The following is a 532,500-nucleotide window of genomic DNA, read 5'->3' on the forward strand; positions in this document are numbered from 1 at the left end:
AAAGCACATGGTGTTATACTACAGCTGCAGCATGCAGAGACCGGTCGCTGTTAATCCTTTGTTCATGGAGTATTCATCAATTACTCCCCATGCTTTATCAGATTTCTTTATCGTCAAACGCAGTCGTAGTGAGGAGGCTAAACCATATATCTCCAGTCACAGAAATATAATCCTGTCTCCACCGAATGGCAACCCAGAGGTGCTGTATTGTATCCAGAGCACTTTTGAAGTCAGTGAACCCCTGCACGCTCTCGCACTGATGGGTGGTAAAGTTGAACAGCTGTCTCCGTCACTGGTGCTACTAATTTCCCTCTCAGATTAGGGATGGGAAGGAGGAGGTGTAATTGCTCACCCCTGAGTCAGAGCCTCCAATCTCTGCATGTCAGGGGGGGGGACAAGAGGGGGGTTCTGTTTCAGTTACTGCATTTAACATTCTTTCCACAGGTCCCTGCTCTTTTATGACTTTACACATAGAAGATAATAAAACATGGGCGGCATTAAATGAGACTTTTATTATGATCATTAAACTAAATATTTCAGGGCAAACGTATTGAACAATAGTGAAGCTCGCACAATGAAGATTACCCCAAACACACCCCTCCCCCCAACCTGTTTAGTCAAATTGTTCCCTCAGACAAAAGACTCAGAGGAGGAGCATACTTTCTTTCGGTTTGCTTGCACTGATTCCCTTTCATAGATTTTACACTTCAGAACCACGCTTGAATTTTGCCGTGGCTGAAGTAACGACTGCAAATCTTGGCCATTTTGGTTTGAACGAAGACCTGAAGGATTGAACTCTTGTAAATGAGCAAAAGCTACCTTGAGACAGGCGCACAGGCTTGGTGACCGGTAGTCCGTCCATGCTACACTGGTTTCCGCAGGGGTGCAGTGTGATGACGCCAGCCCTGTTCTCGATGAAGCAGTGCTGAGCTGCGATCCCTGGGCCCTGGATGCTGATGTCCATGGCTCCGTGACCCAGAGTGGTCTTGCCTAAAACAAACAACCCCCACAGGATGTTGATTTCAAAGATTATTTGCTCTCAGACAACATGTAGTGAGGATTTCAGGTTGAAAGTACTACTCAGGCGAAGTTTGGAAAGCAGCCAATGAAAAACCCAGTCTATTTTACTTTTATGCACACTAATGTTCAAAAAGTTAGTGGTCTGCAAAGTCGAACTTTTCTGTTCTTTAATAATTTTAAAATATAATTTGACAAAACTGGATTTTCAGTATCATTCCTCCAGTCTTCAGTGTCACATGATCGATTAGAAATCATTCTAATATGCTGATTTTCTGCTCAAGAAACATTTCTTATCATTTTGTGGAAGTCATTCTAATTTCTTTCCCCAGGATTCTTTAATAAATACAAAAAATTCCAAAGTACAGCTTTTATTTGAAATAGAAAAGTTGGTAACACTTTCTATAAAGTCCATGCTTATAATGAATTATAGCCTCATTTATACTTATTTATGAGCATTACTATTCTATAAATATATTTACAAAGACTCATTAAGACATACTGCAGTATAAGAACAGTTATATTATTTTTTATAAATACTTACTAAGTCATGCATTTGATTTTTCAATGCACATGCTCATAATCCATTATACACTGATTTATAAGTATCAATTAGTCAGTTTTATGGTTCCATGAATTATCATTTTGGTTTGTTAAAATCTATATCTCCTCAGCCATATGCATGGTATTTATTTTTGCTTATTTTTTGCAGTGTTTTACTAATATGTAACATTTAAAATTTTCATTATCACAGGAATTATTGTTCATTAGTTACATTTACAAATAAACAACTTAACATGTATAATTAGCACATCTTTATGATTTCTTAACATTTGCTTTAGGAAAATTACATCCTATGTTTAAATTAAAGCCATCAATGATGCATTTATTGAGGTTAGTATCTGTATTATCCCTCAAAATAAGGATTTATAAGAACTCAACACTGCTATTAATAACAATATATTCAGTTATTTGACAGAAATATGAATTAATAAAAAGTCATTGTAACTATAATATAATAACATTATAGCAATGCAGGCTGCATCTTTATGAATACATTCATGGAACCAAACGACTGACTAATTAATAATTGGAATATAGCATGTGTATTGAAAAAGCAAATGCATGAAAATAATATAAATATAACTATAACTGTTCTTATAATGCAGTATAGGTCTCAATGAGTTTTTATACTGTAATACTTATAAATAAGTATAAATTGGGCTATAATTGGCTTCATAGAAAGTTTTACTGAAATCTTTTGGAACATTATAAATGTCTTTACGGTCACTTTTGATCAATTTAATGTATCCTTGCTGAATAAAAGCATTATAATCAGCATAAGCATCAGATATTCAATGAAAATGCTCTACACAAAAGTCACAGTCTTTCAAATGTAATAATAATCAAACCATTGCATCAAAATTGTGTCATTTTACAGAAATATTGACTATGGCATCTTGTCTATTATAACAATCTTAATAGAGATTTTTAAAATTATAACTTTAATTTTGTGGACTATTACTAAGGAGATAAAACTGTCAGCGAAGAGCTTGATATAAATAAAAAACGCATGTGAATTATATACAAAATTATAATAAATGTATACACTGCTGGACGTTGTAAGTGGATAACTTCATTAAACTAAAGAGTGAGAAAAATGTTAAGAGACGGGAGCAAAAGTGCAAATAGTTGAAGAATCGCTCATCGATGTTAATTATAGATTATTTCAAACATAAACAGTATGTGTCATTTATCATCTTCCAGCAGAGTGAGATGCCTATATAATGTTAAATGAAGCTGAAGCTAAATCTCTGATGTTGGCCTGTTCTTTGTCAGTGAGAAGAACCACATTCCTGCCCCCGTCCACCCTTGTCTGTTATCAGGCACGAGATAAAAGCCTGTGACCTGAGAGGACCTCAGAATCACACAAGCTATGTATCAGTTTATAATACAAATACAGTGCACAGTGACTAATATAAATTAAATAAGCTCTCCTGTGCCCTTTTCATTGCCTTCATGATACTCCATGCGTCTCTGAGGAATTCAGGCAGATGGACACTGATAAAGGAGACACTGGTATGAATGGCCTGTCAGTATCAGAGAAAGTAAGTAGGTGGAGATGATGGTGGGAGGGGAGCGAAGGAGAGGGTTTCTCTAATTAAGAGAGGGTGTTTTTAAAGACCCCATGCTGCTTAAGGCTCCGGGTTGGGTTATTAGCTTTTCAATCACAACACAGAGGTGGTGCAAGGGATTTGACCATCTGTGTATTCTACTAAAGGTTAGTATTTCTTCCCACACAATTGCATTAGTGGATCGTATTTTGAGAACTCTCAACCCCCCACCCCCCCCCCCCTTTTTTTGGAGAAAAGATTGAAAACATTTTGAAAAAGTCCGTCCACTGAAGTACTGTATCCTATGATAAAATAACAATAGCATTAACAAATGGTGACACTTTAGTTTAGGGTCCAATTCTCAGTAACTGCTTATTAGCATGTCTACACGCAAAGAAAAGGGGTGTCCAAATTGTACCTTTAGGGGTACAACAGCTTGTCACTGGGGCAGTACCCTTAAAAGGACATCTTTGTACCTTTTTTTTTACCACAAAAAGTTTCCTAGTAGTACCTTAAGGTACGTATTTGTACTCTAAAGCCCCATTTCCACCAAAATTAACCAGAACAATTTGTCCCAGGAACTTTTAAAACCACCTTACTAACTATTAATAAGCAGTAATCAGGAGTTATTTGGGGAAAAAGTCATTGTTAATAGTGATAATTGGATCCTATACTAAAGTGTGAGCATATAAATATAACTATATAATAATAACCTTACCTTCGGACAGGGGTAAGAAGGTGATGGCTGTACTGAGACGGCCACTTCCTAGACTGACCAAATGGGGGCGCTCTGCTTGGACCCTCAGTGTTTTCCCAGTCTCGATCAAATCCAGTGGAGTGCTCTAAAAAAAAGCATTGTATAATAAAAAATGTCATGGTTTTCTCATCCTCGTGTTTCTAAATCCATACGACTTTGGCTGCATCCAAAATAGCTTTCTGCCAGAGTAGGTGCTCCATTAGATGAAGAACAGCTTATTTTTAATGTAAGAGCGGGTGCAGCCATTTGTAACTTCAATGCGCAAGGATTCGGTGTCCGTTTACTGCACTCTAGCTATTTACCTATTGAATTGGCATTGGTATTGGCAGTGACCAATGGCATTTGAGTTGCTTCCCCACCATTCACAATTCCTCTCCTGTGACCTCATGGGATAGTAAAAATATCCATCAGATGCACAATTTCAGCGGAAGTAGTAGGTCATCTAGGAACTTTTCACCTGCTGTTTTTTGAACACTATGTATTCTGATTTACTACTTTTTTCGCATACTTTTTTTTTCGTATAGTGTATAAACAAGCAAGCATATTCAGATGCAGCATTTTTTCTTGCATGCAACACAAAAGGAGTTATTTAGCAGAATGCCCAAGCTGCTCTTTTACATACAATGAAAGTGAAGTGTGACCACTGCTTTTGAGCTAAAGATTTTTAATGGCATGATTTTCAGTGAATAACAACTTAAATTTTAGTCAGTTCCTGACACTACCATATAGGGTTCAGAGAACTCAAATTGTATGGACCACTTTTGCGATACTTTTTGGAGTCTTTTTGAAACATTATTTTCTCTGGTCCCCATCCACTTTCATTGTATGGAAGAGAGCAGCATGGACAATCTTCAAAACATCTGCTTTTATGATACAGAGAAGAAAGTAAATTAGGTTTGGAATGAAATGAGTCAATCATGACAGAAGCATTTTTTTTAATTAACTTTGCCTTTAAACCAGTGCTTTATTTATTTATATATATATATATATATATATATATATATATATATATATATATATATATATATATATATATATATATATATTATATCTCACATATAATATATCATACACTGTAAAAAAATATCGTGATTTTAATGGCAAAAGACTGTAAAAATGCTACGGTGAAAAACAGTTAATTGGTTAACAGAAAGTTTACATACTATATACGGTGAATAACTGTAATAGATCTAACCTTACATTTCATTTAATTTTACAGTAAAATGCTGTTTTTTGAAAGTGAAAAAGTCATTGTGTAATTTACAGTGAAAAAACGTAAATTGACATTCCCAGAATTCCCTGTGTGACACTTCACATTTGATGTATTTTAATTTCTTAGTTTTTTCTTATCAGTTATGAACATAAGGGTTTTATGTTTATTGCATTTTTAAAATGTTGTGTGTTACCATGATGGTGTTTAATGTATGAATGACACTGTGCACCTTCTATATATTAGTATTGTCCTCCTAAAAGCTGCTTGTGATGAGCTTTGATTCATCATGTGACTCTCATCACCACTGTGATTGGTGGTTGTCAGTAAAGGTACATAACAGATATTAGTATTTCAATAGGTTGGGAATTTAACATTATTTCAGTTAATGAAATACGTTTTTTTACCGTAAATATTTTATAGTGTACACGTAATAATTACAATATAAACCTTTCAATTATATGGCGTTGAACTGTAAAATAAATGGTTTATAACCATAATGATTACATTATAAACCTTTAGATTATATGGTGCTGTCCCATAAAACCAAAAACGTTACTGCCGTATTTTTTACTGTAAAGTTCTGGAAACCACAGCAGCCGTTTTTACAGTGTATTATATTATATTATATTAATTATATTATATTCATACTGCTTTCGAGAGAAATTTATTTACTGAGGCACGGATGGATTTTTTTAAAGGTGACATATCATGAAATAGGTTTTTGATATGTGTAGATATATGATATGATATGTGATATTATATGACAGATTTTTTAGACAAGTCATGTATAGTGCATGATAAAACTATTTGCATTTGTGTGAAAAACAGTTTTTTTTCTAATGAAGCTAAACACTAAAATATTGTATTGGGTAGAAATAATGAAAATATATATATATTTTAAAATCCTTATCCTAGTAAATCACAGCAAGAAAAGTCATGAGGCCTTTAAATGTTGTTATCAACAATGGAGTCAAAATTGCTGCTTTTAATGTTTGTGTCTGATCTGAAAGGGGAAAAGCCATTGTTTTACACTGCTGCTAGAAATACATTACTACAGTACAGTTAGTGACAATTTGATATTTCACAACAATAAGAAGTTCTGAAGTAGTGATTCAGCTACGCTCTAGGCAGGCGGTTAAGTGCTCATCTTACTGTTCTCTTCAACCCTACAGTGAGAGAAGAGCCTTCAGTTACATCTTGAGAGTAGACCTCCGTGGAAACTTAAAGGCTCAGCAAGGGGGAGAGGTTGTCATGGCAACAGTGCGAACCGGTAATGACTGGGAATGGAAGACTGTACCCTGTAATTCTGCTATCGTGCAATGACTTCATTTTTCAACTGAAAATTAGCAGAATCCATCAGCTTGCTTTGATAGTAAATTCTGTACAAGGCACAATTGGGATGATATGTAAATATGCACTGGATTTCATTTTGCACAGATTTATGCAAAATAGCCATATTATTTTTAACCGTACAGCAGCCTTCCAGATAATTGCTGTGCGCCCACCTTCCCAAACATCCACATATCACCTCAGGGCTGCGGTATATACGCTTGACTCTAGGATAAACCCGACTGCTTAAACAAGATTAGCAGGAGGTAATTAGTGTAATCGGTTAAGGCAGAGTTTACAGGATGTGAGTGAGAGATGATCATTGTGCTTCATAAGTAAGACCCATCAACACATCTGCCATGGATTATCTACAAGGAGTAATACGTGGCAGCCATGTTGAAGCAGAAGGTGATGAAGGCAATGATGCTCCCAAGGGGCTGTTTCACACTTTGCCTGTCACCTCGTATCATGAACACTCAATCCTTTCTGCCAGACAAAAGCTGTGCTGAACAAAGGTGGCGCCATTAGAACTGGATTTACCTTCTTGTCATTTAAACTGTAAAATAAAAACATTAATTGTGACAAAAAAGTAGCTTTATACCTCTTTGAGCTGAAGTTTTGCTTATTTACAAAAAAATAGAAAAAAAAATAGAAAAAAATAGGTAACGCTTTCTATGAAGCCCATGCTTATAATAAATTATAGCCCCATTTATACTTATAAAATACTATTCTATAAATATATTTATTCAGACTCATTTTGACCTGCATTATAAGAACAGTTATAGTTACATTTACATATATAATTCTTTATAATGACTTACAAGTCATGCATTTGCTTTTTCAATGCACATGCTCATCACCCATTATACACTGATTTATGAGGATTAATTAGTCAGTCGCATGGTAATCCATTACAGTTACTGAGAAAAAATGTAATTCAATTACAGTTAACATACAAAAATGTTAACAATTACAAAGGGGGTTACATCTTTTGTTTCATTGCCCGTTTTTGATGTGCACAATGCCTCCTGCTATTTAAAGGCCGTTTAGTAAAGCAATGCCATTCTGATGCTTTTGATTGGTTCTCTTGTTTGAATTTGCGGCGTCTGCCAATTACATCAATACACATTGCCGCTGAAAGCTTTAGGCTACAACCGGTCTGAGAGTCGCCACCATGGCGAGTGATAAAAATGTGTTCCTGTGCTGGAAATGTAACAATCATTTCATCCAGAAATCTGCATTTAAACTCAGAATGATCTCTGAGTAAAACAAAGTTGCTAAAGTCTGATTTTGTGGTGGCTGTGCTCTAAAATAAATTATTTATTGAATTATAAACTTAATTCAAGTGATGCAGGATTTGAAAGTCTGACAGTAATCAGTGTTGAGCACTACTGTAAGGTTAACCCTGGCTGGTTTAAATGTTTGAGAATGATTAACAGTTGAAAACATTTGTTAGAAATTTAGAAAACTCATCAAAAAGTAATCAAATGTAATCAGATACATTTTAAATAGGGTAACTTGTAATCTGTATTACATTTCCAAAGTATCCTTCCTAACACTGATCAACACCGACCACATACACTCAAATAATTTTTTTCAGGATTCTTTGATGAACAGCATTTATTTTAGATATAAATCTTTTGTAACATTATAAATGTCCTTACTATCACTTTTGCTCAATTTCTTGCATAATAAACGTAGGCCTTTTATTTTCTTAAAAAACAAACTATACATATTAATAATAGTTATACAAATAATTAGGGAAGCACCGATATTAAAATTTTGGCTGATTCCACCGATAATTCTTTATATTTGAAAGCCAATAACCGATAGCCTGGATGCCAGCCGAACTTAGCCCCGCCCACAACATTTGAGGTTGGGAAATTCGCTCTGGACTGGATCCGTTGTGGAGCAACTATTCTCGAACAAGAGCTGTTCGGACCAATCAAATTGTCAGGGCGGGCTTTATACGATGATGGACAAATGATAAACAGTAACGTAATCATGCACGTCCCCAAAGAGCGCTTGGGTTGAATTCGTTCTAATCTTAAATGGAGAACTTGTTCGTATATCCATTCACCTTCACTATTTCTCTCAGAAAGGATGATCGTGTTGGTAAGTACTCCATGTCTCCTTAAATTCTTTTTACAACACCGGCAAAGATCGTTTACACTCATCTTCTTCTTCTACTTCTTCCAGCGTGCGTGCAGTTGAGTTCTGTTGACAACTATGCGTCGCTCCGTTGCTCTGATTGGTTGTAGGTCTATCCAATTGAGTGCAGAGGCATTTGATGATGACATCAGGCTAAATAACCGATATATTGGATGATAAATCTAAATCCAATTTTTTATACAGTTTTTGAGAAGCCTAGTTAAGAAAAAAATGTATAGTCTATATGACAGACTTAACTGTATTTTCCTTTTTTGAAGTGATTTAAATCTAACAGTGCAGAACATCTGAAGGAAATTATCCATTATTTATCGGCTTTAATATATCGGCCTAATTTTCATTAACATTAAAAATGAACATTTATTGATGGTGGCCCATATATCGTGCATCCCTAATAATAATAACAACTTAATAATAACCTAATGATAATAACGTGCATACCTAATAATAATAATAAATTACTTATCAAATAAGAGGATGAATGTATTAGTTGTCACACATAGTAAGTAAAGTTGGACCTCACCTGGAGCAGCTGATGAGACTGATGTCCACTGCTAAGATTTTGGTTCAAACTATCCATGACCAGCGTGTCACTTACTCGCTCGGGGACATGAGAATCCTGCAAGAGACAAAAAGAGTGTTGAAGCGACCTTACAAATCTTAATCAGTTTACAACCCCCACCAGTATATCTCTTCTTATTCTTACAGCAACTAGGACATTCTGCTTTAAAGCTGCAGTCCGTAAGTTTTGCCTCTTTGTCGCCATCTCTGTTTGAAACCGGCAATTGCAGTTATTTGCGGAATCATCATCTTCACGTTGGTTGTGCATCGGCTTGAGGCGGTTTGGATACTGTACTTCAAAATAACAGATTCTACGTCTTGGAAGTAATACCAAAAGAATTTTCATCAGAAAATGTCATCTGAACAAACATTTCTGCCACTATTGTTCAGACCAACTGAGAAAAAAGGTATTACAATAAATTGCGCTACCAATGGTGATTACATCTAACGATCGCTTAGCTCATATCACATCAAACCATGCAAATTAGTATTATTTTTAAACTTTATTCTCAAATTGTTAAAGGAACATGCCACTATTTTTGAAAATAGGCTCATTTGACCAACTCCCCTAGAGTTAAACAGTTGAGTTTTACCATTTTCAAATCCATTCAGCCCATCTCCGGGTCTGGCGGTAGCACTTTTATGCTAAGCTATGCTAAAAGTGCTACCGCCAGACCCAGAGATCGGCTGAATGGATTTGAAAATGGTAAAACTCAACTGTTTAACTCTAGGGGAGTTGGTCAAATGAGCCTATTTTCAAAAATAGTGGCGTGTTCCTTTAATGCTAACAACAAAAGCATTGCATGACCAGTGTTGGGGAAAGTTACTTTGAAAAGTAATGCATTACAATATTGCGTTACTCCCTTAAAAAGTAACTAATTGAGTTGCTTAGTTACTTTTTAAGAAAAGTAATGCGTTACGTTACTTTTGCGTTACTTTTTCTCACCTGGGCTGGGCTTGTTTTTGTTTTGTTTTTTATAACAAAAAAGTTATATTTTTGTGCAACGGTAAAGACCTCTTCATACCAAAATTGAAATAATAAAATTGGTAAGAATGCAAATTCACGCATGAACAGTAGAGGGCGCAGCTCTGCTCTGCTGTACTTCCATTCTGGATAATGGTAGAATAGGATGCAGGAGAAAAAAGTTTTACCAATAAAAACAAAAAATTAAGTAAATTTCATCATCAAAGGTCAGCAGCAAGACATTGGTAAATTAAATATAAAGGTAGATTATGCATAAAAATAGTTGTTTTATTTAACATTTAATTATTGGAAGTTTGCATAGTACTGATTTTATTCATTTTGAGGAGTACAGAATCTTTATTGTGCAAGTTAAATAAATGCTCACATTTAGTCTGGAACTACAATAACCATCATGTTTACACACAACGCCTCTGCACTTATTTTTCTCAACATGGGGGCAGGAGAGCTGTCAGTCAAATTAATGTGAAAAAGTAACTTGCGTTACTTTTTTAAAAAAGTAACTCAGATATTTTGTTGTAAATTTGAAAAGTAATGTTACTTTACTAGTTACTTGGAAAAAGTAATATTATTACGTAACTCAAGTTACTTGTAATGAGTTACCTCCAACACTGTGCATGACTATGTGTATTTAGTGTGTATTCGCGTTACCTGTAGTTGTCAATTTCTATAGAGTCTAATCGTTTGCTTTTGACTACGGGTGACTCTCCAGTTGTTACTGATGTTTGTCGCTTGGAACTTTCTGGATCACAATCCGCCATCAAAATGATACGTTTAATTATTGCAGCTGCTGTGAGAAAAGACTATAAATGATCCGCCACCTGCAGCATCCTCACATGCGATACTACTACTAGCCGGACTTCTTCTTTATGTATACAGATGTGTCGTAAATGGTGCCATGCTCGAATTCCCAGCTGAAATCCACCAGTACCCTACCACTCAATCGTTATCTTATCGTTGAACAATGGCTAGTTATGTACTTGCTAAAAAAAGATTTTAGATATTTTTTAACCAAAAAAACCCCAGACTGCTGCTTTATACTTTGTTTGTGTAACATGAAAGAAGAGAATACGAGTTTGGGCTGACTTGAGGTTGAGTTAATGATGACAGAATCTTAATTTTGTAGGTGAACATTCCCTTTTTGGAGCCACCATACATACTTTCACATATATATTCTCTTTAACTGGTGTCTTGTCTGTAGTAGATGACAACTGAGCCAGTCAAGTATCTACAGTACACAAACAATAGTGCGAGTGGGAGACATGCAGCCTCTGGCATTCCCCGTCTGCATCCTCAGCTGACTCACTGCCCTGATGAATAGAGTCTGCACTCACACAAATGGCATTTGCAAACAGATAACGCTGATTTACCCTGTCGGGCCAACGCACACTGACTCTGACCGGCCGTAAGCTGCCTTTTCCTCTGAGACCTGACACATACACGCACACAGACCTTCCTGCCCTGGCATTCCAGTGCTCTTACTCACTGTGCTGTCTTTGACTTCAACCAGAGCAGAACGTATCACTCCAACGGCTAAATTTATACATTTACCTGTTGGCTAGTCACACGCATTGTAGCTTTTGCAGCCTCGAATCTAGAAACAGGCTTGTGGTGAAATGAATTCAGTGAAATCCAAAACCCATAACTGCATAATCTGAGGCAATTACTGTAATTACTCTGTGAGATTCGATGATAGCACCTTTGTTATGAGACACAAAAACACTTTTTTTTGAAGGTCGGAGAATTTAAATAGCTTGGCGCTGAATCAAATGTCACACAAATCTAACCGTTTAATACTTGAAACCACTGGACCTGAACAAAAAGTCTCTTGTATAATTCAAAAACTGGAATTACAAGCCCATTCAATTTTGATGAGGTTTTCAATATTTAACAACCGAGAATGTATCCCTCAAGAATTCAAAAATAAGATAAGTAGTATGCTGTTTAAAAGGTGAAATACAAACTCAATTATACAAATTTACCTTCTGCCAGGCGTCCAACAAGCACAACGCCTCCATTTTTGCGCATTAAATCGAGCTTTTACAGCATCAAAGTCCTCAGAAAATGTAACTGGGCTCTCTAGTCCCTCTCTACATCTTCATTTAGAGGATACCTGCTCTTATCCAAAACAGCACGGGCCTGCCTACACATGCAGCTTTGAGCTAAATCCCACATTCCTGCCTTTTGGCTACAGCCCTGATAACAGATGTTACTGTGTTGGTCAATAAAAGGATGGAGCTTCATAAAAGAGAAAAGAAAGACGGCGGATTACAGAGAAAGGTGAACAAGAGAGGAAGTCTAACAAGTTAAGCAAACTCAAGAGAGTAATAATTGAAGTATATGTAGGTCATCAATATACAAAGACTATGAGGCAGACAGACAGAAGATCTGACAGATTGAGATTGGGTTTGATCGTACTCCAAAACTCTGTTATTGCCACATGCCTCTTAGCTCATCAAAGCCAATCTGCACAATACAAAAAGGCAATGAGTCACATTTCCCTGCTACTAGTGTCTTTATACAGAGTTTGATTCTATTCCAGATTGCACACGCTCACATATTATTAGACACAACTATAATGTGAAGGACAGCTCATTTTCCCAATAGAAGCATAAAGGCTGGTATTGTCTCTCTAAATGGGAAAGCCCTCTCTGTGGATGCTGCACACTGCCTGAAGAGCGCAATGAAAAAAAAGATGTTGCTCACATTTAACTAAGCAAAGAAACAAATATGTTAGGATCCACACTTTAACTAGGCTAATTGATATATGTGTATGTTATACATAGAAAAATCATGTTGTTTCTTTTAATTTGTCTAGTGATTTTAATAAATAAAAGTTTGACTATATTAAGTGATTTTTTCAGTTTAACGCAATTAAAGCAGTATCCGTTTTTTCTGTCATCCTTGGGCTAAAGTTACATTATATGACCACGCTCTTATTCATGCAAATGCTTTTCAAAACATTCAAGCATGACACGACAAATGAGAACTGTCTGTGAATGTCCTGTCTGTGACACACACAAGACGCACAGAAAGACGTGCACCAGCCTGAAACAAACAATGAACACACAGGATTATGCCAAAATGTCTGTTTTATTGAGCATTCTCATAAGAGCAGTCTTAAATAACGTCTTAATGAGTTATGAGAAAATTAGATGCAAGTCAGATCCATGTCATGTTCGGCAGCGGCAGATCTTAAAGTGACAGCAGCCTAATAAACCAGTCACTGTGATGTCTGTCATTGAAGTTAATCAAAGAACAACGGTAACAGAAAAAACTTTAATAAAGATTAATTCATATTTCATTTATAATTTATGCAGTTAAGACTACAAAGTGTTTGATAACTTTATTCAATTTCTGTATATTGATTATATATGAAGGCCACAGGAAAATTGGATTTATTATGTAGTTTATTTAAAGATTGTTCACTTAAATTAAAAGTTATTTTTTTAAAGCCTAATAAATGTTGAAATTAATAACTTTCAATTATACTGTAATGTTGAATGTCTATCAATAATGTAAAAAATTAAAAAAAATTCATAGAGACATCAGTAGCAGTATATTAGTATCACACTGTTAAAAAAAATCAGGTCTCCAATTGAACATTTTCTAGTGACTGATCACATCTAAATTTTTTAGTTGGCCAAATTGAATTTCTGTGAATTAAATTGCATCAATTCACAGAAATTCAATTTGGTCAACTGAAAAATTTAGATGTGATCGGTCACAAGAAAATTTTCAATTGGAGACCTGAATTTTTTTTACAGTGCAGTGATTCTGTCCGTCATTCATAAAAAGATGCCATTACAACAAATATTTACAATATAATGTCTCTAAGTTGTTTCTACATTAATTTGGAGAGTAACTGTGAATTTATTACATTATAAAAAATAAAAAAAACTATTTAGTTGATGTTTTTAATCGTGATTAACTACAGAATTTTTTTTTTGATTAATTCGTTTTTTTAATCGATTGACAACACTAATTATATTATTATATTATATTATATTAAACACAGCTCTGTGGGAATATTTGATTCTGACTGGTCAATCGCGCCAACCAACGGTATGTTATTCCCCGATAACAACCAGTAAAAACTGATAACACATGCTTATCCGGGTAACTGAAGTCAGCGCTGTGCTTGCTAAGAATGTTTTTTCATAGTGGAAGTTTTGCGTTTGGTGAGCTAATAAAATATTAAAACTCAAATCTATATATTGTGTACAATTATTTAATTATGTCATCCTGTATCGTGGACACTCTCTCTTGTTTAATACAAACGCAGCTGCTGCCATTTTGCAACGATTGTTCTGTACACTAATGGATAAGATAACAAACAGGTAAGATTTTAAAACTCTTTAAAAATCAATATCTCTTATCCCTATAATCATTTGTGCCGAAATGCTGTGTAATAAGTGGTATGACTGTACCGTATCCCTTAAATGTCTGTCTAGTTTGAACTTGCAGCTTGCTAGCAACAGCTTTCTTCACGGAAGCTTTGAGTTTAAATACCCAGTCAAATATTTCAAGTCAAGTCAATATTTCATGTCTAATTACTTATGTGGCAAGTATCTGTGTAATAAGCGGGATAATGTAAAAAAACATGATTCTTTACATATTATATTATGTTTATATATATTACACTATAATGGGGACACTAAATATTCATATACTAGATTACTGATCAGCTCATTTCAATTATCATAAAGTCATAATTAAGAGATAAAATGTTAAAAATAGGATTGTAAATGTCCTCATTATTAGATAAAAAGTAAAAAAATATTATTTTAAAAGTCCAGAAAAGAAAGTTTTTGGAATTTAGTTTTTTCTCATGTCATTACATTGTTTAGAGCATAAGAAACAAATGAAAAAAAAATTTTTATTGAAAAATTATATTTTATTCATATGTTATGATATGTCCTCTGTAGTTGACACCAGGACTATAAAATAAAATGACATGAAATTGCATGTATAGACAAAAACAATGTGATTTATTTTTAATTCAGGATTTTTTTTAAACAAACTTTGTTTAAAGATGATTCTGAACTATGTTATGAAAGATATAACGGAATGCATTGATGTACAATTTTACTTTATGCAATATGTGGGTAAAATGGCCATACTTGGATTTTCCCATTCATTACAATGTATCTATACGTTGCATCTAATTTGCATATTAATGTATTCTCGGTGCAACATGTAATGAAAAAAGAAGTGTAATAATGGGAGTAATAATTGGCAACATTTTCATAATAATATCTAACATTTCATAGGAATATTGATACGTAATTTCTTTCCCTATTCACTTATGTCTCCAAAATGTCTGATGAACATGATTTAAGTCCTGTCGTCCACTACAGTGGACATTTATGAAATCAATGCCCTGTTTTGTAACAGAAAGTCATATTTTGATTAGAAACCCCATAACATTTTCCTGAGATGATGATTTATAACAAAATAATTAAAAAAATATGCTGAACATTAATGTCAGCCGTTTTTAAAGACCAAGAAGTTGTTGTTGTCCTGGTGAAACCTCCAAACATTTGGTGTCACTGCAAAGCCCCGAATGTGCTCTTTACAGGACATCCAGACTGTGACATGAATGATGTCAGAGAAATTCCCTAAAATATAACGTCCACTACAGTGGACAAAAGTCTATTCGTGGGTCCCAGGAGGATAATAGTGAGATAAAAAGTCAATTATAAGATACAATGTTGAAAATATGATTTTAAAAGTCCTCATTATTTTATAAAAAGTCAAAAATGTGACATGCCAAGTCATTGTGAGATGAGCATTATTAGATAAAAATGATGTCAAAATGATGACTTAAAAATCTAAATTAATAAACTTCCTTTAGCTTTTCATCTAATCAAATCAACTTAATTAATGTGGTTCAGATAACATACTATTTTGAGTTTCTATTTATTAAACCAATCTCCTTCATTGTATTAACTCAAAACTCAAGTTTTTTACAGTGCAGTGGCACTATTCTTTCAAACTTTTTCAATGCCTGAGGGTTGGCTTGCTTTCATAATCCTCAAGTATCAAGTTGAGAGAGATGTTGTTTTGAAAGGTGGCTGACACAACATTCAGCTCTTCACAATGACAGCACTGTGGGCTGGAAGGCGGCCACGGATCAATGGCAGATGCATCTCTGGATGGAAAGACATGATGGTGCGATTTGGAATGTAGATGTTCCACCACATGTGATCTACTCTCTCATACATATTGCTGCGGTTCTTTTAAAGGATTTCCGTGGAAGATAACATTCTGTCTGCTAAGGAAATGCTGAAGGAGAAGAAATTTGTAATTGTAAGAGAACGAGGAAATGTGGTAAAGACGCTTGCAGCGAGTCCTGGCTGTTGTAGGGTAATAACAGCTTTCTAGTTCCTGCCTTGAGGCGATGTGGATTATTCATCGGTGGAATTTCAGTTGAGCTTAAAAGTACAGGGACAAAGAGAGAGAAAGGGGGACATGATGAGCTTTTTCACTAGCTGGTTATCCTCTGTGAGCTGCATGCTCAGAGACCTCCACCTGGTGGCAAGCACTGAGCTGTATATGTGCTCTCACTGGGTCTGTTCTGACATAGGGTCATGAACAGAAGGAAAAAAGGCTGTACGCATAAAATTATCTCAGCTAAATATGAAGAAATAGCAGTCATTTGCTCCACACAGCTGATAGCAACGTGCCAGTTTCGTATATCATACTGTGGAACAATAAACAAATGTCTTCTTTTCAGCTGTTTGCACCGCGATCACAATGCCTAAGGCCTCTGGTTTCATATCCAAAGATGCCCAACATCAGAGGACGTTACTGAAGAAAACATCACACATGTTTAAGATCTGTCCCTGAAGGAGGCTGCATGTGCTGCAGCATACAGACGCATATCTAGACAGGAAATTGAGGGGCATATGAGAAATCCTGCCATTTCTGCGAGTGTATGATTATGGCCACAGACAAACACGGTGATGGATGCGGCTGACTAAATAGCTTCTTCCATTTTTAGACCTCGCCACAAAAATGTTGCAAAGTAGAGGAATGTGAAAATGAACCGGACTCTGGAACGTGACTTAAAATAGCATTGTGTGGGCAGAAATTCTCCCACCCAATGTAATTAAGACTCAAATTATGTAACATTTCTAGAGGGATAAACACGACAATTGAATTTGAAAAAAAAGGCAAACTTGATGAACATTGCTTTTTACAGATCAAATATTTTCCCTTGTCCATGGACCTCATCTTAAATTGTTAATCAGAACTTTGTTTTTAGCATTATAGCTAATCTTGCTAATACACTATAGGATGTGTCTTAGGGTAGGTTTACACAACAACAATATACTAAAAACAGACGAATCTGACAAATCTGCGAAAATGACTAAAAAGGTTGTATAATGCATGCCAGTAGTTGGAGATGCCGCTTTGTAAAGAAAACCCTGTGAACACGTAAAACGCCTGTGTGAACATGTAATATGCATGTGCATAGCGTCACTGTTTTCACAGATTCACGTTTTTGTTGTTTACAAGGAGACGGTAACGGTATCATTTTGAAAACCTTGCACTTTGAACCCCGTTTTCAAAAGCTTGCGTTTTCAGGCCCCCAAAACACTGTTGTCATGTAAATGAAAGGCCAAAACCCCCCAAAAAGTCTTCCGTTTTTAGTTGAAAGTGGTATCATGTAAACGGCCCCTTAATCAGCTCCCTAGTTCAGCAGGCATGACACTATTAGGGAGTTGGCCATTTTAAGGCCTGTAAAATCCTTACAGTGAATGAATACATTCGCTCCCTAAAAAGTCCCACAATCCACCCTAAAAACCAGAGAGTATTGATGCTCACTATGTTCCCTTAACTGAAATTCTAAAGCATGAAACATAAATTGCACAAACCAACTCAATTGGTAGTCTAGCTAACATTTATAATACATTTACAGCTGAAATGTTGCCGAGATATGTATAAACCAAAGTATTTATCAATGTAACCCTCATACTTCCCTTGGGTCATTTTGACCCAAAACACATTTTTAAAAATTGAGTTTTTATCAGAGTAGTCCAAGTCCCAAGGACTTTGTCGCACTTGAACCACGAATACACGCAAAAAAAAATACTGGATTTGATGAGATTTGTGCTTGAAATAAAAAAAAAGTAACAAATCCTTCCCTCATGGGTCAATTTGACCCCCATAGGAATGAATGGAATGTGAGGAATGCTTCAGTACACATTGAAAAACCTAAAAAGGCTCAAAATGCAAACTAAAAATGCTAAAACTTTACCAAAAAATGATTTTACAATGTCTACATGTGTATCTGAATGCATACTGAAGAGATCTGACTTTAGGACCCAGTGAAACAGCTCGTTTGCTCCATATAGAGCAAGCCAGCCGCACTCGTGTTAAAAACTGAAGCCGACACGTCTCGTTCTCGATCGCCCACAGGCAGTTGGTCCCAGTATAGGTCATAACCCCCACCCCTCCGTGTATTCTAATGGATGCGAGACAAACTAAACAATCAAATTTCACCATATAATGTTTTCCCAAAGTTGGTTTCTGTCATTTAAGGCAGTTTTTATCACGCTGATTTCATTTTAAGTGTTTGTTTTTTTAAATAAGTTTGGTTTTAGTTAGTTATTTGATGATATAAAAATGGGGGTCTCAGCGGTCATGATTGATGGCTTCTCTGATTGAAGTTGCTTTAATTTCTACATTTCCATAACGGTTTATTTCACACCAACATAATGAGTTATGCACTAAACTGTACTAACAGATACTGCGAGAGTGTGGGCGGGCTTTTGATATCGCGGCTCTACTTCCTGCTCACTACTGCGCAGACTCGGCCCTAAATCTGCGCAAGATGTCAGCGCCATATTCGGACCTCCGGCGGCTTCACTTTTCTTCAGTGGAAGAGAATGAAGTTGCATCGTCCAAATTTTTTTACGGTCTATGATATAGAGCTATAATGTGGCCAGAGTTATGAAATATCATGTTATGTTATATTTTTTTCCACAAGAGTTTGGCAAAGACACCCAACACAATGTCAAATATTTTGAGCTGAATTAAAAGGGTTATGCATTAAATTGAGTTATTTTGAATTTGAGTTGAAAATGTGAAGAATGTGCTTAAATTATTATTCATTATTAAAATCTAGTAAATAAAATAATATATATATATTATATATATAATAAACTTTCTAGACAAAATAAAAATAAGTATCATTTTAGGGCTTCATGTCATTTTGACCTGCAAGGGAAGGATTTATATTAAGTGCAAGGAAGGGATGAGGTTTTTTTTTTTATTATTATAAAAAAAGGTAATGTGAGAAAGATATCAGCTGTTGTTGATAAATGCCAGTAGTGACGCTGTACAAAAAAGAGGTTGTAATGATGCCGAAAACAGTCATCAGTGTCCCAATGTGTAGAGATCCACTGAGTGCCTGAATTTGTGTACAAGATATACAATTCGCAACCTAGGTAGCTAGAGAGCTGATTGAGACGCACCCTAATCTTTTAGCACTGTGGGATGCTTTAAAGTGCTGCGTAAAATCTGTGGTATGCTGGTTTCTCCATCACTCATTGTGTTGAGAAAGGCAGAGGCTTGGTTACAAGCTAATAACCGGCAGACCACCTGCACAGTGAAGACACATGGGCAAAGGTCACCAAACACCATCAAAGGCCTTTGTGTGCATGCTCATGTCAGCGTCAGTGAAATATATAACCCTGAGATAAGAATCCAAAGGCGAAAAAGAGCTGTATTGTTGACAACCAGCCAGAGGAGGTGGGGTTACACAGGCCTACACTGGAGAAAAATCCAGCTTAAGATGATGCTTCTGTTTTGGAACACCTACTTCCTAACAGGTTTAAGATAGTCATTTGCTAGTTGTTAACGGGCTGACCATTGACTATGTTCCAAATATACAGCTTAACCAGTTATCATGTTCCAAAACATTGGATTCCCAGCAGAGTAACTGACACATATACATGACTTTACAGCTAGCACCTCTAATTGTATCAACATCAATGATAATTCAGTCATCAACAATATAAGTGGGCACTGGGGAGATCACACTAGAAGACATCCTCTAAACAGTAGAGAGGAAACATGACAAACAAACAGGATGGCAGGAGAGGAGGACCACTGCTGTTTGTTGAGTCTAAATGTAGACTTCCTATCAGAGAGAGTTTCCTGTGGGATGAGGCAGTCAGAGAATGGCACACCACTCTCCTTTTCTCCTCACAGATGCAGAGACCAAATGTCAAACAATTTCAAAAATCTTCAAAAGGAACCTATTTAATAATCTTTTTTTTTTTTTTTTTTTTTTGCTTGTCAATCCATAAACCAAACGGAATCGCAAAAATATTCCAAACAGTTCCAAACAGGTCTTCTCAAAAAGTAATTTGACTATTTTTTAAAAGTCATTACAGAATTTCCCCTCATATCAGCAAAGAAACTCATAACTCTACAATACAAAAATAACAATAATGTCAAAGAATTTTCTACAAGGTTTCACTATTGCAAAAGTGAAAGCTACATTACAAAATTTGAGGTATATGAGATACAATGCCCCAGTTTTAGGATATGACCCCAGACCTATGATAAATTGTTGTACTTGCACTTGGATAAAGTCAAAATTACGAGAAATAGTCTCAGTTGTAGGCAATAAAGTCAAATGCAAAATTGAAAGCCATGTTATTCTATATAAAGTCATATTTTATATTATATTAGGTTCCACTTTATTTTAAGGTTTCTTTGTTACACTGTAATTATACATCTAAGTAGTGAGTAATATTAAGTAACTACATGTTACTTTAGGGTTAGGGTTTAGTTTGGATCACTTCAGGGTTAGTTGCATGTAATTATGCATAATTTATAGTTATTACTATAGTAACTACATGTAACATATGTAACAATGACATTGTAAAATAACGTTTTACCTTTTATATTATATTAATTATATTATATTTATTATATTATATTATATTATATTATATTATATTATATTATATTATATTATATTATATTATATTTATTATATTATATTATATTATATTATATTATATTATATTATATTATATTATATTATATTATATTATATTATATTATATTATATTATATTATATTCAGGGCTGTCAAACGATTAATCGCGATAAATCGCATCCAAAATAAAAAAGTTGTGTTTACATAATATGTGTGTGTACTGTGTATAATTATAATGTATATTGTATACTTATATAATTTATATTATATATAAATATTTTATGTTTCTTAAATATATACATGCATGTGTGTGTATTTTATCTATACATAAATATCCACAGTACACACACATACAGTATATTGAATATATTGGATGGGATTAATCGCGATTAATAGTTTGACAGCAAAACACAACTCTGTGGAATACTTGATTCTGATTGGTCAATCGCTCAGCCCAGCGGTCTGTTATTCCCCGATAACAACCGGTAAAAACTACCTTAGGTCATAGCATACCTTGAAGAGTGTGTTTTTTGAGCACGCACTGACTTTCGGGTGCAAATAATGCATCATCAGACTAATAATTTCCTGGCTTGAAGGCTACTATTGAGAGTGAGTCACTCTTTCTCTGGTCTGTTGAGGGGGCTGCACAGGGCAGGGGCTCAAGTGAACACAATATTCCAACAGGCACTTGCTCAAATGTTCCGTTGACTTTGGCTGTTTGTTTCCTAAAGACACTGGGCTCAACAGGCATTCCAGTGCAGCCGGCACAAAGAGCTCTTTTCACCGTGTTTAATCCTTGAAGAGGAGTGGCGAAGGGGCCTGGCTCTCCTCCACTGAGGACCACAGGACCCAAACTCCAAATTCAGACACAAGCACCCACACAGACCAAAAATGCATGCAGAAAATCCCTGTTTAACGGGGTCAGAGTTCAAGACCTAATTCTACATTTTCATACTCAAAGAAATGCTTTACACTCAAAAAAATAACTCATTAGACAAACTAAATTTAATTGAGGATTTCCATCTAATAAATATGTATAGCCCCAAATCATAAAAAAAAAAAAAAAATTCATGACAATGTAATTGTCCAATGTAAACGAGTTGGTCCAACTCAATTTGGGCCAATGCAATTAAGTTGGTCCAACTCAATTTGATCAAATAGAGTTTAAATAAGAAATACATTTATAAAATGACTTGTTATGCTTGTCAAACTTAAATTACATAATTTAGTTGGAAAATCAATTACAAGCAGTTTCATTCATTAGTATAATGTACAATGTATGAACAAATAAGAAAAGACTGGTGTCAGTCCTGACATTAGCATCACGGAGTACCCATAATGTTAACCAACTTTTTTTTTAACATTACAGAAACTCCTCTAAATGTCCAACATAACTGCACATTAAACACTAACATAAACTAACAACATCTTTCCCTTTACTGAAAAACATAAAATAACACTTTAATCCCTAAATTTACTCTACTAATGCAGTCCCTTAGTTTTAACACAAATAAATTAAGTAAACTTCAGTTTTAAATATATATATATATATATATATATATATATATATATATATATATATATATATATATATATATATATATATATATATATATATATATATATATATTAGGTTGATTGAACATAATTCTATGAAGTTGTGTTACTTTAGCTCATTTTAATTAATTAACTGTATGAGGCAAACTTTTTTTTTTTTTTTTTGAGTGCATGTGCAGAACGCGCTCCTCTTTCCTAAATCTAACTAAATTGAGTTGATCAAACTTAAATTTCATAGATGACACTACTTAGGGCCTGAAACATTTTTGGAGTGCCCCTTTGAAAAGATGTTGATTTGTTGACAAGCATTACACATGCTTGTATCCTCTGAACAGAATTCCCAAAGCCATGACCAGCTCTTCAAAATCACCAATGCCTGGTCCAAAGCCCAATGCCACCAAATCCAAAAGCTTTGTTTTATACTTCTATCATTTAAAAACCTTGGATCAGAAAGAGATTCACATGACTATATGATGTCAGACCTTGTTCAGGTGCGGCAGGCATTGCCAATGCCCTCGCAATGCCAGTGTGCGACCCTAAACGCCTTGGCAAAACTTCTCAGATCATCTCTTTAATCTCCATCCAAAAATGGGAGAAGCTCAAAGCCAAGAAATCCACCTCAGCTGGAACGTGGCAGAAAGTGGCTAGCACACAGGGCCTCAAAGCCTCAAGGCAGAAGGAGAATGATGTCAACACCTCCTTTTGCTGTGCTATTAAAAGCTGTTGAGATACAATGGGTTGCTGCCAAAGCGAGCGTCCCAGACTCACCCCTCTCCTCCTGATACTGGGTCCCGTCTCTCCACACTCTCCCAGACATCAGATGATCTATGCACAAGAACTATGCATAGAAACCTTGATGTCTACCAAAAGCTGGTCTACAGTGCGTATTCCCAGAGTTCTTCCCAGAGAGTAACTGAAGGAGGGCTGTGAGTCAGTAAATGGGAGGAGGTGGACGCAGAGCAAAAGGAAACAGCTTTGGAAATCTCTTGGCCTAATGGAAATATCGTCAACAACCTCCTTCCTCCAACCCTTCTTTTGTCTCAGACTCGCTATGTCACAGTAAAGGATGGAATACACTATACAATTGCCAAAAGTCCAAGCCAGTCTGCAGATATTGGGCAGATTTAGAAAATCACAGTCTCTGGCACATCCTAATTTTGCTGAGTTAGACACGTTCCTGTCATGAAAATTAAGTCCTAACCATATCCCTACCACTAAAGCTAACCCTACCCATACCTTATCCCTAAAATCAGAGGGAAATGGTAGGTGAACGACACTGATGTAGAAGAACCTAACCCTGGTTGTAAGCCTAAACTTGACATAAACCGTAACCTTGTCCCTCAAATCTGATTGTTGATCCTGGAACAACAATCCAATCAACCAAAGTTGTTGACCCAGGAACATGTTGGTGAAATCAGGTTCTGCTAGTGTATGATGGGCACAGACTCTGATTTTTTAGCGTCAGACCTGACTTTAAAAGTTAAGTGTACACTACACAAGTGTATTCCAGCCTTAAGTGATGTTTCAGTGTAAATGTATGAGGTAGACAGTGTGAAAAAAGGATGACATCACCCAAATTACACAGCTTTTCCAGCCACCACCTTTTGACCGCAGCTGGAGCCATTCTCTCTCTGTCCTGGCATAATGCGAGTCCGATAACAAATACATTTCATAAAATGACCTCGGCTCCATTTCCATGAGAGCTCTTTCAAATCCCAAATGAAATTCCACACAGGGCAGGAGTGTTAGCAGTGAATAATGATGCTCAGGAAAATGTGTTTAAGTGTCTGGAGGATATCTCAGTCGGGGAGAGGAAGAGCGTCTTGGAAAATCGTTTGTGAAGTGCAATGTTGTTGTGGGGCAACACGCATGCGCATTTTTGGAAGAAAAACATTCAAAAACTTGATGCCATGTTGATGCTAGGAAGCTGTTACTCAATAGGTAGGGAGATTTCTAGCATGCTGCTGTGCGGTTGCCTGGATGTTCGGAGAGCTTCTTAGTACGTTGCTATGCGGCTGCTACAGTGTTCGGAGATATTCCTAAGCTGTTCTGAAAGTAATAGCACGTGTTTGCTACAAACATGATGATGCACAATTTTGTGTAACCTATCATTTACAATTAAAGTGTCGTTCACATAGAAAGTGCTTTGCATTCCACTGTGCTGCTTTGTCTCTGTAAACATCCCTAAAATGAACACTCGCCAAAAGCCAAGCGCGAGTAAAATGTTGTGAGAACATGAACGTGAACAATGCTCACAGCAGCATGCCAGACATCTCACTATCAACTATTGAGCAACAGCTTCCTAGCATCAACACGGCAGCAAGTTTTGAATGTTTTTCTTCCAAAAATGTGCATGCGTGTGGCCCGACAACAACATCTGCACTTCACAAACTCTGTCTGAGATATCCTCCGGACACTTAAACATTTTCCTGAGCATCATTATTCACTGCTAACACTCCTGTGCTCGGCAGCCCTGTGTGGAATTTCATTTTTAGGACAGTTGACAGGCCAGTGCTGCATCGACACAAAAGTTTGAGCCTTTAAATATTCAAGCGCAAGAAGACGTGAAAGGGAATTTAGCTCTCTTTCACGTTTTGTTACTTGAAAGGACACATTCACACAAAGTATCCTAGCAAACATAGTCGGTTAAGTCTTAAGTGGATGTAAATAGTTGAGAAAGAAAACGCATGTGTACAGTCTCAGTATATTGGATTCATGCAAGTCTTAAAGTGACAGCATCCTAATAATCCTGCTGCTGTCTGTGTCGTTAATGTTAGCAACAATGTTTAAATGTAATATATTTTTATACTGGTCCTTATTTTAAATAGGTCATAAAAATATCAATATCGACCGATATGAAACACTTATATCGTGATACAGTTTTCAGCCATATCGCCCTGCCCTATATTTTACATTTGATTACTTCATTAAATGTCTGTAATTGAAAACTACTTGCAAAATGTACCTGAAAAGCAATCATTTGTTTCTTTGTTCTCTAGTATTTAACCCTTTAAGGGTGCTTTCACATCTCTAGTTCGGTTTATTTGGTCCGAACGAAGGGCAAACAATTATACATTGTAGCATTTTTCAGGTTTTTTGGTTCCTTTTCACACCACACTGATTGCTTTGGTCCGAACCAGTTGAAAACGAACCAAAATGCAGTCACATGACAACATCCACATCACTCATTGGCCATGGTGTATTTCCTAAACTGCGACTGCGCGGACTGGTTTTGACCCTGGCCATAATCTATTACATTGTTTGTATACATCACAATATGCAAACAATACATTTCTATAATGAAGCGCGGATGCGTTGAAAACAACGTTCTAATGCACTGCAAACGGCAAGCACACATCGCTCGTCACTTCAAGCGAAGAGCGCGCTGTTCTTGTGAGTTTTCGAAAGTTGGGACCTAATATGGTCATCAGACCAAATTTCTATGAGGCTCCGCACCTCCTCTAGCCTAGAAATCTAGACGCACCCTAGCGGCAGAAAATGCATTTTCCCTCGAGTGTAGTCTATCAACTCTTGGTAGACCTGGGAGCTGGAAAAACCAAACTCTGGTCAGGCCAATCACAGCGTGTATAGAGTCGGTGGCCGGGCTTAACATAATGACGGCACGCACAGAGTTGCGGAGGTTCTGCGTGGCGTGCTACTCCTAAACAAAGAAGCTGACGAACAACAGTCTTTTGAATCGGCTTTGGCCGCGACTCTGGAAGACTTGGAGTTAAGCTTTTCTTTGAGAAAAGAACAAAGAACGGCACTGAAGTCATTCTTAAGAAAAGAAGATGTGTTCGAAGTTTTGCCGACCGGATACGTCGAAAGTCTATCAACTAACGTTAGCTCGGCTTCACCTTCTTTGCTCTGGTTGGTTGTTGCGCTCATGGCGCTATCCAATTGCGTGCAGAGGGAATTTGAAAGACAACCGTTTATCCCGCCCATAGGATTGAGCCCTGTCAATGGTGAGTTTCCAGACCAAACATCTTGATGTGGGTCTGGCTTGTCAGGCTAGGCTACACCTCCTCACTACTCCAAGTTTGTCCGCGAGCTGCCATGCTAAAGTGCAAACTGTCAACAAACACTTCATCACATAATGCACAGCGCAGCTATGACAGCTGGTTTAGTCCAAAAATGATCAGTATTTTTTGCAGATGGGTCTGTTCGAGGTTGGATCACGTTCTCACCACAAACGAACCGCTCCAGAGTTCGTTTGAAAGTGCACCAAGACCACCTCTTCAAGGAGGTCTCGGTACGCTTGTTTGGTCCGCTTTTGGTGCGCACCCGAGTGCGATTGCTGCTTTCACACCTGACCAAACGAACCGCACCAAAGGGGAAAACAAACTCTAGTACGATTCAACCGAACTAAATGAGGCAGGTGTGAAAGCACCCTAATGCATACCTCGGGTCTTTAGTGACCCGGGATGTCATTCACTACCCTCCGCCTCCTCCTCACTTTTTTTTTTTTAAAAGTTATACATCAACTATCTTAGTATTCCTCAATCAATTCATTATAAACAATATAAGAAGAAAAATGCTTATTTTCCCATTCATCTTTTGTAAAAAATTGTATAGGATGGCAAACGACTTGGTGTGTAACAGTGTAAGTTTATATATTTACTGCTCAACAACACCTGAATCTTTGATGACTGAATAAGTGCAATTCACATTTATTCCACAAGGTGGAATGTCTGATACACAATGATGATGTGACATTTCAATCATAGTTACAGCAGGCAGAAAACAAAAGAATAGGAAGTATCATCAGCAAAGCTTGAAATGACTCAGCGATTTACTGCAGAACAAGTACTGAACGCAATCAAATATTACTGTCATTGTCACTTGGTGGTGGATCTGGTGAAGTAGTTGTCAGCAATTATTGAAAATGATAGTTTTGAGAATATGTTATAGATGGCGAATATAAGCCAGAGGCTGAATGTACTGGGAAATTAGCTCTGACGAGGACAGTGATGATGATGGTATAAAACATCTGCTCAAACTGAACCCTTCTAAGCTCCAAAAGGTAACAAAATATACTTTGTTTTATTCTTCTGTAATTATCACAACAGGTAAAGATCCATCCGTGTTAGATATAGATTTAGGTCATACGTAATAATGATTGGCGAAACATTCATGCATTTAAGGGTTTATAATGTTTTCAGTTTATATTAGTTAGGCTAGTAGTTTTAACAGTGCTACCAAAATTACTTAGCCTGACAAGCCAGACCCACATCAAGATGTTGGGTCTGGGAACACACCATTGGCAAGACTCAATCCGAGAGGTGGGATACACGGATGTCTTTCAAATTCCCTCTGCACGCAATAGGATAGCGCTACAACCAACCAGAGCGCTATGGTGGTGAGACAACAATCTCAAGTGGTTTGTGGCTGAGTCTCATGCGGTTTCCCACCAGGAGCTAGTTGATAGATTAAACTTTTGCCGTATCCGGTCTGAAAAAACTCTGAAGTCATTCTTAAAAAAGGAAGATGTGTTCGGTGCCATTATTTGTTAGCAGGGAATTCACGCGGAACCGTCGCAAATCTGCCGTCATTATGTTAAGCCCTCCCACTGACTCTACACACGATGTGAATGGCCTGATTAGAGTTTGTTTTTTCAAGTTCGCAAGCCAACGGAGAGTTGCTAGACGACCCTCGCTGAAAATTACATTAGCTGCCGCTAGGGTGCGTCTAGATTTCTAGGCTATAAATTACTGCCTGTTTTTGCAAAAACAGTTTCATGGCCGGTAAATGTCACCAGCCACTGGCAGGTGTGTCAAAAAGTTAGTTTTAGGCCCAGGCTAGAAGGACATATTTAACCGTTGTGCTCCCATCTTGTGCCTTTTGCACTATTTTGCCAATGACACAGCATTCTAAGCTTCAGTTAAATACTTGGTAAGAAGCAAACCCCTAACTGTAGTAATGAGCAATCATTATGCTTGCTTTAGCAAACACGACTAATGAACATGTCTGTTTTCTACTTCCAAGCAAATCAATTCCAGCAATCACTGCGTTCAGAAAGATTCCAATAAAACACACAGTCATTGGCAGGGACTGTGTGATTTCAGCCCATTCTCCATTTTTTTTTTTTTTGGAAACAGATGACCTGGACAACAGAAGCTTGATTATCAAAACCAAAACCAGTGGAGCATTTTTCACTCACCACTGACCCTCCAAAGTGATCATGGAAAGGCCCCACACTCCCCCTCTGCCCGTTTCTCTGTGCTGGCTCAATGGACTGCTCTGTTTTGGGTGGGAGATCAGGAGAGAGAGCTACTAACGTGGCACTTCCAGTGTGGTGCCTCTGGTCTCTTTCTATCTGTCCTCTCGGTAAATGAAAGGTGAGGCTCCAGATCTCGTCACCTCCTTGTTTTTTTTTTTTTACTATTTCTGTTGTTTTCCCAAGGCCAGTGGCGGTATTCTGAGATTCTCAAAATGCGGTTTACGCTGTGTCTGATAAAATCAAGGACAAAGCTTGTTTCTTTGAAAAACTTTCAGGACCTCGTGCCATTTCTGCAATGCAAAACATCATTCCACATGGGCTGATAGTTTTTAAAAACAACAATCTTCTAAAAATAACAACGTTTGGATCACAGCTGATTTAACTGACAAGAATTTTGGATCAGAATCTCACAAATCCTGCCAAGAACATTTCCAGGTCATTTCACCTCAACATCAAGACACAAAATTAGTAATTATATCTCACTCTAAAAAATGCTGGGTCGTTTCAAAAACCCAATCGTTGTTCTAATTTTTTTAACCCAATTGTTCGGTTTGTCAATAACAACCCAATTATGGGTTGACAATCATTCAAATTTCCCCTGCCATTCTTAACAAAACAATTCTCATTCCTGTAATGCAAAAACTATATCATTTTTATTGAAAATATTTATACATCATGTTACTATTTTTTGTACTGTCTTCTCTTTAGTGTATTGTCTTTAGTAATGTATAATTAAATAAAATATGTATTACAGTATATCTTACTGCAATACAGTAAAAATGAGAAATCTCCATTAAAATAATGAAAATTACCCCCCCAAAAAAAATCTAAAGTAAAAATCTGGATGCATAATACAAATGCGAAGGGAATTTGCATAATTCCCACAAAATTGTCAATACAACAACAACAAAACCATAAGAATTAGAATTTAACAGGAAAATTTAAATAAGAATTTGAGGGGAAAATTGCAGGGAGAACTGGTGAATTTGCATAATTGCCAAAAATAAAAATCAACTCAAAAGCCCTAAAAAAAATTCTGCTTCTTTTTAATAATAGAATTTATTATATTTTTAATACACTTTTCCTTTTGACTGGAGAAATTGCACTTGGCATATGTTATTGAAAGGTTTCATGAGATTCAACATTTTTAACATCTTGAAAAAGTGCAACAACAGACACGCTTCGAAGTTCAAAATGTTTGAAAAGTTGCACTTGCACAGTTATTATAAAGCTATCATCCACCAAGTAAACTTTTTTTTTTTTTTAAATGGTCTAAAAAGTGAAGTTTCTTATAAGCCATACAGGAGACCTTACCTGTAAGCACTTTCTGGTAGCCTATGAAACAAGACCCAAACACATGGCTCCTCACGGACAAGACATTATGAAGATGGATAGATGGTATGTGAGGTTCTTCCTGGCACACGTTCGACCACAACCATCACAGACACAAAGCAGATTCTCCTTCCCAGCATGGGACAAAAGTCGTCTCCCTCTGTGACTGTCTCTCTCTTCCCCACTCGCTCGCTCTGCCTTCCTGTTCTGTCAACCACTCCTAGCCTGACACAAGGCACTCATTCTTTCAGTCAAAGAACTTCTCACTTGTTCACTAACCTTGCAGAGACCCCTGCTGCAGAAATAAGTCCATTTCAGGAAAGGCTGAAACTCACTTTTCTGCAGAAGGTGCACAAAAAGACAGTGGCGTCCACAATGCTGTTCCTCTTTCTGTGGGTTTCTTGGGAAGGTGCCAGAGCACTGAAGACCTGGGGTCAGTCCGGCTTTTGTCACTGTTTGTATAGTCCTGTGTCAGTCCTGACTCTTACTGGCACTACACCAAAGAAAAGCTGCTCTTGTAGGATCAGGTGCTTCTCTCCAACAGGACACACTGTCCTCTTCCAGCTGATGTCTCTAACTGAGTGTGCTCCATTTCTCATCGGTTTGCATTTGTAAGCTTGACTCTTTTCCCTTCAATTCTCAGCATAATTTATCCCCTTTCCAATAGGAGGGGCACGTCGAGTGTTTTGGAGTGGTCTGCTGGCTCGAAGCCAGCCAAAAAGGGATTGATGTTTCAGGATTATGAGGAATGCTTTAAAAAAAAGGGTTTCGCGTCTCACTTGTTTATTTGTCACTTTGGATGAAGATTAAGTAATAATAATTGATGGGTTTTGTGGTGTCATCTGAATTCTCTCACAACTTCTGAAGAGTTCTACAAAATTACTCATTTTAATTTGTGTCTTGTGTTTCTCTGCATCATAAGCCAATTTCTGCCATGTAGAACATTGAAATTATGACAAAAAGTTGAAATATAGTGTTAATGATGCAGGTCAAAAGGCTATTTATGACTTGGCATCTCATAATTTCGACTTTTATGTCATAATTATGATTTACTAAGATTTATTTTTCTTGTGTGGTGTAAATTGGCTTCTAGGCTTACCTACACAACTAGGCTTACCTACACAACAGCAGCATATTCATAAATGAAGAAATATCTCATGCAGGGTCCCTGAGGAAACGTATTATTTGAAATTACTGTGAAAGTGAACTTGTGAGGAGGAGGAGGAGGAGGAGGAGGAGGGGATTAATAAAGGCTTGAATTGTCCAAATGTAAAGTTTTATTTTTTCCCCAAACGTATATAACTGCATTTGCAAACATTTCAATGACCACGAAAGTAAAAAAAAAAAAAATGCTCACAGAGCGTTTGTCGGTGTCCGTGACGGATAGGCTAGTATACAACACACGACAGGCCTTGGCCTACTATTATTTTGTCACTTCTGAGAGATTTAGGAATTTTAAGAATAACACAAAACGTTTTTAAATGTCTTTAAGATATGCTAGTTGGCAGTTAGCTTCTCGGAGGACTAGAAGACACCTGTGTTGCACGAAGTTCAGAGATTTGACATAAAAAGTAAAAAATACTGAGCTAAAAAGATCTTCACAATTGACAAATCTGCAGGGTAAGTTGCTTATGTTTGACATGAACACGAAAATTCGCTTAGAGTGACTGCGACGCAGAAAAATATCTTTGTTTTGAGCGATTTCAGTATTTATGCAGATCAATAACAAACATCTGTGTGACTGAGTTTGGGCAATTTCCCTTTGAGACTGTAGTTGTTTTTAATTAGTGAAATAATATGAGACAAGCCTGGATGATTGAACAAATAATAAAAAATAAAATAAAAAATTTCACAAGCACAAGAAATGCAAACTCTGTCAGCTTACAATTCTGAATGATGTGACAACAGTGCCCTCTAGTGACTGATCACAACTTCTATAAAAGACATGGTAGCACTTTATTTTACAGTCTGTGTCGCAAATAGTGTAGTAATGACACTAACTGGGTAATAATAATTAGGTACCAACTCTGAACCTACCCCTAACCTTAACCCTTACCTTAGCCTACACTACTCAGTATTTATGTCAGTAAGTACATTAAAATAGCACTAAAATAAAGGGGGTAACACTTTATTTTAAGGTGTTATTGTTACAGTGTAAGTATATATTTATGTACTGAGTAATATTAATTAACTACATGTAGCCTAATTACTATAGGGTTAGGGTAGGATTTGGGTTGGACAAGGTAAGCATCTCTTATCAAATCCATAAAGCAATCTTAATACAAATAATCTAGAAAGCAACAAAATTAGCAGATACTGAATTATAAAATACAGCTTAGATCGGGCCAACTTTACTCTCCCCCCTTTCCTAACATAGCATCGAAGTGTCAAATAAACCTGTAACAGATGCACCCAACTCCTAGGACAGTAAGACTGTCGTTTGTTCTGTTCCTTCCTAAGGAAATTCCTCATGCTCACTCAGAATGCATCTAATTTCCTCCCGTGTGTCTCACATGTTAAAGATTCAGCTCAAAGGCTTGTCACCACAGTGGGGAAGAAAGCAGGGCAGCTGGAGGGTCTATGACAGGTGTGGAAGAAATTAACTCTCGCTCTCACTTTTACTGCGGGAAAACGTCCCTAAAATGGCCTCTGTAAGAATGGGATTATTTAGTCACCCCTTAAGGCCCTAAAACATGCAAACCAGCTTATGGTTTTTTAAGGTATAGCACGCAGAAGACACATACTGACTTTTTTGCTCAAATTATGCAGTTCCTTATACAGTAATGTAATAATAATAATAATAGTTATACAAGTATACATTATATAGTTATATATTTTATATAAATTACATAAAATGCAAATATACGCACATACACTCATATCACACACACACATATTGTATATACATATATATATATATATATATATATATACATATACACACACACACACATATATATATATATATATATATATATATATATATATATATATATATATATATATACGGTATGCTGTAAAACGATTAATCGCATCCAAATTAAAGTTTGTTTTTACATATGTGTGTGTACTGAGTATAATTATTATGTATATATAAATACACACACATACATTTATATATTTAATAAAAAAAGGTCATATTTATATATAATAAAAATGCTCTGGAAAAAATTAAGAGACCACTTAACATTGAGAAATCCATGTCAAGTGGTCTCTTATTTTTTTCCAGAGCTGTATATACATTATAGACATGCAAATATTTCTTAAATATATACATGTAAATATTTCTTAAATATATACATGTATGTGTGTGCATTGAAAAATATACATAATTATACACAGTACACACACATATATTATGTAAACACAAACTTTAATTTTGGATGTGATTGATCGTGATTAATTGTTTGGCAGCCCTTTATATATATATATATATAGCATTATCAGAACTGGAAAGTCACATCACTCCATTATCCTGTCTGAAACTCCAGTTATATACATATTTAAAGAAGAAACCATACTTTATAAAACAGAAACCATGCATTCAGATTCACACAACACATCATACATAAACCCAAAAGCACACGTGTCCGGTTATTGACATCACTGTGGCTAGGTTTCAGAAACAAAATGGAACTAACCTGAAATCGGACCTTCTTGAGCAACATATTAGAATCCTGGAAGGTGGACACTTTACTGCTCTCTGTTGGGATCCTGAACGTTCAGCACATGTCGTATTCCTCATTAGCCAACCTGGAAGAATGGCCTATTTCAGACACAGAGCTATACAAATCACAGACCCCCAGCAAACTCATAAATCATTAACTCCTAAAACTTAATCCTTCGTAAATAATTAAAATAAAGTTTTTAATGAATCTCAAGACTGATACCAAAAACCCCATGTGACCATGTAAGCTAGTCCCTCTGCCCCCTCTCACTCTTTCATGTGACCCTTTAACAAAGCCTGGCTCAGTACTTATCTGTTTGTTCATTCATCCGAAAGAAAGACCCACCCTCTTTTATGACCGGGATAGTGGTCATTAACACCCCTCCTCTTTTTTCTAAACCCCAAGCAGGGATACACCCCCTCTTTTCCTCTCAAGGGAACCATATGGTCACCTGTGAGAACTACTGTCTGTTTACATCAGACGTGTATGAGCAACCTTTACTTCCCCCTTCCGTCACGATCACTGTCACTCCCCCCAGACTTCAACACATTATTTCTCCATCGCGAGCGATCATAGGAAATTAGGTCAGCGAAGATACGGTCGGTCCCTATTCTTGCAGCCTACACCCTTCAGTCCCTTCATCAAACCCACAAATCAGATGGTAAATCTGCTTTCTCAGCCCCACCCTAAAACTTTCCTCATGGATTAGAGTCGACATCAAACACAGAGGCAGATTCTACCAGATAAGACCGTGTTTCACATCCCCTGAAGATATGGGTCACATAATTCACAGACTTGAGCTGTTGTCAATGACCATGTCTGACATTTAGTCAAAAATGCAGACACAAATGTATGATAGTCAACAAGGAAAGATTGTATCAAGTTATACATTTAAAGGGAGGATTATAAAAGTGATAAAGAACAGTTAACCTGAAGCTATCACTATTGAGCAATATTCAAATTATATTGTTGTAAAGTTGAACAACAACCAATAAAAAGCCAATATTAAAATTCTCTATTTTGTCTAAATAAATGGAAAATTAAACAATGTAAATGGTTTAAATGCTTCAAAGGAAAGTGTCACAACCAATGTTACTCTGGTATTATTTATATACGATTCTTTTTTTATTTTCAGATTCATTTGACTTTTTTCCTCATTTTTATCAGATTTTGTTTTCTATTTAGCTTTTATTTTTTATTTCAGTTTTTATTCATTTTAGTTTGACTGCTCATCATCCCTCCCAATACACAATTACCTGACAAAAAAAAAAAAAAGGACATACAAATATTAAGTTAGGGAAAACATTTTGTCAAGCCAACGCTTTTGCGTTCCCCAGAGAAACTTTGCGCTCACTTGCGTCCAGTGGAACGCAAACATTTTGCAAACAAACTCAAGATACTCTGGGGAACGCAAAATATTTGAGAGAACGCAACTTCATAGCTGTTAAGTAAAATATTTCGAGTCAAATATTCCAAAAAGCAAGAGCAGATGTCAATGATTTCTCTTAGTAATTGTCTGAGGAAGTGATTCATTGGCAGGAATCTCCTCTACTCAACCATACCTAATGCATTATCAACTCTGAAAGCCATTGCCCTCGTCTCTGAGATTCCTCACATGCTTGTATAAATCCTGAACAATCTCCTAGTCCACTAGCTCATGAACTCCACCAAACCAGGGCTGGGTGGGCAATCAATTTATCATTACAAATAATACTCACACATCTTATCCCAAAACAAATGACAACAATCAACCATCAAAGAGCTTTTTAATTGCTTTTTGCTTTCGGTTGCTGGGGTGTTCTGGGTGCTTAAACACACTACTCAAGTCACATGATTTGAGGCATAATTCATGTCTGGTGCGGATTGATTTAAAGGCACAATATGTAAAATTTTTAGATTAAAATATCCAAAAACCACTAGAACAATGTTATAGATTTTGTTCTGTGTACTTGCATTGTCCCAAACGTTCCCAACAATGTTTAAATCCAGAGAAATCAGCTATTTTAACCAGTGTTATGGACCGTGTCTTTGCGTCAATGACGTCATATCCGCGCGACCCTTGATTTCCGTAGAAACCACAGAAACACCAAAGACACTTTAATATAGTATGTTTTTTATTAGACAGGCGAGCAACTGTTTGGATACATTTATCAACAGAAAACGAATCATTGTTAAACAGCGCAATACGGTTAGTCTTATTGTTTGAATCGCTTGTTTTCTTGATTCGCCGCGAGTAACATTTTTTCCACGCCTCAGAAAAAACACTATTTGGCTAACATGATCAGAGAGAGCTTTCTCCATCATACAATATATATTGCATGTCATTTAGTAATCCTGTTTTATTAATATGATATTCTAATATTGATCGAGATTACTGAAGTGTGTAACAAGCGTCTCATACCAACCACCGAGCGAATGCACTCGCACTCAACACACTCAAATGTATTTAGTATGATTGTTTTAACCATGTAAAACAGCGACTGCGTTTCCCCGCATATGCAACGGAAAGAGCGGAAGCGGCGACTGCAGCATAATCATAATAAAAGCTCAGAGACCGGTGTTTCGCACAGGTCTCTCTCATTAGCATTCGCTCACAAGGGCTCTCGGCCCTTCTGAAAAACGTTTCATTTTCCTGCTTCATACCACCGGAACGCTAATATAATTTTAGCACATTCACTCATTCATGAACATGATTTCTGCCCGAGTCCGTCGGATTCCTTTCCATCGGCTGTGGAGGTGAAGAGTCAAGACTACAACTCCCATGATTCCACGCACATTCATCGCGTCATCAAGCTACGCCTTTGTTTTGAATAAGCGACCTCTAGCGGCGAAACTTACATACTGTGCCTTTAAAGGAACACTCTTTTTTTGAAAATAGGCTCATTTACCAACTCTCCTAGAGTTAAACAGTTGAGTTTTACCGTTTTCGAATCCATTCATCCGATCTCCGGGTCTGGCGGTAGCCCTTTTAGCATAGATCATTGAATCTAATTAGACCGTTAGCATCTCGCTCAAAAATGACGCAAAAGTTTCTAGAGCGCTGCGTAATATCATTGCGCTTATATTGGCCTAGAAAATCACAACTTTTAATTTTCCGTCTGACTTAGTACACGATGTAACTACAGAAGAGTCAAGATTTAAAAAGGAAAAATATCAAAACTCTCTGGCCATTTTTGAGCGAGATGCTAACGGTCTAATCAGATTCAATGATCTATGCTAAGCTATGCTAAAAGTGCTACCGCCAGACCCGGAGATCGGCTGAAAATTTTCAAAAAAGTTGAGTATTCCTTTAAAAATAATTCAAAGGGTTAGTATAACACTCAGTATAAGCAATAGTGAAGCCTGCCTTAGCATGAACCACCAATACACATACCATGCAGCTACAGTATTCAAAACCCTAGGTAAAAACACATCTTGAGGCAGGAAGAGCTCAGAAAATACACTTTAATTTAAATGTGACTTTATTATTGATTAAAGGTATTCATAAGTATCTTACAGCAGAATGGAATGTCGCAACCCTCCCCATGGCGTTCCGTAATCATCTTTGAGTGTGCGCTGATAAATGTATTTTACGTTATGGAAATACAAAAAAATAAATCCGTTCTTAATAACATCTGGGAAGCCAGGGAGAATATATTTTCCTGTTTAGCCAAATAAATGCAGCATTGAATAAAAAGCAAGAAACGTTTAAACAGATTATGTGTACCATTACTTACAAAACAACAGAGAATAATCTTCAAACTAATGATTACATAAATATAACAGAACAAAAAAAAAAAAGTAGGGAAGATACTAAAAGGCAAATTGCGTTTGTGTTGATGTAGACGATCAATATGTCATTTTTAAAGAGATGAATTTGGACTGCACATTTAATGCAGTGTCAGTTCTTATTGCACAAGCACAGCTGATCTAATCATCGATATTAGATCTGGTTCCATATTAGAAAACATTTATTAGAAATAAATCCAAATTGCTAATGAGCTGATGCAGATCACGTGGTTTTACGGAGTCAATTAGATCGCAATTCTATACAAAACCTATGCGACAAGTATAGAAGTTTCCAATTTTATTCTATTTCTTTGAAGGGTCAGGAGGGTTCACATGGGCTTATAACACATCTGCTGTAGGATGACACTGTTTCTCCCCTTGTTGTCTTCAGGTGCAGTGCTGTATTTTACTCTCTTTTGTCTTTCCTGGCAGGTGTAGCTGACAGCACTTACTACTGAGCAGCTGAAAGTCCAGTTTATATAAAAGTAGATTATTTTCCTTTAAGACAAACAAACACAGAGGTACTGCAGCCCATGTCAGAGAATGTTTTGAGCGCCGTGTTAACGTACAGCACGCTCTCTGATCCGTTAAGCTGGCTGGCTGGCAGGTTAAAACGATCTCCCACCAGGAAACATTTACAGGATCTCATACTTATCCACAACAAATGACGTCTCTGAGGAGAATTTGACTGGACTGCCTCCTTCTACGTATGTCACCTTGGCCACCTGTGGGAACAATCCATATATAGTCATTTCCTTTCTCACTAGGACTCATTTTTGTTTCAGTATTTCATAGATAAACCAGCATAACTTGCCTGAATGTCACAAAAGTTACGTTTGGAGACAAAAGAAACGTTGATTGGGAAGAAGTCGTTGGGTTTGCCATCTATACTGAACTCCAGGCTGCCACTCTTGTTCTTCTCATCGATAACGGGCAGTGACCATTCCAGGAGGTTTTTCCTGCTGTCATGGTTATACTGTCCATCCAGATCACCGACCACAGGAGCACCTACTCCTGACCTGCATAATCACAGGAGCCAGGGTTTGTTTATGGTAGATAGAATTAAATGCTTTTGCAAAGTTGACATGCCCTAACTAATAAAAAAAAATATTCCCAACTAATGCTGTACAGGGAACCCTCTCATTTGGTACATTACTATAATAGGGCCTATTATATGAAATCTGTTTTATTATTTCCAGTTTTTCAGTTGTAATTTTCTGGATGCCATTTTGTTCCATCTTAATTTTTTTGGACTCTCATTTAAATTGTTAAATTACATTTTAGTAATCAAAAAGCATGTCTAATTAATTTAAATCATGAAAATTACACAATTTAACAATAATTTATTAAAATGTCAAAATTTCAATGTTTAGAGCCCTGTAAAATATGTCCCAACATATTTACCAAAGTTTTCTGGACTCCATTTTAATGGTTTATTTACATTTTAATAATCAATGATTTTACAATCAATTCAATTAAATGATTTTTTTTTCTTCCAGGAAATTCTTTTTTTTCTGCCAATCAAATGAAGGCATAAAACTTTAATTTAATTTAATTCATAATTTAATCATATGAATAAATAATAATAATAATAATAATAATATAATAATAATAATAAAATAATAATAATATAATAATAATAATAATATAATAATATAATAATAATAATAATATAATAATAATAATATAATATAATATAATGTAATATAATATAATGTAATATAATGTAATATAATGTAATATAATGTAATATAATATAATATAATATAATATAATATAATATAATATAATATAATATAATATAATATAAATACACACACACACACACACACACACACACACACACACACACACACACACACACACACACACACACACACACACACACACACACACACACACACACACACACACACACACACACACACACACACACACACACACACACACACACACACACACACACACACACACACACACACACACACACACACACACACACACACACACACACACACACACACACACACACACACACACACACACACACACACACACACACACACACACACATATATATAAATGTATATATATATTATATATATATATATATACATACACATTATGGACATTTAAATCTTTTTTGCAGTTTAATATTCACAGACACTAGTCTATATCGCAATTTGATTTAAGTGTACTGACCTACTTTTGATTTATTCATCCAAGGTTGGACAAATTCCGTGAAATTCTGCATTATACAGTAAATTCCACTTTCAATTGAAAATAAAGAGTTGTGTGTATATCCAATGTGCAGGCCCACACGGAATCTGCACATGCAGACTTCCGCAGATTGTAGTGCCCGTCATTTGAGAAAAATACACAAACGCGTGCGTGATTGTGAGGGCTTGTAGGCTGAGACATTTTTTTGTGAGAAAGTGATATTTTAAAATGTCTAAAATAAAATTGGCCGCGGAGGAGTTAAGGAAACGTCACTTGTCTGCAAAAATTATTTATTTATAGCTATTAAAAATAGTTCATTTATCTACTTTGGTAGGTATTTATTTATTTTGCTCTATTGTTGAATGATATGAAATTGTTTTTTTTAATGATTTGTGTACAATACAACTGATAAAGTAATATTTCTCCATCTTTTACTGGATGTACTATAAGAGAGATCTAGCTTTGTTTAAAAAACAAGTTCTGTTTGTATTGTAAACCATAAATAAAGGTTAAGAAGTGAACAATTTATATTTTATTTGGAATGTTTTCAGTCATAATATTCTTAGATCTTTTTAAAGGTCCCATGGCATGGAATTTTAATTTTATGAGGTTTTTTCAACATTAATATGAGTTCCCCTAGCCTGAATATTGTCCCCAAGTGGATAGAAATGTTGATCGGTGTAAACCGAGTTCTGGCTGTCTTTCTCTGCCCTTGAAAAAATGACAGGCCAGACTAGCCAATCTTGAAGTCTCCTGTTATGAATTCAAAACAGGAAAGGTTACCTCCCTTTCCTCCGCCCAGAGAATCTGGCACGCCCAAGCGAGCGCTATATTTGTTTGTCCTCGAGAGATCATGGCTTTTAAACGAGCGAGGCATGCCAGTTTCTCAGTGTTTGGATGTACAAATGAAATCAGTCTTTTTTCAGTTCCTTCTGATCTGTGATCAGTGATTTCTTATGTGTAGCTAATTATTTATTATTCCTGCACACAATGCGGCTTCTCTCTCTCCCGACAGAACGGTGTTTTCGTGTTTTCCATCTTGTGAGTCAGTGTTTTTGTACGTCCACGTCGCGTCTATCTGTTCTACAATGTGCATACAGTCATGAGTTAACTCAACATCGGCAGACTCACATCTCTTTAGAGATAAACCTCACGCACGCCGAGGCTCGGGCTGCACTGACTCGGCCTTCAACATCACCGACCCCCAGTACTGCATCTGGCCCACAGCGGAGGCACCAAACGCGGCGTGAGATTAAGCAGAAGGGGGGTAAGCGTGAGGGTATCCGGGCTAGCCAGCCTAGCCCCACAATAAACTGGATTACATTCGATTACTGCTGTTGTGTCTTTGTTTGCGCTGTGTACTCAATGCGCGTCACTGACACTTTTCATATGATAGGAACATATCTAAAAATAATGCTATAATCAACACTTAAGGTCCTTTCACACTGGACGCGATCTTGACACGCGAATAATTCGCGCGATGGTTTTATTTTTTGATCAGCTGTTTGTGTAATGAGTGCTTTCACACCGAACGCGAATGTGCTGCGGCGAAAAAACGATGTTTATTTTTTTCGTTTCGATGTCGATTTTTTTTAACACTCGCAGCGACAGAAAAGGCTTAAACCAATCACATACAAGGAAACAAAGGTGACGAAATGTCCAGTTGATGTCACTAGCCATTCAATCAACATTAACCTTTGCCAGGTATGGCATTTCTCACGAGATTACAGCTGTAGTTGTGTTTACAGCTGTACAGATGCAGTTTGCCCACTATAGGCTACAGATATTATAATCAATAAATGTATTTATTTTTTTTTATCTAATTGCGTCCGCGACTATGGAAAGTGAATGTGTTTCCGTCAGTACGACTGTGGCACTTAAATGTTTACATTGTGACTCAACTGGAAACACAGCAGCTCCGGATCGAGCCGTTCCTTTAGTGTGTGTGTGTGTGTGTGTCTCGTCAGATGCGCTGCTACCGTCTCTGTCTGGAGGAGCTCCTCAAATTGTCCCACGGACATTTGAAAGTAAGTGCGGAACCGGCCATGATAAAGTTTTAGCTCCTGTAGAAGATTAGCATACTCCCCTTCAGACTCTCTGTTCTTTAAGACTGGGTACACCCAAAGCCTTCTTCTCTGTCTTTTAAAGAAAATTAAAAGCTCGTCTCCACTGAATGATTACGTGTCCGTGTTTCTCAGCTGTCGGCACGAATGTTTTGGAATGTTGGAGCTCTGAAACGTCGCAAACTCGCGTCGCGGCTGGTGTGAATGGTTTTGACGCGAACTATTCGCACACGAAATATTCGCTTTTTTCGCTTCGCTTTTTCGTTACGCGTCCGGTGTGAAAGGGCCTTTACTCGTAACTCGTTCATCTCGACAGCTGAAATGGTACATTACGTGTGTTACAAAGTTGGTAATAAGGATGAAGACGGACTCGTGTGACTGGGACTCGTGTTTATTCAGAACTCTCAGATACAAACACAAACTCGCGCTGACAGACAGCGCTTTCACAACTCAGTAGAGCTGCAACTAAAGATTATTTTTTCTGTCGACTAATCTAACGATTTTTTTTCGATTAGTCGACTAATCTAACGATTATTTTTCCGGATTAATCTTATGATTCTTTTTTACTGATTATTGTATTTCAAAGAGGGTAGTGAATTTGTATATTATTTTAACATGAAATCAATGAATGACGACAATATTAATTGTATTTCAGGAAGGGTAGTGTATATAGTATGCCATTTTATAATGAAATATATGAACACAAGAAGCTTTTTAAACATAATATATAATGATACTATTCATTATAAAATGTATACAGAGTAGGCCTAATTAGGAAAAGTTGTTTACTATAGTAGTTGAGTATGATTTACTTATTGATTTGTGTCAATAGTAAACAAAAATGCACTTGTATTTATCTGCAAAAGGTTCACATACAGGAGCTTTCAGCATAGTTTTAATATAGTATAACTAGTCGTCTATTTTGAAGATACATGTGCATAAACAACGACTAAAGCTGCCAGAAGTTTTTGCCCAAACTACAAAGACACATTTAAATGATTAAAGCTAGAGGCATATCTTAACTTTAATGTTACTTTAATCATGCAAACTACCTATATACAGCATGTTATTATGCATATGTGTTTGGGACAGAGGGGAACCAGGTCGCATTAACAGGAGATATATGCAGCCCATAATAAATAAAAGCACGAGACGTACTGGGGTCGGAGAAGAACCCCGGAAAATGTGACCGTCTGTTGCGATAGAGACATAATCTGAAGACCACGCCCACCGGGGGGGGAAAACAATCAAACCGTCTCCATTGACTTTGCATTGCGTGAGGCTGCCTCTTTGTCATTTCGGACTTATAACAAAAAACTGAACAATGTATAAAAGCTGATATGTGACAGAGTGTACTGCAAACAAGCTAAACAAAACCCAGAAGCAAAAACCCAGATGTTTTTATAAGCTGTTGACCCAAAAAACGAGCGTTTAAGGACAAAAAAGTGGATTCAGGCCATTGCGTCACGGGTCATATTACACTGAGAACTACGGCGACTGGAGGGGAACATAATCAGCGACAGTAAATATAATATATAAAACGGAAATTTGGATATTTGACTTAACAGTGACAACATATTTACTGCAAACATAGACATATTGAGGCATACTGAGTGTCAGGATCCCAAAATGTACCCATTCTTCTGATGAAGCGTCACTTCGTATTGACTGTATCCACTTTTATCTTCTTAAACGCTCGTTTTTTTGGGTCGACAGCTTATAAAAACTTATTTCTGTGTTTTTTAGCTTGTTTGCTGTACACCTTGTCACATATCAGCTTTTAGACATTGTTCTGTTTTTTGTTATAAGTCTGAAATGACAATGAGGCAGCCTCCCGCAATGCAAAGTCAATGGAGAGCTTCTGTTTCGGCTTCTGTTTAAAGTACTCCCACACTTTTGAATGTCGCGGTCTGGCTTTATATGATAAATGATCATTTTCACTATGCCCGGGAGCAGAAGCTGCCATTATTCTAGATCTTCTGTTCCATTCTAGAACGTAAATAATGTGCCGCCGACGCGTCAACGCATTTCACGCACGTCGACGTATTTTCGTAGTCGACGCCATCGACGACGTCGACGCGTCGTTGCAGCCCTACAACTCAGTAGTTACTATAAATAACTTTGTTAGCAATCGCTCCGTCTCTGGTACATTAGTGATGTCCGATTCGCAAACTAATCATTCTTTTGAACTGGTTCTTTTTAGTGAACCGAATCAGTTCACCAAATCGGACTTAATCGTTCTAAACGGTTTGCGTCTCCAGTCAGCGCTGATTTACTAGAGTTACAAACTTTCTGACATGAGTGACAGCCCCTCCGACTAGAAATAAACTAATAACCTGAAGTATATGCGAGTAACTACAACAGTTCACTGAACTGAGATGTGCTGAGAACTGATGTGAAGTGAACTCAGGTCCATCTGTCACTCTGGCAGCAGCTCGTGCCTGGTAGACCTCGTTAAACCACGCCCCCTCAGCTCATTTCAAATGCAAAGATGTCAGCCAATCACAACAGTGGGCGTTTTTACTGAAGTCTCACAGCAGACACGCCTCTTGAAACAGGGCATTCAGCCACAGGGCAAACATCAGTATTGAAAAAATGCCTTTTATTTCTAAATTATGACATTTTATGTTGTAAAAATCATACTAACAATATAAGTACACCTCAGGAAACATTATAAAATAATAGAAAAATGCCATGCCATGGGACCTTTAAACAATTCCGCATAATTCCGGAGATTTTTCAAAAAATTCAGCGCAGAAATCACAAAAATAGTCCACAGATTCCGTGTGGCCCTGCCAATGTGTCTCAGTATAATGGATGTTTGGTCTAATATACAGCAGCCTAATATATAATATGAGAAAATAACTTGCTGCTCTTAGCTTTAATAAAAATAAAATTATATTTAATTCAATAAAGTGAAGACTATGCAATAATTTATTTTTCTATTTGATCATTACATTTCTCTACTAATTCTGTACCTTATGTACCTGAATTTGTTTAATTTCACTTGTGTTGCATTGTATTGGTCCTGTTGTTTGTAATTTGCTTCTTTTTAATAACAGAAATGAGAAAAAAATACAAAATTACTATATTGTTATTGTGAAATAAAACCTCTCAAATTGTGAAATAAGAATTTGGTCATTTTGTCCACCCCTAGGAGTTTGGTGTAGGAAATAAACACCGATCTGGCAACCCTGGCTTGAACTACGGGAAATTTATAGGGAAAAAACAAGTCTTCTTTATTTAACTGTTAATGCAGTTAAATTTTTAACTGTTAATGCAGTTGTCGCGTTAACTTCAACAGCCTTAAATTCAACACAGACATTTTCTTCACACACAGGAGGAGTTGCAATCTGACAAGGTTTTCCGCCCCCTTTTGATTGGCACTGATCATTGGCTATTATTAAACAACCAGCCAATGGCCGATAGTGAAAATAATAGCTTTTATCAGCTAATACCGATTACTGGCCGATATATCAGTGCATGCCTATAAATAAATGTTTACACAACAAAAAAAAGGGAAACAGAACATTTCTTGTTTATAATGATCTGAATAAGCACTTACGGCACAGGAATAGTAATGATAACATCATTGAGTTCGAGTCCCTCGTCCTGAAGCTCATACTCAATGTTGACGTCACAGCCACTTCCACTTTCTGATGGCCAACAGTTAACTGAGAGGACAACATAGGATGCATGCATGATTGATATGTTCATGAAAGTGCTGCCCTACAAAATCCTGGAGTATGAAAAAAAAAGAGAAGACTCACTAGTTAAAGGAATGAGGGATTCATCTGTGCTCTGTATCCTCCATTTCAGCACCCCCAAATCACTGTTGAGAGGGAAGGACTTGTCCTGGTTTTTCAGAGCAATCAGGGACTCGGTGGTGAACAGCTTTTTATCAACATGAGGGTGAGTCTGAAGGATAAATTAAACAATGTGAGTCACACGGTCAAGACAAAAGATTTATGAAGATCTAACTCAGTGTCCTTCTAAAATCCCATATTGCCAACAACTTCCCCTTCAAAATACATGCTGACACCATGACATGCTGTATTGAGTCTTGCACACCTGTAGTTGGGCTCCTTTCTTGTCATTGTTGTTAAGGAGTATAGAAATACGGCCATTTTTTTCATCTGTGACTTTCAGAGTGATCATGCCCAGAACCTCCATGTTCTGCAGTCCACCATCCCGACCACAGGTCAGAGAGATCTTCTCTTCCACCCTCATATGTACACTGGGAAACAGAGTTCAGAAACTGCCATTAACAACAGGCATTGGCTAAAAATAATATCATTATAATATGATAATACACTACTGTTCAAAAGTTTGGGCTTGATAAGATGTATTAAACGTTTTTGAAAGAAAATCTCGTGTTCACCAAGGCTGCATTTATTTGATCAGAAATACAGTAATATTGTAAATTATTTTTATAATTTAAAATCACCGTTTTGTATTTGAATACATTTTAAAATGTAATTTATTCCTGTGATGGCAAAGCTGAATTTCCAGAATAATTACTCCAGTCTTCAGTGACACATGATCCTTCAGAAATCATTCTAATATGATGATTTGCTGCTCATGAAACATTTCTTATAGAGGTAGAAAGACAGTGGTATTGGTTTAGCATGAATGCAACGAAAACACACAAAACGCATCTAAAATGGAAGAGAGCTTTGAGATTGACTGTATAATAAAGCTGAGGTATATTTTTACAAACTGTCGAAAGCTACAGAAAAGAGAAGCAAATGGATCGCTGCAATTCACAGAAACTCCAGGTCGCGAAAGCGGATTTGCAGTTATCATTTTGTGTCACTACGTGGAATTTTGGGGTAAAATCATACCCTATATATTGTAGTGTTATATATTGTATTGACAACTCATCAATTCAATATTTACCATCTTATATTCTGCACAATTGGAGGTTTTTAAATAAGCACTGACAAAAACTAAAAAGTTTTAGGGCTGGACGATATGACGATAAATATATAACATTGATATAAGTGATCACCCGGATTTAGATTTACCTATATTGTATTCATATAAAGCGTTCACAGGCAAATTTGTTATGTATTTTCCTGGCGTTTAAATCAGGCTCATATAAATGTCTGGAAACACGATCCTGGCTGCATGTCAATATCCATGGGTCACTGGATGTTGGGCAAGTTTGACGGAACACTATATGAAGTCCAAACTTTAGTTTAAACGAATAATAGTTTGTTTTCCTCACGTTTTTGCAGTTTCCCCTATTAACTCTAGTCATGCAGCAGCTTTTTTGCCACGTGGAGAAAACAGATTTTGCTAGGGCTGCAACTAACGATTATTTTAATAATCGATTAATCTGTCGATTATTTCTTCGATTAATCGGATTAAAAAACATTAATTTCCAATCCTTAATTCAAAAACAGAACTGACAGTGCAAATTCACAGTGCAAAAAATCTTCAGAAAGTGCACAGGTTGCTACAATAAATCTATAAATCTTATATATATATATATATATAAATAAAGAAAAATACTAATCAGAAAACTCAACAGGATGTTAGAACTTGTTCTCTACACTACACTCAGACGCACACACTCACAAACAAAATTAATGGGTTTAGTTAAATTGTAATGCATTAAGAAGTTCTCTAAAATGTCCAAACCCATTATATACTCCTGGAGAAAACATCTACTGTATTAACCTATTAATATGAATGATATTAAATCCAGACACAGATTTAACTGCTGTGACATATTAAAAAAGATTATGTAACAATTAATTAAAACTACTCCTCCTAAAGAAGAACACAATGTCTTATTTTCAATGAATGATATGCATTCTTTATAACAACTTGCATACAACATGACTTATAGATTAAATATGGATTAAATAATGAATGTACAATAAATATAATGCATCCTTATTAAAAATAAAGAGGTGATTTTCTTTGTCTTTTGTTGTTTGATTAATATTAAGAGCACAAATGTTAGCAGGTTAATGGACTGCTGTCACTTTAAGACCGAATGCTGACTGAAAATGACAATAGATATTAGTCATAGTTTGTGTCATTCAAAGCTGGTTTTGATTTTTGTCTCGTGAAAAATGTTGTTGATTAAAATACTGACAAATTATTTGTCAACGAAATTAACATAGCAACAGATTGAAAAATTAATGGGCCAAAAAAGGCAAGTGAATAAAAACGTGTCTTTAGTCTTGCAAACTATACCACCCCTGCTTTACTACGGTTATTAACAAGCTAACGCTAACCTGTCATGCTCTGCTTTGCGCTCAACCGCGCTTTCTTTAAACTCAAACATCTCCGCGTCTTATTGATGGGCATAATAGTCGCGCGACACAACGAATCGATAATGAAATTCGTTGCCAACGCTTTTAATAATCGATTTTATCGATTCGTTGTTGCAGCCCTAGGTTTCGCCTCTGTGTTCCGGCGGGAAAGTGACATTAATGCATACCCTCTATAGAGTGGTGCAGATATGACATCACTTTGTAGGCCAAAACACAGAAGCGAGTTAGCCTTTTAGCACTACCGTTTCTCCCCAATCCCAAAGTCAATAGATTTTTTTGGTTAAATGATGGGGTTTTGGTTAAATGACTGAAATAAGGTCTGTGGTGAACACAAGCTCAAGACACTTGCACGCTTTTACAGCCTCATTATGGTCATAATTGTGCTCTAACTTTTCTATTCTAACTGTAACTCCAACTTTCTGGGGAAATGTTTTGAGATGAAAACTATGGCTGCACGATTAATCGAAATCGAACCGCAATGGCGATTTTGGTTATGTGCAATTATAGAAGAGCAAAGGCTGCGATTTTAATTAAATAAATAAATGCCCAGCGTGCCTGTGATCAGCAGTAAACGCTGATCCGTCTGAAAGCACTGCGAGTTTGAGTCGATTATAATGTGACAAACATCTTCACAAACTAGTAATATGTAATATATAACCCGTTTTAACTCACTTCATATCGTCAGTCGAGTGTTTGTGAGCTGATGTGGCTTCTCTTCACAGAATGAGGCAGACAATCAGCACTGCATACTTTACTATTATGAAAATACCCGAGAAGGCTTGAAGAAATCAAATACACCATATCTTGATGCAGTCGTGTTTATTGTTGTCATATTTAATCAAAGCGTTTCTAACTTCTTTTTATTCAGCTCTGCTTACTTACACAGCGCTAGCTTCACATACATTACATTAGGGAGTTCCTGAAAGCTATTACTTCTCTGAGGGAAATGTGGAGTTTCTGCTCGAGGGCGCCCTCTGGCCTCCAGTATGAATTAAACTTTTTGGTAACAAATAATACTTCTCTCTAAATCAATTTGTATGACAATCCATATGTTTTTCTTCAATGTACAGGAGATTTTATCCCCACAGTGGATGCAAAAGAGGCTCATATTTCATATTAAAGACATGGACTTTAAGAAATTGATATCAGATAAAAAGCACAGATTTTTATTATAATAATAATGTAATTTTTTACAATAAATCCTTAGACTTTTCTAATGATTTTTAGTCTTAAGGTCTGTTCACACCGGGACGATTTTCGCGCGCGTTTATCGCCGACGTTTAACGCCTCGTGACTAAACAAAGGGCGCCAATGTGAGTGTGCACACCGACGCGTAAAACGGCAGGCGTAAAATTGTAATTTTTTTAAAAACGCCTCGGGTTTTGTTCACGTGCCTGGAACTGCTGACGTGACAGTAAAACACGACTTGGTGGCGCTCAAGCACAAAACGGTCTTGCCGAGCACGCATTGATACGACGAAGAAGTAGTAAGTAGACAAAGAAGAAAATGAGTTGCTAATGCTGCCTGCCAGTTAGCAAAAAGTGTGTGAATGGTTTTGGTTTTGGCCATAGACATAATATATCTGTGGTTTTGGCAAGCACGTAAATACGGTCTCTCTTCTTCTTCTGTGTGACAAGCGAGTATCAGAAGCGTAAAGTGCCGCAGCACCACCTTGTGTACCGGGAGCGCATCTACTGAATGTGCACATTCACTCTGCGCATCGCCAGTGAAAATCGCTTGGGTGTGAACACTCAAGACGCGCCGAAAAACGTCACGAAAAACGCTGGCGAAAAGCGCAGGCGATATTCCTCCCGGTGCGTACAGGCCTATAGGCTGTCTGCATATTAACAGGTAACCCTGCAGTTTTTTTGTAAAAAGTTTTCTGTAAAATATAAATATTATTATTTTATATCTTAAATACTCTTTTTGTTATTGTAATAGTAATATTTCTTATTTTGTTAAAGCAATAATAATAATAATTAATATATAAACACAAAATGTTATATACACACACTTTTCATTTGTAAAAATTTAAAATAAAATAAAAAATGCAATCGCAATTTTAACCAGAATAATCGCAATTAGATATTTTCCCTAAATCGTGCAGCCCTAATGAAAACTGAAAGAGTTTTCCGAAGCTTAGTGATGATGAATTTGAAATTGTGGGACGGTGGTGTAGTTCGTTTATAACATACCTTTAGCTTTTAACTTCTGGCGACTGCATTTAGGCTTCAAAACTCCTAAAAGTTGTGTTCATCAGTGATCATTATCTTGATGGACAAAATATGCAAGTATCCTAAACTTTTGTTGATAACCAAGCTTGTTTTTTTTGCGATAATCCAAAAGCCTATGCAGTGTTTCCCACAGATTTCCTACCAATTTGTGGTGGTGGGCGGGCGCGGATTTGGGTGGGGTATTTGGGGTTGGTGATTGGCACAAATATTTCGATCTTGATTCAGTATCAGTTAATATGTATATAGCCTACTGTACATATAAGGAAAAATAAGTTTGCCAAATTCAAACTATTTTCAATTATATTTGCTCACATTCATTAATATTCATTTGTGCTTGTATAAGTATCATAAAAAATATTAGGATGAAAGTTATTAACGTTTTACAATTTCACATTTAAAGAAATCTAGTATTTGATCATGTCTAAATGTATTCAAATGCAAAACCTAAAAATAAGCAAGCAGTTATGATCTGCAATACTTTTTTGAGCAACTAGACTAGATACATGTATATTTATTAAAGAGCCATACAGGCACCTATAGTGGGTAAACCATGGCATTACAAATAAAATTAATTATTTTTCCAGGTACATAATGACTCTAAGTTGCATTGGATTTCTCCATTTTAACCTTAATTACTACACTAATTGTAATATAAATAAGAACAAATATTAGAAGTATTTATTTTTATTTAATTCATTAAATGGTAATTAATGGACCATAATTATTGCACAACTAATAGGCCTATTTAGTACCAAAAGATCTCCTCAAAATATTCAATAAATATTATTAAACTAAAATATAGAACATTTATTTAATTGAAAAATAGTTAAGGTGTGTGGTCACATTTGACCACCAATGAGTATGAGTGTGACCAATTAGTAAGCAATACCTGAGGGCTAAATACAATAAAAACATTAATGTTAACAATGTTGCATCTCCATCACTCTCCATAATAAAATGATACTGTAAATGTGGTTGACGTAATAATCAATGCACACTATGCTGTACTGTTTACCAAAACATAGTGAAACTGTCGTCTATCCATTCAAATGTATTGACACAGCGCAAGAAGTATAGAGAGCTCCGTGAACCACGTGACTGCGCGTGCCGCCGGGAGATGAGAGGATTTCGCCTCTGGCTTTAACTGTTATGCCACATTAGCGCCAAAACGCTATTTATTGTTTGAATTTCGTATTAAAACTTTAAAAAATTTAAAAGCTTAGACTTTTTTAATAACAAAAGCAGGTTTGGCAATTTGAGAGCGAGAGACGCGCGTGAGTGACAGAGAGACGGAGAAAGAAAGTGCAGCTGAACTAATAAGCTGCGTGTTTAAAAAAAAAAAAAAGAATAACGACACGCAATATGTGGCGGCCGGTGTTGATTCTGTGGCGCACCGCCACGAATTAGTCTATGTGTGGGAAACACTGCTATGGGAAAATCCTATTGGGGTTTTTCAAAACTGCAGATTGGCCTACAAAGTGACATCATACCTGCATCACTATTATTATCAGTCAAAAACAGTTGTGCTGCTTAATCTTTGTGTGGAAACCGTGATATATTTTTCAGGTTTTTTCAATGAAAAATTTTGTTTTAATAAAAAAAATGTCTTTACTGTCACTTTTGATTAACTGAATGCGCACTTTCTGAATAAAAGTATTTATTAAAAAAAGCATTCATACATAAAGACTTTTACTGACTGCAAACTTGTGAACTGTAGTGTACATAAAAATACAGGGAGTAGAATGTGCCAAATAGTGAAATAAAATCAGCAAGCAATACCTCTCCATATTCACTGGAGGCTGAAGGACTTTAGATGCCTCTGATGCCTTCCTTCCTGCACTGGATGTCACAATATTTTCTCCTTCTGACTTTAGTTTGTCCACAAAGTTGTCCACCTCTTTCCCCTTGAAACCCAGCTTCAGTGCTTTACCCGAACCACTCGGCCTACAGGAAGAACAGGGCAGATTAACTTCTGTACGCTTATATATTTCGATGTAACATGGCTCACAGATAAAGCTCATACCTGACTGGAGCAGAAGACATTTTGGGCTTCTCTGGTTCTATTGTATCTGTGATGATGGTGGCTGATGTGACGCTGCTCATTCCTGAATTTCCAAAACCTCCGAAGCCTGGCGATTTCCTTCCGGCACGTTCAGCGTCTTGTCTCGCGCGCTGCAGCTCTTTGGCCTTGCGTTTCATCTCGGCCTTCGCTTCTCTTTCTTGGGTCTATTGAAGTGGAGAATTGAGAGAAAACCAGAAAATTAGAGCGCGTTTGATTAAAACTTAAAGCGGAGAGTAATTTTGCCCTGGATGTTTCATCAAATGTCGGACCTCTCTGACAGCCCTGAAGACTTTCTCTTCATGCGAGTCCATCTCAGTAAAAGTGCGAATCTGAGCCAGGTTAACGTTCTCCCGGTAGCCCAGAGCTACGATCTCATCAAATGCAAATATGAGATCAAAACAGTGCTCCGAGATCTCGCTTTCCTCCAATACTCTGCAATATTCAGGGATCTGAAAACATACGGAAACCAATCACTTATTCAAGATACATCCAAGAAGCGCAATAATTAGGAGTAAAAAAAAGTTATCTTTACCACTCGGGAGAAAAGCCTTAGTGTCTCCAAGTCCTCCAGGATGTTGCTGTTTTTTGTAGTGATCAGAACCATGTAGAGCTTCTCCAGGGGCTGGTAGACGTAGCGCACGCTGTCTGTTTCCACAAAAGTGTGCTGCTTGCCTGTATTCATCAATTTGGGAAAGGCAGCCAGAAGGCCCTCAACGCGGGTTCGCGTCATCTCTACAAATTGTCGTGACACTATGGCTTTTCCTGCCTTAGTGCACACCGCCGCTGCCAAGAGCACCTGCATAGATTTGATAGACATTTAAAAATTAAATAAAAGGACCATTACAAAAAAAAACTGGGATTTTTGATGGTTATGGTTGTGACTGCAGCAGCACATCTATTTCAGAAATGACGATCAACTTGCATTTCTATCCCGGTGGGGACTAAATTGAGGTCCCCATGAGGAAAAAAGCTGATAAATCATACAGAATGAGTATTTTAAAACTGTAAAAATGCAGAAAGTTGTGTGTGATGGGTAGGTTTAGGGGTAGGGTTAGTGTAAGGGGAGAGAATATACAGTTTGTAAAGTATAAAAACCATTACGTCAATGCAAAGTCCCACAAAGATAGCTAACCAGACTTTGGTGTGTGTAACTATATCTATTCACTTCAGAAAAAATGTATTGTTTTCATTAATTGAAAGTAGCTGATATAAAATGATGAACAACTTAAGAAAATAAAATGTAGAAATGTTTCTTGTGTCTTGGGGGGACTAAAAAAAACACTAAAAAGCACATAAATCATTCAAATGAAAGCTATTATTTAAATATATTAAGTTAATTCAAAATATGGAGAAATACTATAATAGTACATAAATAATACTAAAATAACAGTTCTCAAGCAAGACATATGTAAAGTTGCATGCTTAACAGTAAGACTTAGGACAGAACAAAGACAAAATATATTTGTAATCACTTAGATTTACATTAATAATTGCAAATAAATACTATTATACATACACACTTGCTATGTTTTATTGTTTAGTGTTTTTTTTATTGCCAAACGCCTGAATATTTGATCAAATAAAAAAAAGCTATCAGATATGAAAAATCATTAAAATAACCAGCATTGGTTGACATAATTCAACAACACGAATAAAAAATATTTTTCTTAATGTTAATAAAGATGATAAAGGTCTGCCATATATACATAATTTAATTGATATGTATTTTATATATGATTTTATGTTTGTTTTTTATGTTTCATGAGCCACATGTCATTTATATTAACTTAAGTCAACATTTGGATTGTCAAAGTCAGTTAGCTAACTTACAACCTGTTATCAGCATAGACATTTTCAATATCTAAATTATAATAAAACAATACAAAAAAGAAACTGAATATATCAATATTTTTGTCATTTAGACAATAACAGCTGTTTGCTTTCGTTAATTACTTAAACTGTAATTAATCCAGAAGGCAATATTATTAGCTGGCTAACCTTTAGCTGGCTAGCTGTATCAGATATCAAAACCTAGCAACAATGTTTCCTTACTTGTATGATGTTTTTAAAGCAAAAACAGACGGAATAGACACTTTTTAGTAATTGACACTGAAAAATGAGAAGAGTTTCAGACTGTATGAGCGATGAGCTACATCGCTAGCTGCTAGCCCCATCCTGCTAAATACACAAAACAAACCAGTCATACCATTTCTGTTCCCTTTCACGCGAGGATCCGTCAGTGGATTCGGTCACGGACACTGTCTGTCCAGCTGTTTCAAAAGCAGAAAATGTAAGAGTGGTGACTAAAGCTCTGTTTAACAGTAGCACATAGCTTGACTCGTAATATCGAAGAAACAGAGCCACGTCTCCAGAGTCCAACCGGAAAAAGTTGCGCCGTGTCAGAAGCAGGTGAGAGGAGAGATGGCGACATCTATCGGCGGAGAGCCGCCACTGCGCATGCAAACAATCAACTGGACACATTCCTGCAGAGATTAGTGGTTTCCTGATAAGAAAGTTGTAGTTGTTTTTTTGGGTGAAGAAATTCATTATCACATTCAACAAGGATCTATTAAATTAATCAAAAAGGGACAGTAAAGACATTTATAATGTTGCAAAATATTTATATTTCAAATAATTTTTTTTTTATTTTAATCAAAAAACTATGGAAAAATGTATCATGGTTTATTCAAAAATATTTATATTTTAAAAAAAAATCTGTTTTTATTTTTCTATTCATCAAAAAACTCTGGGAAAAAATGTATAATGGTTTATACAAAAATATTAAAATTAATATTTCAAATAAATGCTGTTTTTATTTTTCTATTCATCAAAAAACCCTGTAAAAAATGTATCATGGTTTCTACAAAAATATTAATATTTCAAACAAATGCTGTTTTTATTTTTCTATTCATCAAAAAACTCTGGGAAAAAATGTATAATGGTTTATACAAAAATATCAATATTGACATTTCATATACTTGCTGTTTTTATCTTTCTATTCATCAAAAAACTCTGGAAAAATGTATCATGATTTATACAAAAATATTAATATTTCAAATAAATGCTGTTTTTATTTAAATATTCATCAAAAAAAAAACCTGGAAAAATATATTATGGTTTCTACAAAAAATTTAATATTTCAAATAAATGCTGTTTTTATTTTACTATTCATCAAACAACCCTCTAAAAATGTATCATGATTTATAAAAAAAAATATTAATATGAATATTTCAAATAAATGCTGTTTTTATTTTTCTATTAATCAAAAAACCCTGGAAAAATGTATCATGGTTTCTACAAAAATATTTATATTTATATTTAAAATACATGCTGTTTTTATTTTACTATTCATCAAAAAACCCTGGAAAAATCTATCATGATCTATACAAAAATATTAATATTAATATTTCAAACAAATGCTTTTTTTATTTTTCTATTCATCAAAAAACCCTGTAAAAAATGTATCATGGTTTCTACAAAAATATTAATATTTCAAACAAATGCTTTTTTTATTTTTCTATTCATCAAAAAACTCTGGGAAAAATGTATAATGGTTTATACAAAAATATCAATATTGACATTTCAAATACTTGCTGTTTTTATCTTTCTATTCATCAAACAACTCTGGAAAAATGTATCATGATTTATACAAAAATATTAATATTTCAAATAAATGCTGTTTTTATTTAAATATTCATCAAAAAAAAAACCTGGAAAAATATATTATGGTTTCTACAAAAATTTTAATATTTCAAATAAATGCTGTTTTTATTTTAATATTCATCAAACAACCCTCTAAAAATGTATCATGATTTATAAAAAAAAAACATTAATATGAATATTTCAAATAAATGCTGTTTTTATTTTTCTATTAATCAAAAAACCCTGGAAAAATGTATCATGGTTTCTACAAAAATATTTATATTTATATTTAAAATACATGCTGTTTTTATTTTACTATTCATCAAAAAACCCTGGAAAAATCTATCATGATCTATACAAAAAATATTAATATTAATATTTCAAATAAATGCTGTTTTTATTTTTCTATTAATCAAAAAACTCTGGAAAATGTATAAAAAATATGACTATTTCAAATAAATGCTGTTTTTATTTTAATATTCATCAAAAAACTCTGGAAAAATATATAATGGTTTCTACAAAAATATATTAATATTTCAAATAAATGCTGTTATTATCTTTCTATTAATCAAAAAACCCTGGAAAATGTATCATGGTTTCTACAAAAAATAATTGTATCTATATTTCAAATAAATGCTTTCTATTCCTCAAAAAACTCTGGAAAATGTATCATGGTTTCAAAAATATTAAGCAGCACAACTGTTTCCAACATTGATAATAATCAGAAATGTTTCTTGAGCTGCAAATATGCCAAGTACCAAGAATCAAGGGTGTGTCAACTTTTGAACGGGGTCAACTTGTGGACTTTATGTAAACATCTTTTATGTCAAATATCTTATTCAGGACAGCACTAAATAAAAAATATCATGCATTTTGTATGATCCCTCTCATTTTCTTAAAATGATTCATATTTTCACAGATTCTGCAAGGGGTTCACAAACTTTCAAGCAGCACTGTATAGGCAAATTGCATACAGTTTGATGTGGTCTATAGTGCAAATGTCCCATGCAGCAAAAATAATCTGACACAGAAGACCAGTTGTCGTTTCAGGAGAGGGTACTCAAAAAGTAAAACAATTGTGTTTTTAATTTGTTTTTTAATGCTGAAATTAGCTACTGCAAAGTCACAGTTACTTGCTAGTTGTAACACGTCACTTTAAGAAACATGGAAAATAAAGTATAAAGCCCATTGGGACAGAGGACTAAACAAATTAAATCAAATCTTGTCAATAACTACACCTCTGCCATCAGCTATCCAAACTCAGGATGTTTTTTCCCCCACCAAATTACACCACATCAGACAATCAAATGCGATCATTGGCATCTGAGGTAAATAAGGCACATTTGTCTGTCTCACATAATAGATGTATATACAGCCTGACACTGTTTGTGATTAATCATAGAAATTTACAAAGTCATCTTTATTACTGTCCAGTAAGTGCAACAATATTCAGCAAAACACATTCAACTTAGTCCGTTAGTTTAGACCCCAGAATCAAATAGATTAATAAGTGCAGCATACTTTACACATTCAGATGCACAACATATGCTGAGATAATTAGATCAGTATTTTGACCTGGGGATTTATTCAATTCAGACAGGCCAGTGCTGCCAACATCCCGTTTCAATTCTGCTTCCTCTCAAAGCCAAAGTTACAATCATCATCCAAGTCAGCCACATAAATTACATACAACGTCCAAGTGTGGACCATAAATATAACAAACCAAACCCAACAATCTGCGTTTACAGGCCTAAAGCACTGACCTACTGCACGTTTTGCCTGACTTTGTGTTGTTGACTATGGACAGATGTGTTTCTGCTTATATAACTTTGTTTGCTTCTATGTGTTGCTTGCATTAAGGCATAGGTGATTCTCTCAGTCGTGGGGAAGCTTCTAGGTTTGTTTGGAGACGAGAGGCAGAGCGGCAGCTATCAACAGGTTTACTTCTGCGCTGGAGGCTTCTCTCCACAGGCGAAGCAGATGTTGAACTTTAAGATGCCCCGCTGGTCGCAGGGTGTGGAGATGGTCAGAATGCCATCAGAAGACAGAGAAGAGGTGATGAACCCTGGATCTACACCGGCTGGGATCTTATACTTCCAGTAAAACTCCCTTGCCACAATGACATGCTCATCCTGCACCAGAGACAGTACAATTTCTTTTGAATTGATGAAGTTATGATCATTGCACAATGACACGTCACTGAGAATAAAGTTGGATTGACTTTAAATCAAGCTATTGACATTCAAAATTGGAATTTAGAGAAGGACACATTACATTGATCAAAAGTAAAGACATTTACACTGTTATAAATGCTGTTCTTTTGAACTTTCTATTTAGACTCTGTCTAAAGATTGATCATAATGATATTAAGCAGCACAACTGTTTGATAATAATAAGAAATGTTTCCTGAGGATCACACGACACTGAAGACTGGAGTAATACAATTATTAAATTAAATGCATTAAATTAAATGATAATAAAACAAATTCAAATTGGAAAATGTTCCTTTTAAAATATATTTAACATATTAAAACCTATAAATACATTAAAGGGTTCATGAACTGAGAAATCAAATTTTCCTTGAGCCTTTGACCTATAAAAAGAGGTCATCATACTATAATAATATCCTGTACGTTTCAGAACTGAGCACATGCAAACCAGTAAGCTGATAACTCACAAATATCAGCTTATTGAAATAACCAGTTTTCCCAGTTTACATGCAAACCAGTAAACTGACAACACAAGTAAACCGTGTTTACATGACTTTATTAATAAATCGGATTATTTCCCATAATATAATATAATATAATATTATCCCATAATTTACTCTCCTAGGTGTATATGACTGATTTTCTTTCAGACGAACACAATCTGAGTAATATTAAAAAAATGTTCTGGCTCTTTCAAGCTTTATATTGGCAGTGAATGGCAGCCCAAAATTTGAAGATCAAAAAAGTGTGTGTGTGGGGAGGGGGGGTGTAATATTTTTTAATAGAAAAATATCTATATTTAAAAATTTGTAGACTAAAATAACTAACTTCCGGCAGACAGCCTTTCGTATTCAACTTACAAAGAAAGTGTAACGCCTCTCGCAGTTCAAAACGCTTGTTCTACGCCCAAAGTCATCGTCACGCCTGTTACGTTTTTTTCGGAAGATGAATACGGAAGGCGGTCCACTGGAAGCTAGACATTTTACTTTATAACGTGTTAAATATAATATATTTGTCTTACACAAACCCATTGATTCACTTCATTGGGTTCTTATTAACCCCGGGAGCCATGTGGATCACTTTTATAATGGATGGATGCACTTTTTTGCATTCACATTTTGTCATTCACTGCCATTATAAAGCTTGGAAGAGCCAGGACATTTTTTAATATAACTGATTGTGTTCGTCTGAAGAATGCCATATACACCTAGGATGACTTAAGGGTGAGTAAATCATAGTTCACCCAAAAATGAAAATGACCCTATCCCATTAATTACCCTCATGTCGTTCCAAAACTGTACGACTTTCGTTGTTCTTCGGAACACAAATTAAGTTCTGAGAGCTTTCTGTTCCTCCATTGACGGCCTATGCAACTACCACTTTCAAGGCCCAGAACAGACATCATTAAAGTAATCCATGTGACTCAAGTGGTTTAGCCTCAATTTTATGAAGCGACACGAGTGCTTTGTGCAACAACAAAAAAACATCACACAACATCTGCTCTCTCATCAACATAAAACACATGCGTCAAGGTGCTCTCGTGAACATGCATTGAGATTAATATTTTGTAAATAAAGTGGTAAATTATGGTTAAGGGATAGAATATACTCACGTCACTTCATAAAATTGAGGTTGAACTACTGGAGTTAAATGGATTACTTTAATGTCTTTACTGCCTTTCTGTGTTCCGAAGATGAACAGAAGTCTTACGGGTTTGAAAAAGCATGAGGGTGAGTAAATTATGACAGAATTTTTATTTTTGTGTAAACTATCTTTTTAACAGCAGGTGTAATGACTAATTATAGTGACAATTTTTTAATTCAGTACAGCACTACTTCATTGTAACTTTTATGTAATGTAACACTGCTGATGTTGTCACTGCATGCCAACTGAACTTTATTTATTCTTTTAAGGTTGGAACTAACATGGTGCATTAGCTGAACAGTGAGACAAGCCAGGATCCACATAACAATTCTTGGGGACAAAGAGAACTCGCAGGTTTTTTCATTTTCAGTGTGGAGGCAGTTGAACAGAAGACCTTATTACAAGCACTGGAGATATGTTTCAGATTTCTTTATACATCTATGACAAACTATCCAAAGACCTCTGCCCCCATTTGGGAGTTTTTGCAGCATGCAAACTTGAATATATCCAGAGGAGTTCCTTCAACACAGTGCTGCCTCATTAAGAACTTTGATCATCATCATTTGTATTTGTTTTGCTACTTAAGGTATGTTTACAACACATCAATGCAGTGTACAGTGCATTTTTTTAATAAAGTAGTTTATTTCTGGAAGGATTTAATATTATGAATTTGAGTATTCTGTTGTATAGGTTTTGAATGTAATATTTCTGTACACTTTTGTGTAGTTTTAAATGTAGTATTAATTTTTGTGTTGTATGGACACATTTTATGTATGTTTACTCTATGTACATTTGTGTGTATGTTTCAAATATATGTTTTGATTTGAATGTGTACTGTTTGTAAATTTTTTTAAATAGGTTTTGAATGTATTTGTGCTGTGTATTTTGAATTTAATATGTACACATTTATGTATATTTACATTAAATGCTAGACTCCCCAATATTTAGTTTGACATTTAAAATGTATATTTTAAAATGTATGTATTGTTTCTTACAAATAAACAATCTGTATTTGAAAATGTGTATTTTATTTATTAAAATAATGACATGAATAAAAAATAAAAAGTTAACTCAACTGTTGGGTTACTTTTAACCCAACTATTTTTTAACCCAATGCATTGGGTTAAAATAACCCACAGTTGGGAAGGTGCTATACCAACCCACAGTTGGGTTACTTGTTGGGTTATTTTTAACCCAACATTTTTAAGTGAGTAGTGACGTCAAAAATAATAATTTCCGTATCTGACTCTATGTATGTTATGTATGTTATGTCAGTTGTGATGTTAAATAAAGCTTACAATGTGTCAGCGGGAAACTTACGGCTCATATATACTCTCTCATGCAGTTACAGGTGCAGCGTTTTGACTGAACCACTTCTAGTGCACGAGAGATGAGAACACATTTTTACAAATTTTCTGGGTCTTAAAAGAGTCTGCATTTGTGATATATTTCCTTCTTTCTTTCATGCAAAACACTCGCTCTGTCTAGATGTTTAAATCTGCTCTAAGCATGCGTCACTGTCACCTATCACACATGCGCACTTCAGTAAGCCGACAGAAAGCAGGTTAATGCGTTTACATACCATGCGAAAACAGGATATGAGGCAAAAAACTACCTATTCCAACTGGTTTATGCCTAAGCCGTTTATGACCTTACTCCGATAAAAGAAAAAGGGTTACTGCGTTTATATGACCATGTTTGTTGTCGGCTTATTAAGCATAATCGGCTTAAGAGCGTGCATGTAAACGCACTCATTGAAAACTTCCTTGTTAGTCCAAAAACAGCTTTTATTGATACCAAGCCCAGATAACGACTAGTTGTGGAATGTGCCTATCTATGAGGTGAAAGACCGCCTCTGCTGAAAATCAACGCCTACTTCATCATTGCAACTTTGACTCCGCCCAATGGCGTGTTAGTGAGATGACGAGGACAGAAGAGCAATACAGGATGGACTACAAATAACATTACCTTCCACAGGATCCTAGTGCTAGGAATGTGCTTATTTATTTTCAACAATGTGAATGTCTCAGTTGAGCATTATTTACTTGTGTTCAGTACTGTGGATCTTTGGTAAATCAATCGCAATTTCGACGCAGGCTTTGCAAACAGACTTTTACGAAATGGACTCGACAGTAATGCAACAACATGTAAGTAACCGTGTTAATTCTAATGCCTGATCTGCGATCAGTGATTTCTGATATGTAATGGTTCATGTACACAGTGGCGTAGCAAGTCAGTCCCGGGCCCATATGCAAAATAAATTGTACGGGAAATAATATTTCACAACTGTTTTACTGTTTTAAAGGGGTCATGAACTGCATTGTTTTATTGTTTATTAAGAGACTTCTTTTGAAAACATTTAAATGTCTTTTTCCAATCCCAAACCTTTGAATGATAGTGTATGTGTCGTTTTAATAAGAAAAGAGAATGATTGTCAAGACAAACATTGAATGTTGTTTGGAAGTTAAAAAAGGTTTTAAAAGTCTTTAGTCTTTCACTTCCTGTCCTTCCAATCAACATCCTGTGAGTGCGACCAGTATAACAGAAACTCATGGATTGAAAGTGAGAAAGTTGCCTTTGGAATATGTATCGAAAATGTCTAACCTTGCTTTTTTTATAACCCAATACTACAATACACATAATTTATGCTAGCAAAATACCCATCTTAAAGGGTTAGTTCACCCAAAAATGAAAATTCTGTCATTAATGACTTCCCCTCATGTCGTTGGAGACCCGTAAGACCTCCGTTCATCTTCGGAACACAAATGAAGATATTTTAGTTGAAATCCGATGGCTTAGAAAGGCCTCCATTGGCACAATGCACTTTACACTCTCAAGACCCATAAAAGGTACTAAAGACGTCATTACAAAGTCCATCTCACTACAGTGGTTCTAAAATAACTTCATAAAGCGACGAGAATAGTTTTTGTGAGCAAAAAAACCCCTAAATAACGACTTATATAGTGATGACCGATTTCAAAACACGGCATCATGAAGCTTCGAAGCGTTATGAATCAGTGAGTCGATTCAGAGGTTTGGATCGCCAAAGTCACAGGATTTCAGCGGTTTGACACGCGATCCGAATCATGATTCGACTCACTGATTCATAACGCTTCAAAGCTTCATGAGGCCGGGTTTTGAAATCGGTCATCACTATAAGTCATTATTTAGGGTTTTTTTGCGCACAAAAACTATTCTCGTCACTTCATAAAATAATTGTAGAACCACTGTAGTGAGATGGACTTTGTAATGACGTCTTTAGTGCCTTTTATGGGTCTTGAGAGTGTAAAGAACATTGTGCCAATGGAGGCCTTTCTGAGCCATCGGATTTCAACTAAAATATCTTCATTTGTGTTCCGAAGATGAACGGAGGTCTTACGGGTGTCATTTTCAATTGTCTAACCCTTTAAATAATCCAGAACAGCCAAGTTCAAAATAGTGAATAAAATGAAAGTGATTTTGAATACTTGTTTTGTTACCTGTCGTTCATCATGTTTCCCATGAATCTCAATAAAATCCTCATTGACCTTAACAGTCAGTTCGTCTGGAGAGAAGTGCTTCACATCCAGGGTGATTACACTGAGATTTCTCCATCTCATCTGTGTAAAAGAAAATGGGAAACTGAATACTGCAAAAGAATGGTTCATAAAAGAACATGTTCGCCTAATCTCAAAAGTTTAAGGGAGACTCTGAGATTCAATTTGTTAACATTAATCAATGCATCATGAAGCAATTTTACAGCAGTTGTTAATCTAATAATCTAATTATTAATTATAAATACACTATCATCAATAGTTTGAGTTTGGTAAGATTTTTCATTTTCAAAGTCTCTTATGCTCACCAAGGCTACATTTAATTTGATCAAAAATACAGTAAAAACAGTAATATTGTGAAATATTATTACAATTTAAAATAACAGGTAAAGCTGAACTTACTGAACATTACTCTAGTCTTCAGTGTCACATGATCCTTCAGAAATCATATGCTGATTTGCTGCTAAAGAAACCATAATGTTTTTGAGGAAACTGTAAAGCATTTTTCCAGCATGTATTTGAAACATTAGAACAGCATTTATGAAATATTTTGCAGCATTATAAACGTCTTTACTGTCACTTGTTTTTTAATCAATTTAATGTGTCCTTACTAAATAAAAGTATACTTTTTTTTTTTTTTTAATCTTACTGACCCCAAACTTTTGAATGGTGTATAGGCTACTGATACATTTTTAACATTAGGTGTATAAATTATTCATTATTATTATGAATAATTATATATGAACTAATGAATTAGCAACGTTAAGGTATAAAAACAGTATCTTTAAAAGTGCTGTTAAAAGATACCTGATGCACTACCTAACAAATTGAATATTTAAAAAAGTAAAAAGTAAAGAAAAATAATATTACGTATCAGCTAATTTGTAGCAACATCAGCAGTTTAACTCACCTCTGACATGTCACTGTCCCCCCAGTTTGGACCATAATGTCTTTGTGGAAACTGTAAAGCATTTTTCCAGCATGTATTTTAAACATTAGAATAGGATTTATGAAACAGAAATATTTTGCAACATTATAAATGTCTTTCCTGTTACTTGTTTTTTAATCAATTTAATGTGTCCTTGCTGAATAAAAGTATACCCCATACTCCAAAATTTTGAACCGTGTATTCCGATACATTTTTAACATTAGGTGTATAAATTATTCATTATTATTATGAATAATTATATATTAACTAATGAATTAACAATGTTAAGGTATAAAAACAGTATCTTAAAAAGTGCTGTTAAAAGTGTTTTTCGTTCGTTTATGATACCTGATGCACTACCTAACGAATTGAATCTTTAAAAAATATTACATATTAGCTTTTTGGGTAATGTCTAATTTGTAGCAACATCAGCAGTTTAACTCACCTCTGAGATGTCACCGTCCCTCCTGTTTAGAAAGCGCCAGGAATAAGGACGATAGTAAAACAAAGGTGAAAATAGATTGCTGTTGGGTAGCTGCTCTCCAAAATACTGGTCATAAATTCGATGAGAAGTCGAGAAGAAGCCTGGGAACCAGCCCCGGCGGTACCAGGGATTATGAATAGAAATGTCCATTGTATCTCAGCTGAAGCGGCTGGAGTTGACAGCGGATCTGCTGCATGTTCTGCTGTGGGCCCTGTATTTATGGCCCATCCATAAACCTTATGTCAGCTGCTGATCTGTCTCCAAAAATGAGGTAATGTGTTTTTTGCTGCACTCTTCCCCTCTGGCTAATTCAAACAAAAAACCTATCTAATCACCCATCACTCTCAGATCATCGAGCCGCAATCACTGGGGTCTGAATAGTGTTAATGCCGCTCTGCTCACAAGCCTGGAAAAATATTTGCCTGGCTAAGTTAGAATGGTTCTGAGTGAAGCCTCCATGTCAGCTGGCCACATCCCAGCACATCTTGTGCCAGGAGGGATTCTGCCACCCGTGCCCTGGACGAGACACAGCCGGATACTATCTGTTCCCTCCTGGCTACTATCAGAGGAGAACTCAGGCAGAAAGATAATATTATGCGCTAAAATGACGGGACTGGACGAGTCAGCAAGATTGGTGATCTGCTGTAAACCAGATGTGATAAATGAGCCCTCTGATCCAAGAGCATCACTGCCATCCCATCTGAGAGAGTTGGACAGTTGTCATGGAATGGGGCTGGAAACACAATGTCACTTGTGGCTCTACATATGAAGTCAGGTCTGTGACGGTATCATCCTCACTAGAAATTTTACGTTCCCAGGACGCTCTCAGAATGTCCCCGCTGGTGTCAAGGACGCCTCTAGCAACGTTCCCAGAACATTCTGAGACGGTCATGATGTGGAGTTCTTTTAAAGGGTTAGTTCACGCAAAAATGAAAATTCTGTCATTAATTACTTACCCTCATGTCGTTCGACACCCGTAAGACCTCCGTTCATCTTCGGAACACAAATGAAGATATTTTAGTTGAAATCTGATGGCTCTGAAAGGCCTCCATTGGCACAATGCACGGTTCACTCTCAAGACCCTTAAAAGGTACTAAAGACGTCGTTTCAAAGTCCATCTCACTACAGTGGTTCTACAATAACTTTATGGGGTGACGAGAATAGTTTTTGTGCGCAAAAAAACCCTAAATAACGACTTATATAGTGATGACGATTTCAAAACACGGCATCATGAAGCTTCGAAGCGTTATGAATCAGTGAGTCGGATCATGATTCGGATCGCGTGTCAAACCGCCAAACTGCTGAAATCGCGTGACTTTGGCGATCCAAACTGCTGAATCGACTCACTGATTCATAACGCTTCGAAGCTTCATGATGCCGTGTTTTGAAATCGGTCATCACTATATAAGTCGTTATTTAGGGTTTTTTTGCGCACAAAAACTATTCTCGTCGCTTTATAAAGTTATTGTAGAACCACTGTAGTGAGATGGACTTTGTAACAACGTCTTTAGTACCTTTTAAGGGTCTTGAGAGTGAACCGTGCATTGTGCCAATGGAGGCCTTTCAGAGCCATCAGATTTCAACTAAAATATCTTCATTTGTGTTCCGAAGATGAACGGAGGTCTTACGGGTGTCGAACGACATGAGGGGAAGTAAATTATGACAGAATTTTCATTTTTGGGTGAACTAACCCTTTAAGGGCTGGGGGACGTTATTTGGCAGAACGTTTTGGATATATTTGTTTTAAGAAAATATAAGTGATCGCGGCGGACAAGCTGCACGCATCTAACATTAACTTGACATCGCAGCCTGTTCGTTGTCAAAATAAAATAGTCAACTTAATATATAAAAAGTTACACTGCTCAATTTGAAGTAGCAAGCATACTCCGTGATTTATGGTATTGTAGCTTGTCTATATAGTCGTGTTGGAGCATAGTTTATTTATTATAAGTTGTGTATTTGTTTATTATAATTATTATTAGGCTATGTGCATATTTATTTAGAACATTTAGTTAATTACCGTTCGCCTGTCGCCGCATATAGGGAGAGAAGGGAAATGTTTGAATTTGCATGGTGGTAACTCAGTTTTTTTTTTTTTTTTTTTACCATTTCGTTATTTTGGCTCTGAATTTCGTTTGTTGGAAACATGAACTGAGTTTAGAAATGCTTTTGAAATTAAAAACTTTGCCTTTAATAAACAATATATATATATATATATATATATATATATATATATATATATATATATATATATATATATATATATATATATATATATATATATATATATATATATATATATATATATATATATATATATATAAAATGAAGACAGCATTTGTAGTGAAGTGCATGCAAAATAATCTGTTCCCTGAATCCACAGCCTTTGTTGTTATTGTGAGTGTACACAAATAAAAGTAGACAGTTTATAGTTTATATTGCACTTATCTGTATGGCTAAAAATGAGTATTGTGAGTTGTTTCTGCTGTCATAAAGGAACAAATCCACCAGAATGCGCCGTCTTCGTCGTCGTCGGACCGAGGGTTAAAGTAAACGTAGCCTATTTAGTTTCATAGTTAGGCTATGTTTAAATATTAGCCTATGATAGTATTATTTTTTTATTTCATATGTTGATTATGAAAAGTGAGCAGCATGAGTAAGCTGTCTGTGGACATAGGGGACCATTACTATAGGATATTCTCTCTACACTCTAAAAAAAAGGTTCTATATGGCACTAAAAGGAACATATCTTACTGACCCATTTGGAAATGTCGGTTAAGAAGCACCTATTTCACCAGGTGAAATGCAACATTCTCATAAAAAACAACACCATTTCTATTACAACGACATTGACTTTTCTTTTTTTTTAAACACTTACATGTACTAAACGTGTACAATATATATCTTAAAGCTACACTATGTAACTTTTCCGTCCACTAGAGGTCGCCTGTTCAAAACAAAGGCGTAGTTTGATGACGGCACGTTTGAGCGCAGAATCTTGGGACATGTGGTCTTTACCTCACAGCCGGTGGAAAACAGTCAGGATAGGACTCGGGCAGAAATCATGTTCATGGATGCGATTATTATCATTACTGTAGTATGAAGCAGAGCAGGACCGAGTGTTGTGGAGCTGAGCAAGGCCGCAGGAGCGATTGAAGATCGGGACTGTTATTATGGCATAGTCGCCGGCGGGACTTTTATTATGACACGGTTGCCGGCGCAACTTCCTCTTTTCCAGTCATGAGTGAGGTAACGCAACTCTGTTTATCGTATTAGACATATCTGAGTGTGTTGAAAAGGAAGTTATGACGTTCGCTCGGCGGCTGCTATGACACTTGTTCACACTGCAGTGAGAGTAAAGTGTTTCACTGAATAAAACCGGAAACCGAGGGTGACACAGATATGACGCAATCGACAGGCGACTCCCTCACACGCATAGCTCACACGTCCCGGTTCCTTGGTTAAAATAGCAATTTTCTCACAATTTACAAATAGTTGAAAACATTTGGGATATTCTAAGTACTCAACTGAACAAAATATATAACACTGGCCTAGTGGTTTCTGGATATTTTACTGCAAAAATCCTACATAGTTCACCTTTCACTTTATTTCCTGTAATAGGTATTTATAATAATAAAAATAATGTTTCTAGAGACCTACACTCTAAAACAAACAAAAAAAGGTTCTATATGGCACTAAAAGTGGTTCTTCATCGTAATCATAGAACTGCACGTGCGCTGGAAGAAGTAGAAGAAGAAGGAGAAGATGAGTGTAAAAGATTTTCCGGTGTTGTTAAAAAGAATATCATCATAATTTTTTAGAGAAATAGTAAAGGTGAATGCATCTACAAACAAGTTCTCCGTTTAGTAAACGAACCCAAGCACTCTTTGGTGCTGTTGATGATTACGTTACTGTTGAGCATCTGTCAATCATCGTATAAAGCCCGCCCTGAAAATTTAATTGGTCCGAACAACTCTGGTTCGAGCATAGTTGCTCCACAACAGATCCAGTCCAGACCGATCTTCCCGACCTCAAATGTTATAGGCAGGGCTAAGTTCGGCTGGCATCCAGGCTAGAACTTTTAGGGAACGTTGTGCTAGAACGTCCCCTCCGACGTGAGATGTGTGATTAAAATACACTACCCAGCAAAAAAAAAAAGCTGTTAGGCAAATGCTTAAGAGTCAATGCTTGGATCACTACTGCAGTGATTATTATGTTTCTGGCATGTTATGTGTTTGGCAACAGTTCTTCTAACCCTAATTGATGGAGTGTGCTTTTCATTTCTTAAACAACCATGTAGGAAGACTTATCATATTCCAGGATGACAATGTCAAGATTCATCAGGCTCAAATTGTGAAAGAATGGTTGGGAGGGAGCATGAAGAATCATTTTCACACATGAATTGGCAAGTTAATTAAATTAATCTGTAATCGTTAATTCAATTCATTGAAAGTCTTTGGGATGTGCTGGAGGAGACACATGATCTTGACCAAAAATGTATGCACCTCTTGATGGCATGTGCATAAATTTTTGGTCAAGATCATGTGTCTCCTCCAGCACATCCCAAAGACTTTCAATAAATTGAACTATTCATGATTTTTCATGCTATTCCCAACCATTCTTTCACAATTTCAGCCTGATGAATCTTGACATTGTAATCGTGGGAAATGAAGTGTCTTCCTGCATGGTTGTTTAAAGGGTTAGTTCACCCAAAAAGGAAAATTCTGTCATTAATTACTTACCCTCATGTCGTTCGACACCCGTAAGACCTCCGTTCATCTTCGGAACACAAATGAAGATATTTTAGTTGAAATCTGATGGCTCTGAAAGGCCTCCATTGGCACAATGCACAGTTCACTAAAAAAACGGTACAAAGGCCATCTCACTACAGTGGTTCTACAATAACTTTATGGGGTGACGAGAATAGTTTTTGTGCGCAAAAACCCTAAATAACGACTTATATAGTGATGACGATTTCAAAACACGGCATCATGAAGCTTTGAAGCTTTATGAATCAGCGAGCCGAATGATGATTCGGATCGCGTGTCAAACTGCTGAAATCGCGTGACTTTGGCGATCCAAACTGCTGAATCGACTCACTGATTCATAACGCTTCGAAGCTTCATGATGCCGTGTTTTGAAATCGTCATCACTATATAAGTCGTTATTTAGGGTTTTTTTGCGCACAAAAACTATTCTCGTCACTTCATAAAGTTATTGTAGAACCACTGTAGTGAGATGGACTTTGTAACAACGTCTTTAGTACCTTTTAAGGGTCTTGAGAGTGAACCGTGCATTGTGCCAATGGAGGCCTTTCAGAGCCATCAGAGTTCAACTAAAATATCTTCATTTGTGTTCCGAAGATGAACGGAGGTCTTACGGGTGTCGAACGACATGAGGGGAAGTAAATTATGACAGAATTTTCATTTTTGGGTGAACTAACCCTTTAAGAAAGAAAAGGCTACAGATTCCATCATTTAGAAGAACTGTTGACAAACATATAATATGCTAGAAACATAATAATCACTGCAGTAGTGATCCAGTCATAGACAAGTATTAGCCCTTTTTTTTTTGGCTGGGTAGTGTATATACACCGTATGCTTACATTCTTAAGTGCTGGTTTAGGACCAGTTACACCATCTCAGTTTTGCTTGAGCATGACTGATCCACCAGTTAGACCAACACTATACACAGTATATATATAAATATATTAAAACAGAAAATTGAATCTTTTGGAATAAACAAATAAATCATAGTTCTTAAAAAATGTGGAAACAATCAGCATTTTCATATAGCAGAAATAACAGGAAATGTCTTATTATGCTCATATTAGCAAAATTTTGCAGCAAAAAAGGTCCATTGTCATAGTGTAGAGATCACTATGACAAGTCACTTTCAAACCAAGCAGTTTCTGGTCAACACAAGGAAACTGCATGTCCAACTAGGTTTTATATTATAGTTTCTTGTATACATTATATCCATGTACATCTTTATCTAACGACGCATTGGCAAGGTGGGGGAAGTTCAAATGTAAGTGGTTAGACAACGAACAACATGGTCTACTTGTAGCCTTTATTTTGACTCACAATTTGCAGTTTGACTGTGGCTTAACTTCTTTGAATTATAAGTAGCTTGTAGCTTTACTAAGCTTTATTTACATTGTAGCTTTCCCAAAACTGCCCTGGACTGTCTAATCTCTCTTCCAGTAATACTGTAGGTTTTTCTAATTCCACTCCAAATCCACTGCCAATATCACCCTGCACTGCAAAAATTGGGAATGCAGCCATTGTGGGATCAATGGGTTGTTCATGCATAACATGTCCAGGGACTTAAAAAAAAATATATATGTTTGGTTAAAACTTAATGTAAAATGTAAATGTATAGATCATAAATAAAACAAAAGATTATCGGAGTGCGTTTTACAAGAAAATACCATTTCAGTCTTTTAGTCTACCTTAAAATTTCATGTTTAATCTAATGTGTTACTTGCTTTGTACCGGTAATTATTTGTGAAACTACTAGCAATTTCTGAGTGAAAATAAAACAGGTTAATTTTTTATAATATACTCTGGCATCATGATTTCAATGCTTTCATCACTGGAGACAGAGTTGTGGTACATTATGCTTTTCTCTGATTTTAAGCTGACGTGGTCATACTCAACGTCCTCTTTCTCTCTCACTCTCCCTCCCTCTCGATCACTTTCACATAGACACACACACATTCTCTTTCTCATTTCGACATAGCACGACAATATAAGATGTAATTCACATAGTGAATCAACTAATCATAACCTACATTATTTAAAGTGTGTCATCTTCACACAGAAACAAACCAGGTTTACTGGAGACGCCCATTTTTTCATCCTTCCCACAGCCACCCACCCCCCTCCATCCTGGAGCCCACTCTGTGTGAAAGGGAGGGGTGAAGATGGAGGAGGGGAGGGTAAACAGAGCCGGGCTGAACCATGTCTGATTCCTAAAAAAGGAACAAGGGAGGGGGAAGACGTGGAGAGAAGAGAAACAGAAAGGCAGAGGGAAAAAAATACCTCAAAACTGCCTCGAGAGAGGCACAAAAACAGGGAGAATGAGAAACAGGAGTCATACGAGTCACAGAAGACACCGTGGAGATTCAAGAATGGGGACGGCAGTCCATTCAAAAGCCTTTTTCTCCCCTGTTATGGCTCGGAACTGAAAACAGGATTACCTCATGCTTCTGATCATAGAAACACATGCTGCCTCTGATCGGGATTTTCAACTTTGGATCTGTGGGAATACCCAAAAGGTCATTTAATCTGGGTTTACAGAGTGTTAAGGCTGTCCAAAGGAAGACCTGCCAAACAAGCAGGTAGGGCACACACAGACTGGGACATTCGCATTCTCCATCATCTCCAACAGAGTAGACTGGTAGCTACGTGGATACTGGGATTTGAGTGGCAGTTTTTGAAGTGCACACCCTTTGGACCGGCTCTGTGCCGTCTGCTATGTTGATGACACACTGCTGCTTCCTCGAACCCCACGGGTTGGGCTGGATCAGAATGGGAGGTTAGAAGGGCAAATCGCATCATGGGAGCCAAACAAATGAAATGGTATGAATGAAATCCCACAGCTCCCTCTATCATTTTTTCTTTCCTGCTTCCATCTTCCATTCCATTTTGGACATCCCAGAAAATAAGAGCCATACTGCTTGTTGTCTATAAGTTGGACCGCAATATTGTATGTGACTGTATAGTAATGAGTGAGAGCGGGTGGCACATCACTGTTTTCTCACTCTGTAAGTCTCAATTGTGCACATAAGAGATTGATGTGTGGGTGTTGCCTGCTATTGTGAATCACCTAGCAACCGGGAATCGCTGGCTTCAATATGGTCAGTGCCATCTGTGTGCTCTTTAAATGCTCAGATGTATGAATCCTCTATTTGGTTCATAAATGTGTTGACAGTTATGGTCTTTTGATACACAATACATCATAAAGAGGTCATACAAGTGGAGTAATTGACTAGGGAGACTCATTAATCTGTTAAGCAACAGGCTACTTGGTCCAGCCTTGAAAAGACAGAATATGGAAATTATTTAAAGGCACAATATGTAAGATTTTTGGATTCAAATATCCAAAAACCACTAGAACAATGTTACATGTTTTGTTGATTTGTGTACAAATGTTTCCTAGAAGAAATAAGCTATTTTAACCAGGACACGGACCGTGTCCGTGCGTCGCCTATAAATGACATCATACCCGCATAACCCTCGATTTTTTTACTTTGTAGAAACCATGGAAACACCAAAAGACGCTTTGATATATTATCTGTTTTATTAGACAGGTGAGCAACTGTTTGGATACATTCATCAACTGAAAACTTGTTATTTAACTCAACATAGTCTTATTGTTTAAATCTGGTTTTCTTGATTTACTGCGAGTACCATGTTTTACCATGCCCATCGATCTAGCTCACTGCAGTGTGCAACAAGTGTCTCATAGTAGCCGCCGAGCGAACGCACAGAGTCGCATTATAAAATAACTTTCAACACACTCAAGTGTATGTAATAGTATGATAAAACAGCGCTGCGTACATTCACATGAGCGGAAGAAGCGGAAATGCTCGTCTGTGAAATAATAAAAGCGCCACACAATCAGGAATTTTGCGCGAGGGTGAAAAATTGAATAGTTTGAAATTAATTCTGTGTAAGCTAATGTAACCACACCTGAACACTACTGCCAATCACATATTGAGAATCAGCACATTGCTTTTATATAACAGTTCAATAAATACAATTTTAATTTAAAATAACTTGCATTTTAAATACAATATTGCCTATTCATTTGTCTATTTTTGCTCAGCTAATGAAATTAACAATGTTACGAGTCTCAAAACACACAATACTGGCCTTACTGAATAAATCAGTGTGCAATTAAAAGGTTGAGTGAATTATTCAATGACTCTCCCGTAAAGATATTTAGCCGTTTTGTTCCTTAATGAATCAGTGTTTTAAATTAATCAGTTGAGTGAATGATTCAATGACTCGCCCGTAAAGACATTTAGCCACTTTGTTCCTTAATGAATCAGTGTTTTGAATGAATCAGTTGAGTGAATGATTCAATGACTCGCCCGTAAAGACATTTAGCCACTTTGTTCCTTAATGAATCAGTGTTTTGAATGAATCAGTTGAGTGAATGATTCAATGACTCGCCCGTAAAGACATTCAGCCATTTTGTTCCTTAATGAATCAGTGTTTTAAATTAATCAGTTGAGTGAATGATTCAATGACTCGCCCGTAAAGACATTTAGCCACTTTGTTTCTTAATGAATCAGTGTTTTGAATGAATCAGTTGAGTGAATGATTCAATGACTCGCCCGTAAAGACATTTAGCCATTTTGTTCCTTAATGAATCAGTGATTTGAATGAATCAGTTGAGTGAACGATTCAATGACTCGCCCGTAAAGACATTTAGCCATTTTGTTCCTTAATGAATCAGTGATTTAAATGAATCAGTTGAGTGAATGATATATTTTTTCTCACAAAGACAGTAACTTGTCACCACCTACTGGCGTATAATCCCTTTTTTATCCCTACAGCTTGGATGGAAATTGATATAAAATTGGTTATGAAACATATCCATTGAATAGCATTCTGTTGCAAATAATGTATTAGAGTGAGAAATATGTCAAGTAAATGGTCTTAGATGAGCCAGTCAGATTATGTTTTGTATCTGGATTACTATAAACCAGCATGTTCCTCTTTGTATAAATAATCAACATTCAGTAATGTGACACCTCTCAGAAAAGCATTCTGCTGTAATTTCATGCATGTGTGCACATCCTTTTATGTAGTCATTTTCAGAAACTTAATCAAGATGTAATCCTGGTTAATAGTCCTTATCAAAATGATAACGCTCATCAACTGGGAGAGCTGCTTTGTCTTTTATTCTGTGCAACAGACTTCATTCTGTCTTTATTTCTTTGTTGGAGAGATCTCAATTTCAATATCATATTCCCGTGCCAGAGGAACAGCTAGGGGTGTTTGAGATGGAGTCTCTCATTTCATCTTTGCTGAAAACCGATGAATGACATGTGACTTAGGAATGCTCTGAAACTTTATATTAGTGTGGTTTGAACCTGAAAACCTGTATTAGAAAGATGACATGTCTATTGTAACAGGAATTGCCCTATATTTTAGTTCAGTTACATGTAATTAAAGTGAACACTTTATACCTTGTGTACACAAAAGCCTTTCATTGTCATCAAATTACTCCAGCTGGTTACATATGATATGACTGAAAATCAGGGCCAAACAAATAGATCTTGCTCACTGATTCTTTGTAACATCTCTCCAGCCTCAGTTCATCCAGTCCAGCACACACACCTAAGGAGGAGTATATTATTGCCAAATCTGAAGATTCGGGAGAGCTAGTGGGGAACCATACGGAGCAACCACAAAGCCTAGGTAGGACGTATCCCCTGTGTGGTCCCACACAATTCTATACTTTTCTTATAGTTTGTTGTTTGTTTCCTTTGAAGAGGATGTTGTGAAATCCTCAGCCACCGAGCCATCTCCTGGCCCGGAGCATGCTGGGAAAGAGGAAAGCAGCACATGGGAGGAACAGCTATGTGCCCAGCAGGAACAGCTGGAGAAGGAGATGCAGGAGACCAGGAAAATGGTGTCAAGGCTTCAGGTGAGTTCCACATTTATAGGTGGGTTTTCTTCACAATCAGAATCAACATTTGGGAAACACCCATGTTTAATACCTCTACTACTACATTTTAAGCAAAGAATTAGTGCTTGTAAAAGTAAAGCAATTCATTCAGTCAGATTAAGATTAGTTTGCACAGCTTGGCAGACGTCCCTAATCCATCGTGATTAATGTCACTCTTCCAAAAGGAACCAATGACCAAGCATTTCAAGCTCATCAATCCAGCATTTCAAAGTCTCTTTTTATTTGCTGGGTTTTAACATTACTATAGAAGGCATCTTTAATTATCTAATGCAATGACAGAAGGAGTAGAAGATAGTTAAAAAGATTGAAAAGAGGATATACAGCTTTAAAGGGTTAGTTCACCCAAAAATGAAAATTCTGTCATTAATTACTCACCCTCATGTCGTTCGACACCCGTAAGACCTCCGTTCATCTTCGGAACACAAATGAAGGTATTTTAGTTGAAATCTGATGGCTGAGAAAGGCTTCAGATAGGCCTCCATTGGCATTCAGTACATTTACACTCCCAAGACCCATAAAAGGCACTTAAAACGTCGTTAGAAAGTCCATCTCACCACAGTGGCTCTACAATAATTTTACGAAGCGACGACAATAGTTTTTGTGCGAAAAAAAAAAATCTTGCGCATGCGTCGTGGAGGCACACACGGAAGACAAGAACAAGCTGGATAAAGGCGTTATTTTGATTTTTTTTTTGCGCACAAAAACTATTGTCGTCGCATCGTAAAATTATTGTAGAGCCACTGTGGTGAGATGGACTTTGTAACAACGTTTTTAGTGCCTTTTATGGGTCTTGGGAGTGTGAATGTACTGAATGCCAATGGAGGCCTATCTGAAGCCTTTCTCAGCCATCAGCTTTCAACTAAAATATCTTCATTTGTGTTCCGAATATGAACGGAGGTCTTACGGGTGTCGAACAACATGAGGGTGAGTAATTAATGACAGAATTTTCATTTTTGGGTGAACTAACCCTTTAAGTGAGAAGATGGTTAGTCGAAAGTTGTTTGGAACACTGTTGGTGCAATAGCACTGGTATGGACTAGTTTTACTCGCATTACCTCACATGTCTTCATTCAGGCCTTACTGCTGCATGGGTCACTACCTGAGGACGAGCAGACATCTACTCTGAGCTTTGGAGACAGCACCAGCTCAGAGCAGCAGCTGGTAAAGCATCATTCTGCTTTTGTGCATGTCTCATTTACAGTCTATTTTAGTAATGACATATCCTTTCTATTCTGCCATTGAAGATTTTAACCCGCAGTCGTCTGGACCAGAGTATGGAGGAGTCTTTAGATCTGAAGGTAACTTACATTGCAGAAAAGAAATACTGATGTGAAGTATACTGTATACACCGTTAATTTAAAAAAAAGTAAAAAATTTTTAACTTAAAGCTACACTGTGTAACTTTTTTAGTTTATTCTTAGCTAAAAACACTTAGTTCTTTCAAAAATATATGTGCTCATTAATGTATATTTACTTCTTTCAAGTAATAAAGTATTCTCGTAAGTTTATAATATGCCATTGAAAATACATACGGGTGAGGGGTTCGAATGCGGGTCGCCATGTTGCCCCTCCATCTTGAAAGTACATTAGCCAAAGAGGGACATACCCGTAAATTCAAGCTTCATCTTTCGCGTTTTAACACTCGATGGCACCGTGTCGAATGTGGACGAGGTCGAACTAAGCCACGTTAATCTTGGACTAAATCGGCCACCGTAGGAGTTAAAACGAAATCGGAATTGAGAGGAACAGAAACTAATATTCACTGGATGGTCATATACCTTTTCACCGCTAGATGGGGGAAAATATCACACAGTGTAGCTTTAAATTACATTAAACTGACTTAAAAAATTAGTTGAACAGAAAAATTTCTTAACTTATTTTGGTGAGTTAAAACAATGTAAAAACATGCTGTCCTGACTCAGTGACTACGTTTACATGGACAGCAGTAATCGAATTATTGACCTTATTCTGAATAAGACAGTTTTCTGATTAAGGTGTTTACATGAGTTGCTTTTAGAATATTCCGTTCATGTTCCTGTTTTAGCTCGATTAATGGCACGTCATTACGTCCCCATGCCACGCTACGCTGTCCGGCGTCCAATCATAGCGCGACTTTGCCGGGTCTTTTCAAATTCAATGGGCTCAGGCAACCCACTGTAACTTTACTTGTGGATGTCGCTGTTGCACAGTGTTACTTTATAAAAACGAGTGACTTTTATACTTTTTAATGTATTTTTTTAAATATATATTTACGTTGTTTTATTTTTGTAATATTATATATTGTCTCTTTCAGTTTTTTTTAATCGACACTGCTCCTTTTGCCTCATTCTTGACAGCACATTTTGAATAACAGCTTTGAATAATGATGAAAAAGGTTTCAAAATCGTGATTGTGACTGTTGTAAGCAGACAGTTTGGTCACAATTATGAGTGTGGGATTACAGATACAAATTTACTGTATTTAACTTTTACAATGAGCAGAATAATTACAACAAAAAGAAAAAAAATATAGGGGAGGCAGTATTAGAATGAGCAGTCAAGAAAGACACGCACCATAGCAACACGTCATGGCAACAACATTTCAGACTGACAGATGCGTAAAAGATAAATAGGAATTTTCCGACATTTGAGCGCTTTGTACGCGTCGTTATATTAATTATAATTCAAATTCTGTTTTAATGGCCACACTATTATCGTTGATTGTTGAGAGGGGCGATTTTGATTACTTTTTCAAAAGGGCAGGCTCGAGCCCCCAAAGCCTTCCCCTCTGCACTTGCCTGGTGTGCATGTGTCCTGTCACAAAATGTGGCGAAAACTCGTGACGTTAATAGTTAGATTAAGGTGTGTACACGTCTGCAATGCTCTCCGATAATGCGACTAATAGGCATACTCCACATGTCTTAATTCGATTTGCGTTTACTTCGAGTATGACTTTAACCGAATTAAGGTAGGCTAATTAGAAATTGCTGTTTACGTGGTAGCTTCTTAATCAGAGTATTGTCTTAATCAGATTAATATCGGAGTATTGTTGTCCATGTAAACGTACTGACTGATCATATCATTGGTTAAGTGTATAAGCTGAATATACCAGTTTGTATGTTGAATGATGGTTTTAATATGTTTTTCAGAGAGAACTTTTAAGATACAAGCAGGAGGCACGTAATCTGCAGGCTATTAAGGTGAGTTCAGGTTCATTAAGTGTAGAACGTTATGCGTATGTTCATTGTTAATATTATTAATGACAAAAGTGTGAATAATTATTCAATTATTTCATTTCAACATTAGCTTATGAAGTGTGTAGCAGGTTTGTTGCCATTTGGGATAATTAGGGTTTGTTTCTGTGTCCATCTATTTACCCAGGATGCCTTGCAGCAGAGAATGTCTGTGCAGGAGGACTCAGTGCTGCAGCTCAAACAGGAGCTGCTCAGATCCAGCATGACCAGAGAGGAGCTGGAGGGACAGAATGTGAGTCATCAACACTGCTATAAAAAAAAGTAATTGCATTTGGTTCTTCTGTGTCAGATATATAAAAGATTTATGTGCAAACTTTCTTTTGTCTTGTTCTTTAGGTGGAACTGGAAAGGAAGTTGAGTGAACGAAACAGATTGCTGAGTGAATACAAAGTAGGCAAATTTATCCTAATCATGCTGAGTGTACTTGGATCCTATTTAGTGTTTAATCATCTATAGTGTTTTCATTAATTAGATAGACCTATGTTGGTTCTCTGCTGTGATTTTTTTTTTGGTTGGTCTGTATAGTAAATACATTTTTTTATGTCACATGCACTCATCTTTGTAGAAAGAACTTGGGCAGAAAGACAGACTTCTTCAGCAGCAGCAAGCAAAACTGGATGATGCCCTGCATCGGATCAGTGAAAGCTATCATAGGGTAACTAAATAAACTAGGGCAAAATGGGCCCGTTTCTGCAATAATTGTATGTCCCAAGGGCGTCGGAACCATTGTATGTGGGTGGGACAAGACCCACCTACTTTTTAAGACCAATGATATTGGACCCACTCACTTTTACGTCTCAAATTTAGCGCATTTAGCCCCGGGTATACTTCAATTTTTACGCATTCTGCGACGTCACTCATAGGTTTCTGAAGAGCATTTTTGAAACCCGGGCGGAGTCGGTTGTCACCATCTTGGCAGCACATCACTCCCGGATAACTGAAAATGGGCAAAGAGGTCGTGGGTGTAGCTGAGGTGCCTGGTTGCTGAAACCACGGCCACTTAGCTCGACCAGAGCGGGAATCCACCTGTCACTCAAGTGGCAACGCCCTTAATTATGCAGAACTTTAAGGCACCCATAGTGTCCCATTCAGCATTTAAGTTTCAGAAGGGTGCTCGCGAGCGCCCCCCTTTGCGGCTATGGTTTAACTGCTTGGATTTTTTGTTCAAAACAACTTACTAGACTTTTGTTGCTTGTTAATTTTTGGGAAACCATATGGCTATAAAAGCAATTGTTTAATTAAAAGGCACCAGAATACAGGAAATGGAGTCTACTCCAGTAACATTTTTATGGTGGAGGACCCATCCACATTTTATTTTACTTCCGACGCCCATACTACGTCCTATTAAAGGTTCTGCTGAACACAAAAGAAGATATTTTGAAGAAAGTTGGTAACCAAAATGTTGAGGTAGCCATTGACTTCCTTAGTATTTTTTTCCTACTCGAAAAAAATTGGATGATTACTATCTGGTTACTGACATTCTTCTAAATATCTTCTTTTGTGTTCAACATAAGAAAGAAACTCAACAACTTGAGTGAGTAAATGATGACAAAATTTTCATGTTTGGGTGAACTATTTAGCTTTGTATTTCATAGATGTTCCTATACAATGCAGATATAGGCTACATAACAGAAATAAAAACAGCTTCAATATAAACTATAATATTATATGACTTTCAAGTAAATGTGTAATGTTCTACATTAATAATACAAAATGGTTTGCTGCAGTTGTCAGGCTGTGAGAATAATGGCTACAGTCACATGATGGACACATCGTCCACTGTTTTCCAGCACAGAATGGTGAGTCATGTCATTCTTCATTTGAAAAAGTATTCGCTCAATTTCTACTAAATGAGTGTGTTTTTTGTTCTTTGGTGCTGGCTGAATGTGTGCATTAGGGGGACGAGTTACATCTGGTGCGAGATGCTCTGCGTAGCCTGAGGGACAGTTTCAGCGGTCATGACCCGCAGCATCACATGCTGGACACGCTGGAGCAAGGCGTGGCTAGTCTGGTGGACCGCCTTCACACCACAGAGTCCAAGAAAAGGCAGGAGAGAAAGGCAAGGTCAACCATAATCTGTATCCAATATTCTGGATAAGAGGAAATATGCAATCAATCTGAATTCACCCCTAGGTGTTGCACTTAAAGAGTTCCAAAAGAGTCGATTCCTCCACAGCCACAGAGTCAGGGTCGACTCCAGCACAGGAATTGACTCTAGCTGCATTTCCACCGAAATTACCCGGAACAATTTGTCCCAGGAACTTTTTCCCCCCAGACCTGTTGATGTCTGCATTTCCATTGGGGCCAAAGTACCATGAATATTAGGCAAATTAGTCTGGTGACATAGGACTGCGTGCAACATTACAGTACCCACTGGATTTCGTCCTCCACATATAAGCTTAATAAAGCCTGAACCTTGTCGTCGGTCCATCGGTCGTATTTTTTAACTGTTTTAGGGCATTTTCACACCTGAAAGTCCGCACCAATGTCCGAACCGAAGTTCATGTTTTGATACATTTGATACTTTCGGTTAGTTTTGATTTGGTTTCACATTGCAATTATACGAGCGCACTAAAGAACTTTACATGACACACTTACGTCCACTCGTCATCATCTATGTGGGCTGCATCTGGACATTGATTGGTTTGTAAACGGACGTGCGTCTGACGTCAGCGTCTTTGACAAGAATGAATGAACGGACGCATATCGTTGCCACTATTAAACAGTGCGCATTGCTTGACTATTTTCTTTTTGTCACGTTTAAAAGTGGACATTTCAAGCTTTATATACACATATTTCTCATGTTTGTGAGACAAGTAGCCTGCTGAGTTTAGGTTTATTTGAGACGCGCTCCAGTTCATGTGCAAAGCATGTGATCGCTCCCGCGATTATTGTCTGCTATAGACTATTTGCTTCTTATTTATTAAATCCAGGCAATTATCTGATTAAACGTTGATTAAAATTAAGATACAATTTATACAAAAGATATTCACATTAAAGAAAGGCTTTCTAAGTCAAATCATACAAAATTTCTTTCAAAATCATTTGTGACCTTCTGTCTTCTGACATATTGTGCATCTTTTCACTTTTCATAATCAATGTAGCCTAGATGAAATTTAAAAATAACATTAAAATATTTAAACATAAACAGGAACTTCCTGCAAATGGTCTGAAAGTCCGAACCATACAGAAAATGCTTTTTTACACTAGAAAAGAACCGAACCTTTGTTCAGTTTGATCCGGACCGAGACTACCTCTTTTCGTCGGACCAAATTTCGTCTGTTTGGTCCGGGCCGTGGTACGGGGGAGGTTTCACACCTTTAATTTGGATCCGGACCAAACTGAAAAGTCCGAAAATCCGGACCAAACAAGGTAGGTGTGAAAGGGCCGTTAAATTGTTGATTCGAATACCAAACAACTCTTACTGCATGCACCGCAACAACTGAAAATGGTGGTAAATAAAATGCTGCATGGAGTCGACCAATCAAAATGCTGCGGGAGCTGAACCAATTAGTATGTTCAGCACTCAAGTCCCACCCCCGAAAGTTCCTGAACATTGAAAAAGTACTACCTCGCAAGCAGAGACTTTCTTAGGGGGACATTTTTACCCGGAACTTTATTTAGACCCTGGTCCCTGCGGCCAAAACACACTGAGTACCACCCTTAAAAGTCCTTAGTTCCTGGGGAAAGTTCCTGCGGTGGAAATGCAGCTTGTTTCTGAAATCACTCACTTTTTTATGATTCTTTAATCCTTATAATGCATGGCAGTTGAGTGCACTATATAAGCAGGGAGGGAACAAAATAAAACGAGGAATTCAGGCATGTATTACACACCGAGTCTCTCATTTATTTAATTCTGAAATAACCACGGCTGTTTTTTGTGACTTTTCCCTTTGTCAAAATTACTTTGTAGCAACGTTGATAGCTACTCATCAAGTCATCACTATTTTCAAAATTTTTCACTAACCAAAAGTTCACAAAAAAATGAAAACTCTGTCATTAAAGGTGCTCTAAGCAATGTCACGCGTTTTTAGGCCAAAACATTTTTTGTCACATACAGCAAACATCTCCTCACTATCCGCTAGCTGCCTGTCCCCTGAACACACTGTAAAAAAAATGCAGTCTCTGTAGTCTCCACAAGCTCCAAAAACGGCAACAAAAAAAACTGGTGCAGTCTGGACCACGAAACATAATAAACAGTGCCCTAGCCAATAACCGACAAGAATGATTTGGGGGTGGAGGTTTGGGGTTAGGCGGCAGAAGGGCTTCCAATCCGATGACTGTTTCAGGAAGCACGGAGGGGAGGGGGGGGTCTAGCTAGCCTCTGTTTTATTTGACAACACTTCGAATGTCAACAAGAAGTTACCCCACTCAGGATCGCTTAGAGCACCTTTAATTACTCACTCTCATGTCGTTCCAAACCCGTAAGACCTTCATTCATCTTCGGAACACAAATTAAGATATTTCTGAAATCGGAGAGCTCTCTGACCTCTCCATAGACAGCCACTTTCACTTTCAAGGCCCAGAAAGTTAGTAAAGACATCGTTAAAATAGTCCATGTGACTCCAGTGGTTGAACTTTAATTTTATGAAGCGTTGAGAATACTTTTTGTGCACAAAAAAACAAACAAAGAGATCACACCCTATAGCGGCGAACCATCAAAATTTCATTACATTTTGAAACCGTTACTGTATGTGAACTTACTGAACTCTGTGACTTTGGCAGTGTGATGCATGCTCTAAATCACTGACTTTAAAACCATTTGTTATACCACCACAGGGCTCAACCAGGTCTCCTGGACGAAAAGCAAATCACACAGACCGAGAATCATGGCCATCAAGCTCAAGTAGGTCAATTCAATGCTATTCAGCTAGAAATTCCTGCAGAGTTGCCACTTTTATGCAATGAATGCATTTATATATTTATATATATATATATATATATATATATATATATATATATATATATATATACACACAGTATATATATACACACACGCAGTGGCAAGAAAAAGTATGCAAACACTTGCAGAATCTGTGAAAATGTGAAAAATTTAACTAAATAATAGAGATCATACACAATGCATGTTATTTTTTATTTTGTGCTGTCCTGAATAAGATATTTTACATAAAGAATGTTTACACAAAAAAATAGCTGAATTTATTAAAATAACCCTGTTCAAAAGTGTATGAACCATTAATTCTCAGGTGCAAACATTCACTGATGCTCCAGAACAAAACATGATGCATTAAGAGCTGGGGGTGAAAACTTTTGAGCAGAATGAAGATGTCCAAATGTTTCTTATTTAGTTTAAATATCTTTTTTTTTTCATTTAGTACTGCCCTTCAGAAGCAATAGAAGATACTTGCATGTTTCCCAGAAGACAAATTGAGTACAATTTACCTTGATCTTCAATTCAAAAAGTTTTGACCCCCCGGCTCATAATGCATCGCGTTTCCTTCTGGATCATCAGTGAATGTTTGCACCTTTTTTAGTAGTTGTGTTTGAGTCCCTCAGTTGTCCTCCGTGTGAAAAGATGGATCTTGAAATCATACAGTCACTGCTGGAGAGGGTTCAAATATGCAAAAGATGCTGGAAAACTGAAGAATTTGCAGGATCTGGAGGATTTGTCTGAAGAACATTGGCCAGTTTAACTGCTCAGGACAAACAAGACACTCAAGAACAACCATACATTTTTTTTTTTTAAAAACAGCCGTGGATCATTCAGCGAACGACACACAGTATTGAGAATTAATGGTTCATAAACTTTTGAACGGGTTATTTTAATAAATTCAGCTGTTTTTTTTTGTCTTGTGGACTATATGTAAACATTTTTATGTAAAATATCTTATTCAGGACAGCACTTAATAAAAAATAACCCCGCATTTTGTATGATCTCTTTTATTTAGTTAAAATTATTCACATTTTCACAGATTCTGCAAGCGGTTCACATACTTTTTCTTGCCACTGTAGTGTACATACATACATAAGCAAATTGTTTTCTTTTTTCCAGAGATGGCTCATTCTCACAGTAGCCCTGTTATTAGTGCGGCAGCCTCAACCAAAGTACTCTACTACACAGATCGCTCTCTCACACCCTTCCTAGTCAACATCCCTAAGAGGTGACGAGTCGAGAAGAATCACATCATAGCATCATCTTACAGATGTCTCGAGATCTAAATATTAACTTTTTATTGGTAGGCTGGGGGAGGTCACGCTACAGGACTTCAAGGCAGCTGTGGATAGACATGGCAGTTTCCGATATCACTTCAAATCTCTGGATCCAGAGTTTGGAACGGTGAAGGAAGAGGTGAAAAATCACACCCAATCAGGAATAATTCAATGTTCTGAATTAGCGAACGCTCAGTGTCTTTCTCTAAATGGCGCATATTTGAGAAATAACTCTGAATTCTGTCTTTCAGGTGTTTCAGGACGATGCTGTCATACCTGGCTGGGAAGGGAAGATCGTCGCATGGGTGGAGGAGGATCATGGAGAGGGGAGATAGAACATGAGGGTTTCCGATCAATTCAGAATGTATGTTTTACCCACTGATCTATATCGAGAACATTATAGTCATTTATATAGATCAGTGGTTTTACCCCATATATACCTCATCCCTGCAACTCTGAAGCCTTTGTCCTATCCTAACTGTGAATCTCACCAAACCTGTTCCCCATGTCATTGCATCAGGAAAGTGTTTGTAAAATAGAGTAAATGCATTTTGAAGATTGAAAGAAAAATGAAATTTTAATATGATTAAAAAACAGTTTACATACTGATTAAAAGTGTGTCAAAGTTATGGTACATTTTGTTTTCCAGAAACTAGTGTTTCGACAATGCCATTGTGATAAGTGAGCAAGAAAATACGTTTTTGTCTTGTGCTGTGACAAATAATAAACACATCGCGTTAGTTGCCAAACTGTGACAAGGACATCACATGTGTGCATGTATTGTCCTGCCAGAACAAAAAATGCCATTTCAAGAGAACATATCATATCAACATATGCACACATTCACTTTTTTCCACAAAAATGTATGTCAACCTTTCAAAAATAAAGGGTGGGAAAAGCAGGGATAACTTTGTTTGTAAAAATTTGTAACATTTGAAAATATTGAAGTATTCCCTTTGAAAATGATTGTACTTTTCCTATCAAGTTTGCATGTCTGTTCATAGTGTTTGGTATCTGTGTTGTACATGCAAATGCAGTTGACACTTGTCCACCCTTTTATTAAAAACATTCTGTGCACAGGTGAATGAGGGCTTTTTTTGTATAGGCAATCGTCTAAAATTGTGTCGATGCACAATATATCAGTGTCATATTGGTTATATGCCAATATATTAGAGATTGTTTCATTTTTCAGTATTGGGTATTTAATTGTTTATACTCATTTTCCATACTTGAACATTTCAATTACATTTGCCGTCATGTAACATTCACTTAAAGTTAAATTATTTAATAACATTTAAATGTAATCTTCAGCAAATCTCAAAACGAGCTTCCATTTTTCACACTGTACTTTACAATGATGTGATGCCTAAATTCACTTTAAAATTAGTCATTTTATTGTTTAGTATTCTATTCATTTATTTAGACAAAACAGTACAGCATTTTTATCTCAGACATTAATCAATTAACAGCAATAACATAAAAGAATTACTTTTAAGTGTTAAGTAATAATGTATTGAAACGATGTAACCTTGAATTTGAATGCATGACTAATGATCTTTGAGACAAAAGTTAATTAATTCAACTCTAAATTTCTCAGAAAATGATCTGGAAGGTGTTTATATCTTCAGTTTTTGGATTAATAAGAGTGAAGTGTTCTCATAACATTGTCACAGTAACATTTAGAGTCTGTTTCTTCTTGCTAAACGTTGCAACGCATGTCTCCTCCTTGACCAACCCAGGAAATGGAAGATGGAGATAATAAATGTCCTCAACTTCCAGGAGAATATCATCCTAAATAATAAAAACCAACCCCTTATTGAGTCCACATCATGAATAAAAAACTTAAAGGGATAGTTCAACCAAAAAACGAAAATTACGACATGATTTTTTCACCCTTAAGCCATCCCAGGTGTATATGACTTTCTTCTTTCAGACGAACACAATCAGAGTTATATTAAAAAATAGAATTGTTCTTCCAAGCGTTATAATGGTAGTGAATGGCGGTCCTGATTTTGAAATCCCAAAAAGTGCATCCATCCATCAAAACAGTAATCCATGTGCGCGTCTCCCTTCTCTATCTCTCAAAATGAGCAAATTGCTTCTGGCTTCAAAAGACATCGCACCTGCACAATAAAAGCAATCTGCGCGCCCGAATCAACACTTTCGCTTTCATTTCGGGACAGCTGACGGAAATCACTTGCCCAAGTCTTTTTAAACCTTGCCAATTTGAACATGCAAGTGATTTTATAGCATTTCGTAATACATGGGATGGGAGCTCTTTGAGAGAGTTTTCTTTGCGCTCATACCAACAACAAACACACAAGCCTAAAGAGCTCGCGCATTTCAAATTAAGTTGTTTTTCCTTAGTCAAATACACAAAATGATGTCAAAATGTCCATCTTTAGTAAGTATTTACATAAACACAGTCAGTTATGTCTTATGTGAATGTAAATAGTGCAATAGTATGCGTCATGGCATGTGTAATAATAGTAGCCTATATTGGATAAGTCTAACACATACTGCTGTGCTGTCTGTCATTAAATACCTTTTGTAAATTGAATTGTCAGGATTTACCTGTTTAATGTAGGCCTATAAATAGTCAATACTATCCAGTGTTATTTAAAATTTTAGATATATTATTTTTCTGTACCAATCCTACCTAAACTGCAAATATCGCAAATATTATGAGATCTAAAACGTCATTGGCTGAAAAGAACGCTGGAGATTTCGAGATATTTAAACGAGAAGATCTTGTGTACTATGTGCATTGATCAGTGTTAAAAGAAAATAAATGTCTAAATTAGATTGTTTGAAAGTTGAACTCACCTGTCGATCTTTTAATGTCTTGTACAAGTCAGGATGAGCAAGTGACAGATGCGTGGTAAGGTTTGATGGTCCTTCATCAGTTTTATAAGCAAAGTAATTCCAAACTTCACTTCTACTCCTCTCTTTATTAATTAGTTTTGGACGTGTTGAGTGAGATTAAAATGTCACATAGCAGTGAACTTCGGAACAGTAGTATACCGAAATTAGCAAAATCATGATATCGTACCGTTTGAAATAAAATATATACCGGTATTTTCCCAGTACCTGTATACCGCACATCCCTAAACGATTCCGAGAGAGTTAATAAAGGCCTTCTGAAGCAAAGTGATGGGTTTTTGTAAGAAAAATATCCATATTTAAAACTATATAAACTAAAATAACTCGTTTCCGTCAGACGGGCTATGCAAGTCGACTTACGGCAAAAGAGTAAACCCTGACGTGATGTATGATGTAGGAGTAGCAAAAGTTTTGACGCCTCTCGCGGATCAAACAAATAGGGCTGGCCAACAAACTCAAGCTCCTCTTCTCTTATATCTTATAATCCTCTAACATTTCTCTTTAAAAATCCTCGTTTTAGACTTCTAATTCGTGACTGGTGTTTTGTTTTGCTCCTCTGCGTTCATCAATACGCCATGCGTCAGGTCAGGGGTTACTATTTCGCCATATATCGATGCATACGGCTGTCTGTCGGAAGCTAAATATTTACATTTTTAAAGTTTTAAATATGGATATATTTTTCTTAAACAAACGCATTGATTTGCTTTAGAAGGCCTTTATTACCCCCCTGGAGTCGTATGGATTACTTTTATGATGGATGCACTTTTTTGGGCTTCAAAATCTCGACCCCCATTCACTGCCATTATAAAGCCTGAAAGAGCAATGATGTTTTTTTTTACATAAATCCAATTGTATTCGTCTGAAAGAAGAAAGTCATAGGATGACTTGGATGGCTTGAAGGTGAGAAAATCATTTAATTTTGATTTTCGGGTGAACTATCCCATTAACAAATATGTACAATATAAGGACTGTAGAAAGGTTAAATCAGAACAATGGACATTTTGATTTAATTCCAATAGAATTAAAGAAGAAGAAAAATGATATAAAATAAAAGGCATCTGTTTTGTAATTACAACTTCAACCCACACAGCTGCCATACCAGGAATACTGACCTGAGAGACGCTGAGCTGGCACTGTGATACAGATCTCACTCCAGGAAGCTGAACACTCAGCTTCAGGCTCCTAGATGAACCGCTGCCGTCAGGACAGACTGTGAGATGATGCTGGGGTTGTTGTGGCTGAGACTGGTCTGATTCTGTGCTGGAGATCACCTCAATGAGACCTGGTCGAGCTGATTTCTTCTCCTGCTCCATGCTCAGTTGGATGGATGAGTCCTCATTACTCTCATCCATTCGCAGTGAGGAGATCTGCTGCAGGAGTGATGGGGCTGTAAAACAAACGGTGGATAAAGGGTTAGTTCACCCAAAGATGAAAATTCTGTCATTAAAGGGACAGTTCACCCAAAAATTTAAATGCTGTCATCATTTACTCACCCTCAAGTTGTTCCAAACCTGTATGAGTTTCTTTGTTCTGCTGAACACAAAAGATGATATTTTGAAGACTGTTTGTAACAAAGCAGATAGAGCAACCATTGACTACCATAGTATTTTTTCCCCTACTATGGTAGTCAATGGTTGCTCTATCTGCTTGGTTACAAACATTCTTCAAAATATCTTCTTTTGTGTTCAGCAGAACAAAGAAACTCAAACAGGGTTGGAACAACTTGAGGGTGAGTAAATGATGACAGAATTTTCATTTTTGGGTAAACTATCCCTTTAAGTACACACCCTCATACTTTCGTTCATCTTCGGAACACAATTTAACATATTTTTTTAATGAAAACTGAGATTTCTGTCCCATTTACGGTCTACTCAACTATCACTTTCAAGGCCCAGAAAGGTGATAAAAACATCATTAAAGTAATCCATGAACCATAAAATGAATTTTATGAAGCGAAGTGCTTTGTTTGCACAAAAAAAAAACATAATTCACCACTTTATTTACAAAATATTAATCTCCAACGCACATTTACAAGAGCACGAACGACGCATGCATGTGTTGATGCAAGAGCAGATGTTGCTGCGTCAACTAATATTTTTGAAAATAAACTGGTACATTATGTTTTTTTGCACAAACAAAGCACTCGGGTCGCTTCATAAAATTGAGGTTAAACAACTTGGTTCACATGATGGATTACTTCTATGATGCCTTAACTACATTTCTGGGCCTTGAAAGTAGTCGTTGCTTAGGCTGTCAATGGAGGGACAGAAATCTCTCAGATCTAATCAAAAACACCTTCATTTGTGTTCCAAAGATGAACGAAAGTCTTACAGGTTTGGAACGACATGAGGGAGAGTAACTAATGGTTCTGGTTGGCCATGAGGTTCTATACAATTAGCTAATCTCTGTAGCTTTTAAAAAAAACTTTCTAAAGTATGTGCATTATTTTACCTGGTTCAAATTGTGGCTTATTGGGAGAAGATTTGCATGTATGTGGTGACATGAGACGCTGCTTCATATCCTGGACGCTGCCTTTGATTTTGTCTTTGGTGAGTTTGTAGCGTTGGGACAGACTCAGATTGTGCTGTTGTTGGATGAAGTTCACAGCATGCAGATGGAGCTTCTCTTCCTCATGTTTGTCTTTCTCTTTCATCTCCAGAACCTCAGGGTTGAAGGCCACATCAACGACACTGTAACGCTCTGCAAAACACACAGGAAATTAGATTGTCTCGAGAATATACGTTTAAGAATGTAAGAATCAATATGACGTTTGATGTAGAAAATGTAGTAGGTTAACTGGAATACAAGACTACGGACCAATAATGCTTAAAAAATAGAGACTTTTGGTTTAAAGAAAATGTTTTGAAAGCAGCAATGATGAGATTTTTCTACCTTTCTCCTCTGTTACTTTCTCCATCCGTCCTCCACACACAGGAACAGGACCACTGTAAGAAGTGGCCACTGGAACACGTTTCCAACCACAAATGTTAATGTACAATATATCTTCCTTTGATCCCTGAAAAGTAATCATTTCACTTCATCATTTTTGATTTCATAATTATTTGTATAGCCTATGCCAGCCATTTTGAACTTTTACTTTGGCATCATGGCTCAATATAGCTATCAGATGCAAAAGCGATACTAATGATTATCACATTCATAGCGTTTAATGACATTTAAATGCCACTTTTATCAAAGTATTGCAAGTTGTTTTCGTCAGGAATATGTTAAAAAACATGGTAATATCATGTCATGTAACGTTACATGTCAATGGCATCAAATCAAATAATAAGGCCTCTAAAGTGCTCTCATACAGCTGTAGTGGTCTATCTTTGATAGTGGTTTATCTATAAAATCAGTCAAAACAGAGTTTCGTTTAAGGTGGTTTACCAGTACAGAAGTGCGGATGCAGGCGTGCGGCTGCGGCGGGGAGTGAAGCCCCGGTCCCTCCCGTAACTGGCGTTCAATGAAGGTCCTGTAGGCCTCCGGATTATTCTGAGACATGTCATCTAACATCGACCAAAACTGATTCACCTGCTGCACAGCTGCATTATCATAGCCAGCCATTTCCATGCTTGAAGTGTATCAAAACTACTGTAACAACTTAAAGAAAAGCTAATACGGAACAAAACGGAGGTTTCGCAGATACTATATTATTTAGAAACAAATACCTGGTATAAAAAATTCTTAAACGATTGTATTTTGTACAAAAACTGGATAAATTATAAGTCGCGGACCAGTTTTTCGCCTTGTTGCTAAACTCAAAGGTTACCATAGAAACTAATCTAACACATGCACTGTTCTTCCAATAGATGGCGCTGTTAGTCAAAATATTTTCCATTCAGGAGGCGCAACGGAGGCTCTTTCAAATATTAGATTTGGTCTTGCTTTCAAAAAATCTTGAGTAGCCACAACCGACTGTGATTGAACGAGGTTTACCACACAATGAACAGATAGGCCTACAGTTGGCTTTACCCTCTTGATGAAATTAATATTACAAAGCGTAAATTCACTTTAATGACATAATACACTTGAAACTTGCATTCCAAACTTACCACAACAACAAAATATAGGCCTAAGCTAACTTTACCAAAAAAGTAGTATTCAGTAGTGTTGTAGTCAAGACCGTCTTCTTAACCGAAACCAAGTCGAGACCCAGACCAGAAGGTGTTGAGACCAAGTCAAGACCGAGCCAAGACCAAGACCACACCAGCACTCCTCAAATGGATCTAAAAGATCCATATCTACTGTCTGGGAAATGCCTTATATTTATCAATAAATACAATTAGAATAGGCTAATATAGACACTAGAGCGGTTACCAATCAAAATAACTAACAAAAATAAATCATATTTACGTTGCAGAGATGGCACAGATGTTGCATCTGAATAATCACACCTGCATAAATAATGTTGAGATTAATGTTTTTAAAATAACATTTTGAATATAGAAATATGATTGAAAAAATAAAATAATAGGTCAACTGAAATCAAAACACTTCATGAGTGAGTCACGTCATCATTTATTCAACGATTCATTTATTAACAAAACACATTGGTGAAATAGCAAAAACTTGAAGTCACTTGATATTAACTTCTTGTGATATCAATATCACATTTGCTCGTGATATTGCTTAATTATACCGTATGTTATAATATAAAAATCTCATACAACTACTTTTTTGCAATCATGTCTTGAATTTTGTGGGCATCTGTATTCATTTTGGGCTTTTGACATTTTCAAGACAATCCTGCATTGATTTTGAATCTGGCACCACAGTAACAAAAGAAATCATATTAGAAAATAAGTTATTGATTACATTTTAAGCAATATGTTTTAAAGCAAATCACATTAATGTTGTTAACAAATAAATCAGACAATGCACCGGCAATTTAGTGCTGTGTGGTCTTGACCGGTCTTGAGATAAAATCCCAAATCCTCTGTTAATCTGAGACAGAGACAAGACGAAGTTAAAATGCAGTCGAGACCGAGACAAGACCAAGACCTTCAAAAATAAAAGACCGGTCTTGAGTACTACAACACTAGTTCAGTGACGCATGAAAACTAAAAACGTTTCTGTTAAAATTAAGTGCCCGTTAGGGTTAGGATGAAGAATTGAATTAGATTTGTTTTTTTTTTTAAACGAACAGAACAGCTCACATTGTTCTCTGTTGTAAATATCAAACGTTTATTTTAAAACCACAATTTTCTTGGTAAGTAGCTAACACGACAGTAAACATGTAATGTACAAACATCTAAATGTAATCTTTACCTGTAAATGTTGAGGCTTTACATAATAAAATATAATAAAATAAAAAAGCCACAGGTCAGGATATTCTTCTCTTCTCTTCTACTATCAAACATCAGTCTTTAGTAGCTCTAGGACAGGAAACAAGATGCAAAAGCACAAAAGGAAGTTAAAAGTTGAGTTCATCTTTCATGGGCCATTGTCTCTTAATTTACTCACCTCTACAATCTCATATATCCACCCTAAAAACTCAGCCACTTTGGTATAAACCCCTGGATGGTTTGGCTCAGCACAGCCTGTTCCCCAGCTAACAACACCAACCAGCCTCCAAACATTTTCATCCTGGCAAACCAGAGGGCCTCCACTGTCCCCCTAAGAAAACCAAGATCCATTACTACGTCTTGTTTATTATATAAATGCCATATATTTGTGGTGGGAAAAAAACATTCATGGCATGTATTTTGAGTAACATACATGGAGCTCACCTGACATGCATCTACTTTTCCCTCTGTATATCCTGCACAGAGCATTCGAGGGGTGATCTCTCCATTGTACATGCAAGAGCTATTGCATTTCTTCGTGCTTATTAAAGGCACAGGCGCCTCTTTTAGAACCTCTGGTATATGAACTTCAAAAAAGAATTGACATCATTTATATTTACAAATAGTGCAATGTCTTAAGACAGCTTTTTACACTCCTAAATCATAATCTGAATTGAAATAGTATTTATGTCAAGATTATGGACTTGTTTTGGCCACTAGAGGCCCTCATTGTGTTTAATTTGAAATTGTACAGCATTATATCCTGTGTGTCATTGTTTTCACGTTCCTTGTTTCCTGTGAGGTAAGTTGTTCTGCTCCTCAGTTCTGTGCTCAGTGTTTGATGTATTGATGGGAGAAACTAAGCTTTTTAGAGTGTGCCACCAAATGTCTGCAAATTTATAAAACTGATCTGAGATCAGGTAAAATACACTGATCAGGCATAACATTATGAAGGTGAAGACTGATTATTTCTTCATCACGGCATCTGTTAGTGGGTGGGATATATTAAGGAGCAAGTGAATATTTTGTCCTCAAAGTTGATGTGTTAGAAGCAGGAAAAATGGGCAAGCATAAGTATTTGAGTGAGTTTGACAAGGGCCAAATTTTGATGGCTAGACGAGTGTGTCTGTGTAAGAGCATCTCCAAAACTGCAGCTCTTGTGGGGTGTTCCCAGTCTGCAGTGGTCAGTGTCTATCAAAAGTAGTCCAAGGAAGGAACAGTGGTGAACCGGCGCATTGATGCACGTGGGCAGCGAAGGCTGGACCGTGTGGTCCGATCAAACAGACGAGCTACTGTAGCTCAAATTGCTCTTAAGAAGTTAATGCTGGTTCTGATAGAAAGGTGTCAGAATACTCAGTGCATCGCAGTTTGTTGCGTATGGGGCTGCATAGCCGCAGACCAGTCAGGGTGTCCATGCTTACCCCTGTCCACCGCCGAAAGTACCAACAGTGGGCATGTGAGCATCAGAACTGGACCACGGAGCAATTGAAGAAGGTGGCCTGATCTGATGAAGCACGTTTTCTTTTAAATCACGTGTGTGTGTTCGTCGCTTACCTGGGGAACACATGGCACCAGGATGCACTATGGGAAGAAGGCAAGCCGGCGGAGGCAGTGTGATGCTTGGGAAAATGCTTTGTTCTGCTGGGAAACCTAGGTCCTGCCATCCATGTGGATGTTACTTTAACACATACCACCTACATTGGGCATTGTTGCAGACCATGTACACCCTTTCATGGAAACGGTATTCCCTGGTGGCTGTGGCTCTTTCAGCAGGATAATGCGCCCTGCCACAAAGCAAAAATGGTTCAGGTATGGTTTAAGGAGCACAACAACGAGTTTGAGGTGTTGACTTGGCCTCCAAATTCCCCAGATCTCAATCCAATCGAGAATCTCTGGGATGCGCTGAACAAACAAGTCCGATCCATGGAGACCCCACCTCGCAACTTACAGGACTTAAAGGATCTGCTGCTAACATCTTGGTGCCAGATACCGCAGCACACCTTCAGGGGTCTAGTGGAGTCCATGCCTCGACGGATCAGGGCTGTTTTGGTAGCAAAAGGGGGACCAACACAATATTAGGAAGGTGGTCATAATGTTATGTCTGAGAGATTATTGCCCCCTAGTGGAGAACCATTGAAATTTGAAACATTTTGAAACAGTTGTGACTTAACGAAGTGTCATTTAATGGAATCACATTCCGAATCAATGGTTCAAAACAAATGTTTCGCAAGAACGTTTTGAAGATTCACAAAGCAGTGCCTTGCCATTCTTTTTTGTTCCTAGTGTATTCTAGTGTATTTATTTGCCGTTAGACTGTGTCTTTTGCCTTTTGTGGACTTTATTGAAGACCTGTTGTGGGGTTATTTATGGATTTTACTTATTTACCTTTTTGGGAATCACTTACACTGATCACGGAAACGTCTATATGATGTCGGCATGTACATCTGTACATTGTTCATTCGTAAATTTTCCCTGTCAGATGCTAAATAGACATTTAGAAAATGTCTTTAAGATGTGTATGATTTGTGTATGTAGCCTAAAACTGCTTTATGACGTTTATCAGATGTTTATACCCCTGTGGTTTGTACACACGTACCTGTGCTATCTGGGTTGGATTTACCTTTTGACACTTCTTCATCCTCTTTTGGCTTTTTTTTTTTTAGGTGTTTGGAACGATCCAGAGTTACCGTTTAGAATTACTTCATAGATTGCCTTGGATTTACTTTTTGGACATATTACAGACATTTTAAATGTAGTCCCTGATTATGCTCTTGTTTCTGTGTCTGGGTTCTCCACCTTCTGTTCGGCTTTAGTTTAGACACCGTTCCTGACATATTTGTATACACTTTTAAATATGCATTTGACTGAATAACAGTACCGTCATCTGGCTGTGTATATCCCCAACCAGAGATCCAGCATTGGGTCCCTCCTGGGAAATCATGGTCATACTGCGGTAGACACACAGGTCTGATGGTGTCTAAACATGTAAAGAAAGAAACAGCAGATAGGCCTAATGAGATACATAACACAGTGGCACACACACTATACATGTGATTAATAAAGTTTCGGTCACCTGAGAAGTTCAAAGGGGTTCTTAATTTCACCAAAGCGATATCATTGTCATGAGTCCTATGGTTGTAATTCTTGTTGTAGACGATCCTCTCCACAGCAAAGCCTTGGTATTGAGCCAGTTTAGCTGAATTACTGGTTACAATGCCAGCATAAACCACCCAACTGGACACTTGAGGTAGCCTGTAGCTTCAAGAAGCAAGCATATCAGATCATAAACACACTTAAAGGGTTAGTTCACCCCAAAATTTAAATTGTCATGATCTCACCCTCATGTCGTTCTGAACCCGTAAGACTTCCGTTCATCTTCGGAACACAAATAAAAGAACGTTTTGATGAAATCTGAGCGATTTCTTTCACTCCATTGACAGCTACGCAACTACCACTTAGACGCTTCAAAAAGATTGTAAAACTGTTAAAGAAGGAACCTCATTGGTTCTTGCTGAAGCTCAAACATGCTGCGTAACACAATAATGAACCTCATTGGTTCTTGAGGAAGCTCAAATGTGCTGCGTAACACAAGAATGAACCTCATTGGTTCTTGCAGAATCTCAAACGTGTTGCGCAACACGAGAATGAAACTCATTGGTTCTTGAGGAAGCTCAAACGTTCTGTGTAACACAAGAATGAACCTCATTGGTTCTTGCAGAAGCTCAAACGTTCTGCGTAACACAAGAATGAACCTCATTGGTTCTTGCAGAAACTCAAACATGCTGCGTAACACTAGAATGAACCTCATTGGTTCTTGCAGAATCTCAAACGTGTTGCGCAACACGAGAATGAAACTCATTGGTTCTTGAGGAAGCTCAAATGTGCTGCGTAACACAAGAATGAACCTCATTGGTTCTTGCAGAATCTCAAACGTGTTGCGCAACACAAGAATGAACCTCATTGGTTCTTGCAAAAGCTCAAACGTGCTGCGTAACACGAGAATGAACCTCATTGGTTCTTGCAGAAGCTCAAATGTGCTGCGTAACACAAGAATGAACCTCATTGGTTCTTGCAGAAACTCAAACATGCTGCGTAACACTAGAATGAACCTCATTGGTTCTTGCAGAAGCTCAAATGTGCTGCGTAACACAAGAATGAACCTCATTGGTTCTTGCAGAATCTCAAACGTGTTGCGCAACACAAGAATGAACCTCATTGGTTCTTGCAAAAGCTCAAACGTGCTGCGTAACACGAGAATGAACCTCATTGGTTCTTGCAAAAGCTCTAACGTGCTGCGTAACATGAGAATGAACCTCATTGGTTCTTGCACATCAAGTGCATATTTGAGCTTCTGTTTACCACAACTGTGTGCGGTGATGAATGTTTATATGTGGATAAGGGCCTAAATTCCATCTGTTCATCATATAAAGCGATTGTGTCTCTTCAGAAAATTTGGACAGAAATCTCTCACATTTCATTAAAAATATCTCCATTTGTGTTTCGAAGATGAACGAAGGTCTTACGGGTTTGAAACAACATGAGGGTGAGTAATTAATGACAGAATTTGCATTTTTGGGTGAACTAACCCTTTAATCGGCTTATAATAAATTAATTTGCAGAGCCCAGTAACTGTTGGAAACTTTTCTGGCATTATGTATTATGTTGCAGTCCCTGTTATCTTTTTAATCCTGTACCTTTTGTATTCACTCACTGCACCACATTCCAACACTACTGTCAACAACTACACAGTTCCAGTGGGTGTGTCTCACTAAAAAAAACATACTCAACCCAAGTATCATAACCCTTGTCTTTTTTTCCTTTTGGTTTTGGGTTCTTGTTTAGATTTATGACAGGTTTTGTGAGATTCACCCAAACAAGTCATGTCATACTTAATTAAAGTGACCAAATTTTTTTTATATTGCGGTATTTACTATAAAATAATTATCCATGCGCAATCAAAATAATTTTCCCGCCCTTTTGCAGCAACACTGATGACATGTGACGGGACAACCTGTTACTCATTTGAGAGTGCTACATTTTTTCTTGTTTGAGAAGCCAGAAATACGTCACAATAGGGAAGAAAAAACAACTGCAAATTCCATTTCATGCCAATTTTAATGTAAATGTAGAATCTTACTTGTGGACACAGTGAGCAGCTGTTACTATCCACTGGTTGGTGATTATGGATCCTCCGCAGATGTGGCGGTTACTGTAGTAGAGACTCACTTGCCAGGGCCATCTGCCCAGAGTGGCTTCCACTCCTCCAATAATCCTAGGTAACTTTGCTCTGGTCCCGCATTCTATAATAAAGCAAATTATGTGCGATCAAACTCAGGCAGGCAGCATTTGTGGATATTATGTTTTATTTCAGACTTATATATTAAGTTAAGACTCACCAAAACATTTTAATGCTAAAACCTTTCCTGTACTACAGCTTCCTCTAGAGTAAAAAAATAAATAAATAAAAATAACTAAAGGTGTGACAGTTGCTGTTCTGGAAACTCATGACAATTAAAATTAGTTGTATTTGAATTACCTGAAACGCCATAAACTCTCCAAATTGCTTTGGTGTTCTGATGAGATTTGGACAAATCCATCTGTGTAGTTCGGCCCAATATCAGTCAGATTCACCCCTTTGTGCTTTGATAATCTGGAAGGAGAGGTTGTTTGACAAAACTCAGATGCCCTGACATATTTTGAGATATGCTAGCGCAAGTTGCTTTCAGTTAAAACAGCTCAAACATGCATTTTAGTCTGGGACTAGATTTAAGCCTTGTCTGTGAAACCGGGCAATTGAGTTCCACAGAAGAAATAAAGTCATACAGCTTTGGAGTGACATGAAGGTGAGCAAATGATGACAGAATTTTCATGTGGGAATTTTCATTTGTGAACTATCCCTTTAATATTCTTCGAAATGCCTGTACTCAGCACACGTCATGCTTTGAATTAGAACGGACTTCAAAGTACATTTCAACACTGCTGTCGCTCTATGAATGGTTGACCTACAGAAAACAGCCACAGCTGGTACTCAAGTGAAAGGTGCTGAGAGCTGAAAGTGTGTGTGTGTGTGATTCAGCTGTCAGCATGCTCACCTCAGATAGCCCAGCTGTCGACATACGAGCGTTCCCAGAGAAGAGTTCCACCTCTCGTAACACACGGGCAGCCACGTCTGTAGCTTCTCCAGCTGGATCTCCAGAAGAGAGTTCTCAACACTGATCCTGTAAAACACTGAGCCCCATTCAGTCAAAATCACTCCTAAAACAACAAACTGTAGCACAGTTTGACTCACTGCTGTCATGAGATATGATATTTTAATTGAATTTGTGCAAAGGATATATTTCAAATGAAAATGATTGAAATTGTTGTATTTTGTAAACTCATTAGGGTGCATCAGGCATGAACAGCTACATACTAAATACAACAAAAACAACATCATTTATATTACAACGATTCTTTTCTTCCCCTTCTCTGGCACTCCAGACACAAATAACCATCCACAGCAATCCATGCAGGTTTATTATAATTAACTAAAACGTAAAACATTTTCTGTGACTTGAAATTAAATGAACCTTAAAGGCACAGTATGTAAATTTCGCCGCTAGAGGTCACTTATTCAAAACAAAGGCGTAGCTTGATGACGCGGTGAATGTGCGTGGAATCATGGGAGTTGCAGTATTGACTCTTCACCTCCACAGCCGATGGAAAGGAATCCGACGGACTCGGGCAGAAATCATGTTCATGAATGAGTGAATGTGTTAAAGTTAGCGTTCCGGTGGTATGAAGCAGGACGCAGCGAGAGCCTGTGGGAGCGAATGCTAATGAGAAACACTGCGTGAAACACAGGTCTCTGAGCTTTTATTGTGATTGTGCAGCAGTCTCCGCTTCTGCTCTTTTCGTTGGGTATGTGGGGTAACGCAGCGTTGTTTAACATGGTTAAAACAATCATATAAATACATTTGAGTGTGTTAAAGTCGGCATGAAACGGAAGTTGAGATCATCCTTTTCTCCTTATTGTGACGTATATCAGAGTGAAACGTCTTCTGAAATTAGAAAAAATGTAGGACGAGGCTTGATTTTGTCCTTTGGGAATTGATTGGATCATTGGAAGTTGGGCGTTGCTAACAAAATAGAGGCAGATTTGAAGTTTGCACTCAGTTGTGGAGAAAAACTCAATCTATCTCTTAAATACATGTATTTTCTCTCTAAATCTTCTCTAAATCTATTTCCTCACTTTTCTCATATATTTCTCTCTTTTTGCCTTCTTAGTCCTTCTAAGTCCTTGAAGTCCTTCTTAAAGAAGGTATTGTGTATACCGAGAAAAATGCACCTAACCACCATGCTACAATCAGTGACAGGTTTCTGAGAGGCGGTGCAGAAACGAGACCATAGCACATGACCGGGAGAGAAGAGAAGTCATTTCGATGGAGGAGGGAAAGTTAACATATTTGATTAAAGATTATAAAGGTAAATAATTTTTTTTTTAAATAATGAAGTGCACAGATAAATCAGTTATAGTAAACACTACAATATTAATATAAACATACGAATTGTAAAATTTGATTTCATGCCGCCTTTAAAAGTTATGCTACAACGTTACTCTGTGCGTTCGCTCGGTGGCTGGTATGAGAGACCTGTTGCACTTACTATGATAGAATATCGCAGTGATAAAAACAAGGATGACTAAATGACTGTTGCTAAATGACATGCAATTCATTTGAAAATATATTGTATGATGGAGAAAGCTCTCTCTGATTATGTTAGCCACCTGACAAAATAATGTTGTCTCTGAGGTACAAATGTTACTCGCGGTGAATCAAGAAAATAAGCGATTCAAACAATAAGACTAACTGTGTTACGCTGTATAACAATGATTTGTTTTCTTTTGATAAATGTATCCAAACAGTTGCTCGCCTGTCTCATAAAATACGTACTATATTAAAGTGTGTTTGGTGTTTCTGTGGTTTCTACGGAAATCAAGGGTTGCGCGGATATGACGTCATTGACATGCGACGCAAGGACACGGTCCGTAACACTGGTTAAAATAGCTGATTTCTCTGGATTTAAACATAACATTTGGGACAATACAAGTACACAGAACAAAATATATAACACTGTTCTATAGTTTTTTTTGTATGGATATTTGAATCTAAAAATCTTACATGTTGTGCCTTTAACTGAAATAAAATATGAAAAAAATTATGTATTCTATTACAGCTGCTACAGCAACATTTTTAAATTTCATTTAGAAACTAAAACTAAAAATGAACACTATCTAGACATATTACAAAAATAATGATAAAAATGACAAAAACTCATATCATCAAATAATAACTTTCCATGACTATTTATGGCGGTAGCCTATACCATCAAAGATTAACCGATTCTCAATGCTATGAGGGAATCAGGGAGAGCACAATTAAAGATGAATGATTCACATATGAGAGAAAGGGGTTTAGCCATGTTTGACTAGCTCAGACATTAAAAAAAGCAGTGTAACGTTTTTAAAAAAAGCATACTGTAAAAGTTGCACTATGTCGAAAACTGCTGAACTGTCACTCTACAGAAAAATGTACTCAAAGTTAGTAGTGTCACTTCTTTCACTAGTTGGAAAGCCCACTTATTTTTCACAAGTTTGCTTCTCTTGTTTATGTGTTTGTTACAGCTTTCACTGGGCATTGTTTACGTCACTTTGTTTGCAATGCCAGTGAGTTTGGATGAACGTCCACTCTGCTGTTTACCTGCTGTGTACTCTGTTGTTTTTACAGAGTCTGCACACAAAAAGCATGGGACAAATACCTTTCCTGGGGTCTGTCACAGAGATGTCCTCGGTTACGTTGCAGAAGGACGCGTCTTTGGCGTCTCCCAGGCTTGCAGGGCTCTGAGCTGAATTAGGCCTTAAGAGAATTTTCACTGGACAAAGAAATGAAATGTTCACTGCAGATTTCACTTACCTCTGGTTTCACAAGGCTTAAGCCTAGTCCCAGACTTAAATGCGTTATTGAGCAGTTTTAACTGATTGTTTTAGCTCAAGATACACACTATTTGACCAAAGCTTGGTTCAAAAGAATAACTTCTTACCTATGAACCAAACTCCAATGACAACACCTCCCAGCAGACACAGTACACACAGAGCTGCAAACACTCTCACCAGCTTATGGGCCGACACTTTGCCAGACACTAAATGAAATAATAGCAATAAACGCTCATGGGATGTCCAAAAAGCAAATGGCAATACTGAAAAGCATGCAGTTATATGATTTTGTGAAGAGGATTCACAATGACCCTGGCACATGTTGTTAAAGGAACAGATGTCTACTCAGGTGTGTTTGTAACAGACTTGCCTGGATGGACAAACTGCAGTTCTCTGAGCCAGGTGCGATTACTCTGTCCCGTCTCAACCCCGTCCACCTGCAGATGCTCTGTATGGAAAGACTGTCTGACCACCACAGGATTCTCAATCACTGCCACAGCATCTCTACTGAGACTCTGTAAGATATGATCAATCCCATCTGGTGTCATAAATAAACCAAAGTAAAGGAACCACTATTGACTTGACCTGTTTGTAACTTTCCTAAATTCAAATGAAATCCTGAAGACGTACTTTGTCAAAATCTGAACAGAACAACAGCAACAAAAAACATGGTCAAAACTATAGAGTTCTGTTTCCCACAATGTAATGCAACATTTCATCCTTCCCAGCTTTTGGAAAAAGTATGGACATTTTTGTGGCTAATTGTCATGTTAAGATGTTTTAGTTTTACATATACGGGATACTTTAGTACTAAACTATTTCGGAAAATAGCACAGTTTAAAGTATACATTATCAAGGAGAACAAAAACACAATTACATTCAAATATTTTGTTCTGCTTTATATAGAAATATTTTAGAAGAGTAAATATATTTAGAAATAAATTAGAATTGTTAGGGAAGCATGTCCAATCATCACGATTTACGGAAAAATAAGAACAGTAGCAATACAATGATAACATTATGAAGTTTATATTGTTTTTACAGGTTATAGGCTAACGTATATGTGAGGCAAAATTTTGTAAAGTATATATGAAGCAAACTGCATAAAAATTAGTTTTTGTAGTAATGTTATTTGACACTATCCAACACTTAATTAAATTAACTTAATTAACTGTAAAATAGCTTATTTTAAATAAACAGTAATATATATATATATCATCATCAATTAAATATATATTTTTATAAATTCTACATAAAATGGTGCTATTTACACACACACACACACACACACACACAAAAACAGTTTAGAAAGATCTTCGCCTATAATGCAAAAATTGAACAGATACTACATAATCTCATACTGACTCACCAAATAAACAGAATCTTTCCAAACATAATAATAGAATAAAGATATGCCTCTGAATTTGAGTTCACTGGGACTCACCATGTTTTGGTTGTTTGGATCCAGGGGTTTCCTGGCAGCAGTTGCTCGGACTCTCTCTCATCCACTCACCTCCATCGCAGCAGAGATGCTACACACCAGCAGCTGTCTGACCATTGAGCAGAATGCAACTCTGGATTTTCACTTCACAAAGAGACAATGAGGTCAGCAGCGGAGCAAAGAATAAACCCGTTGTTTTACCAAGGGGGTCATGGGGCCTATCCAGACTGCCTGAACCAGCCCTTTGTAGGGCCAAACATCTCCAAAGATATCCCCCTGTCACTGATAGGATACAGGCTGCTTATAGCACCACCCTCACCTGTGCCACAGACCTGACAGTTCACAGCTTCTGGGGAAAAGGTTGTAATTAGAATATGATGAAAAGACTTACTGTAGGAACTTCAGACAACAGTGCTTGTCCCGTAGATCAGCGATCACCTCGGGTACAAAAGTAAATTTGGTAGGTCTATCTCACTCACAGCAGTTATCAACATTAGGGTATAAATGTTCAATGGGAACAGTCTGTATGGAAAATATGACTTATATCCATTCTTTCAAAATGTGTAATGTAGACCTTTTCGGCAGTTAGTATAACACATTTACAAAGAATTTAAACGTATTATCCCTGGTGATTATAGATCATAAAATAGATCATAAAATAATGCTATAATCCACACTTTGACGATTCGTTCATCTCGACGGCTGTAATGGTACATTACATGTGTTACAAAGTTCGTAGAATAAGGTGGAAGAACAGAGTTGACGTGACTGGGACTGTTTATTCAGAATCTCTCAGCTACAAATAAGCTAGCGCTAACAGCACAGCTCTCAACAACTCGGTACAATAAAACTTCCTCCAGCTCTCCGTGGTTCACGAGTGCCCAGTCAGTCTCTCTCTCTCATGCATGCAGTGCGTGCAGTGCCTCGCTAAACCACGCCCCCTCCGCAACATAATCTAACACTCATTTCAAATGCAAAGATGTCAGCCAATCACAACAGTGGAAGTCTCACAGCAGACACGCCCCTTGAAACAGGGCATTCAGTCAGAAGGGTAATAACAGTATAGAAAATATGGCTTTTATTTCTAAATTATGACATTTTTTGATGTAAAAATCATACTAACAATATAAGTACACCTTAGAAAACAATATAAAATAATAGAAAAATGCCATGCCCTGGGACCTTTAAGAAATTTGCATAGTGCAATAAAGAAGTACTCCAAATAAAGTGATTTGTCAGTAAATATGTTAATGGTTTTGTACTATTCTTAGCATGGAAGAAATGTATTTTAAATACTTTTTTTTCCAGTTTTTTTTTTTTCTCAGAAAAGAGTATCATTAGGACAATCATATATGTATTGCTCAGAATGAAACCTATGTCACAAGAAACTCTGACATTCTCTCACCAGTTTTGTTGAGTTTCTCATCTAGAGTCTCCTGCAGTTGAATCAGAGATCTCATCAGGGTCTCCACACTAACAAGAGTGTCATTACTGATCTCAGTCCAGCTGCTGGTGTGTGCAGGTCTGCTCAGGGACGGGTAAATCTACAGCAGGAGAGAGCAGAAATCCCTCAGCATGGGGAGTGTTGTGCTGTGACGTGAGCAGACAGAAGGACCTACACTGACCTGTAGGAGGTGCAGGTGATCCTCAGTGTGTGAGAGCTGCTCCAGCTCAGTGTCTCTCCTCTTCAGCTCAGTGATCTCCTGCTCCAGCTCTTTAATGAGCTCTTCAGTCTGCTTCTCTGCTGCTTTCTGCTTCTGCTCCATCATCTCCAGAAGCTCAGACTGACATCTCTCAATGGAGCCGATCAGATCAGTGAAGAGATCAATACTCTCTGCTTTCTCTTTCTCTGACGTTTCCTGATAAATCAAGCAGCATTTTTTTTTTATTGTTGGCCTTATTAATTTTATAGGTGTCATATCTTTCTTTGCACAATTGCATAAAGCCTCCTGAAATGAGGAAAGTTATGGATCTTCTCTGTGACCCGAGCCTCCAGTGGCCCACTGAAATCAAACAATGAAACCCAAAGCTCTGGGCACATGTTAGCTGGTCTTGGTTTATGTGATGCATGAAACAGGAATATTTAGTAGCCATGCTTGTGTTTCTAGATCTATCATAAAGTCTGCATTGTTTACTATGAAAAAGCATGACCTGAGCAGTAATATTTTCCTGAACTCACTTTTTTGATTTTTGCTGAGTGTTTGACGTCTTGAACCCTCTTCATTCTGTCCTGGATCATCTGCTGCACGTCTGTCTGCATCGTCTTCAGCTGAGGCTACAGATTCAGATAAGTTGTATCATTGAACATTGCCTTTATATTTCAGACCTTACAGATTTTTCTTTGTTTGTTGTTTGAACAAAGTTAAAGCATGTAAATGTGTGTCCAACCCTTCTCGCTCTGCTTTCCTCTTCTACAGGAACAGTGTTGTGATTCCTATGGTTTGTCACAGCGCAGAGCAAACACACACATGTGTGATCATCTCTACAGAACAGCTCCAGAGGTTTCTCATGTTTCTGACAGATATAGTCCTCAAGATTCGCCACAGGATCGATCAGTTTGTGTTTCTTCAAATTTGGGACTCTCTGATGAGGCTCCAGGTGAGTTTGACAGTAAGAGTTTTGACACACCAGGCACATCTTCAGAGCTTTCAACTTTATATCATCACAGATGTCACAGAGAACCTCAGATTTACTCTCAACAGACATTCCTTTAAAGAGGAGCACAACCTCTCTAAGTGCTGTGTTGATCTTGAGATCGGGTCTTCTTCTGAATGCCTCTTTACATAATGGACATGTGTAGGTCTGACTGCTGTCCCAGCTCTGGTTCAGGCAGCTCTTACAGAAGTTGTGTCCACATGGAGTGCTGACTGGATCAGTGAACACATCCAGACAGATCGAGCACTGGAGCTCCTCTGCTAGAGGACCACTGGAGGAGGACAGAGCTGAAGACGAAGATGGAAAAACACCATTTATGATCTACATTTAGAACTGATTTACAAATGAAAATGAGCAAAACCCAATCAACAATTAGGCTAGCAATAGGCTATTATATGCTAGAATAAAACAATAAAGCCTAGATCAGTGTCATTTGACCCGGGTTCTTTCGTTTAGTTACTGACTTGTTAGAGGTCTCTCCATCCTCCTCCTGGCCTCACTCTGTTTTGTTGATGATTCTGCCATTGCTCTTTTCTCCTCTTTAATTCTACATATAGGACAAAATCATCACACATAACACAAAATCACCACACAGTTTTATCCTACACAACAGTTGTAGTATAAAGTTTAACTCGTAATGTTTCTTAGTCTGAAGTTCATGTAGGCTATTTCCTGGTTCTTAAGTCTTGACAACACACAACACTTTTCTTTAAACCCAATTAAATTACATTCTATCATTACAATTCTTATATCATTTCAATGAAGCAAACCCATCAACATTTGGTTGTGTTGTGTACTTGACTAAAGCATAAATCCTGGTTTTGTCCAGTTACTGAAGCCACTAACATTAAAAACAAGTTCAGTAAAATATTATAGGCTATTATCCCTTACCTATTGTATCAGCAGTTGTCTGAGATTATCTGAAACAATCTTCTGTTGTTTAAGAAAAAAAAAAACAGTTCAGCCGTTTTAGACTGTTGTTCATTAGTTTAGTTTCACTTTCACTAAAGCTCTCACTCGCCTGCAATGATGTCATAGCCCCTCCCATTTTTCCTCATGGAACGCAACAGAATTTACCTAATACAGTGGCGGCTGGTCAATAGAGGGCGCTGGGGCGCCGCCCCCATCAGAATTCCAGAAATATACATGTATACAAAAATGATATAAAAATGAAATAAAAATAAAATAGTTTACTCATACGATGTGCTGGCTGTTAGTAAGAGCCTCAGCATTTAATAAAAACTGGATTTGATCAGTTAACTAATATATCTTCAATATGTTTCATGCGCTAGGGACACCGGACAAATGGACGTCTGAGTCCAAAAATATACGGGCAGCATGTGACCTGAAGCTGGTCTCTAATTGTTTTTTAAAGATCCTCCTCTGGACGCAGGTCGCTGCGTCTCTGGCGAATCAGAATTGGATGCGTTTTATTTTATCCAATCTCATTGGTTCTTGCCACGTGTCATTCAACTTTCCGCTCTTGGCCACTAAAGCGAAAGTGCGCGGGCGACACAGTCACTCCGACTCCGCCAAAACCTTGTTATGATGATCACTTTCGTAGAGATGGGAGCAGTAAAACCAAATTCTTTCACAAGGCGTTCGTTGGAAGAAAACAAAAGGATAAAGGATCCCGGACCAAAGCGATTTACAAATCCAGCAGCAGGCCAGTGACAGAGGATGAAGCTGCACTCGGAGCTTCACGCGCTTGTTATGAGAAACGTAAGTGGCTGGCTGTGTTGTTAGCAATGCCCTTTATTGCTTTCCCTGTCTTTTATTTCAAATTGTCGGTCCTGAAGTTTTGTGGACAACAACGGGGGTAAGAGACCTCAAATATCTAACTGAACAATGCAAACGTCATGACACTACTGAGATGACAGACTTTGATCAGAGAGTCATTGAGAAATTTGCTGGCCAGAAAGAAAGGAGAGCAAAATGTATGTTCAAATAGTCAACATGCTAGTCTGTTGTTGCTGTTTTTTTTCTTCTTTTTCTTTCCTCATTCAATTATATGTGGGAAATGAATGTGTAAAAAGATAAAAGTGAAGACACTGTCTCCCCACCCCTTTCTCTCTCACACATATTTCACTCTAAAAATGTTTGGGGAGGTCTTTATGTGGGTCTTGTCATATAAGTTTAGTACTGTTTACAGATGCTGAAGTTTAATAAATTGGGTCAAGTGTTTATGATACTTTATTAATTTTATTATGTTGTTGATTAAAGAAACCTAAGTGCTAAATATACTATTAACATACATTAAAAGGTTAGTTTAACCCAAAATGAAAATTCTGTCATTAATTACTCAACCTCATGTCGTTCCAAATCTGTAAGACCTTCGTTCATCTTTGGAACACAAATGAAGATATTTTTGATGAAATCCGAGTGATTTCTGACCCCTCTATAGACAGCAACAAAACAAACACTTTCAAGGCCCAGAAAGATAGTAAAGACATTGTTAAAATAGTCCAAGTGACTCCAGTGGTTCAACCTTAATGTTATGAAGCAACGACAAAGTGTGTTTGTCTATGTTTGAAGTCTGTCTCACTCTGAATTTTCAACAGTTTTACTAAAAGTGCTTAAAGAAATTATAAATCATTAAATAAACTTTGCTGTCAATCACATTGAAAATGTATTTCCAAAGTGTCCTTCCAAAACAATTCCTGGTGAAAAGAACAGTAAAGATTGTGAATTGATACCTCAGAGCCTTGTTTTCCAAGTAAATATGCTGTTTATTGTTTATAAAATGTCATTCCTGTATGTTTAGTCTATGTGATGGTCCCTTCATCTCCAGATATAGAAATACGCACAAGACTTAAATTTAGATTTTACATGTACTTTAAATTTCATAGCAACTGCAGCAGAAGAAAGAAAATTGTTTGATGAATGTTTTAACCTTCTGAAAAAAACAAAAACAAAAACAAAACAAAAACAATTTAAAGAAGTAAAAGTTGGAAAATGTAAAAAATAAAATGACTTAACATGTATCATCATTTAATAACAGCAAGTATTCAGAACTAAACATTTCTTATTTTTTATATTCATTTTTGGTGTCAATTTATTCATTGTATCTGACACGTGAGATGATCAGTGGTGCTGCATTTTTACCTTCTTCATTACTACAAGGGCAAAAGTATGGAAAGAGTTCCTCAGTGAAAGACTGACCAGTAAAAGAATAAATCTGAGAGCTGGACTCCACATCATAAAAAGAAACCAGACCCTCCTCATAATCCACAAACACACTCACGACCTGAGGCTTCACTCTTAGAGACAGAAAGACAGAAGAAGATTCACGAGCCTGATAGTGACTCCCATCCCTCATAAATATAGTCCAATATCCATTCTCAGGAGCTGCTGTGATCATTCCCTTCCTGTTTATGGATTCTCTGGCCACTCCTAAATCCCAATCCGTCTTTCCATTTACATGCACCTCAAAATAAAATCTTCCTGAGCCGAATCCCTCTTTTGCCAAAACACAGCAACAATAATCAAACCTTTTTGGGTTGTCTCGGAGTTTAAGCTCAATGTCTCCACATGTCACTTGTTTTCCATCATCAGACAGGATGAGTTTTGGATGAGATGTGTCAGGATCCAGAGTCACATCCACTGAGAGAGATCATATGAATCACAACTTCTCAATACAACAGTTTTCATGTCTTTAATATCTTGAAGAAAGTATTGTTTAGACTTTGGTATATGAATTTAAACTCTTATTTTATGACAATATGAACATGGACATCACAAATTTTACCTGCATATTGCTGCATCCTCTTTAGCACTGTGGAGACAAAAAGGACAATACAGTATGACACAAGAACATTGTGTGAGTTTAACTGTTTTACAAGTAAAATAATAATAATAATAATAATTTATATATATATATATATATATATAAAATAATAAAAAGTTGTCCCCCTTTTGATGTCAAAACAACCCTGACCCATCGAGATATAGACTCCACTAGACCCCTGAAAGTGTGAAGGTGTGCTGTGGAATCTGGCACCAAGATGTTAGCAGCATATCCTTTAAGTCCTGTAAGTAGAGAGGTGGGGCCTCCATGGATTGGACTTGTTTGTTCAGCACATCCCACAGATGCTCGATTGGATTGAGATTGGATTTGGAGGCCAAGTCAACACCTCAAACTCGTTGTGCTCCTCAAAACACTTCTGAGCCCTTTTTGCTTTGTGGCAGGGCGCATTATCCTGTTCCTTCCACTGTTCCTTCCTTTTGATAGATACTGGCCACTGCAGACCGGGAACACCCCACAAGAGCTGCAGTTTTGGAGATGCTCATACCCAGTCATCTAGCCATTACAATTTGGCCCTTGTCAAACTCGCTCAAGTTTGACAAGGGCATCCGTGCTGAGGGTTCCCTCAGTCAGGGAGTAAAAGTGGCAGTGGGACGTGTCTGGAGAGGCAAACAGGTCTACCTGTGCGGCCCTGAAGCGTCTCCAAATCAGCTGGACCAACTGGGGATGGAGTCTCCACTCTCCCAGAAGCATAGGCTGTCGTGAGAGCTCGTCGGCTGCACGATTGAGCATGCTCGGAATATGCTTCTTACTCCATAGGAGGAGATGGTGGGAGAGTTGCGACATGCGATAGGAGCATAGACCTCCTTGATAATTGATGTACGCAGCAGCCGCAGTTTACCTAGTAGCAGCAGTTTGAACCGGCCCAGCGCAAGCCATACTGCTAGCAACTCGAGGCAGTTGATGTGCCAATGCAGTTGGGGTCCCATCCAAACATCCGAGGCTGCATGTCTATTGTACGTAGCACCCAAGCCGGTGGTGGAAGCATTCATGGAGACAACAGCATGTCTGGACACTTGTTATAGGGGAACTCCTGCCCGTCGAAACACAAGGTCCGACCACATGCTGAAGGTTTGGCGACAGGTCGGGGTGATTGACACCGGTCGGTGCATGTCACGTTGCCACTCCCATCTTGGAACTCGACCGTGAAGCCAGTGCTGAAGCGGCCCCATATGAAGCAATCCGATCGGTGTTACTGCAGCTGCGGATGTGGATGCCATATGCCCCAGGAGCCTCTAAAAAAGTTATAGTGGGACTGCCGTCCTGCCCTTGAGGGAATTCAGGCAGTTCAGCACCGACTGAGCACGTTCCTTTGTGAGGCATGCTGTTAGGTTGACCGAGTCCAATTCCATCCCGAGAAAAGAGATCCTCTGCATGGGGAAGAGTTTGCTATTTTTCAGGAGCACCAAGTCCCTTTCTTCTCACAACAGCTCTCGGGACTGAGCAAGTATGAGCCAATCGTCGAGGTAGATGAGGATGCGAACGCTGTGTTCTCTCATGGGAACAAGGGCTGCCTCCATGACTTTCCTGAAGACATGAGGCGACGGACAGCCTGAAGGGGAAGACTTGGTACTGGTATGCCCGACCCTTGAATGCAAAGCGCAGGAATGGTCCCTGTTGCCTTGGGTCTTTCGTGTTTGGGGGGATGCCGGGCGAACTGAATCGCATAGCTGAGTCATGGCATCGCATGAGCCAGCTGGGCAGGGGAGCACTAGCCAGGCCCCCAGAAACCATACAAGCGAGGTCAGAGGGAAGCTGCAGTAGGGCAGCAAGGTTGAGCGCAGGGACCCAACCCGGAAGGCTCAGCATCCCGGAGTGGGATCTGAGTGTGCTGTGCAACACTTACCTGGCTCCACGGTTGGGCAGGGGGCGCGAGAGAAGGCAAAGTATCCTTGAACCGGACCCTGCTGCCTGCTGGCAATAGAAGAGTGGGATGAGAGTGGCAAGGCGTAGCGTTGCAGGCTGTGCCCTCTTGGGACCCAGAAGTAGAGGAAACTGCTATTTCATTGATAATTTGGGTACCGAACCAGAAACAAAATTCAACAGAAGATTCTCCACCCGACCCTCCTCCTGGGGAGGGAGTGGTGTGGTCACCATCTCTTGAGAAGAGCTGCTCCCTCCATCTCTGGCTCGCCCATCTCATGGCCGCTTGCTCTTACGCTTAACGGATTTGACAGGGGCCTGGACGGGTTGCGTCGCTTTCCTTCACTCATTGCGAAGTCTTGTTTAGTGTCACGCTGCATTTTTGAGCATTATCCTAGTTCCCTGTCTTGGTTTTGATCTTCTCCTTGTCGGGTTTTATGTTTGGACTATTTGCCCGTGGTTTTGACCATATGCCTGTTTTATGGATTACCCTGCGATTGGATCTTCAACCTAAAGTCTCGGAGCAGTTTGTGACAATAATACTATGTAATTAAATATTATTACAAGTTCACATATAAGAATTAAGAATAAGAAAAGTGTGTAGGATAATAAAAGTTGTATTGGTCAGAATTAAGCTTTTTGTGTCACAAGAAACTCATTCTGTTACCAGATTTGTTGAGTTTCTCATCTAGAGTCTCCTGCAGCTGAATCAAAGTTTTCCGCAGATTCGTCCCACTCTCATGTGTGTCATTACTGATCTCAGTCCAGCTGCTGGTGTGTGCAGGTCTGCTCAGGGATGGATAAATCTACAGCAGGAGAGAGCAGAAATCCCTCAGCATGGGGAGTGTTGTGCTGTGACGTGAGCAGACAGAAGGACCTACACTGACCTGTAGGAGGTGCAGGTGATCCTCAGTGTGTGAGAGCTGCTCCAGCTCAGTGTCTCTCCTCTTCAGCTCAGTGATCTCCTGCTCCAGCTCTTTAATGAGCTCTTCAGTCTGCTTCTCTGCTGCTTTCTGCTTCTGCTCCATCATCTCCAGAAGCTCAGACTGACATCTCTCAATGGAGCCGATCAGATCAGTGAAGAGATCAATACTCTCTGCTTTCTCTTTCTCTGACGTTTCCTCATAAATCAAAGAACATATTTAATTTTTTTAATTGTTGGCCTTATTAATTTTATAGGTATCATATCAACAAATTTTCCTGAACTCACTTTTTTTATTTTTGCTGAGTGTTTGACGTCTTGAACCCTCTTCATTCTGTCCTGGATCATCTGCTGCACGTCTGTCTGCATCTTCATCAGCTGAGGCTACAGATTCAGATACATTTTTTCACTGAACATTGACTTTATATATCAGACCTTACAGATATTTCTTTGTTTGTTGTTTAAACAAAGTTAAAGCATGTAAATGTGTGTCCAACCCTTCTCGCTCTGCTTTCCTCTTCTACAGGAACAGTGTTGTGATTCCTGTGGTTTGTCACAGCGCAGAGCAAACACACACATGTGTGATCATCTCTACAGAACAGCTCCAGAGGTTTCTCATGTTTCTGACAGATATAGTCCTCAAGATTCGCCACAGGATCGATCAGTTTGTGTTTCTTCAAATTTGGGACTCTCTGATGAGGCTCCAGGTGAGTTTGACAGTAAGAGTTTTGACACACCAGGCACATCTTCAGAGCTTTCATCTTTATATCATCACAGATGTCACAGAGAACCTCAGATTTACTCTCAACAGACATTCCTTTAAAGAGGAGCACAACCTCTCTGAGTGCTGTGTTGATCTTGAGGTCGGGTCTTCTTCTGAAAATGTCTTTACATAATGGACATGTGTAGGTCTGACTGCTGTCCCAGCTCTGGTTCAGGCAGCTCTTACAGAAGTTGTGTCCACATGGAGTGCTGACTGGATCAGTGAACACATCCAGACAGATCGAGCACTGGAGCTCCTCTGCTAGAGGACCACTGGAGGAGGACAGAGCTGAAGACGAAGAAACACCATTTATCACCTACATTTAAAATGTATGTATACATAAACAGGAGTATTACTCACTTTGTTTTTGTGATGTTGATGAAGCCATTGCTTGCCCCCCCCCTTTAAACCTATTCAGGAAAAAATCACCACATACAACACATTTCTCATTAGTTGCATGAAATAAGATCAGTGCCTAAAAAATAATAAGGTGAATTATGCAATATTGGCCATGTTAAAATACTTTTTCATATCTAATACCGTATGAAGACGAAGTCTACCAGCTAGACACAGCAACTCTGACTCAACCAGTCATGCAGCTTTGAGGTGTGACTATCTTTGTCAGTGGTAGAATTGAGGAAAAGTTCAAGAAACCGGTCTGAAAACATGATGGTGACACTAGAGGCAATGGAATTATAAGCTTCACCTTTAAAGTCTAAATAAAATGTAATCTTAAAAGTAGTTTTGTAGTTTTATATTGTGCCAACTACCTAAATAATACAAATACTCAGATCTTACACTGCATAGTTTATTGACATCAGAATCCCAAACCTCGTTCATTTAACCATTTATTGTTATCAAACATTTTATTGAACTACTTACAGTATTTACACATCTTAAACCAGTCTAAACTGGTCTCCTAGCCTGGCAAGGCTAGTCTGTTCGTTTTTGGAGGGGCCTAAGCACAATTCTGCTATAGCCAGGCTGGTAGACCATCTAGACCAGGAAGCCAGTCTACCAAGCTTATATGTATATATATTTTTTTACTTTTGTATAAATATGCTTTTGCCCAACTTATTCCACTTACTTACACAGACCAATAACAGTAAAAACATATTTAGTAAAATCTATTGGTTACACTTTATTTTAAGTTGTCATTGTTTTAGAGTAATTTTTTATTTAAGCACTGGGTAATATTAATTAACAACATGCACTTACTTAGTTAGGGTAGAATTAGGGTGTGTTTGAGGGTTAGTTGCATGTAATTATGCATAAGTTACTGTTATTACCATGGTAAGTATATGTAACATATGTAATAAGAACACTGTAAAATAAAGTGTTACCAATCTCTTAGTATATTACCATCACTTACCTGTGAGTGAATGTCAGCTGTTGCTTTAGATCACCTGAAGATTATCACTTGATATCTTCTGCTTTTTAACAAGAAAAATTCTGCAGTTTTCAGACTGTCGGTCATCAGTTTTGTTTCTCTTTCACTGGATGTCTGAATGTCATAGCTCCTCCCATCTTGGAATGCAACAGAATTCCTATACATTACCTTGTGAAACAAACTGACAAAGCAAGTATACTTGCATGAGTATAACAGAATAGTAATGAAAGTTAACTCTACAACATACGGTATGTGACTAAAACACATGCAAAAACTGAATAAGTTTCAGGGGTGTGCACAGACATTTTGGGGGGCATGGTCTTAAGCAGGCAATCCTTCTCCAAGTTATTTATTAAAAAAATAAAGTTACACAGTAGAACATATTTTAATTAATTACACTTTATATAAAAAATGAAATAATTCTAAAAACCAGTAGTTTGCGGCAGATTAAATAATTCATTTAACAAATTTGTATAAAATGTCTGATTATTCATGAATCTCTGAGTGACCTCTGTCCTTATGAATATCCTGTTATAATGGAGATGGTGGTCGCCACCACCAGTGTGTCCTTGAGCAAGGCACTTTACTCCATGTTGCTCCAGGGGGATTGTCCCTGTTATAAGTGCACTGTATGTCGCTTTGGATAAAAGCGTCTGCCAAATGCATAAATGTAAATGAATGGGTCACTGAATCCTCGAGTCATTCAAAACACTGAAACATTCAAGAACGAAACACTTGAGGATGCAATTATTCAGCTTTGTTTGGAACTATTTACGTTGGTAAAATAGAGCAAGAACAGTCAAAATTGACAATATTGTGTCTAAAACTGAACTTATAGAGAAGGTGAAGCTGACGTCACACAACGTTGAAGTTTATGCGCCATGTTGTGAGGATCCCGATGCCTTTCTGCCAGTGATCGAGTTTCACTCAGGTTGAGATGCAATAATCTTTCAATATTTATATCTTTATTTATAGAAATGAACACAGGACAGATGCAAAATTTTATATTTTTGGTTTCATATGTAGAGCAGAAAAAAAAATGGCCAAACATTTCTGACTGTTTATAAAAACAATGAAACTTCATTAAAAAAATATTACAGTAGATTTTCAAAGCTGGAAAAAAAATACTATAGCAAAAAATGTGATGACATATTCATTGTTTGAAACCAACAAGTATTCATAGCATGGAAAATGTATTTTTATATTCTTGTAGTTATCTTTTTGCAAAGAGACAGGGACTGGTTGAATAGGACCGACCGGAATTGGACTGGGAAAACATCACAAGCCAGATCTTGGGTTGCCCGAAGTGCTGTAGCACCATATATCAGGGATCTCTATATCAGATCTGTAACTCCGACCATTTATAATATCTGATGTGATATGATCAGTGGTGGATCTTTTTTTTTAGTACCAGGGCTGAAGTATGGAAAGAGTTCCTCAGTGAAAGACTGACCAGTGAATGAATAAATGAGAGATCTAGACTCCACATCATAAAAGGAGACAAGACCCTCCTCATAATCCACAAACACACCCACGACCTGAGGCTTCACTCTCAGAGACAGAAAGATCGAAGGAGATTCACGAGCCTTATATTGATTCCCATCCCTCAGAACTACAGTCCAGTATCCAGCCTCAGGAGCTGCTGTGATTATACCTTTCCTGTTGATGGATTCTCTGGCCACTCCTAAATCCCACTCAGTCTTTCCCTTTACCTGAACCTCAAAATAAAATCTTCCTGAGGTGAAACCCTGTTTTGCCAAAACAGAGCAACAAGTGTCAAACCGCTTTTGGTTGTCTGGGAGTTCAAGCTTAATGTCTCCATATGCCACTTGTTTTCCATCATCAGACAGGATGAGTTTTGAATAAGATGTATCAGGATCCAGTGTCACATCCACTGAGAGAAAAATCAGATATGAATCACAACTTTACAATACAACAGTTTTCATGTGTTTAATGTCTAAAATAATGTATTGTGTGTAGATTGTAGTATACATTCAAACTCTAATGTAGGCCTACATCACAGATTGTACCTGCATATTGTTGCATCCTCTTCAATTCAACTGCAGAGACAAATGACAATAAATGAGAGAAGTTTGAAAACTGGTGAATGTGTTTGAGGTCATGATCATAGTAATTATAGGGTTTTCATGGTTCTGTTAGTTAGTTTTGTTTTCACTAGTCATGTGCTTCTTTGTCTTTATTTCCTGCCACTCATTAGTAGCCTGGTCCTACTAGACTCTTGTACATTTCATTTGTACAGAGAGTCTGGCCACTCTCCATGACAAGCGTTAACTTCCTTGAAGGCGGGTACTCTGTTGAAGTTTAAAACTATTTGATCTGCCCAGAGCCACTCTGGATCTGCCATAACCAATCGCTAATGTTTGGTGGTGACGTATGTCCTCTCAAACTAGCGCACAACATCAACTCCCTCTGTTCGCTGATTGGACCGGTTAAAATTTGACCAGAGAAAACCAGAGAATATACCGCAATCCCAGACGGAGTACTGAAGGAAAATGAAAATTGAGCGCAAGTACGTAGGAGGGCGGAGCCAGGTTAACTCATTAGGTTATGGACACTGATTATTCTCACTGCGCTTGTCATTAAGTTCATTATCTCCGTGTATTTAAGTTCTTCCTTGTTCAGCCTCCGGTTGTCGGTTTTTGTTTGTGTTACGTGCACTCTGTTATGCCTTGTGGATTACCTGAGTTTATTTTATTATTAAATACCTTCATATTGGAACCTGTTGTCTCATCTTCATCTTTGGATCTTCAGCTATGCAACAGAACAACTAACCTTAAAAATGGACTATGCAGCTAAGTTTGCTGCTGTGGGCTAGAGGGGCCACACTTTACTGGATTATACAACATAATTTTGCTGTCTCGCCGTCAATGCTCCTTTGACAAGACCCTCAAAACCCTATTCTGGATCGGGGCCAACAACCATCATCCAGTAGACCTCCCAGACACCCATGGACTTGACTGGAGGGCGTCTACCCCCGATCCAGACTACAGCCAGACCCAGAGCCCAGCCCACCACCACCCTTGACTGCGGAGAATTCGCCTGAGCCCCCCGCAGATGGAGAGCTTCTGCCCGCAGCAAGCATAGAGCCTGTGACGACTGCGGCAACCATCGCCCCGGAGCCGACGCCTCAAAGTAAGTCTTACCAGGGGTGTGAGCCTGCAGCCACCGACAAAGAGAAACCTGGTGGAACTCAAAATGGAGGACAGGCTAAAAGAGGTACAGAGTACAGAGGTACTGCTTCCCACCAAATTGCACCCTGAATCATCAATTTCATCACCTGGGTCTTCAACGCCGCTGGTTCTGTCCAGCTTGAAAACTGTTTCTTCGAACTATATGGATTTAAAATGACCGTCATTGATTCCACCCAGCTTTCCTCTCTCACCTTCACCGCAGAGCTCAGCCAGTCCTCCAGCCCAGTCTCAGCTGCCTGCAGCCCTTCACCTTCACCTGTAATGCCTCAGGTCATGCACTCTCCAGCTGCACCTAAATGAGAGAATACCTTGTCTCTGCCTCTGATCCCTTCGCTCCCCCCAACCTGTCAACTTGTCAGCACTGCCTTGGGTCCTCCCACCCTTGGCTCCACCTGAGACCCTCAGCCTTGTGCCTCCACCAGGCTCCCTCTTCCATCCGGCTCCACATCTGTCAGCAGTCACCCTGCCTGCGCTGTGAACTTACGAGCCTTCCGCGACTCTTTATCTCTCCGCCCTCCCTCCGGATCCGCCGTGGTCCTCGAGTGCACCTTGAGCGCTCGTTGCTGCACCCTCGCCTTGGTGTTCAGAGCCAGCGTTGTCACTCAAGCCCATCAGCTCTGGGATTCTCTGACATCATCTCCATCTCCGTCTATCATCATCTGGATGTGGGCGGTCACTTTTACACCATGGCTCCTCCCGTCCTCGACTCCACCGTGGGCTGTTGTCCCAACTGTGCTCTGGGTCTCATCTATCAGGCCATTCATCCCATCATCTCCTCCTTGGCAACTACTTCCATCTGATCCTCCCTGGTCATTGCCATCTGCCAGCCTGCCCGCCCTGTTTTCCAGCCCTTTGCCCACTCCTTTTACCATCCATGTGTGATGTCTCCTTGTCCGCCTCCAAAGCCCCCACCATCCCTCCCTCTTCTCTTAAGTTATGGTGAGGGGGCGTAATGTCACGGTTCTGTTTAGTTTGTTTCATGTTCATGGACTTTTAGTTTACCCTGTGGTAAACATAACTTGACAATACTTTGACGTTTTGTTCTATAACGTACACTACACAAACTCTTACCCCAAGCTGTCTTATTTAGTTACTTATTAAAAACATAAGTTTAAAAAAATGAACATAACTGCTTTGCGTTTTCACTGCGGGTGTATGTAATTTTAAATTGTAATTGACCCTATTATAAAACCCTTTAGGAAAATCTCAAAGGAACCAGCAGCGAATTACACTTCAGGGTTCTAACGTCAAACCTACAGCACTCTATTGGTGCAGTCACACAGCTTATCTCAGAGCTACTTATCTGTTTATTTACATGACGAATCACGCGGGTTCTGGGCTAGTCTGCAGCAGTTGCTTTCCCGCTCAGTCTAAAACAGTCACTTATTATAGGTGTACCATAGTTTTTAAATAAAAAAGTTACTTAAATAAAGTCTACCATTCTCTTACCAGTTTTGTTGAGTTTCTCATCTAGAGTCTCCTGCAGCTGAATCAAAGTTTTCCTCAGAGTCTCCACACTCACATGTGTGTCACTAACACTGATCTCAGTCCAGTTGCTGGTGTGTGCAGGTCTGCTCAGGGACGGGTAAATCTACAGCAGGAGAGAGCAGAAATCCCTCAGCATGGGGAGTGTTGTGCTGTGACGTGAGCAGACAGAAGGACCTACACTGACCTGTAGGAGGTGCAGGTGATCCTCAGTGTGTGAGAGCTGCTCCAGCTCAGTGTCTCTCCTCTTCAGCTCAGTGATCTCCTGCTCCAGCTCTTTAATGAGCTCTTCTGCCTGCTTCTCTGCTGCTTTCTGCTTCTGCTCCATCATCTCCAGAAGCTCAGACTGACATCTCTCAATGGAGCCGATCAGATCAGTGAAGAGATCAATACTCTCTGCTTTCTCTTTCTCGGTCATTTCCTTATAAATCAAGGAACACATTTTTTTTTATTGTTGGCCTTATTAATTTTATAGGTGTCATTTCTTTCTTTGCACAATTGCATAAAGCCTCCTGAAATGAGGGAAGTTATGGATCTTCTCTGTGACCCGAGCCTCCAGTGGCCCACAGGAATCAAACAATGAAACCCAAAGCTCTGGTTACACATGTTAGCTGGTCTTGGAAGACTCATAAAGAATCATAAAGACTGCATTGTTGACTATGAAAGAGCAACACCTGAGCAGTAATATTTTCCTGAACTCACTTTTTTTATTTTTGCTGAGTGTTTGAGGTCTTGAACCCTCTTCATTCTGTCCTGGATCATCTGCTGCACGTCTGTATGCATCGTCTTCAGCTGAGGCTACAGATTCAGATAAATTTTTTCACTGAACATTGACTTTATAGATCAGACCTTACAGATACTTCTTTATTTGTTGTTTGAACAAAGTTAAAGCATGTAAATGTATGTCCTACCCTTCTCTCTCTGCTCTCCTCTTCTACGGGAACAGTGTTGTGAGTCTGGTGGTCTTTCACAGCGCAGAGCAAACACACACATGTGTGATCATCTCTACAGAACAGCTCCAGAGGTTTCTCATGTTTCTGACAGATATAGTCCTCAAGATTCGCCACAGGATCATCACAGATGTCACAGAGAACCTCAGATTTACTCTGACCAGACTTTCCATTAAAGAGGAGCACAACCTCTCTGAGTGCTGTGTTGATCTTGAAGTCGGGTCTTTTACTGAATGCCTCTTTACATAATGGACATGTGTAGGTCTGACTGTTGTCCCAGCTCTGGTTCAGGCAGCTCTTACAGAAGTTGTGTCCACATGGAGTGCTGACTGGATCAGTGAACACATCCAGACAGATCGAGCACTGGAGCTCCTCTGCTAGAGGACCACTGGGGGAGGACAGAGCTGAAGACGAAGAAACATCATTTATCATTTAGAAATAATTTATACAGAAAAGATTCAAACAAGAAACAAAACTGATCAGTAAATATTTCATGCATGACAGAATAAAGCCTAGATCAGTGTCATTTGTATCAGGCATGTTATTTTATGTTATACTTTTCACATTGTCATTATTCTTTCTTTCTTTAGTTTACTGACTTAATGGTGGTGCATCCAGACTCGTTCTCCTGGCCTCAGTCGGTTTTGGTGATGCTGATGAAGATTCTGCCATTTTTGTTCTATTCACATCACACAACAACACATAGCCTATGTCATTTCACAGCGTTAAACATGACCATGATAGAGAAAAGACAAAGTGATTTCATCCATCCATTGAAAACCAAGCATGTTGTTCAGGTACAAGGTTCACATGAGTACAAAGTACAGCGAGAGTAAAAGGTGAAATCAAAAATAAATCAGGTAACAAAACATTAAACATCTCAGTACAAAATTCCTTAAAACTGATAATATGTAACCTACCTTTATGACAAATCTGAATTTTCAGAGGTTTCAGTTTATGTACGTCCTATTTCTTAAGTGCTCTGTCGTATGCCAGCACATATCAAACATTGCATCAATCAAATTATATACTTACAATGTAATTCTTATACCATTTCAGTATATAAAAATGTTTCAGTTCGTAAAATTTCCCGGTTGGCCGTGCATCCACTTCCACATGCAAGGGGTTATAATCAACTTGCATAAACAGGTGAACAGCACACCTATCCTGAACACCCGCCCCCACCACACAATACACACTGCCCTCTATTGGCTATGGCAATAAATAAATAATTCATTTTGGTTTATTTGAGTTTATTACAGTAAGTGATTAAATAAGAGGTAAATGGTGTTGGGCGGTTGAATAATATGTATGTTCAGAGCCAATTCGATTATTTTTTTCACTTGAACTTTAACTCAAATGCATGTTCTCAGAATCAATCAAATCTGTATTAATAAATGTTCTACTGATGCCTTAGTTGAAGTTCATGCAGTTTTTATTCACAATACCAGAGAGTCTTGCAGGTCAACTTTCATTCAATGACGGTTTTCGCCATTAGCAAATTATACTAATCAATCAAATAAGACAAAGAAGAATTGAGCAGGACAATGTTTCCTAACCCTGAAGTAAACCCCACATCACTGCAAATTTTAAGGGGCCATTTACACAACACCGTTTTCAACTAAAAACAGAAAACTTTTTGGTAATACTGTTCCGTCATTAATGAATAACTACAGGAACAAATGAGTAATGCATTATTAATATTAGTAACTACAATTAACAAGAAACTCTAATGAACTAATTAGTTAGTAATAGTGCGCTCATGTTGAATGTGGTCACTCAAAAAATATAGCACCTATATAGCACCATTGTCACATGCCTGTCCTGTCTCGTGTGCACATGTGGTGTTTTGTTATTTTGGGCATGTGCTCCTGTCTCTGTCTTGATCCCACCCCCGTTGTTATCTCGTTATTGGTTTCATTTGCCCCACCTGTGTTCCCTCATTCCCTCTTGATTTGTCCCCTTTATAAGTTCCTTTGTGTTCGGATCGTTGTTCTGTCTACGTCTCCCTTCCCTGTTATCCTCTGGTATGTTCTGAGTTATGTTATGTTTTCCCCCCTCATGGGTTTTTGGTTGTGTTTATGTTTATTTTATAATAAATTCATTCTTTGCACACATGAGTCCTCACTTTAGTTTTCTTTAAGTTTCACATATCAACCATATCTTAACATGTTCTGTATATGGTATATAGCACCTCAGCCAAAGAACCTCTGAAGAACCACTGAAGAACCACTAAAGAAACACCAAGATTGGTGCTATACAGCACTTAAAAAGTTTCCCCTATATGATTACGAGCCAAGAACCACTTTTAGTGCCATTTAGCACCTTTTTTTTTTCTTCTCGATTTCACTATTATCTAATCATTACGATTTTTTTCATACCTCCCAGAGGACTATAAGAACTACAGGTTCATAATTAACATGAATAATGCATAATATATAATTAATCCTAAAGTGAAGATCATGATAACCAGTAATGACTCCAGTACTACCAAATCCTACAAGGATTTACTAACTATTTGGATCAGTGTTCTAACGTGAAAAACTTGATAACTCTCTAGTAATTACTGAAGTCATTGTAAGCTTTTGAGGTTTTTGTAAGTTTTTTTGGATAGTGATGGCTTCTGACGGATTTGGTAAGACTTGAGTCATACTAGTGGGTTACCATGATCTTCACTTTAAAATTAATGATATATTATGCCTTATTATTCATGTTAATTATGAATCTGAATATAGTAGTTAATAGTCTTCTGGGAGGTATGAAAAAGATAGTAGGCCTAGTTATTGATTAACTAATATGAACTAGCCTACCACATTCAACTGAGCACTATTACTTACTAATTCGTAAATCTGAGTTTCTTGTTAGTTAATAGTAGTTACTATAATGTTAATAGTGCATTACTCATTTGTTCCTGTGTAGTTATTAATTAATGACGGAACAGTATTCTAAATTGTTACCAACTTTTTTTTGCACTTTAGTCGTTCATTTACACGACAACAATGGAGTGCAAGTTTTTGAAACCGAGTGCAAGTTTTTGAAAACAGTTATTGTATCTGTATAAACTACAAAAACGCGAATTTGTGAATACGGTGATGTCATGCGAATGCGCATTACATGTTCAGTCTAAAAGTGCTTTGTTTTTCTTTAAAAAGCATGTATAATAATCATGTTCACTGATCCATGTGAACGGGGATCACTTTGATAACATTGTCGCCTGTACACGACTCGGCAGTGACTCTGCACCTCAGACGGGTGTGTCAGATAAGAGAGAGTTTTGGCGGGTAATTCCTGGCATTCGGTCAAATTTCAGTCCCCCAGCCTTTTAAAGTAGTGGTTCGCCGAAATGAAATGTTAAAAGCTTTTCACAAGACTTACTGGTATGAATTTGTACTTAGAAAATACTTACAAAATGTGCACAGTGTACTACATTTTGTCAATATTGTAAGTATTTATTTGTTACTTTTTTTGCGAAAAATATATTTAAAAAAAAGCAAGACATTTTATATATATATATATATATATAAACAAACTGACTATAAAGTTATGTCCATAATCTAAACCATTCTCCACCTACGACAATTTAGGCTCCACCAATAAGTGACATCATTTACCAGAAATTACATCCTTCAGGCGTCAACAGTGGCGCAGAGGATGGCAAGTAGTATCATACTTTTTATTTATATTTTTGAGGAGTATTGTAGTCAGGAGGTTTACTATCAAGCTTAACAACTCAACCCCATCACATAAAAGATGGAAAATTAGTTTTTTTTTTATTAAAAAAAAATGGCAGCCACAACAGCAGCAGATATGTTGACCCAGAAAGGGGACACAATATGAGAGAGAGAGATTTTCAAAATTAAAAATATAAAATTGAAGACAATGTCTCCCTTCAACCCCATCACACTATTCTCAACCATGTTATTATAACCATGTATTCTCAACCATGTTACATATTTTTGGAAAAAATAGGGAAGACATAAAAAAATTAAGACATTTGTCACTGATTACTACCTGACATGTTAAGGACTAACCCAGTAAAAAAGTGGTTTTAGTTAAACACCTAAAAAAAATTTTTATTATTTTTTTTTTTTTTACAAAAATCTTGTACGTGTTGAATCTGGGCCGACACTCTGTTGCTGTCTGGGTAACAATTTACCGAATCCCAGGAATTACCTATAGGCCTACTCCAGGACCATGGTTGGGAATTACTGGAGTACAAGAGATCAGAGACATTTATTATAGTTATTTATATGGTGGACAGTGACATCTTGTGGTGATATGACACCAACCTACACTGTAAAAAAAAAAAAAAAAAAAAGGAAAATGGACTGGTAATTTTCTGAAATTTCTGTAAACCCTAAAACACAACACAATGCAATGTGTAATTCAAAATACAAGCAAAAAACTTGTAAAAAATAAATAAAAATAATACGGAAAACTCCTTCATATTTATACAGTAAATTATGCCCAGATGATGCTGGTGACTAGTCATTGTAATCTATTACTTGGTCACTGGTTCCCCATTTAAGAGCCATTTTGGTATCCTTTATTTTGCTCATTTAGATAAATTATTAACAGTGATGCACACATTAAATTTGCATACCCAACATCATATTCAATAGGAACAGGAATTAGGAAAGGCAAGTTACCTGAATATTTTATTATTTTAAAGCCTTGTGGTAAAACAAGATACAACATATATACCATATATTCTATATTGTCTATATATTGTCTAACATATATATCTTTTTCATTATAATAGCAGGTTATTTCTGAACTGATACAGTTACTAAATAAAATAACTTAACTATCCAAAATTAAACACAGAAATTACAAATAGTTCACACAATTTGACATGTTTCATTGGGTTATCAGAAAAAAAAGCATAACAAAAATATGCTTACAAAATTGACATTAATAATAAAGTTTGAATAAAGGGGGAAAATGTCAATTTTCCTATAGGCTGGACATCCATTTTGTTGTCAATCATATTTGCAAGTTTATTTAAAGTTAGATTATTAAATATTAAAGTTAAATATTTAAACATTAAATTATATCATTATATTTATTAATTACATGCATTTAAATGAAATATTTGTCATAAATAGCATACCTACTGCCAGCCAAAATATATTTATACATAAGTGATTTTATATGATTAAATTGAATGCTAAACATTATATTGTGTGAGGTTTAATTGCGTATGGAAATGCTTAGTACGCCTCTAACAGTTTTACCATCTCTTATTTTGCGCTGCTTAGAAACCAAACAAATGCCACAAAAGGCATAACACCTAAGAGCTTTATAAAACTTTTTGTCTCATAATCCATAAATGAAGGGACTCAGACAACGAGGCAAGATCACAAACAAAAGGAAATTCGAGTACCTTACATTCACAAATATCATGACATCTACTTTCCATAAAGGCATTTCTATATAAGGGGTTATAAGTTGTGCCATACACAGAAGCAGCTGAATGCCATGGAGAAGAACAGTTTTTCGACCCTTATTTGTGGACTTCTTGTTCTCAGAGGAGGCAGACCTGGCCGCGATCATAATCTTGATGTTAGTGGAGACAATAATACAAAACATCATGATAAATAAGAGCTGCAGCGTCACTGCCCTCATGTCCGCCAGCCATTTTACCTGTAACATGATCTCCACACTACACACAACATATGAAAACATGACACTACGTGGAAAATAAGAAAAAGAGCCTATGAAAATAAACAGTGGGAGAACAAAACTGACAACCCAAATGGTGAGAAGCCCAATGAAGGTGTTTTTGGGGGTGGAGATGCTGGCATGTCTTAGAGGCAAACTTATCGCCACATAGCGCTCCAAACACTTGGCCACAAGAGTCAGGGGTGTACAAACAGTGAGAAAAGACATAAGTGTGCAGATCATACAGCAAGGAATTATGTGCACGGGGTACTGGTAAAACCCCCCCATAAGGGTTCAAACAGAATAAAAGCGGTGTCAGCAAAAAGAGTCTGAGCAAAGAGAACGTAGCGGGTCTCCCTGAGGGTCTCCTTCTTCAGAAAGGTGAAAATCATCAGTCCGTTCACATAGAGGAGAATCCCCACCACTAACTGCACAATCAAAGGCTTCTCATTTAAAGTTTTCAAACTGTACGTACTGCTCGAATTGTTTCCTGTTGAGTTCATAATGATAGCTAAAATAAGTCAGAAGGTGGAAGCTGCATGTGATGAGCACCTCCGATCTCTCCTTTCTTTGTGCTGTTTTTACAGAGCGTTAGATGGGCTGGACCTTATTTTGTTTGCAGACACTCATATGTCATCGGCGCAGATGTTTCTACACTCTAAAAAAAAAAAGGTTCTATATTGCACCAAAAATGGTTCTTGGCTCGTAATCATAGGACTAGCACTAAAAAAAGGTTCCCCTATGATTACGAGCCTTTTTTTTTAGAGTGTATAACAGTGCTGATTTCATCATTTGGGATGAATGTGACGACATATTTCTCAAAGAATATCATAATGTGTGTCAGAGGGGGACAGTAACTAAGTACATTTACTTGAGTACTGTACTTAAGTACACTTTTTGAGTATCTGTACTTTCCTTGAGTAGTATTTTTTCTGGAAACTTATGACTTTTACTCAGAGGTGGACAGTAACAAAGTACATTTACTTGAGTTCTGTACTTAAGTACACTTTTTGAGTATCTGTACTTTCCTGAAGTATTATTTTTTAGGGAAACTTTTACTTCAACTTCACTACATTTGAAAGACAAATATCGTACTTTTTACTCCACTACATTTCTATCAAGGTCCTCGAAGTCAAAAGTCGTTTCTGTAGCAGTTTTGCAAGTCAGTGGATGCTTTTTTTTCTTCTTTAAAAGTTTTTTTTTTTTTTGCAAAATGTAAATGTCTGGGAGAAGCATAGACATATGGATGAATCTGGAAAAGCATGATGAAAGAACTCAGTTCAGTCTGTTTTTTGTGCCTCTGAGATACCAGAGCACTAGCTCTGAATAGAGCTTTCTTTTGTGTTTTTTTCGCACTTAAACAGACCAATACACACAAAATGTCAACATTTTCATTTTGGAAAGTATTCACGTAAACAAAGTTGATTATGTCTTAAGTGAAAGTAAACAGTTGGGGGAATATCGAATGTGTATCAGTGTGTGGGATTTGTGCATTCTGCCTTAAAGTGACAGCAGCTTTGTAAAAAGTTTTTAAGTATTTCAATTAGTTCAAGGTGGTTGTATGCTAGCATGTCGGATGGTGCATCACTGACTGGCTTAAACCACCATGGCATAGTGAGCATTTATACAACAATGCAACAATAATAAAATAATGCATTGACATAAAAAAGGAAATTTACTTTTGATACTTAAGTACTTTTAAAAGCAAGTACTTCTGTACTTTTACTTAAGTAAAAATAGTTTTTAACAACTTTCACTTGTAACAGAGTAATATTTGACCAGTAGTACTTTTACTTTCACTCGAGTAATGGAGTGGTGTACTTTGTCCACCTCTGCTTTTACTTCACTACATTTGAAAGACAAATATCATACTTTTTACTCCATTACATGTCTATCAAGGCCCTCGAAGTAGAAAGTCGTAGCCGCTTTGAAAGTCAGTGGATGATTCTTTGTTTGTTTTTTGTGCTGACAGCCTATCAGTAATCACTCTTGTAGGATCACATGAAGCTCAATGATTTTTTGAACATCAATCAATTGATGGCAAAATAGAAGGCGGCAGTTCCCAGATGCAGTGCGAGCAACCATAGTCATACTTAAAAGTTAAAATTCAGAAGAGCAGATGTGGATAAGTCTGAAAAAGTGCGACGACACGAAAGTGCACACAGAAAGTTGCCTCTCAGATGCCAGACCACAAGTACTGAATTTTAGTTATACTAATTCTACTAAAATCTTATTATAGACTAAAACTAAAACAATTCAGATGCCTAAAATGTTATAGTCAAAAGACTATGACTAAAACTAAATCAAAACTTGTTGTCAAAATTAACACTGGTATGAAGTATGGTTGGTCAAATGATTTTTATAGATTTACCCGCCAAGTTGCCATAGCCTTGTGGATACAGCGCTAACGCATAGGTAATGTTCGACAATGATGCTAGTTAGCATGCAAAAGCGTAGTTGGGCTAATAATGTTAACTGAAGTCCTTTCAGAAATGTTTTTTACATAATCCTATCAAATAAACACAATGTAGAAACCTTTCTTTTCTAGTATGATTTTGACTTTGATAAGAGCTTTGTAACTTTTAAAGAAGTATTTAAATGAGTTCAAGGTATGCTATGTCGGATGGAGCATGACTGGCTTAAACCACCATGATGGAACAGCGTGCATTCATACAACAATGCAACAATAATTAAATAATGCGTTTACTTTTACTTTTGATACTTAAGTACTTTTAAAAGCAAGTACTTCTGTCCTTTTACTTAAGTAAAAATCTATCTTTACAACTTTCACTTGTAATGGAGTAATATTTAACCAATAGTACTTTTACTTTTACTCAAGTAATGGAGTTGTGTACTTTGTCCACCTCTGATGTGTGTGGGTGTTTTTTTTTTACTAGGCCTTTAGAAAGGTAGGATAGGCAATGTTTTTCATAAACACTTTGTTATACTGGTTGAAAACACATAGAAAATATTAGAATGTATTATTAAAAAAAAAAGTATTATCTGTGGAAGTCTCAGGACCAAAACATTTTCGTCCATGGCAGGGTGTCCTACATGCCTGTCAACGCTAGACCAAGGCCAAAAGGAGGCCATTCCCCTTGTGGAGTGTCCCCAATAGGACACGGCAAACCCAAGGATTTATAAGCCAGCACTATTGCATCCACTACCTAATGAGATTGTCTCTGCTTCATAACTGGTAGGCCCTTCGAGCGGCCTCTGGATCACTCAAATAGCTGCTCTGTCTGTCAGAACTGGCCAGAGCACTCAATGTACACCCTAAGGGCCCTGACCGGGCAAAGTAGTCTGCTCATCCTCAGAGGAGGGGAGAGCAGAGAGTGTTATGACCTGTGCTTTAAAGGGCGTGGAAAGCACCACAGGCACATAGCCTCGTCTTGGGCCCAACTGTCATTAGGCCCAAACTCAATGGACTTGAGTCCACTGAAAGAGCCTGCAGATCACCAACTCGCTTGAATAAGAGAGGCCATAGATCAGCCGTTTTGAGCGCCTCAACCAGAGGGCCTCGAAGTGCCCTCAGGACTGGTTACAAGTCCCAGGATAGAACCGTGTTGGGGCGAGGCGGGTGACTACCAAGTAGTTTTCCCAAACTGATTAGCCAGAATGTACCACAAATACCTTGAGCGTGTGTTGCGTCCACCAGCTACTGTAGAAATGAGCGTATCGAAGCTATTTAGCCTCAGAGATCATGAGTGTTCATGACCTCCCGGGAAAGACGTGAAGGCTGCCGCCTAGAGGCCATAGATGGAGGCTCCACAGCTTGGATTGGGGATGCCAAATTGTCCCTCCTTAAAGGGTTAGTTCACCCAAAAATGAAAATTCTGTCATTAATTACTCACCCTCATGTCGTTCGAGACCCGTCAGACCTCCGTTCATATTCGGAACACAAATGAAGATATTTTTGTTGAAAGCTGATGGCTGAGAAAGGCTTCAGATAGGCCTCCATTGGCATTCAGTACATTTCCTCTCCCAAGATGCATAAAAGGCACTTAAAACGTCGTTACAAAGTCCATCTCACCACAGTGGCTCTACAATAATTTTATGATGCGACGACAATAGTTTTTGTGCGCAAAAAAAAAATCAAAATAACACCTTTATCCAATTTGTTCTTCGCTTCCGTGCGTGCCTCCACGACGCATGCGCGAGAATATGAAGTAGCGCCAGCGTTCGGGAATCCATGAAATGCACACTTTAGTCCGATTTTGAGCACTTCGCCGAGACCTAAAGCACGATCAATGTAGAATCCAACAGCTTAGACACGCGCGCCTTACTCTGCTTGTAAACAAATCGCTTCTGGGTCATCTGTCCGAACGCCGGATCTGCGTCATATTCTCGCGCATGCGTCGTGGAGGCACACACGGAAGCGAAGAACAAGTTGGATAAAGGTGTTATTTTTTTTTTTTTTTGCGCACAAAAACTATTGTCGTCGCATCGTAAAATTATTGTAGAGCCACTGTGGTGAGATGGACTTTGTAACGACGTTTTAAGTGCCTTTTATGCGTCTTGAGAGAGGAAATGTACTGAATGCCAATGGAGGCCTATCTGAAGCCTTTCTCAGCCATCAGCTTTACACTAAAATATCTTAATTTGTGTTCCGAATATGAACGGAGGTCTTACGGGTCTCGAACGACATGAGGGTGAGTAATTAATGACAGAATTTTCATTTTTGGGTGAACTAACCCTTTAACAGAATTGTCATGGGGCTGCTGATAGCAGCTGAAACATCCCTGCGAAGCATGATTGGTTCTGCCAGAGTGGTGTCACGAGTAAACCCGAGCATCTGTCCTCCCTGATTTGGTTGATGACCTGAGGGAGCAGAGCTTTCGAAGGGAAGGCATAAAGGCGTGGAGAGGGCCACATGCGTCGTTTTCCTTCTAGCAGAACACCGGGCAGTGGGAGTTCTCTTTCGAGGTAAAGAGGTTCACCTCCGCTTGCCTGAAAATGCTCTAGATCATGAGGACAGTCTGGGGGTGGATTCTCCACTCCCCCAGAGAGGGTTTGTTCCGGGACAGCATATCTGCTCCTGTGTTCATGGAACCCAGCACGTGTACCGTTGTCACTGAGTGAAGATTGTATTGTGCCCACAGAAGGAGGTGGGACTTTCCTTCTAGAAACTGAGCCCAGTTCTACTCCCAACTGATACAGATGGGACGATTTCCAGCGGGCCAGGGCTTTGATACAGCCTTGGCTCATCCTGAGATTGATGTTGCCCTTGTGCCACAATCGAGGTGGGACGCAGGCCTTCAACCCATGTTGTAGTGGCCGCATATGTAACAGGCCCAAGGGGACTACTGCTGTCCCTGATTCTGAATGACACTGTTATGTGGCGTTCACACCGGACGTGAATGACGCAAATAATTAGTGCGAAGTAGAACGCTTGAACATTTTGAGTTTACTCGCTTAATTCGCGCGTGACACAACAGACGCGTCATGGGAGGGGCTTCTGCCAGCCGGCTCGTCTCATTGAGAAATGGCTGACATGGGCTGTGTTTACACGTCTTTTTTGTTAAAATTTACTGTTAATGTGTGACAAAACGTAGTTTTAAGACTTTTTCAGGCGATAATGTAGTTGTTTAAAAGCTCAAATCTGTGGTTTATTTATAACAAGAGCGCCTATTTGAACATTTTATCTGGTGTTTTCGGAGTTGTGAGCTCCAGTGGATCAGCAGCGCTCCGCGCTCGTTAACCCCGGCGAGAGCAACCTTTCCTCGGCCAGTCCTTCTGACGTCTGCCGCTGTCTCTGATGTCTCTGTGGTGTGTCTCGAGCTATAATTCGTCTTGTGTATATGTAACGGGCGATCTTTGGTCTCATGGATCTATAATTTGTTCCCTGGCAAATCGTTTAGGCTGAGGGCAAAGTGAAGTTTCATTACTTTTTTATTTTTAGGCTATAACTTTACGTTACAGTTGTAGCCGACTAGCACTGACTTTGAATGTTTGACTGAATTGTTTGCTTTATTTCATGTATAGCTTCTTATACCTTTTACTTATACTTTTGTATTATTGATCATACATTTGCATTTAACAAAAAGAGACTGGGTTGTGTTTCATGTCATTTAATGTTATGACTGTGATAATCATATTGTCTGAACCAAATATTAATATAAGATTTTCTCCTCATTGTTGTCACTACTAGAGCAAGCTCCTGATTGGTTAACGCGGCGCGAATATCCGCCAAAGTTCAGTTTTTTCAACTCGGGTGATTCGCACCATTCGTGCGAATCACGCGTCAAATGCTCAATTCGCGCCGTTCATGCCGCCTCATTCGCGCAAATCGCACTGCAGAATGTCTATTCGCGTCTTTGCATTGACTTAACATGTAAATCACTCGCGCGAATCGCGTCATTCGCATCCGGCGTGAACACACCATTAACCTCCAAATTTTCAGAGCACAGGCCCGTGGGAAAAACTGGGGAGTCGAGGAGATCTGTTTTGTCTGCGTCCTTGATCTCAGTTAAATTTAACCATGGGTGGCACTTGAGCACCACCAAACTAGCCATCATATGGCTGATCGCCTGGGCTCAAAGTCTTAGTAGCATGCGGAGCAGGAATGGTTGTGCTGTGCAGCTCCATAAAAGCAGCAGGGTCTGGGCTGGACTCATCCATAGCCAACACTTGAAGGACCACCATTGTGCGCAGTACCGCTGCTGGCCGATTTGATGCCCTATGCGCGATCACCTTATGATGCCCACGGTCGTGACGTTCGCGATTTGCGGGCATCATAAAGTGCGAACGGGGGGGGGGGGGGGGGGCGGTTTGCGGGTTGCTGATAGGGGTGTGCATTGGGACTGCCCTCACAATTCGATTCGATTACGATTCACCAGGTAACGATTCGATTCAATTCGATTCTACGATGCATTGCGATGCATCAAAATTCTACTGCACACAACAAGGCACATTTTTAATCAGTCATGAGGCAATACAAGCAGTCAGATATTGAACAACAGATTGTATTGGCTGCTATATCACTCTCCTGTATCTTTGACATAAATGTCATTAAATAAAATAAAATTGAATGGTACAGGGTATTGGATATGGCATTTTCAAACCTGAAAAAGAAAACATAAATCACTGCTTTCAGTGCTTTGAATGAGAAATGTTTCTCTTCTCTGCTTTAGAACCATTTGAAATTAAATAGAGCGATAATAACAGCCAACTTTTTCCAGCAGTGAACATAAGTGTTTTAATTAATCAGTAATCTCCCTCCGCCTCAGCCATCTTGATTGTTGTTGTGACCCCGGAAGTAATTGAAACTTCACAACTTTATTGTCCAACTCAAAGCCAGAAAATAAACGATGACATAATCGATTATGGCACTTAGCCGCATCGATGCTGAATCGTGCATGCCCCGCATTGCGATGCATTGCCGAATAATCACCGAATTGATTATTGTTGACACCACTAGTTGCTGAGAGCAATTTCTTGTGGTGCCCCCCTGAGCACTTGGTGCCCTACGCGCAGCGCATGATGCACGTACAGGCCCGGGTATACTTCGGCCCCCGTCCGCGCGCAGCCCAAATTTTGAGACCGCACGGGCGGTCCGGGTGCAACAGCGCATGCGCCAGCAGTACAGAAGAGTCCACTAGATGGCAATACACACAGTATTGAGCATAGTGTTCAGCCGTCGAAGAAGAGTGTGCAAAGACCGGTTTAAAAACAACACGCTTGAAAAAAAAGAGAGAATTTTTGATTATTCAGTGTTTCTTCCAAACTATGTTGCAATGGTGGATGCACTACAGTTCTTCTCCGATCATGCCCAGCGAATGTCCCGTTGATGACAGGACTCAGTGCTGCCCTCCGATGTCTGGTAGAGCATAGACACTTTTTTACTGCGCATGTGTCGAACACGATCATCCACGCGCATCCGTTGTGTAGTATACTTTGAAAGACGCGCGGACAGGGCTGCGCGCGTGACGCATCCGGGCGCAGTAAGTGAAGTATACCCGGGCCTTAATGGGAGCGGCGGCACTGATCGTGTGGAGAGAGGATCCAGCTTGACAGGACACAGAGTAGGCTCTGGCCATAATGGCAGACGTGGCCCTGCATGGCATAGCGGGGTGAACAGCCTTGGCTTTGGGTGGACAGAGCCCCATTCAGGGGGAAGCTTTTGCCACAGTCAACAATGATGAGGATGGGCAAAGCAGATGTCTGGATGTGGGCCGAGTAGGGGGTGCCACAACTAATAAGTTCATCATGAACACATGGGGTAGGTCCCTGCTGGGGGAATCACTGATAGCACTTCGGTTGTTTAGACTGCTGTGGGCAGGCACTTCCGGGGGCCAAACTGAGCTCACGACAATTTCAGGCTAGGGCCAACATCACCTGGCTCCCTAAAACAACATATTGTTATTTTGTAAGAAATCCCAATTAGGTTACATGTCAACAGATGTTGGCCTCCATGCTAATATCTTATACCAGTGGTCACCAACCTTTTCAAGCCAAAGATCCCTGACCTCAGCCTTGATGAAAGGCAAGATCTACCTATAGATTTTTCATGGCCGATTCAGCTTTTTTTTTTTCGACACCATCTATCGTTTTTTTTCTTTGTTTAAGCACATTTATTTGTTGTTTATTTGCTCTATAACAGACCAACCTGGCCTTAAAAAAATTAGCCATTTGAAATGTGAGACAACCACTGCATTTTAATCACTATCCACACAAAGATACACACGTAGCATAAGCAGTTGTTTTTTATTTAAATTGATTAATTTCAAGACTTAGTGCAAATACAGAATGGTCTGACTTTAGGTTTGTGAAATTGTTACATACCTGCACAAAAAAAAAAAAGATGGACTGAATAAACATAAAAAAAAATAAAAATTCAGACCCCTAATTCACTCTCTGACTGACAGTAGATGGTGCTTATGGAAAATAAGCGTTTCTTTGGGTAGCCTGCTGTAAAAATGCCATTGAAACTATTCTGAAGACGGTGAGTTTCGTTCAGAGATGCATTCATGTAACCCCCCTCCCCAATTCAATATTTATATTTTTCTTACTATATTTCAAGCATCCCTAACAGTTATCTTGCTGGGCCTATTTATATGCTGGTCAGATATCTGATTTCTCAGAACGATTCCATTTACACTTGGTCACATACATGTGTCTCCGCAAAACGGATAGGCCTATACATCCGATCTACAATTCCCACGCCATATGCATTTGTAATGGAGTTCACGTCACCGAAATCAACAAATATGAGCTGGATTTTACTGATCAACAGCTAATTTCAAAATCAAAGACCGTAAAAGGAGAGAGAGTGGCACAAGCACTGATCATTTAGTTTCTTTACTTTTAATGACGATGATTGTGTGTTGAGCGTCTGCAACTTTGACTTTCATTCGCGGCAGTTTGCGGAAGAGATCTTCAGCTGATCGTCTGCTGCGATGCGTGCTGCTGCTGCAGTAGCGGCGTCATATCTGGCTATATCGGTCGATTTGTGCGGTGCGAATTTTGAGGTTGCAGAGAATACATTTTGGGAGCATATGGAGCGATTTCGAGCCTTGAGAATGTGTTTGTAACGCTTTACACAGAGAGGCCGGATAGCTGGCCTGAATGGTTGTTGCCAAGCCAAGTGTAAGCAAAACTCACGTATCTGATATTTCACAGGGGTTTAATATCGGCGTCGTCGATCCCACGCACACATGGGGCAATTTGCAAAACACTCCACTAACTCCAGCGTTACTGAACAGAAAATAAACCGTGCAAAGAGCAACAGAAATATTACATGCATACATACGATGTTCACAGCTCGCGCTCCATCCACGGCACGGACTGTACCCCGGCCTCATCATCAGTGTGTGCGTTCTGCCTTAAAGGAGCAGTATCTAATTCTACTTGTTACATTATGTTACTTATTTTTCGGTTATTTATCGGGAGCTACCGGGACAGTGAAAAAGATCTACCAGTCAATCGCGATCGATGGGTTGGCGACCACTGTCTTATACCATATGATATGAGTGGAGGGCAGTGGGGGCCAATATGTTCATGGGGCCCAGAATTGACTAGCTATGGCCCTGCTTAAGCGAACGGCTATGTTCGCAAATCAAACAATTATTTATTAATTAGAGTTTGTCATTTGTATCTTCTAGACCAGGGGTGTCCAATCCTGCTCTTGGAGGGCCACTGTCCTACAAAGTTTAGCTCCAACCCCAATTAAACCTGAAACAGCTAATCAAGGTCTTACTAGACATACTAGAAACCTCCAGCAGGTGTGTTGAGGCACGCAAGAGCTAAACTCTGCAGGACAGTGGCCCTTCAGGACTGAGTTTGGACATCCCTGGTCTATGGCTTTCATATGGAACGCTTCTTTGATGCCTTAAATACAGGATGATTCTGTATTATATAAAATGGTTATTTCCATCCCCCCGCATCACACGTCATCAGCGTGTTCCATGAGGCTATGCAAAGTTGTAGACAGCCACCAAGAACCGAAAACAAACAGCAGCCACCTTTTGCATTTCCTCCTGAACCAAAACAATGAGTTTATGCTGCATTCACACCATGTCGTATTTATCATAATTAAGAGATGGCAACCCGTTATGTTCTACTCTGAGCCAATCTCGGAATTATGCGTTTTTTTTATGGCAACACTATCAATGGCGAAATTAATCTGCAGCGGTCAGGTGGTACAAGTCAGAGTTCATCAAGCTCATTATTGTGTTATGTGCTTTGAGACATGAGGTAATTTAACGCCGTGATTGTGACGCTTTGCAGACTCTGCTCTGGCTGTGCTCGTTCATGTGTTTTGAGTAGGTGTGGCTTTGGAGACTATATAATAATAATAATAATAATAATAATAATACATTTTATTTGTACTGCACTTTACATTTTGAACAAATCTCAAAGTGCTACAGTTAATTCATTTATATATGCATGTGTGAACCGAAATGAGGACTTGATCAAAGATATATATACACGACATAACTGATTCGACAACCATTAATCAACTGTTGACTCGAGAGACAGAGTTTTTATTGAGTTTTGATTGAGTAACTTGTAGATCAGTGCTGATTTGAGCCGCAAACTCTTCCAGTTGATTCGGTCTGTTTTGGTGAACTGGCTCACTAAAAAGAACCAGTTCAAAAGAACAACTTGCACATGTTAGATAAAAGCGTTTTCAAAAGGTCACATGCCCAAAAGCAAAGTCTTCTGTGACAAAAGAAAACGCAGGTACAAGTGAAACACTGTCTTTCAGGACTAATCATCTGTTTTCACTGTAGACCTCATTACAGCTCACAGGTCATTACAACATGTCATTTGTTCAGTCTTTCCCCTGTTAACAGTTGGCAGGTAGTTAATGCCCCAGTCACACTGATTGCTTTCCAAACAAACATGCTTATTAGCCATTAAAAGGCTAAAGAGGGTCTGTTTTAATAATTAATGACAGTGTTAATTACTTTCATCAAACCTAATGAGCCACCAAGGATTTAAAGCCATTCCCCAGGTAAACAGCAAAGTGAATCACATGGGATGAGGCTACAATTTGATTGGCATGTTACTTAAAAAAGAAGACTTCCGAACAGAACATGATGTGTTTATGAAATCACTATGAAAAAGTATTTTCTTTTGATAATTCAAGTCAATATTGTATTCATATAATTTGAGGCTAACACTTTTAATGCCGTTACAAACATCAGCTGACTCCTTATGTGGTTGACACTGTGCAATCCTGATTTATCATTCTGGGTTGGTTTCCTCATATTGCATCAGCAACAAGATATTTACACTATTCAGAGAACTTGAAGAGTGTAGTTTTTTATTGTTTTATATATTCACAAGTGTATGGAGTATCGGATGGGAATGACCTGCAGTATAAGGAAGTGATCAAGGATTTTGTTGATTGGTGTGAATTGAATCACCTTCACATCAATGTTACCAAGACAAAATAATTGGTGATAGACTTCCGTAGGAAGGTCTCATATACTGTACCGGTAAACATCATTTTTTATGCTGTGGTCTGCTGGAGTGGTGGAATCACAGAGAAGGATAAGAAAAGGCTCTACAAAATGATTAGGAGGGCCAGTTCTATTATGGACTGTCCTCTGGACTCAGCGGAGCATGTGGGTGAGAGGAGGATGTTGGCTAAGCTATCGAACATCCCGAACAACCCCTCACAGCTGTACGAGACAGTTGGGGCTTTAGGTACCTCCTTTAGTCAGAGACTTTTACACCCCGGGTGTAAGAAGGAGCATTACTGGAGATCCTTTGTTCCGACAGCAGTTAAACTTTCCGCATATCTCAGTACTGACACTACCTTAGGACCAGTCTGTCTGTCTGTCTGTCTGTCTGTCTGTCTATCTATCGATCTGTTTATGTCTAACTATCTGTCTGTCTGTCTGTCTGTCTGTCTGTCTGTCTGTCTGTCTATCTATCTATCTGTCTATCGATCTGTTTATGTCTAACTGTCTGTCTGTCTGTCTGTCTATCTATCTATCTATCTATCTATCTATCTATCTATCTATCTATCTATCTATCTATCTATCTATCTATCTATCTATCTATCTATCTATCTATCTATCTATCTATCTATCTATCTATCTATCTATCTATCTATCTATCTATCTATCTATCTATCTATCTATTTATGTCTAACTATCTATCTGTCTGTCTATCTGTCTATCTGTCTGTCTGTATCTATCTATCTATCTATCTATCTATCTATCTATCTATCTATCTGTCTGTGTCTATCTGTCTGTCTGTCTGTCTGTCTGTCTGTCTGTCTGTCTGTCTGTCTGTCTGTCTATCTATCTATCTGTCTATCTGTCTATCGATCTGTTTATGTCTAACTGTCTGTCTGTCTGTCTGTCTGTCTGTCTGTCTGTCTGTCTATCTATCTATCTATCTATCTATCTATCTATCTATCTATCTATCTATCTATCTATCTATCTATCTATCTATCTATCTATCTATCTATCTATCTATCTATCTATCTATCTATCTATCTATCTATCTATCTATTTATGTCTAACTATCTATCTGTCTGTCTATCTGTCTATCTGTCTGTCTGTCTGTCTGTATCTATCTATCTATCTATCTATCTATCTATCTATCTATCTATCTATCTATCTATCTATCTATCTATCTATCTATCTATCTATCTATCTATCTATCTATCTATCTATCTATCTATCTATCTATCTATCTATCTATCTATCTATCTATCTATCTATCTATCTGTCTGTGTCTATCTGTCTGTCTGTCTGTCTGTCTGTCTGTCTGTCTGTCTGTCTGTCTATCTATCTATCTATCTATCTGTCTATCTGTGTCTATCTGTGTCTATCTGTGTCTATCTATCTATCTATCTATCTATCTATCTATCTATCTATCTATCTATCTATCTATCTATCTATCTATCTATCTATCTATCTATCTATCTATCTATCTATCTATCTATCTATCTATCTATCTATCTATCTATCTATCAATCTGTCCGTCCGTCCGTCCGTCCGTCCGTCTAGTGTGTGTGTGTGTGTGTGTGTGTGAATGGGAAAGAATGGGCAAATTAAACCTAAATTAAGCTGTCAATGAGTAAACACTATTAGTTTGTAGTTATTGATAAACATATTTAACAGAACAATTTAACAGGGTTAAAGGTATAGCTTTTATATTAATTAGTATGCTTTTCAAATACTTCAAATAATTACTCTTAAATAATTTTATCTAACATACATAATAGTTTTGAAAACATGGGATTTCATCTCTAATACTTTTAAAAAATATTCATGGGACAACACAATGTTCCATATTTATAAGTGCCACTGCACTTCAGGTCCTAATGCGTAACGTTATTATTGTCGATTCATTTAATTTATGAATCGATTGGTCATCTTTCATATAGGTCACATATGTGTTATTATTTGACTGATCGTGCTTGCTTTCTATTGACACATTGCTTTAGTTTTCCCTTCAGATGGACAAGTGTTTGTTAATGTTGGTTTCAGTGCATTACGTTGCCACTAGAGGAGGCAATTGCCAAAAACAAACCCAACATTCCAACACTTTAGTCAAAACAAAAATTATCATATCAACCCCCTCCTGTTGGAAAAAAAGCAACCATTCTCGCACAGAAAGCTCAGAACGGTGAAAAAAAGACTCTCAGTCGCACACATTTCTGTTACAAGTTTATTTTAGAACACTGACGTATACAGAGATGTGTCTGAACCCACATAGAGAAGGGAAAAGGAATCTACACCTCTATCCGCAGCATCAAAAACACCACACAGTGCTTCAAAACAGCATCTCTATGCTGAAAGAAAGAGAAGAACAAAAACCCTACAAGGCTATAATACAAAATTGATGCACAAAACAAAGTAACAATAATTGGGCACCTTTTAAAAGTTACACAAAGAACTGGTGCTGAGGTAGACAATACAAAAAAGTAAAACATGACGAATGTAAAACCATTTCGACACCAAGGACACAGCCTTGTCGCTAGAACAAGGCATATGGAGCGAAATGGCCGTTTGGTCCCACGTGGATCCTCAGTCCGAGTATTAATTTGTGTAACAATGGCACAAATATGGGAGCACTGAGTGACATGGCTACTTCCTGTCTGAAAGCAAAGCAAAACACAGTGATACAGCGGCAGGGATGCCAAGTTTTCACTTACATGCTGACCTGTAGATTTATTGCTCGTGACGACTGAAATGGGTTGCGAACCTAAACGCGGTATCCATAAAGACAGAGAAAGTAGGGTGTTTATCCTAAAAGCAATATTTCTGACGTTCTGTGGGTAAAGTGAAGGCATCCCTGATTGCCTAAGAGCACAGTTCATATCAAGGTGACTTTGCATAAAGACACAAACACAAAGGGCAGAAGATGTATCAAATCATTAACAGGGCGTCTGTGACAGCACCTCTCTGTTGCTAACCGGTGCATGTATTTAACACTGAATAAATCGACCACATTGACTCACACTGCACACACGAGGACCAGTACAGACCTTATAGGTGACTCTAATCTTACAGTGATCGGTGAACACAATACAAACACACAGATACAGCTTTACTTTTCACGTCTTACACGTCGCTTGTGCTCCATGACGCCGTCGCAGACCCAACAGCTCTTGGCATTAGTTCACTCAAAGTCATTTTATACTTAAAATGCGGAATCATCGTCGTCGTCGTCATATCAACTGACACCCAGCAGCAATGACTACAATATGTTTTTACAAACATCTACTACTTGTATATGTTCAACATTGTAAAATAAGCACAAGAAATCAATTTTCCACTCAAATCAAGAACAAGCACAAATGCAAAAGATACTGTAAAAATATTCGCCTCACTCAAAACGAACGAAAGAACAAGGGTCGCACAATACCCCGTACAAAAATACAACATATTCCCTTATCAAAGTGCCGCGTTTGGCTCTTGTCGAGAGATTTATTTTCACAGAAAATCACCTATTTGTTTGTTTTCTCTAGCGAATATCCCCACGTTAACTGCACGCATCATCTGATGACTCGCCGCTTGAATCGTTTTTCACATAAAAAGATCATTTTTATTCACATTGTTTCAAGTTTATCCCCTCAAGTATCTAATAACTAAACATTTTCTCAATGCTATTCTAAAATTATCTAAAATGTATGCATCTACCCTTTCAGTCTGAATACGTTTCATCGTAAGGAGTGTAAATATAATGACGAACGAACCGGGTTTTTTTTTTTGTGTGTTGCGAATGGAAACATGAGAGTGGGTGTAAATGAAAATGCTAGTTACAAGCAAAATAAAAGTGTGCTTTTGCTTTAGTGCAAAACTGAGAGCAGAGTAGAGGTAGCCCTGAAACAGATGGCCGAGAGACAGCTATGCACACTTATACTACGCTTAACGCTAAAATACCACTGAATAATGCGCAGACCCACACGGAATCCGCATGCAAGGTGCGGTTACATCAGCGACATTTTGTGGGCAAAAAAGCTTGTCCGTTGTTAATACTGTGGACACGGAACACAGAAGTCAATTTTAAACCACGCAGCTTTCTCAACGCAGTGAATCTGCTCGGGTGGAAAATGTTCGTCCTAACACGAAATTCACGATCACCTAGATTCCTATTTTACGAGGTGGCGATTACGTATGAATTTGTACGGTGTGTTTTGTAAGTAAATGTACAATTTTTTTAGAAAAAAGTAAGCATGAAGAAAAAACATAACCGCCACTGGGGTGTAAGCAGATTGTACGAAGACGTACAAAGGAGATTACGAATTAAACGTAAAATAGTTGCCATGAAATTGTGTTGGTATTTTTAACCCGACCTAATTATTTTATGAGGAGCCGATTTTGTATGAAATCATGCAATGTGATTTGTATGGTCGATTAGGCAACATATGAATTTATACAATATGATTCGTACGGTAACATACGATTTTTTTTAGAAAAACTTAAAGGAACTCTCCACTTTTTTTTTGAAAATAGGCTCATTTTCCAACTCCCCATAGGAGTTAAACAGTTGAGTTTCCAAATCCATTCAGCCGTTCTCCAGGTCCGGCGGTAGCACTTTTAGCATAGCTTAGCATAGATCATTGAATCTGATTAGACCGTTAGCATCTCGCTCAAAAATGACCAAAGAGTTTCGATATTTTTCCCATTTAAAACTTGACTCTTCTGTAGTTACATTGTGTAATAAGGCTGACGGAAAATGAAAAGTTGTGATTTTCTAGACCGATATGGCTAGGAACTATATTCTCATTCCTGCGTAATAATCAAGGAACTTTGCATGGTTGCAGCTGCGCAATGATATTATGCAGCGCCTGAAAATAGGTTAACTTCCGTCAACATAACCAACGTGACAACATGCTTGCACAGGGTGCGTGCTGGGGACTATTTTCAGGCGCTGTGTAATATCATTGCGCCGCTGCACCCATGGTACGGCAGCAAAGTTCCTTGATTATAAGGCAGGAATGAGAGTATAGTTCTTAGCCATATCGGCCTAGAAAATTGCAATTTTTAATTTCCGTCGGTCTTGTCTATCTATCTAACTTTGGTCTTTTTTTTTTAGCGAGATGCTAACGGTTTAATGTCTAATGCTAATTAGATTCAATGATCTATGCTAAGCTATGCTAAAAGTGCTACCGCCAGACCCGGAGATCAGTAGCCTGGATGCCAGCTAAATTTAGCCCCGCCCACAACATTTGAGTTCGGGAAGTTCGGTCTGGACTGGATCTATTGTGGAGCAACTCTCGAACCAGAGCTGTTCGGACCAATCAAATTGTCAGGGCGGGCTTTATACGATGATGGACAAATGATAAACAGTAACATAATCATCCACGCCACCAAAGAGCGCTTGGGTATAATTCGTTTACTAAACTGAGAACTTGTTCGTTTTTGAATTCCCCTTTACTATTTCTCTCAAAAATTATGAGCGTGTTGGTAAGTAATCCGTGTATCCTTAAATTCTTTTTTACAACACCGGCAAGATCGTTTACACTCGTCGTCTTCTTCTACTTCTTCCAGCGTGCGTGCAGTTGAGTTCTGTTGACAACTATGCGTCGCTCCGTTGCTCTGATTGGTTGTAGGTCTATCCAATTGAGGTCTTTCCTGGTTCGGTTGAAACACGCCTCATAATCACGGCCCAATGGAGCAGCATCAGACTCATATTCTGACTAAAATTGAGTATGACGACGTCAGGCTAGCTCGGAGATCGGCTGAATGGATTCCAAAACTGTAAAACTCAACTGTTTAACTCTAGGGGAAAAAAAGTGGAGTGTTCCTTTAAGCATGAAGGTCCGCCCTGAAATCTAACCGTCGGTTTTCCGTAAGCAGATCGTACTAAAACATACAAATGAGATCTTACAAATAAATACGATTTAGCCACCAATTCACTAAAGCGTAAAATAGTTACGTATTGGACTGAGAGTGTACCCACAGAGATTTCGCCGAACACCACCTTTACTCCACGGATTTCTTGGAAGTGTGGAATAGATTTAAACACTGAGATAAGATTTAACATAGATCATAAGATTTAAACTGCTAAATGCAAATGTAACGCAATATATAGAACGTTGTGAATGGCCATTCTGCTTAAATCTGCGGGATCTCTCCGATTCCATGTGGGTCTGATGTGGTATTCTGTGGCATTGTGCGGTTTTTAAACGCAGCTCAGCAGGAAATGAGAAACAAAGACTAGTACAAATATAAATCTAGCATGTGAGGTAACAAAATTAGGCAATTCAAGTAAAACATTCGAAACAGAGATGACAGAACTCAAACTATAACGGCTAGCTAAAATATCCACAGAAACATACTGCATTTCGGTGTTTGATTCTAAAAAATAATCTCTTTTTTCAATTCATAAACTGATTTACGTGTACGGTATCAACAAATCATTAGACTAAAATGCCTGCAATAGCAAAAAATGAAATCAACTGTCCTACTGTTTTATTTGGTGCTGAAATGAAAGTGATGACCTCTCTGTAGTGCTGAAAACAACAAAAAAAGGGCATCTGAAAGTCTGAAAGTGCACAGTGTAGTTATTTAAGGTTGAATAAATGTCCCTGAACATCCACTACAGTTGCTTGGCAGCACAATTTGGATGTACCTCTGAGAAAAGCTGTTTTGTTAAGCACTTTATTACGCTTTAAAGAAAATGACTAATGGTTTCAACCCTGTGCATTTCCTCACAAGTACTTATACAACAAAATCATTAAAATTGAGGACTAAAAAGCCTAATAATGAATTTAAGGGAGCAATTTACTACTGTAAAAAGGGCATAATTTCATCCGCTAATGTGTTCAGCCCCTCTGTTTCATCGTGGATGTGAGTTTTAAGCTTTGGTCCATGTTTTTATTTCAGAATAGCTCTGTTAAGATCTAAATTTGAGGCTTTGAGTTCATGTCTGTTAGCTTTGAGAGGTTGCTAGCGTAGCCCCAAACGTTGACCATTTAAAAATCAACTAAAGCCTTTTGAATGATCCCCATGATATGCCCCACCTCTAAACGTCAACACGAGAGTTTAGGGTCTTGAATACCTATGGCTTATGGGTTTCTTCCATGGAGGAAAAGTGCAGGAATCCTTATCTGAATATCTGAATAAAACAAGTATGATCATGCAGTGAATTTTTCCAATCAACAGGGTGGAATGCAGACAACTGGATTCTCGCCATCGTGGTGGACTGTCCTAACACTTTCTGAAAATTCACATCCCTTTATCGCGCGTCACATTCCCATTTCATAAACATTTGCGAGTGCAGTTACATCCTAAAAATGTGCACAAATGCATATCACAAACAAAACGTCAAAAAATTCCACATCACATTTCATCAGTTTAACCATATCGCTGTCTTTGGCCTGGACCAAAAGCAAACCTTCAGGTGAATTGTCCCTGGGCGCATCTTGCCACTTCCCCGTTCCTTTTGGTGGCTCTGTCTCACACGTAGCAGAGGTACAGGTAGGTCTTCTCTATCCTCCAGTCTGGGGGCACATCCTCGGGCTTGTGGGCCTTCATGTGCTTCTGCATGGATGAGAGGCTGGGGCAGTACTCCTGGCAGATGGTGCACTGGTAGGGCGAAGCGCCGTTGTGGGTACGCAGGTGTTTGATCATGGCGGAGTAGTCCCGCGAGCGCTGGTGGCACAGCTTGCACTCAAACGGCTTCTCACCTGTGGAGAAACAAGTACAGAACGTTTCAAATAACTTGTAAATGACAGAAACAGCTGTGGTGATTAAAGTCAGCATGAAATGGGAATCACAACGCATTTTACTTTCATAATGTCTGGATCTATGAATGTATTCCAGGGTAATTATTGTTCCTTAAACTTGTTTTATTTCAGCATTCTGTAATTTTGTTTATTCCCTATTGTGACGTATACCCGAGTGAAACGGCTTCTCGAACGTGTGGGTGGGACTTGACTTTGTCAATGGGGAATTGATCGAATGGTTGTGGTTTTGCTATTGGTCAATCTCATGTGAGTGACAGGTTGTCCCGCCATCGTGCCAGTAAACACATCATCAGAGAAGAAATGCAAGAGCTATTTTGATGCAAGATTATGAGGGGGCACATGCATTTTGAAAAATAAGTATGTGCATGGATAAATTATTTATAATAAATACTGTAATATTCCATAACAAAACGCCAATTTTGATTTAACTTGAAGTACTAAAATAGCTAAAACTGAAATTAAAATTAATTTAAATAAAATATAGATACATTAATATATATGTCAGAAACATACAACAATATTTTTACTTATATTATTTTATTATTTATTTTCAATTATACAATTCACAGATGCATTAACTTAAATGCATCACTGCTATAATGAGCATGTTTTCAATTTCTGTTTTGGGGGGGGGATCATAAAGTAAAAAACATCAGGGTTGTGTAGCAAATCATGATGTAATAACTGCACAAAATGTAATAAGTATTACATTATTATTATAATAAAATGTGCATAATGTAATGATTTTCTCAAAATGTTGAGCTCATAATGTAATAACAATTTGTACATTATAAACTCACAAAAAAACATGTCATATTTTCATAATTGTAATAGCTTTTAAAACATAAAATTATTAGTATTCCCTTAGAGTACATTTTTAAAAATCTAAAGCCAGTCTTAAACTACATGCAAAAATGCAACAGATTTAAATATTCATGCAATTATTATTATTATTATTATTATTATTATTATTATTATTATTATTATTATTATTATTATTATTATTATATGTTTATTAAACATAAAGCATTGGTATTCCTTTACAGTATATTTAAAAAATCTAAATCCAGATAAATAAATAAATAAAAACAGAACTTTTGCAACTTTAAACTACTACTACTACTACATCATCTACTAGTACTACTACTAGTAGTAGTAGTAGTATTAGTAATCTGGTGGATTTTGAAGGCAGGATTTTGTGGATTTAGGTTTTTAAAATTTACTGTAAAGGAATACCAATGCTTTGTTTATTATTATTATTATTATTATTATTATTATTATTATTATTATTATTATGAGCTTAAGATTTGATTATGTTTTGAGAAAATTATTAGTTGTCAATTTTGATACAAAGATAGCTAAACCTGAAATAAAACTAAAACAATATACAGATATATTAATATAAAACACTGAATTATTGATTTATTGATAGACTTGAATGCACCTCTGCTATAATGAGCATGTTTTCAATTTCTAAATATATATTTTTTTTGGGGGGGGGGTAAATTCAAAAACATCAGGCTGATTCAGCTGTCCTGAAATCATAATGAAAAAAAAAAAGCCTCATCCAAAAAAAATAAATGAATCAATCATTCTTGGAAGGGAAATAGTTTATTTTGTGCACTATTTCTTAGAAAAATACTCTCATGACAAGTTGCAACAGGTACCAGATTTCCCATGCTAGCTCTGCTTCCCGTCCAGTAAGGTGGAGTTAAGATGCCACCTGCTGACCAGGACGGGAACAACAGATGTGTACAGCTGTGGGTGTGCAGCCTGCCACTGAGCAGAGCAAACAGAGTATTGATCCGCCATCGACAGCAAGTGTAAATGTCAGTGATTCTCCGGCTGGTTGTGTGAAGGAGCAGTGGCCTTTCAGCTGAGAGTTTCTGCTCTTGTTATCTTCACCTGCCCAGTCTCGTGTCCGCAGCCCCGCTTGACACAAAGACAGCAATTATTTGACAGGCCTCCTGATAGGTTTGCTTTAGCAGCTGCCTTATTGAGGGCCAGAGAGCAGCAGCAATCAGCCTGTGATTCCAGCTCGGCTGAAAGATTTAATATGCCACCGCAGTGAGACCGTGACCGAACAAAATAGATACAAGGAATTGAATCTAGCGGGGACCTGAAAATGTCAAGATCGGAATTCTTCAGCGTAAAACTGGGGCCTCACAAAGTAATACAATTTATTTATCATTTTACAAAGCTGTTGTCTTTTTGTAAATTGTATTATATTTGCTTGAAGGCTCCACGCTGGATCAAACATCTCCAGCCGGGTCAACGTGTTCCCAGTGTGTGCCTATTAACCTGTAAGCTTCTACGGCTTTCGAAATCACTTTTAAAGTGAAGCAGTCATCAGCTGGACCGCAGGGCTGGGCAGATGAGGTGAATTGCTAGAAAACCTTCGGAATGAAAGTGGCTGACCTGTGTGGACACGGTAGTGGGTCTCCAGCTGGTGCTTGAGGCTGAACTTCTTGCCGCAGCCGTTACATTCATAAGGCTTCTCTCCGGTGTGGATGCGCTTGTGACCCTTCAGCGTGCTCTCGTCACGGAAGCAGCTCCCGCAGAACTCGCACTCGAATGGGTGGTCGCCTGTCGTGCAGAGAGACAACCATTAAGTCTTTCACCTGAATACATTTTTTATTCCAGAGAGCATTTGATTGGACAAAAATGTGTATCGCTTTTTAGCAGTGCTGCAGGGAATAACACATAAAACATGAGACCGGTGTAGTGTGATTCATAAACAAATGACTCTAATGAGCCAGATCTTTTTAGTGAATCAAAACCATAGGCTGCGTCCGAAATCGCACGCTCTCTTGAGTAGGTACTTATTTTGAAGTATGTTCTATATAGTATGAATGTGTGAATGAATGTAATCAGTTGTGTTGCTTCACTGCCATTCACAAATTCTCTCCCATGGCCTCACGGGATAGAAAAGTGCCCATCGTACACACACTTCAGAAGTAGGTACTTTTTGCCAACTCTTTTATACTGTGAATTCGGACATACTTCTTTTGTCACATACTGTTTTTTGCCAGTGTGCGATTTCGAAATACAGAGCTACCGATTCATGAGCAAATGATGCTTATGAGTCAGTTCTTTTTAATGAATCAAAAACACACAGCGTGGCCAGTGTAGACTGATTCCCGAACAAATCACTCACGTGAGCTGATTCTTTTCATGAACAGTTCAAAAAGACGAGTTACTGGTTTGACACTACACGGGGTTTTCGCAGATCCGTGTGAATGGGGATCGTTTTGTCCGGAAAGCTAAAAGAAAACACGTATCTTGTAAGTATGGAGAACAATTCTCACTTTTAACTAGTTGCTTATTAGCTTGCATATTGGCTGTTTATTAGTACTTATAAAACACATATTAGCACTTTATTCTGCATGACCATATTCTACATCCCTTAATCTTACCCAATACCTAAACTTAAACACTACAACCGTACTACCGTACTAACTATTAATAAGTAGTAAATTAGGAGTTTATTGAGTCAAAAGTCGTATATAATAGTAAATATGTTCCCCATACTAAAGTGTCACTATTTACAGCATCAGTAGAGAGATAATTTCTTTCATATTTTATATTTTATATTTAAGCAATTACATTAAGCCTGAATAATACCCAAATTAATTGGAAATAATCCAATCAAATTAGTGTTATTTGAACATTATTTATATGCTTTATTAATATTTTGAATTAGCTTTTATTTTAGTAATTGTATGTGATTTTATCATTTTTATTCGTTTAGTAGTTTTAATATTTCTATTTATTTTAAATTAATTTTTATTTCAGTCTGTTTTAGTCATTAATTTTAGTCATACTTTTCAAATTTAACTCTTCTAATAAATTCTTTCCCCGCCAGGGTTTAAAAAAAAAAAAAGTTGCCAGCCACCAACAGCGTTTTTGATCATTTTCACACCAAAAAATCATAGTCCCCATAATATTTTATTGCATGAATATCTGAACATGCAATATATCAACAGAAAGAACAGTTATTTATCCGTTATTTTACATATGTATAAACACATATGATATCGCTTGTTTCTGCTTCTTCTTCTTTTTTGATCAGGAGATTCAGGACTCTTTCAGAAGATGTGTCATAGCACCCCCTAGCGTATAAACCTGGCGAGGAAAGAGTTAAAACTATTTTCCATAATTAATATTAACAACACTGAATTGATTAGGAATCAAATTTAACTTAATCAAATCATGAGCTTCCTATGAACTAAAATTTAATCGAATCTTTATCAATACCCAGCTCTATTTATACATAGTTTGGAATTGGTCGCAGATGGTCATTAGTTCTTGCAAATTGGTTTAGTTGGCTGACAGGGGACTAAGGTTGACCCGTACGAGCTGGTTAACCACGTTTCAAAACATAACTAGTTGACCACCTCAGGCTGGTATGACCTAGATTTTCCAGTCAATCTATATTAAACAACATCATCCGTAGTGATTTCCGTAGTGATATCCTATAGTGATATCCTACATCTGTATATCCGTAGCGATCATAAAGACCTGTTTGTTTTTCACACGAATTGATGCAGCTCGCAAAGTTATTAATATCGAGTAAACATCACAAGGTGCTGAAAGGGAATTATCCGGCACATTTCTCTCCGCCGGCTTTTCTAATGTCAGTGATCAGTACGAGTCTGATATGTGGTGATTTCAAACGTCGGCATATTGCTAATTGCTTTCCCGCTCTGACTAACAGCCCCTCATATCATTTCCTCAGACAGCAGCGGCATATAACGCTCGTAATATTTAATACATTTCAGCCCGGGCGGCGTGGCTTTAAAGTCATCGGCTGTGACCTATGCTCTTCATTATCTCCCTGTCCAAGTGTTAGCCGTGCACAGGAATAAATTGCATCTCTTGTTATGTTCCGTCATGCTCCGACTTAAACCCTCCTCTTAAGAGACAATGCGGAAATTCCCAGAGCACGTTCTCTAAGCCAATCACGGCCCGCCATTCACATTCAAATACACTTCTGGCTGAGATGAATGGGTTTCTATCTGGGTTGAGAGAAAGAAAAAACAGCAAGCTGGGGCAGATGAGATCCCTAGTGAACAGATATGAGATGATAGATAGAGTGGCAGTCTTTATGCATCTGTATCAACTTATCCGATGCACCTTCTGAAAGCCCTCCAGCCTGTCTGTCATTAAAGTTAATTGCCCAGAGGCGGGCAGCAGGCAGGCCAGACTCACAACACCACAGGCATGCTAATGCGCTAACGCCGTCTACTGCGTGCGCATTCTGAACACATCACTGGCATCAACTACCCGTTGGAGGAAATATCCACAGGTATCAGCTTCAGTGCATTTCCATGTTTGAAAGTCTATTGTTGCGCTGACAATGTAATACAGGAAGTTAAATGCGCCGTCAATAGACATCAGAGGGGTTTTTTTGACGACGGCACGTTTTAGGTTACTCTCCACTGGTGCATCATCATAAATATAAAGCAGTGAATTTTACATTCTTAAATATTGAATAAGCTTTGCCCTGCCTGACAAAATGGCTTGAAAGTCAAGGCCGACCGACCTGCAGAGACTGGCTGTGCCATAAGCAATGTGAGCTTTGTGCTCCGTACCATCAAACACAGCTGTGAACATAGACAGCCGCCACTGTCTGCAAATGGTCTGGCAGTGAAATGGAGAGCGAACAGGAATGGCATATTAATGAGAACAGGCTGCATGTTCAGAATAAAGAGAGGAGCAACTGGAGATGCACAGAGCCCATTGTTTGGTTTGCCCCTCACATTGTAAATACAATGCAGATCATATGAAATATACAGGTAGATGTTGTCAGGTGTTGTTGTTGCATCCTAAAAAATATGCTACTATACTATATTATACAGCTATGCTAAGCTGAAAAGACATGATTTATGAAAAGACCAGATAATTAATTCTGGCTATTGTTGGTGGACTAATATCTATCATCTACTAGCAAAAATCCTGGTTAAGCAGAATGTTTTTTTGGTTGATCAAGACAGGCTTTCTGGTTTCGCTAGTTAGGAGGCCTGGTAGTGACTAGCATACTAGCATCCAAAACACAACATATACTGGTGACTATGTAGCCTAGTGGGCACAGATGTGGATTCACACCTCTTATAGACAGCACATGAAAGACTAATTTCTTAGTTGTTCCTTGTAGATACATTGGCATTAATTAGCATTAGCATCTAGATACAGTAGCATTGTCAAATTGAGTCTTAAAAAATGTTCAAGTCAGCAATTAAAAGTCAGAGATTTCAACTAATTTCCTCACTAAATTCTGTCTACAACAGGGCTAAAAGCGCGGCGGGGGAAAAGGCTACTTTGATTTTATTTCCCTCAAAACCACTAGATAGCACAAAAACTTGCTGCAGCACTTTCCAAAACAGCCGCTTTTCAAGATGCTCATGGAAATTTGTCTGATCTTTGATGCGATCGCAGGCAGGCAGCAGCGCAAAGTTGATTCTGCACTAATTTTATCTAATATTTGATGATTTTTTTTAAATGTTGTAGATTTAAGTAGCAAATGATACAGTATATTTATATATTTTGAGACAAAGGTCTTCTTAATGATTTTCAGTTTTGTTCAAGCTAATTAAAGCAACAGTTTTTTAATAACGGAAGAATATGTAAAAGTATGACATTTGGGGTAAAAAGCGCATCTGCTGAGGCAAAAGGGCACAATAATAAACATGATAATAAACAACTGGCTGACTTTTCCATTTGATGACATGGTTAGATTCACATGGTAAATATCATATATTAAGTTGGGTGTCCACCTAAGAGATAATACCCATATTTATAATGAAACAATCATATTTATTAAAAATATGATATTAATCTTATCATATAATAAAATATAATTTATTGTTACTACTGTAAATCTATATTCAATTATTATGGGATCTCCTTCAATGCTTTCAGAATCCTTTTGTTTCTGTATTTAAAAAAATATATTTTAATGACAATATATTTATTGAACAAAAAATGATTTATCAAAATAAACAGAAAATAGTTTGAACAAGTATTAATATTATTTTAGCTAAAGTATGTGTATCAAAACTGTGAGCCTTTTGCCCCATGTGTGGGGTAAAGCCCCCCTCGCCATCTCATACTACATTTATACGATTTTTAAACAAAATGAACCACTTCTATGATTTATTTTCACACAAAATATGTTGCTCCATCAATGTTCAATACAAACATATATCTTTTTTCTGCAATCATACACTTTGGGAGTAGTGAAAAGCTAATTTTTTCTTAAGGTGTGCCTTTGGCCTTGTTGTACCATATTAATGCACACAACAGTTGTCTAATTTCTTTCTGTTTTTATTTCTTTAATTACGAAGAAACTTCTCAGCCTGCATTTATTTAATCAAGTGCAGCTAAAACCACAGTTCTGTATATTGTTTAAAAATACTGCAATTTGAGTAAATAAAAAAAAAAAAACGGATTTTGCTTGGTGAAATAGCTACAGTAGTTGACATTTACTCAGGCTCCGTTAGGAGTGTCAGAATGTCCTTTCAGATGTTGTTCTGGAAAAACCATGTACCCGGCGGTCTGTGGCGAGATGGAGCGCATACTTAATGCCTTGACTCTTTAAAAAAAAAACAACCTCTCTTCATTTCTGGCCTGTCTTATCAAAAATTTACATGTTGAGTCTAGACTTCAACTGTCTCTGACAATCTTACTGGTATTTCAGGTCAGACAGAGAGAGCAAAAGCGAGAGAAAGATGCACTCTTGCAAGCAAATGGAGTAGGTCTGTTTTTTGCTCTTTCAGTTCACTGTTAAACCAGATCCATTCGTCTCTGTATGTCTTGTTATGAAAGAAAGAACAGAGATAACTGTATTAAACACAGTTATACAAAGTGAACTGATATAGTCCGTTCTAACTAAATGTAATGATTGTTGATTCATATTTACCAAGCTTCTAACTAATGTTTAGAGGAGCATATTTATATTTAAACAACGATCAGGTATGACATTATGACCTAATACAATATCCGAATACTGTGTTGGTCCCCCTTTTGCTGCCAAAACAGCCCTGACCCATCGAGAAATGGACTCCACTAGACTCTTGAAGTGGTATATGGCACCAAGATGTTAGCAGCAGGTCCTTTAAGTCCTGTAAGTTGCGAGGTGGGGCCTCCATGGATTGGACTTGTTTGTTCAGCGCATCCCACAGATGCTCGTTTGGATTGAGATCTGGGGAATTTGGAGGCCAAGCCAACACCTCAAACTCGTGCTCCGTAAACCATTCCTGAACCATTTTTGCTTTGTGGCAGTGCGCATTTTCTGCTGAAAGAGCCACAGCCACAAGGGAATAACACTTGGGGTGTACATGGTCTGCAACAATGCTTAGGTTGGTGGCATGTGTCAAAGTAACATCCATATGGATGGCAGGACCCAAGGTTTCCCAGCAGAACATTGCCCAAAGTATCACACTGGCTCCACCGGCTTGCCTTCTTCCCATAGTGTATCCTGGTGCCATGTGTTCCCCAGGTAAGTCACGCACACGCACTCGGCCATCCACGTGATGTAAAAGACCCACCTTCTTTCATTGTTCTGTGGTCCAGTTCTGATGCTCATGTGCCACTGTTGGCGCTTTCAGCGGTGGACAGGGGTCAGCATGGGCGCCCTGACTGGTCTGTGGATATGCCGCCCCATACGCTACAAACTACGATACTCTGTGTATTCTGACACCTTTCTATCAGAACCAGCATTAACTTCTTGAGCAAATTATTTGATTATTTGTTTCGTCTGTTTGATCGGACCACACGGGACAGCCTTCGCTCCCCACGTGCATCAAGGAGCCTTGGCCGCCCATTACCCTGTCGCCGGTTCAACACTGTTCCTTCACACAAGAGCTGCAGTTTTGGAGATGCTCTGACCCAGTTGTCTAGCCATCAAAATTTGGCCCATGTCAAACTCGCTCAAATCCTTACGCTTGTCCATTTTTCCTGCTTCTAACATCAACTTTGAGGACAAATGTTCACTTGCTGCCCAATATATCCCACCCACTAACAGGTGCCGTGATGAAGAGATAATCAGTGTTATTCACTTCACCTGTCATAATGTTATGCTTGATCGTGTATATTGTAATCCTACCTGTTGCAATAATAGGAGTTTCTCAACGCTTCTCCCTACCTCATTAAAATTCATCAAATGTTTTTTTTGTTGTCATTTTCAGGGCATCTGATAAATGAATTCTCACATTCAGATTTTCTCTTGTAATGTAGAATGGTAAAAAAGGTCAGGTTTGACCTGCTGTCTGTAATGGAGGGGCTTGACTTAAGCTTTAAGTTACCCTGAAGGAAACTATTGAGAGAAAGGGGGAGGTGAGGTTGAATAAGAGACAAAAGACAGAAAATAGTCTAAGCCTCAGATGGGCCGCCCACGGACTGTCGCGAGATAAAGTTTTGTTTGCAAGTTACTATGCTGTAAGAAGTCACTGGATTGACAAAGTTTGAGATGTTCTTGGCATTGACATTAAGTTTGAGTAAGTTAAAGACATACTAGCCATTATTTGAGTAGGTTATCACTCTATTTGTTGCATAACGGTCAGCATAGCATAGCATAGCCTTCAGTGTTAGCATTGACAGAAATTAGTCCGCTTCCTGCCTAGGTGGGTGGTTCTTGAGAATAAATGTGATCATATGTACCTGACTATGTCGATATGCAAAAAATCGGGTTTGTCTGAGGATAAGAGGTTTATATAACCTTAGCAAAAACTATATGAACACGCTCCTTCTGAACTCTTATTGAAACTTTGCCACATCTCAGCTAGTGGCCCGCTTGCCCTTTTGTGCATTACATAGAGGTGTGAAGTTGTTAATGTGCTTTTAGATGACTCAGATATCGGCGGTGTGAGGGGTGCAAAGGTAAAGCTCACCTGTGTGCGAGCGGAGATGGCGTTTGAGCGCCGTGTGGCTCGGGAAAGTGCGCTCGCACTCGCTGCAGATGTAGCTGCGCATGCCGGCGTGAATCTCCATGTGCTGCTGCAAAGCCTTCTGGGTCTGGAAACGCTTCCCACACAGAAGACAAAACACTGCCATGTCCGAGCCTTAAGAAGAAAGACAAAACAAGAGGAGGGTTGGGAGTTCAATTAGTGTTTAGTGCAAAGAATGCAGAATTTGGGCATGAGTAAAATGTGGCAAAATGAATGAATAAGTCTATATGTTGCATAACGAATGGGGTTAAAGAGACTTAGACGTACTGCCTTAATTTCTCTTCTCTCCCCAACAAAAACAGTGCTTTCAGTATCTATGGCCAATCAATAATGTATCTTTCAAGTAAAGCTGTCCCTAATTTAAAATCTTTGTGAATGCCCAGTGGTGGGTTCGTGAACAGCAGGCAGGGATTGACTTCTCACTCAATCAATCAGCATTTACTAAAGAGCTCAGAGTAGAAAAAAAAAACGCATTAGTGCTTCAGACACATAAAAATGAACCTCTACACATCACTGACAGATCGTCTGTAATGCGAGTTGTGTGTAAATGTACTTAGACAAGTTGTCCGATGTCTGCTATTTCCATTCTCTCCAAGTTTAAGGGCCAACATTGATTACGAAGGGCCATTTAGGGGTCTAAAAGCAGAACGCTTTAGGACTTACGGTCATTTAAAACAAAGAAGGAATATGAAACGATGTAAAATAATAAAGAACCATTTCAGATTCTGCCCTTTTTCTAGGTAATCAAAACAAATGCAAAAAAATGTGTGTCATTGATCAGGAACACCTTTGTAGAGATGGTTAGATATTCTTGCAAATAAAATAAAAGTATTATTATTAATTCATTGTCCTCCCAGACTGTTACGCTGAAAATAAAAGTTATTTTGGAAGCCACTGTAGCTCTAAGGCTCACAAAAGAAAAACATTCAAGGCAAATCTCGCTGTGAATGCTGCAGAAATACAAATGATGACACATTCTTGAGCTTCATTATATCAGACACATAACAGATATTTGTGTTGTCAGCTCTTTTCAGAAAAAAAAGAGAGGAAATTCGGCACAGGCATAAATATATGAGCAACTGTGGTAAAAAAAGAAAGCACAAGGGGAAGCGAGAGAGAGGGAGCTTAGCTTCACTACTGTTTAATGTCTTTAGGAATAATTCACCTCTACAACTCCAACTATTTATACCATCACTCAGTTCCACTGAGAGCATCCCCTGCTTCTATTTTTCCTCATTCTTCTCTCCTTCTGTCTCCCTCGTTCGTTTGTGTCTAGCTCCCAGCAGAGCTTTAATGGTTCTGAAGTGGCTGACAGAGTAGCTTAAGCCGGGTGAATAGGGCTGTTAATGGAGCCAGCTCCTCTCTCAGAGTGAGTGTCAGAGACTCGGCTCTCCTCAACAGCTGCTGTAGTGGCGCTCTGCTCCGTTTCCCACAGACTCCAGAGCTGCCCATTACCCACACTACACCTCACTGACACATACAACAGCAGAGAGAGGTGTGTCACCAGCTACTCCTGCAAAAAAAAGCCTACTGCATTTCCTAACACAAAGAAAGAAAGGTTGGGCAAAATACAGAATTTAAGAATTGTATCTCTTTCAATTCATGAGTTGGAATAACTCACTTTAAGCTATATAAGGTACTGAACTGGAATCTAGATTGGAATTATTTAATGAATTCATCAGTCACAACAGACAAATTTAGTTTTGTGATAACACAAAGTTAAAATATTTAACGATAGCATTTTTTATTCATCAAAGAATCTTGAAAAATAGTATCACGGTTTCCACAGCAAACTTGAGCAGCACAACTGTTTTCAACGTTGATAATAATAAGAAATATTTTTGAGCTGCAAATCCTCATCATAGAATGATTTCTGAAGGATCATTTGACACTGTTGCCTCTGGCTTGGCGTGCTCAGTTGGGGACATTATTATTTAGATTAATTTCGATGTTTAGTTGAAAAATTTAAACTAAATTAACCATTTAAACTAAATTACTGATCGAATTATTGATCTAACGCCCACACTGTCACTGTATGATACTTGAAATGTTTCCAGAATGGCTATACAGCTGATTAAAATTATGCTGCATTATTTTCCTGTTTAACACTGTAAAGCTGCTTTGAAACAATCTACATTGTTAAAAGCGCTATATAAATAAAGTTGACTTGACTTGACTTGACTGAAGACCGGAGGAATGATGATGAAAATTCAACTAGATGGCGTTTTAGTTCTATACGGAGAAAATGCAAAAGAGCCCTAAAGTCAGATGTCTTCGGTATGCATTCAGATACACATGTAGACTTATATAAAATTATTTTTTTGGTTTGAATTTTGAGCATTATTAGGTTTTTCTATGTGTACGGAAGCATTGCTCGCATTCCATTGATTCCTAAGGGGGTCAAATTGACCCGAGAGGGAAGGATGTGTAACTTTTATACATTTCAAGTACAAAATTCCTTGAATCCAGTCAATTTTGTGTATTTATGGCTCAAGAGTGACAAAAGTTGAATGAGTTTCGGGTCAAAATGACCCGGGTGCATTCATTTTTGGTCAAGATCATGGATTGACAATGCAAGAGTCAAGCACTCTGTCAAGTCTCCTCCAGTAAATCCCAAAAACGTTCAATGAATTTAAGGTCTGGTGCTAATTCATGTGTGAAAATGATTCTTCATGCTCACTCCTAACCATTCTTTCACAGTTTGAGCCTGATGAATCTTGACATTGTCATCCTGGAATATGGCCATGATGTGTCTTTTCATGAATAATTCATTTATTTTTAAATCTAAAAGCTTATTTATAAAAATTAAGAGAAAATATATTGAATGCTAGCACATGACACACATAGGCTATCAGAGATGAAGAAAGGATGGAATGTAGGGGAAAAGTTGAATTTGGGTGGTTTGGCTCATTGTGTGGTGTGTGTGTAAGTGGGGTCAGAGGTCAGAAGGCAGATGTGGGAAGAATGCATTCATAAGAAAACAAAAAATATCACTGAACACAGTAAAATAATCTCCAGAAGGGATTGAGTTATGATGTTTCTTACATAAATTCTATTTTTGTCTGGATGTAAATCACATCACAACCAGTGTAAAAAATTGTGTTTGCCATGATGTTAGGGTGTTCTGGATGGTTGTCAGGGTGTTGCTAGGTGGTTACTTTTTGGCCAGTCACCAAATTTCTATGATATTCTGGTCCGCAGACATGGTTCAGGTCACTCTTTCATGCAATTCTATGGAAATTTTCCCAGTTTGCCTAAAAATAGGGTCATAGGGTCCAGTCATAAAAAATCCAGTCATAGGGTTAACCTTAAACATGAACAATTGTAACGGCAATGCGAGCGAACACCAATAATGAAGGAAAAACTCGAGCAAATCATCTATTAACCATTTGGTCTAGACATGGAGCTTTTTTCCTGTTGTGTCTAGGATATTCTTTTAGCCCTGCTTATGTAGAATTAATGAAGATACACTCTCTTGAAGATAACACATTAATCATATAAAGCACGCTTTAAAAATTCATACATAGTACTGGCTCCTATTTCACATGCAGAGCCAGAGCCATCTTCCCACATCGCACCTGAACTTTAATGTCGAAACTCCGTTTAAACAGATTAAATGGCGTTATCCGGCGGAGAACATCTTCGCCTCTTAAAACGAAAATACACAAGAAGCCGAGACCGCCTGTTCTGGCCCAATATCATTTACAATTGAGAGAGAGGCTGCTTGCATCTCGCCGATTCTTACAAATCCCCTTTAATCAGATATGAGAGGAACAGAGACGAGGAGCGCGGGGGGAGGACGAGCATTAGTAAACACGAGGCTGTTCGTGGCTTCATTGGCATTCGAGTGGGGTTAGAGTGCTGCATTTAAAATGCTGCCTGATGAGGACTACAAAATCAAACCATTTGTTACCACTATTGAGGAGCCTGCAGGCAACAGGCAATTAAATTGGAATTAGTGCAGGGAGATCAGATACAGATGATTCACACACAGAGAGGGGGGAGCTGTCAAAGCCGGAGTTTCATTTCGTTTGGAGGGAACAAATACTTCAAGAGTAAACACATTTATCCCTCTGGCTTGCAAGCTCACCAGCCGCAGCGAATGTAACTCTGCCACGATTCTGAACTGAATGCGATTTACTAACATGGATTGTAAATACAAGAAACAAACATGCGTCTCAAGAACAGAATAAACACATCATCCTTGGAATGACTCTGCTGGCTCCAAATGAAAGCCGCAGTGTAGCATTTTTACGTCGCCAAATGCAAAAATAGAGTCCCCTCTCTGCCACAGTTCGGCCTAAGCCGGTCTAATACACCTGCAGGTGGTATTCCCATCATTTCAATGGCAGTTGCTGTACAGATCCAGAAGTATGTTACCTGATTTCTGACATCTTTGCTTCATGGACACTTATGTCATTTTTTGGACAATTGCCAAATAAAATGGACAATTACCTAATAGCCATGTGACAGATCACTCTATATTAGAACCCCTTATAACAAACGGGGAAAAACAAGTATATATGCATGTACTAGGATAATTATGTGTCCAGAAACTGAAATGCAGAACCGTTATTAAACCATAACCCTAACTCTTCTGCCTCAATGATACACTATGAAAATCATTGGAAAAACTATGAAAAATATGCTCTATATTTCATTTTAAACAGCATATTTTCCATTACATTTAAAAAAAATAATAATATTATTATAATGTAATATTTACTGATATATAATATTTTATTTACTGATTTACTGATATTATTCACATTATATATATTATATTCATATTACATTATATTTAATTTTAAACCGTATATTTAATGTAATACTAATAAATATTGAAATATTGATATAAATAATACGAATAATATATATTTACTCAATGATACAGTGATAACTAAATCATCAGACTACTATGAAAAATATGCATTTTATTTAAATTTAAAAATATTATAATAATGTAACATTTACACATATATATATATATATATATATATATATATATATATATATATATATATATATATATATATATATATATATATATAAACAAACATATTATTCACATTATATATATATATAATATATATATATATATATATACACATTATACATTATACATAGTACATTATACATTTTAAACTGTATATTTCCATAACATTTTAAAATAATATTATAATAATGTAATACTAATAAATATTGATATATATATATATAACTAACAAACAAACAAAAAAAACTGTAAAAACAGTAATATTGTGAAATGTATATACATAGTAAAGTTGTTTTAATATATTTTAAAATTGTATTTATTCCTGTAATGGCAAAGCTGAATTTTCAGCATCATTCCTCCAGTCTTCAGTGTCACATGATCCTTCAGAAATCCTTCTAATATGATGGTTTGCTGCTCAAGAAACACTTCTGATTGATTTCATATTTTTGTTGAATTTTTTCAGGATTCTTTGATGAATTACAAAACATTTGTAACACTATAAATGTCTTCTTTGCTGTCTCTTTTAATCAATTAAATGCATCCTTGCCGAACAAAAGTATTAGTTTTTCAAATTTTTTACTGATCCTAAACATTTGAATGCGGTAGCATGTGTAATATCTAATAATTCAGCTTACAATGCTACATGTCAAGCTGTAACTCTCTTGACATTTCTTGGCTGTCATGTAAAAAGTCAAATAATTTATGTATTTTAAGTAGAAACCTCCAACACCACTCAGTTTCTATTGTACCATGCTGTGTGCATCACATGTTCACGTGACCCTTCGTCTGTCATTACCATCGCCCCCCCCAACTTTCTCAAGGATTTCATTTACAGACGACAAACCGCTGACCGCTCGTACTTGTTAATAATCGTTAGGACAGGGGAAAAAGCCCTGTGTGACTCTACAAACAGTTGTGCCTAAAGCCCCTCACTGGAATGCATTGTACCTACTGGTATAATTTATTCGGTAGGCCATCTGGACAGTGAGGGGACAATCAGGCTTAGAGTATGAATGACCCGCTCTATTGTTTACACGTCCACAGGTCCACCTCTTACTCGGCTAATCTGTGTGACTCCTCTGGCTTTTAAAGCGCACTGCTGCTGAGGTGGCTTTTCCACAGCACAAAAGACTCTCAGCAGTCCCTCATTAAGACACGACCACGGGATTGTGCCTTACCTTAGTCTGCTGTCGGAGGTGCCCGGTTAATCATTAAGGAGTTGAATCGCACACAATTACTGAACAATTAATAAATAGCAGGCGGAAAAAAAAGACCTGAATATTGACAAGGGAGAGAGAGTTGCATGGAACATGCATGGAAATACTTGTAGGAGCGCATTAAAGTTCACTCTGCCTGAATGGGAATATGCGTCACATGTGCTTTATCATCAATGAAGTTGAATCTGTCTATCTTCAATGTATGCGATTCAGCAAATGGAGCTAAATGGAACAGAGTTGAGGAAGAAAAAAAAAAAAGGGTGGTAGGGAACTATATAAACATACAAAGAAACCTTGCCTCGTGTAAAGGTGAAATAACCTTCTGAAATACATTACAAAGGTAAAGGTCTCTCAGACAGAGAGGTTTAGAAAAGATGCATATGGAGAGAGAAATGCGTACAGAACTATGGGATGTCAGTATTCATTCAGAACAAGCCTCTCCTTTCACTGACGGTCAGGGCACAGAAAAAAAAGTGCTGGCAGCAAGTAGTTGATTGATTTTTATTTTCCTTTATTTGGCATTTTGTGTAGGTCTGCAAGGCATAAAGCACATGCACAAGATCAACAAATGTATAGTAAACAAAGATGCACCGGTCATCAATCGGAATTGCCCATTTTTTTTCTCCAAACACACGAACGCCAACCAGCCAATTTTTTTATTTTATTTTGGTTGATCTATGTTTTGGGCTTGCACACAAACTGCACTGCAATCATTTACCAAAATATAATTTACAAAGTCTGTAAACGGGGCATTAACACAGGCCAGAGACGGGGCGGGACGCACAGATGCGTACTGTACCAGGCACAAAAGCTCACTGTTCGCGATGCTCGAAATATATGAAGAAAAATATAAATATTGAATTGGGGGCGGAGGTTTATATGAAAAAATGCATATGGAGTAAATGCATCCACAGGATGCATATCTCTAAATCTCAGAAAGGTTTGGCCGCATTTTCTTTTTCTCTTACCTCTGTATAATGCCTATTAAAGCAGCGTTTATAAGCGCAGTGCTGCTTTGTGTACCGCGGTAACAAAGAAAATGCTATATAGTTGCTGTTCCACAAGCGCTACCTACTGACAGAGAATGAATTTGCAATATCTTTCAGTCTGCCTTCTGGTTTGGTTTTGTGCAGGTGTTTTATTTAGCATGAGCTACAGTCAGACCATTCTATTTTTGCTTTAAATCTCGATATTATACATTATACATATACATCTCATTTAAAACTCCTGTTCATTGAAGCAAAACATATGGATTGTCATATAAATTTATTTAGAAGTATTATGTTTCTTATTTTCTACCCATAGACTGTAAAAGAAAAAAAAATTCATTCATACTGAAGCCAGAGGGCGCCCTCGAGCAGAAATTCCACATACGCCTCAGAGAAGTAATAGTGTTCAGGAAATCCCTAATGTGTAGCTAAACTAGCGCTGTCGGCTGAATAAAACGAAGATAGAAACACTTTGACTGATTAAACATGATAATACTTCTGCAACAAGATATGGTGTATTTGAGTTCTTCAAGCCTTCTGGGGTATTTTCATAATAATAAAGTTTGCAGTGCTTATTGACATTCTGTGATAAGAAGCCACATCAGCTCGACTGACGATATGAAGTGAGTTAAAAACCTGTTATTAAACGTTGGACAACAGGTTTATGAACGCTTCGCTTCGCATTACTAGTTTGTGAAGATGTTTGACACGTGTTGTTTTTTCAAACGCATAATATAAGGGACTCAAACTCGCAGTCTTTCAGACGGAGCAGCGTTTACTGATCACAGCGCCGCTCTTCACTGACACGCTGAGCATTTATTTGTTTAATTAAAATCGCAGCCTTTGCGCTTTCATAATCGCACATAACCCAAATCGCAATTGGGTTATGTGCGATAACCCAATCATTAAAACAAATAAATGCATTTGTTTTAATGAAACAAATGCATTTATTTGTTTCATTAAAATCGCAGCCTTTGCGCTTTCATAAATCGTACATAACCCAAATTGCGATTGCGGTTCGATTTCGATTAATCGTGCAGCCCTATAACATATCTTTCAACACACTCAAATCTAATATGATAAAACAGCGCTGCGTTACCCCACGTACACATGAGCGGAAAAAGCGGAAGCGTCGTCTGTGGCGTAATAAAAGCTCTGCGAAATCAAGGCGTCATCAAGCTATGCCTTTGTTTTGAATAAGCGACTTCTAGCGGCGAAAAATTGCATATTATGACAAATTATTGTTGTTTATTTGCTCTTTTGCAGGCCAAACTGTCCTTAAACAAAAATAGCTATTTGAAATTAGAGGCAACCACTGCATTTTAATCATGATCCAAACAAAGATGCTACACACATGTAGCATGAGCATTTGTTTTTAATTTAATCCCCACAGTGGATGTATAAGAGGCTCATATTTCATTTTAAAGACATAGACTTTAAGAAATTGATATCACAGACAAAAAGCACAGATTTATATAATAATAATATTTTTTAGACCTTTCTAATGATTTTTAGTCATAGGCTGTCTGCATATTAACAGGTAACCTTTCTAACCTGCATATTACAGTTTTTCTCAGTCGCTTTGGTACATTTCTCGAATCATCCTCAACATTTGCAAAACAGCAAGTGCATTTCTCAAAACAATTCGTACAAATAGCAAAACACCATGGATTACCTGCAAAAGCCAGTCTCTTGCTCAAAATCCTTAGTTCATCTCTCAAAAGTAAATATGTGTCAATGAACATGTCAGTGCCATCAGAATGACAAGTCCTTGTGTCATTGTGTATGAATAAGACAGTCAAATTGCTTAGTCATATTGTCAATATAACTGTACTCTGGAGGGATGTTCTGATGTAAATATGGCTAAAATTTTGATGACAATTATTGTGAATTGTAGGTTACACCTTAGTGTATGTGTGAGTTTGAATGCAAGAGACAGGACAAGATTCACATTTACGCTTTTACTGTTTGTACTGTAATTTGTTGACAGACCATGTCATTGCGATACAGAGAGAAAAAGACAGCACTGCATAGCACAAAGAAACCCCCCCCCCCCCCCCCCAGAAAAACAAAAGTAGAAATGTGAACGTCTAACGGAAATGTATAGAAATATGCTTGACATTTTATGACAACTTGTTCAACCATTTTGCATGTAAAGACTGATGCTATGAACTAATGCCTAAATGTTGTGGGGGGTGAGACTATTCAACAGAGACCCATTATAATACATTTTGATCAACATGACATAAGCAACTGATAATGTAGGAAACAGCAGAGAATTGTACATAATCATTTGCATGGATGTACACAAGCATTTGCAACTTGTTCAAAGAAATGAGAAACTGCTTTTTTGATGTGCACAAGTGACACATTAATGATGTGATAATTGAACAGGTAGCTTTGAGAATTTCAATTCTGATCTGAGAAATGTACCAAAGCGACTGAGAAAAGCTGTAATACGTTTTCTGTAAAATATAATAATTATTATTATTATACTGTTATATTTATTCTTAAATGCTCTATTTAAAATTTTTAATAAAAATAAAAAAATTGTATTGTAATAGTAATATTTCTTATTTAGCAATAATAATAATCATAATAATGTATTAATATATAAACACAAAATGTTATATCCACACTTTTCATTTGTAAAAAATAAAATAAAAATAAATCCCATTTTAAATCGCAATCGCAATTTTAACCAGAATAATTGCAATTAGATATTTTCCCCAAATCGTGCAGCCCTAATATGTTATAATGCTACTCTGTGCGTTCGCTCTGCGGCTGCTATGAGACACTTGTTCACACTGCAGTGAGCTAGATCAATATTAGGCAAGGTAAAACATGGTACTCGCGGTAAATCAAGAAAACCAGATTTAAACAATAAGACTAACTGTGATGAGCTGTATAACAATGATTAGTTTTCTGTTGATGAATGTATCCAAACAGGAAATTGAGGATACCGCAGGTATGATGCATTGATAGGCGACACATGGACATTGCTGTGTCCTAGTTAAAATTGCTTATTTCTCTAGATTTAAACATTCTCGGAAACATTTGGGATAAGGTAAGTTGTAAGTACACGTCAACAACTAACATACTGAGCCTTTAAAGCAGAAAATAAATGAAAAATCAAGATCTGTAAAAATGTCAGGGCGAGTGAGGCACATCAACTGGATTGAAACTCTCTCACACTGGCCCGGGCTCATAGTTTGAGCTCTGCAATGAACTGAACAAATATGATAACATCAAGCAAAAAAAGTCATCTAATAGGCTATTTTTTATGCATGTATTTATTATGTTTGACGGCATATTTATTAAGGAATGTTTCTCTGTTTTGTATGAGAGGTGGCATTTGCTACGTATCACGGACCCACGGCCAGCAGGGGGCGCACTCTATAACAACAACTCATGACGCAGAAGGTTTCCTCAAATGACCCCATCCCACAGCACGGGCCACATACATAAACCCGTAGCTGTGAGTCACGCTTCTGTCTGAACCATCTTAATGAGCAACATTTACACATTTTTTGCATCTGACCTCATTACCGTTTCTGTCCAATGAGAACCAAGAATGCTTTATATTGCTCTCCACATTAAGATACAGAGTTGAATGTTATTACAGGATGATATAGATGCAGCATTTTAATACCACGGCTCCTAATTAAAGAAGTACATCAAATATAAAACTACCGGAGTGGATAATGCAGCCTTTTAAACTACAGGAGTGCACAAAAGGCCATATGTATTTGTCTTTTATCAGTCTATAAATCAATACACCTCAAAGCTGATGTATTGACACAACAGACTGTTTCTCACCCCTATTTGATCGTTCTGCCAATTAAGCCTTGTTTTAAAAGTTGGCCGAGACCTTTTGAGAGAACGGTAGAAAATTAATTCCTAATTGACATGCTGCCTCCCCCATTTTTCCCAGGCTGAAGAGGGACAGCAGCTGAAGGGAATCTCTGCTCCGGCCCCTCACTGTACAATAGAGAGTGGATTTGCTTTTCACACTGGTCAGTTGACCCCTTGACATCCGATGACTACAAAGTTCTGAATTAGAATAAAGGCCAGAGACTTAATCCAATTCCCACAGTGCTAGTAAGCAGAGAGCGAGAACACCCAACTTTTCTTGGAATCAGAAGCAGGTTTGTGTAACATTCTAGGAAGAGGAAGGAATTTAAAACTCTGCTATCGGAACAATTTAGACCTTAACTTACAAGTCTAAGAGAAGCGGCGTGTTGAATGTATGAAATGACATTGATGAAACTAATTCTGGATACCGCATTCCATAACAGGACAACAACACATTGCTGGATCTCATGAAACCTTTTAATAACATGGACAGTATTTCACACATATTTCAAGAAGCTTCCAATCCTTTCGTGACAATTAAGTACATGCAACTCCCAATTGTCAAGTTATGTAATGGAAAAATGATCATTACGGTAACGCATAATGCATATATTGGCCCCTCATTTAAGCAGTATCAAATGCTGTATTATTATTAGTATTAGTATTAGTAAAAGTAATAATAATTAATAATATTAGTAATAACATTTTTATTATTTATAACTATAATAATAATCACTTTTTTAATAATATACATTGTACACATATACTGCTTTTAATTTGTGCTAATTTAAATCATTTTGTTTTATTATTTTTATATATTTATTTATTTACTTTTTTGGGGTGGGGAGGGGAATAGTGTGACCTGGATATGTTCTTGAAAGTTTTTTTTAGGACATGCTCCTTTAGTGGATTATTTCATGAAGGCACATGACAAAAAAATGCATTCATTTATATGCTTGAAATGATACGCTTTCAAATCGAATGAGCTATATGATGTGACCACTGACTTGTCTTGAATAGAAAGCATATTCTCAGCAATGTTTGCTAACAAAAAAAACCCCTTAATGCTTTATGTTCCAACCCGTCTGAATTAATAAGATAGTCATATGGAGCACTTTTGAGACTTTATGGTGCTTTTGCTCCAATATCCATTGATTTTCATTACATGGAAAAGAGCGACCAGGATATTCTTCAAAAATTCACATTTCGCATTCCTCGGAAGAAAGAAGGTCATACGCGTTTGGAACAAGCCGTGGTGTGAAAAGTTAATAAGATGATATTATAATATTAGTAATAACATGTTTATTATTTATAACAATGATAGTAACTATAATACTAATCATTTTTATGTTTTTTATATAATATAAATTGTATACATCATGGTAATATTTGTTTATTGCCTTTAATTTGTGATGATTTAGATAAAAATTATTTTATTACATACATTTTTACTACAATAAATAAATCTAATGAGAATACAGGGAATTAAAAGAAGAGAATATTTAAGGGAAAATGTGCTTATTTTCACAAAAAATTCAAGTTAAAATGTGAAAAATGTGAAAAAACTGTATTAAACAGTCTTTTTTAATTTATATATATTTATTTATTTAAAAAAATTGGGAGGGGGGGGTGCTATTAGTGGATTTAAAAAAAATATAATATCAATTGTATACATCATGGTAATATTAGTTGTCTTTAATTTGTGCTGATTTAGATAAAAATGAATTTATTACATACATTTTTACCACAATACATACATTTAATGAGATAATGGATGGACTCTGGATGAGTATTTAGGGGAAAATGTGCTTATTTTCACAAAAATAAAAATAAAAATGTGAATAAACTGTCTTTTAACTTTATTTTACTTTAAACTTTACTTTTTTGGGGTGTGTGGGGGGGTGCTATTAGTCGATTTTTTAAATATAATATATTCTGTATACATCATGGTAATATTTGTTTACTGCCTTTAATTTGTGCTGATTTAAATAAAAATATTATATCGAATGAGATAACTTTATTTATTTATATATTTATTTATTTACTTTCTTTGGGGGGGAGGGGGGGTATTAGTGGATTATTTCATGAAGTTACATGACAAAAAAAGTGCGTTCTTTTATATGCTTGAAAATGAAATTAGCTGTATGATGTGACCACTGACTTGGTAAGACAAGTCAGTGAACAGAAAGCATCTTCTCAGCAATGTTTGCTAAAACAGGCCACTGTTAGAAGGAGATGTAAACATGACAGTTATGCAAACAGGCACAACAAATACATCTAATCTCTTTATCTCGGAACAAACTGGGTAGATTCACCTGTTCTGAGCTAATTCAGTGAACAGGGGGTTCTTTCTGATAAACACAGACACATATTGTGAAATCCTGTTTCTTTTGTAGCCATTGGGAAGGAGTCTGGTTGGGACTTAAAAGAGATAACATCAGAGTGAAAAAGGATGAATCTCAGGTATCTATATCAAGATGGATCAGTGAATTATTAATTGTAAGATATCTTGAAAATAAGACTGAAGAGGACAAATACCAAATACCCCCGTCTCCAAGCAACAAGAGGAGAGTTGAAGTGTTTCAGGATAATCCCAGCATTCACAAACAAGTCACTTCATTTTGTTTTCCCCCTCAGTCTATCAAAAAAAAATTCCCACACTGAGATTCAGCCTATTGACATTGTAAACAACACTAAAAGACTGCAATTCATTTAATTCAGCTCCTCTTAAAGGTCTCCGCAAACATCTCCAGAATCTAATTACATACTAACTACTTCATCTGCTAGTACTAACTTTTGAATAGAGACACGGACTATATAGAAATCCTGCTGCTCTGACTCTCTCTGCTTGTGGAATCTCACGGAGAGAGGAATCACAGCCTGAGAGATGCACGTGAATATGTGCTTTTCCAAACAATGAGCGACTTAGCAAAAACTGTGGACACCCCGTGATGCCAGTAGCATTTCATTCTGCCTCCCGACGGGCAGAAAGGACTTCATCTCTTTGCATTGAAGTTATAGCACAATAGGAATTAGTCACTGTGTGATGAAGGGGCATGCTGGGATATCTGCACCACCACTGAGACAATCAGTCTTATCGTAGCCGGTGGGGGGTGCAACCTGTTTGGTTGCGGTCACCGTGATTTTGCCAAGTGAGACATGTTCCTGGGTCAACATATTTTGTTGATCCTGGAACAACACTCTAGTATGAAAATGCAGTACCCTAACCCTAAATCTAACCCTACACAATTGTAAGTTATCCCTAAAATCAGGGGGAAATGACAGGCGAATAACACTGATGTAGAAGCACCTAACCCTGGTTGTAAGCCTAAACTTGACACAAACTGCAAACTTGTCCCTCAAATCTGATTGGTTGATTGGAATGTTGTTCCATGATCAACAAAGATGTTGAACCTGGTGAAACGGTTATACGGTTGGGTCATGGTAGAAAGAAGGTGGTCTGTATCAATGAATATAACATCAATATTGGCACAAAATCAGTCATTTCAGTTTATAAGGCCACACACAAACATGTGATAACTTTAGCATCATTTCGATGCCATGGATACTGTTTGGTCTTAGATATTTTTCAGCAAGTCAGCGAACTCAAGAACTGAATCCGTCTGATAAATGAACAAATCATTCAGGTTGTGTGAACTATGGGTGCTTCTCAGTTCGTATTTGTGCATCCTCGCGTCTCAGCTCCACCCCAGTAGGATGCGAGGGAAGGCTGCAAGGAAAGAAAATTAGGACGGAGGAATCGAAGGAAAGCTTATTTATGTATTGGAATATTCTTGATCACTCGAGCGTCACTTCACAGCGTCATCAGCTGCGCTCAAGGGATCTGCCCTTAAGGGATCTGCCCTTGTGTTGTTGAAGTTTGGTTATTTAAGAAATTCATAAATAATAATAATAATAATAATAAAGCAAGATGCCCTGTTGAAATATGGTCGTAAACTGCAACGTAAAGCATAAATTTAAATTATTGAGACATACGTGAAGGGAGAATTTATTCATGCATCAGGCTTCTCGACAAGAAAGACTTCTGCATTTGACACACCTGTGCATCCTCACTCATGACTCCTCTGGAAGCTTCCTCACTCCTCACTCCTCGTTCCTCGCGGTGCAATTCGAGAATTGAGATGTCCTTCAAGATGGCTAACTTTGATCGCTTTCCGGGTCACAGGGTGGAGGACGGAGGAGCGAGGAAACGAGGAAGCATCAATTTGAGTATTGAGAAGCAGCCTATATCAACTGATTCATTGAAAAGATTCAACTCAGAAGATTGATTTGCTCACCAATCAGACATGGACCAATTTTATGATTATTTTACTCAAAAATAACAGAGCCCCGTACATAACACGCTGCTTTCAGACTGATTTGATTCTTGTGTTCTCAATCTCAACGATTCAGTCACTTACCAACTCAATGGTGGGGAAGATTTTCAGTGAATTACAAATTAATTTCAGTTTGTTCTTCCCACAAATATATAACTTTTTAGTCATATGAATTCTCTCCTGCAGTCATAATGCTGTTTTCATAATGGTGCTTTTGTGCCCAAATGAAGGTTAAAAGCTCCAATTAGTGTTGCTTTCGTCAATGAAAATGATGACTAAATAATCGTCGTCAACGAACCTTTATCACATGACTAAAACGTGACGAGACACAACTTAAATGCTGGTCATGTGACGATGACTATGTATAACAATATTGTTGACGAATAAAAACGAGACTAGATGTGGTTTACAAAATTAAAACTATGCTACAATGTCTCTTCATTTTCGTTGACCAAAACGAGACGAGACGTTATAACGTTATTTTGTCTCGTTTAGTCTCACTTTAGGGGCTGCATCAGGTTGCACTGCACAGACGCAGGCGACGTCAGTTCCTCAAGCCCTACTCGCGACATTATTTAGAAGATACAGCTGCGGTGAGTTAGCATAAACGACAACAAAGAAAGTTAAATCTGACACAAGAAAGGGACCGACGGCCGGCCAGCCAGGGTTCGTCTTTGGGAGAAAAAGAAGAAACGACATTTGGAAAAACTTTCATAACATAGTGGGAAAAAAACGGAAAAAGATGGGGAGAAACGCGGCCACAAAAACACAGGAAAAAACACCACGAACCTTAAGAAGACATCTAACATGTTTGGTTGGTAAAATAAATATGTTGTAAATTCAAATCAGAGCGTCTTCCGTGTCTGGAATGGATACGTTCTTGAGTCTATAAGGTAACAAAAATATAATAAGACCTTGTTTGATATGGGTTTGGCTATAAAAGAAAATGTTGGTTTCGTCTATACTACTAGGTACTTATACTATATTGACTGGGTTAAATAGAATTGCATTACTAAAAAGAGACTAAAATACAATTTTCATAGACTAAATGTCATCAGTTTTCGCCGACTAAAACTAGACGAAAATAGTCATGGATAATTCTGACTAAAATAAGACTAAAATGCTCAGACTTTTAGTCGACCGAAACTTGACTAGACTAAAAAGAGTATGAACGTGACTTAAACTAATAAAAACTAAAATGACAGCTTGACACAAAGACTAGACTAAAACTCAAATTAAAACAGGCCGCCAAAAACAACACTAGCTCCAATCTTTCCATTACATGGAAAAGAGCGACCAGGATATTCTTCAAAAATTCCCATTTCGCAGTCCTCGGAAGAAAGAAGGTCATCCGCGCTTGGAACGAGCCGTGGCGTGCATGTGTCCAAGGAAAACAAATGCGTTATCATATGGAGCCGCTGTAAATGATTCCTTTAAAATGTATCAGAGGCACATGAGCTCGAATGTATTTGACTAAATATAACCCGGTCATTCCAGACAGATTGATGTGTGGGGATGACTGACACATACGCTATACCTCAGATGACCCCTGCGATTCACTCGGCTGCAAAGTGAGAGGCAGACGGGCCAATCTAGCAAAGTAAGGAACGGTCTGCTTAATAATTAACGCAACAAGAGATACATTGCTCTTGTTTAACCACTGTTTATTCTGTGGGCCAGATCGCTGAAGTCACAACGTGTTCCCGGTGAGTAATTCCACTGTGCCCTCACCCTCACTGTAAATGCAAGTCACTTCCTGTGCAGCGTGATGGAAGAGTTTTAGGAAATCTGACGTCATAAGCACATAAGACAGATGGACGAGCGGTCGTCCCTTAGGCCAAAATCGTTTAAAGGCAAATCGCTTCTATTCCGGTCTCAAATAAAACCCCTTTAATAACATTTGATTTCTGCTCTGCGAAGGATGCGATAAAGCGTTTCTCCGTCGGGAGGGGAGAAGAGGAAAAGAAAGCTGTGATGTGCTGGCCTGCTTTTCCAGCCTGCCCGCCAGTGCATCGGTCCTGAGACACAAGTGAGTTTTATTTTAGGAGGCTTTTAAGTAGGTCAGCTCTCTAGTAGGTCTCGTCTATGACAGCACAGCGGCTGAGTGTAAACAACAGCACATGATGTTGTTTGTCTCTCGCTCTGCCCTGGCACCAAATGCCACCAGCTTCCCCTTTCAGCCGGCCCCTGTCCCACGGGTCTTCCCACAATCCTCTTTTCCATTTGCAACCCTAAAAACCTCAAAGAACCAGGCCGTTCACCTCTGACATTCTCACATGTGCTGGCATTTGAGGACAAACGTCCTGCTTAAAGGCTGACACAGAATTAACACTCAAATGCATGTAAAAACAGCACAAAGTTACTCACCAGTTGGCGTCTTTGTGCTGTGAGGAACTGACAAGAGTGATTCCAATCAAAGACATAAAAAAACAATAAGGATGCAGAATATATCAGTAGTACTATATAGGTTATCTGCCAATATAAGAGATTATTTTGATTTATTGTATCATATTATTTTCACCTTTAAATCTAACACTGTTAACCTTTAAATATACTAATAATTGAATGACAGCAATAAATAATAATTTTTTTAACTGTATATTATTTGCATATGTGCATAAATATGCATCAGTTCACTTGTAACTGATTTTAGTGTTTTAATTTGTAATGTATTTAGAAAATAGTATAATATTGGACACTTATTTATTAGTTATTGGCAATAAAATGAAGAAGAAAAAAAAGAATGAAAAGGATCAGTATTTACTCCCCATTCATTTATTTTTTACATTAGTGGAAAATTAAGCATCAGAAGTTTTTAGATGACATCCTACGTCATACATCGTGTCAGGGGCGCGATAATTGCCATAATTCGATTTGCGTAGGCCGTCGGCCGGAAGCTAGTTATTTTAGTTTATAAAGTTTAACCCCCTCAAGTCGGCGGTCACGCCAGCGCGATTTGCTCTCTTTTTTTCTTATCAGTGCCAAAGAGACTCAAATAACTGTCGTTTTTTATCATTCATGCAAGTGTTATACATCATTATATTCTGTTAAGTTTCTATTTTTTTGTGTGTATAATTACACTTTTGCCATTAATATGTTTATGAGCAACTGAAAAAAGCACAAATGTCAGAACATGTCAAAACTTCTAAAGGGTCCCAAAACAGCTCAGACTCCTAGGGGTTAAAATATGGATATTTTTCTTACAAAAACCCATCGCTTTGCTTCAGAAGGCTTTTATTAACCCCCTGGAGTCGTATGGATTACTTTATTGACTGTCACAGTGTGTCACGGTTTGTTTCATGTTCATGTTCTTATTTTGTCATGTTCACTGTCAAGTTTCCTGGTTGTCATGTGATTCCCATGCCCTCATGTGATCTTGTGTCATGTTGTCATTGGTTCAATGTCTTGATTGTTCACAGGTATCCCTTGTCTTACTCATTAGTCCTTGTGTATTTAAGCCCTCATGTTTGCCATGTGTCCTTGTCGAGTATTGAGTGTTACCTGTAACCACTGTTGGTGAGTTCTCGGTTTAAGTCAAGTCAGTTCAAGCCAAGTCTGTTCAAGCCAAGTCTGTTCAAGCCAAGTGTGTTCAAGCCAAGTGTGTTCAAGCCAAGTGTGTTCAAGCCAAGTGTGTTCAAGCCAAGTGTGTTCAAGCCAAGTGTGTTCAAGTGAATTCAGTTCAAGCCAAGTGTGTTCAAGCCAAGTGTGTTCAAGCCAAGTGTGTTCAAACCAAGTGTGTTCAAGCCAAGTGTGTTCAAGCCAAGTCTGTTCAAGCCAAGTCTGTTCAAGCCAAGTCTGTTCAAGCCAAGTCAACTCAAGCGGAGTCTGTTCAAGTCAAGTCTGTTCAAGTCAGTTCAAGCCAAGTCAGTTCAAGCCAAGTCAGTTCAAGCCAAGTCTGTTCAAGCCAAGTCTGTTCAAGTCAAGTCAAGTCCGTTCAAGCCAAGTCCGTTCAAGCCAAGTCAGTTTAAGTCAAGTCTGTTCAAGCCAAGTCTGTTCAAGTCAAGCCAAGTCTGTTCAAGCCAAGTCCGTTCAAGCCAAGTCTGTTCAAGCCAAGTCCATTCAAGCCAAGTCAGTTCAAGCCAAGTCCGTTCAAGCCAAGTCCGTTCAAGCCAAGTCCGTTCAAGCCAAGTCCGTTCAAGCCAAGTCTGTTCAAGCCAAGCCAAGTCCATTCAAGCCAAGTCTGTTCAAGCCAAGTGTGTTCAAGCCAAGTCCGTTCAAGCCAAGTCTGTTCAAGCCAAGTCCATTCAAGCCAAGTCCGTTCAAGCCAAGTCAGTTCAAGCCAAGTCCGTTCAAGCCAAGTCCGTTCAAGCCAAGTCCGTTCAAGTCAAGCCAAGTTCATTCAAGCCAAGTCTGTTCAAGCCAAGTCCGTTCAAGCCAAGTCAGTTCAAGCCAAGTCCGTTCAAGCCAAGTCAGTTCAAATCACCATTGATTTTGTATATGTTCATAATTTAAACAAACTGCACATGGGTTCTGCAAGCTTGCCTCCAGTGGACTTTGTTACAATGACGGATGGATGCACTTTTTGGGCTTCAAAATCAGGACCGTTCACTGCCATTATAAAGCTGGGAAGAGCAATGATATTTTTTAATATAACTACGATTGTGTTCGTCTAAAAGAAGAATGTCATATACACCTAGGATGGCTTGAAGGTGAGTAAATAAAGGGATGGCATTTTTGGATGAACTATCCCTTTAATGCAGTGAAAAGAATCGTCTGCTTCAAATGGAAATAAGGCCCTAGTTTTTCTTCACCTTTTGCATCTTCATTCAGGAAGGCTATCATAGCATATTGTGCAGAAATGTAAAATTCTTGCTTGGCTAAGTCCAGAAAATGTAAAATGTATGCAAGTGATGACAACACTTCAGTCTGAATGAGTGATGGCTGGAGCCCAGCAGTAAAAAGGTTGCTCAAAATGGATGAGCAATGTCCTCCCCTCCTCTCAGCTAAATGTGCTGCCAAATTGAAACAGAGAGCGGGATGTTTACAAGTTTGGGAGAGAAGGTATAAAATTCTGGGCATCGTTAACACCACCTCTATGTCGACATGCATTAAGAATTTATACAGTGTGTGCCACAGCGAGTTACAGTTACATGCCAACGTTTTAGAGAGGGTTATCGTCTTTCTCCCTGAGGAACACAGGCGACAGATATTGCACCCTCATTGTAGTAGCATCGATGTACACTACTGTAAAAATAATAGAAACATACAACAGAATCCAACAGAAATCCAGAGATGATATGAGCTGGCTGCCATGGAAACATTTAGCACCTAAAATCCACGCAGATGACAAAAGTATGGCACCTTGTTTTAATTAGGACTCAACCTTTATATAGACTCAACATGTGGATCATTAGCCCCATGAAACGCTTTTATACCCAGAGAGCAAATTAATTAGTGCAGTCTGGAATACCTATGACAGACTGTATCCTCTGATGGCAGTCTCATATGCCAATAAGTAACAAAAGTACAGGTAGAAATTATGGTTCTATGGGGTAGAGTGAGCTGTTATTGGACTAAACTCCCCCCAAAAGTGTTTGGACACTTAAGGCCCCGATATATAGCCTGGCTCCACCCTCCTACGTACTTCAGCTCAATTTTCATTTTCCTTCAGTACTCCGTCTGAGATTGCGAAATATTCTATGGTTTTCTCCGGTCAAATTTTAACCGGTTTATGATTTTAACCGATGTGTGACCAGTAGAAGATCGATATGTAACGGCATGACCTTTTGGCTGAATTAAAAGAACTATATTTTTGCAGTAAAGTCAAGTAGATTGTATGTTTTTTTTACATTTTGAGTGTACTACTATTTGTTATATGTTAAATTCATGTTTATAAAAAAGGCGCTGCAGACCGTGACGTCATATCACGACCGTTCACGACCGTTGCAGTGTCTGAAGTTCGCATGAAGACATTTTCAGTCTAGTGTGACCGCGGCTTTATAAATATTTCAGCAGTGCTATACTGTTAGCGGCTACTCTGTAAATATGTGCTGCATGCTTTCCTCTCAATAACAAAATAAACACAATGTCATGAAAAAATGACAGCATCACTGTCAATAGATTGCTTTAAAAGCAAGTTGCTTCACAGTATTACATAAAAAAATAACAAGGTGTCAGTATCCTTTTCAAAAGGAATTACAACTTCAGTTTCTACCATAAAGCAGCTCTCCAGTGTGTTCATGCTTTTTACTCGTGTCTGAACTCGATGGACTGCACAGAAGAATTGAATTCAAAGAAGGCGGAGCCACACCTACCTATTACATAATCACCATGGACCAATGGTAGTTTGAAGGTGTTTACCAGCCAGAGCAAACTTTTCCAGAAAGTTCACTGTTTCAACTTCATTTTGACCTGACTTTGTTTGAAATGACATCACACCAATTAATTCATTGATTTCAAGTGTATAAAAAAAAAATATGTTATAATGTTTTTCAGAGCTAACTTCACATTACTTACAGTATGGCTTTTTTAATCATTTAACATCTTTTTTGAATGTTTTGATTGAAAAGTGTGCTTGAGTTATCTTTCTGTTAAATAAATGCCACTTGGTTGTTAGTTATTTAAAGGTAGTATAGGCAATTTTCAAAGCGTCTAGAAATAGCAAGCTAGCTTTGAAAGCATGAGATCCAACCAACCATGTGAGTTTTCAAAGCGTCACGAGACGAGAGACGGAGAGACGTCTCAAATAACATAACATTACCATAATAATGAACATAAACAACTGACCTGTACCATTTGACTGCTGCAGATTCATATCGGTGTTGATAGTGTTGCCACTTAAACGCATAAATTTATGAACTGCTCCGAGTATAACGTCACAGGTTTCCATCTCTTCCAAATTACAGTAGTTATGGCGTGAACGTGGCATAAGCTTGTTGTTTTGGTCCAGGAGGAACTGTAAAAGGCGGCTGCTGTTTGTTTGCGGCGCTCTGTGACTGACGTCTGTCTAACTCTGTATAGCATGAAACGCCATAATGACATTTGATGTCTGCGCGAGCAGGTGCGCAGAGGTATGAAAATACGTACATTGACAGGCAGGTAGGACATTGTACGGTCCAAATGCAATGATTGAACCAACATTTTATGGTCCTACACCTTCCACAGACGATATATACATATAAATACATTTAGACCACTTAACTTAGTGATTGCTATCAGGATGTGAAGAGACTTTCAACCAGCATAAAAAAATAAATAAAGGAAATCACGTACACTATCGACCAGCATAACAAAAAAAAATTCTGAAACAAATCACCTACCCTGCCTTTAAGCAGTGACATTTAGACATTTTAAATCGTGGCTTAGTTCTTTCTGGGACATTTGTGGCACTTTATTCATTTTTTATTGATATAAATAGTGCAGCGAGGACAAGAAAAGATGCGGGAATGGGATCAGGAAATGTCACTAGCTGCACTCAAACTGGCAATTCAAATGACTATGGCTGTTAAACCACAAAAGTGACCCCGACACACACACAGAATGTATAATTACACATCAATCACATATTCTATTCGCGTCTGAATAACTTTCTGTGAGGAAGAGACTGAAATTTATGCCGTTATTCCCTCCAGTGAGCTGATAACTCGAGAACTGGATAATTGATTCAGTGAGCTGAAGTCATGAACGAATCAGTTCAATCAATAAATGAATCATTCAGCCTGATTTGTGGCTCATTCATTCAGTCCAACTGGATCAAAAGAATGATTTGTTCAGATGATTCTTGAGTTCAATTCGCTGAATCAAAGATCCAGTTGCAATGGTTCTCGAGTTAACAGCTCACTGGTGGGGAGGATGGCTTGGATCATTTCTGGCTGTTCCTCACACAGCGCTATCATATGGCTTCTGAAGAGAAGGTAAAAAATAACAGGGTAAGTAAATAATGACAGATTGTTCATTTTCATTAGACTAGTTGTACGCCTATGAACACGCTTCAATGTGTCCTGACAGAGTACACTCAGGTATGCAGCGGCAAAAACAAGTTTACACTCAATACATCATCCCATGCCAACCCCTATCAGAGCACACTATTTACCTCACCTAAAAAATGATTATTAAAATGTATGTAGTACAACTGAAACCCAACCTTGCAGTCATCAGATGTCAGTAAATATGAATATTTGACAGGAGGGTGGCAGCTGAGCGCTGTTGGCGTGTTAATGAACGTGCCAGAGCGCCGATGACTCACAGGCTCTGGTAACTCAGTACAGTCGCTCTAACAAATGTACGTGCCATGTTTAGACAAAGTGATGGAGATTGGTGAAACATGGCACTACTGCTGTGCCAATGCGGTGTGCCGCCCTGCCCTGTAACAGCACATATTATTGGCTGAAATTTTAGAGGGCACCGAAACCTTCCATGCTGAATTATAGAAGACCATCAGAATGGAGTTTTGATAGGGTCATAAACATGATTGCTTCTGGTACATGCATGACGCATCTCCACTTAACTGGTGTTTTTTTTTCCATTGTGTTGAACTAGTTTTATTTAAAGAAGTGGCTTGTGGTTAGATGAGGCAAGACGCTCGTACCTGTGTGAGTCTGTCGATGGGCTTCCAGGGCATCTTCCTTGGAAAATTGAGCTCCACACTGATCACATACTAGTGCTTTTGGTCCAGCTGGAAGGAAGAAGAATACAATAAAAGTAATCAGTTGACCAATAGCTTTATTACGGACGGCAACATTACACTGTGTCATTTTAGCAGGGCTCGACAATAAGGTCTGCCCGATGGCCCGGGGCCAGCGTGAAAGATATTCGGGCCAGTTGACGGATCTGTCACTTGCCCGATCGGGCCAGGGATGAATCTTCAAGGAAAGTTGATAATTTGCTCATTTTTAAGCCTTGCCCATTTAAATATCCAAGCGCACGAAAGTACCCATGTCTCACAGCGTCCGAATACTCTTTCACGTCTTCCTGAGCTTGAATGGACATATTCACACAAAATGATGTCAAAGTGCCCGTCTTGTCGAGTGTCATTGTAAACATAATCGGTTAAACATTAAACGTAAGCATTAAACGTTAATGTGAGAAAAGATGCATGTGTAACAGTATATTGGATCCGTGCAGCTCTTAAAGTGACAGCAGCATAATATTCCTGCTGCTGTCTGTTTTTATATGTTAATCAAATCAAAGGAAAAAAATTAAACATTTCCTTATTTATACAGCGAAGACCCATGCAGTGATATTTTACATTTGATTGCTATTTCTGTAACTGAAAATCTAGTTTAGTCCTACGTGAAAAACCTGAAAATAATTGTTTATTTCATTTGCATATGTTTTTTCTGTTGTATTTATTTGATTATTTGTTCTTATTTTATTACTGACTGTCTGTAACATTTAACAAATTACATGAGTTAGGCTAGTAGTCTTTGGAGTCATAACCTTATTTATTAAGGTTACATGGATCAAGTAAAAATTAACTATATATAGTAATATAGTATAGTATTGCACATATGTTTAAGTTGTTTAATTTTGTTCCTATTATATATTTCTATTTGGCTTTAATTTTTTTTAAGTTTTAGTCATTTTATTACTTAACCTTAAACTTATTATTTTTAAGTTTAAGTGTTTTATCTAATAGTCAACACTGACATGGTTGAAGTGATAGTCTGACCTTCACTGATATAAATATTGCTCATAATTCATATCAAATCTGCTCAAGAAAATCTTCAAAGGTGTATCTAGCATGCAAGTTTTTTCTTTCCACATTTATCATCACATATGTGAAATATTCCTCCAATTAAGCCATTAAGAACAACGTATTACATTATAAACTTGCACAGTGAACAAATGTTCTGGTACATGGCAGTAGGGTTGATCTGAAAATCAAACCATAAAATAAACTGAAAAGAAAACAGAAACGATGCCAAAGGCTGATATTGTGTTATTTCAAAGTATGAGTTGTTTATGACATTAAACATCATTCACCCCCCCCCCACCCCCACCCCACACACAAACACACACACACACATCAACAGGGTAACATACTGTCCCTTGACAGAATCAAAGAGATGTTCTTATCTACAAGAGCTGGCAGCTTTCTCTTGTCTTGTCTTGATAAAAGACCAAAAACCATAAGCTGAGGCAGAACAGACAGCAACATGTCCTGAAGGATATTAAAGCGCTTTGTATCTTCAGACTGATTTATGATGTACAATGAGTCTCTTCTTACAAACAAAACACTATATCCATTTATTATGTGTTGGTAGAGATAACAGTAATAAATGATAATCATATAATAGGGAGGGTCATATCAGGTTGACGCACCCTCAGGCAGGCTCATGTCTACCTGTAAAAGCAGATGATTTTGATCAACCATAATTTATTTATCAACACTAAGGTTGGTTTCTTCAGGGTGAATCTCACAACGCCTGTCAAGCCTGTTATATTGCATTACAATACTCCCATTCAAAAGTTTGGGGTCAGTCAGATGCAAGTCTCTTTTGCTCATCAAATCTGCATTTATGTGATCAAAAAACATACAAACAGAATTATTGTGAAATATTACTACAAGTTAAAAGGTCTGTTTTCTATTTCAATATACTTTAAAATTTAATTTAGTCCTGTGTATTTTCAGCAGCCATTATTTCAGTCCTCAGTATGAACAGAAAGGTTAAAAGAAAGGCATTTATTTGAAATATAAATATTTTGTAATTTACATGCGCAATTTAAAGATGTAAAAAAATACTTATATATATTTATTAGGGCTGTCAAAAGATTAATCGCGATTAATCGCATCTAAAATAAAAGTTTGTGTTTACATAATATATGTGTGTGTACTCTGTTAATTACTATTTATATATAAATACACACACATTCATGTATATATTTAAGAAATATTTGCATGTATATACTGTATATACATTTATATAATCTATAATATATATAAATATAAATGTTTTATATATAAAAATATTTTTTTTCTTCTTAAATATATACATGCTTGTGTGTGTATTTATATATAAATAATAATTAACAGAGTACACACACATATATTATGTAAACACAAACTTTTATTTTGGATGCGATTAATCGCGATTAATCTTTTGACAGCCCTAATATATATATATATATATATATATATATATATATATATATATATATATATATATATATATACACACACATATACATACATACATACATATACACACACGCACATATACATATATATATATACATATACATATACATATACATATATATATATATACACAATATAATATAATAATATAAATACAATATAAATAAATATTCACATTTCCCCACCAATTCTAATTGGTAATGCATGTGTCACTTTTGAATTTGTTCATAATTTTCTTTACTATGACTCTCATTATTCTAATTACTGTATTACAGAAGATCCACTTGTCTGGGCAATGGAGGCCGTGAATCATGTACAGTACAACCATTATGCATAAATAGTATACTTTCATTTGCACATTACGTTAATGAGATTGGGAATTTTTCACATTATGATAATAAGAATGGGCGAGGGCTGCTTAATTATCATGAAAATAATGTCACAATGCAAAAAATCGTAAAAATTGGCGATGCAAAAACCACCCCATTAAGACATCATTAAACACATGAATCACCTTCACAGATGGTAATACATATACAAGGTGTTTAAACGTGTACGCGCGCACACACACAAAGAAAGAAAAGAATCATTTAACCCAGTTGCAACCACCGATCCTTAATAACTGGACTAAATAACTGTTCTGATGGCCATCAACCGCCTGAGGGAATCCATCTATTATTAGTATTAGATCCACCTGTGGAGCCGCTGGCCCATTATGAAGTAGGCCAGGATGTTTCCATCACTTTAGAAACACTCTCAATAAACCACACACACTCACCGAACAAGGAGAAATGGCCGGCTGACGGTGCTTTTCCTGAACAATTCATGAGGGACAAGACCTCAAAAAGAGAAGTGAACAATGCCTTCCATTCAGCACATATGGCTTGGACACAACATCTACAACCAGTGCTTGAAGTTGAAGTTTTCTTGCGTAGCACTACTTCTTACTTTTATAAGGGGACAGATCAATTGACTGTGCAATATGACTGTGACTGAAGCCCAGTTGTTTAATTAAGGGGTGTGCAAATCACTGGAGGTGCGTTCACCAGAGTGGTCCAAAAGCCTTGGTTATACTTTCGTCAAGCGAAATGGGGTCTCGCATTTTTGCCGCGCGTACGCGTCAAGTATAAACAAGGCTTTAAGATTTGCACAAGCCGTTCCTATGCGATGCTGATGATAAAATGTGCGACCCATTTGAGTTCTATTGAGAATTTAGTAAAACACTATGGAGAAAGTCGAACATGATCTAAAACAGCCACTAAAATGACTGATGAAAAGAGGGAAAAACAACATCATCCTGCAAGCTTTTTAAACTCATGATGACCACATTTACTAGAATTGACCACGTTCTATTGTATTTATTGTGGTAAATTTTGACTAGTTGTAGAATGTATAATAGATAATCAGTTAATAGATAATCAGGGAAAAGATTTTTATGTACATTACACCTGTGGCATGTTGTAGCTATAGTTTTCTAACTGTGTTGCTATTTTTCATAACAAATGCTATAGATTAAACAAAAGAAAGAAAAAAGTTAACATTGGCCTGCATGGTAATCAGTCCCTCCAGAAAAACGCGATTATGCGATCACATGATTTAATGCATAATCAGCCAAAGTCCGCATTTTTATGCAGGGGGCCACATTTTTTCAAATATGCCGCACTTTCGCCACGTAAATTGCCTATTTCCGAGTGCAAAATATGCGGGGCTAGCATGATTTCATAATCCCCACATTTTCGTTGCAAAAAAGTCATATATATTAGCAGAAAGTTGAAAAATTTTCGTTTACGTCACACAAGGCATTTCCCCCTATTGCCATGGGAACGTTTTGAAGTGACGTAATTACCCGACGCGAACGTCATCGAAAAGCTGCAAACCCCGTGGTGAAACCATAGCTATCAGAGAAACCATGATGAAGCACGCAAATTCCCATTTGCCAAAAAAAAAATAACAGCAAAAGACCGCGCAAAGCAGTTTCCCGGTGTGTTGACCGATTTCAAAACACAGCATCCTGAAGCTTCGAAGCGTTATGAATCAGTGAGTCGATTCAGTGGTTTGGATCGCCAAAGTCTCGTATTTCAGCAGTTTGACACGCGATCCGAATCATGATTCGACTCGCTGATTCATAACGGTTCGAAGCTTCATGATGCTGTGTTTTGAAATCGGTCATAACTATACAAGTCGTTATTTAGGTTTTTTTTCCGCACAAAAACTATTCTCGTCACTTCATAAAGTTATTGTAGACCCTCTGTAGTGAGATGGACTTTGTAACAACGTCTTTAGTACCTTTTAAGGGTCTTGAGAGAGCACAGTGCATTGTGCGAATAGAGGCCTTTCTGAGCCATCGGATTTCAACTAAAATATCTACATTTGTGTTCCGAAGATGAACGGAGGTCTTATGGGTGTTCAACGACATGAGGGGAAGTCATTAATGACAGAATTTACATTTTTGGGTGAACTAACCCTTTAAGAGATTTCACTTTGTGCATTGGAAGCATTCAAATGTCTGTTTTGTATAGCTACCACTGTAAAACAGGAAGTTATTTATACATTTTTTCAGAAGTTGTAGCATATTCCTTCTGTAAAGCTACAGAACTTGTTTGACTCAATGTTTTGTAAATTTAAGCCCTGTGTTTATTAAGGTCTTCAATAAAACAAGATGAGAACTTAAATATTCCCAGCACTTTCTGTGATGTAGTGCTTTTTTTCTCTTTTTCATCAAACCGCAATTTTTGCAAGTTCCCGCAATTTTAGCGCTAAATTTGCATAAATATCCCGCAGTTTCCATAGCATTTTTTAAGAAAACGTGCCGCATAATCAAGGATTTTTGCCCGCAACAATCACAAAAAAAGCCGCATTTTTCTGGAAGGACTTGGTAATGAGGAGCCGTCAATGGTCTTGCTTTGTAAATAAACCTAGCCTGACAAGCCAGAACCACATCAAGATGTTGGGTCTGGGAACTCACCATTGGCAGGGCTCAATCAGAGCGGCGGGATAAACAGCTGTCTTTCAGATTCCCTCTGCACACAATAGGATAGCGCTACAACCAACCAGAGCAACAAAGAAGGTGAAGCGGAGCTAGTTGATAGATGCAACTTTCGCCATATCCAGTCGGCAAAACTCTGAACACATCTTCCTTTTTTAAGAATGACTTCAGTGCCGTTCTTTTCTCAAAAGAAGCTTAACGGCAAGTCTTCCAAAGTCGTGGCCAAAGCCGCTGTTGGCCAGCTTCTTTGTTTACGAGAAGCCCGCGGAACCACCGCAACTCTGCCATCATTATGTTAAGCCCGCCTACCGACTCTATACACGATGTGATTGGCCTGACCAGAGTTAGTTTTTTCAAGCTCGCAAGCCAACGGAGAGTTGCGAGACGCCCTGGCTGCAAATTACATTTGCTGCCGCTAGGGTGTGTCTAGATTTCTATGCTAAAATAAACCCGTATTGTAACAAATGCTATAGTTAAACAATTACAAAAACTATATATTGGTTTTAAGGCTGAGTACAAGTTAGAAAGAGCTTTAAAATATGGACTTTCTTGAATTATTGACTAAACAATCCCCCTATCACCACGGCCCGCCCCCTTTGGTGAGTACCGGCACTTTATTTTTTCCACTTCAAGCACTGTCTCCAACTATGGGTTCAACCATTTCCTGCAAACTTTGTATCTCAGACTCACAGGGGGAACAAAAAAAATCAATAAAATCCAAATGTATAATGACCATCGGCTCATCGAGTATCTATTTTCACTCAGCTGGCCCGAAATGGCTTTATTATGACTCATTAAAGCACCCACAAGCTTGGTGAAGTCAGCCAGCTAGCGCCTAAAATTAGCCTCTTTCCACAAACACTTTCTTCTCATTCCTTCTGGACGACAACCAAAGCCCTTTAAAGTTTAAAAATGCACTCATTTACAGAATCATTACAAACCACGCTCAAAAATACTTTGATGGTGTGACTCATCAGCGCCAGCGTAAATTACGCCTGTGAGAACCCTTCAGATGAGCGTGAATGAAAACGCTCCGTGTTTTCAGTTTTTTATTGTCTTATTAGTGAAGAAGGATAGCTACTCTTCAGGTCTTGCTTTGAAACGCCTCTTCAATTCGAGTGAGCTATCTACCTAGACAGCATTTTGGGGAATCATGCATCATTTCAGCACGTCTTATTTGTTCTGTTGTGATGCTGACAGGCAAGGTGAGGCTAGATATGCCCCGTCGCACATGTTTCCAAACGCTCAGCACACATTTAGAAAGCACGAAGCAGATCCTACATTCAATAGGCTTGTGTTCTGTTTCAGACGGCACATTGTGCACTGTACTGCCCATGATAAACAGCCCGAACAGCCTCCAGACTGGCTGCAATCACCCTCCATCAAAACACTTTGCCTGGCATACAAAAATAAGATTCAATCTCGTGCTGAATACCAAATTAGAGCATTAGAAAACAAGGGCTTCTGCTACTTGGCAACCGTTGGGATGTAAAGCAGCAAAATCCAATGACGGGCCAGAAGATCTAGGGCTTTGATGAGCTATAAAGACTGAATTAGATTTTTACTTTTATTTCCCCTCCATTTCACTGGCTTGCAAATTAAAGACTCGAGTTAACAATCATAAATTGTAAGGGTTTGGGACGTCAACACTGAAATAACGTTATTTATCTAGTCATTTGTGAGAGTCGGTCGAATAATAGGTCACAATGGAAAACAATCATTAAATGATGGAGGCGCAAAATGTCAATATATTAAAGCAGTTCTATATATAAACACAGCCGGGTGGTTTAATGCTTATTAAAAACAACCTTCTGTCAATCTCTGTGACAAAGTACAAAGAAAGGTAATTTATTAGTGTGCTGACATCTGCAGGTCTGTGAGGTATGAGTGGTTAAATCCCCCTGATAGAAGCCTGAACAGAATGCACTTCCCATGAATAAGGTATCAAATACTGTCGGAAACTCTTACAAAAGTTTGTTTTTCCAACAAATAAGTCAACAAAAAAGGCTTCCTAACCATGGTAAAAAAAATAAAAATAATAATAATAATACAATATAAATTACAATAATTATTATTTTATTTAAACTTTATTTTCTGAGGTTTGCCATTTTAATTACAACATTTTTGTAGATTTTAATTGTTGGATAATGTGAATAATAATAATAATAAAAAATACATTATAAATTACAATAATTAATTAATTAATTAATTAATTATATAAACTATTTTCTACGAGGTTTGACATTTTTGTAGACTTGAATTGTTGGATGATGATGATGATAATAATAATAATAATAATAATAATAATAATAATAATAATAATAATAATAATAATAATATATTAATATAAATGACAATAAATATTATTATATATGTATTTATATAAACTTTATTTTCTATGAGGTTTGCAATTGTATTTATAAAAGTTTTGTAGACTTTAATTATTGGATAATAATAATAATAACGATAATAATATAAATTACAATGATTATTATTTTATTTATTTGTATAAACTATTTTCTATGAGGTTTGCAATATTAATTATAACATTTCTGTAGATTTTAATTATTGGATGATGATAATAATAATAATAATAATAATAATAATAATACAATATAAATTACAATAATTATTATTTATTTATTTGTATAAACTATTTTCTATGAGGTTTGCAATATTAATTATAACATTTCTGTAGATTTTAATTATTGGATGATGATGATAATAATAATAATAATAATAATAATAATAATAATAATAATAATAATAATACAATATAAATTATAATAACAACTTTATTATAAACTTTATATTCTATTAGGTATTATTTTCTATAATTTGTCAACCCTGTTATCAATATCTAAGATGATTTTCTAGCAATAAGCATTCAACATCAAAATTAAATTTATACAATGTATTGAAATAAAATAAATAAAATAGATAAATATATACATAAACAGATACAACTTTAAAAATTCCATACAAATACAGTATATTATATATAAATACATTATTCCTGTAAAATACAGTAACAGGGTTGAAAATCTAGCCTACATTTGTGTTAAATTTAAGGAAATTAAGTCATTTATTAACATTAAATTAAGTTATTTACCTGGGTGTCACGATTTTGAGGAATGTTACTACTAAATATTACATTTTATGGTGAATAAAATGAGTAAATACTTAAAATGAATAATCAATTAAATAATTGATTTAATATGAATTTAACATATGTCAAAATTACAACTATTTTGTCGATTTTCATTATTGGATAGGAGTCTTGAAATCCTCATTTTAAGGGAGAGGATGTAGACATTATTATTTTTCATGCATTTCTAGAATATACTAAGTGACAGCACTGCATACTTTATTGATGGAAAGTGCCAGAAACTGTCATGGCGGCAAATGTACTGTACATGCCCTCAGACGTAACCTTTCAACAGTCCGACCACAGTGCAGACGTCTGCTCCATCCTCCCGAGTCTGCCTCTATGGGCCTGCAGTCAACATTTCTGTTTTCTTTCTGCATTTTTGTTTTATTTAGGACTCCGCCAGCGTCCTCCCTCCACCCCAGAGCTCACGCTATTTCGGAGAGCAGTGGCTTGGAGAGCAGTCAAGTTTGATTAATTTTGGGATTTGGGTACAGTATGTTCCTGGACACACATCTGCGAGCAATCATAAATGCTCCAGAATGCTGGCAGAACATCCAGACCTGCCGGCAGCTGATGATGTCATCAGTGCGAGGGAAGAGCTGGCGTGTGGCCAGGCACAGAGTGCAGGGCTTCTCCCAGACAGGGAGAGAAAGACAGAGAAAAAAAGAGAAAGAGGCATTAAGAGAAAACATCTTGACAGGGCTTTTGAGCCTGAACGCCGCACATGATGAAGATTCGCTCTCATTCGTGTCGTGCGTGAACAGGTGCGCCGGCGGATTACGAGCAGATTAAATGTGGGAGTAACTGAATATTGTTGCCAGTGTTTATTGATTTATAACAGATTAGGAGGGTTGGATTTGGGGGATGAAATAATACACCTTTTGAGAGAGCAAGACATATAAAGAGAGGACATCTTTCAGCTCATTTGGAGAAGAGCACTGTCAGAATCTTGACAAAAAAACGTGAGCTGAGAAAGTCAAGTGGGCTTCAAACCCTCCAGAGAGACGACTATAGACTTAATCAGACAGATGGACACACACACACACACACACACACACACACACACACACACACACACACACACACACACACACACACACACACACACACACACACACACACACACACACACACACACACACACACACACACACACACACACACACACACACACACACAGAGAGGTTGGTTCTGCTAAGTGAGGACATGCCAAAGGCGTAATGGTTTTTATACTGTACAAGCTGTACATTCTATCCCCTTACACCACCCCTAACCCTAAACCTACCCATCACAGGAAACATTCTGCATTTTTACTTTTTTAAGCTATTTTAAATATGAGGACAAATGAAATGTCCTCATATTTCATGTTTACGTCGTAATACCAGTGTAATAACATTACAAATGTGTCATTATACAAATTTGTGTCCTCATAAATCACAAACACACACACACGCATGCGCGCACACACACACACACACACACACACACACACACACACACACACACACACACACACACACACACACACACACACACACACACACACACACACACACACACACACACACACACACACAACGCACACACACAGCTGCCAGTTTGAGTGTATTTCCCCTCCACTTGAAACAGGACATTCCCCTCTAAAGCACACTTTAGTGTGGGCAACTACTGAATTCAATAAGCATCAATCACGTTCTAGGATTCCTGATACTGAACTCAGAGCCTTGGCTTGAAGGAGGAGGTTTGAATCCTGCCTGCAACCTGTTTCAATGTCATTCCTCCATTTTACCCCCAAAAATGTCCCTTCTCTGCAATCATTAAGGTGAAGAAAACGCTTCCGGATATTGTTCATCAATCACTGAACAAATAGTAATGGGCTGATATATATAGTCCAGGCTGATTTTTTTTGTCTGATATTTTAATGTTGTCGTTTTGTGAGTAAATATTCTGTTAGATAAGTGTTAAATATTGTGTTAAATAATATTCTTTTATTGTTGGCTTATACTGTATATTGTCCAGGCTGATTTATTGGCTGATATTTTATTTATTTATTTGAGTAAATTTTGTGTTTAATAAGTGTTATTTTATTGTTGGCTTATATATTGTCCAAGCTGATTTATTGGCTGAGATTTTTTTTTTTTTTTTTAAAGATTCTGAGCAAATATTGCATTAAATAAGTGTTCTTTTATTGTTGGCTTATATATTGTCTAGGCTGATTTATTGGCAGATATAAAATAAATTAAAAAAAATTACATTTTGTGTTTAATAAGTGTTCTTTTATTGTTGGCATATATATTGTTCAGGCTGATTTATTGGCTGATATTTTATTTATTTATTTATTTTTTCTGAGCAAATATTGCATTAAATAAGTGTTTTTATTGTTGGCATATTTATTGTGCAGGCTGATTTATTGGCATATTTTTTTTTTTAAAGTGAGCAAGTATTGCGTTAAATAAGTGTTCTTTTATTGTTGGCATATTTATTGTGCAGGCTGATTTATTGGCATATTTTTTTTTTTTTAAGTGAGCAAGTATTGCGTTAAATAAGTGTTCTTTTATTGTTGGCATATTTATTGTGCAGGCTGATTTATTGGCAGATATAAAAACATTTTAGTACATTTTGTGTTTAATAAGTGTTCTTTTATTGTTGGCATAATTATTGTTCAGGCTGATTTATTGGCAGATCATTTTATTTATTTACTTATTTGAGTAAATATTGCGTTAAATAATTGTGTTTTTTTATTGTTGGCATATATACTTGTGCAGGCTAATTTATTGGCAGATATTTAAAAAAAAGAAAGAGTAAATTCTGTGTTTAATAAGTGTTCTTTTATTGTTGGCATATATATTGTCCAAGCTCATTTATTGGCTGATATAATATATATATATATATATTTTTTTTTCTGAGCAAATATTGCATTAAATAAGTGTTTTTATTGTTGGCATATTTATTGTGCAGGCTGATTTATTGCCATATATATATATTTTTAAGTGAGCAGATATTGCGTTAAATAGTTATTTTATTGTTGGCATATGTATATTTGTGCAGGCTAATTTATTGGCAGATATTTAAAAAGAAGAAAGAAGAAATTTTGTGTTTAATAAGTGTAATAAGTTGGCTTATATATTGTCTAAGCTGATTTATTGGCTGATATTTTATTTATTTATTTATTTGAGTAAATATTGCATTAAATAAGTGATATTTAAATGTTTTTCAGAGTAAAAGTTATTTTAATAAGCGTTCTTTTAATGATGGAATTTTTATGTGCATCCAATTTGCTAGAATGTAATCATATTGTTAAAATTAGCCTGTATCATATATAAAGTGGAGTCAAATTTTCACTAAAATAGTTTCAAAATTAACAACAACGTTTAACAAACAAAAATAAGTTGTATTAAATAGCAGCATTTTCACTAGTAGCATTTTTTTTTAATGAAAAACAAATGTTGGTACACCACAAAAACACTCTGTAAAGCAAAGACTGAAAGGGAAAGATCTTAAAAAAGGAGCTACAATAAAAAAAAAACAGGATGACAGCTGGACAACATAAGCCAAAAACACAGAGTTCCAGCACTAAACTTCATTTTGCAGTCTGCGTCTGGTCTACTGTTATGCAACAGACCCTTTTGATAACCAAAACCTGACGGCAAAAGTTTGAACATAATAGCACACGTCGGCAAGAAACAATACCACACGCTTACATAACATGTAACAGCATCATTTCAACATGATCGCTTAATCATGGGTTTAGATGTGTATAAACAACTGGATCCGTCCCCTCCCTTAAGCGTGTTTCTGTCCTACACCTCCTCATTACAATGAGAAAAAAACAAGCTGGCAAGATTCACTGTACATACTGTACTAATAATATGGCAAAGCGCCCAGACTGGATCTCTGCCAGGCTTGAAATGTAACAGTTGAGACACATATGAGACTGGAAAGGGAAGTGGGAAGACGGGGATAACCAAACACTGCGTCACCAATAGAAGTGCAATGTTCCATCTGTTAGAGCAGGTTAAGCGTGCGGTACATGGTGGACAAACACAGGGCAACAGGGGGCTGACACTTGTTGCCCAACAGCGATCACGTATCACTTGTGCAATAACACTGTAACCCATGTTTTCATCCTTATCGGGACTTCATTTGTTTGTGATCACGGTGTTTCTGGGATGGGGGGGGGGGGGGGGGGGGGTGTTTACCTGAATGAGACAGCATGTGCATCCTCAGTCGTAAACTGTCCAGGAACTGCTTTCCACAGAACTCACAGCCAAAGGTCTTCACTCCACCGTGCAGCTTCCTGTGGATTCAACACATATTGAGAGATCAAACAAGTGTAGCGACACACAGACACTACACACTTTGACCGTAACACTTTGAAAAGGGGCAGAGCCGAATATTTTCTTGACCTTGATGTCAAATTGAACAGGAAAACCAAGAAAATGGCATCAGTGATTGGACTAAACGAGTTTGTTAGAGAAATAGGGCCAGATTTACTAACTCTTTTGCCGTTATAATTAACTACTGTCAGGATTTACTAAAGACACGCAGTGAAAAAAGGCGTGGACCTTAGGAGTTTTCTCTTTCAGATGCAAAGTTTAAGGCAGGAGAGTATTTAAATGAATCACCAATATTGGTCTTATTGGTTTATTCAAAGGAACACTTCACTTTTTTTGAAAATAGGCTAATTTTCCAACTCCCCCTAGAGTTTAAACAGTTTTACCGTTTTCGAATCCATTCAGCCGATCTCCGGGTCTGGCGGTAGCTCTTTTAGCATAGCTTAGCATAGATAATTGAATCTGATTAGACCGTTAGCATCTCGCTCAAAAAACTGACCAAAGCGTTTCAAAAATGTTTTGCCCATTTAAAACTTGACTCTTCTGTAGTTACATCATGTACTAAGACCGACGGAAAATGAAAAGTTGCGATTAGTTGCCGACATGGCTAGGAACTATACTCTCATTCCTGCCTTATAATCAAGGAACTTTGCTGCCGTACCATGGATGCAGCTGCGCAATGATATTACACAGCGCCTGAAAATTCATTCAGTGTTAGTACACGATGTAACTACAGGAGAGTAGGCTTGCTACGATAGTCGGTGTTGCCGGTGTTACCGGTGTCCAGACTCAACACCGGTTACATCACTTGCCCACCGTGGCACCGCCCACCGTCTTTTAGATTTTTTTATAGTAATAAAATAATTTAGTTCAGTTAGAGAACAGACAATACAAATAAAAACTGAACGTATCTGCTTAATAAAGCAGGATCCGACAGTGAGTCTCGGCAGGAGTCATTCATCAGATTTAAGAGTGAGGAGCTGACTGAGATGATCGCGGAAAATTTGGTTTCAAAGCGAAACGTAAAAGCGCCTATTTAAGGGAGTTTGTCATTTGTTTTGTTGTTGTGTTTTTCATTAAAAATAATAGGCTAATGAACCCACAATTCAAGCAACCCGCAGCCGAATTGGCGCTAATTCAAAACTGAAAGTAAAATGTGCACGGCCGCACAGAGCGCGCATTGTTTACTTTGGCCTGGCTCCGCAGTGCGAGCCTCCGCGCTCCGCGCATTTATTTTTTGCCGCGCGCACCCTCACGCTCGTGCGGGCGCGTCGTATAAACAAGGGGACGAACTGTTATTCATTCATGGCGTGCATCTCAATCATAGACTGATCAATGCTTGATCAGTGCCCTGACTACTGAACTAGGGAACTGATTGAGACACACCCATGGCCTCACAGAGCGCGCATTTACAGATGAGCTGTCATTCACGGTGTGTGCGCACTGGCGCGTTTTCAGTTCAGAGCGGTCGTGTGCATGTTACTTTAGATTTAAAAGCCTCCGCCGGTGATACTGGTATTACCGGTGTTGTCACACATCAATTAACCGGTGGGAAAATTTCCTCACCGTCACATCCCTACAGGAGAGTCAAGTTTTAAATAGGAAAAATATCTAAACTCTTTGGTCATTTTTGAGCGAGATGCTAACGGTCTAATCAGATTCAATGATCTATGCTAAGCTATGCTAAAAGTGCTACCGCCAGACCCGAAGATCGGCTGAATGGATTCGAAAACGGTAAAACTCAACTGTTTAACTCTAGGATAGTTGCAAAAAGAGCCTATTTAAAAAAAAGTGGCGAGCTCCTTCAAAGGAATTAAATTATTAAATGATTAAAAGGGATTTAAGGAATTAAGGAAAAAGAAACAAGAACGGTAAAAGTTCCAGTTCTATTGTAGTTATGAAGTAAACGATTTGCAATTAATATTTGTTTTTAAATATGCACACATTCATTCATATTTTCGTCTGCCTAATTTGTAAAAATGCAAAGCGTTCCTTGTCACGTCAAATTCAGTTATGATTGACGTAAATAATGTCATTTTCAATTCAAAATGGTGAAATTTAATTTCAGTAGTTTGTATCACGTGATATTACTGTTGGTCGCTGGATGTTTTTGTTATAAAACAGTTGTCAAATATTCAATGTTTAGCTACTTGCCACTTACAACGCACACTCACTGGTACAACTAAAGTGTTGCGTAAAATTCGCACTAACAGTAATCCCCGCCTTCTTTGATTCAATTGGCCATCTCACTCATTCTGACAGTGATATTTTACTTTTGTCATCCTAGCAACAAACAGAGCGGTGTGTAATGCATTACTTGTCTGGCTATCAACAGACCAAGCTCAAGTTAAGATTGAACATTGGTCTGTGGAGTCTGCTCTGTATTTTCTCCTGCACAAGAGGCGTGATAAACGAGCATAAATTAAATGATTCTGTACGCAATTGGATAGTTCTTCACCCAATCAGACCACAAGAGGCGTGATCAACGATGCAACGAACCATCGCTTCTCTATCCGTCAACGTGTTAAAACCCGCCAATAGCGCGCCAGGTGGATAAGCCAATCTGTGATTAGTTCTCGCAAAAGTGTAACAGAAGCAGTAGAAATGTATGTACAGGTTTCCAGACTGAGTTGCAGGGCGAAATCAAATCGCCGGCAGATCAGGCTGGGTTTACCCAGTCTAATGCATTACAGCAGAGCAACATCAAGAATATCAAAAATTGGGGGGACAATTTGGCCATTTCGAATTATTCGGGGGGACTTGATCCCCTTAATGTGGTTATGGCCCTGAGATAATTGTTGCATGCATAATTATTAAGCTTGATGCTCTGATCATAGATCATGCACCACATCAATCTTAATAATTAATAATTCTTCACCTTAATTCCTAATTTTTTTGCCATTAACGTGTCTTTCTTCTTGGCCTGTTTTTGTATGACCCTGCTGAACCTATGAGCATTTCACTGTCCAATGGTCACATGTTTATTTTGTAATTTCTAGTATTGCATTAGTGTTGCATCCTTCTCATGAGCATTTAATCATTTTTGACTTTTTGGTGTGAGTAAAATCTCTTTTTTGGCCCACTTACAAATGATTAAATACAAAATTCAAAGAAATTTGGAATTGGTAAAATGTGCTTGGAAACAAATTATGATCAGAATATCAACTTGCATGATATTTTTGCACACACACACACACACACACACACACACACACACACACACACACACACACACACACACACACATATATATGCTTATGTGCTTATATCAGTTCCCCTATAATATAATATATAACTGCTCATTTGGATTGGATTTACAGGATAAGCTCACCCAAAATTCACTCAAAAATGTAATTCTTTCATCATGTGATATGTGCATACATGAATGAGAGATCTGAGAGTTATGCTGCGAGAGAAATTGTGAAAATTCTCCAAAACACATCCTTGTGTGTTCGGTGGAAGAAAGAAAAGCATTTAGTTAAATGAACTATTCCTTTAGAGTTAAAAATGCACTTTAATTTAGGAACGCAGCTTCAAAAATCCACGCTTGATATTCTAAACACGCCTGCGTCTGTGGCTCATAGTTTATTTTGATGATACTCTCGACAGGGTGCTGTGAAAGGTTTAGGGCACATACTTCAAAGACTTCAGGCACTCGAAATATTCATCAAGCAGGTCTGAATCAATTAGGCCTAATACAGCGAAAGCTATTAATGAACTGAATGGCATACGCCATCATCCGATGCTTAAAATAAACCTAGACCTGGGTTCAAGAAACGCAAACCAACATCCATAGCGGAACTAGCTTCAGCAGAGCTATGAAATATTCACCGTCCAGACGTGGTGACCTAGTGGCTTGAGAGAAAACATTTATGGCTTTGTTTTATCAAAAATTAAACACGCCTCAGAGAAAGGGTACACAAGGAACCTGAACAAATATATACACTCCATTTCAATGAAGTAGCCAGACCGGGAGTGAACCATAAGGCCACAAAACCACCCGTCAAAGTCATGATTGTCCGTTTAATCTGTCCTCTCGCTCTAAATATTTGTTTTAATTGAAACGTATTAAATGCTCCTGAAATACCCCAGCAGTTCGGTATGTTTAACTGAGTCACGCTATACATATCAACGACTCGTCCCCCGCCCACTCCTGTTCCCTTCTCTCGCCCGAGTCCTTTCATGTGAATTCCAGCCACACACACACACAGACAGACGCACCGTCGGCGCGTGCGCTGCATCAGCGAGCAGTCGAGCGAGCCCGCCGCAGACGTAACCTTTATTCCTGCTATAGAGCCCTTAATTATCACCACTCCGCAACCGGGGCGCTGCCAGACATGCACAGGCTCATTATGAACAGGGGCATATTATTTCACCTTGAAAAAAGCTATTAAAGCCAACTCTCGCTAGCACCAGGAACGGTCGTGCTAAAATATCAATTCCAGGACATTCTGTTGAAGTAATGAAAGCGAATTAGCTTTCTATTCGGATTCAAAGACTAGAGTCAACACCCTCAGGTACGGTCATTTTATTTGACCAAGGATGTTTGCTCAGGTCATGTGCCCTTCGGTTGAGGGCGCAGACAGAATGCGTGTTAGCCGCATTTCACAATCTGTAGCATCTGCTGCGTCGTCCCCCTTTGCAGCCACAACACAGGGTCTGAAATAGACCGCCTGACAGAGCCCAGCCTCCTATAAACAATATCCACTCAACCGCAGTGGACACGCTGAGCACCGCTGTCGGCAGACAACACACGTTATCTACAGATTTGTGTGTTTGCTGGAAAAATACTAGTGTTATCTCACTGAAGGTTGCCTTTTGGCTTGAAAACGACATTATTGTGCAGCTACACTTTGAAAACGAACAAACCACTAAGGTTTTTAACAGCACCGCATTAATGCAGACGGTGGATGACTAGCAGTTTATTGAGGTTGACTAGTGAGTTCATCTTGTCTAGCTTTATATAGTTGAGATGCTGCTTTTATGGAGGCAAGAGACAAACATTCTCTAATGTTAATGTTAGTAACTGTTACAGTATCTCTCTTCATCCAGTTTATAACATCGCTGCCAGCATAGATATCAAAACACCTCATTTGTAATGAATCTACAGTATTGAACACAATATTTCGAAGATTTTTAGAAACGCAATATTTCAATATTTCTAAGAAAAAAGGGCTAGTTTTTCTAGTTTGGCTTTTTTTTCCATATCATACGATATCGATATTTAATCACAATATTAATTTACCATTAATGGGGAAGGACATGCTTTCCACATATTTGTTAGACCTTGAGAATGAATGTAAACATTTAAACTTGTTTGTTCACAATTAAACCATGAAATCCATTTTATTGCCCCCTAAATTCTGTTTTATGATTTAATACAAAAATGCATATAGCATTTAGCAATTTAATCAAGCTTTTAAAATGTAATCAAATGAAAATATAGCAATTAATTTACCACAAAACATGGATGAACATTTGCTTTGAGAAGTACATTTTAGTATATAGTAGTGAAACATTTCTGTCATAATTTCTTGAAGTTAAACCAAACTTTTATTTTGACGTTTTAGTTTTTTTTAAGGCTTCTGACAGTAGTTTTCCTCAGATGAAACAGTGAAAAGCTTGTGAAGTGTCTCTTAAAGCAGTTCTGGAGATGCAGTTCATATGTTCTTGTCTTCATATATTGAGACGGCAGACGCTGAAAACGCAGTGAGGGTCACGTGTGAGAGTTTGTGTATCATGAAACCAAGGCATTCATTCACACAGAGACACACAAATCTCTTATTAGCGACAGTTGTCATGTTTACTTCTGCTGTGTCTGTGTGAAAGGCTGTTATCATGCTGTTATTATGGATTAATCCATATCGAGTAAAAATGTCCATATCTTATCATCGCTATCCATGCTAATTTTATCGCGATCTCGATGTGATATTGTTATTCGCCCAGCCCTATCTTAATGTTTTTTATCCAGCAGTTATTTTAACATATGCTGTGTGTAAGTCCTTTAGAAAAAGTGTCAGATTGAGTCTTGTGGATGTCCTTAAAGGGACAGTTTACCAAAAAAATTAATTTATGTTGTTCCAAACCTGAATGACTTTCTTTCTTCTGTGGCACACGGAAGATAAATATTTTAATATAAAAAAAAAACAACAACTCAGATATCTTATTTTGTGCTAAACAAAATAAAGATAAGGTTTGGTAAAGGTTAGTAAATGATGACAGAATTTTAATTTTTGGGTGAACTACCCCTTTAAGACATCAGCGTACTGCGTATCAGTGCATACTTACTAAAGAGGGTTGCTCAATTATGGTAAAAAAATATATATATATTTTAACACGATTATTAGTGGTGATATGAATGATCAATGTCTGAAATTTCACAATTATCAATACTTCAGCAAAAACTAATACTAGGTTAATTCATGCAAGTAAAAGTCCAACAGTTACAGAAGGCAAGAAAACCGTCAGCAATACAATAAGAACAAAGAAACTAATGCTGCGTTCCAGGCAGGTTTTTGAGCCCGTAAATTACAACTTCAAACCCCGACTGACGACTTTGTAGCGTTCCAGGCAAAGTCACGCCAAACAGCCTGATCCCATAGAATTGTGGTAGCTAGATGTAAACAATCATGGTGGACTAGGGATGCACCGAATATTCGGCCACCGAAAATTTTCGGCCGAAAATGGCCCAAAAGTGCATTTTCGGTTTTCGGCCGAAAGACTTTTATCACCGAAACAACATGGCCGAAATGTTGTGATGACGTAAACAGAAACCGCGACCTGCACGTGCTTGTCTGAAGCAATGTCTGCGGTGTGGACGTATTTCAGTATATCTGAGAAACACCCACGTCTGCTCCAGCGAGAGCTAGTGTTCAGTGCAGCTGTAGTGCAGCAGCTCATGTTCTCGATGAGAAGAGGACCAGACTTCACTGTGAAACCCAACGGTTTCCCAATGCAATCTTTAACAGTGGGCATGTTTTAAGCGCGGAACACACTTCAATCCGAGTTCCCACACCAACATCGATCAACATGCATCACGAAATTCAAACGATAAATGCCGTTTTGACGCTCTTTAATGTGGCATCACTGATCACATCACAGTTCAAGCGGCGGCGCGCGCGTGAACGCGATCATCTGTGAGCGCGATCGATCATCTCTTCATTAAGAATAAACATGAATGAACATCTAAGATGTGTTGAGGATACATTACAACTTTCTGTCACGTATCATATGTGGTGTAATCGCTCAATCAGTGTTTCAACGGCAAAAAGACGTCAATATAACTGCTGTAAACCAAACAAATGTCATGTAACTTTAGCAATACATTTACCTCAGGCAGTCATTCAGTGTCCACAAAATGTTATTCACTAAAGTAAATCAACTCTTTCACTAAATATATGCTCTATATTAGCCGTTATATTCATTATATTCTACTTAACCTGTTAGTGATGTCTTGATTATTTCATGCATGTTAAATAAACCTGTCATGAAAATGACAGACACTGTGTATATAATGATTATATTTCAACAACCAATTGGATAAAAAACTATTTTATAATCAGATTCAGAAGTTATTGCAAAAACTGCCTTATGTAAAGTTTACATGTTTGCGTACTATGTTATTTGAGTGTTGATTATTAGACCTAATGCACCTGTTCTGAATGCACTTTCTTGTAGTAGTCCTACAGAGAAAATTTTTAAATGCACTAGACCTAAATGCACTTTGTTTTTATGAGAGAACATTTAATTTTGAAACCTTTCTGTAGGAATGTAAATTATTATTTAATGCACAAATGAGTGGGGTCAAGTTAAACATTTTTGTTTGAATTTTATTTTATACTGTGCATTGTTGCAATGTGCTAAATAAATATTGGCATAATTTGTAATTGATTTATTCTTTGAAACTTTAATATTAATTTATGCAATTGCAATGTCTTGATTTTAGTAAAGTTAGTACACAGTCATAGCCATAAATGCAATGGTACTAATAATTGGCATAATTTCTTTCGGTGTTTCGGTTTTCGGTTTTCGGCCTTGGTTTCCTCTTTTTCGGTTTTCGGTTTCGGCCAAGAATTTTCATTTCGGTGCATCCCTATGGTGGACCGTACGGGGCTCATGCTAATTTATGATCATTTCTATTGCCAAAGGTGCTTACTCCTTGCTTATTTGAAGGAAACAGAGGAGAAAAAACAGCGCATAAGGCAAGAAAAGCTGTTATATCTTTTATTTTACATTATTCGTGTACGACTTTCATAAACACCACATCCATAGGGGCTGCCATTGTTGTTTCGTGGGCTATGTGACGTCAGAGCTCGTAAATGGGAGTACATCGATCTAGTACGAGTTCACGTGTGGGAAGTTACGCGTTTGACTGCCGTTCCAGTGCACTTTCACGGGTAGAAGGTTGGAAAAACACGGGTTACGGGTTGCCTGGAACGCGGCATAAATTACAAACAAAACTGACAAAAAATACAACAGAACAAAAATATAAATTCCATAAACTGCTTTAGGGTTTTTCAGGAAGATGTACTAACTTTGGTGTTCAGATAAGTAAATTGAATAAAGTTATTAAATGTAAAATAACTCTACAGTTTATTCATTGAAAAGCAGTGAGATAATTTATGTTGTTTGATTAGCATTAAAGCTACACTATGTAACTTTTCCGTCCACTAGAGGTCGTCTGTTCAAAACAAAGGCATAGTTTGATCGCAGCATCTTGGGACATGTGGTCTTCACCTCACAGCCGGTGGAAAAGAGTCAGGATAGGACTCGGACAGAAATCATGTTCATGGATGTGATTATTAACATTACTGTAGTCTGAAGCAGAGCAGGACCGAGTGTTGTGGAGCTGAGCAAGGCCGCAGGAGCGATTGAAGCGCGGGACTGTTATTATGGCATAGTCGCCGGTGGGACTTTTATTATGACACGGTCGCCGGCGCCACTTCCTCTTTTCCAGTCATGAGTATGAGGTAACGCAACTCTGTTTATCGTATTAGATATATCTGAGTGTGTTGAAAAGGAAGTTATGACGTTCGCTTGGCGGCTGCTATGACACTTGTTCACACTGCAGTGAGAGTAAAGCGTTTCTGCAAAATAAAACCGGAAACCGAGGGTAACGCAGATATGACGCAATCAACAGGCGACTCCCTCAAACGCATAGCTCACACATCCCGGTTCCTTGGTTAAAATAGCAATTTCTCACGATTTACAAATAGTTGGAAACATTTAGGATATTCTAAGTACTCAACTGAACAAAATATATAACACTGGCCTAGTGGTTTTTGGATATTTTACTGCAAAAATCTTACATAGTTCACCTTTAATGATGCAGCAGATTTATTAGGCTACTGTCACTTTAAGAGATAACGCACAGATAGAGACTGATATCTCGAAATATACTGTTAAACACACGCTCTTTCTCAGTGTTTACATTCACTTAAGACATAACTGACTGTGTTTACGAGGATACTTCCCAAAACTGCATTTCAACATATTTGTGTGTTTTTGACCGTTTAGGCGTGTATCTGAAGGCGTGTGTCTCTCACACTATACTTTGCTTATGCGCATTCGGCTCCGTCTTGAAGCGCGCGCACAGGAGCACAGGCTGATTATCTTGTTTTTATAATCGCTGAAATCGAAATTGAAAAATCAATTATGATTAATCACACAGCCCTACTAAAGAGTTTACTATACGGTATGCGAACGCTTCCGATAATACGCAATTGGACATTTTAATTTCCATCTGAACAAAGTTAATTGCGAGTTGCTATTATTAATCGATGTATCGTTAAACCTGCCCAACAGTTTGATTGCTCCGTAACGGAGCACCTTCAGAAAGCCCCTATTAATCTCATTCCCTCTGTTCCCTTGAAAGACACGAGAGATTGAACAACACTGATCTGAGATGTGGAGAAATACCTGGTAAATGGAACAATAAGAGGAAAATCAATACTACTCATCTTGATCCCAGTCATTGTCAAAGCACCTCCAAATAGAGACAGACATATAACATCATGACAACTCACTGCATTATTCAAACAGTCTAGTTTGTGCTCCAGTATCTGACACTGATATGCAGATACGGACAGTAACAAAAGAATATTAAATAATCCCGGCGTCAGATCAATGCTAAATCAACGTTAAACATGGAAATCCAACCTTTGAAAGAACAAAGTGTTAAAACTCAATCTTCTGGTCGATTTAAGTACACCTGCCCCGAACAAAACAGTTCAGACGAGGTTAGAGGAGAAAAACCAATCTGTAAAGATGATGGTCCATTTGTCTCTACAGGCCGCTGTTATACATCCCTATTAAAATGCAGGCATTAAAATGTCGACTTTCTCTAAGGAGACAAATTGTCGAGCTGTCTGTTTGAGACAGGGCAAGCGCTTGTGTTTCTGGAGTGGGCCACTGGAAGTGGCTTTGATTAATGGCAGGCCAGAGCTGAGCTGCTAGAGTACCTTTCCCACTGAGAGAGCAATTCACGGGCTGATGTGTGCAATCGGATACTAGAGCACTGCCAAATTACCAATGAGGCGGCTTTAAAGGAAGTCTTCCCCAAAGCAGTATGAGAAAACCCTATGAAGCATGAATGAGAAAACAGAAACACTTCGCACGAACCCACAAACAAATGTCCATTTATCAAGATAGACGGGGTGTTCTGGGTGGTTGCCAAGTCAAAAAAATACAATAAAAAATGTAATAAATAAATAAATCTATGATATTCTAGGGCCAGATTGACAAAACATTCTTCTTCTTAACGGCTAATTCCATCTTATTACCTCATTTTAAAATAAAGTTAACAATATTTTACATTCTTAAAAATAAAAAATGCTCTTACCTTTTTTTACTTTTTTTAAAGACAACACTTAACTTGATAATTTTCACAAAAGTTTCATACTAATTTGTTGTATGAATATCTGAGCAAGCAATATATCAAAAGAAACGAACAAAACAACCCGCTTTATTCAAGCTTTATGAATAATTTTTTTATCAACACTTGAATATGGGTAAGTTTCATAAAAAAAGCATTCTGAGCAAAAAGCTGAGAAAATCCAACGCTATCTCACGACCAATTCGTACGTATTTGTGCGAGGTGGCTAATTTGTACAACCTCACCATGGGCGTCACTAGGCCCTTTTTAAATTCTGTCCAGCCCCCCTAAAAAAATGTGTGATTAACCTTTCAAACATATGAAACTGGCGGGAGATTTCGGCTTCGTCCCGTTTTTTTAATCTGCGTTAATAAGCGTGTTCTTCAATCCACTGTGGCAGGGAATAGAGCGCACGTCAGAAGCAGAGGTGTGTGCGTTGATCTGAGCCTCATTGGTCTGTCACCGCTCGTCAATGTCAAAATATTTGAGAAAACCAATCAAATCAGAGTAGGCGGGCTTTATGTTCACACAGAAGCTGCTGAGGCTGAGCGCGAATTTTTGCAGCACGACTCGACGTCAAGTGCGAGATATGTAGCTAAACTAAACGTTTCAAATTTGACGGCTGCTTCTTTAAGTCAGAAATGTTAAACAAATGACAAAAATATTCAACCAAACTAATAATCTTTTGTCTAATTTCGCCATTTTGATTTGAAATAGGCCTATGTAATGTCATTTATAATATAATTAACAAACAAGAAATATTAACAAAGACGTTTTCTTCAGATTAGGCATAAGATTAATAGTAATGAATGTGTACATATTGTAAATTAATATAATTCCATTTGTAGCTCTCAGGAAATAAAAAAGTTCAGCTTGTATTGGGCATAAGATTAGTAATGAATGTGTGCATATTGTGAATTAATTTTAATACATTTGTTTACCTAGCTTTTCTGTTAGCCTTCGAAAATGATTCATAAAACATATAAATATCAGTTAAACATATGTTTAATTTCTTCACTGACAAAAACGGAAAAACTTTATCCGTCATATCTGCCCACTGACATGGCTTTCAAGCTATTAATTATCTAATTTTTTGGTGTTTAGAACATCTTAAAATGCACATATGTAGATCATAGAAATCAATTTTCTCGAGGGGCCATGCCCCCAAAACGAAATAATAAACAGCCAATATCTTAATATGCATACTAATAAGCTACTAGTTAATAGTGAGAATTGGACCCTAAACTAAAGTCTTACCAATTTTTTTTTCATACCCTCACTGGGGGCTGAGCCCCCCTAAAATGAAAATCCTAGAATCGACCTTGGACCTCACTCGTATGAATTCGTACGATTTGTCTAAACTGCAGTGATGGGTAGGTTTAGGGGCGGGGTTACGGGTAGGTAATTCGTACAAAATCATACAAATTGGGCAATTCGTCAAATACGTATGTTTTAGCAAAATTTGTACGAGTGAGGTCGTATAAGTTCATACGAATTAGCCACCTCGTAAAATACGTACGAATTGCCATGAGATCGGGTTTTTGTCATAGACCATTCAGAACGATGATCAAAACACAGATGGAGTAGATCGAGTCCATCAACACCCCTAATGCTTCACAGTCCTCTAGCTCGTCCTGGGTCAACATTTCATTCAGTAACATGAATACTTTACATATGCATCTGATTACATATGATATCGCTTGTTTCAGCGTCTTCTTTGCATGTGCTTTGTTCAGGGGATTCAGGGCTCTTTCAGAAAACATAGCGCCCACTAGTGTATAACAGAGAAAACACGGAAACCTGGAAGATTCTGTTTGGCGATTTAAAGATTTAAAGGATTAGTTCACTTTAAAATGAACTCACCCCCATCTCATCCGAGATGTTCGCGTCTTTTTTTCTTCAGTTGAAAAGAAATTAAGTTTTTGAGGAAAACATTCCAGGATTTTTCTCCACATCATTGACTTCAATGGCAACCAAAATGTTGAAGGTCCAAATCAAAGCAGTTTCAAAGGGCTTCAGAAGCTCTGCGCGATCCCAGCAGAGGAATAAGGTCTCATCTAGCGAAACAATCTGTCATTTTCACGAAGAAATAAACATTTATATACTTTTTAACCTAAATTGCTCATCTTGCGCTGCTCTGCGATGGCCATGGATTGCGCAAATTACGTCGGAAAGGTCACGCTAGACGTTAATTTCTTTTCCACTGAAGAAAGAAAGACATGAACATCTTGGATGAGATGGGGGTGAGTAAAATATCAGGAAATTTTCATTTTGAAGTGAACTAATCCTTTAAGAAGAAATTGAATTCCTAAAAAAGGTTCTTAAAAATCATTGTAAATAGCCTCTTAAAGTTAGGACAACCTCAAACTTGTCTTAAATCCCCATAGGAAAGATGTTTAATGAATATATTGGGTGTTTTTTACGCAACTTTTTACTGAATGTGAAATTCAGTAACAACTCTACAAAAATGTCCAATATAGATATATTGAATAATTTCGTAACCTCGTACGAATTTCTCAAGAATTGTACTTCGAAACATTCTTATGAACATTTTATGAACTCTTAGCTTCTTTCTTAAGAATTAGACATGGCTTATGCCTCCTTTTAATGTAAGATTTGGGGATTTTTCTTTATCATCCATCAATCGAAAATTGTTTGTTAATCGCTTATTGAGTAATAGCACATCTCTACTCAACAAGTTGCATGATTTGAGGCATTATTCATGTCTGTGACAAACAGAGAGGGATAAGTTACACAGCTTGGAAATTACTGTTTTTGATACAAAACAAACCACAACAAAATGTAACAAAATTATGCAACATAATGTGGCACAGGCTGTATACTGTGTATTAAAACCATGTTTGGCAGCGGCTTCAGTGACATTCTTCCTTGCGAGGCTTGAGAGGGAAACTGGAAAGATTCTCGGCAAATTGGGAAGTGTTCAATTTCCCCGTGCAGTGGATGCTCAATGACCTGACGGTATTGTGCGAGCGAGGCCAGTGCCATTATGACAGCAAGAGTAGATCCTCACAGGCAGCTGACTGTGCTTCCCTCAGGGTCTATTGAAAGATCGCTGCTGGTAATTTCACAGAGTTCTGTCTAAAAAGCGTCTCACGCTGTTATGCAGGTTGGAAAGGCTGCCAAATTTGGTCTGGGAACATGGTGTAACAACACTGTGATGTTTCCGTGGATGATCTACTATGATTTTGTGCTGAAAATGTAGATACTTGGTGGAGCACCATCGACCTACCAACAAACATTATTATTCTACTAAACTCAGTTTCCAGGTAAGGTTATGTGTCTCACTCAAGGTTAATGTGACACTGCACAAACAAGTATGGCAGCAATAACCACATTTTTTACGCAACACACTGCTCAAATTTGACTCAGTGGCCTTGATAGTACGCTGAATCCCTGACCTTTACACTTATCTGAGTATTTTTCTCTAAACATTAAACATTTAATTTAGGGTTCACTCTGTGTACTGGAGTGGCTCTCATATGATATCAGTTCAAATGGGTAATTCATTACAAAATCTGATGCTAATGACACTACACATTTGATGTAACCACTGCACTAGAATCATTTATTTTCTTCTAATCTATCTAGACAGACAGACAGACAGACAGACAGACAGACAGACAGACAGATAGATATATAGATAGAGAGATGAGACAGACAGACAGACAGACAGACAGACAGACAGACAGACAGACAGACAGACAGACAGACAGACAGACAGACAGACAGACAGACAGACAGACAGACAGACAGACAGACAGACAGACAGATAGATAGATAGATAGATAGATAGATAGATAGATAGATAGATAGATAGATAGATAGATAGATAGATAGATAGATAGATAGATAGATAGATAGATAGATAGATAGATAGATAGATAGAGAGATGAGACAGATAGATGGATAGATGGATAGATAGAGAGATGAGACAGACAGACAGACAGACAGACAGACAGACAGACAGACAGATAGACAGATAGATAGATATATAGATAGATAGATAGATAGATAGATAGATAGATAGATAGATAGATAGATAGATAGATAGAATTTAGCCAGAATAAGGTGTATTTTTGCCTTTTCTTCAAGCTTATATACACTATAATGTGCCTGTAAGTGTCCTTGTGCAAGCCCGAGACTGAGGCGGCCACTATAAACACTTTCAAAGGGAAAAGGCTGGATGTAAACTTTGACTCTTTCTCTCAGTGAGCCAACAAGAGCTCTGGCACAAGGGCCACATTACGCTAGCTGTGTGGAATTAGTGTGAAATGCAGGCTACCGGTCATCATCCGAGGATTAAACTAACCTTTTACTTTGATCAGGAGTTTGGGTTACAAGGGCACAGACAGCAAAACATGCGGCCGAGCCAACAAAATCAAAGTTGTTTGTATTTTGGCATATTACGCTAGAGTTTAGGAACTGTGACTAAAGTCACTGTTTTCAGCTGAATTTCAGAGTCGCCAATCAATAAGTCACCCAACCCCCAAGGCTACGGCCAGAGCTACAAAAACAGGCGCGCACACACTCAAACACACAAAAGAGGGTTTGAACACAAGAACAATGCGAGAAAGAGAAGAAAAAACACCCTCAGGGCGCCGAAGGTCAGAAGTTTGACCCGACCCTAAAGAGTTGACCTGTATAGCCGTGATAAGGGCTGAAAGAGTCCTGTCTTTGCCTGATAGCAGGCTTTGGGGTGAAAAGATACTAGAGGGCTTAAAGTCTTGACCAACTGGATTCCAGAGGTCTGCGGAGAAGACAGAAGTTTAAAGATCACTGGGTGGCCATAGTCTTGCGGGACAGGAAGGGCTTGAAGCGCTAATGAAGCTTGACCAGGGCAATGCTCTCTGAAAACATATCTTCTCCGGAGGCTGGGTTATCCATTAATGGGCTCAATGTGTTTTCTTTGGCCCCTTCTACACCGCGGATCCTTATAAATGTCATGCTAATCCTTCAGTAGATTCATGATCTATCACTAGAGCTGTCTTTACAAATCGAAAATATTTCTCACACTTTAGTTTGGGGAGAAAATGCATTATTAACTATGACTTTTGCCTCAATAAACTTATAATATACTGCTCATTAATAGTTAGAAAGATATGGATTATTGAATTTGGTAGGATTAAGGGATGTGGAATATGGTTGTGCAGAATAAGGCATTAATTTAGTTCACCCAGAAATGAAAAGTAGCCCACGATTTACTCACCCTCAAGTCATCCTAGGTGTATACGACGAATATTCAGACGAATAAATTCAGAGTTATTTTAAAAAAGTCCTGGCTCTTCCAAGCTTTATAATGGCAGTGACTTATCGGGTCATTTTGTGAAGTCCATAAAAGTGCATCTTTCCATCATATAACTGCTCCACACGGCTCTGAAGCGAAGCGATGAGTTTGATTTAATCATGTACATCGGTTCCACGTGAATCAATTAAGTTAATCAAACATAATTTGTTCACATCATTTCAACATCATAGAATCAAGTAATTTTTAAGTAGCCGAATTGAGTAGTCTCACAATGATTTTAAAATGGCTCCCTAACAACAGTGATGTGCGCAGGGGGGCTTGAGACCCTGCCTCTTTAATCAAATCACAAAACACAAGTTTATTTTATTTTTGTATATTTTTGTGTTCACTTGATTGATCTATAATGCTGTATTAACTAGCTTTCATTCTACCAGCCAGCAATATCACATAATGAACATGCCAAGTGCTAAGTATGAAATGCTCTTTTCTCCGCTCTTCTCCACTATGGTAACCCAGTTTAATTTAAATGGTTCAAATAAATTCAACATAATTAAACATTAAACACTAATAAACAATTATTCTCATTTTGCCCAAAAACACATAAAATAACATTTCATTTCAACAATTTTACTCTAGTCGTCAAGTCCCAAGCAAAGCATGCTGGGAACTACAGTTTCAGCAAAAATCATTTTCGAGTACTTAATTGGTTCACATTCACCCCAAATAATTGAATCTAGTAGATTGCATATTTTGGAGAATTAAAATGAATCGAAAGCAAAGAAATCATGTTTAGAAGAGAAACACAATTGTGTTGCATAGATCGCAAATAATATGATAAGGTAAATTGGACAATATGTTTTTTCAGTGATTTTACTTTATAAAGTTTTAAATATGAATATTTTTCTTAAACGCATCGCTTCGCTTCAGAAGGCCTTTATTAACCCCCCCCGGAACCGTGTGGAGCAGTTATATAATGGTTAGATGCACTTTAATGGACTTCAAAAACGACCCGACAAGTCACTGCCATTATAAAGCTTGGAAGAGCCAGGACTTTTTTAATATAACTCGTCTGAAAGAAGAATGTCATATACACCTAGGATGACTTGAGGGTGAGTAAATCATGGGCTAATTTTCATTTTTGGGTGAACTATCCCTTTAATATGTGCTTTATAAGTACTAACAAACAGCCAATATGCTAGTAATATTCAAGCTAATAAGCAACTAGTTAGTGAGAATTGGTCCCCAAACGAAAGTCTTAGCAATATTTAATTTATTACAGGCATAAATAGACAAAAATTAGTAAGGTTAATTTTTAAAACACTATTTGCCGCACAATTCTGCTTCTCAAGTAAATGTATCTTTTAAAAAAAAAACATAATTAAACCTAAAGTACACATATTGTAACCTCAAATGTGTTATTCAAGTATATATATATACAAAAATAAATTACTTAAAAATAGCTTTTCACATTGTAAAGTCCATTTTGTTTCTTTATCTTGCTATTATATACACAGGCATCTACAAGCTCAGATCCCAACAGAGATCAAATAAACTGCAGCATATGATTACCTGCGATAATCTTAATCAGGTCTGCCAAACTTCCTGTTAAGAATGGGCATATACAGTGTCCTCTCAGGAGACTTCTGGTATGTAGTAATAGGGCTGCTGTTGTAGTTAACAGAGGATAAAGGGAGAGGCTGAGTAAACAAAAGGTCATCTGAAGCAACAGTTGAGAAGACAATAGATGAGCTCTGAAGCCTGGTGTGTGAAAGACTCTCATTATCTCTGTGCTTTAGTTTCTTTACTATTGAACCGCTGTATGTGTACATTACGGTTCAAAAGCTTGGGGTTGGAATTTTTTTTTGAAAGAAGTCTCTTATGCTCACTGAGGCTTGTTTGATCAGTAATATTGTGAAATATTATTACAATATAAAATAACGGTTATCTATTTGAATAAATTTTAAAATGTAATTTATTCCTGTGAAACCAAAGCTGCATTTTCAGAAGCCATGACTCCAGTCTTCAAAGTCACATGATCCCTCAGACTTCATTCTAAAATGCTGATTTGAAACATTTCTTATTGTCATCACTGTTGAAAACATTTGTGCTGCTTAATATTATTAAGTGATGATAGACTGGAGTAATGATGCTGAAAATTCAGCTTTGCTATCACAGGAATAAATTACATTTTGACATATAATACTAGAAAACAATTACTTAAACTATTATTACTGCACATATTACAGTTGTTACTGTATAACGTACTGTGCCAGTCAAAAGTTTGGAAACATCACGATTTTTAAATGTTTTTGAAAGAGGTCTCTTAAGCTCACCAAGTCTGTATTTATTTGATCAAAATACAGTAAAAACAGTAATATTGTGAAATATTATTACACTTTAAAATAGCCATTTTCTGTTTAAATATAATTTAAAATGTAATAAAAAAAATGTGTGATTTGCAGCACCGTTACTCCAGTATTCAGTGTCACATGATCTTTCAGAACTGATTCTAATATGCTGATTTGTCGCTGTTGGACAGTGTTACATTAGAAAAACAAGTTATTTATACACTTTTTAATGTCACATTTTGTAATATTTGCATTATCTTATTTTTGCAATATGCATTATATTCTCTTTCAATTTTTTGAGGAGGCACTGCCTCCCTTGCCTCCTTTGAGGAAACGGCATCATTCAATATCATATATATGGAATGAGATTACCTCCGGCCGAATCACAGCATGCTGATATACAGCTATATTGCACGGCTACGAGTATGTTTACACAACAGTTTGATGGCACAAGTGAGTAAATAAATAAGAAACAACACCGGAGTGTCTTTAAAAACCCCTCATTTGTACAGAACCACTTCCTTCTGCCACGGATTCAAATCTCAAGTTGACAGTTTAACAGTTGAGCCCAAGCCTCCGTTACTGATTCTAAAACGTCACTTTACTAGTAACAAAGGAACGTTGAGTTTATTGTGTTATGTAGAGTATTATGGCATTATGAGAGAGAGATCGACTAAACGAGTGTATTACCTGCATCTGATATAGTATTATTATTATAGTATTCATTCTTCAGGTCGATGTCCATAATATTATATCCATTATAAAAAATCAGTTTGAATATCCGCTGAGGAAAGCAACATCTCCTTCCCTTTAAAAGATTTCCCAAGACAGCAAAACAACTTCCTTGTTTACAACCAGTCACTCATAAAGACCCATAAAGTCTTTCCCACCGTCTAATGGTCTAATAATGTGTCACTGAAGTCCATATCATCATCACTAACGGACCCTTTCTCAATACCATATTATATACGTAAAATAATATTTATTGAACAATAATATTTAAATTAACAGCAATACCCATTATAAAAGATAACAGGAAATAAACACAAACAAACAATACAGTCAAACGTACAAAATAAGTGCTCTAGTACAGGATTTAAGTTAATATAGCCTAAATATAAATAGTTTTTCTCTGTAACAAGTAATAGATTAATAAGACCAAAGATTGCCCATTTGATATACTGAAAATTAATTATATATCTTGTTTAACCACTATCTACAGACAGTAAATTCCTGAAGGACTGGCCGAGATGAAACCGTTCTCGCCGGGTACATGAGCGCTGAACTAGGGATGGGCAACAGTGATCGAGTACGAACGTGATGATCGCCCTGACTTTAAAAAATATATTTGTCTATTTTTCTTATTGGTTATTGCAGCATTTTGGCCGGTAACTGAGGTCTGGTTGGTTAGCTTTAGACAGCACGCCTTCAGACTGGCGAAATAAAGTGAAACTGAAGCGCGCACTGCAGTGATGCCTGGAATCACGTGACCATGAAATACAGTTAAAGGGATAGTTCACCCAAAAATAAAAATTCAGAGAGAGCAACCATTGACTACCAAAGTAGGGAAAAAATACTATGGTAGTCAATGGTTGCTCTCTCTGCTTGGTTCCCAACAATCTTCAAAATATCTTCTTTTGTGTTCAGCAGAATAAAGAAACTCATACAGGTTTGGAACAACTTGAGGGTGAGGAAATGACAGAATTTTCATTTTTGGGTGAACTATCCCTTTAAGTGCAAGATGTGCAGCGCTAATCTGTCATATACATAGCATTATAATGAAAACAAGATTGTAATATAATGTTGTAATTTCTCTGTGCTTTAGTTCCTCGTGCATCATAATCTAGCAGTTATTTTTTCTAGTCATATGTTCATGTTTTCATAGACAAAGTGATGTTTGTATTTGTCAACATTCATTTTCGTAACACTCTTAAAATAGTTTCATATCTCCATGACGGAGACGTCCCCGCACAAGCCCCACCCCCAAGTACGCGAGTACTCGTTTTTGAGACCTATCGAGGATCGAAATGAGAAATTGACAAAAATTTCCATCCATACGCTGAACGACGGCTTTTTTGCATCTGCAAAAGCTTTTAAGCAAATTCTAAAACAGGCGCTATGTTTAGTCACATAGACTCCCCCTGAAATTGCCTCATCGACACGGCATCCTCAATAAACCTGTATCTGGCGTGATGACTCGGACAACCACTCTGAGTCATAAAACACTCGCATATGCGAGTAAATTGTCACTCTGGGCGATTAAATCATTTCTATCATTAGCCATTGGCTAATAAATTCTCAGATTTTACTCGCCAGTGTGTGTGTTAGATGCTAAGAATAAGTTTAGCATAAATATATTTTTACTCCTTGAACACTCTGAATGAGCGCTTGAGAGTTTCGCTCTTGTCAAGCGATCTATACGATTTCAAATCAGCTCATCTGACGTACCGTGAACTCTAGTGTGAAGAACTCCGTCGCTTTGCTGAGCGCTTTTCTCATACACACGAGTGCGCGTGCGAGCGAGAGAAAGAGAGAGCACGAGCGACACTCGCATACCACCCAAAATCGACGCGCTACATGTTAACAATATTCTTTGTTGTAATTTCCTGTCAAAATAATGAAGTTCATTTGGAATTATTCAGCTTTTAAGAACAAGCAGAAGATATGTCTTTTTTTCCGGTAGTGGGCGGAACTAATGTTCGCCCACTATCGCATTGGCTGGTGCTTATCTTTTCCTGTCCCTGTTTTGATTTCAGCAAATCAGTTTGAGCGAATGCTGTCAACGTGATTAATATTCATGAACCCAGCAGCTCATCAATCCTAAGTGCGTGGTATATTGTTATTAGTAGTAGAATTAGTAGTATTATTATGATCTTTAAATAATATAATTACTATTATCTATTTTGACATATAATACTAGAAAAAAAGCCGTTGTTCAGCGTATGGATGGAAATTTTTGTCAATTTCTCATTTCGATCCTCGATAGGTCTCAAAAACGAGTACTCGCGTACTTGGGGGTGGGGCTTGTGTGTTCCTTGTTATATGTTCCTAATAATGTTCCATATATGTTCCTAATAATCCTTTAGGTGAGTGTGTATATATATATATATAACACACACACACATATACAGACACAGGAAATAGCTCCATTTCATCTGTCTTTCTTGACCTCTCTGTCTTCAATCTCTCTCTGTTTGCTCTATAACAAAAGATCTAATTAGAGCTGTGAGCGCCAGGGCCAACGCGAGTGCTCAAGGATCTCCCACTTCCAGGGATTCCTAAGCAGCGGAGCTGATCTGTGTCCCTAGAGCCCCTGCACGCATCACTCGTCTCCCTGCCGCCCGCGGTAGATTGTGAGTACACATCAGCGGCACATTAAATCCACTCAGTGGAAAGCAGCACATTCCTCGGCTCGACCACAGGGCAGAAATGACATGCATGACAGGACCGAGACCAAGCACAGCGGCTCGCAGAGGTCTTAATCCAGAGGAGAGCGTGTTTGTTGCACGACTGTTGTGATGTCCACCGCTATTGCATTTATGTCAAACGGCTGGCTGTGCTTAGACTCGTTCCAGAGGACCGGGCATTGGCGGGTGCATCTGGGTTAAGATTCACGACTTAGAGGGCCTCTCGCAATTGGGGCAAAAGTTTAACTGTTATTGGTATTGGGTCGCCTCACCATGACCACAATGACCCTGTGAGGCCCCAGGGCTTTCATAACGTCCTGTGTGCAAGTCAGATGTCGGCGGATCTTAACATCTGTCACTGTTCACAAACCAGAAAAAAGGGCAAGTTGAGTTTATGCACAAATATTAGTGACTGGCTAACCTACTGACCTACTGTCTGGATGTGATTACTGTACTGTCATCCTAACTTTCGCTACCGGTGAACATTTAAATATATATATATATTAATAAAGCATCATTTTAATATAATAAAAGATTATGCCAAACTAGTAGATTTTAACAAAAGGTGTATTCAAGTATTAGAAGTTGAACTTTGTATGTATTTCGAAATACAAAAAAAGAAGCACCGTGTGTTTTAGCGCCACACTGGAATGGAGAAAATCTGATAGGACGTGTTCGTCAGGCCTCAGACAGGAAACCCGGGTCGGTGTCACTGGGTTCAGCATTTGTGGGAATGAATGAAAGAGTATCAGGTGCACTGCAATACACACAACGTGTGGCCACTTTATCTGTGTCTGACAGAAAGCTAAAGTCACTATCAGACCATCTTCACCACAGAGACTAAGGAGAGCGGTGCGGGGTTATCTTCCACTCTGATAAATACAGATAAAGCTCAACCTACTGTTTGAGAGTCCAAGTTTAAACTGCATGGCCATCAGTCAAGCCCAAACCAATAAAAGTGCTTTGCTTGACGAATAATGGGTTTCATATGTCAACTACAGCACTAAATGTATTTTTTTGACACAGGGTATGCCACCATTTGGATGTCCACCAAGTGAAAGTGTGAGGACATTCTGTGTAAAAACAAAGATGGACAAACAAGCCTGGTTTTATGAATCTGCATAGGCTGTTTTAGCTTAGAAAAATGTTGCTTCTAATCCATCTGCTCCTGGTCAATCATTTTGAAAGAGTTGAGCCACAGGTCATGGAGGGAAGATCAGGGTCAAGCTGTAATAAGCAGCACTTCTTTTTTGCACGGGAAGAACTCATCCTTTCGTTTGTGAAAGGACCTGAACAGATCTGGCAGTAAATGGACATTGTTCATGTTGTTTTACAGTAAACCTGTATGGCTTTGTGTGTCATTTACATGTATACAGTGTGTTTACAGTGCTAAATGGAAGTCTATTCTAGTGATGCACGATATATCGGCAACCATATTGGTATCGGCTAATATATGTTCATTTTTAATGTTGTCGTTATCTGCCTGATAAGAATATTTGGCTGATATATTAAAGCCGATAAATAATTGATTATTTCTTTCCGCTGAGACGCTTCAGATGCGCATTGTTCACCATGGTAGTTTTGAATTGCTTGAAATATGATTGAAATCACTTGAAAAAGGAAAATACAGTTAAGTGCAACACGTAGAGTGCAAGTCTATCATATAGCCTACATAAAATGATAATGAGAACATTATAATTGTGTGCTTGGGAAATGGCTTTTAATGGAGAGACTTTTGTTTTTGTAATCAAGCTCTCAAAATTTTAATAAACATTTGGATTTAGATTTATCGGCCAATATGTCGGCTTTCAAATATAAAGAATTACCGGTTATTGGTATCGGCCAAATTTTTCATATCGGTCCATCCCTACAATATCGTGCTCACGTCTTTTACGACGTCATGTGAAAACAAGTTCAAAATAAAAAAACGAACAAAGCAACGCATCTTCGAGACTGCATTTTTTCGCACTCCACTTGCTCAAGTTAAGTTTGACGTTTAAAAAAAAAAACATTCAGTTTTTCCCTTTCCTTTGCTTTAGTGTTTTTCCAAACAAACGTCTTTCGTTTTTTTTCCGTGGCCAAAATTGTTTTTCCAAATTTTTTGGTCACCATTCATTTTGAATGTATGGAAAACAGCAGCGTGAACATTCTGCTAAGTTTGTCTTTCTGCGTTCCACAGAACTCCTTATATAAATATAATGACAAACCACGACAGGAAAGCCTCAAATAACTTCGCTCACCTGTGTTGTTCAGCAGCTTCATTATCGGGCAGCTCCATATCGCACACCTCACACCGTTCTCTCTGGGTTTGGACCTCGTGCTTCACATTTGCTGTGAAATCTCCGAGCTTGCTTAAGAACTCCCTCTGAATCAAGCTCTGATGGAAAAGCCCCCCGTACGCACTGAAATCCATCGACATGGCCAGGGAGGATGGCACGTGTAGCGACGAGGCCATGGATACAGGCAAGGGCAGCATGCTTTCGCTCTTATGGTTGGACGGGATAGAGCACAGTGAAGCGAAATGTCTATCAGCCAGACTGGCCATATTGACCAGACCCACTTGGCTGTTGTCTCCTTGGGAATCGGCAGAACTGTCTGCGGAGTGGAGCTCGCGGGCGCTGGTGATGACGCTGCCTCTGGTCGGGGTTCCAGGAGTGTCCCGGTGCTGCCTGGAGTCACCGCCGCCCTCCCCGTTGCGGTGGAAGCCGCCGTCAGGTTGGTAGTCCTCGTCTACCTGCATCATCTCGGTTTTGATCTTATCTAGCAACGGAGACGCCTTACCAAGGTTATGTGAGAAACTCTGGGCCATGTTGCCTTGGAGGACGGACTGACCCATGCTCATCAAACCCTCTACGGCGGCTTTAGTCGGACTGGCGGTCGAAAGACCCAATTGGGCGGACTCTGAAGATCTCGTGTCGACCATGCTAACCAGGGCAAGGCGATGGCGGGCGGCAGCAGCATAGCCGGCGTCCTGTATGGAATGCTTTTTAGAGATAAACGTGTTCTTGAGGTACTTGATCCGGCGGTCATCGGCATTTTCTGCACCGTTCTCGTTCATGCTCACGTCTGCGTCGTTCTCTTCGGACGCCTGGATGGTTTCCAAGATCTTCAGGCATTGCTCCTCCAAGTATTCGATCTCTAAAATCTCTGCGGCGTACAGCAGGTCGTCCAGGTCCTCCAGCTTCGCTTGGAGCGTGGCGGTGTAGGCGTACTCCAGAATCTGCTGGAAGGTCTTTGGTGAGAGGAAGTCCAGAGTGTAATGTTGGCTGTTGCGGTGGAACAGGATCTCAAACATCTTACTAGCACACGCAAGCACGGTTCTGTGGGCATGGAACTCCTGGCTGTCGACCATGATGACCACATCACACAATGTCCCGGAGAGGCGCATCTGGTTGGCCTTCTGCAGGAGCGACATGGGGTGGCTGGGGTTCTGGAGGTGGATCGCACCCATTTTAGTCAAATCCATTGCATCGACACTCACCGAACCATCTCACAGATTCGCTTCTCTCCTCGAGTGCTCCTGCAAACGTCAATCAGTCATGTCACAAAAACAAGAATGAGCGCTACGTCATACGTGCAATGCTCAGTTCATTCATCTCAGTTGCACAGGTCAGGTTAATCATCACTCAAACAGGTTAACTCAGTGCTTTGAGAAAAAGACAAAGGGGCGTCGTTGTTGTTGAACCTCCGTACAGAGGCACTAGGCAATCATCACAAAATGTACTTAATGTTACGCAATCGCAGCGATAGTAGTGGAAATCTGCCAGGTAAAACTGAACCGACGGCATTCGACGCATGCCTGAGAGGAACTTGCAATTCTGATATTGTTCTTTAGGCAACAAGGATAATTCGTTTTTATTGTGCCCTTAATTTTGTACATTCCTGCGGTAGAAAAACAGTAAAAACTCACCGCATAAGTGACATTTTAATCTGCTCTATAAAAACTGATAAGGCTAATTGTCTAAGCAGTTTATATCTTAAAGATCAACTATACAGATTTTTGTGATAAAGTGTACAGTCACCAAATTCAGATTGTGTTTTCTCACACTGTGATAACTTCAGAATGAATGACTAATGTACAAAATCAAATCACTTATAAAAATTTATACATTATGGAGAAAAGTGTCAATCAAAAGATTATCTGTAATATAGCCTACGTATTATTATTGTATTATTTTAGCATAACATCAACAAATAGAGTGAAAATAAAGTATAAAAAGTCTATTTCTGAAGTATTACATAGCGCTTTAATGTCAAACCTCAAGATTCGATTTTTTTTTTTTTTTTTTTGGGAGCGCGCGCGCGCGCGTAAATGCATTCGAGACAGTAATAGCGTCTGATATGTTCTTAAAAGCTGCCATTGGTAGGCTACATAACACTTTATTTCAGAACACGATATGAATGGGGAAAAGGTACGGATGCACCTTGTCCTTCATGACAATCCCGAATAGGTTGAGCACTCATAACCACACGCATACACCGATGCCGCGAGTTGCAGTTTATTGGACGCACATATCTATCTTTAACAATATTACATTCACGATTATATTACGCTTGCAAATGATGACAGAACAAGCAACAGATACGAGGCAGCGAAGACAGACACGTTTCCTCCGTGCAACAGTCTGTCTTCACTGCATGCACCTGATTGACAAGTTGTTTCAAGCAACATTCACAACAGTTTGTTCATAAATGTAATCATTTTACAACACTTAGTCTACGTGTCGCATGAGCATAAACGAGCGTGCACGAGAGAAGAACATACACAGCATGTTAAAAGACAAGAAACAAGTTGCATCCTTATTCTCGCAGCACTTTAACCAACTAATATTCATTTCTATTGTCGGATTCAGCATATGGAAGAACAATTTAGGTTTAACCGGCGACGTTGTTTCCACTTACCTGCAATTGGCGCGTAAATTGAACACTTGTTATTAAGGCATCAACATACTGAGGTTCACAGGAGCCGCTTCACGCGCACTACACTCGCCGTTCGGATTCCAATCATCATCATCACCGTGACGTCAAAGCAATGGCTCGCTGTTTTCACTGAGGCGCGCCAAGACGCCCCGCGCTGGAACCCTGGGATTATTAGGGCTTTTTAGGATGGAGCTGCCGAAGAAAACATTGTAGACTGCACTGGAATTAAACCAAAACTTTGACTCATTTCCATAAGACTGAAATTAAAGCAAACTTACAGCGAAATACAGCCTGGCATGTAGTCCTAGACTTCCCTCAGAGGACGGTTAACTTTAAAGAGCATGACTGCATTAAAAGGGCTTAGCTTGACCATGAATGAAGATAAAAAGAATGAATGGGAATAAAAGCACCGTGCAGTCAGGATGGGAGTCTTACCTAATCTCCCAGTCTTATCTGAAGACGTGCAATAACAGTGAAGGATAACCTGGAGAACATTAGAGAGTCTACTTAAAACTGCAACCCTTATGACTACAGTATGTTGTCTTAGAAAACAATGACACCACAAAAAACGCATGACAGCTGAAATCATTTCCTTTAATGCAGTTCATTGGTCAATGATTAGATATTCGAGATAATACACAAGTTGTTCTAAATGTAATATAGGCTATTCGGTTTTGTTTAAAAAAAAAAAATATATATTAGCCTAAACAACAAAATGCCAAGTTGTACTAATTTCCTTGCAGTTTTAAAGGAATAATGGACCCACTTTATATTAGGTCCCCTTAACTACTATGTACTAACATTTAAATTAATCATGTGATACTTATTGTGTACTTACATTTTTAAATGCAATTAATTTCTGTAGTTACATTTATAATTACACTGTTGACACTTCCCTTACACCTAACCCTACCCTAAAACTTGCCCATACCACCACACCTGTCCCTAACTTTACCTGTATCCCACCTCAATATTAGCAAAAGTGTTTTGCAATACAAAATGAACACAATCAGTACATTGTATGTAATTTTTGATGTAAGTATAGTAGTTAAGGCCACCTAATATAAAATAAATAATAGCCTACACATGTTAACGCCACTTCTCATCTCAACTATAGGCCTACTTTAATTTTTTTTATGAATTCAAAACATTTAATGGATCTTTCATCTCCAGCCAGCTATAGCCTAGTATTTTTTTATTGTTTACTTTAAGCAGGCTTACTTTAATTCATAAACTGAAAACCAAAGTTGTATTCAAGACATGAATTGAATTGAATTTAATGTATGTTTATATAACCTATTAGATTCTGAGATTCTGACAAAAAAAAAATAAAAAAAAATAATAGATTCATTGTTCCACGTAGGCCTACGTATGATAGTGTTGTACTTTTATGTGAAAGCACGTGCGATACGTATTGACCTCGTCCACTAATATCTGAGGCTAATGAAATAGTGCCATCTGCTGGACAAGTTAAATAATTGATAAACTCTTAAAAAATTGTTTATTGGCATTGATGGTTCCATGAAGAACCTTTAACATGCACGGCACCTTTACATAGCAAAAACAATTAATAATAATAATTCTTGACTCAAAGATTCTGACATCACTTTTTTTTAGAACCTTTATTTTTAAGAATGCATTTTCTTAGTGTCTGAAGGGAATTTCAACAATACTACAAACAATATTAGCAGTAAAAAACAAGTAACCCATTTCCACTATAGGCTACTATCGTCAAAAGGGGATCTCTTCCAAAAAGTGGAATAAATCTTCAGAACCTTTTAAGCTCTTTTAATTGTATTTTTTGATGACAGTGTTAGCCTATAGCCAAAGTTACCGCCGTTGTAACAACAATAACCATAGTGACTACAGTAGTGTTGTAGTGTAATGTGGTCGAGACTGAGACAAAAAAATTGTCTTAAAAGGGTTAGTTCACCCAAAAATTTTATTTCTGTCATTAATTACTCACCTTCATGTCGGTTAAGACCTACGTTCATCTTCGGAACACAAATAAAGATGAAATTCGAGAGCTCTCAGGCCCCTCCATAGACTGCAATTTAACTAACACTTTAAAGGACCAAAATTATTCTTGTCACTTCATAAAATTAAGGTTGAACCACTGGAGTCACATGGACTATTTTAACAATATCTTTACTACCTTTCCGAGCCTTGAAAATGTTAATTAAATAGCTGTCTATGGAGGGGTCAGAGAGCGCTCCGATTTCATCAGAAATATTTTCATTTGTGTTTTGAAGATGAACGAAGGTCTTACAGGTTTGGAACGACATGAGGGTGAGTAAATAATGGCAGAATTTTTTGAAGGTCGGTCTTGTCTCAGTCTCGACCACATTTGTCCTCGGTCTTGTCTTGGTCTCAGACGTTTCAAGACCACAACTGCTGGGATATCACTAAAATGCCAGTGATTTATTTATTAACATCATTAATATGATTGGATGTAAAACTTGCTGCTTCAGATGCAGTCAATAACTTATTTATAATTTTATTTATTTATTGTGCCGGTTCAGAAATTAATGAGGAATTGTAACAAAAATGTCACCAAAATGAATACAAATCGTTGCAAAAAAGTACTTGCATGAGATTATTATATACACTCTCAGAAAGAAAAAAAAAGGTACAGTGGAGGTACAATTTTGTTCCTTGGGGAACAAAACATATAACTGTACCTTTAAAAGGTACACAATTGGTCCTTAGGGTACAATTATACCATTGTTTTCCTCTACTTAGAGCAGGGGTAGGCAAGTTCGGTCCTAGTGAGTCGCTGTCCTGCAGAGTTTGGCTCCAACACTGAAAGACATCTATTGAAACTCTTATTGAGATTTAACAGAGGTTTAGAAGTTGATGTTTTATTGAAAATGTTTGGTCGCCATTATGGTGATCGGTGTTTCCTTTAGTTAGAAAGTTTGACTCTTGGCTATTTATGTTTGTGGTTTTTGTTGCAGTGTTAACAAAACACAATCTGTTCAAATCAAAAGAAGCCATAAACACAAATTGTCATAAAGAAAAATGATTGACTAAACTAATCTCTGACTAAAAATGTCAATAATATTCACCAACAACGCTTTGTAGGGTTGGAGCAAAACTCTGCAGGACATCAGCTCTCCAGGACCGAACTTGCCTACCCCTGACTTAGAGGTACACAAATATACCCTTAAGGGTACCACCCCAGTGATGGCCTTAAAAGGTACAATTTTATACTCTTTGAAAGAGTAACGTGATATAATTAAGCAAAAGGCCTATCACAAGAGAGCGGTTTTCACAAATTTGAGCATGATTGCATTTTTTAAAAAGACATTCACATTATTTATGCATTTGTAATTTACCAATTTAGATGCATCTTCTGTAGTCAAGTCAAGTCAACTTTATTTATATAGCGCTTTTAACAATGTAGATTGTTTCAAAGCAGCTTTACAGTGTTAAACAGGAAAATAATGCAGCATAATTTTATTCAGCTGTATAGCCATTCTGGAAAAAACGCTGATGTCATCAGTTCATCTCAATTATCATACAGTGACAATGTGGGCTTTAGATCAATAATTAGATCAGTAATTTAGTTTAAATGGTTAATTTAGTTTATTAATTAGATTTATTTCGATGTTTAGTTGAAAAATGTAGTGTCCCCAACTGAGCACGCCAAGCCAGAGGCAACAGTGGCAAGGAAACCAAAACCCCATCAGGTGACCTAATGGAGAAAAATAAACCTTGGGAGAAACCAGGCTCAGTCGGGTGCCAGTTCTCCTCTGGCCAATTAACAAACAGTGTATTATTATTATTATTATTCTGGCAGCTTTACAGCTCAGAGGTCATAATAGATCAGACTATTCGAGGGACCGGGGGCAACATGCTGGAGACGGGTTTATTGAGGATGATGTTGATTAAATAATTATTAAATTGCAATGTTCAAATGATCGGAGGCAACACGCTGTACACCCAGTGCAAAGATGAATATTGTTGTTAATGATTTCATTTGATTGGTAACAGCTCTATATAGTGTCTTAATCTAATTGCGAACTAAAAATAAGTCACTTCTCAGGTGGTAATGTGGATCTTTATAAATTTAAGGAGTGCTGGTCTTGTCTTGGTCTCAACACACATTGGTCTTGGTCTCAACACACATTAGTCTTGGTCTCAACACACATTGGTCTTGGTCTCAACACACATTGGTCTTGGTCTCAACACACATTAGTCTTGGTCTCAACACACATTGGTCTTGGTCTCAACACACATTGGTCTTGGTCTCAACACACATTGGTCTTGGTCTCAACACACATTAGTCTTGGTCTCAACACACATTGGTCTTGGTCTCAACACAGATTAGTCTTGGTCTCAACACACATTGGTCTTGGTCTCAACACAGATTAGTCTTGGTCTCAACACATATTGGTCGTTTTGGTCTCAACACACATTAGTCTTGGTCTCAACACACATTAGTCTTGGTCTCAACACACATTGGTATTGGTCTCAACACACATTAGTCTTGGTCTCAACACACATTGGTATTGGTCTCAACACACATTAGTCTTGGTCTCAACACACATTGGTCTTGGTCTCAACACACATTGGTCTTGGTCTCAACACAGATTAGTCTTGGTCTCAACACACATCAGTCTTGGTCTCAACACACATTGGTCGTCTTGGTCTCAACACACATTAGTCTTGTTCTCAACACACATTGGTCTTGGTCTCAACCCCTCAAAGTCTTGGTCTCAACACACATTGGTCTTGGTCTCAACACACATTAGTCTTGGTCTCAACACACATTGGTCTTGGTCTCAACACACATTGGTCTTGGTCTCAACACACATTAGTCTTGGTCTCAACACACATTGGTCTTGGTCTCAACACACATTGGTCTTGGTCTCAACACACATTGGTCTTGGTCTCAACACACATTAGTCTTGGTCTCAACACACATTGGTCTTGGTCTCAACACAGATTAGTCTTGGTCTCAACACACATTGGTCTTGGTCTCAACACAGATTAGTCTTGGTCTCAACACATATTGGTCGTCTTGGTCTCAACACACATTAGTCTTGGTCTCAACACACATTAGTCTTGGTCTCAACACACATTGGTATTGGTCTCAACACACATTAGTCTTGGTCTCAACACACATTGGTATTGGTCTCAACACACATTAGTCTTGGTCTCAACACACATTGGTCTTGGTCTCAACACACATTGGTCTTGGTCTCAACACACATCAGTCTTGGTCTCAACACACATTGGTCGTCTTGGTCTCAACACACATTAGTCTTGGTCTCAACACACATCAGTCTTGGTCTCAACACACATTGGTCTTGGTCTCAACACACATCAGTCTTGGTCTCAACACACATTGGTCGTCTTGGTCTCAACACACATTAGTCTTGTTCTCAACACACATTGGTCTTGGTCTCAACCCCTCAAAGTCTTGGTCTCAACACACATTGGTTTTGGTCTCAACACACATTGGTCTTGGTCTCAACACACATTGGTCTTGGTCTCAACACACATCAGTCTTGGTATCAACACACATTGGTCTTGGTCACAACACACATTGGACTTGGTCTCAACACACATTGGTCTTGGTCTCAACACACATCAGTCTTGGTATCAACACACATTGGTCTTGGTCTCAACACACATCAGTCTTGGTCTCAACACACATTGGTCTTGGTCTCAACACACATTAGTCTTGTTCTCAACACACATTGGTCTTGGTCTCAACCCCTCAAAGTCTTGGTCTCAACACACATTGGTTTTGGTCTCAACACACATTGGTCTTGGTCTCAACACACATTGGTCTTGGTCTCAACACACATCAGTCTTGGTATCAACACACATTGGTCTTGGTCACAACACACATTGGACTTGGTCTCAACACACATTGGTCTTGGTCTCAACACACATCAGTCTTGGTATCAACACACATTGGTCTTGGTCTCAACACACATCAGTCTTGGTCTCAACACACATTGGTCTTGGTCTCAACACACATTAGTCTTGGTCTCAACACACATTGGTCTTTTGGTCTATTTTTGATGGTATCCTGGTAGTTACCATGATAACTATTTGTACAAACATATATAAATACTTACATTTGTTAATAATGCTTCAAATGAAGGTGAGTGTTGAAGACTCTAAAACATTCATAAATCCAAACCTACAGATTTGCTGTTAGGTCACATCATCTAAACATCCGGTAGCCTTTTACACAAACACAACAAATCTTTAATGTTTTAATGAGTTTAATCAAAATGTGTTAGAACAACACAATTTACAACATATTCTTTGCTTATCATTGTAAAGCTCACCCATTCTGCTATTTCATGGGTCAAATCCCCATAGGCTATACATGGAACGATTTACAGTTTTGGGGACAAACTGGCAGTGAACAACTGAACAACTTGTGTACTGTGGGCAGACTAAATTATCTTCCATTTTACCCAGAAAACGATAGAAATCATGAAAGCACTCAGAACCGACACCCTTCCTCTACCATGAACTGGCTCAAGTGTGGTCACACCATTCAGGCCAGAGATGGGCAAGCAGACGGTCATGCAATGAGTGATGGCATAACAACTCTTGTCAGAGTCACGCGTCCTATCAGTCCCGATTCATACAGGACTGTTAACATACGTCATGTTATAAAAGGACAATCAGTGGCTACTGCAAAGCTATGCGAAGAAAAAAAAAGACAACAACAACAACAAACAAAAAACATCTCGATAACACAATCACAGTGCACAAGCTTGCAGGTGACGGTGTGAAACATTTCTTGAGGTACACGGTATAAAAAACGAGCGGATATTTCGTTTAAGTTGATGCTTTAGGAGCACGTCGAAAGAATGATTTAATGTAGAAATCCCAAATATTAGAAACACACGATAACTGTAAAAACGGATCTAATAAAGACTTCAGTAGAGAATCAAATTTGAAATCTTTATCAGACTTTCGGTCATACAACAGCATGTTAAATACCTTACGATATTTCTGTCTTTACATAACTGCCATTATGAGTAATCATCATCCAAAGTTAAGTGTGAATAAAATATTATGGTAATAAAATACAAAACTAACAACTAATCAAACCTAGCCCTCGAACACTCAAGATAAAAAAATAAGAGAAATCATTTACATTTGAACAATGTACTATGCAAATAAAACGCTCATGTATATACTGAATAGATAATTCTCCTGAATAACTTGATGCCCTGTTGTAATAATCATCCTTTTCACGGAAACATGTACAAAGAAACACGAGAACCTCTATAAGAACATCTTCGAATTATGAGAATTTGATGTCCGTTTAACTCGTCAACGGAAACTTCTGAAAGTCTCGCCTACTCAAATCAACAAAAACGAAAGGAAACGCATACATGACTTCTGTCTGTGGAATATACACCGCTTTGTTCAGAAAATTCATTAAGGGCACTGTTAAACAAACACGTTCATGGTCTCCACGACGCTTTTACTCTTTTCATGCTTTGCTTTCGGTGTTGTTTGTTTGCGAGAGGGCGTTGGGTTCTGCTCCCGTCTCGGACGCAACTTTCTTCAGCTCTGCGTTTTCGGTCGTACTCCTCTCATCATCCAGAATTTTCCTGAGATTGAGAAAATTAAAGGGACAGTTTAGCCAAAAAAAGAGAACATTTTGTCATCATTTACTCACCCTCATGTCGTTCCAAACCTGTATGACTTTATTTCTTCTGTCCGTTTCATCGATTAGTTGGGTTGACAAACAGGTCTGAAAGATTCGTTCTCGAATTGAACTGATTGAACTCAAGTTCAATTCATTGAATTGCCGAGGTTCAAAGCTCACTGGGGCGACGGTTATCAACACCGTTTCACAAGCTCTTGTTTTATTTAGATTAGATTCGGATTAGGAAATTGCTATAAAATGTCAGGCTTCCTAAGAATCATTTGTTCATGAATCAAACTACACTGATGGGTTGTACTTTTGTGTGCATGCCTCAACGACAACATAGTTCACCCAAAAATGTTGTCATCATTTACTGACCCTCATGTTGTTCCAAACCCGTAAGACTTTCGTTCATCTTCGAAACAGAAAGAAAGATATTTCAATGAAATCTGAGAGCTTTCGGTCCCTCCATTGACAGTCTATGCAACTACCACAAAGTTCATAAAGAGATCAAAGAGATTTAGTTTTAGATTTAGAATTTTCTCAAGAGACTTGAATGCTTTATAAAAACATTCATCACCGCACACAGTTGTGGTAAACAGAAGCTCAAGCATGTTCGCTTGACGTGCAAGAACCAATGAGGTTCATTCTCGTGTTACGCAGCACATTTGAGCTTCTGCAAGAACCAATGAGGTTCATTCTAGTGTTACGCAGCACGTTTGAGCTTCAAGAACCAATGAGGTTCATTCTCGTGTTACGCAGCACGTTTGAGCTTCTGCAAGAACCAATGAGGTTCATTCTCGTGTTACGCAGCACATTTGAGCTTCTGCAAGAACCAATGAGGTTCATTCTTGTGTTACGCAGAACGTTTGAGCTTCTGCAAGAACCAATGAGGTTCATTCTTGTGTTACGCAGCACATTTGAGCTTCTGCAAGAACCAATGAGGTTCATTCTCGTGTTACGCAGCACATTTGAGCTTCTGCAAGAACCAATGAGGTTCATTCTTGTGTTACGCAGAACGTTTGAGCTTCTGCAAGAACCAATGAGGTTCATTCTTGTGTTACGCAGCACATTTGAGCTTCTGCAAGAACCAATGAGGTTCATTCTCGTGTTACACAGCACATTTGAGCTTCTGCAAGAACCAATGAGGTTCATTCTCGTGTTACGCAGCACATTTGAGCTTCTGCAAGAACCAATGAGGTTCATTCTCGTGTTACGCAGCACGTTTGAGCTTCTGCAAGAACCAATGAGGTTCATTCTTGTGTTACGCAGCACGTTTGAGCTTCCTCAAGAACCAATGAGGTTCATTCTCGTGTTACGCAGCACGTTTGAGCTTCTGCAAGAACCAACGAGGTTCATTCTAGAGTTACACAGCACGTTTGAGCTACTGCAAGAACCAATGAGGTTCATTCTAGAGTTACGCAGCACATTTGAGCTTCTGCAAGAACCAATGAGGTTCATTCTCGTGTTACGCAGCACGTTTGAGCTTCTGCAAGATCCAATGAGGTTCATTCTTGTGTTACGCAGCACGTTTGAGCTTCCTCAAGAACCAATGAGGTTCATTCTCGTGTTACGCAGCATGTTTGAGCTTCTGCAAGAACCAATGAGGTTCATTCTCGTGTTACGCAGCATGTTTGAGCTTCTGCAAGAACCAATGAGGTTCATTCTCGTGTTACGCAGCACGTTTGAGCTTCTGCAAGAACCAATGAGGTTCATTCTCGTGTTATGCAGCACGTTTGAGCTACTGCAAGAACCAATGAGGTTCATTCTCGTGTTACGCAGCACGTTTGAGCTTCCTCAAGAACCTATGAGGTTCATTCTAGAGTTACGCAGCATGTTTGAGCTTCTGCAAGAACCAATGAGGTTCATTCTCGTGTTACGCAGCACGTTTGAGCTTCTGCAAGAACCAATGAGGTTCATTCTCGTGTTACGCAGCACGTATGAGCTTCCTCAAGAACATATGAGGTTCATTCTAGTGTTATGCAGCACGTTTGAGCTTCCTCAAGAACATATGAGGTTCATTCTCGTGTTACGCAGCACGTATGAGCTTCCTCAAGAACATATGAGGTTCATTCTAGTGTTATGCAGCACGTTTGAGCTTCCTCAAGAACCTATGAGGCTCATTCTAGTGTTACGCAGAACGTTTGAGCTTCCTCAAGAACCTATGAGGTTCATTCTAGTGTTACGCAGAACGTTTGAGCTTCCTCAAGAACCTATGAGGCTCATTCTTGTGTTACGCAGAACGTTTGAGCTTCCTCAAGAACCTATGAGGCTCATTCTTGTGTTACGCAGAACGTTTGAGCTTCCTCAAGAACCAATGAGGTTCATTCTAGTGTTGCGCAGCACGTTTGAGCTTCTGCAAGAACCAATGAGGCTCATTCTTGTGTTACGCAGAACGTTTGAGCTTCCTCAAGAACCTATGAGGTTCATTCTAGTGTTACACCACATGTTTAAGCTTCCTCAAGAACCAATGAGGTTCATTTTAGTGTTACGCAGAACGTTTGAGCTTCTGCAAGAACCAATGAGGTTCATTCTTGTGTTACACCACACGTTTAAGCTTTCGCAAGAACCAATGAGGTTCATTCTAGTGTTACGCAGCACGTTTGAGCTTCCTGTTAACTCTGTACAATACAAAAATATTATTTTAAAAATTAACAAATGAGCCCAAACTATTAGTTAAGCGAGTTAGTTCGGCAGAACGCAGTGACATCTACAGGACGGGAAGCGCAGTACAATTGAGTTTCCACACAGATGTCCCAATAAAAAGGCTCTAGCGATAACCCTGGAATAAAGTAAAAGATTGATTCTAGGATTTTAAGAATTATTCTCAAATTTGGAATGACATGAGTGAATAAATGACAGTTCATTTTTGACAACTTTTAATTGACTAAAACTATATAAATGCATGCACATTCACCAATTCAGATGAGCACATGCAGTGACATTACAACAAACAACCAATGGCTCAACAAACACACAGACAAACTAAGAGAACATCTAGAGAGCATCTAGAGATCCATACTCGTTCTGTGCTGGAGCAGATGGGCCATTGGAGCCAGCTGTCCTCACAGCATGTGACCCATCCTGCGGGACGTCTGTGTCTGGAGCCAGTGGGAGTTCTCCATCAATCTCAAGTTCATGATTCACTAAGGGGATAGCGACACTGCCCTGTGGGCTGATGGGATTTAAAGTGGCATGAGATGCACCCTGAACAGACTCAGGCGACTCTAATTCATTTTCTGTGACTTTTGAGTTTATAGCACTGGGTTGGACAACGCTGGGAGGGGAAGTGGGTCCTTCTGACGGGACCACTGGAGGAACCTCAGCTTGTGTTTTTGGGGCATCACCCAGGTCTACTAGGAGAGTAACATTAGCCGGGTCAGAAGACGAGGGAGATGAGATGGAGGGTTTGGGGTTAGTTTTGGGTGTACTGCTGTCGGGTGGTGTCATATTGATGGGGTTAGGAGGGTCAGAAGGGTCAGAAGGAGGTGCTGTGAAACTGGAGGTAAGAGTGGTGCTCTCGCTAACTGGGCTGCTCTGGCTAAGGTCAAAGGTGTCAGTGACTGTGTCTGAGTTAGTGGGTACAGAAAGAGGCAAGTCCGCCACTGCAGCGGCAGTTTCCGTCACTTGCCTGTGAGAACAGGGAGAGAACAGAGACACAGACGGGTGATGTCGACACAGGGGGAGACGTTAAGGGAGAGACTCCAAATCATTGCAGGTGCAGTATGCGGTTACAACACATAAGCAATACAGATTTGAAATACAGTATTGCATGTATTGTAATAGAGGTGATACTATCAGTGGTCACTAGAGGGAGTACTTGATCTAAAATATGAAACATGGGGAAAAGGGTGTGGGCAAAATTGGTAAAGACAACATGAAATGAAAATTGAATCTATTTACTTGCCTGTACACAAGTATAGAAACACAAGTTTGTTTTCATAGTTTTTCCATTGATATATAGGTCTTTCTGCACATTCGAAATGGCTACATTTATTTCTGCTGATACAACAAACGAGGCGGCCAATAATTTTTTTTTTAATGATTTTTATGGTGTTTTGCCTTTTTGATAGGTAGAAAGGTTACAGGGAAAATACATTGAAAGAGAGGGGGGGGCAGGACGTATATTACACAGGTCAGACTCAAACTTGGGTCTCCTCCATAAGTACAAAAACTGTTTATTATGTCAGCAGCCACTTTTCATGACATGAAAGTCGGATAGACAATACCAGTCCCATTCATTATTTTCTACTGATTATTTCATTTAGCATAGAAATACATGTATGTTAAAGGTGCAGTGTGTTGTATTTATAAGGATCTATTGACAGAAATCCAATATAATATACATAACTATGCTTTTAGTGGTGTATAAAGACCTTACATAATGAGCCATTATGGTTTTATTACCTTAGAATGCGCCATTTCTATCTACATACACCACTGGTCCCTTACTGTGCGTTCACACCGCTGGTGGCGAGAGCGTCAAAGTGGCCGGAAGTCATTCATTTTCAATGTGAGCTGGCGGCGAGCTCCGGCGAGAGCGGTGCGGCGCGTCTTGGACGATTTGGGCGTCAAGGAGAGTTCAGGTCAAATTTATGGTAATGAGCTATTACGCGGTTTGGCAACCAATCGGAATGTAGAAGTGCTCCACTTGAGAGGATTCCTGACGCAGGCCTGTAAACTTTGGTTCTGACCACATTAGTTCCCAAGCAAATGGAGGAGAGGTTGATCATTTGCTGTGGTGGGTGGGTTTGATAAGAAGGCGCACGACACTATTTATAGGCAACATTTTCGCTCTAGAACGCTTGTTTTTCAGCAAGAATGCAATTAATTTGCTCAAAACAACACCAATTTGACCAATTGCATTAATGCTGCAGTTCAACGAGGACATTGTAATGTAGGCTGCACACAAATTAATGTTAATGTTAATTAAAGACCAAGGCTAGTAAACGTCTCCTATAAACGGCACGTTGAAATTAGACTAGCACTTAACCATGAACACAAAAGCCACACCACACAAATGGCTTTTCATTGGTTTATTTCGTTAGCAAACATGTAACTATAATTGTTAAGTTCTTTCCATCGATCTGTTTTTTTTTTTTACTTTCACATTTAAATGATTTCATGAGGTTAACTTATACGGTTATACCCTACTTGTGGTCAGTCAGCACAAATGCCGATTAACATTGGCTCCTTTAAATAAAGTTTAAAAAAAGACCAAGCATTCGATCAACGTCAGAGCGTCAGTGCATCCACAAATCTTTCTACAGCGTCGTTGGCAGGGCGGCCAGAGCGAATTTTGATGCTCTCGCCGGCGGTGGTGTGAACGCACAGTTACAGTGAAGTTGCCATTTTGTGCCGGCATGTTTCTACAGTAGCCCTAAATGGACAAACTGCTCCACAGAGCACTAGCTACTCTCTGCTGTCTCAGAGGATGACATCTTTGTCCTGTCCTGTGTCGGCCCCAGTAGCTTTTCTATGTGCTTCGAAAGGGAGGGGTGAGCGGTGGGTGGTTGCAATTTGCAACTTCACGCTAGATGCCGCTAAAATGTACACAGTGCACCTTTAAAGCTGCTGTATATAATGTTTTAGAATACTATCATGATCCCATGCTTAAAGATGCAAATATTAAAATGCTTTATACAAAGAAATAATAGTTAAAAACATTTTAAATCATGTACACTACCATTCAAAAGTTTGGGGTCGGTAAGATTTTAGAAAGAAGTCTCTTATGCTCACCAAGGCAACATTTATTTGATCAAAAATACAGTAAAACTGTGAAATATTATTACAATTTAAAAGAACTGTTTTCAATTTTAATATAAAATCTAGAACGCACCCTAGCGGCAGCAAATCTAATTTACAGCCAGGGCGTCTAGCAACTCTCCGTTGGCTTGCGAGCTGGAAAAACCAAACTCCAGTCAGGCCAACCACATCATGTATAGAGTCGGTGGGCGGGCTTAACAGAGGTAAGGCAGTTCCGTGTGCTACTTGTAAACAAAGAAGCTGGCGAACAGCGTCTTTCGAATCGGCTTTAGCCGCGACTCTGGAAGACTTGGAGTTGAGCTTCTCTTTGAGAAAAGAACAAAGAACGGCTCTGAAGTCATTCTTAATAAAGGAAGATGTGTTCAGAGTTTTGCCGACTGGATATGGCGAAAGTTTAATCTATCAACTAGCTCCGCTTCACCTTCTTTGTTGCTCTGGTTGGTTGTAGCGCTATCCTATTGCGTGCAGTGGGAATTTGAAAGACAACCGTTTATCTCGCCCCTCGGATTGAGCCCTAGCCTTGTCAGGCTAGAATAAAAGTATTAATTTCTTTCTAAAAACAAACCAAAAAATCTCACTGACCTAATACTTCTCAAAGGTAGTCTAATAAAAACTGTTTGTGCTTGTTTAGAGAACTAATAATGGCTGACTGCAAATAGTGCACAAATATTTTTTAGCTTTTTGTGTGTGTGATGCTACATTCACACCACTAGGTATCAGTATAAGTTCAGGGGAAACGTGTTTGAAAACAATTCTTTTTCACAATTCCTTTTGGTGCCGCTAGTGGCAAAGAAATTAGACATTGCAGCTTTAAAAAGGCACTGTAAATGTGGTTTCATGTTGTCTTTAAGTGTGAGGATTAAAGTGAGGTTTGGAATGGGTGTAGGAAACACTGATTTAATGGCATTGAAGATGTTGTTCAGTGATAATGCCGGTCAATAGCATCAGTTAAAAGTGAGTAAGCACAGTACTATCACATAACATTGAGCTTACTCTGGTTCGGTCAGTGGGGTGGTCTCATTGGGCTCAGGATGTCCTTCTGCGTCATGATTGGCTGTGGCCTCTTCCTCTGTTCTCACTTCCACAATGGGTTCTTTAGATACATCTTGACTGCATGCAGAGAGAAGGCATACACATCTGCTCATTATACAGCAATGAGTAGAGCTTGATGAGGTCACTATAGCCGTGGCATAAGAGGAGCTCTTTCATGGCAGTTTTATAATAGAACAGCTTATGTGCTCAACATTCATATGGTTTTACAATGCAGGGCCCTTAACTGCTCTCAATGTTTAATATGAGCTTGTTTGAGTTGATTAAATTTAGTATTGTGTGTGGATACTCACACAAAGGCAGCTTTGCCCGTCTCTATGTCTTTGCCCTTGGTGCCTTGCCCGGGTTTACCGCAGATGCACATGAGGATGCCGCACTTGTTGATAAAGCAGCAGGTGGCGTCCACGATCAGCAAGAGCAGCACACACACCAGTATAAGAATACCAACAATTACTCCAGTGTTCATGGCCGGCCCATCTTCCATTGAGTCTTGAGGAGAAACAGGAGAAATACAGACACAGACAGAAGCAGGAGGGATCATCAACCCAAACTGGAGATGCGCAAAATACATGAAATGTAACAGTCAAGCAAGCAGGAGTTATTTTCAGATCCCAAGACTATCAGGATTCAGCAAAGCAAAGACAATTGGTGAAGTCAACAAGGCAAAGCTAACAACTCCCCCTCCAGATGTAATTGTGCACTCACTGAATATAATACACATGTTTGGACTTAAAGGGATAGTTCACCCAATAACTCTGTCCTCATTTACTCACACTCAGGTCGTTTCAAACGTTTAGGAGTTTTTGGAGAATATCCTGGCTGCTTTTAATATAATGAAAGTGAATGTTGAGCTGCTGAGCTCCAAAATAACAAAACAATGACTCCTGTGAATAAGCCAGACTATGAATCCACTGAAAACTGAATGATTCATACACAAATTAGACTGGAGTTCTCAAGTTCAAATGGCTCAATCCGATTCAGTTCACTAGAGGGAAAGAGGACTTCAGAAGACTTGTGCACAGGGCCCTGTTTTAAGGATCTGAGCACATGGTCTGAAGCGAATGGCGCAGCACTTATGCTGCGTTCACACCGAACGCGAATTGAGCGTCTGGAGCGAATGATTTCCATGTTAAGTCAATGTAAAGACGCAATGACACGCGTCTGGAGGTCCTGCGGTGCGATAGACTCGTTTAGCACGTCGCGATGGACACGATTTCGTCTCATTGAGAGGTGAATTGAGTGTTGGGTGATGTTGGGTCTGGAAACTCACCATTGACAGGGCTCAATCCGAGGGGCGGGATAAACGGTTGTCTTTCAAATTCCGTCTGCACGCAATTGGCAAATAGCGCTACAACCAACCAGAGCAGCGAAGAAGGTGAAGCCCCAGATTTCTAGGCTAGTTCTTTCATGCATTTAATAATAAAAAATGTCACTCATTCAACATGGAGGAACGACTGATATTGGCTGTGAGCAGACATACGGAGCTCTATGGGCGCGGGACAAGTGGAAGTACCGTTGAAAGCGGCTGTCATCCAGGCGCAGCTCCTGGAGCGCCTCGAATGCGTGTCTATTTCGCTTGCTTGGGACGCGCGAGTGGATTCAAAATATTCAAGCGTCCAACTAGACGCGATCGAACGCGAATTGAGTGTCAAATTTGCTTCTGTGTGAACGCAGCATTAGGGCGTGTCCGAATCCACTTCTGCTAGTTTAATGATGGAAAAAATGGACGGCGCACCAGGCGCATGGTCTAAAAGGGTTGTCCCTACTCTTAATGAGTCATGGGTGTGTTTTGGGAGTGATGGCAATAAACCAATCAGAGTCTCATCTCCCATTCCCTTTAAAAGCCAATTGCGCTTGCACCATGACGCATTCGCTATACACATGGCGGAATTTGCAAGCGGAAAGACGAAGCTTCTCCAGAGAAGAATCCTTTTATTTTTAATATTTAAAAATGTTTGTGTGCTTCTGCACATCCTTGTGTGTGTAATGCGCGTTGTGCACCAGCTATAGGGGCATATTACAAACACACCCTTTAAATAACACAAAAAATACAGTTGGCCGCGAGTGCATTTGCTATTTAAACAACGTGGCGCTGGATGTGAAAATTATAACTGCGTCAGGTGATGATAGGGCCCATAGAATAGGGACTACATTAATGTTTTGTTTTTTCTGTCCTTTTTTTAGGCTTTGAAACTTCAAACCCATTCACTGTAATTGTAGGGAGAGGCAAGCATGTTAATTAAACATTTACATTTTGTGTTCAACAGAAGCAATTCACTCAGATTTGGTACAACATGAATGTGTAAATGATGAGAGGATCTTTGTCTACATCTTTGCAACTGTTATGCTTTTGTTTGACCACAGGTAGAAAAAAAAATACTTACCAATAAACACCAATGACAGTTAAGATGATGATAAGATGACAACTGGCACAACATAAACACTTCTTATGACAGATTAAAATCTTAGTGTAGATTTTTTTGTTTTTTAAAGAAACTAACTCTTATTCACTATAGACACATTAAATAGACCAAAAGGTGACAGTAAAGACATCTATAATGTTACAAAAAACTTTATTTTTAAACTTGAATGCTTTTCTTTTGAACTTTCTATTCATCAAAGAAATTGATCTCATTTTCCACAATAAAATATTAAGCTGTTTTCAACATTGATAATAATTAGAAATGTTTCTTGAGCAGCAAATCATCATATTAGAATGATTTCTGAAGAATCATGTGACACTGATGACTGGAGTAATGATGCTGAAAATTCTTCTTTGACATTACATTAATAAATTACATTTTACATTATTTAAAATTTCCCAATATTACTGTTTAACTCTATTTTTATTCATACAAATGCAGTCTTGGTGAAAATAAGAGACTTTAATGTTAACGTTTCAAAAACATAAATAAAATAAAAATCTCACGACCACCAAACTTTTAAAGATATCAAAAACAGACACTACAACATTATATAAAAAATGAATTTAATAATGCCACATGTGAACAATAGCCCCAGTGATGACTAAAATACATTGGGTCTCATTCACTAATAATTGGCTGGATTATTTCGTATTTGTACGCACATAATTTGTCACGCCTAATTCACAACACGTTCGTCCGCACATGAATATGTTCTGAACCTCGTTCTGATGTTAATAAATTGTGTATTCTAAATGAGCGGCCGTGTGCACGGGTCTTTTACATAAAACACGCCCAAACATCTCCATATAAGGGCTTTCCGCACAACCTTTCCTTTACAGTCTTTCGTCGCTCTCGCCAGATCCTCAAGCAATGCCAAGTGTGCCATTCTCAAAACCAGTTCAAACACATTTTATACAGACCCAGAATACAACTGTATATCTGCTGCTTTATTCAGAGAAATCTTGCAGCTGAAGCTATAACACAACTTTTCGTACTTTCACTGTATATGAAGAAACATATTTAAGATTAAATTAAATTGTATTATTTAATAATGAATAATTATATAATTCATATAATATAGTATAATATATATAATATTAAGATGAAATATAATAACACTTTTAAACTTAAGTGCTTTTTGCGTATGTGTGGTTTCTGTTGTTCCTATATTTTAATTTTAGTACGAATTTGGCCAATCATCATATGTTCGTGAAAACGTTCATACGCAGATTTCACACACAAACTTGTACGCACACATGCTTAGTGAATGAGACCCATTGCTTTTTGTTTCCAAATATTACAGTAAGTAATTCATGTAGAAGCCTCAAAAAGTCTTTTAAGTAATAAAATAACATCTGAAAGTTTTGTTACAAAGTTTGTTCCCAAAAGACTGGTACAGTTTTAGTTCAAACATCCGCAGAGCTAAAGTCGTCTATTGAATAGCAGACAGTCAAGTCATATTTTCTCTCTGCTTTTAACTTAGTGTTTCTCTCATTCTTTAAGGTGACATGTCATTTCTGCATCATTAGCAGCACTACATGGAACTGCGAAATGTAAGCATTGTTTCCAAACATATAGAAGCCCACAGAGGCCGTACATTATTATTATTCTGTCTCTAACAACTTGTTTTATGACTTCTAAGGGCTTCTGTTTCATTATTTCTTCACTGTTTTTACAACTGACAATGCTTCGCCCTCTAGGTTATTGATAAATTGTATTCGAAACTACCCAAAAACAGATCTTCCATAACCTTGCATTAGAAATAAGCACTGTTTCAAGGCAAGGATTAGTGTCTAGTCAATTCCTTCTGGTGCCACTGAAATGACACATTGTAGCTTGACTTAAGGGAAAGTTCACCCAAAAATAAAAAATTATCCCATGATTTACTCACCCTTAAGCCATCCTAGGTGTATATGAATTTCTTCTTTCAGACGCAATCAGAGTTATATTAAAAATATCATTGCTCTTGGTAGTGAATGGGGGTCCTGATTTTGAAGTCCAAAAAAGAGCATCCATCCATCATAACAGCAATCCATACGACTCCAGGGGGTTAATAAAGGCCTTCTGAAGCGAAGTGATGGGTTTTTGTAAGAAAAATATCCATATTTAAAACTTAGTATACTAATAAGTCGACTTACGGCAGAAGAGTAAACCCTGACGTGATGTATGGCGTAGGATGTAGGAGTAGCAAAAGCTTTGACGCCTCTTGCTGTTCAAACAAATAGGGCTGGACAACAAACAACTCAAGCTCCTCTTCTCTTATATCAAAAACCTCCGACATTTCTCTTTAAAAATTCTCGTTTTAGACTTATAATTTGTGACCCATGTTTTGTTTTTCTCTATCCTCTGCACTTCCACGTTTGTCAATACGTCATGCGTCAGGTCAGAGGTTACTCCTTCGCCGTAAATTGATGCGTACGGCCGTCTGTCGGAAGCTAGTTATTTCAGTTTATGAAGTTCTAAATATGGATATTTTTCTTACACAAATGCATCGCTTCACTCCAGAAGGCCTTTATTAACCCCTTGGAGTCGTATGGATTACTTATATGATGGATGGATGCACTATTTTGGGCTTAAAAATCTCGACCCCCATTCACTGCCATTATAAAACATTTTTTACAACTCCAATGGTATTCGTCTGTAAGAAGAAAGTCATATACAACTAGGATGGCTTGCCGGTGAGTAAATCATGAGATCATTTTCATTTTTGGGTGAACTAACCCTTTATATAGTGCAAATGTCTATGGATGCGATAGATTTTTGTTTGTTTTTTACTTTTTTTATTGACAAAAACTAAAAAGCACAGTCATTGTAAGCATTTGGTCATCTAAAACTGAAATATATTTCTGTATTTTCTTTAGTTGTAACCAGAGTTGCTTTGAGGCTCAGTGTTCCCAACACATTAGAGAGAGATACAGAAACAAATCATGCAGAGGATCCTCAACATGAGGAGAAGACATTTCCTCAACGCTATCAAAGCAAAAGCAGCAATAACGGAGAGAGCAGGAGAGACACTAGAGTGCAGGAGACTGAAGAACCACTCAGAGTGACTACAAAACACAAAGATCACAGGCAGAACAAACATTAAACACAATAACCATGACAAAGGGTAGGAGGAAGAGTATTGGCACCAGGACGTTTGCGTTATGAGTGCATGTGATGATCCGTCCATATCCAAGCCCAGGAACAACGACAGGACAACAGAGAAACAAGGTAAAAGGGAAATGGGAAGAAAAAGAGAGAGAAAGAGAAAAAACAAGAGGCAGAAAAATAAGTCAAACACAGAAACAAGGTTTCAAAATGAAAAAGTAAGGTGGGGATATAACGGAAAACGAATGAAAGCATAAGCTGAGGGTGAAAGACAATGTGTGGCAATTGTTGGGTCATTCTCAGTACTGCGCGCCATGTGCATTCATAACACTGAATAACACATTTCTATAGACAAAATGCATCTAAAAATAGTGGAGTGGAAACCGAGTGAGCTGCTGTGAGAAAGGTATATGGTCCCAGCGGCCAAAACATGAGAATTCTTTCATTTAGGCTTTAAGCTAATGCATTAGCGTTTAACATACCGTGTCATGCCCTTTTACAGATGTGTGTGCATCCTCAGCGCAAAACATTCATTTTACAGGTTAGCCTATATCCTTATCTGTAAATGTTACTAATACTTCCATTTTGCATGAAAGCACGTCCTGACAATAGTCTGCTTAAAGCAGGGGTCTCCAAACGCGGTCCTGAAGGGCCACTGTCCTGCAGAATTTAGCTCGAACCCCAATTAAACACACCTGAACATGCTAATCAGTGTCTAACTAGGGCCCTGTAAGACACTAATTAGCTGGTTCGGTGTGTTTATTTTGGGTTGGTGCTCAATTCTGCAGGACAGTGGCCCTCCAGGACCGAGTTTGGACACCCCTGCCTTAAATTTTTTCGGACTTTAGCTTATTCACCGTATCCCCCAGAGTTCGATAAGTCCATACATCCCATTCTCATCTCTGTGCGTGCCATAACTCTGTCTGACGCACCCACCGCTAGCCTAGCTTAGCACAAAGACTGGAGGTAAATGGCTCCAGCTAGCCTACTGCTCAATAAGTGACAAAATAACGCCAAGATTTTCCTATTTACATGTTGTGATGTGTATAGTAACATCGAGTATTAAGACCGACGGAAAATGAAAAGTTGCGATTTTCTAGATCGATATGGCTAGGAACTATACTCTCATTCCTGCGTTATAGTCAAGGAACTTTGCTGCCGTACCATGGGTGCAGCAGACGCAATGATATTACACAGCGTTAAATATTAATATTAACATATTAATGCACCTGAAATAGTCGGTCTTAGTACACAATGTAACTATACACATCACATGTTAATAGGTAAATGTTGGCGTTATTTTGTCATTTATTGAGCGGTAGGCTAGCTGGAGCCATTTACCTCCAGTCTTTGTGCTCAGCTAGGCTAGCGGTGGGTGCGTCATGGAGTTATGGCACGCACAGAGATGAGAATGGTATGTATGGACTTATCAAACTCTGGGGGATACGGTGAATAAGCTAATGTCCCAAAAAGTCGGCGTGTTCCTTTAAGCTTCAAAATTAACCGAACGAGCATGCACGCGCATCAAACAGACAGAACGCAGTAGAGGGCGGAGTCGATTAATATTCAGCGCAAAAACAATAACTTAGCTGAAATATCTGCTGTTGGACGCTAAATGTTTGGTTTAAATGTCAACATGTAATTCAAGTATTTTATGAGAGAAGTAACTGTAAAGGGATAACAGCGTGTAATTGATTATTAATGTAAGATGTTTCTTATAGCCTACAGGATAAAGAAATAATAGTAACAGGTTACTTTGTCCATAGCGAATGAGTAGAGCTTACTCTTATCTAGTTTGTGTTTTTTTGCGTTCTTTTGCTTAGTAACTTATTTGAACAATGTATAGCACAGATATACTCTCACGAAAATTAACCATGGTTTTATTGTAGTAAAACCATGTTATTTGGCATATTGATTACCATTTGTATCACAACACAAATACCATTTAGTTAAACTATGGATTTGAAGCAAAACCATGGTTAATTTGTGGTTACCATGGAATAACTACAATATAACCATGCTTTATTTATTTATTTATTTATTATTATTATACATTTTTGGTTTTATTCATTGTAAAACCATGGTTATTTTTTGTAAGGGTAGATACAATCATAGATATTCATAGGTAGATATATGTATGTTTTCATAGCACTCACTCAGCCGACAAGTTTGATTGAAGGACAGCATTGGGCAGGATGTGGAATAGTGTGTTTTGTCGATTAAATAAAGGACTTTTTATCAGATTATTCGAAAAATTATTTTAATAATCGATAGTTGCAGCCCTAATACACAGTAATACGAACAGTAAGTTACGACGGCGTCGGTTTTACCATATCAATACGATCCCAAGTCCTCATCTTTTGGAAGTTTATGCAAAGTGGAACAGCGGCTTCTTGACATTTCGACAACACAAACCAAACTCTTCCAGGCCTAGAGAGTTTGAGGGCGGGTCAATGTAGATGTTGTTCAAGGGCAGCCAATAGCTATGTTTCCATCCGCCTATTTTTATGCGCATTTTGGGATGTCACATAAAAAACTGCTGGATGGAAACGCCAAGATGCGCATAAATTCTCAATTTTGCGATGCTGCCCATGATCGACGTGCATCTTGAAAAGTGTACGTTTTGGAAGGTGCTACGGCAAGTTTTTGTGCCATCTAGTGGTCTAGAGGAAAATAAAATCAAAGGCACCTTTCCCCCCGCGGCACCTTCAGCCCCGTTGTACCATGTACTATGGTGGTACCTTGTCTATGGCAGTTACGGCCTTAATACTTTGGGCCTGAGGTGGGAAAAATATGATTTCTCAAAAGTATGATCAATACAAAATAAAATAAAAATGAAATGAAATAAATTAATAAATAAAGTTCCTGAAATGTTCTTGCATAAATGGCACCATGTCCTGAGGATGACCCAACAAAACAAGGCATGCAAAAACCCCCAGCAAATGGTTTTGATGGGACAGTAGGAGTTGTTTAATACATCGCAACGAGGATAATAACAGGAAGATAACATTACAGGAAGATTATGCAAAACACGTAGAATTAGCACTTAGCACTTTTTAATGGTCCCTAAAACACAGTGTACCACACAGCCCACACAGTGAGTAGAAAGCAAGCTATTCATTATATTTTAAGCTAATTAGAGAATACATTTACCTCACTGCACAACATTTTAACCTGAAAAATGGTCTGAAAAAAGTCCTCGAAGACTGCGAGGCACTGCATTAAACAAACAACGCTCTACTGATTGAGGAAGCAGTTAATGAAGATGTCAGTGCTGTGTAGTTTTGCTTAAAAATAAGCAAGATTAATCTGGAATAGCTGAATGCCCACAACAGCAGAGCAACAGAACATTCCGGACCTGAGCTCAGTCAACTGTGACTAGAGAACATGCTATTTAAAAAAAATGTACACACTATCTATGCTACTATCTATATATACACTGTATATATATATACATATATGCCTTGTACACACTGTAAAGTTTCAGGAGTGACAACCGTATTTAAATGCGGGAATGAGTCCCCTAAATTAAATTCCATGTACGGAACATGACTCGCTCCCGAAACTGCGATGACTGACACCGTGGTAGCCATAGCAACGTTCTGGCGCCTTGTGTGTTTGGTATCCGTTTTTCTGACTAATATTAAGTGTAATAAAATAATATTACAGTGACAAAAGACAGTCAAGGCGTTGTTTTTTCTTGCTTAAAAGGGGTCATGAACTGAATTGTTTAATTGTTTTATAATGTTTCCTGTGGTGCACTTATAATGTTAGTATGATTTTGACATCAAAAATTTTCATAATTTAGAAATAAAAGGCATTTTTACCCTGATTTTAGCCTCTGATCAGAACGCTCTGTTTGAAGGGGTGTCTTTGCATATGGAATAGCTAGTATTACATGTGGAACTCTCAAACATTTAGCACATTTTTACTATTACAGCTCTCAAGGTTAACTAATCATGAAAAGTGTTGATTATAACATTATATTTAGATCTATGGCATTATATTCAGATCGTGGCATGAAAGGCTGCAGTGATGAGCATTGTAGCCGATCACAGACATGTTGAGCAACTCAATTTCTGCATACTAACAAATTATTTCATCATAATTAACAGTTCAAACACAATGTAAAAAGAGATTTGTTGATTATTACGGGAGTTTTGGCGCGAGTCCACAACTCAGTCACTGATAAACTAAACTCAGCGACTGCAAAGGGGGCGTTCTTTAATCGCTTTCTATATATAATTGAATCACAGTTAAAATAACAGATTTTTTTCATCGTACAAAGAGAAACAATATGAAGTTGAACGTTTAGTTACTGGTTTGATTTACTGACATAGACAAAGAACATCTGACTGTACATGAATCATATCAGAAATCACTGGTCACAGATCAGCCATTAGAATTAACACAGTTACTTACATGTTGTGGCATTACTGTCGAGTCCATATTACAAAAGTTTGTTTGCAAAGTCTGCGCCGAAATTGCGAGAATCCACAGTGAAATGTACTGAACACAAATAAATAATGCTCAGCTGAGACATTCACATTCTCAGCAATAGGACCCTTTGTAAGGTATATTTTAATGGAGTGATCTTCCTTCTCTCCTCTTCATCTTACTAACATGCCAGTGGGCGGAGCCAAAGTTGCAAAGGTAAAGTAGTCGTTTGTTTTCTTCGGCAGAGGCGGTCTTTAGTCGCACTATTCCACAATGAGTCGTTTGCTGGGTTTGGTTACAATAAAAGCTGTTTTTGGACTAACAAGGAAATTTTCAGTTCTGAAACTCAAAGAATATTCTTATAGTATGATGATCTCTTATATGTCAAAAGCCCAAGGAAAATTAGATTTCTCAGTTCATGACCCCTTTAAAGGCTGCTTCAGAGCACATTCAGTGTTGCCATGTTCACTTATTATAAGGGTCAATGACATGTATTTTTTGTCCGAATTCATTACTTTCCTAAAAAAATTAAATAATAAATACATGTCACATATCAAATTGATCTACAATATTTCCTTTATAAGATACTCTTTTAATTTTTTTGAAATACAATTGACTTTTTGAGTTAAAGCTACACTATGTAACTTTTCCGTCCACTAGAGGTCGCCTGTTCAAAACATAGGCATAGTTTGATGACGCCACGTTTGAGCGCAGAATCTTGGGACATGTGGTCTTCACCTCACAGGCGGTGGGAAAGAGTCAGGATAGGACTCGGGCAGAAATCATGTTCATGGATGCGATTATTAACATTACTGTAGTATGAAGCAGAGCAGGACCGAGTGTTGTGGAGCTGAGCAAGGCCGCAGGAGCGATTGAAGCGAGGGACTGTTATTATGGCATAGTCACCGGCGGGACTTTTATTATGACACAGTCGCTGGTGCCACTTCCTCTTTTCTAGTCATGAGTATGAGGTAACGCAACTCTGTTTATCGTATTAGATATATCTGAGTGTGTTGAAAAGGAAGTTATGCCGTTCGCTCAGCGGCTGCTATGACACTTGTTCACACTGCAGTGAGAGTAAAGCGTTTCTGCAAAATAAAACCAGAAACCGAGGGTAACGCAGATATGACGCAATCGACAGGCGACTCCCTCAAATGCAAAGCTCACACGTCCCGGTTCCTTGGTTAAAATAGCAATTTCTCACGATTTACAAATAGTTGGAGACATTTGGGATATTCTAAGTACTCAACTGAACAAAATATATAACACTGGCCCAGTGGTTTTTTGGAAATTTTACTGCAAAAATCTTACATTGTTCACCTTTAAAAAAAGTGTCAGGTGGTGCGACCAGCAAATTTACATTTTAAAATAACAATTCCCACTGCAATTGCAAAATGAAGTAAGAAATATAAATGTAAACCATTATATAATGTATACAAATAATAACAAAAAAAATAAAAATAAAATAAAAACATAAAAACTCCTTATGGAAAATTGTGTTCTGAACACAGAAAAGTGTCCGTTTTTATGACTAAAAGGGCAATACATAGAAAAGGGAAAGGGAATTTACAATGTGATATGCATTTTACAATGATTCATATGTATATTGTATATGTATATTATTTTAAATGAATATATGGTCACACCACCTGACATTTTCTGGGTGGTAAAATCAGAAATCTTGTTTAATAATGAATTAATGCTGTCTTAAAAGCGGTAAAACCAATATGAATCAACACCATACATTTTTTGGACATAATGCATTTTAAAACTTTTTATCTTAAAAAAAATATTTTTCTTCTTATTTGTCATTGACCCATAAGCGTTTTTTGGGGTTGTTTAAGCTTGTTTCATACAACGATCGTGTTTATGGAGTTATAAAAGGGAGCAGAGGTGTGGGTCGTGATAATTCAGGCTTATTTTCAGCATAAAGCATTTCTATTTATTTCAGGGGTTTTTTCTCTCGCTGATCTGCTTGCAAGATCTGGCAACACAAGTCAGGCTTGTACCGCTTTCCCTGAATTTGTGCACTGCAGATACAGACGAGAAATCTCTCTGATGCAGAGTAACATGCATCAGAGATGTACAGTGAGGAAAATAAGTATTTGAACACCCTGCTATTTTGCAAGTTCTCCCACTTAGAAATCATGGAGGGGTCTGAAATTGTCATCGTAGGTGCATGTCCACTGTGAGAATCACAATGTATGATTTTTTTAACTATTTATTTGTATGATACAGCTGCAAATAAGTATTTGAACACCTGTCTATCAGCTAGAATTCTGACCCTCAAAGACCTTTTAGACTGCCTTTAAAATGTCCACCTCCACTCCATTTATTATCCTAAATTAGATGCACCTGTTTGAGGTCGTTAGCTGCATAAAGACACCTGTCCACCCCATACAATCAGTAAGATTCCAACTACTAACATGGCCAAGACCAAAGAGCTGTCCAAAGACACTAGAGACAAAATTGTTTATTGGAAACCCTTGTTTCCAAGGTTACTATTGGTAATACACTAAGACGTCATGGTTTGAAATCATGCATGGCACGGAAGGTTCCCCTGCTTAAACCAGCACATGTCCAGGCCCGTCTTAAGTTTGCCAATGACCATTTGGATGATCCAGAGGAGTCATGGGAGAAAGTCATGTGGTCAGATGAGACCAAAATAGAACTTTTTGGTCATAATTCCAACTAAACGTGTTTGGAGGAAGAAGAATGATGAGTACCATCCCAAGAACACCATCCCTACTGTGAAGCATGGGGGTGGTAGCATCATGCTTTGGGGGTGTTTTTCTGCACAAGGGACAGGGTGACTGCACTGTATTAAGGAGAGGATGACCGGGGCCATATATTGCGAGATTTTGGGGAACAACCTCCTTCCCTCAGTTAGAGCATTGAAGATGGGTCGAGGCTGGGTCTTCCAACATGACAATGACCCGAAGCACACAGCCAGGATAACCAAGGAGTGGCTCTGTAAGAAGCATATCAAGGTTCTGGCGTGGCCTAGCCAGTCTCCAGACCTAAACCCAATAGAGAATATTTGGAGGGAGCTCAAACTCCGTGTTTCTCAGCGATAGGCCAAAAACCTGACTGATCTAGAGAAGATCTGTGTGGAGGAGTGGGCCAAAATCCCTCCTGCAGTGTGTGCAAACCTGGTGAAAAACTACAGGAAACGTTTGACCTCTGTAACTGCAAACAAAGGCTACTGTACCAAATATTAACATTGATTTTTTTCAGGTGTTCAAATACTTATTTGCAGCTGTATCATACAAATAAATAGTTAAAAAATCATACATTGTGATTTCTGGATTTTTTTTTTCAGATTATGTCTCTCACAGTGGACATGCACCTACGATGACAATTTCAGACCCCTCCATGATTTCTAAGTGGGACAACTTTCAAATACTTATTTTCCTTACTGTATCTCTCAATGTACATCATTAACAACTAGCTGTTCAGTTCGGTTCTGTAAATCTTTTTTGAAAATGCTGTAGTCACTACCTGCATTTTTTGTGAGTGAATTTGGTTGTAGAACGTGGTTGTCACTCTTAAAAATGACTGAACTGTGTGTGTATAGAACAGTATAAAGCACTAGAAGGTGAACTGACAACCGAATTTAACTGCAGCAAGTACGTTTTTAAGCATTGCAATTATAAATGTTGCAGAATTTGCAGCTAGAGAATGCAGGGATTGCAGGGTCAATTTAATTTATATTTTTTTACAGAGACAAAATACTTGTTTAGTTTCAATGTGATTTGTAAATGAACATTACTCATTATATATTCATGATTAACTGTTAAATAAGTAAAAGAATGTTATTTGATGATGTCTGGGTTGAAAAAGACCCACTGTGGTCAGAAATGTCACACAAAAACTATTAGTATGGCAGACAGGGACAAAAAGTATCTACTGCAATACATTATTTCCCACAAGTTTTCCATAAGCAGGGAACAGATTCGTTGTGAAATATGTGCAAAGTGGGCCCACATTAAACAAATCTCCATTGTAATTGTAAAAGTTGTAAAAAAAAATATGCCTGTACTAGCATTGTAGCTCCAAGATGTACACAGTTCATTAACAAACAGCAGAATAATGCATGAGTTCTTATAAAATATTCAGTTAGGAAGTTATGAAATGCCAAAAATGATTAAATAAACAGAAAACTTGCACACAAGTTGCTGAAAGGGTAATTTCAAGCAAGTATGTGCTTAAATGTTACTCCAAATAAATAGATGAATTGTAGTGGTAAACCACTACATTAAATCACTGCAACATGTTGTAGACTTCTAGTACGCCAACATCCAAGCTGTTCTCGGATTTACCGCGAGTTATCACAGTGAAAAATAACAACACTTGAAACATGTTAGTGCCAGCAACTTTAGTAAAGTTCTAGTTAGGAGGTGATGTGGTCTCATTAGCATGCTGCAAGGAGTGCGCTTCTGTACTCGGAGGTGTGAGTGAGACAAACAGCCTTTGGATATGGGCCATTCGCAGCCTAGTATGCCAAAGAGAGCGGCGATTCAGCCCTCCTACGTCCAGAGGGCCGTCTCGGAGTGTTAATGAGGGAGAGAGACAACGAGGGACAGACAAAGTCTCTCTGCATTAAGAAGCACCAGATGCTTGTTACATTACAAGTCAAGCAGTGAACCCCAGCTGTGGCCCTGGCACGCCTGACCAGACCGCAACCCTGTCGCCTAAACCGCCGCAGCACACTAGGCAGGGTTCGTAAACAGGAAGTGATTCTCCATCAGGCAGGGAGAGGGACTACTGTCCTGCTGCTAATGATGAGGGTTAGCCTGGTCACAGGTGGATGGAGGCCAAGTCAATAACATTAAGCAGACAGTGACTCAGAGTGTACCTGCATGTGAATGCAAGGGGTCTGTTGATTTTGTTTCTGTAATTCAATGTTCGTGAAACAAAACATGTTTTGCAAAGTGACCATGCAAGTTAAAAATAAATGTTTCGTTTTTTTTTTTTCAACAATCAATGCTGATTCTTTTAGACATGCAAAATAATTTGATTCAAATAGGGAATGTACAGGTACAATATCGGTGACTGGCCCATATTACAAAAATAAGTGATTGTTTTTCTTTTTTCTTTTGTAGATGTCCAGTATTTAATATTAATTAATACAAATTTATATTAGTGCTGTCAAATCGATTGATCGCGATTATTCACATCCAAAATAAAAGTTAGATCTATCTATCTATCTATCTGTATATCTCTGTCTGTCTGTCTCTCTGTCTGTCTCTCTGTCTGTCTCTCTGTCTGTCTCTCTGTCTGTCTCTCTGTCTGTCTCTCTGTCTGTCTCTCTGTCTGTCTCTCTCTCTGTCTGTCTCTCTGTCTGTCTCTCTGTCTGTCTCTCTGTCTGTCTCTCTGTCTGTCTCTCTGTCTGTCTCTCTGTCTGTCTTTATCTCTCTGTCTGTCTTTATCTCTCTGTCTGTCTTTATCTCTCTGTCTGTCTTTATCTCTCTGTCTGTCTTTATCTCTCTGTCTGTCTTTATCTCGCTCTCTCTCCCCATCTATCAATCATCGAAAGAAAGTTATACCAAGTGTTATGTCTTTTTTTAATAATGAACATAACAGCTTTATAAAATTCACAAAGTAAAACAAAATGACAAATGACTTTTTTTCAGGCCGAAACAGAACTCTCTGCTGAGCATTTGCCCAATAAGTGTCATCATACTTGTTTGTGATCAAAATTGCCCCTCTGTCTCTCCTACTTCACGCATTTGGCTTAATCTAAGACATCTTAAATGGCCAGCTTGAAGATTGGTATCAGCATCTCACACTATCTTATGTTATAGAAATATGGCATTAAGAATCCCATATGAAGAAGCCAAATGTTTGTGCCCGTGTGTTTCGTGATCTGCCATGTAGTGTGACTCACTGTTTATCATGCAGTGTAAGTGATGGCCCAGACTGCATTCGCATGTTTGGTGTCATTACAGCTCTGAGTCAGCTGTTAAAATCAGTGGGCTTGAGATTGGCGGTGAGAGTGAACACAGAGAAGGAGGGATGGAAGGAGAGACAGAGGGAGGGATGGTGGTTACCTGTGGTAGCTGCGGGCTCTGGTGAGGTTTTGAAGGTCAGGGTGCCGGGCTTGGACTTGCCCTGTTGGTTCTCTGCCACCACAAATACGTCATACTCCGTGTCCCACACCAGACCGATCAGCATTATGTACTCGCTCACGTTGGGCAGACGGATCTCAGGCTTCCAGTCAGGGTCTTCCCTCTGTGTACCAAAAGGCAGCCATGAAACGGTCACAAAGTTGCCAAACATATTGTAAACATACATTTTTTTTTCTTATTTGGACACTCACCGCTTTGTATCTGACCAAATAATGGGTGATTGGCGACCCTCCATCATCTTGTTTTATCCAATTCACTTTGAGAGAATTGCCGTTCGGTTGTAGAGTTCCCTTGAGTATAGGAGGGCTGGGTTCTCCTACAACAACAAACCAGTTACAATGATGTGAGCAAAAAGCACCATAACTTAAAGGGAGAGTGCACCTAAAAATAAAAATACTTCATTCACTCGCCCTCATGTCGTACCAAACAAAGACTTTTTCATCTTCGAAAGCAAAATCATTCATTAAATCATCTGTGCATTCTGTTTACCATATTTGATGTGCTCTGTGTTTGTGCGTTGATCAGTGTTCAAATGTGAATAAAATCCTAAATTAAATCTGTTTGTCATATAAAGTGTTTGCGCATCAAGTTTCGGTGGAATGGACTTTAAACGAAGGGACAGAAATCTCTCAGGTTTGAATAAAAATATATTTGGAACAAAATGAGGGTGAGTAAATGACATAAGACAGTATTTTCATTTTTTCATGAACTATCCCTTTAATAAAGATGTGGAAAAGGAGGAAAGTTCTTAACAAGGAAGCAAAATCAGCATTAATTATTGGTATTATTATGTGTGGTGACAGGCCGATACATGTATGATATAGTTTATCTACTATCAGTACCAATAACAATCAATCATGTTGAATAACAGCACAGCAGTGTTAAAAATTAACCCTGTCTTGTCAAGTTCCTATAGGTTTCATGTCAATCATTTCATTTTAATAAATTCTGTATACATCCGAGTAATAACATCCCTGCCAATAACAGCACCAAAATATAAATTAGGTTTCTTAAAGTGCCCCTATTATTTCAAATATTCCCTTTCATGCAGTGTGTAATAATCGCTGTTTGTGAATGTAAACGTTCTGCAAAGTTGTAAAGTCAAAAGTGCCTAAACGAGTCGGTTTTTGTTCATATCTTACTGCGTGACAGTTCTACGTCACTAGAAATTCTATTTGCATAATGCCCGCCTATGATGTATATTGTCTGCCCGCGAACAACTTTGTCCCGCCCTCAAACACGTAATTTTACTGACGACTGCTTCTCAAATCTCGGAGTTCAACGCAATCACTGAGAACTGAGGAAGCCTACGCACGGAGCTGAAGTTTATAGTAATGGCCGTTTGTTTCCGAACGTGCGCTGTAAGCGGTAGACCGATCAGACAGACCGGGCCATCTGACCAATTAGAGCAGAGTAGGCTGAAAGGAAAGGAGGGATTTAGAAAGACTGAATCCTCCATCAAGTCGTTTGAGGATCATTGAACAATGTGGTGATGTGCAATGTATACAGGGGCAGGTCATATAATTAGAATATCATAAAAAGTTGATTTATTTCACTAATTCCATTCAAAAAGTGAAACTTGTATATTATATTCATTCATTACACACAGACTGATATATTTAAAATGTTTATTTCTTTTAATTTTGATGATTATGACTGACAACTAAGGAAAATCCCAAATTCAGTATCTCAGAAAATTAGAATATTACTTAAGGCCAATACAAAGAAAGGATTTTTTTAGAAATCTTGGCTGACTGAAAAGTAGGAACATGAAAAGTATGAGAATGTACAGCACTCAATACTTAGTTGGGGCTCCTTTTGCCTGAATTACTGCAGCAATGCGGAGTGGCGTGGAGTCGATCAGTCTATGGCACTGCTCAGGTGTTATGAGAGCCCAGGTTGCTCTGATAGTGGCCTTCAGCTCTTCTGCATTGTTGGGTCTGGCATATCGCATCTTCCTCTTCACAATACCCCATAGATTTTCTATAGGGTTAAGGTCAGGCCAGTTTGCTGGCCAATTAAAGAACAGGGATACCATGGTCCTTAAACCAGGTACTGGTTGCTTTGGCACTGTGTGCAGGTGCCAAGTCCTGTTGGAAAATGAAATCTGCATCTCCATAAAGTTGGTCAGCAGCAGGAAGCTGAAGTGCTCTAAAACTTCCTGGTATACAGCTGCGTTTACCTTGGACCTCAAAAAACACAGAGGACAAACACCAGCAGATGACATGGCACCCCAAACCATCACTGACTGTGGAAACTTTACACTGGACCTCAAGCAACGTGGATTGTGTGCCTCTCCTCTCTTCCTCCAGACTCTGGCACCCTGATTTCCAAAGGAAATGCAAAATGTACTTTCATCAGAGAACATAACTTTAGACCACTCAGCAGCAGTCCAGTCCTTTTTGTCTTTAGCCCAGGCGAGACTCTTCTGACGCTGTCTGTTGTTCAAGACTGGCTTGACACAAGGAATGCGACAGCAGAAACCCATGTCTTGCATACGTCTGTGCGCAGTGGTTCTTGAAGCACTGACTCCAGCTGCAGTCCACTCTTTGTGAATCTCCCCCACATTTTTGAATGGGTTTTGTTTCACAATCCTCTCCAGGGTGCGGTTATCCCTATTGCTTGTACACTTTTTTCTACCACATCTTTTCCTTCCCTTCGCCTCTCTATTAATGTGCTTGGACACAGAGCTCTGCTCAGCCTCTTTTGCAATGACCTTTTGTGTCTTGCCCTCCTTGTGCAAGGTGTCAATGGTCGTCTTTTGGACAACTGTCAAGTCAGCAGTCTTCCCAATGATTGTGTAGCCTACAGAACTAGACTGAGAGACCATTTAAAGACCTTTGCAGGTGTTTTGAGTGAATTAGCTGATTAGAGTTTGGCACCAGGTGTCTTCAATATTGAACCTTTTCACAATATTCTAAATTTCTGAGATACTGAATCGGAGATTTGGGGTTTTCCTTAGTTGTCAGTTATAATCATCAAAATTAAAAGAAATAAACATTTGAAATATATCAGTCTGTGTGTAATGAATTAATATAATATACAAGTTTCACTTTTTGAATGGAATTAGTGAAATAAATCAACTTTTTGATGATATTCTAATTATATGACCAGCACCTGTATTATGAGGGGAAAAAAGTGTTTTTCGACATTTGATGTGTGTAAACCTGTTGTAGGAGACCTCCAAAATAAAACCAGAAGCCTTTAAACTGGCATAATAGGGGTACTTTAAAGAGCCCTCCATTTAAATAAATGCTGAAAATAAAATTCAGCTATTTTTCATCGAATTAATTAAACAATCAACAGATTCATCGCCAAAATGGTTGCAGCGCTACTCCAAACTCCAGCCATTCAGTTTGAGCCAGAAGTTGAAATAAGGCCAACATTGAAAAATTGACATGCAGCAAATTTAAAAGGTATTATGCATACATCAGCATTATAGTAGCCATTGGCCACCCAGGTCTGTAGACATCAATTCTGGCCAATGAAAAACCAGCCGACCACTAATTATATGTATTAAAAGGTAGCAATTTTCTAACTCCCATAATTCTTAGCCTCCTATACACAGCAATGATTACATACAGCCAAGTAATAGAATAATATGACACACGCTGCTTGGCTGGGCCTCCTTAGATGAGTAGGCTGATATTTGGAGGTCATGGTGAACTGCGAACATCCCTATAGAGCATTTATGTGTATGAGCGCACTGTGAATTGGGAATAATTCAATGGTGCTGTTCACTGAGGCCTCTCCTTCACGGGCCATCATGATCCATTTCATTTTAATGACCAGCGAATGCTCGTTTGATTCACTACATTAGTTTGACGCCGCAGAGTGACACGTAACAACATTGCAGGCAGAAGCTACGCGTGTTCATGGTGGATTGAAAAATGAAGGCATTTTACTCTCATTAAGGGAGTAATTAGCTATTAGCCTGTATGAGGGAGACACTTTCATTCACACAACCTAACTTTTCATGTCTTTTTTCTTTCTTTTTGTTTGGACTACTTGTTCAGCCTGATATAAACCATTAACACTTAATTTTGTCTGTGCTGTAGTGAAATAATCAATAGGGGGATACATTTTTCAGACAGGTACACTACACATCTAATTCTCTTTGGATCTGCTACAAAACACCATCATGGCTGCTAAAACTGAACGAGATGTGATAAAAAAGCGGTAATTAATCTTAATGCGTTACGAGGTTATAAAAGTGCACACACAAAATGGTAGAAGCACCACTAACTGGTGCGAGGAGTTACAATCCCAAACGATCAGCTCAGTTAACAAGCAGACATTCTATTCGACTGACAGTTTAAAGGGTCATCAATAAACGCTCATCTCTTTAATAATGAAAGTGCAGCACTGCATGATTAATTCCATGCTTCTTAGCCATCTGTCCCTAAAGGATACAGTAAATGAAATCATGTACACAAGGGAGCAAACAGCAGTAAATTAAATGAGACTAAAAATAAAAGTTTTACACGCTTGCAAATTAAATCTTAATGGCAACTACAAAGAGATATTCTTGGGGGAATTCACCAAGAATTAATTGCTCAGTTTATTTGCACATGCTGTCTGCGTTGTTTTAGCACATGGTTCGCTAAAGGTATTATGCAAATTGGGTAATGCGTAAACATGCCCTAAAATGAGCAAATTTGCAGTACTAGGTTGCAGGATTGCAGACTGGGTAATCCCAGCCTGATCTGCCGGCGATTTGATTTCGCCCTGCAACTCAGTCTGGAAACCTGTACATTCATTTCTACTGCTTCTGTAACACTTTTGCGGGAACCAATCACGGACTGGCTTATCCACCTGGCGTGCTATTGGCGGGTTTAACACAATGACGGATAGAGAAGGGATGGGTCGTTGCATCGTTGATCACGCCTCTTGTGGTCTGATTTGGTGAAGGACTATCCAATTGCGTACAGAATCATTTAATTTATGCTCGTTTATCACGCCTCTTCTGCAGGAGAAAATACAGAGCAGACTCCCCAGACCAATGTTCAATCTTAACTTGAGCTTGGTCTGGTGATAGCCAGACTAGCAGAATTGGGCAAAATACAAAATTGAAAAATGTTGGCATTTGAATTGAATTGAGCCACACTCACATGAAGTTGAATTGGAATGACAGGAATTGCAATTCAAAGATGGTTGGTTCGTGTTTTAACGCCACACCAGCTTCCTCTGCTATTTGCTTGGAGAGTAACAGGTTTAAATAATATACAAGTGCAATTAAAAAACCTACTTAAGGTTTTTAAAGAAATGGAAAGTGCTATTCAGCATTGAGAATATACATTTTGATGCAATTTACAGAAATTCAACACAGATCATGTATTCCAGGAAAATAAATACTCTTATGTGCTGGTTCAATCAAATTAAAATCAACCCCCGGGCTTAAAATCCTTTCGAAATGTTTTAATACTTTTTTTTTAACAACATTTGTCTTGACACATTTAGCTTTTCTAGTAAAAATTATTGCCATGTTATATTCTTTGAATTATTGCTATGTTAAATTCATTTTAATTCCTTATATTCAAATTCAAATTAAATGAAATGCTGCAGGCTCTTTTCTGCCTCAATGCAAATTCAGGAATCGAATTGGAATTTAAAAGGCATTGTCAATTCAATTTGAACTGACAATCATGACCCTAATTTACATAGAAAGGAGGGGTTCTGACAATAATATCAATTACATAAGAAAGGTAGCCTGAAGTCGTCATACTCAGATTCTAGTCAGAATATGAGTCTGATGCTGCTCCATTGGGCTGTGATTATGAGGCGTGTTTCAACCGAACCAGGAAAGAAAATGCCTCTGCACTCAATTGGATAGACCTACAACCAATCAGAGCAATGGAGTAAGTGACGTATGTTAAGCGACGCATAGTTTTCAACAGAACTCAACTGCACGCACGCTGGAAGAAGAAGATGATGAGTGTAAACGAACTTTGCCGGTGTTGTAAAAAAGAATTTAAGGATACACGGAGTACTTACCAACACAGTCATTTCTGAGAGAAATAGTAAAGGTGAATGCATATACGAACAAGTTCTCCATTTAGGATTAGAAAGAATTTAATCCAAACGCTCTTTGGTGGCGTGGATGATTAAGTTACTGTTGAGCATCTGTCCATCATTGTATAAAGCCCGCCCTGACAATTTGATTGGTCCGAACAGCTCTTGTTTGAGCATAGTTGCTCCACAACGAATCAAGTCCAGACCAAACTTCCCGACCTCAAATGTTGTGGGCAGGGCAAAGTTCGGCTGGCATCCAGGCAATAAGAAAGGGTTAGTTCACCCAAAATGTTTTATTCTGTCATCATTTACTCACCCTAATGTCATTCAATAAACATAAGACTTTTGTTCATCATTTTAGGATCAACCGTGCTTGCTTGACGCGAGAGAACCAATAAGTTTAGTTGAGCGTCAAGCAAGCACGGTTGAGCTTCTGTTTACCATATTTGATGCGCTCTATGTATGCGTGTTAATGTTTATGTGAATAAAAGCCTAAATGAAGCCTAAATTAATTAATTCATTCATTTAATGTGATCATGTCTTAACTTAGATCAAATAACAGAGTAAACTTGCTCAACTGTCTTTATGAACTTTTTGAAGCTTAAACATTTTTGTAAAGGATTTTCATTGGATGGATAAAAAATATCTGTTTTGTGTTCCAAAGATGAACATAAGTCTTATGATGGTGAATAATTAATGACAGAATTTTCATTTATAGGTGAACTACTTTAATTTAAAGATGTATGGCACTACTTCAGTGCAGGTAACACCTGTATAAAATGGACTGCATATGGTTTGTGAATAAGATGCAAATAGGCCAAAACCTTGCAAAAAGTTAGCCTCTTTTACACATTAAAAGACAAGCAAAATGCAGCCCAACATACTCGATGGAAGCATTGTAAAACCTATAAAGTTGCAAGCAGTAATTAACGGGGTTCAAGTGCTTTAAGGCCTTTAAGCACATTCATAAAAAGGCATTATGTTTATTTAGCAACCACTTAGGTCATCGATGGAAAAGACCATTTACAGCAAATACAGGCAATTTACCTTAGGAAATATGTAAAGCTTTTTGACAGTTATAGTGACACCTATGGTCCGATCTCCATAAAAGTTTGCATGTTTGTTTAGAATCATGTCGCATGTGCTCACCAAATTTCATGAAGTTTTGAGTTTTCGTTTAGGATTTATAGGATGGCCGCACCCTTTTTCTAAATGACCCTGTTATAGCTATCCAAAGGGTAAAGTTATTTTTTTTAAATAGTTATTGACCTAGAGAGTCCAGAGAATTGTACTACAGTGGTTTTGTTGAGGTTGAGCAAAAAGTATTTTTTTAAATATTCTGAAATATAACAAACGATTTGATCGACAGCAGTGGTTCTTGAGGCAAAGTTGTTCTGAATGGGGAGATCTAACGTATGATATGAATATCGTGTGTATGTGTGAAACGTTGTGTAATAAACAAACGTGGCTGATTTCTTTAAAAATGTTCACAGACCTCTAGGACCATGAGTCCAACAGGCCCACCGAGGTTCGTTCTGATCTGCCTCTGTTAACCTTGTCTAATAGATGCTCAAACTCATTGGCTAATAGCGGTCATGTTTTTTTTAGATACGCCAATGTCCTTATAGACAATCATGGCACCTTGGACAAAGACACTGTATGCCAACTTTCAAGTTTCAAACGTTTGGGAGGTTATAGCCATTTTCATGGCTTTTTTTCCGTTATAGCGCCACTAAGCGGCCAATTGCTACGTTTTTCTTTCACGTGACCAAAGATTGAGCCTGTACGTGTGTACCGAATTTGGTAAAAAAAAAAAATTTATAGAGTGATAGCCATTTTAGACCTTTTTAAAATAATTACTGACAATCAGACCCCAGAGAATCTTGCTGCACTGGTTTGATTCCGATCGGGCCACAAACCTAGGACTAGTTTGCAAAGTAGGTTTTTCAAAAAAATCCCAGAAAATGTCACCAATAGTAACAATCAAATTAATTTTGTCCATCTTGAGCCAAGGATTCCAATAATATAAGACACTTGAGCCTACACCTAACGGAGTTGTGAGCGGTTTCGTACTTTTCACTGCTGTAGCGCCCCCGTCCGGCCGATCAGGGCGAGCCTTGGTTACGTTGTAGACGGTGTGAGTACTACCAGCCCTCAAAGTCTCTACAAGGGTTTCAGCGCTACGTGCTTGAAAACCCATAATGATCAAGGTGTGTATGCAAAATAAGCAACAGTGCAATGAAAAGAAAGTCGCAATCGTTTTGAGTCATGAAATTAACATGCAGGTAAAAACGCCCGGAACATCAAAGGACATAGTTTGGAGAGGAGGGGAGGAGCCCTGTAAAAGGTTCAAAAGGTACGTTGAAAGGAAATGCGGTACTGTGAAAGTTACTGAAACATGCTTGAAACTGGAGAATAAACAAACCATTGAGATCAACCACTTGCAGCGTCTACTGTACCATTTTTAGGGATTACCTAATTTGGATATAATTGTACACTGGTAGCAGCATATCCAAAGCAGCATAAGATGAAAGGACGTCAGTGTAGACCGTCTGTAAACTCGCTGCTTGTCAAAATGTTTAGACTGAACATAAAAGAGCGAGATCGTCATAGCCAGCGATAGCTCTGGGGAAATGTTTTTCAGCTCCAGAGCTTTTGATGTCATTTCCATGGTTGGCAGGACACGGCATCAACTTTTTTGATTCCATATTCACCACGGAAGATAATTTGTGCAGTCAGAGCGCAGTGGTTGCTCAAGGGTAACACAGTCTCTGTTAAAAATTGGGAATGGATGAATTTTCATGACCTGTCTGAGGGGATTTAATTCTAGAAATGTGACAGGAGTGAGTTATAATGGCTGGTTAGGGATGAATGCAGTGATCCTGATGGGAGTGAGGGATAATCCTATACATGAGAGGATGGAGCTGGGCCCGAGTGTTTACCTTCTGCTCATCAGTGTGGATGACATCACCAGCACCATGCAAGCCACATGACACAGTCACATCATATGCACGAACATGATTGGTTGAAAGGAAATTGGAAGAGGTTGCATGAAAGATACAAAAATACAGACACAAATGTAACTATGTGAAAAAAGATCAAGTCAAGGGTTAGAACAAACTGCAGATAAACATAAAACCAAGCAAATCAAAATGGTTTTAAAATCACAAAGATCACAACATTGAGCACAGAAGCAGAAACACACTGAGCAGGATTTCCTCTGAGAGACTGAGCATATGGTCTGATTTTTTTTTTTTAACACATTCTAAAGAAAATGTGAGTGGTACTTGCTTATATAAGGGTGTTCTGCTTCGTGGCTACTATTATCGTTCTTATTCTATATGATACTCTGCTCTCTAGATATGGCTTGTGTCCCTTTCTCAAAGGGTTAGTCATTGTTTATATGATGAACAGATTTAATTTATGCTTTTATTCACATATAAACATTGATAAAACATAGGTTTTTTGCTGAAGCTCAAATGTGCTGCGTAACACGAGAATGAACCTCATTGGTTCTTGCAGAAGCTCAAACGTGCTGCATAACACGAGAATGAACCTCATTGGTTCTTGCAGAAGCTCAAATGTGCTGCGTAACACGAGAAGGAACCTCATTGGTTCTTGCAGAAGCTCAAACGTGCTGCGTAACACGAGAATGAACCTCATTGGTTCTTGCAGAAGCTCAAACGTGCTGCATAACACAAGAAGGAACCTCATTGGTTCTTGAGGAAGCTCAAACGTATTGCGTAACACTAGAATGAACCTCATTGGTTCTTGCAGAAGCTCAAACGTGCTGCGTAACACGAGAAGGAACCTCATTGGTTCTTGCAGAAGCTCAAACGTGCTGCGTAACACGAGAATGAACCTCATTGGTTCTTGCAGAAGCTCAAATGTGCTGCGTAACACGAGAATGAACCTCATTGGTTCTTGAAGCTCAAACGTGCTGCGTAACACTAGAATGAACCTCATTGGTTCTTGCAGAAGCTCAAACGTGCTGCGTAACACAAGAATAAACCTCATTGGTTCTTGAAGCTCAAACGTGCTGCGTAACACTAGAATGAACCTCATTGGTTCTTGCAGAAGCTCAAACGTGCTGCGTAACACGAGAATGAACCTCATTGGTTCTTGCAGAAGCTCAAACGTGCTGCATAACACAAGAAGGAACCTCATTGGTTCTTGAGGAAGCTCAAACGTTGATAAAACATAGGTTTTTTGCTGAAGCTCAAATGTGCTGCGTAACACGAGAATGAACCTCATTGGTTCTTGCAGAAGCTCAAACGTGCTGCGTAACACGAGAATGAACCTCATTGGTTCTTGCAGAAGCTCAAATGTGCTGCGTAACACGAGAAGGAACCTCATTGGTTCTTGCAGAAGCTCAAACGTGCTGCGTAACACGAGAATGAACCTCATTGGTTCTTGCAGAAGCTCAAACGTGCTGCATAACACAAGAAGGAACCTCATTGGTTCTTGAGGAAGCTCAAACGTATTGCGTAACACTAGAATGAACCTCATTGGTTCTTGCAGAAGCTCAAACGTGCTGCGTAACACGAGAAGGAACCTCATTGGTTCTTGCAGAAGCTCAAACGTGCTGCGTAACACGAGAATGAACCTCATTGGTTCTTGCAGAAGCTCAAATGTGCTGCGTAACACGAGAATGAACCTCATTGGTTCTTGAAGCTCAAACGTGCTGCGTAACACTAGAATGAACCTCATTGGTTCTTGCAGAAGCTCAAACGTGCTGCGTAACACAAGAATAAACCTCATTGGTTCTTGAAGCTCAAACGTGCTGCGTAACACTAGAATGAACCTCATTGGTTCTTGCAGAAGCTCAAACGTGCTGCGTAACACTAGAAGGAACCTCATTGGTTCTTGCAGAAGCTCAAACGTGCTGCGTAACACAAGAAGGAACCTCATTGGTTCTTGCAGAAGCTCAAACGTGCTGCGTAACACAAGAAGGAACCTCATTGGTTCTTGCAGAAGCTCAAACGTGCTGCGTAACACGAGAATGAACCTCATTGGTTCTTGCAGAAGCTCAAACGTGCTGCGTAACACTAGAATGAACCTCATTGGTTCTTGCAGAAGCTCAAACGTGCTGCGTAACACGAGAATGAACCTCATTGGTTCTTGTTGAAGCTCAAACCTACTGCGTAACATGAGAATGAACCTCATTGGTTCTTGCAGAAGCTCAAACGTGCTGCGTAACACGAGAATGAACCTCATTGGTTCTTGTTGAAGCTCAAACGTGCTGCGTAACACGAGAAGGAACCTCATTGGTTCTTGCAGAAGCTCAAATGTGCTGCGTAACACGAGAATGAACCTCATTGGTTCTTGTTGAAGCTCAAACGTGCTGCGTAACACGAGAAGGAACCTCATTGGTTCTTGTTGAAGCTCAAACGTGCTGCATAACACAAGAAGGAACCTCATTGGTTCTTGTTGAAGCTCAAACGTGCTGCGTAACACTAGAATGAACCTCATTGGTTCTTGTTGAAGCTCAAACGTGCTGCGTAACACTAGAATGAACCTCATTGGTTCTTGCAGAAGCTCAAACGTGCTGCGTAACACAAGAAGGAACCTCATTGGTTCTTGCAGAAGCTCAAACGTGCTGCGTAACACAAGAAGGAACCTCATTGGTTCTTGCAGAAGCTCAAACGTGCTGCGTAACACGAGAATGAACCTCATTGGTTCTTGCAGAAGCTCAAACGTGCTGCGTAACACTAGAATGAACCTCATTGGTTCTTGCAGAAGCTCAAACGTGCTGCGTAACACGAGAATGAACCTCATTGGTTCTTGTTGAAGCTCAAACATGCTGCGTAACATGAGAATGAACCTCATTGGTTCTTGCAGAAGCTCAAACGTGCTGCGTAACACGAGAATGAACCTCATTGGTTCTTGTTGAAGCTCAAACTTGCTGCGTAACACGAGAAGGAACCTCATTGGTTCTTGCAGAAGCTCAAATGTGCTGCGTAACACGAGAATGAACCTCATTGGTTCTTGTTGAAGCTCAAACGTGCTGCGTAACACGAGAAGGAACCTCATTGGTTCTTGTTGAAGCTCAAACGTGCTGCATAACACAAGAAGGAACCTCATTGGTTCTTGTTGAAGCTCAAACGTGCTGCGTAACACTAGAATGAACCTCATTGGTTCTTGTTGAAGCTCAAACGTGCTGCGTAACACTAGAATGAACCTCATTGGTTCTTGTTGAAGCTCAAACGTGCTGCGTAACACTAGAATGAACCTCATTGGTTCTTGCAGAAGCTCAAACGTGCTGCGTAACACGAGAATGAACCTCATTGGTTCTTGCAGAAGCTCAAATGTGCTGCGTAACACGAGAAGGAACCTCATTGGTTCTTGAGGAAACTCAAACGTATTGCGTAACACTAGAATGAACCTCATTGGTTCTTGCAGAAGCTCAAACGTGCTGCGTAACACGAGAAGGAACCTCATTGGTTCTTGCAGAAGCTCAAACGTGCTGCATAACACAAGAAGGAACCTCATTGGTTCTTGTGGAAGCTCAAACGTATTGCGTGACACTAGAATGAACCTCATTGGTTCTTGCAGAAGCTCAAACGTGCTGCGTAACACGAGAAGGAACCTCATTGGTTCTTGCAGAAGCTCAAACGTGCTGGGTAACACGAGAATGAACCTCATTGGTTCTTGCAGAAGCTCAAATGTGCTGCGTAACACGAGAATGAACCTCATTGGTTCTTGAAGCTCAAACGTGCTGCGTAACACTAGAATGAACCTCATTGGTTCTTGCAGAAGCTCAAACGTGCTGCGTAACACGAGAATAAACCTCATTGGTTCTTGAAGCTCAAACGTGCTGCGTAACACTAGAATGAACCTCTTTGGTTCTTGCAGAAGCTCAAACGTGCTGCGTAACACAAGAAGGAACCTCATTGGTTCTTGCAGAAGCTCAAACGTGCTGCGTAACACGAGAATGAACCTCATTGGTTCTTGCAGAAGCTCAAACGTGCTGCGTAACACTAGAATGAACCTCATTGGTTCTTGCAGAAGCTCAAACGTGCTGCGTAACACGAGAATGAACCTCATTGGTTCTTGTTGAAGCTCAAACATGCTGCGTAACACGAGAATGAACCTCATTGGTTCTTGCAGAAGCTCAAACGTGCTGCGTAACACGAGAATGAACCTCATTGGTTCTTGCAGAAGCTCAAACGTGCTGCGTAACAAGAAGGAACCTCATTGGTTCTTGCAGAAGCTCAAATGTGCTGCGTAACACGAGAATGAACCTCATTGGTTCTTGTTGAAGCTCAAACGTGCTGCGTAACACGAGAAGGAACCTCATTGGTTCTTGTTGAAGCTCAAACGTGCTGCATAACACAAGAAGGAACCTCATTGGTTCTTGTTGAAGCTCAAACGTGCTGCGTAACACTAGAATGAACCTCATTGGTTCTTGTTGAAGCTCAAACGTGCTGCGTAACACTAGAATGAACCTCATTGGTTCTTGTTGAAGCTCAAACGTGCTGCGTAACTCTAGAATGAACCTCATTGGTTCTTGCAGAAGCTCAAACGTGCTGCGTAACACTAGAATGAACCTCATTGGTTCTTGTTGAAGCTCAAATGTGCTGCGTAACACAAGAATGAACCTCATTGGTTCTTGCAGAAGCTCAAACGTGCTGCGTAACACGAGAATGAACCTCATTGGTTCTTGCAGAAGCTCAAACGTGCTGCGTAACACGAGAATGAACCTCATTGGTTCTGGTATGTCAAGGGAACATGCTCGAGCTTCCATTTATCATAACTGATGTGTAAGTCATTGAATGTTTATATGTGAATAAAAGCCTAAATTTAATCTGTTCATATAAATCTCTTTATAAACTTTTTGAAGTGTCAAATTGGTAGGTGCGTACACTATCAATGGAGGGACAGAAATCGCTCAGAATTCATTAAAAATATCTTCATTTGTGTTCTGAAGATGAACTAAAGTCTTGCGGGTTTGGAACGACAATGTTGACATTTTTGGATGAACTAACCCTTTAAGGTTAAGTCCTTATGGGACCTATGTAACCGCCTGTGTTAACATCTGCCAAGAGAAAAAATAAAACTCCTACTGCTTATTAAAGTAATAACACTCTTTTTGGCCCCCATGATTTAAGGAATTATTTATGTGCTCATCAGCAAAAAAAGTACGAGATAAGATGGACATCTAAGTGTAATATTTGGCGTTACAGGTTTGTTTAAATAGTTAATGTGCAACTGTGATAGTGATGCTTGATTTAACAAACACTACTAAAAAGTTGTCAAATCATATTGCTCAATGAAAAACAGAGGAAACACTTAAGTATTCATATAATACTAGGGGATCATGCATTAGTTTTTGGACAAAGCATGTGATAAGTAAACACATAACACTGCATCTCAATCGCTAAAGAAATATTCAAAGATCATCCACTTTAAATATTTCACATGTACTAATAATTGGATTTACTTTGTGTTGCCTAGAGATAAAGACATGTGGAGGCTTATGTGCAGCCACAAAACCACAGAATAATGTAATATAACTCTTTATATTACATACAGAAGGATCTTTTTGGTTTCTGTTTTAATATAATACAATAATATTGAAGACCATCATAGAGCTGCATAACAAACCTGTTTCCTCAGTATGAAAATGAAAAATCCCATCTAGGGTGCATATGAAAAAAGAAAATTTTATTTCGTTTGATAACTGTAACTTAAGAAACAACTAGCATATTAACTTAAAGACCCCATGAGAACATATGACTAGTCCAATTTTCTTTTAATGCCTTTAGTTTACATCACAGCAATGTTGCTTTGATACTTGCTACTGTGGACCAGGTAATATTAGAAGGGATTCTCATTCAAAAGAGCATTTGACTGGACAAAAATGTATATTCTCAACTTCTACAATAACATACAGATGCCCTTATCCTTAAAGGGTTAGTTCACCCAAAAATGAAAATTATGTCATTAATTACTTACCTTCATGTCGTTCGACACCCGTAAGACCTCCGTTCATCCTCGGAACACAGATTAAGATATTTTAGATTTAGTCCGAGGGCTTTCAGTCCTTTGAATGTAAGTGTGTGCACACTTTGCTGTCCACGTCCAGAAATGTAATGAAAACATCATCAAAGTAGTCCATATGTGACATCATTAGGTTAGTTAGACTCTTTTGAAGCGTCGACAATACATTTTGGTCCAAAATAACAAAAACGAAGACTTTATTAAGCATTGTCTTCTCTTCCGGTTTTGTTGGAATCCGCGTTCACGACGCCACAGTGACGCCACAGTGAAAGAGTCTAACTAACCAAATGATGTCACATATGGACTACTTTGATGATTTTTTCATTACCTTTCTGGACGTGGACAGCAAAGTGTGCACACACTTACATTCAAAGGACTGAAAGCCCTCGGACTAAATCTAAAATATCTTAAACTGTGTTCCGAGGATGAACGGATGAACGGTCTTACGGGTGTCGAACGACATGAGGGTAAGTAATTAATTACATAATTTTCATTTTTGGGTGAACCCTTTAACATGGACTTTAAATGAAAACCCACATTTTTTGAAAATATGTTGAGTTAAACAGTTGAGTTTTACCATTTTCAAATCCATTCAGCCAATCTCTGGGTCTGGCGGTAGCACTTTTAGCATAGCTTAGCATAGATCATTGAATCCGATTAGACCGTTAGCATCTCGCTAAAAAAAATTACCAAAGAGTTTCGATATTTTTCCCATTTAAAACTCTTCTGTAGTTACATCGTGTCTTAAGACCGACGGAAAATATATTCTCATTCCTGCGTAGTAATCAAGGGACTGCTGCTGTACCATGGGTGCAGCGGCGCAATGATATTACGCAGCTCCTGAAAATAGGCTTTTTAACTTCCGTCAACATAACCAATGTGACAACCTGCTTGCACAGAGAGCGTGCTGGGGACTATTTTCAGGCGCTGCGTAATATCATTGCGCCTGCTGCTCCTATTGTACAGCACATTTCCTTGATTATTATGCAGGAATGAGCGTATGCACCTTATTCCTAGTGTAGCTTTCATCAATGAAAAGTATGTCTAAATATGGCCGTCAACGAACCTTTATCACGTGACGAAAACGAGACAAGATGCAACGTAAATGCTGGTCATGTGACAATGACTATAATTAAATGTATAATGCAATATTGTTGACGAATAAAAACGAGACTAAATGTGGTTCACAAAATAAAAACTATGCTAAAAGTCTCTTCATTTTCATTGACGAAAATGAGACGAGACGAAATTTTATAACGTTATTCGTTATTATATACGTCGCATTATTATTATTTTGCAGTATTTCTGTGCGTCTCATTCAGGGGCTGCATCAGGTGGCACTGCGCAGACACAGGAGATGTCACTCTCTTCAAGCTGCATTATTTAGAAGATGCATCTGCAGTGAGTTAACCACAACAAACAAAAGTTAAGTCTGACACAGAGAAGGGGACCGATGGCCAGTCGGGGTTCGTAAGCCCTATTCATACGGTAATTGTTTCTCCTGCGGACGCAAGGTGTTTTCATCATTTACAGGGGCTAGTCAGTGATTTTATTGTCGTCTTAATCCAGAATATCAGTTTTTCTCCCACCACCTGTGTAAACATCCCCGGCCGAATTAAATAACTTACTGTTTGACAAACACCAATGTCGTGTGGTGCCGTCTGAATCCAAATCTCTGAGTTTTCAGTAATACATCACTTCAGAATTCACTGTTTATCTCCTTTTTGACCACTGCAGAGCACCGTACGGTTGCACTTCACTGTAATCTGGATGTATTTTAAAGATCTAACGTTAGACTTTTATTACTGAAATCCTGGCAAGGGTTTACAAGAGCAAGAAATGTGCCGTTATAACGGCAGCAATTATATCTATTAATAACCGCAGCATTATGTTTACCTCATAAGCGAATAAGAGGCTGTATTCACTTATTTCTGCTCATTTCCATGTGGAATAAAATGACATCCTTTATTTGGAGATAAAATACAAGACAGAAAACCATTTAAACTATAATGTGGGTCTAATTTTAAACAGATTTAAATAATAAAATAATAATTAGGATATTATTTTCCTATTATTAAATTAAATATGCACTTATTCTTATTACGACATTTGGAAAAACTTTCATTACATTGAAGTGGAAAATAAAATGGGTGTTGTGGAAAAAGATGGGGAGAAATGTGGCCACAAAATCACAGGAAAAAACACCACAAACCTTAATCTCAATGTTTTTATTTATTTTATTTAAATGTATGTGTGTGTACTTCTAACATGTTTGGTTGGTAAAATAAATATGTTGTAAATTAGAGATGCACCGATTGCAATTTTTTTGGCCGATTCCGATTTCCGTTTTATTGTTAATGAGATCGGCCGATACCGATTTTGGCCGATTCCGATTTTCTTTCTAAGAACTATAATTGACAGCATATACAAACAAAAATCCACTTTTTCTTCAAAGCAACATTTTTTTTATTCTAAAATAAATTATTAAACATTACCAAAATTCCAGTAGTCGGTACCAATACCATAAACATTTTATGGTACTCGGTACCAATTTCGGTACCATAGCTAAATGTTTTTTATTTTTATTTTTTTTATTTAACCATTATTTTTTTATTAAATGTATTTAGTTTATTATTTATGATGATAATCATTATAAGTAAATAATACATAAACATTTAAAGGCGGTATGCTGTTTAGAAGTAAACATTGTTTATAAAAAAAAAGATCAAGTGAAAAATAATCAACCATTTAAGCATAATGATTATTAGTAGTAGAGACGTATTATTTATTATTACATAGAGCCGGCGCTAAATCTACAGTAGGCTACAACAGTAGCCTAATATATTCTGTCAATTAAAAATTTTTTTAAACCAAACTTTTATTTTGACGGGTTGCCGTTGCCCTTCAGTGTCTGTGTTCATGATATGACAGTTCTCTCAAATGAAAGGGTAAATTCTCATGAAGTGACGGTTTATGCGTTCGGCTGATCATCCAGCGCCATGAAGGCCATAATTTATTTGTAATTGCTTTGGTCTTTTCGCTGCTTATACCAAGGAAAGATAGGAGAGGCTGCAGACCTGTGGCTGGCTCTGAGCTCTGGCCAGCTTTAGCCGTTTTACCTTTACTAACGTTACCTTCTTCAAAATGGGCATGTTCTGCGGGGTGATGGAGTTTTAAGTGTCTCATTAGGTTGGTCGTGTTGTGCGCTTTCCTGGTGGTTCCCCTGCGGTTTATTTTAACCTTACAAGTTTTACAAATGGCATAATTAGCGTCTTCTAGTGTTTGCAAGCGGCTGTGAGCGCGAGTGTGGCTCTGACGTCAACGTCGCGGTCGCGCTCGTGCTCACAGCCGCATGTAGACGGATCGGCTCAAAATCGGAGACACGTGAGACTGATCGGCCGATCACGCCGATCATGCAGAAAATCGGCCAATTCCGATCCCTGGCCGATCAATCGGTGCATCGCTATTGTAAATTAAAATCAGAGTGTCTTCCGTGTCTGGAATGGATGTATTCTTGAATCTATAAGGTAACAATAATATAAGAAGATAACCTTGTTTGAAATGGGTTTGGCTAAAAGAAGATTCTGGTTTTATACTACTAGCTACTATATTGACTGGGTTAAATAGTATTGCATCACTAAAAAGAGACTAAAACTAGACGAAAATAGTAATGGATAATTCTGACTAAAATGCTCAGACTTTTAGTTGACCGAAACTTGACTAGACTAAAAAGAGTATGAACGTGACTAAAACTAATAAAAACTAAAATGACAGCTCGACACAAAGACTAGACTAAAACTAAAATTAAAACAAGCCGCCAAAAACAACACTACTACGTTTTGAATTATGGGTGGCACTTCTGGTTTGGGGAACTTCCATTCAAAAAGACCAAAATGAGTCTTTTCAAATCATAAGGTTGCGCATCAAATAAAGCTTATCCGTCAGTTTGACTGAATGAGCTGTCAATTTTCCTTCATGTTTTATTTTCAGACATCAGGTGAAAAACGTAACGCTTGGTATTTTAACGTGTTGAAAGTATGTTATGAGTATATGTTATGTTATGGCAAGAGCTCTTTTCCTCTTTTCCCCCTTTGTATTCCGCTGTAACAGTATGAAAAATACAACATACTGCACATTTGTGGTCTGTTCTCCCGATTTAATTTTTGATACATCCCATTAATAATTCACTGGAATGCACAAATAATCTCTTGTTTTTCTCTTTCCAGGTTTGTTTTCACATGTAAATACAATTTATTATATGTCAAAATGACGGAAATCACTTTGAAATAGTATCACGCAATGCTGAATTACGCAATTTTTGATTAAGGCAATGCATGTTACAGATATTAATACAGTTTAACCCGTCCGTTATTGCTGTGGAAAGAATCGCGCTTTTGGGGTTATTCATGGTCTGCTTGAAGTACCTTGTTGATGCTTTTACACTTTTAAATGTCTTTTTAATAGTGTTGTAGCCAAGACCACCTAATCCGAGACCAAGTCGAGACCAAGACCAATGTGTGTTGAGACCAAGACCAGACCAGCACTCCTTAAATTCATAGAGATTCACATTACCACCTAAGCAATGACTTATAACTGGTAATAAATGACTTATAACTTGTAATAAATAACTTTTATTAATAATAACTTAATAACTAAATATAATTAGATTAAGACACTAGTATATAGTGTCTTAATCTAATTATATTTAGTTATTAAGTTATTATTAATAAAAGTTATTTATTACAAGTTATAAGTCATTTATAGCTGTTACCAATCAAATGAAATCATTAACAACAAAATTCATCTTTGCGCTACAAAGGTGATATAGAAGATGCATGTGAATTGGTAAATTACAAAATAATGTTGAGGATAATGTTTTTTTTTTATTATTGAATGTTTGTATAAAAGCAATATCATGTTTGCAGTCATGCTCAAATTTGTGAAAACAGCTCTCTTGCTCTTGTGATATTGCTTAATTATATCATGTTATAAATCCAGATCTCATACAATACCTTTTTGCAACAATATCTTGAATTTTGTGAGCATTTATATACATTTTTGGTCTCATTTTTGTACACAATCCCGAATTAATTTCTGAATCGGCACAATAAATAAATCAAATTAGAAATAAGTTATTGATTGCGTCCGAAGCAGTAAGTTTTACATCCAAACACATTAATGATGTTAATAAATCAGGCAATGCACTGGCAATTTAGTGATATCCCAGCAGTTGTGGTCTTGACCGGTCTTGAAACTAAATTCAGAGTCCTCTTAGTCTGAGACCAAGACAAGACAGTACAAATGTGGTCGAGACCGAGACGAGACCAAGACCAGTCTCGAGTACTACAACACTACCTTTTAATGTTCGATGGTTGAAGGGTGAGTAGAATAATGTCATCTTATTGTACCCAGTAAAAAAAAAAGGTATTATTGCGTTCATAGAGCGAGCCTTTCACTGATTGTTTACAGCATAACAGAAGTTACACCCATAATTCATGCAAAGCGTCATGGGGCGTAGGAATAAAGTGGATAGTTCCTAGCCATATCAGTCTAGAAAATCGCAACTTTTCATTTTCTGTCGGTCGTAGTACACAATGTAACTACAGAAGAGTTTTAAATAGGAAAAATATCGAAACTCTTTGATAATTTTTTTGAGCGATGCTAACGGTCTAATCAGATTCAATGATCTATGCTAAGCTATGCTAAAAGTGCTACCGCCAGACCCGGAGATCGGCTGAATGGATTCGAAACCGGTAAAACTCAACAGTTTAACTCTAGGGGAGTTAAAAAAAAAACCTTTCCTTTAAAGCCACTCAATTCTCATTTCGATTTCATGGGGTCTTTAAATCCTACAACTACTAGAATTTATAATAAAATAATAAACAACAAGTAATAAAATGTGGAAAATGTATAAAAATTAATATGATGATCATAATGAACACAGGGGTACATGAAACACTTACTTTTGTAAGAATAACCTAAAGAATCCCGTGGGGGAAAAGGGGGGGGGGGCAACAACATACAAATGGGAAACAAAATAAGAGAAAATCACATAAAATGATAGGATGAAGAAAAAAAAAAGATGATAAGTCTGAAAATGTCAAAGGGTAAAAGCCGGTAACAAGATCATCAGACAGAAATACTCTCTCATCACTCATACATTACCTGAATTAGAGTAATTACTCTCTGGACTACATCCTGGATATTTCACACTAAATGGGTTTTGTTTCGTGTACTGACAGGAAATAAATCCCAGTCTACAATGCGTTGAGTGTATCATGAGGTAACGACATCTCTGGAAGTCTAAAACATCCCGCTGATCACACAAACAACCACCAGGAGGAGTAAGAGCGTAGATGTGTGTGGTGTGTAAACATGATGAGAATATCAACACAAATCACAGGAATATTCTTGTAGTGTGCGGTGTTATGATTGATTTTTATTGATGTTTTATGGAATGTTTGCAGAATTGTATTTCCTGTGTGAGAACAAGATGTTCTGTTCTTACCAGTCAGATTTCGCATAGATGAATCAATTATTGATATAAGAAATAATTTATGTAAGGTGTGAGCAGTATATATATATATATATATATATACACACACACACATACAGTATGAATGTGCTTAGCAGCAGTAAAACTGTCAAGCATATATTATTTATATGCAGTGATGCATCATGACCATTAACCAATGTTCTCAATGCACTGAATTACAAATTATTATAAATTATTTTTAGTCCTCTGTGATCTTTATTTCTATCCACCGAAAGTGTGTCCATTTTTTGTTAATATTCTTGTCAATGATACTAGAAATGTGCTGAATGCTTACATTAATAGTACATCCATAAGCTTCTACCGGACTGAGTGGCAAAAGAGCTGCTGTATGACTGGAGTTAATAGGGGAAACTGCAAAAACGCGAGCAAAAGAAACGATAATCAGTTTAAACTAAAGGTTAGACTCGATTACAACTTACCAACAATCCAGTTATCCATGAATATTGACGTGCAGCCAGGAATTGCGTTTCCTGACATTTATGTGAGACTGATTTAGACGCCAGGGAAATGCATAAAGCAAATTTGCCTGTGAGCGTTTGTTATTTAAATCCGGGTGATCATTTATATCAATGTTATACACTGATCAGGCATAACATTATGATCAGGTGAAGTGAATAACACTGATTATCTCTTCTTCGCAGCATATATATCATAATTTCGTCCAGCCTTAAAACTTGTGTATTTTTTGTCAGTGTTTATTTAAAAACACCCAAGTATGCAGAATATAAGATGGTAAATATTGAATTGATGAGTTGTCAATACAATATATAACAATACAATATATAGGATATGATTTTACCCCAAAATTCAACATATTGACACACTTTCGCTGCCTGGAGTCTAGTTGTTTCTGAAAAAATATACCTCAGATTTCTTGTCAAATCTATTTGTACAGTCAATCCCAAAGCTCTTTCCCGTTTAAGATGCGTTTTGAGTGTTTTTCGCGGCCTTCACGCTGAAAATCAATGCTGCCACTCAGTCCTTTTGCCACTCAGTGGGCGTAACCGCAGTCACTCCGGCTGACGGTGACGTCACATGCATACCCTCTATAAATGATTAAAAAAAACACCAGGTTTCTCTTGATGAATAATAACCTGCATAAGGTGCAAAACAATGGATAGAAAAGTGGGTTTATTGGTTGTCAAAAAAGGAAAATATATTAACCCACCCAGGTATCGACTAGAAAAGGTTGTCCTTCAAAACTCTGAGAGATTCCACAGAGAGGCTAACAATTACTCTGCAGGAGCGACAGAGTTCAGTTCAGTTGAGAACAAAGTAAAGGTGAGCCAGTCAACCGTATAAAGAGCTCTACAAAACACTGTCCTTTATGGGAAGGAGGCACAAAGGAAGGCATTGCTGATACACACACACACACACACACACACACACTTAACTTTTAATAAAACGTCATGTTGTAATGCCGTTTCATTGGATTTGTAATTCAGTCAATTGAGAGAATTGTTCAAGGGACTGAAATGTTAATATTCAAAGTACTTAATTCATTACGGCCTACTCTTTAGCACCATGAGCACAGACTGTATCTTTTAGCGTCTGCGTCAGCCAAAGACTTCACACTAGCTGGCTGATAAGGTGTGTGGGCCGTCACGCCACGCTGCGCTGCTGTTGATGGAACCGTGTGCTCCTGAGAGAGAGAAGCGCGATACTCACGGATATGCTCAGTTTTGAAGACCACTGACGGGCTGATGTCGCCTTCGCCCTTGCCGTTGATGGCAGACATCTTGACTTCGTAATCGGTTTCAGGTTTGAGGCCGGTGACTGTGACTGAACTCAGTTCTGCTGGGAAGAAGAAAGAGTGAAGCAGATTTAATCAAAAACCCAATCATTAATTCATAAACAACAGCATGCATGTTCAATGGGCAACGTAAAACCTTACCATGGTGGAAATACATTTGACATTTAAAGCTATGAGCATACAGTGATGCTGACATTCAATATCATAGTAAAAAAAAACATTACTTAAAAGGATATTTCACTTAAGAATGAAAAGTCTGTCCTCATTTACACCCTCATGCCGTTCCAAACCTGTATGAAAGAGGATATCTTGAAAATTGTTGGTACTTTTTGGTAGTATTGGTTAACATTGACTTCCAAAGAACACATTTACTTTCTCAAAATATCCTCCTTTTTGTTGAACTATCCCTTTAACATATTACATGGTCCATGTAATTACTACTGGACCATTCATGAAACATGAGCAGAATGCATTTCTAACAAACGGTATGTAAAACCGTTCCGTTACATTTAATTGTTTAAGTGATATTAATTAACTATATGTATTTACTAGGGTGTGGTTTAGGGTTAGTTGAATGTAATTATGCATAATTTACTGTTATTATTATAAGTATATGTAACATGTGTAATGAGAACAGTAGCTATGTTTCCATCCACCTATTTTTATGCGAATTTTGGGATAACGCATAAAAAAACCCCCCCTGAATGGAAACGCCAAAATGAGCATAAATTCTAAAAAAAAAAAGTCACATTAAAATAATATAGTATACGCTCAGATAAGATGTTTCACGTTATTGCGTTCCCAAACACCAGTGATAAAGCAAGATAACATGAACGCTTTTACTGTGTTTCATCTGTGTTCTTATTTATGATGTAGAAAAAAAAACAGCAAATATGGCGATTGCAGCAACTTACATTTTTATAACAGATATTTTGTGCCAATTTCCCAGGAAGTGACTTTGTTATCTTGAACACAAGACAGAAATGCTGCTTTATTCGCAAATGTTTTATGCAATATTCCAATTTTTCCCATAAGTAAATTACAATGAATTAGTACGTTAAGTTATTTTTAACAATATAACAAGTTTTTACTGTATTTTGGATCAAAATGCAGCCTTAGTGAGCATTTTAAAAATAGATTTTTCAAAAACATATACAAAAATATTACCGACCGCAAATTTTTGAATGGTAGTGTGTTAATATGACCATAGACGTGATGTTAATACCATAACAATCATTTTTAATGTATAGTATCCAAAAAAGGTCTAATGTGATTGTTAAAATACTATATACAGACTTCTTATTTTATTTTAAAAGTTCTGTGTTCCACTATACAAGTCCACTATTAACCCTTTCCCTGCCATTGACGAGTTGACTCGTCATTCATGAGAAAATGTTTCCCTGCCAATAGCCCTATTCGGACGGTAATTGTTTCTCAAGTGGACGTCTGTAAAAATACATTTGCATGCCACCTCAGTGATAAAACTTGTGCATTCGGCTGGTGATTCATTCACGGTGGAGCAGCGAGTTTTGTGATCCTGCGCACCTGCTCACGTGGTCAATAACATGATTGTATGCTGTAAATAAAATGCCATATTCTTGGTATAATAAGAATAAATGCATACTTAATTTAATAATAGGAAAATAATATCCTAATTATGATTTAATTATTTAAATCTGTTTAAAAATAGGAAGATTTATAGACGCATTATAGTTAAAATAGTTTTCTGTCTTGTATTTTATCTCAAAATAAAGGATGTCATTTTATTCCACATGGAAATGAGCCGAAATAAGTTACAGCCTCTTATTTACATGAGGTAAACCTAATGCTGCATGGTTATTTAAATATATACCATAACTGCTGACTGCCGTAATAACAGCCCATTTCAAATGCTCATGTGCTTTTCTTCTTTTTATTTTTTGAGCGGTGATGAAATATATTGCTCTTGTAAATACTTGCATTTCAGTAATAAAAGTCTAGATCTTTAAAATGCATCTAAACTACAGCGAAACGCAAAAGTACGGTGCTCTGCAGTGGTAAAAAAGGATATAAACAGTAAATTTTGAAGTGATATATTCTTGAAAACTCAGAGATGTGGATTCGGACCGCAATTAAATGACCTCACGACCTTGGTGTTTGTCTAAAACAGTAGGTAATTCAGCCGGGATTTTTACGCGGGTGGTGGGAGAAAAACACTGATATTCTAGCAGAGGTGTCAAAAGTATTCGCTTTCATTACTCAAGTAGAAGTATAGATACTGGGGTTTAAAAAGACTTCTGTAGAAGTTGAAGTATCAACTCAAGCTTTTTACTCAAGTAAAAGTGTAAAAGTACTGGTTTCAAAACTACTTAAAGTATAAAAGTAAAAGTAATGTAAAGGGGAAAAAATTCCATTAAAGGGGTAGTTCACCCAAAAATGAAAATTCTGTCATCATTTACTCACCCTCAAGTTGTTCCAACCTACTATTTTCCCCTACTATGGCAGTCAATGGTTGCTCGATCTGCTTGGTTACAAACATTCTTCAAAATATCTTCAGAACAAAGAAACTCATACAGGTTTGGAACAACTTGAGGGTGAGTAAATGATGACAGAATTTTAATTTTTGGGTGAATTATCCCTTTAAGGACAAAAGACTAGGCCGCGCCACAGTGCATACCCCACCTCCTCAAAAAAAACATTTTTCTAAAGGCCATAATGACTATAATGTTATATTAAGAAGTTAAAGTTGAACATTTTTAGATGCACTTGGCTACGCGTTTCAGCCGCATATATTCCCATTAAAAATGAACGTATTTTAGGACAATGCAAATACATTAAAGAACCATATACTACTGAGCATTAAGGTGTTTCATGGAGCGGAAGATTTGATGACTAGTTGCCTATAAATATTGTAAAGGTGCAAAAAGTCAAAATTCAGAGGCATGTTATCAATAACCATTTTTTGAATGTGTGATCAGTGTGGCCAGATTGGGTCAAAGATTTCCAGCCCAAAAACCTCACCAAATGTACATTTATATTCAAAAAAATGGTTATTGATAACATGCCTGGTTATTGATAACAATTTTGACTTTTTGCACCTTTACAATAGGCTACTTATAGGCAACTAGTCACAAAAAAAACTTTAACTGCCAAAATAATGTATTATTTTATTGCCATACCAATCAATGTTGATAAGTAAGTTACCATTTTATCTCCTTAAAACATAACATTGATGATTAAAAAAATAAAAAAAATAAATCCCAGTAAAACGGATCAAATATGACTATATGTCCGGGTAGAAACTGTCAAAACGGCTATCCGTCAGAAAAACACATACATAATTTAATTTTCAATGTCAACAGTAAGAAGCCAATTTACGTACAAAAAGTGCCCAATATAGAGATTGGAAAAAGCAATGTAATAAACACGCATTTCACACGTTAATGGATACACCACTGCCAAAATGCGTAATTCATTGATACTGTGTACAATAATCTGCCAACAAAAAATTACAACAATGCGCTTACCTTTGTGTTGCACTTAACTTTGACAAAACTACAGTATATCTTTCGTGAAGTACATGGCACATGCACTTAGCACAGTCAAAACGGATTAATCGTTGATTTTAACATCTTTCATTTTCAGCAGCTGTCGGGGTTGCTAGTTGCAGATGTCCTGAGTGTATATATGATGATGAACAGGAGTCACGGTTATATTTATAAAGAGTCTTCGAGTCACAGGTGTAATTCACGTTTGAGAGTTGAGTCACTCTCCCACTCTTTACTGTAGATACAATTTACTGTATATTTATGCCACTGGCATAGCGATCACTGGAATATACAGCTTCGAGTTATCGCGCTAAAACCTCGGCTAAAGTCATGAATGTGCACGTCTGCCTGCTGATCGCTGATTGGCTGAAAGTGCGTGCTCGTCGGCGAGAACCCGCCCTATCTGGCAACATGGTGTGTGATTTGTGCTGGTGCAGGCGTGATTGATCGCCTACAACCCAACAGGGTGTCGGAATGGTTTGTGTTTATCCTTCTCATCCAACCACAATCAAATTCACTCTGTCCGGATGGAGCGATTTATCTGGATAGTTTTTTTTTTTATGACAAGCCGGAATGAAAACATGCCGATATGGAATAGGAGTAACGAGGCTATTTTTAAAATGTAAGGAGTAGAAAGTACAGATAATTGCTTGAAAATGTAAGGAGTAGAAGTAAAAAGTAGGCTGAAAAATAATTACTCCAGTAAAGTATAGATACTCAAAATTTCTACTTAAGTAAGGTAACGTCTTCTGCTGACTTCTGCTGACTTCTGCAGCAAAGGTAACACCTCTGCTGACTAGCCCCTGTCAATGATGAAAATATCTTACGACCCCACGAGAAACAATTACCGTCCGAATACGGCTATTGACGAGTTTTTACAGCTTTCTGTGTTTTCACTGTTATACGGTAGGGGGCGCTATTACGCATCTCCTGAACGAGTACAGAATCTGATCAAAGCACAGGAAAAGAAGCAGAAACAAGCGATCTCGTATGTAAGCAGATGCATATGAAAAAAATGCGATCATTAACAATAAACAGCATATAAATCAAAACGGCCTAATGTTACAGAGTGAAATGTTGACCCATTGACTGTGCAAACGATTTTCTCAGCTTTTTGCACGAAATGTTGCTTTTTTATATGAAACTTATCTACATTCAAGTGTTGATAAAAAAGGGAATGCATAAAGCTAGAAGACATTTTTTTTTTGGTCCTTTCTTTTGATATATTGCATGTTCAGATATTCATCCAACAAAATATTCTGGGGGAAATGAAATTGTGAAAATGACTAAAATAAGAGTTACAAACCGTTAAAGTCAGTTAAAGAGTTAAAGTCAGTGGTGATGATATCCCATTTAATACAGATGGCTTACTGCTTCAGTTCACGTGACAGACTTACCGTCTTTCACATCATAGACTCGCTGCACCCATTTCCCTCGGCCCACGGCTCTCCACTCGGCTCGGTACTTGAGCACAGGAACTCCTCCAGTGGATGCGGGCTCTTCGAAAAGCACCTGAGCCGTGCTGGAGTACGGTTGCACTTGAGTGATGGCTGGCGCCGAAGGCACATCTGCACCACAGGGGAGACATTTTACAATGTGCAGTGGGAAAACTGCACTTTAACAGCTTATGTCCAATAATACGGTCTTGATTGTGCCGCTTTGTGCCGAGCGAAAGTTTACACTAGGCAAATTTGTGCTATTGTATTGCACTTTATTGAACAAAGGCTAGAATTGCAGGTAATTAGAAAATACACTACCTGAAAAGCAAAAGGCATCTAAACACTCAATATTTGCTCAAATTGCTACCGCCATAAATGACTATATTGTGTACATTTTGAGATCAATACAGAGAAACAGACCAGCTTGGATCATGATGAACTCTCTGGTTTCGGTCCCGATCTCATTGGAGGCAGAACAGTTGTAGTTGCCAAAGTCGCTCTGAGACTCTGGATTGACCTGGAACAGATCAAGTAAATGCATTAACCTCTAGTCTCCATCTCATCATTTATCTTTTAAACGTGCATTTTGCCCCTGCCGTTCCATTAGATGTGTATTTACTCCTGACAGCGTGCTCACTGTGCTTAAAAATTGATAAGACACATAGGCTGTGGTAGTGCCCTACAGCAACCCTACCCCTTCCTGGATAAAGCTCACGAAAACAGGTCCAGATCGCATTTCACCCCCAAACCAAAATAAATAAACCAGGTGTAACATTTCTGAAGCTTGTTTTTAAAACTGTTAAGATTGTAGATGATGAACAAATCTTTATTTTGAGGAAATCTTTTAAGTGAAGAAATCTTGAGTTTAAGCTGAAAGTGAATTACTGAATGAATATATTACCTTCACTGAAGGAGTCTGTAACTTAACAAGTGTTATTTTAGTATTATTTACAGTATATATTATTATAGTTTTATTAACATTTTATTTATATATTTTTTAGTTTTCATTTTAATTAAATTGAGTAATTTTGTTATGTGTTTGCCATTTTAATTTTGGTTTAATTATTAGTATTCTATATGTGCTTTTGTAATTTTATTTCTTTCTTTCTTTATATACTACTATTTAGGTTTAATTTATTTTAATTTAGTTAAGTAATTTTTTCTATTGAGGAACCGTAATACTTTTCCACTGTTTCCACCGAGAAGTATGGTACAGTACAGTACAGTACAGTAATGGCTCGTTTCCACTAAGCGGTACACAATTTTTGCTGTTTCCATTGCCAAAAGTTGTGAATGGTACCCTAATACCAAACTTTAGTAATACCAAACTGTAACCCTAGTACCACTTTTTTGGCACCCTTCCGTTGGGGTACCTAGCACAGTAGTCCGGTAGTCAGGGTGGAGCTAGACTCACTGCAGAAAGTTGATGCTTTTTCGGCTGTTTTTTTCCTTGCAGCCATGGCTCAAACAAAGTGTGTCATCATCTTGTGGCAATAGCCACATACCAACAAGAACCAGATCTAATGTATGTCGTCCACTGTTGTTTACGGTGTCGTTTTCTTCTTTGTGCGAGAATGATGTTGATCGCTACACCGCACCTATCAAGTAAGAGTGCTGTTGGTGGTGGAAACGCAAGCTGGATCAGGGTTTAGCGTCCCGAATCGTGCATACTGAACTGTAGTGAACCGTACCACTCGGTGGAAACGAGCCATAAGATTCAGGATGGTAAACCCTGATCCGGCTTGCTTTTCCACCGGCAACAGTGCCCTTACTTGATAGCAGTGGTGTATGCTGAAAAGTAAAAAATGGCGCCTCTTGTGTTGTCATTCGTAATGATGTAGCCTACAAAAAAATGTCACTGAGCAAATCAGTATATGAATCAAAATGTTTCGTAAAAAGATTTGAAAAATTCTAAAGATTCAAGTCACTAGGATGAATGTGATGAATAATGACAATGCAAAAAAATCTTTATAGTCCCAAAACAGGCTTCATATCATAGTATAGTAATAATTTAGTATAGTATAGTAATAGTATAGTAATAGTATTGTATAGTAAATTATAGTAATAGTATAGTATAGTATATTATAGTAATATTATAGTAATAGTATATTATAGTAATATTAATAGTACAGTATATAATAGTAATAGTATAGTATTTTATAGTAATAGTATATTATATTATAGTAATAGTTATAGCTACAGTATAGTATATTATAGTAATAATAGTAATAGTACAGTATATTATAGTAATAGTTATAGTATAGTAATAGTTTATTATAGTAATATTAATAGTATAGTATATTATAGTAATAGTACAGTAATAGAATAGTATATTATAGTAATAGCATAGTAATAGCATAGTAATAGTATAGTATACTATAGTAATAGTATATTATATTATAGTAATAGTAATAGTTACAGTATAGTAAAAGTATTGTATATTATAGTAATATTAATAGTAATAGTATAGTATATTATAGTAATAGTTATAGTATAGTAATAGTATTAGTATATAATAGTAATAGTATAGTTAGTATATTATAGTAATAGTTATATTAATAGTATAGTATACTATAGTAATAGTAATAGTTATAGTATATTATAGTAATATTATTAATAATAGTATAGTAATAGTACACTGTAAAAAAAATTCAGCTCTCCAATTGAACATTTTCTAGTGACCGATCACATCAAAAATGTTTAGTTGGCCAAATTGAATTTCTGTGAATTGATGCAATTTAATTCAATTAAAATTTAAGAAATTCAATTTGGCCAACTAAAAATTTTTCAATTGGAGACCTGATTTTTTTTACAGTGTATAGTATATTATAGTATCTTATAGTAATATTAATAGTAATAGTATAGTAAATTATAGTAATAGTATATTATAGTAATAGTTATAGTATAGGAATAGTACTATAGTAAATTATAGTAATAGTTATAGTATATTATAGTAAAAGTAATAGTTATAGTATAGTAATAGGCATAGTATATTATAGTAATATTAATAGTATTAGTACAGTATTGTACTGTATTGCACTGTACTGTACTGTATTGTACTGTATGGCATAGTATACATTTTTTTCTTTCTTTTAATTTAGGGGTGAAATATAACAAACACATGTTTTTTTTCCCCCAGTTTCATTAGATTCCCCTTCTGGGTTCATGTGTATATAGAATGATTATGTTCCCAGGAAGGCGCCTGTGTGGGCGTACCTCCAGGTAGCTGGCGGAAGGCCTGTTGTAGATCTTGATATTGGAGGTGTTAGCGTTAGGCAGCTGGATGCTGTCTCGTAGCCACGTAATAGACACATCGCTGGGGTGAGCCAGCACTTCACAGCTGAGGTTGGCCGGGTTGCCCTCCCACGTGTACACTACTATTGGTCCCAGGATTTTCGGGGCATCTGTGTTGAAAGGCAAAGCATATACAACTGAAAAACAAACAAACCTGCAGATAGCGCTCACCCATTATCTACCTAACGCTCGTCTACATCCGTTAAGGGAGAACAAAGCCTCCATTCTCATTAACTTTGAAGCCTTAATGCTGAGAATAAGGTGGCTAAAGATCAAAATGTCCATGGCTTAATCCTGTGTTCTGAAAACACAGTGCTCTGCGATGTTGAACACATCTGTTCGTGGCAGTACATAAAAGCCAATAACGCTTCACTGGCTTTAAAAAGCCCCTCCTCCTAGCAGCGTCCCTGAATAGCTTCTTCAGACATGATGCTCCCATGACGTATGTGGCCGGCCCCGCGTTCCCTCACAGACTGTGTGCGAATAACTGCCGGCCCGCTGAGATACTGTTCTCACATTCAACAGAGCTTCAGATGTCATTAGTCCCATCACAGCAATACACGGCTGGTACAAATGCACAAAACATGCGAAGAGGGAGGCTTGTATTTTCACAGCATACGCCGCCACTAATTCGAAAACAAATATAAACAGGCGCAGTGGGGGGAGCACAATGAGAGGGAAAATGGGAGGTAATGCTTTGATTGCTATTGATTGCAATTAATAACACTGAGGGAAGGAGAGTGCCACTGCAATATATGAATCATAGAAACAAGTAAATTAGTGAATTTTTGGTCTGAACTTCGCCTTTGTCAGTAGACTTGAGTCAGAGTAAATGCTACAGTTCATTTCATTTGAGACAAACAAACATTTTTTGTAAACTATAAATATGGTGCACAGTACTGTGCTTCTTGCACTAATAGCCTTGTTTTTTTTATTTGTTTTTTTATATATATGGCATCTACTGAAACCATTGTCCTGACCAGGCATTCGATCTCTTCCATGTAAATCCTGACCATTATTACACTAACCAGCCTTGAGAAGCAACAGGTAATTTTGTCCATCACTGGGTTTGAAAAACATCAATATTAGCATTTCTTAAGCAAATTTATTAGGAATGCACTGATAAAATATTGGTTATCGGTCGAGATTACATTTTTTTTTATTATTTACCTGTATTATACTCCATATTGGATATATATATGGGCCAATAAGAGATATTGGATATTTAAATGTGCATGCTTATTTCTTCTGTTTTTACTTTTATAAGATCTAAAATACACTGAAAGGCACATATTCGTAAAGTTGTACGCAAATCAGGCAGATAAAGACATTTACCATAGATTTGCCATAGAAATACATCATTTTTACACCTTTTAACAGTTATAGCCCGCCCCACCTATGGGCCGATATCCATAAAATGCTTTTTTAGAATCATGTGCCGCATGTGCTCACCTAATGATGCAAAGTTCTTGTCTAGGATTTTGGGTAGACTTGGCACAAACTATTTTCTAAATGACCCAGTTATTTACATTTACATTTATGCATTTGGCAGACGCTTTTATCCAAAGCGACATACAGTGCCGGAATTCTTACTGGTTGGTAGGTGATCAAATACTTAAGTCATGCAATAAAATACAAATTAATTATTTAAAAATCATACAATGTGATTTTCTGGATTTTAGATTCCGCCTCTCACAGTTGAGGAGTACCTATGATAAAAATTACAGACCTCTACATGCTTTGTAAGTAGGCAAACCTGCAAAATCGGCAGTGTATCAAATACTTGTTCTCCTAACTGTATCTTTTAAAATGTTTTATTCTGTGGTGTAAACAGGCTTCCATAGTTGTTGGTTATTGCCCTTAACATCAAAAAATATTGGCATCTGCAAGAATTGTAATATGCATGTGCATCCCTAATATTCATTTAATTTATGATTCTACACAAGTTCTACACATGTTGTGGTATTAACAATAACAACAAATATGTGTTGAAAATTCCTCAAAATTGACATCCCTAGATGTTTTCACACTCAATGTGGACACACAAAACCTTGTCACATTGCACTTGGTTAGCACACAGCGTGATTTAAGTCAGCTGGGAGGCTGTGGGGGAGGGGAGTGATAATGTTGGGTGGGGGTGGCTCGAGTTTTGATACATTAACTACCATTCTCTACTGAGTTTCTATATGATCTCTGGACTGCAGCCGAGCAGCAGTGCTGCAGTGAATTATACATATGCCTTTGAGGCATATGGTATCCAACAGTACGCGTGACTGACAGAAGCTAATGAGGCTACAGATACTATAGACTCACAGCGCACTTCCAGATACACAGGCTGCGATGCCTCTCCGATGGCGTTGCGGGCAGTGCAGAGATACTCCCCGGCGTCGGTGTACCGAGTGTGCTTCAGGGTGAGAGAAGACACGCGGGCGTCACTGCGGACCAACACCTCACCATCAGGACTCTGAACACAGAGACAAGAAGGGAAAATTTCACAAAAAAAAAAAAAAATCCACACTTTTCACTTCCTTCAGCCATTAAAATAATAGTTCTCCCTCAATGAAAATCCTGTCATCGGTTACTCACCCTCATGTCATTCTAAAGCTGTATGGCTTTCTTTTTTCCAGCACCACAGGCTGTCAAACTCCAAAAAGGACAAAAAAAAAAAGCTTTATGGCTTCAGTAGAATCGAACTATAGTCTAAGAAAGACATATAAACTTTTGGTACTTTTATGCTTTACTTTTTTGGAGCTTTTGGTCACATCATGCTTTATTTTAAGGAGAAAGCAACTCTGCGGTTTGTAATGCAAAGCATTTCGTTTTCTAAAGAATGACCATGTGTCATGATGAATAAATGATGACAGAATGTTAATTATGGGTTAACTATTCCTTTGAGTTAATAAACAGGTTTGCTATTATCTTTCTAAATGTATTATATAGTTTGCAAGTAACTTCACTCTACTTTTAGAGAAAATGGCCATTTGAACAATTCTTCATGTTTGAGTATGTGAATCCTGAAACATATCAGAGAAACAAACCTGGTAAAAAAAAAAGAAAAAAAAAAAAGGAGGTTTGGTGAACGGCAGACATAAATAAGAGTCTTTTATGTGCTGAGTCTTTGGAGCGAAGATGTGAGGTGGGAACATAAATAATGCAGACCATAAGGTAGGGGAAGCCATTTCTACATCGCTGTTACTTCATCAAAAGCTACGTCACATGATCTCAGCTGGCTTGGACCATTTTACAACGTCCCAGTGCTCATTTAAAAGACAAGCATAGATCTTAACATGCCACGCTTGCATTTTCTTTTAGCTTGCTGTTCTACTTAACCTTGTGGATCTTATGAAGATGAGTGACATCTATAACCAACGTTTCCTCAATAACTGCGCAATTTGCATATAGCAGGGGTGTCAAACACATGCATACAGCCTGTGGAGGAGACTAATCTTGCCCTCGGGATGATTTGAGAGAAGATGCTGTAAACATTTTGACAACATTAGGATGCTTAGATATTTACTGGAAAACGACAAAGTAGATTATATACACTATCAAAGGTTCAAAGGTTTGCGCTCTGTACAATTTTTTTTTTAAATAAATGTCTCTTATTCTCACCATGGACGCACTTATTCATTTAAAAAATACAATAAAAGAGTCATATTGTGAAATATTATAATGATTTAAAATAATTAAAATATTTCTATTGTAAAATGTAATTTATTCCTGTGATGCAAAGAATTTTCAGCATCATTCCTCCAGTCTTCAGTCTCACATGATCCTTTAGAAATCATTCTAATATGATTATTTGTTGCTCAAGAAATATTTCTCAATAATAGAAAGAGACAATCAAACAATTCATAAATCTTACTGATCCCAAACTTGTAAAAGTTAGTATTTTTTACATGAATACATGTATAATATATAGTGATTAGTGAAGAAGTGATTTGTTCTAGCTATTCTAATATTGTGCATTAAAGAGAAAGACTATTTTGTAATGCATTAAACTGAATACTTGGGTTGAACAGATCTTAGAATGGGTGGAATGAACTCACATTCTCTTTTCACACGTTCAAACACACACACACACAATTTCAGACAGGACGGTAATGAGGACAGGAAATGCATTGAAGTTTGGAAGACTTCATCAAGCACAACATTAGTATTCCTCGCTCCACTTGGAACTGAAAAAACTCCTCTCTACACATTTCTGGTCAGCCGCTGCTCGTTGAAAAAACTTTGCCATGAAAGAACTCGGCAGAAGCGTCGTTTCAGAGACAATAATTATGCCGGTGTTGTCCCAGGACTGAGTCACGCTTACATAATGCTGAGCCTTTTCATGCAAAAACCACCCAACAGCCACCCAGCAGAGCTGACTGGGCTAATTGAATAACCCCCTAATGGGAGCGTTGAACCCCGTCCAGCCCACTTCCGGCCTTCTTTCCCACAGTTTTCCCTGTCTGCTGTAGTCAAACGGCCAGACCGTGACCCCATGTGCCGTGGGACGTGCTCTCGTCACTTGACTCTGGTTACTATGTGGTACTGGGGTCAGATCGCGGCCCGTATCTTTGAATCTCTATGACAAACAGCTATACACTTCAATCAGCACATTCAACTGACTTTATCTCCCATTCTTCTAAGATAAGGCTCTATTTATTCATTTGCAACGTGAGAACGCTATATCATTAAAGTTTTAGAGCCATAGTTTTCAGCAGAAAGGTCTTTTTAATAATGCACGGCAACCTTCTGCAAAGCTTGGATGAAGGTGGTTTGCTCAAATGTCTATTTTTGTCAGGGTGGGAAAGGAAAAGTCTCGGTGTGAACAACAACAAAAGCATTTTGAGCATTAAATACTTGAAGGAAAAATCCATCACAGTAACACCTTTGTAAAAAAATAAAGGAATAACATGATCAGACATTGTAAAGTTTATTTAACGTTGAGAATGCAGCCGTATGATGTCATAATGGAGTAAAACGATGTCATAATGACTTGATTGATTAGACACAGAATGAAAAAAAGAGGCCATGCACTGAAGAGAAAGTGAAAACTACAACTACATCATTTCACTCTCAGGTGAAACAGCTATACACTTCAATCAGCACATTCAACTGACTTTATCTCCCATTCTTCTAAGATAAGGCTCTATTTATTCATTTGCAACGTGAGAACGCTATATCATTAAAGTTTTAGAGCCATAGTTTTCAGCAGAAAGGTCTTTTTAATAATGCACGGCAACCTTCTGCAAAGCTTGGATGAAGGTGGTTTGCTCAAATGTCTATTTTTGTCAGGGTGGGAAAGGAAAAGTCTCGGTGTGAACAACAACAAAAGCATTTTGAGCATTAAATACTTGAAGGAAAAATCCATCACAGTAACACCTTTGTAAAAAAATAAAGGAATAACATGATCAGACATTGTAAAGTTTATTTAACGTTGAGAATGCAGCCGTATGATGTCATAATGGAGTAAAACGATGTCATAATGACTTGATTGATTAGACACAGAATGAAAAAAAGAGGCCATGCACTGAAGAGAAAGTGAAAACTACAACTACATCATTTCACTCTCAGGTGAACCGAGCCGTCGTCATAATTCAGTTGATGGATCAGATGAGATTTCAGAGATTTGATCTGATAGGAAAGAGGAGGTTTATGGAGTTGATGGCTATCTTCATAATTTAGTTTATGGAGTCATGGATATGGAATCTCTACCTTGTGCTGTTCGGGCCGAGTCCAAGAGGCCTGCAAAGAACAGACAAAAAACACAACACAAAGAGGCAAAAGCCGTCCTTTAGAAGGAATCCTCTGTTATTGGCAACAAAAGCACTGCATATTAAAGACATGTTAACTGATTAAGCATACGAGCTAAAAATATTACAAAGTGATGCATATTACAAAAATAAACAAATTAAAGAAGCAGGTTAAATGTTCAATTGTTTTGCTCTTTTTTAACATTACTCACTCTTTCAGTTAAACAGACTTGAATAGGCTGGTCATTTATTATGGCAAATACAAATTAGATTACACATTCATCTTTTTTAGTTCATAAAATAAATGGCTTTATGAAAAATAATATGGCAAAAAAAAAATTCTTAATTGTGAAAGTCTTGAATTTGAAGTAAAAAAAGCATTTAAACATCCCTAAAACAATATAAAATGACTTGAAAAGCAAAACTGTGCAAGATAAGAAGACTTTTGTTATTTTCATAGAATAAATATTTTATTAAGTGTGTGTTTTTATTGCCCCATGGGTAAATTGATTTTTTTGCAAACAAAATGTAGCGAGGTTTAAACAAGTCTTGCAATTTATGATTTTGCCTCTCAAGAAAATAGATTTTGTTTTAAGGGTATTTTGATATATATATACTGGAAAACTAGGTAAAACGATATTTGCAGAGCTTAAAAAGCATGAATTCTTTAAAAAAAGAAAATCAGTGCTACTAATAACAACAATACAAAAAAATTAAATGCTGTGAGTATAACATCCTCTTCAATTGGCAGAGAACAGGACCACTTCATTTGGAATACACGGAATACTTTCATACCACACAGATAAACACTTCATGCAAACACTTTCCCTATGAAAGTGGCTGAAGTTCTCTTCGCGTCACTTCACGTGGAAGCGGAGCGTGCACATGCTTAGTAACACGATGCAATGGACAGGAAACCACTTGACATGCTAGAACACATTGAGAGTATCACCAGACAAAACACAAGAAGAACAGTAAAACACGGCGCTAATCGAACGATGCCTGAAATGGTCTGCGTTAAGCCCCGTTTACACTGCCAGCGACTTTCGAATTTGACAAGTAATCCATTTTCTTCTCCCTAATAATCAACATAATGCAGGGGAAACTGTAATATGAACTGCAGCAGTGCTAAACAGCTCACTGCATCATATAATTAACATCATAAAACGGTTGATATTGATTCTGATTGGTCAATAGCGGGTTTATTCACGATAAAACGCGGCTATGACCGCTTCACCCAACGGTTCTGTGTATCACTACATAACACCCTTAGCAACGTAAACATATGTTTGTTCTCATTGATATTGTTAATTGAAGCTTACTGTATTATTGTGAGTGAGCGAGTGTATTACCTGCATTCAGATATAGCATTTTCCTTCAGATCAGTCCTATGTTCATAATAATAGATCAGTTTGAATGTCCGCTGCGATATCTTGTCCTTTTAACAGTTAAGGGGTTTTTGCCGTGTCCTGTCACTGACAGCGCTAGTCAAAGCATTAGTCAGTTGCGCCTTGTTCCGTGTTCACAAAATGTTTCAGTCCTTTCAATATAAAAGTCTTCGCTACTGACCGACTCACTCATTAAGACAGTCTTTGCCACCATTTAATGGCGTAATAATTAGGGATGTACGGAAATGAATATTCTTGGCCAAAACCGAATAATAAAACACTTGGCCGAAGGCCGGAGCCGAATACCGAACGCGGTTTTTCAATTTTTTTTCCATTTATTTTGCCAATTTTTTCACCATTGCATAAATTAAATAGTTGTTTATTAGCGGTTTACTATTTTGTCTTGCTTTTTTTGAAAGAAAAATAAGTGTCAAAACTACGGTTTAAAAATATTTATTTAACACTGAACTTTTTTTAGCATTCCAGCAGACATTATACAAACAAATCACAATATAACTTAAAATAAATGTAACAAATATTAAAAAGAAATACATAAAAAAAAAATATTTGGCCATCTTATACCATCTTATCTTTGGCCGGTTATGCCTACAGGTATCATAATCAAATCACTGAGGGTGCTTCTGAAATCACAGAGGGTGCTCTATTAAAGTGCAGATGTAGGCTAAGCAACGGCTCCACCACAGCAGTTAGTGTACAGGGAGACATATAAAATTATTTAGAATTTCAAAAATATTTTGCAACAAATATTTTTCGATTAGTCTGCCTTTACATTGCTTTAATGCGTTACTATTTCACTATGTAACTTCCGAAATTTTGCAGAGTGCAATTGGCCATTAATCCTTTTTGCAACAGGAAAAACAATAGTTTTATTCAATGGATTATATAGACTGGAGACTCGAAAGTGAGCCAAGACCGTTCCATTTACGCTAACTAAACGCTGTCGCTATGTCAGTTCATCACGATTTCACAGAGTTCAATGAAGCTGCTAACAACGCACAATAAGTATCTTACTTGCGTCGATTCGTGTCTACACTTTGTTTGTTTGTTCATGAGAGGTTTTGCGAGCCTGTCACCGCTGCAGAAACACGTTGTAAATGGATACATATGACGTTCTACAGACACAAATATGCACTGGAGCATTTGCCATTATATTATTACAATATCAACAGAGTGTGCTCTTGCTTGCATTTGAGGGTGCTTAGACAGTATAGGAAAACGGCCATTTTTGCGTCCATTTCTAATTATTTGGGGGGACTTGTCCCCTCAATGTCTATAGTGGTTACGGCCCTGCTTCTGTTGCTGTTCATGGTCAAGGACTATTTTTTTCCAGCGGAAGGAAGGCTTTTAGTGATTTAACTTCATGAAAGTTGCATTGATACACATTTGGCTTTAATATTTGTATTGTGTGGTAAGCGTTTTATAAAAGCAATAAGGTACTCGAGGCTTGTGCTGTATCGTGAATAAGTCATGGCTGAAGGAGTTGCAGGCACTCTGCTTCGTGTCATGCCTAACAACAATTTATTTCACAATACAGCACAGCATCTCGTACCCTATTGCTTACACAGAAACTATCAATGTATGAATCAAACTCACTTACTGCAGACAGTTTTCCACACATCATTTTATTATATCCATGTATGTGGTTATAGTCAAATCATATAAAACTGTAAAAATCGCTCTGGAACTCTGTCCTGCCTTGCCTGCACTCGAGACTTGTGAGCTCCCACTGTTAGGATGCTTTCACACCTGAGCGTTTCTGAACCTGGTGTGTTTTCTCCCTTGGGTCGGTTCGTTTAGGCATATGTGAACTCGGCAATCGTGTTCGGATCCGCACCAAAACAATCGCTCCGAGACCGCCTGAACCAGGTGGTCTCGGCCCGATTGCAAAACGAACACTGGGGCGGCTCGCTTGAGGTGTGAAAGCAATCCGACCCAACGGAACAACGAACCAAATGGTATTATAATTCATAACGGGAAATATGCTATAAGAGCAATAGTGTCTGATTCTGTGAGTGAGCACATTAGTCATCACAGTTGAAAACCAAAAGAGTCCCTCTTCATCTTAAAATGTTGTGTAATTGTGCGTGTCTTTGCGAGAATGCTGTCCCGACGAAGCCTTGATTCCTGCTCTAGCTCCATTATAACAATCGTATAGTGTTTGGGTGTCTTGAAACGGTTAACCTCTAGAAAGCGGAGAGAGTGTGTTTGAATTAGCTGCAGTATTAATGTGAATGTGGGATATAATTTAACAGCGGGAATGAGAGCTACATTTGTTTACATGCGTCTCGACAGTTACAAAAAACCCCACAACAAGCTCATGGAGCGAACTTGTCAATCATTTTGATGGATGACGCAGAGGAAACTGTTTAATAGTAAGACAGTTGTACTTGCATGTGACTTACATAAACACATTTCGGTACGCTTTGAAATGTTGCCTTGTGAAAGCTAACCGAACCAAGAAGAAAATGCAACATTGGAACAAATTAAGTCCCTGTCTCGGAACAAAACAAACGATCTATCGGTGTGGAAACGCCATTAGTCTTCACTCCTATTGGTTGTCTCATGTGAAACTCGCTGCTCATTTGCATAAAGTTACCATTTCTGAACATTTGTCACTTGACTTGCGTGGCTTGACACGCCTACATTCAGTCGCCAACGGTCACTGTTGCTCGTGTCGCCGGAAGTTGCAAGCCCTCCATTGAATATGAATGGGATCATGTCGCTGGCGGCGTGAATGGGGTTTTAGTGCACTTGAGCACACCAATGCTTCTCTGTACTGTGCTTGCAACAACAAAAAAGGCAAGAACTGAACAGCAAGTCATTTTGCTAGAGCAACAGAAAAAAAAAACGAAACCCTTGAAGGGTTGTTATGATGACAGCAGGCTGAGTCTGCTAGACTTGCAGCTTTCATTTGGCTAACTACCTCCCTGGAGACCCACATGGGATAAACAGTTATGATCAATGCCTTTTATTCTGCAACGCTATGTAATTGCTACTAATTAAAGTTAATATCTTAGTATAAACTAGAGCCCTAGGCTAATGACGAATGCTTGAAATTATATTTTCAAGCCTGATAAAGTACCAGAACAAAATGAACAAGCTGCTTATGTAAATGAAATGTTCAGATTATTGTTGACATTATTACATGACGATCATTCTGATAACATCAGGTGCGACGCCTTGGGCCTGCTCTGATCTCTCAAATGAACAAATGGCAGGTATGTATCTAGCAGATCTAGAACTTGGCAGCTTATTCAAGCAAGAGTTTATGAACTCCTCAATAACGCACATTAAATCCGAGCTAATTCGAGGATTGCATTGTGTTTTGGCGATACCATGAGGGTATTTCTAAATGCATGAGGTGTTAATTATAAAACGCAAAAGAAAAGTTGTGTGCAGTGCAGTGAAGGAGTCTGGAGCACACATGGGACAGTGGCATGAGAGTGCCAAAAATAATTTCTTTCTTAATGGGGTCATATTCATTTTTTTAATTATAATTTTTTTTTGTTAAAGTTAGTTAAAATTTACTCATAATTCTGCACAAAACATTAAAGCTACACTATGTAACTTTTCCGTCCACTAGAGGTCGCCTGTTCAAAACAAAGGCGTAGTTTGATGACGCCACGTTTGAGCGCAGAATCTTGGGACATGTGGTCTTTACCTCACAGCCGGTGGAAAACAGTCAGGATAGGACTCGGGCAGAAATCATGTTCATGGATGCGATTATTATCATTACTGTAGTCTGAAGCAGAGCAGGACCGAGTGTTGTGGAGCTGAGCAAGGCCGCAGAAGCGATTGAAGAGCGGGACTTTTATTATGACACGGTCGCCGGCGCCACTTCCTCTTTTCCAGTCATGAGTATGAGGTAACGCAGCTCTGTTTATCGTATTAGATATATCTGAGTGTGTTGAAAATTAAGTTATGACGTTCGCTCGGCGGCTGCTATGACACTTGTTCTCACTGCAGTGAGAGTAAAGCGTTTCTGCTAAATAAAACCGGAAACCGAGGGTAACGCAGATATGACGCAATCGACAGGCGACTCCCTCAAACGTATTGCTCACATGTCCCGGTTCCTTGGTTAAAATAGCAATTTCTCACGGTTTACAAATAGTTGGAAACATTTGGGATATTCGAAGTACTCAACTGAACAAAATATATAACACTGGCCTAGTGGTTTTTGGATATTTTATTATTATTATATTATATTCATAGTACATATCCACCTGTAAATTCTGTTTATAGTAATAACCATCTGTATATTATTCACTGTACATATTCACCTGTAAATTCTGTTTATAGTAATAACCATCTTTCTATTTATAGATATATTTATATATATATTCAGTACATATCCATGTCCTGCACTTATGCAAACGTTGTATATCCTGCACTTGCTGCTATTGCACTTCTGGTTAGACCTAAACTGCATTTCGTTGCCTTGTACTTGTACTTGTGTAATGACAATAAAGTTGAATCTAATCTAATCTAATCTAATCTAATCTAATATTTTACTGCAAAAATCTTACATAGTTCACCTTTAAGTTTAAATTAAAATGATTAGGAATCTTCTTAATTAAATGTAGCTGCTTGTTGGGATCATTTGGGAGAATAGCGCACTACTGTTCAAATCATTATGCCAGGCTTAAAGGGGACCGAGTTGCGGGCGGGTTAGTTGAAAACTTCACCGCTGGAAAGATGAATGTGTATTTAAATTGGGTCATTTATGTAATAGAAATCAGTGATGCGAGGGTTGATCCAAAATGAGCGGGTGCTTGCGGTCACCCGCGGTTACGAGTCATCCAAAAATATTTTTAATGATATTCGGGTCGCGGTCGGTCGGGTCGTCAATAAATCCTTATTTACCTTTTGAATGTTGAGCGTTATAAACTTTTGAATAAATGCTGACGCGGGACTAAATACCCGATTTCCCAACACGTTGAACTGAGCAATACCATTGTACCATTTTAATAGGCTACTTTTAAACGCATATAGCTCAGTCATGTCAGTTTTATGAATTTTCTGAGAGGGGGCGGGATTTTTGTTGGGAAAGTCGGGGGAGAGACGCACACTTCGATTAGACTGGATAAACACATGCAGCATCTTAATTGTTAAGAAAATGAAACGAAATAAATGAATAAATCAAGCCTTTATTACATAACACTAGGATATATCATACAGCATTCAGAAAAAGAACAGTTTGCGCTCCTAAGGGCTTTCACACTTTTCCAAAAGTGGGCCTTCTCTCAGTTGACCTGCTGATGAATTCTTCAAGCAGGGTCGAATCAATAATATGCATCTAGACAGCTGAAATGGAAAATGATGGGCCGCCTCAAGAACTGCCTGCTCTCGCCGCTGCAGTTTGATCACACCACGTCAAAGACAACAACTCCCAGAATGCACTTGCTTCTCTGCCCTACGAGGCCACTCCCACCCGGTTACATCACTTGCCCACCACGGCACCACCCCCACCGTCGTTTTGATTTTTATAGTAATAAAATCATTTAGTTCAGTTAAAGAACAGACACTACAATTAAAAACTGAACATGTCTGCTGAATTTCGCATTTTTGTTCATTCATTCACGGTGCGTGTCCAGTCTGGCGCGTTTTCAGTTCATGTCTATGGAAGCCTAACTTTCATAGGAATTCATTGAGAACACTCGCTTTGCTCTGCACCGCTCCATTATGAATGCCCGAGCGGCCGTGCTCAATTTACATTCTGTGAGTGAGATCCCACCCCTATGGGCGGGTTGAAAACATGCGGAACTAATTCCAACAACTGGCTGTAGTCTCTAGCCTCTGGCCAAAAAAGCCTCCGATGATGCAAAATGACAATATTTGCGTCATCGAAGGCTTTTTTCCAGACATAAAATCTCTCATGTACCGGGGATATGGGGGTAACCCTTTCAGTGTCACATGATCCTTCAGAAATCATTCTAATATGCTGATTTACTGCTCAAGAAACATTATTATTATCAATACTATAAACAGTTGCGCTGCTAAATATATTTATGATACATTTATTTTTAGGATTTTCTAACGAAGAAAGTTGTAAATGCATTTATATGGTTACAAAAGATTTCTGCCATTTTAATGCATCTTTGCTGAATACGATAAATCTTACTGACACCAAACTTTTGAACAGTAGTGTACATAAGAATGGAATGACAAATTTATTAAATTATAATTTTGATGGTTATCTTTTCAACTGTATTGCACATTGTGTGACTACTAGCAGTCTATCAACACCATAAATATGCAGTGAATTTTTACTGAAATGACATTTTTGGCTTATAAAGGTGTACTCACACTAGGCGATCTATTAGCCCGGGCGCGTTTGACCTCCAAAGTCTAGTTTGGTTGAATAGTGCAAGTGCTCCATACAGTGCCCGGGCACGGTTTATTTAGCCGGTCCTGGCCCGCTTGGAAGAGGTGGGCCAGAGAGCGGTTCGGTTGGGCTCAGGCACTATACGCATGCAGTGTGAACGCTAACCGCGCCGGAGCACGGAACAGCTGTGTGCTACTGTCATCATTACGACAGCAAACACCAAACTATTACTACTTGGATACACTTTTCAATTGATTCAAGTATATTTAGGTTTATAACAGGCCTGGTTATCACCTCATTGATGAACATGAATTGTAGTTTGCGAGTAAAGCTGCAAATACCTCCATCAAAGTCAGCTGCCTCCGTAATAATCTTCTGATATGTGCAGTGCAATCAAGTGAAAAATCGCTGCGCGGCATAAATGATAAATCTATTAGGCAGTCTATTAGCGAAAGCGCTTTTCTTCCTGTCTTCAAAACAAAAAGTTGCATCGTGAATGACGCAAGCGTGCTCTGGTCTAGTACGTTAAGTGCAAGTGTGAGTGCAGGCCAGCGAGGGAGGGGGGAGGGGGGGGGGGGCAATTGCACTCGGGCATGGTACAAGGCAACCCAGTGTGAGTACACCCTAACATGTTATGCCTCTTAAACTCTCATACTTGTGTTGGAGAGGCAACAGGACAGGACGTTCAAGAGAAAACACTGCTGCTTTGAAAAAAGGCTTCAAGCTAAATCTTGGAAGTCTGCTTCCACTCCACACTGCTCACTTCATTTATTTGGGAGGACACGCAGAGCAACAGCTGCTGCACAGTCAGAAACAAAACAAGTTTTCAGCCGCTGATTTTACTCTTATAGTTAGTGCTTTGTTGTCAGAAAGAGAATAATAACAACAACAACATCTATTCTGCTTTCTCCTTATAATCGTGACTATGCAAAGAACATTTTTGAATCTGCCTTTCTGTTAGAAACCTGATGATTTCAGAACGAGACCATTTTACTCACTCATGTCATTCCAAACCCGTAAGAGCTTCGTTCATCTTTGGAACACAAGTGAAGATATTTTTGATGAAATCCGAGAGCTTTCTGGCCTCCCGTAGACAGAAACATCATAACCACTTTCAAGGCCCAGACAGGTAGTAAAGACATTGCATGTGACTCCAGTGGTTCAACCTTAATGTTCTGAAGCGACGAGAATACTTTTTGTGGGCAAAAACAAACCAAAATAACGACTTTATTCAACAATTTCTTCTCTTCTATGTCCGTCTCCTACGCTGTTGACATGGTAAACGCAGTGCCGAGCTTCCGGGTTCTATGTCAGAACGCCGGCTCACTATTGGCCGATGCTTTTCACGTGAGCACAACAATGTTCTGACGTAGAGCCCGGAAGCTATGCACTGTATTTACAAGGGAAGAGAAGAAATGGTTGAATAAAGTCATTGTTTTTGCCCACAAAAAGTATTCTCGTCGCTTCGTAACATTAAGGTTGAACCACTAGAGTCACATGGACTATTTTAACAATGTCTTTACTACCTTTCTGGGCCTTGAAATTGATTATGACGTTCCAGTCTATGGGAGGTAAGAAAGCTCTCGGATTTCATAAAAAATATCTTCATTTGTGTTTCGAAGATGAACGAAGTTCGAAACGACATGAGGGTGAATAATTCATGACAGAATTTTCATTTTTGGGTGAACTATCCCTTTAAAGTTACTGTATTTTCATAATACAATGAATTCTTTAATCTCAACAGATGAAATGGACTTCTCATTTGAAGTGAACCCTTTAACAACAATTTTAAATCAGAAATGCAATGATCAGCAATGTGCCACAGACACTGATACTAGTGCAAAAGTTGCATTCAACCTGGAAGATCGCGTTAATCTTGCAGGACAGTAAATATCATTAAGGCCGCTGGGAAAAATCTTACGCTCCAGTGGAACTACCCAGAGAGGGACAGTTTCCATATCTCGGTTTCATCAGATCAGCCACAGTTTGCCAGGAAACACTGTTTACCAAGCTCAGGGAATAGGCCGCTTTTCACTCGCTGTGGGGTCACTGGCACGAACGGACAAAGCTATCAATGACGGCACAACCAGAGGGCATTGATCTGAAAGAGCATTGTGTCTGAAAACAAGAGCTGCCCTACACATGCCCTGCTCTCTCCGGGGTGTGTCTATGGGGTTTAGTAATGAAACTACTTTTTTACTGCGTGATCTTACCACACTAGTCTGTGTCCATTTTTCTACTGGTCTTCATTCGTTAAAGGGACAGTTCAGCCAATAATAACTTGTTCTGATTATTCCAAACCCATATGACTTTCTTTATTCTGCCGGTTCATTTCCATACAAAAAAGTGGAACCGTGAAAGAAGAAAAAAAGCGTTTATTTGATCAAAAATACAGTAATAACTGTAATATTGTGAAATATTATTACAATTTAAAATACCTGTTTTCTATTTGAATATATTTTGAAATGTAATTTATTCCTGTGATGGCAAAGCTGAATTTTCAGCCACATTACTCCAGTCTTCAGTGTCAAATGATCCTTCAGAAATCATTATAATATGCTGATTTGCTGCTCAAGAAACATTTCTTATTATTATCAAAGTTAAAAACAGTTGAGCTGCTTAATATTTTATAGTGAAAACATATGTGATTCTTTTTTTTTAAAGGATTATCTGAACAACTGCAAAAGAATTGTCAAAAGAACAGCATTAATTTCAAATAAAAATACTTTGTAACCAAAGTCTTTAGTGTCCCTTTTGATTAAAATGTCTAGTTTCTCCATTAAAAATACCTAAGCATCATTAAAACATAAAACAAAATAGATTTGGAGGAAAAATTGCGAATTAATAAAGTAGTCTTATTATGAAAAAAATAAATTATAAAATATATAGCCTATTCAAATACATACAATATTATTTTCTGATAAGTTTAACATTTGGCAACATATTGGCAAATAGATTTATTTTTAGGCAGTGGTTATTTGCACTAAGTGCAAATAGCAATAGATGCTATTTACACAAAGTGAAAATAGCATATTTTCTTAGGAATAGATGATATTTATACTAAGTACAAATAGCATACTAAGTGAAAATAGTGATATATTCCATTTACACCATATAAAAGTAGCAGTTCTTTGCAATATGTGTAAATAGTAATTAGATACTCTTTATACTTTATTTTGACAGATACATACAATTTGCACCTCAGTATTGTTGTAGATACACAGGATGCAATAATAACAGAGTGTAAATTATTATATTTATTACAATTATTAAATGGATGCCGCCTTAATGGAGCAATAAAAGCCCTCCCTACACCGACCCCTAACCCTACCCAAGAAATGCTTTTATTATTATTAAACATTTCGTTAGGCACTTTATTTCCACTTTTAGAACATTTTCTTAATTTGTATTGAAAGTAAATGCCTTTCCGATGTGGTATTCAATTTAATTCAAATGTTATTTATAAAGCACATTTAAAATTAACCTGAGTTGGCCAAAGTGATATACATAGAGAAGATACATGCCTAAGAACACATACAAATTACAAATAATTAAAAGCACAAGAAAAAAGATGTGTTTTTAACATGGATTTAAAATCAGCTAACGTAGAAGCAGATCTGACGGGTAGTGGGAAGTTGTTCCAAATATAGACGAATAACAAAATCTTGTAGTCGATACGGTATCGGACTGGCAGCCAGTGCAAGGAACGTAAAATTGGTGTGATATGGTCTCATTTGCGGCTACCCGTGAGTGATATGTGATAGGAAAAGAGAGAACAGCGAGCTCTGCAAAATGGGAATTCGAACTTGGGTCGATCGCGTCAAAACTAAGATCCTTAAGCCTCACGCTTTACTTATTACACCACTAGACGTTGAAATAAACTTGTTATTTTTTTAAATCTTGTTTAAAAAACAAGGCACGCTATTTGCACTTGGTGTAAATGGACACTCCGTAATTTGTATTGTTTCAAGCAAACATCTGAAATGTTATATTTTGAGTTTTAAATGAATTATACGAGTATGAAAATGATTATTTTCAGTGTTTCATTGTATGTAAAGCAGCAGCTTGAACAGTCTGCTCAATATTCATGCAAGTTTGGCACAACACAATGGTGAACAAAGTAGACAGAAGTTCCATTTTTGGTTCCCTATCCCTTTAATATGTTCTACAGATTCCACAAAGGAGACCCAGAAAGGGAGGCACGACTGAGAAAAGACAAGAGAAAAAGTGGCTGATGTATTGGCTCTTGTTCAGAGGTTGAATTCTCCTCTTGTCTTTCAACCGGATTGTGATAAGCTGTGGTCCGTGGCCAATTCTTTATCGCCCTGCGGCGCTTCTACCCTGCCATTTTTATGACCCGCTCATTTGTCTGGCACCTTGGTAAGTGGCTCAGAGACTGCAATATATGACAGTCCTCAACTCATTTTTTATTGACCCAACTATTACAATCAGAAGATAAGATATGAGCTAGGCCTTTCTGAGGGAGAAAACATTCATTTTAGAACGGCAGGAAGCTCAAGACAGTGAACGATTTCAATGCGCATATGAACGCGGGTGTAATACATGACACACAGCTGTGTAAAAGAGGGCACGGGAAGGTAGAAACATGCATCATGCAGAGCAAGAAGATCTAAAGGTCTAGTAAATATTTTCAATAAACCGTTCTCACATCCACAAGCAAAGAAATTATAGCATGACATTGAGTTATTAAAAAGGAATTGCTCATCTGAAGCACCCAGTGAAATACCGTTGTGAAAAAAAAGGTTGTGCAAACAAAAAATTAAAAAGTCCCACTTCAAGCATGTGATGTTCTTTATAGCACTGTTGAAACAGCAAAGTGACACATTCAAAAATAATTAGCAGTGTTACGGCAATTTGCTTTTCACGCATGAAAAACACTAACTGTTGATTGTCTTTTTTCAGACAGCTTAGGTAAAGCCAAGGAAAAGAATATGCAGAGTGGGATTTGATTTCCCCCAAAAAATGTTGAAATAATTTGTTGTTGTCTATTTAGTACACCACGGTTTAGTTGTGCATGTAAACACTCAAATCCTGAGAACTACTTGGTTATTGATTTATATTTTCCTGATGGACTAACTAAATATTTTAAGCAGAGCAAGTTTTCCATTCTAATGTTTTTAACCCTCTTGAAAAACATGCACTGATATGACTAATAACTAATATAACTATATATCATGACTAATAAAACCAGGAACATTTCAATCAATTTTGATTTCATGCTGCCTGAAAGATAATCAACAGAGACAGCTGGTCATACTTGATGCTAACAAATAAAAAACACAATAAAGCCAAAGAAACCTGCTAATCATTTTTGTAACCATGAAAAAAATACATGGTTATCAACACAGGCCAGTGAAGAGATGCTGGCAATCGTGACAACCCAACACCCACATGAGATGAGCAAGACTGGACAAGAAGACACAGGAAATGACAAAGCGGTCCAACAAAGAGCTTATATAAAAATGCTCCTCCAGGAACCCTGTGATGACGGTGACTCGGCATGATCAAAATCAAGCTTATTTTGTATTAATCTCAAGGATAGAGGACAATGGCTCTGTTCCAAAATCTAGTGGGCTGCTTTACTGATAACTAAAGAAAGGAGGAAAAGGAAAAGGGAGGAAGGAAGGAAAAGAAAAAAATATAAAAAGATGAAATAAAATAGAAAATAAGAAGTTCAAGTTGCCAGTTTAAAAAAAAAAAAACACTAAAACCGAGTATATTATAACTAAAATTGAAATAAAAATAATTTAAGCCTAAATGTTAATAAATAGAAAAAAATATTAGAATCCAAATAAAAAAAAAATTTAAATGAGAACTGAAAATATGAAAATAAAAGCTAATTCTAAACATTAATAAATATATAATAGTATATTATAAATATTAATAAAACAACATGTTACGTTGTTTACTTTGATAACTTAAAATAACAACATTAGCATGTTGATAAGCTAATGGTGTGATACTCCAACAAGCATAAAAAGACAGCACACAAATATTGAATGTTTTTTTTTTATTATTATTATTATTCTAATTTTTACAGGGTCATGACATGAGAAATCAAATTTGCCTTGAACTTTTGGCAAACATCCTGCAAGTTTCATAGCTTCATTATAAACAAAGCATTTATGTAATCAAGCTATAAAAATAGCTCGTTTTGATTTTGCGGTATCTATGATGTCACACGGGCATATGACTGCCTCCAAAGCAGGACATCGACGGATAGTTATACATCATTGCACCATAGGCCCCGCCCACCAGCATTCAGTCGATTAACGGCTGGCATTTGCCTACACTGGACATGAGCGTTGTGGTGCGCCAAAAGTAGAGTTGTTCAGATTCCGATACTAGTATCGGAAATATCACTGATACCACAACAAATTCTGGCATCGATATCGGCGAGTACTTGAACCCATGTACCGATCCGATACCATTTTCTTAAACAAGACCTAGTTATTATGACCGCTAGCTTTGGCTGACCACTGCGCGGTTCTTCTTCGCTGCTCAGAATGCATTGCAAACACAGGAAGTTGTGTTGTGTTGCCACAAGCAACCCCTGTTTAGAGCAGCGAAGAAGAAATGAAAAAGCGTCAGCAGTATGTCCGCTGTTTAGCAGTATTTCGTCTCTGTGTGGATGGCGCACACACGCGCGTGACGCTCGCCGTCTTTGTTCTCCCCCAGTTTCTCTACCTCTATGTGCGTTTTTACAGTCTATGGTCACTATATGAGGACACGAACGCATAAACCGTCCCTTCATGAGAATTTACTGTGTCATATAATGAACACAGACACTCAAAGGTGTTCACGGCAACCCGTCAAAATAAAAGTTTGGTTTAACGTCAAGAAATTTTCAGAAAATATTAGGCTACTCTTGTAGCCTACAGAAGATTTAGCTACGTCTCTATGTAATAATAATGCTCTCTACTACTAATAATAATAATAATTATGCCTAGATGGTTGTAAAGAGATTATTTTCTGATTCATATATAATTTTTTATATTCCTACATTTATTTGTTGCACTTTTTTTGTACAGTTATATTGTAAAACTAAAATACCTTTTTCAGTTTGCGGTGTTAGATTTGTGGCTCCATTTGAAGTTATTTTTCGCTTAAGAAAAATAAATAATATTACTGTCAAATGCATGTCAGATAATAAAATACTGTAATAAATACAGTAGTTCACTGTATGTATTTGTTCATGTTTTATTAAGGGATAAGTCTGAAGCACACCATAAAATAATTCTAGCAATTCATACAGGGCTACACCTGGGTATCGGATCAGTACTCAGTATCGGCTGATACCCTGAGCCCAGGTATCGGAATCGGTATCGGTATCGGGAAAAGGGTATCGGAACATCTCTAGCCAAAAGCAAATAGAACCCATAATAATCACTGACGCAGTCTACCCTGGATACAGTATACAGATGCCCGTTCAGTTTCTGAGATACTCCATGCACTTGAGTCTGTCGACAAAAGGACAACTGGAGGAGTTAAAGAACGTTCGCTTTGACGTGTCCAGCTTAAACAGCTCATTTGCGTTTCTGGACAGACTTAACAAGAATCCAAGCGGCAGAAACAAGTGGATGGTTTATTGTAATACCGTCCTGAATTGCATCAGAGGATTATATGTTTGTTCGGAGCATTTGACTGCAGATAGTTTTGTACACGAGGCACAGTGTAATGGAGAGCTCGCAAATATACTTTAGTTGACAGATGAAGCAGCCAAATGTATTGAACCCGACAGGAGCTGCAAACCATAAGTAAATGATTTCATATTGCTTTATATGGATAATGTTTTCAAAACACAAACAAATAGATCATTTCAGAAAGAGGGTGTTTTTATTTTTGGCAAAAAACTTTATTAAAAGGCACAATATGTAAGATTTTTGGATTAAAATATCCAAAAACCACAAGAACAATGTTATATATTTTGTTGACTTGTGCGTTTCCAAGAATATTTAAATCCAGAAAAATAAGCTTTTTTTAACAAGAACACAGACCTTGTCCGTGCAATGACATCATACCCGCTTTACCCTCGATTTGCAGTTTTATTTTGTAGAAACCATGGAAACACTAAAGACGCTTTAATATATCATGTGTTCCATTAGACAGGTGAGCAACTGTTTGGACACATTCATCAACAGAAAACACAGTAAGTCTGATTGTTTAAATCTGGTTTTCTTGATTTGCAGCAAGTACCATGTATTACCATGTCTAATATCGATCTATCTTACCACAGTGTGCAACAAGGGTCTCATAGTAGCCGCTGAGCGAATGCACATAGTAGCATTATAACATGCTTTCAACACACTCAAATGTATCCAATATGATAACAGCGCTGCATTACCCCACATACACATGAGCGGAAGCGGAAGCAGCGTCTACGTTATAATAAAAGCTCCACTGCTCTCAAGTCGCGTTTGTCTCTCATTAGCAATCGCTCCAGCGGCCTCGTTCCGCTCCAACAGCTTTCAGCCCCACCCTGCTTCATACTACAGTAATGTTAATAAATCTTTAATATATTCGCTCATCCATGAATATGATTTCTGCCCGAGTCCCGTTGGATTCTTTTCCACGGGCTGTAGAGGTGAAGACAACAACTCCCATGATTCCACAAAATCAAGGCGCCATCAAGCTACGTCTTTGTTTTGAATAAAAGACCTAGTGGTGAAAATTACATATTGTGCCTTTAACATTATAAGTGAACCTCAAGGAATATATTAAAATAACTAAAAGAAAAAACATGTCATGACCCCTTTAACAATACTATATATTTGAAATATATTTATAATGAACCTTTTCTCCACAACTTTTGGATTTATTATTCACTGAGCCCATTGCAATGAATTCTGGTAATGCCTTTTCTGCAAAAGCAGAACTGCTGTGCTGCCTTAGAATCAGGTTAAATCAAGGTATATTAGGCAGCAGCACAATTCATTTACCTGGCGTTTGGAACAGCCTTAGCGTCAGGAGCGGGCCTATGGTGCCAGAAAAGCACAAAGCCACAAAGCAGCCTCTGTAAGGCAGCGCACTAGGTTGTGGAACAGAGCAAATGTAAGGCAATTTTTAGAGCTCATCCATCATCACTTTTCCTGTCAGGAACCGTTGCAATAGTATTGCAATTTCACCACCATGCACATCTTTTGCACATATCAACAACTGCAGATAGTATCATGACTTGAAGAACTTCAGGAAATCGAAACACCAGATGGTCGATTAGCAAACGTCTCAATGCAGACAACATCAGAGCCATTTTTGGAAAAATTGGAATTAAGAAACATCTAAGTGGCTCGTTACTATACCTGACCTTCTGATCTCATACCTGATAAATCCTCTTTTGGTGCTCCTGCAGACAAAAAGAATTGTATGCATGAAACAGCCAGAGGCAGGTGCACCACGACTCCATCATTGAACTAGCTGCTGCCTGTCTGTGTGTTCGACCGTGATGAACATGCTACACTTCTAGCCCCTGGTCCCTCTTCTAACCAGTGAGGAGAGCCCATGCCTGCGCGTTTGGTGTTACCTGCTCTCCCTCTGTGAAGATCCGGGTGCCGAAGCTCCAGATAATGGTGGGCGTGGGGTCTCCGGTGGCCTCGCACGTTAACGTGACCCGTTCGTCCATTTCTGTGGTAGACTGGCTTTCCAAATATGTGATTTTGGGTTGCACTGAGAGGACAAATTTTAAAAGGTTGGATGACTACAGATTCGTTTATTCAGTCTAATGTTGAAAAACCTATATGACTTTCTTTGTGAAACACAAAAGATTTTTTTGCAGGATGATAATTCAAAAATTGGCGTGTGAAGACATGTCAGGCCAAATTTGAAGTCAATGATAAAAACGGTTTTCATGTCTCTTGCAAATTATTTTGCTTATTTTTGGATGGATGCAATTTAAGACCAATTTATTTCAGTCTTGACTTCAAAAGTCTTGGAATATGATCATACGCCTACTACTAAAGTGAATTTTTGTCATTTTTAGACTTCTCTATTCGCTTTCTTTGTATGAAGGATATAAATATCTCCCTTGTGTTCCACAGAAGAACGTTTATTTCATTTTCATTTAAAATGTACTTCATGTTTAATGGAAACAATCTCTTTAAAAATACCTTTCACAGAAGAAAGAAAACAGTCAGTGGACTATTTCTTATGGTATTTCTTAAAACAACATAGTCATGCAACAACACTTTTTTTCTCTGCAGAATAAAACTGAACTCTTTTTTTTGTCACTGCTGAATTTTCAACATTGACAAAGTGCTGTCAAATCTCTAGACTCCTGTGAGACTCCATCTCTCATGGATTCTTACCAAAGACTTTAAGGCTAAGTTCTTGTTCGCTCTTCCCAGCTTTGTTCAAAGCAATGCATGTGTAATCTCCCTCGTCCAGCTTTGTCACAGATAGTATTGTCATCTCTGAGCCGTCTTCATTGAAGTTGTATTTATCCCCGCTCTCCAGTAGATTGTTGTTCCTGAGAAGAAAATAAGTGCTAACTTATTGAAACAATAGAGCAATGTGGAGGAAAAATCTGAATATTTTTCCCTTCAAAGAGCCTATTCTGTTAGGCATGCAAAATTAAGAATTATTATCAATAGTAATAATAATAAATGTATTATTATTATTATTATTATTATTATTATTATACCCTGGGACGAAAACCAATGGATGACCAAATTCTATTTAGATCCTGCTATGTCAAAAATAAACACACACACATATATATACACACATATACACATATGCATACATACATACCATACATATAAGGGCTGTCAAAAATTTAACGCAGCATCTGTTTTTTTGTCATCCTTTGACTAGCATTACATTATATGATCCCACTCTTATTCATGCAATTGCTTTTAAACCATTCAAGCGTGACAAGACAAAAGAGAACGCGCCGTTTGTGAATGTCCTGTCTATGTGACACACACACACACGCACAGAAAGGTGCGCGCCAGTATCACGTACAAAGACAGCGTGCCAGAATTGGGTTCTCTTTCACGTTTGAACAAACAATAATTATGAATAACACACAGATTTATGCCAAAATGCCCGTATTGTCACGTATTCTCATAAGAGCAGTCTTAAATGAGTTAAATAGCATCTTAAATGAACTTAAAGAATTGTGAAAAAACCGTCATGTTCGGCAGCGGCAGATCTTAAAGTGACAGCAGCCTAATAAACCAGTTGCTGTGATGTCTGTCATTAAAGTTAATCAAAGAACAAAGGAAAGAGAGAAAATTTTAGCTTTAATAAGGATTAATATTTAATTTATAATTTATGAAGTTAAGACTGTTAAAGGAAAACTCCACTTTTTTTGAAACTATATAGCTCATTTTACAAGTTCCCTAGAGTTAAATAGTTGAGTTTTACCGTTTTTGAATCCATTCAGCCGATCTTTGTATCTAGCGGTAGCACTTTTAGCATAGCTTAGCATACATCATTGATTCTGATCAGCCCATTAGCATCTCATTCAAAAAATGACCAAAGACACTTTCAATATTATTCCTATTTAAAACTTGACTCTTTTACAGTTACATTGTGTGCTAAGACCAACTGAAAATTAAAAGTCTACACCTATATGGCTAGGAACTACTTTCTCATTCCTGTGTAATAGTCACAGATCTTCGTGGCAGTACCATGGCTGCAGCAGCGCAATGATATTACAGCGCCTGAAAGTAGCCCCCAGCTAGGTAACTTTCAATGTGACCGGCACTAAGTTCGTGTAGTTGCAGAGAAAGTTTCAGGCTTGCAGCCAACAAATTGTGTTGTGGATTTACCTGTGTGATTAGCCATGGTTCTGTGTGTTGTAAAGGACTGTGATAGTAAGTTGAAGGTTTATACTACCACCATGTTTCACAGAATACCAACGAATCATTGCGCCGCTGCAGCCATGGTACGGCCGCGAAGATCCGCGACTATTACGCAGGAATGAGAAAGTAGTTCCTAGCCATATAGGTGTAGAAAATCGCAACTTTTCATTTTCAGTTTGTCTTAGTACACAATGTAACTGTAGAAAAGTCAAGTTTTAAATAGGAAAAATATTGAAAGTGTCTTTGGTCATTTTTTTGAATGAGATGCTAATGGACTGTTTAGAATCAATGATGTATGCTAAGCTATGCTAAAACTGCTACCGCCAGATACAAAGATCGGGTGAATGGATTCAAAAACGGTAAAACTCAACTATTTAACTCTAGGGGACTTGCAAAATGAGCCTATTTTCCAAAAAAGTGGAGTTTTCCTTTAACTGTTTGATAACGTTATTCAATTTCTGTATATTGATATGAAGGCCTCAGGTAAATATGACATTTATTATAATGGATTATGTGAAGATTGTTTCAAGTTCACAAACTAGGCTTTAAAAAATAGTCATTCAGCATTACAATATTATTGAAAGCTATCATTAATGTTTTGAAAAAAAATAGAGACCTCAGTAATTAATAATTTGTTACACTTATGTAGCGCTTTTCTAGGCATTCAAAGCGCTTTACATAGAGGATGGGGGGGGGGGTCAAATGAATAAAGAAACTCGGAAACACTGTTAGCCAACCTCTTTCAGCTGAATGTCTTTTATTCTACTTCTATTTGCCCCTCTATTAGTTGTCTTTGTGTGGACGCTCTTGAATTCATTGGATTCTTGACCATAGTGGTGATCCTTTGATTTAAGGTCAAACAGGTAATAAATATACCATAACCCTTGTCAGAGAAGAGGACCCGAGTTATTCTGAGCCAAATAAACACCTCCTTCACCCCATCCCCCCCAGCACGACCGAACAAAAGATCCTTGAGGCGTGCTGTATCATCCCGAGGGATTTGTGTCTCACGTCCTCTCCTCCATGAGCAGAGAGCGTGCACACACCCGCTGGGAACACAGCGATGGCTGAGGAGAGACTCATACTTTAAAAGTACTAATGGTGTGCTTCACTTTTCCATGTCATCCAAAGTTCTTCATTTATTCAGAGGCCTTTTCATCTTGCTTTAAACTCGTAATCCACAAAAAGTGGTGCAGCAAAACCAGTGCTTTGTTTCTCCTGGGGTGATTTGGAGGAAGAACATGGGGCTTACCTCACCCAGGTCACCATCGGCTCAGGAAATCCGTCAGCATCACAGGCCAGCAGGGTTGAGAAGCCCATGTCAGCGGTGGCATTCGTTTCTGCTTGACGGATTCTTATAGTGGGCAGGACTGAGCAGAAAAAAAATTGCAGGTTGGATATGTGGAGCCGAATAAAACTCAAATCTTAAACACTACATAACAATTTTTATTCTACTTAAAATAGAACACATATACATTTTCAAATCATTTCTGCCTTAAGGCAACATTGTACCATTCTCAAAAAAAAGATGTATTCCTACAAAATAAGTTTTTTTTTCATGTTTTTGTAAGGGGTAAAAACTAAACTGGTAAAACTCATTTGTGACTCTTGTTGTTCATGTTCAAAAAACCTACATAAAAAATAAGTATTTTCTTTTTATATATAATCATTTTCACAAAATCAATTTAATGAAATATTAAAGGAACAATTAATCAGAAATCAAGTTTTACATATACGCGTGCTGCCTTCAGGAACAACCGTACCACTGCAAGACAAGAAATTAGCACTTTACAGAAACCTCCTTTGGAATACTAATACTAATATGTGCATAATGGGGACAAAAAAGAAAGAAAAAATATGTAATGTGCAACTTTGACTACGTTATGGTACAATGTTGCCTCAAGCCTCAATATGTACATTTTCATATATTTTCAATTATGCATATCATATAGCAGGGCTGTACGTTAACTTTTTTTGCACATAGCACTGGTGCTACAGAGGAAAGTTTTGTTTTGTAGCACAGGTCAAACTATTGTAGCACATGTATAAAACGTCTGTTACCATGTCTGAAAAATGCAAAACAATGCTACAAAATACAAAACAGTTATTATAATATTTTACAGAAAAACCAATCATTAGAAAGGTCTAAGGTTTTATTATAAAATATTAAATTATAATAAAAAAAAATTTTTGTTGCCTCGGGCTTGGCGTGCTCAGTTGGGGACACTAAATTTTTCAAATAAACATCGAAATAAATCTAAATAATAAACTAAATTAACCATTTAAACTAAATTACTGATCGAATTATTGATCTAAAGCCCACACTGTCGCTGTGTGATGGTTGAGATGGGCTGATGACATCAGCGTTTTTTCCGTAGTGGCTATGCGGCTGAATAAAATTATGCTGCATTATTTTCCTGTTTAACACTGTAAAGCTGGTTTGAAACAATCTACTTTGTGAAAAGCGCTATATAAATAAAGTTGACTTGACTTGACTTTATGTCTTAATTTTTGTCAGGAAACCATATGCATCCAATGAGAGAGAAAAAGTAGTACTGTACACTTCTCTACACTGCAAATCACTTTACAGAATATAATATAAAATGTAAGAATATAATATAATTTCTGCCTCATTCTGTGATATGAAGCACATCTGATCTCAAAAGTAGGTTATTTCAAGCACTCGATTAAATGTTCTCTTTTGTAAACGCTTCTCATTACAAGTTTGGAAAGATGTTTGGCACATGTTGCCTTTGGCTTTTTGCAGCGTTGGCCTGGTTTCACACTCAACTTGATTCTATCGAACCCTGGTGCATTTGCGTTCATCTTACATCATCACAAACGTGCACGGCGCATGATAGAAAACAGACCGTGGTAAATATATTGTGTTTTTTATTAATTTGGTGCTGAGTGAACGACACTTAGGTTTACTGTCCGTGCATAACATGAAGTTGGCTTTCTGCTGCTTGCAAACTGACTCTTTAGAGGAAACATTGGATAGCAATTCGCTGCCCTGATTGCACAAATACACTGTAGGCTCACTCTGGGTCATATCTAAGGTAAATCATCAACGCTATCATCCCTTACATGTGTTTTATTGAGTGCACTCATTCAATCCCACAATGCACCGCAATAATTCGTGTACAGCCGATGTACACACAACAGCTGTCTGACTTCACGCACTCGTTTTCATTTACTCCTTCAAGTCAACTGTATTAGTGGACTAACATAGGGAATAGTGAATGAGGGTTTAGGAGGCGATTTCAGATTCAGCCATAGACTAATTTGTGGCGGTGCGCTACAGATTCAACACCGGCCGCAACATATTGCGTGTCGTTATTAATAAAAAAAATTTAATGCTGTTTAAACACGCAGTATATTCGCATAGCTGCATTTCCTTTCCCTGCTCTCCCTCCGTCTCTCTGTCATTCACGCGTCTCTCTCACGTACACACACACACACACACACACACAGTGCGTTCCATTCGACCGTAAGTCATGCTTCCAGGCTCTGTCTCGCACTCTCAGTCTGCCCAAGTAAATTGCCAAATCTGCTTTTGATATGAACCAAAGTCTAAGCTTTAAATTTTTTTAAAGGTTTTAATACGAAATTTAAACAATAAATAGCGTTTTGGCGCTAATATGGCATAACAGATAAAGCCAGAGCCGTTGAAAAACAGAGTTGCGACATGCTTTCATCTCCCGGCGGCGCGCGCGGTCACGTGGTTCATGAGCTCCCAATAGTTCTAAACAAACCAGCGCTGTGTCAATACAATTGAATGGCTTAAGCGGATAGACAACAGCTTCACTATACTTGCAGCAATTTTTGGTAAACAGTACAGCATAGTGTGCATTGATTATTATGTTAACAATATTTACAGTATCATTTTATTATGGAGAGTGATGGAGATGCAACATTGTTAACATTAATGTTAATGTTTTTCTAGTATTAACTCTCAGGTATTGCTTACTAATTGGTCTCACACATACTCATTGGTGGTCAAATGTGACCATACACCGTAACTATTTTTCAATTAAAAAATGTTTCTATATTTTAGTTTAATAATATTTATTGAATATTTTGAGGAGATCTTTTGGTACTAAATACTATTTGTGCAATAATTATGGTCCATTAATGACCACTTAATATACTTATCCTATTTATATTACAATAGTGTAGTATTTAAGGTTAAAATAGAGAATAACAATTCAAAAAGACAAATTAGAGTCATTTTGTGGCTAGAAAAATAATAATTTACATTTGTAGTGCCTGTATGGCTCTTTCATAAATATACATGTATCTAGCCTAGTTGCTCAAAGGAGTATTGCAGATCATAACTGATTACTTATTTGTTAGGTTTTGCATTTTTATAAATATTTATACATGATCAAACACTAGATTTCTTTAAAAGTGAAATTTTAAAACACAAGTAAATATAATAACTCAAGAAAAGTTAAAAATAGTGCTAAAAAGGCAAACTTATTTTTCCTTATATGTACAGTAGGCTATATACATAAGAATTGATACTAAATCAAGATCGAAATCATAGAACATAGAACAACACACCATGCGATCATGCGATTTCATAAATCTCAATCCAAATCGTGATTTCAGTTTAATTTCAGTCAACCGTGCAGCCCTAGATAACCTCAAACAAGCACAAAACAAATTCTCACCTCACACAAACGAGCTCTGTCTCGCATGCTAAACTGTATCGTACGCGTTGCTACTGGGTTAAATGTATTCATCGCACAGACCGATTTTTTTTTTGTAGCACGTGCAACATATAATGATGTCGCACTGTACAGCCCTGCATATAGGGTTATTCAAAATACACGTTTACTCTTTAATGTGGATCATATCTTGATTTCATGAAAGACAGCAACACTGTTCAAAGGTTCACTTTGATCCCATTCACAAAGAGAATATGGCACTGCAGCACATCTAATACCTGCTGACAAAGGAATCAAATTGGCAGCCAATGGATAATATAACCAATTTATGCTAGTAAATATTTGTTCCTCCTCTCTTGACAAAAAGGGACTCATAAATTAAGTGCTGCATTTCGTTGCTGTGGCCTCCACTGTGGTCGCTCAAGCAGGACTAAACAATAACATCATAACCCACTAAGGAGTCAAATTAGACTCGTACAAGGAAACAACAAACAGAAATGCAGACATAAGAGGTGAAACTATATTACCGGGTTTACCGCAGGAAGGAAAAAGAAATCAAAAGGAGATGAAAAAAAAATGTGGAGCAGCTTGAACACAGCTACTTCAAAAACCGTCTGATCCTCAACACAAAACACTGTGCTTTATACTCAAACCTCAACACCAACACAGCTGCCGATCAAATACGTAGCTCAATATTGTGATATCTTGTTTAGCTAATCAAAAGAGCCAGATAGCGCTATGCTAAGCTAGTAGGCAAAGCTGTTGGCTTGCAAAACTGAAAAGACAAAGAGAGTGAAATATCTGCTGTAATCTAATTTAACGAGTAAGCCGCTATTTAAAAATACCTTTAGTGATTTTTCATGAGGATAAAAACAAAATAGTTGAAGAATAAAAACACTAAAACGTACATTATATACAGTGCCCTCCACAAATCTGCATTGTTTTATCCTTTTGATCTTTCATTGAAAAAATTCACATAATTCTAACCTTTTATTGAAGTAAAACAATTGAAAGTGGAGGGAAACTCACATTATGAAATGTTTTTCTCCAATGCATGTTGGCCACAATTTTTGGCACAATTAATTGCACCTACATCACCGCATGCTGTTTGGGAGGGTTTCAAGAAAAATCCTCCTCGCCCATCCAAAAAACAAACTCCAGCATATTCAGTTGTCAGACACGACTGGATCTAGTTCTGTGGTCAGATGAAACAGAAAAAAAAGAGCTTTTTGGCAGCAAACCCACCAGATAGGTTTGGAGCAAACAGGGATAAAAAGTACCCCATGCCCACGGTTAAATATACAGCTGGATCTTTAATGTTGTGGGCCTATTTTTTTTTGCTGGAGTCCTGGACTTCTTGTTCCGATATGGATTCTAGCAAATACCAACAGATAAAAAAAATCTAAATCTGACGGCCTCTACTAGAAATCGTATAACGGGTCATGGTTGGATCTTCCATCAGGACAATGATCCAAAACAAACATCAAAATCAACACAAAAATGTGTCAGTGAGCACAAAATGAAGCTTCTGCCATGGCCGTCCCAGTCCCCTGACCTGAACACTATAGGAAATGAGTGGGGTGAACTGAAGAGAATCTGAAGGATCTGGAGAGATTCTGTATGAAGGAATGGTCTCTGATCTCTTGTCATGTGTTCTCCAAACTCATCAGACATTATAGAAGAAGACTCAGAGCTGTTATCTTGGCAAAAGGAGGTTCCAATAATTGTGGCCAGAGAAGAACATTGAGTTTCCCCCCACTTTCAATTGTTTTACTTCAATGAAAGGTTAGAATTTTGTGATTTTTTTTAATGAAAGCTCAAAAGGATAAACAGTGCAGATTTATTTTCACAGCCGCCTTTGCTCATATAGTGGAGGGTACTGTAAGTCATCTGAGACAAGTTGAAAATGTCCAAACCCAGAGCACTACAGGTACAGTAAGGTGAATAAGAGCTCACCGTTAACAACCACTTTAATGCTGCGGAAGTCAACCTCTCCACGGGCTTTAATGCGACCCTCACAAGTGTACATCCCCTCGTCTGTCTTCCTGATCCCTCGGATTTCGAGATGGTTGTTATTCAGAGTCCTGAAACGGACTGTAGAGCAGAACAAGGGTGAAATCATTTCTTGCCGGTTTGAACAGATGTCTCAGAAATTGCATATTAAAATCACATGGATTAATAAAGTGCCACATTTCTGAGAAAGAAGCATTAGGCTGCACTAATGATCTCATCAATATATTAATGAACACAAACAGTGAGAGGTAAGCAAAATAAATCAGCCTTCTTATGGAATGCATCTTTTTTTACATTTTAAGTGGAAGATAACCCCTTTGACTTACCATCTTTTTCGAACTGGATCTTTGCACCTTTGTATTTCCAGAGGACAGTGGGTGGGGGCGAGCTTGTGACGTCACACACAATAATGGCATTGTCCCCTTCAGTGAACTCTTGAGGTGATGGGACATTTGTAAAGGTGATTTTTTCTAGAGGAAAAAGGCGTTCGGCAACAACATCAATTTATCATGCAATGATTCATTTCGTATTGTTATATTCAAGACGACAGCTCAGAACAGTCCACTGAATACTGCTACATTTAAAGGATTTGTTGTGGAGCGAGGGGAACTCAAAAATACATACACATCAATATAGTGCTGAAAATGTTTGTAAATGTTCGGTTTTAATTACTATTTTACATTATTATTTATGAATGTAACAATAAAATGTGACTTATTTTCTGGAAAATACGGCAAGCAGAAACGAATTTAAAGGGGTCATAAATTGAGAAATCTACTTTTCATTCAGCCTTTGATATATAAAAGTTCATCGTAATTTAAGAATATCCTGTAAGTTTCGGAGCTGAAAACGTCCTTGTTAGTAAAAAAAAAAAAGAAGCTTTCATTGACACCAGGCCCAGCAAACTCTCGATCTCAGATTATGCCAACCCTTGACGTCATCGTGTGATGAAACGCCGCCTCAACAGTATGCCTGATTCTGTAGCCCCGCCCACCGACTCGTGGAGCTAAACTGATCGCGCTACAGAGCAATAAACATGTCGAGGATAGCAAGATATTGCGTTGTGCCTGGTTGTGGAAGAACACAGTCGCTGCATAAGCTTCCTTCAGATTCTAATATTGGAAATGTGTGGTTGAACTTTATTTTTAATGAATATCCCAGCTCACGTGGGGAAGACATTGCATGTTTGTTCCTTCATTTGACCACGGATTCGTTTGTAAACAAGAAACTGGATTTGCAGACAGGATGAGATTACATGAATGAATGAAGCAACACACTAATGTGAGTACAAATGTTTTTTATATGTGATAGTATTGCATTGTTACAGATCGTTTGAGATCTATTGATTATGTGTACTCGCAAAGCCCAAGGTCCCGGGGCTATGTGTTTTCCAGACGGGCTACCAATATGTATCATCTTAAATAGTGAAATAACATTCCTTTCTTGATGTGCGTTGTTCACTCTCTTGACTTGATATTTGAAGGAAAAATACAATCGTGGAAGTTGATCATGCAGTCTGCAACGTACTTGGCTTGTGTGTGAGTGTGATGCACGGTTCGCGGTTATATCCACCGATTGGGCGGGCCAAGTAATATAAATATAACATTCCAATTAATCACGGGTGGATGAGAGATAAATCATTGTGTTTGTTTGATAAAGACATTTTGCGAGCCCTGTGGGCGATTCATTCCGGTTGTCGTTTTCCCACACGCTTTCAAAACAATCCCTCACGTGTACTCACGGGGGAGCCGAAGCTCATTAAATATGCAAAGCTTATCCAATCATAGCAGTGGGCGTTTACTTCCAAGTCTTCAGTGCGCACGCCCATAAAAACAGAGCGTTCCAGGAGAGAGCCTCAAAACCAGGGCAGAAAATAGCCGATTACTTATTCATTATGATGTTTTTGAATGTAAAAACCACGCAAACGTGATAAGTTGACCTCAGATAACAGTATAAAAAGCCAGTTCATGACCCCTCTAAATCTTTTATATATTTATATATTCTGTCAGCAGCACAGATGAATCATAAACAGGTATCTTACGGTATATTTTCAGATTGACCGTTGCTTCAGCGTCCAGATCCCCGCTGCTGGCCACACATTTATACGTCCCGGCGTTGTCGACCTTTGCGTTGTAGATGGTGAGAGTGGAAGACGTCTCGTCGTTGCGAATCACGCTGACGTCTTGTTTGCCGGGCTCGATTTTCTCCCCGGTTGGAGCGAACCAGTCGATTTCCTTTGCTCCTCCAATTACTACAACCCAAACCAAATGAACACATCGGCATTCATGGGCTGATCTTGTGTATTAAATGGGTCATCATCATATAAATCACCCTGTCAAAAATAAAGCTGGTTCAACATCCACAGAGCAGAGATGAATCAATCAAAAACGGATCAGGCCTGATGCGATTGAATTATTTGTGTGAATCAGTTGGGATTGTGTGTCGCTGGCACAACAGCTGTCAGAAGGCACAACCTAAAACTTCAACCGATTCTCAGGTTACCAGTCTATTACCCAAATCAGTGGACCGTAGGACACAGCACTGTTGAAGTCTCGAGTGTTGAGCGCAATTATCAGAGCCGCTGTTCCACGCCTTAGGGTCTTCAAATGAAACCCAGGAGAGTATAACCAAGAAAAACGGTTTTCAAAGTGAGATATATGCGCACAAAGGTTTAGCGCATTCCTCTTGTAAGCTTTATTCACATGGGTCTTGTTTATTGGGTCCTCAGTGATATTTGCTGACACAGGACACCATCATTTACATTAAAGTTGAATTCACACTAGTGTACTATTTCAGTAAATGAAAAAAACAAACAAACGTTCATTCAATCTTTTAGGATCAGACATCAGGCCACTAAAATGGGGTTCCAGATTTGTAGACGGTAACTTTGGGAAGAAATATGAACAAGGGACACACATCTTTAAATACTGACAGTAACAATGTCAGCAACAGGCGATAAACAAGTGAACAGATGATGAATATGATGATCCCCTGTCAGTAGACCCCTTTCCTAAAATATAAAAGGCAAATATAATACATAAAACCCCTATTTAAACTGTGTGAGAAAAGTAGTAATGATATGTGATATGGAAACAATATATCTGCAAAAATAATAAATAAAAGACTGTATGGCCTGGTTTCACAGACAGGGCATTTTAGTAGCTTTTATAAACACGCCATAGAAAAAAAACTGGTGTGCATCTTGAGACAAAACAATGGCACTGATGTATTTTAAGAGGCAGTGCAAGTTTCTTTCAGTTTAAACAGCTCACACTTTAGTCTGGGACTAGGCTTAAGCCTTGTCTGGGAAACCAGGGGTATGTTTCTTTTACTCAATAGGCAAAATAAATAAATATTTAGGACAATATTTATTTAGTATTAAGTTTATTTGTTTGGTTTTTGCAACCCACTATCAGTAGAAATCTGTTGAGAAACATTATCCATTCAAATTCAAATTCCACAATAAATATTGTTCCAAAGCCGTTTTACAGAGAATGTTGTCTTAAAAAGCTCCAGTAAACAGAGATAAGACCCCAGATAAGGCAGCAGTGGGCAAGTACAAGCTCCAAAGAAAAATACTTACATTAAAAAAAAAAAAAAGTGTTTGTATTAGTGCTCTCTCTCGCTCTCTTTTTAAAATTCAAATCAAAATACCCCTTTTCCACCAAGGCAGTGCTGGTGCTAGTTCGAGCCAGAGCCTAGTTTCAAATGGGTTCTTTGTCTTTCCACACCCAAAGCACCAGCTCCGAAACAGAAAAAGTGGTTCTTAAGTAGCATCAAAACATTGCTGGTCTAGAAGTAAGAACCGCTTGTGTCAGGGGCTGGGGGCGAAGTTACCTTGATCAACAAGACGAACACAAACTTGTGACTGCCATTTTTGAAATAGCAGCTTCTCCGTCTATATATAAAAAATCACGGTGAGCTGCACGAATGCGTTGGATTTGCGGTGTTTTGATGCCGATGTAGGATCATAAAGCCATATGCATCAATAGTAACGCAACGTTCGCCATTGGTGATGGAAGGCTTGTTCGAGATGCATCGATGCTGTGCAGATCGATCGCCGTATGACATCAAATTAGGTGCGTTTTCAGTGTTTGCATTTCCCGCTGCCTCGCTAGCTTTGCTGAGAAAGATGAGACATGACGTAAGGCCTTGCTCTGTGGTGGCTCTCTAGCATGTGGAACGGCAAACCGGTTCTTAGAAAGCTCATCAGTCGAACCAACTCCGAACTGGCACTAGCACTGGCTCTGAACTAGCACCCGGTGGAAAAGGGATGAAAGAGAGTACCTGCTTAAAATGCAGTTTTCCCACCACAGGATTAAATTACATTTGTCATTTTTTTTACATTAAAATAGAAAGCAGTTCTTTTAAACTGCAATTATATTTCAATGTATTACTATTTTACTGTATTTTTGATTATTTCATTAAAGGCACAAAATAAAGTTACAATGTTATACACTTAGCGAACCATTAGTAGAGATGATAAATACTCAATATGCTTAGCTCAAGTTGATCGCTGTCGTGTTGAATTTCGCAAAATGTAACTTTAGATAACAAAATGCATGTGTAAAAACTAGTACACCGCATCCAGGAACTTTTTTTAGAACTATATTAGCTTTAGCTACTACCCTCTGTCTAAACTCTTCTACCATGTTCACCGGGAACTTTACCTGCACGTTTATTTCGGCCCTTGGTTTGTTTTTATATACTCTACCAATGTTTACTGTGTGTGTCGTAGACACTGTGTTGTGTGTGTATTTTAAACTTTACCAGTATCGTTATTCTAGCTTGATAGTGAGTACTAAAAGACATCTTATTTGTTTATATTCATAATGATAAAATTAGATTTTTATTACATGTGATTCTGACATGATGTCACTACATGCACTTCTTCTCCGCTAGTCTCAGGTAAATAATGCGTCTTCCAGCTGAGCTGATCGTGGTCGGCGTAGCGCGTTCATGTGTTTTGGGGGTGTGGCTTTGGAAAGAGCCCAGAAGGTGGAGTGAATGGAAATAATGAGCTGTCTTTAAAACAGTCGTGAGAGGTCTACAGACACTCAATTTTTATACTTTCTTTTTCAAAGAACTTACATTTTAATTATGTATTGATATATAAAGAAAAAAAGTTTTTTAACCAAATCTTACCTACCCTACCTTTAAGAATGAAACTGTTAGAATGTTCAAATTCAACAAAATTACACCTTTTTTTTTTTAACCTTTTCTCTGCAAATATTCACAAACCCATGACAACCCCTTTCCTAGTTTGACCTGTTCTAAACTAAATCAGCCTTCCCTGAATGAAACACATTTGCTCATAAAGCAGAAAATGAGCAGCGTTAATGCTTTTGGTTAAATGACAGCAGGAGAGAAAGAAAGATTGACAGTAATATGCAATACAGATGGATAAACAGACCCATCACAGTTTGGTAGGCAAAGAGCATAATTGGTTTGAATGCCAACGAGATGTATCCTGGTTGCCTGCCACTCGCCTCGCCCGGACTTCATTTGAAAAAGAACTTGCTCCTTGCTTACAAAAACCAATGACATACGGCATAACCAAGGCTGAAATTATCTGTAAAATAAAGCTTTGCTGTATAGGAGCTGAATGAATTGCAGACACTCCTCAAAGCACTGTAATGAGGGCCAAAAGGTTCCTGGTCAATATGAAAACTTACCTTCGCACAAAAAGAACCGAGACTCTCCAACACTGATCTCGCTCTGTGCAGGTGTAATATCGACCTGCAGAGAAACTGAAAGAGAGAGAAAATTATTAGGATTAAAGAACACATCAAACAAAACTATAATAGAGCTAAAGTTGGTCTAAAAAAAACTTTTCAAACTGTATTTCTCCACATGCATAATTCAGCAGTCTCTGAGAGCACTTTTCATTAGTTCCACACAAGCAGCTGATCTCTTCACTTTTACAGCCGCACAAGTAACTATGGAAACCCCTCTGATATAGGCTCTTCAGATAAACAACGGCGCGTCATTTTGATCCGACTAAACGAGAGGCGACAACAGACAGTGAAGCTAACAAGCTCATTGTCAACTCGGCCATTTCGCCGTCTCAAGAGTTTTGCAGGTTCATTTATTGCCTTATTGCCGCTGCATCTGACGGTGCCATCAGCGCATTCAGCGCTACTGTATGTCACAAATGCCTCCCATTACGCGGAGATTTATTTAGGAGAAACTCTTAAATGCATTCTTAGCTGGGCCAAAAAAGCCTGTTTGCTTTTAAAACCGATACATCTGTCTATTTTGTCCTCAGAAACTCTAGGAATGGTTAGAGTAAAACAGGTCGATATGTTTCAATTGAGGAAAGTGTAAAACCCAGAGCCTGGGCGTTAACTTCAGTGAGACCGTTACTCATTTCTCATTCATATGTCGGAACACAGGGGATGTTTGGGAAATGAGTAAAGACAAAGAGAGCAGACTGAAGACAAAATTGATCCGCTCGCAGATGGTGGCCTTTAGTCTTCGAGGTAATTTAATAAATGGACAAAGCCGGACGAGGATAAACCTCAATTAAATCAGCATATTCAATCGATTCAATTGGATGTTTGTTGTTCTTAGTGGAAGGGCCATTCATTTCATGCGTCTTCTCACATTTATAGTCTTTATTTAGATAAAAGAACACGTTTAATCTGTGAACTTGGCGAGGCAGTCAACTTTGGGAATGACATAAAAGGCTGAAGTTCTGCCGAGGACAGGATTTTAAATTAATTAGCCTCTCATTAGCAGGGCATGCTGGGAGATGCATGGTGGCACTGGAGTCGTGTGTGTAAGGGCCACAGACCTTTAATCTCCAAGTCCCCACATGAATTCGCAAGAACAATGCTGCCTACAGTGAACGGTTTTGTTCGACTAGACAGATTTGACTTCTGCACTATAACCAGGACCATTTTAGTGAAAACAAAATATAAGGAGAAATCAAATTGTGCTTGAAAATGATCTTCTGAAAACATGCTGCAACTTTAAAAAGACAATTTACTGAAATAAAGCTACAAAAACAGTTTGTTCAGAACTTCTGCAACTATATCAGACAGATGAATACATTAATGCCCACATTCACATTTCAGCAAAGCTTATTTGGTAATGAGGTTGGCCAGTTATGGTGCGTTCACACCGGACGCGGATGATGCGATTTGTGCGCGTGATTTACATGTTAAGTCACTGCAAAGACGCAAATAGACATTCTGCAGTGCGATTCGCGCGAATTGAGCATTTGACGTGTGATTCACGCTGAACTTCGGCGGATATTCGCGCCGCGTTAACCAATCAGGAGCTTGCTCTAGTAGTGACAACAATGAGGAGAAAATCTGTATTAATATCTGGTTCAGACAATATGATTATCACTGTGATAACATTAAATGACACAAAACACAACCCAGTCTCTTTTTTTTAAATGCAAGTTTACGCATGATCAATAATACAAAAGTATAAGTAAAAGGTATAATAAGCTATACATGAAATAAAGCAAACAATTCAGTCAAACATTCAAAGTCAGTGCTAGTCGGCTACAACTGTAACAAAATTATAGCCTAAAAATAAAAAAGTAATGAAACTTCACTTTGCCCTCAGCCTAAACGATTTGCCAGGGAACAAATTATAGATCCATGAGACCAAAGATCGCCCGTTACATATACACAAGACGAATTATAGCTCGAGACACACCACAGAGACATCAGAGACAGCGGCAGACGTCAGAAGGACTAGCCGAGGAAAGGCTACTCTCGCCGGGGTTAACGAGCGCGGAGCGCTGCTGATCCACTGGAGCTCACAACTCCGAAAACGGCAGATAAAATGTTCAAATAGGCGCTCTTGTTATAAATAAACCACAGATTTGAGCTTTAAACAACTACATTATCGCCTGAAAAAGTCTTAAAACTAGATAGTCGTCACACATTAACAGTAGATTTTAACAAAAAAGACATGTAAACACAGCCCATGTCAGCCATTTCTCAACGAGACGAGCCGGCTGGCAGAAGCCACTCCCATGACGCGAATTCGCGTCTGTGGTGAAGTGATTGTCACGCGCGAATGAAGCGAGTAAACTCAAAATGTTCAAGCGTCCAACTTTGCGCTAATTATTCGCGTTCAGTGTGAACACTACATTAGAGTAAGGTAATGAGGAAAAAGAAGCTGTTCTTGGCTGTGTGTAGCACCGCCAAGCTCTGCATATTCTTATGAAAGATCCCAATGTCCTAAGAATCCCAATGAGAGGATCCTGATAGCGGTTATGCTCACGTGACATTTCTGTGCTGTGCAGTCACGAAAGCTTATCGTTTGCATGCGTTTTTAAAGGATTAGTTCACTTCAAAATGAAAATTTCCTGATATTTTACTCACCCCGATCTCATCCGAGATGTTCATGTCTTTCTTTCTTCAGACGAAAAGAAATTACGTTTTTTGAGGATTCCAGGATTTTTCTTCACATTATAGACTTCCATGGCAACCAAAATGTTGAAGGTCCAAATCAATGCAGTTTCAAAGGGCTTCAGAGGCTCTGCACGATCCCAGGCGAGGAACAAGGTCTTATCTAGTGAAACGATCGGTCATTTAAAAAATAAAATAAAAATGAATATACTTTTTAACTTAAATTGCTCATCTTGCGCTGCTCTGCGGCTCGCCACGGATTGCGTAATCACGTCGGAAAGGTCACGCTAGACGTAGGCAGAAGTACCGCCCACGTGTTTACAAAGTGCTTGTGCAAAGACTAATACAAATGTCTTTTAGCAAAAAAAAGGTATAAACGATGTCGGACAATTTTGAAGTTGAAGAGTGTTTTTTGGTAAAGGGCATTTGTATTAGTCCTCGCATGTTCCCTTGGGGCGCTACTTCCGCCTACGTCTACCGTGACCTTTCCGACATGATTGCGCAATCTATGGCACGTCGCAGAGCAAGATGAGCAATTTAGGTTAAATGACCGATCGTTTTGCTAGATAAGACCCTATTCCTCGTCTGGGATCGTGCAGAGCCTCTGAAGCCCTTCGAAAATGCCTTGATTTGGACCTTCAACATTTTGGTTAGCATTGAAGTCTACGATGTGGAGAAAAATCCTGGAATGTTTTCCTCAAAAAACTGAATCTCTTTTCGACTGAAGAAAGAAAGACATGAACATCTTGAATGAGATGGGGGTGAGTAAAGTGCTATTAGCAGAAAAAGACAACTAATTTCTGTATATGTGCGTTCTCTGAGAGACTGGTTCTCAGCGCTGTCTGAGAGACGTGCAACATGAAGCTGCTGCTTATAGAGCGTGAGACCTTAACTGAGTGTTTTTGCTGCCTAATTGGGCTTGAACAGTTAAATGCACTTAGATATGTGTCAAAGAGACCATGTCATTGCAAGTAAACAGAGTCATTTGTGTCTTAAGTGAATGGAAACAACTGAGAAATAACTGAAAAATTGAGAAAGAACAACGCAGTATAATGGATCTGAGCCGTCAGAATTAAAGTCACAGCATCCAAATGTACCTGCTGTCATTATTAATGCTAATCAAAAACCAAATAAAGAAAATATCTCACTGATCTTGACTGAATCACTTTTGTAGCTTTAATAAGAATATATTTATATTTAATTTACAAAAGTGAAGACTATGCATTGTTTTTTTTATACATTTGATTACTTTATACATTTTATGTAGCATTTCTAGTGCTTGCAGTTTTTCAGGTAGGTCTATTTCATTTGTCTGTTCTAATATATTTTGTTTTCTTTGTCTTCAGTAAGCTTGAGAGTTTTATTTAGACTAGTATTAGTTTTTTAAATGATATTGAAAATAGTGATAATTATGAAAAATGAGTTGAATCAAAATGTTTTATATCATAAAAACCTTATAATTAATTTATAAATAACTATATTTTGATATATTACGATAGTTTTTATTTCACGATAGCGATATATAAGATGTTGGTAATATCGCCCACCCCTACTAGCAAATCAAAATATATTGGACCTGCTATAAGTAATATAAAAAACTTTTTGCGTATTTGAACCCATACAGTCACTGCTGGAAAGGGTTCGAATATATAAAAGATGATGGAAAACTGAAGAATTTGCAGGACCTGAAGGGTTTTTCTGAAGAACATTGGGCAGTTTAACTGATCAGGACAAACAAGAGACTCAAGAACAACCATCACAAAACAAAACAGAACAGGTGTGGGTCATCCAGGGAACGACACAGTATTAAGAATCAAGGGCGTGTAAACTTTTGAACAGGGTTATTTTTATAAAGCTTTTTTTTTTTTTTTGTCTTGTGGAATATATGTAAACATATTTTATGTAAAAAATCTAGTAGGGAAGTACTAAATAAAAAAATAAGCATTTTGTATGATCACTCTTATTTTTTTTAAATAATTTACATTTTGCAGATTCTGCAAGATGTATGTAAAATTTTGAGCACAATTGTGTCATTTTCACAGGAAGGTCCAGTTATGACATTTTGATTAAACACTGCATGTTACATGTTTTTCTGAAAATGAAACCTGCTGCATGGATGAATTGTTCAAAATAAGTTCTATATCATGCATTTATCATCTTATGCCGACTTTTAAACTCTGCTGTGCTTCAAGAAACCACTTGAAAAACCACTTCTGGAACAGAATATTTCATAACTGATATGAAAGCAATCCATTTTACTTTGTGGAAGTGAACCGCTATTGATTGTTATAGTATTATAATGCATTTCTCAATGCTGCTGACCTCAGTTGAACCACATTTGACAACTGCCTTATAGTGACAGCAAAAACTGTTTTGAACTTACGGTTTATGTTTAAAGGAATAATTCACTCAAAATTTGAAAATTATGTCTTCATTTACTCACCCGCATGTCATTGCATATGGATTTTTTTCTTTTGTGGAACACAAAAGTGAATATATGAAAAATATTTTTTTTCAATATTATAACTGAATGAAGCCTGTGGTGGTCAAGAACCATAAACATTGTCTGCATAACATGTGAACGTGTCAGAAACAGACTGAAATTGGCTGAAAATTGGCTGAATAGCCTGTTTATGGTAGTTTTATGATACTTTTATGGTGCTTTTGTATCATTTTTGAAGCTTGAAAGTGTCCATTCTTTGTAAAAAAGCAACCAGTACACTTTAGAAAACGATCTTCTTTTATGTTGAACAGAAGAAAGAAACACTCACCAGTGTGAGTAAATGACCGATGTCTTCATCTGAGAAATCAATGGATATGTGAAAAGTGTTTCATGCACTATTTTTCAGAGAGTCGTGAGTATGTGAGGTTATGAAGAGGGAGCTTTGTGTATATGCGTGTGTGTATATTCGTGACTCAAGCTGGATGTGTCTCTGTCCTCACAATCCTACCCACCCAAACACACATTCATCTCGCCTCATCTGTTTATCACATCCAAAATGACGCAAATGTAAAACATTTGAACATTGTTGACAGAATTATTTTTTGTGTGCCATGTTTTGTATGCAAATTTCCGAATGAATCATCTTAAAATTTTACCATTTGACTTCCTATATTATTTGCAATCCTTTCATGTATTCCTCCGGGAAATCAAATGGCCCTGCAGAACTGTCAGAATGAATCTTAAAGAAAGAGATAAAGAGATTCGCAGGCACTTCTTCCTCAGCATCACTGCTGGAGACTGGGAATACCTGAGTTTGTGCTATTTTCTAAGACACAACTGAACTGCATGTGTAACCAGCTGGGTAAGTCCTAGATGTCGATCTCAATTGCACTGCCTGCAGTCTGATAGTGATATCATGGGTAGGTTACCAATGAAGAGTTTATTCATGACACGTGAGAAAAACACCATGAGAAAAAAAGGGGGAGGGGGCACATCTGAAACCAACTGTTTATTTGCAGGAAATCAAAAGCACAAGAGAGTAAATTAAATTCTGGAGGGCTGCGATTATGCCGAGATGCTATATTCACACTGAAAGCTTTTACTGGAAACAGTAAGCGATTTTTGAGAAACACTGTTGAAAGTGGATCGTATCGAGCGCCGCAGCACACTTGTAGCCAATCAGCAGTAGGGGGCGTATACAGTGGCGGAGCCAGAGGGGTGACCAGACATCTGACTGGCCACCCCGGGTGCCACCCCAAAATTTAGATCACTACTTCCATTTCACCTCCTACTAGGGGTGTAACGGTACACGTATTCGTACCGAACCGTTTCGGTACAGGGCTTTCGGTTCGGTGCGTGTGTGTACCGAACGGTTCCGAATGCAATCTTTAACAGTTAACAGTCGGCTTGTTTTAAGCGCGGAAGACACTTCAATCCTTGTTCCCACTCGAATATATTAAAGGGTTAGTTCACCCAAAAATGAAAATTCTGTCATTAATTACTTACCCTCATGTCGTTCAACACCCGTAAGACCTCCGTTCATCTTCGGAACAGAAATGAAGATATTTTAGTTGAAATCTGATGGCTCTGAAAGGCCTCCATTGACACAATGAACCGTTCACTTTCAAGACCCTTAAAAGGTACTAAAGACGTCGTCACGAAGTCCATCTCACTACAGTGGTTCTACAATAACTTTATGAATCGGCGATAATAGTTTTTGTGCACAAAAAAACCCTAAATAACGACTTACATAGTGATGACGATTTCAAAACAAGGCATCATGAAGCTTCGAAGCGTTATGAATCAGTGAGTCGATTCATGATTCGGATCGCGTGTCAAACCGCCAAACTGCTGAAATTTGGCGATTCAAACCGCTGAATCGACTCACTGATTCATAACGCTTCTTAGCTTCATGATGCCGTGTTTTGAAATAGTCATCACTATGTAAGTCGTTATTTAGGTTTTTTTTGCGCACAAAAACTATTATCGCCGATTCATAAAGTTTTAGAACCACTGTAGTGAGATGGACTTTGTAACGATGTCTTTAGTACCTTTTAAGGGTCTTGAGAGTGAACCGTGCCACTGTGCCAATGGAGGCCTTTCAGAGCCATCAGATTTCAACTAAAATATCTTCATTTCTGTTCCGAAGATGAACGGAGGTCTGACGGGTGTCGAACGACATGAGGGTAAGTAATTAATGACAGAATTTTCATTTTTGGGTGAACTAACCCTTTAAGTATTCAGTCCATTTTATCACGAAATTCAAACGATAAATGCCGTTTTGACGCTCTTAAATGTGACGACTGATCACTGTATAGGCGTGTCGATTCAAGTGGCCACGACCGCGGTGCGCGCGAGTGAACGCGATCATCTCTTCCAGAAGAATAAACATTAATTATTATCTTAAGTTATGTTGAGGATAACACTAACTGAAACGTATATGTCGTGTAATCGCTCAATCAGTGTTTCAACCGCGGAAAGACGTCAAACAGCTTGTGAACAATGTCACGCAGCATCATTTAGCCTACCTCAGAGTCAGAAGGCATTCAGTGTCCACAGCTGTTTATTCACTAGAGAAATCAACTCTTTCATTAAATATATGCACAATATTAGCCTTTATATATATATATAAATTCTACTTAACCTGTTAGTGATGTCTTGATTATATAATGTATGTTTAGATAAATCTGTCACGAAAATGACAGTCACTGTGTATAAATGATTATATTTCAACAACGTATTGGAGAAAAAAAAACAATTTTATAATTGGATTTAAGAGTTAATGCAAAAACTGCCTTATGTGAAGTTTACATGTTTGCACACAATGTGTTATTTGAGTGTTGATTATCCTGTATCTAAACATGAATATCAGCTGAATATAGGCTCATAGTTTGGGCTCTGTTGTTAACCTTTAGTAATAATGTGCAAGTAAGGGCTCCCTATATAGTTTACAGCATTATCTTTAAAGCAGCACCAGGTACCTTTTCAACCTTCATAATATATTTTCAAGACTCTTGTGATGATACATCGACTTACAATAGGTTGAATGACACGTCTGCCATAGCCTGATAGGGTCTGTATCGTTTTTAATCGTACTTTTAAACTTCGGGTTTCGGGTAGTAAGCGAATGCACAGAGTAACGCCATAACTTAAATTTTCAACACACTCAGATGTATCTAATATGATAAACAGAGCTGCGTTACCTCATACTCATGACCGGAAAAGCGGAAGTGGCGCATAATAAATTCATAATAAAATAATAAAATAGTAATAAAAGTCCGAGGTGAAGACCATGTCCCAAGATTCTGCGCTAAAACTTGGCGTCATCAAGCTACGCCTTTGTTTTGAACAGGCGACGGAAAAGTTACATAGTGCTTCTTTAATATATACAACAGCCGTGATTAATAACAGAAAAAAAAATCTAGATCATAACTAGCATTGTGCAAAATTCAAATTCAGATCCACATTAAACAACATATTTCTGATTGGCTAAAATTGCATGTTACAGAGCAGTTTCGGTCTTGCTATATAAACACACCTGGTTAGGACATAATGACTTCACATGACAAACTAAGGGGTTTATTTTTAGTCAAGACAAAGTGAGGGGGGAAGATTTACAATCTATGTCTCAAGCATTCATTGAAAATGACATTTAAAAAAAAAAAACATGTAGCTTGATTAACTGTCCAATTCTGAAGCTTCAGTACTGTGTGAGAAAGACATCTCTGAGAGCACTTCTGATCTGTGCCGAACGCAAAATTACATTGTTCAAATGCAAATGTGTTAATCATTTTAACAAGTTGTCCGAGATCTCCGTCGTGATTTAACCTAGATTCACCACGAGTGGCTTCTGTGTTTCCATGCTTCGATGATTAAAAAAACTGAAAGCAGGCAGGAAGAGCTCTAAAATGCATTCAGAAACCTTTTAATCTCAGGCTGCACAAAAGGGCCATGATAAAAGTGATAATGGGGAGAGAGGGGACTCAATTATGAGACATTTTCTTTGCTGCAGCAAATTCATCTGCTTTTATTTGCACTCAGTTTCAGCTTTTAAGGTGCATTTGTGTGCATGTAAGCAAGGATGATATAAACCGAACCAATAAGACACGTTTGCTCTGAATTGGATGCTCCTCGGGTCTCTGAAGGTGTTGTACCTTTTTCCACGAGTGCAATTCTCAAAAAAAAAAAAAAAACAGCTCAAAACATTCTCTGTGTGATGTGGCGCTGTTGCTTGGCAACATGACATCCCGTGTGTGTGTGCAGAGTATGCTAATGAGCTGAGTGGCAGGGGTGTCCGGCGATCCACCGGAGCAGAGCCGCAGGCTATATAACATATGTAATGAGAACGCAGAGACGATGACATTTCTGCGCACAGCGTTGCGTCGAATTCTACATAGTGTTGCATTATTTTCAAAGCTGTAGGGCCGTTGTTTTACATAGTGGCATTTTAAGACGCCGCCAGATTCGGAGCCCCATGGGTACCACGCTGTTGTTTACACCCCGCTGTTCCATTCACCTGGCTTGACTCATTTCTACAAAAGCCACAAACAACTAAAAGTCATCTGAAAAGGTTACAGAATGGTACATTTGTTCTGAATGAGGCCAACTCTGTGAAAGAACAGGGCCGTTGGAGAAAGAAACCAATCAGCTTGGTTCAATACACCACTGGTCAATTGTTCAATCCATGGGTTTTTAGACTTTATAGTGCCAAGGACCTATAAATATGCTGATCCACTGTGAGGGTCTGCCTTTTGAAAATATTTATAAAATGTATAAAAACTTGGGCCACATCCACACAAAGCCAGAGCTTTCCCTATCCAATCTTTTTGAAACCACTGAAACCGACTCAAAACGATGTAGTTTACATGTCAGACCAGTATGTGGCGCTATAATTCTGCCACAGAAACACACTAAAAACGGAGAAGAAGAGTTGTGGCTGGAAGGGGTACAGCAACAGTCGGAAGTGAGGCAAAATCTCACAATAAATACATTTTCTACTTAGCAGATTGTGTTTTATTAACGCCTACACCTCCCCCAACCCTAAACCTCCCCTTACAATAATGCAAATACAGTAATTAAATGACGCAATATTGATGTGCACATGCCCAGTGCCCGTAGCTGTATCCCTTCTAGTCTTTACTGTGCGGGACGTGGTATGATGACTAGGGGTGTGCCATATCATACCGTCCACGATAATACCGGTATACATTTTTACATGATAAAAAAAGTGTCATATCGCGATATCATTGATATAGCGACACGATGGCGAATGGCGCATTTACGTTCCCTTGCGCGCACAACAACAACACCTGTCAGAGTGTACACGAAGAGCAGCATGTCAGCCTCCGATAACGACTTAGTACCTAAAAAGGGAACTACTTGGTTACAAGAGGTCAGCCCTCTTGACAACTGACTAAACATTGACAACTTAAAGCTGCTATTGATGTTTGCAGCGCAATATTTGACCGGAAGGGTAACATTGACAGTTATTTTCGTCAGTTACGGCTTGTTAGATTTAGCATTCTGCCTTCTTTGAATCAGACACAGAGATAAAGTAGTGCGTAAGACGGACGGACGGACAGAGAGAGAGAGAGAGAGAGAGAGAGAGAGAGAGAGAAAGATTCGTACCTGTGTGACTGCGTCTGTTCAGCGTCTCTCTTAATGAAGATGTGGGTTTATTACTGAAAAAAAACAATGTAACCCCATCGTTGCTGAGAAATATAATGTAGTGATCCAGTAACTTAGCTATTTTATTGCTAAAAGTCACGGGGCGGTGTTAATAGTTTCTGTGCTCATGAATGTGCAGCGCGATCTCTGCTCTCTGAATGCGAGTGATGCGCGTGCGCTTCAATAGTCACGTTTACATGCACACTTTTATGTCATTCCGATTAAAATCATTCCGATTGAACGATTCTGTGGACAGTTTACACGAGACGTTATCTAAACCGATCTGGTGTTGCTGTAAGAAAAAAATTAATTGAGTTGAAGTAGAAAGTGCCTGGGACAAACGCTGTCAGATGAGATGGCGTAGCCAGGGGATGTCGGTGTCATTTTTCCAACATTTATCTTCATAACTTGTTACAAAAAAAAAAGTTTTACACTTCAGAAATATTAGTGTATCCTTATGAAAGCAGTGTTTATATGCAGCATTTTCATTCGGACTTTCAGACTTTTAAACCGATTACAGTGCTCTGTGTAAACACACCTGAAATGAAAACCGCGCATTAATATAGAACGAGGATTCATCTGACTTGGAACTACCCGTGCATTAAACGATTTTATTGCACACCTTCCAGCCAATCAGAATCAAATATTCAGACAGACCATGGCATAAATTACATTATTACATTATTGTTAAACTAAAATGTTATGTTATGGTTTTGTTTGCACTAATAAATGCTGCTGCCTACCAGCCGCAATAACCAATCAAACTTTGTTCCATATATTTTTTTTTCTATATCGTCATAAATATAGTTATCGCAAATATTCTTGAAATATCGTGATATAATTTTGAGGCTATATCGCCCACCCCTAATGATGACATCACAGTTTCACAAAATATACGGATTGGCTGTACACACGAAAGCTGTATACGTAATCAGCGCATCGCCCAGACGGATCCAGCGTTTTGGGAACCTGAAACCGATATTTTTTGAAACCCAGAGTGGATTAATCTGAAACAGACACCCTTGTGTTTTCGTGTGTACAGCCAATCCGTATATTTTGTGAAACTGTGATGTCATCACACCACGTCACGCGCAAGTCTTCTTCTCCTTTTTAGTGTATTTCTGGAGCAGAATTAACACGCCACATACTGGTCTGGCATTTATACTACATCAGGTTTCAGTGGTTTCGTGTGTATGCAGATATTTCGTGAGACGAGGGGAAAAAAAGATTGGATAGGGAAAGCTCTGGCTTTGTGTGGATGTGGCCCTAGTGTGTGAGAAAATCTCGAAATGTAATCTGAAGTTTCCATTATACTAACGCATATACTATAATATTAACTATTATATTATAATATCAAAGTGCCCCTGTAGTCAATAATTGTATCCCTTAAAACTCATTTTGATCACCAAAATGACATATTTAAACTAATAAGCAATATATGAACATGCAAATCAGCCCCGCCTCCATTCACACCAGCTCAGAATACCAATAGGTCAACTTTACTGGAGTTAATGCTACACGATGGCAAGTGGAAATACTGGTTTAATTCAGCCATATATGAGTAAATCAGAAACAGATTCAGAAGAGGAAGAGTGAATTATACAGGCTCGTCTACAAGTCGTTGTATCAGAATGGTATCGCTCTCTACAACGTCAGAAACATAACGTAATTAATATGAAGAGCCTTTGGCTTGACTACTTTTCAAACAGTGATAATGATATGCTAAAGCCCACCCGCACGTTGGCGTGATTGGTTACAAGGTAGTTCGTGACGAAAGGAACACTATCGATTTTAAACTGCGTTTTTGAGTCTGTCTTTGGTTCAATGCTATAGAAAATATTTATTTTGTTCCCTTCACAAAACTACAGTATGTGCAGACTTACCTTTTAAAACAAGTGAAATCAATAGAGTAAAATAACCACAATCAATCTAATTTCTAAAGACAACAGTCTATGCAAGCAGAATGAAAAAGTAATATTACATTTGGGTCAATACGAATGTTTTCAAATTTTCCATCTTTTGACATAATGAGGTCTTTGAAACTTGTTTTAATGGTACAAACCATTCAATTTTTGAAAATCTTTGACAAATGTTTTAAATGGTACAAACAGAGCATAACATTTTCAGCTTCAAAAAGTTAGAAGCACCAGCTAAAATGTAGGAGCACCACAACTACAATTTAGATGAAATTAAAAGATTAATTTTATTTAAAAGCAACACCACATTTTGTAGAGAAATGAAAACAGTAGTGATGCATTTCTCATAATTTTTTTTATGGCCGATTAAATTTTTTTATACAAGCAAATTGGCCAATTCCGATACCGTGAAGCAGGATAACTTAAATGAAGTTATCTGTGTGAAATTAGAGGCAACCAATCATGATCCAAACAAAGATGCTACACACGTGTAGCATGAGCAGTTGTTTTTAATTTAAAGGAGATTTCATAATTTCGGATGTTGACAAAGTTTTAGGCAATCCTATCATGATTCGATCAATTCCTGAAGGAGAAAGTACCTCCCCGATTTCCCTTTTTTTCCTCATTGAAAAATCACGTTTTTGCCTGAAAATGCATTGCATTGAGAAAGTAAAATGTGTTGCAAATGTCATTTCACATATGAGATTTTGTGATAACTGCAATCTAATTTGTTTCCAGAAGGCTTATTACCAAAGTGTAACTCCTCGAGTTACCTCACTTAACTAGGCACTCTGTCAATTTGCGACTCTTGCTGGGTAAAACATCAAGTAGCACAGTGTTTTCCTTCCACTGTGTCGATGACTCTCACCACATAATTAAGCTGATTTCAGTCACATCATTGCTCAGTGTAAAGTGCTGACGTGACAAGTTAATACTGTGCAACAAGCTTTACAGTTTCTACCGCTATCACAGCTCCAATTGTCGCGCTGCTGTTGCTGCTATTTTTGCAGGAGCTACTGTATATGTGTAAGACACCTGTCACGCTGCACTGGCTCATGGGCCAGCTTAAGCAGATTACCGCTGTGTATTTACAGTCGGCACGGCTCCCAGAGAGATGCCACTGTGTGGAGGATATGATGAGCTACTTATCCGCAGCCCTGGGGTGGGAGAAACCCTCTCCCAAACGAGGGCGCCATCGGCAATCTGCTGAACTACGGGCATTTCAAGCTCTGACTTTTTTTTAATGAGATAAAATGATACACAGGCCTCACACACTGGCTGTGCGAAACAGCGTGCGATAAATCCAGTGACGTTACATAATGCGGTCAGTCGCTTGCATATGGGGGACAATCTGGGGTAAACCATCAGGCTGCGAGTGGTTGCTAAGACAGGCTTGCATTTGCTTGCTGATCATGCCACAACCACAGTGATCGTCCCTGCTACCCGTTGCCATGGAAACCACCCCCCCCCCTCCAACCCCCCATCCCTCTATCCCTCTTTGCTCGTAAAATCCATGTGAACAGGATGCAATAGACCACCACTGGAAAAGTGCACCACGGACAGAGCCTGAGCAGGGGCTGAGGAGAACAACATACACTTAGCAAACGCTTGCGGTCCCTATGGCCAAAATTTTGGATAGTTTAAGTGGATAGAATGTATTATTAATAACTATTTTACACTACTACATACAATAAAATAATATACCAACATTTTTTGTAAAGAAATGCTTAGTAGAAGTCCAGAGAGAATTATCTTATGGGCTAAATATAGCTCTACCCACATCTTGACATTATATAATAAAAGTGTCTCTGAAGTACAGCGTGTACTGTTTACAATGCAAAAAGCAGACAAAAACGCTGACATTTTGAAATGATTACCCTTTTAATGTCTTTTAATATCTGAAACACAGTTTTGTCTTTACCATTAAACTATAATATACTTAAACTTAATATAATTCACATGACTTGTTTAAGTGGCAAAACAATGCATACCGGCTGAAATACCATGATTTTTACTTCACCCGTTGCTATATGGTTGCTATGGTGTTCTGGGTGGCTGTTCAATGATCCAAGTCACAAAATATCTATAGGCTGCATTTACACTGGCACGTTATAATGGCTAGATGACTGGGTCAGAGCATCAGGAAGGAACAGTGGTGAACCGGTGACAGGGTCATGGGCGGCCAAGGCTCATTGATGCACGTGGGGAGCGAAGGCTGGCCCGTGTTGTCCGATCAAACAGACGAGCTACTGTAGCTCAAATTGCTCAAGAAGTTAAAGCTGGTTCTGATAGAAAGGTGTCAGAATTCACAGTGCATCGCAGTTTGTTGTGTATGGGGCTGGATTGCCGCAGACTAGTCAGGGTGCCCATGCTGACCCCTGTCCACCACCAAAAGCCCCAACAGTGGCACGTGAGCATCAGAACTGGACCACGGAGCAATGGAAGAAGGTGGTTTGGTCTGATGAAGCACGTTTTCTTTTAAATCACGTGGATGGCCGGGTGCGTGCGCGCCGTTTATCCGGGGAACACATGGCACCAGGATACACTATGGGAAGAAGGCAAGCCGGCGGAGGCAGTGTGATGCTTTGGGAAACCTTGGGTCCTGCCATCCATATGGATGTTACTTTGACACGTGCCACCTACCTAAGCATTGTTGCAGACCATGTACACCCTTTCATGGAAACGGTATTCCCTGGTGGCTGTGGCTCTTTAAGCAGATAATGCGCCCTGCCACAAAGCAAAAATGGTTCAGGAATGGTTTGAGGAGCACGAGTTTGAGGTGTTGACTTGGCCTCCAAATTCCCCAGATCTCAATCCAATCGAGCATCTGTGGGATGTGCTGAACAAACAAGTCCTATCCATGGAGGCCAAACCTCGCAACTTACAGGACTTAAAGGATATGCTGCTAACATCTTGGTGCCAGATACCACAGCACACCTTCAGGGGTCTAGTGGAGTTCATGCCTCGACGGGTCAAGGCTGTTTTGGCCGCAAAAGGGGGACCAACACAATATTAGGATCAGGTCATAATGTTATGCCTGATCGGTGTATATGCAATATCTTGACATCTAACCCACATCTAAACAGCTATTCCAAGCCATCACATGGCGCAGGCGACACGTTACCAAACAAAGATCGCTTTTTAGAAGGGAAAAAAAAAATCTGTGAATTAAGATTTGCAGTGTAAACGCAGCCTATGATATTCTGGTCTCTAGATCCCTCCTTAAAAATTTAACTATCCTTTCGATCCCATTCTCCAGTCAAATATTGTAAGTCTGTTTGTTTAGAAAAGTAATTGCACAGCTTTCCTTAATAGGTACAGTAAGCGATTTCTGAGAAACGCTGTTGAAAGTTTAAATCGACACCTATACAAACAATTTTGTGAATATTTGCTACATTTCTGTTCTGTGTGTGCTGAAAAAAAATAGTGTTTGGACATAGTCCTGGCTGTGTAAATGTGTAAAAAAACTAAGTGGATCAGACCAATCCATGGAGCACCAAAACACTCTTGTAGCCAATCAGCAGGAGGGGGCGTATACACTCATGATGGGAGGAGAAAGAGTGAGCAAGAACGATATTTAAAGAAAGCCTGTGGAAAGAGATATTGCAGCATGTATTTAATCCTTTAAATATTTGGATTAAGGATCGTCATCTACTGTATAAAACTGGATTATGCAAAAACCTGAATATAACCGTGCTTGTAAACATACAGAGTACGGATTGCCTTAGCAAGTCACGCTAATTAATTTCTCTTAGCGTTGGCAATTATAAAACATAAATCACAGCCATTATCAAAGGCTTAATGTGTCTAATCACAACACCGCACTTCAAATGCTCGCAAAACTTGCCATCCCCTGCCTGTTGAAAATGATCAGGGAGTCGGAGCGCAGAAGCAGCGCAGATCTGAGAGTTACTCGAGGCAGATGAGATCGGACCATATTCAGGCAATTTGCGCTGAGTGCCCATCAACATCTGCGCATAACTTTACAGAAGCTCTCCAATGCAGCGGAGGCCAGAGGATAATTCCCTCTCCCTGCCCGTAATGAGACTTTATTTAAGTGGCAGACTAAAGAGAGTAGGGAAGGCAGATATTCGGAGGCACTTAAAAAGGCTGGATAACAGCATCAGACCCCTCCTCCACCCTCTTCAATCGCAGCTGCTGCCTGTGAAGGCAGGACTGTTTGTGCTAAATTCAAGGGTCTCATGTTGCATTCTGGTAACAAGAGGAAAACATCAGCCATTGAAAGACTATGCTTAGGTTTCATAATTTGATAAGGCCTCTGGAGCACGAGGCTATTATGATATCAAGCATTCATGCCTGTAAATGATGAGGGGGTTCATGACCGGGGAGTGGAGAAAACTTTGTGCTTTCCCATAATCCTCAGCTGATCATAGAACTATATTTACCTGTTGCGATTCCTAGTTGATACATGCTGTTTGCAGCATTTCAGCAAAAACTGGACTTTATTGGACACTGGAGTCATTCGTTTTGGCTCCACGATATATCAAAATATTATAATGTATATATCGATAATGTGCATATCGCAGCGGCATGCGCTATCGGATTTATTTGAATTGGCTACTTCAAAACATTGCGGAAAAAGCCAAAGTTCACACACATAAGACAAATGACATATGACAAAGTTCACACACATCCCCAACAGAAGCCTTCAATCGGCAAAGGAGCGACGGCTCGTGGTACCATCACAGAGAGGCATGAAATCCCTTTCCAGAACATTTTCGTTCACGGTTTCTTGCTGGTGGAACGATCTTCTCACCTCCATCCGGAATGCAGAATCGCTGACAGCATTCAAAAGACAGCTGAAAACTCATCTCTTCCGTGAGCACTTAACCTTAGAAAAACTCATCTTAAAAATAAAATAAAAAACACACTACATTTTTCCTCTATTCCCTCCCTATTCTACTCTAAGCAATGTCCAAAACTTAGTATTTCAGGCACTTTTTGTGATTTTTCGCCTCTTCATGACGGATCGCTTCCTGTATTCCTCAGTTGGATAAAAGTGTCTGCTAAATGAATAAATGTAAATGTCTATAGCAGATAATAATAGACGGGGCACTCAACATGACTTGCTTGGCGTTTAAAAGAGCTATTAAAGGGATAGTTCACCCAAAAATGAACATTAGCCCATGATTTACTCACCCTCAAGTCCTCCTAGGTGTATATGACTTTCTTCTTTCAGACGAATAAAATCGGAGTTATATTAAAAAAGTCCAGGCTAATCCTAGCATTATAATGGCAGTAATAGTTGCTCTGTTTTTAAAGTCCATGAAAAAAATGCATCTGTCCATCAAATAACGTGCTCCACGCGGCTCCGGGGTGTTAATAAAGGCCTTCTGAAGCGAATCGATGCGTTTGTGTAAGAAAAATAACCATATTTAAAACTTTATAAAAGTCAAGTTTCGGCCGATCGCCTTCAGTGTTCAATTTATGGAAAAAGTGTTGAAAGTGTCTCTGCCGATCGAAAGACTAACGCGACCAGGTACGCTCGCCAGACGTCACGTACGCATCTTGAATTGCGAGAAGGAAATTTCAACTCTTTTTTCACGGAAGGTGATCGGCTGGAACTTTACTTGATAAAGTTTTAAATATGGATATTTTTCTTACACAAACGCATCAATTCGCTTCAGAAGGCCTTTATTAGCCACGGAGCCGCGTGGAGCACGTTATTCGATGGACAGGTGCATTTTTTATGAACTTCAAAAACAGAGCAACTATTACTGCTATTATAATGCTTGGATTAGCCAGGGCTTTTTTAACATAACTGATTTTATACGTCTGAAAGAAGAATGTCATATACACCTCGGATGACTTGAGGGTGAGTAAATCATGGGCTAATTTTCCTTTTTGGGTGAACTATCCTTGTCTCACACTGTCTGACACACACGCACCCACGAAGCGCGTGCACAAGCCACCTCTCTGTGTGAGGTGTGATCAGTGTGATCCCTTCAGTTCTCTTTTGCGCCTTATTACACTCAAACGGTCAAATACACACACAGTTACTGTATGTCAAAATTACTGTCTTGATGAGTATTCATGTAAACACAGTCGGTTATGTCTTAAAGGTCCCATGGCATGGCATTTTTCTATTATTTTATAATGTTTCCTGAGGTGTACTTATATTGTTAGTATGATGATGATTTTACATTAAAAAAATGTCATAATTTAGAAATAAAAGGCATTTTTTCTATACTGTTATTACCCCTCTGGCTTGAATGCTCTGTTTCAAGGGGCGTGTCTGCTGTGAGACTTCAGTGAAAATGCCCACTATTGTGATTGGCTGACATCTTTGCATTTGAAATGAGTGTTAGATTATGTTGCGGAGGGGGCGTGGTTTAGCGAGGCACTGCACGCACTGCTTGCATGAGAGAGAGAGACTGACTGGGCACTCGTGAACCACGGAGAGCTGGAGGAAGTTTTATTGTACTGAGTTGTTGAGAGCGCTGTGCTGTTAGCGCTAGCTTATTTGTAGCTGAGAGATTCTGAATAAACAGTCCCAGTCACGTCGACTCTGTCTTTGTAACACATGTAATGTACCATTACAGCCGGCGAGATGAACGAATCCTCAAAGTGTGGATTATAGCATTATTTTATGATCTATTCCTATCACATGAAAGGCTGCAGTGATGAGCATTGAGTAGACAGACAGTCTGTTGATCGCGTGAATGCAGTGATCTCGTCATTGCAACGCGTTCTCTCACAAAATGCTTTCACCACAACTAACAGCAAACACAACGTCGATATGAATACAGTAAGAGCCTCGTGCAGCATAACAGCGGCATTCATTATAACGGCAGTTTGGGCAAGTGTGCAGATACACTCGCGACGTGTGATTGACAGATTGATTGCCATTTGCCTCCGGTAACCTGGACTAACCACAACACAAATAGACCGCGACCAAAGACAAAACATAATATGCAGATAAGTCCAAAAAACATCTATGGATTCATTTCTCTGTTGTCTGTGAGTGTTTATAAAGGGGATTTGGAAAAAGGTGCAATAATGGTGTGAATATGCGTGTGTTATGTATGCTACTGAAGCGTTAACCTGACCCTCGTGTGCACCCAAGGGTAGGAAACAATAAACCAGGAGGATAATGGATCAAATGTGCATGTAAAATGTAGTGCTGCCATGATCGTGACAGAGCCCTCTGTCACACGAACATTATAAAGAGTGTTCTCTGATCGCTCTCTGTAGTTTAATCACTTAAAAAACGGATTTGTTTCATGCTATTAACAGAAATGATCGTTTTAGTCACTGGCTTGATTCACTGATGCATTACGCTTAGGGCATCAAGACGGCGATCATTAAACGATCTAGAAAGAAAGTCTGAGTGAACTTGAATGATTAGCTACACATCAGAAATCACTGATCACTGATCAGGCATTAATGAACACTGTTACTCACTGTTTGTCGCGGTGCTGTCGAATTCATATTGTAGAGTCTGTTTGTAAAGCCTGTGCTGACATAAACTGAATCCATTTTCTCCGAATGCTCTGGGCGGGCAAACAGAGGAAGGGGAGGTAGCCTTTCCTGGTATGACGTCATAAAAGGAAAATTCCAGATCCAGATTTTCTCAAAGGCCGAGAAAGACAGCCAGAACTCGGTTTACACCCATCAAAATTTCTAGCCACTTGGGGACAATATACAGGCTAGGGGAACTCATATTAATGTTAAAAAAACCTCATAAAATGACCTTTAAGTGAACATTATCAGTTGGGAAAGACTGGGTTTTTTTGTGGGCGGAGCCTACCTGGCCTACCGCATTCGAAGAGGATGGAACTCGGAAGAGCCAAGAATTTATATAGCTCTGATTGTGTTCGTCTGAAAGAAGAATGTCATATACACCTAGGATGGCTTGAGTGTGAGTAGATCATGGGCTAATTTTCATTTTTGGGTGAACTATCCCTTTAATTCATGTGGAGACTATGGAGTGTTGTAGATTTACATTTGATTATACAACTTCTGTATTGTTTTTTACTTAAATAGATCTAATGTAGGCCTACCTTAAAATTTAAAGCACTCTATTTAATTTGTATCTTTTATTGTATTTGTTCTGTTGTTTGTAGTTCTTACTTTTAAAAGCATAATAGTTTCTTATTTTTACATTACAATAACAAAAATAACATTGTCCGTCCCTAGTTTACATGGTTTTGTTTACCTGTATGTTTTTGATGTTAAGTTTTAGGTTGATATAACTATATATTACCAAGTTGAGCAAAGAGTTTTTGGTATTATTACCATTAAATGCTATTGTTTGCATTGATGTTAAAATAAAATAAAAAAAGTGTCAGATTTGTAACATTCCTTTTTATCTAATTAAAAAGTTCACTTTCAGAAGTTGTAGCGATGCTTTCTTTTCTCAGAAAGGATTTGAAACATATATATTGGTTATATCATTTTCAGCTTTTAAATATGAATTAAATAGATTTCACAAACGTAAAGCAATATTTTATCGCATATCGAATTTGACAAGGTATTGCATATCGCATTTCTTCTTCAATATCGCACAGCCCTAGTTGAGATCAAAACATAGTTTGCACTCAAAACACTGTTTTGCATGAATCATTTCAGGGGTTTTCTTTTTTTTTTGAGCAGCTTAAAATCTCACATGCACAACCCATGCCTACTTCAGTATGTAAAACGTTGCTCCTTTCCCTAGTGAGCTGCCAATACAGCATTTTAAGACATCATATCCAAAGTGAAGGCTGTTCCAAATAGATAAGATGCAAGATGCAATCCCAGAGTGCACTGCCGAAAGCTCAGTGAAAAAAAAAATTATCATCCAAGCGGAAAATGTCAACTTAAAAAAAATACTAACATCCAAATCAATACTAAAAAGTACACATCAAATAGTTCAATCTAGCTAAAATGGATTATTTACTCGTGTGCGTGTACATGTTTTTCTATCCCAGAGGCGACTTCAACCTGGATGCACACAGACTCATGTCATCGTGGGGACCTAAATTGAGGTCCCCATGAGGAAACAAGCTTATAAATCATACAGAATAAATTTTTTCGAAAATGTAAAAATGCTGAAAGTTGTGTGTGATTGGTCGGTTTAGGGGTAGGGTTAGTGTAAGGGGAGAGAATATACAGTTTGTACAGTATAAAAACCATTATGTCTATGGAAAGTCCCCACAAAGATAGTCAACCAGACCGTGTGTGTGTGTGTGTGTGTGTGTGTGTGTGTGTGTGTGTGTGTGTGTGTGTGTGTGTGTGTGTGTGTGTGTGTGTGAGACTGTGAGTGTGTGATATTTCTTATTGGAATCAATTGAGTCTCTTGTGCGCTTCACACCAGCAGAGTTTCTGCCTATAGAATGTAAAGCGTTTCAAATCAGTCACTTAGGAGGTTCCTTTTAAGTTAGGGATGCTGTCTTAGAAGACATCTGCATATACTGTAGGCATTATACAGCGAGGCAGCTCATTAGGTTTGGAACAGAGCTCGTTTCACACATTTTATCACCTGCTAGAAATCAGGACGTAATTGAGCCATCAAGTGCAACCGCTGATGAGATATCACCGTAGCATTTTCATTCATAACGCAAACCATTCCAGGGAAATAGACCTTTATGCGTTTATGTACAATCTCAAAAAGCCAAATGGTTCCTTCTTTTTATCTTAAAATGACGGTGCTCCTTTATAACAGCTGCGGCACAATAGAAGATAAATGTACTGTCGCCGCTGTGAAATAAAGATTTAGTAGCAAACCTAATGCTTGTTATGATCTTTGAGGCTTATGGGCACAAGCAGTGTCATGTGAGGAAGTTAATTACGACTAAGATAATATGGAGAGACAAAGAAAAATACAACTGGTCACGTATAGCACAAATCATCTTTTAGCAACTGCTCTGTTCTGTGATTTTCTCTCTCTGTTAATATCATGCAGAAACTGTGGCGATAAAGATATATTAAGCTGCATAACAAATAAACACTTCAGAGCCCCTCCCCCTCGTGCTGGCAGCCGGTTGCCCACTGAGAGAAATGCGTGGAGCTCTGGCAATACTTGGATCTGAAGAAAGCACTGTGCGAGGCCTGAAAGCCCAGTGCACACCTGCATTTCATCTTTCGCTCACAACCCACTTTGTTGGCTCTAAATGGCACAGCCAGACACCTACGGCTCGCCTATAACCACTCTGATGAAATAACACTTTTACACAGTGGTGGTAAGCGGTAACTATGACAATGAACATTACTTCAGCTGATTTAAAGTGATAACGCGGACAGAAATGAAAAAAAATGTGCCTTCATTCTCGCCCCTTTGTGTTGTTCCAAACTTTATCTTCTGTGGAACACAAAACAATCTGAAAATTGTGTTATTTTGTCACTACAAAGAAAGTCCATGGGCTCCAATGTCGTTTTTGACCCCATTAACTTTCATTGTTCAGACAATGCAAGAAATTCCATGCAGAAAGAAAGTGTATCTTGTAGGGATGCCACAATTCTCAATATAATATTGAACCGTTTGGTACGCCATTCACGGTTCAATACGTGCTTGTGAATTGGGTTTTGCATTGAATTCATTATTTTTATTTCTTCTCCGTTTGAAATATTTCTCCGTTTATTTCGGCTCTGTTAAGTGAACATGCTCCCGCTTGTCCTTAAAGCGACAGTTCACCTCTAAAAGTGTGTCATTATTTACTCACTCTGTTGTTCCAAACCTGTATTCATTTCTCCTGTTGAACACAGACAGTTGAATACCAGACTGTGACAGTTGACTTCCATATTATTATTTCCTACAATGGGGACCGGCAACTGTTTGGTTTCCAACATTCTTCAAAACATATTTTATATCCAACAGAAGAAAGAACTTATTCAGGTGTAAAAACAACTTGAGCGCGAGTAATCGATGACAGAGTTTTCATTTTTGAGTGAACTATCCCTTTAATGTTAATAAAACAACAAAAGACAAAGAAAATCACTCACTACTCTTGACCCAAAAATTATGAATACAGTAGCTTTAATAAGAATCAATGTATACTTTATGTTGAAGACTGTGTAGTGTTTTATTTTACATTTATTCATTCAATTTCATACTTAAATGCTGCTGTACTGCTCTGAGCTGCCACTATAAATCTTTATATATATTTATTTTATATTATACAATACACTAGGAATGTGTACATGGGGGGGGGTTTTAAGTAAAGTTTTACGTTTAAGTAAGGTTTTTCAAGTCTTTTAAGTCACATAAAGAAAGAGTATTGCTCTTAAAAAAATATTTTCTCTCCTTAACCTAAGAATAAAATAGCAAAAAAATGATGTGACAAGCCATCAGATCAGAACCGAACCGAAAACTGTGGTTAAAAACAAGGTATGTATTGAACCGAGGACTAACTGTATTGTTGCATCCCTAGTCTCTTGAAATTCACCTTAGCTCATGCTTTGGATGGTTCAAGACAAATATAACAGACATTTACGTTGGTTTGAAATGGAAAATCCCTTTTTTAAATGAATCTTATTGATGTTTTTTTCGTGAACGATTCATCCATCCAAGCGTTTCATTGTTGTTAAATTTTTTTGGAGCATGTCATTTTAAATAAAAATATCATTACTCAGTCTTCCGGAAGAAATTATAGACTTCTCTCTAATGTCAATCATTTAGTCTGCATAAACTCCACCACTTTTTGTACTATAGAGTGGTGCAGGTATGACATCACTTTGTAGGCCAAAACTAGTTCGCATTTTAGCCCTTTCTGAAGTCAATGTGTTTTTTTTTTAATGAGATTTTTGGTAAAATAGCTAAAATAAGGTCTGTGGTGAACACAAGCTCAAGACACTTTCATATTTTATTCTACGACATAAAATACATCAGTATTACCCCACTCGTGATGTTTGTTTTTTTTTGCTAACAAGTGGCTAAAAGGGACTACAGAGGCTGTCGGGGAGATTAAACGTCATCACGCTGAACAGGTAAACTCAGCCATTTACTTCCTTGTTATGCTTATTAATGCGCTTTTATAAACAATTCCAACTCAAACCTTCTGTGAAAATGTTTTGAGATAAAAACGTCAGAAGCTTTTGTGATGGTGACGTTGAAGTCGAGCGACCGTGGTGTAGTTCATTTACAGCCTACCTTTAGCTTTTCACTTCTGGCCACTGCACTTAGGATTCAATATTCATAAAAGTTGTTTTCATTAGGGTGGGTATTGAGAACCGGCTCCATTTTAGAAACGGTTAAAATTTCTCAGAACCGGTGATTTGATAAACGCGCATTTCGATTTCGCTTATCGGTTCCAGTGTGCGCATTTTAATGCGATTTTAAACCATCTAAGCTCAAAAGACTCGCGCGGTGTCGTCTGTGATCTGCACACATCCGAAATGTGCGCACAGAAAAAGGGATTTTAATGTAATTTTAAACCATTTGAGGGCAAAGCCTCGCGTGCTGTTTTCTGTGCTGCAGACGCACACAGAACGGCTTCTAAGTCATTAGTGCGCGATAATGAACAGAGTTCTCCTTCTCGGTTTTTTTGCTCTGCACACGAACAGACTAATAATTCTCATAAACACAGTTGGTTATGTCTTAAGACAGTTGAAAAGAAAAGATGAAAACGCATTTTAAACTAGACCAAGACAATGAGAAAATTCACTCGCTTGTGACTATTTTTGTAATGTATAGCCTATATTTTATTAATAAAGTGCAGTGTTATTTTACACTTGATTGCGGTTTCTGTACCTGAATACCTGAACCTGTTTATTTCAATCGTATCTTTGCATATATTTGGGCAATTGCTAATTTGTTTATTTGTTCTTTTTTTAATTTTTGAGTGTTTCCTTGTCTTTAATAATGCTGGAAATTTATATTAGTAGTTATGGTATTTTTAAACCATAGGTAAAAGTTCCTTGTGCAAGTGCTCTTTGGCCTGTTGGGTTTAGTTCATGGTATTCAGCAACAATTAAATGTTTTGCAATAGAAATTAGGGATGCACGATATTATCGGCACGACATCGGAATTGGCCGTTAAATGCATAAAATATAAAAATCGGCATCGGCTGATATGAAAAAATTATGCTGATATGCCTTGCCGATATGATAAACGTGTTGATATGAGCCTGCAATAACTCACAAGTGCAAGGACTGCTATAGTGATAAGATCATGTCAGCCGTGTGGTCATTCTTGAAGCAAAAACAAGCACATACATTGCATGTATGGTTATTTATATTTACCGTTTTTAAATACTGCCTTGAATTTGTGAATGTACAGAAGGACGTGACCGACAACATAGGGTTGCTGGGTTTTCACAACAAAACTAGCCAAAAACAAACGCGTCTCCCCACTCTCTAGCGCGCGCAGCAGCCTCCACAGCAGCAGAAGCATCCTCCAGGTCCTAGTGCCCGCCTACTAAAATGTTATATATATGTAGAGGGGGGCGCTGTTGTTAAAGTAATAAAATGAAAAGTAGACTACACAAATAAATTGAAGTTACTTTTTTTTCTGAATAAATAAAGCAGTAATGATGTCAAATCACAAACATGACACTGTTTCAAATTAAATACTTGTATATACAGTTTATTAATCTGTAATAAAATGTTATGAAATGGATGATGAAAAATAATCCAAGGAGCACTAAAATAATTGTATATTTTTTTATTTGAAGCTAAAGACAGCATCAACTGATGCCATGCCACCCCCACATAGGCACAAACATTAAATCCAAAAATAAAATATTTAGATTACAACTGAATCTGTCTGGGATGAAAAATCAGACTTTATTATTATTATTTTTAGAAAAAATATACTCTTATTATAAAAATAACTGTATTAACATTTATTTATCTTTAACAAGTATCCTTTTAGCAAGGAGACATCAGAAATCTGAAACCAGAATGAAAAAAAAATGTTTTGCTCAAAATGGTGTTGTTTCCAAACAATCGGCATCGGCCAAAATGAGTTGAAAAATATCGGCATATCGAATATCGGCAAAAATCCAATATCGTGCATCCCTAATAGAAATACATGTGAATGATATCAAAAGTGTTTTTTTTTTTGTGGTTTTGTTTTTTTACCTTATTGGAATCGAAATCGAAACCGGAATCATTAAAATGAAAACGTAAGCCAACCCTAGTGTTCATCTGTAAAAATGATCTTAATAGACAAAACGTTCCAGTATCATAAACGTTTGTTGATCACAGAGCTTGTTTTTTGCGATAATCAAAAGCCTATGGAAAAATCCTTGGGTTTTTGACAAGGGAATCAGTGTGATGCTAACTTCCGATTGGTCTACAAAAGGAACGTCATACCTGCACCACTCTATTGACAAGGGGTGTTTCTTTTAGTATTTTGCGTCATCTGCGGTGTTCAGACTTAAGATGTGTTTGCTGCTTCATTCAGGAAGTTTATGTTCTTGGAGCAGATAAAATAAAAAGGGAGTTCATATATCTGACTGCTTGAATTCATTGACGAAAATGTAGGCGTGTGCAAAAATATTGAAAAGTGAGGATGCAACGCATCGTAATCGAATTGAATCGTGAGACCGGAGACGATTCACACCCCTACTATTGACCTCAAGTTTGCCTTCAGATCTGCCTCCATCCAATCAGAAACCGGTGGATAGAACCAAGACACCGCCCTACTTTTTGTTTTCCATAATCGGTTTCACTCAAATGTACGTCACAATACGAAATAAATGATCTGTAACTTTAAGACGCATATCATGTAAAAAATATAAAGATTGTTTTGAGTATGATTTATTCATTAATTCAGTTGACTTTAATGGTCTGAAAGACTCTTGAGCTCAATGATCACATTGCAGCAGTTAATAGTTCACTTGAGAGAAAGATAATCAGTGAAAAATATTTGCTTTATTCCTCACATAAACTATCATCTGAATTCAGAAGACTTGGAATATAGTGCATGAGTTGTGTGGACTGCATTCAATCATGGTCTGCCAAGTGGCTATTCAATCTGTGGATTTTTTCCCCATGTTTTAAGGCTGAGACTACTTGGTACAGTTGCTCAAATCACATATACAGCTCAGAGTTGTTGTTTTTTCGGACTGTCATTGTGCCTGCACAGTGTCCACAAAGGGTGAGCCTCGTCAAGCTTGGACATGACCAGTGAGGGGATCAGCTGCTGGTAAATTACTGATCCAAATCCAAAGAGACACTGGATTGACTGTGAGAGGATTCCTTTAAAGCGAGCTGTGAGTGGGCAGACACTGTATGTGGGATACTGTGAGAGCCTCTTAACAGCAGAAAATCACATTTGGGCCAATTTGCTTAACAGTACAAGGTGCTGTCTGGTGGTACGGCAAATCACCCATTTCTCAAACACCTGGGTAACCGTGGGTAAAGATTAGGACTGGACATTATGCCAAAATATTCACTATAGACTCAATACATTTCAAACCCTTTGTGAATACTGCAATGATTGTATTCGGTCGTTTCGTTTTCTAAAGATTTAACACTGACGGTAAAGGATTCATTTGCGTCACAGCTCAAGCATGTTCACAAAAGTATTTGTGAGGCATTAAACATGCTTTTGAATGTTTTCGTAAATAAAACAAGAAGGTATGTATATTCTCCTCTGTGCTTATTTACAAAATAAAAAAGATTTTATACATTCTTTATTATATTACGTTATTGTGTTTTCATGACATCTAGCATTATATATAATGTATTTGAATTTTTCATATTTTGATAGATTTCTAGCGATCACCCAGCCCTTTAGCAAAACCTACAATGGTAAATCAAACTAGTAGGATGTCTAAAAGATATGACTCATATGTTGAGTCAGCATTGAATCTATATTGGTATAAAGAACTCGGAGAGGGGGCAACCCCTGTGTGTAGAGAACTTACAAACCCTCTTATATCACTTGTTATTTTCCAAAAAGATAGGGATTTTCTCTTCCAAAAATTTCCATTTCATCTAGGCATTTGCAAATAATACAAAGCTCTGACATTTAAGAGGGCGTAAGGGCCTGTTATGCAACATTTTTGAGCACTTTACTGTCAACTCAAAACTACTTTAATAACTGAATGAAATAGAGGCTGCTGCCTGCAGTATCGTACCAATGAAATACTAATGTTAATATATTTAACCACTGAAATGTAACCACAGAAACAGCTTTCCTTAAAATATGCAGATTTCCATCCGCCCAATTCACGCTGAACTGTAGTGCATCTACTAGGAGCCAAAATAAGAGGCTGGAGTCAGAAATGTGTAATATAGCTTCACACACAGAGCAAAAACAAACAAACAAACAAACAAACAAACAAACAAACAGCCAGAAGATTTCTGAGATTGTAGGTATTCCAAAGTTTGATCACTGCACTGAAAAGGCAGCACAGTGAGAGGAGATGGATCACTGTTAAGAGCCTGAATTTCGTTTTGGAAAATGGGGGGGAATTCCCTCTTAGGTGATTCTTATGGGGGTTCTTATGTTTTAGAAATTTTTTTGGATTACATTTATCTCACCTAAATGTTTGCTTTCTCGGTTTATTTGTGTTTTTTTTTAAATGGGGCAATTTTGTTGCACAACACAAGGAAGCTTGATTTCAATCTTTGAATTAAACTGTAAAAAGTAGCACAAATAAATACGATAGAATGAAGATACAAATGAAATAAAGAGAAATACTACAGAAACTGAATAAAATAATCAAACGTAAAACAACAGTGCTGTATAACTTAAATACATAGCTTTAATTGTAAGGAATCAGGATTAATAGCCTCTTTCATTGTTTTATCACCGATTAGACACCGATCAGGCATAACATTATGACAGGTGAAGTGAATAACACTGATTATCTCTTCATCACGGCACCTGTTTGTGGGTGGGATATATTAGGCAGCAAGTGAACATTTGTCCTCAAAGTTGATGTGTTAGAAGCAGGAAAAATGGGCAAGCGTTAGGATTTGAGCGAGTTTGACAAGGGCCAAATTGTGATGGCTAGACGACTGGGTCAGAGAATCACCAAAACTGCAGCTCTTGTGGGGTGTTCCCGGTCTGCAGTGGTCAGTGTCTATCAAAAGTGGTCCAAGGGAGGAACAGTGGTGAACCGGCGACAGGGTCATGGGCGGCCACGGCTTATTGATGCACGTGGGGTGCGAAGGCTGGCCTGTGCGGTCCGATCAAACAGACAAGCTACTGTAGCAAAAAAAGATTTATCACGTTTGCTTTTACATCACGTGGATGGCCGGGTGCGTGTATGTCGCTTATGTAGGGAACACATGGCACCAGGATGCACTATGGGAAGAAGGCAAGCCAGTGTGATGCTTTGGGAAATGTTCTGCTGGGAAACCTTGTGTCCTGCCATCCATATGGATGTTACTTTGACACGTACCACCATAAGCATTGTTGCAGACCACCTTTCATGGAAACGGTATTCCCTGGTGGCTGTGGCCTCTTTCAGCAGGATAATGCGCCCTCCCACAAAGCAAAAATGGTTCAGGAACTGTTTGAGGAACACAACAACGAGTTTGAGGTGTTGACTCGGCCTCCAAATTCCCCAGATCTCAATCCAATCGAGCATCTGTGGGATGCGCTGAACAAACAAGTCCGATCCATGGAGGCCCCACCTCGCAACTTACAGGACTTAAAGGACCTGCTGCTAACATCTTGGTGCCAGATACCACAGCACACCTTCAGGGGTCTAGTGGAGTTCATGCCTCGACGGGTCAAGGCGGTTTTGGCAGCAAAAGGGGGACCAACACAATATTAGAATCAGGTCATAATGTTATAATTAGGCTGCAGTCACTTTAACTCTTTCCCCGCCAGCCTTTTTTTTAAAAGTTGCCAGCCAGCGCCAGCTTTTTTGATCATTTTCACAAAAATGTAATGGCCCATAGAAGAGCAGGCCCTCTGCTTTTAAACAAAAATACGCTCCCCCCTAGCGTATAACAGAAATTTCCGTGTTTGTTGGGGAAAGAGTTAAGATCTAGAGCACAGATCCATTATACGGTCACATTTATTTTCTTTTTCAAAGGTTTTTTATTTAAGACATAACCGACTGTGTTTTTAGCTGTTAAGGCCTTCGCACACTGAGTCCGAAATTCGCATGCGAAATTTTCGCACGTCAAAAAATTAATTCGACCTCACGTTATGTCAATCACGCTTGCACACTGCCTCCGAAACTACCGTCCGTCAAAAAAAAAAAATTCGGAACAGGTTCGATTTTCTGCGTTTTTCGCATCCGTTTTTCCCATCTACAGTGCTGATGCCCAACCTAAAACTGCTGGCAATGCTGGTGAATGAATCGCCAGTGCTCCTCAGATACCTACAATTATATATACAAATATTATTGTATCAAAAATACTACAATATCACAGCTATAATTATAGCACACCAACTCCCTGTAAACCGTGTGTGTGTGTGTGTGTGTGTGTGTGTGTGTGCGTGTGTGTGTGCGTGCGTGCGTGCGTGCGTGCGTGCGTGCGTGCGTGCGTGCGTGCGCGGATCCTAGACATACTGCCAGTCTCTGTTCAGGATTGGAAATTGGTGGTCTTCTTTTTAATATGTGGCTCCAGTATCGCTAGCAAAGCATCAAACGGAGCCACAGACATTCAACTTTGAATGGGTCTGGATAATCCGCAGCTCCTTGATAAGGAGGTGGAAGACGGCATTTTGTGTTGTTTTGCTTTTTTTTTTCGTAACGCATTCATTAATACGCATCGGACTCAGTGTGCAAGGTCTCTGTGCGTGACAAATTTTTCGGATCACGAATACGAAAAAACGCATGCGAAAATTTCGGACTCAGTGTGCAAAGGCCTTTAATCCATGAAAAAGAACTTGCAAGCTGTTTGTGATGCGGCTTTACAAAAGTGACAATTCCGTCAACTGTCCCGACTCCCAAAGCACGAGAGTCTGGTATTTTACATTTGATTACCATTTCAGTAGGCCTATCTGAAAAATCGAGTTTAGACCTACATGGAAAACCTGGAAAGAACAGTTTATTTCATTTGCATATATTTATTCTGTTGTGTTTATTTGTGTTATTGCTCGTAATTTGATTATTTGTTCTTATTTTATTACTGACGGTCTTTAAAATATTTAACATTTTGGCTAGTAGTATTTGGTGTCCCAACCTTTTAATTAAGGTTAGCCTACATGGATAAAAAAAATAGCTAGAACAATAGCTAGGCCTATTTTATTTATTTATTTATTTTGTGGTTGGTCAACTGGGCCAGAAAAAAAAAATCCTTAGCATTGAGCCCGGTGTAGAAAAAAACAGTTTTGCACATTTCCTGCTGCTACTGTAGGTGTTCTTCCTGCTGGTATGTTTATTAGCAGGCAGTACAAATGTTTATTAATGTGTGGAATCGGTTTGTATATAAATGTCTATATACTGTAATGCATCATATCATATTAGATGATGGAGAATCAGCGTGTGCTCTTTGTCATTGCAGCAGTCTACTTGAGGCGAAAATGCAAGCACCAGACTATCTGGGTCGTTGCAAAGCCACCGGCTGTACAGAATCTGCGGCTGTATGAGGTCATATTACTGTAGTAGTTCAGACAGGTTTGATGAGCTTTTGTAGATTTGTTATCTGCAAATTCTCTACAAAGCAAATCAGTTCACTTGGTTCCAATTTTATGCCCCGGACAGTAATTTTACCATGCAATGTACTGTATTTAACAAGGAAGTAAAGCATCAACCTACTTGAATAGGTCAAGATGGAAAAAAACTGCTTGTCAAAATGACCTTTCAATAAAATCCAGCAATAAATTCAGACAACAATGGCAACAATGTGTGCGTACAAAGCCCAAATCACAATTCAACACAATTCAACAAGTACTCAACAAAAAATCTTTTCTTCCAAATTGTGATGTACATCCGAGTGAAACTGATTAACAAAATCGTAAAAGTAGGGCAGGATCTTGATTGTAGTCCATCGGTTGTTGATTGTATTTTGAGATGTGTGTTACACTCAAAAATGAATTCAAGCTTGAAGTGGATTGTGGAGGTACGGGATTTAGGCGGACTAAATGTTGGGAGAAGTCCGGTATACTTCAGTTTTAACCAGAAGTTCAAGTTTTGACCTTTTGATTAAACATTAAACGTGTAGCTACATGGATAAATCGTTCACAATAAGATCTAAAACTTTAGATCTATAAATCTATACACTTACAAATGGGTGAATTTTAATTTCTTGCCATCTTTAAGGAAGCCTTGTATAATTGGGTCTAATTTTTTAATGCTTTTGAAAGAAGTCTACAGTGAAAAAACTGTGAAATACAGCAAAGAAGTGGATCTTTTATGGTGCGTTCACACCGGATGCGATTCACGCAAGTGATTTACATGTTAAATTAATGCAGAGACGCGTAATGGCATTCTGCGGCGCGATTTGCGCGAATGAGGCGGCGCAAATGACGCGAATTGAGCGTTTTGAACGCGCAAATCGCTCAAGTTGAAAAATCTGAACTTTGGCGGATATTCACGTCGCGTTAACCAATCAGGAGCTTGCTCTAGTAGTGACTACAATGAGGAGAAAATCTGTATATTAATATCTGGTTCAGACAATATGATTATCACTGTGATGACATTAAATTACATGAAACACAACCCAGTCTCTTTTTGTTAAATGCAAGTTTACGCATGATCAATAATACAAAAGTATAAGTAAAAGGTATAATAAGCTATACATGAAATAAAGCAAACAATTCAGTCAAACATTCAAAGTCAGTGCTAGTAGGCTAACGTTACAACTGCAACGTACAGTTATAGCCTAAAAATAAAAAAGTAATGAAACTTCACTTTGCCCTCAGCCTAAACGATTTGCCAGGGAACAAATTATAGATCCATGAGACCAAAGATCGGCCGTTACAAGACGAATTATAGCTCGAGACACACCACAGAGACATCAGAGCCAGCAGCAGACGGCAGAAGGACTGGCCGAGGAAAGTTTGCCCTCGCCGGCTTTGACGAGCGCTGACCGCCGCTGATCCACTGGAGCTCACAACTCCGAAAACGCCAGATAAAATGTTCAAATAGGCACTCTTGTTATAAATAAACCACAGATTTGAGCTTTAAACAACTACATTATCGCCTGAAAAAGTCTTAAAACTACGTTTTGTCACACATTAACAGTAGATTTTAACAACAAAAAAAAAAGACAGCCCATGTCAGCCATTTCTCAACGAGACGAGCCGGCTGGCAGAAGCCCCTCCCATGACGCGAATTCGCGTCTGTTGTGCATTGAATGTCACGCGCGATTCGCACGAATGAAGTGAGTAAATTCAAAATGTTCAAACGTCCACCTTTGCGCGATTAACGCGAATAATTCGCGTCAATCGCATCCGGTATGAACGCCACATTAGTGAAAAAACATTAATCTACAACGGCGAAAATCAGCATAACGGCTTCACACATAGAAAAGACAATACCAGACAAAGGTCTAACAAAACTGAAGGCATGCATATAAAATACACACGTTAATCAGAAATAAACTGTAAAAAAAACAAATGGCACAAAAAACCTGCAATCAGGGCAATATTTTTCACGGTAAGAAACTGCTGTTAATTTACACCTTGTTTTCAACAGTAATCTACTGTATTTATATATTACAGTTTTGTACTGTAGTACGCAATGCAGTGTGGGCTGGTGCATTTTTAAAAGTAATAGCATAATGGCGCTGAACAAGTGTTTTATAGGAGTTTGAGCATGGGCTTCCTATCAGTGTCCGCTGCGCTCATGACAGGAAAATAGAAGAAAACTAATCGAAGCGGAGAGGAGGGAACTGACTGTAGCGAGGAGCACGTTCTTTTAAAGCTGAATCGGTGACTGTGTCGAGTGGGGAGAAATGAAACTGAAAGCGGCACCTGAAACAAACGTGTTTGTGTAGGTCCAAAACACTTGAATGGTGACTGAGGGGCTGAAACTGAACAAGCTGGAATAGCGCTTGAGAGTGAAGTGAAATTGCATTAAACGGAGAGGGTAAAATCCTGTTGATTCACTGTAATACATCATTTATTCCCAAATTTCAGTGTTTATTAAGGCTTTCAGACTGTGTATTTCTTGTTGGCACTCAGCCTGATGGTTTTGGCTGTAAAGCTCGTTGGCTGGAGAAAAAAAAAAAGAAGAAATAACTGGTCAAATTTGTTCTTATACATTATTGATTATTACACTTTTAAAACGCAATATCGTTTAACTGTATAAACCATATAACAGAGTTTGAGTTTATATTCTTTTCTGCACTTTTGTTCACTTTGCTTTTACTATACTTTTGTCCATTTTGGGTTATAAATAAATGTTTTTTTTTATTAGCCTATTGTTACCTGTCTTTTAACTTTAGTAATTTTCTGTGAGATTTTAATTTCCAACCTATTTGGGGTTCCTTTTTGACCTAGAGCTGTGTTGCCAAAATGACTCAAATTGGGTTTTTTAAAACATGTTTTAGTGTATTGTAAATTGAAATAATCACAGAAATGTACTGCATGTATTTTTTTATACAGTAAATGGCTGTAAAGTAATTTCACAGTATTAATCCCATAGAATTACAGTATATTGCTGGTGACTCTGGTGCCGGTATTTAACTGTAAAATAATTTTAAAAAATATTGTAAAATACTGTATTTCATTTTACGGTAATAAGCTGTAAAGCAATTTCACAGTATTCATACCGTAAAATTACAGTAGATTGCTAAAAGAAATTAGAAAAAAGAGATACATTTTTTACAGTGTAAACAAAGCACAGGTGAAAACGATAAGAAACCATGGAGATAAATTAGAAACAGGAACAAACAAAGGCAAAACAGGCTTCCAAGGTGATCGGTACGAAGCTGCGTCGTACAGCTTCAGGTATCCACATATGATTTTGTCCTCATTGCTGTCAATACTAGAGCAAGCTCCTGATTGGTTAATGCGGCACAAATTTACGGCAAAGTTCCGATTTTTCAACTCACGCCACCCAGAACGCTGAATTCGTCATTCAAATCGCATCAATCGCACCACAGAATGTCTATTTGCGTCTTTGCAGTGACTTAACATGTAAATCACTCGCGCTTAATTCGCGTCTGTTGTGAACGCACCATAACTGTTCCCGGTAAAAAAAACATTTGAACCGTACCGTTTTCCACCCAGTTCAACACATCTATAATATGGTTTGTTGAAAATAATGTGTAAAACAGACAGTTAGACTAATGTTTCTGTCAATGGACAGTGGCTTCCCAATACATTACAACAATTTGTCAACCAGAGATCGCCCCTTCCGCGGTTACACTCATGTGACGTTTCTGTGCTGCACGGTCACGAAAGCATATCGTTTGCATGCGTTTAAGCACTGCGTTGAAGTACAATTATCAGCGAAAGAGAACCAGAGATTGTCTTAATATAGCGAGATGAGAGGGTCTGTATCTCTTACAATTGGAGAAAGCGTAACGGCTAACTTGGATCACGGGCGGCACCTCAAAGTTTTAAAGACAGTCAGTTACAGTTTATGTTAATCAGATTCTTGTGGATTAAATGTGCGTTGGTCTTGTGAATAAATGTTCTATATTTGGGGTTATATCGCTAGTAAAGGTACAGTAGGACTGCATTGTTTGTGGAATGTGCTTTACTGAGCAGAAGAAAAAAAAAAAAAAGAGCGCAAATATCTCCATTTTCTCTTATTAAGAATACACTAAAAACGTCATTGTAATTTAATACATATTTGATTAATTATATGTATTGTTCTACCTTAATTTTTTTTAAAAGCGTTACTGTTATATCATCAGGCACACAGCAGAGTCATAAATCATTACAACACTAACCTGGCAGCAATAGAAAGAATACAAAGAGAATATATATATATATATATTTATTTATTTATTTATTTATTTATTTTTTATTTATTTATTTATTTTTTATTTTTATATATATATTTTTTTTCATTAAACAACATACAATATAAACACATTAAATTATTAATTTTCCCTTTATTCATTAAAATGCATAATATCAGCATCATGTGCATTCATGCAGTTATAATAGTCATCACCATTCAAGTCGTATCATAACTGGTAAAACCTGAAAGCCAAAGAAAGGAAACATCTGTATTTTCTACTTTCTTTAGACAATATACAATATTACTATTAAATGTGGTAGGTCTGTTTCATTTGTGTCTTTGTTCTATTGAAGTTTGTTTTCTTTGCTCTTTCTGTGTACTTGTCTTCAGTAAACTTGAGTTTCTTTTAGGCTAGTATTATTTTTTTTATTATATTGAAAATGGTGATAAGAATTATGAAATTTCAGTGGTATCAGAAATGTTCATATCATATCATATCATAACCTTATTTTAAGCAAAAAATAACTATATTGTGATATACATCATTATCGTGAAATAAAATTAATTTTTTAGTTTTAATAGTCAGGAAGAGTCATGGATCTTTCAACTTTTAGTATGCAGACTTTTTTATTTACACAGGTTAAAGGTGAAGAGGGGTGATCTGCATTAGGAGGAGCGGTAGTTGCGGTTGTGCTTGTTGATCCACAAGTGCTTCAGTTTCGGATCTTTCATGTAGCGTTCAAGCAGCAACTCTTTCTCTTCGCTCCTCGTTTTTCTTGGCCTTCTCCGCTGCCCAGGTGAACAGAACAAGTGGCTTTTTTCTTTTGCACTTTTTCTGGACGTTCACATTGAGCTGGGTCTCATTCTTTGGACCGTCAGAAGAGGCTACACAGAAGAGCTTCATCACGGGCTCATCAATCTGAGATGCATCATCCAGTGTGGCCTTGGAGTTTCCCCATTTCACAGGGGTCACCTTCCTCTTCCTCAAATCCGTGGACCTCCACCACTTCGCTCGCCCACGCTTCCTCCCGCACCTCGCAGTCCTTCTCCAACCAAGCAACCATCTTTCTCGGTTTCATTTCAGCCTCCGGCATTTGGGGGCGTTCAGACTTAAGTAAGTCACTGGCCCGGATGATCTTCCCTGTGTACTCCACATACTCATTCTCCTCATCCTCCAAGTCCACCAGCATGAGTTGTGAAGGTGGCTCAAATGGGGAAGAAGCGAACGGCTTAGGCTTCCGGCTGGGAGGACGTTGCAGAGCAACGACTTCATCAGGTGCAGGAGTGGGGCTCGGAGGAACCGCCAATGGAAGCATCTGCGATGAAGAGTGTTGCAGGGAAACAACTTCATCTGAACATGAAGGAACCGCCAATAGTTTGGGGGGATCCACTTGAAGCAGAGAACATGGCAGGGATACATCCTCAGGTGCTGGATCTGCTTTCTGAGGATGCACAGGTGGTTGTGTCACTGGAGGCAGGGGTTTGAAGCGAGCGGCTGGTAGAGCGAGGTGTCCGGAGACACTTGGAAGCATTGGTAGTTCTTCCTCTATTGGCTTTAAGAAGGAACATCTGGCTGCAGTATGCAGAGGTTTGACCTCCACAAGAAGTGGCGTTGGCTCTGTGATCTTCCGCTCTTTCCGCTTTCCCACCTTCCTTTTCTTTTCTCCAGCTTCTCTAAGCTCACTTCCTCCCTCCATCAACTTTTCCAGACTGTGCATCTCTCTTTTTTTCTGGTGTACCTTGCGGCGTCTCTTCCTGCACTTCCCGTCATTGGCAGTGCAGTCGAAGGCCTCACACTCTGGAGGTTTCTCTACTGGCGTCAATCCTTGCGCTGCACACTGCTGTTCTCTCTGAGGGGTCTCCCTTCTGCACAAGAAGTGAGCAAAACGCTCAAACAGTTGTCTAAGTACACTGCTAAACAGCGCCATTATGGACACCAAATGCTGCAAGCGAATTCAATACTTGTCGTCGATATCTGCAGAAAGTCTCGAAAGTCTTTCGATCTATTCACTCCTAACACACCAACAACAGACCAGAGTCTGAGCTGCAGTTTAGTGCTGCCAGAACGGAATCTCCACTATGATGTCACAGTAGTGAGTGAGAACTCTCAACCATCTGAGCAGAAGCAGCAAACACACACATTCACACTAGTGGCACCAAATTAAATACGAACTGTTTCCAAACATGTTTCCCAAACACTCCTCCCCCTCACTGAATATTAAACTGATGCTGCGTCCCAATTCGCCTACTTATAGGCTACGCCCTAATTTTTGTGAAGACAAAGAACATACTTTTGAGTGTGTAGCGAAAGAGTATGCAAGCTTTGGGATATACTACTTCGACATCTTTAACTGACGCTCTGTCGCTTCGTTACGTGCATCCTGTCACCTTTTAAACTGCCCTGTCAATCATCATCACAGTTAAAACCCTCCACATTCAATTTAATTTAATTTCCTACCAGATATGAGAGAAATAGTAGCATCTGTCAGTCGTGGGTTTTTCATGCGGAGACTGTCCTCATGTGTATTCAATGTAAAAATAAATGATGCATTTAAAAGTTAATGGCCAAATGTATTATTACAAAACTTCACAATACTGTTGAAGATGAAATATAATGGGGATAACACTGAATAAATATCTTTGTCAGGTTAGATAGTTAGATAGTGATAAGGAATCAAATCCGCCATGTTTGTTGTTGTTGTATTTTTACACTTTATCCATGTTTGTAGTTTGTAGAATAATTAATTAATTGGTTTAATTAAAAGTTATACGATCTAATTTAGACATTTATTTTCTTTTAACACTGATCAACGCACATACATAAGATCGTATCGTTTAATATAACGAAAACGCGTTCGTTTCAACCAGTGGTGTTTAGATTTCATAATATTTGCATGCATACTATTGCACTATTTACATTCACGCAAGACCCAACTGTGTTTATGTGACTACTCACTAAAGATGGACATTTTTGCGTGTTGTTGGTATGAGCGCATCTCAAAGAGATGTATTACGAAATGCTGTTAAATCGCTTGCATGTTCAAATTGGCAAGGTTTAAAGTGAAAAGTGTTGCGAAAGTGTTGAATCTGAGCGCGCAGATTGCTTTTATAGTACAGGTGCGATGTCTTTTGAAGCCAGAAGCAATTTGCTCATTTTGAGAGTTAGAGAAGGGAGACGCTCAGTGTTGCTGAAATTACTTCTCACAAGAAAGTTTCCAAATGACTGATTTGACGTGATAATCTTTGTTGATTGATTTAATAATAACCATTTGCTGTAATTTGCGCGAGTGAGTAAAATTATGCGCAATACCCTCGCCAAAATTCAGACCCTGTATGGTATCGATTTAATATCGGTACTTCTGTATTAGATTGCGGTACCGTACCAAAGCCAAAATTGTGGTATCGAGCCATCCCTATGGCCTGACAAAGTCTTATCTTACACCATGAAACAGGAAGCTGTTGTAAGTCACACCGTGTCCTAACTACACGCGACGCGATGCCGCGACACACAATAAAAGGTATCTTTTCCATGTTAATTACAGTTTTTGTCCTAACCAGCCGTGGCGGCGACAATCGATGATTCTATTTTAAAAAAGGTCTCTATTTCTGCGACGTCGCGGCTGGAATAACAACACAAAACATGGCAATGATAATCTGAGGTACTATTTATGTGCTTTATTTAATGTTAAAAGCGTGTAATGTGACTTTGAATATCATTTAGTGCTCTAGCTTTGTAACATAGTCGCTCTAAAAGCAACAATGGATGATTCCCCTTAAGATTTTGAAATATTAAACAAATGGAAACAAGAACGTTCAAACTGTGAACAAACAAGTATATTCTATGACAAATATTGTTTTAGTAACTTTTAAATGGTGTAATATTTGTTAATTTGATTATGTAGGCTACTTATCCATTTCCTTGCGAGTGCCGTCAAGATTAATCTCTGGTGCTGTGCACTTGCCACGAGAGCCCGCCCACACGCTATTCTGATTGGCTGTGGTTTTTGATTGATTTGACACATCCCGAGGTCGTGTGTGGTGTGGACAGACAAGTTGCATGTCGCTGGAATCTTATCGCGTCGCGTGTAGTTAGGACACGGTGTCAGGCACGCAATGTCCGATCTGCCCCAAACTACACGTTTGATAAGAGTCCTGGCCTGAAGACATCTACATGCCAATATTCAGTTAGTCATAGTGCCACCTGCTGACAACAGGAAATGGCATGCTTTACACAATAATTCACTCCCAGAAACACATTAAATCATGCAACACTTGGCTAAGTGCTAATGTATGCGATTAACGCCACAAAACAGCAAGTTGTTGTAACACAGACATGCAATATCCGATGTGCCCTAAACTTCACATGTTTGATAATAGTCCTGACCTGAAGTCCACCTACACGGCAATATTCAGTTAAAGTCAAAGCGCCACCTGCTGGCAGAAGGAAGTGTGGCACATTGAAGTGAGTTTACCATATTTCTCCTATATTTACCCGCTTAAATGCATGTCGCTCACTATTCACTGTTTTCCTGAGGCCACCGGGTGGCGGTGCATGTGCGAGGGCCCTTGCAGCTTTAATTGTTCTTATTTTCTTTATTTTTATTTGACAGCTGTCCTAATTTCACTGAACATACCGAACCGTACTGAAAACTGTGACCCTAAAACTGTGATAAAAACTGAACTGTGAGTAATTTGAACCATTACAATCTTACTGGCCATCTGCGGTGATAAAACTCCCTGTGAAATCACCTAGTGAGATGCTGAATGAGAATGTTTAAATGTCTCACAGAGTATTCAAGGTTGGTTGGCTGCTTTGATGAACCAATGCATCTCAATATGCTGCTATCTGCCGTTTGCCATAACAAAAATGAAATTAATGTGCAAATTAGCTGATGAGCTGGGAAAATGAAAACTGACAAAATGAGTCTCAAACCATTTGAGAACTGAGTCTGAAAGGTTTGAGAAAACGTGGGTTAAATGACCATGTGTGGCCCTGGCCAGGGCGTAAGACACTGACCCCACTGACCCCGAGTGGGAGTTCACATGAACAGTCTTCATGAGCTACTTAATATGATGTTTGAATCCAAGCCCACACGTCAGCACAACAGTACGGTCTATTTTTCCCAAGGCACATTTTTAAATACCATGGAAAACAAACTGGTGGGCGTCTATTCAAAAGAGGTGATGACTTGAGTTTGCGCTGTCTGGCTCAAAATAACTGCACGTCTGCGTTCAGATGTCCTGTGCACCGGCATGGAGGAGATGCTCTGGAGATGTGGGAGGAAAATTCACAGAAAGTAATTTACGAAAATGTCATTTCAACCAGAGAAAACTGTTCAATGTCACGAGGCTCGTTCCATTTCCTCCGCTGCTCATTTCTTTGTCACCTGAGACGTTATTTCAAGATGATTAAGTGCCATATTTAAAAGGGGAAGGAGCGAATTGTTATCGAATAAGAAGAAAAAGGAGGGGGGGAATAACCAGCAGCCAAGAAATTACAAAACTGTGTATAAACAGTGTCATTTTTTCAAAGCGTCTTTGAGGAATTTTGGCAATCCAGAATATTTATGGCTTAGCTTCAGCGTAACACCGTACTGAGTTAATGCTGTCTGAGAATGAATAAATCCTACTTCTGAAACAGTTCCATATTTCTGAAAATAAATTAGATCATGATCATGGTGGGAAATGCTAAATGCGGATCCCCCAGTCACCCTAAGTTTTATTAATCTGATTTTTGGATCCTCATCATCATATTCACTGGACCACACACACACACACACAAGTGAGGCAGGCGAGTCTGCACAAAGAACATTTGGTATAACCGAAATCTTCTATTACAAGTTATTTTGATATATCCAGGTGGTAATGCTTCATTTTAGAGAATATGTAAATGATAATCTTTTCTAAACAAACAAGACAAGATGATCTTACATTATCATGAAGGGGTTTATTTTAGGATAATGATGAGATGACTGCACATTATCCAGCTTAGCTACTTAAAGGGGAAGGGAAACTGCATCTTTTATTGTTTTATAATGGTTCCTGGGGTGCACTTATAATGGTAGTATGATTGTTACAGGAATAAAAGGCCATTTTTCTACCCTGATTTTAGCCTCTGATTTGAAGGCTCTGTTTGAAGGGAAGTGTCTGCTGTGAGACTTCACCGTAAACGCTGTGCTGTGATTGGCTGACATCTTTGCATTTAAAATAAGCATTACATGTGGAACAGTATTACAACTCTTGAAATCTCAGCTCTCGAAATTACAGTCATGTCTGTTGAGCGCATGATTGCAGTGATCTCGTCATTGTAGGGATGAAATGATTACCGGTTTCACGATAAAATGTCCTGACGGTTAGTATTATCATTTAAAATATAATTATCATTAAAACCGTGAAGGATTATCGTGATTTTGAAAACTCTGCAGTGATACAAGAAACACGGATGTGCGCTGTGCGTTACTATTGACAACGGTCATATCATTTAATGTTTATGCTTAAAGTGCATAGAGCTGCTAATTTTATTTGTGAATCAGTTCTTTTTGAACATTTGATCTAATTTGAACAAAACCGTGATAATATTGATAATATTGATAATCGTGATATGAACTTTTCATACCGTTTCATCTCTACTTTCATCATAACTAACAGTGCTAACAGTATATAAGAGATTCATTGTTCAGTGTAGACATTGCCATTGATTATAATGGGAATTTTGGAAAGAGTCCATAACTACACGTTTTTATAATATAATGACCTCTTACATGTCAAAAGATCAAGAATATTTTTTTATTTTATTTATGACCCCTTTAAATAAATAAATGTGCATGATACATTTATCGGAGTTTGATTATGTGAGAAAAGATACCGCAGAGTCATGACATGTCAATGCCAATTTAGCAGTTATTCATTAATAAAAACATCTCCCAACGCAGGGATTGACAAATCAGAATCAGCATGTAATACAATGAATTAAATACTGTCAAATGAAATGTACTTCATATAATTTGATTATTTTCTTTGTGTTTGTACCTTATACAGCTTGTACTTTTTTTAAATCACCTAAAAGGTGGATGTTGTTAGGCTCATTTTTGTTGCTTTCATACTTCTTACAACAAAGATTGCAGAATATATACATGAATACAGAACCTCTAAAGCAGGGGTGTCCAAAGTCTGGCCCGGGGATGAATTTCAAACGGCCCGCAGCTTGTCTATTAAAATACATTATATGTGGCCCGCCACACAATTTACAAATCATGCAGTGGATGGGACAAAATATTGATAGGGCAAGATATCGGTGTCCTATTCTATGCAATATGAGAATCAATACGCTGGCGCCAAATATCGATATTTTAATTAATAAAATAAGGCGCTCTAAATAGATTTCCCTGCTTTCAAAGTCACTACTTCATGGCTCCTCGAGGTGGTGCTCAACACATGAATGACAGAAACATGAACATAAGTTAATTAGCCTAAGAAAAAGAGTTTTTAATGGGATGGCGGACAGCAGTGCAAGTAAAATAATAGATGCCCCAGCCACTTTTATGTCCAATGTCTGGACCCACTTCGGCTTTTATACCATTGATGGGACAAACAAAATAGGCAAAGAGAATGCAATATGCAAGAACTGCCTGGTATAAGTAAAGTACATGGTTATATGAACATTGTCTAGCAATATATTGATTATCACAGAATTGCTATCATGATATTATCGGTATTGTGAGCCATGTATTGTGTACCGTATCGTATCGTGAGGTACCCTGTGATTCCCCACAAATCACAAACATTTACTGTAGTAACACTAACTGTAAACATGGTATTGTAGCATAAATGTGGGATATAAATGTTTGTTTAGATTTTTTTTTTTAAATATGCTAAGCTCATGCATATAATATACCAGCAAAGTATACTGGCTAATAAAACCAGTGATCAATATCAATATTCTCTGGCACTTGATTCTTCCAGAACCCTACAAACAAATTGGCAGCACAGAGCTGTTTTTCATACATCAAGTGCGTCAGGGACATCTCCCTCTCATTAATCCATGCCATACCTAATTATGCTAATCCAATACAGTCTGTCTTCTCTGCTCTCGGGCAGCGTGTACCAAGCTATACCCCTAACTACTCTTAAATCAGACCTACTGTAAAAATGCAAAACAAGCCACTGCAACACAAGCACCAGCACAACGAGGACCTGAAATGAACCCCAGAACAGTGACAAACGAGTCGGTAGATACGTGCAGTTATTCAGTTTTATATCTGTTGTAACCTCATTTTCTCCTGCTGTAGTCGTGGGAGTAACAAGGCCCCTAATCTCATTGTTAGAGCACAAAATGGCCGCATTCAGCATCTGCAACTATTGTTGACTTCTGTGTTCAGTTTTAGCAACAGATGGCCCAGTCTCCATTTATAAGCCATAAGACCTTTCCTGATGGGGAAAAAAAAGTGAACAATTTGACCATTCATATCCAATGAACTTTTCAAAATATTCCCAAACTGAACCGAGGCCAACTTCAGTTACTGTATGAATTAAGTGTTGTGAAGTACAATGTCACGCCACCCAGGAACAGAATTGAACCTCTGGAAAACATCAAGTTTCAGCCATCCTAGGGTCAATATAACTGACTATTTGTGAAAAAAATGGACCCTAAAACTTCATGATGATTAAACTGCCCTGATATTATAATGTAGAAGGAAAAACAATTAAAAGAATAAAAATCTGTAAAAACACCTAATAATCATATATGACTATTCATAAATTGCTTTCCTGCTTAAAGGGATAGTTCACACAAAATTTTAAATTACCCCATGATTTACTCACTCTCAAGCCATCCTAGGTGTATATGACATTCTTCTTACAGATGAATACAATCGGAGTTATATATATAAAAAAAATGTCCTGGCTAATCGAAGCTATAATGGCAGTGATTGGCAGCCCAAAATGTGAAGCCCAAAAAAGCGTATCCATCCATTATAAAAGTACTCCACACGGCTCTGGGGTAGGGCTGTACGATTAATCAAAAAATAACCGAAACCGACATTCAGAACCTCTAACCGACGTATTTTTCCCATGTCGGTTATTTCGGTTTTCACGTGACTCCGCCCCGTCAGTCACATCAAGTGCAGTTTTCAGGCACACAGAGATGCAGGAGCAGTTATATGTGCTTATAGATGCCCAGAATCACTATAGTAACTGCATGTTTTACACAGTTTATACAGGTAAGTTAATTGCCGTTCTTCATATAGCCTACCGCTGACGCCCGCGCGCACACACACACACACACACACACACACACAGACGGCGCGCGCAAGCCCTGAAGCCAGATCGCTTTCACTTTCGTGCTCAAGTTTGTCAAGTAAATGCATTTAAAGGTTTGCCAGTTTCAACATTTATAGCGATTGTGCACTATTCAAAAACAACAATACGGAAAACGTATCCGTTCAGTGCTCAGCTTTTTTCTGTGGCACAGAGAGCCGAGCCGTCTCTGACAACACGCGCGCCCTGAAGGCAGACCTCTTTCACCTGTCCTCACGAAGCTTTGTCATTTGTATGTGGTTTAGGCCCTGCCAGTTTGAAGATTAAAGCGAGTTTCGGCCATCAGATGTGTATTATGTTGAACTAATGCCTGATATATTGTGACAAACGAACCCTCAGACAGAAGCTCGCACATCACGTGAAGATCACGCGCAGAAACGCAGTCTCAACGCTGTCCTGTGACTAAAGTAAAGTCACTAAAGTAGCTTAGAAACTCAACCGTTATAGTCATACATTTTAATACATTTTGAAGTACAAACCTCAGCTTCATAATGAATAGAGACAGTATGAGTAATTCACACACAATCACTCTCTCATTAATGCATTCAGATAAATGTAATGTAGGCCTACTGTGTTAATTTATCTGTATCTGATGTACAACAAGCAGAAATCTGCCCCATAGACAATAACTGCTGAAAGTGAACCGTTTCCTTCAAGTATTTTAAAATCACAAAGAAATGCACTTTCATTAGAAAAAAAAATCCACCTGTTCTATATATAAATATGTAGAACATATTTACAGTACAAACCTTATCAGTGAACTTACTCAAAAACCTTGTGAGGGCAAAAAAAAAGCAAAATAATCGTTCATTAATCGTAATCGAGGTAAAATGTTCAATTAATCGAGGTTTTTATTTTTGGGCAAATCGTTACAGCCCTACTCCGGGGGTTAATAAAGGCCTTCTGAAGCGAATCGATAGGTTTTTGTAAGAAAAATATCCATATTTAACTAGCTTCTGACAGACCGCCTTCCGTATTCAACTTATGTAAAAAACGTAACTGGCGCGACGATGACGTCAGGCATAGTGTAAGCATTTTGAACACTTTCTTAGTAAGTATAATCAAGTAGGATAGAGAGTTTTTTGAAGTCACGGTTCGGTACGGGTTCATTACAGAGAAAACTAAATATAAAATAGCTTTTTTTTTATTAAACAGTGGTTTACTGAACAAATTGTGTCTGTCCTTAAATTAATTAAATTATAACTAAAAGTTTCTTAAAAGATAAAAAAAAAAATTCTCTGCTAATGTTGTAAAGTGTAAACTATATAGGGAGCCTTATAACAACAGAGCCCAAATTACCTTAAATTCAGTTGCTATTTATTTTTAGATATAATAATCAACACTCAAATAACATTGTATGCCAACTTCACATTAGGCAGTTTTTGCATTAACTTCTAAATTTAATAATAAAATTATGTTTTTACTCAGTGGCTGTCATTTTCATGACACGCCACTAACAGGTTAAGTAGTATAATGAATATATAGGCTAATATAGTGCATATATTTAGCTAAAGAGTTGATTTCTCTAGTGAACTAACAGCTGTGGACACTGAATGACTGCCTGAGGTAAATGTGATGCTACGTGACATTGTTTACAAGCAGTTATATTGAGGTCTTTCCGCTGTTGAAACACTGATTGTGTGATTGCATGACATGATACGTTTCAGTAAGTTGTAATATATCCTCATACCGTCAGCTGTGGATTCATGTTTATTCTTTGACTAGGAAGAGATGATCGTGTTCACTCGAACGTTTCTCGTTTGAATGCCGTGATAAAATGGACTGAATACTTAATATGTTCGTGTGGGAGCTCGGATTTAAGTATGTTCCGCGCGAAAAACAAGCCGACTGGTAAAGATTGCATTTGTACAGTTCTTCATCACCAAAATAAATTCTGTCATCATTTACTCACCCTCAAGTTGTTCCAAATCTGTAATTGTCTTTCTTCTGCTGAACACAAAAGAAGATTTTTAAAGAATAAGGGAAACCAAACAGTTGGTGGGCCCCATTGACTTCCATAGTATGGAAAAAAAATACTATGGAAGTGGGCCCATCAACTGTTTGGTTACCCATATTCTTCAAAATATATTATTTTTTAGCAGAAGAAAGAAATTCAGGCACATGTGATACTAGATTTTTATAAGATATTCCTTTTATCGTGGACACTTTTAATCCATAATGGATATTAATAACACTCCAGCTGGCACTTTTATGTGTTTAATAACCAACTTCAAGTGTAAATATAATGCCTGCAAAGCTCAGACTTGATTTAGGCAAAAATCAATGCCCCACAAAAAGAATGCATCCGGATCTGCCAAAAAACTGCTGTTATTTGGTGAAAAAGCTGCTGGAAGAAGCGCGTGTCATATCTTAGTGACAGGGCAACAGATGGCGAGAGGCACCTCCTCCCCGTACGCCAGTCGAAGGCAGCCACAATACTTTACAGTCGTGCCAACATCACAGCAGCACGCTCAAATGCACGGGTCAACTTCATTCTTGGACATCTTCGGATATACAGCATCTTACGACAAAGGAGAATCAAGGATTCCCTCGTCTCTTCTCCCGCCTGGTCCAGGTCTGTGAGACTCTGGGCTCAACTCCTTGAGCAGAGAGAGCTTATCAGAGCTCTCATTACAAGCGAACAGAGATGATCTGAGAGAACAGATCCGTGGCTGGGAGCGATGCTCACATCCAACCATTCCTCTTGTTCTAATTATAGAATAACAAGCGCTGTATCTGCTGAAACATTCACATGCTAAATGGAGAATGTGTTGTATGGAAGAAGATGAACTACCAACTAAATAAATATTAATTTATTGAACAACAGCTTGGATATTCAGACATTTAGCATTGAGTGAGTCATTCATGCCAGTGCCAAACTCAACGTCACAGTGCTGGGGTGTCATGGTTGATTGCTGAGACGTTAGTATGCGGTTGATAGGATGTTCTGGGTGATTTTAGGGCATTCCTAGGTGGTTGCTAGGGTGTTACTTGGTGGCTCTCTCAAAATATAGGATAAATTTATCATTCAAATTCTCAAGCTCCTAAAGTGATCACTTAATTTGGGTATATTTTCAATTATAATATCCATTTTGCTTATGCTAATTTCTTACTCCGCTATTGCTGAATTGGCTAATTTGTGGAATTGGGTCACATTGGGAGCCACTTGTTCATGAATTACTGTATAAATACATTTCACACAAAAGACTAATCTTAGGATTTTAGGATCATTCAAATTAAGAATCACAACTGAAATGATTTGATGGCCGATGGCAAAGCTGATATCATGGAGAGCAGCCCATATACTGTATATGATATAACACTTTATAATTAGCTAGTAAAAAACAAATGCTACAATGAAATTTAGGTTTATTTTACATAAAATGTTCTAAATTATGAATAATTTGAAAATGAATCAATATATATAAAAAAGATTCGAATATGAAAAAATAAACCTGTAAAATAAACTGATTTAAACTTTAGTTAGTAGCTCGTTGATTCTATGATCCTATTATATTTTTTTTTAAATAAAGAAATTGTGAAACACCTGTAACCAACACAGTTCGTGAAATATTTATTAGATATTCAAATACTTGGTTTAAATGATACATTTTTGCTGAATGCCAAAAGCTTAGAGAAAGTATTATGGTGGTTATGTTGATATTACTAATAACAGTAATAATTCCTTTGTTTAACATTTCTATCTACTGTAATAATTTATTAGATTTAAAAAAGACAGAAAACTAACCAAGATGGAGAATTCTCAGCGCTGTCAAAATAAAAGCCCCAATACTGGCACGTAAAGGGAACTGGCACGCTGGAAAGATGTATTATGTATCATTTATGTAGTAGAAATGCGAAATTATTTTAGAAGTTACCCCACCGTTGTTTTGATTTTTATAGCAATAAAGTCATTTAGATCAGTTAGAGAACAGACACTTAAAAACTGAACGTGTGTGTTCAATACAGTGTGAGCCGAACGAGAGTCGCAGCACAAACGCAGCAGGAGTCAGATTTCATTCATCAGAGAGTGAGGAGCTGACAGACCAGATGATTGTAGCCTGGATGCCAGCCGAACTTAGCCCCGCCCACAACATTTTTACTCGGGCAGTTCGGTCTGGACTTTCTCCAGAAACTGTTCGGACCAATGAAATTGTCAGGGCGGGCTTTAGACGATGATGGACAGATGATCAACAGTAACGTAATCATCTACGTCATCAAAGGCGCTTGGGTTGAGTTTGTTCTAATCCTAAACGGAGAACTTGTTCGTATATGCACATTCACCTTTACTATTTCTCTCAGAAATGATGATCGTGTTGGTAAGTAAACTCTGTGTATCCTTTTTTTTTACAAAACCGGCAAAGATCGTTTACACTCATTTTTCTTCTAACGTTAGGCTACTTATGTTGCCTTCACGTGCTATCGGAAATGTGATGATTCTGACTTCTGAAGTCGTGATTACGAGCGCATTGCATTCAAGTTTCAAAATGTGAGGGCGTTCATGTGCAATGTTTACCCAGGAAACTCGTATTTACGATAATTCCGAGAGCACGTGAAGGCAGCATTATTCCAGCGTGCGTGCAGGTTACAGGGTTGCCAAGTTTTTACAACAAAACCCGCCCAATTGGTAACGTTCCTCAAAACTAGCCAAAAACAAGCCCGATAGCTTTCCAGGGGGGGTTCTCCGGCAAAAAAAGGCATTTGGGGGGTAAAATATGTGTTATTTTGGCATGGCTGGCAGCTAAAAATCGCATTCCTGGGTCTGTATATCACATAATTGGGGTCGCTTCAACCCGCGGACATGGCAACACAGTGCAGTTGAGTTCTGTTGACATTTGATAACTAACGTTATGCGTCGCTCCGTTGCTCTGATTGGTTGTAGGTCTATCCAATTGAGGTCTTTCCTGGTTTGGTTGAAACACGCCCCATAATCACAGCCCAACGGAGCAGTATCAGACTCATATTCTGACTAGAATTGAGTATGACGACGTCAGGCTAAGATGATTGCGGAAGATTAGCGAAATGTAAAAGCGCCTATTTAAGGGAGTTTGTCATTGTGCTTTTCATTAAGAATAATCGGCTAATGAACCCACAATTCAAGCAACCCGCCCCTGAATTGGCGCTAATTCTAAACCGAAGCTAAAATGTGCATGGACGACCAACATTCTTTCACGGCCGCATTGTTGTTCATTCATTCATGGTGCGTGTCCAGTCTGGCGTGTTTTCAGTTCATGCCTATGGAAGCTTAACTTTCATAGGAATTCATTGAGAACACTCGCTTTGCTCCGCACCGCTCCATTATGAATGCCAGAGCGGCCGTACGCATTTTACATTCTGTGAGTGAGATCCCACCCTTATGGGCGGGTTGAAAACATGCGGAACTAGCTCCTACTACAGGCTGTAGTCTCTAGCCTCTGGCCAAAAAAGCCTCAGATGACGCAAAATTGCGATATTTGCGTCATCGGAGGCTTTTTTCCCAGACATAAAATACATAAATCTCTCGTCTCAGGGATATATGGGTGGGGGGGGGCACAATCATTCGAATATACTGTACTACCAGGTTTCTACTGATACAAAGCTTAAAGCTAAATCGCTGAAGTAACCCTTTAATGAGCCAAACAGAAAAACTTGCTGACACTAAAAAATTTAAAAAGCCACACATTGGCGATATATGGGTCAACTATTCTATTGCTCATGTTGTTCATAAGATGAGTGTTACACATTTCGAGTATGAGCAATAGAAATAGTGATGCTTAAAAAAAGCGCCACTATAAACACTATTAAATATATGCAAGATTGAATACACATTTCGAACCTAAAAGCATCACTCTTGACTGAGGCTTCATGGCTGTTCTGTGCAACTATATTTGATGATGGAGCTCAGAATGAAAAAGGAGGTAGTGACCCTGTTCCGTCATCATGTATTTACAGAGCGGTGGACAGAAGCAGTGAAGCAGAAAGACTAATGCATGTTCTCGTCAAGCTGTGGGTCTTGGATGACGCACTCGCTGCAGCCTGACGTAGCAAATTTTATGCCATCAGACCAGAAGGGACATTCCTGATTGAGTGCCTCGTAATGCTGCCTGCTGGTCCACAGAGCTGCCCATTAAAAAAAAACTACAACTATCCCCAAAATAAACCACTCTCGATTTGTAAGTACACTTTGAGATGCAACATGAGTGTGAAGGAAGCCCCAAAAAAGCTGCTTGGTTAGTAATTACTGTTATCTGCATTAGCACTACAGCACTAGAAATACTAGGGAGCTTCTTGCCCCAAAAAGTGAGATTGTTTGCCTCATTCATTTGCGTTTCTGTTGTCGCGGGATGGTCTGAACGCCTGTGGACATTTTTATCAAACTCCACATGGAACATCCAGTAGGAAAAAAAAGACAACACGGCAGGGGTCATGACACATCCTGCTTCTGTTGGCCGAGTAAGTGTGAGGCATTTCAGGCAGGGGAGGTCACCCAGTCACACTGGACTCTCCATCTGTGTGTCTGTGTGCGAGTGTGTGAGAGAGAGAGAGAGGAAAACAGACAGAAGGGGAGACAGCAAGAAAAAGAGGCAGAGAGGAGTGTGTGTGTGTGTGTGTGTGTGTGTGTGTGTGTGTGTGTGTGTGTGTGGGCGTGTGTGTCAGAGAAAGAAAGAATGAGCGAGAAAAAGAGATGAGGCACAGTAGAAAGAACTGTAAGACACATGGGTAGACACTCATCTTTCAGCTTTACATGAAAAGTGCGGCTTTCCACAAAGAGTGTGCAAAATGGGACTTGAAATTCAGTTTTTTTTTTCGAACAAATGGTAATAATTTTTTGGGGATTGTCCACATCAGGAAGTCACTAGTGTTGTCATGAAATTTCTAACTTCGATACGATACCTGGAAAAGTATCGATATGCGATACCATTTTCGATACCACATGAGGGAAAAACACTACTGTCAAATAAATATTTTGTATATTATTTTTTTTTTTGTCCATCTATTGAAAGTCTAGGCAATCAAAGTTTTCTTCTGAAGAGATCACTTTATATGATAAAGCTTAAGCTTTTTTTTTACCATTACAATCATCTCACAAATATTTGCTCAGTGTATTTTCTACAATGGGGTAATTTTGTTGCAATAGCTTACAAACAGCACATGGAAGCTTGATTTCAAATGGTAAGTTACATTTAAAAAGACAAGTAAACAGTAATAAAATAAGAACAGAGAAACAAATTACTAACAATAGCACAAATAAATACAATAGATTAAAGATACAAATGAAATAGACTGCTTTATTTTTCCAGGTAGGTCTATAGTATTCAGGTAAGAAACTGATTTAAAAACAAAAAACAAAGAAATCATTAATTTAAAATAACATTGGATAATCTTCTTTGTAAAAAATTAAATACAGATTAATTCATTAAAGTTACACAAGCTAATCAGTCAAGATCAGTAAGTGATTGTTTGTCTTTTTATGGTTTGAATAACATTGACATACAAGTGCAAAAATGAGCTCCTTTTCCCAGCTTATTAATGGGCAAATTATCTCTGTTGTTAGAGACGGTTGTATTACTGTATGTGTGTGCGGGAAATGATTAGAATTATGTGCAATCGCACGTGAAATTCAGACCCGTCACACCAACACTATTCAACTGGAGTGAATGAGAGGAGGCAGGTACGTGTCAACTCGCTGTCGGTCAGAGAAGAGAGTGGAGTAATGCAGAGTTCACACTGCCCGATTTTAGCCCCAATTTTGACTCGCTGACAGGTTTTGCGAAATCGCTGACAAATCCCCGAAATTATAGGCAAATCGGTGCTCATGCACGTGACATTCACGCAGTGTGAATTATCAAAGACGCTATCAGAGAGAATCGCAGATGAGTGAAAAATACATCAGCGATCACCGACAGCCAATGAGAGAGCGAGATACAGGGTGGGGGGGTATATAATAAAATCAGTATTTTAATAGATATATTTACAATTATATCAAACAGAAACAAAGCACAAACCTTTGCTTGACTAGCCGCAACTGCAGCAAAATTATTTATTTACCTCAAACTCTCTTTGCAGAACACTTTCCTTGCTCCCTGTGTCTCCCCAATCATTTCCTCCGCCATAATATTTTTTCCTTTTTCTCCTTTTGACCAGGTGTAAAAGGCCCATATTTATCAGAAAAAAAATTGATAATTTCACAATAAATATGGTAGCAGGACTGAAGTTTGGGGCACAAATTATATTTATGGCTACATTTTCTGAAAATTAAAATCATCAGTTAAACAGATCCTAATAAAGTGAACTGAATATGCAGTAAATTTGTATTACTTTGACATAGAGAACAAAATTAGCAATGTTGCTCATTCCACGTGAGAATAGTTAGCCATATTCCATTTAGAAAATACAAGCTCAGAATGAGCTCTAATTGCGTTTCTTAATTCAGTTTCTCAATATTTTTCAGCAGTAGACAGATGCTATGAAGACATCAAGCACTGTGGAAGAATTAACACCAACCCTGCAAAGAGAGAACATGCCCTCGGGAAAGAAGAAGCTAGTGAATAAATCAGAACTACTAATGAAGAAAAGAATACTGACACAGAACTGATGTTTTTGACTGCAATGTGTGCAATACATTAGTGCCAATAAATCTGGATCATCATGTATAACGATTCATTTAACTTGATCTTAAAAAAGGGTACATATCACACAGAGTTTCTGCCAATCTCATGTCAATCTTGAGCATGTCATGTCAAACTACTAGTATTGCATCCTTCATATCTCCGAAGAGTTTTCTGATATTTTTATAAACGACAGATACGCTGTACAGATTCTTTCCGAAAACAGCCGAACTTGTGGAGGTGTGAAGTGGGCGGAGCTAAAGATTCACAAGAACACACACACACACACACACACACAATACATCATGGCATTATCCCTGGATAACTTTCGATTCACTAATATGTTCGTGTTGTCTACATCATATGCACTTGCCAACAAAACACAGACATTTGATGTAGTTTCACTCCCCGCCTGCGGTTTCGACTCATGACCAAACACACTTGCACAGCTCCATTGCTGCTCCGGGAAAACAAACTGCATCCACTGTTTCCTTAATGCTGGGTTATTTGGGAACGCTGAACAAGGTTATCTTTCCCTCACAACCAAAAACACACTTCTTTAGTGACATTGTTGATTTCGTGGTCTAAAAACAGAATGACAGCAGCGCTGCCGACGGCTTCTGTAACCTGAACGAAGCTCGTTGATGGGCGCGCTCTTGCTCTCGCTCTGGTTGACCAAAAAGGCTCAAAAAACAAAAACACACGCACACACAAATTAACGCGTGCCATTCCAAAAGCTAATTGTGTTTTTGTGTGTGTGTGTGTGAGAGTTGTTGTCCGTTTTGCACTCTTGATGTTTTAGAGATTCACCCCTTCACTGTTGAGTCCTTTTTTTCTGCATCCTGGCTGATTTGTAGATTGTATGCACAAAAAAACTCTGTATTTTAATTTTTTTTGCCAATTTCCCATTCATTTCCTATGGGGGTCATTTTTGACCCGAAGGTCCTGAGTGTGATTTTTTTTATAACCACTTAGACTTTTCAAATCCTGTCCCCAATTTTTTTGGGTGTTCGTATATCAAGTACCAATAAAGTCACCAAGTTTCGGACCATTCCGATGAAGCTACAATTTGTAAAATAATTTATTTAAAAAAATCCGGAGAGCCCCAGAGGGTTAATCCATAACACTCTGAAACACCTCCGAGTTGAAGGATATCGTAGACCACTAAACCTGAGAGTTTGACAGTAATTATTTGCCAGAGTTCAGGCCAACACTGTTAGACCATCCTTGACAGAGACTACATTTCAACAATCTCTTACTGAATAAAAACAACAGCCGCATCACTTAAGCCACCCATTTGTTTGGAAACCTATAGTGTAATGACAGCACATCGAAAAACAGAAGTCATAAATAATATTCATTACAGGTGATGTGTTAACGTAAAGGGCTGGCCTCATTAAGCAAGAATATGCTGCTGTTCCTCCAGCATTCTGCAGGCCTAAATCTGCCAGCTATACTCATAATCAAAGGTGAGGCCAAGCAGAAGAGCAACATCCCAGGGAGCCATTTAGTCAAACAGGATGTCCCGCAAAACTCAGGGCTCATTCCCAGACATTGCCATTCACTACAGGCCATGCAACTCCCATCCAACATCAGTGTGAGGCACTTCCATCCATATTCCATCACAGACACTATAGCTCATTTAATAAAGACATAATACTGTATAGCCTAGGCATCAGTGATATATCATACGCTGCAGCTCTCTGGGAAATAATCATGGAAGTTTAAAACCACCTATGGGACACAGCATGTCAGACAACAGGGTAAGCATGTGACCTCTGCTGTACCAAACAATCACAGCTGAAGGCTTTACGGTTTCAATGATTCAGCTGCACATATGGGGAAGCCTTATACAGCAATTCACCACCAAATCGTGTAGAAACGCTGAATATAACACGCTTTCGCCCCTGAAGGCCTTCCCAGATTATCCAGCTTATGACATATGCTATCGCTACACTAGTTGAACCTTGAAATAGAAACCAGGCCACCAAGAATGACCTCTTGGGGGGAAAAATGGTTCGGCAGTTTTACGGAATCATGAGACACAACATGCCAGGATAATGCCACGTATTATAATATGATACAACAAGATCAATGAACCTTGATTGTCAAGATCTATTCATTTTTTTTTAAGTATTCAAAATCACTTAAATTTAATTCATGACCTGATAAATTAAAATTCATTTTGAGAGTTTCATTATTTCTTAGAAGGAAAACACTTGAACTAAATGGCTTCACTGCTTATTAATATTTTTTAGGGCTGTCAAAATGAGCGCGTTAATAACGCATTAACGCAGCGCACACTTTCTGTTTGATCCGTGGCCTAGCCCGTAGTTGGAGAAATTGAGATCAGCCATAGACGTAAAGGATGCAGCCGCAAACAGAAATATGGAAAGAAAAGGGCTAACATTAACATTACCATTCTGAAAGTGACGTTATATAGCCTACATAAGCTACCATTTATTCTGTTGAACTTTTCTCCAGGTCGAAATAAAAGAAAAGGGCGTTTTTACACGGAGCACGTTTGTTGCAGTCCAAGTCCGAGCACGATAGTTCCCGGTTTCCCCCGTAGTGTTGGTCAACTTTATTCTGTTGAACCCTGGTGCATTTGTGTGCGTCTTACATAATCACAAACATCCACAGGGCATGATAGAAAACATAATGCGGGTCAATATATTGGATGAAGGGGGCTTTCTGTTGCATGCTTGCAAAGGGATTCTGAGGAGATTGCATGCGCGATGCGCGAATACACTGCAAGCTCGCTCTCACTCATATCCGAGGTAAATCAATAACCCCATCACCACTTATGTGTTTTATATATGAACCATATAGTACAATCGGCTAAAACTAATGCGCAGGTTCCTTTTCTGAACAAGAGCGCTCCAGAGTCCGTGTTTCTCACACTGCTCACGTGAATCACAGCACAGTTCGAGTGCAACCGAACTCAGAGCACCTCCTCCAGCCCAGGTAGTCTTGGGTTGGTACCCTGGTGCACTCCCAGGTCCGCATGACAGCTTTCACATTACCATTTTTCATGCGAACCGTGCCCCGTTCTGAACTAAACTGCCAGTGTAAAAACGCCCTTTATTTCTATTTTTAAAACGAGAGAAATCACTGCTTATTCTGAATTTTTAAGCTTAGGCTTAAGAGACATGAACAAGTTCTTTGAAAAACATCCATGACCTTTGATACATGTCTAGTCTTCATGCTCTGTTGAGTATGGTTTCACTAATAATAAACATACATTTGCATAAAGCATGCATGTGTCCATACCCATGTTGGTTAGAGTATTAAAAACTTGAAAAATATTCATTTATGGTGCATTTAGAACTGATAAAAATGTGCGATTAAGTTGCGATTAATCGCGAGTTAACTCGTGACAATCATGCGATTAAATATTTTAATCGATTGACAGCCCTAATATTTTTTACAACTTTTATGTCAAGTCAAAGCCATGTGGTTTGGTTTAACTAAAACATGTTGTCCAACAATATACAGAAAAATGCAGGGGAGGAGGGGGGTGGTATGAATCATAGTAAAATACAACAGGATCAATGTGCAGGATTGTGTATTAATCTATTTAAAAGTATTAGAAATTACAAATAAAATGCAATTTATACTTTAGTCAATGGCTTATCTGAGCATGTTCTGAATTAAAATTCATTTTAATTATCTTTTACCTTTATTTTTTTTTACAAACTCAAATGGTCCAACTACATACAAAAAAAAAAAGGACTCCTGAAGACCCTCATGACTCTGTGTCAAGATCAATAAGCATCTTAAAATATCACATAATTTGACCTATAAAACAAGGGAGGGTTAGTTCAGACTGTAAAGTGTCATGTGGTGGGACTCCCTGATAATTAATTATATTTGTGAATTAATAACATTTGTGAATTAATAACTTGCATTGAAAAATCTAAATTAGAACTTGATTAAGATGTGTACACACAGTCACATGCATTCTATGTGTAAGGAAAATATGTTATTACTTTTAGTTTATGGTTACGCCACATAACATTTTTAAAAGCATTCAATTGAAACATTTCCTGAAAATAGTGTAAAATATTTCCAAAGCCACAGAAAACCAACATGAATACAAAATGTGTTTTAAACTAGATTTGTGACGCTCATATGCCATTGACCCATCACTGGATCATGGGTTAAGGTTAAGGCTAAGTGCCAATGGTTAATGAACTTTTTTGGACGTACTGCAAATTCAGACACAAAATAAGGTGTTCCTACGAAACATCAAATACAGATGCACAAATCTTATCAGCGATGAGGAAGCAGAGTCACACTTTGTGCATGCCAACCACTCGGTGCGCATTTGTGTGGGTGTGCGGCGGCAATGATCAAGGGAAATGGATCTGTCAGCACAACATCTGTCCTGTTAAATCCCATTTTCTTTAGGCCACATCTCCTCAAATTCAGAATTGAGGATGTGAGAGATCAGCCTGTCGTGTTTCCGAATCAGTGGCGGTGATGTGGGTTACATCATATTTATTGTTTTTGTCTTGCTCAGGCCCTCAGAGTCCAGCACAGCTAATTAAAAGCCCAATAAGAGCTTAACGGCATATCAGGAGATTACATCACAAAGATGACTCATGCCCACAGCCTGGGGAAGTGCACCATGTGACCGCAGGGCTCCGCCCATCTTGTCTCTCTCAGATGACAGTGATGAGGTCCCAGAGCATCTCCAGCAGAACAGCCTTGTGTTTTCCTCTTATAATCACAACAATGACATAAGCGGAGAGGACGCATGATAGGCATCACCATTTCTTTTGCTCATTTTGCTTTATCAAATTTCCTAACTCAGAATGAAATGTGTGTGCGTGTGCGTGTATGTATGTGTATGTACAGTATGTGTGTGTATGTATGTGCATGTACAGTATGTAACATTTTCGGAAAGTGTCACATTTTCGGTTTTTGGCCAAAAGAGAAAAAAGCCTTAAAATATGAGCCGAAAAAGAAATGATCCCCAACACCACCCCACCCCTCAATGTTCAGGTTTCACTCTCGTGCAGCATTTATTTATTTTTTTTGTAACTTTACGAGTGGCTCCGCTTCTGAAGGTTCACAACTTTGATGCGACTCTTACCGAGCAGGTAAGTCTGTACCGCCACCCAGTTTGCTTTGCTCTGTGTGTGCGCTCTCTGCTCAGGCCCCATGCCAAAAGGCACCCCAAACACTCACGGTCTTCCTCCGAGTCCGCACTTTCGTGACATAACGCCGCTTTGACTGTCAGGAAGAACCCTGCTTTGGAGCTCACATCAGTGCGTGTATATAATTATTTATAATTCTTCCCCCCCCCTTTTTTTTAAAGTCATTTTCCGTTTTAGCCCAGACTTTTCATTTCGGTGCATCCCTAATATCCATATTTACTTTGTTAGTGCACATGACGCCGGTTTGACAGCTTGGGTGGAATATCCATAACCACTCCCCTCCAGTCGTCTGTCAGTCTGCGATGTGCAAGAGATGGAGAGGAGGTGCACTAAAATAAAACATCGCTCTCTATTCTATATTCCGTTTCACTTGGAAACACTGACGTAAAGGCAGTTGCAACTTCCGGTTCACAGACTTTACGTTTTCTGAGAGTGTAAAGAGATCGACTCGATTGTATCATTCGCAGTGCTTCATGGGAGTGGGCGGAGCTAAAGAGCTACGTTGGCACATGTTGCTTTTTTCTCTACTCTCCGATTGGTGGAATTTTCTCTACAGCATCACATGTAAATTCATGTAGATTTCCACCAGGAATTCCACCGTTAAACATGATTACCGGTACTTTAAAAAATAAGTTGAAATAATGTAGGCTGGTGGCTTTGGCAGAAGCAAATACCATGGATTAACAACAGGTAGCTCACAGCAAGTCTTTCTTTAACAGGTTTATAAGTTATCGTTCAAATTTCCTTATGGAGAAAATGTATGGAGTTTTTACTTTCAGAACCCGACTGTTGCACTATGTATGTAGTCTGTAATGTTAAAAGCCAAGGGTTTTTTTAGAAATATAAAAGGTTCACATTACTTTAAGAGATTTTCCTGTTTTCTTCCACACCATAAATTAGTTATACATCAAACATAGACTTTCAAACCAGTACACAAGGACTACAACTACCAAAAAGATGCGAGTTTACGTGCTTGACAAATCAGACAACTGTTAGTACTAGGGATGAAACGATTACCGGTTTCACGATAAACCATGATCAAATTTAGTGACGGTTAGTAATATCATAGAAAATTGTATTATCATTAAAACCGCGTGTGATTATCACGATTGTGAAAACTCGCGGTAAATCTTGTCCAGTCAGCCTCAGTCTGGTGCAGCGCACCGCTGTTTTTGAATGAGAAGAAATGGCAGAAAGCAGTGACAGCGCCTGGAGATTTTTCAGACTTCTAAAAGGACCAAATCTGAGGTGTGGTCATATTTTGCCTTTTACAAAAGTCCTGAGGGAAACTTAATCTAAGATGGTCACCCTGTCTGCAAACATGCCAGAAGAAAGTCGCTGTAATAGGGGGAACACTTCAAAACTACGAACGCAAGGCAAGTGGACTTTGACCTCAATACCAAAACTACGTCTGTGAAATAACGTGAAGCGAACAAACAAATTCAGACAAGACTAGGGTGACATTTTAAGGGATAATAATCAGGGCTTGACATTAACAACCGCCATTTGCGGGTATAAGTTAACGTTATTTCGGCTGCACACTAGTCACTCTGGCTGTTGAATTTATTATAGTCTTCTCAAAAGCCGTCTGTTATAATCGCGTTGCGCATTATAACCACTCACACGTGTTTATATTGAGTTTATGAATGCAATGTCTCATAATCAGAGGCGTTCAGATTATCCGGAATTTTGTTCGGAGCGCGCGCCGCTCACACGCTGAAATCTACACTAAAAGCAGATGTGTGTGTGATGTACGCAAGAGATTCACTCATCATACAGAGGTTGACTGTTTTTGTTCTATTTCAGCAGCGAACATTGTTTTAAAACACACAGCAGAACCACAGCGCATCTGATATGACTGGCATAACGCTGGCGAATTTAGGGAGCGTCTCTAAAGTTCAACACAACATTGGTAACGTTATACACGTTTCAAACTTCAATAGCATTTGAAGAGAATGACAGTCATAAAACTGACTGTAAAGTGATCATTTAGGTGTCAGGTATGATGCACACATTTTGATATTTAATAAAATAAACTGTCAAACCATATGGAAATATGGATATGCATTATTTCTCTAGGATACTGTTTGGGCTCTAACACAAAACATGCTAGATTTAAATGCATCATTGCTGAACACTGATGAGAATACTGCTTGAGAATATATTTACAGAGATAATATTAGAGATTATATTTACGATAAATTATTATTATTTATGCATTATGCGTTGCTATTGACGTCAGCCATTAAGGAAGGAAATCCCACAGAATCAAGCTTAAAAAAAGTGCATAGAGCTGCTTTAGTTATTTGTTGTTTATTGAATTTCAAATATAAAACTTGTTGAAATGTTTTTAAGTGTGTGCATCTGTTCTTTTTGAATACTTTCATCTCGTTTGAACAAAACCGTGATAATATTGATAACCGTGATAATTTGGGTCACTATAATCGTGATGTTAAATTTCCATACCGTTTCATCCCTAGTTAGTACTGACATACATTTCGTAGAAACACAATTGCTTCAAAATTCACATATGAGGTATGAACATAGACTGTAAAAAAATATATGGACGTAGTGTCCGTGACTTCACCCATAGGATTCTTCTGAAGAGCAGTTTTGAAGCGTAAAGTAGGGACGAGCTAGCCGTTGCCATATTGGCAGCCCGTCATCGTGCGTCACTCCCGGTTAAAGGTTCAGCGGTTTGAATCGCCAAAGTCACGTAATTTCAGCAGTTTGACGGTTTGACACACGATCCGAATCATGATTCGACTCGCTGATTCATAACGCTTTGAAGCTTCATGATGCCTTGTTTTGAAATCGGTCATCATGATATAAGTCGTTATTTAGGGTTTTTTTGCGCACAAAAACTATTCTCGTCACTTTATAAAGTTATTGTAGAACCACTGTAATGAGATGGACTTTGTAACGACGTCTTTAGTACCTTTTAAGGGTCTTGAGAGTGTAACGTGCATTGTGCCAATGGAGGCCTTTCAGAGCCTTACAGGTCTTACGGGTGTCGAACGACATGAGGGTAAGTAATTAATGACAGAATTTTCATTTTTGGGTGAACTAACCCTTTAACAGAAAATGGGCAAAGAGGCGGGATGTGGGCGGAGCTGAGGTGATGACTAACAGACAGCAGATAAATGGCTATCCACCTGTCACTCAATGTGGCCACGCCCTTAATTATGCAGAACTTTAAAGGTCCCCTTCTTCGCGATTCCATTGTTCAAACTTTAGTTAGTGTGTAATGTTGCTGTTAGAGCATAAATAATACCTGTAAAATTATAAAGCTCAAAGTTCAATGCCAAGCGAGATATTTTATTTAACAGAAGTTCCCTTTCAAAGCCTACAGCGAACGGCTGGCTTGGACTACATCCTGGTACTTCCTTCTTTAATTACGTCAGTAGAGCAGTAGAACAGACTAACCTCCGCCCACCAAGAAACGCGAAAAAGGGGGCGCGGTCTTGTTGCTGTCCCACGTGGAGAAGCGGACGGTCGCGTGGAGAAAAGGAACTGTTGCGTTGAGTGTGTTTATCGCCATGTCATCGAGACGCTGTTATTTTCATCCAGGAGTCAAATCACCTTTGTTTGGCTTTCCCAGGGACGCTGTAGAGATTATTGAACGCATACATCTCTCCGTTAAGAGGCGTGACCTTTCCAACGTGCGCTAAGCTGCTGTCAAATTACAACACAGGAACCGCTTTCACGTGCGCTAAACTGTGGTCGAATCACAGCACAGGAACCCCTTGCACAATCAGAACTCGTTACGTGTTTCTGAAGGAGGGACTTTATAGAACAAGGAAATCACCAGCCGTTTTTAGGACAGTGGAAACAGCGGTATACAGATAAGTAAATAGTGTGAAAAATACTGTGTTTTTTTACACGCGAAACATGAACACATGTTATATTGCACACTGTAAACACAATCAAAGCTTCAAAAAAACACGAAGAACGGGACCTTTAAGGCTTTATATAATGTAAACAAATGAGTTATGAAAAAATTCACCCCACTCACAGTCGTCATGAAGGGCAAAATTAGCCGTATAGACCAAAACCACAATTTGTACCAGGCTGTAAACATGTTTTTTTCTGCTGTAAAGTTGGGCATTTTAACATGGGGCTCAATGAGATTCTGCTCCCTTCTGGAGACCAGTCGATGAATAGCAGTTTAAGTCACTTCCGTATTGGCTTCAAGAGAAACTGCGGGAGGTTCCCGCTTGGGTATGAAATGTACAGAGCCCCTAAAGGGAATTACATTGTAAATAAAAAAAATGACTTGAACGCTTTGGGTTCTCTCGCAAATGTTCCCCTGAGAAACTTCTTTCAAAGTGAATTCACGCAAAGTTACTTGGGGGACACAACAGTTTTGCGAGGGAATGCAAAGGTTTTGTAAGCGAACATAAAGTTTCTCAGGGGAGCACAAACCAAGTGAACACAAAAGCATTTTTTTTATATATACATATATGTCCCTTTAGGGGCTCCGTAGAAACGTATTTCATGTTGTAGAACAAAATGAGGACGTCACTCTAAGTAATGTTAACCACTGATTTCATTTGGCTCATAAATATAAAACACCAAAAGCCCACAGGACGTTCTCTATCGTGAATTAGGGCCCATCCCAATACCCGCACTTGTGGTCTTGGCCACTTGAAAGCACGTGAACCACAGGAAGAAAGTGCGCAAGACTGTCCCAGGTCTGAAAAATGCCTCGGCTCGGTGGCCTTAACGCACACTAAATCCATTCCACAAAAACCTGGTATTTGAGGCTCTGCATATCCCATCATTCACCATATTCAGGAACTCATGTGGACCAGTGGGAGTTAAATCAATTATACATTTCATATAATTTGACAGTAATACATAAAGTGTCGCTCATAAATAAAATAAAGAACAAAACCTTGCATGCATAGATACTAAGGTATTAAAATAATGCAAAATTTAGCATAATTAACCTATACATTTATGAACATAAGATGTAGAAGTAAAACGAATTAAAGTATAGACAAAAGCAAAGTAAATTAGCCATACATTTATATAAAACGACTTCTGAAGAACAGAACTGTACATTTATTTAGGATTCCTGGTCGCATATGATGTAATACACAAAAACAGGTTAATTACATCATTTACAGTTCCCGCCCAAACTCGCTGATTGGATCTTTCCCGACTCGTGCAGCAGGTGGATTGCCAAGAAATTCATCCCACCACTGTCCCACAAGGATTTAGAAGGGATCAATTCAAATCAATGCGATTCTCTCTTATCCTTCTGCTGTCCTATAGACGCTTTAACACGGAGCACAGGGTACAGGACTGCTTATAATATTAGCTCAGATAATCCTGTCTTGTTAAAGGACAGGTTCCATTGTCAAAGCCCACTGGACGGGTATAGCCTAGCGAATTAGCCCATAACAAACAGTCCCTATAAGCTGTATTATAAGGATACCTGCGTTTTCAATAAAGTAAACAACACATTTCCTCGCACAAACTGTTACAGAGACATACGCAACAGTGCTGATCGATGGGCACAGCAGAATTCAAACAGGTCCACATATGCACCTGCCACTACATCACTGCCCATAAAAGTAGAATGCAAATCGGGAAAACGCACAAAACCCAAGCTATTTATCATAAAACAGTTTGTATTTCGTGGACGGTTATTACATAACACTTGAACGCGTCTTACCTGCGCTGCCAAAGAAAAGAAGCACCAAGATTATCGCCTTGGTCGGAAACATTGCAATCCCTTTAAGAAACACAGTGTGTTTACTGTTTATTTTATTTTTTTTGTCTCCCGTGCTTGAAATGAAGAATTCGTAATCCGTCAAATGATGCCTGCCAAGTTTCCACGAAGTTTTTCTGGACGGGACGCGAATATGTCGAGGATTATTCTGACCGTTGGCCAGTATTGATATTGTTGCGGTTTAAATTCGCGTGCCCATATGTCGCGCGCTGAGAATGAGAGAGACAAGAGCGCGTGCACACGCCGCTTCAAGATGCACGCGAATTAATCCGGCCAATCAGCGGCGCCTCTGAGGAAAGACAACGATATCATCAAATAATGCACTGAACCCAGCCTTGAAACGAAATAAGGCTACCACATACACCTGGACCGCCTAGAGAAATGAATGGGAGGGGAAATCGATATATAAACACATATTTGCCACATACAGTGGATAGACTCGAATATTAAAAGGGATAGTTCACGCGCAAATCGCCCCTGTGTAATATTATTAGGAGAAATATACGGCTTAATATTAATAGCCTACTTAATATTCTCTGTAAACACGAGGGAGGAAATTACGACAGTTTATTATTGGGATACCTGTTCTTTTAAGACACCCGTTGGTAAGGAAAAATCAAATTTGGCAGTCATCTTTTCTCGATATATAGATAATGTGCAGGCGGCGCCCCATTTTGTCATTCTGGAAATAATGATCTCCCTCATCATGCATCAGTTCACTGATGTTTCCTTTATCTAGCTCATCCCATGCAGGGCTAAAGAGGAACTGCTTTTCACTGTGACTTTAGAAAATGAATCCATGGTGAACTTTTAGAGAACAATGATCATCTAAAAGTAGAAATGCAGCCAATCTAAAGCCTTGCTTAGGGGCTGGCTGGCCAAGTGAGAACTGGCACTTGTTATTGTCCTCATTTAGTTTTATTTGCAATTTATTTAATATCTATAAATTGTTTATTTAATAAAAATTGCATATTTAATGTTATAATATTATAACAAACATGTTTTTTTCCAATAATCTGAATGTATACTGCCTTTTTGTGGTGTAAAGACACCAACAGAAAGTTAATGTATGGGAAAAAACAACCTGAAAGGGACGAGGTGAAACAAAATAGCCTAGTTCATCCTCATTATCTTAATCTTCTTCATTTTGGCTATCATCGCTGTAGAATAATTTGAGTACAATTCCTGGACAATGTTACTTTGTTAGTAAAGATCTCAGAAGCTATCAGATTACCACCACGAGCAATCACGTCATTAAAAGTGGGTGTCATTGTCATTTGAGACATCTTGCATGGTATACTAACCTTCTTTGTGCGATTGTGATTGTTTCTTTGTACGCCATAGAATTCAATAGGTGTGCCTTTTCTGCATACCAAATCTCCTGCCTGAAAATAAACTGATATACTCTTTCTGTCATCCAGATCTAGTAATAACCTTCAGAACTGTCACATGCAGTTCCCATGCACAGCAAATATTTGGCTTATATGATTATATTTTGCAGTTATGGCAGAACAAGCATATACACTGCCGTTCAAAAGTGTGGGATTTGTAGTATTTTTATGTTTTTAAAACTCTCTTCTGGTCACCAAGGCTTAATTTATTTAATTAAAAACAATAAAAAAACAGTAATATTGTGAAGTATTATTACAATTAAAAATAACTGTTATAATATATTTTAAAAATGTAATTTATTGCTCATCATATTATAATGATTTCTAAAGGATCATGTGACACTGAAGACTGGAGAAATGATTCTAAAAATTCAGCTTTGCATCAGGAATAAATTACATTTTCAAATATATTCAAATAAAATACAGTCATTTTAAATTGTAATAATATTTCACAATATTACTGTTTTTACTGTATTTTTAATCAAATAAATGCAGCCTTGGTAAGTATAAGAGACCTATTTTAAAAACATTAAAAAACTTACAGATCCCAAACTTTTGAACAGCAGTGTGTGTGTGTGTGTGTGTGTGTGTATATATATATATATATATATATATATATATATATATATATATATATATATATATATATATATATATATATATATATATATATATATATATATATATATATATATATATATATATATATATATATATATATATATATATATATATATATATATATATATATATATATATATATATATATATATATATATATATATATATATATATATATATATATATATATATATATATATATATATATATATATATATATATATATATACAGGTAGCCTACTTACTGCTAGCCAAAAACATTTTCACATATGCAGTATTGGATTTGCTAGCATGATGTCTTTTATAGGTAACATATAGCCTAATGAAAAAATATATTCCATATTGAATACAAAAGCCATATAAATAAAGTGGATGGCACAGGAGAGATTTCATTTTTTTTAACCGTTTGTTCTGTGTGTAAATAGTCTTGTAGTTTAAAAACAATCCGTTTGGAAACTCTCTTATTTGCGTTTCCACAGAGGAGCTGGCAAGAGTTGTACAGATGGCACTAACAAATAAAAGGAAACGTGTTTCTGCCAAGTTTCTGTTCAGTTTTGTTTGATGAGTCCTCAAGTAAGAGAATAGCTACCTCATATTTTATGCTTGGCCAACAAAATTAGTGTTGACAATAGCATTCATCACTGTCACGCTTAATATGGCTGTTCCTGGAGTAATCATTTACTTTTTGTGTGTGACAGTTAGGCTATTCTAACAGAAGTAGTCTATTGTTTCTCCTGTGAGGTATTTTCGGACAGTTTTAATCGTGAAATTGGCGTGGAGAGAATGGGTGAAGGGTGAATTGTTTGTATCTGCTGACATCTGATGGTGGGATCATATACTGCAACACCATCCTGCTATTTGGTCCTGTAGAGGGCAGGCTTGTAACGTATTTAAAATGCAGACCGAGGTATTACCCTTATATAGAAAGCTCTGTATAACATGTCATGTAGAGCATGATATCGAGTGATCCAAAAATCTGACTGGCTTCTTTACAAAAACAAAAAGATATGAAAGATATGGGCAACAATATCGATTTAAATCTCACTTCCCAGATAAACAATCTGTATAGCCTACTGAATGAACAGTGAACAAAATACTTCCTCTTGGGTTGTGCTTGGCAGGATGTAATCATTCATTTAAACGTTAATTAACTTTTAACGCTAATTTTTAAGGGAATGTAGTTTAAGTGTATTACTGTCATAAAATAAATCGTCCAATTACAAATGTTATTATGACAAATGTTAGTGCTTTTCTTTATTTTCACTCCTCTTGCCATTAATATAACGCATTTTGTTTGTTTGTTTGTTTGTTTGCTTGCCATTTGTTTAACTCCCTTTTTACGCCCCGCATCATACATAGGCCTACATTAGCATTTCAGACATGTACGCAATTTATGATAATCATAATTGGAGCTACTTTTAATTGTAAACAGTTTCCTGATTCTTTGGATTTCCTGTATGTTCTGAGCACAAATATCTTGCAGTCATTTTCATTTTGAAGCTAATAAATTCCCCTGTTTGTAGAGATAAACGCCTAATGTAATGATGTTTTCCGGAGAAGAATCGCCCCACTGTGACAAATGAGAGAGAGCTGAATTGCTGCCATTGGATGTAGCTGCAATACGACTGTCTAATAAAAAATGAACCAACACAACAAAATCCATTACATGCCTTTAAATGCCTTGATTCAAAAAAGCAAATTGGAATAAACAATTTTAGTTTGATTATGGTTACTTGATTCCCCCCCTCATAATGCAAATTAAAGTCTGAAGTGTGGGCTGGTTGACAACAGAAAGTGACATAAAAGGCTTGTGATTCTTAGTTTGCATTTATATGACAATAGACACGTAAAATGGAAAGCCATGACAAAAGGTTTAACGCGTAAACATGTTTACAATAAATGTCTCTGCTCTTTGTTTGCACAACCATAGTGTTTAATGATAATTCAGGATGATACTGAAATATTAAGTTTTTTTTGTTTATATGTTCTTATTGGGATTACTCTATAGCATTCACACTAAAAAATGCTGGGTTGTTACCCAATTAACCATCGGTTTACATTTTTTAATTACATTTTTAAACCCAACGTGTGGGTTTGTCCATATTTGACCCAAACATGGGTTTAAACAACCCAGCATTTTTTAGAGTGTTGATAGTGAATGCTTTTTTTTTTTTTTTTTCAGGGTAGGTGATTTGTTCCAGAAACATTTTTTGTTATGCTGGACTGGTTGAAACATGTGGTCCTCACATCCTTATAGCAATCACTAAGTTAAGTGGTCTAAATGTATTTATGTATTGTCTGTGGAAGGTGTATGAAAATGTTTGTCCAATCATTGCAGTCTGCCCGTTGATACGATGTCCTGCCTTAAAGGAACATGCAGACTTTTTGGGACTTTAGCTTATTCACCGTATCCCCCAGAGTTCGATAAGTCCACACATACAATTCTCATCTCCGTGCGTGCCATAACTGTGTCTGACACACCCACCGCTAGCCTAGCTTAGCACAAAGACTGGATGTAAATGGCTCCAGCTAGCCTACCGCTCAATAAGTGACAAAATAACAGCAACATTTTCCTATTTACATGTTGTGATGTATATAGTTACATTGTGTACTAAGACCGACGGAAAATGAAAAGTTGTGATTTTCTAGACCGATATGGCTAGGGACTATACTCTCATTCCTGCGTAATAATCAAGGAACTTTGCTGTACAATGGGTGTAGTGGCACAATGATATTACGCAGCGCCTGAAAATAGTCCCCTGCACGCTCTCTGTGCAAGCAGGTTGTCACGTTGCTTATGTTGACGGAAGTTAGCCTATTTTCAGGCGCTGCGTAATATCATTGTGCCGCTGCACCCATGGTACGGCAGCAAAATTCATGAATTATTACGCAGGAATGAGAGACTAGTTCCTAGCCATATTAGCCTAGAAAATCGTAACTTTTCATTTTCATGTCTTTGTGCTAAGCTAGGCTAGCGGTGGGTGCGTCAGACAGAGTTATGGCACGCACGGAGATGAGAATGGTATGTATGGACTTATCTAACTCTGGGGGATACGGTGAATAAGCTAAAGTCCCAAAAAGTCGGTGTGTTCCTTCAAGGTGACCAGATTTCTGAAATGGAAACCGGGGACATTTCCTAGTTTGAGTAGTCAAAATATCACTGAAATCTTATTTGTTATTATCTATTAATTTAAAAAAAATCAGGGACAACACATCAATGTTTTTGTTTTATTAATTGTTGTGGGTTCCCTATATTATTATTAATATTAATGATTATTATGATTTAGTTTGATTGATAGGATTTTTGGTCTGATTTTAATACAATTCACAGTATCCGCAAAAAATAAATAAATCACACAATGAAAACAGCTAATAGTAACCATTGTAAATAGAAAGCAGTTATTAATATTAAAATATTATAACAAAATTATTACTTTACAAAAACAACATAAATATAAAACAATACAAATATATTTTATTATTGTATTTAATTTATTTTTTTACAAGCTGTTTATACTGTATAAAGAAATTATAGTTCTTTTTTACTTCAAATATTTTGTTACATTTGTGCTTGACTTGAAAGTGACTCTTACTATCCTTAATTGGGCTTATTTTTCATTTTATTCTGCAAATGTATTTGTTGCAAGTGTTGTATATTGTTAAGGTTTATGGAAATGACAGCGTTGTGACTGCGGAATGTTTCTTTTGATATTTGAGGATAATGGTGCTCTGCTCCAGATTACATTCTTCATGATTGGCATGCGACCATAGACAGTAAAAAAGATGGATGATGCACCTTCCCTCTCTTCAATTGACGTAAGCGAAGCCACCAGTGTTCAAATATGGCGCTGACATCTTGGGTCTCAAGTCTGCGAAGTAGTGAGCGCGTAGTGGAGCCGCGATATCAAGGTCCCGCCCACACTAACACCTAATTAACAACTTTTTGTTAAATAAACAGTTATGGAAATTTAGAAATTAAAACTAAAGCATGCAACCAAGCAGAGTCAGCATAGCTCACAGTGCCATCTGTTGGTGAAATTAATCACTACACAATTGCTCCCATAAGCAGTCGGCTGCTATGTGTTGGTCTGGCTTTTTTTTTGCAATGTATTTGCGGGTTGTTTTGAATGAGCTATAAAACAGAAATCTGTCACCGTATGTATTTTCATACCTCAGCGCACCCTTGCTTGGGCAGACATCACACGTTATACAAATCATATTTTTTCAATGGCAACACTTTCAAATGAATCTGCAGCAGTCAGGTAGTATAGGTCAATGCTCTTCAAGTTGTTCATTATTATTGTAATGTTATGTGCTTTGAGACATGAGGTAGTTTGGAAGGTGCACTGTGTACATTTTAGCCGCATCTAGTGGTGAGGTTGCGAATTGCAACCGGTCACCGCTTACCCCTCCCTTTCGAAGCACATAGAAAAGCTACGGTGGCCGACACAGGACAAAAATATTGTAGTTGGAGACAATAGATAGTAGCTAGCGCTCTGTAGAGCAGTTTGTCCGTTTAGGGCTACTGTAGAAACATGGCAGCGCAAAATGGCGACTTCACTGTAAGGGGACCCGCTGTGTATATAGATAGAAATGGCTCATTCTAAGGTAATAAAAACATAACAGTTCATCATGTAAGGTCTTTATACACCACTGAAAACATAATTATGTGTATTATATTGCATTTCTGTCAATAGATCCTCATAAATACTACACACTGCACCTTTATAGCGCCTCTTATCTCATGATGTTTTGCAAACTCTGCTGTGTGCGTTCATGTGTTTTGAAGAAGGCATGGCTTTGGAGACGCTGTAGTACAGTGGCCCAGTAGTGCACAACACAATGAAATTTAAAAAGCATACATGAGTTCACAACACAACGAAATCAAGTCACAACATAACGAAAAAGCCACAACACAATGGAAACAAGCCACAACACAAAAGCCACAACACAACGGAAATGCTCCCGACCACTAGGGGGCTCTCGGAGTGCGGTAAAGTCAGTTCCCTTTCGTTCAGTCACTACGACGTACGTTAGTGACTAACGAATGGGGGTTTCGCTTAGAAGCCAATCATCTTCATCGTATTCAACAGCGCCCAATGGCAGTGCCAATGCCATGGGCATGCGGAATTTGCATGCGTAACTCCGCCCCACCTCGTGGGTATATAAGGAAGTACGCTGCGAACATCGCATTATGTTTCTGCTTTGGAGCCAAGAGGATCTCTTCACTCCTACAAGCCTGAATTCTGAAGTCTTCTCTTCAGTCTTCGAGAGACCAGCGGTTCTCCAGGGTGTTGGTGTTACGGCGCGTTCCAGCGATCTCATGCTGCCTGCCTGCTGATCTGTGCAGTGATCTGCAACAGCTGTGTGTGTGTTTCCCTGGGCGCTTCGGCACTCTGCAGAGCTTTCCTCTCACAAAAAGAGCTTGCGCGTGGCACGTCTTTTTCAAGACGGTTCGCCCGTGCACTTCCGGGTGCGATCGATCTCCGTTGCTGTCTATGGGCACATTCACTGCTCGATGTGTTTGGGCTTCAGCACGTTCGGGCAGTGTTTGTGGATGCGTCATGTTCCCACTGCGGGAACGTGACCATCGCGATGTTGCGGTCGAGACTCAGTGATCTCCGTGAGGAGAGAGAGTCCCCTCTGCCACACCCCAATCTACCGTCTCCGAGTGAGGCGGTACTTTGGCTGGTGGCCAGGGTGACCTGAGTGCGGTGCCGTGGTATTAAGAACCCCGACGATCATTCCTCGGGCCACGCCCCCTCTTGCACATTGCTTAAACCCGCGAGTGTTGGACTGAAACAGCGGCCCGTCTCTGACGCCTCGTTCGTTTCGTTCACGCTCCAGATAGCAGTGAGATGTCGATCGCCGCATCCCAAGGTGGGCTGGAGTCCTTTGGGGATGACGATTAGGAGTTGTGCTCCGCCTCCGGGTGTGTCAGCGCTGCCTGATCCGACCTAAGGTTGACAGCCATGTTATCTCGGGCAGCCGCGAGTCTCGCGCTGGTGTGGAACTCCGCCCAGTCGCGGGTGCTCGTGGTTGCGCGATTGGTTTTTGGGGACGGCACCCGACAGCTGTTGGGCCCCGCCCCCAATGCCTTTCGCTCCCGAGGTGCATGAGGAGATCACGCGGTCCTGGAAGTCTCCGTGCTTCCCGCGATCGTTTGGTGGCCTCCTCCACCTTCTCTGCCCTTGATGGGGCCGCGGCCTAGGGTACACTGGGGCCCCCTCACCCCCACTGTTGAACTCTCTGTTGCGCACTACGGTGTCCACAGAGGGCTTGACGTGGCGTGGTGTGGCTGTCCTAAGCACCCTCCCAAAGCCTGTGGGCTCGTCTACTTCGGTGGCGTGGTCCTGCAGAGCTACGGGCAGGCCGCCGCCCCGTTGCACATGCACAAGGGTGGAGCCGACCCAGGGCTCTTCATTGAGCTGCGTGCCGCGACTGATCCCGCCCCCGGGCGGTGAAGGTGGCCACACGCTCCCTGGGTCGGGAGATGTCCACAGCTGTGGTCCGGGAGAACACCTGGCCTTACCTGGTGATTTGGAGGACGTTGAGTGGGCCCGCCCCCTCAACTCACCCATATCCCAGGCTGGCCTCTTCGGCGGCGCGGCTGGGAACTGCGCCCAACAGTTCTCGGCCGCCCCAGAGCAGACTGAGGCTGTAACACGTACTGCCCCGGCGGCCAGCTGCTGCACCAGTCCGCTCGCCGCCGAGGGCGCCCTCCCTCCTCCCGCCCGGCCCCAGCAGCAGCCTTCACCCGGGCCGCGCCGTGGAGGTGGTTGAGGATGACGCCCAGTCCGCTCCCCAGCCTGGTTAAACGCCACGCTGGAAGTGGACAACTCAGAGATGGGTTCCAGTTCTTCCCAGGGGATGGTAGCAGGGCCTCTCCTTCCCCCGGTGGAGGGCCGGGGGAAAATCCTTCCGCTGCTGGCCCCCGGGCTAGCAGCGCTTGGGAAGAACTCATGTTCCTGTCTCTGAGAACCCAGAGACCGGTGATGACAGTGCGCGCCACCCACGGGTCCCGCCACTCGCATCCCTCTCTGTCGCCAGCCTCCTGGCAGAGCAGACCCCAGTGGAACTCGCGTCCTTCCCTGGTCTCCTCTGTCAGGACGCAGCCGTTAACCGCACCCCCACACCGGGACGCCCAACAGCCTCCCTTGTCCGGGTCGGTAACGCTGCATCGCTGCCCCACTCCGGGTACACCTGTAGTCCGATTGACCCCGCTGGTGCAGTTCCTGGGAGCCTGGCTTCAGATTCCAGGGCTGTCCCGCTGGGTCGCGAAGACAGTCAGGTGCGGCTACGCGATTCAGTTCGCGCAGGTTCCTCCCCGCTTTCGGGGAGTCCGTTCCACTATGATCGGGGCTAATGCCCCCGTCATGCGAGCGGAGGTTGCCACCCTACTGGCGAAGGGTGCGATCGAACCTGTCCCTCCAGCCGAGGTGAATTCCGGGTGTTACAGCCCGTACTTCATTGTACCCATAAAGACCGGTGGGCTTGACCGATCCTGGACCTGCGCGTCTTGAACCGTTACCTCCACCGGTTTCCGTTCAAGATGTTGACAGCGAAACGCCTTTTCGAAAGCGTTCGTCCAGTCGATTGGTTGCAGCGATCGACCTGAAGGACGCCTACTTCCATGTCTCCATTCTACCTCGACACAGACCGTTCCTACGGTTTGCTTTCGAGGGGCGGGCATATCAGTACGCAGTTCTACCATTCGGGCTATCTCTGTCCCCTCGCGTCTTTACGAAGATTGCCGAGGCAGCCCTTGCGCCCCTTCGGCAGCACGGGGTTCGCATCCTGAATTACCTCGACGACTGGCTTACTGGGTCACTCTCGAGAGCAGGTTTGCGGACACAGAGATTTGGTGCTCCATCACCTAGCCCGTCTGGGCCTTCGGGTCAACTGGGAGAAGAGCAAACTTTGCCCCGCGCAGAGGATCTCTTTTCTCGGTATGGATCGACTCGGTCGCCATGTGCGCGCTGCTTTCGAGCGAGCGCGCGCAGTCTCTGCTGACTTCCCTTCGACAAGTCGAGGGCAAGAGTGCGGTTCCACTGAAACTGTTTCAGAGGCTCCTGGGGCATATGGCATCTGCAGCCGCGGTAACGCCGCTCGGATTGCTTCATATGAGACCGCTTCAGCACGGGCTACGCGATCGAGTCCCGAGATGGGCATGGCGGTCTGGCACGCTCCGGGTACAAGTGACTCGGGCCTGCTTACAGACTCTCTCCCCGTGGTCGAACCTCAGCTTTCTACGGACCCGAGTGTCCTTAGAACGAGTTTCCAGGCATCTTGTTGTATCAACAGATGCATCATCCACGGGCTGGGGTGCCATGTGCAATGGACAAGCAGCCACGGGCTCCTGGATAGGACCCCAGTGCCTTCTGCATGTCAATTGCCTCGAGTTGCTGGCAGTACGGTTCGCCCTGCACCGCTTCCGAGCGTTGCTGAAGGGTCAACATGTACTAGTCAGGACAGACGACACGGCCGGGCGGTCTACGCTCCCGCCGTATGTCTCAACTCGCCCGCCATCTCGTTTTATGGAGTCAGAAGCATCTGAGGTCCCTTCATGCTGTCCACATCCTGGGAGTCCTGAACCGTGCAGCCTCGAGCTCTCACGGCTTCAGCCACTTCCTGGAGAATGGAGACTCCATCCCCAGACGGCCCAGCTGATATGGGAACGGTTCGGTGACGCACAGGTAGTCCTGTTGCCTCCCAGGACTCTTCCCATTGCTCCCTGTATTATTCCCTGACCTATGGTCGGCACGGATGCACTGGCGCACAGCTGGTCGTCGGGGCTACGCTATTATGCGTTTCCCCCAGTGAGCCTTCTCGCACAGGTACTGTGCAAGATCAGGGAGGACAAGGAGCAGGTCATGTTGGTCGCCCCGTTGGCACGGCCGGACCTGGTTCTCAGAACTGCTACTCCTTGCGACAGCCCCTCCCTGGCCTTTTCCTCTGAGACTCCTCAGAGACGGGGCACCTTTTGGCACCCGCATCCAGCGTTCTGGAAGCTCCACGTGTGGCTTCTGGACGGGACGCGGCTGGTTTGAGTAGCCCTCCACCTGCGGTGGTCGCTACCATCACTTCCGCTAGGGCAGAGTCTACACGACACCTCTATGCGTTGAAGTGGGACCTCTTCGTCACATGGTGCTCTTCCCGCCAGGAAGACCCCTGGAAATGCCCGATCGGGTCTGTGCTTCGTTTCTCCAGGAGGGGGTGGGACGAAGGCTGTCTCCTTCCACCCTTAAGTGTACGTGGCCGCAATATCTGCCTACCACGATCTCCTGGGAGACAATAAGGTAAGTAGCAGCACGACCTGATCATCAGGTTCCTGAGGGGGGCGAGGAGACTGAATCTTCCTCGCTCTCCTCTCGTTCCCTCTTGGGACCTCTCAGTAGTCTTAAGTGCTCTGTAGAGGCCTCCCTTGAGCCTTTGCGGTCGGCCGAGATTAAGCTCTTGTCTATGAAGACGGCTCTGCTGACCGCATTGGCCTCGCTTAGAGGGTCGGGGACCTGCAAGCATTTTCGGTTGACGAAGCGTGCCTTGAGTTCGGGCCGGCTAACTCTCACGTGATCCTGAGACCCCGGCCCGGATATGTGCCCAAGGTTCCCACCACTCCGTTCCAGAGATCAGGTGGTGAACCTGCAAGCGCTGCCTTTGGAGGAGGCAGACCCAGCCTTGGCATTGCTCTGTCCAGTACGCGCTCTCCGCGCCTACGTAGACATGACGCAGTGTTTCAGGACCTCAGACCAGCTCTTTGTCTGTTATGGTGGAGAGCGGAAGGGAAGTGCTCTCTCAAAGCAGAGGTTGTCTCACTGGATAGTGGACACCATTGTTTTGGCATACCAGCAGTAAGGTCGACCATGTCCCCTTGGTGTGAGGGCACACTCCACCCGGAGTGTGGCCTCCTCTTGGGCTCTAGCGCATGGCGCCTCGCTAACAGACATCTGCAGAGCTGCAGGCTGGGCGACACCCAACACATTCGCCAGATTCTACAATCTCCGAGTGGAGCCAGTGTCCGACTTTGTACTCGCCCCCCCGAGGGGCCGGTAATGGACCACGCTCAGGTGTCTTCGCTTGCTCGCCATTCCACTCCCATGACTGGATACGTGCGATATTTTCCTCAGGTGAGCTCCCCGAGAGCCCTGAGCTCCTCCAGCACTGTCAACGCCGACATCAGTTCAGTCTGCCCTTTCGAGCCCAGACCCTCATGTCCGGCCAGGTGCTCCGTGTGCATGGTTCCCCTCTGGCGACCCCCACACGAGTATTCCCACCGTAAGCCTCCTCAGTGAGCAGGTGTCTTTCCCTTGGCAAGTCCCTGCCACCCCTAGGGTTAAAAATCCACCTTCGGCTGGTACCCTAGAGATCTTCCATATGCAACCCTCAGCGGGTCATATGTATTCTCTAAGTCCTCCCTACGGTAGGCACCTTGGCATTCCCTCACTGGGATATGCTTCCCAGTGTACCTTGGTAATCCTGTGATAAGTGGGAGTCCTAGGGCCTTAAGTGGCGGGATCTCACACTTACGCAGGGCACTGGATGACAGCTGAGTGGCGCTGTTTTACAGGTTCCCCCATTCGTTAGTCACTAACGTACGTCGTAGTGACTGAACGAAAGGGAACGTCCGGTTACGTATGTAACCCTCGTTCCCTGAGGAGGGAACGGAGACGTACGTTTCCTTAGCCACGTCAGCTGTGCTGCCTGGAACGCGGAGTTCAGTCTTGGCTCCTGCAGCAGTAACATAATGCGATGTTCGCAGCGTACTTCCTTATATACCCACGAGGTGGGGCGGAGTTACGCATGCAAATTCCGCATGCCCATGGCATTGGCACTGCCATTGGGCGCTGTTGAATACGATGAAGATGATTGGCTTCTAAGCGAAACCCCCATTCGTTAGTCACTAACGTACGTCTCCGTTCCCTCCTCAGGGAACGAGGGTTACATACGTAACCGGACGTTTTCCTTGCCATTGTTCTATAGATTCGCCAGTCTTACAAATATATAAACACTACAATCAGTTTTAAGTGTGCAATTGTATATCGACATGAAATATCAGTTCAAAATCGCCTATGTGCATTATAGCTGCATATTTATACTCGAAAATGCTTTGAGACGTTACCACTGCGCTTGATGCCTAAGGGAATGCCTGCCAATTCCACCAAGGGGTTGAAACGTATAATTTGTATTAATTAAAATTACTTTTTTATGTTCAAATTGCAATGTTGTGTTGTGCATTACTGAGTCAGTTTTACCAATACAATCAAGCTGTGGAATTTTAACATGTCTGTTTTTAAATGTTAAAAGTAATTTTAATTAACACAAATTATATGTTTCAACCACTTGGTGGAATTGGCAGGCGATCCCTAAGGCATCAAGCGCAGTGGTAGCGTGTCAAAGCATTTTCGAGTTTAAATATGCTGCTATAATGCACAAAGGTGATTTTGAATTGATATTTCATGTCGATACACAATTGCACACTTAAAACTGATCGTAGTGTTTATATATTTGTAAGACTGGCGAATCTATAGAACAATGGCAAGGAAAACTAACTTTACCACACTCAGAGTGCCCCCTAGTGGTCGGGCGCATTTCCGTTGTGTTGTGGCTTTTTTGTTGTGTTGTGGCCTTTTCGTTGTGTTGTGGCTTTTCCGTTGTGTTGTGGCTTGTTTCCGTTATGTTGTGGCTTGATTCCGTTGTGTTGTGTCTTGATTCCGTTGTGTTGTGGCTTGATTCCGTTGTGTTGTGTCTTGATTCCGTTGTGTTGTGTCTTGATTCCGTTGTGTTGTGGTTTGATTTTATTGTGTTGTGGCATTATTTCGTTGTGTTGTGACATTATTTTGTTGTGTTGTGGCATTATTTCGTTGTGTTGTGAACTTATGTATGCTTTCTCAGTTTCGTTGTGTTGTGCACTACTGGGCCACCGTACTACAGGGAGGGTGGGATCATACATGCTTTTAAAGCTAGCCCGCTATTGCCTCTCTGAAAATTGCCTATTTACCGTTAACAAGTTTCAGTCGCAGCTCTGAACGTCCAGGAACAGGAAGCATTGCATTTTCCTTAAAAGATGGGATAACATCACATTACATCTCCTACTATGGCCACATCTAAGCATATGATGATTCATTCATGAGCCGTATCAAAGTTCTTCCAAGCCCAATAACGTCAATGTTCAAAGAGAATAAGCCATACTTTGAAGAATGAAGTTTTTTCTATTCTTTGTTATTGATTGTGTGGTATACTATATGAAAGCAACAGAGAGGTAGATGGAACATTCACCTTTCATTTCCGGCACTTTAGTCTCTATTCTCATTCCCACACAGAAAGAGCAATTTTTTGGCCGATAGATGTTGCTTTGAGCAAAATCAAAATAACAAACCCCAAAAAGAATAGAAAATACTAGGGGTGTAACGATTCGTTTTAACAACGATTCGATTCGTATCACGATTTGAGGTTGTCGATACGATTCAAGGACGATTTTGGTTCATTTAGAACGATACGATCCGAAACGATTCAGTGACCTGAAATCGATTCAGTAACTTTTTAGCCAAAAATTGTGTGACTGAAATAAATATCTGGATACTGGTCAGTGCAGGTGAAATTTCCAAGATTCCTGTTGTTTCTTGTAAGGGAATCAGGTATCAATTAATTATGGATATAAACAAACAAGTAAACAACAATTAATGGCAAATGCATTCAAATTTTATTTGAATAAAGTGCAATCAACAGTTTAGGTTGAATTAACAGGAAGTTAACCTTTTCTGCTCTCATTTTCAATATTCAATACATTTTCAATAAAAGCACAGTAAGTGCAACCAACATTTCAACAGTAGGTTAACCTGCTACTTCTGCTTTTGTTATCCAACATAATAATATGACAATATTAATATCAAAAATAAAGTGCAACTAACTTCTCTTCAGGTTTAATTAATAGTAGGTGTACCTGTTACTTTTGCTGTTGTTTTTCAACATTAAAATAATACAAATACAATATTAATATCAAAAATAAAGTGCAACCAACATTTCTTCAGTTTGAATAAACTGGCTGAACCTGCTACTACTCTCAGTTTAATAAACAAACAATATTTAACAAAAGATAAAATGTAACCAACTACTCTTCAATGACTCTACATATTTCTTTTTCAAAAATATCAACATGATCTGACCGCAGAACACTTCTCTGTGCGTTCACTATGTCGCCAGCAGTACTAAAAACTCGCTCTGCTGGCACACTGGTGTCAGGAATGCACAGGTAACATTTAGCAAGGGTTGAAAGTACAGGTAACACGTTACTAACTTAGCTCTTTCTCCTGGTGACTTGATAATTTCTCGCTGGTTGGCTTCTCCTCTGCCATCCGCCATGCTGTTTTGTTTTCTTAGCGCTGCTGCTGGTGCGTGCGTTGCGATGATGTCACAGATAGGCAGACTGAATCGAGTAACGTTTAACGCCTTTATCATTAAAAGTGCTAAGAAAAAACATCCATTTAAAGTCTGACGTGCTTAAATCCAATGCGTTATTTCCTATGATCGATACAATCGATTGATTACCTTTTAAAACGATGTTAGATCGATATATGTCGTCCGGAAGGCCAACTTGCCGAGCACAGATCGATGTAGTTAGATCGTAGGAAAATAAATCGATACATCGATGTAGTAGATGAATCGTTACACCCCTAGAAAATACTATAATAGAACCCACACCATTCTCACATTTGTACACAAAGCTGAAATAGACCTTTTCGCTGAACCTGATAGTGTTCAATTTCAGACAGAGTAAACAATAAGGCATACTGTAGCCTACTTCCATTTCACTCGCTTGCATTGCTTGCTGCCATACTGTGTGGAGCGCTCCACCTTATTATTATTATTTTATTTCAAATTATCCCTGAATATGAATCTTTTATTTGCTGTGTCCTTCTGTTTTGTACCCCGCATAACACCAAGCATTTCTTCCAGAACTGCGCTCACACACACATACACGCTGATTTTTATAAAGCATATTTTCATGACCCAGCAGGACCACAGTAATGTGCTGGACCCACCTGAATTTCTCTTTTTCTCTCTCTCACTATGTTTCTCCTAATTTGTTATCAACACAACCGCTTAACCTCTCCTTTTTTCTTTTTAGGAAATATAACCACTCTATAAACTTTTTTCAAGAAAATCACCTTGACATTTTGACAGCCTCACAAGAATATAAAAATACATTTGAATTCAAAAAGTGTATTCATATGCTTCAACACTGTACTTCCAGTGTATGCACTTAAATCTTTTAAGCAACCTTTTAAATCTTTTAAGCAACCTTGAGCTTTGGAAATGTAATATAAATGATTAATATTATATTACTTATAATGATATTAAAATATTATTATATTAATGAAAATTATTATATTACAGTCACAGTTTGGTTGACAAAGGGACAGTCAAGGATCTACTTGCAAGCAGTAACTTTAAAGGGATCATGAACTGAGAAATCAAATTTTCCTTGAGCTTTTGACATATAAGAGGCAATCATACTATCAGAATATCCTGTAAGTTTCAGAACTGAAAACTAGTCCAAAAACAGCTTTTATTGTAAGCAAGCCCAGATAAAGACTCGTTAGACTCGTTGGCTCCGCCCACTGGCGTGTTAGTGAGATGACGAGGACAGAAGAGCAATACAGGATGGACTACAAATAACATTACCTTCCAAAGGATCCTAATACTAGGAATGCACAGTACATTTCACTGTGGATTCTTTGGTAAATCAGTCGCAATTTTGCGTAGGCTTTACAAACAGGCTTTTACGATATGGACTGGATAGTAATGCCACAACAACATGTAAGTAACCATGTTAATTCTAATGCCTGATCTATGACCAGTGATTTCTGAGATGTAATGATTCATGTACAGTCAGATGTTCTTTGTCTATGTGTCAGTAAATCAAACCAATGACTAAATGGTCAACTTCACATTGTGTCTCTCAGGCCCTGTCCACACGGAGACGTGTTTAGCTTTATACGTAAAACTTTTGTATCGTATCAGCGTTTCATCCAGACGGATCTTGCGTTTTGGGAGCCTGAAACCAGGAATTTTTGAAACCGGGTCCCAGAGTGAATAAATCTGAAACCGAAACCCTTGCGTTTTCATGTGTACAGCCAATCCATATATTTTGTGAAACAGTGATGTCATCACACCATGTCTTGCGCATGCTCCAAGTCTTCTTCTCCATTTTTAGTGTATTCTGGGGCAGAATTACAGCACCACATACTGGTCTGGCATGTATACTACATCGTTTTGAGTCAGTTTCAGTGGTTGTGTGTGTACGCAGAGACGAGGGGGGAAAAAGATTGTATAGGGAAAGCCCTGGCTTTGTGTGGATGTGGCCTTAGTAGGATGAAAATAATCTGTTATTTAAACTGTGATTAAATTAGGCCTATACACTCAAAAAAAATGGTGCTATATGGCACTAAAAGTGGTTCTTGGCTCGTAATCATAGGGGAACCACTTTTGGTGCTATATAGCACCATATCTTAACAGGTTCTGTATATGGTAGTGTTGCTATAAAGCACCTCAGTCATTTAAAGAACCGCTGAAGAATTTGGTGATTTGGTGCTATACAGCACTTAAAGTGGTTCCCCTATGATTACGAGCCAAAGAACCACTTTTAGTGCTAAATAGCACCATTTTTTTGTATATAGAAAGCGATCAAAGAACGCTCCCTTTGCAATCGTTGGAGCTGTCAATCAAAGTTTATCATACCCCTTTTCCACCAAGGCAGTGCTGGTGCTGGTTCGGAGCCAGAGCCTAGTTTCAAATCGGTTCTTTGTCTTTCCACACCCAAAGCAGCTCTGAGCCAGGAAAAGTGGTTCTTAAGTAACACCAAAACATTGCTGGTCTAGAAGTAAGAACCGCTTGCGTCAGAGGCTGGGGGCGGGGTTACCGTGACCAACAAGACGAACACAAACTTGTGACCACCATTTTTGAAATAGCAGCTAATCGAGCTAATAGCTGCTCGATTGTAATATCCATCTATACAAATTACGGCGAGCTGCACGAATGCGTTGGATTCGCTGTGTTTTGATGCCGATGTAGGATCATAAAGCCATGTGCATCAATAGTAACACAACGTTCGGATGATGGAAGTTGTTGAATGAAGGCTTGTTCGAGATGCATCGATGCTGTGCAGACCGATCACCGTATCAAAGTACAGCGAGATCATACGAATCCTTATGCTTTTGAATCGCTCATGCTGTATTTTTTATATCATACGTGGATCGGTCTGTCCAGCCGATGCATCTCGAACAAGCCTGGTGTGTTTGTGTTACCCGCTGCCTCGCTAGAGTTGCTGAGAAAGATGAGACGTATTCAGTGACATAAGACCTGGCTCTGTGGTGGCTCAGCATGTGGAATGGCAAACCGGTTCTTAGAAGGCTCGTCAGTCGAACCAACTCCGAACTGGCACTAGCACTGGCTCTGAACCAGGGCTTAAAAACTTAAAAAAATATAAATCGGTTCACTTCGAGCAGAATCGATATTTTAACGTTTCCGTTTTTGCATTCCACATTAAACATTACTGTTCTGAAAACGGTTTGATTTGAAAAAATACCAGTTAATAACGTTATTTTAATTTAGCCTATACTTTAAACAAATATGTGTAAATAAAGACTTTCACTCAAAAATAAGATAACACGTGATACTTGAACATTTATTTCATAACATTGTTAAAACCACAACAGAAATACCTGCATTAATTCCAAAGCATAAACAGCTGGAAAAATATTGACCTGTTTTAATGGACCGTTAGACAATTGAAAGTGGCCCTCTTATGCCTAATTCTTGATAACATTCTTTGTACGTAACTTTTTTTTCCAACACGACGTGTTTTAAAAATTACGTGAATAAAAAATAAATAAACTGGATAACCATTGCTCTTTTAATGCACTGTTAACTTCTAATTTCAAAGCAAACACTGCGTAACACTGCATACCATAATCAAATTCAGTCGACTAATAAAGCTCGATCATTTCATGCAATATAACATTGTAAAACTACAACCAAATTTATACCATCAACATAAAGCATCAACAGTCCATATCGAAAACATTGACCTGTCCTGTACTGGCTACCTGAAAGACTAGAAAAATGTGCGATAGTTACTAGTACTAAGATAGGCTTAAACGGAATCCATAAACTAGCCTAAATCAGTCTATTTGAGCTTAAAGTCCGTACTACTTGTTTAAACGTACGAAAAGAATGTCCTCCAAAACCTGTACATTCATTGAAGACCTCATTGGGGAAAGAATGTACTTGAGGCATGAAAATGCGCGCTCTACAATAGGTGCGTTTACATGAAGCACTGTAATCGGTTTAAAATTCCAATCCGAATGAAAATGCTCCATATAAACACCTCAATCGGAATAAAAATGGCCAAACCGAATGAAATTGTTATCGGTTTGAGATTGATGGGATAAATCTTTTCATGAACCGATCAAACGAAAAAATCCACCATGTAAACGATCTGATCCGATTACTGTGAGTGTACGTCTTTCTGTGACGTGATATACAGCGCGCGCGCGCCTCCACAACTGAAGAGCGCGCACCACGCTCACACCACGCTCACACCAGGCTCATGTTGACAAGAGAGGAAATTAATTTTTTCTGGGGTATTAATCTTTTTATTTCGTAACATGTTATACATAATGTTGGAATAATGACACAGACATAGCCTGGCTACACCATCTCATCTTGACAGCGTTTGTCCTAGGCTTCAACTGCGCCTGACAGAAGAATTTATTTTTCTGAGGTGATTCTTACACTTTACAACAAATAATGAATAGCTTTTATAAAACTGTATAAGTCCTGGTGGCCGTCGAGAGTTGCCATTTCAACGGGGAACATTCAAGCTGCTGGAGAGGACGTGTCGATATTTCTCGTAGATATAAAACAAAAGTTCAACAAATGCTTCAAATTGGTTAAGTAACATTACCCACAGTCTAACGTTACTTTAATTATTTTTGTTAATATTTATACCTTTGTGATTATGGTATCTTTCCTTAATCATCTGAAATATCTATGCGTTTAGTACTAGTAATGATGCTGAGCAAGTCTTTAATGCATTCATGTATCACCGTATATCCCATGTTTTTATTAATAATTTGGGTGCATTTTATTGTTAATTTTGTGTTTTTCAAAATAAATGAATTGAATTCATTTTGATTCCGCATTCATCATTCACAGCTGTTGAAATAGCCATTGTATAGGACATCAATTAGTTTAAACTACTGCATGTCCGCCCACAGAAAAATAAATAAATATAAAAATGATCAACACAGAACTATTGATCCACGATACTAACGTTACGAATCTAAAGCGGCCGACAAACTGTGCGCATGTCACAAAATGTTTCCGACTGAAAGTCAGAACATGTAAACACCAAATCGGTTTAGATAACGTCTCATGTAAACAGTCCACCGAATCTTTCAATCGGAATGATTTTAATCGGAATGACAAAAAAGTGCGCATGTAAACTGGGCTAATGACTTGCATTACCGGTAGATTCATAGATGACTGCCGCGCAGGCATTTCACTCATGCTTGATCCGTCAACGTCACATGCTGTACTACTTCATTCATGATTGGTCACTGCCAAATTAAAATATTAAAGAGAACGATAAAATAACATTATTAACCGGTTAAACGATTAAAATTGATTCCGTTTTCGTTTTTGTTCCTGTTAAAATTTCATTCGTTTCCGGTTTTCATTTTCGTTTCCTTGAACCGGTTCAGAGCCCAGCTCTGAACTAGCCCCGGTTCATTCTGGTGGAAAAGGGGTGACTGAGTTCTGGACTCGTGCCAAAACTCCCGTTATAATCCATGAATCTCTTATTTACATTGTGTTTGTAGTGTTAGTTATGATGAAAGCATTCATTAGTGTGCAGAAATCAAGTTGCAATGGCGAGATCACAGCATTCATGCGCTCAACATGTCTGTGATCGGCTACAATGCTCATCACTGCAACCTTTCATGCCACAATCTGAATATAATGCCATAGATCGAAATACAATGCTATAATCAACACTTTCCACGATTAGTAAACCTTGAGAGCTGTGATAGTAAAAACCTGCTAAAAGTTTTCGAGAGAGTTCCACATGTAATACTAGCTATTCCATTTGCAAAGGTGTCAGCCAGTCACAGCAGGGCGTTTACTCTGAAGTCTCACAGCAGACACGCCTCTTAAAACCAGAGGATCAGAGATCAGAGGCTAAAATCAGGGTAGGATGTATGCCTTTTATTTCTAAATTATGACAATATTTTATGTAAAAATCATATTAACATTATAAGTGCACCCCAGGAAAGCGTTCATGACCCCTTTAATAAAAAGTATATATATAGCCTATTTAATTCAAATTAAGAGGCTTTAAGAGACCAGCATAACATAACACATTTTGTCATAATATAGTGAAGTATTTAGCAGTTTGTCCTTGAGAAATATTCTGATTATTGAAGTAAAAAAATAAAAATAACAAAGGACCTTTATTTAAGTTGTCAGTTGTCCTTTCAAAAATACCCAACCATGCTGTAATTCCAGGCTTGTCAGTGAAGGAATACTGTATTTGATTCAGCTCTAGTCAGCTGGAGCTGTCTGCCAAGAATTCATTTGTATTCACAACCCTTTTACTATGCACGTCTCTTTTTGTCATGAGCTTCTTATCAATTTTCAATTCTCTGCTTGACTTCTTTGCACACACAAACATTTCATTACTGTGATAGCTCACTCCGGGATCAATCTGGCAATTCAAGTGACCCTGGTATACCGTACGTCTCATGTAACCCTTTTAAGTGTCACCCGCCTGAAACCGACACATGCCTGTTTGAGTCGTGCTACCTGTTGAATACAAAGAGCAATCAAAGATGGGGGCATTGCTCATAATTGGAGGGTATCAGATTCAATTTGCTGCAGATCATTTAAATGGCAATTAGGTGATTTTTCAGCGAGAGATGTGCACTTGCTACGAGCAAGGGAGAAGTGTTAGAGCAATCACACAGAGTCCTTTAGTTTTGTGTCACTGAATTTGGATCATTTGCATGTCAATGTGATGCGATGAAAATGTGAAGAATTAAGCCAATCAAAAAGCAGCTTGTTAACAGCGTGATTACACAGACAGAACTGTGAAAGCGTCGAAGGAACATTCTTTGGTAACATGGTACAGTTTTAGTTCAGAGTCACTTTGTTATAAAAAATAATAATGCATACATGTTAAGGTCACAGATATGCATGACCTTTATGCTTTCATGTTCCGTGAGAATCTAAGCGCTGCGAGATTTGTGCTCAGCGATACAAGGACAAACGGAGAAATATGCATGACTCGCACCTCCCTGGCGTACCACTTCAATAACACTGAATATTGATGTGATTGTTGATTTGTTCTGTGGGCACTGAAAATGCCCTCTCTGATGGTTTTCTGAACAAGAGCACAGAGCACAGCCAGAGGAACGGGACAAAAAAAGGAATTCAGGTGCATATGATGGCAGACTTTTGCCATAAAAAATGCCATGTGCATGCTACATTTGACTTAATAGAGCTTTTTATTTTGTAATTTTATGTGCATATTCTATCTGAGTATTGTGGTACAGTCCAGTTCTTATTTCACTTTTATCATAGACTATTATAGTTCTATTAGCCTGGGAAAACCCAGACAACTTCCGGCAAATTTAGATTTGCTCTGCAAGTAGTCTGGCAAAGACCCCATTCAAACCCATTTCTAAACCCTAGAAATCGCGGCACCAATTAGAAACGTTGGGGCGGGCTTTAGACGATGACGACAGCGCAGCGACATTGAAGCAGATTTGCCGCTACTGTGGAGCATCACTCGTTCGAATCAGCTCCCGTCTGTTTTAAGCGATTTAAACTTTTCCTTTTCGTTAAAACCCAAGCAAAGAACAACACTCGAAGCCTTCATATCTAAAAAAGATGTTATCGCTGTCTTACCGACTGGATTCGGCAAAAGTCTGATACCAGCTTGGCCCTTTGGTGGCTAAGCGAATGGGTCTTAGCGAGAGCCCTCTGGTAGTGTTAATGTTTTACAAAATATAGTTTTAAGTCCTTTTCAGGCGTGAATGTAGTTGTTTAAAGCTCAAATATGTGGTTTATTTATAAAGAGAGCGCCTTTTTTAAAATTTTATCTGCCGTTTTCGGAGTTGTGAGCGCCAGTGGTTCAGCGGCGCTCAATTGATCATTGAGCCCGCCGAGAGGCGCCTTTCCTCGGCCAGTCCTTCTGCCGTCTGCCGCTGGCTCTGATGTCTCTGTAGTGGTTAAACCGTCTCGTCTTGTGTAGATCTAACGGCTGATCTTTGCTCTCATTAATCTATAATTTGTTCCCTGACAGATCGTTTTGTCTGAGGGCAAAGTGAAGTTTCATAACTTTATATTTTTAAGATATTAAACTTTACCGTTGTAGTCTCCTAGCGCTGACTTTGACTGAATTGCTTTATTTATTGTATAGCTTCTTATACCTTTTACTTATACTTTTATGATTGCTATGGATGATCACACATAAACTGACATTTAACAAAAAGAGACTGGGTTGTGTTTTGTGTCATATTTAATTTATTACAGTGATAATCATAGCCTATATTATGTGTGTGTGTGTGTGTGTGTGTGTGTGTGTGTTTAAATGTAAACGAAAAGAGGCTGGGTTTTTTATATTTCGTTTTGTTATAAACACGCATTGAAGATAATATGCATTGCCTGCACTACATATACAAATATATACTGAGTGATACTGTCAAGAACGCTGCTTGTCCATTAGCAGACTAGGCGGACTAGTTTCCTCCCGTCCTCGGGAGTTCATTCTCCGGAGTCAAACTTGGTAAGTCACGGAAGCAAGTCAGAAGTTCGCGTACGAAATATATCATAAAAAACACCACTGCCTCATTTCATAAAAAAAATAAATAATAATTAAACATAATAATAGCCACACGAATGTGGTTCAGGCAATGCATAGCTAGGCCTACATTGATTATCTTATATATTTATAATAAAACGAAGTATAAAACACCATGCCTCTTTTCGTTTACATTTTAAAAATAATATATTAAACATTAATATGTGGTTTAGGTAAAGTGACCAGCGTTCTGAAATGGAAACCGGGGACATTTCCTATTTGAGAACACAAGTACAGACAAGAACGCATATGAGAAACGGCCAGAGTCTCAGATGTTTCTCCGTCGCTCTGCATACGTCATCTCCCTCATAGCTCTGATTGGTTTTAGGTCTATCCAATTGCGCTGAGAGGCATTTGAGCGACGCCCGTTGGTGACGCCCCATTGGAAATGATTTGTCTATGAAGCTTTGCCAGACCATAACTCAGTTACTACTGAGAATGGTCTGGTTTTAACCAGGCTATAGTTCTATATGAGTTGCTTCGTATTTAGAAGCCCTAAAAAGTTCCTTATGGAATCATTTTAAAGGGTTAAATCAACAGAAGGGTTATTCATTAGAAAATCATCAAAAAGTTGATTTATTTCACTAATTCCATTCAAAAAGTGAAACTTGTATATTATATGCATTCATTACACACAGACTGATATATTTACAAATGTTTATTTTGATGATTATAACTGACAACTAAGGAAAATCCAATTAAGAACAGGGATACCATGGTCCTTAAACCAGGTACTGGTTGCTTTGGCACTGTGTGCAGGTGCCAAGTCCTGTTGGAAAATGAAATATGCATCTCCATAAAGTTCAGCAGCAGGAAGCATGAAGTGCTCTAAAACTTCCTGGTATTCGGCCGCGTTGACCTTGGACCCCAGAAAACACAGTGGACCAACACTAGCAGATGACATGGCACCCCAAACCATCACTGACTGTGGAAACTTTACACTGGACCTCAAGCAACGTGGATTGTGTGCCTCTTCTCTCTTCCTCCAGACTCTGGGACCCTGATTTCCAACGGAAATGCAAAATTTACTTTCATCAGAGAACATAACTTTAGACCACTCAGCAGCAGTCCAGTCCTTTTTGTCTTTAGCCCAGGCGAGACGCTTCTGACGCTGTCTGTTGTTCAAGACTGGCTTGACACAAGGAATGCGACAGCTGAAACCCATGTCTTGCATACGTCTGTGCGCAGTGGTTCTTAAAGCACTGACTCCAGCTGCAGTCCACTCTTTGTGAATCTCACCCTCATTTTTGAATGGGTTTTGTTTCACAATCCTCTCCAGGGTGCGGTTATCCCTATTGCTTGTACACTTTTTTCTACCACATCTTTTTCTTCCCTTCACCTCTCTATTAATGTGCTTGGACACAGAGCTCTGCTCAGCCTCTTTTGCAATGACCTTTTGTGTCTTGCCCTCCTTGTGCAAGGTGTCAATGGTCGTCTTTTGGACATGATTCCCAATGATTGTGTAGCCTACAGAACTAGACTGAGAGACCATTTAAAGGCCTTTGCAGGTTTTTTGAGTTAATTAGCTGATTAGAGTGAGGCACCAGGTGTCTTCAATATTGAACCTTTTCACAATATTCTAAATTTCTGAGATACAGAATTTGGGATTTTCCTTAGTTGTCAGTTATAATCATCAAAATTAAAATAAATAAACATTTGAAATATATCAGTCTGTGTGTAATGAATGAATATATTATACAAGTTTAACTTTTTTAATGGAATTAGTGAAATAAATAAACTTTTTGATGATATTCTAATTATATGACCAGCACTAGAACATTACAGGGGTTCCTAACATGAGAATTTGACTTAAAACTTAAAAAGTACACAATGTAAACATTTAATAGAGCCTAAAGTATTATTAAATTTTTTTTTTAATAATTTATTGTTTAGCCTATAGAGATATTTTGGGTTAAAAATTACTTATAAATACTTATATAACCTTTTAATTGTAATATAAATGTTTTTTAAAAAATATATATTTTCAATGTTTTTACAGATGAAAATCAATTAAAAACTTAATAAATTTTTATATATATATATATATATATATATATATATATATATATATATATATATATATATATATATATATATATTTAAAATTTAAACAACCATGAATGCTAGTAATTGTCTCATATAGCTTAAAATATTTTTTATTAATTTAATTACTAAAGAACAATTATACGTGTAACCTTTTGCCATTTTAATACTACGACTACTACTAATAATATATCAGTATACATTTTTTTACATAGAATCTTTTTAGAAAAAGTTTCTTTGGAGCTTAGTAAAGAGCTGTAGGGAACCCTAATGAACCTTCTCTCGGTGTATACATTACTGCAAAACTATCTACCCATAAGTAACCGTACGAATTGGCACTAATGCCACCCATAATGCGATGAATGCTAATGAGATTTAGCAGGAAGTTATTTTATAAAGATAATGCACATTTGCCAACTGGGACAGCTCATCAAACAATACAGCTATTAAAACTGAAACATATGAAACCACAATCGAGAAAACTGCATGACAGACAGAGATGGTGGTAATATCAAAGGGAATTATTTATATTCGTCCCAGCTTTTATCTGCTGGAAAAGGTGGTCATCTGCTGAATACTCAATCAACAATAAGTCATAAACCATCACAATTGGTTTGGGCATGTTGTTTGAATGCAAGGACGACCATACTGAGTATCAAGAGTGCACAGAGGGGTTTCAGTGTTTGTACAGTAGGCTATCACTCCTGTTCACTGCATTCCAGACGTATATTTACAGATGTCCTGGCTCTTCCATCCATCATAGAAGATATCCACATGGCTCTGGGGGGTTAATAAAGGCCTTCTGAAGCGAAGTGGATTTGTGTAAGAAAAATATCCATATTTAAAACTTTATGAAGTAAAATAACTAGCTTACGACAGAGGGCTGTACGCATCGACTGACCTGACGCATGACGTATTGACAAACACGGAAGTGCAGAGGATAGAGAAAAACAAAACATCGGTCATGAATTAGATGTCTAAAACGAGAATTTTTAAAGAGGTTTTTGATATAAGAGAAGAGGAGCTTGAGTTTGTTACCCAGCCTTTGCTTTGCTTCAGAAGGCCTTTATTAACCCCCTGGAGTTGTATGGATTACTTTTATTATGGATGGATGCACTTTTTTTGGATTTCAAAATTAGGACTGACATTCACTACCATTATAAAGCTTGAAAGAGCAATGATATACACTCACCTAAAGGATTATTAGGAACACCATACTAATAATGTGTTTGACCCCCTTTCGCCTTCAGAACTGCCTTAATTCTACGTGGCATTGATTCAACAAGGTGCTGAAAGCATTCTTTAGAAATGTTGGCCCATATTGATAGGATAGCATCTTGCAGTTGATGGAGATTTGTGGGATGCACATCCAGGGCACGAAGCTCCCGTTCCACCACATCCCAAAGATGCTCTATTGGGTTGAGATCTGGTGACTGTGGGGGCCATTTTAGTACAGTGAACTCATTGTCATGTTCAAGAAACCAATTTGAAATGATTCGAGCTTTGTGACATGGTGCATTATCCTGCTGGAAGTAGCCATCAGAGGATGGGTACAGGGTGGTCATAAAGGGATGGACATGGTCAGAAACAATGCTCAGGTAGGCCGTGGCATTTAAACGAATCCCAATTGGCACTAAGGGGCCTAAAGTGTGCCAAGAAAACATCCCCCACACTATTACACCACCACCACCAGCCTGCACAGTGGTAACAAGGCATGATGGATCCATGTTCTCATTCTGTTTACACCAAATTCTGACTCTACCATCTGAATGTCTCAACAGAAATCGAGACTCATCAGACCAGGCACATTTTTCCAGTCTTCAACTGTCCAATTTTGGTGAGCTCCTGCAAATTGTAGCCTCTTTTTCCTATTTGTAGTGGAGATGAGTGGTACCCGGTTGGGTCTTCTGCTGTTGTAGCCCATCCGCCTCAAGGTTGTGCGTGTTGTGGCTTCACAAATGCTTTGCTGCATACCTCGGTTGTAACGAGTGGTTATTTCAGTCAAAGTTGCTCTTCTATCAGCTTGAATCAGTCGGCCCATTCTCCTCTGACCTCTAGCATCAATAAAGGCATTTTCGCCCACAGGACTGCCGCATACTGGATGTTTTTCCCTTTTCACACCATTCTTTGTAAACCCAAGAAATGGTTGTGCGCGAAAATCCCAGTAACTGAGCAGATTGTGAAATACTCAGACCGGCCCGTCTGGCACCAACAACCATGCCATGCTCAAAATGGCTTAAATCACCTTTCTTTCCCATTCTGAGATTCAGTTTGGAGTTCAGGAGATTGTCTTGACCAGGACTACACCCCTAAATGCATTGAAGCAACTGCCATGTGATTGGTTGATTAGATAATTGCATTAATGAGAAATTGAACAGGTGTTCCTAATAATCCTTTAGGTGAGTGTATTTTAATATAACTCCAAATAAGATAGTCATACCTAGGATGGTTTGAGGGTGAGTAAATCATGGGATCATTTTAATTTTGGGGTGAACAATCCCTTTAAGGATTGTGTTTTGCCCTTTTATATGGCAGTAACTTCTAATACTTTGGGCTTTGTTTAGCCTACTTGTGATCAGAAGGCGTTCTCTCTGAATCTGCTTCATGCTCTCTGAATCGTTCCAAGATTCAGAAAGCCTTATTTCTCCCATCACTAATAAGTTGAGGAACATACGGGTCAAAGCACAATACAAATATGGTGGATGTTCATAGAACGCCGCGTTGTCATTTCGTAATTACAGTAATTACTACATGGCGTGAACCAGTGTGGGGTGTAAAGCATTATTTAATTACTGTAATTTAATTACTTTTCCCTTGAAAAAGTAAAGTAAGGGATTACTGTTAATTTTTCTTGCATTAAATACTGAATAGACTAACAATTCTGTATAAAGCAATAGTGGATTTAACATCAAAATTGAACGTGTATGCTTTTAATGTAATCTCAATTGAAATATGGAGAAGAATAATTTTGAATAATTCCTTTAATTTTATATTAGTTATTTGAAAGAATTAAAAGAGCAGTTTCATTTATCCTTGTATTTTTCAGTTGGTCAAGGTTGATATGGAATTTAGAAAGTAATTAGTAATACAATACTTTTTAGAGAGAGAGTAATCTCAGCTCAAGCTGCTTGAGAAACACAGCGCTCATCTACAAATAGCTATGGGTGCAAATATTATGAACAAATGACAGAAGTAAGCCATATTAGTGCATAATTAAATTTCACCTCCATTGAAATTCACTTTTGAACACCCATCCAAATACCAAAACCACTCAGATGGCTTAGAAACCTGTTTGCACAGAGCAGACCTTGAACATTGCGGTCTAATTATGCAATTTCTCACAAAATGTCATGGTTGCCCATTTCATAAAGTTTGACAGCTCTCAGATAATTACATAATGTGACAAATTTGATCATTACCAAGAGAAAATTAAATTCTGTGCTTGGGCGCATTAAGTATGGCAGCCTCACACGGCCTATTCGAACATTTGCTGATCTGTCATGCAGTCCCCTAATGCTCAACATTGTGCCAAATTGAAAATGACAGCGGGGCTGAGATTCCCCCAGTGAATTTTAAAACCACAAGTATCCTGGTGGAGACGAAAGGAAAACTCTTTCTGTCTACCTGTCTTCACTCGTTTCTGTTAAAATAACCCAGAGCATTTGACTTGCAGAGCGATGCAGAAGCGTGATCTAGCCCACTGTGTGCTCTTAGCTTTTGTCCAACATGTTTTGATTGCCTTGAGCGCTGAAAAAGAACCATTTTAAACATTTCTTTCAACATTTCCAGGCATGTTTTCTTCCTTTCAGAGTAAACGACCTTCGGTAAAATTCGACAAGTGTGTTCATGGGATCTTGTGCTATTAAAAGAATCGCTACAGTTGATTTACTTGATCTTTGCCATCTTGCTTTAGTGCCAAAAAAAAAAAATACTATAATATTTGTAGGACAATATTTGTGAAGCCGTAACACTCTACCTCTTGATTCAAATTAGGCAAATGCACAAATTGTTATTAGAGGATTAGAATAATCAAGGTCATTTTCTTAATAACGCCCTCTGGTTCAATACTGCATTATGAATAATCCACAGGGAAGACACTATGTTAAATTAAGCACACTGTGCTCCAACAGTGACTTAATATTTTATTATGACTTAATATTTTGCAGTACTTATGCATTCATCTTCCCTAGTAACACCCTGGCTTTTGTTAGTCGATAGCATTTTAAACCAAGGGTATTGATGGTATTTCAATTACACATTTTTTGCTCTTTTATATCAGACGTACTTTTAACGGCAAAAGAACTTGGGTCAATAACGTGGTTCATTATTTTTGTCTGGATCTATTACTTTATTCAGAAATACATTCAAAATGCAATACATGTTAACAATGGCTTGAATACACCTCTTCTATGATAAGCATGTTTTTAATTGTTCTGAATTAAAATTAGGTTTGCATGTGTGTGTGTTTATTGACCCAGTAACATTTACTCACTTTCTCACCGACTTTTGTGGAAAGTGCACTTTCAATGAATTGAAAAGAGCAGCATGGACATTCCACTAAATATATTCTCCAGTGTTCAACGCAAGAAAGAAAGTCAAATGATTTTGAAATTATGGTTATACTACAGGGCTGTTTAATGCTTGAATCTGAGTGGTTTATACATGTTCTAAGGTGTGCAGTTACTATGGGAAACACACAGCTACAGTAGTTCCAGGCAGGTCTTGAACGCATTACATGTCCGTATCACTTCACCAAATGATTTCAGTTATTTCAAAGGTCCTATAGCCTACAACAGCAAAATAACCAAAACCTAAACGACACTGACCAAGCAAATAAATATAGTAAACAATAAGATAAAAACAACAAATTATTTCCATGTTTTTAACCGCAAAATTTCATTTTATTATGCACGGAAAGCACATACTCTCTTTATCCTGCTTTCTCTCGCTCTCAAACGCACACACATACAGTATGGACACACACTCGCACAGATACGACTTGAGATCTCCAAAATGGGGCGTGAACTCCAAACATGTGCAGAACCTCCAAAAGGGGGCTCAAAGACTTTCACAATTGGCTCTGGCTTCAGCCAACTGTCATTGACTTATATTTAAAAATAAAAGTTTGAAAGTTAAACATCATTTCTCTGATCTAAAATAAAAAGTTATAAAATATGCTGTTGAATATAAATATGCCAATATAAATACACTTTCTCTGTGCGAGAGGAGTCCTTGTGGCCAGTGGAGTTTGGACCAGAGTTTGAATCTTGTTTTCCCACAAGGCGCTCCAGCTCGACTTCTACTGCATCGCTATGTTCTAAGTGACTGGGGCGTCCCGGGGCTAGAGATTTGCAGGGTAGGAGAGGGCAGTGACATTGGGTGCAAATAAAAAGGTCCCAATAGGGGCTTTCACACTGGGTAGTTCTAGGAACTAACCACCAGGGGGATTCCCCGAGAACTAAAAGTTCCCCCAGGGCCATTTTCCTGCTTGCATTCGCACCACCAGTAAGAACTCTGAAGTGACGAACGCCGCGCTTGTTGTGACTTTTTTTGACGGTGCAGCGGACCTTTATTTTAATGGCGCCTGAGCACACAGCTCTTCGGGTATTTCCGCCAATGGTTCTAGGAACTATGAAAAGGTTTCTCCGGTGCGAATTGTCCAGTGAGTTCTAATTGGGGAGTTATGGATCGGCTCACTCAGCGATCTCATATCGTATGATTAACTGCTTATCTCCGGAACTGCTATTTTCTTTAGCATGCTATTCAGCGCAAATCCTGCCCTGCTGTCAATTTAATTGGTTAGGGTGTAGGTTAGATTTAGGGGTCAGCAATTGGTGTAGCTTTGTGTTGGAAATCCGCACTGTGATTGACATGAGCAATGAAATAAGAAATCGGCTAGTGAACTTTAGAATCGGCTGTGGAACGGAGTTTGCGCTGAACTGGTTGGGGGGAAAAAAGCTCCCACCCTGTTTTGAAGTTCCCACCCCCATTTGGAGATATCTAGCCTGCAGCTATACCCTTCTCCTGCTCTGACAATTATATCAGTAAAATAGTTTAGCAACTTAAAAGCTACATGACATTTCTCACAAGTGAGGTAATAACGGCAGATAAACCTACAGATTCGCAATTAGTAGAGATGCTGCTGCCAAAAACTTTTGAGGGTATAGACTCAGGTGATTCTCTCTCTTTCTCTCTCTCTCTCTCTCTCTCTCTCTCTCTCTCTCTCTCTCTAATAACTACATTAGTCTGCTAACAATGACTCAAGCCTCCCTCACTAGCTCTAAAATGACGTTTTGCAATTAGTAATGGAGGCGTGGGATAAGATGTGTAAGAAAATAGCCCAGACAAGAGTGTCTGACAAATGTCTTGAAATACAACATCGGAATGATGTCTTGAGGTGTAACCAAAGTACTCAAAGCGCTTTACATGGATGGGGGGGGGGGGTCTCCTCAACCACTACTAATGTGCAGCATCCTCCTGGATGATGCGACGGCAGCCATTTTGTGCCAGAGCGCCCACCACACACCGGCTGATTGGTGGAGAGGAGACAGAGTGATGAAGCCAATCAGTATATGGGGATGATTAGGAGGCCATCGTGGACAGAGGCCAATGGGCAAATTTGGCCATGATGCCGGGGTTACACCCCTACTCTTTTTCCAAAGGACATCCTTGGATTTTTAATGACCACTGAGAGTCAGGACTTTAGTCTAACGTCTCATCCGAAGGACGGTGCTTGTTACAGTATAGTGTCCCCATCACTATACTGGGGTGTTAGGACTCACACAGACCACAGGGTGAGCGCCCCCTGCTGGCCTCACTAACACCTCTACCAGCAGCTACCTAGTTTTCCCAGTTGGTCTCCCATCCTGACCAGACTCAACCCTGCTTAGCTTCAGTGGGAAACCAGTCTTGGGCTACAGGGTGATATGGCTGCTGGTGAAATAATTGACTCCGGTCCGTAGAATTATTAGAAAATAATACACACCCGAGATGGGGCCATCCTTAGGTAATATAAGGATGTCAGGATGACAAACTTAAGGACACAAGGATGATAAAATGTTAACTTTTTAAGGATTTATTCCTTTAATTATAGGCAAATGCGTAAACATGCAACAAAAACTATACACAACGAGATGACCTTCAATAAACGAAATCTTCACCATATTGTTACATATCGAATAATCCTTTCCGATTAATGTTTGAAGAGCTCCATGCTCAAGATTTTGCAGTGCATTGTTATATATCTGAGCAACTTTTTTTTTTTTTTATTCTTTGTGAAAAGCCACATCTCATGTATTTTTAATGCACTACATATGGCCATGCTGCACAACACCAAATACAAAATACTATCTATGGTGTCGGTTTTAATATGACATTTATAAGGCTTGACTCTCTTTAACTGTTAATGCCGTATAAGGTTAGAATGTTTTGTTTGGAGTTTGACATTGAGTCTCTATTAGGTTGGACCCAGCTGCCCTATAAAATGTCTTTGTAGTGTATATATGTGGCTGAAAAACAGTTTCCTTATACTGCTTGGAAGGCTGGATACTCTCATCTCCGGTACCAGCCTAATATCTTCCTTTCAAAGCTCTTATAAAGGTGCAGTCCATGAATGACTCGCACATTTCTGCCTGATTATTGGATAGATTCTGCTGCAAATAGATTAATAGTAGACCTATCCACAGTTCCCTCTGCAGTATATGATTGGCAGGTCGGTGTAGAAAAACCCAGTTAAAATGGTCTCGAGGGTATGAAGAGGAACTTGTTACATCCAAATTGCCAGAGGACTGCAGTTCTGCTTTGTGAGCCATGAAGCTAATGTTTATCTCTGGGCCAGACACAGTCAGCACAGTGTAATGAGCCACACAGCATTGAAATGCCCCAGAGAGTTGAACCTTAGTAATCTGATTTGATAGTGAAAAAATTGCGTTTAATTTGAGCATTTTACATATTCTATAGATTGTCTTAGAATTAGTCATGGAATGGAAAGAGATGTTCCTGTCAAACAAGTCAACATGTTTATGTATTAAAATTCACAGATTATTTCGTGTTTGTTTTGATTTGGTCAAGACTCATCCAGGATGATTTGCAGGCCATTAGTAAATATAGATGGACATTATCGCGGAGTCAGTGTTGCGTGTTCACGTCACTGTTTGTAGAATATTTAGGCTACTCTCACGTCACTGTTTATCTTTCTTAAACAGTATTTGGTTACACTTTATTTGAATGTGTCCCCATTACAGTGTAATTATATATTTAAGTACTAACTAATAGTAATTAACTACATGTTACTATAGGGTTAGGGTACGATTAGGTTTGGTTTATGGTTAGTTGTATGTAATTATGCCTAATTTATAGTTATTACTGTAGTAAATACATGTAACGTGTAACAAGGACACATTCAAATAAAGTGTTACCCAGTATTTTTATCCAGTAAAATAGGCCTACTTTATTAAGAAAGTAATTTGTTTTCAGAATTTTTTGGCCACATTAGACAATTTGTTAAAATGATGCATACATGAACAAGAAAAATAAATAAATAAATAAATAAATAAAAGAATATATATATATGTTTTCTAATAAAGAAACCACGATAAATGTACTTGTGAAGTTAGTGTTGTGAATAGTGATACTGGTAGATTTATACTGGTTTTCAGAGAATGAATGAACGAACCAACGAACCAACGAACCAACCATCCAACCAACCAACCAACCAACCAACCATCCATCCATCCATCCATCCATCCATCCATCCATCCATCCATCCATCCATCCATCCATCCATCCATCCATCCATCCATCCATCCATCCATCCATCCATCCATCCATCCATCCATCCATCCATCCATCCATCCATCCATCCATCCATCCATCCATCCATCCATCCATCCATCCATCCATCCATCCATCCATCCATCCATCCATCCATCCATCCATCCATCCATCCATCCATCCATCCATCCATCCAATCGCAAGTGGAGCGTACGGCCTGGTCAAAAATTTACGGGGGCTTGGGCCAAAAATGCATCTGCACATTTGAACTAAATCTAGTAATAAAGTGAAAATGAAAATGAAATGAAAAGTGTTGACGGCGCCATTAAATTTAGATCTGCTCATGTTGAATCATACTTTGTACGCATTTAACAGTGTTAAGCACTATAACCAATCACACACAACTCTGTTGAGCTTATGAATGTAATGGCCAATCAGAGGTGTTCAGATTAGTTATCGCTGAAACTTCAGTGCGCGAGTGTGTGATCTGACTGAATTCTGCACTTTCACGAATACTCTTATCATAAACTCTGGAGCGGATTTTCGGATTTTTCACCGGAGCGTCCTACGTTACATGCTGGAATGGCAGTCTCTTGTGAGCGCACGTATGGTAGTTAGCGGAAGTTAGAAATTACAGTTTGTAAAGTTAAAAAAAAAATATATATATATATATTATATATTATATATTCTTACCAAAACTTATTGCTTTGCTTCAGAAGGCCTTTAACCCCCTCGAGTACTTTTATGGACTAATTGGACTTGAAAACAGAAACAGCCATTCACTGCAATTAAAGCTTGGAAGAGCCAGGACATTTTTTTATGTAACTCAGATTGTATTTGTCTGAAAGAAGAAAGTCATATACACCTATGATGACTTGAGGGTGAATAAATCATGGGCTAATTTTCATTTTTGAATGAACTATCCCTTTAAGATGAGTGACAGCTTAGTGATTATAAAGGAAGCACTTTTATGCAAGCTTTCTAGGCGAAAATCCGTTCAGAATTGGAAGAAAATGTATGTTTTGCTGCAATGGTTAGGCTATTTATTCTTAGAAGTAGAACTGGTGGCTGCCATGCCAAATCACACATATGCGTGCCTGTTAAAATTATAGTGGTTTGTGAACATAACCACTTTAACAACAAGAGCGTTTATGCTGGGATGTGTAGGTTGTTTATAGGCGACACGTAACTATTTCATGGCATCCTATTTAAATGTGTTTTTAAGGAGGAAACATATCTATCTATCTATCCATCCATCCATCCATCCATCCATCCATCCATCCATCCATCCATCCATCCATCCATCCATCCATCCATCCATCCATCCATCCATCCATCCATCCATCCATCCATCCATCCATCCATCCATCCATCCATCCATCCATCCATCCATCCATCCATCCATCCATCCATCCATCCATCCATCCATCCATCCATCCATCCATCCATCCATCCATCCATCCATCCATCCATCCATCCATCCATCCATCCATCCATCCATCCATAATCAGTATTTAGTCTTGTTTTTCTGCAAGATATTGCATCATCACAACATTGACAAATATTTTACAATCCTATAATCCTTTTGTTTTAGCAAGTTTAGATATTTTTTTACAAGAAAATATTACAATGTACTGAAAATAGAAAATCAGACTTTTTTTAAAAGTGTGATTTAACACAATTTCATAGCAGGCTGCATTGCTGCCCAGGGAATGCATTTCAAACCGTGTTGAGCTCTCTTTGAGGGTAGACACACCTTTTGATGGACATTGGAGTGATGGCTCCACTCTCTGAATGTTATCTGCTTTGACCAAATCTATTGAGCAGACTGTAAAGTGCACTTTCAATTCCTCAGAACCATTGTTCCCTGTCCCACAAAACGTTGTTATTGCAGCCTCGTTTTGAAGCAGAATCTTGACTCGAATCAAATAGATCTTCTTTCTTTTTTTTAATACCGGTTTATTCTTGAAGTTTTTCAGGTACAATCTCCCCTACTGACAAGCCAGGACATTTACTGCCTTTACTTTCCATGAACCGAGAACGGAGTGTCGTTACACTAAACTTCTTTATTTACTCATCACTGTCACTGCTAACTACTGGCCTGAAAAAAACAGTGCAAAACTTCATAATGTGTGTAGAACCTTTTGCCGCAGTTCTAGTCTTCAGATCATAATATTGATTTTTTTTCTTTCTTAAAATAGTCATTGACCAGCGAGCAATAGGTAATTATCCTGCTATTCAATGACAAGAAGCTCAACAATGTTCATTTAAAATGACCCTTTGTGACAGAACATTTCTCTAATTAATATTATGCAAATACAAGAGTACATATGGCATTGGGAAGAATGGTAAAGTAATTATGGATTATGATGTTTGAAGATACATAAAACTAATTTCTTTATGCAAATTAATCCAATTAAAAATACCTAACCTTCCTTACAATCTCACTCTTTAATTTGAATATGAATACTCTATAGCTACTTCACTCCTAAAATTAGTTAATGAACTCCGAAACAGTAACTTAGAGTTTGGAATTGGCAATACAGTGTAGGGAAAAAATTACCTTAAAAGATTTTATTGCAATGCCTCCATGGCACACTCTTGTGTATCTTATTTTATGAAAGCTTTATGAAACTCACAGTAGATACTGAAAATGCAACTATGGGTGTATCAAGGGATACACTACATTCTAAAAAAACCCCCACTGGATTAAAAACCCAATTTGGGCTGTTTTTAACCCAAGGGCTGGGTAAATATAGTACAGAACACATGTTGGGTTAATTTTACCCAGCAAATTGGGTTGTTTATTTAACCCAGCATAATGGGTTGATTTGACCCAGCATTATGGGTTAATTTATTTTACTATAATACTAACTTATTTTTTATTTTATGAATTCATGTTTTTGGATTAACTTAAATCCTCTAAACTTTTTTTAATTTTTCTTTATTTTCAGTCATATTTTACAGTATATCATATTTCACATACATTTAATCTTGATTAACAAATATTAGAAATAAAAATTAAACATTTAGAAGTAATTCAAGTGTAATTGACCAGTCTCTGTTGTCCTGTTTCCACCGTAACGGTGCTGGGTCTCGTGCCGAAGCTTGTGTCATGTCCAGCGGGGGAAATTCTAATTTCCGACCGCCACCCTGTGTTTCTCTCGTAGCTGAAATATGCAGTGACTGAATCCATGATCTGTCCATAAACAATCAGTGCACAGTCCTCATAACATACTTTAACATCCTAAGTATTTATTTATTTATTCTGTATCTCTTTTAATAAATGGCATCAGGCGTTTCCATCACGCGAAAAGACAGACGCGACACTCCTTTAGGTGACTCGCATCGCGCCCCTGTATGTTGCATAAAATTAAACGATAAATGGCAAAATAAAGAATTTTTAGATCAAATAAATGTACATAAACCAGTATTTTACCGAAGACATGCACCACTTTCATGGAGCTGCACTGCTCTATCCTGAAGAGGTCGCAAAAAGCCTGCAATAAATAACTCAACCCTGGGTTGTTATGTCTGACCCAGGAGCTGGGTAACACAAAATCTACCCAAACACTGGGTTGTTTTGTCTGACCCAGGATCTGGGTAACACAAACTACCCAAAAACTGGGTTGTTATGTCTGACCCAGGAGCTGGGTAACACGAAATCTACCCAAACACTGGGTTGTTACGTCTGACCCAGGATCTGGGTAACACACAAACTACCCAAAAACTGGGTTGTTATGTCTGACCCAGGAGCTGGGTAACACGAAATCTACCCAAACACTGGGTTGTTACGTCTGACCTTGGAGCTAGGTAACACAAAAACTACCCAAACACACACATGGGTTTTATGTCTAATCCATGAGCTGGGTAACACAAAAACTACCCAAACACTGGGTTGTTACATCTGACCCAGGATCTGGGTAACACAAAAACCTCCCAAACACTGGGTTGTTACATCTGACCCAGGATCTGGGTAACACAAAAACCTCCCAAACACTGGGTTGTTACATATGACCCAGGAGCTGGGTAACACAAAAACCTCCCAAACACTGGGTTGTTACATATGACCCAGGAGCTGGGTAACACAAAAACCTCCCAAACACTGGGTTGTTACATATGACCCAGGAGCTGGGTAACACAAAAACTACCCAAACACTGGGTTGTTACGTCTGACCCAGGATCTGGGTAACACAAAAACTACCCAAACACTGAGTTGTAACGTCTGACCTAGGAGCATAGTTACACAAAAACACCTACCCAAACACTGGGTTGTTTTGTCTGACCCATGATCTGGGTAACACACAAACTACCCAAACACTGGGTTGTTATGTCTGACCTTGGAGCTGTGTAACACAAAAACTACCCAAACACTGGGTTGTTACATATGACCCAGGATCTGGGTAACACAAAAACCTCCCAAACACTGGGTTGTTACATATGACCCAGGAGCTGGGTAACACAAAAACCTCCCAAACACTGGGTTGTTACATATGACCCAGGAGCTGGGTAACACAAAAACCTCCCAAACACTGGGTTGTTACATATGACCCAGGAGCTGGGTAACACAAAAACTACCCAAACACTGGGTTGTTACGTCTGACCCAGGATCTGGGTAACACAAAAACTACCCAAACACTGAGTTGTTACGTCTGACCTAGGAGCATAGTTACACAAAAACACCTACCCAAACACTGGGTTGTTTTGTCTGACCCAGGATCTGGGTAACACACAAACTACCCAAACACTGGGTTGTTACGTCTGACCTTGGAGCTGGGTAACACAAAAACTACCCAAACACACACATGGGTTTTACGTCTAATCCATGAGCTGGGTAACACAAAAACTACCCAAACACTGGGTTGTTACATCTGACCCAGGATCTGGGTAACACAAAAACCTCCCAAACACTGGATTGTTACGTCTAATCCAGGAGCTGGGTAACACGAAAACTACCCAAACACTGGGTTGTTACGTCTGACCTTGGAGCTGGGTAACACAAAAACTACCCAAACACACACATGGGTTTTACGTCTAATCCATGAGCTGGGTAACACAAAAACTACCCAAACACTGGGTTGTTACATCTGACCCAGGATCTGGGTAACACAAAAACCTCCCAAACACTGGATTGTTACGTCTAATCCAGGAGCTGGGTAACACGAAAACTACCCAAACACTGAGTTGGTACGTCTGACCTAGGAGCATAGTTACACAAAAACTACCCAAACACATGGGTTGTTACGTCTAATCAATGAGCTGGGTAACACAAAAACTACCCAAACACTGAGTTGGTACGTCTGACCTAGGAGCATAGTTACACAAAAACAACTACCCAAACACTGGGTTGTTTTGTCTGACCCAGGATCTGGGTAACACAAAAACTACCCAAAACACTGAGTTGTTACCTCTGACCTAGGAGCATAGTTACACAAAAACTACCCAAACACTGGGTTGTTACGTCTGACCCAGGATCTGGGTAACACAAAAACTACCCAAACACATGGCTTGTTACGTCTAATCCATGAGCTGGGTAACAAAAAAACTACCCAAACACTGAGTTGTTACGTCTAATCCAGGAGATGGGTAACACAAAAACTACCCCAAAACTGAGTTGTTACCTCTGACCTAGGAGCATAGATACACAAAAACTACCCAAACACTGGGTTGTTACGTCTGACCCATGAGCTGGGTAACACAAAAACTACCCATACACATGGGTTGTTACGTCTAATCCATGAGCTGGGTAACACAAAAACTACCCAAACACTGGGTTGTTACATCTGACCCAGGATCTGGGTAACACAAAACCTTCCCAAACATTGGGTTGTTACATCTGACCCAGGATCTGCGTAACACAAAAACTACCCAAACACTGAAAATTAACCCCCAAAAAATGACCCAAAAGGATCTGGGTAGAAAAATTAACCCAATATCTTTTAGAGTGTATGCACTGTAGACATGTGCCGGTAAACGGTAATACGATATACCGCAATAATGAACATGCACAATATTGTTATCGTGGGCACTTCAAAATACCGTGAATAATTATTTATTACGAATTATTCAGATTTTTAGAATGTATTTTAAGAATACTTTACCCGTCAACCGTTTAATATGAACAACGCGTCAAAGAGGAACGCGCACTGATGTAAACAGACCGTTCATGAGCCGAGCACATGGCGGAAGGCGTGAAGACGCACTGAAGTGCACATTCACTTTCAGACAGCAGAGGGCGCTGACGGAACAGCAGAAATACAGCCGTTTCCCCAGTAATCACAATCCGGTGCTCGTCATCACATAACCTAATACTTAAAGACTTAAAGTCATTTTCAAACTTTTTTTTTTTTTTTAAGTTTTAAATTACATGCCCTAGATATTGTTTGAATATGTTCTGACTGTTGTTCAATCACACACTTTACAATATGGCTCCATTATTTAACATTAGTTCATTCATTAACAAACTGACAATGAAAAATACTTCTAAAGCATGTATTAATCTTAGTTAAATGTACATTTCAGCATTTAATAACACATTATTAAAATCAAAAGTTGTAACTATTATTTAATGGACCTGAGCTTACACTAACAGTTGCTTTTTTAAACTAACATTATCAAAGAAGAATTACTTCTGTAAAAATGTAGCTATTCGCTCTTTGTTAATGTTAATGCTTTAACTGGCGAGACATTATTGTAAAGTGTTACCTATTGTTCTTTATAATTCTTTAGCACTTTAATCTGTTTCAAATATTTGTTTACTTTATACATTTTTGTGTATTGCTTTATTGTATTTAAATGTTTGGTTCTTTTGTTATAATAAAGTTTTTAAAGTTGTTATAGTATGACAACACTTTTTTTGCAACTTTTTTTAAATATCGTGATAATACCGTATACCGTGATAAAAGCTTCAGCAATTAATCGCAACATGAAAATTTGATACCGGCACATGCCTAATGCACTGTGAATCCTCTTGTTTCACTGCCTGACTCTGAAACGTCCTGTTTATGATTGCCTTGAAAGCCCTCCAATCATTGTACATTGTTACTGGTCATCAGTAAAAAATAAAAAATAAATTCTCAAGTACAACAAACACTTCAGTCCAGCACGGTATATCAGTTCAAAAATACAAATGAATAATTAAAACGCTGAGTAGTCCAGCATAAAAAATGGCCAAAATCACAAGCTAAAAATGTTTGTTAGTAATCACCGACCCTTACATTGATTGCAGATGTCACTTATGAACATTGATTTTAATCAAGAAGGTTGTTTGGGTCATCTAACTTATGACATGTAGGTCAACTGGTTTTGCTTTTGGACAAAAGGTTTTACACGGTGGAGACCAAAACAGAACCAAAATGATTTATCATACAAAAGTAAATGAAAATGTGAGGAAGCCTCAGAGTAAAAACAATAAAGAGGTCATTGTGACTTTATTTCTTGTAATTGTGAGTTTGGTAACACATTACAATAAAGTCCCATTAGAGGTGATTCTCTACAGCAGGGGTGTCCAATCCTGCTCCTGGAGGGCCACTGTCCTGCAGAGTTTAGCTCCAACCCCAATTAAACACACCTGTACCAGCTAATCAAGGTCTTATTAGGCATACTAGAAACTTCCAGACAGTGTTGAGGCAAGTTGGAGCTAAACTCTGCAGGACAGTGGCCCTCCGGGACCGACTTTGGACATCCCTGGTCTACAGAATTTTTTTTTGTTATGCTGGTTGAAAGTCTCCTCATATCCTGATAGTAATCACTATGTTAAGAGGCCTAAATGTATTTTTTTTATAAATATATGTCGTCTGTGGAAGGTGTAGGACCCCAAAATGTTCGTTCAATCATTGCATTCAGTCCAAATGAAATGATACTATGTGTTCCCGGTCAGTCAATGTTGCGGTCACAGCCATAACATAAAAGAGGATCAACCCAAAAGGCTCGGTCCAAGTAGGGTAATTTGTTTACCCTACATTTAAGACAATAATCATAACAAAAATGTGTAGAAAAAAATAGTCGGGAACATATAAAAAGACAGAAGAGGAGCGCAACGAACCACTGCCGAAGTCCCGCCTCCCAGTTGTTATAATGCTGCGTTCACACCAAACGCGAATAGAGCGTCAAAATCGCGCCTACCGCATCTAGTTTGATGCGTGAACATTTTGAATCCATTCGCGCGTCCGCTGCGAATTGGACATGCGTAGAAATCGAGCGTTTGAAGCTAAATAGACACGTGTTCAAGGCGCTCCAGGAGAAATATGTCATAAAACACCACTCTGCCTCTTTTCATTTTCATTAAAAATATATATTAAACATTAATAACCTCACAAATGTGGTCAAGGCAACTCCTACATTATCTTCACTGCATGTATATTTAAATATCCTTAAAAAATAAAGTTATGAAACTTCTCTTTGCCCTCAGTCAAAACGATTTGGAAGACAAGAAATTATAGATTCATGACACCAAAGATCGCCCGTTAGATCTACACAAGATGCACCACTACAGGACATCAGAGCCAGCGGCAAACGTCAGAACTAGCCGAGGAAAGGCTGCTCTCGCCGGGGTTATGAGCGGTGATTGCCCGGTGATCGCCTGGATCTCACAACTCCAAAAACACAAGATTATTTTTTTAAAATAGGCGCTCTCTTTATAAATAAACTACTGATTTGAGCTTTAAACAACTACATTCTCACCTGAAAAAGTATTAAAACTACATTTTGTGACACAATAGTAGTATTTTTAAATTATGCAGGGTTTCTCATCACGTCACTTTACCACGTGACCGCAGTGAGCAGGCTCCTGATTCGTTAACACGGCGCGAATTGACGCCAAAGTTCAAATTTTTCAACTCGGGCGTCAGACGCGAATTCGCTTCAAACACATGAATGCACAAAAGCACCACTCGCGTGTAACGCGCATATCGTGCAAGACACTCAATTTGTGTCCAATTTGCGTCATTCGCGCAAACTGGACGTGCGAATGAGGCGGATTCGCGGCCTTCGCGTCGCAGGACTTCCAGACGCGCGTCAACGCGCCTTTCCATTGAAATCACTTGGGCCAGACGCTCTATTCGCGTTTGGTGTGAACGCAACATAACGAAGCTCCTTGTATCCACATTCGAGAGGTCTGCAGGTGTATCTGCTCATAACAAGACAGACACAGGTAAAAAACATTTCTGACCCCTAGAGGGCAGACAAATCACTAGGAAAGGAAAGAGTAACCAGTCAAGTAACATTCACGTCAAGCTACATTCACAGTCAATACCATGTGTTTGCATTACACTGCGCAGCCTGTTCACGCAGACATCAACCTAACTTTCCTTCTGAACCAACAACAAGTGGCAAGTGTACATGTCAACAGCTAAACTTCTGAACGGGAGTCATTTCACAATCACATACTTACATTCAAGCAATGTTCAATGATTCTCAAACGACTCAGTGGATGAATCAGTCTCTCTAAATCCCTCCTTTCTGTTACTCTGCTCTGATTGGTCAGATGGCCCAGTCTGTTGTGATTGGTCTACCGCATACAGTGTGTATTTCGGAAGCTAAACGCCCGTTACCATAACTGAACTCCAGCTCCGTGTGGAGTCCAAATCGATGATGAAACATTGGAAGAGCTAGTTATTCAACCCGAACCTTGAGCAGAACGTTTCTCAATGATGCTACTCAGTTTGAAGTACATTATGGGATGTTTCAACTGTAATTCCTTGTCATCAGCTTTAACAGGTGTGCGCCCATCAACAAACCCATGTGTGTGTGTGTGTGTGTGTGTGTGTTTCTAATTTATTGTGGTGCATATGCTGGAACTGTATCAATAATAGCGCATACGTTAGCCCAGCACTAACGTGAATGACTGATGTAGCATTAAAGTTTGCAAAACAAATCTTGCTCCATTCTTTATCTTTACTCGAAGTAGTGAGAATTACAGACAGTCTGCATTAATACACATAGTTTTAGGCAATACTGCAGCCCACAGCTGATTTACAGTATTTCTGTCAGGACCACTATCGTCAAAGATGATTGATTGACTATTAGCATATAATAATAATAATAATAATAATAATAATAATAATAATAATAATTTGTTACATTTATATAGCGCTTTTCTAGGCACTCAAAGCGCTTTACATAGAAGGGGGGAATCTCCTCATCCACCACCAATGTGGAGCATCCACCTGGATGATGCAACGGCAGCCATATTGCGCCAGAACGCCCACCACACACCGGCTGATTGGTGGAGAGAGACAGAGTGATGAAGCCAATCGTATATATATATGGGGATGATTAGGAGGCCATGATAGACAGGGGGCAATGGGTAAATTTGGCCAGGATGCCGGGGTTACACCCCTACTCTTTATCGAAGGACATCCTGGGATTTTTTATGACCACAGAGAGTCAGGACCTCGGTTTAACGTCTCATCCGAAGGACGGTGCTTGTTACAGTATAGTGTCCCCATCACTATACTGGGGTGTTAGGACTCACACAGACCACAGGGTGAGCGCCCCCTGCTGGCCTCACTAACACCTTTACCTGACTAGGCTCAACCCTGCTTAGCTTCAGTGGGAAACCAGTCTTGGGCTACATATAGTTTGGATTGCCGGTATGGTTCTGTTCTGGCCAACAATGTATTGCAGATGTCATTAATGTGATATTAAAATTCAAGGGGAATTAGAATACCAAATCCTGACTGAAAAGAGGAGGAGCTGGGGGTGGAGGAGGGTAATTGAGCTCTGGAGAAACGCGATAGCTGCTGATAGTACTGAGGAGCTATATATATATGTATGCTGTGATAGACATCGTATTCCTATAGGTAGACGTGATCAGCTGACAGACAGCGGATGCGAGTTTGACTAACGTGACCTGCCCGAACTGATGCTATACGCTTGATTTCAGTCAAACAGTAATGACGTGAGTTAGCCGGTTAGCCAGATACCTGCACAAAATTAAACAACAATAAACACATTGTAGAGCACAGCGTCTTAACATGATGCTATGTTAGCTCAGGTCCATTAAATAATATTAACAGATTAACTTTTGATTTTGAAAGTTGTAACCTTGTCAGTTCATTCTGATGTTAGTTAACTAATGTTAACAAATGGAAACTTATTGTAAAGTGTTACCGTGAGATTATATCTTATTGTGACATTTGCACATTTGTTCATGCCTTTTGAGGATGAGGTTTTTGCGTAGAGTTCGATTTCAATAACACAAGATATGGGAAGCATCTCCTTTCCTTCCTACAAGTTAATAAACCTTTATATTTATCTACTTAATGGGATAGTTCACCCAAAAATGAAAATTCTCTCATCATTTACTCACTCTGATGTTGTTCCAAACCTGTATGTACACAAAAGAAGATATTCTGAAGAATGTCAAACAGTTGATGGCCCCATTGACTTCCATAACATTTTTTTTCCTCCATACTATGGAATTCAATTGGGCACATAAACTGTTTGGTGACTAATATTCTTCAATATATATTTTCTTTTGTGTTCACAAGGCAACGAAAAGGTGGTGTAGTCTATCATTGAGACTGTCATCATGACTGAAGAAAAATGCGTGCTTGGAACACACACATTTATATGTTCTGTATGTCGTAGGTGTACAAAAAAGATTTTTTTTCAACAGTGTGACTTACAGGAAATGGCATGCAATGACAAGTACAATTGTCACACTGCAACACCGAATGAAATCATTTAAAATCACATACTTCCCTACTATATAGTAGGCAAAAAAACTGTAAAAAAAAAAAAGAAGTATGTCCGAATTCACAATGGGAGAGTGGGGTAAGAGTGAGCAATTTTTTTTACTTATGTGGTCCGCAAGATAATAAGCTAGAAGTACAATGAAAGTATCTAAAGTAATTTCAGGATGTTTTCTATCATTAAAATAATCGGAATACATCTATGGCAAAGGGTTCTAAAAAATATGGCTTGTTATAAAAAAAGTTTTCATGTGGCTCAATTTTCCCCAGGTTAGGGGTAAGTAGATCCGAGTCAGTGGGTCAGTTGTGTTCAGTAGAAGAAAGAAATTCATACCAGATTGGAACAAAATGAGAGTGCATAAATGATGAGAGAGTTTTCATTTTTAGGTGACCCTTTGAATTTAAAATGTTTTTGTCCCTGCTTCCTGCTAACAAATTGGAACCCAGTTAAGAACCACTGATCTAGGTTGTTCTTAAAATTGTTTTGGTGTTTTGGTTTGAAGCTGGTCAGTTGACAGGGCATGGGTTATCCTTCAGTGTGTACTTGTGAGAATTTTTTAATATTAACAGAGCACCGTTAAATCAATACTCGCAGCAAGAACATTTGCGTATTTCTTGTGCTTGCCTCTTCAGCAGAGAGAAGACTGCAGCACCAGCATTCAATAGATCATTCTTTGAACATCCATAAAAATACCCCTACAGGCGAAACCCGTTTAGGAGCATCGTATAAATTAAACAAAAGCTAATTAGCGAGGCAGTAAATAAAATGCATTATGTATTTTGTTATAAAACTGTGTTGTTTTATATCTACACTAGTTGGACAACTGCTTTCCATTTCCACATGTATAACTGCCAGGGCTATTGTAAAATATAACAGTCTTGAACAGCAAGGAAACACAAATAAAGGCAATAAATACCACGATGCCTTTGATGTTGACAGATTTCTTAAAATATATAACAGATATTACATTCAGTCAATCTTGAAAGAGAAGCTGACAGGATCATAAAGGATCATCACGATCAGGCACGGAGGTTTATTTTATTCCATCAGAGAATGACTCACTGTATCAGCCAAGAGTGCTGCGCTTTAATACAACACTGCTGTTAGCAAGGAAAAAGAGGGAAAATGGTTGCGTTTCACAAGGCAATGAAAAGGTGGTGTAGTCTATCATTGAGACTGTCATCATGACTGAAGCAAATGCTTTCCTAGAACACACACATTTATTTGTTCTGTATGTCGTAGGTGTACAAAAAAGATTTTTCTCACCAGTGTGACTTACAGGAAATGACATGCAATGACAAGTACAATTGTCACACTGCCACACCTAATTTAAAACAATTCAAAATCACATACTTCCCTACTATATAGTAGGCAAAAAACAGTATGCAAAAAAAGAAGTATGTCCGAGTTCACAGTAGGGGGAGAGTGGGGTAAGATGAGTCTTTTTTTTTACTCATGTAGTCCTCGAGATAAGTGAAAATAAGCTAGAACTACAATGAAAGTAAAGTAATTTTAGATAAATAATATAAATAGGTATAGATAAATAGGATTTTTCCTTTCATTATAAATGATCGGAATACATCTATGACAAAAGGTTCTAAAAGGTTCCTTGTCTTCCTGTAACTCAATTTACCCCAGGTTAGGGGGTAAAGTTAACTTAACAACATACAACCAAGCAAATGGAGTTGAAATGTCAATTTCTTTCATTTTTTGCATTTCTGAAACAATATGTTGAACACAAAAGTTGTAACCTTCCCAAAAACAGACTAAACAGAGTTTGTTGAATACAATTAAATACAAGTTAAATTAAAATGAGTGACTACATGTAATTGAAACTAATAAACATTTTAGTCAAAAGGTTCTTGGTATAGTAGTTTTTCTGCAATGTCGAACATGTTAGGCCATCAGGGACTACAGGTGGAAAGATACATACAGTATATGATTAAGCATCTACTGGTTCTTATCAGAGAAGGATGTTGTGTACTTGTACAATGTTCCTATCAAAAGTCTAATCAAAATCAAAACACATTTTTCAGAAAATTATAAACTAAACCAGTTGTGTAGCATTACATTGAAATTATACCAGTTTATACTTCAGAGATCTAACTCAACTACAGTGCCTTATGGTGGGGTAAATTAAAAAGCTGGATCAATTTACCCCGTAGCATTTGGCTCACTTTGTCCCATAGCTGCCATTTTGGATAAAACTAGCTATCTTACCAATTCAGGCTAATATTTATTCAGCTAAATGATTTGTATGGTTTTATACATTGCTAAATCACCAATATGGATCATAAATATTTTATACCTGGACAAATTTGCTTTGATGCAACAGCCATTACATCTGTTATGCTATTAATTTAACTTTGACAAGCCAAAAACAGTTTTTAAAGTAAATGAGTGCCTTCCACTCCTACCATGTGCTTCTCATTTTCACATTATGGCAGAAATGACGGGTGGTTCCAAAATATAAGGGCACATGACAATAAAAGTATTCAGTTGCCAAGATAAAGGGGGTGGGTCAACTTAACCACTGGCTCATCTTACCCCACTCCCCCCTATTCATAAAAGAGTAGGCAAAAGTACCCGGATGACCTACTACTTCGAGTTTCTGAAGTGATACGATGGACACTTTACTATACCATGAAGCCAAGGGAGAGGATTTGTGAACGACAGTTAAGTGCTTCCGCCTACATCTTGCGGGACCTTTCCCCCGTGATTGCGCAATCCATGACACGTCGCAGAGAAGCGCAAGATGAGCAATTTAAGTTAAAAAAGTATATTCATTTAAAAAATGTTTTTTTTTTAAATGACCGATCGATTCATTAGATAAGATCCTATTCCTCGTCTGGGATCATGCAGAGCATCTGAAGCCCTTTGAAACTGCATTGATTTGGACCTTCAACATTTTGGTTGCCATGGAAGTTTATGATGTGAAGAAAAATCCTGCAATGTTTTCCTCAAAAAACTTAATTTCTTTTCGACTGAAGAAAGAAAGACATGAACATCTTGGATGAGATGGGGGTGAGTAAAATATCAGGACATTTTCATTTTGAAGTAAACTAATCCTTTAACACTTGCTGTCTGTCAGCTTTTCTGTACATCACACCTTTAAAATGATTGAAATACAGCATGTTAAATTTAAATAAATTTAAATTGTAATCCACTACAGACTTGATTTCCGCTCACTAATCTATATAGTAATGGAAGGGATAATCCACGGTTAGCTGTCCATTAAGTAAGGGATGCAGTGCCCTCCACTAATATTGGCACACTTGGTAAATATGAGCAAAGAAGGCTGTGGAAATAAATCTGCACTGTTTATCCTTTTGATTTTTCACAAAAAAAGTGCACAAATTCTAACCTTTCATTGAAGTAAAACAATTGAAAGGGGAGGGAAACTCACATTATGAATTTTTTTTTTCCCTCTAGTTCACGTTGGCCACAATTATTGGCACCCCATATTGCAACCTCCTTTTCCCAAGATAACAGCTCTGGGTTTTCTTCTAAAATGTCTGATGAGTTTGGAAAACACATGACAAGAGATCAGAGACCATTCCTTCATTCAGAATCTCTCCAGATCCTTCATATTCTCTTCAGTTCACCCCACTCATTTTCTATAGTGTTCAGGTCAGGGGACTGGGACGGTCTTGGCAGAAGCTCATTTTCTGCTCAGTGACACATTTTCTGTTGATTTTGATGTTTGTTTTGGATCATTGTCCTGATGGAAGATGTCCAACCACGGCCTATTATAAGATTTCTAGTAGAGGCCGTCAGATTTAGATTTTTTTTTATCTGTTGGTATTTGCTAGAATCCATATCGGAACAAGATGTCCAGGACCTCCAGCAAAAAAAATAGGCCCACAACATTAAAGATCTAGCAGTATATTTAACTGTGGGCATGGGGTACTTTTTATCCTTGTTTGCATAAAACCCATCTGGTGTGTTTTCTGCCAAAAAGGTTTTTTTTTTCTTCCTCTCACCCCAGAACCAGATCCGCTTCGAAGTTCCAGTCGTGTCTGACAACTGAATATGCTGGAGTTTGTTTTTGGATGAGCGTGGAGGATTTTTCTTGAAACCCTCCCAAACAACATGTGGTGATTTCGTTTTTTGGGGTTTTTTTTGCTTTTTGACCCCAAGACTCAACTAATCTCTGCAATTCTCCATCTGTGATCCTTGGAGAGTCTTTGTCCACTCAAACTCTCCTCCTCGCCGTGCTTTAGGACGATATAGACACACGTCCTCTTCCAGGCAGATTCATAACATATTTAGTTGATTGAAACTTCTTAATTATTGCCCTGATGGTGGAAATGGGGATTTGCAATGCTTTAGCTGTTTTCTTACAGCCACTTTCTATTTTGTGAAGCTCAACAATCTTTTGCTGCACATCAGAACTATATTCTTTGGTTTTACTCATCGTGATGAATGATTAAGGGAACTTGGCCTTTGTGTTTCCTCATATTTATACTCCTGTCATGCTAGACACTCTGGGGTGCAAAAAAAACGCAAATATGAATGGGAATATACTTTAGAGATATTTTACTCATAATACAATCTAGGGGTGCCATTAATTGTGGCCAACATGCATTGGAGAAAAATTATTTCAATTGTTTTTCTTCAATGAAAGGTTAGAATTTTGAATTTTTTGAAAGATTAAAAGGATAAACAATGCAGATTTATTTTCACAGCTGCCTTTTCTCATATTTACTAAGGGTGCCAAGATTAGCGGAGGGCACTATACATCCAGATGGTTGTTATCACAGAATAAACCCCAACAGGGTGATCAGGATGGTTCTTGAATCCCCCTGAAGGGGTTTATTCTGTGATAACAACCGGCTGGATGTACTCTGCTTATTACACATACGCATTGCCACATGCGTAAATAAATAGACATGAAATATTGAGCCTCTGTTATCACTTTTACCAGTTGTTATCGGTAGATAACATACCTATGGCGTGTTTGACCAGTCAGAATCAAGTATTCTACAGAGCCGTGTAAAAAACGATTTTAATGTACTGCTAGCCATGTATTATCCCGCTTATACCACACTCTAAAAAAAAAAAAGCACCAAAAATAGTTCTTGGCTAGTAATCATAGGGGAACCTTTTTTAGTGCTATATAGAACCAATTTTGGTGCTTCAGTGGTTCTTCAGCGGTTCTTCACTGGTTCTTTGACTAAGGTACTATATAGCACCTCTGAAGAACCGCTGAAGCACCAAAATTGGTGCTATATAGCACTAAAAAAGGTGATTACTAGCCAAGAACCATTTTTGGTGCCATATAGAACCTTTTTTTTTAGAGTGCATGGTCATTTGCCAGCATTGACAAGTTAAAGCTGTTATTGATGTTTGCAGCGCAATATTTGACCGGAAGGATAAAAATGATGGTTCAGTCAGGTCCACTTAAGTCAAAAACACCATACCAACTTTTTATTGGCATATTTTGCAAAAATTTACATTTGGCGATATGGCTCTGTTCTAAATTCCCCATCCAAGCCAAGACAGGGAACAGCAGCAGATTCTGGGGACAACCTCCAATTTTTTTAACTGGGAGGGCAGCGAAATCCCCCATTTAGAACAGAGTATGCATCAATGACAACAGAATGACACTGATTAAAGGATTAGTTCACTTTTAAATAAACTTTTGCTGATAATTTACTCACCCCCATGTCATCCAAGATGTCCATGTCTTTCTTTCTTCAGTCGAAAAGAAATTAAGGTTTTTGATGAAAACATTCCAGGATTTTTCTCCATATAATGGACTTCAATGGGCCCCAAACAGTTCAAGGTCCACATGACAGTTTCAGTGCAGCTTCAAAGGGCTTTAAATGATACCAGACGATGAATAAGGGTCTTATCTAGCGAAACGATCGGTCATTTAAAAAAAAAAGTTTAAGTTTTATAAGCACATTCTGTGATGCGCATTCGTGACGTCATCCAAGTGCAGCGCGAGCAACCACAGTTTCAATCGCTCAGGGCATTTTAAACGATAAACTGACTCAAAGACATTTTAATACACTCTAAAAAAAAAGGCTCGTAATCATAGGGGAACCTTTTTTAGTGCTATATAGCACCAATTTTGGTGCTTCAGTGGTTCTTCAGCGGTTCTTCAGAGGTGCTATATAGCACCTTAGTCAAAGAACTGGTGAAGAACCTCTGAAGAACCGCTGAAGAACCTCTGAAGAACCGCTGAAGAACCACTGAAGCACCAAAATTGGTGCTATATAGCACTAAAAAAGGTTCCCCTATGATTACGAGCCAAGGACCATTTTTGGTGCAATATAGAACCTTTTTTTTTTTTTTGAGTGTATGTCACACCACTCTTCATCTCTCTGCACTGGCTACACTAAAAAAAAAAAGGCTCGTAATCATAGGGGAACCTTTTTTAGTGCTATATAGCACCAATTTTGGTGCTTCAGTGGTTCTTCAGTGGTTCTTCAGCGGTTCTTCAGAGGTGCTATATAGCACCTTAGTCAAAGAACCGGTGAAGAACCTCTGAAGAACCGCTGAAGAACCTCTGAAGAACCGCTGAAGAACCACTAAAGCACCAAAATTGGTGCTATATAGCACTAAAAAAGGTTCCCCTATGATTACGAGCCAAGAACCATTTTTGGTGCAATATAGAACCTTTTTTTTTCAGAGTGTACCACTCGCTGCTCGCATCAAGTTTAAGGCGCTGACGCTTGCCTACAGATCCACCACGCGCTCAGCTCCTGCATACTTTGACTCGATTCTAGAAATCCACACCACCACCAGAAGCCTTCGTTCAGCTAAGGAGCGAAGGCTTGTGGTACCATCACAGAGAGGCAAAAAATCCCTTTCCAGAACATTTTCATTCAAAAAAATAAAAAAATAAATAAAAAAAATCTTTCCTTTCCTCTTTCTCCTCCTCTTTCCCTCCCTACTCTAGCCTGTGCTACACTGAGAAATGTACACGGACTAAGTATTTCAGGCACTTGTTGCGCTCACTCGACTCTTCACGACCATTCGCTTATTGTACCCCCAAGTTGTAAGTCGCTTTGGATAAAAGCGTCTGCTAAATGCATAAATGTAAATGTAAATGTAATATGTGTATATGGTTTCATCAAGCGTGACCTTTTCAACGTAATTGCGTATTACGTGACATCACGAACGTGCATCACAGAAGGCTAGCAATTGTGATTATAAAACTTACACTTTTTTTTTATTTTATTTTTTATGACCGATCGTTTCACTAGATAAGACCCTTATTCAGTGTCTGGTATTGTTTAAAGCCCTTTGAAGCTGCACTGAAACTGTCATTTGGATCTTGAACCGTTTGGGGCCCATTGAAGTCCATTATATGGAGAAAAATCCTGGGATGTTTTCATCAAAAACCTTAATTTCTTTTTGACGGAAGAAAGAAAGACATGGACATCTTGGATGACATGGGTGTGAGTAAATTATCAGCAAAAGTTTATTTAAAAGTGAACTAATCCTTTAAGTTAAACACAGTTTAAGGAGGAGCTGGGGAGGAGGTAGGTTGCAAAGCAGCCAAGAAGGCAGATTGAACTGAAGCTACTCTTAAGTAAGGCGTCCTGTCTGAGAGTTGCCAATTGAGTGAATATGAATCGGATCAGCTGATATGGGCGGGGTTGGAATTTTTCCAATCAGCTGATAGCGGAGCTCGACTACGTGGCCTGTCTGAACTAACGCAGAATGCTTGATTTATTTTCATCAGTTACGGCTCGTTAGATCTAAGATTCTGCCCGCTTTGAATCAGACACAGAGATGTAGTAGTGCGGTAAGATTACATTTATTTTAATGAATGAACATTTGTTTGAATTAATTATCGATCAAGAGAGAGAGAGAGAGAGAGAGAGAGAGAGAGATGTATGTGAATTACCTGCGTCTGTGCACCGTCTCTGTCTTTTAAAAACAAAGCTGGTATTAATTATGTTTCTGTGCTTCTGAATGTTTCTGTGTGCGTGCAGTGCGATCTCCACGGTATAAATAGATATATGATATTATCTGCTGTATATAGATTAGTGTGTTAGCATTGCTTAAAATCAACATGCCCCCTTTCAGCTTCGCAACTGTAGAATGATGAGTTTCCAACTTATAAACAACTTTGCTCGGTGATTCATGTGTTCATAACTCTTAATGAGAATATTTCCAACTCCACTAGAAGGTCAAATTATTCAGTTGCAGTAGTTTTCCACACAAGGTATTTGATTGGAGTTATACTAAAATATTTTGAATTTGGAAAAGCCTCTCATGTCGGGAATCTACCTGAATGAACAAGTGATCTACATGTGTTTTACATTTATGCATTTTGCGGATGCTTTTGTCCGGAGGAGCTTGTAAGTGTATTCAAAGCATAATATTTTTTTTCAGTTTTCATATTCCCTGGGATTCGAACCCATGACCTTGGTGATGCAACTCCTAGTTTTTCTGAAAAACCTGTTTATATGCACCGCGGAATCACATTTAATCAGGCTTTCCGAGTATCTGAACAGAGAGGTCCCCAGACGGAGTGAACTGTTCTTTCTGCATAGCGATATTTTTGATAGAGAACTCTGTAAGCAAGGATGATCTGAAGCGGTGATTTGAAACGGTCCAGAATGCTTTGTGTTTTTTGATGCATGCCTCCACATCTATCGTGGAGGCCTGATAAATTGCTTAATGCCTTTTAAATCTGCCACTGCCATTGCACTGATACCATTGGGCTAGAGGAAATGTGTGGCACCCCAGTATGAGGAATTTATGAGTTTTGTCAGCATTCATTACGACCGTAGCCTCAAGGCAAAACAAAGGGAATTCAACTGTCTTGGCTCTCTGTTCCTCCTGTGGTTCCCCGGAGAGTTCAATGGCACACAGCGGTCAACCTGCGCACACAAACACACACACATACACAATCTCACCAGTGGATAGGATTTGCGGTTCAGTGCTCTTATGTGCTACAGGGATCAGGCTGAGCTGTGACCAGCCTGCTCTACAGGGAAGCTTCAATCATCCAATATACCATCTCTCGCATTTCCTTGTTTTGTATGATTTATGTTGGACCTGGAAAGATGGAAAATTCCTCAGAAAACCAACTGTCTGAATGGACTCTTTTCTTAAAGAGATCTCAGAACATGTCAAGAGTTCATGAAGAGTGAGGGAGTGGTAGCATATCGGTTATCAAGCAATATTAGAAATGTATTAGCATGAAATTTGTGCTCGGCCGCCCCTGCCATGATGCCACACAGGTGGTCCAGTAAAAATGCCACATGATGAATCAAGTTGACCGCAAGTGGCCTGTTCATAAAACATGTCCAATTGTCAAATAGACAGCAGTGATGGGAAGGTTACTTTGGAAATGTAATAGGTTACAGATTACAAGTTACCCAATTTAAAATGTAATACATAGTGTAATTATTTCAATTACTTTATTACAGTAATGTAACTGATTACATTTGATTACTTTTCTAAATTTCTAACGAATGTTTTCAACTGTTAAACCAGGCAGGGTTAACCTCAACACTGATTACTGTCAGATTAAGATTATAATAATTTAATTTTAAAATACAGCCACCACAAAAATCAGACAATAGCACTCTGTTTACTTTGAGATCGTTCTGAGGTCAGATTTAAAATCATAACGAGAAATAGTGCTATGATACTGTTTTTTTTAATCAAATCTTTGCATATACAGTAGCTATGACAGGAAACATTGACAAAAAACAAACAAAATAAAGCATATACATAAACCCAAATTGGAAATAAAACTGTTATTTAATAAGTATGTGTCCTTGTGTGTGTGTGTTTATTATGCTACAATGCTGAAACAACTGTAGATCTGACATGGTTACCTTATTCAAGAAGGAAAAATGTTAGCTATATATTTTCTGTTAAAGGGTTCATAAATAGAAGTGTGGCTGTCTTTAGCTAGCTAATTTGTTATGAATGGAGATTAACATGAATAAACTTCTGGACATGCACCGTGCAATACAAATTTGTCTTTAAAACACATTATTAGCATGGCGTGGCAGGTGGGCATATGCCTTTCCTACTTTATTTCATGATTGCTTACAGTTAACTGTAGGCTAAGTTACATACCTGCAGATGAATCCTCAGGTTTGACATTGAAACCTTTGATGTCGATAGCATTTTAATAGTTGGCAAACATATTTTGTACTGTTATATTTGCACCCTTTTCTGATTTCTGGATGAAATGATTTTTACATTTCCAGAACAGGAACACATTTTTATCACTCGCCATGTGGCAACTCTCAGATGGGTTGTAGCCTAAAGCTTTCAGAGGCAATGTGGATTGATGTAATTGGCAGACACTGCAAATTCAAAAAAGAGAGCCAATCAAAAGCATCAGAATAGCATCTAAACAGCCTTTAAATGACAGGAGGCATCATGCACATCAAAAACAGGCAAAGCAACAAATTAAAATTATTCAACATGTCCTAGCTTCTTACAGAAAATATTCAGATGTGACCCCCTTTGTAATCGTTAACATTTATATAAGTAACTAACCGTAATTAAATACACCAATCCTAAAATTTTGTTGCTTCCCCTTCGGCTGCCAAAACAGTCCTGATCCGAGGTTTGGACTCCGCTAGACCCCTGAAGGTGTGCTGTGGTATCTGGCACCAAGATGTTAGCAGCAGATCCTTTAAGTCCTATAAGTTGATCCCCCATGGATCGGACTTGTTTGTTTAGCACATCCCACAGATGCTCGATTGGATTGAGATCTAGGGAATTTGGAGGCCAAGTCAACACCTCAAACTCGTTGTTTTGTTCCTCAAACCATTCCTGAACTATTTTTGCTTTGTGGCAGGTTCATTATCCTGCTGAAGGAGCCACAGCCCCCAGGGAATACCGTTTCCATGAAAGGGTGTACATGGTCTGCAACAATGCTTAGGTAGGTGGCACGTGTCAGAGTAACATCCATATGGATGGCAGGATCCAAGATTTCCCAGCAGAACATTTCCCAAAGCATCACACTGGCTCCGCCGGCTTGCCTTCTTCCCAGTGTATCCTGGTGCCATGTGTTCCCCAGGTAAGCAACGCACACGAACCCGGCCAGCCACGTGATGTAAAAGAAAACATGATTCATCAGACCAGGCCACCTTCTTCCATTGCTCCGTGGTCCAGTTCTGATGCTCACGTGCCCACTGTTGGCGCTTTCGGTGGGGAACAGGGGTAAGCATAGGCACCCTGACTGGTCTGCGCCTTAGACAACAAACTGAGATGCACTGTGTATTCTGACACCTTTCTATCAGAACCAGCATTAACTTTTTGAGCAATTTGAGCTACAGGCCAGCCTTCGCTCCCCACGTGCATCAATGAGCCTTGGCCACCCATGACCCTGTCACCGGTTCACCACTGTTCCTCCCTTGGACCACTTTTGATAGACACTGACCACTGCAGACCGGGAACACCCCACAAGAGCTGCAGTTTTGGTGATGTTCTGACACAGTCGTCTAGCCATCACAATTTGGCCCTTGTCAAACACGCTCAAATCCTTACGCTTGCCATTCTTTCTGCTTCTAACAACTTTGAGGACAAAATGTTCACTCACTGCCTAATATATCCCACCCACTAACAGGTGCCGCGATGAAGAGATAATCAGTGTTATTCACTTCACCTGTCATAATGTTATGCCTGATTGATGTATATAAAGTAGGTTACCAGTCATAAAATGAAAATAATGATCAGCCGTAATTTTAATATTGATGTAAGTTTCAGTACTGTATGAGACACCCAACATTCAATAAACCATTAAATGTATTATTAATAATTATTTGAAAAAACAATTAATCTGAAGTCAAATGGGTCATTAGCATAACGGTGTGCTGTTTGTTCACGGTTGTCAAACAACATAGCAACTCACATAGAATTCAGAGTCTGAACTATCCGCTTCATAAACTAGGCAGTCAGAGCCTCAGCAAGCCCTTTACAGTGTTAGAAACTGAAATTTATTGATTAAAAATGAAGCTTGGGGATGCAAAAACACTGTCACATACAACAGCCCGGACAGGTATTACCCAAAGCTTGTTATCATGCCGGTATACAATATCTCGCTGCGGAATTTGCTACCTTTAAGAACGTTAAAGTTGGCAGCCTGCCATGGATAATGAGATCAAAAGTGAATTTGATGCGTGGAATTCAATCGTTGCAAAGAAAACGGGCTGGGAGATTAAAATTAGGTTCTAACTACTATCTGTGGCTGTCTTAGAATGAGGATTGACATGAAACACTCGGGGAAAAAAGATGCAAATAGATGGAGCAATTAGATGGCATTCTGTCTGCTGGGTTACTGATACTGCCATGGCAATACAGACAGGGCAGATAATGCACTACACTCCAATCCCTGCACTTCTCTGCTGTAATTTTCTGTTTATTTTTCCCTAGTTTCCCTTTTTTACACCGCTACTAGCACACAGTTACAGTATATGCTGCTATTCTTTAGTCAAGAATTCGATTACACTCCATGTTTAAACAGAGACTTTGGTCTCTCAGGTCCTCTATGAATAGGGCTATTGATATGGATAGCTTCGCCTCTCTTTGGTGTTCCAGAGAAAAATGTGTATTTGTCAATGTAATTAATGAGTCCGCCTGTTCATAATTCTTGATAGTGACTGCTGGGTAAAAAAAGTATTGTCCGAAACGGACAAAAAAAGATCGTTTTTGTTGCAACCTTGAGTTACACTTGATTCATTTAGGCTAGTGTTTAAAACTGGATGTGGAACAAAAACATTCTGACTGGAATAGATCGCTGAAACAACCTGCAAAGTTTTGGAGTTTTTTAACAAAAGAGTTTTCCTACCCCTCTCCGAAACTGTACCATGCTGTGGTGATCGTATCTTATCAAAGTAGGACTTGTTTTTTTCTTCTAGTTGGCATGCAATGAATCTGAATGATTACATTTACATTACAGCAATTTAGCATCCAAAGCGACTGACATTGCATTCAAGGTACACATTTACATTTTGTCAGTTCTTGCTTTCCTGGGAATCAAACCCATGACCTTGACGTTGCTAGCGCCATGCTCTATTTTTTGAGCTACAGGAAAGCTTACATGGTACTCAAAAGTATATCAAGGACTACCACGGTATTACCATCCAATGTCCATATTACAAATTACATTATGCTATTTTAAAGGCTCTTCATTTTGTTTTGGAAGTCTCCTACAAATCAAATGTCATTTTCTCATAATATACACTGCACATCACCACATTTGTCAATGATTCTCAAATGACTTGCCAGATGAATCAGTCTAAATCCCTCCTTTCCGCAAGCTACTCTGCTCTGCAGGCGCGATTCTAGGATTTTCATTTTAGGGGGGCTCAGCCCCCAGTGAGGGTATGAAAAAAAATGGTAACACTTTAGTTTAGGGTCCAGTTCTCACTATTAACTAGTAGCTTATTAGTATGCATATTAAGATATTGGCTGTTTATTATTACTTATTCTTATAAAGCACAAATTAACGCCTTATTCTGCATGACCATATTGTACATCCCTTAATCATACAATGTAGGCAGGTTTATAATCACTGAGATCCCTAATGTGAGGTTAGGGGTGTTTGGGGGGCATGGCCCCTCGAGAAAATTTTGATTTCTATGATCTACATATGTGCATTTTAAGATGTTTTGAACGCCAAAAAAATTAGATAACAATAGCTTGAAAACCATGTCAGTGGGCAGATATGACAGATAAAGTTTTTCCATTTTTGTCAGTGAAGAAAGTAGACATATGATATTTATATGTTTTATGAATCATTTTTATAGACATGTTAAGATACTGAAGGCTAACAGGAAAGCTAGCTAACTAAATATATTAAATTAATTCACAATATGCACACATTCATTAATAATCTGGCTGAAAAAAACTGAGCTTTTTTATTTACTGAGAGCTACACATGGAATTATTCATTTACAATATGCACACATTTATTTATAATATTACTTTGTTAATATTTCTTGTTTGTTAATTATATTATAAATGACATTACATAGGCCTATTTCAAATCAAAGTGGCGAAATTAGACAAAAGTTTATTAATTTGTCGTGCCATAATAAGTCGTGCTGCTAAAATTCGTGCTCAGCCTCAGCAGCTTCTGTGAGCATAAAGCCCGCCTACTTTGATTTGATTGGTTTTCTTAAATATTTTGACATTGACGAGCGGTGACAGACCAATGAGGCTCAGATCAACGCACACACCTCTGCTTCTGACGTGCGCTCTGTTTGACGCCGCTGCGGATTGAAGAACACAAAGTACACTTGAAAGGTTAATCACACATGTTTTTAGGGGGGCTGGACAGAAGTTGAAGCCCTCGTAAAAAGGGCCTAGTGACGCCTCATGCTGCGCTGATTGGCCAGATGGCCCAGTCTTTTTTATAACTCATTCGTTTACATTATATAAAGCCTTAAAGTTCTGCATAATTAAGGGCGTGGCCACTTTGAGTGACAGGTGGACTGCCGTTTGTCTGCTGTCTGTTAGTCATCGCGTCACCTCAGCTCCGTCCACGTCTCGCCTCTTTGCCCATTTTCTGTTATCCGGGAGTGACGCGTGATGATGCGCTGCCAAGATGGCAACGGCCAGCTCGACCCTACTTTACACTTCAAAACTGCTCTTCAGAATCCTATGGGTGATGTCACGGACACTATGTCCATATTTTTTTACAGTCTATGGATTAAACCCACACTCCACCCGGTGTCTATAGTGACATTTAAATAGCGCATAATAGCTCTTACACCGATGATGAAACATTGGAAGAACTAGTTATTCAACCCGAACCTCCATCGCAAGCACGACTTGAGCAGGACGTTTCTCAGTGATGCGCTGCTCATTTTGAGGTACATTATGAGATGTTCCAGCTGTAATTCCTCACCGTCAGCATTAACAAGTGTACGTCCATCAACAAACCCATGTGTTTATTTCTTATTTATTGCGGTTCACGTGCGAGAACTGTATTAATAACAGTGCATACGTTAGGCGAACACCAACGTGAATAACTGATGTAACAAATGTTTGTAAAACAAATATTGCTCCATCCTTTATCTTTAATCAAAGTAGTAAGAACGGCAGACAATCTGCATTAAAGGTCCCATGGCATGGCATTTTTCTATTATTTTATAATGTTTCCTGAGGTGTACTTATATTGTTAGTATGATGTTTATATCATAAAATGTCATAATTTAGAAATAAAAGGCATTTTTCTATACTGATGTTTGCCTTGTGGCTGAATGCCCTCTTTCAAGAGGCGTGTCTGCTGTGAGACTTCAGTAAAAACGCCCACTGTTGTGATTGGCTGACATCTTTGCATTTGAAATGAGTATCAAATCTTGTAGCGGAGGGGGGCGTGGTTTAACGAGGTCTACCAGGCACGAGCAGGCACGAGCCAGCTGCCAGAGTGACGGATGGACCTGAGTTCACTTCACATCAGTTCTCAGCACATCTCAGTTCAGTGAACTGTTGTAGTTACTCGCATATACTTCAGGTTATTAGTTTATTTCTAGTCTGAGGGACTGTCACTCATGTCAGAAAGTTTGTAACTTTAGTAAATTATGGATCAGCGCTGACTGGAGACGTGAACCGTTTAGAACGATTCAGTCCGATTTGGTGAACTGATTCGGTTCACTAAAAAGAACCAGTTCAAAAGAATGATTAGTTCGCGAACCGGACATCACTAATGTAGAGACAGAGCGATTGCTAACAAAGTTATTTATAATAACTACTGAGTTATGAGAGCGAGAAAAGTTTATTTTGTTTGTATCTGAGAGAAAAGTGTCAGTGACGCATTGAGTACACAGCGCAAACAAAGACACAACAGCAGTAATTGAATGTAATCTAGTTTATTGTGGGGATAGGTTGGCTAGCCCAGATATGCTCACGCTTACCCCCCTTCTGCTTAATCTCGTGCCGTGTTTGGTGCCTCCGCTGTGGGCCAGATGCAGTACTGGGGGTCGGTGATGTTGAAGGCCGACCGGTCAGTGCAGCCAGAGCCTCGGCGTGCGTGAGGTTTATCTCTAAAGATGTGACTCTGCTAATGTTGAGCAGAACTCATGACTGTATGCACATTTTAGAAAAGATAGACGCGACGAGGACGTACAAAAACATTGACTCACAAGATAGAAATCACGAAAACACCGTTCTGTCTGGAGAGAGAGAAGCCGCAGCATGTGCACGAAAAATAAATAATTAGCTACACAGAAATCACTGATCACAGATCAGAAGGAACTGAAAAAAGACTTCTGTTTTCATTTGTACATCCAAACACTGAGAAACTGCCAGCATTCACTCGTTCACGAGCCATGTTCTCTCGGGGACAAATATAGCGCTTGCATGGGCGTGCCAGATTCTCTGGGCGGAGGAAAGGGAGGTAACCGTTTCTATTATGACGTCATAACAGGAAAATTCCAGATCAGCTCGTCTGGGCTGTCATTTTCTCAAAGGCAGAGAGAGACAGCCACAACTCGGTTTACACCGATCAAAATTTCTAGCCACTTGGGGACAATATTCAGGCTAGAGGAACTCATTTTAATGTTGAAAAACCTCATAAAATGAAAATTTCATGCCATGGGACCTTTAATACACAGTATTAGGTAATAGTGGCCCACAGCTGATGAGCAGAAGTGTTTCAGTAAGACAGTAATAACGCGAGGTAGTCGGAAACTTAAAAATATAAAACCCAAAACTACGTATTTTGAACAATGAATAATTATTCATACTTACAGGTTGTGATTCTGAGGGGCCAACCGGTCCAAATAAACTGGGTACTGACCCATCTTTCAAGAGCAAGCGTTTTATGAATCCTGCGTTTGATTTGAGAAGCAGTCTTCAGTAAAATCCCGTGTTGATGGGCAGGGCAAATTGTTTGCGGACGGACAACGTACATCAGGTGGGCATTATGCAAATGTTTTATCTAGTGACGTAGAACTGTAACTCAGTGTGAATCGAAATAAAAATGACTCTTTTTTTTGGGAGACAATAACTTTATTTTAGATTTTACACCTTTGCAGAACGTTTACATTCACAAACAGCGATATTACACACTTCATGAAAGGGAATATTCGAAAAAAACATAATAGGGGCACTTTAAAGTCCCAGTGAACCGGAAGTTGCAACTGATTTTATTTCAGTGCTGTGACGTATTTTGGAGTGAAACGGAATATTGAATAGAGGGCAGGGTTTTACTTCAGCGCTCCTCCTCTCCATCTCTTGCTCATAGCAGACTAACAGTTGGAGGGGAGTGCTTAAGGATATTCAAACCCAAGCCGTCAAACTACCGTCATCGGAAAGGGAATGCCATTCCAGGCCGGAAGTTACTTTTCAGATTTTGATTAAAGATTACCGCGGCAAACATTTTTTTCTGTGTATTAACTTGCATGGATTAATTGTTCACCCCTAAGACCTGTAATGTGGGCTAACAAAGTAAATAAGATAGATTTTGATTTCATGAGTACTTTAAAGGTTACTTAGTTATAAATACTGAAAGCCTGTGGTTCTGTAGTTGTTGTTTTAGAACAATGTTTTAATTAAATAATTTTAATGAGCAACATGTGCTTACAGTTTTTCTCAGTCGCTTTGGTACATTTCTCAGATCAGAATTGAAATTCTCAAAACTACCTGTTCAATTCTCACATCATTAATGTGTCACTTGTGCACATCAAAAAAGCAGTTTCTCATTTCTTTGAACAAGTTGCAAATGCTTGTGTACATCCATGCAAATGATTATGTACAATTCTCTGCTGTTTCCTACATTATCATTTGCTTATGTCATGTTGATCAAAATGTATTATAATGGGTCTCTGTTGAATAGTCTCACCCCCCACAACATTTAGGCATTAGTTCATAGCATCAGTCTTTACATGCAAAATGGTTGAACAAGTTGTCATAATATGTCAAGCAAATTTCTATACATTTCCGTTAGACGTTCATATTTCTACTTTTTTTTTTCTTTTTTTTTTCCTTTCTGCTATGCAGTGCTGTCTTTTTCTCTCTGTATCGCAATGACATGGTCTGTCAACAAATTACAGTACAAACAGTAAAAGCGTAAATGTGAATCTTGTCCAGTCTCTTACAATCAAACTCACACATACACTAAGGTGTAACCTACAATTCACAATAATTGTCATCAAAACTTTAGCCATAGTTTACATCAGAACATCCCTCCAGAGTACAGTTATATTGACAACATGACTAAGCAATTTGACCGTCTTATCCGTAAACAATGATACAAGGACTTGTCATTCTGATGGCACTGACATGTTCATTGACACAGATATTTACTTTTGAGAGATGAACTAAGGATTTTGAGCAAGAGACTGGCTTTTGCAGGTAATCCATGGTGTTTTGCTATTTGTACGAATTGTTTTGAGAAATGCACTTACTGTTTTGCAAATGTCGAGGATGATTCGAGAAATGTACCAAAGCGACTGAGAAAAACTGTAATATGTAATTATTTTGTGGAATCATCTGCACCTCATGCATATAGTATGCAAATTCTAATGTAGACTGTTACAAAATTGTAAAAAAAAGACACTTAGTTAAACCACTGGTCAGCTCCAAGGATGTGAAAAGCAGGATGCTCAGAAGTTCATTTGCATTTCGCTAACTTAAAATGACTGACAGGTTAATGCAGTAGAATGCAACAAAATGATTGCACTCATAAATCACTACAAATACTCATGCACAGATGGATGAGTATTCGGTGTGATTTATGGGTGGGCAGCTGGACAACTGCAATGATATCGCTATATTTTGCTATAGGCCTATATGTTTGTTTTTATCCCAGATAAAAAGGTTTCTATATTTATTGCGTCTGGATCTATATGTCAAATATGTTTATATCTGAACATGCCATGTGTAAGACATATTGGTGAGGAAGTAATGAAAAACCTACTCCTTAAATCTCTGATATTAGGTTGCGCTGAGGCTGCTCTCCCTTCATTATGAACACAGGGGGCGCTGTTTGTGTGTGGAACATTGTCAAATTCAGCTTGCGCTAGAGACGGGCTTGATTCACAAAAACATTTGACCAATTTATTCATTTTGTTAAGAACAGAAAAAAATCACAAAAATGACAATTTGTAAATCCTTTCTAAGAAAACGAGTTCACCTTGAAGATTATTATGGGATAGATAGATAGATAGATAGATAGATAGATAGATAGATAGATAGATAGATAGATAGATAGATAGATAGATAGATAGATAGATAGATAGATAGATAGATAGATAGATAGATAGATAGATAGATAGATAGATAGATAGATAGATAGATAGATAGATAGATAGATAGATAGATAGATAGATAGATAGAAGGGTTCTGATCATCCTGTCAGGGTTAGCCTATCGTCTGACTGTAATATTTGCGTAAATGTACGGCCTAAGTATAATTTAACAAAAGTAATATTTCTTGAAATTAGAATAAAACGGACACTTTCTGAAGGCCAACTGACAGACGACATGTTAGCAAAAGAATCGCATACTTTGTCTGCTCGCGCTCGTGTGTGTGTGTGTGTGTGTGTGTGTGTGTGTGTGCGTGCGCGCACGCGCGCGTGTTTACTCCCTCCCAATTCTCCGCATCTCATGATCCTGTGAGCGTCTCTAGGTGATTTAGCGCCGCCAGTCCGAAGCAGGTGTTCAACATGGCGATCTCGGGACTCGGATCTCACTCTATTTCACTCTTTTTCTGCGTGATTTTAGCAACGCTTCTGCGAAAAGGTAAGACAAGCGGAGCATGTATGAAAGCTTGTGTTTAGTATCGAAGCGAGAGCAGTGTGTAAACAACATATGTAACACTTGCGCACGTCCCTGATGCTGTGAAAAGCGCTCATAGTTTACCTGCAACAGTCTGCACGGTGGGGAAAAAAGCTTTCACATGAAGAGTTCTTTAGTAGGCTACGTTTGACTGTTCTGGATTGTGTTTTTTGTTTGTTAAGCTGGAGAAAAGTCCTGTCCAGATGCTGTACAGTAGGCTAGTGCTGCTGATGAGAGCGACGCAAGTCCGTAGGCTATCACACAGACCAAAAGTCAATATTAGGCTACATGCTGGTGATCTGAAAACGATTATACGAGTGTTCTTATGTATTTAATGCACATGTTTAATGTAGATTTTTAAACAAGTAAAGCGCGCATTGCAGAGTAACACACACTTGCATCGACTTTATAGAGTGACAGCGGCATTGCGCGCACTTGCTAATGTTTCTCTAAACATACCGGTCATCTTCAGTTATTTGTGTGATCTTATATGCGTGCATTGTCATTTTACCGCGTCGGCTAATGTTGTGTTGGTGTTGTTTTCAGCTTAAGGTAGTTTCCTTGCCTTGCATGGGGAACGCTCCTCCGTTAGATGGAGCACGCTGTGAGATTCGCTTATGGCAAGCTGTATTTACATTTATCACTTATAGCTACTAGATAGCTCCAAGTTATTTAACTTGTAGGCCTACCTATTGTAATCACTACTAATCCAATTGTGTCTACTATGGCACAAATATTCATTGGATACCAGGGGTGTAGCCATCATTTCAGAAGTGAGGGGGATAGAAAAAAATCAATGTAATACCAGTTTATTCTGACCTTGGTCTGATTGACAGGTTTTATTTTTATTATCTCTTGTTTTATTTGGCTATAACAAGTGAAATGCACTGCTGAGAAATAACCAATCATTTTAATGTTCTATAATATTTTTACTATATTTTCTTAATGACAATTTAATAATTGGTATATGCAGACCTACTATTAAAGGGTTTAAAAGTAGCCAAAAATTAAAAGTAGCCCATGATTTACTCATCCTAGGTGTATATAAAAGTTTTAAATATGGATATTTTTCTTACACAAACGCATCACTTCGCTTCAGAAGGCCGCGTGGAGCACTTTTATGATTGATAGATGCACTTTTATGGACTTAAAAAATGAAACAACAAGTCACTGCCATTATAACGCTTGGAAGAGCCAGGGCTTTTTTAATATAACTCCGATTTTATTCGTCTGAAAGAAGAAAGTCATATACATGGGCTAATTTTCATTTTTGGGTGAACTATTCCTTGAAGTCTTCATAGATTTTATACAATGTTAAAAACGTGTTGTTTTTTTAAAGCCACTTTAACACTTAATTAGGCTTTTTATGACAGAATACAGCAGAAAGTATTTTTTTTATAATATCTATACTGTAATAAAGGCTATGTCAATTATTGTTATACCCCGAGATTGAAAAAAACACAAAACAATATATTGTCGCGATTGTGTGTTTATTGTCCGCATGTTTCATCAATCATTCAGATATACAGCAAGCTGAATGCCTTTGTCCTATAAGGGATTTCCTGGAACGTCCTAAGTTATTACTTCAATTAGTCTGTTTTGGATTTTCTGCATGATGGTGCACTCTGGCTTCTAGTGTGAATGAACCAGACTTTATATGAGAGTGTTTAGCACTCCATAATGCTCACATCGCCTTGTTTTGGATAAGAATGTACGAATAAAACATCAGGTCATGCATAGACTTTTCTGGTCTCTTTGAATTTAAATTTATATTTATTCACATTGGTCCATTAAAACCTCTACATAAACACACACTTGCATGAAAAAAGTGCGGGGGAAGTATTTACATTTTAATAAAAGTGCGTGGGACACGTATTCATGGATTCTACTACTTGTTGCTTTGCTACTTTTGTAAAAGTTACAGCACTGTCATTGGGGCAGTACCCTAAGGTACAAAAGCAAAAAGGTTCTTATATGTACTTTTAAAGTACTAATATGTACCTTTAGGGTACTAATGGACTTTTTTCTGAGAGTGTTTAATTATTATTGAGTTCTATGGGGTTCTGTGATCAGCCATATCACCCTTTAGCCCAAGACTGGTTTCCCACTGAAGCTAAGCAGGGTTGAACAGGGTTAGTATCTGGATTGGAAACCTGGTAAAACCAAGTTGCTGCTGGAAGATGTAATAGTGAGGCCAGTGGGGTGTTCTGTGGTCTGTGTTTAACCCCTAGTATAGTGACTGGGACACTATACTGTAACAGACACAGTATAGTCCTTTGGTTGAGACGTTAAACCCAGGTCCTGACTCTCTATGGTCATTACTAATCCCATGGCACTTCTCATAGAGTGTAGAGGTGAAACCCCGGTGTCCTGGTCCAATTCCTTCCATTGTCCTTTACCAATCATGGCCTCCTAATAATCCCCACACTTTGAATTGGCTCTATCACTCTCTCTCTCCTCTCCACCTGTAGCTGGTGTGTGTTGATCGCACTGGCGCCGTTGTTCTGTGGCTGCCTTTCACATCATCCAAAAGGATGCTGCACACTGGTGGTTGAGGGGAGATCTCCTGATATGATTGTAAAAAGCTTTAGGTGTGCAGTAGCTATTTGCCTAATTCATTCATTCAGATATCCACTATTCACTTCTAAGTTTTGATAGCACTGGTGTTTGTTCCAGTTTTACTATTGATTATTCATTATGTACTAGTACTTATTTCTTAGTAAGCTTACTGGTATTGTAGATATCCAAATAGATATATTCTGGTTTTATTAGTATGCATTTATTAGATACTAGTACCAATTTATGAAACACTAGCACATCCCAATTGATACTAACATTATTACAAATGCCTTTTTACTTGTCAATTGTAATGACTGGTCACAATGTACACTCCAAAAAAAAAAAAAGGTGCTATATAGCACTAAAAGTGATTATTTGGCTCGTAATCATAGGGGAACCACTTTAAGTGCTGAATAGCACCAAATCTTGGTGCTTCAGTGGTTCTTTAGCGGTTCTTCAGCGGTTCTTTGGGATGACTAAGGTGCTATATAGCAGCGCTACCATCAGTGTTAATTTTGACAGCAAATTTTGAGTTTTAGTCATAGTCTTTTGACTAAAATGCCATTTAGTTTTAGTCATATTTTAGTCACCAGAATTGTTTTTAGTTTTAGTAGTTTTAGTCGACTAAATATCATAAGATTTTAGTCGACTAAATCTACAGAAGATTTAGTCTCCTGAAATCTAATGAGTTTAGTTAAATTGTAATACATTAAGCATTTAAGCATTACATAACCGACTGTCACTTGAACTGATATTTTGACATCATTTTGTTTTTGACATTAAAAATACACAAAAGAGCTCAATTCACTTTTTTTGTTTGTTTTTTAAAAACATCTATATAGTTTTTATAACTTTGTATTTCTGTTTTAGTTAGTAGGCCATATCAGGTTAAGCTAAAGCTTCAAATAAGTTTGTTTATTTTTTTATTTTATTTCAGTTAACATTTATTTAATTTCAAGTAATGATTTTTTTTAAATGGTTTTAGTTAACTATTATAACCCTGATACTTTATTGAATATGTGTCAAATACTGGTCTTTCCTCCTGACTATGAATTAAATGGGAATGAAATTAAATACAGTTTATTGTGTAACCAAAAACGAATATATAATGCATGACTTTTAATTATAAACAAGCTCGAAATACACATTGACTCTTATTTTGAAATGTCTGCGCCTTACTATTGCAGTAGCAGGAGCTCATTCAAGTTCAGATGAGGGAGATAAACTATGCGTTGTTACAACCGTCTAAAACATATTACTATAGAAACATCGTAAAGTAAACATTGTCATTATTCATCAGCATTAGTTCATAAACATTTGCCTGGCATAAATGTGCGCTATTCATTGATTGTGAACCGCCATGTTTTCCAGCGGTTAGATCAGCACGTTCAAATCAAAATATAATAATAATAATATACACGAGAGTTTTAAGGCATAAATGGCTTGCCGCAATAGCTCTTACAGCCTCTCATCAATCAACAGGTTTTCTGCAAGATACTGGCTTTTTATTCTGTGTTCTGAGAATGAGATTGAAGTATTCTGTTAAAAATGGAAGTTTATTTATATTCCTGATAGTTTAGAGTGATTATTTTGAGTGTTACCCAGTAATAGACGTAGTTTGTGGATGCTGATGCCTGTATTAACAACAGGGGTGTTTCGATGTGTGAATGATGCTTCTGTCTGAGGTGAGAGGTATATATAGGTTTTCCTGTAGGAGACTTGAAAGACATTTGTTTTCTCTTGAATCCTCATGGAATATTGTGTAATGCAAGGACATGCTATTTGCTAGGGATGGATTTTGCTCATCCATTCCACCAACCTTAGCTACTTAGAGGTATAAAATACTTTGTGGAAGATGACATGTCATGCTATGTAACAGGATGTACCTGCTTCTTGTGACCTCATATTTATATATATATATACATTTTGAATTTGAAACCTAAAATATAAAGTTTCTCTTTTGCATTCATATAATTTTAATCCTGATTTAAAAAAAGAAAAAATAATCATCTTGGTCTACCCATACATGCAGTGAATGCTAGAAAGCAGCTAGTCATCTTCGTTCAACAGGCAGACTGCAGTTAACAGCGTGAGCTGACAGGAGAACTGCATTGGCTTGAGAGGGAATATATATTCTCTTCGAAGAAATAATAGAGATAATAATAATTCTGATATGGGACAATTCTCACTGGCAAACAATACTTTCGTAATGAGATGGGATATTCATGTAAATTGCCTCATGTCAAGGGTAATTTTCAGTCTGCGTGACTCACAGGTAGAGTTTCCATCAGTGCGAGGGGCTCGAGTTGTAAATATTAGAAACACACTGCAGCTTTTGCATAATTCACGATGCCCTGTGATGAATGTTATGGAAGATGAATGTCCTGACACTCCCCACAACAATCAGCACTAATTTAAACCCCTCTAAAAATCAAACGAGAAACCTTGTAAAACATCCCCGCGGAGAAAAGACTAGAGAGAAGCTCATATATGACACTTGCTCATAGAAACTGCATTTAAAAGCATTTATGGGTAACGCTCTTCTGCCGAGATTGTCACGTTGTTGCTTATTCGTTTCCTCAAAATGCCCTGAATCCCAACAAACTGTTGATTGGCAGTAAATTAAAATGCTTTCCCTTGGTGCATTAACTTTCTAAGATGGTTTGTTTGGAATCGTTTTCTTTTCTATTTAAAGCAAAGAATTTATAGCTCATTAGATTTACATTATCCCTGCTTAATAAGCCTTGTGCTGATTGCTAAATAATGCACAGCACTACATTATGCTCCAACCAGATGCTGAAGTTGCCGAGATGGAAATGTGAGATAACTTTCCATAGAAGCGAAGATGATGATTTTTTTTTTTTTTTTTTTTGCGGTGTCATTAAGGAACTTGAATCAGAATAACGGCATCTTGCATCAAAGGAGTCTTTTTAAGATGAAGTTCAAAGCAGGCTTTAAAATTATGTAATTTTGAAAGCTCAACAATTCTGCTTCATTTTGTGTTTGTGTATTTCAGCAAATATACGGACCACATTTAAATACGAGTCCGCAATCTGTTGACTCCATTGGGGTTATTGCGTATTGCTCATCCACTTATGTAACTTCACAACAGAAGCCTCTCTAGTGAGTCAACACACAAGTACAGGGGATGATGTGAAGCACTACGAAGACCTTTCCTGTCTTAGTTTTCTGTTTATACCTCCGTATTACTAAACATCAGAGCTGAAGTATCCTCTTGTCGGTACTAGACTGCGAGCAAAATGATGCTTGAAGCCGATAGACTATCGTTTCTGTAGGACAGATACCAGTTGAGCGCTATGCAGCAGCACACAGTCAATTAGTGGTAACAGATTGAAGGAAGCCCCAGTGGAGAGAGAATGCTTCATTCATGACACTGCTGGAGTAATGAGAGTGGAATATGATGAGGGGAGGGGGTTCCTGTCTTCTGTGATAAATATTGTCATTGTTCTCATTCTGCCCTGTCTTTCATGGACTGAGCTCATTGTCTGCCCTAGTTGGCAGAATTGTTTTGGCACAGACCATGAAAAAAATCAAATTATGTTGTTTTTCGGGGCACAAAGTGCACCGCTTGCTTGGTTTACCAGCCGCTGAAGAGCTGCAGAAAGCTTTGTAGCATTGCAACGCTGCTGACACAATTGACCGGTTTTAAACTGTGCTTGTCATATTGGGAGAGATTTTGAATGATGCCACCCTTCAAATGTGTCAGCGTTTTGTTTCCAATATCTTTCTTTTAATATGAGCAATATCACACGAGTAGCCGTGCGATATGGTAGTCACGGCATGCTGATATACAGATATATCGCACGGCTACGAGTGTGATACTGCGTTTATGCAACAGTTCGATGGCACAAGTGAGTAAATAAATAAGAAACAACAACAGAGTGTCTTTAAAACTACTTCCTTCCGCCACGGATTCAAATCTCAAGTTGACAGTTTAACAGTTGAGCCCAAGCCTCCGTTACTGATTCTAAAACGTCACTTTACTAACGAAGAAACGTTGAGTTTATTGTATTATGTAGAGTATTATGGCATTATGAGAGAGAGATCTGATATAGAGTATTCATTCTTCAGGTCGATGTCCGTAATATAGTATCCATTATAAAACATCAGTTTGAATGTCCGCTGAGGAAAGCGATATCTTTGTCTTTGTCCCTTTAAAAGATTTCCCAAGACAGTGCTAAAACAACTTCCTTGTTTACAACCAGTCACTCATTAAGGCCCTGTCCCAAATGGCACCCTAAACCCTCACGGTCTTCCTCCAAGTCCGCACTTTCATGACGTAATGCCGAAGAAGTCCGCTGCGTAACCCGCACCAGTGTGGGCTCGGCAGAAGTGCGCATCGAGGGCGCATATCGACCTCAAAGGGGGTGCTCGCGAGCACACTTCTGAGACCTAAAAGGACAAATGGGACACCCTGTGGTCTCGTGGACTTAACGGACATGCGCATGCAGCGGCCATTGTAAGTCCACAAGACCGAAAGTGCACATGAAGTGTGCCATTTGGGACTACAAAGTAGTAAATCGTGTGGACGGTTTAGCAAGTCGAGGGAACGAAGTAGTAAATCGTGTCGACAGTTTAGCAAGTCGAGGGAACAAATTAGTAAATCGTGTGGACGGTTTAGCAAGTCGAGGGAACGAAGTAGTAAATCGTGTCGACAGTTTAGCAAGTCGAGGGAACAAATTAGTAAATCGTGTGGACGGTTTAGCAAGTCGAGGGAACGAAGTAGTAAATCGTGTGGACGGTTTAGCAAGTCGAGGGAACGAAGTAGTAAATCGTGTCGACAGTTTAGCAAGTCGAGGGAACAAAGTAGTAAATCCTGTGGACAGTTTAGCAAGTCGAGGGAACAAAGTAGTAAATCGTGTGGACGGTTTAGCAAGTCAAGGGAATGAAGTAGTAAATCGTGTGGACGGTTTAGCAAGTCGAGGGAACAAATAAGTAAAATGTGTGGACGGTTTAGCAAGTCGAGGGAACGAAGTAGTAAATCGTGTGGATGGTTTAGCAAGTCGAGGGAAGACATTTTTAAAACGTGTGGACAGTTTAGCAAGTCGAGGGAACAAATTAGTAAAACGTGTCGACAGTTTAGCAAGTCGAGGGAACGAAGTAGTAAATCGCTCGCACGATTTAGCAAATTGAGGGAACGAAATAGTAAATTGTGTGCATGATTTATAAATCGAGGGAACTAAATATTTTTTTTTCTTCGTGCATGTCATGTGCAGGGCTCCATATAAATTAACAACAATAGCCATAATAAAAGATAATAGGAAATAAACACAAGCAGACAATTCAGTCAAACTGAAGTACAGGATTTAAGTTAAATATAGCCTAAATAAAAACGTAATTTTTGCAACTTCTTAAATTTTCCCCTTATCCAAATAGTTTTTCTCTGTAACAAATAATAGATAAATAAGACCAAAGATTGCCCATTTGATATACCCCAAATTAATTATATATCTTGTTTAACCACTATCTACAGACAGTAAGAGCCAACGGCAAATATCTAAAGGACTGGCCGAGATGAAGCTGTTCTCGGCAGGTACATGAACGCTGAACGGCCGCTGACGGCATGGAGCTCGCATCTGCGAAAGCTTTTAAACAAATTGTAAAATAGATGCTATGTTTATGTATAAGTCACATATTTGAGGTCTAAATAACTACATTCTCATCTAAAAACTCTTAAAACTACATTCCACAACAGTAGTATTTGTAAAATGATGGAGGTTTGCTCGTCCGCCAGGACACTCTCTGTGAGAAACGTGCAAGCGGAGTGATACCAACTGTGAAGCGGTTAGAGTGCTGATACTGGGAGAATAACCCAATAATCAGATTTGAGAACCAGAAAGAACTGTTGAAGATAAGATAAGATAAGATTTGTATATTTTATTATAATTATATTATACTTTAAATTGATAATAAATAATAATAAAAATTATTATGAAAGTAATTTTGTATACTTTATGTAGTATTGTATGCATTGTTTCATCCCTATTGTTTAATATGCTTAAAATATCATTAAAATATAAATAAAGTAATTTTTCAACCACCTGTCATGTAAAGATCACTTTTTATTATCCCAAAAATCCATGATGGATAAAATCATGCCAATTCACGCTTTTCTTTTTCTCATTGAATATCTTGTTTCACTTTGGAAATCAAAGCAAAATAGGTTGCGATTCATGTTCTCCTCAAATAATAACTGAGTACAAATCATTTGCTCTCCATCCTTGCACTCCTTGGGCCCTATTTTAACGATCTGAAACGCTAGTGTCAAAGCGTGAAGCGCAAGTAACTTTGTGGGCGGGTCTCGGCGCTGTTGCTATTTTCCCGGCGGGATAAATGGCTCTTGCGCCCGGCGCAAATCTAAAATGGGTTGGTCTGAAGTAGCTTCATTATTCATAGGTGTGGTTTGGGCGTAACGTGAATAAACCAATCCGAGGGTCATCCAACATTCCCTTTAAAAGCAGGTGCGCAAGTTCCATTATGGATTGCTATTATTATGGCGTATTTACCAGGCGCACGCCAGGAGCGGTTCACAGCCGAGGAGACTGATGTTCTTGTAGAGCAGTGAAAGACAGAGAAGTGAAGTTGTAATGTTGTACATTATGGTAAAGGTGATTTCACAGTCTTTTTTTTCTTTCAGTTTTTTCAGTTTTTCAGTCGATTTTTTTTCCTGGTTCTTGACGGACAAACCAATTTGTCAGATGTCCTTATATACATATATGTCTTGCCACTATTGGGCAAACAGGTCTTATCCTTAATTATTACAATTAGCCTGAATCATTTGTAAGCTAGATTTATGCCTATTTTTTCACATCTTCGTGGCACACCACAATGATTTCCGTCATCTCATGTGTTAATATTTTTTTAGTGTAACAATTTATGATTTGCAAAAATAACTGTTGCATCTGTGTAGATTACATGAGCAAAGTGTATGCGCGTTGTGCACGCTATACATTATGGTCAAGCATGCGCCCTTAAAATAGCATAATGAACAACGCGCAACGCGCCACTGACTTTAGACTAGGTTTTTTCTGGTCAGTGGCGCAATTGTTTAATGGAACAGCAAAATAGCACCAGGGATTGTTTGCGCCGGAACACGCCTCCTTTTTTGCGCTGAACCGCCCAGGGAGCGCAAGTGCATTCACTAGTTTAGCGACGTGCTTCTGTGGAGGGAAAAGCGCGCTTTGCGCGGGTGCAAAATAGGAATGACACATGCGTCGGTGTACAAAGTCAATTGCGCTGGGTGCAAGATAGGGCCCCTTGTTCCCAACAACCCATAAAAGCAGAATACAGTGTCTTCCTATAATGCGCCGATGGGTGTTTAGGATCTGTTTACAGCTTGTGTGCTTGCATTAGACTTGTGAAACATATTTTTATACGCGTTATGATGACCTACTTCATCTCACCATGCATAGAGAGTTGTCGTGAAAAATGTTCAGAAACGTATGAATGGTGACATGCCCCCAAAGCTCAACGAGATGTGACCCACTTACAAACGGAGCTGCTGATGGAACCTATATGGTCTCAGCATCATCTCCAGAGACCCCTGTGTTTACTCACTCCCTGTTTTTGTGTTGGTCTCATGAACGCTAGAGAATACGGCTTCTCTTCCTCCAAAATTGATCGCAGTCCCAGTGTTTTTAATATTTAAACCTGCGAGATGCGAGCTAGTTAGAAACCACAGTGACAGGGCCAATGCCGTCTCAACTGCTGATCGCATCACCATCGATCAGGTGAGACGTAGAGTGGGACTCCAGCTGTCTGAGTAAGAGAGAGTGACCAATCAATAGAACGTACAGATGGCGGCTCAGAGGGGAGGTGCTATTCAATTGAGCTGCTAAATACTTAAGAATGTCAGGACGCTGGATACTCGCTGTGGTTGATCTCATCACCTCGAGCAAAATGAGGTTCTGGGACAGCAACATCTGTCTGCACAGTCATGCTAACATCCGCTTGTGGTGTATTGGGATCATTGCTGTAGAATGAGCGGCATTGATTTGCACAGTTAAAGGTGATCCTTGGCTTTTTGTTTTGTTTTGTTTTTGTGGTAAAATCGAGGTATCCCAGTTTAATATACACAGACAACTACAAGTGAGCCATTTGTACGTTAACCCCCTCCTGATAAATTCCAACTGTGGCTCTGTAGTGATTTCAGCTCATTGCTTTGGTTGTTTAAAGGTCCTGTTCTTCGTGATCCCATTTTTTCAAACTTTAGTTAGTGTGTAATGTTGCTGTTAGAGCATACATAATACCTGTAAAATTATAAAGCTCAAAGTTCAATGCCAAGCGAGATATTTTATTTAACAGAAGTTCCCTTTCAAAGCCTACAGCGAACGGCCGGTTTGGACTACATCCATGTACATCCTGCTTTAATGACGTCAGTAGAACAGTTTGTTGACTAACCTCCGCCCACAAGAATACGCAAAAAAGGGGCCGTGGTCTTGTTGCTCTCCCACGTGGAGAAGAGGAAGTGTTGCGTTCGGTTGCGTTCGTAGAGTGTGTTTGTCGCCATGTAATCGAGACGCTGTTATTTTCATCCCGGAGTCAAATCACCTTTGTTTTGCCTTCAGGGGCGCTGTACTTTGAGCGTGTTCATCTCCCCGTTATGGTAAGAGGCGTGACCTTTCCGGGCAACGTTCGCTAAGCTGCTGTCGAATCACAACACGGGAACGGCTGGAACAATCAGAACTCGTTACGTATTTCTGAAGGAGGGACTTCATAGAACAGGGAAATCATCAAGCCGTTTTTAGGACAGTGAAAACAGTGGTATACAGATCAGTAAATTGTGTGAAAAATACTGTGTTTTTTTACACGCGAAACATGAACACATGTTATATTGCACACTGTAAACACAATCAAAGCTTCAAAAAAACAGGAAAAATGGGACCTTTAAGTTTCCTGACAGCAACAATGGCTCATCCTATAGAGACAGAGCGACATGCGTAATAATCTGAAAACCACGCCCACGACTTTGTATTGTGTGAAGCGGCCTCCTTGTCATTTCTGACTCATAGCAAAAAACAGAACATTGTCTAAAAGCTGATATGTGACAATGTGTACAGCAAACAAGCTCAAAAACCCAGAACCAAAAACCCAGAAGTTTCTATAAGTTGTTGACCCAAAAAACGAGCGTTTAAGGACAAAAAAGTGGATACAGGCAAGAGTGCGACATGTTTTATTACACAGAGAACTACACCCACTAAAGGGGAACGTAATCAGCGACAGGAAATATAATATATAAAACTGACATTTGGATATTTGACTTAACAGTGACAAAATGTTTACTGCACACATAGGCATACTGACTGTCAGGATCCCACAATTCACCCATTCTTCCTGCTGAAGCTTCACGTCTTATTGCTGTATCCACTTTTGTCTCCTTAAACGCTCGTTTTTTGGGGTTGACTGCTTATAAAAACTTAGTTCTGTGTTTTTTAGCTTGTTTGCTGTACACCCTGTAACAAGCAGCTTTTAGACATTGTTCTGTTTTTTTGTTATAAGTCAGAAATGAAAAGGAGGCCGCCTCACCCAATACAAAGTCAATGGAGAACGTTGGATGTGGGCGTGGCCTAAATGCGCTCTGTCTCTATGGTGTGAGTTTGAGGGCTGACTAAGGCCCTGTCCACACGGAGACGCGTTTAGCTGTATACATAAAAATTTTGTACCGTAGCAGCGCATCGTCCACACAGATCCGGCGTTTTGGGAGTGGATAAATCTGAAAACGACACCCTTGCGTTTTCGTGTGTACAGGTTTAGGGTTGGGGTAGGTGTAGATGTTAATAAAACGCAATCTGGTAAGTAGCACATTTATTTATTGTCATTTTATTGGGATATTTTGCCTCACTTCCTACCATTGCTGTACCCCTTCTAGCCACAACTCTTCTTCTCCGTTTTTAGTGTGTTTCTGTGGCAGAATTACAGCGCCACATACTGGCCTGGCATGTATACTACATCGTTTTGAGTCGTTTTCATTGCTCTCGTGTGTACGCAGATATTTCTTGAAACGAGGGGGGAACAAAGATAGAATAGGGAAAGCTCTGGCTTCGTGTGAACGGGGCCTAATTGAAGCAGGAATTATTTTTGCAATTATGTTTGGTGTTGCTAGTGTTATTTTAGTATTATTTATATACTATTATATATTGCATATTTTTTTAATAATATAAAAAATATTTTGATATATTTAAATATTCATTTTATTAATATTTTGAATTGATTATATGTTTTATAAAATTATTATTATATTTAAACATTTTGTTAAATTTTTAGGAATTTTTCATTTGTTTTTCAATTACTATTTAGGTTTAATTTATTTTTTAGTTCAGTTTTAGTTTATTTATTTCCAGTTAATGATTGCAGTGCTTCTACATTTACTTCAGTTATTTGCCAAGGCAACATTTCTCATTTTTGCTTAGTTTAAGTTTCTCATGTATGAAACCCCTAAAGGGACCTTTGCAAAAAGAAAAAAATATACAGACTTTTGTGTGCTTAGGAGAAACTATTGCATGCACACAAGAAACTTTTTCATGCTCGCAGGAATGTTTTTGCGTGTTCATGTGTTACATTTTCTGGTTTATGTATAGTACAACTGCCATTCTACTATGAAGAAAACGAGAATATGAATGCACATGAATTAATAATGATCTATTTGCTCAAAATTTTCATTAGGGCAGTACACCTCTTATGTCATGGCCTTATGTCTTTTTTGTCAGTTTTTAAAGTACCCCTAATATGGTTTTTCGTTTATTCCGATTATTTGTGAATGTAAAGGTTTTGCAAAGGTGTAAAGTCGAAAGTATATGATAAATAAAGTTATTGTCTCCCAAAAGAAAGAATCGACTCTAAGAATCCCAATACGTGCTGGTTCTGCGTCACTAGAAAAGACGTTTGCGTAATGCCCGCCTATGTTGTACGTTGTACGTATGTTGTATTTTGCTCTTGAAAGATGGGTCAGTACCCAGTTTATTTGGACCAGCTTGCTCCTCAGAATCACAGCCTGTAAGTATGAATAATTATTGATGTATATATTTTCTATCAGGTGTTTCTATCAGTGTTTCTATCAGTGTTTCCGACTAACTCACGTTATTACTGTCTTACTGAAACACTTCTGCTCATCACCTGTGGGCCACTATTACCTAAAACTGTGTGTATTAATGCAGATTGTCTGTCGTTCTTACTACTTTGAGTAAAGATAAAGAATGGATCAAGATTTGTTTTACAAACGTGTAGGCTACATCAGTCATTCACGTTATGCGCTGTTATTGATACAGTTCCCACATGTGCACAACAATAAATTAGAAATAAACTCATGGGTTTGTTGATGGACGTACACTTGTTAATGCTGACGGTGAGGAATTACAGTTGGAACATCTCATAATGTACCTCAAAATAAGTTGCGTATCACTGAGAAACGTCCTGCGATGGAGGTTCGGGGTGAATAACTAGTTCTTCCAATGTTTCATCATCGGACTCGCGCTCGGATTGATAGGGTAAAATTGATGCCATCATTACTGTCTTTACAGTGTGTACAATCGCTGAGATTTAGGAAGCCTACAGAGCTGAAGTTCAGTTATGGTAATGGACGTTTAGCTTCAGAAACACACGCTGTGCTGTAAACGGTAGACCAATCACAAGAGACTGGGCCATCTGGCCAATCAGAGCGGAGCAGCTTGTGGAAAAGAAGAATTTAGAGAGACTGATTCATCCATTGAGTCATTTGAGAATCATTGAAAAAATTTGGTGATGTGCAGTGTATATTATGAGAAAATAAAAGTTTTTTTGAACTTCGATGCATGTAAACCTGTTGTAGGAGACCTCCAAAACAAAATTAAGACATTTTAAAATAGCATATTAGAGGCACACACAAATGTAAATGTACTCATTAACCTAACCTGAAATTTTAACTGGTTTTAAAGGGGTCATAGAATGACATTTTTGTGCAAGTTAATATGATTCTTTAGTGTCTAAATGAAAAGTTTGTAATATACTTTAATTAAAAATTCTCATTAGTATTGTAAGAAAACACTCAATTTACCTGGTCAAAACCAGCTCAGTTTTTAGCAAGTCATTTCAGTGTATGTGACTTTAAATGATAATGAGCTTTGCTCACCCCGCCCCCTCTGCTCTGTGGGGCGTTTGGTTCGACCCGACACAACACCACAACACACGTGGAGTGTTGCCTTGACAACATTTGAGGGTATATTTTCGAGAAATAATGGCAACGGGAGTCTCTGAAGACACATCTGAGCAACCTTATCATTTTGAACCGGAGTCGGACCAGGAACAGATGACGAACCCATCGAAGTTCGAACAGGACGTTTCTGAATGGTTGGTTAACGTCATGTCACTTTGATCTATCTTTGTTCTGGCAGAGTAGCGTAGTTGCTATGTGTTTACTGATGTGTTAGTTCATTGACAGATTGATGATATGTTATAAGATTTTTTTTTTTTTACATTACTTCTTAATCAGTAACAGACACCGTTATAAACCATGTACAAAAGTAAGCTTAGTGTAGTGTTACCACGTTAACTTTATCACCCGAGTACACAGTTTGTAATAACAAACATAACGCGTTGTTCATTATAAACGTGGGATTATGAATTATATTGAGAACGTCATAAACAGAAAGCATGCCGTAATGTAACTTACCCTGTAAACTTTAGCCTCATTCATCGTGAAGCGTGCAAGCGATTTGCAAAGATTAATATATAGGTTAATAAAACGTTACACTGACATCTTCCTGAGGTGCAGCAGGAACACGATCCTTTTTTCAAGAGCAGCTTATTAGCAAAACCTGCTTTATACTGACGCTCGTTTATAAAGCAGTCTGCTGAGAAATGATTGCGCAAACATTGACGTTGATCGGGGGGAATATTCCCTTCTAAAACAAAACTCAGCAGCCACTGGGTCTTCAGCAGTTCGGATTTAGGAACATCAAAATGACTGCTGTGTTCGTTATTACACCCAACAACACAACACCACAACCGCTTAGACGCCATTCTGCTCCAGAGTATCAACAATGGCGGACTGATGACAGCTCGCTCAGGGCGGGTCTGTGTTGAAACGCTGCTGTCAATCAACAATCTTAGGAGGGGCGTACACCGTGTAACGTCACACGGTCGGACGGCTCGATTTGAGACAGGGGAAAATATATAAGGAGATTAAAAAAAAACACTGGATGTATTTTTATCAATATAGGATGGTTGTGTACAGGCACTGCCAACACACATTTCCGTATAATCAACTTGTAAAAGTGCATGTACCATTCTATGACCCCTTTAAAACACACCACGCTGGATATAACCTGTTATTGGTCACAAATCCTTGGATAAACTCCTGTGATCCAACAGCTAATGCCAGCACATTGCCTTGCGACTTAGACTACAGAGGATGACTTGACTGAGCACGGGCATTTCACTCACATTGTCAACGTCACATTTGCATAGGCCGTACTATATGCTTTCACGATTGGTTGACTGCCAAATTAAAATCTTAAACAGAACAATAAAATAAGGTTATTAACCGGTTAATTGTAATTTCAAATAAGCGTTTCTGTTCAGAATGTTTAAACTTGATTTCGTTTTTGTTTGTGTTCCTGCTAAAATTTTGTTGTTTATGTTTTTTGTTTTTGTTCCTTGAACCGGTTCGGAGCCCTGGTATATTAACCCTTTACTCCCTGTCACCTTTTTTATATATAAAAAAAGTTGCCAGCCACTGCCAAAAATTTAATTGCCCCCAGAATATTTTGTTCTATGAATATCTGAACATGCAATATATCAACAGAAAGAACCTCTGCTTTTATTCTAGCATCATGACATTTTTTATCAACACTTGAATGTGGGTAAGTTCCATAAAAAAAGCTACATTTGGAGTAAAAAGCTGAGAAAATTGCCTTTTTGTCAAAGACTACGTCTGGATAGATTGAGTCCATCAACACTCCCAATGCTTGCACAGTCCTATAGCTCATCCTGGGTCGACATTTTATTCAGTAACATTAGGTAGTTTTGATATGCTGTTTAATGTTGATGATCGCGTTATTTTACATATGTATATGATTACATACAAGATCGCTAGTTTCTGCTGCTTCTTTCCTTGTGTTTTGATCTGGAGATACTGTACTCGTTCAGGAGATGCGTAATAGCACCCCCTACCTTATAACAGTGATAACACGGAAAGCCAAAAAAACTTGTCAATGGAAGTGAATGTAGACATGTATCAACATTTAAGTCTTTGTTTTAAAAACCTGAGCTTCTGAAATTAATTGCACAGTTTTTGCCAAGATGCCTCAGTGGTGCATAAAAACAAAGGTTTTAAAAGGTTTAACTTTGCTCAAAAGCTCGGCGTTTTCTTTATCCTATTGAGACACACTATCTTAATTACTGTTGTACAATAGGATTTTAATTTATCATTTGTCACTGTTGAATCAGGACAATGCACCCCAAGCAATCATATTAATTCAGCCGAATCAGCCATCTATTGATCGCCGGTCCAGTGGGAGGAAGGTGTCAGTGTAATGAAGCCCCCTTTGTGGTTGATTGAGGAAAGGCACAGCATCAAATGTTTCAGATTGAATCTCCATATATGTCCTCAGAATAGCATGATGGTGTTTTTTTCCCCTTCCTTCCCTGAGGTTTTCCTGTTGCACAAGCGTTTGTTAGGCACGACATGTTATTAATGTCACCTCAAAGCATTAAGTGCAAAGCTAAAACCTCACGCTTGCGGTAGCTATTAAAGCTTGTATATGAGGTGAGAGCCTGTTTCATCCATTTAAACCGATGTTAACATGATGTAGCATGTCTCTGTGAAGGTCTCTGAACAATATTCCAGCTCTTTTCACAGAGACGGGTTAATGCAAGAGAACCATTCGGATAATAAGCTCTGGAAGGTGTTGTAGTTCAATGGTTCTCAGATGATTTCACTTCATAACCCAGATTTTTACATTTTACAAATGACTTGGTGCAGTAAAATTGTTTATCATACACAAATGGAAGCATTATGATCATTAAATTACCTTCATAAATGATGATTACCATGGCATGTTGTGAATTGGACCTTATTATTTGTGTTTATTTTTAATAAAAGCTATTTTTATTATATTTTTCCAGATAAACGTGACCTTCAGAATATACTTAAAACCTCATTAGTTAAGGACCATTGTTGTAGACCACAGAGGTGAAGCCTTTCCCTTATTTTATGATGATAATAATAATAATAAAATTAAAAAAATGACGCTGTCAGTTAAATAAATCAGGTTTACCTTCTTATTTTCCCTGTTAATGAAAGCCTGTGATGGTTTCAGAGACTCGGATGGGATTAAAAAGATAAACATCCGAATCTGAGCCATCATGCTTTGGCTCAAAATCTATATTTTTTTCTTTTTTGTGTGTGTGTTCATAGTAGTTTACTTCTGTACAATATGAATCTCTCTCCTCTACACATCAGCTGACAAGTTCTCATCTGGAGCTTTGATCACACCACACAATAGCAACATTTAATTTTATCTTAACAAATTCATTGATTTATGTAATACAAAGACAGGTTTGTATGTGACAGTATTGCATTGTTACAGATCTATTGATTATGTGTACGTGTCTAACTGAACATACCTTAGCACACTGTCACAGAGAATCCTTTATTTGAGGTGTTGTTGTTGGTTCATTGTGCTGTGATTCGTGATTAGACTTGGACATTTATGGACTAGGGCTCGAAAAGCCCAACGGCTATGTGTTTTCCAGACGGCTACCAAAACGTATCACTGGCCTGCCGACAGGCTACCTTAAATAGTGAAATAACATTCCTTTCTTGATGTGCGTTGTTCACTCTCTTGACTTGATATTTGAAGGAAAAATACAATTGCGTAAGTTTTGATCATGATGATTTGTCTGACTCTGCAGTGAAGCTTGTGCGTGCGTGAGTGTGTGTGTGCGTGTGTGTTTTAGTGATGCACGGCTCGCGCTTATATCCACCGATCGGGCGGGCCAAGTAATAAATAATAACATTCCAATTAATTGCGGGTGGATGAGAGATCAATCATTGTGTTTGTTTGATAAAGACATTTTGCGAGCCCTGTCGGACGAATCATTCCGGTTGCCGCTTTTCCACACGCTTTCAAAACAATGCCTCACGTGTACTCACGGGGGAGCCGAAGCTCATTATAATATGCAAAGCTTATCCAATCATAGCAGTGGGCGTTTACTTGGCGTTAAGTCTTCAGTGCGGCACGCCCATAAAAACAGAGCGTTTCAGGAGAGAGCCTCAAAACCAGGGCAGAAAATAGCCGATTACCTATTCATTATGATGTTTTTGAATGTAAAAACCACGCAAACGTCATAAGTTGACCTCAGACAACTGTATAAAAAAATAAAAAGCCAGTTCATGACACCTTTAAGATTAATTGATTGATTTGAGTGCTATTTTGTCAAAGTTTTGTTCAATTCTTAATAGACTTTTCACTAAATTCCTCCACTTCTGCAGTTATCTTTCTCTAGTTGCATTCACTCATTTCTCATTCACTCAACAATCATATTGAATGTTGAATTGTGAATTCAACTAAAAAATCTGAGAGAACATCACATAAGTTGATTTTCCTCAAATGTTTTTGTTTGTTTTGGATGTTTTGGATCATTATGGTGTTCAGTATTCCCTTTGGTTGGGCACTTGGAACTTCATTTATATTATTGCAATTCTCTTCCTATTGCAGCGATGCAACAAGAAATCACAGTTATTTGATTCCAAAGGAAGAGAAGTAATAAATAGGTTGCTTTTAAAACGTGACCTAACGAAATAATTAACTAGTCTGTTTTTCATGTTGAATAATGATCTTTTAAATGTGTATTGCTATCACTTATGCCATGAACGCCTTGTGAAACTTTTAATTGGGTTGATATAATCCCTCTATATTTGTGACAATATCTTGCAATTGACCATGCTTGAGTCTTGTGTAAGTGAACTATACCAACTAAGCATTTGTCAGTACAACATACTATTCCTATCACTTTACTTCGATTTATAAGGCAATCGGTTTGCATGCTTTTTTAAGGAAGTCTAGCTAATTGGATTTTACAGTGTAATAGTTGTGCTAACTGGATGACAAGCTTGAGAAACATCAGGAACTAAAGGAGAAGCTAGAGAGAAAGTGACAAGCCAGAGCCAAAGTAGATCCACTGCTGATATGGGCTCTTGCTGGAAAATGGTTTTAACAGACACCCGCAAAAACTCGATATCTCAATCTGGGAGAGTGCAAACTTAAGAACATCTGAGATACTGAATCCACTTGGTAGGATTGATGGAAAAAGGGATGTGAAAGGAGGTTTTCTGTGTTCCACATTTATGGAGCATATACCTTTATATTTAATGATGTGGGTGTGTGTGTTTGTTTATACGATTTATGAGGACACAAATTTGCTGAAAGTTTTCTGTGATGGGTAAGTTTAGGTGTGGGGATATAATATATTGATTATTAATTAAAAATGCTTTTAATAAAGCATGGAGGTTTCAGCACCTGGGCAAAAGTATTGGCTGCGGCTGTTTCTGAGCAAATAAACAGTACTTAATTGATGGAATATGGAAGTAAAAACCTGAAAATTTCTCAAATATAAATATGTATTTAGCGTAACTGTGGTATTAGTGAAATAATTATCTCTGGGCAGTTATGCATTACCATTTTGTGTGAGCAATACATTTTCAATAATTCAGAGGTCCATGATCAATTATTGCTTACATATGAAGGACAGATGCTCGTAGAAGTATTTTTTTCGACAATTAATTTTAATTAAGCAAAGAGTGCTATATAATGAACAGTTGGTGTTTAATGATTTAGGTTTGCTAAAGGCATGAAGGTCTGTGTTAGAATAGAGATTCAACATATGAACACCCTGGAGATGAATAAAGCTGTCAAACTACATCAAAGTGCAGCGTTGTGTGAGAAAGTATGAATTATTATCTGGTAGTGAGGGACAACATTTATCCATTTGGTATTTCATTCAAAATAAGTAATAAATAAGTGTGTTGCATTGAGAATTGCGAATGATTCATGCCACATTAATGTTACATTAGGCAACAAGTGTGACGCAGATGCTCAAGAGTGCTTACTGGCCTTTGTGAAACAGTTGTTAATTCCTCCTGACAGGGAAGAGGTTATCTTAGCCTCTGTAATTGGTTTGCTGCCATGGAAGTTGGATTATTTGTAAAACCTCACTCAGAACCACACATTCTATCAGTCGTGTGGCACAGACAGAAAAAAACGTTGCAGAAAATGGGAAGATATATTATAACATGACATTGAAAGTACTGGAAGTCTGCATAAAAAGTTTTACAAATAAAACATTTTTATTTGATTCATTGATTCATTTTGTGAATTAGTTAACATTTTGGTCATGATCATTGCTCTCTTTGCTTATCACATCTTGCAAGAAGCACATTTTTTCTTTGCAAACCAACTGTCTGACCATGAAGTGTTAAATAATTAACGTTTAACGCACATGGTCATCCAATAACTGGTAATTAAATCATTTGATGAGATTTGTCGGCCGTCACAGATTAGGCATATTTGTTTATTCATGGGCGGACAAGAGATTTGACAGATAATTCACTGAGTGAATTATGATCTGGATGTCTTTAGTCTGGTATTAACTTCATAAAAAGATTCATTCTGACATCTATTTGCGCCGACCTGGGCCTTGGGCCCGTCATCGCTGCTTGCAGCTATATTTTTCTAATTATATTATATTTTATATTGTATTTTATTTTCACTATACTAGAGATGGCTCGATACCACAATTTTGGCTTTGGTACGGTACCACAATCTAATACCGAAGTACCAATATTACATCGATACCATACAGGGTCTGAATTTTGGGGCAGGTATTGCGCATAATTGTACTAATTCTCGCATGTTTCGCCTTTGTAACCGCATTACAGCAAATGTGTAATAGTAAATTAATCAACACTGATTATCACATCAAATCAGTCATTTGAAAACTTTCTTGTGGGAAGTAATTTCATCAATACTTTCTCCCTTCTCTAGCTCTTAAAATTAGCAAATTGCTTCTGGGACAGCTGACGGAAATCACTTGCCCACGTCTTTTTAAACCTTGCCAATTTGAACATGCAAGCGATTTTATAGCATTTTGGAACGCATGGGATGGGAGCTCTTTGCGTCATACCAACCACCTGTAAAGAGCTTGTGCGTTCCAAATTTAGTAGTTTAAAAAGTCAAATACACACAAAATTATGTCAAAATGTCCATCTTTAGTAAGTATTTACTTAAACACAGTCAGTTATGTCTTACGTGAATGTAATAGTGCAATAGTATGCGTCATGGCATGTGTAATAATAGTAGCCTGTATCGGATAAGGGACAGCAGCCGCCTAACACATGCTGCTGTCTGTCACTGAATACCTTTTGTAAGGATTTACCTGTTTAATGTAGGCCTATAAATAGTGAAGACTATCCAGTGTTATTAAACATTTTAAATGTATTATTTTTCTGTAGCATTTCTGTACCAGAATCCTACTGTTGACTAAACAAATACTGCATATATTATGAGATACTGAAACGAACGCTGGAGATTTCCATGATATTTAAACTTGTGTACTATGTGCGTTGATCAGTGTTAAAAAAAAAAAAAAAAAAAGTGTCACTCACCTGTCGATCTTTTAATGTCTTGTCAGGATGAGCAAGTGACAGATGCGTGGTAAGGTTTGATGGTCCTTCATCAGTTTTATAAGCAAAGTAATTCCAAATTTCACTTCTACTCCTCTCTTTATTAATTAGTTTTGGGTGTGTTGAGTGAGATTCAAATGTCATATTTGCCGGTTTCGTGTCAGTTAGGGTAGCGAACTTTGAAACAGCAGCATACACCGAAAATAGCAAAATCGTGATATCGTACCGTTTGAAATACAATATATACTGGCATTTTCCCAGTACCGGGATACAGCGCATCCCTACACTATACTAGATCCTGTGTCTTAAAGGAACACGCCAACTTTTTGGGACTTTAGCTTATTCACCGTATCCCCCAGAGTTAGAGAAGTCCATACATACCATTCTCATCTCTGTGCGAGCCATAACTGTCTGACGCACCCACCGCTAGCCTAGCTTAGCACAAAGACTGGAGGTAAATGGCTCCAGCTAGCCTACTGTTCAATAAGTGACAAAATAACGCCAACATTTTCCTATTTACATGCTGTGATGTGTATAGTTACATTGTGTACTAAGACCAACGTAAAATTAAAAGTTGTGATTTTCAAACTGATATGGCTAGGAACTATACTCTCATTCCTGTGTAATGATCAAGGAACTTTGAGCCGTACCATGAGTGCAGCGGCGCAATGATATTATGCAGCACCTGATAATAGTCCCCAGCGCTCTCTGTGCAAGCAGATTGTCACGTTGTGTAGCGGACCCTGTCCGAATGATGGCCAGACTTTACTGATGTTTCATGGAGTTTATTGAAACCGTTTGATCTCCAAAAAATCACTGCAAGAGCTGAACAAATAAAGCAAAGAAGTGCGCATTAACACCTCGTACACAAACTCTCTTTCTCTTCATAGCATTATCATTAACATACAGCGAAATACACAAAAATACTCATTACAGATGACAGTAAACAAGAACATACACACCTTGTGCCTTTTCGGGGGGTGCTTAACAAACTGCAAACTTTAAATCTGCCTAACCACTCCGATGAACCGCGAGCTCTCACTATCTTTCCGTAGCCTACAACATCCGTCAAAATAAAAGTCCCTACTTATTAAGACAGATAATGCAGACCTTAAACCCATTTAAACACACAGAAATGTCAAAAATGTACACAAAAAACTAATTATAAGATAAATCACAATGAATTCTGTTACACGTTGGTTATGTTGATGGAAGTTAGCCTATTTTCAGGTGCTGCATAATATCATTGCGCCGCTGCACTCATGGTACGGCAGTAAAATTCCTTGATCATTACGCAGGAATGAGAGTATAGTTCCTAGCCATATCGGTCTAGAAAATCACAACTTTTCATTTTCCGTCAGTCTTAGTACAAAATGTAACTATACACATCAAAACATGTAAATAGGAAAATGTTGGCGTTATTTTGACAATTATTGAGCGGTAGGCTAGCTGGAGCCATTTACCTCCAGTCTTTGTGCTAAGCTAGGCTAGCGGCGGGTGCGTCAGACAGAGTTATGGCTCGCACAGAGATGAGAATGGTATGTATGGACTTATAACTCTGGGGGATATGGGGAATAAGATACAGTCCCAAAAAGTCGGCGTGTTCCTTTAATAAAATCTGTAGAAAATGTGCAATTGCATTTATCTCAAAATAGCCATATATTTTAAAGGTGATGGCAGTGTGGGGTGGGTACCTGCTTTTGATAATTGTCCCGAAAAATTACATATAGTAAAACATTTGAAAAGTGGCTGTAGTTTTTCATTTTTAGTTGAGTTTTTGAGTTGGATTCAAACATAGTTGATATGAGCATGGCATCAATGAATATGGGGGGGGGGAAATTATCCAGTAGGATGTTTTTTTCACCACAGTAATAATATTTAGTTTGTATAAAAGGTTACAGCAATTGTCATCCGTATGATCTTCCACTTAAAGTTTAATGCACACGGCGGACCTTTGCCTCATTCTTTATCGGCCTAAATTGGTTAGTTAGTATAGCTATTATTATGATGAATGACATGTTTTAGGTGGCGTGGGATTTGTGTGGTGCAAGGTATTCCTTGTTCAGTGATTATGTATAATTATGCATGATGGTTCCAGAGACACAGGGGGACATCAGCTGCAGACAAAATGTATGTTTGTTTTTGTCTCCTGCTATTTGTCTTGTGCGAGTCAGTCACCTTCCATTATTCATTATCTCTCTTAACTGACATCAATTCAATCTCTCTCAGCGAAAAACATCTCTGTCCTTTTGATCGCTCCGTGCGTCGCCGTTCTGGTGCTATCAGAGTTTTACAGTGGTCTAATTATGGTGCATTAAGCCATCACAGTGACATATCAGCTTGTCACCGTATGCAAAGTGGTGTGACGGCACCGTTCATTGTTTCTTTTAATAGTTGTCCGAAAAGGCTTGCAAGAGGGCTTGTGTTCTTTCGCAGATGTAATTAGAGGCAGAATTTATGGGAGCTATCAGGCTTTCAGTCAAGCACAGCCTATTTGAAGGTGACATCAGGATGTATTGCTCTATGATGTAAACATCCTGTCAGAACCGAGCCGCTTGCCGGCGGGCTGTCATAACCCTTTTAGAAGGTCTTGTCTTCCCGAGCCTTTTAAATCATTATCAGTCCCGCTGGTTAGTTCACATGACGTATAATGTATACAAAAGCTCACCGCACCTAGACCCCTTAGAGTGACTTTGAATCTAGCAAGGTGCAGAGTAGGGGAGGGTGGGGTAAGTTGTGCCACTTCTTGCTTAACTTGTCTTCGAGGAGTAATTACTTAATTACCACCACTGGGTAGTAAGCAGATCGAATGAATGCCAATAGGAATTTGTTTAATATTCAGAATATTTGAATGCAATGAAGACTATTTTAAACATTTTAAATTAAATTTGTAATAAGTACAAAAAAATTGCATTATGACAAAACATTTTTTTTAAAACTCATTTAAAAATTTTTGTGAAAGAATGGGTTGCTCTCAGGAGCTCAGTGAATTCAAGAGTGGTACCGTCCGAGAGAGGTTGACACCTCTGAAATAAGTACATTCGTGAAATTGCCTCACTACTAAATATTCCACGGTCAACTGTTAGTGGTACTATAACAAAGTGGAAGCAATTTGGAACAACAGCAACTCAGCCATGAAGTGGTAGGCCATGTAAAATCACAGAGTGGGGTCAGCGCATGCTGAGGTGCACAGTGCGCAGAAGTCGCCAACTTTCTGCAGAGTCAGTAGCTACCGACCTCCAAACTTCGTGTGGCCTTCAGATTATCTCAAGAACAGTGTGTAGAGAGCTTCATGGAATGGGTTTCCATGGTCGAGCAGCTGCATCCAGCCTTACATCACCAAGTGCAATGCCAAGAGTCGGATGCAGTGGTGTAAAGCACGCCGCCACTGAATTCGAGAGCAGTGGAGACGTGTTCTCTGGAGTGACCAATCATGCTTCTCTTGCCAGGAGAACCGTACTTGCCTGACTGCAATGTGCCAGGAGTAAAGTTTGGTGGAGGGGGGATTATGGTGCGGGGGTTGTTTTTCAGGGGTTAGTCTTGGCCCCTTAGTTCCAGTGTAAGGAATTCTTAATGCTTCAGCATACCAAGACATTTTGGACAATTTCATGCTCCCAACTCTGTGGGAACAGTTTGGGGATGTCCCCTTCCTGTTCCAACATGTCTGCGCACCAGTGCACAAAGCAAGGTCCATAAAGATATGGATGAGCGAGTTTGTTGTCGAACTTGACTGCCCTGCACAGAGTCCAGAGTTGAAGCTGTTATAGCTGCAAAGGGTGGGCCAACTCCATACTAAACCCTACGGATTAAGAATGGGATGTCATTAAAGTTCATGTGCATGTAAAGGCAGGCGTCCCAAAACTTTTTGGCAATAGAGTGTATATATAGTAGTTATTTTTAGTCCTGAATAAATTTGCATTGATATAATTATTCATTATAAATATTAAAATTCTTATTAATTTGTTTTTGCTTTTACCTGCAATGTTTTTAGTATAAAAAATGGGTGGGCAAATTTAAAGGGTGACACATCGTATCCCACTTTGCCCTATATATCTTCACCAAAGAAAAAATATGAGATGCTTATTGTTGTAATTGTGTGTGTGTTCGTTTGAGGGGACGGCACAGTTGATTCGTGGAACTGCATAATGATGTTTAAGTGGCTGATCTCTCCTTTCATGCATGCTTTTTGTTTTCAGGTCGACCTTTTCTGGCCAACTCTTATGGGTCCCCCACAAATTATTCCATGCCAGCCCTTCTCTCTGACCCCTGTGTTGTTTTCTCCGACAGCTCTTGGGCACAGAGAGACAGATAAAAACAGCTAAAATCACATTCAAAATCCTGGGTGGCTCATAATGAATATGTTTAAACTTTTTTTTCATGTGTTTTCGCCTTTCTTTACCCTGCCATGTTTGCTTGTGTTTCAAAGAAACAGAATCATTCATGAAGCTGTGCAAAGCTGTTCTCTGAATTCTTAGAGGGCTGTGTGGGAAATATTCACTAGTGGAATGTACATATATTTCACAAACATCTTATTTTACAGAGCTTTGTTGTTCAAGCACCCCTCTGCCTCTTAAAGATCGTTTGACTCTTGGCTTTATGGATTCTCAAATAAAGCTCATGCCCCGGCCTGACTTCTTTTTGTGGCAAGAGCCCATTATGAGCTAAAACGATGGAGCTGTCCTTTAAGGTGGAAGCGCATCTCCCCAGGTGAACCAACCGTAGCTCGGCCAAATATTTCCTGTCTGCAAGGACATAGAAGGATAAATTACATCCACAGAACCTAAGCTCTCTCCAAAGCTTTCATTTGCACCTGCAATTAATCAACCATCACTAGAGAGCTCCTTAATGTCAGGCCAAGGATCTTATTAGGGATGTCCTTTATGAGACTTAATGAGACTTATGTCTTCCTTGAGTATTTCATTTGACTAACATTGGCTTCCTGTTTTAACCGCGGGGCGATGGAAATGTCCCTGCCCGGCCCTCATAAAGACCCCAGGCTCCTAATGGTCTTCCTGTGGTCAAATATTCATTTTATGTATTCTGAGTACACATAATTATACAAATTCGCTGATACATACAGTACATCTAAAAATGGTTGCCAATAAAATATGAGACACTATAAAAAAATAGTTCATTTTTTTCTCTCAAGCTCTTGGCTGGCACTACTTTTCCTTGGTAAACAAGTTCACATTTTGAAAAATTCATTTCGGTTTATGTTTATTTCACTATTTGTTTAGACGATTCATTTAAGATTGAAAATCTTGATGTAGACATGGCAACAACAACAAAAAAAAGTTTCCCAGACCTTCCAAGACAATAACAAAACGAAAACAGCTGAAATCTGGTAGTTTTAATAAAAAGCAACCCGTGGGACATTAAAAAGTGCCGAAGTTGAAGAAACTCCCACATATTTGGCTTTCTGTCCACAATAGACAATGCTTGAGCTTGAAACTCTGAACAAATTGTCCCCTCAGGATGGAAAGAAAGTCAGAAGAAGATGGAGTGGAGGAGAAATGCCACAGGAACCACTGAAACAAGTGCAAGTTGCAGTTATATATATATATATATATATATATATATATATATATATATATATATATATATATATATATATATATATATATATATATATATATATATATATATATATATATATATATATATATATATATATATATATATATATATATATATATATATATATATATATTTGCAACTTAATTGGTGGGATTATATGTATATTTATGGATTATATGGATCTCTCATACTTTTAATCAAAATATTTTATATAAATGCATTAAAATATTAAATTTATGTATCATTTAATAGTAAATGCAACTATTTAAATTACACTATCAGTCAAAAATGTTGGGTAGATAATATTTAAAAATTTAAGAAAAGTCTAACCCACACTAAGGCTGCATATATTTGATCAAAAGTACAGTAAAAAGCAATAATATTTTAAAATATTATTTTAATTTAAAATTTATTTTTTCTATTTGAATATTTTAAAATGTAATTTATTCCTGTGATGGCAAAGCTGAATTTTCAGCATCTTTACTCCAGAGTCACATGATCCTTTGCTGAACAAGGAAAATGTTTTATTATTAATGTTGAAAACATTTGTGCTTTTATTTGAGGATTTTTTGATGTATAGAAAGTAAAACAAATTTTTAAAAAAAGAATAGCATTACCTACTGGATTATTATTTTTCCATATTGATTGATGCCATTCTCATATCAACTACCTAAAAATTTTAAACTTCTACAGCCACGTTTTAAAATGTTTTCTATATGTCATTTTTCAGGACAATTATCTAAAGCAGATGCCCACTGCCATCACCTTTAAAAATATGTGTAATTGCACATTTTTTATAGAAATATAATTTTTTATTAAGACACAGGATTTAGTATAATAAAGATAAAATAGAAAATAAAATATAATAATACAAGAATTACCCCAAACTTTGAACGGTAGTGTATATTAAAGCTGTTTTTATTGACAAAAAAGTTCAATTTTTGCTGACTAAAATGAGCAAAATGAAAAATGGGAAACTAAAATGCATTGTAATCAGACTAAGACTGAAACAAAAACAAATTTAGTTGTGGAAAAAATGCGGAAACAATTAAAGAGAAAGCCGTGGATGAGAGCCACTGGTTCCTGTGGTGTTTAGTGCTGTGACTGTGATTTTAATTAAGAAGTGTCGAGTCACATTAGATATGATGATCTCTAATAGATACGTACAGTTTTGTGGTCGAACAAATGTGCCATTCCTCTGCATGCGCACCCACCATAAAGTTCCCAAACCGTTCCGTGCACAGCGTCCTCTTTTTAAAGCTGATGCTGAAAATATTTCACCCTTAGAAACAGGAACAACAACTCCAAAAATACTTCCAAATGGGTGGTTTTCTCGCTGAGTTCCCTTGTTACCACAAAGGCTGCCAGTGAAAAGGTTGAGGAGCCATCTGTCAGCATTTGTGGTCTGCTGTAGCAATCTGCTTTGGTCTTCTAGAGACTAACTCCTATCCGGTTACAGAGCGGGTCGCCACCGCGAGCACAGACCGCCGAGGCTCACACCTCTGCTACTGGGAGGACTAATAACAGGCTGGATCACATCTGTTTACCAGCATTGAACTCCAGGGGGGCTCTTCTAGTTTTAGGCTGTTTAGTTAAGATGGCAGCATGGCTTAATTAGTTTATTCATGTTAGACGGAAACAGTGGCGCTTTCAAGGGGGGGCAAGAAGGGGGCCATGGCCACCCCTAAAAAAACACTGGCCGCCTCATCCGCCAAGCCCTTGTTGATTGGTAATGCTTAACATAGAATAATATTTTAAAAGGGGTTATGAACTGCATTGTTTTATAGTGTTTCCTGTGGTGCACTTATAATGTCAGTATGATTTTTACATCAAAAATGCTAACATTTTAGAAATAAAAGGTATTTTAGCCTCTGATCCGAGCGCTCTGTTTGAAGGGGCGTGTCTGCTGTGAGACTTCAGTGTAAATGCCCTGCTGTGATTGGCTGACATCTTTGCATATGAAATAGCTAGTATTACATGTGGAACTCTCGAAAACTTTTAGCACATTTTTACTATTACAGCTCTCAAGGTTAACTAATCGTGAAAAGTGTTGATTATAGCATTATATTTAGATCTATGGCATTATATTCAGATCGTGGCATGAAAAGTTGCAGTGATGATGAGCATTGTAGCCGATCAAATGCTTTCACCATAACTAACAGTGCAAACACAATGTAAATAAGAGATTAGTTGATTATTACGGGAGATTTGGCGAGAGTCCAGAACTCAGTCACTGATAAACTCTTGCTGTTTGATTGACAGCTCCAGCGATTGCAAAGGGAGCTTTCATTAATCGCTTTCTATATCTCATTTAATAGATTACTTTCAGTCTTCTGTAAGGGTGGATCGCCTTCAGTGGTTCAGGCTGCAGGGTTGCCGAACGACTAAAGAAACGTTATCAGCAAGATGATAGAACACTGTACATTTCTCGTCTATTACCACCCACTTCAACTTATACCAATGACGGAAATAAGCGCAGTTACAATAGCAAAATATGTGGGAGAGGGTTGCTATAATGTGATAATATTGTATTGCAATAGGTAACACTTCAAAGTCAATACCGAATTAATACCAGTTAGCAAATCATTTGTAATAGAAATCATTAAATGACAAAATCTGGTTATGGTTACACTTAAAATAGTTACAAAATAGATGTATGAGATGATAAAAACTCATACCATTAATCGTACCCAGTATGAATAGAATGTAACCTGAGGGATAGAAAGTGAGAGAGAGGGAGAGACAGGCTTTAGAAAAGAGAAGAGAGAAAGAGCCAGAGCAAAGAAGCCCAGCAAAAGAATGAGCTAGAGAGCAGGCCCCAAGAAGAGAGAGCCAGAGAATCAAGAGACAGAGCAACCGTTACAAACTGAAACCCAAATGTGAGACAATCAGACCAATCAAATAATTACAATTTCCCCAATGTAAAGGTGTGACACATTTTTGACTACAGGCCTGCAACATCTCTTTGTCTTTAGGAATTCCAAATGGCCCTTCTGGTAAGAAAGATGGGGGTTGAGTAAAGCAGTAAACAGTAAAGCAAATGTCTTAGTTCAGTTCCAAATATCTTTGATTATTTTCGATCTTACACTACTAAGAGGCACAGCTTCATGGAATGGGTTGTCATGGCAGAGCAGCTGCATCCAAGCCTTACATCACCAAGTGCAATGCAAAGCGCCGGATGCAGTGGTGTAAAGCACGCCATCACTAGACTCGAGAGTCGACGAATCACGTTTCTCTCTCTGGCAATCCGATGGACGAGTCTAGGTATGATGGTTGCCAGGAGAACGGTACTTGCCTAACTGCATTGTGCCAAGTGTGAAGTTTGGTGGAGGGGGATTATGGTGTGGGGTAGTGTTGTCACGATACTGAAATTTCTAACTTCGATACGATACCTAAAAAAGTATCGATATTCGATACCATTTTCGATACCACAGGGGAAAAATGCTGCATATACTGTCAAATAGATATTTTTAATATCATTTATTTTTTTGTCCGTCTATTGAAAGTTTTCTTCCGAAGAGATCACTTTATATGATAAAGCTTTTAAGGTTTTTCTCATAAATAAACGTTGATCAATTACCATTACAATTATCTCACAAATATTTGCTAACTAATTGTGTTGCAATAGCTTACGTACAGCACAAGAAAGCTTGATTTCAATTTGAAAGACGGGTAAACAGTAATAAAATAAGAACAAATAAACAAATGACTAACAATAGCACAAATAAATACAATAGAATAAAGATACAAATGAAATAGGCTGCTTTATTTTTTTCAGGTAGGACTAACAGTATTCAGGTAAATAAAAAAATAAAATAAAAAAAGTAATCAAATTTAAAATAACATTGGATAATCTTCATTATAAAAAAATAAATACAGATGAATCCATAAGAGTTACACAAGTTAATCAGTCAAGAGCAGTAAGTGATCGTTTGTCTTTTTGTAGTTTGAATAATAAATAACTGCTGTCCCTTTAAGACACGACGCACGCTTGGATCCCAAACCTGTTACACATTCTTCCTGAACTGTTTACAACTGTGTTTACGTTAATACTCACCAAGATAGACATTGAGATTTTTTTTGAGTGTATTTGACCATTAATAAGCTGGAAGAAGGAGCTCATTTTTGCACTTGTATGTCAGAGGCGGCTTAATTAAGGTATGTGTGTGTGCGCTTCAGATGCGAGCGCGAAATCTGCAATGAGTAGAATTAATGTTATGTGCAATCCTGCATGAAATTCAGACCGATCACACCCATACTAACACACAGTCATGAGGAAAAATCCAGCAGAATACGCGTTTGCCGTGTTCAGAGGGTTAACCGGACTGAATGAGAGGAGGCGGGTGCGTGTCAACTCGCTTTCAGTCGGAGAGGAGAGGAGAGGAGAGCGCGGCTAGTATCGATACTATAGAAAAGGAGTATCGTACCGTTTCAGATATTTCAGTACCGATACATATCGAAATATCGATATTTTTGACAACACTAGTGTGGGGTTGTTTTTCAAGAGTTGGGCTTGGCCCCTTAGTTCCAGTGAAAGGCACTCTTAATGCTTCTACCAAGACATTTTGGACAGTTTCATGCTCCTAGGTTTGTGGGAACAGTTTGGGGGTGGCCTCTCCATATTAAACTCTACGGATTATAAATGGGATGTCATTAAAGTTCATGCATGTAAAGGCAGGCGTCCCAAAACGTTTGGCAATATAGTGTATATATTTCCAGGTGCTTGTTTTACAGTTAATTTGCTAAACGATGCGCTTTATGTGCAAGAACATCTAACTAAGTAGTTTCATGAATGTAATTCAAAAATGTAACTTAATCTGCATATCAACCTGACAAATGACATACAAAAAATTTAAGTATAGCTTAATTTAAATAAATACTTTTTTGTGGTTTAGATAAAGAAGAAATAGATATTGAAACCACTTTTTCCTACGTGTATGGTCCCCCTCTGGCCACCCCATTAAAAAATTCCTGTAAGATCTACTGGACAGAAAAGAGGTCATTAGGAAAAAGCAACAAAGGCCGGATTTCTTTCTTTCTTTCTTTCTTTCTTTCTTTCTTTCTTTCTTTCTTTCTTTCTTTCTTTCTTTCTTTCTTTCTTTCTTTCTTTCTTTCTTTCTTTCTTTCTTTCTTTCTTTCGAATTTCGAAGTGCTCCTGCAGTATTGATCTGGTAGGGTACGGGCTTGATGTTTTTATTCTTTCTGTCTCATTATCTGTGGAAAACACCAATATTTCTTTAAATCCGAAGGTGCATTAAGCTTTTTCAGTTCTCCACCCCCAAAAAGTGAAAAATATTTTTGCATTTAACCAAATTGCAAGTACATTTTGTAATTATATATTTAAATGTAAATTGACACATTTTGTGTTTTAATATTTTGTCTCAAGTAAAATATTGTGCAATATTATTACAGTTTAAAATAACAGTGTTCTATTAGAATATATTTTAAAATGTCATTTAAAAAATGTCATTTGTTGGTAAACTTTCAGCATCATTCAGAATCCTTTGATCTTTCAGAGATATGCTGATTTGCTGCTCAAGAAACATTTATTATTAATATTACACTCTAAAAAAAAAGGCTCGTAATCATAGGGGAACCTTTTTTAGTGCTATATAGCACCAATTTTGGTGCTTCAGTGGTTCTTCAGCGGTTCTTCAGAGGTGCTATATAGCACCTTAGTCAAAGAACCGGTGAAGAACCTCTGAAGAACCTCTGAAGAACCGCTGAAACCGCTGAAGAACCTCTGAAGAACCTCTGAAGAACCGCTGAAGAACCACTGAAGCACCAAAATTGGTGCTATATAGCACTAAAAAAGGTTCCCCTATGATTACGAGCCAAGAACCATTTTTGGTGCAATATAGAACCTTTTTTTTTTTAGAGTGTAATGTTGAAAACAATTGTGCTGCTTAATATTGTTGTGGAAACCACAACACATTTTTGTTTTGATGAATAGAAAGTTCACGATGGAAAATTTGAATGGTAGTGTAAATATAAATATCTGAATTATACGTATGTATTTGGTATTTGATATTTTGGCTAATATACAGTGTACTTGTTCACATTCTGCCGTGTGGTGATGTTTCAGGCGCAGGCCTCGCAGCATGCGATTGGCTCGATGCTGGGCTCATTTTAAAAGTTAAGAGACCTTGTAATGACACCTGAGCTCGAATAAATGTAGCGTCCCTACCAAATTCAATTCTACAGTCAGTTTGAAAATGAAGGGAGGAAAATTGGAGCGTAACTTATAATAACCTCCCATCTGTTGGTACCGAAATAGAAGGGTATTATTATGTCCCTGCCAGAGGGAAACGCCCTGTGTTTAGCCTGGTGTTGCGGCTCTGTGGTGATCAGAGGGTGCGTTCGTGTGGTTTTTCGTTTTGAAATAAAGCTCAAATTAGACTGTCATGGTCAGGCCGTGAAAATCTTTTCAAACTTATGCTATATCGACTCCTCGGATTGAAATGTATGAGTAAACAATCGTCCTCGGACCTAAGTGGATTGTTTTTCATTTGTTTCTATCATTTGAACAATAGCTTTTGTTTATGTTTACGTTGCAATGAGAAGATTGTTTGTTTGTGCATAACTATTCCATAGTCGCTCTCCTTCTCCCTTTCTCTTTCATTGTTTGTCATCTAACTCATGTCAGACTGGATTAAACAACCCGTGATCAAGACTGATTCTGAGGTTTTCATGGTCCTCTATTCATATCTGTGAGTCATATTCCTCAGGAATTGAATCTCTTGTGTCTCATATGATGCAATTCATTGTAATATGCTATCCCTTTGAACTTTGTCTTTCATGTCAGTCAGCCAAACAACCCATTTTCATTGTTTTATAATATCATTTTTTGTCAGTTAGTGAATATGAAAAACAAGGTCAGAAGACAGAAGCTCTGCTTATCGGTTATATTTTTAGTAGAGCTTTCAATCCATTACAATTTTTAATCAAATTTACTACATGATATGCTGATTAATTAATTGCAGTTAATCGCATAAATCTCCCAAATGAAGAAGACATTATTGTTGCAGACAAATAAATCGTTGAACTGTTAAGGGGTTTTCAAACTATTATTATTCAAAATTATTATTAAAAATGTAAATATTTCTTTGTATAGTACTTTTCGCTGTACACACACACACACACACACACACACACACACACACACACACACTAGCGTTTCAAAGTTTGGAGGGATATTTTTTTTCCTAAAATTAGTACTCTTATTCAGAATATTTTTTTTTTTATTTCAAATACATGCTGTTCTTTTGAATGCTATACATACATACATACATACATACATACATACATACATACATACATACATACATACATACATACATACATACATACATACATAGGTGTGTGTGTGTGTAACCCTTTTGATCTTTTATTAAAAAAAAGTCTGACCTTTCATTGAAGTAAAATAATTGAAAATGGGGGGGAAATCTCATGACAAAGTAATTGTTTTTCTCTGTTGATTTTGATGTTTGTTTTGGTTCATTGTCCTGATGGAAGATCCAACCATGGCCCATTATAAGATATCTAGCAGAAGTGGTCAGGTTTTGATTTTTGATCTGTTGGTATTTGCTAGAATCCATGATACCATGTATCGGAACAAGATGTCCAGGACCTCCAGCAAAAAATAGGCCCACAACATTAAAGATCTAGCAGTATATTTAACCGTGGGCATGGGCTACTTATTATCCCTGTTTGCACCAAACCCATCTGGTGTGTTTGTTGCCAAAAAGCTCTTTTTTTCCTCTGACCACAGAACCAGGTCCCGTTTGAAGTTCCAGTCGTGTCTGGCAACTGAATATGCTGGAGTTTGTTTTTGGATGAGCGTGGAGGATTTTTCTTAAAACCCTCCTAAACAACATGTGGTGGTATAGGTGCTGTTTGGTTTTTTTAGGCTTTCTGATCCCAAGACTCAACTAATCTCTGCAATTCTCCATCTGTGATCCTTGGAGAGTCTTTTTCCACTCAAACTCTCCTCCTCGCTGTGCATTAGGACGATATAGACACACGTCCTCTTCCGGGCAGATTCATAACTTCTTCAGTTTATTGTAACTTCTTAATTATTGCCCTGATGATGGAAATTGAGATTTTCAATGCTTTAGCTGTTTTCTTACAGCCACTTTCTGTTTTGGGAAGCTCAACAATCTTTTGCTACACATCAGAACTATATTCTATGGTTATACTCTTTGTGATGAATGATTTGGCCTTTGTGTTTCCTCATATTTATACTCCTGTGGAACAGGAAGTCATAGCTGGACAATTTCATGCTTCTAGTCACCCTGGTGTGCTAAAAAAAACATAAATATAAATAGGAATATACTCCAGAGATATTTTACTCATAAGAATTTCTAGGGGTGCCAATAATTGTGGCCAACTTGCACTTGAGCAAAGCATTTATTTCATAGTGTGAGTTTCCTTCCACTTTCAATTGTCTTACTTCAATGAAAGGTTAGAATTTTGAGAATTCTTTGAATGAAAGATAAAAAGGATAAACAATGCAGATGTATTTTTACAGCTGCCTTTGCTCATATTTACCAGGGGTGCCAATATTAGTGGAAGGCACTAATATATATTCTCAATAATGTTTTTTTTTTTGTTTTTGCGAACACTTATTTCCCCCTCAGAAATACTTAATATGGGTTTTGCATACCGCCTAGTGGGATGATTAATTGCATTATTTTTTTTTTTGCATTATTTTCTTGATAATTATTCACTCTAAATAATCATGTTAAATTGACAGCATTAATTCTTAGTGTTTGTCAGTGCAGCGTTAATAACACGCTGACAAATCTGATTGCTGCTTATCACTCTGTTGAAAGCCAGCGTATGTTGTGTTTGGGATGCTGGTTTCACCACCAGTCTTCTTAACAAGCACAACCAGCTTCAACAGAAAGACTGTGCTAGTTGCCTAGCATTTTCTGCCGATAAACAGCATAAACCAGCTTGTAAATTCATGCTGGTCATGTCAGCCGGGCAGCCAGATGGATAAATGGAGTCTCCGTTGGTTGTGCGTCACCGCCGTGGAGATTCAGTTCTGCGGTGTGGGTTGGGCACTGGACTTATTAAGAGAGACCTCTGAGTTCACCTCCAGCTGGAGGAGAGTCCCGCTCGGTGACCGTATGGGGGGGTGGGATGCATTCTTGGAGAAGGAGGGTCAGCAGATGGAGCGGCGACACAGATTCCAGGCCCCTGAGCCTGAGATCTATGAGGCAGGAGGTGCCGGAGTGCCGGCCTACATGGGCAGCAACATTAGTCACGGTTCAGCACCACTACACCGACAACGATACAAACTCTTTTTCAATGCGGCTTTAATGCCACACCGACACAGATGGACATTTTTAGTAGGGCTGCATGAACAATTGAAATAAAACCTATATATACATAATATGACTTAAAGCAATTATTATATTTAATAAAAAAAACATGTACACTGCATTCTTCATTGTGTTCTTATTTGTGAACAGCTCATTATAGTAAATGCTGCTCTGTACAAACTCCATCTCTGCATCTGCTCTGAGTCTGGGTCACTTTAAAGGGGTCATGACATGAGAAATCACATTTGCCGTGATCTTTTGTACCATTAAAACATCCTGCAGGGTTCATAGCTTAAAACGTTCTCCTTATTATAAACAAGCCCATTATAATCACAGATGCTGTCTATACAGATACCCGTTCAGTTACTGACATACTCCACGAACTTGACTCTGTCGACAACAGGACAAATGGACAACGCGTCCAGTTTAAACAGCTCTGTACAGACTTCAGAAGGATCTCAGTGTCGGAAACAAGTTGATGGTTTATTTTAAGGCAGTGGCTATTTGCAATAAGTGCTACTTATACTTATAAATAGTGTCAGATACTATTTGCACCTCAGTGTTGTTGTACATTGAACGGTGTGCAGTATTAACATTGTAAATTATTATATTTAATTAATATTTCCCCGCCAAACACAGAATTTTCCATTATTTGTGAGAAAACGCTTCCCCGCCATTGCCAGAACTTTCCGGCTTTCCGTGTTATCATGGTTATAAGGTAGAGGGCGCTATAACACATTTTCTGTAAGAGTTACTGAATCTCCTGATCAAAACAGACGCGAAGAAGACGCAGAAACAAGCGATATCATATGTCATATGCATTTGTAAAATAACGTGATCATCGACATTAAACAGCATATAAATCAAAACCGGCTAATGTTACTGAATGAAATTCAGCCCCAGGGACTCGATCTCGATCAGATGTGTAGTCTTTGACAAAAACGTGATTTTCTCAGCTTTTTGCTCAAAATGTTGCTTTGTTTTATGAAACGTACCCACATTCACGTGTTGATAAAAAAAGGAATGCATGAAAATAGAATAAACTGTTTTTTTGTTTAAAAGCAGAGGCTCTGTTTTTTTGTGTGTTTTTCTTTTGCATGTTCAAATATGTATACAACTAAATATTCGGGGGGGCCATGAATATTTTGTGAAAACGCCTTATTGGGACAATAAAGCCCTCCCTACACCTACAACTAACCGATAAACACTTTATCAAACACACGTTAGACACTTTATTTACAATTTTTTTATTGAAAATAAATGCCTTTTTGATCGGAAATGTGATATGTGAAAAAGGGAGTAGAGTGGGTTGGGCAAAATGCGTATTCGAACTCCGGTCGATTTGCCTCAAAACTTGCCACATGCTTTACCCCTACACTATTGCTGCTATTGACAATTAAACATCTTCCGTTTTTTTCTCTGGCCCAACACCAGACGTCAGTGGACGGAGTTCGTGTAAATAGCCTCTGCCAACAAGGCAATCCGATATGGGCAATGCCATCCTGGATCACATCTGAGGATTATATACGTTTGTTTGGAGCATTTTACTGCAGATTGTTTTCAAGGCACAGTGTAATGGAATGCTCGCAAAAAAACATTTGTTGAAAGAGTATTGAATCTGACAGCAGCTGTATCACAAACCGTAAGAAAATGATTTCATAATGCTTTGTCTGTAAATGACAAAACACTCATGTGCAAAACACTCACGTGATAAAGCGAGTGGCCGTTGATACTGTTTACTATGCAATGATGTTAGCCAATCAAAAGCCTTAAAGGGCACCTATTATGCCCCTTTTTACAAGTTGTAATATAAGTCTCAGGTGTCCCCAGAGTGTGTCTGTGAAGTTTCAGATCAAAATTCCTAACAGATCAGATCATTTAATATACCATTTTGAAAATGCCAATTTTTGGGTTTGTGAAAAATTAGCTGTCTCCTTTAAATGCAAATGAGCTGCTGCTCCCCTTCCCAGAGGGCGGGGCCTTCACGGCTCCTCGAATGAAAACTGAAACATGATACATCTGTTTGTTTTGATGATCATCTCTATCGCAGACACACTCATGTGACATTGCAGTTCTTTATCATCATGAAATATTATCACCTGCATGCGTTTTAAAGCCTTATCACTCTCAACTTGGATGGAGAGCTGGATGTCAGCGCGTCCGTGAGTAGGCTATTAAACTGGACTAGTTCTCTTTCCTGTGTTATTGCGAACTGTCAAATGCACACAAGGTTATGTCAGAAACACACAAAGTTCACATGAACACAGTTGGTTATGTCTGTGCACTCATGCAGCTAGTACAGAAATCCTGTGTGTATATTAGATCTGTGTAATGTTACTAAAGTGAAAGCAGTGTAATATACCAAGCACCTGCTGCTATATCTGCTGTAAATATGAATCAAACAACAGAAGAAATCATAAAATCACTCACTGCTCTTGACCGAATGAACTTTAGTAGCTTTATTAAGAACACATTTCTAACTTGAATGCTCTGGAGAGATAAACATGGCGAACTGTGTACAGCTCTCTGAGGGCGGGGTCTTTGCTAATACGGCAGTGTCCATCAACACTTGTGGGCGGGGCCTGTGAAATGTGACTTTACAAGGATTCTGCAAACGGCTTGTTCTGAGACACTGCTTATGATTTATGGGGATTACAAAAAAAGAAGTGGGTGGATTTTTACCATTATAGGGTGGTTGTGTACACACACTGCCAACACACATTTATGTTCAAACACCATGTAAAAGTGAATTTTGCATAATAGGTGCCCTTTAAAGGAGCCGCCCCTTAAAAACAGATCATTCCAGACAGAGGGTCAGGATGTAGGTTGAAAATAATTGTTTTCCGTCAAAACAAAAGTTTGATGGTTGGACATTTGAAAATGGAGAAATTAGGACAGCCATGCATATAAGTATTGCAATTTTAAAGGTGTAATGTAAAAAAATGATTGTTAATATAATAAAACATTTTTTTTTAAATGATTATTATTTTTTAATCTTAAATACTTTTCTTATTTTGATTTTATTCAGTAACCTTTATTTTTATTTAATAATAATAATAATAATAACTATTACAAATTATTCACCACATTTTGGCCAATTTGTGCAGCCCTATAACCTACCTGGATTTTTTTTTTCTTTTGCTATTTTTATCAGAAGAATCACAGTATAAAAAAGTATTACTTGATAGTTTTTTGCCTTTTATTTGTTTTTGCACCTTAATTTGAGATATAATGTGATGTGAAGCAGTCTCATACGTCTGCATAAAGCCAGTCAGGGATTTATAAGTTAGTTTTGATCCTTAATTATTTTCAAGCTCTCCTGGTACTTGACTCATACAAGGAGGTCAAACTGTTAGGCCAAGGGAAAAACACACCATATTGCGTTCATCCCCCTTTATTCTCTCACAGCCGTCGGGCTTCACTCTGGAAATGGAGATTTGGACATCCCCTACCGTCTCCGCCACCTGTGATATTTTCCATCTCTGGAGGGAGTTTTTACGGCCAGTAACTCTCATCTCATTGCTTCTCCACCTCAATGCAGTTCTGTAACTTAAGTGGGTCGAATGAAAATGTTAGATGTAAATTATTCAGAGTGGCACTTTCTAAAAATGAGATGGTTGAATAGACACCTGTACCCAGATTGCCTGTGTTAAATGACATGTCAGTCACTCAAATAGTTTGCGAAATTCATATATAGCACATTATCGCAGCCCTAGCGTATCCATTTCTGGGATAACCTTTGCTCGTATTAGAGCAGCACGAAGCTTTTTAGTTGCTTTCAAAAATGTTGATGGACGTTCAGGAGCTCGAAAAGTGACATATTAACCAAAAGCTGAATTTTTAAATTGTATTCACCCCTCTTCACCTCTGTTTTATTGCTTTTAATAGCGAGCTTTGCCGACTGCTATGTCTAGCTCTTTGTTGCACTCCATGCGGTATAGTAGAATCCAGTTATGAAATCGACGGCCCCCGCCGAGTCAAACTGGGTCTCTTCAACACAGATACACACTTACCATGTTCATTGTTCAACTCCTGTTGCTCCCAAATATATCTGTGCTAAAATGGGTCATAAAGCAGTGCCCTCAATGTAGTTTCCCAGAGTTTTCCAGCATCCTCAGAACACTGATCAAAGGACATGCTTATGATCTAGGACACACACCCTTGGCATCATGGAATATTAAGGATCGGTATGTGCACGCATTATATTAGCTCCGTTTGAACCGTTTGATGCAGAGGACTCACAAATATGATGATCCCCTTGTGAGGGACCCCATGCATTCATAAAACATAAAAGCATGATTCATGTTCAAACCATTTATATGGTGTGAGAATTATAATTTATGATATAAAAACAACATTACTATACTTTATACTTTAAATAATTATAATACTTCAATTATGTTGTCATTGTAATAAAATATAATCTGGAAAATTTGACCCCATATCCGAGATTAATACTTTTTTTTGTTTAAAAAAAAGAAAGAAATTTCTTTGCACAAAACTACACCGATCAGGCATAACATTATGACCTATATTGTGTTGGTCCCCCTTTTGCTGCCAAAACAGCCCTGATCCGTCAAGCTTGGACTCCACTAGACCCCTGAAGGTGTGCTGTGGTATCTGGCACCAAGATGTTGGCAGCAGATCCTTTATGTCCTGTAAGTTGTGAAGTGGGGCCCCCATGGATCGGACTTGTTTGTTCAGCACATCCCACAGATGCTCGATTGGATTGAGATCTGGGGAATTTGGAGGCCAAGTCAACACCTCAAACTCGTTGTTGTGCTCCTTAAACCATACCTGAACCATTTTTGCTTTGTGGCAGAGTGCATTATCTGCTGAAAGCCACCAGAAAATACCGTTTCCATGAAAGGTGGTCTGCAACAATGCTTAGGTTGGTGGTACGTGTCAAAGTAACATCCTGGTGCCATGTGTTCCCCAGGTAAGCGACGCACACCCGGCCATCCACGTGATGTAAAACAAAACATGCTTCATCAGATCAGGCCACCTTCTTCCATTGCTCCGTGGTCCAGTTCTGATGCTCACGTGCCACTGTTGGTGCTTTCAGCGGTGGACAGGGATCAGCATGGGTACCCCGATTGGTCTATCTATCTATTTATCATTCCTTTTTTGGGCTTGACAGCGTATGGTTGCTATGATCTGTCACTGTATGGCAAGAGTTTTATAACAAGTCTTCAAAAATGTGTACTTTTTTATTCCATGGAAGAAATAACAACATATGGTTTGGAACAACATGAGGGTGAGTAAATAATGACTGAAGTTTCATTTATGGATGAACTATCCCTCTAAAATGTTGTCGAATAGAAACACGCTGAGTGGAATAAACAACCAAGAATACTTTTCACACTGAGAGTGAAAAAAAGAGATGGGTGATAATTTCAGAAAATGTGAGACTTTTTGTGTAATGAGGCTGTGTATTTACACTACCTCTATGGCCACTTCATTGCCAAAGGACAGGAAATGAACAAGATGTAGTGGCCTTTCATATGTCAGAGTAATTTTACTCGCTTCCCTGTTTCATCACCGCCAGAGATGCAGGATATTGATCAAAGGAGCCCAGAGCACGTTTTTATCTGCTATGTGTCTGCGGTTCACAAACCAAACTCTAATGTAGACACATAACATCTTGTGGCACTTTGTCTTGATGACCAATAACTGTACATGCAACATTGGTGCTGTTGTGTAATGACGATGTTTTGGGGATGGGTATTAATAGGCCGCATTTACTTCAATGAGAAAATCCTGCAGGAAACAGAGTACGTGACGCTGTGTGGGAGACAGAGAAATATTGATCTGAACCTTGTAATGCTTTACAGAAACGTGATATAACACGATGGCGGTGCCCCCAGCTTTCCACTTTTCACAAGTTTCCCTCGATATGACAGCAAATTAATCACCTAATTTGTAATGTGTTGTGTTTCTCCAGCTAGGTTGTAGATAAAATGATCGCCTCGTTTTCGCAATGAAATTTCTACCTCGCTTCCCACTGAAAATGATCTTATTGAAAGTATATCATCTGGAAAATATACTGAGCGGGTTTGCATAACAACTCTGGCAATGACAAAGAATGAAAAAAAGGCCAATTCTGGTTTCCTTATCGCCTTTATTTCCTCTTTTGTTTTTCTTGTGTGCTACAGTTGAATTGTGGGGAGCTGTAGACTGCATCTCTTGGATAGTGTATTAGGTCAAACTAGGTCCTGCTGGTGGCTGGAGGCATCAGCCTCCTTACTCTGTCATGTTCTTTATTAATGGGCTTTTAGCAGAAGGCCATGGGAAATAGAGACACACAGTTAATTCCTCAATGTTAGTCTTTGGCACATAAGTGAGCCTCCTCGTCCACAGTGACCCGTCCTCTGCTGCTCTCACAGAAACAACTGTGGAAAGTGAAGGAGCATCAAAATGAACCAGCCTGAGCTGTGGCACATTTTTGAGCCATATGGTGCTCGTATGGGAAATGCAGGTTCGAATCTTGCTTATAGCTTGTCCTGATCTGATTCCTCTGTTTCTTTTCATGAATTTCCATGGCCCCCAGAATATTTTGTTGTATGGATCTGAGCATGTCAAAAGAAAGAACGTCTCGGGTTATGACTATAACCCTTGTTCCCCGAGAAGGGGAACGAGACACTGCGTCATCGTGACGACACTCTGGGGAACGCCCCTTCGCGTAAAGCGTCTGAAGAAACTGTAGAATCAGCCCAATCCGATTGGTGTTGCGTGATGACGTCGTATGTGACGGCATACCCGGAAGATACAAAGAGACGTCTGAACGAAACAGAGATAGCGTTCTTTGCGATGAAGCGAGCGCTCTGATGATTGGGTGGACACGAGACGCAGTGTCTCGTTCCCCTTCTCGGGGAACAAGGGTTATAGTCATAACCCGAGACGTTCCCCTTCGAGGGAACTCGAACTGCGTCATCGTGACGACACTCTGGGGAACGAGTACCAACTATCCCGCACCAATCATACCCACCCCAGTGTGAAGCTGGAACCAGGCACAACTAGGGGACGAGCACTCTCGCGCCAGGCGTCTCAGGGAGATGCAGACTATAAAAACGAATGAAGGTGTGAGGAGTGGCCCACCCAGCTGCCTCGCAGATGTCTAGCATAGAGGCCCCAGAAAGGAGGGCTACCGAGGAGGCCATGCTCCTGGTAGAATGGGCCCTCACGGCTAAGGGTGAAGGCAGGTTGCGCACCCGATAAGCCATGGCTATAGCCTGGACAATCCAGTTACTAATCGTCTGCTTTGACGCAGGCAGCCCTTTCTTGGGTGAACCAAAACACACCAACAGCTGGTCTGACTTTCTCCACTGAGCAGACTTCTCCAGATAAATCCTCAATGCCCGCACGGGGCAGAGGAGGTGAAGTCTGCTCTCTTCCGCCGTCACGTGAGGTGGAGGATGGAATGCCTGGAGAACCACTGACCTTGCCCTGCTAGATGGCACCTTGGGCACGTAGCCCTGGCTGGGATGCAAGATGGCTTTAACCATGCCAGGGGCAAACTCCAGGCAAGTCGGCGTGACCGCCAAGGCCTGGAGGTCCCCCACTCTCCTCAGAGAAGTGATGGCAAGGAGAAAAGCCACCTTGAAGGTCAGTATTCTCGCCTCAGCCGACTCCAGCGGCTCAAAGGGGGCCTCAGCCAAACCCTCGAGCACCACTGCCAGGTCCCAGGTTGGGACCCTGGAATGAGCCGCAGGCCTCATCCTCCGAGCCCCACGGAGGAAACGTACAACCAGATGGTGCCTTCCCAACGTCGCATCACCTAAAGGTGCGTGGAAAGCCCCAATGGCAGCCACATACACCTTAAGTGTGGACGGGGAAAGACCGGCGGAGAAGCGGTCTTGAAGGAACTCCAGCACTGAAGCCACTGGGCAGTTAACTGGGTTCACCTCCCGCTCTCTACACCAAGTGGAAAATACATTCCACTTTAGGCTGTACAACCTCCTGGTGGATGGAGCTCTGGAACTGAGTAGGGTCTCCACAACACCTGCCGACAGGCCCTCTGCTAGGAACTGAGCCCCCTCAGGGGCCAGACCCAGAGATCCCATACCTCTGGCCGGGGGTAGAAAATCGTACCCCTGGCCTGAGACAGCAGGTCCCTCCTCAGAGGGACCTGCCATGGGGGACCGTCCAGCAGGTCGATGATGTCGGAGAACCATACTCGAGTGGGCCACCGGGGTGCTACTAAGAGAAGGCTGACGCCCTCCCGGCGGACACGTTCCAGAACTCCCGGGAGCAGAGCAATCGGGGGAAAAGCGTACAGACGCAGCCTCGGCCACGTCTGTGCCATGGCATCCAGCCCCAGAGGGGCCGGATGAGTGAGGGAGAACCACAGCGGGCAGTGGGACGTCTCTCGAGACGCAAATAGATCCACTTCCACCGGGCCCAGCCGCTCGCACATAGCCTCCACCACCTCGGGGTGGAGCCGCCATTCCCCGGGCCTCAGCCCCTGCCTCGACAGGATGTCTGCTCCCTGATTTTGGTCCCCGGGAATGTACATCGCCTTGAGGGATGACAACTTCCCCTGGGACCACAGAAGGACCTGATGCGCCAGTCTGCAAAGAGGGCGCGACCTCAGGCCCCCCTGGTGGTTCAGATACGATACCGCCGACATGTTGTCGGATCGTATCAGGACATGGTGGCCGCGGAGGTCCGGGAGAAAGCTCCTCAGAGCCTTGAAGACCGCCAGCATTTCCAGGCAATTGATATGCCAGGAAGAATGCCGGGTCCCCCACAGACCCCTGGAAAAGCGGCCTTCCATGACCGCGCCCCAACCAGTGAGGGAAGCGTCTGTTGAAACGGACTTCCGGCAACACGACGCTCCCAACACTGGCCCCTGGGACAGGAACCAAGGTTTCTTCCACATGACGAGGGAACGAAGGCATCTGCGCGTTACCCTGATCATGCGGAAAGGATTCCCCCTGGGGGAAAACCCCTTGGTTCTCAGCCACCACTGGAGGGGTCTCATGTAGAGCAGACCGAACGGAATCACGTTGGCTGCTGCTGCCATGAGACCCAGCAGTCTCTGAAACTGCTTCACAGTGAGGCTGCGGCCCAGTTTCACTCTCGAGACCATCGCCAGTATGGACTCCACGCGTGCGGGGGACAGTTGTGCCCGCATCAGAGTCGAATTCCATACAACCCCCAGGAACGTGGTCCTCTGGGAGGGCGTCAACACGCTCTTCTTCGTGTTGAGTCTGAGACCCAAGCACCTTATGTGGGCTAGAACGACATCTCGATGTCGAACCGCCATATCGTACGACTGAGCCAAAATCAGCCAGTCGTCGATATAATTGAGTATACGGATGCCCTGGAGTCTCAACGGAGCCAGTGCTGCATCCATACACTTCGTGAAGGTGCGAGGGGAGAGAGCTAGGCCGAACGGAAGAACCCGATACTGGTACGCTTTGCCCCCGAAAGCGAACCGCAGGAACTTCCTGTGAGCTGGAAGGATGGAGATATGGAAGTATGCGTCCTTCAGATCTATCGTGACGAACCAGTCCTCGAACTGGATCTGAGTCACGATGGCTGGAATTGTGAGCATCCTGAACCTGTATCTCCTCAGAGACCGGTTCAGGTGCCTGAGATCTAGAATTGGACGCAACCCCCCATCCTTCTTGGGAACTATGAAGTACCGGCTGTAGAACCCGGACTCCCTGTCTGGTGGAGGAATATACTCTATAGCCTCCTTGACCAGCAGAGAGCGTACTTCTTGCTCCATCACCCGCACCTGCTCGGGACCGACCACAGTTCGAACCACCCCGTTGAATTTCGGGGGAGGGAAACCGAACTGCAGTCTGTAACCCCGTTCCACAGTACGCAGGGCCCATGCAGATATACTCGGAAGGCATGACCATGCGCCGAGATAATCTACTAAGGGAACTAGCCTCTCGAGGCCAGCCTCGGGTGTTATTCGAGCCCCTACCCCAACGCCCTGAAGCGGCTGACCGGCAGGGTGTCGTCGGGGAAGAGGTCCGTGAGGCGCACGCGGCTGCTGAACTGTCGCAAGTCCTAATGGAGGCGACTGGTTCAGTGCGCGCGCGCAGGGAACCGATGCGGCCCGAAACGTCTTGGACGGCGGGAGCGCAGCAACGATTCCCCGAGAGTCCCAGAGTGGAAACGACCTCGATCGCTCCACCCTGTGGGGGACGACTCTCAGCGGTCCTGCCGAAGCTAGGACCGCTTGGGAGCCTTCTTAGCCTGGATAACGTCCCTCAGGTCGCTCTTAGGCTGAGAAGGCTTCCTGCGAGAGCGCCGTCTCTTTTGCCAAGCTCCCTCGGGAGGGGCGCGGGAGGCGACACTCTGCCTCTGCGCATCGCGGTGTGATGCGCTGGATGAGGGTCCGGGCTGCCCACCCGGGCCTGCTGTAACTGCAGAGCCCGAGCGGCGAGGGAAGAACTTCTGGAAGGCGGCTGACTGCTTCCTCGCCTCCTGAAACCTCTCGACGACAGTATCCACTGCCCCGCCGAAGAGGCCAGAAGGCGAGATCGGAGCATCAAGGAGAAAATGTTTCTCTCTCTCCTTGATTCCCGACAGCGTCAGCCAGAGATGCCTCTCAACGCATACCATTCCAGCCATAGAGCGGCCCACAGCGCGAGCCGTCTCTTTGGTAATGCGGAGAGACAAATCCGTTGCCTTCCTGAGCTCAGTGAAGTCATCCGGAGATGGTCCCTCGCCCTCATCCAGTTCTTTGAGGAGGTCGGCTTGGTATGCCTGCAGGACCGCCATGGTGTGCAGACAACCAGCAGCTCGACCTGCCGCACTAAAAGCCCTGCCGACTAACTTGGACGTGTCGCGGCAAGGTTTAGTGGGCAGCGACGGAGCCTTCAATGATGCAGCGGCCCCGGGTGAGAGGTGGCCCGCAAGCGCCTCTTCCACCTGTGGCAACGCTGCATACCCCAACTCAGCCGTCCCCAGCACATTAGCAAAATCAAGTACTGGGGGATTAGCTACACGGGCTGAGAAGGGTTTTTCCCACGATCTACACAACTCGTTATGCAGATCGGGGAAAAAAGGAAGACCCCGCCGTGGAGGTTGAACCCGACGCCTGAAAAAGCGTTCATCCAGCTTAGATGGTGGCTGGATGTCCACTATTTCTTGTGGCCAATCCAAACTCAGTTTGGCCACAGCGCGGACTAAAACCTCCACTAGCTCCTCAATAGCGGGTGTGTGGGGTGGCGAAAGCCCCACATCATCCACCTCGATCCTCAAATTGTCTGATTCCTCAGAATCAGACAGCCTGAGAATCGGATCCTCCGCCCCGCGGGAAGAAGCCGCATCGCGGGCTTCCACACGGGGCGGGAGGATATCAGAATCGTCAGAGGAGGATAGGGAGGATGCCTCAGCAGTCCCATATCCTCTTGACAGATCCCGCTGTGAGCCCCACGATCTACGGCGCCGCGCTGCCTCAACAGACGCAGGCCCAGAACCGCGGGGCTCACGAGGCTGACCGGTCTCCTCAAAGACGGCCAGCCGCGAGCGCAGCACCCTCAGCGGCAGCAGTTCACAATCACCGCAAGCCGCCCCCTCAAGAGCGGCTTGGGCGTGCTGCACGCCGAGACACTGCACACAAAGCTGATGTGTGTCCGTGCCCGTAATATAGCGCGGACACGGGTGTACACACAGCCTGAAACGCTCGCTCGCCATAGTAAATATATTTCACTTACTTTCACTGCAACAACACCTTCAGACTGAACAAACAGAGCGCTCACGCTGAAGAGCAAAAAAGCTATCTCTGTTTCGTTCAGACGTCTCTTTGTATCTTCCGGGTATGCCGTCACATACGACGTCATCACGCAACACCAATCGGATTGGGCTGATTCTACAGTTTCTTCAGACGCTTTACGCGAAGGGGCGTTCCCCAGAGTGTCGTCACGATGACGCAGTTCGAGTTCCCTCGAAGGGGAACTGAGCCTCTGCTTTTAAACAAAAAACCTGTTTTATTCTAGCTTCATGCATTCTTTTTTTATCAACACTTTCATGGGTGTTTCGTTAAAAAAAGCTATACATTTTGATCAAAAAGCTGAGAAAATCACGTTTTTGTCAAAGACTACTCTGTAAAAACAGTCCATAAAATTGGGCACAATACTCTATAAATTTGAAGGAATTTTCCGTATTGGTTTTTTTACAGGTGTTTTACCTGTATTTTGAATTACACATTGCATTAGTTTTTGTTTTAAGGGTTAACGGAAATTTCCGTAAGATTACTGGATAATGTACTGGCAGAAAATTACCAGATGGGGTAGATCGAGTCCATCAACACCCCTAATGCTTGCACCCCTAATGTTTGCACAGTCCTGTAGCTCATCCTGGGTCAGCATTTCATTCCGTAACATAAGGCAGTTTTGATTTATATGCTGTTTAATGTTGATGATTGCGTTATTTTACATGAATACATATGCTATCGCTTATTTCTGCGTCTTATTTGCATGTGTTTTGATCAGGAGATTCAGTTCTCTTTCAGAAGATGTGTCATAGCATCCCCTACCGAAAAACAGTGAAAACACAGAAAACCGGAAAATTCTGTCAATGGCGAGTAAGCGTTTTTTTTTTCACAAATGACAGACATTTCCGTCAAAGGCGAGGAAAAAGCTAAAATTATATACTGTAAGAAAAATATACAACACTTAAAATGCAAGGATAGACTCAGGCTTGAATTTTATTTATTGTGATGTTTGTTCAAGACATTCTTGATGTTTGATAAAGTCTCTGATTTTCTTGCTCAGTATTTTTGACTTGTTTTCCAGTACAAGTATAGAAACTTTTAGATCAGAATACACTTACTTAGAATGCAAAGTGACATAAGATATTAAGTCTTGTTTTCTGCGAAAAGGTATCAAAATTAAGTGAGTTTATGCTTAACTCTTTCCCTGACATTGACAGAATTTTTCTGGCTTTCCGTGTTTTCACTTTTATATGGTAGGGGGCGCTATGACACATCTTCTGAAAGAGTTACTGAGGGCCCGTCCACACGGAGACGCGTATCACTGTATACGTTTACATTTTTTATCGTATTGGCGTTTCGTCCACACGGATCCGGCGTTTTGGGAGAGTGAAACCGCTATTTTTTGAAACCGGGTCCTAAAGTGGATACATCTGAAAACAACACCCTTGCGGTTTCGTGTATACAGCTAATCTGTATATTTTGTGAAACGGTGATGTCATCACACCACGTCCTGCGCGGGGAAGACTAGAAGGGATACAACTACGGGCACTGGGCATGCGCACATCAATACTGCGTTGTTTAATTACTGTATTTGCATTATTGTAAGGGTATGTTTAGGGTTGGGGTAGGTGTATGCATTAATAAAACACATCTGGTAAGTAGCAAATTTATTTATTGTTATTTTATTGTGAGATTTTACCTCACCTCCGACTGTTGCCGTACCCCTTCTAGCCAAAACTCTTCTTCTCCGTTTTTAGTGTATTTCTGTGGCAGAATTACAGTGCCACATACTGGCCTGGCATGTATACTACATCGTTTTGAGCCGTTTTCATGCTCTCGTGTGTACGCAGATATTCTTGAAACGAGGAAAAAAAAAGATTGGATAGGGAAAGTTCTGGCTTCGTGTGGACGGGGCCTGAATCTCCTGATCAAAACACATGCAAAGAAGACACAGAAACAAGCGATATCATGTAAAATAATGCAATCATCAACATTAATCAGCATATAAATCAAACCTGCCTAATTTTACTGAATGAAATGTTGACCCAGGACAAACTATAAAGCATTTTTGCTCAATATGATGTTTTTTATGGAACTTACCCACATTCAAGTGTTGATAAAAAAAGTAAAAGCAGAGGGTCTGTTGTATGGGTTTAGATATTCATACAACAAAATATTCTGGGGGCCATGAAATTTCTGTGCAAATTATCAAAAAATATTTATTTTAATATCTATTTTGCTTCTATTTATACTTCTATTTATTCATTTATTTAAGTTTTTTTATTAATTCATTCTTTTATTTATTTCTTTTGAAAAAAAACAATTAACTTTATTTAAAATTGTATATATTTCTGGACTTACTGTGAATGATTCATCAGTGTGTATTATTATTTCAAGCCAAAAATAATTCTGCTCCGCCTTGGACTTTTCCACAGACTCCCATTGGACAATGTTTTTTTAGCTATTTTTCATAAAGATCTGGGTCGATTCTGGTACACCCTCTTATCACAATCCAGTGAAATCACAATATATGTTAATATTAATTTTGCTTTTTAATTAAATAAAAAAGATCAATAAATCCAAATAAGTCCAGTCCTACAGTAAAAAAAAAAAAAAATCTAATTTCAGAAATAAATCCGATTATGGAAGTAAAATGAGTTGTTAAAACTTGATTATATAAGACATTGGTTGACCTTTGAGCTTTTGATGGTAAATGTCTTCAAACAGAATCTGACGCTTTTTATGATTTCACCAGGAGAGACGTGAGCGGCGTAATTCGTCAACATTTGCATGAGCTTGGCAGCCTAACACAGCGTTGCGAAGACCGACTGGGGTCGGTAAAGATCAGATCCCGTCAGGTTCCCATTTCCTCTCAGCTGATAGCACATCTCACCCCTTTCAATCGGCCTTGTCCATACACTCTCCCCGATCTAGCGAGCATCAATCTGTCATCGACATCTCAGGGATGTGGGGTTGAGCTGCTCTTCAGTTCATCCCTGCCCTGAGTGACTGGGTTGTTGTTATGGCATAATGTGACTGTCAATCTGTTTATAATTGAGCTGTGCTCTATTTTGTCTCGTAGCAGCGTGCGGTGAATGAGGGCTGGAGGGAGGTTTGGTTTCAGTTCATCCATCAGTGGGCTGCGCGCTGGATGATTGCGCTCTCGTAGACATTGTGAGGAAGATGGCCGCTGATGGCAGGCCTGTCTCACCTCTGTGGTCAGAAAATACATTTGACTCCTTTTGTGTTGTGCCCCACTGAAGAGCTGTCTAAAATACCCGCACAAAAGGAGATACAGCAGCTGCCCCCTCTCAAGTGTGATTGCTCTCATTCGGGGGGAATAGAAAGAGCCTTTGTTGTTTGCTCCTTCTGTACTGTACATGGGATTTCTGTGTGTGTGTGTGTGTATGTGTACATATTTTTCTATCCCGGTGGGGACTTCAACCTGAATGCAGACCGACTCATGGGGACTTATGTCACTGCGGGGACCTAAATTGAGGTCCCCATGAGGAAACAAGCTTATAAATCATACAGAATGAGTCTTTTGTTGTTGTTGAAAATGTACAAATGCTGAAAGTTTTAGGTTTAGGGGTAGGGGTAGTGTAAGGGGATAGAATATACAGTTTGTACAGTATAAAAACCATTACGTCTATGGAGAGTTCCCACAAAGATAGTGAACCAGTGTGGGAGAGAGAACGTCTTAAAAAGCCATGTCATCACAAAGTCATCATGTACACAGCAAATAAAAAATAAATCTTAAAGCATACATTTAATTGAGAGACAAATATCTCGAAATAAATTTATTTTCATAACTATTTTCTTTATTTAAGTACAATTTAATTATGCACTACCTTCCAATGCTCTGTCGTCCAGTTCTGTTGCCGGTCTGCGGGTATGCCGCCCCATGCGCAACAAACTACAATGCACTGTGTATTCGGACACCTTTCTATCAGAACCAGCATTAACTTCTTGAGCAATTTGAGCTACAGTAGCTCGTCTGTTCGTTCGGACCACACGGGCCAGCCTTCGCTCCCCACGTGCATCAATGAGCCTTGGCCGCCCATGACCCTGTCACCGGTTCACCGCTGTTCCTTCCTTGGAGCACGTGTGATAGACACTGACCATTGCAGACTGGAAACACCCCACAAGAGCTGCAGTTTTGGAGATACTCTGGCCCAATTGTCTAGCCATCACAATTTGGCCCTTGTCAAACTTGCTCAAATCCTTACGCTTGCCCATTTTTCCCTTCTTCTAACTGTGCGTTCACACTGCCGCCGGCAAGAGCGTCAAAGTGGCAGGAAGTCATTCATTTTCAATGTTAGCCATTGGCGCGGCGCGTCTTGGACGATTTGGGCATCAAGGAGAGTTGAAATCAGGTCAACTTTATGGTAATGAGCTATGACGCGGTTCAGCGGCCACCAATTGGAATGTAGAAGGATTCCAAAGAACGCAGTCCTGTAAACTTTGGTTCTGAGCACATTAGTTCCCAAGCAAATGGAGGAGAGGTTGATCATTTGCTGTGGCGGGTTTGATAAGAAGGCGGGCGACACAATTTATAGGCAACATTTTAGCGCAAGAATAACGCTTGCTTTTCAGCGGGAATGCAATTCATTTGCTCAAAACAACACCAATTTGCCAATTGCATTAATGCTACACTTCAACCAGGACAGTTATTGTTATGTAGGCTGCACACAAATTAATGTTAATGTTAAAGACCAATGCTAGTAAACGTCTCCTATAAACGGCATGTTGAAATTAGACTAGCACTTAACCATGAACACAAAAGCCACACCACAAATGGCTTTTCAATAGTTTATTTCGTTAGCAAACATGTAACTATAATTGTTAAGTTCTTTCCATCGATCAAGTTTTTTACTTTCACATTTAAAAGATTTCATGAGGTTAACTTATACCCTACTTGTGTTCAGTCAGCACAAATACTGATCAACATGCTTGCTTGTTTGCTACCTAGTACCTACCTACCTGCCTCCTACTAGGAATCCATCTTCGTCTTCTGTCTCCTGTCATCTGTCATCTGCCCATTACCGGCTTCCTCTTCCTACAAAGACATTTCTATTACTGCCAGCTAAGTCATCATTATATCTGTTTATCCTGATCATTCACTCACCAGTCTGCATCCCTGTCACTATCCGTGCCTCTGTTAAATAAACTCTGTGTTATCTCAATTTACCTGTCTGCTTCCTTCTGTTATCCGTGACAGTGGCCCCTTTAAATAAAGTTTAAAAAAAAGGACCTAGCATACGATCTACGTCAGAGCGTCCACAATTCTTTCTACAGTGTTGTTGGCAGGGCAGCCAGAGCAAATGATGCCGCTCTCTCGCCGGCAGCAGTGTGAACGCACAGTAACACATCAACTTTGAGGACAAAATGTTCACTTGCTGCCTAATATATCCCACCCACTAACAGGTGACATGATAAAGAGATCATCAGTGTTATTCACTTCACCTGTCATAATGTTATGCCTGATATATATATATATACTTTACACTTCATACATCAGTGTTATTTTAGTATCAGTGATGTACTATTTTAGTTTGTATTAATATGTTTAAATTAGTTTTATCATTATATTTATTATTTACTGTTTATTTATTTTGTGTCTTTTTTATTTTTAGTTAAAGCTTTAGTAGTTTTGTGTGGTTTTGTCATTTGTATTAATCTTTTTGTCTATACAGTTATTATGCTATATACAGTTATACATATTATTTATTCTATATGCAGCAAGACATGTCTGCTAGCCCGGAGCATACAATATGTGGGATTGGTTTTAAATGGAAAATACCCACACCCATTTTAGCATATGTTGCTTGTCCGACATTCTATTTGAGTCGATGGATAGAATTGCATAGGTGAAAGAGCCATAATGTATGTGGGAGAGACATTGTGCTGTGCTGATAGCATCCTGTTCCTAAGCAGTTGGAGTGGGCAGTGAGCGCTAATGTGGTACATTTTTCAGGCAATGTTCTGATGAATCTGATTTTAATGGTAGACATCACACTGTTTCTGAAGGGAACACATTTGGTCTCGCAACAGCTCTCCAGTAGGACACAACAGTCACACTGAATATATTACGAGCCATTAGACAGTCCCACTGACATGGACAACGTAGCTTTCAAGACATGCTGATTCAGTATCATATCTGACAAATTGTGTCTGCATGTTTTAAGTTGTGATGCTGATACCACATAAACTGCGTATCAAAGCTCACATTATGTCCACGGACTCCTTTGCTCTTGGGCTATTAATGAGAAGTGGGCAAATTAGTCACCCGTGCAAACATCAAAACAAACCTCTCCACTCTATTAGATATTAAATTCACACTAACAAGCTCTGCTGAATTTGGAAAAAAAGAGTGTGAAAAAACTGAGGTCCTTGTTCAGTGACTGGTTGCACTGAAATTTCTAGCTCACTAAATACATGGATTTTACTTAGGAAAATACTATTATATGGGCTCACAATTTTACATGTATGCATTTGGTAAACACTTTTATCCAAATCACCTGCGATTCAAGGTATCGGTATGTTTGTTTCCTGGGAATCGAACCCATGGCCTTGATGTTGCTAGAGCCACTGTTCATTTACTTTATCTGAACAGTGGATCTTTGAAGAGTTTTGCAATATTTGCAACATCGGACAAGCTTGTTTGATTTAACATGTCCATTGTTGTTCAGCAAATATAGATGTTTATGCTGAATGTAACAATTATAATGAACTGACTATAACCATATTAGTTAAGATGCAAAAACTATCCATCCATTCGTCCTGAGATAAAACATTATGATCAGTCATAGGTGAAGCGAATAGCGTTGATCATCTCCTATAAAGGCCACATATTAAGGTCTGGGCAGATTAGATGGTAAGCAACCAATCAGTTCTCATAATCAATGTGTTGGATGCAGGAGAAATGGGCAGGAATAAAGATCTGAGCAACTTGTTATGGCAAGACAATTGGTTTAGAGTATCTATGAAACGGCCAGGCTTGTGGGTTGCTCCCGGTCAGCAGTGTTGAGAATTTACCAGAGGTCAGAGAGGGAAAAACCACAGACCCGCGACAGGGTGTTGGGCGCCCAAGGCTCACCGATGCATGAGAGCAACGAAGGCTATCCAGTCTGGTCCGGGCCAACAGAAGATCTACTGTGGCACAAGCCACACCATTTTTTTTAATGATGGCTATGGGAGGAGCATGTCACAACACACAGTGCATCGCCTTCTGCTGTGTATGGGGCGGTGTAGCCACAGACCAGTTAGAGTGCCTGGCTTCTGGCGAAAGCTCCTACACTCTAAAAAAATGGTTCTATATGGCACCAAAAATGGTTCTTTGTCGTAATCATATACCCCTTTTCCACCAAGGCAGTACTTTTTAAATTTACAACAAAATATCTGAGTTACTTTTTCAAAAAAGTAACGTAAGTTACTTTTTCACATTAATCTGACTGACAGCTCTCCTGCCCCCATGTTGTGAAAAATAAGTGCAGAGGCGTTGTGTGTAAACATGATGGTTATTGTAGTTCTAGACTAAATGTGAGCATTTATTTATCTCACTTGCACAATAAAGATTCTGTACTCCTCAAAATAAATAAAATCAGTCAAATGCAAAATCAGAGTACTCAAACCTCAAATATATAAATGTTAAATAAAACAAATATTTTTATGCATTTAATCTACCTTTATTGATCAATAAATGTCGTGCTGCTGACCTATGATGATTCAGTTAAGCCATGAGCAAAAATTACTAGATTTTTTGTTTTTATTGGTAAAACGTTTTTCTCCTGCGTCCTATTCTTCCATTATCCAGAATGGCAGCACATTTTTACCTCAGCCTGAGGCCTATTATTTCAATTTTGGTATGAAGAGGTCTTTACATTTGCACAAAAAATGACTTTTTTTGCTATTAAAAAACAAAACAAAAAAGCAAGCCCAGCCCAGGTAAGAAAAAGTAACGCAAAAGTAACACAAAAGTAACGTAACACATTACTTTTCTTAAAAAGTAACTAAGTAACTCAATTAGTTACTTTTTAAGTAATATTTTAAAATATTTTTGAAGCAATATTGTAATGCATTACTTTTCAAAGTAACTTTCCCCAACACTGTTCTTAAGTAGCACCAAAACATTGCTGGGCTAGAAGTAAGAACCGATCACGGCAGGCGCTGGGGGCGGGGTCAACAAGACGAACACAAACTTGAGATCCGCCATTTTTGAAATTGCAGCTAAGGGAGCTAATAGCTGCTCGTTTGTAATCTTCGTCTATACAAATTACGGCAAACTGCATGAATGCGTTGGATTCGCTGTGTTTCCGCTGTGTTTTGATGCCGATGTAGGATCGTAAAGCCATGTGAATCAAAAGTAACGAAACGTTTGCATTGTTGATGGAAGGCTTGTTCGCAGCGGTGCTGTGCAGAGACCGATCGCCGTATGACTACGAGTCCAGCGAGAGCATATGACTCCTTATCCTTTTGATTCCCTCTTGCGTTTTTTTAATATCGTGCGTGGATTGGTCTGCGCAGCCGATTCATCTAGAACAAGCCTGGTGTGTTTGTGTTTCCCACTGCCTCACTAGCGTTGCTGAGAAAGATGAGACGTATACAGTGACGTAAGACCTGGCTCTGTTGTGGCTCTCTAGCCCGTGGAAAAGCAAACAGTTCTTAGAAGGCTCCTCAGTCGAACCAACTATGAACTGGGACTGGCACTGGCTCTGAACTAGCACCCGATTCATTCTGGTGGAAAAGGGGTAATAGTGGAACCACTTTTGGTGCTACATAGCACCATATCTTAACATGTTCTGTATATGGTAGCGGTGCTATACAGGGAGTGCAGAATTATTAGGCACGTTGATTTTCTGATCATATTTTTTTTCCAGGCACATTTGACCAATTCCAAACCACAGTAATCCTAATAACTACTATTGATTTAGTATTTAATAATGTATAAGTGATATATAATTGTTCATGAAGGCTGGAAATGAAAATCACCTTATATTCAGGTGTGCAGAATTATTAGGCATGTTTTCTTTTACAGATAAATTGAGCCAAAAAAGAGATTTAACTCAGACTGAAAAGTCAGAAAGTATTAAATGCCCATGAGAAGGATGCAATACTAATGCAATACTAGACATTGCAGTTAAGGCGTGACCATTGGACAGTGAAATGCTCGTTGGGTCAGCAGGATCTGACAAAAACAGTTGGTGAAGAAAAGACACCTGTTAACTGCAAAATAATTAAGAATTAAGGTGAAGAATTAAGGGTGAAACCATCAGGAACCCTTTAGTCTCCAGCGCCACCATTTTCCAGAGCTGCAACCTACCTGGAGTCTCCAGAAGTGCAAGGTGTCAGGATCTCAGAGACTTCAGTTAGGTAAAGAATCCTAAAAAATGACCCCCCCCCCCCCCCCTAAATAAGAATCACAAGCTGAAGTGTTGTAAAATACATTAAGAAGGTTTTTTTATAGGCTTTATGGACAGATAGGTTGAGAGTGACTCTTGAAGGACCAGCACCACATCCTCTAGTACCACTGTTTGAAGAATTCATCTTCCAGAATCTGGCAGTACGTTTTGGGAGTTCATTTTTAGTCCATCTCTGCAAAACGGACTTCAGGATGGACTAAAATGAACTCCCAAAACGTACTGCCAGATTCTGGAAGATGAATTCTTCAAACAGTGGTACTAGAGGATGTGGTGCTGGTCCTTCAAGAGTCATTCTCAACCTATAAAACCTATAAAGCCTATAAAAAAACCTTCTTCATGTATTTTACAACACTTCAGCTTGTGATTCTTATCTAGTGGGGGTCATTTTTTAGGATTCTTTACCTAACTGAAGTCTCTGAGATCCTGACACCTTGCACTTCTGGAGACTCCAGGTAGGTTGCAGCTCTGGAAAATGGTGGCGCTGGAGACTAAAGGGTTCCTGATGGTTTCACCCTTAATTCTTCACCTTAATTCTTAATTCTTTTGCAGTAAACAGGTGTCTTTTCTTCACCACCTGTTTTTGTCAGATCCTGCTGACCCAACGAGCATTTCACTGTCCAATGGTCATGCCTTAACTGCAATGTCTAGTATTGCATTAGCATTGCATCCTTCTCATGGGCATTTAATACTTTCTGACTTTTCAGTCTGAGTTAAATCTCTTTTTTGGCTCAATTTATCTGTAAAAGAAAACATGCCTAATAATTCTGCACACCTGAATATAAGGTGATTTTCATTTCCAGCCTTCATGAACAATTATATATCACTTATACATTATTAAATACTAAATCAATAGTAGTTATTAGGATTACTGTGGTTTGGAATTGGTCAAATGTGCCTGGAAAAAAAATATGATCAGAAAATCAACGTGCCTAATAATTCTGCACTCCCTGTATAGCACCTTAGTCAAAGAACCGCTGAAGAACCTCTGAAGAACCGCTGAAGAACCACTGAAGCACCAAAATTGATGCTATATAGCACTTAAAAAGGTTCCCCTATGATTACAAGCCAAGAACCATTTTTGGTGCCATATAGAACCTTTTTTTTTTTTGAGTGTATAATGGGCACTTGAGCGTCAGAACTGGACCTTGGACCAGTGGAAGAAGGTCGCCTGGTCCGATGAGTCCCGTGGACAGCTGTGTATGTGTGCGCTGTTTACTTAGGGAAGTGATGGCTCCATGATGAACTGTGAGACGAGTGTGATGCACTGGGCAACGTTCTGCTGGGAAACCCTGGGTCCGGCCATCCATGTGAACGCAAAAATGTGCCACCTACCTAAACATTGTTTCCGACACCTTTTCATGACTATGGTGTTCCCTGGTGGAAATGGTCTCTTTCAGCAGGATAATGCACCCTGCCACGCTGCACATGTTGTTCAGGAAGGGTTTGAGGAACATGATGAAGATTTCAAGGTGTTGCCCTGGCCTTCAAGTCCCCCAGATCTCAATCCAATTGACCAATAAGTTCAATCCACAACGGAACCTACAGGACTTGAAGGATCTGCGGCTAACGTCCAATCGCAGGACACCTTCAGGGGTCTTGTGTCCATGTCACGGTGCATGGCCTAACCTTGACTTTCCATAAAAGGTTAAATGATCCAAGACTTTATGGTGCACAAGTCAGTAAAGAGCCACCAGAATTTATTGTTTATTGTTGAAAGACAGTCATAGAGATTCGGAGCGACATGAGGGAGAATAAATGATGACAGAATATTCATTTTAATGTGAACTATCCCTTTAAGGCAAGAAATATTCCTCTGAGGCAAATCAGCTCATGCTTAGATAAGGGACCAGAAATCCTAGAATCGCCCCTGCTGTGCAGCACCCTGAATTTTGTGCGTTTGAAAGTATTCTCCCTCTCTACTTCCTTGCAGTGTTACCTTAGTAATTCAAACAGATGGTCCATTTTCTGCTTCTTTCTCAAAGTCAGCGAGAAAACCCAAATTGCTGCTGCCAACCAGGCTCCTTTGTCTCCGTATTGTTCACCTCGCTCACAGTCCCTTGTTAATTTCTTAAATGAGAGTGCTGACGACAAAAGGTGGCTGTGATTCGCATCCGACTTTTCCTTCCCTGCACTCCATCGTCCAGCTTGTGGTTTCGCCGCAACATCTGCCTCGCGTCTCAAGTAGATTCTTGAATGTGAAATGAATGGAAGCATTGTGCGAATAAGGGCCGCAATAACACATCCTCCTGAAAATGATGCCACTGTAATGGAATCTCACATTGTTTTCTCTTCACTCATGAAATAAATAAATAAATAAAAAAACGGGGACGAGACAGCGCCCAACAAAGAAAATCTGGCACCTAAAGGTTTTCTTCCTGCTTAAATGCTCAGATAAAGAGATGCCGCTCTAAGCCGGTTTCTTTCGCACATGGCGGAACCGGTCTGTGTGGTTCTTTATCTGACTCGCATTCATGTGAGTGCTCGTTTATATTTCTTATAGCTTTTGCCTTAATTGCTGTCTTCATTATTGTATTTACCTCAGACAGAGAGCCTCTGTATCATCTCTTTAGCAAATCAGGCTATTGTGTTGAACAGAGCTAATGTGTTCTTAGCTCTCGTAATTGGAAAGAGCCAGTTAATTGGTATCTAGGGAGAACTCAACATATGTCCTGACATTGACAGCTGTGGTTTAATAGAAAAATGTTGCGTTTTTTACAGAAACACATTGTATGGAAGCAATGTGCAATGATGGTTCTCATATCCTGGAGATTTTTTCACATATTAGTATACATACATTTATGACTGTGCATGTTTTACACACAGTGTCAGCCCTGACACCTTGGACAATTGTACAATTAAAACATTGGAAATTGGTCACGTGTACTTTCAGAGTTTTTTTTCCCCTCCTGGAGTCTTCTTTATAATATTAATAAACAGATAAATGTGAAATGTTGTTTGCAACCTATTTTAAACTAATAAGCGAAAGTAAAATATAGAGATAATTGACTTGACCAATATTTTTTTCACAGAATAATAACATCCATAAATGTTTTTAACGGGTTAATTACTAATGCATCGTATAATAATAATAATAATAATAATAATAATAATAAAAATAATAATAAATGTATTATTGCACCTGCCTATGTCGCAATGGTACCGCAATGGTTTTATTGAGATTGAGCCAAAAACAGTTAACAAAAGTAGTTTTTTTGAACTCCAATATTTAAGTAATGATTCGGTCGCACTGATTCAAAATTGCATTTAGAGAAAAAAACACAGATGTATCGTATCGTGTATCAGTCACATTTTATTATTATATCAGAAATAATGTAAAATACAGATAAACAAATATAACACTGTACATTTTTTGTTAGATTTTAATAGTTTTAATATTTAATATTTTAGTATTAAATTTTAGTTCCCCTCACTCCACAACAAATCTTTTAAATTGAATGGTATCCAAAACAGAACAGGAATGAAAATATAAGTATCAAAGAGACATTAATTATAGTCTACTCAATAAATTGGCATAAACATGTTTTAGTCTCATTGGCATAAACATGTTTCGACATTAATTGCATAAGTCAATTAATTTATTGCATGAATTATATTAGTCGCTTTAGATTAAAAAAACAATAATCTGAAAACAAATTTACGATGATAAAAAAAAAATCTATGAAATTAATAATCAATATAGCTGCAAGCAGCAATTATCGGGGCTCAAGATCTTTAAGGCCTTTCAGTGATGCGTAAAATGGTATTATGTTTTATTTAACAAGCCTGTAACCACTTAGATCAGAGATGGAAAAGACCATTTAAAACAAATACAGGCAATTTACTAAGGAAAAACATGGTATGGTCCGATTTCCATAAAGGTCTGCATGCTTGGGTTCACCTATTTTCGTGAAGTTCTGGGTTTTCGTTTAGGAATGAATAGGCCTTTGGGTAGACTTGGTCATGCCTGTTTTCCAAAGGACCCAGCTATAGCTATCCAAACGCCAAAGTTCCCAAAAAAATTTTTTAATTATTGACCTAGAGAGTCCCGAGAATTATGCCGCAATGGTTTTATTGAGGTTGAGCCAAAAACAGTTTGCAAAAGTAGTTTTTTGAAACTCCAATATTTAAAGAACGATTCGATTGACAGTGACGGTCCTAGAGGCAAAGTTGCTCAGAATGAGGAGTTCTACCATGTGGTATGAAGGTCATGGGCGTGTGTGCGAAAAATCACGTGGTATACAATCCTTTACGCACGTGAATATCGCAAATGCTCCCCCCCCGGCAGCCGATTTCTTTCAAATATCTCACAGGCCTCTAGGGCTGTAAGTCAAAAAGGCCCAGCGAGTTCTGTTAACCTTGTCCAATAGCTGTTCAAACTTCATTGGCAACCGCTGCCCGTGTTTTTCGAGATACACAAATGTCCTCAAAGGCAGTCTTGGCTCCTTGGACAGACACATCATGCCAATTTTCAGACTTAGGTTTGTGTAGTTATAGCCATTTTTATGTTTTTTCCATGTTATGGCACCACCAAGTGGCCAATCACTGAATTTTTTTTTTCACGTGACCAAAATTTGAGCCTGTTCGCTTGTTTACCGAGTTTATTATGAAAATAACTCATTCCGTTCACGAGTTATAGTCATTTTAGTAAAATTGGCTCCGTCCACTTCGAACGTTTTGGCATCTCTTAGAAACTGTGAATCGAATTTTAAATTATTGACAATCAGACTCCAGAGAATCTTGCTGCACTGTTTTGGGTCCGATCGGGCCAAAAACCTTAGCCTGGATGCCAGCCGAACTTAGCCCCGCCCACAACATTTGAGTTCGGTCTGGACTTGATCCGTAGAGGAGTAATTATGCCCGAACAGCATCAAAGCCGCTTGGGTTGAACTTGTTCTAATCCTAAACAGAGAACTTGTTCGTTTAAGCATTCACCTTTACTATTTCTCTCAGAAATTATGATAGTATTGGTGAGTACTCTGTGTATCCTTAAATTCTTTTTTTACAACACCGGCAAAGAAAGAAATAGAGGAAAAAATGGCATTTGGGGGGTAAAATATGTTATTTTGGCAGGACTGCCTGCTAAAATTCGCATTCCTGGGTCTGTACATCACATAATTGGGGTCGCTTCAACCCGCGGACATGGAAAACAACCCGCGTACTTGGCAACACAGTGCAGTTGAGTTCTGTTGACATTTGACAACTAACGTTATGCGTCGCTCCGTTGCTCTGATTGGTTGTAGGTCTATCCAATTGAGGTCTTTCCTGGTTCGGTTGAAATACGCACCATAATCACAGCCCAATGGAGCAGCATCAGACTCATATTCTGACTAGAATTGAGTATGACGACGTCAGGCTATAAAAATCTAGGACTAGTTCTCAAATTAAGAAATTCTAAATTTTCACCAGGAAGGACCATCAAATCTGAGGCATGCATTTTGTCCATCTTGAGCCAAGGATTCCAAGGAAATGACACTTGAGACCTAAGCCTAACTTTTCATTGCTGTAGCACCCCTGTCAGGCCGATCGGGGCAAGCCTTGGTGACATTGTAGAAGGTGTGGGTACTACCAGCCCTCAAAGTTTCAACTCTCTACAACTTATGTTTTGGTGTGCCCGATCACTTTTCAGGTAGAATTTTGACAATTATAATTGCCACAATAGGCTACGCGCTTGAACCCCTAATAATGATAATATATTAATGGATAAAATGGATAACACATATCCTTGAGTTTTATTATTGTAATATTATCAATAAATACATAATTAAAAAATGGCTTTATTTACTCAGTTTTAGTACTTATTGATACATCTGCTTTTGGTCATTTTAATCAACGTATTACCTTATTTGTTCTTTCATAATCTCCCCATCTTCCTTCTTCCTCTTTGAATGCTACATGTTGCAATATTTAGTTTAGTGTATTTTCGTTAAAGTGAAAATGTTGATTTTCATGTTGACTAACTAAATGCTACTGTACCTTTAAGACTTCTTAAGATGATCTGGCTAACCACATTGGGTGCCATTTATGTAGCTCACATTAGTTCTTCTTTTACTGCTTAGTTTGAATGGCCTGAGTAGACTGAGGATGGGTCTTTCCATTGGGAATGTTAAGGGAATATCATTCAAAAGGAGCAAAGAAAATATCGTTTTCCATTGTACTACATCCCCTTTAGATTTCTGTGTAGGATCTCTGGTCTTAATGTTACCTATATTGAATTATATATGATAAGGTATCTACAGTGATGACGAACAGTTCTATCAGTGTATTTTGCCAGTATTGTAGTGTTATTGTAGGGGCCTCTGCAGTGAGTAGATTGATTGTGGTGTGCGGTTATAGGTAATGTTGTGTTGGGCATGACAGATGTTCATGCTCCAATGAGAATGAAAGTGAGAGAGAGAGAGAGATAGAGAGAGAGAGAGAGAGAGAGAGAGAGAGAGAGAGAGAGAGAGAGAGAGAGAGAGAGAGAGAGAGAGAGAGAGAGAGAGAGAGAGATGGAGAAGTGGCTGCTAAACTCTTGGGACTCTGCCAGATGCTTCAGGTCTCCATGACAACTCCCCACACTCCTCTCGCTTTAAACTCTTATATATTTATTTTTTTGTCAGCACTTCCAAAATAAGTTAATTAAAGCTGAGGAAAGGGAACATGCTGAGTGAGATGACAGGAGGTCTTAGATGATTTGTGATGGATAACTGCACTCCGTCATTTATTTATTTATGCCATCAGAAGCTCGCTGTAATTCCTTAATTGGTAAGCAGCGTAAGTGATAAATGGTAATTTACAGAATATGTTATCCATCTCGGGAACTCTTTCTGTTGATACTGAATAAGACGCCATATTAACAAACATATTAAATAGCGACATCACTTTATAGGTATTATTAAGCAGTAGCACATTTATTAATTCCATGCACTTTCATGCAACCTTTCATAATGCAAAGACAAAATGCTTTTTACAGTGGCATATTTGTATATGGAAGTCACTAATAGAGAGTGACCTGGGATCGACCCCTGCCAATCATCCATCAGTAAGATTGGATAGTTCCTGTATCCGTTAGTTTCCATATGCCTCAATACAGCAAGAAAGTATCAACACAAATGGGTAGCTACTGTACATATGTACAATCCCCAAAACAACTCAAAATAGTAATAATAACTAGTGATACACACCTTATATTTGCAAGCACCCCATAGTTAAGCCCAAAAATGTTTAATTATGTTTTTCATAATGATCTCTAATGAATAGTCGAGCACACAAGATGGTAATCTCACAGTAATTACTTTCACAAAGATAAAATAGACAGACCACTCAATTTACTGAGTAACACAATACATCTGGCCTCTGCATGACATAGCCTCCTTTTGCTGCTGCTTGTAAACAATAGGTGAGAGTAAGCATTAAGCTGACTTAATATTAAAGTGGAAAATAGACATACTGCAAATCATTAATTGACAGGACTGATGACGAAACCTAAAGTCAAGAATGTTCAAAATCAGTTTTTTTTCTGTGTAGCATTTCTGTCAAACTGGATACTAAATGAGGGAAAACGGCGGGATTTAAAGGGGTTATGCATTGTTTTATTGTTTTAAAGTGTTTCCTGGGGTGCACTTATAATATTAGTATGATTTTTGCATCAAAAACTGTCATCATTTAGAAATAAAAGGCATTTTTCCTACTCTGATTTGAAGGCTCTGTTTGAAAGGGCGTGTCTGCTGTGAGACTTCAATGAAAACGCCCTGCTGTGATTGGCTGATATCTTTGCATATGAAATAGCTAATAGTACATGCGTAACTCTCGAAAACTTTTAGCACGTTTTTACTATTACGGCTCTCAAAGTTAACTAATCGTGGAAAGTGTTGATTATAGCATTATATTTAGATCTATATATTGATGAGGATTGTAGCCGATCACAGACATGTTGAGCAACTCGATTTCTGCACACTAACGAATGCTTTCATCATAACTAACAGTGCAAACACAATGTAAAAAAGACATTCGTTGATTATAACGGGAGTTTTGGCGCGAGTCCAGAACTCAGTCACTGATAAACTCTGTTTGATTGACAGCTCCAGCGATTGTAAAGGGAGCGTTCTTTAATGGCTTTCTATATATAATTTAATCACAGTTTAAATAACAGATTATTTTCATCCTAAGAGAAACAATGTGAAGTTGAGCATTTAGTCACTGGTTTGATTTACTGACACATGGACAAAGTACATCTGACTGTACATGACTGATCACAGATCAGGCATTAGAATTAACACGGTTACTTACTGTTGTCGCATTACTGTCGAGTCCATTTCGTAAAAGTCTGTTTGCAAAGCCGATTGACCAAATAATCCACAGTGAAATGTACAGAATACAAATAAACATTCAAATTCACATTCACGAAAATAAATAACCACAATATTGTGGTTATGTATTTTAGTATTTTAGTGGAGTGATCCTGCATCTTTCTTCTCTCCTCGTCATCTCACTAACACACCACAAAATTCCAAACAAGTCATTCTCTGGGCTTGGTTACAATAAAAGCTGTTTTTGGACTAACAAGGACGTGTTCAGGTCTGAAATATACGGGATATTCTTATAATATGATGACCTCTTATGTCAAAAACTCAAGGAAAATTTGATTTCTCAGTTCATGACCCCTTTAATTGTTGTCATCAGAAATGTATTTGATTATGAAAGAAGGTTGGCAGTTGATTATGGAGGATTACTACCCTCCAAAAGTATTAATAAAAGTAAAGTTCATAGGTTGAAACACAAGAGGACTTGGTGATGTCATTCGAAAAGGAAAGCCTTTTTAGGGCCAATTCACACCTCACCGACAGACGTAAACAGACATTCAGGGTGTGTTCACACCTGTAGTTCGGTTCGTTTGGTTTGTTTGGTCCGGACCAAAAAACAAAAACAAAACATATAGTCCTGGTCCGCTTAGCGTTCACACTGGCTTTTTTAACAGCGAACCCAAAGTTACCGAACCAAAGGCGTATAGGGATACGGTCACAACCTGATTGGTCGGCTTTTATGACGTATATTTCGCAACGGAGCTTGCTTACTGAACATTCAAAACAATGCTGTGTAAATGCTGTGTTATGCGTGTACATATGGTTTTATTTTTACCGGCTGAGAACTCACGAAGAGCTCATAAAATGTTCAAAACATTCAAAACAGCACCAGGATTTCCTCCGTTGTTGGCAGAAACGAAGATCTGCATATATTGATGAGGCACTTTACCTCCTCGTTGCTCCACGTTTGCCCTCTATTCATTTTGGATACACCGATCTTTCTGTGTCGTCAAATCAGCTGACTTGTAGCGTCGCATCTTGTGACAGCACGTCCTGATTTTGGTTTGTTTACATGTCTTTGGTCCGTGTTGCGTTCATATATCAATCGAACCGCACCAGAGTTGGTTTGGAAGCGGACCGAGACCCATCTTTTTAGCGGTCTCGTTCTGCTTGTTTGGTGAGCACCAGGGTTCGTATGGCAGCGTTCACATATGTTCAAATGAACCGCACTAACCGAGCAATCGCACCAGGGTTCGTTTTAATCGAACCAAACATGACAAGTGTGAACGTACCCTTATTGGGGTTTTGTCGGTTCAGCGAGTAATCCCTGTCGCTGTCTGTTGGCGTTTGTCGGAGCTTATTTTCGCCGATTGAACATTCTGAATCGGATTTAGAATGTCTAAAAAGTGACTGTCTGCGTCTGTCGGTGCAGTGTGAATCAGCCTTTAGAAGTGAAGCAAACACGTCATTACATTTTGATAGTATTACAAAGGGTGTGTTCACACTCGTTGTTAGTTCTCTTGGCTCTGTTGGTCCAGATCAAAAAAGAAAATGATACATTTATTCCTGGTTTGTTTAACGTTCACACTGTAATTTTTAAGACTGAACCTAAAGATACAAAACAAAACAAAAACATATAAAGCGTATATGGACCCACTTTATATTAGGTGGCCTTAACTACTATGTACTATTTTAATTAATAATTTGATACAATGCACTTATTGTGTACATACATGTTTTTACATTGTACTTACATTTAAAAAATACCTGCATGTAATTACGTCTGTAATTCATTTCTGTAGTTACATTTGTAATTACACAGTTGACAATTCCATTACACTTAACCCTACCCTTAAACCCACACCACCACATCTGTCCCTAACCCTACCCGTATCCCACCTCAATATCAGCAAAAGTGTTTTGCAATACAATTTGAACACAGTAAGTACATTGTACTTATTTTTTTATGTAAGTTCATAGTACTTAAGGCCACTTAATATAAAGTGGGGCCGCGTATATTATATAGTGCGCTGGACTAAATGCACACGTACATATGATGGTATTTTTACCAGCAGAGAACTCACGGAGAGCTTATAAAATGTGTTAAAACAGTGGCAGGAATTCCTCACACACACACATCTGCTGCAAGGAGACGGCGTTCCCGCCGCCTGTACCGAAATGTAATGGGCAACATCACGACCAGAAATACCAGGTATGCTTGAGCATTCTGTCCTTTTTAGGGTCACATCTTGAGACATCACGTCCTGTTTTTGGTTCGTTTACACTCTATGGCTGTGTCCGAAATCGCCCCTCTATACTCTCATTCACTATTCCCTACATTAGCATAGTTCACTTGAAGAAGTGAATGAAAACGAGTGAGTGAATTCGGACACCGAGTGCCCCCGAAGGGCTGCCGCTTTTGCATAGTTTGTGCTTAGCAAACTGGCCGCTCCAGTAGTAATGAAAAGGTTTATCTTGAACCCTGTCATGGAAACGACAGGCTTTCTGCTATACGTGCAAGTGACCACTCATCCTGGCTCGTACTCTTTGAGCTCTGAGTGGGGATTTGAACTTTTAGATGAATTGTATACGGCATGAGAGTCGTTAACGAGAGTGGACTTTTGTTCAGAGACCCATGCCTCTTAACACAGGCTGCTGATACAGTATGACATCCACCCACAAACTGCATTGGACAATGTAGCCACACTCCAGTCTCGCTTCTCTATCCTTGATAATAGCATTTCAGGAGGAAGCACAGGAGGAGAGATAGATAGATAGAGAGACAGGGAGATATGAAAAGGAGGAGTGGTTATCCATCAAAGGCTCCAACTAAGGTTTGGATCCTCGGTGAAGATTAGGAGTGTTAAAAAAGATGGATCGCTATTGTCACGGCTAAGCATCATCCCCAAATGCTTAAATTAAATCAAAAAATTCTCTAGGGTGGCCCAAATTACACCAGTAATAACTGCAGTAGGGCCAGACCAGACCAGCTTCACTCATTATTAAAACCGCACTGACAAGATTGTAAGCTTGACAAATTATTACCATTAGCTTGTATTAACTCAATTGATATATGCCGGGGAAACTGGGGCGGTTTTGCATATGTGTTTGGCAGAAGGGTTGCTCGTAAAACACTTTGTTCAGGAGGTCGTTTTTACAATTCTAATGATTTCCCCTTTAGCAAACCTAATTTTCATTACACAATTTCAGAGATAATTGACCCTGTTGTGCTGCTGTCATTTTTGGTTCCGTTAACATTGTTTCACGCAGGACAATCAGTCACTCTCGTTTTTAATTACAATCCATTCAAATGAAACGTGCTGTGTTTTTGTGAAGTTAAAACACTCACCATTCGCTGTCATGTTATGGAAAAGGGCAGTGTGAACATTCTGTTGCTCGTATAAGCAAGAAATCATATGGGGATGTAATAATATGAGGGCCCTTGTGAAAAAGAAGTGCACTTAATTGTACTGAATGTGCACTTGAAGTGTACTTTAAATCTGAAAATTAAATATAAAAAACCTGTACTTAAAGATTATATAATATGAATGAAGTAAAAGGCCACTTTAAAGAGAGTACATTTTCTTGATTATGGGCCAGATTTACTAAACAGGGCAAAATAGTGTGAGAGCACAATTCCAAAAAAGCGCAGATGGGAGTGGAAAGTTCTGTATGGAAGATTGTTTTCGACATAGAATAAAAAAGAAAAAAGGACTTTATATCTCGCAATTCTGACTTTATATCTCGCAATTCTGACTTTATATCTCACAATTCTGACTTTATATCTCACAATTCTGACTTTATATCTCACAATTCTGACTTTATATCTCGCAATTCTGACTTTATATCTCACAATTCTGACTTTATATCTCACAATTCTGACTTTATATCTCACAATTCTGACTTTATATCTCGCAATTCTGACTTTATAACTCACAATTCTGACTTTATATCTCGCAATTCTGACTTTATATCTCACAATTCTGACTTTATATCTCGCAATTCTGACTTTATAACTCACAATTCTGACTTTATATCTCACAATTCTGACTTTATATCTTGCAATTCTGACTTTATATCTCGCAACTCTGACTTTATATCTCACAATTCTGACTTTATATCCCACAATTCTGACTTTATATCTCACAATTCTGACTTTATATCTCACAATTCTGACTTTATATCTCATAATTCTGACTTTATATCTCGCAATTCTGACTTTATATCTCGCAATTCTGACTTTATATCTCACAATTCTGACTTTATATCTCGCAATTCTGACTTTATATCTCGCAACTCTGACTTTATATCTCACAATTCTTACTTTATATCTCATAATTCTGACTTTATATCTCGCAACTCTGACTTTATATCTCACAATTCTGACTTTATATCCCACAATTCTGACTTTATATCTCACAATTCTGACTTTATATCTCATAATTCTGACTTTATATCTCACAATTCTGACTTTATATCCCACAATTCTGACTTTATATCTCACAATTCTGACTTTATATCTCATAATTCTGACTTTATATCTCGTAATTCTGACTTTATATCTCATAATTCTGACTTTATATCTCACAATTCTGACTTTATATCTCGTCATTCTGACTTTATATCTCGCAATTCTGACTTTATATCTCGCAATTCTGACTTTATATCTCACAATTCTGACTTTATATATCACAATTCTGACTTTATATCTCGTAATTCTGACTTTATATCTTGCAATTCTGACTTTATATCTCACAATTCTGACTTTATATCTCACAATTCTGACTTTATATCTCATAATTCTGACTTTATATCTCGTAATTCTGACTTTATATCTCGTAATTCTGACTTTTTATATTACAATTCTGACTTTATATCTCACAATTCTGACTTTTTATATTACAATTCTGACTTTATATCTCACAATTCTGACTTTATATCTCACAATTCTGACTTTATATCTCGTAATTCTGACTTTATATCCCGCAATTCTGACTTTATATCTCACAATTCTGACTTTACATCCCGCAATTCTGACTTTATATCTCACAATTCTGACTTTATATCTCGTAATTCTGACTTTATTTCTCACAATTCTGACTTTATATCACGCAATTCGGACTTTATATCTCACAATTCTGACTTTATATCTCACAATTCTGACTTTATATCTCACAATGGGGGGCACGATCATTCGAATATACTACCGGGTTTCCACTGATACAAAGCTTAATGCTAAATCGGGGTAGTAACCCTTTAACTATTTATGTAATAAGTACTCTTTTTAAAAGTATGCTAAAGTGTACTTCTTTTTCACAAGGAGGTGAATAAATGACAGCAGTTTTAATTTTGGGTGGAAAGTCACTTTAAATTGATTGTTGCACCATCAGGCTTCCTCAGATGAAATTGTTAGATCACATGGCATATTGATTTTGACAGTATGTCCTGCTGTTCATAAGCAGCGTTACAGAAACACAGGTTCCATCGGCTGGCTTCAAGCCTCTAACCATAAAACATATCTTTACTTTTGCACTGAACAGGAGTATGTCCTGTTCTTGTCTGTAGCTGACAGGTCTATATCCACCTCTGTATGCGAAATTGCGAGAGTCTCATGTAAGTAAGTCTTACCAGTCATGTGTTCCTGGATAATCCTTCAAGGCTTCACTATTCTGCTGCTATGACAATGAAACAAAATGCACTAACAGAGCTGGCACAGAGCGTGCAGAGCCCTTGGGGAGACAGCTCCGTTTTTGACATGTTTCTGAGATGTCTGTAATCCAGTCTGGCAGCTGGCAGCACTCCTAAGCTAAGCTAAGTCCACCTTGTATTAGCATACATTTCCTTTGCCACTGAAATCAATATGAACAAAAGCTAATTACTAAGCTGTACGCTTGGCACAGAAGGTGCTCGTCTGGCTGTGCAGGCTCAGAGGTCTAGAGAATGTTAGATATGGTCTTTACATAACTTTATAATAGTCAAACTTGCTGAAGTAATTCTCATTTGGAATAGATAATTGGCAATCTGTGGGTTTTATGTCTGGGTCTCCAATGTTATTCATGGTCTTAAAGGGATAGTTTACCCAAAAATTTAAAATCTGTTATCTTTTATTCACCATTAATTCTTTTTTTTCTGTGGAACACAAAAGAATATATATATATTTCTGGTATGACAAATCTCTGTTGATATGTTTAGTCCTGGTGGAATAGATCTGCTACGCTGCTGCTGTTGTTGGTTATTGCTGCTTCTGCAGACCAAGTATGGGACTCGCTACTGCCAATACATACACGACGCACTGCTGTGAGAAAGTAAGACATGCTGCTGCAAAATATAGCATGAATTACCCGTAGCAGATCTATACAGGTGGAGCTGGGGAAGGTGGAGGGTTTCTAGAACTGCTAACAGTAAATGTTGACCAAGTATTTGAAGGTTGAGCAGCGAGCTCATTGGCTACTGATACAGCAGGAACCAATCAGCTGTGCCTAACAGAGAATGATATGATTGCAAGCTAATTGAGTTAAGGACCCATCAGCCAGCGCCATCTAGAGTTTCATGACAGAACTTTATATGAATGGTGTCAATGTGGTCCAATGTTGTTTTGGACCCCAATAGTCTGTATTTGTATTTATTTGTTTATAATTAAGTTTATCAAATTGTTACCTCTTACAAAAGTTATTTTTCATTTAATACATTCTTTAATTAAGTTTATTTATTTATTAGGGGCCAAGCATCAAAGGTGCGTAGGCACCTATTGTATCCGTTGGCGTTTATATCATTACTATTATTCTTCTGTTTCTTCTTCTTCTTCCACTCTGGAAGTCTATGGCAGCCCATAGAAATGCTTGTGGGAAAGTTAGGAAATTTGGCACACAGATAGAGGATAGTCTGAACTGTCACCATGGAAAATTCTAACTCTCTAACTCAATTCCTCTAGCGCCACCGACTTTCCAAAGTTGCACTCCCGTTTATGCTAACAAATTTTGTTCCGTAAACGCTAGAAGCAATTTTTTCCACCATTTTGAATTTTCCGAAAAACCTTCTTTTCCCATGTCGGCCATTTTGGGCATCAGCCATTTTGAAATGTAATACATGTAAAATGCTGTATTTTATGAACACATTAGCGTGTCTTTATGAAACTCAGTATGGGTCATTGGCACAATGCGCTGAAGGAGCCTGAGAAGTTTTGAGCCAGTACCACCTAGTGGTAAAATCAAATATTCACATGCTTATAACTTTGGCTTTGGTTGACTTATTGTCTCCTTAGATTCCTGAATCCTTTCCGAGTCCAACGATACCAAACATGCTAGGTTTCACCTTATGGTTTGTGCAAAGCTGTGATTTAGCATTTAAACAACTTTTGCGAATATCTTTGTAGTCCAATCGAGACGAAACCACCGTAGGAAAATCGAAATCATAGCGGGTTGACTAAATGCTAATGACCAAATGTCAAAATTTTGATAGTAAAGCCGTGTTTCCACCGAAATTACCCGGAACAATTTGTACCAGGAACTTTTTTTACAGGAACTTTTTTCCCCCCAGATCTGGTACTGTCTGCGCTTCCACTGCGGTCTAAAGTACCGGGAAGATTAGGCAAATTAGTCCGGTGATGTAGGACTGCGTGCGGCTGCTCCTCCCTGTCACCGACGGACAGTAATAATTTTGCGCGTTACTGTCTGCAACAATAATGAGGAGATGCAAGCAGCGCTGCTTTTGGTAGTTATGTATTGGTTTAATAAAGAGGTAATTAACAAAACGGCAGTAAAGAGACGAGCACTGATACTAAAGCGTATTCTGAAAGCTCGTAAAGCTAGATTTAAAATAAGACAACGTATATTATTATCAGCTATTACGGACATTGACCGTGCGACTGCTGAGACGAACGCGCGCCATCGGACAGAAAGAGCAAGACTGATATTTACTGAACGCAGAACGAACAAACCTTCGCAAAAGACTTTTAAAGCTGCCGGTTGAAATAAAATGCGGCGTGAGTTCAACCAATCAGCATGTTCAGCGCCCAAATCCCACCCCCGAAAGTTCCCGAACTTTGAAAAAGTACTACCCCGGGAGCAGGGCCGTTTGGAGGGGGAAATATTTACCCGGAACTTCATTTAGACCCTGGTTCATGCGGTCGAAACACACCGAGTACCACCCCAAAGTTCCTAGTTCCTGGGGAAAGTTCCTGCGGTGGAAACGCAGCTTATGTGGCAAACAAATGTCGGGTGTGGGTCATTTTTATGTGCTCATTAATGTTTATAACTAAACAAAATTAGATATTTTAAACGCTTATGTATGGTGGCACTCTGAGGACACACACACTGTGAAAAACAGTGGGACTGCACCACTTGGTGGCGCTATGATCGAACAAAACTTGAAATTGGCTCTAACTACAGTATCGTTGGTCTGATTAATATGCAGTGTCGTTGTCACAGTTGCTATCATAGTCCATTATGACATTGGTGTACCTTGAAAAACATGGCCGACATTTAAATTACAAAATGAAAGATCCAAAGCTGTAACTGCAATGATTTTGCATATTGCTATATTTTACGAACGCATCGGCATATCGTTACGAAACTCAGTTTGTGACTTCGGCACCATGCCCTGAAGGTACTCAAAAAGTTTCAGCATGAAACTTTTTTTGTGGTTGTGATGAAACTATATTATAAGCAATTATATCTCATTACAACTCAATGTATTTATGGGTTTTCAACCTTTTTACTTAAAATAGTTTCCAAATGCCTTTATTTACTAATTTTTGCAGTTTTTATTAAATTTTATTAAATTATTTTAAATTTTTTATTAAATTACAAAAAAAATGAAATGGCTTAAATGTTTAGACCTATGCCAGTTGCTTTCTTCTTCTTTTTACAGTCATCATTTGTTCAAAAGAAATTGTAACATTGATTTAACCACTGCAACGAGAAAGCACTTAAAAACTATAGTGACTATTCAGAAACAAACTCTAAGATGAGCATCTAGCAATTAGCAAAGTGGCAGCTACACTTTTGATCAATAATATATGATAATTGGATTAACAATCCTGTTTGATAAATAATATATCCTGTCAGCTGGGTGAAGATCATTACGAGCCAGCAAACCTTCAGAATGAGTTTGTGGGAATTTGTAACAGCAAGCCAATCATTTGGCACTGTACATGCAGCACAGCCTTGTCCAGATAGTATTTCGGATGAGCGGACTTAAATTATCTCTAATGAAAATCTATGCCATTAGTACATGTGTAATTAGTGGCGAGCCCGTATTGAAACCCTTGAAAGCCATGGCCTTCTGGCTCTCTGCCTGCCCTTCTATAAGACAGTCTAAATCCTCATTAGCTGCATGGTGTCCTCCTTTATGAGCCCAGCCTGTTATGTTACACCTTTCATCTACTCTACAGAGCCTGTCGGTGATCATTAATGGAGTTCTGAAGCTCTATTAGCTTTATGCTCATGATGAATTGATAAGAAACTGTACTCAAGTGCCCTGTTGGCAATACCCTGTACACAACCTTCTTATCTTTTTAGTTTTAAACTCCCTTTCTGTCAGTAAAAGTTAGGATACACCATTGTTGCTAAAAAATATGACAAATGACATTTCAGTAAGAATCATGAATCATGACTTCTTGTTAAGGAATAGTTTGCTTTAATTTATAAGACTTATGTTTTTTTTGTTCCTTTTTGGAGCTTGTAAGTCATTATCCACTTTTGTGTATAAAAAGTGCATCTAGGACATCTCCTTTTAGGGCGTTTTCACACCTGAAAGACTGCACCAAGGTCCGAACCAAAGGTCATGTTTTGATACATTTTACAGTTTGGTTAGTTTTGGTTTGGTTTCACATTGCAATTATGCGAGCGCACTAAAGAACTTTACATGACAGACTTGCGTCCTATCGTCATCATTTATGTGGGCTGCATCTTGACATTGATTGGTTTGTAAACGGACGTGCGTCTGACGTCAGCGTCTTTGACAAGAATGAATGAACAGACGCAGATCGTTGCCACTAGTGAACAGTGCGCATTGCTTGACTTTTTCATTTCGAATTGTTTAGTTTAAAAGTGGGAATTTCAAGCTTTTTATCCACATATTTCTCATGTCTGTGAGGCAAGTAGCCTGCTGAGTTTGGGTTTATTTATGAGACATGTTCAAGAGCAATCCAAGTAATCGCTCCGGTGCCTCTATTTCACGATTATAGTCTGCTATAGCCTATTTACTTCTTATTTAGTAGGCAATTGGCTGATGAAACGTTGATTAAAATGAAGATACAATGTATACAAATTGAAACTTTTTACAAAACAAAACTTAATGAAGTGGTCAAAATCCATCAAAATCAATCTTCTGACATATTGCGCATCTTTTCACTTTTCGTAATCAATATAGCCTAGATGAAATTTAAATAACATTATAATATTTAAACATAAACAGGAACTTCTTGTAAATGGTCTGAAAGTCCAAAACATACTGCTTTCACACTAGAAACGAACCAAATCTTTGTTCAGTTTGATCCGGATGGAGACTACCTCTTTTCGTCGGACAAAATCTTGTCTGTTTGGTCCTGACCGTGGTCCGGGGAAGGCTTCACACCTGAAATTTTGATTCGGACCAAACTGAAAAGTCTGAAAATCCGGACCGAACAAGGTAGGTGTGAAAGGGCCTTTACAAAATGGTTCACCATGGGGGTCGATGGTGACCATGGGAGATGGTGAGTCAATGAATTTGGATGAACTGCCCCTTTAAAATTGCCCATCATCATTATGCAACAAATGTAAACAAATTTCAGGAAGAACATGTGCCTGGGCTTCTTGGCTGACAGACATACTGAAACTAATAAAACATCACCCGCTTTGGGTATTAGCTAGCTAAACACACACATACTGAACAAATAAATAATTGTGCAAAAATATGAGCACGTTATGCTCTGAATAATAACCATGCAAAGCATGATATCGAAGCATAGCTCTTTACAAAACGTAAACATCCTGGCTTTAATGTCACTAATTTCTTTAATTCTCTAATCTCACACTTAAATTGTTTCTCTTAGACAGCAGCAAGATTAAATGGAGAGCAAACAGAGTTTAAGTCTTCTGATTCTCAGATTCTTCAGAAATCATTCCAACAGTGTCACAAACTGAAAGCGATGTATAACATTATGACCACTGACAGGTGAAGTGAATAACACTGATTATCTCTTCATCACGGCACCTGTTAGTGGGTGGGATATATTAGGCAGCAAGTGAACATTTAGTCCTCAAAGTTGATGTGTTAGAAGCAGGAAAAATGGGCAAGCGTAAGGATTTGAGCGAGTTTGACAAGGGCCAAATTGTGATGGCTAGACGACTGTGTCAGAGCATCTCCAAAACTGCAGCTCTTGTGGGGTGTTCCCGGTCTGCTGTGGTCAGTGTCTATCAAAAGTGGTCCAAGGGAGGAACAGTGGTGAACCGGCGACATGGTTATGGGCGGCTAAGGCTCATTGATGCATGTGGGGAGCGAAGGCTGGCCCGTGTGGTCCGATCAAACAGACGAGCTACTGTAGCTCAAATTGTTCAATAAGTTAATGCTGGTTCTGATAGTGTACAATATACACCGATCAGGCATAACAATATCCTAATATTGTTTTTGGTCCCCCTTTTGCTGCCAAAACAGCCCTGACCCGTCGAGGCATGAATTATAATTTGTTACATTTATATAGCGCTTTTCTAGGCGCTCAAAGCGCTTTACATAGAAGGGGGGGATCTCCTCAACCACCACCAATGTGCTGTATCCTCCTGGATGATGCGACGGCAGCCATATTGCGCCAGAACCCCCACCACACACCGGCTGATTGGTGGAGAGGAGATCGAGTGATGAAGCCAATCGTATATATTTATACGGGGATGATTTGGAGGCCTTGATGGACAAAGGCCAATGTGCAAATTTGGCCAGGATGCCGGGGTTACACCCCTACTCTTTATCGAAGGATTTTTAAAGACCACAGAGAGTCAGGACCTCGGTTTAACGTCTCATCCGAAGGATGGTGCTCCTTGACAGTATATTGTCCCCATCACTATAGTAGAGCGTTAGGACCCACACAGACCACAGGGTGAGCGCCCCCTGCTGGACTCACTAACACCTTTACCAGCAGCTACCTAGTTTTCCCAGTTGGTCTTCCATCCAGGTACTAACCAGGCTCAGCCCTGCTTAGCTTCAGTGGGAAACCAGTCTTGGGCTACAGGGTGACCTGAAGGTGTTCTGTGGTATCTGACACCAAGATGCTAGCAGCAGATCCTTTAAGTCCTGTAAGTTGCGAAGTAGGGCCTCCAATGGATCGGACTTGTTTGAAACACAAACAGAGAAATTTAGAAAAATGTCTGCACTGCTTTTTCCATCAAATATTGACTGTGGGCTCCCAAAAAGGCTTGTCGAAGTCTTATAAATCTCTACGATTGGACCCAAAATTTAGTTGAAGATTAAAGATGTTATTTGCGTAAAATCTTCCTTTCAATCACCTCCCAGATCTCAATCTGCATATTCAAACTTGGTGTATCATGTTTGATTACGAGATGCAGTCTGGTGTCATAGACATGATGCAAATGAGACTGAAAAGAAACGCACACAGATTTGGGTAAACAAGCTGTCTTTTTTGGCTGAACCGTGTCTCTGTAAGCCCGAGATACTAAGAGCAATAAAATCTGACAAGACAATGTTGTTTTTTATAGAATACACTTGATAGTTGTTTAGAATAGCACTGGACGAATAATGCCAAGCAAATTGTGCCAAATTTCTCATCCACCATCTTGTGTGATCAGAGTCTGTTTAGTGTTTTTCAGCGATGCTGTTGTCTCTCGTATCCGAGTGTGCCCAAGTGAGCCCGTCCCCTGATGAGAGAGAGCTCTCAGCTCAACGCAGACAGAAGATTGAGAGGCAATGGGGTGACAGCTATTTGCATAATGCTGGGGGGAAAAGGAAAGTGCAAACAAGTCGTCTTGCCATCACTTCCTGCCTTAACCGCCTGCGTCGCTGGATGGCGAACTGCGTTTTCCCTCTCTGCTTTTCCGTTTCTTTATAATCACTAGTGCTGTAGAGAAGACATGCATCATATAGCAGTCCCTAAATTAGTGGGTACTCTTTGAGCATACTTAAAGCCATCTGCGCTTCAGTCAAGACCCGTCCCTGCGGAGACGCAGGGGGAATGTTTTTCCACCAAGTAAACCCCGACATGAAAAGCCAACCTACGTCAACATGCTAAGAATACGCCACAGAGCGGCGGCGCGCATGCACGGTTAAGGAGCAGCTTTGGAAAGGCTGTGTATCGATTGTGCCGAGTGGATTGTGTTTGAGGCTGTAGGCGCCGCAGAAGCTAAAGTCCCCTCTCTTTCTTGTCACAGCTCAGCTCCTTTTAATTAAATGGCTTGCGGTCGTGACTGAGTGTGAATGTGAACGAAGAGCAGCACGGACGGAGTCTGCGTCACTTCTCACGGCCCCCTTCTCTTTGCTTGACCTTTCCTCATTTACCCCCGACGCTGCCCCCTGAGCGCTGCTTTTCAGAGTCTTAAGGGTCTTATTTCCATTTTTTCCTCTCACCTTAATTTACCCAGCAGCTTTTGTTGGACATCTTCGGCGCGGCCGTTCTCAATGTCTCACGGCTTGCGGGTTTACCTGACCTTCTTGAAAGCAGCCTCAGGACTGAGGCGGTTTCGTTCTAGCCGAGCAGGGATCATTACCGAGCTGTTGATTTTGTTGGAGTGAGAGTGTACATAGAAATCCTTCATGTGAGGCTTTATTATCATAAGTACTGTACATCAGTACATAAGTTGTGTGTGCCTGTTAACGCTTTATTTATTAAATGTAATCCATATAGACAAGTGTCAATCATCATCATTTATTCATGTATTTATTTATTTATCAAATAGCAGCTAGAAATATCCACAAAATTGTCTGTTATTGTAATTGTAATTATTGAATTCAAACAAATAGATTGGCAGTTGAATAGACCTTTAGGTAACATTTTGTAAAATTATTATTATTATTATTTGTATCAGGGTCATATATTGTATAATATTTTTGGATTTTGTGGATCACTAATCAAGATTTGGTCCCTTTAACCATGCTTTTTTAGTTCACCTCTATTCATATGTCTTAAAATTTTAGACACATTGCTATTGTTTTTATTGCTATTGTTATTATTATTGTTATTATATTATCATATTAATATTATCATCACCATATTTAGTATTACTATTATTACTGTTGATATTATCATTGATATAAATGTTATTATTATTTAAAAAAAATCTGTCAACACATTATCTTTTTTTCTTATTTTTTTATTTATTTATTATCATGTATTATATGTATATATATATATATATATATATATATATATATATATATATATATATATATATATATATATATATATATATATATATATATATATATATATATATATATATATATATATATATATATATATATATATAATTTATTCTTTTTGTATGAGTACTAGCCTACTACTGTTGTTATTATCATTATTATCAATATTATCTATTATTATTGCTATTTATCAATATCTTTAGTATCATTATTGTATTATTACTGTTATTATTATTACTGTTATTACTGTTGCCGCCATCACAAAATATTATCATTATTATACATGCTATTACTATTTAAATACTCCCACTATTACTATTATTATCTGTCATTTCTGCTTATTTTTCATTGCTGTTAATATTACTGCTGTTTTATTGTTGTTTTTGTGTTTTGTTGTTGTGTTCTGTGTTCACCCTATGTTGTAAGTTTTGCACTCCTAAATAATATTAAATAAATAAAAATAATAATAATAAAAATGTAGGCACTATTTAAATCTCATATGCCATCAAATAGTATGTATGTATGTATGTATTTATTTATTTATTTATTTGTTTGTTTGTTTGTTTGTTTGTTTGGCATGGCTTCAAGAATAACAATTACAATAACAAAGTAAAAAGACAATTTTGTCTAGGTGTTGTTTTTCCATAAATGAATGAACGAATGAACAAACTAAAGAATGAATAAATAAAATCTGA

The 532,500-nt window shown here is 38.6% G+C and overlaps 13 protein-coding genes across 46 annotated transcripts in view; 2 read left to right on the top strand and 11 right to left on the bottom strand.

Moving 5' to 3' along the window:
• The window catches only part of phldb1b (pleckstrin homology-like domain, family B, member 1b), a 118,699-nt gene extending 88,376 nt beyond the window's left edge, over positions 1-30,323 (bottom strand). For 17 of the 19 annotated variants that reach the window (XM_079823919.1, XM_079823918.1, XM_079823910.1 and 14 more), the window contains exons 1-4: positions 23,430-23,553; positions 9,123-9,218; positions 3,850-3,973; positions 820-990 (exon numbers count right to left, since the gene is read on the bottom strand). In XM_079823919.1, coding sequence (XP_079680045.1) covers positions 820-990; positions 3,850-3,973; positions 9,123-9,179 — 352 coding nt within the window. In that variant the 5' untranslated portion in view covers positions 9,180-9,218; positions 23,430-23,553. Of the gene's footprint in view, positions 267-819; positions 991-3,849; positions 3,974-9,122; positions 9,219-23,429; positions 23,554-30,195 lie in introns of those variants that run through there. The other 2 variants (XM_079823920.1, XM_079823912.1) reach the window with 2 other exon arrangements.
• A 6,988-nt stretch (positions 30,324-37,311) lies between these two features.
• On the bottom strand, positions 37,312-54,925 carry arcn1b (archain 1b). Its single transcript, XM_079823565.1, has 10 exons — positions 54,725-54,925; positions 53,051-53,314; positions 52,788-52,967; positions 52,480-52,682; positions 52,236-52,400; positions 46,004-46,169; positions 45,703-45,850; positions 45,498-45,606; positions 38,464-38,668; positions 37,312-38,374 (listed from the first exon to the last, which is right to left on the bottom strand). Exons 1-10 carry the CDS (start codon positions 54,725-54,727, stop codon positions 38,285-38,287), a joined length of 1,533 nt encoding a protein of 510 aa, XP_079679691.1. The 5' UTR covers positions 54,728-54,925; the 3' UTR covers positions 37,312-38,284.
• Positions 54,926-58,100: 3,175 nt separating this feature from the next.
• cryaba (crystallin, alpha B, a) lies at positions 58,101-65,109 on the bottom strand (the record flags this gene model as incomplete). Its single annotated transcript, XM_079823348.1, has 3 exons — positions 58,101-58,292; positions 63,494-63,613; positions 64,921-65,109. 3 exons carry the CDS (start codon positions 65,107-65,109, stop codon positions 58,101-58,103), a joined length of 501 nt encoding a protein of 166 aa, XP_079679474.1.
• A 6,855-nt stretch (positions 65,110-71,964) lies between these two features.
• On the top strand, positions 71,965-86,149 carry dixdc1a (DIX domain containing 1a). The gene is made up of 15 exons (XM_079824603.1): positions 71,965-72,545; positions 75,289-75,398; positions 75,473-75,627; positions 76,744-76,830; positions 76,914-76,967; positions 78,797-78,847; positions 79,029-79,133; positions 79,238-79,291; positions 79,467-79,556; positions 80,629-80,700; positions 80,799-80,960; positions 83,681-83,747; positions 84,915-85,023; positions 85,103-85,211; positions 85,324-86,149. Exons 1-15 carry the CDS (start codon positions 72,523-72,525, stop codon positions 85,405-85,407), a joined length of 1,332 nt encoding a protein of 443 aa, XP_079680729.1. The 5' UTR covers positions 71,965-72,522; the 3' UTR covers positions 85,408-86,149.
• Positions 85,626-91,754, bottom strand: pih1d2 (PIH1 domain containing 2). Its single transcript, XM_079824605.1, has 5 exons — positions 91,346-91,754; positions 90,848-90,971; positions 90,407-90,655; positions 89,068-89,342; positions 85,626-86,863 (listed from the first exon to the last, which is right to left on the bottom strand). Exons 1-5 carry the CDS (start codon positions 91,526-91,528, stop codon positions 86,729-86,731), a joined length of 966 nt encoding a protein of 321 aa, XP_079680731.1. The 5' UTR covers positions 91,529-91,754; the 3' UTR covers positions 85,626-86,728.
• Positions 91,755-92,457: 703 nt separating this feature from the next.
• On the bottom strand, positions 92,458-104,383 carry tmprss5 (transmembrane serine protease 5). Of its 3 annotated transcripts, XR_013817127.1 has the most exons (14): positions 103,659-103,933; positions 102,585-102,729; positions 102,322-102,420; positions 102,040-102,153; positions 99,336-99,471; positions 98,780-98,893; positions 98,640-98,683; positions 98,381-98,543; positions 96,317-96,501; positions 96,122-96,220; positions 93,688-93,830; positions 93,422-93,574; positions 93,227-93,333; positions 92,458-92,902 (listed from the first exon to the last, which is right to left on the bottom strand). XR_013817127.1 is itself a non-coding variant. In XM_079824602.1 (13 exons), the coding sequence occupies exons 1-13, from the start codon at positions 103,659-103,661 to the stop codon at positions 93,325-93,327; spliced, it is 1,401 nt and encodes a 466-aa protein (XP_079680728.1). In that variant the 5' UTR covers positions 103,662-104,383; the 3' UTR covers positions 93,121-93,324. The 3 variants fall into 3 exon arrangements, 2 of the variants coding, with proteins under 2 accessions (XP_079680728.1, XP_079680727.1); XM_079824602.1 differs by lacking the exon at positions 92,458-92,902 and having other exon boundaries at positions 93,121-93,333; positions 96,317-96,495; positions 103,659-104,383; XM_079824601.1 differs by lacking the exon at positions 92,458-92,902 and having other exon boundaries at positions 93,123-93,333.
• Positions 104,384-104,717: 334 nt separating this feature from the next.
• LOC307131119 (E3 ubiquitin/ISG15 ligase TRIM25-like) lies at positions 104,718-107,338 on the bottom strand. The gene is made up of 6 exons (XM_079824604.1): positions 107,202-107,338; positions 106,775-106,857; positions 106,044-106,597; positions 105,835-105,930; positions 105,281-105,514; positions 104,718-105,199 (listed from the first exon to the last, which is right to left on the bottom strand). Exons 2-6 carry the CDS (start codon positions 106,833-106,835, stop codon positions 105,029-105,031), a joined length of 1,116 nt encoding a protein of 371 aa, XP_079680730.1. The 5' UTR covers positions 106,836-106,857; positions 107,202-107,338; the 3' UTR covers positions 104,718-105,028.
• A 1,520-nt stretch (positions 107,339-108,858) lies between these two features.
• LOC307130719 (E3 ubiquitin-protein ligase TRIM39-like) lies at positions 108,859-115,165 on the bottom strand. Of its 3 annotated transcripts, none has more exons than XM_079823841.1 (8): positions 115,036-115,165; positions 114,024-114,073; positions 113,398-113,951; positions 113,189-113,284; positions 112,866-113,099; positions 112,646-112,784; positions 110,059-110,085; positions 108,859-109,913 (listed from the first exon to the last, which is right to left on the bottom strand). In XM_079823841.1, the coding sequence occupies exons 2-8, from the start codon at positions 114,049-114,051 to the stop codon at positions 109,366-109,368; spliced, it is 1,626 nt and encodes a 541-aa protein (XP_079679967.1). In that variant the 5' UTR covers positions 114,052-114,073; positions 115,036-115,165; the 3' UTR covers positions 108,859-109,365. The 3 variants fall into 3 exon arrangements, with proteins under 3 accessions (XP_079679967.1, XP_079679968.1, XP_079679969.1); XM_079823842.1 differs by lacking the exon at positions 115,036-115,165 and adding an exon at positions 114,204-114,252; XM_079823843.1 differs by lacking the exon at positions 114,024-114,073.
• A 1,249-nt stretch (positions 115,166-116,414) lies between these two features.
• Positions 116,415-121,372, bottom strand: LOC307130385 (nuclear factor 7, ovary-like; the record flags this gene model as incomplete). The annotated part of the gene is made up of 7 exons (XM_079823349.1): positions 116,415-116,947; positions 117,084-117,113; positions 119,715-119,856; positions 119,938-120,171; positions 120,453-120,548; positions 120,662-121,104; positions 121,300-121,372. The coding sequence occupies 7 exons, from the start codon at positions 121,370-121,372 to the stop codon at positions 116,415-116,417; spliced, it is 1,551 nt and encodes a 516-aa protein (XP_079679475.1).
• Positions 121,373-126,019: 4,647 nt separating this feature from the next.
• On the bottom strand, positions 126,020-126,867 carry LOC307130386 (odorant receptor 131-2-like; the record flags this gene model as incomplete). Its single annotated transcript, XM_079823350.1, is given in 2 exon segments — positions 126,020-126,646; positions 126,649-126,867. Coding segments are annotated over 2 exon segments (846 nt in total).
• A 13,622-nt stretch (positions 126,868-140,489) lies between these two features.
• zbtb16b (zinc finger and BTB domain containing 16b) lies at positions 140,490-219,855 on the bottom strand. 2 transcript variants are annotated; one of them, XR_013816944.1, is made up of 8 exons: positions 219,719-219,855; positions 217,057-218,336; positions 192,788-192,885; positions 179,899-179,985; positions 155,921-156,091; positions 148,449-148,616; positions 143,650-145,970; positions 140,490-143,346 (listed from the first exon to the last, which is right to left on the bottom strand). XR_013816944.1 is itself a non-coding variant. In XM_079822617.1 (7 exons), the coding sequence occupies exons 2-7, from the start codon at positions 218,280-218,282 to the stop codon at positions 145,741-145,743; spliced, it is 1,980 nt and encodes a 659-aa protein (XP_079678743.1). In that variant the 5' UTR covers positions 218,283-218,336; positions 219,719-219,855; the 3' UTR covers positions 142,047-145,740. The 2 variants fall into 2 exon arrangements, 1 of the variants encoding a protein (XP_079678743.1); XM_079822617.1 differs by having other exon boundaries at positions 142,047-145,970.
• A 6,111-nt stretch (positions 219,856-225,966) lies between these two features.
• On the bottom strand, positions 225,967-384,994 carry ncam1b (neural cell adhesion molecule 1b). 10 transcript variants are annotated; one of them, XM_079822620.1, is made up of 23 exons: positions 384,712-384,994; positions 319,518-319,592; positions 315,884-316,093; positions 314,169-314,312; positions 313,786-313,923; positions 308,409-308,526; positions 305,654-305,814; positions 304,873-305,015; positions 304,672-304,695; positions 287,560-287,589; positions 284,170-284,320; positions 281,779-281,966; positions 278,983-279,079; positions 278,521-278,691; positions 273,512-273,637; positions 271,251-271,265; positions 264,892-264,924; positions 250,464-250,588; positions 250,195-250,375; positions 234,482-234,677; positions 234,132-234,248; positions 230,395-231,003; positions 225,967-227,334 (listed from the first exon to the last, which is right to left on the bottom strand). In XM_079822620.1, the coding sequence occupies exons 1-23, from the start codon at positions 384,761-384,763 to the stop codon at positions 227,214-227,216; spliced, it is 3,225 nt and encodes a 1,074-aa protein (XP_079678746.1). In that variant the 5' UTR covers positions 384,764-384,994; the 3' UTR covers positions 225,967-227,213. The 10 variants fall into 10 exon arrangements, with proteins under 10 accessions (XP_079678746.1, XP_079678744.1, XP_079678749.1 ...); XM_079822618.1 differs by having other exon boundaries at positions 273,512-273,640; XM_079822623.1 differs by lacking the exons at positions 264,892-264,924; positions 271,251-271,265 and having other exon boundaries at positions 230,395-230,547.
• Positions 384,995-450,774: 65,780 nt separating this feature from the next.
• cadm1b (cell adhesion molecule 1b) overlaps positions 450,775-532,500 on the top strand; it is a 295,177-nt gene continuing 213,451 nt past the window's right edge. For both annotated transcript variants that reach the window (XM_079822635.1, XM_079822636.1), the window contains exon 1: positions 450,775-450,899. In XM_079822635.1, coding sequence (XP_079678761.1) covers positions 450,824-450,899 — 76 coding nt within the window. In that variant the 5' untranslated portion in view covers positions 450,775-450,823. The remainder of the gene's footprint in view (positions 450,900-532,500) is intronic.

The sequence above is a fragment of the Gobio gobio genome (assembly GCF_949357685.1).
Source record: "Gobio gobio genome assembly, chromosome: 8".
NCBI lineage: Eukaryota > Metazoa > Chordata > Actinopteri > Cypriniformes > Gobionidae > Gobio > Gobio gobio.

Coding starts and splice junctions, on each gene's coding strand:
- arcn1b (XM_079823565.1), bottom strand. Junction 52,968..53,050: donor TAAGGCTTTTCTCCCGAGTG/GTAAAGATAACT, acceptor GTATGTTTTCAG/ATCCCTGAATATTGCAGAGT. Junction 52,401..52,479: donor ATGTCTTCTGCTCCAGTCAG/GTATGAGCTTTA, acceptor TTCTTCCTGTAG/GCCGAGTGGTTCGGGTAAAG.
- dixdc1a (XM_079824603.1), top strand. CDS start 72,523: ATGGGAGCCAAACAAATGAAATG. Junction 75,399..75,472: donor GGAGCAACCACAAAGCCTAG/GTAGGACGTATC, acceptor TTTCCTTTGAAG/AGGATGTTGTGAAATCCTCA. Junction 76,968..78,796: donor AGGAGTCTTTAGATCTGAAG/GTAACTTACATT, acceptor TATGTTTTTCAG/AGAGAACTTTTAAGATACAA.
- pih1d2 (XM_079824605.1), bottom strand. CDS start 91,528: ATGGAAATGGCTGGCTATGATAATGCAGCTGTGCAGCAGGTGAATCAG. Junction 90,656..90,847: donor GAAAGTAACAGAGGAGAAAG/GTAGAAAAATCT, acceptor TGTGTTTTGCAG/AGCGTTACAGTGTCGTTGAT. Junction 89,343..90,406: donor TAAGCCACAATTTGAACCAG/GTAAAATAATGC, acceptor TTTGTTTTACAG/CCCCATCACTCCTGCAGCAG.
- tmprss5 (XM_079824601.1), bottom strand. Junction 99,472..102,039: donor TGTGACAGACCCCAGGAAAG/GTATTTGTCCCA, acceptor AATGGGGCTCAG/TGTTTTACAGGATCAGTGTT. Junction 96,502..98,380: donor GCTGCTCACTGTGTCCACAA/GTAAGATTCTAC, acceptor TGCTTCTTGAAG/CTACAGGCTACCTCAAGTGT.
- LOC307131119 (XM_079824604.1), bottom strand. CDS start 106,835: ATGGCAGAATCATCAACAAAACAGAGTGAGGCCAGGAGGAGGATGGAG. Junction 106,598..106,774: donor GATGGAGAGACCTCTAACAA/GTCAGTAACTAA, acceptor CTTCGTCTTCAG/CTCTGTCCTCCTCCAGTGGT. Junction 105,200..105,280: donor ATCACCTGCACCTCCTACAG/GTCAGTGTAGGT, acceptor CTCCTGCTGTAG/ATTTACCCGTCCCTGAGCAG.
- LOC307130719 (XM_079823841.1), bottom strand. CDS start 114,051: ATGGCTTCATCAACATCACAAAAACAAA. Junction 113,952..114,023: donor ATCAACATCACAAAAACAAA/GTGAGTAATACT, acceptor CTTCGTCTTCAG/CTCTGTCCTCCTCCAGTGGT. Junction 110,086..112,645: donor TGAGAAACTCAACAAATCTG/GTAACAGAATGA, acceptor TTGTCTCCACAG/TGCTAAAGAGGATGCAGCAA.
- zbtb16b (XM_079822617.1), bottom strand. CDS start 218,282: ATGGATTTGACTAAAATGGGTGCGATCCACCTCCAGAACCCCAGCCAC. Junction 192,886..217,056: donor GAAGCTGCTGAACAACACAG/GTGAGCGAAGTT, acceptor TTGAATCCACAG/GAAGCTGCACGGTGGAGTGA. Junction 145,971..148,448: donor CCACTACCGTGTCCACACAG/GTCAGCCACTTT, acceptor GTTTCTCCACAG/GTGAGAAGCCGTTTGAGTGC.
- ncam1b (XM_079822618.1), bottom strand. CDS start 384,763: ATGTTTCCGACCAAGGCGATAATCTTGGTGCTTCTTTTCTTTGGCAGC. Junction 281,967..284,169: donor TGTGTATCTGGAAGTGCGCT/GTGAGTCTATAG, acceptor CTTTCAACACAG/ATGCCCCGAAAATCCTGGGA. Junction 234,249..234,481: donor ACGGGCAAAGCTGCCTTTGT/GTGAGTATCCAC, acceptor CTCTGCATGCAG/TCAAGATGTATCTAAAGAAC.